The sequence below is a fragment of the Epinephelus fuscoguttatus genome, linkage group LG15 (genome assembly GCF_011397635.1).
Source record: "Epinephelus fuscoguttatus linkage group LG15, E.fuscoguttatus.final_Chr_v1".
In the NCBI taxonomy this organism is placed as follows: Eukaryota; Metazoa; Chordata; class Actinopteri; order Perciformes; family Serranidae; genus Epinephelus; species Epinephelus fuscoguttatus.
This window is the reverse complement of record NC_064766.1, coordinates 30,927,713-31,408,533: the sequence shown is the minus strand read 5'-3', so window position 1 is coordinate 31,408,533 and position 480,821 is coordinate 30,927,713. Positions and strand designations below refer to the sequence as shown.

At 42.1% G+C, this 480,821-nt stretch overlaps 20 protein-coding genes and 1 long non-coding RNA gene across 42 annotated transcripts in view; 13 read left to right on the top strand and 8 right to left on the bottom strand.

The window, feature by feature from the left end:
• The first annotated feature begins 10,553 nt into the window (after positions 1-10,553).
• On the top strand, positions 10,554-73,443 carry kcnab1b (potassium voltage-gated channel subfamily A regulatory beta subunit 1b). 11 transcript variants are annotated; one of them, XM_049599152.1, is made up of 16 exons: positions 10,743-10,822; positions 18,529-18,815; positions 19,606-20,142; positions 39,675-39,718; positions 45,794-45,831; positions 46,578-46,657; positions 47,142-47,186; positions 50,483-50,527; positions 53,976-54,019; positions 60,222-60,308; positions 66,609-66,694; positions 67,931-68,051; positions 68,127-68,221; positions 71,463-71,583; positions 71,730-71,818; positions 71,905-73,443. In XM_049599152.1, the coding sequence occupies exons 3-16, from the start codon at positions 19,928-19,930 to the stop codon at positions 71,992-71,994; spliced, it is 1,200 nt and encodes a 399-aa protein (XP_049455109.1). In that variant the 5' UTR covers positions 10,743-10,822; positions 18,529-18,815; positions 19,606-19,927; the 3' UTR covers positions 71,995-73,443. The 11 variants fall into 11 exon arrangements, with proteins under 11 accessions (XP_049455103.1, XP_049455111.1, XP_049455109.1 ...); XM_049599151.1 differs by lacking the exon at positions 10,743-10,822 and adding an exon at positions 16,014-16,067; XM_049599150.1 differs by lacking the exon at positions 10,743-10,822 and adding an exon at positions 16,035-16,067 and having other exon boundaries at positions 18,509-18,815.
• Positions 73,444-73,661: 218 nt separating this feature from the next.
• pask (PAS domain containing serine/threonine kinase) lies at positions 73,662-89,965 on the top strand. 4 transcript variants are annotated; one of them, XM_049599143.1, is made up of 21 exons: positions 73,662-73,982; positions 74,124-74,342; positions 76,604-76,833; positions 76,940-77,110; positions 77,284-77,418; positions 77,632-77,766; positions 77,977-78,214; positions 78,536-78,717; positions 78,807-78,936; positions 79,899-80,070; positions 81,759-81,991; positions 82,239-82,368; positions 83,154-83,728; positions 83,827-83,969; positions 84,077-84,244; positions 84,374-84,499; positions 85,886-86,020; positions 86,107-86,306; positions 86,682-86,815; positions 86,920-87,069; positions 88,711-89,965. In XM_049599143.1, exons 2-21 carry the CDS (start codon positions 74,141-74,143, stop codon positions 88,884-88,886), a joined length of 3,765 nt encoding a protein of 1,254 aa, XP_049455100.1. In that variant the 5' UTR covers positions 73,662-73,982; positions 74,124-74,140; the 3' UTR covers positions 88,887-89,965. The 4 variants fall into 4 exon arrangements, with proteins under 4 accessions (XP_049455100.1, XP_049455101.1, XP_049455098.1 ...); XM_049599144.1 differs by having other exon boundaries at positions 74,118-74,342; positions 88,714-89,965; XM_049599141.1 differs by having other exon boundaries at positions 74,118-74,342.
• An 879-nt stretch (positions 89,966-90,844) lies between these two features.
• mterf4 (mitochondrial transcription termination factor 4) lies at positions 90,845-95,454 on the top strand. The gene is made up of 4 exons (XM_049599158.1): positions 90,845-90,900; positions 91,224-91,653; positions 91,770-91,954; positions 94,990-95,454. The coding sequence occupies exons 1-4, from the start codon at positions 90,874-90,876 to the stop codon at positions 95,380-95,382; spliced, it is 1,035 nt and encodes a 344-aa protein (XP_049455115.1). The 5' UTR covers positions 90,845-90,873; the 3' UTR covers positions 95,383-95,454.
• Positions 95,455-96,970: 1,516 nt separating this feature from the next.
• On the top strand, positions 96,971-101,927 carry LOC125902644 (probable G-protein coupled receptor 148). 3 transcript variants are annotated; one of them, XM_049599160.1, is made up of 3 exons: positions 96,971-97,109; positions 97,422-97,539; positions 99,369-101,927. In XM_049599160.1, exon 3 carries the CDS (start codon positions 99,451-99,453, stop codon positions 100,411-100,413), a length of 963 nt encoding a protein of 320 aa, XP_049455117.1. In that variant the 5' UTR covers positions 96,971-97,109; positions 97,422-97,539; positions 99,369-99,450; the 3' UTR covers positions 100,414-101,927. The 3 variants fall into 3 exon arrangements, with proteins under 3 accessions (XP_049455117.1, XP_049455118.1, XP_049455116.1); XM_049599161.1 differs by lacking the exon at positions 97,422-97,539; XM_049599159.1 differs by having other exon boundaries at positions 96,971-97,539.
• Positions 101,928-106,238: 4,311 nt separating this feature from the next.
• klhl24a (kelch-like family member 24a) lies at positions 106,239-130,267 on the top strand. Its single transcript, XM_049599145.1, has 8 exons — positions 106,239-106,504; positions 108,859-108,977; positions 109,066-109,910; positions 111,811-111,995; positions 117,322-117,440; positions 123,707-123,895; positions 125,279-125,467; positions 125,570-130,267. The coding sequence occupies exons 2-8, from the start codon at positions 108,903-108,905 to the stop codon at positions 125,768-125,770; spliced, it is 1,803 nt and encodes a 600-aa protein (XP_049455102.1). The 5' UTR covers positions 106,239-106,504; positions 108,859-108,902; the 3' UTR covers positions 125,771-130,267.
• A 5,096-nt stretch (positions 130,268-135,363) lies between these two features.
• On the top strand, positions 135,364-170,015 carry yeats2 (YEATS domain containing 2). Of its 3 annotated transcripts, none has more exons than XM_049599139.1 (30): positions 135,364-135,462; positions 135,969-136,074; positions 136,193-136,290; positions 136,413-136,505; positions 136,602-136,835; positions 136,958-137,076; positions 139,073-139,234; positions 141,283-141,394; positions 141,877-141,921; positions 142,010-142,178; positions 145,515-145,757; positions 146,386-146,553; positions 147,544-147,635; positions 148,321-148,506; positions 148,626-148,854; positions 149,700-149,858; positions 150,991-151,121; positions 153,474-153,620; positions 156,554-156,748; positions 159,368-159,740; positions 159,850-159,984; positions 160,468-160,599; positions 161,892-162,033; positions 162,393-162,469; positions 162,571-162,650; positions 165,125-165,329; positions 165,954-166,189; positions 166,322-166,396; positions 166,617-166,690; positions 168,072-170,015. In XM_049599139.1, the coding sequence occupies exons 2-30, from the start codon at positions 135,975-135,977 to the stop codon at positions 168,178-168,180; spliced, it is 4,320 nt and encodes a 1,439-aa protein (XP_049455096.1). In that variant the 5' UTR covers positions 135,364-135,462; positions 135,969-135,974; the 3' UTR covers positions 168,181-170,015. The 3 variants fall into 3 exon arrangements, with proteins under 3 accessions (XP_049455096.1, XP_049455095.1, XP_049455097.1); XM_049599138.1 differs by having other exon boundaries at positions 135,369-135,530; XM_049599140.1 differs by lacking the exon at positions 160,468-160,599 and having other exon boundaries at positions 135,371-135,530.
• Positions 170,016-172,585: 2,570 nt separating this feature from the next.
• Positions 172,586-185,659, bottom strand: map6d1 (MAP6 domain containing 1). Its single transcript, XM_049599162.1, has 3 exons — positions 184,645-185,659; positions 181,414-181,738; positions 172,586-173,265 (listed from the first exon to the last, which is right to left on the bottom strand). Exons 1-3 carry the CDS (start codon positions 185,178-185,180, stop codon positions 173,188-173,190), a joined length of 939 nt encoding a protein of 312 aa, XP_049455119.1. The 5' UTR covers positions 185,181-185,659; the 3' UTR covers positions 172,586-173,187.
• Positions 185,660-192,170: 6,511 nt separating this feature from the next.
• Positions 192,171-203,840, top strand: LOC125902680 (multidrug and toxin extrusion protein 1-like). The gene is made up of 16 exons (XM_049599219.1): positions 192,171-192,359; positions 192,471-192,572; positions 194,832-194,900; positions 195,054-195,202; positions 195,904-195,946; positions 196,045-196,089; positions 196,178-196,275; positions 197,570-197,667; positions 197,806-197,987; positions 199,027-199,135; positions 199,375-199,450; positions 199,684-199,753; positions 199,845-199,977; positions 200,057-200,151; positions 203,131-203,194; positions 203,284-203,840. The coding sequence occupies exons 1-16, from the start codon at positions 192,171-192,173 to the stop codon at positions 203,535-203,537; spliced, it is 1,776 nt and encodes a 591-aa protein (XP_049455176.1). The 3' UTR covers positions 203,538-203,840.
• A 3,375-nt stretch (positions 203,841-207,215) lies between these two features.
• Positions 207,216-336,712, top strand: ece2a (endothelin converting enzyme 2a). Of its 2 annotated transcripts, none has more exons than XM_049599164.1 (4): positions 207,216-207,511; positions 210,839-211,003; positions 272,976-273,259; positions 335,172-336,711. In XM_049599164.1, exons 2-4 carry the CDS (start codon positions 210,844-210,846, stop codon positions 335,463-335,465), a joined length of 738 nt encoding a protein of 245 aa, XP_049455121.1. In that variant the 5' UTR covers positions 207,216-207,511; positions 210,839-210,843; the 3' UTR covers positions 335,466-336,711. The 2 variants fall into 2 exon arrangements, with proteins under 2 accessions (XP_049455121.1, XP_049455122.1); XM_049599165.1 differs by lacking the exon at positions 207,216-207,511 and adding an exon at positions 207,665-207,705 and having other exon boundaries at positions 335,172-336,712.
• A 12,072-nt stretch (positions 336,713-348,784) lies between these two features.
• On the bottom strand, positions 348,785-351,773 carry camk2n1a (calcium/calmodulin-dependent protein kinase II inhibitor 1a). The gene is made up of 2 exons (XM_049598874.1): positions 351,232-351,773; positions 348,785-350,633 (listed from the first exon to the last, which is right to left on the bottom strand). Exons 1-2 carry the CDS (start codon positions 351,398-351,400, stop codon positions 350,563-350,565), a joined length of 240 nt encoding a protein of 79 aa, XP_049454831.1. The 5' UTR covers positions 351,401-351,773; the 3' UTR covers positions 348,785-350,562.
• An 11,385-nt stretch (positions 351,774-363,158) lies between these two features.
• mul1a (mitochondrial E3 ubiquitin protein ligase 1a) lies at positions 363,159-368,099 on the bottom strand. The gene is made up of 6 exons (XM_049599496.1): positions 368,020-368,099; positions 367,186-367,339; positions 366,722-366,809; positions 366,487-366,607; positions 364,622-364,853; positions 363,159-364,487 (listed from the first exon to the last, which is right to left on the bottom strand). The coding sequence occupies exons 2-6, from the start codon at positions 367,300-367,302 to the stop codon at positions 363,972-363,974; spliced, it is 1,074 nt and encodes a 357-aa protein (XP_049455453.1). The 5' UTR covers positions 367,303-367,339; positions 368,020-368,099; the 3' UTR covers positions 363,159-363,971.
• Positions 368,098-374,301, top strand: alg3 (ALG3 alpha-1,3- mannosyltransferase). Its single transcript, XM_049599495.1, is given in 10 exon segments — positions 368,098-368,122; positions 368,125-368,364; positions 370,127-370,226; positions 370,318-370,465; positions 370,602-370,762; positions 370,919-371,039; positions 371,138-371,343; positions 372,481-372,558; positions 373,087-373,230; positions 373,346-374,301. Coding segments are annotated over 10 exon segments (1,404 nt in total). The 3' UTR covers positions 373,527-374,301.
• A 133-nt stretch (positions 374,302-374,434) lies between these two features.
• vwa5b2 (von Willebrand factor A domain containing 5B2) lies at positions 374,435-393,115 on the bottom strand. Of its 2 annotated transcripts, XM_049599489.1 has the most exons (23): positions 392,996-393,115; positions 392,523-392,701; positions 390,998-391,209; positions 389,288-389,503; positions 388,240-388,465; positions 387,991-388,148; positions 387,097-387,228; positions 386,865-386,989; positions 386,170-386,346; positions 385,952-386,062; positions 385,085-385,287; positions 382,453-382,567; positions 380,758-380,943; positions 380,460-380,676; positions 380,027-380,364; positions 379,386-379,623; positions 378,960-379,301; positions 377,826-377,963; positions 377,533-377,661; positions 377,405-377,455; positions 376,798-376,903; positions 376,481-376,604; positions 374,435-376,389 (listed from the first exon to the last, which is right to left on the bottom strand). In XM_049599489.1, exons 3-23 carry the CDS (start codon positions 391,134-391,136, stop codon positions 375,628-375,630), a joined length of 4,233 nt encoding a protein of 1,410 aa, XP_049455446.1. In that variant the 5' UTR covers positions 391,137-391,209; positions 392,523-392,701; positions 392,996-393,115; the 3' UTR covers positions 374,435-375,627. The 2 variants fall into 2 exon arrangements, with proteins under 2 accessions (XP_049455446.1, XP_049455447.1); XM_049599490.1 differs by lacking the exon at positions 377,405-377,455.
• A 116-nt stretch (positions 393,116-393,231) lies between these two features.
• prss56 (serine protease 56) lies at positions 393,232-413,483 on the top strand. Of its 2 annotated transcripts, none has more exons than XM_049599491.1 (17): positions 393,232-393,258; positions 393,848-393,930; positions 397,180-397,330; positions 397,606-405,871; positions 407,465-407,623; positions 407,735-407,989; positions 408,090-408,279; positions 408,401-408,509; positions 408,678-408,834; positions 409,020-409,162; positions 409,353-409,512; positions 409,636-409,824; positions 409,945-410,130; positions 410,263-410,459; positions 412,006-412,594; positions 412,683-412,789; positions 412,907-413,483. In XM_049599491.1, exons 4-17 carry the CDS (start codon positions 405,772-405,774, stop codon positions 413,078-413,080), a joined length of 2,715 nt encoding a protein of 904 aa, XP_049455448.1. In that variant the 5' UTR covers positions 393,232-393,258; positions 393,848-393,930; positions 397,180-397,330; positions 397,606-405,771; the 3' UTR covers positions 413,081-413,483. The 2 variants fall into 2 exon arrangements, with proteins under 2 accessions (XP_049455448.1, XP_049455449.1); XM_049599492.1 differs by having other exon boundaries at positions 393,244-393,262.
• A 2,906-nt stretch (positions 413,484-416,389) lies between these two features.
• On the top strand, positions 416,390-426,261 carry chrng (cholinergic receptor, nicotinic, gamma). The gene is made up of 12 exons (XM_049599493.1): positions 416,390-416,469; positions 418,985-419,121; positions 419,198-419,242; positions 419,329-419,453; positions 419,711-419,866; positions 421,274-421,371; positions 421,466-421,666; positions 423,085-423,199; positions 423,304-423,418; positions 423,550-423,814; positions 425,453-425,586; positions 425,672-426,261. Exons 1-12 carry the CDS (start codon positions 416,406-416,408, stop codon positions 425,891-425,893), a joined length of 1,677 nt encoding a protein of 558 aa, XP_049455450.1. The 5' UTR covers positions 416,390-416,405; the 3' UTR covers positions 425,894-426,261.
• Positions 426,262-426,635: 374 nt separating this feature from the next.
• LOC125902854 (phospholipid scramblase family member 5) lies at positions 426,636-438,659 on the top strand. The gene is made up of 8 exons (XM_049599497.1): positions 426,636-426,764; positions 429,006-429,363; positions 429,452-429,529; positions 429,644-429,836; positions 432,533-432,644; positions 432,724-432,823; positions 433,723-433,781; positions 438,530-438,659. The coding sequence occupies exons 1-8, from the start codon at positions 426,762-426,764 to the stop codon at positions 438,554-438,556; spliced, it is 930 nt and encodes a 309-aa protein (XP_049455454.1). The 5' UTR covers positions 426,636-426,761; the 3' UTR covers positions 438,557-438,659.
• Positions 438,660-439,271: 612 nt separating this feature from the next.
• eif4e2 (eukaryotic translation initiation factor 4E family member 2) lies at positions 439,272-449,647 on the bottom strand. Of its 2 annotated transcripts, none has more exons than XM_049599498.1 (8): positions 449,516-449,647; positions 445,904-446,015; positions 445,697-445,831; positions 443,779-443,883; positions 443,544-443,696; positions 443,315-443,451; positions 440,328-440,403; positions 439,272-439,883 (listed from the first exon to the last, which is right to left on the bottom strand). In XM_049599498.1, the coding sequence occupies exons 1-7, from the start codon at positions 449,533-449,535 to the stop codon at positions 440,355-440,357; spliced, it is 711 nt and encodes a 236-aa protein (XP_049455455.1). In that variant the 5' UTR covers positions 449,536-449,647; the 3' UTR covers positions 439,272-439,883; positions 440,328-440,354. The 2 variants fall into 2 exon arrangements, with proteins under 2 accessions (XP_049455455.1, XP_049455456.1); XM_049599499.1 differs by having other exon boundaries at positions 443,311-443,451; positions 449,516-449,562.
• Positions 449,648-449,813: 166 nt separating this feature from the next.
• On the bottom strand, positions 449,814-457,841 carry capn10 (calpain 10). Its single transcript, XM_049598937.1, has 13 exons — positions 457,546-457,841; positions 456,825-457,077; positions 456,287-456,418; positions 455,883-456,079; positions 455,509-455,732; positions 455,285-455,426; positions 454,494-454,660; positions 454,132-454,388; positions 453,850-454,052; positions 453,027-453,282; positions 451,484-451,677; positions 451,313-451,358; positions 449,814-450,871 (listed from the first exon to the last, which is right to left on the bottom strand). The coding sequence occupies exons 2-13, from the start codon at positions 456,963-456,965 to the stop codon at positions 450,842-450,844; spliced, it is 1,989 nt and encodes a 662-aa protein (XP_049454894.1). The 5' UTR covers positions 456,966-457,077; positions 457,546-457,841; the 3' UTR covers positions 449,814-450,841.
• A 2,012-nt stretch (positions 457,842-459,853) lies between these two features.
• ccl20a.4 (chemokine (C-C motif) ligand 20a, duplicate 4) lies at positions 459,854-460,755 on the bottom strand. Its single transcript, XM_049598228.1, has 4 exons — positions 460,508-460,755; positions 460,247-460,352; positions 460,075-460,155; positions 459,854-459,980 (listed from the first exon to the last, which is right to left on the bottom strand). The coding sequence occupies exons 1-4, from the start codon at positions 460,572-460,574 to the stop codon at positions 459,971-459,973; spliced, it is 264 nt and encodes an 87-aa protein (XP_049454185.1). The 5' UTR covers positions 460,575-460,755; the 3' UTR covers positions 459,854-459,970.
• A 5,436-nt stretch (positions 460,756-466,191) lies between these two features.
• ccl20a.3 (chemokine (C-C motif) ligand 20a, duplicate 3) lies at positions 466,192-467,202 on the top strand. Its single transcript, XM_049598128.1, has 4 exons — positions 466,192-466,357; positions 466,487-466,595; positions 466,707-466,781; positions 466,903-467,202. The coding sequence occupies exons 1-4, from the start codon at positions 466,282-466,284 to the stop codon at positions 466,949-466,951; spliced, it is 309 nt and encodes a 102-aa protein (XP_049454085.1). The 5' UTR covers positions 466,192-466,281; the 3' UTR covers positions 466,952-467,202.
• A 4,035-nt stretch (positions 467,203-471,237) lies between these two features.
• The window catches only part of LOC125901998 (uncharacterized), a 14,288-nt gene continuing 4,704 nt past the window's right edge, over positions 471,238-480,821 (bottom strand). The window contains exons 2-3 of the long non-coding RNA XR_007451052.1: positions 476,799-476,846; positions 471,238-472,592 (exon numbers count right to left, since the gene is read on the bottom strand). This is a non-coding gene — a long non-coding RNA (uncharacterized LOC125901998). The remainder of the gene's footprint in view (positions 472,593-476,798; positions 476,847-480,821) is intronic.

Here is a 480,821-nt window from a genome sequence, read left to right as displayed (position 1 = left end):
CTTTCAATAAATTCAAGTAGATGTCCGTGTCGTCCAAAAACTAAAAACTTAAACACGTAAATGAGCCACACTGTTGCACTGAGTGACTTAATAACGACAGTTTAATTTGAATCAATCCCACTGATCAGCCTACTCGCATTTATAAAGCTCAGTAATGAACAGGTTGTATCTTCTTTGGCTATTTAGTATGAGGACAAAAATGTAAAAATGACAAGGTGTAGTTTTACAGTTAAGTGCTGTAACTTCTTCGTGTACTTGTATTATTTCATGTTTTAGGACGTTGGATAGAGCCGAGCTAACTTTCTTCTTTTTCCAGGCTTTGAGCTAAGATCCATCACTTCTGGCTCCCAACCAAGAAGGCAAATAGGTGCATTTCTCAAAATGTCAAACAAATTAATTAGCAATATATAAGTGAAAATGCAAAGTGTGGTTTTGCATTTGAGCAACACTTACGGTATGTCATGATTTTAGCTCATACCAAATGATAATGAAGAGGACATGACTGTTTGCATTTCACCAATGATTTTAATGATTTAATGATTCATATCAATGGATATACAGTTTTCAATGAACACAATTATGACAGGGATTCCTCTTAACATGCATACATTTTGCATTATTAATGGACCCAAGGAAGACTAGCGACCACTTTGTGGATCAGAATAAAGAATAAAGAACGATTGAATTATTTAAAGTTTTCTGAGCTACGATCTTTAACACTTCCAGCAATAAAGATAAACCCACTCCACACTATCTGCCCAGCAGCTAACAGCTAACAGCCAAATTGTACATGAACACAATGATACTATCACATCTCACCTACTGTTTGACAAGTTACGCACAGGCCAATAAAACAACACTAAAACCTCTCGAAGCACTGTACAAACAAACGCTCAAAGTTTTGGATTGCAGATCAAAGAACTACCACCACTGCTTTGTCTTAACAAAGTACAAACTTTTGAGCTGGGACAATTTAATCAAGTACAAAAATCTTTGTCTTGTTTTTAAGATCATACATAACACTGCTCCCCCTCCACTTCAAACTTTCATCACACAGAGGTCAAGCAATAACCGGGCAACGAGAGGTGCAGCCCGAGGAGACTGTGTCATACCCATTAGGAAAAGTGCCTTTAGCCACTCAGCATTTTCAGTTAAGGCGTCGCAGGACTGGAATACAGTACCAGTACACATCAGAGAACTCAGTTCATACCATTTGTTCACAAAACAATTGAAAACATGGCTCATCAACAATCAAACCTGTACACATTAATACTCAACTGCTGCCTCTGTCCACTCTTTAACAACTGCCTGCCTTCCATATTCTTTTGCTTATGTCTGTCTTGCTGTTGTTTGTCGCAGTCTATGTTTGTTTCTTGTGAATTAGGCTGCTTTGTAATTGTTAGTTGTAGAGTCTTGGCTTGCTCTGCTTTTATGTTTGAGTTGCTATGTTGACCTGTTAGTATATTTTTATCTTATATCTTAAACTGCATGCAGTGATATTGTTTTAAACTTCTAACCTTTTTATTACTTAGGCTGCCAACTCAGATCTGGCCAGGGACTGCGGATGAAAACTAGCCTTTTGGCTAATTCCGGTATATTTACAGTTCACTGTTCATTAATATGCATTGTCCCTGATAAATAAACAAATAAATAAACAGAGAAGATGACAGAGTGGCTGCTGCCTATTAGAGGCCTAAAACTGATCAATGAAGCTTTAAACACACACAAATATTTTGAGTAACTGTTCATCGCATGTTATTGATTATTTGATTTGTATCTTTATTTTGTATTGTAACATTACCATCACCTGCAATATATGAATCATGTGGCTGACTTCTCCTCAAGGCCATCTTTGAACTTTATTGATCTCACAGAGGGAGCAACAAATAACCAATGAAGGTGCTGTGGTTATTACCATTATCAAATATCCAGGTGTTTCCCCAGAGTCTCATGTACACATGGTCTCCCACTTCAAGCTGTAGAGTCATGCCATTGGTTGCTGTCTCAGAGTTCCATCTGTTTGAGTAGTATCCAGACAGTATTTATTTACCAAATTAATCCATTCATGTATGAATACACATCATTATGGCAAGTTTACCTGTTGCAGGGTTGTATGAGCCTGTGTTTGCGTACACATTCTTGTAGATCAGTGTGATTTCAACATTAAAAGGTCCAATAGTTCCAACAATGCCGCGAGATGCAGCTCTCCCCACTGTGCTTTATATCCAGGAGATACCCTTTAAAATATACAAAATAAAAGGCTGTTTTCTTCATCTCTGATGGACCGGAACAAACATATTCCTATCTAACCACTTATCACTTTGAGTAAGAGGAAATTTGTTTTAATATTGTTTTCTGAACTTTAGCATTTATTCTTTTATTACTTTAATGGTGGCACCTCATGGTAGCTCTAAGATAAGGACAGAAAAACAAGATATAAAACAATAACGATGTAGAAGGACACAAGAAAGATAAGACAGCATGATACAGACACATATTTGCCACAGTAAAACGTGACAGATGCCGATCTTTGAGGGTGAGTGAAGGCATTTGCACGTGATTGACGGCAGTGGCCTTCCACTTTGAGGGTCAGATTTTTCTGGAAGCGTTGCCTTGCTGCCTGCAGGAGTCAGACTGTGTACAAGTGTAGATGAATCACTATGGTCTTGGAGAGAACAGTGAAGAAAAGACCTCACATATCCACAGACTGAAATAGACTAAATGCTCTGCTTCTCACATTGAGTGGGAGGACATGGCAGACACACAGAGGTGCTGTCAGCTCCCACACATTCACCCAACATCTAATCTCCATTTTCAGCCTATATTATGCTCGTACACTTGGGTCTGTGAATGAGTGTGTGTGTGTGTGTGTGTGTGTGTGTGTGTGTGTGTGTGTGTGTGTGTGTGTGTGTGCATACATGCATCCACTTTCATCTTCATGATTGTTTTTGAAAGGCTTCTGTTTCTTTTCTGGACAAAAACATATATAGTAATCTACAAATCTAACTTCATCAGACTTCAGGCTCTTGAGGCTTAATATGTGGATTTAAACTGAATGTTTTCTTGGATGTAGCTGCTATATCCTGTTTGTCCACAAGAGGGCAGGCAGGTACAACTGAGAAAGAGGAAAGAGGGTATAGAGTCCTATTTGATCCAGTAGTTTACATTCAATAATGTGTATGACGTTTCACCAAATTATAAAAAATGTAGAGCTTTTAATTTTTGAATTTAATGTTCAGGGTGTATGATTTATGGGAAATATTGGCAGAAATTGAATATAATTTAATAAGCATATTCTTTTAATGTATAATCATCTGAAAATTAGAACCGGTGTGTTTTTGTTACGTTAGAATGAGCCGTTTATACCTACACAGAAAGTGGGTCCTTGTCCATGGAGCCCACCAATGTTGCATTGCCATGTATCTACAGTAGCCCAGAATAGACAAACCACACACTAGCTCTCGAGTCGCCATTCGCATTTTTGCGTTGGGATAATTTGGCTCTCAGTAAAAACCTCCTGAACAATGAACACTGAAAGAATGATTGATCTTTGTATACACAAAACAGTGGAAGTTCTCTGAGGCTACTCTCACCCCTTGTTCTGCCCCTGCAATAGGATTTGCATCTATACACAGCTAGTGCTTATGCTTCATGAGCACATATACACTGTCATGTCTTGCCCCAGAAAAGGAAAACCACAGTTCCAGAAAAGAAACTGACTTTGAGACATGGAGAGACACAAGAGAGTAAAGGTGGGGGGCCCACAGAAACCACAAATGCATATAAGCCCAGAATTCAGTGCTACGCCCCTGTATATCACTCTTTCAGAGACTTTGGCTTCATAGCAAAACCTTTGTTCAAGATTTATCTTTTATTTTTGAAGACTCAAAAGCATTTGCATTTTCTGAACTACCAGATGACAGCAACACTGTTGAAACATGACATGAACGTGAGAAAAGGAAAAAAAAATTCTTACCTGCGTTCTCTTGCTTCAGAAGCTCAAGGTGTCTTTCAGTGTCAGCCATTCTGTTCTCCAGGTCTTGAACTCTCTGGTCACCGAAATATGCTTGACCAGTGCTGAGAGCCTCGCTCACAGGCAGGTAGAGGAGGCATAAAGCCAACATAGCCACTGAGGTCTTCATCTTCTCTTCTGTTTGTCATGAATAGGTGATGAGCAGTTATGTTTTATGTGACAAGCTATTCGCTTATGTATACCATGTTAAGGAGGAAATACCCTTGCACTAACCATAAAATGAGGACCTGTTTCTCAAGCTGTCATCAGCCTTTCCTGGGAAACTGTATCGATATCTTTTGCAATCATGATCCTTGACGTCAAAACAGTGGTGGAGGAAATATTCAGGTCCTTCACTTAAACAAAAGTACCTGTGCTGCACTATAAAAATAATCTGTTACAAGAGTTAAAAAAGTCCTCTATTGAAAATGGTCAAGCCGTATTATTTAAAAAAAAACATCATGTTTTATAAGCTCTTTGTATGTTTAGTATGTAAAATCTTGATTTGTAAAGTAACTATTAACTAAAGCTGTCGAATAATCGCAGTCAGTGGGGGATTATCAGACCATGGGGCACTGGGCACAGATATGCGAAAGGCCCCTCCACCTCTCCTGCATGGGAGCAAAACACACCCACTTTAGCGTTTTAGCCTTTTTGGTGTTGTTGTTCTGCTTCTTTTTGTAGTCATATTGCATCTTTTTGTGGGTTTGGGACTCTAAAATAATTATCTGTCAATTTTGGTTGTTCTGACCCTTTCTGTAGTTATTTTCAGTCTCTTTGCACTCTTCCTGGTCATCCATTCATTTTCTGTAACCACAGGGTCGCGGGGGTGCCGCAGCCTATCCCAGCTGACATTGGGCAAGAGGTGGGCTACACCCTGGACAGGTCACCAGACTATCACAGGGCTGACACATAGAGACAGACAACCATTCACACCTGCGGACAATTTAAAATCACCAAATAACCTGCATGTCTTTTGACTGTGGGAGGAAGCCGGAGTACCTGGAGAAAATCAACGCTGACACGGGGAGAACATGCAAACTGCTCACAGAAGGGCTCCCCCACCCTGGGTTCAAACCTGGTCAGCACATTTTAATTTGAGTGAACGTGCGGGCCGTGGGGGGCCCTCTTACTCTTTGGGCCCCTGGGCCTGTCCCCAGTAGGCCTGTTTAGGAGGCCTTGGAGGCCAAAGAGGATATTATTTGCTTTAAGTCTACGAAGCCTTAACAGTTTTCCCAATATCATGGCTGTATTTATGATATCTTGAAGACTAGGTTGAGTCACAAACACAAAACAACAAGCAAAATCGTAAGCCTGCACATAAATACAGATACATGTTAACTACAGTCAGCAGCAACAATTTAATTTCTGCCTTTGAGAGTAAGTGAAGGTTTCTGCATGTGACTGACGGCAGTGGCCTTCCACTTTGAGGGTCTGATTTTTCTAGAAGCGTTGCCTTGCTGCCTGCAGGAATCAGATTGTGTACAAGTGTGGGTGAGTCACCACGGTCTTGGAGGGAACAGTGAAGAAAAGACCTCTCATATCCATGGACTGAAATAGACTAAATGCTCTTCGTCTGCCTCTCACACTGCGCACTGAGTGGGAAGACACGGCAGACACACAGAGGTGCTCTCAGCTCCCACACATTCCTCCAACATTTTATCTCCGTTTTCAGCCTATATTATGCTCGTACACTTGGGCATGTGAATGAATGATGTGTGTTCCTGTTGGTTGGTTAGTTTGTGTGTTTGTATCTCTACATGCATCCCTTTCCCTCTTTCTAATTGTTTCTGCATGGCTGTGTGTTCCTTTTCTGGATGAGCAAAGTACAAAATGTACAAATGTAACTCGCTAACACTCAACAGGCTGGATGCCGTATGGTTCAGTAAAACTGAATCTGGCTGCTGTATCGTCTCTGTTCACAAGAGGGCAGGCAGGTACAACTGACCAAGAGAGATGAGGGTTCCCATAGCTTCATATGTATGTACATGCTCTTTTTATTTTAACATTTCGGGATCACTATAGATTGCCTCTATCACTCCCTCACCATCAACTCATGCAGACAAATGGTAGTAACCGCATTTCCAGTACAAGTTGCCAAACAATGAGTGGGTCTAAGGTAAATAAAAAAACATTTTACTATTTAAAATTATAGCCATAAAATCTGGTCTTAGAAAGTTGTTTGCAAGCTATTTAGAATTTTATGATTTAAAAAATAAAATTAAGGAAGGGGAACAAAGAGCCTAGACAAATAAGATATTTGGTTAAATAAAAACAGCAGCATGAAATAAGTGAAAGCAATGTGTGTCATAATCAGTCAGTAAGAAATGTGTCTAGCAGATAATGTAGAAAGGCTTTATTTTATATTTTGCGATGATTAAACCTTGCAGATCTGTGAGGCCTTTCTGGACAGTAAAGAGTTAAAAGAAATCAAGTGTTGCACATGTAAAACTGTTGACAGGACACCTCAGACTGCAAACAAGGTCAAATATTAGTCTTGCTATTCTGAATTTTTGAGCCATGGTTGTTGTATATTTGTAAAACTTTCCTCTAGCAGAGAGAGGCGATTTAAAAACCTGAGCGGGAACTCGCAAACAGGGCCAAACACTACTTCACATATTCAGTGGGCCACAAAACCGCTGACGTGAACCCGGAAGTGGTGTATGCACCAGCTGAGCAAGTCCATTGGAATGAATAGAGGCCATCTTGACGTCTAGTATCTAGTTGTTTCTAAAATCTGTATTACCTGTGGCATGCTGAAACCAGGCCACTCTCACCGAGAGAAATAGGTCAACCAATAGGTCAACTATGCAAGCAGCTCCAGTGGCCATAGTAATTATTATAGGAGCAAAGGAGAAAGTGAGGCGATGTGGTATAAAACGCGACAAAGTCTATGTAATGTTTATAAAAATGAAAAGAGTCAAGAGTGGCAAGCACAGGACTTTCACCCACGAGACCGGTGCTTGTCGCCCAAAGTCAACGTTGACTTCTTTTAACAACGTAGAATAGGATGCCAGTGTGTATAGCATACAATGCTAGTGACCTTTGTGATGTGACGTATGACTGTGATCTGCCACGTGACATGCAACACATTCTCACTCTGACCTCGTCACGTATTGTTTGGTCATGGACTTTCCGTGTCCACATACGACATGCAAGGTCCACTGGGTGCCTTGGTTTCTGATGTTCTGGGACACTGTGTCAAGTTCTGCCTGTCACATACCTGGCACCATTCCTATTTCTGTTATCATTTCAGGACAAGATTTTCGAAAAGATTTGAGTTAAGGAAATGTTCCCAGCGCAAACTAGGTAGAGGAAAATTGCAAAAGTATTCATTTAGGGTTTTATGGTGATTCCTTGGGACATTCAAGTATCATATTGAAAGTATACCATTATATAGTTAGGGGATCAAGGTAAAGTAAGGGGTCAAAGTTTGGGGCTTTTATGCTTTAGGCTTTTACAGCATCACACAAAAACATGCATACCTCCGCCTCTGAACATGCTATTTACATATAATTTATTTCTATACATTGGTTTTCTATGGTGTTCTTTACATATAACCATCAGATAAGACCTGTTCTAAATGTATTGTATATGTGCATTTTGGGGTGCCCTTACCTCAAAATGACTCAAAAGTTAATCAAATTAGCTATGTGATCACTGAATTTTCTGCACATACAAACTTGTCTTAGTAATGTATTTTTCCCAGAAACCCATGATGCATATCTGCACTTAAGTGAGACCAAGCTTGAAACTTGTCTTGACTGTAGGCCCACATGTGATCTTCACTCCATGTCCTTGTCAAGATGTTGTGCTGGCATATTCGTGCACACACCTTGACAAAATTTCCGGGGCATAGTGCTGCAACCTTACTTGCAATAGCAGCGCACATACTCCAACAAAGACTGAGGAGCAAGGTTCTGGTGGGAATGGATGAGACTGAGGCATGACTCTTGGATCCTCCAGCCCCATGCCTCCAGTAGTAGTGAGTTTCCCATCCATTCCTGAACCTGATGGTATGCACTGAAGATATGAAACATGACAGACAAAGATGTTTGGTGGCAAGCTGTGAAGGTGGACAGCTGTTTTGCTGTCAGCTTACCATAGAAATGTTTCAGTGTTTCTCATTGAGAGACTGTTTCTCCACCTTTGTAGATCAATATTATTGCCCTTTCACCTGCAGCATTAAGTTCATCCTTGTTACAGATTGTTTTTGAAAAATGCTGGCCTGTATTCTGAATGATTGTTTCCTTTTATCTATTATGGATCCCCATGCGGAAATTCGTTCGATGCATTTAAAACATCCTGAATGGTAGTCCTTAGAGTGTTAGTTAGCAGGGGGTAGCCACTGTTCAGACCCCGGAGACCAACTTGGACCATTCCAGGTCAACATGTTTTTAAGAAAACCCGCACAAATTTTCCACACAGAAAGGCCCTGTGCCAGCTGGCATTGGAAACCACGACCTTCTTGCTGTGAGACAATGCTAACCACTGAGCCCAACACATTCTCACTCTGACCTCGTCACATATCGACATTTGGTCATGGACCTTCCACGTTCAGATATGACATACCCTGGGTGCCTTGGTTTTGACGTTCTGGGACATCAAGTTATGCCTGTTACGTGCATTGTCTTCTTTCAAAATATGCTTCAGTTTTCACAGAAAATTTACAGTTTACATACAGTCTCTTTGAAAATAAACGCACTACGTCGGTACAACAATGCAAATAGAATTTTTTTTTTACCTCCAACAACTGACGCACGTGGTTAGGTAAAGGTAAAAAAAAACACGTGGTTAGGTTTAGAAAAAAAGAATAGGGTTTGGCTTTATAATCATACGGGATGCAAACACTGCTCTTCTGGGTGAAGGTGTTTGTTGGACACATCCACCGCCCCTCCCTCCTGTCCTATTCAGACTTTCGCCGCCTTAATTTTCGTTCTTGTCTCACTGCATTTCCCCTTGGCACAACCAGGACAGCTTTTTTCATCAGTGTCTGACAACGCAAGTCATTGCCCAAGCACCAGACTTTGACGACTTCAGAGTGAGACCAGGATCCTGAGCCACCAAGCTTCAAAAAGAGAACCGTTTTCAAACAAGACATTTCCCTTTCCAGACTCCAAGCACTCTTAATGTTGTGTCACTGCCAAGTATGGCATGCGCAGATAAGATGTTGTTATTTACATCCTCACCCAACACATCTCTTGGATGCCCAATGTACAAAAACTTTTAGTACTGGGGCAACATACTCTCATAGAACATGATATCAGTTCATAGATAGATACCTATCTATCTATCTATCTATCTATCTATCTATCTATCTATCTATCTATCTATCTATCTAATTCCTAAGATGTCAAATGAACTGATATCATGTTCTATGAGAGTATGTTGCCCCAGTACTAGCGCCCTACAAATGGGATAATGTCGTTAATGTACACTTAAGTAAGTAACGTAAAGTTACGAATGTTTGGTTTCGGCAAGTACGTTTACTGTGGTTAGGTTTAGGAAAAGAATTGTGGCAAGGACATACCTTAAAATGACTCAACGTTTGCTCGAAGTTTACATGGTTCCGAACACATGACTCGGTTTTTGTGAACCATCCACCACCCCAACCTGCCTCCTTACAAGACCGCTCGGGACCGCTTCCTTGCTGTTTCCATTGGTGACGTTCATGCAGCCTTCCAAAATACGTTAGATATGTATGAATTTGGGTGCATTACTTTTCGTAGGAAAACATACGAACAGTTTGTGAGAAAAGTCTGCCTGGGGATATGTAAAAATACAATACATTGCACAACTCCCAATAACATAGCCATACTTGTGGTGTGGTTTCTTTTCGTATGTGAAGACATACATATGTCACAGTGAATAAACATCCTGTTCACATAGAGGGCACCATTCCGGTTTCTGTTATCATTTAAGGAAATGATTTATGAAAAGATCTGCCTTAAGGAAATGTTCCCAGAGAAAACTAGGTGGACCGGATCTTGCTGTGTATACAGCAGATGCATTGAGAAAATATGTCTGACAAGAACACATAGACAGAAATATCACTCCGGCTTTGTTCGGCTTGCCTCACAGACAAACAGGCTTCTCTCACTGGAGCCACCAGGAGCTCAAAGAAAAGCTGCCTTTGTCTTTTAATTTGTCAATCATCTAAGAATAAAGTTGACATCACAGGTATGGCACACAGAGTTTCTGCCCCCCTCTCTTTTATCTCCTTTGATACTGTCAGTATGTTGATTTTATTTTTGCGTGTGTTTGTCCGGCTGTCTTTGCTTTGTATCTTCACATGTGTACTTTGTTTGATATATCTGTGTAAGTTGTGTCAGGGTATTCCTCTAAATCACTCTGTTGGCCCTAGTCTTGACAAAAACTGTTGAGCAAACAAATACGGATATCCTCCGTGGCACCGCATGACCAGCATTGCATTGTACTTACATGGAGATGTTTTTAGGCCACATTCTCTCCACAGGATGACTCTATATTGAAAAGGATTTGCTAACTAAAGAAAGTGTTCCATCAGCCTGTGGGAGACAAAGTTGATCCAAACATGTATCTCAAGGCAGCCTGCAGTGAGATCCCCGTGTCCAGGCAGAGAGGGGGGCCGAGGCTGGATCGCTGCCCCAGTTCCATCCAGCAGAGGCAGGGGGCCGGAACCAGGGTGCACCCCTCAAGCCCCACCAGCTGCCTTCCAGGAAGCTTCGAAGCCAGCAGACCTCGAGAACAGCAGAGTTTGGAGCAGCTTCTTCATGTAAACAGCCATTTTTTTCAGGCATCCACCCAGCCTAAAGCCAGCATGGTGTACAGGTAGGATAACGTTCTGAAGAAGGGTGCATGCCCTTAAGCATTTGAATAGATTTAGTAGATACATGCCATAGATTCAGACCATGCTGCATTATCTGATAGAGAGCTTATAGACAGAGTTTTAGAGCATGCAAGTTTGACATTACTTACATTTGGATCCTTTTGGCTTATCAAGTTGCTTCTGCTGAATGAACTGCATCTTTTTATGGTCTATTTGAGGGTAAATGTGAATTTCGTTTGAGTCAAATCAGGGTAAACAGCAGCCTGTTTGTCAATTCCCTCCAATTTGTGTCATTTATAAACCACTGAAAGTAAGGATTAAAGTTTAACTCTGCTCAGCGGGCTCCCTGTCCTGTTAAATACCTAATGCTTTCATCATCTCTTGATAAGGGAGAGTCCTTCTTAGCACAGCGAGACCCAGCACTAATTCCCATCCGCAATTAGACTTGACGTTTAAGGCACATGAGGCCACCATTAGACATGCTGCTATGTCTTCAGTGGCTTCGGCAGGTTTCAGAACTGCGGAAAGACTGAGGATTTGAATAAGTAATGAAGTATAGAGCTAATGTTTGAGCTGATTGTCATAGCAAAGCAGAAAGAGAGTGAGCTAAGATTTATCATTTTAAAAAAAACTGGCATTTTTTTCAACAGTCTCTGAAATGTGACCATTTTCAGGAGGTGGGATGGAGGCTGTATTTGGTATAAACAATACTGTGAACCCAGGAGGAGAAATTGATAATTGGATTTGGACTAATTTAACACAGTAAGTCCAATTATCTCTTTCTCTTTATGGGTTCACAGTATTGTATATGACACCCAATTCTCATTCTACCTCATAACAGATATAATTGTGTGTGTTTGTGTGTGTGTGTGTGTGTGTGTGTGTGTGTGTGTGTGTGTGTGAGGAATAATAAGTGAAAAATAAGAGGGATTCTACTTTGACTATAGCATGAAATTACCTCTTTGCAAAGTGTAAATTGCAGCCCAGTTGCCAGGAAAAAAATTTGGCATTATACATTTCAGCAAACCTCAGATATGCTACCTGCAGAGGCAAAGCGAAGACAGCTGGATGCGCACAAATAAAATCAACATACTGACAGTATTCAAGGAGATAAAAGAAAGAGGTCTAGAAACTCTGAGTAACTTTTAGGATTTGATCCATGCAGTCGATAACATACAAGATGTCTAGAAGAGCTGCATGATTAAATCATTTTATCCCAATTCAAGTTAATGAAGGGCTAAACCAGAAGTCTCTAGTGCGCTTGCTCTATGAACGACAACTAGAACTAGAAAGCCTTTATTGTCAAGTGGGAATACAACAAAATTAGTTGTGACACTCAAGTGATGCATTTCAACAAAGAACATAAAAACACAAGACACCGGACATTCACTGAGGATAAAAATGCAATAAATAAATATGAAAGTATTTAAAGTGCAGCAAAGTGCTACGGGCCAAATAATGAGGGGATCCGGATAATTTTACAGCCGCGAAGTCGAACTTTTTTGGCTTCATGCACCACTGAGCAGCTTTCATAGGAATGAATGGGGCCCTGCCTCCAACACCATATCCAGTTCTTTTTATACACCCATAGGTATGCGACCTACTTATACTGAATATCCACAGTAGTGTTTCTCCCCCATCTGCGAGTTCCCGCTCGGCTCATAGACTTAACATTGTGATGATGTATTGGAATTTTAAAATGTTTTTTGCAGCCCAAGGAAACTTTTACAGATATAAAACCTCCACGAATCAAAAATTCATAATAAAAAGAGCCATAATTGACCTTGTTTGCAGTTTGAGGTGTCATGTCAACAGTTTTATGGACATCTCTTTTCAAGGTGGTCTAAGGAGATAATGCGTTTTGAGCTGCAGGGGATTCTTTCACTGGATTACTGCAAGTGGCGTTCCTCAGGGTCTGGTACAGACTGAGAGTTGTATCAATCTTCTTATCTAACTCTAGGCAGGAAAGCAAATCTATGACTGTAATAATAAAATTAATGAAGCTGAATAAAACGATTAAAATGAGATGTCCCAGATGTGTTTAATTAAAATATTTTGTTGAAATCAATTATTTCCCTGTGCATTTAGGATGAGCTGTTTGAGTTAGGTACATAGACATTTCATCAATACTATAAACCGCTAAGAGCTTCACCAAACAAACAGTCATGCATCCACTTCCCTCTATCTTTCAATGTCCCTGCTATGAGGCTATATGCCTGCTGGGCAGATATATAAGGTCACTAGGTTTCTGTAGGGGCTGCCACAATAAAGATGTCAGCATTCATCAGTGTCACCACATGCAGTGGTTTCAAACTGAGATGATGTCATGGCAGAAGCTGGCCCAATAATGATGCTGATGGTGATAATGGGAAGTGTCATTATGGTGGTGGTGGAAAAGATGATGATAATGGAAATAGTAGTCATGGGGTGATGATGAGGATGACATGACAATATAAGCAGATGACAAATTTGATGCTTTCGGTGCTGTTGGTGAAGGATGGTGATGATGACCTTGCATTTTCAGTCAAATCCTTCTCGTATTGTCCCTTCCTATCAGATTCAGAGTCGAGTTTCTGAATCAATATTTCATGCATGTTTGCTAGCCCGCAGTGAAATTTGTAGCGGTTAATAACTGTGACCATTATGTCTACACAGAGTCAGTGCCACCCTATTAAGGCAGATTAAACAACCAGTTCATCCTCTGTGGCGTTGTTCGCACTGTGAATCACAATGACTTGTGCACCGGGTATTATCTGCAGCACAGGGGAAAGAATATGGACAAGGAATGAGGGAGCGTGGCGTGTTAAATTGCGATTTAGAGAGGAGAGATGGGAGAGGAGGATGAGAGGCAGGAGAAAACAGATGGACAGAAGGTGCGGGTGAAAAAAGGGGAATGCAGAGGAAGATACATAGAGAAAGAATTAATCAAGCAGCGAGAGACAGGGACTGCTGCAGCAGCGACGTCACAGACAGCTTTGGAAAGGTTTCCCCCCTTTATCATGTCTCATTACTCAACAGGAGGTTAGCGCTGATAAGGAAAACTATCTACTGGGCATTAAATAGCCTTTTTGAACACAAGGGTAAAATGTGCAACACAAAACAATTTCATTTGTCAAGTAGCAGACTGTGAACTGTAATTATGTGACGTGGAATCTAATGTTGCTGAGAGTAGTTAATGTCGGTGAAGGAAATCACTGTTCTTCATAGATGCAGGATTTGCTTTCAAGCTGACAGATGCTCCACACTGTGGGAAATCCAGGTTCAGGTCAGAGGTATTTATCAGTCTCCTCAGTGCAGTGTCACGGTGGCTCATCTATTTCAATATGCACATACCTCCGTATGGAGGTTTGTGTCTTAGCAACAGAGTTTCAGAACTCTATTATAGGTTCTTACTGGAGCAATTAAAGCAGGGTGGTTTGCCTCAGGGTAACAGCGTTATCACCCATTGGGGATTCCAGCCGAGAATGTAACAGTTCTAGTTGACGCTTTTGACTGACACACTTTTAAATGGGATCAACATGGAGGAAGTCGCAGCCTTGGAGGTGCTGGTGACATTAAAGGAATGTTTGCAGCTTTGTCCAACTGTGCAGTTACCTCTCCAGAGCGTCATAGAACAATAAAATCAAGCCGAAACAGGGTTTACCAGCAGGCAAAAAGGCTATAGAAGATGGAGAAATGGCAACACCCTGAGCTGTTGTTTTAGTTTTTCTAAAAGGTTGTGTTTGTGAAAACAGTTGTGTAGATGTGTAATGTTTTCTGGTGGCTCTGGAGGACGCTTTCCAAAATAACCCTGATAAAGTCATCAGGGGTGTTTGAGACTTCAAGTCTTTAGAAGAGAGCTACTCACGAAAAGTGATGCACCACAATTCATATATAACCCACAAAATCATGAGCCATCAATTTGTGTATAACCCACTTAATTGTAGAGGTTGCAATCACGTGACCAATGCGCTGAGAAGGAAGGAGTCTAAGGTCATATAAAGACCAAGAGTCCTCACAAGGACGCAGGTTGGGGTTGGGGTGGTGGATGGGTCAAACAAACACAGGGCTTTTCTCCAGGAGACTGGTGTTCAGAACCACATGAGACCAAATGAAATTTGAGTTATTATAAGGTACGTCGACACCATGTTTATTTTCCTCAACCAACTGTCATAACTTTACTTGCAGAAACTTAACCTACATAACTTGGCGTTGAGTAAGCAACTTTACGCTGAGCACCCAACATCATTCATGGAGCACTATTTTGTTAGATGCCATACAAACCATTGTATGAGGATACATTGCTTTTCTAGTCTGGGGAGGAAAGACGTAGACATTCACCAGGCAAAGAAGGGCTCGCAAATGACTCTATGGAGTTGTGTTATGGGAAATGTATCATCTTTAGATCTTGACCAAGGCGTTATCTCAGGTTCTAAAAAGTGAAGTCAATGCAGAGGTGCTCTGTTCTTTCTAATGGTCAGCAGGGGGCGACTCAAGCCCATAAGAAAATATATCTTTTCACTTGAGTTATTACCTCAGTAAACATTTTCCTAATGAGTTTATGGTCTCACTTTTTAGTTTAAAATCTTCTTAAATACAGCATGATAATAATTTTGCAAATTACAAACTCCCATTAAGAGTCAAACAGATGATAAGGTAGGGAATGCTTTAGGGCTACCTTGTAATTGACAAGTCGCTACCACAGCGATGTGGTGAGGCTGGAAATAGGACAGTAGTGTAAAGTGCCACGGGGTGGTGCATCCAGTGGTGCCGACGTGCGAAACATTGAAATAATAGGTGCATATTTTTTTTTGACTTTTTGATTGTTTGGTTCGCTGCCAGTGTGTTTGGCCATTACAGTTCTTCTAAATAGTCCAGATCTTGAACCATAATAGGAACTAAATTGAAACCTTTGTTTCAATTATATCTTTTTAAACATATGACTCTTGGTAGCCCTTTAAACTCGTTAAAGACGAATTTTGCTGCTGTAAAGAAGATATTTTTATAAAACTAGGCTGTCTATGCAGCAGAAGGACACAAATACATTTGAAATCACTGGTACATGACCAGAGAAAACAGAGGAAGACTGCTGTGGCATTTGCGTTTGCGCAAGAGATAGAAAACCTACAACTACCAGAATGCAGTGCTTCATATCAGACCAATAAACTGCCCCGGTGGTGGGTGACGTAACGCAAGCTTGGCCGTTTGCTTACAGAAAACAATATGGCGACCGGATAGAAACAAACAATCTCTAATTACAGTTAAAAGGTAAGCTAAAACGTGTTTCTGAAAACATTTGAGGCGAGAAATAGGTAACGCATCAACAGAATCTTGGTTTATATTTGTTCAAGACTGCTTAGTTTCAGTTTTATCTAAGTTTGGTCTGAGATTGAGAGGGGCGGGGGGCTCGCTGTCTCAATCTGCTTCTGTGTCAGTGGTGGCCCATATGAAAATGTACAAGTACCACTTGTAGCTGGAGCAACAGCTCCGCACTTAGTGGGTTTGAGCCTGAAGATGAGATGGGAGATGTAGGTGTTAATGTATACATACTACTAGGGCTTCGAAAAGTAAGTAAGTTGGCATTGTTTCATCTCTGAAGGTCATGTACCTAAAAGTTGCAATAGTGTTATGTTGCATTGAAGTTTATAGCGTTCCTGTGCATTACAAGCACTGGAAAAGTCAGGAGAAAAGGTATAAACTCTGGGGCGCCCAGTTGCTCAGTGCGTAGAGCGGGTTCCCCATGTACAAAGGCAGCGTCCTTGCTGGGGTGGCCATTGGTTTGATTACAGCCTGTGGCCCTTGCTGCATGTTGGCCCCTCTCTCTCTCCCTCTTTTAGGCAACAAACTGTCCTGTCATTAAATGCAAAAAGCCCCCAGAAATAATCTTAAAAAAAAAAAGAAAAGGTATAAACTCAAAAACAGAAAATAGTCTTTAAAAAAAAAAAACAAGAACAAAAATTTAGATAATCTTTAAAAAAAGAAAAGGTATAAACTCAAAAACAAAAATAGTAAAAAAATAAAATAAATTAAATAATCTTAAAAAAGAAAATAAAAAAACTAAAAAAATGAACAAAAAATGTAAATAATCTTAAAAAAAATAAAGTAAACTGAAAAACAGAAAATAATCGTAAAAAACAATAACAAAAAATTTAAATAATCTTAAAAAAAAAGGAAAAGGTATAAACCCAAAAACAAAAATAGTTAAAATTTTTTTTTTTTTTTTACAAAAAATTTAAATAATCTTTAAAAAAAGAAAAACCTAAAAAACACTAACAACTTAAACACTTAACAAAGAAAAGTTATAAACTTAAAAACAAAAAATAATCTTAAGAAAAAATAAAAATAATCTAAAAAGAAAAAACAGTATAAACTTAAAAAACAAAACAAATCTTAAAAAAAATAACAAAAAATAAAAATAATCTTTAAAAAGAAACAGTATAAACTAAAAAATAAAAATAATTTAAAAAAAGAATAACAAAAATTAAAATAATCTTAAAAGAGGAAAACAGAAAAACAAAAAAAACTAACAAAAAATCTTAAAAAAAGAAGTTATAAACTTAAAAACAAAGAATAATCTTAAGAAAAAATAACAAAAAATAAAAATAATTTAAAAAAAGAAAAGGTATAACCTCTAAAAAATAAAAAATCTTAAAAAACAATAACAAACTCGATAACAAAAAATAATCTTAAAGAAAACCCAACAACAAAAATTTGAAATAACGATAAAAAAAAAGAAGCTATAAACTCAAAACCAAAAAATAATCTTAAAAAATAGAAAAGGTATAAACTCCACTCAGATGAATTTCATCACATGACATACAGTTTCTCAACATATATAAAAATCACCCCCCTGCTGACCTAGAAAGCAACTTTGGCATCCAAGATGATGGGGCCCTGTCGAACCAATTTTCGCTGTTATCAAATGCAATCAGAAAGATATAAATAAAACTGAGCTGGCCTCGAGGTTCGTGGATGTTCAATGAACCGTGAAATCCTGCATTGTCACATTACTGCTCAGTGGGGGAGGAAAGTAAGACGCTGCGCTGCCTGAATGCTGGTTTATGCTTTATTTCATTGTGCCACTTAACATCTGCTCTGAGATGTCAGTGTTGGTCTTCCTAGGTTCTTCTTTGATGCTGTAATGAAATATAGCCTGTGATTTTTTTTACAGAACAAAGCATGAATTAATACCTCTTATATGATTGTAAATGTTACTGCACTGTAAAGAGGGAATGCGCTATGATGGCAGACAACAGAAAGAGGTTTTAGCAAGTAAAATGCCTCACAAGTCATCACCAGTGAAGTGAAGCGTGTAGGCTACTGTAATCAACCACCATATGCCACTTTAACATCCAGCCTGAAGTAAACCAACACACACACACACACACACACACACACACACACACACACACACACACACACGGAGACTCGCATCAGTTCAGCTCCCTTGACTTCCATTCAGAATATACCTCTTCCTCTCTCTCCCTCTCTCTGTGAATGTGTGGCGCCATAGTGAAAAACACTGCAGTTCTTTCAGCCAGTCAGCCAGAGCCAGCAGCCTATACACACTGTCTCTCTCCCTCATTCAGCGCCTGGCTCACTCTCTCTACGCTCAACACGCGCTGCTCCTCGCCTCCTCACTGCATCTGTCCTCTTCTTCCCTGAAGTGAGGTACCATGCATCCTGCTCTCTCCTCCTCCTCTTCTCAGCTTGTCTGTCACTATTCCAGGGTCCCTTTATCAAACAGAGCATTCTTGCTGCAAAGCCGGGGACCATAAAAGCGGTGTTGCTTGCTCGAGGACTTTGGAGACGGGACAAGGCTGTTTTGCCGGGTCTGAGGACAGCTGCTGGAAAACGCTGCTGCTGCTGTTGCTGTTGCCGCTTCCGCTGGGATGCAGATCTTTGCGGGGCCTCGGCTTGCTGTGTAACAACGATTCCTCTCAAAGTTGCAGGAGGGCACGCGTCAATCAAGATTCCCATCCTTGTTTCTCAGAGAGCGCTGGCAACTCACTGTGTGTAAGAACACTTGTGTCTGTAAAGATTTGTGTGCGTTTTAAGTGGAAGCGAATGCAGTTGTTAATTTGCAAGCGTTTGCTTTTCTGTGAGAGCATGACCTTATTTTTAAGATGTGTGACTGGAGTTGGAGGGTGTCTGTGATTACGTGTGTGTGTGCATGTATCGAAAGCACGGTGTGGTGGTACAGTGTTACTCTCCTCACTCCAGGTGTTTGACTGAAAGGCTTAGCTGTGGCCGGAGGGCGAGAAAGGCTCCCCAGACACCCACAACTCCTCACTGCCCGACAAAGCCTCCGAGACACCCTAAAGAGAAATACATTTTAAAAAAGGAATTAGAGGCAGACTTTGTAAACAGAATCAGATGTAAGCAAGAGGCAAAATTTTTGTTGGAAACGAGATGTGAACAATAGTTTCTGTAGGATGAGGTGAGGAAAACAGGACAGACACAGAAAGGGATAATTGAGATAGACAAGGAAGAAAAACTAGGGCAGAATTGCTCTCATTCTTCATATTGCCATGTCAAAGCAGCGTAGAGATGTGAGCAGAAGATGTTAAACTGGAGGAACGGGAAAAGAAAATACAGAGAGATTTCACAGGTTTTTCTCTCCTGTCTGGTTTAGCTGGACGTTTTCCTCGTATCCTGACACTTTTAACCCTCTCCCTTCTAACCCTCTGCAACACACACGCTCTCAAGTGCTCTTCCCAGTTGGGCGACTCTTTCAGCAACTCACTCAGTGCCTCTTCTCCTTCATCCTTCCCCCCTCCATCTCCACCCTCTCTCCTATACTCAGGTGACCGGCACAGGAGCCCCGTTTCGACACCTCACACACTGGCCAGGACTGCACTGCTGTTATGTCCGATCTTGACGCAACATCAGCGTGAGATTCTTGAGATCTCATGCTCCCATCATTCCTGCCTGTGATTTCCATATGAGATTCAGCAGCAGCAGGCAGAGCTGGCCTGGACCGCTGACTTTTAACTTCACATAAGAACAACAAGAACAAAATCTAACTTCAACGGACAGGGGGACAAAAAAAGACTGTTAAGGACTTTAAGGACACAAACAAAGCCTTGTTTGTCTTGGAGCAGCTCTAGTGGCCTTTGCCAACAGCCATGCAGGTGTCCTTTGCATGTACGGACCACGGGCTGAAGGCCCCACGTAACGGCGAGCACAGCAAGCAGAACGCCACCAGCCCCAACACAGCCAGCCAAGCCCGTGCCCGCTTCCGCACCGTGGCCTTGATAGCTCGCAGCTTGGGCTCCTTCACACACCGCTACCACCACAACCTCAAGGAGTCCACCGCCAAGCTCACTGGCATGAAGTACCGGTACGTAGACTGAGATGGTGGAGACTGTGTGAGAAAGTAAAGTGAGGAAAAAGGAGGGGGTGTATTTAGTTTGAGTTTAATTTTCTCTCCTCTGCCCAGATTATGCTGTGAAAACCTGCCTGAATGTGAGAGAAAGATAAACAGTAACTGAATATGAATGACAACACAATTTCATATGTTAGAACATTGTAGAAAAAGACAAGACTACATGAGTTAAAAGAGCCCTGATGGAGACAATGAAGGTATATGTGCAGTGACAGGTGATGAGTGGGATGGTGTGTGATGCAGATGCACATTTACTGACAACTCTATATAATTATAGGCAACCCCAATTAATCGTGTCTGTTGCAAACACGGATCTGGGACAGTTCAGATTCTTTGGAGTTTAATTTAAATGCTTGCAAATGTGATTTGAAGAGAGAGATGAGATGTTTGGTGTGGTTATGACAGATACAAAAATAAAGAAAAGATAATGTTTTTAGGCACACAATAAGTTATATCAAAAGCTTTTTTAGTTGGGCATGTTGGTTTAAAACCAAATTACACGTGGTGCCCCAATTTCACCTCAGCTTTATTTTCTATAGCACCGTTAAAAAAACCTGCCTCACACAGCAACACTGAAACAACACAAACCAAAAAATAATTAATAAAAAATGAATGATCAACATAAAAAATGCAACACTAAAAATTACAAAAATAAAATATTAAAAATCAACAAATAAGAGTCTATTGAATAAAATAAAATAGAATAAATGCCAGGGATAATAAATAATGCAAAAAAAAGATTAAAACTTAGTAATTCAGGATACAACATCACCCCAAATTAAAAGCTACATTAAAAAGATCACCTTTTTAAAAATACAGAGAGAGCTTGCGTCTCTAATATCCAGAGGTACCGAGTTGCACAGTTAAGGGGCATAAAAACCGAAGGCACTCTCACCTGCTAACTTTTCTTTCTGGTGTAACTACACTAGAAATAGAAATCATTCCATCACATCATAAAATGACCAATAAATCCAAATAAGATAACCTGTTGCAACAATATTAAACTGCTAATATCATGGAAATAAGATATTAACCATAATAATCATACAAGTAAGACAGAGATAAGAGAAAAAAATACAAGATTCTCACAATGAAGTGGACCAAAAATGTGGTGCTGAACATCGATGTCAGCTGTTTGTGTCAAAAGCTGTCCATAAAGAGTGGGTTCAAGGATTTGGGTAGCAAATATGGGAGCATAGGTGATGCTGCAGTGTAGTGTACCATGAGTGTAGGTTTTCTTTCAGCATTTGGAGGGACACTGCAGTTATCACTTAAGGGCGCTGTATGTAAGAATGTGGCCAAAACGGTTACTGCACTCAAATTCAAAATACTGCTGTGAGTCGTGTCCGCCCCCCTCCTCCCCTACAGATTCGAGGTTGCTGGACAGTGGCACGCTGGAGACTGATTTGTTTGCCCACGGGCGGCTGCCGTGGCAGGGCCGCGTCACCGCGTCCTTGATCTTCGATTATCCAGCGGACTGTTCGAGCAAGTCCGGCTTCTCTGCTGCTAACGCTGCTGCCGGATACAGCTGAGGAGGAGCCGGCTGCTAATGCTATGTACCGGGACACTGCTAATGCTGCTTGCCGTGCTGCTAATGTTTGTTTCTCAAAAAATATCAGTTGAGTCAATGACCCACCTGCACATGGGCTACAATGTATGATCGAAAATGAATAACAGTTGAAAGTATTCGACATGTCCATCCCCGTCTAGCTATGATGCTAGTTAGCCAACTTTGGCTAAAGCTTACTTGTCGAAGAGAAGAGTAGCCACTTCGACATCCGATTTCAAATTCTTCTCTGCTTTCAACCGTCTCCACTGTTCAAAAGCATCTCCTATAGACCCTCGCTTTGCCTCGAGTTTTGTCTTGGCGTTTTTGGGAATCATAACGAGGTCGTTTGGGTTTAGTCGCACCGTCAGCCATTGTAGCTCAGTCGTAACTGTAACTGATACTGAGACTCTACTGACTGCGTGACTGGTAGACGGCGGTGGGTGGCGCAACAGGCCAAAACACAAATTCAAAACATAAACATGATTTGCAAACCGTAAATTTTTTTTTAAAATGCGAATATTCTGGCTGTACTATTGTTGTCAGTGAGATCAGTATGTTATATGAACATTATTCCTTAGTCTCTGTGACATATTAGGAGGATTTCATGACTATTTGCTTTAGATTTCTTACATATAGCTCCTTTAATTTCCCGCATTTTGGTGGTTTATTTTGTTATCATAATAATCTGTGTTTCTTCTGCATCAGTTTACGGTTTAAATGTCTTTAATTTTATCAAACTTAAAGTCCTCTGCTACTTTCATTTATTTATTTGGGGGGACAGATGCACATGTTGTGAATACTGAAGGGGGACGTGTCCCTTGCACTGTGAAAAAGGATTTTTGAGGGTGGATGGTACATTAGTCAGCAACTGAAATAACAATAATTTGTAAGTTGTACCTACTCTAAATATTTGGTAACAGTAACAACTGCAACATGAAAAATATCTTAAAATCCCTGCCCTGCAATGTCCGCATGTATCAGCACCCATGCAGCATGGTTAAAGCCAGTTTCACTAAGGGGATAGGAGAGTGTTGAGCTGCATTCAAACAATGTATACTTCTCTTTGGCCGCTGTTACTCAGAAGACATGAAGTATTCAGTCGATCATGGTGTGGACAATTAATTGGTCTTTTAAAAAAATTGACATGATCAGCGTAGTCACTGAGCGGCAAGGTGGTGCAGTGGTTAGCACTGTTGCCTCTCAGCTGAAGGGTTCTGGGGCCGAGAGTTAATATCATTCACTTTGTTTGACTGTTTAGGTGTGTAATGTCTTATAAATGTTAGGTGTTCTTTAGCTAATAAGTTTTAGTTTGTTAAATGAAATCTGCTCAAACAAATTGTGTGTGAATTGCTACCCCACATTTATTGAGTAGATTCTGATATTATCGTGATACAGAAATAGATAAAAAAACAATTTAATGTGTAGGTGACATTATGGATAAGGTAACTCCGCACAGCTCAATAAATCACCTGATACATTCTGTGCATCTACAGCACAGTGTCTCACTGTATCAAAGCTGAGTTTGATCTTTAACGTCTCCTACAAGTTTATTCAAAACCACCAGGATTAGTTCAAGACTCTGACTGCGCACCATACAGTTCTCAGTAACTGTCTGTGACCGTACAGTACATTCTGGAAAGTGTCACACTAAAGCTGAGCAGAGCCGTGCATTGGTGCTCTCCGTGTGTGTGTGTGTGTATGTGTGTGTGGGGGAGTAGTAACAAGGCTGGGCCAAGTAAACAATGCGCTCTTATCTCAGTGAGTGGGCTCTTAACCCAGACCGCAGGAGCAAAATAGTAGCTTTCACCTCACACTGGAGTAGGTGACATCATCGCTGACAGTGTCAGGATCAAGAGAGACAGAGAGTGAGAGACGGAGAGACAGAGGGGATGATAGGGAAGGGGATGGAGTTAGAAGAAATGAAAGAACGAAAACAAAACGGCAGAATTAGAGAGTGAATGTGAGGGAAAACTGGGGCAAGCGGGTCAGTTCACAGAAAAGAGGCAATTAGCAGAATCTCGGCAGATTGGATGCGGAGCAGCTAAATGTGATAAGTGTCTGCTTGTCACACAATCTCATCTCGTTTCCATAACAACATTGAAATAGCCAACTTCAATCTGTTCCCAGCGCCAAACAAGACTTCATTGTGCTTACTGGTTCAGCGCTCACAAAAGATTTTTTTCTCTCCATTAACTGAGAAGATTCATTTTAATATTCTATTGCATTTTTTCATCTCAATCATCTGAACTCTTTCTTTCTTACAGTCACAGATGCAACCAGCAAAGAAGTTTTTTCCCACGCTTGTTTCACTGCTGCTTCTGTTTCCCAGAGAGAGGAACTGATACTAAAAATGTTGCGGTACTGATGCAGGAGTGATGCAAGGTGCATGGCCTCTAAAATGTGTTTATTTTGGTTTGTAACAAGAGGATTTGCTCGTTCTTGTAGCTCCCTCTAAAAACAGGTGGAGGATGTTAGCAGTAAAGCCTCCTCCAAGCCCGCAGCAAATCCCCCGTTTCCACCACGGAGAAGCAAATGTTGGATGAAACATCTTATTTGTTACATCCCCTCTCTGCTCCCTGTTTGTGTGATCATTCCTGCCCTTCTCTCCTCCACTGCTGTATCGCTGTCTCCCTCTTTTTACACACCACTGACCCAGAGCTGTTTAGTTAAAGTAGATGCTCGTGTTGCTCTGGACGCTATCTGACAGGGAAGTAATTAAATCCATGTTGTACAAAGTTTTCTCTGTGTGACAACATATGAGAGCCCTTTTCACAACAAGTGTGTGTGTGTTTGTGGGCGTTTGAATTTGACACGGTGCATTACATACATGAATGCATGTGTGCATGAGATGTGTGTGGTGTTGAGGCTTCGCGCTGAGAACATCTGAAGGCGTAGCAAGTTGAAGTAGGAGATGTAGTGTGCAGAGCGAGCGAGCGAGCGAGCATAAACTAATAATACCACCATCCGCAGCATTTTAGTTGTCATGGCGATATATAGTGTAGCCAAATATAGTGTAGGTCTAATTTTGGTGTCCCCTAGTTGCAACCTTCCACTGCAGTGAGACCTTAAAGATACACACAAGGCCACAAACAGCAACGCGTACAGGCCAAAATATGTGATGTAACAAAACATGCTGTTGTTGCTGGCCTCACAAACTGTGCAGATTATTTCTGGTATCTGGTAGGGAGCCCCTGCTTGCCTGCATTGAAGTTCATAACGGTCATTAGGCAGCAGAAGGCCTTTTGACAGTCCAGGAGGTTTGGGGAAGATTCCACGTGGTTGGTTTAGAGCTGCGCTGCAGATGGGCATGCAAAAATCCCTTCTGTCGGTTCCTTCGGATGCAGGTTTATCAGCGGCCAGCAGAGAGAGGGAGGCTCTTTCTGCTGTGTGTACATCTGTGTGTGTTGACAGTGTGAGTAATGCACAGAGCAGCCATATAAAGTGTGTTTATTTTTTGGTGGCGGGTGCACATGTAATAGCCAGTTTGCATCAGAAATAAGGGCTTGGCAAGATGGTGTGTCAATTTTCTGCATTTATTTTCTGCTACTGTAATCAAACTGTGGATTTTTATAATGACTCTGTAAAATCTGACAAGATGATCTTACTTTTAAAAAATCTAGGAAACTTTTCACTCATGGCCCAGTGCGTAGAATTTAGGGGCATCTGTTGACAGAAATTGTATATAATATTCATAACTGTTTTTATTAGATTCTAATCACCTGAAACTAAGAATCATGTTTTTATTGCCTTCAAGTGAGCTGTTAATCTAAATACGGAGCACGGAGGAGGACTTTTTTAATGTTGTTCTGCAGTGGCTTAGAATGGACAAACCAAACTCTCAAGATTGAGCCATTTGCATTTTCGCGTTGGCCACCATAGTTCAACACGCTTGACACATGGTAGAAGTTTCAGATCTGCAGCCTCACCTTTAGATGCCATGAAATCCCGCAACTAGACCTTTAAGACTAACAGTTATTAGGCCTGCCCCCAACTAAGAATTTTCCTCGTCGACCAGTAGTCGTCATTTAGGGCCATTAGTGGACTTATCACCCGCATGTTTACGATATTAATTTGATTATTAAATAATGTATTTTGAGCCGAGCAACACAATGGTTTGAGTTGAAGGTGTGAGAAAGAATAGTATCAGTAACATTGTTAACACTGTGCTACATTACAGAGAAATACAAAACCGTACTAATGAACCTTCATTAATATAGGCCTATATTTTATCTACAAGTGCACGTCACACACTGAGCGAGCCGCCTGTTAATGACGCTGTGGGCTAATGGGCATGTAGCTACTTCCATGTTTCAGATGATACGTCATGTTTGTAGTCGACCAATGAAGATGAGTTTACATATCACCTTGGGTTCGCCCTTCACCTTCTCAAAATGATCCCACACTTTGGATTTCCTGCCCGACATGTTATTAACTAGCAAACTTAACAACACCATATAGCCTATTCAGTCCCTCCAGGATCTCGTGGCAAAAAAACCTTGAATTTGTAGCCAATTTTGTCAAAAATTAGGATTAAAAATTGCTGCATTTTTATGTGATTTTTTTGCGGGAAATTGCGGCAAATGACAAAAGGAGAAAATAAATGTGATTTTTTTTTTTTTTAACTACTACCTCCAAAAAAGTCATGTAATCACTTGCTATAATAATCATACTGAATATTACAAAAATGGCTGAAAATGTTTTTATAATTCTCTTCTTTAGTTTTGTTTAATTAGTTTCAAAACATGGACTCCAATAATGTTGCAAAAAATCCTCAGTGAATATTGTAGCTCTCAAACCAGATAATGTGACTGTAAAACAACATTAAGCTACATCTTGTGTAAACATAACATTTTAATAAATTCAACACATATTCACTTTAGTTGTTCTTTTATCTCAGACATGTATTAAGGTGTTACAAGCCTTTTTAGGCTTTAGGCTAAACACATTTTGTATGCATTTAAACAGTGCAAATTCTTATGTCAATACAGAGCGTTTCTCCATACTGCAGTGCCATTAGCAGGATTTGATGAATTTGCGATCACGATTTTCTGGAGGGACTGCCTATTTACCTGCAATCCTGAGTGCAGAGCTGATCTTCTTCCAGGTGCTATTTATAAGTGTGTAGGCCTATCGTCTGTGGGACAGATATCAAGCTCTGGGTAGCCCTGCAATAACATGATCAACTTTTCCGTATCCATCAGACTGAATATTTACAGAAGAAGGGAAAGATATCTGTGGGCTGTGATTGGTTTGTAACGTGACTCCTGTCTGACTGCTGAGGGTGGCCTCTTCCTGTATCTGTCCTTTCAAATTAAATTCCCACATGGTCCAGTCATATAAGTTTTTATTTATTTATTAACAAATGAAATCTTGCCGTTTAATGACCTCTCTGGTCGACTGGTCAACTATTAGGTGGTAGCCCTAAATTCTAGTTCACGTAAAAAGTTAACATAGCTTAAGACTACTTAACTTTTTATACATAGTAAGTAAACATGGCTTAAAAGTAATACTTATGTTCACGTACCTTTTTCAATGCAGTCAGTTTCCTACATTTTGTAAGATCAACTTGTCAGATTTAATAGTGCATAACTGCCATGTAGTGGTACATCAGCTACCAAGCAAGATTGTAGTACAGTTTCCTCCTGAGTAATTTCTAAAATCCTTGACAATGCGCTTGAGTATTTTTCTGCTTGACCTCTTCATTTCAGTGCATACCAATGAACAGATACTCCCCCTAAGAGATACAGTAACTGTTATTCTGCACTGTATGTGGTTCAAACTGGTCATTTCAAGGTATCTCACACTTGTCTTGTTGCACAGTTACACACAGTCAGGCTGAATGAAAGTTTTTTGGAGTTAAACGTCCCGTTTGTTTGTGTGAAGCAGCCCCAGAGTGAATGTCATCAGTGCATTCATGGATGACTCTGCTGTGCCTCTAGCTTGATCCTTTTAATTAAAAATAATTTACCTTATTTAATGAACCAATGGGCTGTTAAACCTTAAAGTGAAAGTATTGTTGAAATGACTCTTGTGCCCAGATCTCAGCTCGGAAGTTTGAAAATGAAACTCACCGATGACCTGCAGTGTATTATTGGATTCAATTGGAAAGTACTTTGTTACTATATGTTGAGACCTCAAGGACACTATTACAGTAGTTTGGTGGGGAATACACTGCAGATTGTTTCTACATGCTTAAGCATTTGTCTTCTTCACAAATCATTTAGTGCATTTAGACCAAGTGTATGAAGGCTTGTGTGACTGAAGAGACACAGAGGGCTGCAGTTTCAAACAGCTGCACCGTGTGGACTCATGCAACCTCTGTCTGTTTGTCCACAGACTACAACAGATATTCTGCAGCTGTGGCACTTGCCAGGATGCACCATAAATCCTAATTTGCCTCATTGTTGCTCCCCATGTGTTTATGTTTTTGTTTTGAAGTTAACTTTGAGTATATGTGTGCATGCGCAGGTGCCTGTGTGTGCATACATGCGTGTGTGTTCGCATGACTTCATGCATGCCTGCACTCACAGAGCCCATCATGCTGCTTTCGCTCAGAGACCCGCTGTTTGGCAGTGTGTGCTCTCTCAGTCGCTTTTTTTGCAGTTTTTCATCCTAAATCAAAAGTCTTCATCACCCTTCAATGAAACAGGCGTGTTTTATGTTCTAACATCTTTTACTTTCCTTCATGTCTTAGCCGCCCTGCTGTAATGTGCAGTTCTAATAATATGAGCCAGGGTGTTGCACAACAGGAGCCTGTAGCGTGGAGCTCCACTCTGCCTAAAGACCAAACAAGCCCCCGAGGATGAGATCCGCCCAATCTCTCAGTTAAACAGCCAGGATGTTCTGCATGGATTTTGCATTTTAATTAAAGGTCACAACTAAAATGGTTTTCTGCGAGCATAATGGTTTTATAATAGTGTTGCCTTGCAAAAGCAATTTTGGCTTTTTTTTCTTTAAGTGGCTTCTGTAAACAGACCGTAATCGCAAAGATAATTGGAAGAGATAAAAGTAGAAGACAACACTGCTGCATGTGTATAACAGTGGCACTCATGGGATAAATAGACAATAAATTACCAAACCATGCTTGTTGGCTGGAAAAGGTAAAACACCAAGTTACTAATAAAATGCTCTCAGTAGGGCGCTGATCTACGCCACGCGGCCGCCAGAACTGTTCGCAGCCATTTTAGACAACAAGATTTCCGCAATGCTTTTCAGAAGCATCACAAAAGCAAATAAAAATACACTCCTCATCTATTATAGACAGAGCCACAGCACATTGCGCAGAGCAGATCTATTTCTCCTGCTAACAAGCACATGTGTGAAATATAGATAGCCTACTGTACGATGACATTATGAGGATGAATGTATTTTTTATAAATAAACCACAAATCTTCGACCCGTGTTGTTTAAAACTGGACTTTTAACGGTGTTAACTTTGTCTGTAGGCTACAGCACAACAATGTAGGAAATAATAACCATGAACACAAGTAAAACAAACAAACAAAAAACATTTTACCACATAGCTTTCTTACACTCTTAAGGTAGAGGCACGTATATTGAGAAGAGAGTCAAGGCGGCAGTAGCTCAGTCCATAGGGACCTGGGTTGGGAACTGGAGGGTCCTCTGTTCAAGTCCCTGTCCAGACCAAAATATGGAGCGTGGACTGGTAGCTAGAGAGGTGCCACTTCACCTCCTGGGCACTGCCGACGTGCCCCTGAGCAAGGCACCAAACCCCCCAACCGCTCGGAGTGCTTGTCATGAGCAGCCCACTCTGACATCTCTCCACTTAGTGCATGTATAGGTCCATTTTGTGCATGTGTGTGTTCGGATTGATTGACAAACAGAGTGAAAAATTGAATTTCCCCTTGGGGATTAATAAAGTATATAAATCAAATTAAAAGATGGCAGCAAAGATAACAGATTATGATATTACACTTAACGTCTCGTGTTGTACCTAACTTCAGCAGATCAAATCAGATCAGAGTAGATTGGGTGTGGATTAAATCTGCAGATGTTCTGGTTGAAAATAAGTCCAAACTTTTCTCTTGATATCAGTTTTTGAGCCAAAATGTGGCCTGAAATATACGGTAAGGCTGGTTGTTTTTAGCCCAGCCAATTGACCCTTTACTAAGACCCACCCCTGGACACAGACTGGCCAATAATAATGTAGCATTTGGCCGGCTCACAGCTGTGCTCTGTTGACTCTAATGCAGTCGTTGGTTTTGTGGATTTGGAGCTAAATGTTGTGCCTGGGGCATGTCGTGTATTAATGATACTTGTGCCTGGAGAGGTTGGAAAAAGATATATATTTCTTCCCTGTTCCAAAACTAAAATCAGACCCTGAAAAGTGTAGGGTTAGCTAGCTAGCTACTGAATGTATACACATGCTGCTTTTGCTTTGTAATGATTATAACAGTGAAACAAAGACCGACCCTGCTGTACAGGAACCAGTGAAGGGAAGCAGGGAAACTTTGCTGATATTCAACCAGCTGTGTGTCATCACATTGTGTGCAGGTGAACGTTGTTTGACTTCCCCCAGAGATCCCTGCCTGTCCAGGTGCTTGCAGCAGCACGAGGTGAAGCCAAACACTGTTCATCTGCACACACTGTGATGCCACACAGCTGGTTCGATATCAGCAAAGTCTCCCTTTATATTAATTGTCTTGTGTGGCGATCAGCAGTGATGTGGTGGTTCACTTTTACACTGTGATCTGTAGCCTAATGTTCGGCTTTAGCTTCTAACTATCTTTGTCTTTTTAACCTGTTGTTGCTGCTGAGTCAGTTTGACATCCTGGATATATCCTTCAAACACAGACTGTAGACCCCTTAGTCTGCTGCTCTCTGGAATCACTCTTTCTTTTTTCCAAAACCATGATAATATTTATTCAGGGAGTGCAGTTAGTTACAGCTCCATGCAACAGCTTGTTGGACCATCACAAAGGGGCGGGGCTTAGTGAAAGGTCAATTCCTGGAAAACTTGCTGCCCCTACCAACCTGTTAAGAGGACTGAGGAGACAGCAGTCAAAGACGTTAGTAAACAGACCACGAGAGGTCATAAACGGAATCCGATATTGGCCTCACAGAAATGATGTGAGGTCAAAAGAAAGCCAGTTTGCAGAATAAATTAGGGCTTGGCAAGATTCTTTATCAATATTATCATATTATAGATTATCATCAATATTATCACCATCATCAGTGCAGTGTTAGATTAACATTGCAGAGCAACCATTTCATCTGATTTCCTTCAGAATCATTTCTAAGACCCTCAACAATGCAGTTGAAAATATTCCAGTTTAACATCTTCATTTTGATGCGTGCCAGTGAACAGAAACTAAACCTGAAACAAAAATTCCGTGACATACTTTCTATCAGTGCTGTATGAAGGTTTTCCAGTTACCATGACATGATTTTTTTTCCCACCCCACATCGCTAAGCTCTTCACAACGTTCTGAATCAACCACTTCAGATCTGCCCACATGTTTTTCAATACACGATCAACCCATAGGCCACTAGCTTCAATCGTGTCTCTGCTGAAAATACAGTTATCCTGTGTGAGATTCTCTACCCATCAGTTTGGAAAAAACAAATGTCCGAGTGTTTTGAATAGCCTTTCACATCTCAGTAAAAACCAACATGCATAGAAATGAGAGAAAGTTGAGACAATGTCGACTTTGGCCCTGTGGAAAAACAAAGTGGTGTCCATGCTCTTTATTGCACACACACACACACACACACACACACACACACACACACAATACAAACATGCACATTGTGCAGGGCCCTGTAGGGAGCCGGCTGTCATTTCCGATTTCCCATTCTGCGTCATATAGAATGCTTTATCTGTAGAGGGCGTTTGATCTGCTTAGACTGGGGGCTTGGACTTGCAACTCTGCAAGCCTCAGTCTGTTGCAAGTGTCTCTTGGTTTCTGTCTCTCTTTATATCCGTCCTTCTCTTCTCCATCCCTCTCCCTTCCTCTGACACTGTTGAGCCATGAGGCCATAGGCTTCATCAGGGCTTTGTTTTCCCACAGCATCTCTCCTGAAGCCTTTCTTTCATACTTAATCTATTCATCCCCCCCCTCAAAGTGCTTGATTTCACTTCCCTACTTTCTTCCCACCCACACAGGCCCTGGCTTTGATATTTTTAGAATATGACCCGCCTTTCTCCCCTGCACTGAATTATTTTGATAACAACTTTATGGTTGCCATCAGGAGAGCGTTGGGAACCGAGGAGGTGGGCGTTGTCTAATCCCTCCGCCCATCAAGGTTGGCTTGTGTGGGTTTGCTTAGTCTACATTAATCCCCAGCGAGTGAGGAGTTTCATCTGTTTACTCACAACCTTGACAAAAGTGTTAGCTGACAAATATTGATTTGAGCAATCCAATATCAGGAAATAAATCAGGAGAAATGCCCGGATGTGACTTGAGAGCCATAAAAGTGCTTTCCAAGGAAACAAAAAAACATCCTCCCACAATAAGAGGTCATTCCTCCAAAGATTTAGGCACAATAAACGCAGCCAGATGTTCATTTGATTTTTTTTATTTCAACTGGGGATCCACTAAGAATAGAACGGGCTACATACAGTAGCAGCTCACAGGATGTTCATATGCGCTGACAGGTTTGTGTGAGGGGGCGTCTTCAAATGACTCATTTGTCATTTTACTTCAAGGCTTCTTTTGGGCACCATCCAAGCATGAGGGACCGAACCACGGTCACTGGCTTGCAAACTTGTTTATGTGCAGGTTTGTATAGACAAATTGTCCTTTCCTTAGCGTGTTTATTTTACCATTTACAATATAACGTATAAAGAACTTGCTCCTCTGCATTCTCGCTGCCCTATTTTTCTCTCCCACATGCACACAAGTACCTATTTCTCCTAAACACAGAGTTATTCATTCTCTGACATGCTGTAATCCCCTGAATCATTAGCTCCTTTAGCAATGCGCCTCTGCTGGCACCCACATCCCAGACCTGGACAGATCTATTAATGTGCTATAGCCGGCTGTGTGGTTAATAATCAGGTATGGTCAATGCTGCTGCTTTCCTGGGGAAAATGATACAGCAGTCAGGCGGCTTCTCCGCCAGCTGAATGTCCGCTCTGTTCCTCTCCTATCATTAAGACATCCTGTATGCATTTTAAGCATCACACAAACACTGCAAATATAGCTTCTGGAGGATCTCCAAAAACAAAGTTAGCAATTGTCCAAGGACAGCCAGCTTTATTTGGAACTGGAACATTTTTGCAGGCTTGTTTATTGTGGAGATAGTCTGCATCAGTGTGCCACTGTAAACATGAAAACAGAAGCAATGAAGACCCAAGATAAAATGTACATTTTACAACAATTTCAGGCATTAAAGGGTAACTACAGTATTTTTCAACCTGGACCCTATTTTCCCATGTTTTGTGTCTAAGTGACTAATAAAGAGTAATTTTTGAAATAGGTCCAGTATTGAGTGTGAGTGCTGCAGCTGCTAAACAGGCTGCATGTAACCACTTGGGGCATTTTGTGCACTGTCAGTTTATGTTCACTAAAAGTGCATCTTTTTGTCCCTGATATGTTCAGATTTTTATTCTAAGTGTCTGAGAACATTATACAGAGGATCCCTACAGAGATGGACATTTTTCTGAAAGAGCAAGATCCTTTCTCATTAACCAGAAACAGCCCCGAAATCGCTAACAGCGAACCCACCAGACTCCATTTAACGGAACAGAAATTTTAGTTTGTACAGAGCCAGAATATTTTCACATCTAAAAGGCCTGTTTCCACCAAACACTTTGGGTATGGTACCTTTGGAACCACAAGTAACCCTTCAGACATGGTACCTAGACCCTAGCGTTTCCACTGCATACAGTACTCTTTTGTGGGTGGGGTTGTTGTCACTCACTGCTCCGTCCAGCACTCACTGTATTTCCTCCTTATCAGTCCACAGAACGAGGCTGCACATGCAGTTCACATAATCTGGTCGAAAATTAATATATATTTTAAACATCTGAAGATCCACTTATTACTAAAAGTCTGTCATCCACGAGAGACAATAAAAACTAAGGGAATGGTCAAAGTCTTCATACTGAAATTTAAGGTGTGCTGATGGATTCATGTTGTCAACTCATGCATTGAGTTACATAAGTTAACGTTCCACCTTAAAAGTCGCCGGAGTCAGCCCAGTGAATTAAATTATTTTTCCTCCAACTACAGCTACTGCACGAGACAGCAAAAAATCTTTCATTTTATAGTTACAGTTAACTAATAAAACTCTTCACAGTATGAACAGTGGTTACATGAGCCTCAAAACCAGCCACAACTCAGCCCTGAGCAGAATGACCATCCTGTATTGACCAATCAACAGACTGCAGTGTTCACAGCTCCACCTTTTAGTACCAGATCTGTGTGCTAGGTACCCCAACAGAGGGGGGACCAAAAATGGGGACGGTACGGAACAGTTCCATTGGTACCATCCACAACTTTTCACAGTGGAAACAGAAAAAGCGTAACGAACTGAGCTGAACCGTACCATACTGCTCGGTGGAAAGTATGAATGAATGGTTTATTTCAACCGATCCAGTTATTGATTGTTGGAACAATGGAAAGGTTGGTGGTTTTTATTTTATTGGCTGATTCTAGTTAAACAAAAAGGATTTCACTCTTTAACTAAAAGGTCTGTCTCAGTAGGGGTCCTTTCCATAATATTGTCAGAGACTTAAAGTCACAATCTGAGCAGATCAGTGCTTTGATGACAGTTGCCTGTTAATGTTACATTGCTGTTTTGTGTCTGCCAGCTGCAGCACTCTCACTTAATACTGGACTGATCTCAATAATTGTTCTCATTAGTCACTCAGACACAAAAACATGGAAAAATTGGGTCCGGGTTGAAAAAATACCGAAATGACCCTTTAAACAAATGAGCGACTCACAATAAAAGCAGCCATGAACATTCCTCATCATCAACACGGCTTGTCTTCGGTAGCTCCCCGACAGAACACACACATATCACACTTCTAACCTACAGCACAGACCCTCCCCCACACTTTCATGGATCAGAGCTCCCACTCTATAATACATCAGAGAGACGGAGGATACAATATCCAAACTCCTCCACCATATCAGAGACAAGAGCGCATCCCACGATTTGTGACTGCGGAGCGATCTGTCTCCTGTCATGTTAACATCAGTGTCTTAATTACACAATGAATAACAATAAAAAAATCCATAAAAGTATGAAATCAAGTGTTCATATGTAAACACATTCCTTTATATGTTTTCCTCCTTTATCTTGGCAGCTCAGCTGAACTACTGGCACGATGACTGATGCTTCCCCATGTTGAACACCTAATTGAATTGGCTGAGGGCATGGTTACATAGCACGGGCTAGGATTAGTCCGCCCTCAGCTCCACGGGCACAGGCCATTAGTTGCCAGGCACGAGAAAACCACTGCTGGCATTTTTTACGGCCTCATTTGCTGTAATGAGTAAATGCCTGCAAAACCAAGCAGAAGGCACAATCCAAGGACCATAATTGGAGGTTGTTTCTGTGTCAAGAAATAAGTATTTGGACATATTCTCCTCACAAGATGAAGCAGTTGCTTGTGATGGTGGCTCCACGTGTGCATGTGGCCTCGATGATGCTGTCAAACGAATGTCTCAATTTCACAGCGTTTCGCTTCAAATCGTTTACCCTGTCAGACTGCAGTGCATCACCTTGACGCAGTTTTCTTTCACCTACAGTCCGCATACATCACTCTGTGGGAAGACACCTGTGGTGGCTGGAGGGGGAACAATCTGCTGTAACGGTTATCGCCGCTGTTAAGACGGCAAAGACTTGCAGCACATGAATTCCCCTCTCAGTTGGACATGATGTGGCACAGATTGTAAAACTAGATGTGAAGTGGAGCTCTGAGACACTGAGTCGAGGGTGGCAAGAACTCTGATGTCTTAGTTTATCTCCCATCGTGATAATGAGAGCCAGAAGTGCAGTATTGCATTGCTGCATATCAGCTGGGTGTAAATTAACTGTTATAGAGGAGACATATGTCATTAGATGTACCGTTGCAAAGTTAATAGGTAGAGAGATAGCAGAGAAAGAAAGAGTGTGCGTGTGAGGAGCTATCTTGAGAAATGCTGATATGATACAACCTCAGTGCTTGAGAGCGGGCATGGCTGTCTGCATTTTGTGGGTGAGACAATAACAGTAAAAAGCCGCAGGACTGAAGTGCTCCCTCCTGCAAAAGGATGTTGAAGGCTCCAAGTAAAAGAAGAAGTAATTGTGTGAGGGATGGAGAGGGGGGAAAACAAAGGGCAACACTTGTCAGAAAGTAGTGTACCAAACTTCTCAGTGCAGCACTACAGTTATTGGATTTATTTGTCATGAGTAGAATATGTTTCAGGGTCTTTAGAGGGCCTTCCAGAGAAGGATTGATGGAATAAATCAACTGTCTTCCCATCTGTACTCCCTCACGACCGCAGGTGTGATAAAGGTGACCCTCACATTCAGTGATTCCCCTCTTGATTGAACATTAAAAGCTACCTAGATTGCAGTTACTCAAGGGACACTGCCGACCTTGAACCAGCTTTGTAGCAAAACAGTGGGTAGTACTATGTGTTAACTAGTTAGCGTGCCAGAGTCTTGTTTGTTATCAGAATTAACCGGACAAATAGCTCCTCAACGGCCATGCACCACCATCCACAGAATCAAGCAAGAGCTATCAATCTGTCCGGGCCGGGTGAGTTTTCCCATGTTGAGTCAAACTAAGCTACAGGCTCCACTCCTGGTGGTGCCCTTCAATTCTGAGGACTTTGGTTTCCTGGACTAATGGAATAATGTCGGTGGATCATAAGTTGGCATTGTTTATGGTCGGAATTATGATGGTATCTAATCGTCCTCAACTTCTACCTTCAACTTTTGTGCTTCATTAATGAAATCAGTGCTTTCACCTTCGTCCATCTTGCACCGATCCAAGAATTTCATCTCAGCAGCACAATACGAATGCCCTCAACTGAATTCTGATGAGAAAACCCACAAAATAGAACCAGAGTCCGATTCCATCATTCCTAGCCGCAGTATTTAGGTGACCAGGCCTGCTTTGAACACTGTAATTTTCTTTTAAGTAAATGCTCCAGACCCCGTGGGACACTCAGAGATGCAGGGGCTGGAACAGACGGTAGCTTGCGTCGCGGTTTTCAGCTCGGTCCCGAGATTTAACTGCATTTAACTTCTTTTTTTTGTTGTTGTTATTAGAATTTCTTTTTGGCTATTTCTTTGGCTTCTGCTTTTTATTTGCAGGCTGGAATCGAACCCGCTACTGCTATGGCGAGGACAATGCCTTTGTACATGGGACACCCACCCTAACCACAGAGTTACTAGGCACCCCAAACTGCACGCTTTTTAACTGTAGCCATGTAAAGATGTGCTTTTGGAGCTGGAATTACCACGGCTGCTGGCACCAGACTTGCCCTCCAGTTGATCCTTGTTAAAGGACTTAAAGTGTACTCATTCCAATTACAGTGGATAATTTGCTTGTCCTCTTCCTTCCTGAGATGTGGAGGCCGTTTCTCAGGCTCCCTCTTCGGAATTTAACCCTGAATTCCTGTTACTCATGGACACCATGGTGGGCACAAAAGGTACCAACCAAAGTTGATAGGGCAGACATTTAAATGAGATATTGCAGCCACGAGGGCCAGTGATTGGCTTGAGGTTATCGAGAATCACGAAAGCAGCTGGGGCACCTTGAGAGGCACCCTGCAAGGGTTTTGGGTATGATAAATGCACGCATCCCTGGAGGTCAGCGCTCATTGGTATGTATTAGCTCTAGAATTGCCACAGTTATCCAAGTAATGTTGAAGCGGTCAAAGGAACCATAACTGATGTAATAAACTATGCTAAAATTTCTTCCGTTGGTCAGACCTCCCTGCTTATTTGTCAGCTCAAATTCGCCAGATGATGCTGGCTCTTGAGCTGTTGCTTGAACTGCAGATTGTATTTCCTCATTTTTGTATGCCCAGCACCACTGAAACAAATAGTATTATAGCGGATCTCGAGACAGACATGCCCCCTCGCCTCTTTCTCTCTCTCAGACCAAACTCCAGTCAAACCGTAAAACAAGGCAGGAAGTGGACGCCATACTGTTTTTTGTACTGTAAAAATGGAGACTGAAAAACTAAGCAGTGTTGATCAACTATGAACCAAGATTCTGTTACTGCATTGCCTATTTCTCGCCTTAGATGTTTTTATAGAAACATTTTATCTTACTGTTAAACTGTAATTCAATATTGTTTGTTACCAGCCGGCTGCCATATTGTTTCCTGTGGAAAAAACTGCCGAACACACATTACATCACCCACCAGCGAGAGCATTTAGAGATCGAATTGCAATGTTTATTTACAAAAACTTCAAGGTAGAAAACCTTCATGTCACATTGACAAAATTATTTAGCCAGCACGAAAAAATCAGTTTAAGTGTACGTTATATTTATAATATTTTTACTGCTTTATCTTGCCATCAGACAGCCCTTTCTGACGAGAAACTTTTTAGGGCATGGGAGTTGCTGGTCTACTGCTGCCTAGATCAATTAGTGTGTAAGGTAAAGCGGTGAAAACATTCTAAATATAGCGTACACTTAAACTGATTTTTATGTTTTTTTGGTGGGCAAAATACATGCTCCGGCTTCAGTCCACGGCAATATTACTTAGCTGCTGTACCAGTAGACCCACCACAGGGCTGTAGGCTACATAGGAGTCTTAAAAAGTTGTCTTGTTGTGTTATTGGAAGCCAGAGTAGAAGGAGTCATGGCTCAAAACTTAAATTTAATCACATACCAGCCCCCACTGCTTGTCAACAAAACCATAGACAGCTATGGTTAAGTGCAGTGACACGAAAGGACTGGATGGAGGCGATCATCAAAAATGCTCACGTGTTGCACACACTTCCTATCAGGTTAGGGAAAATATATTTACTGTTATAGGGATGAAAAACATTATGTGTATTAAGGGTTATGGTGTCCACCGGAGGTATTAAGAAGAATATTGAGTTTCTCTGTAACACTAACTTTATAGCGCATTAGTTATTGCTAGCTTCGATAGCAAAACAAAACAGAGGAAACTGTTCAAGTGTCGTCCTCGTTTGTAAGACCGGCATAGTGATCAACCACGAAGCCGGCCATCCCGTCTTCAGCAATCCAGTCAAGTCACGCTGCTCTGAGAATATTTCCGAGCTCACCATATTCACAGAGACTCGTATCATCTTCCTTCTTTTTCGAAAACAGAACTTGCAAGCTAGCACTAGCTAATGTCTGTGGAGAATTGTTTTGCCTCCAGCTAAGCCCCACCCACCAAAAAACGTCTTACTGTTTACTAACAGTAAAGGGCTCTGTAGATTGGTTTATCAAAGACACTCGCAAAGCAATACAGTTCATGAAGTCAGCACAGCAGAATAGTCAGATAGGTTGCACCAGCATGTTGAACTATATCTTTAAACAGGTGCAGCTGAATGGACGACCAGTGCATTCTGGTAGTTGTAGGTTTTCTATCTCTTGAGCAAAAGTGAATGCCACAGCTTTTTTTCTGTGTTTTCCTTAGTCATATAGAACCAATTTAAAAAGTATTTGTGTCTTTCTACTGCAAAGACAGCCTAGTTTCACGAAAAGACCACTATTCCAGCAGTGAAATACTTATTTAAACCCTGCATACTGCAAGCACAATTGATTTTTTTTCTTTGCCTATATTGTAAGCTCCACAATAGCAAAATTGCTGTCTTTTTGTTTCAGTCTCACGAATTATGATGTGAAAACAACATAGATTTTTGGCTTTGTTTAGCCAGAAAATCTGTGTGCGCCCAGAGCAAAATACAGCACCACAGTAATTGCAATCATACTTGACTGATGACATCTTGAGCCTCAACAACACTGCTTCTTTTTTTTTAAATCATAGTGTGTTTTTCTTCATAGGAACCTGGGGAAATCCGGGTTGCGTGTCTCCTGTCTGGGGCTTGGTGAGTACATTTAATTAGCATTAGAGACAAATGTCTAATGATTTCATAAGCATCCAAGTGCAAACTCAATTCATCTGTGTGTGTGTGTGTGTGTGTAGAGAGAGAGATATTAGAGCCTGTAATAGAATCATGCATAAGGGGCAAGTGTTTTAAATTTCATTATGTTATTTCACCCAATTCGAAACCTCATGCATCTTTCATATGTATGGAGTCGTGAGAGACAACACAAAGCTGTTTGCAGAGTGTTACTATTCTCCCCGTTAATATTTAATCAATAGCACTGGTTTCAGCAAACAAGTTGCTCAATTATCACACATATCCAATGCAGACCGGAGGGTAAACACTCTCATTAATCTTGATAGGCCTGATTAATTTAGTAAATCTCTTCTCTGTGTGTGTGCGCTGGCCATGTCTTTATTTGTGCATGTGTGTATTCACTGTGTTGGAACACGTGTGTGCCAAGTTGCTTGATGGGGGTGGGTCTCTGAAGACAAAATATCTTGACAAAGTAGAGGAATGATGCAGTGCTTCCCGAGCTCAGCAGATACTGAACAATGGAAATTCTGTGAATGAGTTAATCATCCAGTAGTGATTTCTTTTTTTTTTTTTTAAGATTGAGTCCTAGCACATTCAGCAGCAGGGAAGAATGGTCAAGGGGTAATAATCCTTCAACTTAATGGAATTAGTTTCGGGTCTCGGTATTGACAATCCTCACTCATGTGGCAGTGCCCTTCAGCAAAACATTGATTCTTCTCTGTGCTGATTTTAAGCAGAGGAGTTCAGAGAAAAGGAGAATTTCGTTGCAGGGATGAAAACAGGTTATTCTACTGTTTGAGTCTGCATGGGTGTGTTTTATCATGTCAACTGCTAACTTTTAAAGGCTCAGTGTGTAGGGTTTAGGGAGATATATTGGCAAAATTTTAATATAATACACAAGTCTGTGTTTAGTGTATAATCACTTGAAAATAAGAGTTGTTGTGTTTTTGTTACCTGAGAATGAGGCGTTAATCTATATACAGAGTGGGTCCACATCCTCAGAGTACACCATGTTGTATCGCCATGTTTCTACAGCAGCCCAGAATGGACAAACTAAACACTGGCTCAACATAGGGCATTTGCGTTTCACATTTTCACATTGGTCACCAAAGTTAGCAGCACCTATGTGACAAGCAGTGTCAGAAAAACACTCATTTTTTTAACATTAAGCTGCTTTATATAGTGTTTTTACTGGTTTAAATCATTAGGTCTGTTTGTTTTGGAGAAGAGAAGACCTTTGCAGATAATTAGGCTCCTGGTAAAAACCTCCTGAACGTCTGGATCAGAAATGAAGTGAGCACACATTAAGTTATCAGAGAAAAAAGGTAAGCACTCATTTGCAGGTGCTGGGTTAGCGGCCAGTATGCAACAAGCAAAACAGCATAGGAGAAACATTGATTTGTAAAGTAAAATTGCTTTATTCTGTGTTTTAATCATGGGGTCTGTTTGTTTTTGAGAGGAAAAGACCTCTGCTGATAATTCCGTTTTCAGTAAACACCTCCTGAGTAATGAACACTAAAGGAATCCTAACCAGGAGAAGTTTTGGCTAGATGCAGTCTGCAATCCTCACTACAAGATGCCAGTAAATCCCCCTAAATCTTACACACTGCTCCTTCAAAGGACTTGTTTGACACTTATTTGCTTTCTTAAAACTCACACCTGCCGAACTTCTGACTAATCAAGAGCAGCTTTCTCATGCAAGGCATTTGATCTGGTCCGCTTGTAAATGCTGCCGTGAGAACACAAACCAACTCTAGGCAATTATACAACTCTCATCCTTAGATGAGAAAATTGATACCACCTTCCATATGTGCACGAAGGGGCTGCAGCTACCAGTTAGCCTAGCACTGCATAAAGACTGGAAACGGGGGGAAACAACCCAACTTTCTCCCATGGTAACTAAATCCACCCACTGGCTCCTCTAAAGCTCACTTATTAACATTTGTTTTATCTGTATAAAAACTAAAATGTAAAAATAACAAGTTGTGGTTTTACAGTGGCTTATGTGCTATTTCTTGGCTTCATTGGTTGCCCAGTAACCTCACAGTGACGATGGACTTCAGGCTAATTTTTATACCTCTTTATTTTTAAGGAGTACACAAACACACCATGGTGAATTAATTCATGAGGTTTATAAGTTCTGGTTGGCGGATTTTGTTATTTACAGACAGAAACTGTACCCCCGTTTCCAGTTTTTATAAGCTAACTGGCTGCTGGTTCTATCCAGATAATAATGGCGACAGGAGAAGATTCGAGGCGGGGGTGAGGGGAGACGCCATTCCCCTTGTTAGCAAAATGACCAGAGTGCCTCCCCCATGTTAACCTGTCATCTCTCTCCATCCCCTGGGTCCATACCCAGACTCCGTCCTTTCCAGACCCAGACCTATAACCGATGAATTATTGAGAACTATTAAATTTTAATGGAGCGTTTCTATTTTAACCCATGCAGCATTTGTAGCCCTGGTTTACCAACGAGGAGACTCACAGAGCAATTGCATGAATTAAATCATCTCACATGATGCTACACAGCCAATTAAATGTGTGCATTCCAATAAGCATTGTAGTTCGGGTAAGAGGGAGACACACAGGGTAGAGAGACGAGACCAGAGACAACAGTTGGAGAAATAAGAGTCAGAAAAAAGTAATTTCACATGGTGTGTTGTAAGGAGAGAAAAGCAGACGGCAAAAACAGAGCTTTTAATCCTGAAAGGACAGACTCTTAGGCCTGCATGTTCATTCTTCCCACGGGCAGCTCAAAACCCTTATGTCTCATCATATGTTCCAAAACTGTGGCGATTATTAAAAACAGCAATGGGAAGTGCCACTACGAGACAAAGCACAGAGCAACTTCTGAGCAAACATACCCACTCAAATCCAAACTAAGGGCACAGAAATGATATTTCAGACAGCACTCAATCGCTGAATCATAACGCAACAAATCGGCCAGTGAGTGGTGGTATCAATCAATCAGTTTCCCAGAAATGTCAGACTATACCCTTCAAATTGTGTTACCTTCATGATAATATGGATAAAGCAGATAATTTAAAAGAAAATACATTTTCATTGACCACTGACAGCTTAGACAAATCTGGCTCAGCCTACACCAATCTGCTCCCACTTCTGGTGCAGTTGGCCACAGACTTAACACCAGCTCCTGCATTATTTCTTATTAGTGGGAGATGACAACGAGCAGCATGTGACAGGATCAGATGACAAGAATGTAAAAAGATTATCAAGAGACTAACAAATACTGCGCTTTTGCTTTTGCTGTTTGGAGGAACAACAGAGGCTGCAACTGCTTCTTTTTAATAATACAGTAAATCATCGCAGTCTCTGCACATGCGTGTATTCACTAGTTTTCCAACTGTAAGAGGACCTGTCACATGACCTGAGACTAAATCTGAACCCTAATGCAGGGGAGTTTATTGATAGCTTCAATACAGCTATTACTTGTCAAGCCTCTTTTAGCTTTTGACAAATGACAGGTGTTGCCTGTCTGTCTGCACCTTCCTGAGTGATGCCAGAGAGAAAGAATGAGAAGAACGTATCAGCCCAAGGATACAACATGCTTCCCTCAGGGCTGAAACTGAGCTTTTCAAATATTGAGAGGAAAATGAGGAAGTAAAGCATGAGATATAAACATGAACCCAAGCACCTACCTGCCATCAGAGAGCTGCAGGGAGGACAAACACTCATTTGTTTACTCCAGCAATACAGTGTGTCCTTCAGTCCCTCTGCTGCTACACTTCTGCTGCAGTTGGCTACAGAGTTAACACCAGCTTCTGCATTATTTCTTATTAGTCAGAGATGACAACAAGCAGCATGTGACAGGATCAGGAAACAGAAGACTCTGAGGAGAATATGAAAATTCTTACAAATTGTGTTCAGCCTATGCTGCTTGAATAGAGAACAGAGGCTTGGACTGCTTATATTTATAGACAAGAATACAGTACATCAGTGCAGTCTGTGCATGGTTATTTATTTTATTATATTTAATAGGAATAGTTCTCATTCTTCAATATAAACAAAATGTAAATGAGCCACAGTTAGCCTAAACGGTTAATTTAATCTGCAAGATGTTGAAGAGGCACCCACAGTTTATGAAAGAAAGAAAAATATGAACAAATGTGCCTGAGCTGGGAAAACACGAAGAAATATATAAAGTTTTACATTTCTGAAATCTGATTCATTTCATGTCTTAAACTTTAATGATTTGTATATAAAGTTTAAAATGGTTCCAGTGTCAATTTGACTGTGTAAAATATGGAATGATTGGAGCTTTTGTACATGTGATGTCACTGCTTTGGTCGTCAATAAGTTTCTTTAAGGGTGCTCTCAGACCTAGAGTTGTCTTGCTTTGGTCCGAATGTTGTCACAAAGTTGCATAATTGCTGAGAGTTGGTTCATGTTCTCACGGCAGTACCATGAGAAAGCTGTTCTTCATTGGTCAGAGTTTCCATGCAGGAAATATCCAGGAACTAAACAAAACACTGAAGAAGAGTACACTTGCAAGATAAATGTGACACTTTCTAATGTGGCAGTGGAGGGACAACTACGCAGGTTGATTTTAGCGCTGGTCATCGTGGACTATATTGCTGTCATTGTTCATTTTAGTCAAACCATACAGTTTGAAAACGAGGTGCAGCTCCAACTAGAAAACAATGTTTTGATGCATTGGATGTGCTGAATGTGCATATTAAGGCAGTACAGGAGGAGGTGCACATTAATAATCCTCCAGGACTGTAACATGCTCATGTTTAACCCAAACAATGTGTCATGTGACAGCAGTCGGTTCACATTGAGGTCGGGACACGTTCTCACCACAAACAAACCGTTTAAATGATCACAGTTGATCGGTTGAGCCACGCTGTAATATGGCTTATTGAAATACTGGGTTTTAAAGCAGCTTGCTGTTTTGTTTAAACATCTGCATAAATTGCTGTATCATCAGGATATAGGTAGATTTTTATATTGGGACAGACTAATTAAAAGTGTTCCCAGTATTGATCCCTGTGGGACTCCAATTCAAAAGGGGTATTGAAAGCAGTAGATTCAGAAGAAATGTTTTTATGCTTAAAACACGAACACTTATTGATATCTTCAAAACTGCTATTACTAAGCCTCTTTGAGCTTTAAAAAAAACAGGGTCCCTCTGTCTTTATGCACCAGCCTGTATATAGAAGGGAAAAATGAGGACATTTACTTAAGTTCAAAACTAATGTACACCAGCCTAGTCCCCAGAGGAAATTTTTGAATTGTACATTTCTGCAAACCATGGATATGTAATATTTGTATGTTTCATGTATCATATCAACATGTCTAAACATTGTAGTATGCATGCCCAGAATGCCTGACAACCACCAACAAAATCAGTCACGACTTAGCGAGCCATTGCTTTTTTCCCAGCAGGTTTTAGGTAACAAACGTAGTTGTTTTTTAGGGATCCGTCACTGTTTTCCAATGGGGACACTGACACGAAAAGCAGTCGTTTTTAACTAGACATTGCTATGTTTCCAGCGGGGATTGTGCCTCGAAAACCTGGTATTTTAAGCCAAAACATGATTTTTTCCTAACCAGTCATAGCCACAGCACTGTTCAAACATGAAGTTTTAATGTATCCACTACATAATAACGTGCAAATGTAATGTATCTGTGGTTTGCATAAACAAACAATGCTAACCTTTCCTGGTGATTGTTTGCACATGAAAGGAATCCCTCACAGGAACAAACACAAAACACCTAAAGGTGATACGCCTTGTTTCTTGGTGTAATCACATTAAAATTCTGCACACAGTAGCTCTCTCACAAGAAACTCATATGGGGGAATGAACATTTCAACTTCCAACCTATCAACACTCAACCCTGACATTTGGCTGTGATGGCTTTGGGACAAGGGTGTTTTGTCATGTGTTCATGCCAAAATGTCAAAGTAATAATTAAGGCAGAATGAAAATGATTGTGAGTGTGGTTTTACAGGCAAAAGGTCTCCTATGTTTTATATGTGTTCCAAGACTTTGACGTTTATGTTTCTTTCAACAGGCACATGGGTAACATTTGGAGGTCAAATCTCTGATGAGGTAAGATGTTGTTATGTCAGATGCAACATTCAGTCACCACAGCTCATGAGCAGATGTTGGCTTTTATTATTTTTGACCCTGCAAATACAGTGAGTGAGCAGACGTGTCAGTCTGCAAGACCCAATTTGTAGCCCCAATGGGAGCAATTTAGTGCAACTGGATGTAAAATGACTTGAGTGTGAGTAGACCGCAGTTATCATTCCAGTATCAATATCCAGATATCAGAGCAGACTGTTTTGTCCCTGTTGGTTCTACCAAGGCCAAGAGGTTAGCTTGTATTGCTCTCTGTCAAAAGTTATTAAGCGGAAGACCTCTTCCAGTGCCTTGATCCAGCCTTGAAGGGGGGAAGCCACTGAAATCGAGACAGCTCATCACTGCCTGATGACCACTGGGACTAACTGACACACAAGAGACACAAACAAACTGACAAAAACAAAACAGGAGCAGAGCGTAGAAAAAGAAAGTCAAAATTGGTCTTGCCATTTATGGCTCTGGATAAACTGCAGGCACAAGAACTGGGTCAAAATAGTCTGGGAAATACATTGAGCTGTAAACAACTTTAATCAACAAGCAGCCAGTACAGTTTTCCTGGTGATGAGTATCTCAGTGGAAAAGAGATTTACTCTCCTCGAGGTTCTTCAGGGAATTTTCCCATCCTTTTTGAAGTGTAATTTTGGGTAGTATTTATAGTCGTGCATCAGACCATACTGAACTACATGACAGGAAACTTTTCTTGTCCGTGTCAGGTGGCAGAGCAGCTGATGACTATCGCCTATGAGAGCGGGGTCAACCTGTTCGACACAGCTGAAGTCTACTCCGGGGGGAAGTGAGTGTCTCAGATTTGTTATCTATCTCACACCCACAGAGCAATTTTCTGGCCTTGTCAGCTTTTCTCCCTGTAGGACATGAGATGTTAACAAGGTTTAGCCCCAGACCAGGAATTATTCACCTGAGGAGGCCAAAAACGAAAGGTAGCCTGACTCTAAAGTGATTTACATAATCTTATTCATCACTGGAGGCTCCCCTTTATGTTCACAGCTCAGTCTAACTTTATGGGCCTGGACATTGTCTCGCTGAATAACGCGGGACAGGGTTACAGTTGTATGGGGATGAATATTAATTTCAAGGTTGCTGGTGAGAGTCAGGCACACAATGCGGGCGTTTATCTTTTATCATGTACTCCTGCTGATCTTTAATCAGGCATTCATGCTTTAGATATGTGGCAGATTACAGTCACGCTTACATGCTCTTTAAGAAATGGCTTCCTCAGGTATAATCTCATTTCCTTGTGTATTTTTCTTTCTTCACAGAGCGGAGATAATCCTTGGAAACATCATCAAGAAAAAATGCTGGAGGTAAAGTACAGTCTGTCTAAATATGTTCCATGAATAGGTTTTTTGTGTCAGTGTGTATACATTACATGGTTAAAAGCAGACAGGGGACAGGCTTATAAAATATGTACTTATATGTTAGTAGCTTATTCCGAAAATGCATGCAGTCATTTGAGGCTGCTCCCATTCAGCGACAAGAGCATTAAGGTCAGGCCCTGATGTTGGGTGATAAAGCCTGACTCACTGTTGGTGTTCCAATTTTTCCCAAAGGTGTTACAAGGCTCTCCGCAAGCCTGTCAAGTTCTTCAACCCAGAAAATGGTTTCGTTATGGATCTCACTTTATACATGGTGGCACTGTTGGCAAAGGGCCTTTATAAAACTGTCGCCAAAAAGGTGGAAGCGCAGTTAAGTTTACCACGGTTGTCACCATCCTTTCTGGCTTGTCAAATGAAGCAGTCTCTGTAAAGCTGTACTTAGACAATGCTAATGTGCTACTTAGCAATAAAAACAAAGTACAACTGAGGCTGATGGGAATGTCATTAGTTTTGCAGACAGACAAAGTATTGGAAAAGCCATAATTCTGGACTGGTGATGGCGCTAGATGAAGGTCAGGGGATAAAAGTACAAATACACTTAAAGGATAACTTCGGTATTTTTCAACCTGGGCCCTATTTCCCCATGTGTATGTGTGTGTATGATTCATAGGTACAACTCATTCTAAAATTGATTCAGTATTGAGGGAGGCGGATGCAGCCGGGAGCCACGAAACGAGCTAAAGCGGGAACGGGGGCAAATGCGTCCCGTATAAGTTTGCGCATTAAAAGTGCTTTTTTTTTCGCCACTGACCGGTTCAGATCGCCAGTGCTATCTCTGTAAATAGCATATTAAGCGTTTCCCTTACCTCTGGGCTGTGACGTCATCTCGCGAGAGCTTTGCGCCACTGTGTCTGTAGCTCTGTCTACTCGTGGGACAGCCGTTTTCTTGAGAAAGAGGTGTTTCGGGATTGGATGTCTTCTCTTCTTCAGCTGGCAGTAGTCATCTTGGGAGAAGTGAGCGATGCGGACCCGATGGTCTGCAAGGCGCAGTGTCTGGACAGGAGTGTTAGCATCCATTTGTAGCACAACTAGCCACAACTTCAGCATCTTGCCGTCCGACAAAGGCAGCCTATGAAAGCTGTACGGGGTGTTGCGCGACATCTTGTTCTTGCAATGCGGATAAGCACAAACACGAACCATTGTTTTCAATCGATGCAGTAAAACTCTCAGCTGTACTCTGGGACAACCAGGGCCACTCTGAGCAACGCTCTGCATGGCTCCTCTGTTTTCTTCCGGCAACAAGCAAAGCTCTCGCGAGATGATGTCACAGCCCAGAGGTAAGGGAAATGCTTAGTATGCTATTTACAGAGATAGCACTGGCGACCTGAACAGGTCAGTGGCGAAAAAAAGCACTTTTAATGCGCTTATACGGGATGCATTTGCCCCCGTTACCGTTTTAGCTTGTTTCGCGGCTCCCGGTTGCATCCACCTCCCTCAATACTGAACCAATTTTAGAACGAGTTGTACCCAAGAATCATACGCACACATACACATGGGGAAATAGGGCCCAGGTTGAAAAATACCGAAGTTATCCTTTAAGTACCGAACTAACAGAGGGTGGATGTGGAAGAGAATTCCAGAGAGTTGGACCATAATGACTCAAAGCACCATGAGCTGATTGAGAGTTGATTTTTGGTGCAATGAGTAGACCTTTATTTCGGGATCTCTCTGGTGTGTACGCTGTGACAATATCAAACTATTGGTGGCACTAGCAGAAAATTAAGGAATCACCAAAGTAATTAGGATTTACCCTGTAGGGATCGTCAAAGTCTGAAGTGATTTTTGTGGCAGTCCATCCAGTAGTTGTTGAGATAATTCAGCCTGGGCCAAAGTGTTGGACCAACCAACAATCACACATTTCTCTTCTATATAGCCATGCCAGTAGCGCGGTTTGTGTGAAGTTGGGCACACATTGTATGATCTGAGCCCGTTTGTGACCCAATTTTTGAGCTGCACGACTTATTTTAAAGTCAGATTAAATTTCAGCTTCATCAGGCCTTGGTTGCTGCGCATTATACAAGGGGGAGTGAGGACCGATCACAGTCCAATCAACTGCTCCCAACTGGCCATCGGATGCTTGAATGAACTATGTCAGAAATTTTGGTCGGCCATTGTCATGCTCTCGCACAGTTGAAGCAGAGCCACGAGTTGATTTCCCAAGGTCAGCGCCTTTTTTCTCACTCAATCAACTGTACAGTGTAGCTTGTACCAAGATTGTTGGTGCTTTCGAACTTGCAAATGTGTGTGTGTGTGAGAGAGAGGGTATCAAAACTTGGACTGACACAGTATCACAAAAATGGACTTTTACGCTCTTTTTGGGATGTCTGTTTCTACATGATTGTGGAGAAATATGTTTTCTTTCTCATTCCTTCAATTATTTTGTGATGCCTCAGATTTATGTTTGGATCCCTTGGGGGTCAGCAACCCCAAGCGCTGGGAACCACTGATGGCTAATGTTATTGCATGCTAAAGCATTACTTTTTTTCCCTTATTGAAAGGAAGACCACAAACCCAAACCATGGAAAGTAGCAGCAATCTTGGCCATGTGGTGTTTGAGTACAGGATGTTTGTGCTTACATGTCCGTGTATGTCTGCTTTCAAATACTCCACATCATGAATTGAGGTGGTGGAAGGTGCAGAATGTGCATCTATCTATCTTATCTTGAAGTTTGAAGCGTTAATTCACTGAAATCTCCCTATGTAAATGTAACCACATAAAAACAGAATGTGCTCATGTCTGTGGCTCATGGTTGAATAGCAAGCAGACACTGGTGAGTTTGAGCTTGTATCTGCACCGCAGAAAATATCAGTTTCATTCATCCATACTGCATGCACTGTCACACTGCAGTGATAAGACTCCGTTATGTCTATCTCTCTTTTCAACAACTCGTGGCAGCTTTCTGCCTGCATGCCCTCACCTCAACTCAAGATCTGTTTAAATTATTGATCACTCAAGCATGGGAGATTTTAAAGTGAGGGAGCTATCTTGTTAGAATTCAGAGAGAAAAGAGTCCCTCTGCGATTCTTCATGCTAGATAAGTTACATGTTTGATAAAGGAGCGCGGCTCGTCTGCCATTTCGCAGCACAGGATAAAAGATCACTGGAGAACAGTTGCATGTTCATGCACACAGGCATGGACATGCAAACACACATGCATCTTTCAGAGAGTGGCTTTAAAGTCCTTTTTTTAATGGCCATTTGATGTGTCTGTCTCTTCCCTCAGGAGATCCAGCCTGGTCATCACCACAAAGCTCTACTGGGGAGGAAAGTAAGTGTGTGCATGTACAACCCAAGTGTGTGTATGGCGTGGCAAACATGTGTGTTTCCCTCCTCAGATGTTGGGGCTATCTCACCAACAACAGGCTACACATTAAAACAGCTACAGAGCGTGACATGGCATCCAACATTTCAGAAAACCCACAGGCGCACAGACATGGAAGACACACTCGATAAAATGAGTGACACACACACAGATTTCAACATGGCCATGTTCTCACCCCCTCCTGCTTCTCTTCATACCCTTCCTCAGCTTTCTTGCCAGACTGCCAAGAGTCATATCTGCTTCTTCTGTCATGCTGAAGTATTCTGCTCTCAGTCCGCATTAGTCACATTTGCTCTGTTTCTTAAAGTCTTAAGGCTCGTACTGAAAGACATAGATGCTCCAGAAGTGCATTCTTTTTCTGGTTCTCTTGAGTAGGCCATTGAGTAGGGCCCACGTGCGATTGTGTAAATTTAATTTAAGTTCATCCTCTCAGACTATTGTCAAGGCACAATGTCAGTCTCCACGCCGGATGGATTTGAATAACAACTACTTAACCCCCTGCTGAGAGCTGTGAGACTGCCTGAGAGACCTGTCAAGCATCTCTCAAACATACACTAGATATTTGCACACTTTATTCTCCATTGCACTTTCCTACCCTCTTGCACAAAGGGTAAAAAGACATGGTATATATGTATATCGGAGCAGAAAGAAAAGAAAGGAATTACACGGAGAAGGAAAATGCAGGCATGGGTAAAATCTGAAAGTGACTTCGTACACACAGGTGGAGCTACTGACAAATCACTGAAGCACAGTTTTGTAGATTTTGCAGGTGTTGTGGTTTTTCGGCCCACAGCGTCACTGTTTTGGTTGACTCTCACCACTCTTATCAGCACCATTTTTAGATGAACAGGCAGTTATTTTCAGCAAAAGAGCTTTTATAAGCTCACTGTACACCACGTGCTCAACACTATATGTCAAACAAAGTCAGCTACAAGCTCTTGAACATGGTGGAGCATTTAGCAGCTACTGAGCCAGATATTTCCCCCAGGGGTTGGTGAAAACCAAAACAAATCTAAATGGAGTAGTGAATGTTGGATTTACATTTGTCAGGCACATGGAAACACAGCTCCAAATAGATGTTGCTCCATGTCGGCTTAATGTGTAAATATGCAGTGGTGTAGTGGAGTGATCCCTCCTCAGTTGCTCTTCCTGAGGTTTTTATCTTTTTTTTCCACTGTTAAAGGTTTTCTGTGGGGGGAGTTTTATCCACTGTGAGGGTCCAAGGACAGAGAGATGTCGTAGCCCTCTAAAGCAAATTGTGAATTGAATTGAATACAGATTTACGGGGTATACCCACCTCTTTTACCCACCTATCTAATCAACTACCACTACACCACTATGAATAAGCAACTGTATGTTAGAACAACTTGCCTCAAACTGGCCACAAAACCAATGAAAGCAGGTTACAATAAATGTTAAAATACCACTGCTGCCTAGAGTACTTACAAGTGAAAACTGCACATTAGTAAAAGCACAGTAGTATTAACTACACAGTGTACATATGCATCAAAAGTACTGAATGGCCTCTTCCTCAGTGCTATAATTAATGACCTGGAGGAGGCATTTTTATGTTGTAGATAAGTGGTGCCACATCAAACTATGAAGACCTACAACTAGTGACATTAAAGGGACAGTTCATCCCAGAATGAAAACCACATATTTTTCCTCTTACCTGTAGTACTGTTTATCAGTCTAGATTGTTTTGATGTGAGTTGCCAAGTGTTGGAGATATCAGCCATAGAGATGTCTGCCTTCTGTCCAATGGAATGAAACTAGATGGCACTCGGCTCGTGGTGCTCAAAACGCCCAAAAAATACATTTGAAAAACTCAACAGCAATGTCTCTTTCCAGGAATTGTGACCCAGCTACTCAAGATAATCTACAAACTTTGTTGTGAGCAGTTTCATGTAAGAACTTTTTTTTTTGTTTTTACTTGACTACACCTGGCAACTATATCGCTATGCAGAGGGAAGCATGCATGTACTACTAGCTCACCTAGCACCATGGAGCTAGCTGAACATTACAGCTCAGCCAAAGAGGATGGCATTAATGTTTATGTCTTGCATGGTCACATACATGAGCCTCTAGTCCATAGATAGTAGATGCACACTTCCTCCTGCGTGGTGATACAGTTAGCAGGCATAGTTTGGTAGAAAGAAAATAGGTCCTACATGGAACCGCTCACAACAAGATAATGTTTTTCAAAAAAAAAAATTGTGCTTTGAGCACCACAAGCCAAATGCCATCTAGTTCCATTATACTGGACAGGAGGCAGTCATCTCTGCAGCTGATATCTCGGTAACAGGAAAATTTGTATTTCAGTCAGGACCACTGTAGTCAAAGAAAACTTTATTTCCATTTGCAGTATTATATTTGGCAGTATAGCTCTGTTCTGGGGCCTCTCTGCCTTTCCTCAGGCCTACGCAGAAAACCTCTTCCATGCGCCAACATGGAGAGCACACCTCTCTGCCCTTCATCGCACCTACATGGAACACACCTTAAGGCAGAGAGAGCAAACCTCCCTGCCTTTCCACTTGCAAATTAGGAAAGCCTGAGGCAGACAGAGCCCACCTGTCTGCCCTTCCATGCGCCTACATTGAAAGCCTAAGGCAGGGAGAGCAGCAGCAAAGACCCCCCGGGAACAGAACAGAGCAGTATCAATTACAAACAGAAATGACACTGATAAGTCAGACACAACATGAAAAGGAGGAGCTGGGGTGGAGGCAGGTTGCAAAGCAGCTTGCAGAGGAAGCAACAACAGTAGGCAGGCCAGAGCAGTTTAAATAGGGCGCCCTGAATGAGATTCACCAATTGGTTGCATGAAAAGGAATCATGTGATCTATCAGCTGACTCCCTTCCATCAATCAGCTGCTCCATCAGTTGATTGTGCTGTTTGAGGTCAGCTGATGTAGCTGGGATGTGAGCTGAGCTTGATATCGTGTCCTGAATGAACTAACGCTGTGCTCATCTTTTGATTTTGGGGTGAATGTCCCTTTAAAAGCATTATATTTCTCTCTGTGCATTAGTGACATATAAGTATAAAGTAAAAAAATGTAATTGTACTTTATGTTTCAGCCCTGCTTTTAAAAGCTATCTATATTCAAACATCAATTGTCCAGTTAAGATGTATTTTCACCTGCAAATAACCAAAGCACTGTTAACTGGGAAGTCATTGGCAAAGTGCTGGCGATCAGGACAGAGAGTGACAACAAGCCTGTTGTTTGTTCGCTGCACAGTTTGTTCTATAGAGTGGGTGTATTTGAATGTGATTTGTGGGTAGTTTATGCAGGCTCTCATTTGGCATGTTTAATGATCTGCTTCAATTCATGAGAGTTGGAAGATGAATGTGTTTATGCATGTGTGCTGACATCCACTTCTCTCCCTCCTGTCGCAGAGCAGAGACGGAGAGAGGCCTCAACAGAAAGCACATCATCGAAGGTAACAAGTCGATTTCCTCTCCGCTGCTTTGTCCTTCATATCACCCCATCACTTGGATCCCCGCCGCACTCCTGTAATCTCCCTCTTTTATCTCTCTTCCTCCCCCCTCTTTCCTCCTGTCTGTGTCTTCTCTCTGCTCTTTGATTTTTATCGGTGTGTGCACCCAGCTGAATTTGAAAGTTGTATTAGCCAATGGTACATCAAACCTCAGCAGCTGTTTTGTCTTATCCGTTGTAATACCTTTACAGGTGTCTTTTTAAGAAACTGTTGCATCACAGGGTGCTACAAGCTAACTAGCTCCTTCAAACGGCCCTCTTTTCCCCTCTTTTAGAAGAGTTATGGCCTCGCTCAAGCTTATAATGACATACCTCTCTCATCCCATTGGCCCGCTCCACCCCACTTCCCTAACAACTCGCCATCCGGTCCACAGCGCAATGCACCTCCGGCAGTGACTCAGCACTCTCCCACATTATTAACATTCACCACAGCCTCTGCAACTTTCCCCCCAAACAAGAGAAGGGGGAATATACTCAGAAAAGGCTGAAGGAGAAAAAGCGGAAGGAAAGGTGCTACCTCCAATTAGCCAGAGCCAGTCCAGATGATAGGTAGCATCCGTGAGAGAAGAGTGCAGTGTTCCTGTCACTACTGGTGTGGCACATGTCACCACAGGGTAATAAATTGGCTGATTTAAACATCCGCTGACACCGTCATCCTCACTGCTGGTTGTACATCCCACCACAAGCCAGTCAGTGAATCATTTGATTGGTTAAATGACATTTACTAGTAATGATGGGATGTCAAACTCGATGATTAATGGCGGAGATCAGCACTGACAATGAACTCTGAGGTGCTAGGAAATGTCAGAGCGTCTCTAGCAGTCAGCACAAGTGTTTACCGGTTCCCTCACAGGACAAAGAAATTCCTTGACAATTTCATGATTTCAAAGAGACTTTCGTAGAACACATAATTAAATGCATTATTCATCGAAGATGCCAGTGGAATAGCTTTGTTGTTCAGCATCATTTCTCAGATCCAAAAATAGACTTCCTTCACAGCCAGTAAACTCCAGTTAATCCACGAGACAGCAAAAACTGCTTGCGATGACGGTGCAGGCTCAGATTAGGATCCATGTAATGGGTGTTTCTGGGCTCACAGGAGCGCAGATGACAGAGAAAGGACTAAGTGGTTGGAAGGGCAGTTGGGAGAGCAGAACTCTCAGCTGGGATTAGCAGGCAATGATGAAGCCTCTGGCACTAATCTGCCATGCACACTCACACATACTCAAGAGTGCGAGAGTGTCTTTTGCTTTGTCTCTCTATTACTCTGCTGTCCTCCTTTGTGACAGCCTCCTGTGTTCGCTTTTCATCTTTCATCTGGTCTTCTCCGTGTGCGAATGGGGACTGATCTGCTCACAATACTTTGTTGCCATCTCTTATCCTCCCCTCGCCGTACAGTGTCTCACTTCCAGCGATGAGTGAAAGCTGAGCAAAAGAGTGAGAAATGAGCGCAACCTTTTTTCTGATCCCTCATCTTTCTCATCATCATCTCAGCTTTTGGGTTGTTTGGTTCCTCCTCTACCTGTCAAAACAGGATTCCTTTATGTAACAAGGATAAAAGTTTGCACAGATGCAGGGATTTTTCCACAGAGATCTTCTTACCGGGAGATAGTGGTGTCAACTCAGCTTGACACTGATTAACTTTAGCACTGTTTGACCTTTTAAATTCTTGTGAGTCAAATGTAATGAGTATATCTGCACTGAAAAAGATTGTATAGTAGCCGTGTGAAAGGGACAACATAGAATTAAAGTAACAGTTCTATTATTTCAATTACAATAATGTGTAGCTTAATAAATTATATTTATTTTAACATTTGAACAACAAAAAGGCCAAACTGTCAGTTTGCATCTCATACTAACAGTCAAAGATGTAGTGGTGCAATGGCATACTGAGAATGAAGTCACGCTCCCCTCTGTGTGTGTGTTGTAATCCAAGCTTTTCTGTGGTTTCTTGTGGTAAGTCAGTACATTTGTGTATCCCACTGGCTAGCTCATCGCTGCTGCTTTACGCTGTACTCCTACAGTTGTTACCACTGATGTTGGGACAGCGTCACACACAGAAGGGTTGAACCAAAGTAACCCTTCAGACATGGTACCTAGACCCTAGCGTTTCCACTGCAAGCAGTACTCTTAAATGTGGTCGGGGTTGTGGTCACTCACTGTATTTCCTCATTACCGGTGACACAGAGGGAAGCCTGCACCTGGTTTATCGTCCACAGAACAAGGCTTCACGCCGACATTTTCAGGACAAAATAGAACAGGCTGCAGTGAGAGTCTCTCTCCATTCAGTCCTTCTCAGGCAAGCTCAGGGGTTTAGTGTTGCCATAGCCCAAACGAATTAAGCTCGACAACATTTTCTCAGAGTTAGGATTAGAATATACACAGTTCACATGATCCGGTTTATTTTTAAACACTTTAATATCCACTCATTACCAAAAGTATTTGCCATCCAAGAGAGACAATAAAAAACCTAAGTAATGGTCAGAGTTGTCATATTGAAATCTAAGGTGTGTTGATGGATTCACATCGTCACATCGCGCTCAGCAGCTTTATTTGATTATAATGGACACCCTCTGTTGGGGCAGATATGTTACACCTCGCCCATGTCCCATGTATTTTGTCCATTAGCCTACTTGGTGGTGTAGAACATTATAAAAGATTTAAACAGTCTGTTTTAAAGGGATTCAAATGAATAGCTAATTGTACCAGGGCCAACACGAAGCAGCAGAGCAACCTTGTCTGTGTTTTTACATTTGACATTAGAATAAATCAATCAAATGAATGCATCCTGTAGTTGAAACCATCCAATGTACAAATTCAGCACCAGTTAAGTTCCAAACCCTGCATAGCCAACGGCATTATCACTGGGCAAAACCCAATATGCGCAGCAGCAACCACACCCTACAGAAATGCAGTCTGTGTAGCAGGTAAAAAACCCACTCTGCCCCACATGTGACATGTTGCATCTGTGACCCCTGAGCATATTAACACAGTTCATCTATCTGCTATAAGAGCAAGAATGTCATTGTCTTCAATTTAACTAGTTGTGCTTTAATTAAAACAGAAAAAGACAAAACTTTACAGACGTGTCCATAACATCTGCTGTTTGAGTTTTTATTCATGGTACTGAAATGTGTTGCTGTACAAACATAAAAGACATTTTAACGTGGCATTGCAGAAAAAGCACAGGTGTTACTCATTACATAAGCAATGGCTTAATTCCAATCAGGTGTTCAGTCCTGCATGCCTGCCCACTGTCGTGATTTACTGGGTCGTTTTAGTGGAGTGGAGCCATGATTAATAGTGTAGTTATAACTTACACCTGTGCTTTCTTCCTGCCACGACCAGTCAAAGTGTCTGCTTTAATAAAAGGTCTATTAACAAGATAAGATCTATTTATCTTATTGAACCATGTCCTGCAGCTTAATAGCAGCTTTACCGTTTGCTGGCCATAAAGCTGATAAGAATTCAGTGATTAAACTGAGAATGAAAAACATCTGAGACTTTGGATTAACCTGCTCTGAGTGGAAAAGTAACTCCTCATATTCAGAAATACCACATAGTGCTAAAAACCCAGAGACTTTTCTTCTTCATAGACAAGCACTACTAAATTCAGTAGTCAGAAAAAGCATTATTTGCCACTCAATGGGGCATTTGAGGTGATGATGACTGCGTTTCTTTTACATACAATGCAGTATTTACGTAGCTGTTTGGCAAATGGGACTTGTAGTCCCATACAGTGACTCCTACTAGGTAAACCAGATGGCATATGACAACTCAGATTCACGTGCGAGCTGGCTCAATAGATGTGCCAGGCCAGATGCAGCTGGCGGGCCGTGAGTCACATGTGGTCAACTGTCACTCTGCCATGTTTACGAACATGCTGACTTTAAATCCCCCAGGATCTAACTCACCCTTTTTTTCCTTTTACCTGATGCCATGGTTTTAAATGAAAAACAAAAATAGAAATCTAATTATGTGTGTTGTGATTCTGAACTGGGCACCATCACAGATATTAGGTAGAATGGCTTTAATCAAAATCGTCTGTTAAAAGCCTGGGTAGGCAGTTTAATTTTGGCATCACTGGGCAAAAATCCCATAATGACCTTTGAGCATATTGTAATTGAAGTGTTTTGAGACACAGACTTTATATAAAGACGGACAACACTTCTCCACGTGCACCCACTGTACAGTGGGGCATTGGTGGCTTAGTGGTAGAGCAGGCGCCCCATGTACAAGGCTGTCGCCGCAGCAGCCCGAGCTCGAACCCAGCCTGTGGCCCTTTGCTGCATGTCTCTCCCCCTCACACTTCACTATCCTATCAATTAAAGGCAAAAAATGCCCTAAAAAATATCTTAAAAAAAAAAAAAGTATCCCAGACGTCCCTCTCTCCAGCAACCCTTTCCAGCTCCTCCTGGGGGACCCCAAAGCGTTCCCAGACCAGATGACATATGTAATCCCTCCAGCGTGTTCTGGGTCTGCCCTGGATTTACAGCAGCGTGATACAAACTACTTAAAATGACAGAAACCATTTTTGGGAAAAGTGTATTTGATATGTGTTTGGAGTTTTTAGTTTTTTTAATTATCTTCCTATTATTATTATTATTATTATTATTATTATTATTATTTACCTATATTGCAGCCAGCCACCAGGGGGGCGTTCGAGATGTTTTGACTGCGCTTTTGTGGAGCTGTCACGTCGTCCATCTTTATATACAGTCTGAGAGAACACTAGAAGTTTGCGCATTCATATGGCTCTGATTTCAGTTTTGAGAAAATCTTGTGAGTGATGGAAAATCATTTCATTTTCAGAGAGCACCTGTCAATCATGTCAGTCACGGCTTGTCAACTTTCAGACTCGATCAAATATGAATGAAGATTCTGTTACGGCATTGCCTAATTCTCACCTCAGATGTTTTCAGAAACATATTTTAGTGTACTGTTTAGCTGTAAAATGAGAAAGTTTGTGACCTGGCCGCCATGTTGAAAACATATTGTAGCATCCCTTAACAATGAGGCTCATTTGGCTGGCCTTTTATTCCTTAACTTTAAACAGGCTATTGTGGGCCGTGGCCAACGCCAAACAACAAACCTGTCTGCTTTACAAGGTGTTCTCTACTCTATTTCAATAACTCCCACTCATCGGCTTACATACACACACGAACTAGCAGGAATAATAACAACCCTCCCTCCTTAAACCTCTGCCAATCACAAGTGGGTATCTCACACAAATCACTGTCATACATGCCAGTATTGATTAGCAGGCTTCACAGCGTCTAAAACAAACAACTTTGCTGGGAGTGATACATTCGTGACATTACGGAAAACTCAGTAACTGCCATAAGAGACCTATCTACAGTGACAGAATCCATCACGTCACCCAGTCCATTACAATATGGGCCAAAACGAAGCCCCGCCCACAGGCCACAGCAAATCGTTCTCATCTACAGCTAAACAGTACACTAAAATATGCTTTTGAAAACATATGAGGCTAGAAATGGGCAGTGCAGTGACAGAATTTTGATTCATTCTTGATTGGTTGTTTTTGTGATTCTTGCAAATGCCATTAGTAGCAGTACAAAAGGCAAAGGAACTGATTATCTGCCTCCTGTACTACCTTCATATAGTGACAGTTACAAAAAAAGTTACCAACTGTAGCTTTAACAGCGGATGATGGCAGAAATATTAATTATTGCATGTTTACGCATGCTGCACACAATCCAATGTGTAAAATCATTCCTATAGCAACAGTGTTGAATAAATAGCAGTGAGAACTGGAGGGTGGTACAAGCACACCGTGATTATCACTCTTCCCCTGCAGATTCAGGCCAACACGTCCGTGTCCAAAAGTGTCAAGGGACAAGGTTTTCTACTTCTAGCATGTCTAAAATACACTGTAATAAGTCTCCTTGGTCCACTGGTATTAGCAGAAGTATTTATTAGTAGAAGGATGATACTCGGGGCTTATGTGGGATATATTGAATCCTTATTTCAACTGTGTCAAATCACCCTCCTGGAAATTAGAAATATTTATGATGTGTTGGTAACACATCTATTTCAGCACTACGCAAATGCTTGTGATTCCTGTTGACTGTTTCTTTGACATACTTACATCTTCCTCACCTTCTTCTCTCCTCTCACTCCAGGTTTAAAGGGCTCCCTCCAGAGGATGCAACTTGAGTATGTGGATGTGGTTTTCGCCAACCGGCCAGACAGCAACACTCCCATGGAGGGTGAGTGACGGCTGACCAGACCTCAGGGGGTCTGTTAAGGACAATACATGTTGTTCTGTAACATGAGAGGGTGAGAAATACTGACAAGACCACTGTCCTCACCGGACTGGTGACCTTTGCCTTTGACCAAAGGGGTTTGTCTTTGTGGTCGAGTCCCTCTGACAGACACACACATGCGCACACATTTCAAGTAATCTGACAGTCTTGCCTCATCTCTCGTCCTCTATTTTAGTCTCCCACTCTCCCTTTCTTTCTCTCTGCATCTCTGTGGGATCGTTAGTTTCCACAGGGTCTCTGAGCTACACCCGCTCCCAGCCCTCCCTGTTCTTCAGAAGCAGGATTATCTGGCCCCCCAGGGGGAAGCTGGTGTATTTTGGGCTGGTCTCAATGGATCCAAGCCCTACTGTGCGCTCCATTCCTTCAACACTCCAGTACAGCCTTTCCCAAAGATCTACCTTATGTGACCATTTATTTCTTTTACACACTTCCAGTTTCCTCCTCAATTACTTCTCCTTTGTGAGGTGGCCATCACAGATACTTGGGCCCCTCTTCTATCCAGTCCTAATGCTGGTCTACAGGTAGCCTTTGGCTGAGCGGATGGACTCCCACTGGGCTTACTTAAATATTTTCCAGCCTGTCCCCTTTGCCCCCCATGTGTCCTCCTCTGTAAGCCAGCAGACTGTGGGAGGCCAATCTGTCATACTTATCGTTCCCGTGGCTTTGCTGTCACTGGTAGTACTGGTGACTGGCAGGCAGACCCTGCAGCCTGCTCCATCAGACCTTATAGTAACCTGTCTCTGCAGATAATGTCACTTCAACATTGACAGCTGATGTAGACAAGTCTAATCTGATTGATGGATTGATTGATCGAGAGCCTGACAGGATGATCAAAACTGCACAGAGAGCCAGAGATGACGGACAAATATAAAGACAGATAGGCTGTTTTGCTTTCAGCAGCCCTGCCACGCGGTCGTTTCATTAATCAGTGTAAAACCTTGTGCACCTTTTCTTCATCCTTCATTACAGTGGAGCAATGCCACTGTCATAAATCACTGTGCAGAGGGTCAGTCACTGTTAACAACTTGAGAGAGAGTGGGACTGCATGTGCAGACTCCCACAAAAACTGTGTGTCCTCCTCCTGCTCTAAGATTTTCTAAATAGCTTCTCTCTGGGATGAAGCAGCAGTGCTAACATGCAAACACGTGGGACTTCTCCATCTCTGTGGGCATTTGCAGTTCACCACACTTGTTATGTGCATGTCTAAGATATTGATTCACACACCCACGTTCTTGAAACTTAAGACAGGATTACGAGCACTGCAGTGCACAAAAACCCCCACTTGAGCTCCAAATGTTGTGTTAAGATATGATAACTACTAGATAACTAACAGGTGTGTGCATGCAGTGTGGAATTTGTGCTTTGTTCTTGTGACTTTAACTGCTTCTGACTTCGTGTGAGACAATGCGTGTCCCCTTGGGGACAAAAGAAGTGATGTCATGGCTGCGGAGTCTGTCTTTGTTACCGTCACCACTTTCCTTTGCCCGTCCACTCATCCTTCTTTTTGTGTGTCTCTTTCCCCCCCACACTGCTTGTTCTTGACTTGCTTTGTCTTTTGGCATCCAATCTAACAGGCCCAACTTGGTGTCACAAATATCTGGTTCCCCTTTTCATCTCCTCTATTGCTCGTTACTGTTGTCACTTTCAGTCATTAGACTGTAAAGAAGTTTGCCCCCGAGGAGTTACAGGCCTAGCTGGAATTTCATCTTACATGTCGGCACATAGTGTACTTCGTGAAGCGCTAACGTTACAGTACATGTGCTAAGAATGTGCCTCAAGGAGAAGCATCTGTGGCATTGACGACTCAATTTTTTAATAGGTATACCAAAGCCTGCAGAGTAAACTGTCCAAATCTCAGCTCAATGCTGCCAACCAGTCACTCAGCATCATTTCTCTTTTTTGACAGAGCAATATGCAGCAAATTGACTCCATTCAGTCACCTGAATATGAAAATCCCCTGCACGAAGTGAATGAACAGAATATGCAGGCCGAGAGCAAAAGAGCAGACATGGCACCAATAAATAGAGTTTATAACAATCCCTGCAGCCAAGAGCAAATAAAATGGTACTGCCACAGCATGCTGAACACAAACCCAAAGCCATCCAGTCAGGACATTCCTTTAAGTACCAGCATATCGCCTCTTCTCTCAAATGCTGAGCAATAAAGGGCAGCATGCAGGGTGAGCTCACCCACGCAATACTTACCTTCCTTTTGGATGCATATTCAAAACCTTCTTTCCCACGATCATCGAACTGTGAACAGCCACTGAAAACCTCCTGTGGTGTGACATATTGATTGCTGCCCTGTGTGTATGCATGAGGAGGATAAACATAAGCTTTAAAATGACTACCACCTCCCTGTAAAGCAATTCAATCAGGAGACACTTGTTTTTCTAGTAAAAAGAATATTTATTAACATGTGCGCATGAGAATGAAAAAGGCTTTTGGCAAGTAGACCCCCATCAAGATGGTATGATTTAAGGAGGGTGATGAATCCATAGTTGAATAGGGCACCCTCCCTGGGGTTTAGACGCTGGTGGTGAAGATAAGGTGAGAAGAAGATGGAGAAGTGCCGATGATCTGGATGAGTAGAGGAATGGGTCTTTGTTGAGCTTGTCCTGGACTCTGGATACGACGGCTGGAGGTGAACGGGGTGGAGGAGGGTGCGACAGTTCTGCCTAAAATGACAGCTGACAACAGCAAAAGAGAGAGCAGTTTTAAAATTTTGCAGAGGCATCCTGATTTGCTGATAGAGAACATGGTGGAATGAACACCCATAGTCAGCTGATTAGAGGAAGCAATGGGAGTGTGATGGAGAGAATTGTGAATGGATGGGCACAAAGAAAGTCTTCCTGATTGAACTATCGATAGATTCATTTCTCAGTTAGACACCTAAACATACACATAGACGCCTGCTCGGACCAGTGTGGGTAGCAGTGTGTGCTGAATGCCTCATTCCACACTCCTTGCTGCACTCTGCAGACGGACGCTGTGATACCTGCTGGCTGAAGTTGACCAAATGTTCCCAACTCAGTGGAGTGTCTCAAGGACGAGCTGATATTGGGAGTTTGCAAATTTGCATTTAAAGGTATACCATGCAGGAACTGTCGTAAACAATATTGCCAAATAAAAGTCAACCCTAGATTCACACTCATTTACTAGATATGTGTGTTTTCATGGCACTGTCTTAACAATTTTCATAGCTCCCTCTTGGTTGTGTGTGTCCTACAGCGCACACCTGGTGGCTACTGCCTGTCAGTCCCAAAAATGTCCCAACCAAAGCAAAAAAAAAAAAAGGAAAATAGGAAAATACAGACCAAGGGCAGACACTTATAGTGGGTCATAAATGATGATTGAGTGGGATTACTCTCTCTTTATCAGCATCATACTTGTGTTTGGCCATGTCGTCGAGCTAGTTTGCTGTCTCTGTCAAGTAGCTGTCTGTTAGTCACTCACTCTACAGCAGAAAATGACACCGCTGCATGCGGCTCTTTAGCCCCTGTGCAGTGACTCCCTGTGGCTTTGACTGCTTGACTGCTTTCAGACCTAGAGTTATCTTGCTTTGGTCTGAATCAGGGACTAATTTTGTTACAAAGTTGTACAATTGCCAAGAGTTGGTTCGTGTTCTCACGGCAGCATTTACAAGCGGACCAGATCAAATTCCTTGAATGACAAAGCTGCTCTTGATTGGTCAGAATTTCCATGTGAGAAAAATCCAGGAAGTAAACAAAACGTTGAAGAAGAGTACACTTGCAAGATAAATGTGACACTTTCTAATGTCACAATGGAGGGACAACTACGCAGGTTGATTTTAGTGCTGCTCATCGTGGACTATATTGCTGTCATTGTTCATTTTAGTCAAACCATACAGTTTGAAAATGAGGCGCAGCTCTAACTAGAAAACAATGTTTTGATGCATTGGATGTGCTGAATGTGCATATTAAGGCAGTACAGGAGGAGGTGCACATTAATAATCCTCCAGGACTGTAACATGCTCATGTTCAACCCAAACAATGTGTCATGTGACTGCAGTTGGTTCGGATCCAGGTCGGAACTCGTTCTTACTACAAATGAACTGCGCCAGAGTTTGTTTGTAACCAGACCGAGACCACCTCTCCAAGAAGCTCTTGTCGGTTGTTTTGGTGCGATTGCTGTGTTTACACCTGCCCAAACAAACTGCACATAGGGGGCAGATGAATTTGAGTTAGTTTGAACCACACTAAACAAGGCAGGTGTGAAAGCACCCTTAAATAACCCACTGGCCATCTTGTGGTAAAACATATTATTGATTTGTCATGGAGAAACTTTAGTGATGTGCGGCTCTAGACAGATTTTTTGTTTGCTCTTTTTTTGTTGTTGTTGCTGTTGTTTTGGCCAAAAATAGCTCTTTTAAAATAAAGTTTGCCAACCTCGGATCTTAAAGTGCCTATCAGCACCCCTAAAGCTCACTGATTAACACAGTGCATCTTGTTAGGCTATGTTTGTGACTATTTCTTGGTCAGGGCGGTAACTCTCCAGAGTCCAACTCTGGAGATATAACGTTTTAATTAGTGAGCTTTAGAGCTGCTGATAGGCGGATTTTATTGTCTTTAGATGGAGCCAAGCTTGCTGTATTACCTGTTTCCATCCTCTGTGCCAAACTAAGTTAAGCTAACTGCCTGTTTACTGCACAGATGTGGGAGCTCCTGCGATATTTATATCTAAATTCTTCACCAATCTCATACATTCAAGAGCATATTAATACAGTTCATGTTCATACATACATGCACACATCAGCATGAGCACGTGCCCACAACTTCACCCACATCATCCTCCTTGAAAACCCACAGTGGGCTGATGTGAGCGGGGCGCTGATGCTTGATATCTCACCTGAGCACTTCACTCAGTGTGGCATCTGGTGTTGGAGTTTATGACTCACCGCGGCCTCATGAGCAGGAAATTTATGTTAAGACTTGGCCAGTAGGTAAGAACGGATGTTGCCGTGGATCAAGTTGTCAAGTTGTCACTGAGGGTGGATTATTCATACATTCGAAAACTCTTGAAACTATGAACTGTACGCGCCTCCGAGGTTTCTACTTGGTTCACAATTTTTCTCTTTCATTGCATCCTTCAAAATCCCTCCCTCCCTCCCTCCCTCCCTTTTGGAGTAGATGCACTGTTATTCCTCTACCCTCCCACCTGCTTCACCCACACACACGCACGCACACACACACACACACACACACACACACACACACACACACACACACACACTTGCTCTCTGTCTCTCACTGAGCTACATTTTGGTCCAGAGAGAGCTACTGATGAAAAGGAATCGCTCTTTTTTAATCACACTCTGCTGGGGTCTCATCTCTTCACCCTCGTTTTCAGTCACCTCCCTTCATATTTTGCATTCAGAATTTTATATTGTGTTAATGTAGCACATGTTTCATTAAAGCATATTAAGTGCAGTTAGAGTTTGAAGCAAGCAATTATAGACTAAAGTGATCACATAAATTACTTGATCGACTTGTTGTTGTTTTCTTCAGTGATTAGAGTGTGTGCACGGCATACTACAGACACACATATAGAGAAATATTTCCATATTTCCTCCTATGTGAGACTTCCTCGGTTGAAAACTCCTGTGAGAAAGAACTTCATGGTTCTTATTAAAAACAATTTTGCTTATCAACTATTCCACCCACCATTACCTCATTGCTGCATCCTCAGGCTCGAATACACAAACCACTAAAGGCCACTGTGGCTGATTTCGACCCCTACAGCTGTAACTAAACTGATTTGTTCAACTGCACAAGCAACTCTCTGCCAAGGTTGGCTGAGTCTTCTCATTTAACCCCCTGCAGCATTGTGCCACATTAACTCGTATGGTCGCCAGCAAAGAATATTTGCTTGCACGTGAGATAAAAAAGACTTTATTGCAAAGATGCTGAATACATTTCAAGCGTCATTTTTGTCTTCATGGTCCTGAAGGTGCCAGTTTTAACAAAAGGTTTTTTTTGAATATCTTGTAGTCTTCGACTTTTATGAAAACTTTGTCATTCTCTGATTAAAAAATACCAAATTTTCCAAATTTTTCGGTGTAGTATGTGAAAATATTGTAAGTTAAGAAAGAAATATCAATCAGTACAAACAGAATTGAAATTGGTTATGTAAAAGTTGCAGTTGTGGCGCCATCCACTGTTTGGTTATTGGCAATGTACATATATCTGCTCCCTAATGTTTTATGTGTGTGTTTTTTTAACAGAGATAGTGAGAGCAATGACACATGTGATCAACCAGGGGATGTCCATGTACTGGGGGACGTCCCGGTGGTCTGCCATGGAGATCATGGTGAGTGATGGGAAAAGTCTTGTAACATTTTGTAACAAGTAATGCAGATATTTAAAAAAAAAAAAAAAGCTTCCAATTGCAAAAATTTGTTAAGAAAGTGGGCTCTTTTCAAGGCTGGATAATATACACCAATCAGCCAGAACATTACAACCACTGACAGATGAATTGAAAGACATTAATCATCTTGTTACAGTACATTGTTCTGCTGGAAAACCTGGGGTTTTGGCATTTATGTGGATGCCACTTGACGCACTCCACCGACCCAAACATCACTGCAGGCTAAGTAACCCCCCTCATGGCAACAGCACTCCTCGATGGCAGTGGCCCCCCAGCAGGAAAATGCACCTCACTGCTCAGGAGTGGTCCGAGGAGCATGACAAAGAGCTCAAGGCAGTGACCTGGCCTTCAAATTCCCCAGATCTCAAAACAGTCGAGCCTCCGTGGTACATGCCAGTATCCCAGAGATCCTGTGTCCAAGTCACAACTGGTCAGAGCCAAGTCTGATCCACAGTGGAGCCTCTGACCTGTCGAGGCATGAACACAGGACCTCTGTGGGTATCCTGTAGTGTCTGTCACCAAAGCGTTGCCAGTGGATCCTTTGAGTCCTATTGGTTGCAAGCTGGCAGTCCTGCAGATGCTCCAGTGGATAGGGATCTAGGGGATTTGGAGCTCACATCAACACCATGAGCCCTTTGTCACATTCCTCATTCCTTCCTGGATGGGTGATGGGTGTCAGGTGGCATCCACGTGAATGCCAGGTCCCTGTGTTTCCCAGCAGAACACTGCATTGTAATGGAACTGTGATTTTAAAGTTGTGGTTGCTCATTGTATAGATATTACTTTTTGTCTATCCTTGTAATCATATGTGGGAACATTTATTAAAACCACGAAACACACTTTGAAACAAATTGGCTGTCTAAATTTCCACATAGACAACTTCGCGTGAGATTTCCGACGGCTAGACAGAAATTAAAATACATCTATAATGATGTAGAGTGCTGTGGGGAATCTTCTGTTTATGTCTGTTTTGCCCACAGTACTGAAGCTATCAGCACAACTTTGTACTTTAGAAGCGGGTAGTGCAATCCAAAATTAGCTGATACGTCGGAACACGATATGCCATACAGAGAGCAGTGGGAGAAAAAAGAAAATCTAAAGGTCAGTGTTTACACGTGTCTCCCTAATCTCGTGAACATTTCTCCCCTTTCTTTTTATTCCCTCTTCACATTCAATTAGGAAGCATACTCTGTGGCCAGGCAGTTTAATCTAATTCCACCAGTGTGCGAGCAGGCAGAGTATCACTTCTACCAGAGGGAGAAAGTGGAAACTCAGCTGCCAGAGCTCTACCATAAGATAGGTAAGGCTCCTGAAGTCAAGCTTTTTGTGAATATATTTTGTTTCCTTTTGCTCAGTGACTGTTGCTCTGTCTCAGGTGTGGGTGTGGTGTCTTGGTCCCCTTTGGCCTGTGGAATCATCACTGGGAAGTACGAGAACGGCGTCCCAGAATCCTCCAGAGCCTCAATGAAGGTACAGCTTAAATTTCTCTCTGCCTTGTGTCTGTATGTTCCCATGGTACATCTCTCAGTGACAGCTTGCTGGCTCCAAACCGTAGTTGGGATCACGCTGGCTTATTAGCATTCATTTAGCTTGGCTCGTTATTAGCTGGTAACTAGCTTGTAGTGTTCCGCACCACTCCCCTGAAGGAAGGATAGTGAGGCATTGGGGTGCCGTTCACCAACAATGGCTTTATTGCAGTCTTCATTACAAAACAATAAACATGGCCTTCTCATGAGTATAGCAGTAGCCCTGAGCTTATATAGACTCAGTTTTCTGCTGGCTATCATCACTCTTCGCTGTGTGTGGTCTCCACCGTGACACACCCGTGAGAGAGCTGCTTCCCCACCACACACAATGAAGCACATATCACACACTCACAGGTTACCCACAAGGCCACCGCCCTTAAAGGGGAAAAGGGTGAGCTGGCAACAGGCAGCCTCCGGGGCTTAAAAAAAATGAAGCCAATACCCAAGTGCCAATAGCAGCAGTTCCTCAAATGGCCACTTGAGGCTGGCTCCAAAAGCGAGTCAGTTCCCTTAGACCCCCTTAAAAAGTATTAGATTGTCTTAAATTCAGATTGAATGGGTCTGAAATGTTTTTTAGTCACATCACCGATATAATTTTTAGCGTTGGTGCTATAGGAAACATAATTTTAACAGGAGAGAAACACGACAGCATTCGACGGGGTACCAGACTTCAGCACAACACCTGTATGTGCGCAAAGCCCCTATTTTTCCCCCTTAATGTGCTTAGATCATTCAATGAGTCTGCATCGATATACCAGGACCTTGCAAGCTATGAAAAATGGGAAAATGCAAGCGAAAGGACAAACAGCTTAAAAAAGATAACAATGATTACACATGGTGATTAAAGCCAGAGCCTGGAAATGTTTATGAGACAAACTGCGCTGTATGTCGAGGGTGTTTAAAACGTGGTTAAATGAGGATCAGGGCTGAGGAATCACAGTTGTCAGGGTAATTTCAGCTGTTCATTATGAACTGACATCAATGTGTGTACTTGGAAAGAGTATATTTTCACTTTGGTGTGTATTTCCATCGCAAGTTTGGTCTTAAATTTCATTTTAAGTGGTGTTAAAAAGGTATAAGAAAGTCTTAAATTTAATATGTTGATACCTGTAGACACCCTGGAGAACCCTTACTTCTTATTGTGTACGACCACCTCCCAACACAAGTTTAGCTACGTGTGTACACATCCCTGAACACCTGCGATTGCCCTTCATGAGGCAAAATATTGGCCTATTGTAAAAGATAAGAGGCTTGTATGCCGGATTTGTAGAGAAATTAAATCTTAGTGAGTACACAGTTGGTTTATTGTCGCATGTTTTCAGCATTATATTTGTGTACAATTTGATTTGTATCAGTAGCAACCAAAAGGTTTTATATACATTTATATGCAAACTGTGGAAATGTGTGTCCCTGGTAATACTGGCGTATGTGATAAAAAGCATACAAAAATACATCTGAAGTGGGATTTATTATCAAAATATGCACATAAATATATTCAAGGAATGTGTGACAATCATGTCACACAACTAATGAACTTTTTTGGTCCAGCCAGTTTTCCCAATTCATGAAAGCTGTACGAGGGCCGAAGTTTTCTATAACTCACCTGTCTAAATTTGTCCAAATATGATCAAATCAAGGGTGCGTTCCGAATCACATACTTTTTACTTTTAGTATATACCGCAGCTGCCTTTAAAGAGTACGTACTGATGCATGCAGTATGCGCACAATCAGAACATACTACTGTCTCATAACATTACACACTGAACTCTGACTCTCTTGCACATATATTTGTTACCGTGGAGATATAACAAAATGCTGTTCACCTAGCTCGCCGGAGATGGAGGTCAACCCGGAGAGATCTGCTGTTGTTTTTACTTTGCAGTGTATGTAGTTTACAAGGGAAATTCAAAGTAAAATTACATATGCATTTTTCTATCATTGTTATTTTCATAGTTATGTCCTTTTGTTGTTGGTAATCTATATGATTATTTTGTTAATTTAAACAATTAATATTCCTATTATTACTGTTCGACTGGTCCTCACTTACTTGAATTCGCTGTCAGCCATCAGCCAGGCTTCTGGGAGCTGTCAATCAGCTTTTAACGAGCTGTCAAGCTGCTATCTGTCTGTCAATGAGACGTATTGACAACTGGGCAGAGGATTGTGGGTCAGAATAGCCAGAAAAGCAGGCTGGCTTGCATACTGCAAAAATATGACTGGGTGTAGTAGAAGTTTTTTTGGCATACTGCATTTTATATACTTTGTATTTGGCGATACTTAAAGGAGCTATATGTAAGAAATCTAAAGCAAATAGTCGTAAAATCATCCTAATATGTCACAGAGACTAAGGAATAATGTTCATATAACATACTGATCTCACTGACAACAATAGTACAGCCAGAATATTTGCATTTAAAAAAATATTTTACGGTCTGCAAATCATGTTTATGTTTTGAATTTGTGTTTGGGCCTGTTGCGCCACCCACCACCGTCTACCAGTCACGCAGTCAGTAGAGTCTCAGTATCAGTTACAGTTACGACTGAGCTACAGCAGCACAGCAAGCAGCATTAGCAGTGTCCCGGTACATAGCATTAGCAGTCTCCTCAGCTGTATCCTGGCAGCAGTGTTAGCAACAGAGAAGCAGTACTTGCTCGAACGGTCCGCTGGAAAACCGAAGATCAAGGACGCGGCAACGCAGCCCTGCCACGGCAGCCGCCTGTGGGCAAACAAATCAGTCTCCAGCGTGCCGCTGTCCAGCAACCTCGAATCTGTAGGGGAGGGGGGGCGGACACGACTCGCGGCAGTATTTTGAATTTGAGTGCAGTAACCGTTTTGGCCACATTCGTACATACAGCGCCTTTAATCTTTTTCTATCATTCCTGATAGTAAGGTAGTATAGTAATTGGAACGCACAGTTAATTTGACCAAATATGATCACCTTGATTCACTTGTGGTTCCAAAAGCCAAGATGGTGACGGCCAAAATGCCTGACTTGAGGCTTTAAAACTGGAGTCAACAGTCCAATTGGTGACATCACAGTGGCTACATCCATTATTTTATCACAGTCTGTCATATATTCCAATTTTTTTCCTCTCATCCAACAATGAAACATTATCTGGTTCAAGTTATTTCTCCCTGATTATGAGTAATCATTTTAATACTTCTTCTTTTACTGCTCCTTTAGCCATACCAGTGGTTGAGGGAGAAGATAATGAGCGAGGATGGGAGAAAACAACAAGCCAAGCTAAAGGAGTTGGCTCATATCGCAGAGAAGCTCAGCTGTACTTTGCCGCAGCTAGCCATAGGTGAGGGACGACATGAACCCCAACTCTACGTTGTTGTGAGATCAAACAAAAATAATGTTGCTCATAACTAAATTCAGTGTTTTTCTACATTCTGTGTGATATATTGACACCATAATAACAACTGTAAAAACTCCTCTGATCTTCAGCCTGGTGCCTGAGGAACGAGGGAGTGAGCTCAGTGCTGCTGGGATCCTCCAATGCAAGCCAGCTTACAGAGAACCTGGGAGCCATTCAGGTATAAAGTCTGTTTCCTAAGCTTGAGCAAGCAGTCCAGTCCAACAGCACTGATTGTATGTTCTTTCTTTGTTTTGCACATCTCAGGTAATTCCAAAGATGACAGCAGGCATTGCCTCAGAAGTGGATCATATACTGGGAAATCGTCCTCACAGTAAAAGGGACTACCACCATTAGGATGGACCCTGTTTTAGGAAACTATGCTCAAAAAAGCCTATCAAAGCTCACTTCTCACAGCCATGGCACCCGAGTGTGTGCCCAACTTTGCTTGTGTGCGTGTATGACTGTATGTGTGACTGCGTAAAGTGTTCTGCTTGGCTCCTTGTCCGTATGATGATCAACCAGTACTCATTATTGTAAAGTGAGCTACTTGACAAAACATGCATGCTAAAGCTATAGCAGCCGGCTACTGGACTGAACATCAGTTCCAGTGAGATGATTTCTGGAGCGCTCTGACATGTTGCCTAACCACAAATCTAAAGAAGCATAACATTAGATCATGGAGAAATAGATCACTGCACGATGAAGCTGATTGACGACTAGCATGTGCCAGTTACAAACAATCATGATTTTCTGAATAAGGGTGTTTTGCATCAAGAAAAGAAAACTTAGGTGTGACATAAGCTAATGGCAGTAAATACATGAAAAAAGATCAGGTGTATCAAAATGTACCTAATGTTAGAGGAATCATATAGATGTTTGTGCTGTAAAGAAAAAATCAGTGATGAGGTGTGTAATCGGGCCTGTTCTCTGCAGACTGGATAATATGCTCACACCTCCCAGTGCAGCTGGAGCTGACCCGTCAACGTGATGAATTATTTCAGTACTGGAAAATGCTCACAATGTTGCTGATACCAAGAGAGCTAAGACAAACTTAAATATGTTTCAAAACATCTGTTCTGACTGTTATATATATATATATTTTCCTTATTAAGCAGCTATGTCAGAATAAGCTTTTCATATCCCTGTGTTGTATTTTTTTTTCCACTTATGCAAAAGTACAGCATAGTGTACTTCCCTAATGTGCCCCTTCAGCCTGTTTTAATTTGGACTATGCCAGACTTTCTGTCAGTAATGATAATGTCTGATTCATTTCATTTCAGTCTGTGTTGTGGTTAAAACTTTCGTCTAGTCGAAGTTGGGGAGAAGATGCTCCCGAGGGGGGAGCTTGTGAATTCAACAAAGCCATGTAGCTATTAAGAGACTCAGTATAAAAAACCCATGTGGAACCCTGCAGTCATTGCACCTGGTACTCTTACCCAACTTCTCTCAGATGCCATATTTACATAATGGGATGATGTTTGTTATGTTCTGTCTGTTCAAACACGTATTTTGGTGTCCCTCATCAGATTTGTACATACAAATAAAGAGCTTATAATTCTCATGTGATATGTTTTAGAGGATATATAGTAATTTTCTATTAATTAAATGGATGCCTTCTAATTTTTCGCCCCTTACAAAGTGAAATAACAAAGCTAGAGTAGACTAACTGTTTGCTGAGTTACATTGTAAACCGCAGTAAAAAGAAGAAACCTGTGACTTGAAACACTCTGCTGTAGTTACTGCTGTTTGCTGCTGGGGTTTGTCTGTGTCTTCCTGTTTTATAATAAAATAATGTGTGAATTATTTACTTGACTTATTTATTTGACTTGTGGAAAGTATGCTCCTGGCAGAGCCCTGAGTTTCACGGCTCTAGTTCTTGGTTGCTTTTGTGGTGACACTGTCTCCATGGGAACAAAGGCTGGCATTTCCGGTGAGTCGTCCAATCAGCTGCGCTTGTTCAGAGGCGTGATATCTGATTGGCTCCGGGGGACTTCCTTGACTCTCCTCGGCTAGCGCTCGAAGCCCGCGGTTTACAAAAACTACCGCTAAGTGAAACTAGCAATTAAATCGTCTTTTCCCCTTAACTAACCCGCTGGAATGGTTTTAAAGTTGTCGTAACCCTACGGCAACGTCAACTCGGATTAAAGTCGTTGAGAAAGAAGCGGCAACCGGCAATTTAGGAAGCAAACACACCACGGTATCGTTTTGTTTGTAGTGGGAGTAACGTTAGCAGATGGCTAGTTAGCTAGATAGCGCAGGGGAGGTAACGTTACCTTGTCAACAGGCGTCAACTGAGACTGCTGTGCCCTCGTAAGCCACACGGTTTCTGTCTACAACCTGGGGTGAGTGTTGTTTCGGATTTAATCTTCGTATGAGATGCTAATAAACACCTCACATGTTATCAATAAAACGTTTTCTCTGTTAGCTAACCTGTTGTTACATTGCTACAATCCATTAACTACCTCTGTGTGGGTCAGTCTCAGCTGGATAACCAACAGCAATGTCGCTGTCGACTCGTTTTGGGCTGAGCCAAAGCAACAGCAGAGGTAAAGGGGACACTATTTGTGTAGTGCCCGACCTCTCCTGTGACCTCCTGGAGGATGACTTTGACTTGAATAAGTCCTACCCGTGTACCCAGAGACCGATGTACAAGAGGAACCTGTTGGCACTGCAGCTGCGTCGTTACCCTGGTGCCTGGAGAGGTGAGTGGGACTGGTGTGGTTGAAATTGTGATTAAAGCTGAAATTAATTAATCAACATTTGTTTTTCTTTTGTAATTTCCCTTTTTATTGATTTTCCATACAAACCAGCAACAATAAAAAAAAAACAAACCCAAAAACATCTTCATGTGGTTGACACCTGACACGCTCCCCCGCCTAAACACCAGTGCAGACCATATACTCCCCCTCATGGTAACAGCACTCCTCAGTAGCACGGGCCCCTAGCAGGACAGTGTGCCACACCCCGCCACGAACACTGCTCAGGAATTACCTGAGGAACAGGGCAAAGAGCTCAAGGCGTTAACCTGTTTGCCATATTCCCTGGATCCTGATCTGATCAAACATTTATAGGACGTGTTGTTACCCCACGTCACAACCCACAGGACTCAAAAGATGTGATGGTAATGCCCTGATGCCAGCCACCAAAGGACACCCTCCAGAGGTCCACTGTCCATGCCTTAACAGGTCAGAGCCAAGTCCGGTCCAAGGAGGACCCGCCATGGATCGGGTCCCAATCAGATGGCGATCTGGGGTGTTTGGAGGCCAGGTTGATGCCTTGAGCTTTCTGTCACAGTCCTCAGGTCATGCCTGAGCAGTTTTTGTGATGTGGTATGGTGCATTGTTTTGCTGGGGGACCACTTCCATCGACAAGTGTTGACTTGAAAGGGTTTATTTTGTCTGCAACTGTGTTCGGGTGGATGGAGTGTGTCAAGTAACATCCACATGAATGCCAGGACCCAAGGTTTCCCAGCAGAACATTCCACTGTAACAAGATGATCAATGTTATTCACTTCACCCACCAGTGGTTTTAATGTTTTGGCTGGTCAGTGTATACATAAATATGTGGATGCGTGTGTATATACAAAAATATATACATACATGATACTTATTCTAAATGGTACAATATCAAATTGTACATCATATTATGTACACTAGTTAACACCTCATATTATAAGAAAGGGTGTTGCTCATCAGTACGTTAGGTTACAGTCGTGTAAGGGCCCCATATTTTCATATAGATGTCTTGCCTATCTATTAGCTTCTAACACAGTCTTTCATAGGAGGAGATTTTAGCAATTTCGTCGAACCACTCCTTCACCAATATATCTCCATAAGTTTTCCAGTGTCGCAGCACTATCCTCTTGCTATCCTGCACCATGAGATTTGCAGAGTGTTACGCCCACTTCCTTTCAGCATCACACCTAACAGACAAGCACTGGTGTCTGTACGAGTGTAGAGGACGTCACTTTATTGATGAAGACAATAATCGTAGACCACAGAAGAGCTATCGTGGGGCATGAGTACAAGATATGTAAGAGGGTGCCACAAGTGGTGTCACATCAGTTGTGCCATTTTACTTGAGGTCCAATAAATCCCATTGATAATTTTATAATTAACCAGGTGTGTCTGCATTTCTCTTGATACTTAAACCGCGAGCCAATAATTTCCCCCCATATTCCACTAGTTATCTCTTCCTCGATATCCCTCTCCCAGCATCTCTGTAGGCTTTCAGAACTTGGTGGCTAATCCACAACAGTTTTGATAACTGATAATATTTTAAACAAATCAAGTTTTGATGTTAATGGCTTTCAGACAAAACAAGCTCTTTAAAGAGGTAACCTTGGGCCATACAGGAGCCAAAACATTAAAACCACTTAGGTGAAATAAACAACATCGATCAGGGTGTTACAATGCAATGTTCTGCTGGGAAACATTCGGTCCTGGTATTCATGTGGATGCCATTTCATGCGCACCACCCTCCCAAACACTGCTTAAGACCAAGTACCCCTCCCCTCCTCGTGGCAATGGCACTCCCCAATCCTTTGAGTTCTGTAGGTTACAAGGTAGGATACCGGCACCTCCCAGAGATGCTCAACCAGATTGGGATCTGGGGATCAGGTTGACGCCTCAAGTTCTCTGTCAAATTCCTTGGACCATTTCTGAGCAGTTTTTGCACTGTGGCATGGAGCATTGTCCTGCTGCAGGGAGTGTCATTGCCATGAGGAGTGTACTTGGTTTGTAGTGTCTGAGTGTGTCAAGTGTCATCCACATGAATGCCAGGACCCAAAGTCTCCCAGCACAACATTGCATTGCAACAAGATTATCAGTGTTCACTTCACCTGTCAGTGGTTTTAATGTTTTGACTGATTGGTGAAAAAAAATAATTGTTAGTTGCAGCCCTAATTGTGAGGGTGATGGTAAGAGGATTTTTTTTTATCTGTCTCTGAATTTTTTGTTTACAGGCAAAAGTTTGGATGTTTGCACTTCTGTCGCAGAGAGAAACCTTCAGATCTCTTGCTTACATCCTGGCTCCCAAGTTTCTGCCGTCTCTCTGCCACACCCATTCACCATGTCAGAGATGGAAGAAAGCTTGTTCAGTCAGCTAATCTCTGAAGATTTTGGCCTCCCGAGATCTCCATCTGCCTTCAACCCAAACAAAGTTATTCTTACTATCGACCAGAAAACCAGAGAGGTACTGTGTGTGCATTTAATATGAGCCACGGTGGCTGGGTAGATTTGCTCAAACTGTACTACAATTAGAGCACACACAATAAATGTGTTTTATCTCTATTTTTCAGATTAAGTCAGCAAATGAACAGGCCTGCAAACTGTTTGAGTGCACCACCAAAGAACTGATCGGAAAAAAGTTGTCCTGCATGTTGAAGAAAACCAGTCAGGTCCTGGAAGAGGCGATGGAAGAAGATTTTCCGCTAGAGGATGGAACTGTTGCAGCGGTGTCTGGAAAAGTGGTATGAAATATGATGACCAAAAAAATGCTTTGCTTTGAATACCTTGAAGTTTTCGCAAAACATGAATACATCAAACTGTTAAGAATAATGTTTTACCCACCACTGTTGTAAAAATGTGTCTGTATATATTTCTGAGTGTGTTTTGTTTGTTAAATATGCCACTTTTTCTGTAGGTGGATGTTGTGACGTTATCTGGAGAGCTGCCGGTGTCAGTGTGTACGCACAGACAGTCACAGAATGAAGAGCACTGGCGTGTCATGATGGAAAATGTGGAAAGGGTATCAGCCTTTCTGACCTTTTCACAAGATGTAAGTACTTCATTATTTAGCAACCTCAGCATTTTTTTTTTTTTTTTTGTTTGCAATATAAGCCGCCCAGCTTTCCTCTCTCTAAAAATGTTTTCACATCGTAATGGTATTACCGTATTCTTTCCTATCCTCAATTACATGCTACTGGGTAAACATTACCATTTTCCATCCCACTAAAGCAATTCTTTTTCCCACTGTTGATGTCATTTCTAGGGCAGCATCCTAACCTGTGACTTGGCGTTTGCCCATCTTCATGGATACCACCATCCTGACGAGTTAAAAGGGCTGTCCGTGAAGGAGCTAATCCCCTCTTTACAAATCCCCCTGCACAGTAATGCGTTGCCAAAAGTAAGCACACTTTAGAGCCAAAACTGTCCCACTCAGCTTAGGAAAGCTCCCTCTCATAAGCTTTGTTTTTTAGTTTATGTTTACAAATGTGCTTCATAGACAGTTCAGAAACAGAGAGAGGAAACAAATAAATAAATGATAGCCTGCATTGTTTTTAAACCCAGCTGTTTCTGTAAGTCCATCATCTTTGACTTTCCCTCCTTATTTCAGATGCTGAGGGTTCAAAGAGTGTGTGGTAAGAGCAGAGGGGGTGCATCAGTTCCCCTGTGTGTCAAACTTCAGGGGGCAGTGGTGTGTGGGAGACCCCAACACCAAAACAATGAGACCAGTTACACCTGCCCAGCAGACAGTTGTGAAAGACCAGATGCACAGGACGATCAGCCGTGCTCTCGGCTCACCTTCTCTGTGTGCAAGTCAGAAGGCTTAAACTCTGAAGAGCCATCCTCTGGTAAGGTGTTAAGTTGTTTTTTTAAAGACGAGGCTGAGACCTAATGCTAGGTCAGAGGGGGATTAAAAAACACCTAATATTATTCTGGAGAGACTGGTGCATTATCCAGTGTTAATATTATGCCACCCAAGCACTTTAAACATCCTCCAGTAAAGGCTGCACTCTTCAGCCTCTTATAATAAGAAAAATATACCGGAGCTAGACAAGATAATGAAACACACCACTACAGTGTAAAGCTGTGTGCCCTAAAAAAGTTATCTTTCATATACTGTAATCTAGTAACTAACTGTGAATCTTCAACGTCTGTCTTGACTCATACAGAAGTGAAGGTGGACAGCGTTGTCCTCTCCCCCAGCCCAGCTCTTGAGTACTCGGGAACAGTTTGGGCGTTTGCTCCTCTGAGTGGTCTCCTGCTGCTCCACCCTGACGGCTCAATCTACAGCATCCACAACCACCTGGCTCTCAGTCTGTTTGGCTACGACAAGGACGAGCTGCTGAGAAAGGTTAGCCAACACGACCAGCTGAACACGGCCATTTGGATTGACGACCGTGCCAACTCACACTTCTGTCTCTGCTGCTTTGTCATCAACAGAGTGTCACTTTTCTGATCCCCGGTTTTTATGGATGGATGTGTGACTCAGACGGAAAGGCCGGCCCCTTCTGTGATTCTCCAGCAGAGGCTAATAAAAGTACAACCTCATCCAAAGTATCAGGGAAGTATGGTGAGTATTTGTGATGTGTACAAAATGGCACCTTTTTCCACAACTCACTTGCAGTGATTAGTCTAGACCAATGGTAGGATTTGATACTGTTCACATCTGACGTTGGTGCCTGAAATTCTGTACCGGAAAAAGTGGATCTAAAAGTGGATCGCGGGTCCATTTTGAATGGACTACAAGTGACTTGCGATTGTGCCAAGTTTTTAAAAAACACACACATTATTTTGAAGTACAGTGAATTTACAGTATTTTGAAGTGCTGTTTTCTGCTGTGAAATGAGTGACTAATGGACAGCTACTAGACAGAGACAGCAAACTAGCTCGACGACATCATGTCCACATGCAAGTGTGACACTTTATGTATTCAACTGTGTGGACCTTGCACAAATCACTAAGGAGAAATCTGGACCCCATAGCTGGACCAGTTGGGAACTGTGCTAGACTATTACTGAAATAATATAGAAAAGAAAATAGACTAGACGCCAAAACTATTGCAGCAGATTGGCACCGCATCGAAAGTTTTGGCTCACTGGAGAGCTGACGGAGACGCCACAAAGCTCTGTAGCAGGCTTCCTGGCTTTGGGACACTTCCGCAGCCTATCTGAAGTTGATCCTGGCAGCTCCGCAGAGCTCTGTTGGCAGCCTCAGAGCTCAGTGGCTGGGTTCCAGGCTTCGGGGCACCTTGTGGCACTTCCACTTCTTGTCTAAACCTGGCATTGTCACACAAAAGCACTCTCAGGTAGTTATATTTGGCACCGATGATTTAACCTGAATCAGTACTCAGTAGTACCGACGGAATTTGGTGTGTACCCTTAAAAGTTCTGAGTTTGATACCCAACCCTAACTAGAGGTTTTTGAACTGTGGGGTGAGGTAGCACAGTGTCAGTTTTTATTTTGTCTTGTCAAACAGCACTATTTGTCCTCACTGTGTGACTTAATCTTTTCCCTTTGGCTCCCACTCCTTAGACCCTTCCTCACTGGTGGCAGGCGATATGGCCATGGTGCATCAGGCTGTCCTGGGAAGAACCTCCACAGGCCGAGGCAGGATCTTCACTGGAACTAGCACCAGGCTGGACAAACAGGGCAGTGCTTTTTCTACCCTGTCTCCCCCTGCTGTGACCTCCACAAGAGTAGTTATGTAAGTGTGCATGTCCTTGTTGTCTGGAGCCATCGGAACGTATTTTACTCCAGAGCTCAATGACTTCCTATTACCAAAGGATTATAAACTTCTTAAACATGACCTTGTGAAACCTGCACAGAAAATAACACACCAGCAGACATAAGCATGAATAGTGGACCAGATCTTTGCATTTTTCTTAAGTGATGGACCAGACAAAAGCTGCAGTATCCTGGGACCTAAAAGCAGCAGACTGCATGTATATTTAATGTGCCTGGAAGAACGAAAACACAACAACAACTGTGTGGTCGAGTCTGATGGCCTCTCTGTGTATATAACCAGCCAGCAGAGACACTAAAACACTCTTTAAGTTGCAGCTTAGCACTGTTTGTCTTTGTATGTTTTTCCTGCTCATTCTTAAACCTTTATTATGGATCGTAATTGTTTAGACGATGCAACTGGGAATCATAATGGTTCCACTAATGTTGGTTCAGTCTTTCATAAGCAAACAATAGAAGCAGATCAAATTAAATTAATTGTGCTGCTGGAAGATGAATATTCACATTTGGATTCACAGTATATTTATCCTCTGCTCTTTTGCCATCTGTTGGACAAATAATGTCACTGCATGCTTGGTCAAAAAGATATCTTCATCAGCAGTATCAAGGGATTTATTCAGGTTTTAGTCAGGGAGAAGTTTGAGAGGCACCAAGGAGTTGTGACAGACATATTACTTTGGTATTGCTGTTGTGTTATACACGTTTTTTAAGCACTCATTTACGTCACTACCAAGATTAATTAATGTCCCACAGTGTTCATAAAATTGCCCTTGCATTCCAGTGACTTGTACATAATTAAGGTCCTCAAACAGTTATGTAGCACATACATTAATCGTTGGTTTATAACCTTCTCTATCATAATATTGACTAAACTACAAAGTTTTAATAGCCTTGAGCTTTTATTGCAGCTAAACAGACGAGAACACAAATCAACTTGAGTGCCTTGGGAAAACACTGTCAGCCTAAAAAACCTCCCACAGCTTCGTATTGGCTCCTTTACAGTTACGCTTGCCAAAAGTCCTATATTCAATGAATTTTAATGAGGAAGTGATTAAATGTGACATTTACAATAGCTAAGATAAGGAGAAAGAAATCTTGAGCGAGTCTTGAGAGTCAGAAATCTATACTGATTATATATTACATAAAATAATGTTTTTGTAGTTTAAATACAAACTGTAAACATGTCAATATCTTTCAGAAATAACCCAGCATGCTGTGTACTCCATCTACCTTGTGTATAAAGCAACCTGTTACATCTATCATTCTGTATTTATTCCAGTACCATTTTGCGCTGTTTTACACACTTCATTGTGTTTTTGTTTCTATAATATCCGTGCGAAGTAGTCAAATGTTTACAGTAGTCTAGTGTTTGTGTTTACTTTGTCCAGCTTTGTTTGGCGTCAAATTTCTTGTATGTACACACATACTTGGCCAGTGAAACTGATTGTGATTGTGATTATAAGCAACATCTGCCAGAGGTTTAAACACTGATTCTGTATGTGCACGTGTGATCCCAAAAAAGATTCACAAAATATCTAGCGTCAGATTTCTTTACTCGTATTTTGATTTTATAGTATTATTATTACATTCTTTTAGATGCTGGTTAACATAACAGTACTTGGATTAAAATCCAGCCTTTCTTGTGTCTAGGGCTGATGACACTACAGAGCTGATGGAGCAGGCAGCCCAGGTTGGTCTCTGCGTTACCCAGCTGGACTGCGTTGATAGCACTCAGGCACTCCTCAAGACATTTGCCTGGGTGGAACCTCCAGAAGAAGAGACCTACTGCCTGGTTTCCACTGAACCACCACAGCGTAACCAAGAACAGCAGCTCGGCAGTAGAGTTCAGGAAAATAATCAACCTGACATCAAGATTATCCCAGGTAGGATGCAGCTAAACTGTTGAAGCTTTAGTGTTCTGTTTATAGTTATTTATTTGTAGTTCGTCCTTTCAACCCTGAGACTAAACTGCAGCTCGTATTGGAATGGGTACTGAAACTTTTACCTCAGATGAAGATTTAACAGACCATTCTGCACAACATGTTATGTAATTGTATTAGATTTTAGAAAGCATTAAAAGAGCAGTCTTTGAGAAACTGTATTGAGTGTTTTTGTTTTTCACCTCTGTAGACACTCCCACTCTGAATGGACAAACTGGTGGTAGGTTGCCTGGTACTTCTCCTGATACAGGCAACAATCATCGCTCATGTACCGCTGTGCTCCAAGACTCCAGCTTTGAGGTCATCTCACTGGAGAGCAGGTGAGGATAGAGATTTCACTTCTTTGTCTTAAGAAACATTTAATTCTGTACATTTTCAGCATGAGAATACACAACTGGCTTTAAACTTGTGTACTAGAAGACTTTGAGAAGACTTTTAAAAGACCAAAGTTGGACACTCTCTCGCATCGAGAGATGTGAGCTTTTAATCACATTTTTTTCAATATTTTTATTAGTAATTTTTCGGACATTTTATAAATATTTGTCGGACATTTTATTAAATAATATTTCAAACATTTTAACAATATTTGTCGGACATTTTGTTAATATTAAAATCTTAAGTGTGTGACTAAAAGCTCACGTCTCTAGATACAAGAGGGCAAGTTTAAAGCCACTTGTATTTCGTGCTGAAAATGTGGAGAATTGAATGTCACCCAATTAAATGTCAAAAATCACCCAGTCTGTTATCTAATTTTTAAGACAGTGAGTTTATCTGTTATGTCAGTATTCAAAGCTGAAAGATATTTTACATTGAAAAATTTAAATCTGGGGAAAATGTATCTACTCTGGCATGATGAATGCAAATTAATTCCATAGCATCTATTTAAACTGAATAACTTTTAACTGGTCAGTTGGCATCAATTATAAGCAAGTAACCACTGAAATAAAAATCTTCAGAAGTCAGTCATGTTTAGACTGGAAAGAAAGCTGCGTTCTTCAGAAATTATTGTATTTTTATTACCTCTTTTTGATAAAATAATACCGTCTGGATTTCTTTACTGTTTACTCATTTCTAATCATTGGTTGATTATAACTCAATTTCACAGATCTTCCTCTGGCTTCTGTGAAAAATTTGCCGGCCATGGTGGTTTTGACCCAGGCCAGGCAGAAGACTCCCCCTCAGCACACATAGTGGACTCAGCCAGCTGTTTTCTGGACCTTAACAGCAATGGTGATCTGGTGACCCGGGCGCTGGCCGAACTAGATCTGAGTGGTAGTGTAGAGCTTCTCAGCAGCAGAGGACACGAGGATGATAACCAACACTCCATGACGTCCTGCAGCACAGCCGAGCTCCTGCGCACACCTTCCCCGTACTTGGTGGAGTCTGACCAGGAAGCAGAGCCTGTTGGTCTACAGGTCAGAAACGGCTCAAGTGAAGAGCAAGTAAAAAATGATCAGGGAGAACAGGATCAGTGGGCAGCTCTCTCTTCAATCCACAAAGAAAAGAGCCAAGAGTTCTGCATGCAAATGAACGGTGGGATTCAGTCAGTGACGGACACTCCTGCCACATCTACGCCAAAGAAACAGAAGGTGAATGGGTACAACTTGTCCTCAGACACTACACAGATACAGGAGGGGCGATATGAAGGCAGTGCATACCACAGAGATGGCACGAGAGTAGGTTAGTACGACTACAACTGTTAATCTGTTTCCCCCTCATCTACGTATTGTGTTACGTAAAGCAAAAAGACGTTAACCAGTTCCTTATTGTCTCTCCAGATGTGCGGTGCGATGTGTGCAGGACTACTCTCCCTGATGGAAGCTCCATGATCTGTGTGTGGATGAGTAGGCCTGGCCAGCAGGGGTCACTGTTGCAAACAGATCGATCACTTCAAAACCAATCAGGAGTCAGTCTAGGAGAGGTCAGTGGCAATACAGATGAGTTAGGATGACACATTATATTTATTTATCAAAGTATGAAAAGTGATGTGTGCTCAACTCATTATTCTTAATTGCTGTCCTCCATCAGAGGATTAGTGAGGCCAGTCATGGGGAGGCATTACGCTCCACCATGGACTTGGACCAGTCTCGAGCCTGTGACGGGCAGTTTGATGAAGAGTACCAGCCAGTTAAAGCTGTGGGTAAAGGAGCCTTTGGTTTTGTCTGGAAGGCGATACGGCGCTGTGATGGAGTAGAAGTAAGAAACATTTTCATTAATCTAGAAACATGTCTTATTCATGTTCATACAACATGTAGCCGTTTGATAAGATTGTTGCGACTATGTGACCTCTTTAACTGTTTTTTTTTTTTTTTTTTAAATTTGCAGGTGATCGTGAAGTTCATTAACAAGTCCAGGATAGTGAGTGACTGCTGGGTAGATGATCCCATGCTGGGACGGGTCAGCCAGGAGATTGCCATACTGACACGAGTACAGCACCACAACATAGTCAAGGTAACTGGGTTGTCAATACCATATTTTTCCTCTTACCTGTAGTGCTGTTATCAATCTAGATTGTTTTGGTGTGAGTTGCCAGGTGTTGGAGGTATCAGCTGTAGAGATGTCTGCTTTCTCTTGAATATAATGGAACTAGATGTCACTCGGCTTGTGGTGCTCAAAGCACCAAAAACATCAATTTGAAAAACTCATGTAGGAACTATTTTCTTTCTACCAAACTACACTTGTCAACTGTATCACCGTGGAGAAGGAAGTGCGCACCTCCTCATGGACAGGAGGCTTGTGCTTGTGACAGAGCAAGCTGTAAACATAAATGGCCGGTCCTTTCCTCACCCTTTTTTTTTCCTTGAATGGCGAAGGTTTGACCCGCCATACTCTGCCTCTAACTTCGTCCGTCATTAAAATTTTCGGAACAAGTTCGATTTTCTGTTTTTCACATCAGTCAGATCCTTCAGAGACGTTTGACCAAGATTCAGTGGGGAAAAAAAAGACAGAGAAACAGGGGCACAGAATAATTTCATAACTCAGCTCACTTTCAGTGGGTCAGATAGTAAAATTCAGGGGGTGATGATAACGAGGAGGATGTGGACTGCACAGAGAATGTGGGAGACAAAGAGGGAGGGACAAATGAAAGACAGGGAGGGAGTGATGACAGCCAGATATGTAACTCCAGTGGAGAAAAACAAAGGAGGAAATGTGTCTTAATTTTGTCATGTATTGTGAATTTTCACAACAAATACAACAATAAAACACATCAGAATCAGTGTGCAAGGTTTCTGTGCCTAACCATTTTTTTTTGGATGACAGATTTAAAAAACTGACTCCGTGTGCAAAGGCCTTTACCCTAAGCAAACACACTCCATAGCTATACCTGACCAAGCCATCAACCAAGGCAGCAAGAACCAGCCAGTCAGGGAGAGTTGGGTGGGTCATGTCTTCACCATTCTAGGAAAAATGGTTTGGCGTTCTCCTCTGACCTGTAACGTTAGCTAGCGATACAGTTGACGGGTGTAGTTCGGTACAAAGAAAATAGTTCCTACATGAAACTGCTCACAGCAAGGTCTGTGGATTATCTTGGGTAGCTGGGTCGTGATTTCTGGAAAGAGACGGTGTTGAGTTTATTAAACATATTTTGGTTTTGGTGCTTTTAGCATCACAAGCTGAGTGCCATCTAGTTTCATTATATTCTACAACCATCTCCAACACTCAGCAACTCATACCAAAACAATCTAGACTGATAAACAGCACTACAGGTAAGAGGGAAAATATTTGTTTTTTAAAACAGGGGTGAACTGTCCCTTTAAGACACAAGGTTGTAAAAACATTCTTTCCTTATATTATGTTAAATTATTTTGCTCATCATGTATATATGTGTGCCACCAGGTGCTGGAGGTGTTTGAGAATGGGACCTACTTCCAGATGGTAATGGAGAAACATGGAGATGGTTTGGACCTTTTTGAGTTCATAGACATGCAGCCGAGGCTGGATGAGCCCCTGGCCAGCTACATCTTCAGACAGGTATGTACATAAGACAAGAGAACAGGCTCTGAAATGTGAAGTGTATATTTATTCTTGTCTAAACTGGAGGTTCCATCTCTTCCCAGCTGGTCGCCGCTGTCTTCTATCTGAGGACTAAGAGCATCCTTCACAGGGACATAAAAGATGAGAACATCATCATCGACAAGTGTTTCCACATTCGCCTGATAGACTTCGGCTCTGCCGCCATGATGGCTCCCAGGAAGCTCTTTTACAATTTCTGTGGCACGCTGGAGTACTGCTCCCCAGAGGTGCTTCAGGGAAATCCGTATGTACATAATACCTGAGAACGACAACTGGTATTTGTTCCTTTTCACTTAGCAAATAGGAAATTTCATATTGGTCTTGTTTTTATAGATGGTTTATTTTAAAGGGGGAATGACTGTCCTGATTACTCAGCTCACTCAAAGCATTAAAGCTAAATCTAGGTCAGAGCACTGTTTTCCAGTCCTGTATCACTTTTATGACCCATTAACCTTTACGATGTATAGTTAAACTATATGTAGCGTCAAGGATATACTGATCGTAAAGTTCCGCAGCCGTACACAGGCACTGAATTAACTGATAAATAATGTGCTACCATGTTGTTGCCAAATAAGCCTGTTGTAATTATAGTTTGTCTCTTTGTTGGGTTCTGTTGTAGCTATGAGGGTCCAGAGCTGGAGATGTGGTCTCTTGGTGTGTTGCTCTACACTCTGTTGTTCAGTGAGAACCCCTTCTGTGGTGTTGAGGAGATCCTGGATGCCAGACTGAAGCCTCCATTCCCCCTCACTCCAGGTATACTGCTGGTGACTGCAAATAACTTTCACTGATTCACTTTCACAGTTTCCAAAAACATATTTTCCAACTCAGTGTTGACATTTCACCATGTACGCTCTCAGATCTGCATGGTGTCTTATGTGGGCTGCTGCACCCTGATCCAGCCCAGAGAATGACTCTGGACCAGCTGCTGCTGCAGTCCTGGATCAGCCAGCCCATTTCCCTGGCAGAGTACAGCTGGACAGAGGTGGTCCCTGCAACTCAGAGCAACTGTGAGTACCTTTAAAGGAATACTTCATCTCCCAAATGACCATTTATATGTCAGTTAGTCACCCTGTGTTAAGTTGAATTTGTGAAGAAAATGTTTTCCCACTTAGCTCTGGTGAATGAAGGATCGATATGTGGAGAGAAGTCTTGCAGAATTAAATAAAAGGTGTCCACATTTAACAACAGCAAACATCACAAAACATCAGTTTACAAACTCTCACACAACACGTGCAGTATAATCCAAGTCTCATTTATCCAGTTGTATGCTCAGTACTTCCCAAACAGATAACTCTCTCTGACAGGGAACTGAATAGAAAGTCAAACTTGTCTACGCTTTCTTTAAAACCAGACTATATCAACAATAACTGCAGTTTTACCTCGCTGAACACGAGAGCTGCTGGTCTACCGCTGCCTCAATTAGTTAGTTTGTGTTAAGAGCCCTTTTTCCACAGCAGGAACTTTTCTCATTTACCCGGGCTTTTGAAAAGCCTTGGCGCATTTCCGCCGAAATTACAAAAGTAGGGCGGGTAGGACTTTTCAGATTACCCGGAATTCTTGAGGGGCGGGGCCGTGTGCTGAAGAACGTTGATTGGTGGAAGTCACACTTGCAGCGTTCCACACTTCCTGGCACAGGCAGCCACTGCAAACTTTATTTCATTTCTACAAGCTTCACTTAGTTTGTGTTTTTGATTAAGGATAGGTACCGACACCCAGTACTAAATTAGCCCCGGAGCTAAATTATCAAAGACAGTAGTATTGATAAGCACTAACCGTATCGGTTCTTTTGTGCTGGCGCTGAACTCCACACACATCCACTAACACAACACGGTAACCGGTGAACAGCCGAGCGGCCGCTGTGGAAACACAGTGAAGATAATTAACTCGAGTTGACGGCAGCTACACTCGTTACTGTAAGTGACATTAATCCTTAGCGAGTAAGAAGCCAATACTTTATCAATACATGTGTTCAGCAAGCATGAACATGTAAACATGTAGACAGCGATATTCAATATGCCCCGTCCACAGTCTCTCATCCACCAACGTTATGTCTTACACAAGGACAGCACGCTAATTCAGCTGATAACAAATTGTTACTAATAAGCTCAAATGGCAGCTGTCTGCATGTAAACTAACTTAGTTTGACACTTACCTTAAAATACTTTCAAACTTAGCTGCTGGCTGAGGCAAACAGACCCAACTCTCTACACCAGCACTATGTTACCAGTAAACAAGCTGGCGGAGTCAAATACAGGACACACGCCGAATCATCTATGTTATCACGCTAAATTTTCCGGAACTTTGAGGTGAAGTGGAAATGCAAACCACACAGATTACCAGGAATTCTTTTACCCAGGTAAATAAATTCCTGGTAATAAAAGTTCCTGGAAATGTTGGTGACTTTGCTGCTGCTGTTTTGGGATTCTTTGTTCACTGTAGAGGCATGTGGGAAAAACAGTTGTCTTCATGAATTCAACGCAACACACAGGGTGAGTAATTGATACACAAATGGTCAGCACTACATGGTCAAACTTTCATGTAGTGGAGAAGTGGCACCGCATAAGTTACCATCCGTATAATCTGCAGTCTCAGATGTGCAAATTAAAGTTAGTGGCAGCTCATCCACTCTGGACCTTCTCTTCTTGTAGCAGGCTCACCACAGCACCAGGAGTCCAGCCCACAAGTGTACATCAGGCAAAGCTTGTTCCCGGATCAACATGATGAGACTCTTCCTGATGATGATGAGGAGGAGGAAGATGAGGAGGACAGGTTGTCAATGGTGGCCCTGGAAACAGAGCTTCAGAAGTATCTCCATGAGGAATAAAGGCTGAATTTAAAGGAGGTGGAGCCCAAGAAAAGGGAAGATTTTCTCCGTCCAATCAAACACTACTGTGTAGATGTTCGTCCTTCAGAGACAGATGGACCTTTTGCTTTTATGAAGTATGAACAGTTTGATACCAGGTGGGATGAACACCATTATCAAGCTGCCGTCGGTCAAAACTTGCTTGTTCGACATTTTTGTGATTGCAGAAAGCAAAACAGGAGATTTTAAATATGATGATGTAGCATTTCTTTTTCCTTTTATGTAATCTTATTGTATTTATTCTTTCACGCCTTAAAATCATAGTGATGGCTCACAGTGATACAGCTTTGCCACCAAAACCCACAAGTGACCACAACCTCACAACTAAGATCTTAGTTTGATAGAAGGAAATAGTTTTAATTATCCAGCTTCTGTTAAACAAATGTCGATTTTATGTTCATGATTTTAATCTTGTGTCTTTTAATTAAACATTGTAAGTATATTTACAATATTTTATCTATTTATTCTCATAGATTAATAAATATTTTACTACAAATGTTGCTTTTTATACGACCAAGGAATAGCCTGTTGATCAGAACTGTAGACAGTTTATTGTTTGTCATGCAAACATTGTAAATGTATTTAAATTTTGTATTCTTAATGCAGGCAGTAAACATGGTAAATCATTAAATGGCAGTGCAATAAAAAAGTTTCACATTGCTGTTTCTAACATGGTGAGGCAACGAGGCAGCTGCTGTTTGGCCTGAATGATTCCACCTGCAGATTTCTGACATAAAACGCTTCTTTTTTTTTCTTTTTGTAAATAGATTTGATTGATTTTCAAAGTTTTTATCCCACAGCTAAGATACAAAATGTGTGTTTGACATCAGTTCAACCATTCCTTCTCTGATTCCATCCCTACCACCCAGCCCACCCATCCATGGCATCACAGGTTACAAGATACATTCAGGTAAAGGAGGGACGTTACCAGAACTTCACCAAATAATGGTATTAATCCCTCATACAAATGTAGAAAGAGACTGCTGTCATGCAACATTTATAGGTACCTCTTTATCAAGGGGTTCTAGTAGCAAATCAATTAAGTCCAAAAAAAGGGACTCAGTATCTTAATAAAGGTTTGAGAGTGACCTTTGAGTGTTGATTTTTTTTTTCTAACTTTAAGAAATACATAACATCCTTGACCCGATGAGAAAAGGATGGGGGAGCAAGGTACTTCCAATTTAGAATGATGAAACGTTTTGCCAGGAGACTAGTGAAAGCTGTAACCACATGTGCTTTATTTGGTGAGAATGAAACTCTTAAAGTTGATTAATTTGTCTGAAATTTGGGGGAAACTTTGCTGTAAATACTGTTTGTAAACTTGAGTTAAAATGCTTAATCAGTAATATTCTACCCTATAAAGTGCAGGTTTATTCACATATAAATGAGCAGATTGTTGTATAAACATAGATAAGACAAGGTGTTTCTGAGCTTTTTAATATATGTTAAAGCTTCAAAGAAAGCAGCAAGAAACAATTATTTTCTGCTGACTAAAACAATCACTACAACTCAAACCATAAATGAAGACTATGCATAAGACACCCCACCCCTACCATATATTATTATTATTATTATTATTATTATTATTATTATTATTATTATTACACTGTTTTGACTATGCAAATTACTGGAACTGACTGATTGCATTTCACTTAAATATTCTCATGAATTCATGTGAAAAATAAGTTGATCATTCTTGTCCATTTGCTCAGAAATGAAAAGAAAATGAATTAACACATTCGTTGGAGGATACAGAGAAATTCCATGTTTAAAAACACGTTGACATTAAAAAATAAAACGTCTCGTCTCCTCTTTGATGGTTAGTGTCCGTCTAAAGAGAAATTCAAAAGTCTAATTTTTGTTTTTCCTGTGTTTCCTGTAAGCGGAACCTTTGTCCTCTACTGTCTGTTCAGGCTGAAAGACGGAAGTATATGTACGACGGACAAGCATGGGTACTCGAGTTGCTGCGCGTCAGGTGAATCAAAATGCTACCTAATATGACAGTTTGTTTATTTTTTTTAACTTAAAGTACAATTATTACATTGTTGAATATTTAATTTAATGAGCTGCGTGCTTAAAAATGTCGAAGAAGCGACTAACTGCCTGTAAGCGTCCGCTATAACCTTCATGTTTGCTAACATGCTAACGATAGCACAGCTGGTTTATTAGTCTATCTTCTGCTAACTTCTCGCAGTTGCTCTACAGCCATAACAGTTGTGCTGTTTAGACTGTTCACTATGAACGGGGACATAACTTAAGTGCCGTTTGTGTATCATAACCATTATTTATTTTCTACAGGCTCTCAGGTGGATTGTGAGAAATCCCCCCTCCTCTGTCTTCAACCCACTTCGGTTTGGGAGAAGCCACCTCCATCCTCTGTGCACTGGGTGCAGACTGTTCTGTTCCCCCACCAGCCAGAGCACTCTGCAGCCAACGCAACACAACCATGACCTCCCCTGTAAGCCAGTGGCAGAACTGACCCCACACTCCCTGCTGGATATGGGATTCACAGACACCCAGGCAGAGCAGATCTGTGAAGCCGTGTCCAAACTCCGAGGAGGAAATGCTGCCAAACATGCTCTGTCAACTCTCACAGCTCTGTTTGTCTTGGGCCTCAGTCCCTCCACTGTGCTGAAGCTGCTGGAGAAATGTCCCGAGCTGTACACTGTCAAAGAATTGCAGCTTCAGCAGCGCATAGCCAACTTGCGGAAACTGGGTTTAGTTGAAGGTGAGATTGTGATCACCGTGCAGTATAGTTCATCAAAACATTGTCGAAGTACTCAATATTAATGAGATGCTTCCTGTGAATGTAAAACCAGTATTTCTCCTTATACCTCCCTTCAGGCAGCCTCCAGAGAGTGGTGTCCTATTATCCCCAGATCCTCACTGTGCCTGTGAAGACAGTAAAAAGTGTGGTGATGTTCCTCAGGGAGAAGTGCCTGTTTACCGTCCAGCAGGTCACAGACATCCTCAGAGATACTCCGGCAGTCGTACTGGAGAACATGGATCAGCTGGAGTACAAGTTTCAGGTCAGCATGTAAACAAGACAAGAGAGGAATGAGGCAGTTTTATAGACACACAGGTGCATCTCAATGAATTAGGATACTGTGAAAAAGTTGAATATTTCTTCTCTGTTATGTCAGAATGGAAAATTGTATTTATTCCAGGCTCACAGAGTCTTGAGAAGAGCTCTAATCAGCCAATTAACTCACCTGCAAAGGTTTCCTGAGCCTTTAATCTCTTTGGGTGCATTCACACCAGGATAGTGCGGGGGACTCGGTTCAGTTTGGCGGGGAATGCCGAAAAATTTCACACCTTCATTTGGTTTGGTTCACTTTCACACTGCACTTTTTAAAGCGGACCAAAACACCTAGACAACTTCACGCAATTACAACAGCTGATCGTTTGGGGACGGTGTTGCCCAAAAACAACCACTGACCAGGAAGAAAAAAAGCATGAGGAAGAAGAAAACCCGGCTCATCCAAAAACGGAAATCCATCCCCTTCAGCCTGCTTGGTCACCACAAAAACACTAAGCACCAAAATGCATTGCGCTCTACATCACTTCCTCTCTTTAGTTCACTGGATAGTCCGTTTGCATTTCCCACTGTAAGCCAGTGTATTCCAGTGTGAATGCGTCCTTACTGCTACTCCCGTGACCTGAACCACACAGACAATCTATGCGGCTCAGGTCAGGAGGAAGATGAGAGACACCAGACTCAACAAGACAGATGAGCTGAGGGCTGCTATCAGAGCAGCCTGGGCTTCTATAACACCTCAGCAGTGCCACAGGCTGATGGCCTCTATGTCATGTCGCACTGATGCAGTAACTCATGCAAAAGGAGGCCTGACCAAGTATTAGGTGCATAAATGAACATACTTTTCAGACGGTCGACATCTCTGTATTATAAATTCTTTTTTTTTTTTTTTTTTTTTTTTTTGATTGTGTACATAATATTCTAATATTTTGAGATACTGGATTCTTTATTTTTATGAGCCATAGTCATCAAAGTTAAAGAAAAAGAAGGATATAAAAAATCAACATAAATAAACATTAGTTGCAGGGCTAATTGAACTATAAAGAAGTTCAATAGCTCTTCAGTCAGGCAACAGCTCCCAATGTATAAAGTACTGTTCTCATGGTCGACTGCAGATTTATTGACTTCCTCAAAACTTGACCAAACATCACATCAAAGGTCACAGCTGTAAAAGACAACACCCTCGCTGTTCACATAGACTGTGTCCCAATTCAAACCAGACAGTAATTACATACAGTGTACACTATTTACTTTTCTATTTAGTACACAAGAAATCAACATCGCTGTGCTCTAACAGGAAATGATTTAAGACAAATGCTGACCGTTGTCAGCCTCTGCTACACACTTCACAGACAGACAGTATTTATTCATGCCGTGTACCAGCAGCTGTTTCACCACCATCCACAATTTGATTTCTATCCAGCCGGGAGCAGCTCATTAATTTCCTTGTGTTGTAGGACAATGGTGTCCATTAACAGCACACTCAGAGCTAAACATTTTTAATATCCATGCTTATTTTTTTTTTTTTTCCAGCGTAAACACTCAACGTCAGAGCTATTCAGTTACAAATTTAATCGGGCTGGATTTAAAAAGAATTTTTTTTTAGCTTTTGGTAATGTCAAATTTTAAACATACAGATGAACGTAGTGAAAAATAGCAATGCTCATTGTTTCACTGTCAAAATAAAGAAGTGACGGTCACATATCTGACACAGGCACGTCACATAGCGCAGAAACAAAACAAGAAAAGAGCTATTAATGCCGTCAATTCACAAAACCATAACAGGTGGCAATAAAAATAACCAATAAAACACTATCTCTCTCTTCCAGTATTTACCTCCCTCTCTGCCTCACACACAAACACACAAACCTCACCTCACCTCACGTCACCTCATGACGTTTACCATCGAGGTCAAGGAAAAGCTTTAGGAGAGGACAGCTATTAGTGTGGTCATAACTGAGTCACAGCATGAGAAGAAAGCTGATTTGTGAACAATATAACTGGCAGTGTCGATATACCGATCCATCGAGCCTGCCTAGTTGGTACTGAGCATCTGTAACTCAACTGAGATGAGAGGGAAGCGAGATGGTTCTATCGTCAGCTACTTCAGAGCACTAAATGTAGTTAACATATTTCAGTTATATTGGTATATCAGATTTATGAATGCTGGGCCGCTCAGAGGTGGCGTCTGGGCCAGATGTCCCCATTCGTATAGGCCGCCTTTACATTTTCTGAACACACTGTGCAGTATGGAGTTGGGACACTGCTACAATACTCCCTCTGGTGGTCATAACTGAACTCCACATCCTTTTGCAACTGTGGCCGTGAATAGATCAGTGTTGTAAGAAAGGTTCATTTCAGGTTTTGTGCTGCTATTAACTGTGAAACTGATTATTTAGCCACTAACATTGATTACTGTAACGTCTTTTTTCACCTGTACACCAGCTCCAAATCGTTTAAAATTCAGCAGCTAGACACTTGACCAGAACAGGACGCCTATTTTGGCTTCCCTGCTTTGGCCTCTAGTCTCTTTTTAGAATCCCTTTTAAAGTTCTTTTAACTACATACAAGGCTCTCAGTGATCTGGCACCAGAGTATATAACTGAGGTCTGCTAGTCTGGGTCTTCTAACTGTCCCAGAGTCCAGGTTAAAGACAAAGGGTGGTCGAGCCTTTTCAGTTCTTGTCTCTCGGCTTTGGAACAGCCTTTCATGTCTTCGTTCATGTCTTTAAATCTCGTCTGAAAACTTACTTTTACAGACTGGCCTCTCCTGACAGTTGATGGGTTTATTGTATGTATGGGAGTGTATGTATTTGCAGCCATGTGTATATGTATGCATGCTTACAGGTATATTAATTAAAGGCGTATGGATATGCTTATATTTCTGCACATTGGAAAGCAGCTCAAAAAGTGCTCTACAAATAAAGTTGTTATTATTATAAATAATCTGATATATGCCGTATAGCCATGTTAAGTTACATCTTACTTTCTGGTTTCTAACAGCATGTATTAACTCATCTCTCCACAGTATGTCTACTTCCGAATGGGTGTCAAACAGGCGGAGATGGCGAAGTGCAGGTTGTTCCGTTTCACTCTGGACGAGGTGCGCTGTCGACACTGTTTTCTGGAGCGCAGGGGCCTGTATCAGACCCCAGACAAGAAGGGACAGACGCTCATCATCAACCCCAAACTGGAGAGCATCCTCAGCGCTGACGAGGACACCTTCCTCCAACATGTTGCCAATGCGTCAGCGGAGGAGTACGATGTATTTAAGAGACTGATGGCAAGAGAATGGCAGGAAGAGGAGAAGCACTGGGGCACCGTTGAAGCTGATAGTGACGGTGGCGAGGAAGAGGAAGTTGAAGACGATGAGGAGAGTAGAGGGAGAGATGGATACAGGAAGAGGAGGAGAAAGAAATGACAGAACACTATGGGAAGGACTGGGTTTGAAGGAGGAATTACATGATAAGAAAATCTGATGGTGATAAACTAATAAAATGTGTCCTTTCATCAGGTTGTTGAACTCAGATTTGTCATGAAGTGCTTTAGAAAATTCTTATCTAAAACACATGGGAAACAATGTCGCAGGTATCGTTACCTAGCTTGTTCTCTTTTGTGCCCATTGTGGTAACAGATTGGAACCAAGTGGCCTCTTTTGATTTGAGGTTCTGTGTTCATTAAGTGACAGCGTCAATGCGCAAAATGTGGTGACGTCAGTGTGGTTAGATTGATAGATGACCAATATATGGATGAGTCACACTTGTTGGATTGGAACGTGGTGAATATTTTCTTACATATATTCTTTTCATGGTCGAAAAGCTTTTGACTTTCCTTAAGTGACTCAACACAAGCTGAAGCGACAATCAAGCCCAAAATCAAAAATTCATATTTTTCCTTTTGGTGACCGAGCTCTGGGTAGTGACCGAAAGAATGAGGTCATGGGTACAAACAGCCGAAATGAGTTTCCCCCGTGGGGTGGCTGGGCTCAGTCTTAGAGATAGGGTGAGGAGCTCGGACATCCGGAGGGAGCTCAGAGTAGAGCCACTGCTCCTTTGCGTGGAAAGGAGTCAGTTGAGGTGGTTCGGGCATCTAATCAGGATGCCTCCTGGGTGCCTCCCGTTGGAGGTGTTCTGGGCACGTCCCACTGGTAGGAGGCCCCGGGGCAGACCCAGAACACACTGGAGGGATTACATATCTCATCTGGCCTGGGAACACGTCAGAGTCCCCCAGGAGGAGCTGGAAAGTGTTGTTAGGGAAAGGGACGTCTGGGGCACTTTGCTCAGCCTGCTGCCCCTGCGAGTAGAGAATAGTCAGATGTTGGAGATATCGGCTGTAGAGATGTCTGCTCTCTCTCCAATATAACAGAACTAGGTGGCACTCAAAAAATACATTTGAAAAACTCAACAGCAATGTCTCTTTCCAGAAATCATGACCTGTTACTCAAGATAATCCACAGACCTTGTTGTGAGCAGTTTCATGTAGGAACTATTTTCTCTTTAACAAACTACACCCGCCGACCGTATCACCATGTAGAAGGAAGAGTACATTTTCTGCTTGCTCACCTTGCACCACCGAGCTAGCTAATGTTACAGCTCAGCCAAGAAGGGCAGCAGTAATGTTTATATCCTGCACTGTCATGAGCTCGAGCCTCTTGTCCATGAGTAGTTGCACACTTCCTTCTGCATGGTGACCTTGTTGTGAGCAGTTTCATATAGGAACTATTTTCTTTTTACCAAGCTAAATTTGCCAAGCTTATCACCACGCAGAAGGAGGTGTGTGGGTTCATGCTTGTGAGAGCGCTAACGTTAGCTAGCTTAGTGGTGCTAGGTAAGCTAGCAGTAAATGCACGCTTCCTCCTGCGCGATGATATGATTTGCAGGTGTAGCTCTGTAGAAGGAAAATAGTTCCTATATGAAACTGCTCACAACAAGGTCTGTGGATTATTTTGAATCACCAGGTCATGATTTCTGGAAAGAGACATTGCTGCTGAGTTTTTCAAATGTATATTTTGTTGCCGCTTTGAGCACCACAGGCCGAGTGCCATCTAGTTCCATTATATTGGAGAGAAGGCAGATATCTCTACAGCTGATATCTCCAACACTCAGCAACTCACACCAAAATAATCTAGACTGATAAACAGCACTACAGGTAAGAGGACAAACATGTATTTTTGATTTTGGGGGTGAACTGTCCCTTTAAAGCAATTAGAGTTTGACATCCTTGATGATTGGTGTAAATTCCAGTAAGATGAAAATGTGAATTTAGTCAATTTAAACAAGATGGTTTTCAAATGGCTTTCTTGAATCAAGCCACTTAAAACTTCTTGGATATAAAACATGGAAGAAGTGACAGCATGAGAAGCAGCGAAGAGGATAAAAGCTCCACCCTGTAACTATGTGACTGACAAGTGGCTGTAGCTTTCTCCATCCCTTACAGTATATTATCTGTGCGAGTCAACAGAGTACATCAGATAAGGCCAGCGTGTGAGACCAGTCGTACAAAACATCCATTGATTTATAGAAGGGAAAAGTCCTAATGTATGTGCAACACAGAGAGGTTTTTCTCTCCGGGACATCAGGTAAGAAAACCTACCTTTGGTCAATCAATAATTTGTCGATGTGTGTGTGTTCTCACAAAGACACAGAAATAGAACCAAGCGATTATCTGTTTCAGTCTCTAGTGTTTGTCGGCATTTGTGCAGAGGGGTGGCAGTGGCATAATTATGTTTGCATTATTAAAATTTTCATTTTAGCTTTTAATACTGATGCCAACCCAAGAGTGTCGGGAAATTTATGTATATTAAGTTCCAAAAATTATGTTCCACTCAAACTGCAGCTGCAGTTGATTGTTAATTTTTAAAATATAAAATTTTAATGTGTATTTTGTAATACAGCTTGCATTGACTTAACAACAGATAACTTCAGCTTGTTCATTTGCATTTGTTTTGTTTGGCAACATAAAACACAAGCGGCTAAGTCTTCTACTGTGTGTTCATATTTGAATATTGGCTTTTCATTTTCATAATGGTGTTGACTGAACTAATCCAGCCTGGGCTATAAAAAGCAAAGAGGGAACTTTTAGGACTGTGTTTAGGTTTTGTGGGAGGGCCCCCACCCCCCCCACCCCACCCCCCCCAGTAAAAACATGTACATAGGGATTTTAGTTTGACAAAATTAAGGAAATTTACACCATAAATTGATGCAGAAAAATTCACCAGAATGCAGAAAAAGTAAGTGTTTAACGCTCAAAATTTCTGTTGGAGCTATATTAATGTGTCAAACCCAATGTTAAAACAAACATACGCCTTTGCAGAAGTTGTCTTGTGGCGTCACAAAACCAACAAAAAAAGGCATTCTTTAACGTTGGGATGATGCACGGCTGGTTGACGTTATAGTTTAATAGTGACTGGCGGTGTCAGGGGGAAACACAGCAGGACAGGGACGAAAGTTAAGGCAGCAAAAGTCCAACTGGGCGGGAGGGGTGATGGATGGGTCCAAGAAACACTGACTTTCACCCGTGAGAGTGGTATTCATGTCCCGTAAGATTCTAAAGCCAAACCCTGTTCTTTTTGCCTAAACTCAACCACATGTGTTTGTTGTTGAAGGAAAAAGTCAATTCTTGGTGTTATACTGAATGAGTGCTTTTATTTTTAAAGAGACTGTATGGTGGTATGTAAATGGTGAATGTCCTGTGAAAATGGAAGTGTATTTTGAAAGAAGACAATGCATGTAACAGGCAGAACTTGACACGCTGTCCCAGACCCTCAACAACCAACACACCCAGGGTACCTTTCACGTCATATGTGGACATGGAAAGTCCATGACCAAACATCAGTCTGTGACGAGGTCGGAGTGAGAATGTGTTTGATGGGTATGAACACCTTGAGAGATATAGTTTAAAGACCATATTTCATTTTTCATATTTCAGTTACTGTTACTTCTTTTCTCACAGCAGTTAATTTGGTTATAATTATATGAAAAATATATGTAAAGTAGTCTCACTACTCATACAGTAGACCAGTGGTTCCCAACTGGTGGGTCACGGGTCCATTCTGAATGGACCGCAAGTGACTTGCAAATGTGTGAAGTTTGTAAAAAAAAAACAACCACACTTTATTTTGGAGTACAGTGAATTTTCGGCACAGAGATTTCATTTTGAAGTGCCGTATCCTGCTGTAGTGTGACTGACAAACAGACTGCCACTTAACAGAGACAGCAAACTAGCTCAACGACATGGCCAAGCACAAGTATGACGAATACATTCACCTTTGTGGACCAAGGAGAAATCTAGACCCTGTAGACCCTAGAACCATCACTGCACTAGACTGTGTATTTGGATGCATTAACGTGCTTCTTTTTTTACGTGGTCCGCTCTGCTGATATTAATTTATGGTCTTTTCATTAACAGGAAGTTGCTGGAGGAAGTAGTCAACACATCATAAAACACACCTCAGTCAGAGCATCTGTGCCTCCATTCCTCAGAAGACAAAATGACCTCATCAATGTTGATTTCCATTTCAAACATCACACAGGACTGGGAGGAGTGTATACGGAAGTGGAACCTAAATTTGTTTATCATCCCTGCTACAGTCATCACTCTGGCCACCTTGGTGGCAAACCCCATTCTCCTGACGTCCATTTTTCTGTCCCGTGCCTTGCGTCAGGAGACACGTTACGTTCTGGTGGCCAACACCCTGACAGCAGACATCCTCTTCCTCATCCTCAACCTAACTATGGTGATATGTAATGCTGCCAAAGCTCGATTCTACTGGCTGGTGTGTGAGCTGATCACAGCCGTCACTGTCACCGTCTACTGCTGTGCCATCCTCACAGTCACCCTCATGGTGGTCGACACCTACGCTGCGGTTCGCTGGCCTCTCCGTTACCATGACATTCTTCCACCAGCCCGCATCCGCCGTATTCTGGTGGGGGTGTGGCTGCTGGCAGCCATGTACCCGTTCACCTTGGTGATCATAATGGAGGTGAAGAGGGTGACTCCTCATGAGACGGGAGCTGTGTGCCTGGTCCTCATCTCCCTCGGCCTCATTGAGGGCCAGAACAGAGATCAGATCCACATCTACTTCTTCATCACTGCACTCATCTGTACTATACTCATTTTATACTGCTACATTCGGCTCTACATGGTAACAAGGACCCAAGGCATCTGGCAGAACCGCTTCTCCAGGGCCCGGGTTACGCTGCTGGCTCACGGGGTTCTTCTTTTGCTCTACTTTGTCCCCGGCTTTGTTTTCACTCTGGAGCTCTCCCTGTTTCCAAGGAAAGACATAAGTCAGGATGTTCGTGTGTGGATCAGCACAATCAATATGTGTATTCTCATGTTGCTGCCCAGAGCGTTTGCTCCATACCTGTATGGGCTGCGGTACAGGGAGCTCTCTGACACTCTGATGCAGCTGCTGAAACAGCACAGGAGACTCGGCCAGATCACAGGTTAAAAGAAGACACTTACAGACTGTCTATTTATCAAAATGTCTCCAATGGATTTATTTGTGATGCACATATTTTCTGTTGTAACTGTAAGGACAGTAGCCAGGATGAGTTCAGATCCCCCAAGTGCAATTTTATTTTGACTAGCCATCAAAAAGAGTCTATTTTTCTATTTCCACATTTTCTACATTCATTTAAGGGTCCCATATCATAAAAAAAAATCTGATATCCGTGTCTTCTTTTTATTATAGAGCAGGTATAGGTGCTATATAAATATTGTTAAAGTGTCAAAACGCTCAGTCCACAGAGAAATGCATCAAGTCTGTATTCAGAAACTGTGCCTTTGAATGAGCTGTCAGGACTTCTGGGAAGTTGTGATGTGAACACTAACCAATCAGAGCATGCCGGGCTGTTTTTATCAGTGGGGGCTTAAAGAGGCAGGTAATAAAACGGGCGTTTCAGACAGAGGGTGAATACAGGTATATTCAGGCAGACAGTTTGAGGAAAATAAAGTGTTTTTTGAACATTAAAGCGTGAAAATTTTTCAAGCAGAAACCAAAAATGCAGGCATGAACTTAAAATGAGCATAAAATAGGACCTTTAAAATATATTGTTTATTGGTGTATATTGTCTAAATTCTATGTCCAAGTAACCCTAAAATCCCTTTATTTTATCTTTCTTTTTTTGGCTTTACAGCAGCAAATGTAAAAATAGTGACTCTAAAACACCATGTGTAATTTGTGTCTAAATTTAGAGCGTAAACTCCTCCTCAGCTCGTTAAACTCCCCATATTCCCAGAAACAATACTGAGGACATGCCCCCTGTGTTCCCAGTGGTAGCTACAGCCCTGGTTACTGCCCTGTCCATGTTTTCCATTGCATCACCTCAGCGAGCCTCATTTTCTTCTAAATAACACATATCATGGTTACAGTGAATTAGTGATCCAACACCCCCGCCACCTGCCATCGTGCGTGTTGTGTGTGTAATGAGAGCTAGTTTAATGCATGTGTGGATCCGAATGAGAATATGCTTGCACTCTAAGTTTATGTCTCAGTGTTGAGGCGTCTTTAATCCCATGATTTAAAAAATAAATAAACTGTGCAACCCATATGTGTATTTTACCCTCATTATGTAATGTAAAAGCTGCGCAGAACGTGACACTAAGCCTCAGGTTTATGATCATACTGTTGTAACCAAGCACTTTACTCCATTTGCCCTCACAGCCGTGTTTGTCTAAATCTGGCTGTCCAAGATCATTAACAACTGGCTGACTGACAGAACACCTTCCCTCGTTTAGGAAGGTGTGGTGGATAGTGATGAGTCAGACATCCTTGCTGCAGGGACTTATCTTTGTGTCTGCGGTGTGTCATCAACCGGTACAACCACTCAACAGCAGAGGGACACATTTGTCTGTCCACGGGGCTGCGTCATGACTTTTTCCTGCGGCAAATTCAAGCGTGTTTGCTTGTTATCGAGCCACTGAGCCTCGCTCACTGCCAGCCTGTCTACATTTGTAGGTGGATCAGATACACACAAATATCACATTTATTGTTTCCTCATTTTTGTATCAGTTTCCATGGCACCATAAAACATGTCTGATTCTCTTCTGTTTGATTGATTACCTCGTTTTTATTGGACATGTTTGCTCTTGGCAGTGAAGCTCAGTTATCTTGAGAGTCTTCCTTGTGGTTTTCTCTGACTACTTGTTGTCCTGGTGAACTTGTACAGCAGGTGCCCAAAACAACCTGCCTTGTGCAGCTGCTGATGTGTCTAAACTGCTGGATGTTCCAGTTGGTTTGTTTTACTGTTGGTGACAAAAGCCCGTTCACTGCACCTGTGTGACTTCAGGGACAGAGACCTGTGACTGTGAGTGGTCCTGCTCTGCATTCATGGTCTGATAAGTGGTGGCCCTGTGACTTAAAGGACAAAGACAGCAGACACAGACACAAATACGGTGTATAGCTACATAGATTAATTACAAAATAGACATAGTGTCAGAGAAAAAAAATGTAATTAAATTACAGTTACACACAGTTGATGAGGGTAACATCCAAAGATATTATTTTCTGTAAAAAGCGTGTTTGTAGAATATAACATTAATTATGTTGCCTTGCAGGAATAATAATAATAATATGTATGCATATGTCTGCTCTGATGAAGGTGTAATAGACCGAAAGCTCAACAATAAAGTGAAACACTGCATCCTGCAGCAGCTCCTCTGGCTCCCCATCACATACCGCATTCAATACAAAATCCTACTCCATACATACAGAGCCATCCACAGTCTTGCCCCTCCATACCTTTCTGACCTCATTAATATCTCTGTACCTACCCGTACCCTCCGATCCTCTTCCTCCATCCATCTCTCTGTTCCCTCTGCTCGCCTCGTCACCATGGGGGGCCGAGCATTCAGCCGCTCGGCTCCTCTGTTTTGGAACTCCCTCCCCCCTGACCTCCGCAACACAGACTCCTTACCCCTCTTTAAAATCAGACTGAAAACCCATCTGTTCAAACTCTCATACTCCGTCTGATCTTTGCACTGTCCATTGTATTTTATTGTTTGTTTTTATCCCTGTTTTTATGCACTTCTGTACTTTTGTAAGGTGACCTTGAGTGCCATGAAAGGCGCCCTTAAATAAAATGTATTATTATAATTATTATTATTATTATAGATGTAAGAGTACGGAAATCTTTTTCTACCTAATGCATTATTGAAAATCTACATGACCACAGAATCATTTGATACAGTGCAACTGTGTGATGTCATCATGTCAACATGGACCAAAATCTCAGAGGAATGTTTCCAGCAACTTGTTGAATCTGTGTCAGAAAGAATTAAGGCAGCTCTGAAGGAAAAACCTGCAACCAACCTGGTACAAGCAAGGTGTGCCTAATAAAGTGGCCAATGAGTATATATAATACGTACCACCAGCACCTGTAATCAGATGTAATAGGTTACATTACTTTGATTATGCAATCAAAGTAGGTATATTCATACATTTTAACAGGGTACCTGGTAATCTGAAAGCTGTTACATTTCAGGAGTACAAAAGTGAACAGTATATGCTCTCCAGCCACTTTATTAGGTACATCTGCTCAACTGCTTAATGCAAATAGTTAATGAGCCAGTCATGTGGCAGCAACTCTGCATTTAGGCATGTAGACATGGTGAAGACGACCTGCTGAAGTTCAAACCAAGCATCAGAATGGGGAAGAAAGGTGATTTAAGTGACCTTGAACGTGACATGGTTGTTGGTGCCAGACGGGCTGGTCTGAGTATTTACTGGGATTTTCACACACAACCATCTCTAGGGTTTACAGAGGATGGTCCGACAAAGATAAAATATCCAGTGACCTTGTTGATGCCAGAGGTCAGAGGAGAATGGCCAGACTGGTTCAAGATGACAGAAAGGCAACAGGAACTCAAATAACCACTGGTTACAACCAAGGTCTGCAGAAAACCATCTCTGAACCAACAACACGTCCAACCTTGAAGCAGATGGGCTACAGCAGCAGAAGACCACACCAGGTGCCACTCCTGTCAGCTAACAACAGGAAACTGAGGCTACAGTTCACACAGGCTCACCAAAACTGGACAATAGAAGATTGGAAAAACGTTGCCTGGTCTGATGAGTCTGGATTTCTGCTGCCACATTCAGATGGTAGGGTCAGAATTTGGTGTAAACAACATGAAAGCATGGATCCATGCTGCCTTGTATCAACAGTTCAGGCTGGTGATGGTGGTGTAATGGTGTGGGGGAGATTTTCTTGGCACACTTTGGGCCCCTTAGTACCAACTGAGCATGGTTTAAACACCACAGCCTACCTGAGTATTGTTGCTGACCGTGTCCATCCCTTTATGACCACAGTGTACCCATCTTCTGATGGCTACTTCCAGCAGGATAACACACCATGTCACAAAGCTCACATAATCTCAAACTGGTTTCTTGAACATGACAATGAGTTCACTGTACTCCAGTGGCCTCCACAGTCACCACATCTCAACCTATGAGAGCACCATTGGGATGTGGTGGAACAGGAGACGAATCTGCAGCATGAAAAAATAACTAATTAAGCAGCATGTGCAGTGAGTCACAATAGTGAAAAACACGTCAGCCATCTATCTAAAAACAATGCATTTTTAGCAAACCATAAAATTGTGTTATTTAACATTTGGCAGTTTAAAGTGATCACAAAATATGTCTCCTTACCTTAGCCAAACAGCTTACATAAGTATTTGTGAGATGAGAAATGAGGCACTTGCCATCTGCACTCTCTTCAATGTCTTGTGGCTAGATGATATAGCTTGCTGCTTTCAAAAGGCAGGTTAAGACAGGAAGTGCTTCTCAATTAAAACCCACATGGTGGCATTAGTATGGATTCACTCAATTTTCTCTCTTTTTAAAATGACATAAACAGAAGGCGTCTGTTTTATTTAGCTATAATAAATGGATTTTATTCCAAACTTTTTTTTATTTCATACTTACTTAAATTATATCTACAAAATCAAGGATTAAATAAATGTTACCTAATGTGTTATTCGATGCAGAATAGCTACCGCTCCACCTCACTCGGTCTCACATCGTATACGTATGCATATGTATACTCTGATGAAGGTCATAGATGTATTTAAGTGTGTGGAAATCTTTTTCTACCTAATGCATTATTGAAAATCTGCATGACCACAGAATCATTTGATACAGTGCAACTGTGTGATGTCATCATGTCAACATGGACCAAAATCTCAGAGGAAAGTTTCCAGCAACTTGTTGAATCTATGTCAGAAATATATACATATATATATATATATATATATATATATATATATATATATATATATATATATATATTCACTTTTTATTTTTTTGTTAATAATTCATGTTTATTTTAACTATATATTTGTAAATACTATTGTTTAAATTTCTTATATTTTCATGTATCTTTCCTCTCTTGCAAGGAGCACCTGTAACACAACAATTTCCCCTCGGGAATCAATAAAGTATTTTTGATTCTAATTCTGATTCTGAATTAAGGCAGCTCTGAAGGAAAATGGGTCTAACCTTGTACAAGCAAGATGTACCTAATAAAGTGGCCAGTGAGTGTGTATGTGTATATTCTGGAGCCAAGCTGTAACTCCCACTGACATAAGTAGCTATGATGTGTAAAGGGAACAGCTCTCTCGAGTACTACACACATGCACCGAAACAGGGTAAATAGGGGAACTGTTACAACGTGGACAATTTCAGGGAACTCTGCTGGGAGCTCTCAGAAATATTTTGCAACAGACTGAGGAAGTTGTGACACTTTGTTCCAACTTAGCTCCTCCTTCCTCCTCACCTGGGAAAAAAAACGCAGCATGCTTCGTTTCATCCTGTTTTCACGTGTCCTCAGTATCACATTACAGCTATGTTTTTTATGTGCCATTGTGTGTCGGTGTGACAACAACGTCAATACACGGAAGGCTGTTGTTATATACATACAGGGTATTAAAGTATATATAACGATATTTAGGTGTACAGTGTACTATTAATATTGTGGTACAAAATGTCTTCTTCAGTTTTACACAAATACCGCCGTAAAACTGCGGTTGTTTCGCGTGCATTGCTCAACCGCCGTCACTTCTTCCCAACTTTTTCACCATGATAAGTTTGTTTGCAAACAAAGGACAGCCACGTGGAGAACGAGAGGCTCACGGGAAATGTCGTTTCCTGATTCGGGCTGACAGTAAGCGGCAGCAGCCATTGGAACTCAACTACCCATGATGCACCGGCAGCACCAGCTGAGTGGGCGCAGCGGGCCGGATTTTTTTTTCTTTTTTTTTTTTTCGGCTGACAAGTATATATGGGTCCAGTGTTTACTGTTAGCTAGTTAGAGCTCTTTGTTTTGTCATCACTTCAAAGTCAAAATGTCGCGGCTGTGTAACAGCTTACGCTGTTTGCCATAACTTATCCGAGGGGCAGATATTATAACAGATACTGATAAACGGTTTCAGGATACAGATTTATTTGCCTCCATACTTTTTTTTTTTATTTTTTTCAATATTTTGTTTTGTCCACTTGTAACTGGAGAGGAAGCTTCATCTGGAAACGTCGGTGTGAGGTAATAACTTGTCTATAACTAAAGACGTCGTTAAAGAGGTTAAAAGTCATGAATTTAGTGATATAACTTTATTTTTCTTTGAACGTGTCCCAATATGTGGAGTAAAGCAACGGCTAAGCTAACGTTTTTTTCAGTGTGTTGTCAGGGGCTAACGGTCGGCACGAGGCAAGTCTCCTTTGTCTGTGTAACTGGAGCACTGTGTTTTCTGCCTTTATAATTATCTGGCAACACGTATACATGAATATATTTTACGTGACTGTAATAAATACTTAAATACTGGAATATAATGCCACAGTCCAAAGCTTGAATGTTTAAAATAGCAGCAACAAAAATATATATGTATTTCATGTACAATTTTCTCATTAGCATCTGTCAATTTTGCTTTATTTTACATGTATAACAGCAAATTGTATATTTTTTTTCCCCCTAAAAAATCTGCTTTATTTCATTTTATGTCATTGTTTTGTTTTTTTTAATTGTCTTATTTAACCCTTCTACGTTGATATTAGTCACAAAGTAAAGATTTCATGCGTCAGACACCTCTGGCTAAACCTGTCTTCTGGTCCACACGACTTCAAGGAGGTGCTGCTGCATGCAAATTACACACGTGAATAAGGTTGAGTCTGCCCAAGCAGCAGCCTCAGTTAAAAATAACCAGAGATAAATGACCTCACAGGAGGAAAGGCCAGACCTGCTGCCAACTTTAACACAAGCAGTATACTCATAGATAAGAGAGTTTAATGTTTTGAGGAGATATCTGAAAGAGCTTTAGAGTTTGCTGTCCTAAAGAGACACATCCACACAGTCTTTGTGGATGTGATCAGATTCATGTGGCACACACATGTTTGTTATAAGTAGATAAATGTCTAAAAACCACATGTTTACTTAAATAAGAAAATATGAGTCAAGGTTATCAGTAGCACTGACTTTGCACTTGTTGCTCCAACAGTGATTATATGTGGTGTCTGATAGCATCCCTGCCCCCACTCTCTTTCAAAACAAACCTGACTCAAATGTAGGTTGGTCTTCCTACCGTTGCTCAACCTCCCTCCCGCCTCTTGTCTCTTTGTCATCATCCATCTCGTGCAGCTCATTGCGCTGCAGGGCACAACTGTTTTCGCAGTAGTGATGAGCTAGAGGAACTGTCATGCAGATTTGTGTACAGCTCAGATGTTTAATTCCAGGAAACTACTGTTCTTTAAGTGGTATTTTTCAACCTGGACCCTACCTTGCTTTGTTTTTGTGTCTGACTAATGGGAGCAACAACTTTTTAAATTGGTCTAGTGTTGAGTGAGACTGCTGCAACAGACAGCCGCGAAAGCAGGCTGAAATGTAACATTAACTGGCAAAGAAGTGCTTGTTTTTGCCACTGATAGGCTCAGATTGTTATTACAAGTATCTGACAACATCCTGGAAAGGATCCCTACAGAGACAGACTTCATGTTGAATAGAGAGATCCTTTATGTTTAACCAGAAACAGTGTTGAAATTGCAATTGCCAAACCCGCCAGACTCCATTTATATTGAAAGTAGTTTAATCATCCTAAAACACACTTCGTTCAGAGTCGACAAGCACAAAATAAAACTCATAAAAACAAGTGTGGTTTGTCTTTCCATTGTTCCAACAATTACCAACTCTGTCTTGGTTGAAATAAACCCTTAATTCTCACAGTTAGATGTTAAAATAAGCTGGCACTATATACATTAAAACTACTGTTTATCTAAATGGAGACTGCTGGGTTTGTCGATAGCAATTTTGGGGCTGTTTCTGGTTCATTAAAAAGGATCTTACTCTCTTATCTCTGTAGGGATCCTTTCTGTCGGACACTTGGAATAATAATATGAGCCTGTCGGTGGCAAAAACAAACTCTTAGTGGATGTAAACTGAGGATGCACAAATGCCCCAAGTGGTTACATTGCAAATCTGTTTCACCGCTGTCCGCTGCAGTGCTCTCCGCTCAATACAGGACCAGTTCAAAAAACTGTCATCTCTATTTATCATTCAGACACACGTATATGGGAAAATAGGGTCCAGATTGAAAATACAGAAGTTACCCTTTAAATTGTGACACAATAGTTGTAGCACTACCCCATGGGCTTAAGAAAATCTTTTGTGGGACTCACATGTTTTCCCTACACATGCTTTGTGGCTTTGCTCTGTGAGTGTTTTGTTTTCCCATGATGAATGTTTTCAATTTGTAGTGCAGTGATCCAATTAAATTGCTATAATGAATTCATGAACTGGCTATCCCCTCCCACCACATCTGATAGGATGCCGTGATAACAGTGATATTTAATGGAAACATGTGTTTCCTCTTTTGTAGTGATATTGTTCTGCCTGCTCTCTATCCTCAGGTCATCCTAAAGTTTCGAGAAGGTCTAAGTTGAAGGTGGCAGCCATGGTGTTGATTCTGGGCAGAAGGATGAACAGAGAGGACTCTGGGATCAGAGACTCACCAGCTGTCAAACGCAAGGTGCTGTCAAACGCTTTCTATCTTACAGATTTTGTCTGATTAAAGTCACAAATTGTACAAATCTTTACACATGTTTTTGTCTCCGAAGGTTTTTGAGGTTGACTCCAAAACTTTAGCCAGCCAGGAAGTCTTGGACTTCTGTTCTGGCTCATCCCACTCAGAGGGCATCCTGCAGGTATTCAATGAGTTTCGCGACTGCCGCCTGTTTACTGATGTTGTCATCAGCGTGCAGGGCCGCGAGTTCCCCTGCCATCGCGCTGTGCTTTCTGCCTGCTCCTCCTACTTCAGAGCCATGTTCTGCAATGATCACCGCGAGAGCCGCGAGATGCTGGTCGAGATCAACGGCATCCTGGCTGAGGCGATGGACTCCTTCCTCACCTATGTTTACACCGGCCGTGCCAAAATTACCACAGAGAATGTCCAGTTCCTCTTTGAGACCTCCAGCCTTTTCCAGATCTACACACTGCGTGATGCCTGTGCCAAGTTCCTGGAGGACCAGCTGGACCCTTGCAACTGCCTGGGCATCCAGCGCTTTGCAGATGCCCATAGCCTGAAGCAGTTAGCCAGCCGCTGCCGCAGTTACGCCCTGGCCAACTTCTCAGAAGTGGCTCAGCATGAGGAGTTCCTCGACCTACGCATAGAAGAGCTGGAGGAGTACACTGGCAGCGATGAGCTGTCTGTTGGTAAGGAGGAGGTGGTGTTTGAGGCAGTGATGAGATGGGTGTACCATAGTGTGGAGCACAGAAGGCCCATGCTGAAGGACCTGCTGCACCATGTGCGCCTGCCCCTTCTGCACCCCAACTACTTTGTCCAGACAGTGGAGGGAGACCAGCTCATCCAGAATGCTCCAGAGTGCTATCAGCTCCTCCACGAGGCCAGACGCTACCACGTACTCGGAAATGAAATGATGTCACCCAGAACTCGTCCTCGCAGGTAACTAAAATGTGGACTGACAAGTTATGAGGAAGGCGGCAGATAATAGAGATGGTTTTTTCAAAAGGAGACAGACGCAGATACATAAATCCATTTGTCTTGTCATCACATTTTTGACTCATGGAAGCAGTATGACTTGTTAGTTTAATTAAATTCTTGCATATGCCTTGGTGCAATTATGTGAGTGTTGAATGATATCTCTACCTTGTCATGCACCTTTTTTTTTGTTTTTTTTATTTTTTTCTGACAGCTTTTATGTCTTTATGGTTAAAACACCTCTTACACAGTGAAGACAGAGGTCAGAGTGGGATAAGCAAACATGTCTTTTCAAGTGCTTAGTCAATCTTTTATCCAACATTGTATAGCTCGAGGTTACGACTTGTGCATGAACTTGGTGCTCCCAGCAGTGTTGTTTTGTGAGTGTGCATGTGAGTTTGTGCAAGAGAGAAAGAGAGAGACAGGGAGTGTTATTGTACTGAACAGACAAGTGTGTCATTGACTAAGCAGTGTTTTGTAGCCCTATTTTGGAATGGAAATGATAATGAGGTAGGCAGGGCATACACAGACCGGTTGGCTGGAAGGAAACTAAATGATGTGATGCAAGAAATGGCAATCATGAAATGTTGAGTCTTGTTGTCATACCAGCGGGATCACTCACCTTGCTGATGTGTTTAGGTTCAGGGAGTCTGCGCCTGTTCACTTTTTACCTATTTACCAAATGTTTCTGGTGTTTTTTTGTCTAAAGAGTCCAGTTGGATGGTAGTGTATTGTTTGAAAAGGACAAAAGTTGGCGTTGACTGAAACTGTATGAACGAGAGACAAACTGGACCATATGGTAGCCTGCTTTTCAACAAACAAAAGTACAGCTGCCTTTGTGTGTGAGACAACTGACAACGGTGCCAGTTGTCGGTTATTAAGGCTGTGTGACGTGTGTATCAGTTGTATTGTGTCAGTATCCAGGCAGATCTGTTCGGATCAGCAAGCCAATCAGGCAGTTAGCCTAGCACTGTCAGCTTTGTTTGCCCTGAGGGCCAAATCTGCTCCTGCTCAAAACAGATGCCTGCTTCTCCCCTTTCTGTGTCTACAGCAGTGCCTTTTTTTCTTTTGGGAAGCCTCTAGAATTTAATTAATCATAAGCACACATGCATTGCGTGTACAAACACACATAACGCCAAAACTCCTGGGCTAGGCTGTCTGGTAGATGCATATAATCACGTGAAACTTAACTAATCTTTCACCAGCATCTTGCCTATATCACATGAGTAAACAAAGTAATGTTGGGGAAAGTGCAAAGAAACATTGTGCCACATGTGTACTTGCAGTGTACCCAAAATATACTGGCATTTTTTAAATACAGATAACTCACTGGTTGTCTTCATCCAGCCTAAGTATTTTAGAATAGCACAATAGGAAAAGCTGTGGTTAATTAACTCCCCCAAGGAAATGTGGTCATATCCACGGCATGTGTTGAACAGCCAAATAGGAAGGCTTTGTGATCTTGGAAATTCAGCTTGAGTCTAGCCTTAAGTGTGTTTTTGTTGCATTGATTGATACCTTCATTGTAAAATTGAACTTTGCCTTTAAGATAAGTGAAGCTGTTCCTGGGGAAACCACCACTCTGTTCCTGCCCCAGCACAAGTTTCTGCCTTCTGTAATTAGAAATCTTTCCAAGTGTTGACATGTATGTTTATATGTCTTCATAACCTTTGTATAGACCTACAGATATACTCTGTTTTAATAATATACCATGTCTGTAATCTTTACATTCTTGCCGGGAGGCTTTAATTCAAACATGCTTGTCACATGTTTGTGTTTTTATGATAGCTCCAGCTGTGTTGCCATATCCCCTCCATCTCTAAATCTTCCATGTCTCCCCCTCTGCCTTGCCTTGTCTGTACAGGTCGACTGGCTACTCTGAGGTGATTGTGGTGGTGGGGGGATGTGAGAGAGTGGGGGGCTTCAACCTGCCCTATACTGAATGCTATGATCCAGTCACAGGAGAGTGGAAATCACTGGCCAAACTACCTGAGTTCACCAAGTCAGAGTATGCTGTCTGCGCCCTCCGCAACGACATTCTGGTGTCAGGTAAGACTCCACTACATTTGTTACATATCATTCAAACAGCTTGGTCCTATCAAGGCTTCAGATTAACACCATCCAAACTGCAATGCACAGTTTAAAGACGACATATTATGCACATTTTCAGGTTCATACTTGTTTTTAAGGGTTCAGCTAGAATTCATTTACATTTACTTTAATGTTCAAAAAACACTTTATTTTCCTCTTCCTGTATGATCTGGAACACCTGTATTCACCCTCTATCTGAGATGCTCCATTTTTACCACCTGTCTCTTTAAGCCCCCCTCCTGAAAAAGCCCAGTCTGCTCTGATTACCTGGCATTTCCGAGTCTTCCATGTCTCAGCATCTCTGCACCATCATTGCCACAGGGGAATGACTGTAACTGAGAATAGCGGCACTTTCTAACGTGAAAAATCACCAATAAAAGCTTCTAAACCAAAATCTTCACAACTGGACAAAATTATCCAAAATCAGGGAAAAAGTAACAACCCAGATTACATGTTTCTCTGACGTTAGCATGTAGCTACATGTAGCAGTGTACCTGCATGCGGGGGAATGACTGTAAAGGAGAATAGCGGCACTGCCTGTCTTGAAAAATCACCACTGAAAGCTACTAAATCAAGATCTTCACAACCAGATGTTCCAGCAGGAACATGATCCAAAATCGGGGAGAAAGTAACAACATAAGCAACCCAGATTACAAGTTTCCCTGATGTTAGCATGCAGCTACATGTAGTAGTGTGCTTGCAGCCAGGGGAATGACTGTAATGGAGAATAGTGGCACTTTTTACCGTCAAATTTTTTGTTTTTTTATACCAATAATAGCTTTTAAACACAACTGGACATGTTCCAACAGGAATCTAATCCAATCAGATTAGATTTTATTATTTTCCTGGTGCTAGCATGTAGCTTCATGTAACAGTGAAGGCTACTTAATGTAAACACTTGGAGTTGTCACAGTTTTTCTAGCATGTTGTCTTTATTTCAACTATTTAGAAATGAATAAACAACTTACACTTTTTTTCTATCACAGGAAATCTATGTTGGCTATTGGAAATTCAAAATGACGAGTAACTTTTAAATTGAAGTCAGTTTCAAGCCTTGGTACTAATACTGCTACACCGACTTTTAGGGCAGGGCATTATATTGTTATTATATTGATATCATGATATGAGACTAGTTGTTCTTAGATTTTGGTATTATTGTAAGTGTGTTCCCTTTTTTGATGACTCAATTACAGTGATTTTCTGAATTTACCAGACTTCATTCTATTATTTGCCTGTACTGTTGCCTTTTTTGGCCTCCTGTCATGATATCTGCATTTCTGATGATTATTTATGAAAAATCTTGTTGTGTAAATATTTTTTGAAATCACTAATAGTCAACTTTACAATATTGTTGCAGTTTTATATCAATATAGTTGGTCAAAATACAGTGATATTTGATTTTCTCTGTATCACCCAGCCCTTCTGACTTCTGTATAGTCAGATTCAGTGTGGTTTTGGTTATTACAAACTCCAGTTTCTCTTAATAATAGTAAGATTGTGCCATACCCAAAAAGAAAAATTCACTAGTACATTCTTAAGGGTCATGGTCAGTGTCTTTTTCTTGGCTTGACTTGCCAGCGAATCCCCCAGTGGAGTGACAGGAAAGGCCATGGTGACTGTTGGCCCTGTGTTATTTTTACAGCGACAGCCTGTTTGAGTTGAAGGAAAATATGAGAGTAACATCTGGATGCACGCTCCAGCTCAGTGCTGAGAGAAGCCTTCATTGGCCAGCACAGTCCCTCTCTCTTCCTTTTGGCCAATTAACAAGGTCACCACCTTTTACATTGGTTCAGCAGCTTTCTAGGATCTTCTATACGCAGCAATCTAACATCCCTTTTTGATTTAAGACTGCACCAACAGGTCAGGATGTGATTAGCTTGGAATAAACCTGATTTTGAGATATTATATTTGTCATTGCTTCCTGGCAAGGCTGCTGCGTTTTTAAAACTTAGCATAGGCCAAGTGTGGCGTAAGCCTCCTGAGGCGAAAAAAAAGAAGATCTAGATTAAACAAGAAATTACATCTTTCATCTGAACTGATGAGGTAGTTTCTAAAACCAAACACTGTGTAAACACGTGCTGTGTACAAGATGCAGCTCTGTGGGGTTTGGGGCATGGAGGTCGAGAGTTTTTCCTTCCTTTTCAGTGAAATTGTTTCCAGGAATAAGCACTGACACAAGTTCAAATGTACCCTCTGGGAATGCTCATGCTTATACATGCTTCACATGAGCTCCAAAACATTACTGGACAAAAACAGCAGTCGAAAGATGTGGAGAAGAGAAAAAAGGGGAGAACGAGATACAGAGAAAAAAAAGAGGCTCTCCCCTTCAGTGAAGAGTGTGCACTGTTCTGCTTTTTTACGCTCTCACTGTGCCAAGTCCTCACGTGTTCGCTATCAAACTACCCTCAAGCGCTGCCTGGAAAAGTCAACACACCCCTCCCCCTTGTCTCTCTGTCTCACACACACACACACACACACACGCACTACTCCTTTAAGGCATGTTATGATGTTCTTTGCCCCAGTTTCTTTTTTTGTAGCCCGATCTGCCTTAATTAATCCCCTTTTCTCGACTTTATTTTTATCTTCTCAATTACATTCCCACACATACCTCCGTTCTGTCTGTCTGTCTGTCTCTGCACACTGGGAACTGGTGCAAATACCTTGGAGGGTCTCCAGTCTCTAGCACAGCTGCAGTTAGCTGCCGTCTTAAATAGGATGTGGCTCAATTGCACCTCTAAGGACAGGGACAGGGGCTCCGGCCACCACCACTGACTTTCTTACATCCACAGCATTGTAATCGGCCTCTCAGATCTAGAGTGAGCATTCTTACTTAACAAAGAAATGGCGTCAGGAAGACTTCAGATTAGATCTCATTATGATCTAATCTCACAAGATGAATCATGCCTAGTTTGAATATGAAAACATCAAATAAATGTCTCTTTACTCCACAGTTGGACAGTGTCTTAGCTTGAGCAGCAGAACATGTGTGCTTGCCTCACACATTACAGAGAAGGCACGTCATATTCACAAGTAGCCTGACTTCTCTCGTTGCCTCCTCAGACGACAGGAATGTTATAACCTACAGAGCTAGATCATTTGCATTTAGCGATGACACTGTAACTGTAGGCGATGCGAAACTCTCAGACAACTGTCACAACCAACCAGTCTGAGCAAGCGGGGCTAAAGTTTTTGAGAAAAGACTGCCCTCTGACAGTTGTAGTTCTTTTAACTAGCTTTCTAGATCTGTGAGGCTTTCTTTGAGGCTCGTCCTCCTTCAGCATGTTTCCTTCACGCAAATTTGAAGAAACAGAGGCCTCAGGCAGGGCAGCAGACTGTCTGGCTCTTTCACTATCCAGCAGATTATCAAGCAGACACATGCTGCACCTAACTTCCTTCCCCCGTCTCCTTTTTGTCTGTGTGCTACGGTATAATTTAAAATGACAGAACACTAATCACCTTATATTACCTGTGTATGGCCACTGCTTTATTGGAATACATGACCTTTCAAGGAGGTTTTCTTTAGGATGAACCGCGTGCCTACCCACCTGTCGGTCAGCTAGCTTACAATACAGAGAAAACTCCTTTGTTTGCATGTGAATACAGAAGAAGTCCAGACACCTTTGTTTACACAGGCAGGCTTTCTTTATGCCTTTATTATTGCTCCATAACCACCCACATGTTCACTGTACAAAGAAAACACCCAACGACAGTTTGCAGACACCACCACAACAACTTGAGAAATTGTATTTTAGTTTCATGAGATTATCACGTATTAATACCTGTTGTTAGGAAGGAAACTGCTCTGAAGGGAGAGGTGTGATTAGAAGGCAGGAGTGTTTATATTCATTTCCATAATGTGTATTTTACTAACCGATATCACCACCGTGTGACCAGTTAAAGTCCCAGTGTGAAATAACACAGATTGTCACTGACTGTTGATGTGCTTGAGTCTTGTTGGTATCCATGCGACACTCGTGCTTGAAGATAAACTTCTCCTGAACTTATTGATGGATAAATGCCAGCAGGGCAGAGGTCACGAAATTCACCTCGTTTTTCAGATGGCTTTTAGATAATTTCACAGTTGCCCTCTTCAACTTTAATTTGACACCATTTTCTTATGGTTTTGACTGGGTTAACCTACATTTAGTCATCTCTTTATCTGCCCTCCATGCTAAAAAGTTAGCCTGTAGCGCTCCATTGTATTTTTAAAAGAGATTTTTAAAAGAGAAAGATTTGTTTGGATTCTCCCTCAGTCTGTGGAGAATCAGCAGACAGGTGTGTGTGTGTGTGTGTGTGTGTGTGTTTGGTGGTGGTGGAGTGGTAATGGGGTGTTGTTGAGAGAGAGAGAGGGAGAGGGCACGTGTCAGGGCTTGTTAGAATATGTGTCTGGGTCACACTGTAGCCTGGTCGGGTGCCTGTTATTATTCCCCACACCTTCTTAAAGCACATGTTTGCCCAGAGACAACAAAGGAGACAGTCAGCCATACTGCTGCTCTGTGAGCTGCAAAATATCCTCATGATGATATGTTTGCTTTTAAAAATAATTTAAAAAACGAACTGATGGTTTTTCACCGCCTGTGCATACATAATGAAACATGATACGTTGCATGTGTGTTTCTTTAAATAGCCAACCTGCTTTATGTTTGGGTGTGTGTGAGGAAACCTTTTATTTGCTAGGTGAACCCTGGAGACCCAGCTCAGGTCAAGGTCAGATAAGACACTTATAACTCTGCCGCAGTGAGGAGATAAGGCATTACTTTCCCAAGCTGGCTGTTCACCAAGAGCTGCTCAGGTTTATTTATGAGCTTCTCATTTATATCAGATCAACTTGATTAGAAATGATAACGATAGCACGTTGTGAAATGCTAAATGTACTGTACCCAAAGTTGTCTCAAAGGAATACATCACTCCCTAAATGACCATTTGTATATCAGTTATTCACCCTGTGATACATGAAATTTGAGAACAAAATGTTGTGTTTCTTGCATGCATCGGTGGTGAACGAAGAATCCAAAAACAGAGAAAATTGTTGATGAATTGAAGTCATAGGGGGCCGCGTTTAACAACAGAAAAACTATATCAAAACACCTGTTTACAGACTCTCACACAAGTCGTGCAGAATAATCCAAGTCTCATTTATCAAGTGGGATGCTCATTCCAAACGCATGCATTTTCTCCGAAACATATTTAAAGCACTCATGCATAAACAGACGAGTGGAGGCATGCAAGAAAGATAATGTTTTCCTGGGATGAGTAACTGTCTGGAATGTTTTGGTGTTTTTAGGTGGCCGCATCAACAGCAGGGACGTGTGGATGTATAACTCCCAGCTCAACCTGTGGATCAGAGTGGCTTCTCTCAACAAGGGCCGCTGGAGACACAAGATGGGCGTCCTACTGGGCAAGGTAAGGAAGGGAGGAGCCTCAAGGCGGATTCATGCAACTGCACCAGGGTACATGGTTACCCCACTGTGGATGCCTCTGATGTAGAAGTTGATTTATAGCTCGGTGTCAGATGTCTCTCGTTGATAGCACCCTCACAACTCTAGACAGCTGTGTCTTACATGATCGGGCCCTCTTGTATACCCCAAAGTTATGATATGGAGTGACTATGGAGCCTTTATTGTGCAAGGAAAAGGTTGTCAGTAAAACTGTTTTTGCTAGATCACAAAATATTAGAATGAGCAGCAGAAATCACAAGCCACGCAAACTGGCCGGTTACAATTTAGGTGGTCTCCACACGGCATCTCGTGGCCACCACAGCCCCAACACACAGAAGCCACAGTGCAGCTACGGAGGCTACATGCACAAAGCTCTGTTGCTATGGCATAACCCTTTAAACACAGGGAACCAGGAAAATCGTGTGTGCTTACAGAAATTTAAGTCGTCGGTGCTTCAGCGGAATAAGACAATGTCTTTATTACCTGTTGTTACCTTTCTGAGGTAAAGGTACAAGGAAGCGGACATTTACACAGCGAGGAAATTCTGAGGAATGACCTGCTGGAAAGACCCCATGAAACCTTTTGTCTGCTTTTGATACCTTTCACAATCATGTCTCGTCCCACTGTTACACATACTTTCTTACCTGCAGACTTGAAGGAATTTTTTTAAACACACCAAGGGCTTTGCATAATGAGTGATGATTGACATTAAGCGGTTTGTCTTCATGTAGACATAAGTGACTCATCAGCTGCAGTAACACTAAAGAATTCCAGTCCCATTTGACTACTGCCTGCTTACTGCTTATTATTGATCCGAGTCGATGAGGGCACCTTGTGACAAGGAACAATAATCATTTTAGTGTGTGTTGCATGCATTTGTTGCCCCAGGGTTTGTTAACGACCGGTGCCAGCTGGTCTAACACATCCTGGATACGTACGAGCAGGTTCAACAGAGAGAAGGAAGTTTGCCTTCATTTAAAACCGTCGTATAAACAAGTTCCTTAGTAACTGGAGCAGTGCAGCTGTTTCACCTATTGAACACCCCACACATGGAAAATACAACAGGGGCTTAAAAAGTGGCATTCTTCAGGCAGCATACGACAGGAAATAACTATAGCTACACCTCCTTGTCTGTCATTTGTCAAACCCATATGACCTTAGCCACCTATACATACACTATATCTCAAGTGTCGGATTAAAAACGGAGACCTGTGCCAGTTTGGTTGTGAAATCTGAGTACATTTAATGTCTACATGTGAGCTGAACATTAATCCTCGATCACTGCCTCTGCTCTCGAGCTGTTACTATTTACAGTCTCTAGCGCAAGGCCAGGTGGACATTCCTGTTCGAGGGCAGTGGGAGTTTACTGGACATGGGCCAACACCTTACACTTCCAAGTTAAGGAGTAGTCCGCTCGCCCGTATCATGTTCTATGTGTCTGTGCACAATCACATAAGCCTGGAGTGGCCATACATAGCTGTGAGAACTCCTGATAAGCCTGTAAACACACACTGGGTTTGCATACATAGGCATGATACAGCACACTTCCTCTGTAAATACACACAGTACAAGGCTGCTCATGTTCCTATGGCACGCTGCATTTTGCTCACAAGAGGAAACTCTATCATTAGAGTAAATAACTCTGTAACTGTGTAACCACATGTTGTCTTCAGAAATGTTCTTAAACTAGATAGTCAAGCATTTGCTGTAGTGTTTGTGGTTACAAAGAGCATCTCAATTCAAAACAAATCACTGGTATGACAATGGCATGTGTGCCCCACGCGAGGTTTCTAAACCGTCATATCTGTTATTAGTGTTGCGTAAAGAAGAGCAGCCATTGATTGTCACGGTTGAAGGCAGAGCATAAACAGACACCACTCACAAGCTCACTTGTGTGCTTTAGTCATCATGTGCACAAACACACGCTTGAACACGCTTAAAGAACACGGACACAAGGACTAGTATTCTTGGAAAGCTTTGGGCTAAAACAGTGCTTTATTTACTTTGTCAGAATGGGTCCTGACTCAGAAGGGGTTCTTGTCATCTGTAGCAAATCTGCAAACGTACTTTAAAAAAAAAAAAATTTGAAGCTCTGCTTGTGGTCAGTATGTACTGGATTTTCTCTGACTTGCGAAACAACACCCAAAACGCTGAGTTTCCTTGCCACAGAAACAACAAACACACACGCAGTGTTCAGGGTTCTCCACAACAGTGAGGTAATCGACTGGAGGGTCACACTCTGGCTATAAAAGTCAGTAATTAACTCCAAAGTGAGTCATGTATCGTGTTATGGTGAAAACAAGATGGACCAATATGGCAGTCGTTTAACTTGACTCTAAAAGATATAGAACACTGATGTTTAAATTTGCTGATCAGCAGCTGACTTAACACTCTCATGCAAAAATGATTTAATGCTAAAATAAGACAGCATTAATGTGTATTTCCTATTCTTGCATCCAAAGCCTGCAACTGATAAGTCAAACTTGCAAGGCATCACACACAACATATAAGAGGCAGTGCTCCTTTGTTGAAAAACACATTCCTCTGAGATGCAAGATCCCAGGAGAGGCCCTTGTCTGCGACCACTTCCTGTATCTGTCACACACATGTGGTTTAGTCTCCTCCTCTGTCCTCCCTTCTCAAATTTTCTTCTTTTTTTCCATAGAAATTTTTTTTTGTAAATCACCTCACTGTGTGCAATCTCCTTATCTCTGATGCTTTTTTGTTTATCATTTTTCCTCAGAACTCTGTTGTCTGTCATAGTTATTTCATTTCATTTCCTTGTATCTTTTCACAAATTGGTCCAGGATGCTTTTTGTAATGTTTTCCAGGCTGTATCTACCCTTTTATCAAAATACATTCAGTATAGGATGTATCTCTTTGTTTTTTTCCTCTGAATTCAGTTCCCCCTCCTCCTGAGTTTGCATCCGGTCATTTCCTCATTCTGTCTGTAATTTCCCCTTTTGATGTGCAGCTTATGCTCCAGCTGGAAGAATGGAGAAACAAGGCTGAGTGTTGTAAACAAGCCTGTCTAACCAGCATGTATGCATGTTCATGCTTTCGTGCAAAGGCCTCAATGCTCATTTCCACTAACTCACCATTCAGTCAATTTGCATATTCAGTTGACATTCAAGTATCTTCTTGTACACATGTGCACGCCCACATTTGTTTAACTATGCAGACCGTCTATCTATTCACATAGTCCTTACCACAACCTAATGTCTGAACTCCTAAAGCTGGTTCTTACAGGGATATAAATACAATCACACACACTCTTCTCATCCCAGTGTCCTGTATTCTGTGATGTCCTGTTGGACTGATCTTGTTTCCATAGAGTAGAAGCAAAAATAGGTCACCACTTGTTTTCCCCTCCCTGTTATGGCTGCACTTGGTGACGGCTGTTCTCATCTATCATGTTACTTTCTTTCTCTCTTTGTGTCTGTGTCAGTCCATCTTTGTCTGTCTCTCCACGTCGTTTTCCTCCTGGAGTCCTCAGCGTTTCTCTCGTGGTCACTACTTCTCACCTCTCTGCATGTGGACAGTTAATCATTGAGTCACGGTCATAAAATAAGCTGTGAATGCGCTTGTGCGGTGGTTAGAGAGCATGTCCTTAGAGAGCCATGAATCACGTTTGGCTTAGTGTTTACGTGATAGCCACATACCTCAAGTTAAATCGGTATAGAGTGTGTGTTGCCATCATCAAGTGAATGTGGAATGCACCTATATTGATGTACTCACACTTTCACACTGTATCGAAACCATATGGGGTGTTTTATCGAGTGACTGCAAAGTAGTGAGGAAGAGAAGAAAAGAGAGATCCAAAGCCCCCCAACCCCCACTCTTCAAACAAACTAGTGTCTGGATATCCTCAGTGGAGCATTAAAGGGTCAGTTCACCCAAATTATACCTTAAGCGTCCATATTACTCTGGGTAATCCACAGCCCTCAAAAGTTTAGCAGGGATGACTGCTATCAAGCATGATTATCCAAAAAAACAGGACATGATGTTTGGCTGGTGGGCAGTGCTTCGTTTTGACTCAACTCGACTGGTTTCAACATGGCGGCTGGGTCACAAACTTTCCCATTTTACAGCGAAACAGTACACTAAAATATGTTTCTAAAAACACTTGAGGTAAAAAAAATGACAATGCAGGAACAGATTGATCCATATTTGATCAGTGCTGCTTAGTTTGACAGTTTGACCACAGTTCATGTGCAGTGATTGACACAGTTCACTCTGCGTTAAGCCCAGATCAGCCCAAAGATTTGCGACGAGACGAGTTGAAACATGCAACAACTTGCAATGCGTCGTTCTGCACACCAATGCAACTAAATGAGAAGGTGTATCATCTCTATCCAACAACTCTGTGCAGCAGCCCACCGTCTAACACCGGCACACGTGAGGACAGAAACAGAGGGCTCGGCAGGGAGGGAGCACCCGCCACAGCAAGTTAACACGCTGTCTGCAGTCATTTTGACTTGACCAGCGGACTTCACTATAAGCTGATTCGCTGTAGAAGCAGGTGACCGGGCTTGCGTTCTAAAACCAGCTGCTGGTGATTTGACCAGCGGAGTTGCAGGTGACACCATCAGCCGGCTTGAGTTGAGCTCAGACGGGTCAGTTCACACCGCTGCAACTTTTCTCTGCAACGTTCTAAAACAGTTTCGCCTCGTCACGAATCATTGGTCTGAACAACTCTGATTGTTTTTTTTTTTTTTTCCAAGTGTGACGGATTATTGCAAAGATCAGAAGCACTAAGAGGAGGCTGAGGAACACGATTTCTTTTCCACAGATTATCAGTCTCATGTACTACTGTCTGGATATAGTGACAGTTATTATAGAAGTTAAGGACTGTAGCTTTAACTTTACATTCACTCCCCTTATTTCTCTTTTGTTTCTGTTGCATCTCTTTCATTTTAGGCAACAAAGTTCCTGCATTTAACCACTTGTTATTAGCTGTATCATCACATAGTGTCAAAATAAACACGTCTCAGCTGGTCTACATAGTCTGTGAATTACAGTGTGGCAGCTGCCCTACACCAAATATTGGCTATGTTTGCTTGTTGTTGAAATCACATGAATGAAGAAACACACAGACAACTTAACTCTGAAACCACCGCCTGAGATGTTACACAAAGAGTGAACAAGTTCATGAAGGTCTTTTATCTCTGCATCAACTTGTCAGTTAAAAAAGGCGGCAGTGCTATCAATTAGCCCAGGTGCAGAATGCAAATATCCACGGGCTCTCTCCACTTCCGCCTTTTTTGTTCCTCGTTTTTCCCTCCATCTTTCTTTGTCTCTTTGTTTCCCTCTCTTCTCTGCACCCTCCCTCTCTCTCTCCTCTGTACTTGTTTATGCTTGAGATTTTTTTGGAGAGACAGGAACAGCCTGAAGGTCTTCTGTTGCATAAGACCAGTCTGTTGATGAGCAGTGCTGTGCTCATAACCAATAATGTATTCTTGACAGTTATTGAGGAAGTAGAAGTTAAGATGTATCTCTACCTTTCATCAGCCTTTTGTCCCCCCATACCTCAGGCCTCATGCTCCAGATTTTTTTTCTCATTTTGCCATCCTGCGCTCTCCAGTAGGGTAGTAGGCCAATATATAACCACAAGGCACTTATTAGAGTGCATATCTTATGTCAACACAGTTCTTCTGTTGGTAATGCTTTAGCTTCCAGCAAGTTTTATGTTTTGTTATTGTTAGTGGCTCAGATTGATTTGTCTAGAAAATGGCATGGGACAGATTTAATCAACCAACTTGGAAATCAAATCTACTGGCTGACAATATCAGTTTAGATTGTGATATACAGTGGGAATTAACAGATTTTGATTACACCAGTTAAAGGTTAGAAAATGCACCGGTGCCTGCAGGGATCCAGAGCATTGTTTACAGATGTAAGAGCAATGAGGACTGAGACAATGGTGCTTGTTCACAGTTGCAGTTCGTCATCTTTCATCTGCACCTGATAGACTGGTTCGCTAAGTGCTGACGTACAGGCTATTGTTCATACTCGTGAACTAGTGAGCCTGAATACAAACATCTCTCTTACTGTGAATGTGCGTCTGTGTATATGGTGTATGTGGATATATCACAACAAAATGCAACTCAAAATTTCTCTGACTCCTAGATTCATAATCCTGCTCGGTGTAAAAAGCTATAAAAACCTTCTTCCAAGGTGGTAAAATCAACTCCTCCTCTAATCGAAATGTGTTTGTGTGTTTGCCCTCAGGTCTATGCTGTAGGTGGCTATGATGGGCAGAGCCGCCTGAGCAGTGTTGAGTGTTATGACTCCTTCTCCAACCGCTGGACAGAGGTGGCTCCGATGAAAGAGGCCGTCAGCTCTCCAGCTGTGGCCAGCTGTGCTGGCAAGCTCTTTGTCATTGGAGGAGGACCTGATGATGACACTTGTTCCGATAAGGTGGGAAACAGATGTGTGCTCCTCTAACCACACACTAAAGCAGATAACTAGTTTTCAGTGATTATACCTTAGAGATACAACGGATGTGCAAACACAGTGGTCACAGTTTATAATAGTGTTTTAACATTGTTGCCTCACAGCAAGAGGGTCCCTGGTTCTATACATATATGTATATATATATATATATATATATATATATATATATATATATATATATATTTATATACTGACTACATAATAAACATTAATAGGACATAACTGAAAGAACAAAGTAACCCATGTCAACTGTTGCAGCCTATCCCTGAAAGATGAAACTTCCCTTAAAAAAAAACAAAAGTTTCCTGAGTCACCAAGAACAAAACATCTTTAGCCTCAGGTAGTTTTGTCTCCAGGTCCGTCTGGTTCATCCTGATTAAGGTAGTTTTACTGCTTTAATTGTATCCTGGTCATCATGTCCTTGCCAGTTTTTAATTGTGCAGTATTTCAGGTTTAATTTCACATCAGTGAGTCATTGATAGAAACACATTCACGTAATGAGATAACAGTGACATGCTGTGACATGACGCTGATGAAAATAAGTAATGGAAGATATCAGAATAAGGCAGACCAAACATTTTAAAACCCAAAGAAATAGACTCACTGATAATGAGGTACCAAGATAAAGAGTGAGGTAACGATAATTACAAGGGAGTTCAAGATTAGATAATTTGTCATCTGTCAGGATGTGCCAACGATGCCACTGTATAACACTGTGTTTAGATGACCCCAGACATCAGGACCGATGGGCTACCCTGGAATAGTCTCATTATGTTTTATGTGACAGTTGCTGCTGGTAGTAAACAGGAAGAGAGTAAAATTCACAGGAGCCCAAACTTCAGGGGAAGCGGTTTTTTTTCCTCTAAGGAAAAGCTAATCTGTTTGTTTATATCTGTGCTGGCAAGAAAACATGCGTCCACAGGCAAAGACGCAGCCTGATAAGAGTTAACACAACATGGCTGACTATTTGTTCTTGGCTCTACGTGGCTTAAAGGGACTAGAGTTCATGCTAGCTCCAACTGCTTGAAGCTACTTATCTGTCGAGTCTCCTTATGGCGTCATTCACATTGATCCTAAAGCTCTCTGTCTGCTGGAGTGTGTTGTTAGCTGGCGTCAGAGACAACACTGTTTGGAAGGAGGCTATTTTAAAGAGACGTGGGTGAGAGAATGCTTGGATTGTATGCAAAACCACATAGAGTCAAACTCAAGTTCAGCCCACAGAACAGACAGCCAGTAAAACCACAAACATGTCAGTTTTTCAACTATTTTCCCACCACATGGAGTCTTTACTCTTCTTTGCTTTACCACAATACAACGCAACTAACTGCGTGTAACTGTATGTCACAGGTTCAGTGCTATGATCCTGAGACAGACTCTTGGTTGCTGCGGGCAAACATCCCCATCGCCAAGCGCTGCATCACGGCAGTGTCCCTCAACAACCTGATCTATGTGTGCGGTGGTCTCACCAAGTCCATATTCTGCTACGACCCCGCAGAGGACTACTGGATACATGTGGTTCACACCTTTAACAAACAGGTAATAAGTTAAACGCAGATACTGTGCACTTGAGGAACAGACTGTTTGACTTCAAGGATCCTCTGAAGCTGGAACCTCTAATTTCCGTGTCTCTTCCTGTAGGAGAGCTGCGGCATGTCAGTGTGCAACGGGAAGATCTTCATCCTCGGCGGCAGAGGGGAGAATGGTGAAGCGACAGACACCATCCTGTGTTACGACCCAGCAACAGGCATCATCACAGGTGTGGCGGCCATGCCGCGGCCGATCTCCTACCACGGCTGCGTCACCATCCACCGCTACAATGACAAGTACCACAGGCCCTGACCCTAAACAAGCACCCAGACGCACACACTAAAGAACTTAAACTCTTTGAACTTAAGTTTTTCAAGTTCACCTGATGCACAGCACAAAACACAATCACACACTTCTTTATCCACAGTGCCTTTTGAGCTAATTTATTTTCTCACAGCATCATGTAGCAGAACTCATTGTGGTGCTGTGAACCTTTTGCTGTTGTCTACTATAGTTAAAACCCTTCTGTGGAAACGCTCAGTGGTTTATGATGCTGATGACTTGTCTGTAACTTGAGCTAAAGTGGAGTCAGATCGACATGGCAGATGTGCCTCACATTAGTAGTAACTGCACAAGGTTGGGAAGAATTAAAGGAAACTGATTATGATAGAGGATTACTTGGATTGTAAAAGTAGATTCATTCTTAACCTTAAGATAACGAATCTGTGGTGACTTATTCTAAAATCAAAGTTCAATTTCTTATATTTTCACATAGCTTTCAATCATATCCTATCATGTGACCTAAACACAATACTTACCTTTAAAAGAGACTGTTAGGCAACCAACAATAAAATAGAACCAGTAAAACAGGCTGTGTGTGCACCAACTTCAACGAACACAAGATCTTAATCACTCACTGGCATATTTCATTTCAAAGGATATGATGCCATTTTAAATAGCTGAGAAGCCTGGCTTTTTAAGATCGTTAGTGTGTTTTTCAACAAAAAAAAAAGTAATTCCAGTTTGCTTTAGTGCCAATTTAAGAGTTTTAAGCACATTTTGATGATCACCAGGATGTCATGAATCACAGTTATTTCGGCCAGGGTAATCGTGACATGAAATTTTCACATCGTCCCCTGCCTGGACATGTTGACACCTGAGCAAGTTTAAGTTTACTGATTAAAGAAAACTCAATTAAAAGCTTGGATTAATTAACATATTTTTCAAAGAAATTTTACCACTTAAGTTTCTAAATAACAGAGTAAACTGTCTGCCTACCTAACTGCGTGTTAAAGGGCTAAAACTCCAAACACTAACATTGAGTTTCCAGAATTGACTTTATTACAGTACTGATTACAAGCAGGTAATCAGTTGGACAGTCTGCCTCCCAACACTGTGCTTTTATTACTGTGCAAAGTCACCTCACCCTCAGATCTAGGTTGCTGATGAGCTGAAATAAACTCAGATAGTGCTGATGAACAAAAACAACGCCTTGAGGCAAAAATTGAAAAACAGCCTTATAAAAATGGCCAAAATGATCTGCCCACAGAGGAATATGAATTTATTTCTGATTGACAGATGAGCAGCCAGGTTAGATTTTGAACCTTGTACCCACTGCACTCCACATGGATATGTACATACAGTAGCACAGCAGCACAATGCAGGTAAAGAACATTAAAAGTACTGTCCTTTGCTTTTTATCTCGTTTCCTTGATACTAAAAATGACCTGATGAAAATGTGGTGAACAGTCAGCCAGCTGCTCTCCTGCAGTATCAGTGGTCATAAGTACAAGTCAGTGTCACCCGTTGACCCAGAGCGGAGTTAGGAGAAGAGATAAACAGCAGAGGCTGTACCAAAACATTGGAACATAGCCACTGTTAGCTTTGCCCTCTTTATTTCCTCTTTTTTCTCAAACCCTCCACTTATCACCCAGTTCCACTTCCTCTGTGCATTTCCCTTTTGCATCCTCCAGCTGTGTCATCACCTCACATTTTGATATCTCCTGTTAAGCTTTATTTTTGCTCCATTTTGATAATTATTACACTCATTACTGACGTTTTATTTTTTATTTTTTTTAAGTTATACTTGTTTGTCTTTTTTTATAATTGGATGTTTACTGTATTATAAGTAGCTTTAGTGTGTCTGTTTCATATCAATGTTAGTTCATTGGTGTACTGGGCTTGTGGGTGGTTTTGTAGATGTGAGAAGCCTTTGTAGATCAAACTCGAAGACTGCTCTGAATAAGTGGTGTGCATGTTTGGTGTGTATGTACAGTTTGTGACTTTTACGACTTGGTGTGGATGCGTCGGAGCCAAGGAGGTTTCTCGGAGTACTATAGTGTAAGCATCGCACGAATGCTAGCTTGTGTTCACAGAGGGTTTCACACTGATGATGGCACCTCTCACCTGTGCACTTACATGTAAAGATGTAACTCGGGGTAACCATAGATACCTCCAGGTGTGTATGTGTGTATGTGTGTTTACTGGTCTGCTATGGTAGTGTGTGTAGCAGTGCTACACCTCTCATGGGGGGGTTAAAGGGACAGTTCACATCAAAATTAAAAATACATATTCTTCCTCTTACCTGTAGTGCTGTCTATCAGTCTAGATTGTTTTAGTGTGAGTTGCTGAGTGTTGGAGATATCGGCCGCAGAGATGTCTGCCTTCTCTTGAATATAATGGAACTAGATGGCACTCGGCTTGTGGTGCTCAAAGCGCCAAATGTCTCTTTCCAGAAACTATGACCCAGCTACTCAAGATAACCCACAGACCTTGCTGTGAGCAGTTTCATGTAGATTCATCAGTTAGGACTTAGGGTGTTAAAATCCCTGGAGTTTCAGTACGGTTTGTGCCAGAGCATAGGTATTTCTGCCATGACAACCCGACACATCATCAGTTGTGCACCTCCACATCATCATTTCGGCCTTTATCACAAGACACCCTCCACTGAGGCAGGCCCACCACAGGCAGATCCGGCCTGGGTATGTGTCAGAAAGTTTGCTCCTCCGTGGTCACCTAGGGGCCCAGACGAGATCCTTTCTCCTCAGCCATAGCCAGTGTCTGGACCTCTCAACTGTATGGGCCAGATCCTTGACCACTTTCCTCTGGACCTGCCCATTAATCCCGATTTCCTTGAGGAGCCTAGCGGTGGATCTAGCGTCGAAGCCTGTGCAGCCCACCTCAATCGATTGCACCACAGCTTTCCAGCCTCTAGTGGCCGCTTCAGTTACGAGGCTTTCTACGCCATCTAGTTCCATTACATTTAAGAGAAGGCAGACATCTCTGCAGCCGATATCGCAAACACTCAACAACTCACACCAAAACAATCTAGATTGATAAATAGCACTACAGGTAAGAGAAAAAATATGTATTTTTGATTTGAGGGTGAACTGTCACTTTAAGAGTTCTGATTGACAAGATTTTGAATGATGTGGCTCATGGTCAGTAAAAGTCACCTTTTACTACGGTAGGCGTTGATAGACTAGAGATATTGCTGTGAATATAACTTGTTTAACGTGTATTTAAATGTATCTTTTTTTGGTTGCATATTGTGTTTTTCTCTAACTGAGAGCCCCAATTGTGCACTTTGACAGAATCCTGTTAAATGTAGAATTATATGACAATGATTTCCTTTTTTTTTTTCTTTACTGTATCAGTAAATGTTCTTTGCTTTCATGTGACGTATGGAAGAGACAGTAAATGGGCCTGTAATCTCCTCCTGTTGGCCGCTACCTGCTATGGCTCTGATTTTCTTTTGAAAACAACAAAAACTGCTACAAGAGAACAGTGACGAGAGTTTCAGCTCCCTATTTTAGGTTGACAAGTTAGGGATCAGTGAGATTGTGTGTTTGTCACCGTCTAACAATGTGTGCCTTTATAATACACAGCATAAGAAGAGCACAGATTGAGCTTCTGTCTGTCAGTCACAATGCCAAAAACAGGTGGAGGTATTTCGGCTTAAACCATCCTCCAGGTGTTTTCTTAGAAGGATTAGTCCAGTGTCAGGTCTCAAACAGAAGTACAGGCTGAAAAGGAAAACATCCTCAGGCCCACCAACACTCCGTAACATAAGTAACATACTTAGGGTAACTCAGGAGGCCAACAAGAGGAGGCTCAGGGGCAAGAATGTTGGAAAGCACACAAGTTAGAGGGCGTTAGATAAATAGTGCGAGAGAGAGAATTTGAGTGTGTGTGCGTCTGTGATTTCACTGAGTATTTACTTTAAACATTGTCTTGTTATGTTGATGTATTGATTTTCATTATCAGCTATGTAGTGGCCTTCATACATGGTTTGCTTTGATAAGATTATTCATTGTGTTTGTTGGATGATTTCATTTTCTTCTGAGTGTTGTGGTGAGTTGTGGGACCGTTTGTTGCCGAGATATTGTGATTCCCACGTGCAAATGGCATGCGTGAGAGCCTAACGTTAACAGTTGATTGGTGGATTTTGATATGAATGCAGATTTAAACCAAAATGGATGAGATTCAATCCCAAAAGACCTTGATCTAAAATGCCAGTGGGTAAAATGCGCTTGAATGCAAGCTGGGGGCTTTAAGGTGTTAACTGCAGAATGCTGCCCTTTGTGCCTTTTAATAAAAGAATGATGAGTGGGAATTAAAGTGTATGATTTTGATATAAACTTTTCTTATTGTATGTATGATGTGATATTTTTAACACCACTTTCTCCTCAGATGCTTTGTGTCTAATGGCGAGAAAGCTTTGGATTTTTGTAAACTGCAGTATGTTGAAATGTAACGGTTGACTTGTGTAAGAGAAACATCAATAAAGTTTTTCTTTCTTTACCAGCACTTGTGGCCTGTTTTATCAGTAAGATGGTGTAAGAATGTATGTTTGTGAAAAACATTAAATAAAGTCTAGAGTTTTGAGGCAAGACATCCATCCATCCATCCATTCTCAAACACTTATCTGAAGCCGGGTCACGGGGGCAGCAGGCCAACCAGAGTATCCCAGACCTCCCTCTCCGGCAATGCGCCTCCTGGGAGAAAAAATGTCTTGCCTTTACCCCTCTAAGAATCGCCACCTTAACGTGGTGTAGGGGTTCCTGTGTCCCTGTGATCCTGGGCGCCATGTTGTGCAAGGCTAATCATTCCTAGTAGGGTCTCCCAAAGCAAAGTGGTCCCAGGAGAGGGCCCAGACTAAGAGCAGTTCAAGAAGACCACGATGAAACGGCACATTCGGAGAGAGTACCTTGCCTGGTGTGGGGACACCAGGGCCCGCTTCTTGAGCCAGACCTAGAGGGAGGGGTCGCCAGTGAGCTCATGACTGGCATCTGGGCCAGGTGCAAAAAAACTAACTAGAGGCAAGACAGTTTTTTTTTTTAAATTGCACATAAGCTCTTAATTTTGAAACGAGACACTAGATGTATGTGTATATTGCTTTCATTGACAACTGTATTCCACTGCATGGTCACTTTGTAATATAAAAATGGTTGTGTGGATCATCGTTGTGCCAGCTTTGGATATAAAAGGTCCCTTATTGTAAAAAATCTGATTTCCATGTCTTATTTAAATATAAAGCAGGTACTGGTGTGACATAAACATTGTGAAAACAAAACTGTTTTGTGTTGAAATACTGTCAAAATGCTCAACCCATAGAGAAGTGTACAGTCCAATTCAGAAACTGTGCCTACAAACGAGCCGTCAGGACTTCCTTGAAGTTGTGATGTCACAACTATATTATATATTGCAAACCTTTCAAACGTAAAGCGTTAAGGCTGAATCCAAATGTCCACCCTCTGGATTTGGGGACTGAGCCGTAGCGGACTTTAGTCATATGTACTGTGACGAGTTCACTGTCATCACGTAAAGTCTGCGAGGGCAGAGACTGCAAGCCACTGATAGACAACCCTCGAGACTGTTTTACTCATTGCCAAGGGAACGTTCAAGCAAGGATTACAATCACTGGAACTGATGTCATATTCTGCCTGTCTGTCCCTGCAGATAACAAGATATAAATCGAGCTTTAATGGGTTCCTTTGAATTTTCTGTTGTATGTGGAAGACCTGAAAATACTGACCAATCAGAGCAGACTAGGCCTTAAAGAGACAGGCCCTAAATGGAGCGTTTCAGATAGAGGGTGAATATGGGGGAAATTATGTGGTTTTTTTTTTTTTGTGACAAACTTTTTATTGAACAATTTGAACACTATATTACAAACATAGTGCCATTGCCTTGCCACTAAGAATTTTTAAGGAGAGAAAATATATTGTACACATAAGTAAATAAAAGGAACAGACAGTTGCAGACCCACTAGTGGTAACTCGTTGCATTAGAAGACAGAGTCTTGCAGTCAGACAACCTAATTCACAGTAACACTTTATATACGAGCAAGCAATGTTATGTCAGAAAGAGAACTGATAAGAGCGTCCCAGGTCTGCACAGTAGATGCTCGCGCTTTATGTATGACAGCCAATGACCTTTCTAAAAGAGCAATGTCTCTAAAACGATTTAGCCATTTTTTTGCTGATGGGATGTCCAGAGAAAACCATGAATGTATTATAGCCTTTTTAGCGGCAGTCAATCCTGCAAATATAACTTTGCTCTGTGCTAATCCGGTATTGCCACTGAGAACAGAGTCATCATTGAATAGGAGTAGGGGGAGATGCATAGGAATGGGAAATCCTAAAATATTTTCAAGGCAACTATGCACCTTGGACCAAAGACCAGACACAGAGGGACACTCCCAAAAAACGTGAAGGTATGTGCCAACAGTGTTCTGATCACATTTTGTACAGTTGGGATCATCTGTCAGTTTCATTGTGAAGCATCTGTATGGCGTGGCATAGAATTTGTGCACAAACTTGTAATGAATAAGTTGATGTGCTGGATTCTTTGATGAGATGGGTATGTTGGTCCAAATATTGTCCCAGTCCAGATCATAGCCCTGACCCTCAAGTTCACGGTTCCAAGAACTGATCACTCCCAAAGGTTTAACACTTTTAGAGAGCAGTTCATTGTAAATAACGGACACTAATCCAGTAGAGGGTGTTCGAGAAGAAATCCAAGTGTCCAACGGATGAGAGGGCAAAGGTGAATCCCATGGACCTCCATGGGCACGGATTGCAGATCTCAACTGGAGATACAAGAACCAAGGAAACTCAGGGAGAGAATAACGTTCTTTAAGCTCTTGGCTTAAAGAGCTTAAGCTCATTTCTGTCATACAGATCTTGGAGAATGTGAACTCCTCCAGAAGCCTAACTGTCATTAAAATAGGGACCAGAATGCTGTAATAAATTGTAGTTATGCCAAACAGGAGAGCGCTCACAAAGCTTTACGTTACATCCCATATGTTTCTGGACAGCAAACCAAATTTTCAAGGAGCTGCCTATGATTGGCCCAAACTTTCTACACACAGGTTTCAACCCACAAAATAATATGTCTGTCAACCTATGCGGTTTTACCATCTCCTTCTCTATCTGACGCCAGGGTGTAATAACATTCTCATTGCACCAGATTGTCAATTGCTTTATTTGAAATGACCAGTAGTATAATTTAAAGTCAGGTACTGCCAAGCCTCCAGAGTGTTTTGGTCGCTGTAACGTGCGTAAGCGAATACGAGCTCTTTTATCATTCCGAAATGATGTGTTTTTTGAATTTTAGAACAAGTAAATATGTTAACGTAGAAACCCAAAATACAAGTATGAACCTGAAAATTAGCATATGAGACCTTTAAACTGAGAGAGATGTCCTGATAATAAATTTGTTTTTTAAACCAAGCTTTTAAGTTTTGACTCAGTATGAAAGAAATCGGAGGATTGAGATGAAAAGCAGCCGTTATACTGGATGTGACAGATGAAGCTGACCCAACCATCACTGGATATTCTCATTTAAATTACTATCAGCACATTCACACCATAAAAATGTGGGAGATAGAAAAGAAGCAATTACACTAAACGATTTAACCCACAGCACCACAAACCACACCACAGATTTCAATGAAGACACCACAGATTTTCAGTTGACAACCAACAACAAGAAATACGCTCTGGGGTCTTTCTGCGACCATATGTCTGATGAATCTTTCATTTCATCAAGAGACAAATCAATCATATCAGCGATGTTTTAACGAGCCATTGTGTCGAACAAGAAAACAGTATATAAAACCAGCCGCGCTGTTTCAAGCTTGAGCAACTCGTGTTGCAATAAACACTCATAAGGCCTTTTTGTTTTGTCTTAGGTTGTGATTTATATTCTCCATATTATGGTTTCGTTTAATGAAAACCACAAACATTCTTCACCCTTATGGGCACAGCGTCTCTGCATTCACCCTAAACAATGTAGAAAGAATGTAGTGTTCATCAAGTACATGCTACTCACACACACTCAGAGACAGGAAAACACTTCCGCCTTTATCTAAGTTTGTGTCAGTGCATAAATTTATCTTGTTTATAAGACACTTGGCATTGGCGGCGTACTGTCACCTCACACCCACAGGCCACAAATGGACATAATTAATAAGCAGGGGAACAGTGGAAAGCTTAATTATTCTGGCCTTAATTCAGATGATAGTAAACTACACATGTCAAACTGACCTACTTTTGAATAGCATAGAACTTCCTATTGCTACCATACATAGTAATGCAAACAGATGAATGCAGGGTGCATGTCAAGTATCTCTTGGCAGGTGAGCCTTTTTTAGAAATGTGGCCAAACCATGGACCTTTGAACCAAAGAAAAAACTGAACAATGAACAAATACATGGTGCTTCTTTCTTCAGAGATTGGAATAGGACTACACTGACAGGTCGATTCACTGCCAAGGCATTGCAACATGATAGTAAGACATACTTTAGGAAATATGTCTTGTTGATGTTTTTGTATGGCTCAAATCAACCTTCAGCTGTGTGCATAACAAAGAGTTTACTATTGATAATGTGGACTTGACTGAGGCAAGGATTGAGGCCTGAGGAAAGGATAGTGAGCTGGATGATGGTAAGGCATATGGAACTAATCCCACCCCTGATCATGTGCTCATCAGAAACTTGTTCCACTTGTCACGTGTTGATTTTCTTGGCACGCTACCCGACAGTGCTGCCAAGCTTAGACATATAAGATCAATAGCAGTGATGCTCAGCTCAGAACCTGAGGGCATAATGTGGCCCGTGACACGGTGCCAGGTGGCCCATCTGCCATTTTCTAATCCACAATGAAAACAAATTAGTTCACACTGGAAATTTTTTTTTGTACTTTCCAAAGTACATTTAAAAAAAACCCCATAAAAGTAGAGCTTGTTTATAAAGAAGCGCCAGGGAGGATCCACCGGACCCCATCAGAGGTCTGAGCTAAGCCCTGAATGTCCTCAAATCCTAGAAACACCCCTGCGCACACCTGAGCTGTGTGAGGCTGCTGCCACTGGCTGTAAAATACATGTGCCAACCCTGGTGCCAAGTTAATTTAGTTCATAAGTTAAGTCAATAATTTAAAAAGAAAAATGAGTTATCTGCAGTTTAATGTTGATCCATTTTATCAGATGAATATTAGTAGTTAATTAAATTAGAGTTCATTAACTGGCCCCTGGCCTCGTGTCATTTTGCAAAAGTGGAGTATGCTTGGTCTATGGCTACTATCCTGGTGTAAAAACATGCATATGTGCCTGTTTATAGTCATAATTTTGCCATACACGTGATGTCTTTAAGGATTCCCATTGAAATTAGTCTCAAAAAGCTGATGATAGTGGAATAAAATACTCACTTATCAATGAGTTTATGAGCAGCTACTGCCCAATGCTTGTAAAACAGATTATGTTTTAAAATAATGTTATCACACATCCTTTCTCCAGTGAACAAAACCACAGAAAGATAAATACATATAATTCATTCAGCCGCTGCTCTTCAGTGGCATCATCCATTTTGTAGAATAGTGGCCCCTGGTGGCGGTTTGATGAAGTGCAAAGCTAACCATCCACCACTTAGCTTGCTTGTCCACCTCGAGATTTAGCAATTACTGAAACACAAGTGTGTGAGATGAATATAGCACACGCAAAGGGTATGCTTTCACTGAATTAAAACACACGCCTCACAAAGAAACGTTTCGCCACAGCACAGGGAACTCCAGTAAGTTCGCATTTCAAACGGATTGAATCGGTGGCTACAAATGTGTGCTAACGTTAGCTGAACTAGCAAACAAGGCTAGCGGGTGCTAGCTCTACAGCCCTGCCGGCTACACGAACGACAGGCACGGATTTCTATCACACAGAGTTCGTGAGACCCAGTCTGGTGGCGTAACGTATGATATTGTGTTTTAAGTAGTTTAACCGAAGGCTACAGTTTGTCAAATAATAATGTAGTAGGTTGAAACAGTGCTGGGTGTAGACGGTCTGCTAACCTATATTAGCATATCTAGCTAGCTAAAGTTAGCTGTGGACATTAGCCTCTTTGCTAGCCGGCTAATTCGATGCTAGGCACCATCACAACTGGCCATGGGAGCATGGATGTGACAGGCTAACATTAGCTGTTTAGATATGTATTTTCCTAACATATTCTTCTTTGCAGGCAGCCATGTCAGGAATTAAAAGGAAAATAGAAGGCAATGATCCCGACTATGATGACATTTCCCTGGTCCAAAATAGTAAGAGAAACAAAGCGGCTGAACATAATGGTGAGTTCATGTTATGAGCCCTGAGACAGTACACCTGCTTTACATGTTGTGACAGCTAACAAGTAACTGTACTCTTCAGTACTTCATACTTGAACATGTGTTCCTCCTGCCTTATCAGCCCGAGAAGCAGCAGTACAGAAGATTGAAGCCATCATCAGAGAGCAGTTTTCTTTGGAGATGAAGAACAAAGAGCATGAGATAGATGTGATAAGTCAGGTATCTGGATGATGAAGTTTTTTTTTTCATTTCAGTGATACAGAAAGTGATTTGTACATTTTTTATGTTTACAGTAGAAAGCAGAGCATGTTGGGTTAATTGTTGTTCTCATTATTTTGCAGCGTCTCAATGAAGCCAGGAGGATGATGGACAAGCTAAGGGCATGCATAGTGGCCAATTACTACGCCAACGCTGGAGTAACAAAGCTCCCAGAGGTGAATTCCCATCTACACACACCCAGACAGCTGTTGGCTGCTTTAAGGCAGTTGTATAGTACAGTCGCAACAACCACAATTTCCTCTGTGTCCTAGCATGCTTCGAAGAGTGACCCTGCCGTGCTGAACCATCCAGCCATCCGCCGCTTCCTGGAGTCCCCATCCCGGTCCTCTTCCCCTCTCAACCAGGGCTCTGAGACACCATCTCTGGCCCAGTCAGAGTCTGAGTCCCTTTCACAACAAGGAGAGGGAGCAGAGAGGGATGGAGAGGGAGCGTGGAGAGAGGATGGCAGCAGGCAGGAGCGCAGACCAGGGCGCAATACAGGCAAAGTGAGTTCAACTGACCAACATGACGTCAGTGATTAATTCATTGATGATTACAAAGTGGTATCAGTATTTTGCATCTTTTTATCTTTGATCAAGACTATAATGTTCTTCATTATTTCTCATAGGACACATTCGGCGTACCAGTGTCCTTAGGATCCGAGCAGAGGGTGACCTATCACACTATTGGAAATGAAGCTTCTAGACTCTATGCAAAAAAGACAATCGTAGTGGGGAATGTGTCCAGGTATGTAACCTAACTTAAGCCAAAGTTTAACTCACTCAAGTCGTCTTTCTGACTTAGTATGATGTTGAATAAGTCTTTAAAGGTTAGGAACCTCTCAGGAAGTCATGAGACTGCTTTAAATTATAGAAGACAAAAATCACAGTTGTCTGTTTTTCCTCTTCTTCAAGGCGTATGTGCACACTATATGTGCAATATTAACAGGCGTACTATGTGTAGTTTTTTACCTAATACATGTATTTATTGTCTGTTATTTATTAGTGTGAGGATTGGATGGTTGAATGTATGCAGAATGTGGTTTTAACTGTCAGCAACTTGTAGAAGTATCATTTTTGACAATGATACAATGACAAAAGGCATTCTGATTGTGATGACCCACTAGAAGTGTGTCACAGTGTATTCATCTGCAGAGACTCTGTCCTCTGCCTGTATTTTCTTACTCTTATTTTGCTGAGTTCTGGACGTTCCAGGGCACAGTGCGCAGGTGAAGTTAGGACATGATAAAAAGATAGCTACGGAAATCTCAGTTGCAGTGCCAAAACCCCACAAGCAGGCAGAGCTCGTCCCAAAATGAGGGTGTATAAGGGATTGGCTTTTACTTTTGCTGGTGATGTCTACAGACATTAACGACTATTCCAGCATAGTATAGCTTTCAACTTTTACGTCTTTTATATGAGCTGGTTTCAGATCACAAGTAGACATGCCTTTACGTTGATGGGTCATTAGTCAGACTGTTTGAAAACCCCAACATAACATCCATCCATTCGTTTTCTAACCGCTTATCCTCCTGAGAGTTGCGGGGGGGGGGGGGGGATAGGGGCTGGAGCCTATCCCAGCTGACATTGGGCGAGAGGCAGGGTACACCCTGGACAGGTCGCCAGGCTATCACAGGGCTGACACATAGAGACAGACAACCATTCACACCTACGGTCAATTTGGAGTCACCAAGTAACCTATCCCCAACCTGCATGTCTTTGGACTGTGGGAGGAAGCCGGAGTACCTGGAGAAAACCCACTCTGACACAGGGAGAACATCAAACTCCGCATAGAAGGGCTCCCACACCCGGGATCAAACCAAGAACCCTCTTGCTGTGAGGCGACAGTGCTAACCACCACATCACCGTGCCGCCCCCAACATATCATGAAACTTCCTATTTTCATCAATTTCTTTCAAAATTTCATACATGTTTTTTGGCAAGTCTGTCGAAATTCAATATTTACTCTTGTTTAAAACAATGAGCTATTGAGGCGCTGGTGGCTTAGCGGTTAAAGCAGGCACCCCATATTCAAAGGCTCCGTCCTTGCTGCAGCAGCACAGTTTCGCACCTGTGTAATTCTGTATATTTAAAGCCTTTTTTGAATTAGTCTTGTTTTCACATGACTGTGAGAACTGAGGTGCTGAGCCATATTATGGTTGTGCTACAAGCTCAGTCTTGTTGCAGTTTGCAAAAAGCCTTTTCATTAGTTCATTTATTTTCCCCAGGGCCTGAGTTGATCCAGATAACAGTTCCTTGCGATCACTCGGTTCAGTGTAATATGAAGCACATGTTAATTCTAGAAAGCTTGATTGACAGGGCCCATGTATCTCGTGCACACTAAATGTCTCAGATGGCTACGTGGGAAAGTCATTTCTCATGTGCCACAGTGCATAGTTGTACATAATAAGAAGGCTTAAACTTGACACATCAGTCATACACAGTTAATAAAAGATACGTGGGATAAGACTGGTTTAAACTGACCCAGATTGTCAACTCGTGTATCATGTCATGTATTTTCTGACAGGATATTTGTGAAGCTGTCTTGAAGTGTGTGCATTAAATGTTCAAGGGTGACTTATTTCTAATAATTTATGTGTTTTGAATCGAACTTTTGCTCGCGACCCATACTACCTGTCTTCCCTTAATCCTCTGTTCTTACCTACCCACATTATCTTTTACAGTTACTGGCGCTAATTCTTTATTCCTCCTGGTTGTTTTTCTTCGTTGTCTCCCCCTCCCAGGTACATTCCCCCAGATAAGCGGGAAGAAAATGACCAGTCTACCCATAAGTGGATGGTGTACGTCAGGGGCTCCAGGAGGGAGCCCAGCATCGACCACTTTGTAAAGAAAGTCTGGTTCTTCTTGCATCCCAGCTACAAACCCAACGACCTAGTGGAAGTCAGGTTTGTGTGTGTTTGTTTTTCTGCATATTTGAGACAGTCAAAAGTCCCTTTGGCACATGCACTGCAAACATGACAGTATGTAGACATTACCTGGAGGAGCTGTATGTGCGAACGCAAATGTCTGAATCAGTTGGACATTAAACGGACTTAACCCTGCCAGCTCCCTAGTGCAAAGTTTTTGTAATGTCTGATTGAGCCCATGTGAGACTAGAGGAGGTGATATTCTGGAGAATTCACAGCAAGCTAGTTGGTATTTTAATGATGTTTCTGAAATGTGGCTTACATGAAACTGGAAAGGAGGGTTCAGAGGAAGGGTCATTTACGCAAAGACAGCAACAAAAATGTCTTAACTGGAGAGATGATCAGATTTGGGAACTTCTGTCAGTAAGGCCTGGCTCTGAAATCGTCTGACAAATTCAAGGAATGGCAAGAGACTGTTGTTTGGGACCAAACCAGCTTCATGACCTTGGTGTAGTCTGCGTCATGTCCTGCCTTGTGTGTGCTCTAGCTAGTTGCCACCCCTTTCTTAAACCAAACAGAGCATTTCCAGTAGGTGAAAACTGTTCTTCTGACACAGTCAACATTTTGTTGTGTTCCACGTGTGTCAGAGTGAAACACATCAGACCTGATTCTCTTGACGTTATCCAGAGTTCACATGAAATAATGGCTAAAGTGTGTGTAATCACTTCTTAGTCATGCACCTGATGCAGGCACAGCTCCTCTCTTGTAATACAAATTAGCACTTGGGTGCTGTCTTATGCCGTCACCTCAAGCAACAATAGAAGTCAGAGACACGGGGACAAACTTGCTTCAATTAGATTTCATTTCACGTGTTGCCCTAGACACAATGTTTACTTCTAACTTTATACTATTGTTTTTGGTTAGAAGTTTGCCACGCCTCTTTCCATGCACCGCTTGCCAAACCAAAGGAAGTAAGAAAACAATTTGGATAATAGCACATGGATGAGTAAGGGACTGTCTTCATCATTAGTTGGCGTATAATTTGGAACAGCTTTCAGGTCATCCCTAAGTGTAAAAACAGTCTGCTGATCACAGTGTGTGTCTCAGCAGTATTTATGGCAATCCTTTAATAAATAGTGCCCCCTTGTGGATCTTTTCTGATGCAGATTATCCAGCCCAGTCCTCATCAATCATAGCTGGAAGTAAAAAACAATATTTGTCTCTGAGTGATGTTTACTTCAGCTAAATCTTGCCGTTGGTTAGTATTTATGCAAACTAAGAAAAGACATAATCATTATGTACACACACATCATTAGGTGGGGTCTGTTACATCATTCAGCACACAGTGAGTCAGACTGGAAGTAAACATCAACATGACTAATAGTGGGCACACCTACATGGTGTAGTGACATAGAAAAACAAGCGTATTTAGGTGTTTTCCTTAGCCCAGAGCACCGAGGAGTGTCGCACAGTTCATGCAGGAGTTATCTGGAAGGAGCAGAACTTTTGGCCTTGAGTTCTGTGGTTAAGATGTCTCGGTACAGTTTTTATCCTCCAAAAGTGGCAAAGGATTTAAGTTTGCCCGTGGCTTCTGAATAAATGATCTCTTTCATCAGTCAGCAATCCTTATCCTGAGCTGTAGCCTCCTGGCTGTTTCAGCTGACAAGGCACTCACATTGCCGTAGCCGCTGCTCATAAGCTCCTTCTGACTGACTCAATTCTTGATTCCCAGTGAACCCCACACAGTCCCAGTGCTCTGTGCTGACTCTCAACGCAGCCTGAATGTAGATGAAGGCATGAAAGTAAGAAAGAAAAACAAAAAAAGCATCACCCATACAGTATTCTTGAATAGACACAGTATGCATGCACATACAGTACACACACCAGCAGTCAGATCAGCTTCAAATGGGGAGAAGATGAGAGACCTGCAAGTCATTGATTTTAACAGTGTATTAACTCCGTCTATGTCAAAAACCTTTTTTTTTTTAATTACAAAGTCGTCATGCTGCATCCTCGATGACTGTTCTCCCTCCACATTTGTATTTTGATGACTTAACATGACACTTTGTTAATGTGTTTGTTCTCAGTGAGCCTCCCTTTCATTTAACACGTCGTGGTTGGGGCGAGTTTCCTGTGAGGATCCAGATCCACTTCAAAGACCCCCGCAACAAACGCATTGACATCATCCACCAGCTAAAGGTCAGACCACATCATGGACCAAAACATATGTTGGCTTGTTTTTCCTCTTTAGACTGAGACACAGTGTTTTTCCACATGCAGTTTTAAATGACGGTCTTATAGACATCCCGGTGTGTCTATGATGTCCTTTGTGTTCTGCCACCGGTAAATTGCAAAATAGGTGCTGATAATCATTTATTGTCCTTTAAACTTGTGTACTCTGATTTACTAATCAGTGTGGACACATAACCATGAATTTAAGCAATACGGGAATGTTATGTTAAGTATTGTGTGACGGAAAACTTGGGCATAGTCAGTAGCTACGTTGCTTCAGGCATACTGTGAATACAGTTTGACAGTAAAACCTAATGAGAGTTTTAAAGTAATTTGATTTAGTCATTACAATGAGAAAGCATTTATAATTCAAATATCCAGCTGACTCTACTTTATAATTGAAACTCCATAGAAGTTTTTAATTCACGCTATCTGTTCTTTTCTCACAGTTGGACAGAACGTACACTGGGCTGCAGACACTCGGAGCAGAGACTGTAAGTTATAAATGTTCGCTCTGCTTCCTGCAGTGACTTTTTTTTTGTCTCAGAGCTTCACTCTGACGATAAGCTATATTTGTTCCAGGTGGTTGATGTGGAGCTCCATAGGAACTCTCTTGGGGAGGACTACATCCCTCAGCCCTCTTCCTCCAAGGTGACTCACAGAGCAGCCAGCCCCACGTTGGCGTCCTCCCTGGCTCAAAGTTATGGACGCTCCAGTTCTCCCATCTCACATGATCCCAGCGTAGACAAAGGTACACACACAGAAACATCGACTAGGAAAGTTAAAGGTCATCTTTAGAGTTTTTGACCACTATTAAAACTGTGGAGAAGTGTTTTTATAAGCAAGTACCCATTTTGTTTGTATCGCACATGTGCATTAAGACCCACAGGAATGCAGTTGATGTGATACACAGTCCACTGGTTTTATGCTGCTTTACTGTAACACAGGCAGTGCGGAAGATGACTGCTGGCTAGTAAACGTGCGTGTAGGATTAAGAATATTTACAAAATTGGCTCTGCAAATGTCACATGAGGAACATGTTTTTAAACACATTTGTTAGGCCTCAGAGATGCACACAATTTGATTTTGTGAGAAAGATCCTGAAGTCATGATTTTCAATACCATCAAAAAGACAGATGCTGCTCTTTCTATTAAACTGATACGGAAATGCTGTATTGAGGCAATGTAGTGCACAGCATGTGCCACTGGAGGTCGGTCTCTACTGGTGGAACTATTGACTGTATATAAAGATGGACGACATGACAGCGCCCCAAAAATGAAGAGTTCGTTTTCCTGATAAGTTTGGTTATTTAATGCTATAAAAAGGGATTTAACAACATGATTGGCAACTGTGTGAGCCAATCGGTAGGCTCGTATTCAGTGATGCTGCTCGCCATCGGTCAGATGAGTGTATGGTTGGGAAACTTGATACGACGGGGTCGCTACTGCACAGACTCTGGCTTCGAATTATGTTCCCAGAGCAAGATGGCAGCGGTCGTATCATAGATATTTTAGCTTCACTTCTGTACAGTAGGGGTAAGTGAGGATGTGTCGCCCATCTTCATGTACAGTCCATGGGTAAAACAGGCTGAGCTGGGAAAGATGCTGACTACAAGTGGTGGGGGTAATGTTGCAGGACTAGTAAAAAAGAAAAATGCCTCTGCCCCTGTTTGGGAGTATTGCTACTTCTAACTATCTTGATGACTTCTTCCAACTATAAAAGCAGCTTATTAGACACATGCTTTTATTTAACACAGTGCAGTGTTTCCGCTACATTCATTTAGCAGCAGTGGCACGCCGCTGCTAAATTATTGCCGCCGCTGCTGCTCCTTCAAAACATTTATTTTGCAAATGCACCACCACCGCTCTAAGACATCTGTGCACTTGCACAGCGCAGGAGCCAGTGTAGTGAGGAGAGCAGCGGTGAGGGCAGGGGGGAGTGGGGGAAGGCTCCTATTTAGGGATGCACTGAATATATTGGGCCGAATATTGCAAAAAAACCCACACATTCGGTATTCGGTGGAAAAAGTGAAAAGCTATGCCGAATAATAGCGACGTGTTTTGATAACGCAATCAAACAGCGTGCAGTGACAGACGGAGTAAAATGTCGGCAGTGTGGCGATATTTTACTCCGTCCGTCAACACACTCGCATTTGCGACTAAAAATAGTTTTGTGCGGGCAAAAGAAATCATTCAGCACGCTGTGTGAGTACAGATTTAAACCAGCAGCAGAAACGAAACGGCGAATCTTGCCGGTTGTGCGTTGAACGGGGGTCACAGACACGGACAGGAATACATATTCCTGTCAAATACGGCAGCGCATTATAACGGCTTACCGGCGACAGAGAAGTCCGGCTCCAGGTGAATAACTTGTTGTCATGACTGCCCAAAAGTACCTGAACAGCCGAGCCATGGCGGCACACAGTATGTGGCGTATCAGAGGAGAAACGAGCCGTTCACATTTCTCTCTTTGTGTCCACAAACCTCACCACACTTTAGGGACTGTTCCTTACTTATGAAGGGACTTGTCAGGGGAGGAGGGTGGCTGGTTGATTTTTATTTCATTTATTTATTTTATTTTGACCCCCCCCTATGTTAATCACTTATTGATGCTGTTTTTGAAGTATGAATAAGTCAGTAAGTAATTTATTCCATTGAAATATCATTGATGTATTATAGAAAAGTAATATATCTTTTTATAAATGACAAAAGGCACATCTGCCTCATTTTCGCTGTGGTATCCTGATACTACTCAGAACCGTGATGCTTTCACTGGTATCGTACAGTGGGTCCCAATTTTGGTACTGTGACAACACTAATCTGGAGGGGGTTCATCTGCAAAAACTAATGAATAACTAAAAAACGGCATTCGGTATTTGGCCAAGCGTTTAATATTATTCGGCTTTGGCCACAAATTTTCATTTCAGTGCATCCCTACTCCTATTGGAATTAACGTTATTCGTGGGATCTTGAAAGTGACATCATCACTGGAGCACCAGGTCAGAGTCTCTCGTCTTGAAGAATAGGGCAGCGAACCAGAGAAAAGAAAAAGGTAGATTTTATTAGCTGAAGATAACTTATAATATCAATATCAATATTTCAGAGAGAGAGAGAGAGAGAGAGAGACAAAAAGAGAAAAAGAGAGACAGAGACAGTCCGACACAGAAACAACATTCAAACATGCGGTTTATCAGAATCAAACACTTTCGTATTTCACATCCAAACGGGGGGGTGGCCACCCCCGTTGCTGAAAAAAATCCTAGAGGAAACACTGCAGTGGTTCCCAACTGGTCGAGCCACAGGGTCCAGATTTCTCCTTAGTCATTAGTTCGAGGTCCACACAGTTTAATACATTCAGCGTCATACTTGAGTTTGGCCATGTTGTTGAGCTAGTTTGTTGTGTCTGTTAAGTAGCTGTCTGTTATTCACTCACTCTACAACAGGAAACAGCACTTCAAAATAAAAGCTCCTGCTGGAAATTCACTTTATGTCAAAAATAAAGTGTGTTTTTTACAAACTCGACACATTTGCGAGTAAGGATGTAAACCCACTAAGACCTGTCTAAGTAGGCTAATGGCGTGGACACCAGTAGCTCAGCGTTTATGTTTTTGTGATTTGTTTTTAAAAACACAAATACCGTCATACACTGTTTATCCTGGTGAAATGTCAGCAAGGTATGAAGGTATGAAAAATTAGATGCCACCCAAGCCTAATAGACAACATATTTGTGAAACACTGCTCAGAAGGCCACAACATGCCAGTTTTTATTGAATAAAAAGCAGACTTCTCATTTACAGAAACAATCATTTTTCAAAAACGATGAAAAGTAATTTATTAGGTGTGAGTTTTCTTGTAATTTGTATGAGCTGTAGCACAGTAATAATAGTTTGCTTTGCCCAGAAAGTGTTTGATCCTATCAGCTGTTGCTCATTTTGTTCAACCATACCAGACTGGGTTTAGTGGTGTCACAGTGTCTCTTGTACTGGATACATTTATTATTACACCTGTATCTCTGTCACAGAATGTGTATCTTAACTCCAGATGAGGTTTAAAGGGAGTATAAAAGACATATCTCATTTCCTTTTAGGTTTCATCAAAGCAGAAATGGGGAGGTCTGCAGGTGGCCATAGCTCCAGCCTCACCGCTGGTGAACGTACCCCAACCCGACCCAAAGCCAGCGACAGGATCACTCTGGGTTCCCATGGCAACTCTGCCTTCCAGCCCATCACAGCAAGCTGTAAGATCGTCCCACAAGGACAGCCGCCCAGCCCTGCCGAGTCTCCTGGGAAATCATTCCAACCAATCACCATGAGCTGTAAAATTGTTTCAGGTAAATGTCTCCACCCAGTGGCCATTTGTCATTGTTGCTAAAGAGTTTTTGGTAGCCTACTAAAAATGATAGAAAACTCTTTTATTTCAGATGTAATGGCGGTGAAATACGAACATCACTAAGAAACGCTGACAGCAAACACTTAACTGCTTTGATATTAACCTTTGTCAGAGTTCCAGTATTAACACTATTGTTCTGTCTTGTATTTTGTGCACACTTTGTTCCCTGGCATTGATGCTCATTCTTCACTTGGTGTAATTATTTAAAATGCAGCAATTGTTAGGAATATGCTGTATCGGTCAGGAGGGAACAAGACTTCTCATGAGCTCCTCCAGGCACACGTTTACTGTTCTCTGCAAAAATTGGAGGAATGGTCTCTGCAGAAAATTTAAAAAATGTTTCTACCTCATCAGGCATCTTTAAATCTGCATCATGGAGATCTTAATGTACATCGCCACAAATTCAATTACTGTCAACTTGGCCAGCTGTGACACGAGTGACATCACTGGTTGGCTGGTTGCACAAAGGTCACCAAGAGGGAAAGAAAAAATGTAATTTATGTGTTTATATATTCATTATTAACAACCCAATTATTTAACTAATATCCTGTGCACTTTCTCCCCCACAGGGTCTCCCATCTCCACCCCAAGCCACTCCCCGCTGCCTCGCACACCTACCACATCCACCCCTGTCCACAGCAAGCAGAGCTCTTCATCAGTCCTCAATAACCCTTACATCATTGTTGACAAGCCCGGCCAGGTGATTGGCATGGCTTCCTCATCCGCCACCTCCGCAGGTACGCATCTCCCACTCAGTGTCAAAGTGCCGCTTGAAAATCGGAAGTGGACCCACAGCGAAATCGAGAAGCGGTGTCTGAGCCGCCCACGTAGAATATAAAAATGGCTGTGAGGAGTGCACTCTATCGCAGAACAAATGATAAACTTTCTTACTCTTCTTCTCTCTCTTTATTTTAGTGCGTTCTGTTGCGTGTCCTCTTTCGCCCCCTTGTACTTTCTTATCCAGGTCTTTGTGCTTCCACTCTTCTGTCTCTATCTTTTCCTGTGTCTCTCTTTTGTTCCTGTTTTGCACTCATAAAGCATGACGTGTGGTGAGCCAGCAGGATGATTGCGGGATGAGAGGTTACCATGGTGACTGAGCTGCTGTGTTTTATGGCCAGATTAAGAAAATGAGACCCCACGCTCAAGTCAAGTTTCGTCGGTGTTTGTGCACATATTTCCCCGTGAACAAGGTGTGCAATTATTCGCAAAGATGAGTACCTTGTCAGAAGAAGTGAGTGTGCACTTAATGTGTGCGTCACCCCATCACGGAGCAGAGTCATCTTACATCACCAAGGCTATTGCATTTACCTCCTCACTTCAGCAGCATCAGTTCGTATTCCACTTGGGAGCTCTTTCCCCTAGATTGCTCACTCTTTCTCGCCCACTCAGCCGCTCCCACTCTTCCTCCACAAATGCACAAGCTCAACCAGATCTGGCAGTGAGGCTGGAGTGCCAGCAAGCGATGTTTTAAAAGCTGGATGATGTGGGTGTTGTGGCTGATTCACCAATCCTGGGATAAAAGAAATTTTAATGCAGTAGGTAAGGGACGAAACTTGGTTGCTCGGCTTCAACGCCCACGCTGAGTAACTCGGAGAAGCACCTGTCACCTCGCACCACAATGGCCTTGATGTCTGTGGAAAAGGTGGCAGGAACTGCAGTAACCATCACCAGCACAGTCACCTCCTCCATGACTTGTTGTGCGTGTGTTTGTGTAAATTACTCCACAGGAAGCCCCTCTGCCAAACAATCTGTTGCTCAAGGCGCTCGCTCTCCAGCCCCCAAAGTTCACACCGGCACCTTCCTCTCATCAGGGGTGAAGGTAAGTTGTTAGTCTGATGGTGTCACCCTCTAAGATGAATCATTATGAGCTAAATCATCTCGTTTTACTGATCTGTTCCCACCAATACGCAGTATCTGTCCCTGTAGTATCTGTGTCTTTAACAAAACAGGATGGTATTAATAGTAGGCCAGTGTGCTATCTTCAGCAGATGTGAGTGCCTTGGCAAGCTATTTAAATGGGACATCACTCTAAAGATAGGAGGGGGTGTGGGGAGCTTTGCAGATAGAATTGCATGGTTCTGTTTCACTCAGTGTCAATACCCCGCTGTAAAGTCCTCCCGCTCCCACATGCTCATCATCCCATCACCAACCACAAAGGCTGAAATACGATTTCACTTAAAATTTCTGTTTTATCACAGTGGCAGTCTGATTGGCTCTGATTGTACAGTTGTCTGGCACCTGCTGTGGTACTAAAGGCCAGGGCAGATGGGGACAGATGGGGAATATAAAAACATCCTCTTGATGAATAAATGATGATGCTAATTTTCAAAAATCTGTTTAAGCCAACAAATCTCGCTGCTCTGTGTTCTCTAGCGTGTTGAAATATCAGAGAGTCGAATTTACACCAGTGAGAGCAGCCACAGTATCTACAACCTGTTGTGCTTTCAAGGCAGAGCAGCCTTCTTCTTCTTCAAGTCCTTCTCTCACTCACTTTTTTGTTGCAGGTTATTATCAAGCAGGAGCCAGGGGAAGTTTCGACACAGCAGCAGCAGATGGTTTCCACAGTAACCAGCCAGCAGCAACCTGCCGCTACAGCAGCACACCAGTTTGTCGCAGTGAAGGGAGGTCACATGATCTCCATGTCGGCCCAGAAACAGGCAGGTGGGGCCACAGGGGCCACGACTAGCAAGGTCAGTGTTTCTTGCGTTGAACCACACACCCTCTCACAGAAGCATCTGAGTCATTTACATGGTAATAGTGATGTGTTGTCAAAAGTTACAGTCAATTAAAAAACTTCTCTCACTTCTAGATGTTAGGCATTCCTGTCAGCTCAACGCTTCAGTCTGCGGTCAAACAGGTGGCTATCAGCAGTGGGCAGATTCTGGTCGCCAAGGGCAACCCCTCAGTCTCCAAGGTGATGGGTGGGAAGCCGGTTTTTGCTCAGGGAGTCGCAAAAGCCATCGTCAGTGGAGCCAGTGGCATTTCTGGTCAGCAGGCTGCTGCCAAGGCGGCTGGTGGTTCGAGTGGCAAGAGCGGAGGTCAGAGTTCACACATACAGGTGTTCATGTGACACTAAAGGCCTTTACGCAGCGGGGGTGTGACGAATAAACAACGTGAATATTTTGTATCAAAACTATTCACACTGCCAGCAATACAAATTTACAACAGTTATAACACTTCAGGTTTGAATTGCTTTGCGCTTTACCTTGGCCGATTCCTGACATATTTTAGGATGTAGGTGGGACAGTTTAAGGTCCTCCTGGGGTGCTAGCACCTCATCTGAGCAGGCAGAAGACCATCTATCAAGATCCTATGACCCAGAGCAGTGTTGGGCAGTCTGTCTGGCGTAAGTGGTTGTAAAAGCTAAAGCAACTGTAAGCTATTTTATTGGGTTTCCCTTTAGAACAATACTATACTGAGTGAATTGGAGTTCCCGCTGGTAAACAGGTATGCAGTGTGTATGTCAAGGGTTTTTTATTGTGAAAGCTAAGAACGTAGGAGTTGTGACGTCAGTTGCACACCACAGAGTTGGCCTTTATTTGCAAAGTGAAAGCTCAGAAAAATCGACCTTGTTCCAGAAAAGGTATTACATCACTTTTTGGGTGCGTGTTTTTGTTGTTCTGTGTGAAAGTACTCGTGACAAATACAACAAAAATATTTTCACATGCAAGTTAATCGCACCCAAAAAGAAGCCTCCTGTGTGTGAAGGCCTTTAGACAATTATTTTAGTAACACATTTGCATTCTACAACAAATAAAACCCGGTATACACATTTTATGAATTTATATATTTAGTCATTTTTGTGTTACTAATCATAAGGTATAGAGCCTGTAGTATAGATAAGTGCGATTAATGATTATTTTCTTTTTGCGTATGTCCTTAGTGATGGCTACTCTTCAGCTGCCAGCCAACAACCTGGCCAATCTGGCCAATTTGCCTCCAGGCACCAAACTCTACCTGACCACCAACAGTAAGAACCCCTCGGGGAAGGGCAAGCTGCTTCTCATCCCACAGGGAGCTATCCTCCGAGCCTCCAGTGCAAGTAAGATGTGCAACATCCTGTAATAATCTTTTTAAATACAGACTTTAGCAAAACAACTCAGTGTGGGTTAGCAGTTATTTAGCCCTGGTTTTCTGTCACACTCTTGACACACTCCCATCAAACTCTTGGAAGCTTTGGGTTATAAGACCAGGCAGAAAGTTTCTTTGACTGTTGGCAGTTTTAAAGACATGTTGACACTGTGTGACACTGTAATTTTGTGGCAGCAAAACACATAACATGAACCAGCAGATAACTCCTTTGGGTTAAGTTGAGCTTCCTGTACACATGAAGGGGCCCATTTACTCAAGCAAACACACTGACACAATATCAAGACCTAAAATATAATACAGTCAGTCACCACTTGATAGTGTTTCCAGACTTCAGTTTGGGCCTATGTGATAATTTAATGTCAAAGTGGGTGCAGAGAGCCTGAGAATTGTTCAGCATCTCACTGTGCACAACACATTACATCCTAGCAGGAGTGTCATGGCGTATATTGTTCTCTGTGTGTGTGTATCTTATATAGAAGATGAAAGTGGTGGGTTTAGGAATTATTTGTGTCCAACTGAAACTAGTACATGAGTCTGTAGGTGACTCAGTATTCGGGGTTAGCGTCCCAACCATATGACTTTCAGCCTGACTTCTTCCTCCATGCCTCAGGTTGGAGACAGCTGTATTAAAAATGTTCTTGCTCTCGGCTCATCATAAAGTTTGGCAAAAGTAAGAAATCCTCTTCCGAAGTGACGGTAGAATTTGAGGCATGCTGGTGGCAGTTACAGATTTTGGCTGCTCCTCTACCTTCTGGACACTGAGTCAGGCACAGTCATCTGTTTCTTTCTGCTGTTTATTCAATGAGTAGAATCCCTCACACAGCACACTTCCTATCAAATTGCAATGAGATTAAACAGATTAAGCAGCATGCGGTATTTTATCTAAAACACAAATTTCACAGCGGTAAACCAGCTGTACTCCGTATAGCTCTGCTCCAGAATCATTTGTCTGAGTGAAATATGCTTTTACCTGTTTGAAACCACACAAATAATGAAGACGATGAGCTGTGATGTGGGATAAAGAAACACAGGATTGTTTATCAGATTTTAGACTGATGTGTATGTGGCTGTCTGTAATTTAGGTCAGCAGTCCCAGAGCAGCTCGTCAGCAGGCGCTGGGGGCTCGCAGACCTCCTCCTCCTCCTCTTCCTCTTCCAGCAGTCTGCCATCCAACCTCTCCTACACGTCCTATATCCTTAAACAGACACCACAGGTGGGTAGAAATGCATTTTTACGCTACAATACAAACCTTCGAGACATGCGTACTCTCGTTTAAAAAAACCTGTGCTGTGGATTCTCAGCTGTGTTTATTAGAGCTTTAGTATTTATGCTCTGGCATGTTTTGAGCAGAGTTTGAAGTGCCTCATCAAAGTCTGTTGGAAACTGAAGGTGCTTTGCACATTATCCATTTAATATTCATCACCACAGTTACCAGAAAACACCCAGATTTTATTCCCTTATGGCATGACAGGACTCGCATGCACAGTCTGCAAATGGGATTTCTTTTTCTCTGTGAATCTAAGATTTTTGTATTAGTATAGAGGTTGCGCCTGGTGTGTTCTTAATGAGATACATTCATTATAGCAGCACTGATTCTGCAGTCAGCTTTAGAACAGTGCTGTCCGTGCATTTAGCCAGCAGCATATAATGAAGCTCTCTGCAGAGGTTTCCACCTACATTTAAAGTTAAGAATCTGGGCTGTGTTTCCAAATAGTGATCAATCGTCTAGGTTAAGAGTGCTTTCTAAGTGTGGTCTCTGCAAATGTTCTTGAATATGTTGTGTATATCTCTTTAAATGGCTGAAGAGATAATACACACACACACACACACACACACACACACACACACACACACACACACACCAGTTAAGAGCTAAAAGGATGATGCATTGATTTCAAAGAAGGCTGCCTGAATGTTCGGTAAGCTATTAGGATATATAGGAAATAAAGCAGGTGATGTCATAGATGGATGTGTAGGATCATCATACCTTGCACATTAAGAGAATGAACCTCAATGTACTCTGCAGTATAATACGGGTTAAATGTTAATCATAGATTTAAATGGGTCTAAAATGGTGACTGCATCCTGTTTTTATACTGGAGGCATTGTGTTTTTCAATTGCCTCTCCGTCCGTTCATCCTGTTCTTGTGAACATGATATCTCAAGAAGGCCTTGAGGGAATTTCTTCAAATTTGGCACAAACGTCCACTGGGACTCAAAGACAATCTGATTAGATTTTGCTGGTCAAAGTTCAAGGTCATTTTGTCCTTGTCTGTCTCGTTCTTGTGAACATAATATCTCAAGAACACCTCGAGGGGATTTCTTTAACTGGCACAGACATCAACTCGGACTCAAGAATGGACCGATTAGAATTTAGTGGTTGAAGGTTTTTTTCCTTTTCAACCGAGCGCGCCAGAAAAATATTGTTAACTTCAACATGGCCCGAGCTAGCTGAAGGTAAACATTTGCTCCTTCTAAAGATGATTTCTGATTTCTGATGACTTATTAAGATATTCTAACACATTTGACAAACATAATTCAGTATTAACTGTAGCTCTATGTAAAATTAAAAAATGTGATGTTTCCCAGCTAATCCCCCGCTAGCCTGCATTTTTTTTTAGCTTCTGATTTATTAAAAACTGTTCTGAGAGAAACATGACGCTGAATTTAGCAGCAGACTTCAGTAATAGTAATATAAAGTAGTAGTAAAAGAAATAACTTGGCATTTATTTTTTTTATGTGATATAAAGGAAGTACAGTAAATTAGTAACACATTCTCAGCCCTAATGACTAAATACATATTTCAAGGTATGTTGCTGAATTTATTTTCTAATGTAGGTTGTGAATGAAGTCAGATGGGGAACGACAGGGGTGTCATGTACTGATTTAAAACTTTTTGGCTATGTCTATTGAAACTTTTGTGGTTTTATTTCTCATATCAATGGCGCCTTTGGCAACAGGAACAGTCCCTTTTTGTTCTGGTTACATCTTCAACACACAGTTGCTGAAGACAAAAATGTAGCTCAGACTGGTTGTTGGTCGCTACAGACGCAGACAGTGCAACAGGTACCAGAGCTCCGCAAAGACATTTTAGAAAATGCTAAGTTAACATTAGTTAAATATTTGTTAAAAAAATAAATCAGTATTTGCTAACCTGAAGGCAAATTACTTTGGAAAAGAACCAGCGTTGGCGGTTAGCCACCAAGAGTAGCCACTGGGACTAACCCTAGACAGTCTATGGGACTAACTAGCTTACTACTACTTCGGCTATCTCACTGGAAGTTGCGCCCATAATCATTTCTACAATAGTGTCCTCAGGAATAAGATGGATAGATCTTCTGTGCTGCCGGGGAGATGATGTGTGTAAACCATCCTTGTTTCACAGACATCTATGTAAACTTAAGTGCAACTTGACTACTACAACTGCAAAGCTTTAATTCTAGTTTCCTATTTAATAATTCTGTAGTTTTTCTTGTGGAATTTACACCATGACACCTACACTGACTTTAAATACAATCAAAGTAATATGTTGTTGGATTTCCACCCTAACTCTGCTCATCCACAGGGCACGTTTTTGGTCGGCCAGCCAGCACAGGGTTCGGGGAAGCAGGGAGGTTCAAGTTCGGGAGGTCATGCATCAACATCTCCAGCCACTGTCAGCCAGCAGGCCATCCGGGTGACAGCTGGACAGAAGGCGGCTATCCTGGCTCAGGTCAGTATGGGGACTGATCCTCTTCAGTGTCTGATACTAATGGAAGCTGCTGTAATTACTACTGTTATATTTGTGCCCCTTTTACTGTTTCACAAGCACAAACAGCCTTGTTTTATAAAGATAAGAGCTACAAACACTGTCTGATGCTAACAGGCTCGTCTTTGGGGTATACATCAGTGAGGATCTCCCAGGACAAAGACCTGTACAGTTTGGAGACACACTTGAAAACCTCCTTTAGTGTTTGCCAGCGCTGCTGAGCACCCCTGGCTGTCCTGTTTACTTTTCTTTCTGAGATATAGATTTTTCCTTCTTTCTCCCAGCTTCACAGCACTTCACACATAATCTGTTTGATTGCCTCTTGGAGCAGCAGCAAGGAGTCTTTGACTGGTTATGAAACTGTCTCAATTTAAAAGTGATGCCTCTGTATGACCTACATAAGCAAATGAGATCATCAGCGAGATGATTGGCTATTTCTATACAGTTATACTTAATGCCTGTGCCTGGCTTTGATTCTCCTCAAAATCAGACCAAGCAATTTACAGCACGCAGACTGGAACAGCATGTGTTTACATTTTCCCAGACAATGTTTCGCAATGAGCAGGAAGCTAGAAAGTTAAAAGGAAGCATAAGAAGATTTTTCTTTAGCAAATTGTATTTTGGATGTTATATTTTGTGGTCGTGGCTGATAGCTACTGCGGCAGGATCTACAAAAAGAAGAAGAGAATTGATCAAAGAAGCAAAATAAAGCTAAAAGGGACAGTGATAGTGCCTGGGCGAAAGCACGAGTCTACCTCGGTCTGTCATTCGACAGATGGAGAATTGTGGAATATGAAAGGATTGAAAATCAGTCTTGAATTGTCCCTCTTCCTCGGAGACAGATATGTATATGTCTCATTTATGAAAGACATTGCAAGGGATTTTAGAAAATACAATCTTTGGAAATTGTTTTTCTTAAAGTCAGTTGGGGAATTCCAGTACCGCCCAACCCATCTCCATATACATCCCTCAAACAGCTGTGTTTAACAAAGAAAAATGGTATTAAAAATAAGTTGCGTCTTTCAAAACAAATTCACCTGCGAGCCAGATTAAGACCTTTACAACATAAGGTGGTGGGGCTCGTGAAACACCTCAGCTTTCACAGGGACCGCCAAAATTAACACAAGATAAAAGTTCATCGTAGTTGCTTTGACAGTATGTGAACTTTGTGCTTCCAGTCTGACACTACATCAGTCTAATCTCTGAGTTCACATGCTAAACTGATGATGGAAAGGCTTACCTATGTGATGCTGTCTTTGGGAATGAGATATCAAGAACAAGAAGTTGCTAAAAAGGTGCCCATGAGTGACCTCTAGCTCACCTGGTAGAGTGTGAGCCTCATGTAGGCAGTCCTTTGCAGCAGCCTGGGTTCGAGTCCGACTTGTGGCCCTTTCCTGCATCAGATTTTCAGGAAAATTATATTGCAACAAATCAGATCACGTTGTAGCAGGAAGTGAGTGTGATGGGATGGGAGGGGGGCAGTGTTTGATGCTGTTACCCGGCAGTCTGATGTCCTGTGGGCAGAAGCTGTTCGTCAGTCTTGTCCTGGATTTTGCACTCCTGTAGCGTCTGCCTGATGGCAGAAGCGTGAAGAGACTGCGGTTGGGCGTGTGTACTGTCCTTGATGATGTTGTGGGCCCTTCCGATGACCCTGGTGTTGTAAGTGTCCTGGATGGATAGGAAGGCTGCTCCTGAAATGAATTGTGCGGTTTTGATCACACGCTTGAGGGCCTACCGGTCCTGAGCAGTGAAGTCTCCGTATTAGACTGTGACTGAAGTGGTGAGGACACTTTCGACTACATCTGTAAAAGTTGCTGAGGATATTGGTTGGCATGCCAGATTTCCTCGCTTTCTTAAGAAGTACAGATGCTGCTGGGATTTCTTGACAATCTGTTGTGTGTCGTGAGACCAGGTGAGATCCTCGCTGATGTGGGTGCCAGGAAACCTAAAGGTTTTCACACTCTCTACCTCAGTCTCACCGATGTGTAGTAGCATGTGTTGCCCTTTTCTCCTCCAAGGATCAAAATCATTTCCTTGGCCTTATCTGCATTTAGGGAAAGATTATTTTCCTGCCATCTGTCTTCTGTACGATGTCTCTACCCCACCGGTGATCAGCCCAGTGACTGTGGTATCATCGGCAAATTCTATAATGCTGGTGTCGCTCTGGGAGGCCACACAGCCATACGTGAAAAGTGTGTATAGCAGGGGGCCCAGTACACAGCCCTGGGGGCTTACAGCTCTTATGCCTGGTGTACGGTGTCCAACTCTGACTGACTGGGGTCTGTCTGATAGAAAATTCAGCACCTAGGCACAGAGAGAGGGTGTCAGTCTGAGGTTGAGGAGTTTCCTAGAGTCTATGTGGTATGATTGTGTTGAATAGCATGTTATTTATTTTAACCATGAACATAAAAATAATATTAAAAAAACAGCAGTAAAGAAGCATCGCTGTAGACACAACATGCTCTCAGACCTACCTGATTTATCAGCTGTTGACCAAAGTTATTTCCCACCCTGGACTTGGCTATCATACCGTTTCAGTGGGTCCTTTGAGTGTGTCTGATTTGAACTACTGATTTTGCTTTTGGCAGAGATCAGAGTAGTAATTATGGCTAATTCATCTAATTCCTAAAATGCTGTTCTTGCTTCCCTTTATCAATATATTTGAGTTCTTTGATCTTTTAAGCAATGAGCACTATGATTTGAGTCAAATTAAAATGGTGTAATTATTGAAGTTCTGGAGGTAGATGATGACCTGTCAGACGATTGTCTGTCTGTGTCCGACATACTGTAGCATATTGACGTGTAGCTTCTGTTTGACTGTTGTTGTGCATTGTAAGGAAATTGTTGCCCCTAGTTTCAGATCCTAAATTAAACATTGTGATTTCTATGACTGACAGGTGGTGGGCGGCTCCCAGGGTGCACAGGTGAAGTTGTCTGACGGTTCTGTTAAGACAGTCACAGCAGCGGCAGCAGGCCACTTGTCCAAGCCGGGGACGACCACACTGAGGATGACAGGTGGAGTCATCACTGCCGCTAGTTCCACCCCCGGTTCTGTCAGTGCTGCAGCATCAGCGGCAGCCAATCAACAACAGGCAAGTTTCACAGTCCTCATATTCCTCTGTTTTATTCTGCCTGACAGCTGTTTGTTTTAAAAAGTCATTTCATACCAAACAGATGTTACATTAAAACTGGAATTGAACAATTTCCTTAATGACTGCAAATTTTGTTTTCATAGATCCCAGATTGCCTTACTAGTTTCATTTCCACCAAATCCAGTGTGATATAAAATATTTAATTTCCCATTTCCCAGTTATAAAAATAATTGGTTTGAATGCTTTCTGGAATTTGAGGATTATTTTCATGGTGAAAATGGATGCTTTTATCCCAGTTGGTGAATTTTGTTTTTATACTTTTGCACAAGTGAGAGATAAATCTTCTAGTGTTGTGCCACTGTCCTATGAATACATGTAAAATAGGAGTGACCTGGTGGGAGTGCAGTACCAAGGTCAGTGTTTGTCAGAGAGAGCGGAGAGTTTAGATGGTGTGTGTGTAGAGCCCTGAGCAGTCCATCAGCAGTGATCTGTGTTTGGGTGATTACAGCTTCAGAGTCAGTGGCCAGGCCTCATTAACTTGAGAAATGGAAACACACAAAAAGACTTCCTAGAGGTTCCAACAAGCAAAAACAAATATGTATGCAGTATGTAACAGTGAAAAACACTCTGTGCTGTGGAGATGTTGACGCAAACACAAAAGAGGAATACTTCACTGCGTTTCCTGTTTTGGAAAAACTGCCCTTTCAGGACTGTTAATTGAATTATGAGGACTCTCCGTGAGAGGAATTGACTCTTTTGTCTTTGAGGATTCCATAAAACCAGTGACCCGATCGGCACATCTCACTTGCACGGCACTGGAAAACAAATGTGACCAGAGCAAAGACAAGACAAGACAGTTAACACTGACTCTAAGGTCCTGCCACAGTACATAAAAGTCCTCCCGTCTAAACACCAATGTGTATTTTTAAATTGGTTTGTCGCATAAATAATTGTCATGTCATGTACACATTCTCTCATGTAACTGCAGAAGAGGTGAGATGTGTCATGCCATAAAATGTTTTTTGTTTTTCCACTTTGTCTCATAAAGTATTAAAAATAATTGTTAATCTGTGTTAATTTGCCAGTGTTGCTACACAGCAATATGTTATACACACTAGCTGTGTCTCAGTTCAGGGGCTGCAGCCTTTGAAGGCCATGTCCTTTGAAGACTGCACAGCCAAACTGAACGGTCCTGGAAATGGGACAGTTTGGTCTGCGGATGATTTCCTGGTTGCATCACCAGTTGTTCTTGCCCTGACCTGTTAGCATTAGTGTTTCCTAGCAACCAGTTGCACTTGATGAAAGAAGGAGTAAGCTAGTTATCTAGTTAGCCCAAACTTATGGACCCAGAAATCGTAATTATATACATATGTGTGTGTGTGTGTATATATATACACACACACACACATACTTGAGGAGATGATTCACTGCCGGAGACACCGCTGTTTGATATATTTCAGGCTGATGGAGGGCCGTTCATTACGTTAAGATTGTTTAAGCTGTGTGCTTTTAGCTAATAGTAATGTTAACAACTGTAAGTTAACTTAATTTGATATGTAATCATCATTGGTGCACAATGCATCTTGGGATAGGCTGGGCCATGAAGGATTCTTCCGTTGCATCCTCCAAATTCTGGGAAAGAAGCCTGCATTTCTCGGCCACATATGAAGGAGCCTTAAAATGAGACAGCCTTGGTCACACTGGTGTGATGCAAATGGTCTTCAAATGCAGCCTTTGAAGGCTACAGCCCCTGAATTGAGACGCAGCTATTTTAGTAGCACAGTTTGTCATCAGAACAATATCAATGAGTTAAAACTCTGTCAACAGTCCATGAGCGTCTATTCGATCATTGCTGTTGTTTGGTTTATGCTGGGTGCACATTACACAAGAATCAAGCCAATTTCGGGCCCAGGTCCTCCCTCCTGATAATGGTCAGCAAAGCCCCAATTTTTAATGGCTGTAAATATCACCTTTCCATATTTTCCTGTGGTGTGAGATATGTTAAGTGGTAGTTTTTTGTATATCCCTGACCTGCTCAGAAGTCCATCCTGGCCGCACTGATTTCAAATGGTCAATAGTTTCTGTATTTTCTGTAAAACGTTGTGCAAAAACAGCAAATTCTTCCTGCCTGTCGTCTGCCATGTTTGTATATTCTGAAGTCACGATAAATTGTGAGATTTGCAAGATTTATGGTTTTGAGAGTTGAGAGTTGGGACTGGTTGTCTGTGAATGGAATCTGTTATACATACACTATTGGAACAAAACTGTCAAAAAGTATCACTGCATATGATTCTGTTTAAGGTTTCTCACATTTTCAGTATGTTTTATTTATATATATATATATATATATATATATATATATATATATATACCCTCTATTCAACTAGAAGTCACATTTAGATTAGAATATCTTTAACAAATGAGACCTGCCTAAGACAGGGTCTAATAGCAGCATCCAGCACAAACAGGATGACAACATCAAGTCATTGTTAAGAATTGGAAAAGCTTTCAGTGTGGGCCAGTCTCGAGTTGACTGACAGTGACATTGATGGAGTGCAGAATGACAGTGTTTCTGTTCACTTCCTGGTTGACAGCTGTGTTTCTGTGTGCTCTGTGCAGGCTGCCGATGGAGGGAAGTCTGCCTCTCAGCACCACTCGCTCCTGGTGGCAGCCAACCAAGCTGCAGTAATCAGTGCGGCTAAAAGCGCCAGCGCTGTTGCTGGAGGCAGCCTGTCGAAGACGGCTGTGGCCACCTTGGTCAAGGGTGCCGGCAACTCTGCCACGATGTCAAAGAGCGCTGCGGGTTCAACTGGAGCTGTAGTAACGGTAGCCAAAGGCATCACCAACATGCCTGTTGTCAGCATGTCCAAGGGTGCAGGGGTGGGGTCTGTGGTGGGTGCGCCCAAAAGTAGCGGCACGTCACTTGTCACTGCAGCCTCATTAGTCAGCGGGATGGCAGCAGGAGGAGGGAAGACAGGTGCTACTCTCTCAGGTACTCAGTGCTGCATTTATTACTTGATTAAGTCACATGATTTGAACACATATAGCACAGGTCCAGACACAAATTGCTTTTAATCTGGAATGTGTTGTGATTTATCCAGGGATGCTGAAGATCCACTCAGGAGGCTCCAGCTCCCAGCAGACAGTCTTAACCATCCCTGCCAACCAGCTCAAGCAGCTGGGGGTTGGCACTGGGTCTGGAGGGGTGCAAACCATACTCATGCCTGTTGGGAAAGGTAAGTACGTCCGAGACAGCCCTTTGAAACATGTATTTAGCCAGTACAACAGTCTCTAGTCTTTTATAACCAAGGAGTGTGTTCCAGATCGAAAAACTGTGTACTCAGCGCATCACTAGATAAAAGGCAGTAGCAATGGCGTTTGAATAAAACATGAAGCAGTGTTGACATTGATTGCTTTGTTGGTGTGCCACATGTTTTACAACACGTTTCTGAGGAGCTAATGTTGAAATAAAGCATGTTGTTCTCTCAAATTATTTTGTAGCTACAGCAGCTTTGTCCAATTTGTCTTTGTGAGCTGAGTTCATTTTGCCAATACGTATGACGACGCTGTGATTTATTTCAGACAGATGCGCAAACATCAAGTGTAGATTCTCCTCTGCAGTAAACCATATTCCTCCCCTCTCATTTTTCATCTGACTGTTAAGCCTATTTACCTAATGGGCCATTGATCCATCCTGTGTGTGTTTCCTCTGTGTGTAGTCGTGTCTAAAGGCCCAGTCTCCAGTACTCCTTCCTCCTCCTCTTCCACCGCCCCTGGAGCAGCTGGAGCTGGAGCCTCCCCAAGTCCTGCCAGACAGGCATCCCCCTCCCTTGCCCTGCCTCTGGCACAAGGTGAGAGGGGTCCATCCCGACTCCACCCACTCTCGTCTCATCTCATTTTTTCACTCTTTTATTCCCAAACCTCCTTTTTCTTTCATTCTGTCATATTTTATGACACTAGTGACATTACCATCGTGAGTTTGGGACTGAGCACACATTTCTCTACAAAAACAAAATGTGTCACTCCTCAGCATCAGTCCCTTATACACCGCCTGTTCAAGGCCAGAGTGTCGCACTGTTATTCCACCTCCCCAGTCAGTATCAAAGGTACAAACAGGAACGGGGGGACAGACTCGTTCTGCCATTAAGCCGGCGGTGCAGGTAGTAACAGAGCTGAATCGACGTCTCTGTAAAAGTGACAGCCAGCATGGGACACACAGTAGACGCTGACGCTGTTGGGTCACACGTCACACCTCTTGTGCCTCTGGAATACTAGCATGCCATCAACAATCCCACACCGAGGCAGAGTTAAGGCAGATTTATGGTAGGGTGTTCAACAATTTGATGAGTGTCGCTTGACTGAAATAATATAACGTCAACAGACAAAAATTGTCATTCAGCACTTTGATTTCAGCTAGAGAATTTAGCTTTGTCCTGAAAAAAGTCATGTATTGCAATGTGAGTGGGTGCTTTTAATAACATCGTCATGGAAATAGTAGTTTTTAGTCTACACCACTTGGACCTGTATTTAGCGTCTGCGTCCACAGAAGCAGCCGGCCTCTTGTAGCTGGTGAACTGAGAGGACAGCAGTCAACCAAATCGCCCTTACCAGGCTGACTGACAGCAGACATTTACTGAACCGAAATATTATTCATGTCAACTCGTTCGGGATGAAATCAACAGTGTTTGTGTTTATTGGTTCGTCGATTTTATTTCCTAACCCACCGTGGTGAATGAGGGGAATCTGCCACTCACATTTTAACAACTGTTTGTACAGATTACACTTTATTAAACGTGACGATAAACAGAACGTAAAAATATGATGTCTCTGGTTAGCAAGGAGACGACTTTAAACGTTTCCTGTAAGCATAAATTGAACACAATGCACAACTGTTTAATTTCTTTCAAGTGACAGTTATCAAAATTGTCGAGCACCCTTTCATAAATTGGGCGTTATAACAGCATTGTTTGGATCAGTGTAAAAAAGGAAAGACGAAGTAATGGCGGGTCTTCTTTGTGGCTGTATTGTGGAATCTCTGTATTTAATACAGTCAACAAAGACAAACTTCAACCTCAAACTGATTCATTGAAATTAACCTCACCCTCACACTTGCCTTTTTTGCTGTCGCTCTGTGCTGCCACAGTGAAGACAGAGCCAGGTGCCAGCACAGCTGTCACAGCTGGTCCATCTCCCCCGGTGACCGCTCCTGGCCCCACCTCTGTCCACGCAGCCACCACAGTCAAGCAGGAGCAAGGGGCGGATAACTCTGCACACGACCTCATCAAGTAAGGACAAGTCACGATGCTGCTTTCACTTACAGCACAGTAACTGATTTTTAGAAGGATAGATAATTTATTATCTGTTAAAAGGGCAGGTGTGAGAGAAGAAACAGATTTTTCTCTGCGTCCGCTCTGATACTGAGTCATCAGAGTGAAATTGTGTTTTTATACATATTTCTTTAAGTGTTAAAATCTCCATATTTATTTTAGTGAACTCACTGAAGAATATTATAGCTCCATTTATTAAAGCTGTCAAATAACTACCAGCATAGTGATGGAAAGTTTTAAGCATACATTTCCTTCCAGCAGCCAACACAGTGAGTATTTTCTGGCTGTATGTCTGACACTTGTGATTCCATTCTCAGCACTGAGCACATAGAGACCATGATGCAGCTGCTGACAGCTGTGGTGAAGAAGTTCCCTCTTATTGTGCCAGATAAGAGTAAGTGAGCTTGTCTTCTGTGTGGCGTGTTGAAAAAGCAGCTCGGTATATTAAAGCAGACTGAAAGCTAATACACTGGGCTTTTGTCTGTTTTTGTTCAGCTGAAGATTCCCATCCGTTCTGTGCCTCTTCAACAGAGCAGTATTATTCCTGGACTATTGGCAAGCGCAGAGCATCAGAGGTGACTTTGTTGTTTTGTGTGTTTGTGTGTTGCTGTGTGCGTGATGATGAAAATTCAAAATGAGTGCTGTCGTTATCTGTGCCTTTGACTGATTACTAAGCCTCAGTGGAGTCAGACTGCTGATAGGACGGTGAAGATGTATATTAGTTATAAAATAACATAAATCCAGTGATTAGTCGACAAAAGAAAAATCATCACGCTGGGCTTTTTAGTTTTCTCACTATTTTCTTGTATTTTATAGACTCATTAATATCTCAGAGCGGCAGCATCCACTTACTAGCAGTTGCTGTCCAGGTTCCAGGGTGAGGGCGTCTGTAATGTCAGTGATAATTTGCATTGTTTGCAGTTTTGTTGTCTGTGTAATCTGTCTTGGTGCTGGGCCCCTGACTCAGCGAGCTTTCTGCTTGCCTCATGTCCTCCTATCTATCTGGTCAGATGTGTATCTCTGCCAGGTTGTCTCCTCTCATCTCGTCCTAATGGCTTCATCAATAGCTCATACAGACCAGCCCATGTCTTAGCTGTCTGTTCTCCTTCTCTCTATGACTATTAAAGGCTCTCAGACGAGCCCAGACGTGGATATTTATATCTACAGGTCACTAATTTACTTAGGGGACGTGGGACTCAAAGCACATCATGAGTCAAGGACAGGCTGCAGGGTAGCCTTTACTGGGCTGGAGAGATTATGATTACTTTCATTATGAATTGATAAGTCTATAAAATGTCAAAAAAATTGTAAAAAATGCTCTTTACAATTTTCCTAAGCCCAAAGTGATGACTTATATCTTCTTTTGTCCAACCAAAAGTCCAAAACCCAAAGACTATTATACATTTAATACATCATACATCACTTTACTGTCACAAATGACAAAGAAAAGCAGAAAATTCTCACAATTAAAGAAGTTAGAACCAGCAAATGTTGGACATTTTTGCTTGAAAAAAAAATGTAATGATTCCACCCAACACTTTCGGTATGGTGCCTTTGGAACCAAAAGTTACCTTCAGTAATGGTACCTCACTGTATTTCCTCATAGATGGCACCTTGTTTATCGACCACAGGACGAGGTTGCAGGCTGAGATTTTCAGAACAAAATCAAACACGCTGCAGTGAGAGTCTCTCTTAATGGGATATTTAATAATAGCGGGTTTGTGCGTTTAGTCCTTCTCAGGCAAGCGACAATGCTCCACGATGCTGTTTTTTCTCCAAGTGAGGATTAGAATATACGCAGTTCACATATTCCTGTTGAAATTAATATATATTTTTAAACGTTTGAAGATCCACTCATTACTAAAAGTCTGTGTCATCCAAGAGAGGAAAAAACATCACAAGTAATGGTCAGAGTTGTCACAGTGAAATTTAAGGTGTGCTGATGAATTCACGTCCTCAACTCATGCATTAAGTAACATTACAAGTAAACGTTCCACCTTAAAAGTTTATAGTTACAGTTAACTAATAAAACGTAGTACAAACAGAGGTCACATGAGCTTCAAATCCTGCCACAACTCAGCCCTGAGCAGAGTGACCGTCCTCTATTGACCAATCAACAGACTGCAGTGTTCACAGCTCCACCTTTTAGTACCAGATCTGTGTGCTAGGTACCCCAACAGAGGGGGGACCAAAGTGAGGATGATACGGAACAGTTCCGGAGTTTTGATTGAGTCATGGGGTGGATAATTGATCAGTCGATCCAAACAGAGTGAGAGGGGCAGCTGTTTGTGAGTGAAAGCAAATTTTAGACCCATCGCTGAAGGTTAAGTTTCACTTTCATTGCACCTGTGGCTCTGCTGCTCAGTCCGTGCCCTCCATCTGTGGAGCAAATAACAACCGAATGATATGTATATTCCAACAGCTCACCTAGTAAAATCTAAACTAGGCATGGGTCACGATTTTCGAATTTCGAATAGTCGTTTTATTTTTGAAAAAACGATTTTTTTAATGCATCTATTACTATTCGCTGTCTTATTTCCCCCCTTTATTTGACGTGCAATTCAGCTCCTAACTGCACACTAAGTGCGCACTTCCGCACTGTAGTTTCCTGTAAAAGTGTCTGTGAAAAATCCCCGCGATGTGAAAAATACATGCCGAGCAGTCACTGGTGCGTGGAGCTTTGCATGCACAGGGCTTGCGGACGTCCGCTTTGAGTCTGCGTGGACCTCCGTGGAGTCTGTTCCGTGTATGTTCCGCCCGAGTATGTTTGGGCATTTAATGATGAATGGATCTCTGTGTGCGTGGCTCCGGGGGCGGGGAGGGCGATTATTCGAAAAATTGTCAAATAGTTGCCACGATTTTCGAAAAGTGTTTTTGCTTGTGCTGCCCATCCCTAATCTAAACGTTACTTGAATAGTTGCGATTCTTTTTTTCAGTTGACTAATTGATCAATCAACTAATCCGTGTAGCTCTAATCAATGTGAAGCTGTGGATTTTAGGGCTTTCAGGCCTCATGTACAGTTTCACATAACAGATATTGTCTGTGTAGCTTCAGCGAGCGGTGGCAGTAAAGCGGGTTGTCCAGGATGTGTTGGACCGCTCGCCCCGCCTGCAGGCCCTCACCCCCCCAAAAACCAGAGAGGTGGTGCAGTGGTGTCGGCAGAGGGGCTACACGCCGCCTGACCTCGAGCCTCAACGCAAGAATGATGACGAGTCCATCGAGGACATCCTCACACAGATTGACAACGAGCCTGGTGAGTTTGTGTGTTTTTGGTGCAGAGCGGCTTTCTCACAGGGATTATTTACTTTGCCTTTTTTTTTTTTTTTTTTTTTTTTTTTTTTTTTTTTTGCGATTTCACAGTCGACTCTTTTGTCAGCAGCTCAAAGTGGATCAATATTCTCCCTTCAGCGTTGCGTGTGTGGGTGTAGCGCTTCTGCAGCTACCACTTGGTCCAGTAATGTGTTTGCAGTCCAGTAGCGTGAGGGCGGCCAGTGTGCAGCCTCAGTGCTTTTGTTCAGCCGTGTTGTTTTATTCACAGATAGTTCTCATTAATTCCGTCTTTTGTCTCTAAAGGGTGAGAGACGAGGCTGCTTAGCTCCGTGAGTCACACACTTGCCTGAGCCAGACAATATGATAATCTGTTTGTGTTCTCCTCGGCCCTCCTCCTCGCACAAATATCTTTATTTTTAATTGTCACATTGTTGAAGTGGTAAAATGAGCCAATATTTAACAGAAGCCCTCAGCATTTTTTCCTTTAAGCACACAGCTGCACAACAAGCTGCTGAGTGAAATGCTGATGAAGTTGCTGTTACAGCTCGGCTGGGATGCTGCAGCTTGTGAACTGGTGTGTTAAATGTGCATGTGAATCGGTCCGCAGAGTGCCCAACGACCCTGTGTAGCTGCGAGGAGCTGGTGCAGCGGCTGGAGCAGATGCAAGCTCTGCTGAAGACTGAACCAGAGGAGGCAGACGACCAAATAGTGGACATCATCACTGTGACGCCTCCCTGCCAGAAACTAAAGGTCAAAGAAGAGGAGCAGGAGGCTGACGCAGAGCCCAAGTTCTTCCTGGGTCCCTGCATGTCGGCGCAGTTTGTTGGTGAAACTGCGCAGCAGGTCAGGAAAACACATGATGAATTTAACCAATAACATCCTGCTATTGTGTTGCCTGTAGTAACTGAATTTTTAACCAGAAGAGGCTGCACCACTTTCTCTATTTTTATATGATGACTCCTCATTCTCTCCCAGATCGGAGTAACCTTCCAGCCAGTCGAGGTGGAGAAGAATGTGTTCGCTCCAGTAGTGGAAGCCATGATTCTGAAGGTCGGTCACTATACAGGCCAGGACAGAAAAAAAGTTGTCCATTTACAGTAGCTCATCATTACCTCAACATACCCTTGACTAGAATGATGAATATACGGTGTGTTTAAGATGTAGCCCTGCACAGTATCACGTGTTTCACCTTGTACTGTACGAGAGAGTGGGTTTCTTTGTGACTAATGATGTGTGTGTTTGTGTGTGTCTGTGTGTGTGTGCACTGCAGGCTACTGAACAGTTTGCCAGTGACATCCTGAGAGAAGCTCTGGCTGGGGCCTACGCCAAATCCCCTCAGAACAGGTCAGCCTGTTTTTTTTTTCTCTCTCTCTCTCTCTCTCTCTCTCTCTAACATGCAACCTGCTTAATGCTCCATTTTCCACTTCATTCATTTTATGTAGGGCTCGTACAAACGTCCAGTTTGCTACTCAGATTACTCCTGACTTGTCCACAATGAGAAAAATCTAGAAATTGCATTGAGTGAATAGATGTTTTGTAATAATTTCAGTTTCAGAACATTATTAAAATGCAGAATTTACAGCAACTTAAATTGAATGATGTGCATGTTGAGGCTCAGACACACCAAACTGACATCGAAGACCTTGTGGTGATGAGGCCAAGTGTTGCGTTGCCTCACGTCTACTTTGTTTTGGCGGAAAAGAAACACTTGACCTCACCATAAAGACTACATCCAACAGCCAACTAGCGTGTACGCTCTGCGCCTGTTTGAGAGGAAATAACTCTTCATAGCAGCAGGTGGCGATAGTCTGTATTTGTCATTCAAAAAGACAAACCAAAAGACAGACAGGACAAATTCCAGACGCTAGTTAGCACATTTACAACGCAACCTGATATCGAACGAACACAGGATATTTCCCATGTGCAAGCGAACGATAACACAATGAAATACAGTGATAACACAAATCAAAAATAATCTTACCCCATGTAACAAGGTTTTTTTTTTATCTCACTTCCTCTTGACTTTCATGAGTCATTTGTTTACTTTCCTCACTTTAGTTCCTCTTCTCCTGTGCTGAGCTGAACTGCCAACCAGATTGTTTTTTGTCACTGCCGATTTAACGTGCTGAATCAGCCAATAAAACAGCCAACAAGGGTCGACTAGTGCCAGTGGTGCGAGACACCCTGCAAAAACTAAGGCGACATACGCTCACTAACAGCCTAACACTGACCAACAGCTGACCATCAGTTTGGTGTGTCAGGGCCCTAAGATAATGTGAAGAGATAGTGATAACTTTAATTTCCAATTAATTTATGTTTTCTGTAACTAGAAACAGTAGAACAGGGCTGATCAATGTTAAATTGATTGACAAACATTTTCGAGAGTAGACCACCACAGTAGAGTTTGTGCTCTGTAATAAATCTGCAAATACTATATTAATGGTAACGTCTGATATTTTTATGACCATCTTACCTCACCTGCAGAAACCAAGAGGTTGCACATTATTGTTTTATCTTTGTGCCATTTAATGCTTTGCAGACAAAGACTGTGGAACGTTTAACCAGAGTGTTTTGTTTTCTGATGTAAGACAGCGAGGCACTGAACGGAAAGAGACCTCAGAATGAATTGACTCAAACCTGAATCAGTTAATGACAAACACTTTTGAGTGTTGAATTATTATTAGCCATGCTCAAAATCATGACTTCATAACATTGGGTTTTGCAGGGCTCCAAGAGAGATCACAGCCATGAACATCCACCAGGCGGTCAGTAGCATCCCCACCTGTGACTTCCTCACCAACGCACACATGGGTTACCTTTCTAAGGACAACTGAGGCATAACAAGATGGACACTGGCTGGTAATCGACACTTAGTGAGATGTGAGGACTGTTTGATCTCCTGGTTTTGACCAAGCTGCCAGGAACAGCGCTGGACTTTGACGCCAATTTGACATAGTGGCCAAACCGTGGAATTACACCTTGTGGGTCTGTCATGGAGCTCAAAAAGAATTTTACTGTAGACTTAAATTGTGAGAGAGACATCTGTAAATCAGTGGGTACGTTTTATTGAGTGCACAATCCCTGCTTTCAGAATTTGATCCATTTGCCCGAGAACATTTCGAAAGTCTAGAAGAGTGCAAGATTAGATTAGTGGAGTGCTAAACTGGAAGTTAGCTGCCTGGCCCACAGAAGTCTCTAGTGCGCTTGCTTTATGGGTGGTGTAATACAGAAGATCTGGGTAATTTTACACTTGGAAGGAAACATTTGTAGCTTTATGCACCACTGAGCAACTTTCACAGGCATGAACACGGCCCCGTCTCCAAGGCTGTATCCAGTTCTCTTTATTTATCCATGGTTAGAACAGAGTCTCTGTGAACTGACTGAATATTCACACCTGGATGTTGTCCTGTTGCCTCAGGTTGCACAGTAATAACTAATGTACTGTATTCATTAACTTTATCATAGAAGGGCTCAGCTTGCTTCTCACAGCAGCCGCACAGCAGCGGAATAACAAATGTTTCTAATAATCTGGGTGTACTGTAACACTGTAGTCCTAATGTATCGAGAAGCAGCATTGTGGGACTCGTGTTATTTCATTTTAAGAGGCCGTCGTGCTCTCGCTTACCTCATAACAAGATTATTGTAATGATGAAGTGATTCCTGCTAGACAGCCAGCAAGTCATCAGGGGAATGAAGCCTGAGTGACTTACAGGGCTGAAAAACGACATCAGACAGCTGTCCCCCTCCTTCATCCGTCACCCTGCTGTCACACATTCAGTTCACCTGCAGAGGTGAAGCACAGATTTCACAGCAAATCGGAAAACACTAATGAACATCTGAGTATTAGGGTTCTCTATCAGTCACGCTGATAGTAATGTCTGGTTGGTACTTTGGGCAAAGCAAACCGAGAGGTTCTTCCAAAAGTGTCATTGCCATGGCAACCAATGAGTCGTCACTGCGAACATCCTTTGATGTATTTTCAGTGATACCTGGCAGGGGTAATTATGGCTCTTACAATAGTGCTGTTTTGTAAGTCTCCTCCGAGGAGCCGACTGATTCATGTTCCTTATTTTTAAGTTGCAGACAGATTATGAAGGGTTGTAAAAAAAAATCCCATGTCAGACTCTGAACAAGACACAGCTAATAGTCTAATGAACTGATCATCACAAACTCAAGACATCACTCTCAATATTTATCTGCTCTCCTTCATGGAATAGTTTTGATAGCCAGCTGAAAGTGCTTTTAAGTGTTCTGGTTAACAACCAATCATGTGATGTACACAGTGTATATGACCAATATGAAATAGACGGTGTTTTCAAACCCTGTTTTATTTTTTTATCTAATAATGGCTGCGAACAGTAACGCCCTAACAGTAGTGAATGTGCGTGTATGAATATGTGTGAATAGTGGATGTAGTCATCACAGAAGTTAATGGCAAGTGAGTGCTCGTGTGTGTTTTGTCAGCTGATGTTGGTAATTCTGTTTCATGTGGAGCTTTGCATTATGTTAATGTGTGGATGAGTGGATGAGTGGAGGTGTTTGGAGCGAGTGGTTGTGATGCCTGTTCAACCAAATTAGTGTAGAAGGTTACCCAAACATTGTATTTTCATGTTTCAGTGCAAACCAAAAATATAATCAATATTCTTGTAATAAACAAAGTAAAACTTGATTTGTTGGATTGGTTTTTTTTTAAACCAACATAATCACGATGGACTGTGGGCGGTGAACTGGAGTATCTTTTGACTATGAAGGGATGGTGATTGCAAATGGTAAATGGACCTGTGCTTGTATAGCGCTTTTCGAGACTTTCGACCACTCAAAGGGCTTTTTACACTACAAGCCACAAATCGTTTACACACTGGTGGCTGAGGCTACCACACAAGGTGCCACCTGCTGCTGAGTTTTTAACAAACTCACACACCGACGGAACAGCCATCAAGAGCAATTCGGGGTTCAGTATCCTGCTTAAGGATACTATAGCCAGGGATCAAACCCCTGATCTGATTAGTGGACAACCCACTCTACCATCTAAGCCACAGATGTAGGCACCTATTAAACTTGAGAGTCAAAGGGCCAGTTTGCCCAAATTATATGAAGTTTTCTCACTCAATTTTTATCTAGCCATGCACATAGTTTTGATTTTATCTGTTGACTCTAATGCAGTTGTTTCAGATTTCCTTCATTTTCAGGCTGGTTTTGTGGATTTGGAGCTAAATGTTGTGCCTGGGGCACGTCGTGTATTAATGATACTCGTTACCTGGAGAGGTTGGAAAAAGATACACGTTTCTTCCCTGTTCCAAAACCAAAATCAAACCCTGAAAAGTGTAGGGTTAGCTAGCTAGCTACTGAAGATATAGCCTACTGAATGTATACACATGCTGCTTTTGCTTTTTAATGATTATAACAGTGAATAAAGACCGACCCTGCTGTACAGGAACCAGTGAAGGGAAGCAGGGAAACTTTGCTGATATTCAACCAGCTGTGTGTCATCACATTGTGTGCAGGTGAACGTTGTTTGACTTCCCCCAGAGATCCCTGCCTGTCCAGGTGCTTGGAGCAGCACGAGGTGAAGCCAAACACTGTTCATCTGCACACACTGCGATGCCACACAGCTGGTTCAATATCAGTGAAGTTTTCCTTTATATTCATTGTGTTGTGTGGCGATCAGCAGTGATGTGGTGGTTCACTTTTACACTGTGATCTGTAGCCTATAGTTCGGCTTTAGCTTCTAACTATCTTTGTCTTTTTAACCTGTTGTTGCTGCTGAGTCAGTTTGACATCCTGGATATATCCTTCAAACACAGACTGTAGACCCCTCTGTCTGCTGCTCTCTGGAATAACTGTTTAATTTTTCCAAAAAACATGATAGTATTTCTTCAGGGAGTGCAGTTACTTACAGTGTGGGCTCCATGCTTACTCCGACAGCTTGTCAGACCATCACAAAGGGGCGGGGCTAAGTGAAAGGTCAATTGTGGTGGAGACTGATGTTTCTGGAAAGACCATTTTCATTATTTTTTTTTTTTTAAATAAATATTCATTATAAAAACGGCCGACAGGAAGGGTTGTGGATTATCCACAGTACAGCAAAATTATTTCTTGAGCAAGACAGCTGGTACAAGACAGTGTATTGGAGGCTTGGTGTATTTTATGCAGAAGGTTTTTCAAACTCAGCACGGTGGGAAGGCAGTGAAAATACACATGCAGAGTGGAAAACAAAAATTGGCCAAGAAAACTTAGAACAAACCCTGCTCCCAGTGCTGTTCTCCCTGTGTCTCCACAACGTCTCTGTCTCCAGCACTAGGGTCAGCAGCAACAGTTCCATGAACAACATTCAGGTGTACGCCTACACAGAGAGCAGAGGTACTGTGGTGTCTGAGTTGGTGACAACACACGAATAATTTAAGTCAAATGAGGGAGAAGGAGACCTATGCTGCTCAATGTTTCCAGACATCAAAATTGCACTTTCACTCACCGGCCACTTCATTAGGTACATCTTGTTCAACTGCCTGTTAATGCAAATAGCGAATCAGCCAATCACGTGGCAGCAACTCAATGCATGTAGGCATGTAGACATGGTGAAGACGACCTGCTGAAGTTCAAACCAAGCATCAGAATGGGGAAGAAATGTGATTTAAGTGACCTTGAACGTGACATGGTTGTTGGTGCCAGACGGGCTGGTCTGAGTATTTACTGGGATTTTCACACACAACCATCTCTAGGGTTTACAGAGGATGGTCCGACAAAGAGAAAATATCCAGTGAGCTTGTTGATGCCAGAGGTCAGAGGAGAATGGCCAGACTGGTTCAAGATGACAGAAAGGCAACAGGAACTCAAATAACCACTGGTTACAACCAAGGCCTGCAGAAGACCATCTCTGAACCAACAACACGTCCAACCTTGAAGCAGATGGGCTACAGCAGCAGAAGACCACACCAGGTGCCACTCCTGTCAGCTAACAACAGGAAGCTGAGGCTACAGTTCACACAGGCTCACCAAAACTGGACAATAGAAGATTGGAAAAACGTTGCCTGGTCTGATGAGTCTGGATTTCTGCTGCCACATTCAGATGGTAGGGTCAGAATTTGGTGTAAACAACATGAAAGCATGGATCCATCCTGCCTTGTATCAACGGTTCAGGCTGGTGCTGGTGGTGTAATGGTGTGTCAATATGGACCAAAAAAATGCAGCCACGTGACATCTCATAGAAAGTGCTAAGAACCTAATATTCTTTTATTGTAATTTCACTTACATTATACGTTTGTTCTTTTTCCTTAACAATAGATTTACAAAATAATAGACCGAACAATACTTTTCTCAAAATAGTAAACTCATTGAATAATGAGGAAATAAATAACTTATATTCTAGCAGATTTCTAGCAAAACACCAAAGGGCAACAAAGTACTCTAAGCATACTCACATAACGACCATCCATGTCATTCAGTATTGGAGCAGACTCAACATTATGTACAATAAAAGGACAAATCAGCAGGTCCACACACACACACACACACACACTCGCAAACTCTCACACACACACAGAGCAGCCAGCTTCTTGTGCATCTATAATTGCATAAACAAAAAAAAAAAGCTTGTTTTAAAACTATGTAGTTACATGCATATTCATTTCCATAGCAACGGGGGCAGGAAGGAGTGTAAAAGGGGGGGCGTCTATCTATCCATCTCTGCTCAGGACACTGACGCTGCAGCTCCACAGGCTTCACAACAGTACACATTCCCTTGCATAGATTCTTGTGTTGTGGAATGGACTCAAATCATTCCCCTGTTGATTCCTTAAAACTGAAACCGATCAAAGTGGAATGGTTGGAAATCGGAGCGGCTGTCAGATGTTGAAGACCCTGGATCCGCTTTGAAAGACAGCAGAAGGGTTCGGAGGGAGCTTGGTCCTCACCAGATGTTCCTGAGACATGGGAGAGACAGAGAGAGACAGGCAGGTGTAACAGCAGCTTTTAAGGTGATCAGAGAGATGAAACCAGAGAGGGCAGCAGCTGTGGTGCTCACACTGGACCCATGAAATGAGAGGAGACTGGCTGGGCTGTGCCGTCAGGAAGCATCAGGTCTGCTGTCAGACTGCTAGCGTCCTAGACTGTGTTGCTATTTCCTGCTTAGTGCTGCTGTGTTCTGCTGATGGCAGCTGTTCTCAGAGCCTGACCACAGTTTATCTGGGCTGTGGCGAATAAAAAAGAAAGTCGCCCATGTTCTATTCTTTCTAGCAATTATTGGATCTGTTGATAAAAATGGTCCAGGCTATTTCAATTTAGTGACATAGCTGTGGAGTCGGGCAGCTTTCATCAGACAAGTTGAGCACCAGGTCTTTGGAAAGATTGACGGCTTGCTGTTCCAATAGCACTTTGAATGTGACTGTACAGCGCTGTGGGTGGCAGGGAAGGCAGTTCATGTTGTTCAGCAAGTCATATTGGTGTGTGTGTGTGTGTGTGTGTGTGTGTGTGTGTGTGTGTGTGTGTTTTCACCTCCACCCTTCTCCCACACACACACATACACACACAGACTCCGGCTTTTCTGCTCAGTGTAGCAGCCAGGTCTGCCTCTCTCCTAAATTAGATTGGTGCCAAAGAAGACTGCAACCCGGTGCAACATTGCACTTTAACAAATAATCCATCAAATGGTGCTCACTAGCCCCTCCCCCACTTGTCTCTCCCTCTCTCACTCTCTATCACCTATCGCACGCTGCATCTCCTTCCTCTCTCCTCATCCTCCTCCCTAGCTTTGTCTCTTTTCCCTCAACCTTCTCTTGCCTTTCCCCCTGCTCTCAATACAGTCCTCTCCTCCCTGCCAGAGTCCTGCCAACTTGGCACAGTGCTCTCCGTCTGTAGTCCCGGGCAGCGTGGGAAAAGGGAAGAGGTCCAAGTGAAAGACAAGGGGAGAAAAAAAATAACAAAGAGAGAAGACTAGCTTTAGGGGTGTAGAAAAAAAAGGGGAGGAAAGAGAAGTTAGAGAAAAACAATGGAGGAAGGAATGAAAGCAGGAACAGTGGCAGGTTTATAAACTGGGGGTGCAGATGGCACACTGATTTAAAGTTCCCCTCCAGCCATGTTGTAAAGAAAGTAAAAATACTCTGCTATGATTCATACTTTGTGTAGCATGGGATCCCCAAATAAAAAGTAAAAAAAAAAAAAAAAAAGCAGTTCTCAAATGAACTAACGTAACAGCGAAGTGTGGCGATGGTAGACCATGCTAGGTTGCTGACAGGAAGAGCAGTGTGCATCAAGAAGGCTAGTGTTGGCATCAGAGGAAACATCAGAGAGATTCAGCCATGTTTGAGCCTCAGTCAGACCCAGACTCAGATGGAGAAGTTTGTTGTGTGCCAAAATCAGCGACTATCCCATAGGTTAGCTTGTTAGCTTGTAACTGTTGGTGACTGACACAGTGTTATGTGAAACCTACAGTAATATCGATGTTACAGTGTGTTCACATTGGTCTAGTTTACATCCAAAAACTACAAACTCTACCACCTTTGCTGTCAAAACTTTGACTATGGTAATGCAAACTTTGCTCTGCGCTGGAAGTTTCAGGTTTCTTTGCCGGTGTTGTGCTGAAGTTTGTTCCCCCATCAAGTAGTGTTTCTCACTGTGGACAGTGATTGGCTTTGGCATTAGTGACATACCTAATCTAGCTTGCCCAGCCTAGGTTTTGAATCTCAGATTTTAGGGAACTGCACAGACATCACCACCATCAATAGAGGAATGTGACAACGACCCCCTAGGGGGTCTGCCCATTGGTCCGACAGCCCATTGGTCCGACATCCCATCGTTCCAACCATATTAAACTCATTGTTCCGAAGTCCCGTTGTTCCGAAATCATCATGATGCCCTGTGGTTAAGGTCTGGTTAGGTTTAGGCACAAAAACCACTTGGTTAGGGTCAGGAAAAGATCATGGTGTGGGTTAAAACGAAAAAGAAAGTGGCAAACACATAAGCCGTGAGCTTGCTTCGCCTCAAGCCTTTCCCAGCTGACCAAGAGGCACGCCGCACCATCAAGGCAGAAATACGCCCACCGGGAGCCGTTCAGTTCAGTCAGGAACACTTAAGTCAAAGAGAACTTTATTTCCATTTGCATTATTATATTTGGTGGTATGGCTCTGTTCTGGGGCCTCTCTGCCTTTCCTAGGTCTACGCAGAAAGCCTAAGGCAGAGAGCACACTTCTCTGCCCTTCCACATGCAAACAAGGAAAGCCTGAAGCAGAGAGGGCAAAACTTCCTGCCCTTCCATGCGCCTACATGGAAAGCCAGGGAGAGCAGCTGTTCCCGCCCGGGAACAGAACAGAGCAGCATCAGTGACAAACAGAAATGACATGGATAAGTCAAACGCAACATGAAAAGGAGGAGCTGGGGTGGAGGCAGGTTGCAAAGCAGCTTGCATAGGAAGCAGCAATAGTAGGCAGGCCAGAGCAACTTAAATAGGGCGCCCTGAATGAGATTCGCCAATTGGTGGCATAGAAAAGAATCATGTGATGTATCAGCTGACTCCCTTCCATCGATCAGCTGCTCCGTCAGTGGGCTGTTTGAGATCAGCTGATGTAGCTGGGATGTGAGCTGAGCTTGACATCGTGTCCTGCCTGAACTAACGCCATGCTCAGTTTGTCGATGAGTTGCATCTCTTTTTAGTTTTTTGTTTTCAAAGAGGGGTGGAGGTCATTCAGATTCCATGGTGGGCCTGTGCCACCCTTCTGGCTCCAGCCCTGGCTAAATTGAGAGAAAGAAACAGAGGTAATGGGAATGTAAATTTTAGGCTGCATTGTCCCTTCAGGCTTTCTATCCTCTTTATGCAGTTTAAAGCCATTGTGAGCAGAATATCCATCCCTCTACTGTGCATCTATGTTACTGCCATGTGAAAACACAGCGCCATTACACATTGTATCCAGAAGTTAAGCTCAGTTGCCTGTGAGCTCTGAGAGTACAATCTTAAATCTCAGGGGAGCTGCTGCTTCTAAGCTGACTATAATACAACAACCGAGAATTTGTCATAGCAAGAGTTTCCTGCTGAAGTTTCCGCTCTGCATGCTGAATGTGTTCCCCATTCAGCGGTTTTGTCTTGCTCATCCCTGACACACACACACACACACATCGGATTATACAGCCCATCCTTGCAAATCTGTTTGCCTTGTGTTGCAGTTGCCAGGCCTGGTTCCTAACACGCACACTAATGTGCTGAGAATTCAGAGCTACACTCGTTTAAACGGGACAAGTCGGACAAGCCGGGTTTCACGTTTAACAGAGTCTCATTCTCTCGTCTGACTGCTCGCAGCAAACTCTCACTGGGATGTTTTAAATTAGGTTTGCAAGTTCAGCAAGTTCAAGAAAACACATTTCCCTCATGATGAACAGCATCAGCGTGTCCTAATCGGTCAATTGTCTGCCGCATGTCATAAAATTAGAGACGGCTTTTATCTGTTGAGATGGATTTGATGTGTTATAGGTGGGGGAGCACACAATTTGACAGATTGATTTGAGCAATAATGAGAATTTCATGGCTGCCCAACTCCTTTATCATCAAGAGCAGATTTATTCTGATTTCAGCAGCTTATTTGGGACTTAACCATTAAATCTTTTAATGAATAGAATACAGTCGCTCTGTGCTGCCCCTCGCTAAATGAGGAAGCTTGGCCTGCTGGTGATAACACAGTTTGGTGCAGTCATGTATTGTACAGAATCCGAATGCCCTCGAAGACAAATACCAGCGGAGTGCCATGACCCACTGTAATGCATACTGGAGTGGGATGTGTAATGCTTGGTCAGACACCTCTGCAGGGGGCTGGTGAGTCAATAATGAGTCGGCAGCGAGTGGGCCGTCGGTGACTGGGGTGGATTATCTAAGATCAGCTTGATTTGCTGCCAGGCTGGTTTGTGTCGCACTGGCAGATTGTGGTATAGCTGATGAAACTGCATGAAAACTGCACATGTATGTGTGTGTGCTAGTGGCGGTGTGTGTGTAACATCGACTGCAGTACTCAGTCCCACAGCCAAACATACTGCCAGCAGCACATCCCTTCTTAATGTGCCGTGAACTCTTACTCCAACTGGGCCACCGTTTATTAATAGAGTCCGTGTCCCACCATTGACATCTCTCAGTTCGACCTCCATCACCACCACGCAGGATAGTGAGGGACATTAATGCTTCATAGAGAAGTCATTATTCCTAAAAGTATGCAAATAACTAGTTATTTTTTCTCATGCATTAATCACTTTTTCCTAAACCTCTGAAATTTAGGCCTGAGGGTGCACACACAGGGCTGTAGCTAAGATTTCATAAGCACTGAGGTCATAAGTCTCCCTTCTCCAAGAAAAACTTGAAACAACATTTATTCTATTTTTTTAATTATTTAAATGTTTTCATTTCATTTATTCATTTTATCTCACTTATTCAGTTATATCATCTGCAAGTTTTACTCCCCAACACAAATGTCTCTGTCCTGTGCATCTCCAAAATGTTAGCTTCTCACGAGCTGACCTTGAGACACTGCATTTTTCAGAAAAATGCAATGAGTTTTTAAAGTGGAGCTATCATCCGTCTCCTTTTTGTGTCATATACAATGTTACAATGTTGGATGTTCATATTAAAAAGTGGCAAAGTTTCTAATAATGTAGAAGTGATCCCTGTGAGCAAAAATCTCAGATTTCCACCCTTTTTTCTACTTGGTTGTTCCAGGTGAATATAGGTGTTCCATCATGGACAATTATGAGGAAAATAAAGTGTTTGACCATTAAGGGATGTAAACATTAGGACAGCCCCTAATAGCTGACCAAATCTTAGTCAGACAGGAGTCAGGTTACAAACCAATCACAGCCAACAGATATCTTTGCCTTCTTCTGTAAATATTCAGTCTGATAAATACGGTAAAGCTGATCATGTTAGTGCAGGGCTACCCAGAGCTTTACATCTGTCCCACAGACGATAGGCCTACACACTTACAAACAGCGTCTGGAAGAAGATCAGCTCTGCACTCAGGCTATACTGTGCTTGTTAAGGTTACTTAGCAACCTCAGACGCTGCACTCCGGAAAGCTGACACAAAAAAAGCACAAGAGTAGCACCTTGTGCCCAACCACATGTTTTCCAGGCGGTTAAAGACGCGGCATGTGTATGGCCCCTAATTTCCAGGACTGGTACCTGCGGTTATTCCACAGGCTAGTTAATAACATGTCGGGCAGGAAATCCAAAGTGTGGGATCATTTTGAGAAGGTGAAGGACGAACCCAAGGTGATATGTAAACTCATCTTCATTGGTCGACTACAAACATGACGTACCATCTGAAACATGGAAGTAGCTACATGCCCATTAGCCCACAGCGTCATTAACAGGCAGCTCGCTCAGTGTGTGACGTGCACTTGTAGATAAAATATAGGCCTATATTAATGAAGGTTCATTAGTACGGTTTTGTATTTCTCTGTAATGTAGCACAGTGTTAACAATGTTATTGATACTACTCTTTCTCACACCTTCAACTCAAACCATTGTGTTGCCCCACCCAAAATATACAATTTAATAATTAAATTAATATCATAAACATGCAGGCAACTAGTCGACTAATGGCCCTCAATGATGACTGTTGTCCGACTGGGAAAATTCTTATTCGTGGGCAGCCCTACTAAACATACTCTCATATTTAAATGTGTTTATTTATCCAGAGATGTCAGGGATTTGCTCAGTGGAGGAACAGTGAATAAAATTTGGAGACATATTTTTCACTGGCTATCAATTCTGCATATTGCTACAATAATATTCTGGTGGGAAATAATGAATCCTTTATTATTTATTAGCCTAAAAGTTTGAATATATTAAGTCAACAAACTACTGGCAATAAAATATTCACTAAAGTAGACTTTAAACTTCCCCCAGATTCCTAAAACAAATACAGAGGACCTCAGTGTCCTCAGTGATAGCTAAAGCTCTGCAAACAGCTTTTCCCACTAAAAAACCCAACCATTTTTAACCTTCCCAGATATCTTTCAGTGTGAGATTTATTGCTACACAGTGTGCAAACAGACAGAGCAGCCTGACCCGGCCCATCCCAGACCAGCCCCAGCTCTCCACTGGCAGATGGCACAGAGGGGTGTGGGCGGGGAAGAGGGATGGCACTAAACCTCTGGAGATTCCCAAAAACTATCTCGCTTACTGTCACGCAAAACAGCTGACCTGAGCCGCAGCACCCAGGGAGGGGCACAGACAGAGGAAAGGGGGATGTGCCCCTCACCCCGTTCAGTTTATCCGATAATCTGGAACAACCTGACAGAACTGATGAGTTCTCGGCTTCCTGAGCAAATCCTCTCGCCTTGTTGTTGTTAGTTATGCTTCAATCAGACATCTGGTTCTTTGTGCGCCCGTCTTTCTGTCTCATGTCTGAGAGCGCAAATCTGGGTCAAAATGCAAAACTGTGTGAACATTTCGGTTATTCTTCAACTGTCATTTTGCCCCTGATTATATTAAACTACCTCTGTACTTTATTTGGAGCTATCTATGATTCAGAGGTTGTCTGCATATGGCTCTCACCTAGCAGCTAATGGTGCTAACAGCGCGAACAGCAACAGTGCTAACAAAGCTAATGGTGTTAATTGCAGGAAACCTGACCATGGGCGCTATGCTTCTGCGATCAGCTGTAACCACCGTATGAGCGCAATGCAGAGTGGCTGCGATTCGCTAGCCAGTGGGACACACACACAAGGATTTACATGCACTAACATGCATGCACAGCTGGACTGTCACCACAACAAACCACAGAGAAGCTCTGATTACTGCATCTCTTAAGGAATTTCCTCAAATTTGGCACAAACGTCCACTTGGACACTGAACTGATTTGATTTTGATGGTCAAAGGTCAAGGTCACTGTGACTTTGGCTGTGTCATTCTTGTGAACACAATATCTCAAGAATGCCTCGAGGGATTTCTTCAAGTTTGGAAAAAATGTCCACTTGGACTCAACAATGAACTGAATTGATTTTGGTGGTCAAAGGTCAAGGTCACTGTGGCCTTGTCTGTCTCATTCTCGTGAATGCAATATGTCAAGAACACCTCGAGGGAATTTCTTCAAATTTGGCACAAATGTCCACCTTGAGTGAAGGATGACCTGATTCAAAGTTGGAAGTCAGTGGTCAAAGGTCAAGGTCACTGTGACCCCATCTGTCGCATTCTCGTGAATGCGACATCTCAAGATCACCTTAAGGGATTTCTTCAAGTTTGGCACGAACATCCACTTGGACTTAACGATGAACTGATTAGATTTTGGTGGTCATAGGTCAAAGGTTAAGGTCACTGTAACCTCATCTGTCTCATTCTCGTGAACGTGATATCTATTTCTTCAAACTTGGCACTAAAGTCCCCTTTGAGTTAATGAACTCATTCAGATTTGGTGGTCAATGGTCATAGGTCAAGGTCACTGTGACCCTGCCCGTCACATTCTCATGAATGTGATATCTCAAGAACACCTTGAGGGATATCGTCAAAGAAAGAAGAAAAAAAACTTTAACCCTTCAAACTTTAGACTCCAGATATAAATTACAGATTAGGATTTGTACATTTCATGAAATATGTTTATATTTTCCCTCTAAACGATAAAATAAAATCACCAAGAAGGATTTATTTAAAGACAGACATCAACATATTTCTCTACAGATTTGTTTTGTTATCTGATGAAAATGAACCACAGTTGGAAGAATTACTGATTTAGTTTTTTGTTCTCATCAAGCTGGCTCTATTCAGGTCAAAGTAATGAGTGTAGCACCAGCAGAGTGTTACCTAACACAGTACATGGCCTGTTTTAAACAGCTGGGTCACTTTGAGCTGCTTAGGGACAGAATGCTGTATCACTTTTCTGAAACGCCCCAACAGCAACAGGCCACCAGGGAGATAAGCGAAGATGACTTTCAGGAGGAGAGCATGCTGCAATTTAAACCTGTAGCTCCTCCAATGAGCTCTTCGAACCTACAGCTGTTTTAGTAACGTACATTACATGGCTCCTCCAGCTGAAGGACTGACACCAGCTTTAATATATCGGGATAATACACCATTTGAGCAACTCTGCTGTCTTTGCTTACCTCTCCCTTGGTTGTACCAAGCTCGGTCCTCTCAGGTGGGACGCTCTGCTGGAGGCTGGAGGGAATGGGTGAGCTGCCAGTTTGCAGGGCAGTGGGAATGGGCAGGGGGACAGCAGCAGGTTGTACGTTGGAGGTGGCAGATAGGATATTGTGCTCCCCCTGATGGAGCCCTAAGGACCTGTGGACCTCCCCGCTGTAGGCAGCCTGGTAGCTAGTCTCACGCGGGACATGGGTGGCCTCTGTCCCTGGACTGGAGTACTGAGCTGGAGGATTTTTCCTCGCACTTTTGGCTGGTTTCACCCCCGTCCAGGGCCTGTACTCTTGCCTGGAGGAAGACAGATGCATCAGGTGGTTGATGGAGGCTCAGTACAGGCTAAAGTTTGTTTAACTGTGCCTTATTAATAAGTATTTCACTACTGGAAAGAAGGTCTTTTTTTTATAAAACTAGGCTGCCTGTGCAGTAGAAAGATGCAAATACTTTGAAATTGGTGCCACATCGTACCCATAAACGCGCCCACTGGTGGGTGATGTATTGGCAGCCGGCTGTTAACCAACGGTAATGTGTTGTAGTTAAACAGTAAACTAAAATATGTTCCGAAAACGCAGTTACAGAATGTTGGTTCATATTTGATCAGCGCTGCCTTGTTTTTTCTGTTTGATCTCATTTTTTCCAGCCTCTGTTTACACAGTAAAGGAAACAGTATGGCACCCACTTCCTGTTTAATAACTCTTGTACTACAGCTAAACAGTACACTAAAATGTTTCTGAAAAAAAGGCAAGAAATAGGCAATGCAGTAGCAGAATCCTGGCGTATAGTTCAGGGGTAGGCAACCTGCGGCTCCAGATCCGCATGCTGCTCTTTGGCCCCTCTCCAGTGGCTCCCCGTGGCTTTGACAGAAAATTACATGGAAATGAATCACTGTTATAACATTTTGATTTTCATTTATTGTTGTAGGCCTAAAGTGATTCTTACATTCTTCAACTATAAAAATGTGTTGCTTATACACAAATTTAAAGTATGTTTTAACATTTCTTCAACTAAAATGTGCATCATACGTCTGTGGCCTGGCGCTTTTTCCTCTAAAAACATCACTAGCGATGACTACAGTAGTCTAAATTTGACTTTAAAGGCTCTGTTACCTTTATTATGAGGCTCAAATTTGTGGCTTCAGAGAGATTTTCTTTTTTCTTTTTTGGCCAAAACTGTCTCTTTTGATAGTCAAGGTTGCTGACCCCTGATCTAGTTTTACAGTTTGATCTCAGTTTGAGAGAGATAGAGACAGCGGCTCCCTGCCTCGATCTGCCTCTATATTCTTATTGTCCTAATACCAAAGTACAATCTGTAGTTCGAGCAGCAGCCCTAGAGCCAGCGAATATCCAATAAATGACGTGTTTGATTTGAGAGATGAGCAGCGGATCTGGGCTCTGGCAACATGGAGGGAAGATTAACGTTCATTTACGCATACTACCCACATTGTGATGACACAAAGCTGGTTGAAAATTAGTAGAGTCGGTTTAAAGGGCCATTCTACCAATGTTACACGTGACGATCAGTTTACTTGTCACAGGGAGTGCTTAGCTTGTGAAAACAGTTGTCTTGTGATGTCTTCTGTAGCTTGGGATGGAGCTTGCTTAAGTCTGGGAAAATAACCCTGCTGATGTCGTGGACTGGGTTTGAGACTGGGGGATAGAGCGAACACTAATCAGGCAGTGAGGGTAAATGAAAGATGCTTTCGAGTTGCATTATTTGATGTGTGTAGGATCCAGTGTTCGTGGAGCTTGAACAGTGGCCAAAAGACCTGGGGTGTCATTTATAAAACAGTGCGTAGGATCCATACTAAAAATGTGCGTACAGACAAAAGCCAAAAATGGTTTCTACAATCAGGCTTCCACCTCACCATCTGCGTCGCCAATTTCCAGTCTCCAGAATGTTCGTGAGCATGGGTCAAAGTCTCTCCCATCAGGTGTGTTTTTGTAGATCACAGCTTTTCCCTGGGAAGTAGTGTATGGCTCTTTCAGGCCTGGTTTCGTGTGTACGCAATGTTTAGAAATGAGACCCCAGATATCGCAGCCTCTGGATTTTCAAGAGAAGAGTTGTCCCCCAAGTTAAGACACTAAATCACCAGAATACCCCTTTAATAATTACCATAGGTTGTTTATATAACTCTTAACAGGGGTCTGGACCAACCAAGGGATCAGGAGAAAATGACGGGAAGCAAGTTGAGAAACATCATCAAATTAGATTTAGCTGTCTTTCATTGCGATGCATGTAAATCATTTGGCAGAGGATTGTAAGTAATCATTGCTTCTTTTTAAAAGGTTAAGGGCCCAAAAAGTTCGGAATCACTGCTCTAAAACTTCCCATCCACATATCCTTAAATAAAATGCAGGAAAAATATCAAATATTCATACTTTAGCTCGCTCTAATATGAATATGAAATGTGTAAGAGAATTATTGATGGCCCCTATCTCCATGCAGGCTTGCTGGGTCGACCCTGGAAGTCAATGAACTATTAAAACACATCTAATTAGGCATCAAAGCAGCCATCAGCAAATCACCAACTGACTGCCAGATTACCTGACTGCTTCTTTTTCCTCTTCTTCTTCTAAGCGGTTGGCATCCAAAATGTTGCACTGCCACCATCTAACATCACTGAATTTAAACTAAAGTCTTTACTTACTCAGTAAAATAATGATAACCCAGTCCCACCCATTTCCAATTCGACTATCAATATTTTTTTCCAGGTGGTTGAGAGAGCTTGTTCCAACTGCTGCTGCACATGTCCTGTCTGCATCTATAATGGTGTCAATTTTCCCAGTTATTAACCATTGCCAAAAAGGCCCCAAAATTCACCTGATCCTTACAAAGGCAAAATTGCTCATGCATCCTGACTAACTTGTCCTCCTTAGCTTCCCGTCTCACATCTTGTCACTTGCTTATTTCTTTTCTTAGACCCAGTCCTGATTATTTCTGTCTCCCTTCACTCTCTGTGGACAGTTGGCCTCCCATGCTGCATGAGTCCCTCTGCACAGTGGACACTTTTTGGTGGCTCTTTCTCCTTCACAGTAATTCTCCCCACATTCACACACACACACACACACACACACACACACACACACACACACACACACACACACACACACACATCCTGGCTGCTCCATCAGTCAGATGCAGAGGACAGCGACAGGTGCTGAAACAAGTAGCTACTAATAGAGGATGAGCTGTCCTACCTGTAGGAGCTGGTTTTGCTCCCCTCCATCACCTGCTGCTCTCCCCACCTCTGCCCCCTGCCCCGCTCCTCTCTCTCCCCGGGCTGTGCCTGGCTGTGGTAACTGTTCCCCGGGCTGTCCGACACACTGTCCGCCCTGCTGCCCCCGTTACTAATCCACGGGAAATTCTCCTTCCTGGGAATGGGCCAGGGTTTGAAATCCTGCTTGTACTGGGTAACACTGGGGAAAGGCACTCCGGGCGGGTGGTAGTCCTCCCGGGGCTTGTAGCTGGGCTCCTTCCGCGCCCGGAACGATCCCCGGGTGCCCGTGCCATCTTTGGGCGCAGGAGAGTCGCCGGCGGCACGCGGGTCCGGGGTCGAGTAGTTATTCCCGTGCGCGCGCTCCGACGCGGAGACCTGTTTGGTGACGGACCGCACCTCCTGCTCGGCGATGTCCGAGTAGTTCTGGATGGTGAGCGGGACGGACAGGTCCGATTTGTCGAACTGGTTCCAGAAGCGAGCCAGGCAGCACACTCTGCTGATGCACGGCCAAGCCATCACCCCCCCTCTGTGAGTGTTTGACTTGTGGAGGAGGAGGAGGAGGAAAAAGAAGAAGAAGAAAATGAAACAAAAAAGAACAGAAAAAAGAAGAGAAAAACGGCAAAAGATGAGAGGTTACATTCAGACGGAGTGTTGCCCTCCCTCCGCGTCCGTTTGTGGGAAGCTGGGGAAACACAGTGTCCAAGAGTCCATGTCAGCAGCAGAGGAGTGCCAGCAGAGATGAACCGGTCTGTCGGGGACCGTCATTGAATATTCCTCTCACGTGGTCTGTGATAGTGCCTCCACTATGCAGAGGAATCTGTGGCAAATTATTCTCCGCATCTCCAGCTGACTGCACAGAGTCCGCATCCGACTCTAAATAATAATAAACCTTGTGATTTTTCTCCTCCTGACGCTCCTGCGATTCAGATCGTGAAGCAGAGATGATTTATGGCTTCCACACTTGGCATCACTGATATTACTGTACCTTAACTGTTGCCAGCATGCTGAGGGTTACATAATTATGATGCGGCGTCAAACCTACAGTAGCTACAGTAGGCTGGTAGACGTGTTAGAGGTTCAACTTAAACACTCATCAAACCTGATGACCCCAGCTGGAGTGTGTGTGTGTGTGTGTGTGTGTGTGTGTGTGTGTGGAGAATGTATTTGAAATGGCTCTTATTTCTCATGGTTACTATTTGCCATGTGTTGCATCAACCTGCTGCACTTCTATGGAGGTAATGAGATTCAGATTAAAAAAACATTCCTCACAGTGAATTTTTATCAAAAGAAGTGTGTATTTATTTGCTTTAAGATTAAATTCAGTGTGTAGTGCACACTTTATGTTACAGCCTATTGTACATATTAGGATTAATGGTGCGTTATCATGATGGAGCCCACAGAGGACCCCTTTGTACATGTCACAGGAAGAAATTGATGATGGTTAATTTACATTAATTGTCATTAGTTATTTGGTTTATAAAGTGTCAGAAAATAGTGAAAAATGTGGATCGGTGTGGCCCAAAGCCCAAGATGATGTCCTCAAATGTCTTGTTTTGTTCACAACCCAAAGATATTCAGTTCACTGTCACAGACGAGTAAAAACACTATTAAAAAAATTATATTTTTTAAGTTGAATTTAGAGAATTTTTACTGTTTTTCTTTAGAAAATTACCCAAATGGATTGATAATTATTAAATTAGTTGGTGATTAAGTTAATAGTTGAAAACTAATCGATTAATCAGTTAATTCATGCAGTTTGGCATTGAGCTGCCTCAGTTTCAGCTGCCAGTGTGTTTATGCTGACTGACACACTGTCAGAGTTTTTCTTTATCCGCTGTGAGGGTCCTAAGGACAGAGGGATGTCATATGCTGTAAAGCCCTGTGAGGCAAACTGTGATTTGTGATATTGGGCTTTATAAATAAAATTGATTGATTGACGGTCACACTGTTATGGCTTCCCGGGATACTTGAATAAACAAAGACACTGTTAATGTGGCGGTACAGTGGTGCAGTGGTTAGCATTGTCACCTCACAGCAAAGGGTTCCTGGTTGGAACCCAGGGTGGGGCAGCCTCTCGGGCTGGTGGGTTTTCTCTGGGTACTCCAGCTTCCTCCCACAGTCCAAAGACATGCAGGTTAATTGGTGACTCTAAATTGTCGGTAGGTGTGAATGTGAGCATGAATGGTTGTCTGTCTGTCTCTATGTGTCAGCCCTGTGATAGTCTGGTGTACCCCACCTCTTGCCCACTGTCAGCTGGGATAGGCCCTCTGCTGCATCTCTGCTGGCCCTGGGTGGGTGGGCTGCTTGAAGGGCCCATCATGACATTCCCCCATTACCAAGTGTAGATTAGCCCATGTGTTGCTCAGAGCATTGTCGCTTGGTCTCTGGGGCTCACTTTCCTCATGCAGGTTGTTGCTCAGCCTTTTTGTCATAGAAAATATCTCTGTCAGTCCTCTGTTGAAAGCGACTGAAGCAATTCAAAGGAGCAAGTAGTGTAACTCTCTTGTAACACAAGAAAAGGCTGTTGCCTGAAAGTAAATATAGTCACAGTCGCTCATACGGATTGTTTTTAAAGGCATGGACACATGATGTATTTTGCTGTTTAGGTGTGAGGACTACACTCTAAACAAAAATAGCGCTGAACAATACCTGGAAGCAGTTGTTTGGCTTGTTTTAGTGCTATGTGGCATCCATCTCTTTAAGGTGACTTTGTCATATAGTGCTATAACCATTAGAGCAGTGGTTTACAAACTTATTTATATCTGTGCACAATACATTAATGCGTTATCCTCTGGAAATACACAGTTACAGGATATTTTAATGTAGTGTCTTTAATTTCCCCCCCAGTAAACTTAACTAAACTGAAGAACCTCTAAAGAACCACGCAGGCCCTGTATCGTTCTTTAGAGCTTCTCCACTGGTTCTTCTGCTAGTTAAGTTTAGTTCAGTGGGGAAAGAACCAGTGGAAAGCCAATATAGTACCATACAGGATCCCTAAAAGTTTTATCCATGACAGCAGTGTTTGCCAAAGAAGACTCCATATCTTGACACTATAAGCACATCATGTCTTTGCACACTGAGCCACCAACTCATCCTCAACATGATCTGTTATAAACAACTGTAGCTTGCCTTTCATGTGGTATTAGAAATGGATGAAGAGACTCCACAGTGCTCTGATTCTTCTGAGATTACTGGTTATTTCTCCATGATGCCAGTTTGGCAGTAAAAGATAAAAAAGACAGCAGATGAGAGAGCTCTTCCTGGCCATGTTTATTACAGCTGATTACAGTTTGAGCGAGTGTGAAACGGTGGTATGTGCGTTAAGTTGACAGAGTGGTACTGGATGCACTGAAGGCATCAGAACTTCCCTGTGTGAGCTGTTCACAGAGAAGATGAGCCTCTCACAGGGAGGCAGCACAACAGTTTAAGAGTCACTGAGGTGACACAGGAAAGGCAGCGCTCGTCGATGAAGATGAACAGACACTTCATCTTTACACCACTGTACTTTCAGTGATAGATGGCACAGGTTTTGTGGTGTAATGGGCCATATTCATTAGCTGCAGATGACTTTTCAGCATCAGATAATGAAAGAGGATGAGCATTGTTAGGTTATCAGTGAATTTCTGATAGGGGTAATGAGCAATATCCAGGAAGTAGAATCCTTTGGAAAGAGCAGTGCGATACCACCATCTGCAGGGGGATACATGACATTACTCTGCTGCACAGTGGACTTTTTTGAAATGAACTGTCGGTGTGTACATTTCTTTTTCTTACACAGTATGTCCAAAAAGCCACACATGGAAGAAGTATTCAGACCCTTCACTTAAGTATACAAGTACCATATGTAACAGTGGCCACAGTCAGAATGAGTAGAACAAAGTAGTAGTAGTAAAAGTTATGTATAAAGTAAAGGTAAAATATGCACAGCACAGTGCTTCATCTGAAAAAATATTATTACAGAAGCCTTCACCCTGAGAGAATTTCAGTACAGGGCCCCAAATCTTACAAACACAACACCTCTACCCTCATCGTAGAATCTCAGTCTCTCCAGATGTGTTTGCCTTTTAATTTAACCATAAATCATATGTAGGAACAGAGTCCATCTTCCACATTAGTAAAATTAACTTCTTTGCAATCACCATAAACCACCAAATAAAACAGCCATTTTTTGGTATTGGCCAGCAGAGGAAAAGAAGCAAGTCACTCCAAAGATAGAGTGGATCAGGTTCCCAAGATTTCCCAAAAGCCTCAGAGAAACAGTGAAAAATGTTCTTCCAGTATGTGTACAATTCACTGCATGACCAGAGAGCTTTCTTCAGTAAAGAAGACAAAGTCTGACATTGATTGAACAGTTGTGTATATTCCTTAAACATTCATCCCAGACTTCATCTGTTAGTTTTATATTCAGCTCATCTACATGTGTCTGTTTGATCTTTAAGGTGTCCAGTGGGAAACTGCTCAGTAGGATCTCATAGAAATAAGAACCCGCCCCCTGGTGGACAGGGTCAAACGTATTAATCGTGTGATGGCCCCAGGGCCTCCACTAGGGTTTGGTGTTGGTTTTATGTTGGTTTATGTTCTTTTGTTTCAGAGTGCTGGTGGCTTGATTGGTCGTGGTGATTGGAGGCAGCTGGCCACTGTCTCCAGCCCTTTAAAACCCACCCTCCTGGGAACTTGCGGCCTCTTCTTTTTCTGGCACCATGCTGCGTTGATTGCATTTACTTGAGTTTTTGTATAGTTTAGTTTGCATTATCTTGAGCTGACCTGGCAGAGTGTTTTCTTGCCAGTTTCTTCTGTTTAATGGAGTAATACTTGGTTATATTGTTTATTCTTGAATTTTTGTTAAAATAAATTACTTATTTATATGTAACTCCCCATGTGTTTCCTTATTTGTGATGGTCTTAGAGCCATAACAATCGCCATTAGAGGCTCACGTTCAGACAGCATTTCAAAGTCGGGCATATGCTTTCAGACATAATGAGGGATTTGCTGGTATCTAAAACAAAGACTTGATGCAGGCATATTGTGAACAGCTCTTAACTGTGCAAATCAGGCAAAGTTCCCCCTAAAATAAAGGTCACCTATTTTACAAATGCCTCTCTTTCTCCAGGTAGAGAATACAATATCAGTTAGACCCAGTTTAAAAAACTGATTAGATTATATAGATTTTAGGAGCCTGTATATATTTTATTTATCTGTTTTCAGATTTTTGAAGTACTGTCCACTACAAAGCTGCTGTTAAAAAGTGATCTGCTAACAGCAGTGGGACTGATGCAAGAATGGATGAGTGAGCGGCCCAGTAATAGCTTGATTGCTTGGAGCTTGATTTAATCACCACATGTAGCCTACAGTTTCATATTTCAGTATTTTAGTCCAGTGCCACGACTTGGTAAGCAGTGTGAAATTCAAAACCAGAAAAACAAGACCAGCCATCATGGCATCAGATAAGTGCCCTAACAGGCTTTGCCAGATCTCATTCAACCCCTTCTCCACAGAAAGGACATTTCTATTCATATGCATGAGTGTTTTACACTGATGGAGACTGATACTGCTTCATCTGTACAACTGTTTTTGTGATGTTTGGTGAAGTCAGGTAAAATGGGACAAATAAGATTTTACATCCTGGGCTCTTTAATATTAGCAGCCAACCACCACACATGTTACTGGATTGTTACTCATTTTGATTGGTCTGAGATAACCAGGATGGGCAGAGCAAAGATCCAAAGAACCACTAGTCCCAAAACTTGCAAGGAAGTGAAACGCAGTGAGTCCATATCAGCCACAATAGTCCAGAATTAGCTATCACTGCGACACACACACACACACACCTGTATTTATGCACATCTCACGCAAGTGCACATACAATACGAGTATGCTCACTTGCATGTCTCCCTCACTCTCTCTCATGCACACACACACACACACACACACACACACCCTGGTAGAGGAGGGAAGAATACTTTTAAAGGATATATTAACACTTTTGATAGGCCTACCCACTGTAGCCATATGGCACCAAGGAAATGGGCAGTAAAAGAACAGAGAGAGTGTGGCAAAGAGGTAGGAGGAAAGTATGAAGGGTGCCATATTAACAAATTAATGCCTGAAGTGATAAGTGGATTTTACCATTTAAAAAATGAGCTAAATTGTTTGCTGTCCTTTTTAAACATCAGTAACTGTCCCATTTTATCTTATGTTGCCTACGTGGCGACGTGACAACTTCATGTGACAAGGTGACAGTGGATGGTATATATGTCAAAGCATTCTCACTCCACCCTTGTCACGTATTGACGTTTGGTCATGGACTTTCCACGTCCATATGTGACGTGCAAGGTACCCTGGGTGCATTGGTTGTTGATGTTCTGGGACAGCGTGTTACATGCATTGTCTTCTTTCAAAATACACTTCCGTTTTCACAGGAAATTTAAAGTTTACATACAGTCTCTTTCAAAATAAACACACCACGTTGGTACGACAATGTGAATTGACGTTTTCTTTCCTTCAACAACAAACACACGTGGTTAGGTTTAGGAAAAAAAAATTGGGTTTAGTTTTATAATCTTACGGGATGCAAACATCGCTCTCTCGGGTGAAAGTCGATGTTTGTTGGACCCATCCCTCCCGCCCTCCACAGTCAGACTTTCGCCACCTTAACTTTCATCCTTGTCATGCCGCATTTCCCCCTGACGCTGCCAGGCACCGTTAAACTAAAATGGCAACCAGTTGCATATCATGTTGATATTAAGAACGGCTTTTTTTTTTTTGCTGTTTGTTTTTTTGCAACTTATAATAATACAATTTTGACTTTTGGTTTCACATTGGACACAAACAGCTGTCTCCTGGGTCAAAGTCCTGTGTTTGTTTGATCCATACACACCCTCCCTTCACAGACTTTGTCGCTCTTTAGAGTACAGCACCTGACTTCCTGCTTTGCTTATGTCATATGGGAGCATTTGGGAGCAGCAGTAGCCCCGTTCATAAGGACTTGGGTTGGGAACCAGAGGCTCACCGACTCAAGTACAGAGTGTGGACTGGTAGCTGTAGAGGTGCCAGCTGGTGTGTATCTGACAACAGAGTGAAAAACAACAAGTATTTCTTCTTCTTCCTCTCCCTCTTCGTCCTCTTCCTCTGCATATGAGGGAGGACAGCCTACAGCCCATAGGTCATGTGATCACAGCCACCTGCCTCCCAGTTACATGGGTTAAATACAAATTATAGCACATTACTTTTAGTAGGTATAAGTCAACAGACGATTATGTAATGACCCCAAAACAGTAGTAAGAGTATTAAATAAAACCTCAAACAGAGAATTAGGTGAGAGAAAATGGACTTTAGTATAACACAGGACAGAAAGGGGTGGATACAGCCTCACCTCTTCGCCCTGATAATGAATCTAACTGAATTAAATGAGAGTGGGAGGGGAGCACCTGAGAGGGATGTCCCAGCTCAGCATTAGAACTCAGAGGCAAAACATATTTCACCCTCAGTGTTCAGACCTCTTTAGATATGGAGGATTTAGAACTGAAGTTTGTCTACAGAAATGGGATGATCAGTCAGAGTGAAGCTGTGGCTACTGCTACTCCCAAAGTTACGTTACGTAGTTTCTGGTCAAAGTGGCTGAGATGCATCAAGAACTGGCTCCCAGTGGACTACAGAGGGGAGATGGTTCAACTTGTCAAACTAGCAGGACCTGTGGTAAATATGGGATTCATTTTGCATTTTGTTGTGTTATGTCGTGTTTGTTTACCAAAGTTTATCCTTAATTAAGCGATTTAAGGGAATGTGTTTTTTTTTCTTGTATTTCAGGTCATTTCGCAATTGATGGTCTTTCTCATTAATTTTGTGAGCACAGTGTTCTGTGGTCACCTGGGGGAAAATGAGCTTGCAGGTGTGGCATTAGCAATAGCGGTGAGAAAACAGCTTTACTTTCAGCCTCTTTTGTCACTCTTTCTGTGTTTTGTTATCCACTTATCTATCACACAGCTTTGGAAGAAGCATTAAGATCTTTTACTTAAGTAAAAGAGGAAATACCACAATGTAAGAATACTTGATTATAAGTTAAACTCCTGCATCAAAACCTTACCTGAGTAAGCGTATGTATCATTACAATAACATTCTCACTATGCAGCCATAATGGACTCTTTGTTTCATTAGTATATATCATACATTTAGATTAATATTACTGATGCAGTAACATTTAAACAAATTTTGTATCTGGCTGCTGTTGAGCTAATTTTATTTATGTTTGACACTCTTGGTTTAATGTACTGTACATCAGCACATTCTACTTTGTTTCCTCATAAAAATCCTAAGTTTACTACAAGTAACTAGTGACTGCCTAATATATGTTGTGGTGTAAAATGTATAAAGTAGGATTAGGATAAAATTAAATTACTCAAGTCATGGGTGGATTATGAGACAATGGGCTCCTGGGCTAAGACATGTAAAAGGCCCCACCACCTGTCCTGCATAGACCTGGAAACACACTCAAAGACTTTGTGGTGATTTTGCCTCTTTTATTGTTGTTGTCATATTGTGTCATTTTATAGCCATTTTATGTCACTTTTTTGGATTATTCCACCCCATTTTTTGTTGTTTTGTGTCTCTTGGGGTTACTTTGTGTTTTGGTCTTGTTTATTCGATAATGTTGTACCCTTTTTGGTCATTTTGAGTCTATTTGTAATCATTTTGTGTCTCGTCTTGATTATTTGGCCCTTTTGCAGTTATTTTTTGTCTTTCTTTGGTGGATTTGTGTCTATCTGTAGTCATTTTCTGTCTATTATTGGTAATTTTCTGGGGTTTTTTTTGGGTTGTTTTGGCTCTTTTGCTGTGTCTCTTTGAACTGTTTTGGTCTTGTTTTTTTTAAGGTAATTTTGTGCCTTTTTTAGTCATTTTGTGTCTTTTTTGGTTGTTCTGACCCTTTTACAGGTATTATGTCTCTTTGATGTGATTTTGTGGTTTGTTTTCTTTGTTTTTTCCTAGACAAGTTTATGCCTTTTTGGATGTCTTGTGTCTCTTTGAGGTCATTTTGTATCTCTTTGAGGTCGTTTTGTGTCTCTTTGAGGTCGTTTTGTGTTTTGGTTTTGTTTTTTAGATACTTTTGTACCTTTTTTTGGTCCTTTTGAGTCTATTTGTGATCATTTTGTGTCTCTTCTTCATTATTTGGCCCTTTTGCAGTTATTTTTTGTCTCTTTGAGGTCATTTTGTGTCTTTTTTTGGTTAATTTGTGTCTACCTGTAGTCATTTTGTGCCTTTTGTGGTTGCTCTTTTGCTGTTATTATGTGTCTCTTTGAGCTGAGTTTGTGTTTGGTTTTGGTTTTTGAGTTAATTTGTGCCTTTTTGTGGTCATTTTGTGTTTTTTTTGTTTGTTTTTTTTTAGATAATTGGTTGCCTTTTTTGGCCATTTTGTGTCTCTTTGTAATCATTCCGTGTCTCTTTTTAATTGTTTTGGTCCTACAGTTATTTTGTGTCTCTTTGAGGTCATTCTGTATCATTTCTGGTTGTTTTGTATCTATTTGTAGTCATTTTGTGTCTCCTTTAAGTTTAAGTTGTGTCTCTTTGTGATGATTTTGTTTTTTTGTTTTTGTTTTAGAAGATTTTTTATTTTTATGTATAGCCATTTTGTGTCACCCTTTAGTTGTTTTGTGTCTTTGTTTAGGTAATTTTCTTGTTCTGGTTTTGTTTTTTTAGATGATTTTGTGCCTTTTTTGGTCATTTTATGTCTATTTGTTATATATTTGTGTCTCTTTTTTTGTATCCCTTTTGCAGATATTTTGTGTCTCTTTGAGGTCATTTTATGTCTTCTGGGCATTTTTTGTCTCTTTCTGTTTGTTTCACCCCCTTTGTAGTTAGTTTGTATCTCTTTGCATCTCCTTATATTTTCTTGTGTATCTTCCTGGTCAGTATGTGTTAATTTCAGTGATATATTGCAGGTTACGCCCAGGAGGGGGGGCCCTGACACTTTGGGCCCCTGGCCCTTTACCCCATAGGTCCGTTCAGTAATCCATCCATGACTCAAGTAAAATAGTAGTGACTGTTACTGCCATTACAGCATGATTTAGACAAGTAGTGACATTGGTTTTATGTTTTGCCTTTGTATGTGTGTGTGTGTGTGTGTGTGTGTGTGTGTGTGTGTGTGTGCGTGCGTGTGTGTGTTTTTGGATGCAGATTATCAATGTGACCGGTATTTCAGTTGGCACTGGTATGGCATCGGCCTGTGACACCCTCATATCTCAGGTACAATCTTGGTCAGTGTTCTCACCTTTCCATCCAGAGCCCACCCCATTACTGTTCTGTTGTGTTTCTGTGTTCTCTCTCTGGGTGTGGCAGGCAGCTCCTTTCCTACAGTATTCACATGCACATGTCTGATCTGTGTTCTGTGTCATGCAGACGTACGGGAGTGGAAACCTAAAGCGTGTGGGAGTCATTCTTCAGAGAGGTGTTCTGATCCTGCTCCTGGCTTGCTTCCCCTGCTGGGCTATCCTCATTAACACAGAGCCTTTGCTACTCGCTGTCAAACAGAGCCCGGAAGTTGCACGGTCAGTTTTCATTCACCAACAGAAAACATGTTGCACCACATGTCCAACAACAGTGGAGAACATGACTGCCAAACCTGAACATGTTAGGCAGCTCCAATATAAAAATAAGCCCCCATTTCTCCTACATTGCTGCAATTATATCCAATCCTACTGTCAGCCTGGTTGTAGCTTAAACCTGCAGCTATTTTTGCACTTGGGAAAAGCAGACAAGCAGGAATTACAACATAAAGATATAAGCCTGTTGATAGGCTGAATGCATAGGCAAACATTTACCTCAAACAAAAAAAAAAAAAAAAAAAACCAACAAGATCCTGTGAGTCATTAGATCGAGGAACTTTCTCAAATAATGAGTTAGTATCGTCTCTCATTATTTTTGAGATACTAAGTCATTATTTCGAGAACTTTCTCATTATAATGTCTTACAGGGTCTTTTTTTTGTCATCACAGTGGCGGAAATGGGCTTCCATAGTTTTAGTCTGCACCAGCTCCTGAGGGAAATATCCACCTCATTAGCCCTTGAATTACCCCCAAGGTTCAACAGCTAGTCAGTCCCGTGTCTGCTGTTTGGTGCTGAAGGAACATTTTTGCATTTTTTTAAAATTAAATTTACCCCTTTAACTACCTATTTCTTACATTTGTTCAACATTAATTTCATCATCATTTTCAGTTTCATAAACGTACCTCTGTTTGTTTGTTCTCAGACTCTCCCAGCTGTACGTAAAGATCTTCATGCCTTCTCTGCCAGTGAGTTCAGTCTACACCAAGACACAACACCTCTGTCCTTTTCCCATTTCTTTGTATTTTTATATATTATTTAATCCTTTTCACGATCCTGTCTGCAGGCTGCCTTCATATTCCAGCTGCAGGGGAGGTACCTACAGAACCAGGTACAGTTCACGTCCATACAAACACAGTGATAGCGGAAGTATTATTGTTAAGGTCAACACTGAGTCCATGTTGTGCTTTCATTGTCAGGGGATCATCTGGCCTCAGGTGATAATTGGAGCCATTGGAAATGTTCTTAATGCCATTACCAACTACATCCTCCTTTATGTGCTGGACATGGATGTTGTGTAAGTGTAACCGCCACTAGAACATAATTAAGCTCTGTGATGTTTACTGTGCAGTAGGCCAAGCAAAATGTTTTCAGTTGAATCTGTGTCAACCATTTTTTTATGATCAGGTTTTCACATATCACAGGTATGGATCAGAACCACTTTAGTCCATTTGCGGTGTTATATTTGGCGGTATGGCTCTGTACTGGGGCCTCTCTGCCTTAGGCTTATGCAGAAAGCCTCTTCCACTTGCCTATGTGGAATGCCTCAAGCATAGAGAGTACACTCCCTTCATCTCCCTTTCATGTGCAAACAAGAAAAAGCCTTAACAGAAGAGAGGCAAACATCTCTGCCCTTCCATGCACCTACATGGAAAGCCTAAGGCAGGGAGAGCAAACAGCAAAGACTCCGCGGGAACAGAACAGAGCAGCATCAGTGAGAAACAGAAATTAGACTGATAGGGGTGCTGGTGGCTTAGTGGCAGAGCAGGCGCCCCATGTACAAGGCTGTTGCCGCAGCGGCCCGGGTTCGGCTCCAGCCTGTGGCCCTTTGCTGCATGTCACTCCCTCTCTCTCTCCCCCCTTCACGCTTGTCTGTCCTATACACTAAAGGCTAAAAAGCCCCCAAAAATATCTTTAAAAAAAAAAAAAGAAATTACACTGATAAGTCAGACACTGCATGAAAAGGAGGAGCTGGGGTGAAGGCGGTTGCACAGCAGCTTGCAGAGGAAGCAGCGACAGTAGGCAGGCCAGAGCAGATTAATAGGGTGCCCTGAATGAGATTTGCCAACTGGTTGCATAGAAAGGAATCATGTGATATCAGCTGACTCCTTCAGTTGACTGGGCTGTTTGAGATCAGCTGATGTAGCTGGGATGTAAGCTGAGTTTGACATTGTGTCCTGCCTGAACTAACACTATGCTCCATTTGTGTTTTAGCGAGTCCCTGCTGTGTTTTCATCTGCTTTTTAGGCTTCAAATGCAGGTGCTTTGTAGCCACCTGTTGGCAGTGATAGTGCCAACGGTGGGAATAGTACTACCAACTGCACTTGATTTTTACTGAGACATTGCTGCGTCCCCTGCTGGGATTGTGCCCCCAAAAACGAGTAATTTAAAGCAAAACACGTTATTTTTCTAACCTTAACATAGTGTTTTTTGTGCCTAAACTTAACCACATGTTAACCACAGTGTTGTGAAGTTTCCACTAAATGCAAATATAACAAATCTGTGGTTTGCAGAAACAAATGATACCAACATTTTTTCTGACGATTGGGTTGTATGAACTCACACTCTTATACGTCTTAAACTCACTATAGTGGATCTGCAGCAGCAAATGCTGTCTCACAGTCAACTCTGGCTCTGATGTTGCACATCTACATCTACTGGAAAGGGTTACACAAGGCAACATGGTCTGGTGAGTTTTCTCCTTTCATTTATTTTAGAAATTTTTAGTGCTGATCAGATGAATAATTTCTAATCCTGTGCTGTGATGGCATATGATCTACAGCTCAGCTCTACCTCCTCTGACCTTGTTAAACTCTGCCCCCTCTAGGTTGGTCGCCGGAGTGCCTGAAGGAATGGGGTCTGTTCACCTGGATTGCCATTCCCAGCATGCTTATGCTCTGTCTGGAGTGGTGGACTTTTGAAATCGGAGGATTGTTGGCTGGTGTGATCAGCAAGGCTGAGCTGGGAGCTCAGTCAGTTGTGTATCAGCTGGTCGCTATTACGTTCATGGTAACTCTACTAAAGTTTATTTTTGATACAATCAGGACTGCAAATTGCCTTTGTATGTATTCTGCACTGATATGTGTTCATTTCTGGGTGAAATTTTGGATATTTCCTAAATATTTTTTAATTGATCACGTTATTCTTCTACTGACTGAAAGGTCGGCTAATTCATAATCCTAAATCCTACATTTTGGTGGTTATAGGTCAAAGGTTCAGGTCACTGTGACCGCTTTTGTCCCTTTCTCATGAACATATCTCAAGCACACTTTAAGGGAATTTCCTCAAACAATGAAATGATTAGATTTTGGTGGCCAAAGGTCAAGGTCACTGTGACCATACATCCGTTTCTTTCTCGTGAACACGATATCTCAAGAGAACTTTCAGGGAATGTCTTCTAATTTGACACAAACGTCCACTTGGACTAAAGAATAAACTCATTAGAATTGGTGGTCGAAGGTCAAGGGTCAAGGTTTGGCAAGAACTCACACATTTTTACACTAATTATGACAAAACTTTACACAAATGTCTAATAGGATATAATGTTGAGGTGATGACATTTTTATCCAAAGGTCAAAGGTCAGGACATCATAAAGTTCTACATAAAACACCTTTCTGACCATGATTCATCATCGTATCTCAGGAAGGGAGGGAGAGACTTTTGATTAGCTACTGAATTGGTGACACTAATCTTGGGTGTCCACCTTGAAACTGCCCCATTTGAATAGATCTAGAACTTAACTAGCGTGCAGAGGCATAAAACCACAGGGTGGCAGTTCTAATTTCCTAGTTTTCCCAAATGACGTACAAATGTTTAGGTGTTCTAGTGTCTCAAAAGGCTTATTTAGAACAAAAAAAATTAGGTTTTGGACAAAAATAGGGACAAAATTTGACCTCGGGGGAGCATGGCCCCTGACTCACTGAGGTTTAGCCTGAGCCCTAAATATCTACAGTGTCTGGCTTCCCTGCCTCTGATAAAGTATTGCCACATTTGCAGTTTGAAACTGTTCCTTTTTAAAATAAATCTGTATCCCTTTCTCCATCATAGGTCCCGATGGGATTCGGGGTAGCAGCCAGTGTGCGGGTTGGGAATGCTCTTGGTGCTGGAAATGTTGAGCAGGCCGTGGCAGCTGGCAAGGTCTCCGTCATCTGTGCATGTAAGAAAGAAATGCACCCATATAGGCCACCTTCTATCCACAGAAAACTCACTTATAGCACAGTCAATGCTGCATCAAGTCATGTCAGGACCTTATAGAGTCACTGGGTCAGGATAAAATAGTATGAAGTATGTATGTGTTAGTTACTTTAAGCTTTTAAAGTTTGTAATTCTTAAAAAATATTGCCCAGATTTGTTTCTGCTGTAGCTTTGTCTGTGTTCTTCCAATATTCAATCCAGTTGCAGTCTCGTGCCTTGTTGGACTTATTCTCGCGATATCTAAGGATGTGATTGGTTACATCTTTACAACAGAAAAGTGAGTATGGACTGTTGAAGTGTATTCTTGTGTTCATAAGTCTGTGATGTAACTGTAACTTGAGCTATATATGTCAGTGTTGATTGTTGTTTCGTGTGTTGAGTTCCCAAGAGACCCTTTGAGAAAAGAAAAAATGCAAAGCCTTTACAGAATATGATAATTGTTTAAAAAACCCTGTCTTTGCACAAATGATGCATTTCTGCTCCTAATATTAAGCTGTTTGCATCTTTTAGAGAAATAGTTCAGCGTGTTGCTGATGTCATGATCATATATGGATTCTTCCATCCTGCAGATGCCATGGCGGTAAGTAAGTACTAATCATGATTAGAATGTATTATCATGTCAAAGCCAAGCCCAGCAGACAGAGCCTGATAGCTGTGTTTGATGTGCGCAGGCTGTCACGGGGGGCATCATACGAGGAACGGGGCAACCGAAGATCGGGGCCATCTATAACTTGGTGGGATATTACTTCATCGGCATTCCTATCGGAGTGTCCCTGATGTTTGCGGCCAAAATGGGCATCGTAGGTGAGAGCAGAGGAGCTGGTGATGCTGCCATGTAACGTAGAAGTCTTGTCTGAGTGCATTTTCTTTGTTTGTGTTGCAGGACTGTGGTTGGGGCTTTTTGTTTGTGTCACTCTGCAGTCCATATTTTTTGTCATTTTCTTGTATAAACTAAACTGGAGGAAGACTGCTGAAGAGGTGAGTGACCACACTGTAACACTGCATGGAAAAATGATGGATAACTAAAAGGAATTTCAGGATTTTCCTGAGAGTTCAACATAAAGAATTACACTGTAGAGTACAAGTTTTGCCTTAGGTTCCTATTAGACAGGAGTGATTTCACTTGTTCTTGAATTAAGGAGTGGAGTGGATAGTAGTCAGAAGGGATTTCTTGCATGATGCATCATGGAATTTCACAATTTTGAGCAAGATTTAGAAACTAATTTCAGCCTTATAGGTACAAATTTGCTAAGAATAATATACTGTACCTTGCACAATTTGGGTTTTCTTTGTCTTTGACTACTAGGATGCTAAGGTGACCAGCAGAGTTGTAGTGGTAGTTGATGAGATGGGTGTAAAGTTTGGTAGATGTTACAGAGCAGGAGGAGGTTATCCTCTCCCATATATTCCAGTGGCTTTTTGGCTGGTAAGTGGGTAAACTGTAAACAGCCAGAAAGAGGACCAGTTGCAGACTGCAGCCAGCTGAAACACCTCCTGGTTAGAATTCCTTCTGTGTTTGTTGCTCAGGAGGTTTTTTCCGGGAGCTGAATTATCTGCAGAGGTCTCTTTCTCCCCAAAACAATTAGATCGAGTGATTAAGACCAGTAAAAACACTGAATAAAGCAGTTTCACGTCACAAATCAGTGTTTCTCCAGTGCTGTTCGGCACATCATGGAGGGGCTGCTAGCCCAGCACCTGCTAATGCATGCTCACCTTTTTTCTCTGATAATTTGAGATCCAAACTCTCAGGAGGTTTTTACCAGGAGCTGAATTATCCTCAGAGTTCTCTTCCTCCCCGAGACAAATGGACCTTGTGATTTAAATTGGCAAATACACTGAATAAAGTAGTTTCACGTAAAAATCAATGTCTTTCCAAGGCTCTCGTCACGAAGGGGCTGCTAACTCGCTCACAGAATAGGTTGTTGCTTCACATTCACTTCGCAAACTTGGACAGTCTGCCACCTTTATGGCTGTTTAAATGCCTTATTTCTGATCTTGTTTTAATTGAGTGTTAATGCTTTTAATTATACATCTACACCTTAACATGTTTATCACCCTGTGTTTCTACTTTTAGCGATCAGTCATTGCTATTTTTGTTTGTTGTTTCGTTTGATTTCATATCTGTTTAACTGATAGGCATGACGGTTCTTTGTTTGCTTATTGATCATTTTTAATGTCTTTGTTAATGCTCAGAATTATTGAAAATGAGGATCTCCTTCAACTGATTTCCTGAGTCTTAAATAAATGTTTGAATTAATGAAAACTGCTGTGGCTAATGCTAAAATGTGAAAACGCAAAAGGCTTTATCTGGAGTCAGCGTTTGGTTTGTCCATACTGTGCTGCTGTAGAAACATGGTGGTGCAACATGTGGATGAGAACCCGCTCCCTGTGTCAATATAACAGGCTCATTTAAGCTAACAAAAACACAATGATTCTTATTTTCAGGTGTTTATGCAGTTAAGAAAACATACTTACTGTTTTATATTGCATTTCCGCCAATACGTCCCTCTAAATCCTACACACTGGACCTTTAAGTTCAGGTTTCTTGTTATGAAGACTACTGTTAGCAAGTTTTGCTTTGGAAGTGATTTGAAGCAAGTTTTGTAAATGAAAAACAATCTTACTATATAATGATGAAATCTCTGTCTGTCTGTGTGTCTGTTCCACGTTTTTCTCCTCACTGACTTGGTCAATCCATGTGAAATTCGGCACAGTGGTAGAGGGTCATGGGAGGATGCGAATGAAGCAATATTACATCAGTTGGCCAAAGGGGGGCGCCATAGCAACCGATTGAAATTGCAAACTTTGAATGGGCATATCTCATGCCCCGTATGTCGTAGAGACATGAAACTTTGCACAGAGATGCCTCTCCTCACGAGGAACAAATTTGCCTCAAGAACCCATAACTTCCGGTTTATAGATTTTCCGCCATTTTGAATTTTTTTGAAAAACACTTAAAATCGATCTCTTCCTAGGAAGTTTGACCGATCTGCATGAAACTGGATGAACATAATCTAGGGACCAATATCTGAAGTTCCCTCTTGGCAAAAGTTGGAAAACTTACTAAAACTGAGCTTCTATAAGGCAATGAATATTGCTGAGGGCGTGGCTCATCACATAAAGGTGTATAACATCTCAAGGGTTTCACCCATCACCACGCAACTTTGTAGGCATATGACCACACATAATCTGAGGGGACCCCTCCATTATTGACCGCATCAAACAAAATGGGGGCGCTAGAGAGCTCATTTCTTATCTAGGCCCATATTGATTTTTACTAAACTTGGTAGATATGTAGAACAGGACGCCTCAAGATGAAATTAGAAAGAAATTTAGGAGAAATTTAACTCTAAAAATTTAAATTTAACTGTAATTGGCAACTGGGTGGCGCTATAACAACAGAAAAATGCTTAAAAATGGCTAAAATGCGACTGATCGCTGTGGCTCCCCCTGTGGCCCAATGTTTGTTTGTTTTTCTAATTTTTGCTATGACTAAGTCATGGTATGGTATGCTGTACATAATCACGGAAACTGTCAGTGTGTCATTCTGTCAGTCCCACATTTTTCAAAAACTCTGTCTGAATACATTGCTCTTCTTAATGGGTTCAGTTGACTATTTAATCTGCAATTCCCTACGACCTGTATCCCACACCATGTGAAACTGTACATGGGCAACTGTGCACTCAATGGGTATGGACTAGTTTGTTATTATGAGGCCAAAACCTGCAAATCCACCAGTGAGCGTTACCTTGTGCACACACTACCTGGTCTCTTCTGCCCTCTACAGTCACAAGTAGGAAATGACACTGGACACTAACATCTCAGATAAATAAATGATCTTGTAACTGCAACTTAAAATGTTACTGCAGTGTAATAGTCAGTGTCCCTGTACAGACGATGTACAATATTTGCTTGTGATGTGTATTACAAACAGCTGTCATTATTGTGTCCGAGCAGGCAATGGTGAGAGCAGGAGTCCAGGTCACAGGCAAGAAAGATGTGCTAGCACTAGAAAACAAGGGTAAGTACCTGCTCACTTTCTTTTTATTGCAAACATGCATCCTGTGCAGAACAAACACAACTAACTCCAGTCTCCCTCTCTCTGAACAGGATGTGCCCACACTGCTCAAAGACAATCTGAGGTCACCATCATTTCATCCAACGTCCTGAGCTACGAGGAGTGTAACTCAGACCTGCAGGTGCTCACTCCAGACTGTGATGATGAAGCAGCCGGTGCTGCAGGGCCACAGCCTCTGCTGGTCAGGCCACTGCTGGTGCGTCGTGGCCTGACTGTGCTGTTCATGGTGCTCATCCTTGCAGCTGGGATATTCACCAGCGAAATGCTTCTCAAACTGCTCAGATGACGGACCCTTTCCTGATTGCTGGTTGTCTCACAGCTGTGTGGCATCATTTTGTGGCACAGCAGACAAAGTCATGCGTTAAAAAACAGGCTCAACTTATTCTCCCAGCAAAGTAATATATTATTTCTTTATGATCTCCACATTTCATACGCTTTGAGTTTGATTTGTTTGAATAAAAGTAAGTTATTAGTTACAATGTCTGTGCTTTGTAATTAATGTAACAGCATACCTTACATGTGTCCCAACAAGGCACGTGTGTTTTTGGTTTCCATGCAATGCAAGCTTACATAAAATAAACATAACACACTGCAGACCTGCTTTTAAAATCCATTGCTGAAAATAAAACCGTGAATGTTTTTTAAATTTTGTTTGTGTCTGTTTTCCTTAAAAGCCATCTTAATATTAAACTCATGGGATTTTACTGTGTCTGCATTACTATCAGAGTGCCCCTGATGTTTGCTGCCAAAACAGGTGAGGACAGAAGAGATACTGAAGCCGCCGTGTAACTTAAAAGTGATGTTTGAGGCAGGTTTGAGTGCATTTTCTTCTCAGCTGCAGCTGTGATTGGGGCTTTTTGGTTGTGTCACTCTACAGTCCACATTTTTTGTCATTTTCTTGTGTAAACTAAATTGGAGAAAGGCTGCTGAAGAGGTGAGTGACCACATCTTGAATCAATAATAAGAATGAATGTTAGTGTTTTACTGGGGTTTTACAGAGAGTGCAACATAATCATACTAATAGCAATCATGGTGCTTTTCAAAACTGAGTTACGAAATGCTTTACATGTCAATAATTAAAACAGACAAGACATGAAAACAACTTTTAAAAGAACTGATAAAAACACTTCAGTATATAGTTTGCTGATCCTGTAAGTTTATTTATCTCCTTTAACTTTAGCTTATATTGTAGTTATGCTATGTAGCGTGTAAAATAGAGTATGGTGAATGTGCTAGGAAAGGTAGTATCAGCACTGTCTCTACCTGGAGCTCACATGTACGGAGCCTGGGTTTGGTTGAAAGTGGCAGCGCTGTTTGGGCTGAGAAAGCTATGTGTAAGTAACGTAAAAGGAGGTTATTGGGTTGGTGCGGGGAGCACTTGATACTTAGCACTTAGCACTTAGTAGCAGAACTACTAAGCAGAGTACGTAACTCCTTGAGATCAGGTGGAGAGATCCACTTCCTCTCAGTAGGAAGGTTATTTAAGTGTGTGAGTGGCCTATTTGAATCCCTTTTGTTTGAGACCATGCTGCAAGGTGAGTGTGTTTGCTGATCCTGTAAGTTTATTTATCTCCTTTAACTTTAGCTTATATTGTAGTTATGCTATGTAGTGTGTGAAATAGAGTATGGTGAATGTGCTAGGAAAGGTAGTATCAGCACTGTCTCTACCTGGAGCTCGCATGTACGGAGCCTGGGTTTGTTGAAGGTGGTGGTGCTGTTTGGGCTGAGAAAGCCATGTGTAAGTAAGATAAAGGAGGTTATTGGGTTGGTGCGGGAAGCAGTGAGACCTGGCATTAGGAGAGTGTCTCTGGGATGCCAGAGATCACTGTCTAGCCTCCTGGAGGTGTCGTGGGACCAACTAGACGACACACTGGTGAAAGGAGGTTCCCACCCGATGACCCCAAAGACATGTTAGTTATCACTGCTCACTGGTCTGTATAGTCAAGCCTTGCCATAATAGTAGGGATGCACTGAATATTCGGTAACTGAATATATTCGGCTGAATATTGCAAAAAAACACACATTCGGTATTCGGTGGAATAAGTTAAAAGCAAGGCTGAATAATAGCGGCGTGTTTTGATAACGCAATCATACAGCGTGCCGTGACAGGCGGAGTAAAATGTCGGCAGTGTGGCGATCCGCCTGTTACCGCACTCGCATTTGCGACTAAAAATAGTTTTGAGCAAGCAAAATAGGCTTAAATCATTCAGCACGCTGTGCGAGCAGCCTACAGATTCCAACCAGCAGCAGAAACGAAAGGCGAATCCCATCGGTTGTGGGTTGAACGGGGGTCACAGACACAGACAGTTATGTATTCCTGTCAAATATGGCGGCCATCGGCTTACCGGTGACAGTGGAGTCCGCTCCAATAATATCCTCTTCTTGGCGTCATGACTGCCCAGAAGTACCTGAACAGCCGTGCCAGCCGAACACAAGTATGTGACGTGTCAGAGGAGAAACAAGCCGTTCACGGCCCACAAACCTCACCGCACTTTAGGGACTGTTCTTTACTTATGAAGGGACTTGTCAGGGGAGGAGGGTGGCTGGTTGATTCTTATTTCATTTATTTATTTTATTTTGATCCCCCTATGTTCATCACTGATTGATGCTGTTTTTGATGTATGAATAAGTCAATAAGTAATTTATTCCATTGAAATATCATTGATGTAGCCTATAATAGAAAAGTGATTTTTCTTTTTATAAATGACAAAAGGCACATCTGCCTCATTTTCGCTGTGGTATCATGATACTACTCAGAACCATAATATTTTCATTGGTATCGTACAGTGGGATCCAATGGTACTGTGACAACACTAATCTGGAGGGGGTTCATCTGCAAAAACTAATGAAAAACTAAACAACAATATTCGTTATTCGGTACTCGGTATTCGGCCAAGCGTTTAATATTATTCGGCTTCGGCCACAAATTTTCATTTTGGTGCATCCCTACATAATAGCTTATCATAGGACTTAGGAGGTTATTCACTGAGTGCTGATCCTTTTCTAGAGCACAAACTTCTTGTGTTTATTTGAATTGAATATAAAAACTGAGAAAATAAATGGACTTAAAACTCAAGTAAAATCAGGAAAGTCTCTCTGATAAAGATATGTTTTAAGAGGGGACTTAAAAGAGGCTGATTTCCTCGGGCAGAATCAAAGTACATCCTGGCATGCACAGCACTAAGAGGTCAGAGATATAGCAGCAGATCCTCATATTGGAGAAGCGACAGATTTGCATTTTTGCTTGAAGAAATACAAAATGCTTAATTGATTCTCAATTATTTTAAAATTGTCAATTAATTTTCTCTCCACCGACTCAATTAATCAACTCATTGCTTCAGCACTGAATTATCTTGCCTATGCACATTTCTCTTCATTCAATGGGATATGTTGTGCAGTAGTAATATGAGTTGATAATGAAATACACCTGCATGCAAAGACTTTATGTGACCTGTAATGATGGGATGAGACTGCTTCTTAAACTTCCATGATGGTGCAGTGTCGGCCAAATGTATGGTGTGCCTACCTGCCCTGCTTTAAAAGAAATCTTATATAGCGATATATGTGCAGGCCACTGGCTCTCCAGCTTGTTTGTGAGTGCAGTTTATTGAGCTTTGTCTTTTTTATATGAACTTGCATAATGTAGTGTTGGGTATTTCTTGTCTTTAATATATGATATTGTGTTTTTCTGTACATAGATCATTGTCAGTTCTTATATGGTATGCTCTGGACCTTTCTCTGTGTCCTTAGTAAAGTTATTATTATCATTATTATTATTATGCTAACAATTATTTGAAACAGTTAAGTATTGTTGTTTTTTTAAACTGACAAGTTTTTTTCAAGTTAAAGAAAAGCAGTCAGTAACGGATTTTTACAGCAGCTGCATGTCACCCAAAGGTCTCACGAATGCACCAAGGAGATGTGGGCGAGTTTACAAGGAGCATTTGAATGCAGCACACATGTGTCGGGTCTGAAAGTGTTAACTCTCAGTGCTCCGCCTTCTCCTGCTCATTCACTGACATAAACAAGGAAATATGTCTCTCTACAAACTAATTATTTCTCCTAAGACTCTGGGCTTTTAGGTCAGCACTCGCTTCGGTTTCTCATCAAGGTTTCTTCTGCTGTAGATGCATCTGCAGTAGCTTAGTGCTGCGTTCACTGTCTGAGCACTGTGGCTTTAATGCTGTAAAACTACAACACGTGGATTTACAAACCGGCGTTTTAACTCATCACAGAGCCTCCGGCCTCAACGAGGAATCGGTAAGTAGACAAAAACGATATATAAGTCAATGCCTATAATGTGTGGGGTGTGTTACAATGTGAATGACCGGACTTTGAACGTTCACTGAGTTGTAGTGAAGCGGCTGTGACAGCTGGACAGTGTAGCCGCTGTGAGTTAGACTCCGCCGCGCATGCGCCATGCCCTCCGCCGGGGCATGATGTAGCTGTTTACGGTGAGGGAATTTAAGACACAATACAAACATAAATGTTAGTTTACTGTGTTAATTTTGTGTTTAATTCACAACACGACTGTCTAAATGGCTAACGTTTGTGCCAGCCTCTTTACTGACCTGAGCATTCACTCAAACAACCGTTAACCAGCTGTTTGTTAACCTGAGAGTGTAAAACGATACACAGCCACTGGAAATGTTTAACTCCCAGTGATATCTAAGGAGAAAAAACGATTACAGGTGGTTGTAAATAGACAAAAATATGATTTAATGCTACCCAAGTGGAGTAACGTTAAGGGCTTTCGGAGGAAAAGCTAGCTACAGTTGCAGCACTGCAGTTTCCAGCAGTTAGTAGGTGTCCTGAACGCAGCCGTTAGTAGTTGGATGAACCTAGAAAGCCCAGAGGACATTTATCAGTTATTATAAACTAGTCCTTACCCATTGGTAGCTTTGTCACCTTCTACCTTTGTCAGTCCTCAATGCCTATGTGCAGTTTCACATAGATTGACCACGTCAGTGAGTAGAAAAACGTGGGACAGACAGAATGACTGACTGACAGAATGACACACCGACAGTTTCCATGATTATGTACAGCATACCATACCATGACTTAGGCATACCAAAAATTAGAAAAACAACAGCATTCGGCCACAGGGGGAGCCACAGCGATCAGTCGCATTGTAGCCATTTTTAAGCATTTTTCTGTTGTTATAGCGCCACCCAGTTGCCAATTAGAGTTAAATTTCTCCAGTCACCTTGAGGCGTCCTGTTCTACATATCTACCAAGTTTAGTAAAAATCGATATGAGGTTAGGCCTAGATAAGAAATGAGCTCTCTAGCGCCCCCATTTTGTTTGATGGGGTCAATAATGGAGGGGTCCCCTCAGATTATGTGTGGTCATATGCCTATAAAGTTGCGTGGTGATGGGTGAAACCCTTGAGATGTTATACACCTTTATGTGATGAGCCACGCCCTCCGCAATATTCATTGCCTTATAGAAGCTCAGTTTTAGTAAGTTTTCCAACTTTTGCCAAGAGGGAACTTCAGATATTGGTCCCTAGATTATGTTCACCGAGCTCCATGCAGATCGGTCAAACTTCCTAGGAAGAGATCGGTTTGAAGTGTTTTTCAAAAAAATTCAAAATGGCAGAAAATCTTTATAACTGGAAGTTATGGGTTCTTGAGGCAAATTTGTTCCTCATGAGGAGAGGCATCTCTGTGCAAAGTTTCATGTCTCTACGACATACGGGGCATGAGATATGCCCATTCAAAGTTTGCAATTTCAATCGGTTGCTATGGCGCCCCCTTTGGCCAACTGATGTAATACTGCTTCATTCGCATCCTCCCATGACCCTCTACCACTGTGCCAAATTTCACATGGATTGACCAAGTCAGTGAGGAGAAAAACGTGGAACAGACACACAGACAGAGTTTTCGTCATTATATAGTAAGAAGATTAAACTCAATTGATATTTGGCCTCTGTAGGCATCTGATAGTGCCATATCTTCTGACTGCACCTGATTAATAATAATAAAAAAGCTAAAGAGAAACCTGAGTATGGTAAAATTTAAAGTTCAAAGTGGTTTATTTGTCAAGTGAGCAACAGTTGCAAGAGCATGATCTGTCATTGAAAAGATTGGATCTAATACTCCCTCTAACATTGCAATTTAAATATTATAATAATAATAATAATAATAATATTAATCACACAAGCTGAAACAAAAGGGGAATCTGGATATAAGAATATAAAGTACTGCAAAGTAAAATAAAGGATAAGATATTAAAAAAAGAAGTGATATAAAGGAAGGAGTGTGCAGCTGTAGTAAAATGCATACACATGCATAACTGTGAAATACCTACAAATGATACATGCAGTAATGCAAATAACCTGTCTGTTTATTATATCTTGCTTTTCTTTCTCACTGCCCACAATAACTGGGACAAATCGTAAGTCACATATCACCCCAATTCTCACCTTCCTCCATTGGTTGCCCTTTAACTTCAGAATTGATTTTAAGATTCCTTTGATAACTTTTAAAGCTCAACATGGTTTAGCCCCCAGTTATTTAGCTGAGCTTCTCACTACCTGTGCTCCAAGTCCTGACCTGAGATCCTCCAGCCTGCCCTCACTAATCGTACCATGATAAATGCTAGTAACTAAAGGGGACTGGGCTTTTGCCATCGAGGCTCCGAGGCTCTGGAATACTCTGCCTGGGGAGATTAGGCTGGCTAGCATGTTACCTGTTTTTAAATCATTGCTTAAAATATATTTTGAAAGCTTTCCCTTTTAATGCCTGATTTATACTTTTTTGATTTGTAGCTTTTGTGTTTTATTTCCTTTGCTTTGATGTCTTATTTCTATGCACTTTGTGAAGCAATATCAGTATATGCTAAACTGTGCAATCCCTGTACTGTCCCATCAGCCAATAATGTGAAATCGGCCATTACGTCTGTCTCTTTATTATATTTTGCTTCTTTTGTATTGCTCTGTGTTTTTCTGCTGTTTACTTATGATATTGCTCTTTGTTTTGTACAGTTTACTTATTACACTGAGCTGTGTTTTTCTTTTTACTGATATGTACTGATATATTGCTTTGTGTTTTTTTCCCCTACTGATGCTTTCTGTTTGCACTGTTCCTCTGCTGCTGTGTTGTTGCAGATTTCCCTGCTGTGGGACAAAGGATTATCTCATCTCATCTCATGTTAGCTTATCTTAGCTTAGCTTAGCAACAGTTTAAAGAAGGTGAAGTGACGTGTAATGTAAAGTGACAGTGATCAGAGTGATGAGGTGGCTATCCAATAATATGTCCTTTAGCTCTGACAATAATGTATCACCCACAATCATGCCAATAAAGGTTATCTGAATTGAAATGAAAATACGAATCATCTTGAATTCAACATGGGCCTGCTCTCCATTTTAGTATGTTGTGTTTTTGGTACTTAACACTCACCTGACAGAGAGTTATTTGCTCCTGTCAGCAGCAGTTTGTATTATTAACGTGTGCACAAACTTAAGGCGCTCCGAACATCTGAAATGTTTCAGCAGCAGAGGTAGACCATAATGCCAACACATATTATAATGTTTCCTGGATCAAAGCCAGTAAAAGCAGTTAAAAATCTTTTTACATGTCACAGAGAATATGGACTACCGGCCAGACGACAACACCAGGTACAAAGACGTCGACTACTGGGATGAAAGATACAAGACGGAGCTGTGTTACGACTGGCTGGGCGGCTTCTCCAAAATGGAGCACCTTCTGGAAAAACACATCCAGAAAGAAGACTCCATTCTGATACTGGGTTAGTAGTTTTATATTGTTCCGATGTCTACACAAAGTCAATGATTCAGCATCACCCTGAACATAATGTCACCATATGGGGAACCCCAGTTCGAGTCAAGCTGGGCACTCTTGTTGCAAGTGTTTCCCCCCTCCTCCTGTCATCTGTCTGTCTTCTGGTGTGAAAGGCACCATTGAACATGAGTGTCACATGCCATCATCACGGTTTTCCTTGCTGTCATCAGCATCATCTATACTTGGGTTAAATCCCTCAAGGCAGCCATTTGTATGGAATTGTCCTTATAGTTGGAGTGATAGAAGTGTCCAAAGTGCTTCTGCTGTATAAGTATCAATAGATTTGACACCTAGATGTGCTGACATCTGTCTGAAAATGTTCAATACTGTTGCCAATACAGTACCTGAACTTTGGTGTCAGACCTTTGTTGGATACCTTGCCCATTACATGAAACATGATTTTGTACAAAACACATTTAAACAAGAGAAGCTAAACTTTTTAAATGTTGTCTAACACCAGCAGCCACACAAGAACCTAAAAAGCTGAAATAAAACACAGTTTAGAAATGTTCTGTTGGGAAACCTTGGTTCCTGGCATTCATGTGGATGCCACTTGACGTGCACAACCCACCCAACCACTATCATGGATCAAGTACACCCCTTTGTGTCAACAGCACTACCCGATGGCACTGGCCCTCGAGCAAGACAATGCACCTCACACCATAAAAACTGCTCAAGAATGACCTGACGAACATGATGAAGAGCTCAAGCTGTCAACCTGGCCTCCATGTTCCCTGGATCCCGATACAATCGAGCATCCGTAGGACATGCCGGTACTCCAGCGCCAAATCTCATCTACCTTGAGGCCTCTTTGGATTCGACTTTGCTCTTACTTGTTGAGGCATGGACACAGGACCCATGGGGTGTCCTATGGTGTCTGGCACTAAGGCGTTGGCGGCGGATCCTTTGAGTTTTATAGGTTGTGAGGTGGGGCACTGGAGTGTCCCATGGATGCTCAGTCAAATTGGGGAATTTGGAGGCCAGGTTGACGCTTTGAGCTCTTTTGTCACGTTCCTCAGACCATTCCTGAGCAGTTTTTGCGATATGGCAGAGCACATTGTCCAGCTGGGGGATCACTGCTATCGGGTAGTGCAGTTGACATGAGGGGCATTCTTGGTCTGTAATGGTGTTTGGGTGGGTGGAGCATGTCAAGTGGCATCCACATAAATCCCTGGGACCAGTTGCACTAAACATCTTAAGTTTTCTCCTTAAGTATGACTTTTAAGGCTTAATTTCTCCTTAACTGAGGGACTAACACAGTTGCATGGAATCCCTTAAAAGGTTTTCTTAGTTAAGGAAAATTGTTTACTTACTGCTTTGAAAGAGATTTTACAGTGGTAAAAAGTTTCCGTGGAGATTGTTTGTTTGCCTGGACTCGTGCTTCTGATGCCTGTTATCGTCTCATGAAGTTAGCTTATGGTTAGACAGTGAAAAAATGGCAAAAGAAAAGAAGACAAGAAAACCATATTGGTCAGAGGAGGAAAAGATTATACTTCTGGAGGAATACAATCATAGAAAGGACATACTACAAAGTAAATTTGATCCCCAAATACCAGAAAACAGGAAATGATTGTAGGAAGAAAATTCAACAAAAATGAATTCAGTCAAATCTCAAGTGTTAAATCAGGAATGTATCCACTGGGTTCTCCTGGTCGCAGAGCACTCTTCTCGGGATGTGTTAGTTTTTTTCATTTATCACCATAAACTCGGTCATGTTGCAGTTAAGATAGAATCCGAGGTACCTCAAGTTTTTATTTACCTTGCTTTGGTTGCAAGGTCTTTTGTGTAACTGTCCAGGGATTCCTTAAGTATGAGACCAAGACAAGGAAAAAACCATAAATACTTAAGACAACGTTTTAAGGAAACCTTAAGGGAAGACTCAAGGGTGTTTTGTGCAACCAGTTTTACTTTTGAGGAAACCTTAACTAGGACTTAAAATCTTAACTTAAGGTGTTTTGTGCAACCGGTCCCTGGACCCAAGGTTTCCCAGCAGTACATTGCACTGTAACGAGTCGATCAATGTAATTCAGTTGTCAGTGGTTTTAATGTTGTGGCTGATCGGTGTATCTATAAAAGGAATACGACCTGGTATTAAAAGCTTTCAGTACCTGACAGTTTTTGTGTGTACTATGGACACATTTCAATTGGTACCAAAAAACAGTGAAGTTTAATACCTTTCCTTGCTCTTTATCTTTGAGACATATAAGACTAGATCCTGGTCACTTTACTAAGGTACAAGATGCTTGGAAAAAAAATTGTCTTGGCTTTGCGTTGAGTGTTATTGCTGCTACAAAGTGGTACAAAACATACTGTTCTCTCTCTGCAAAGGACTAAGAAGAGTTCAGTTTGCTATTGATTGTGATGGAAGCAACACTTTATTGCCTCAAGAAAGTTGAATCCCCTGGACTTTAAAACAGAACTTCCAATTTTGTCCACAAGATGTCACTGTTCCCTTAAAAATGTAGCCCCTTCGCTTGCACTCAGCACTACCTGCAGTACCTGATTTTAAATGGCCCTGCAGCTCTGTAAAACATGCAGCAAAAACATGGGAAGCATGAACACTGTGTTGTGGCTGCTGAACATATCGTGGACCTGTATGTGAACTGGAGCTGTGCAAAATATGAAGCAACTGACCTGAGAGCCAAAAGCTGTTGGAGCCATTGTCAATACTGGCACATATTCTACAGTGGTTCCCTTTTGGTTTGATTTTTATTTTATGCCAGAATAAGAATGTAGCTGTTGTTCATTTGTGTATTTTGCCCACTGATGCTGATAAACAATGCAACACTATGGACCTGTGTATTACAGTGGGTCTTGTGACCAAAACACAGGTGAGGCTGTCACTTCTGATAGCATGCATTAAGTTGCATCTTTGACAGATTGTGGAAAATTAAAAGGTTGTAGAGAAGTTGTTTTAACAATGTGGTTCCTTGTTTATCATTAGGATGAGTTACACACACATGTATGTACGTTGACATACCAGCTTTTGTTGTGACTGTTATACCTCCACAGAAGCATAGAGGGCTACGGTGGTCTACTATGTCTTTCCGACGCAAGCCTTTTTTATGTATGCTCGGTGGAGTCTGCGTGTGTGTTTGTGTGTGTCAGGGGGTTTGTTAAATTTGTGTCAGTGTGTGTGTGTGTGTGTGTGTGTAAAGGGGAGGGGGACTGACGAGGTTGTCAGAAGTTGGGTATTCTTTGCTTGACAAAAACCTCCCAGTACTTTGCTGCTGTCTAATTCCTGCAAGACTACAGCATCAGTGCACAGACAACTTTATTATACCTGAAGATCTTTTTTAATTCGGGTGATGATAGTTTGGAGCTGTGCTCGTTAAAAAACTTGCACATTTCTAGGTGGGAACACAGACAGACAGGCGGACAGACAGACACAGATAGTATGCAGCAACCTCACTTTTTCAGTGTGCGTCATAGGCACACCTACAGCAGAGGCGTGAGTGGGCTCAGGGACTCTGGAGTCTGATATATAAAATATCTTCTCTTGCCTCTCTCCTGCATTACACTGCAGCAGGCAACGCCAGGGCACACCACTTTCTGCACGCTGATTTAAACCCAAAGGAGAGCCATTATATCGCTTGAGAGCTCTCATCTTGGAGGGCATCGCTCTCTGTATCTCTCCTGTCTCTCGCTAAATCATGGAGTCACACGTTTCTGTCACCAGCACGTGTTGCTGTCTTCTTCAACAACTCACACGCACTGATAAGCAGCTATATAGGGAAGCCTACTGTAAAGATGTGTCAAAGCCTCACGTGTTGTGCAGACATGAAGGGCTCTTAAAAGCACTGAGATATCACCACGCTTGGACAAATGTGCCTGCCACGGCTGCACACATATCCCTGCTACCCTCACTTGTCAAGTCTGCAAATCCAGAGGGACTATTGTCTCGTATAAAATGACACAATAAATTACTGTCACTATAAGGGGGCTGAGGCATAATTTGGCAGAGAGAAGGGAGGACTTGAGGCGCCACAGTGCTGTTTGCGTGTGATGAGTGGATAAAGAGAGATGGAAAGGAGGTAAATAACTAATCAGGTTTGGGCCACTCGGCTGTCTCAGATGGAGGTCATTTCTATTAAGATCATCTTTACGGCACAGAGAAAGATACAAGGGATGAGGAGAGCTAGAGCGCTTTACTGCATGCTGATGCAGATGTCTTCCTCATGTATTTTCTCACTAAGCTTTCACTCTCTGTCCTTCGTTTGTCTGTACAGTTTCATACATGTGTTTTGCTGACGCTCCCTCTCAGCCTTCGTTCACCTGTTAACTCCCCACCCCACTTCTTCCAGCCTGCATCTCTAATATCTGGAGGGACTGGCTTCATCATCGCACCGTTTGTGCTCCCCTCCTTCTCAGTAACCCACTTCTGCCTTTCTGTATTCTGTCTTTGTCATGAACGCCTACTCAGCAGTATCAGTCCCCACATCTAGACTATACCCACACGTACAGCTTTGTCTCTGTATGTCAACAGATTTGCGACGATCTGAAATTTCACTATCCAGTATCTCACGGCAATGACATAATCTTTGATCTACTTCAGTTTCGTTCTATCGATTAGTTTCAATATGTTTGGTTTTGTGATGAATTTCTTCCACTCATATGATTTCATACCTTGTCATGGCAAGTTCTTTGAACATCCCCACATCCACCCTCTGTCTGTGGCTGTAGAGATGCCCAAAGAACATGACACATTTCTGACACCCATTCACCTCCTGTTGAGAGATCCCCATCTGAAAATCCTGCTTGCCAGTCTTTGGGGCAGAGTTGTTGAACTCCACAGAGTGCTTTAGCTCTTTTACATCTGTTGTCAATTGCTCAAGTAGATCAAGCTTCTTGAGTTGGCGTTTTATGGATGTTATGGACTCACCGATGTCACATGATGAAGTTTCATCCATTTCGCTTGAGCTTGGCTTAACGTTGGCTCGGGTGTTTTTGGCCTCAGGTTTGTTAGGCGTAACGCTTTAGTGGTACAATGCATCAATTTAGGCTTCCAAGCCCTCTATCGTCTCATCAACTGGCGAATCCAGTTTGATTTCAATTCTGTCGATCACTGCTCAGACTAGATGTAACGGCATGATTGGGAGGTTTTGGCATGGAGTACAGCTCAGCACGTCTGTAATCTCTTACTGTAAAGACTGTGACACAACAAGCCAACGGTTGGCCGCCGGTCAATGTTGGACCATTGGTGAGCATCTGTCACCCTACTTCTTGTGGTGTGTCCTGCACCATTGGCCCTCGGTGGCTACTTTTTTTTTTTTTTGGCTGGTTCAGCATCATGAATCAGTGCCAGAGATGGCGGTGGAAAGATCCGCCATTAGTGATTCTAAATTGTCCGTAGGTGTGAATGTGAGTGTGAATGGTTGTCTGTCTCTATGTGTCAGCCCTATGATAGTCTGGTGACCTGTCCAGGGTGTACCCTGCCTCTCACCCAATGTCAGCTGGGATAGGCTCCAGCACCCCTGCAACCCCTAACAGGATAAGCGGTTACGGAAAATGAAAAATGAATCAATAAATCCCATGAAACAACCAATGCCAACCAGGGTTGATCTGAATAAGTCTTGTTTGTGTATCCAAAGCCTGACATAGCATATACCATGCTGTCCATAAACACTTAATTGGGCCACATAGTTGCACAAGTTCAACCTATCTTCGTTACAGGGAAATTGGTTTGCATCCAGGACTCATACAAAACACCTCACACTGATGGACAACAAACAACAGGACATAGTTTAGAGGTGCAGTAGGAGTTTCAACAGCATTCAGGTCAAAGTGCAAGAAAACAGTCTAAATAAACTGTGCCAGTCTGTGGGCACTGGTTTATTTTGAGCCAGTCTATCCCACATACATCACACTGCTGAGAAATACTCAATGGTGCATCACAGATACAGAGTCTCCAATAGATAAACCATGAAGTGCTGTTTGAGTTACAGTTGATTAAAAACACAGAGCCCAGCTGTTTGGAAATAATTTACCTTTCTTTTGTTTAACAGAAATGTAAGTTTGTGACCATGTTAACCTCAACCTTGTCTACTTCCTGTCTTATACAGCAGTGGTTCTCAGCTGGGGGTCCTTCAGAGGTTCAGGGGGTAGTTTCTTTTCTACTTTACCATAGAAGTGACCCCAACATGAGTAAGTGTCATAGGAGTGAATGTTGTGATCATAGGTTTCACGTCCTTCATGGTTATCTCCTCAACTATAGTTGACAATTTCAGAATTCTGAACCACTGCTATACAGTAAAAGGCTGTCCACACCAAAAATGATAATGATAAGGATGTGATCCATACAGATTAACAATAGCAATTTTTAACAGAAATATTAGAGATGGGCATTTTAAGTGATTTCCCTATTCGAGTACCTGCATTGTATAATTGTAGACTCGCATAGCTACAGAAAATAAAATCTAATGTTAGAGTAGGAAATGTGGCCAACAACAGAAAACAAATGCAGTATGGAAATCATTTATTGAATAACCAGGCTTCAATTGGCCCTGTGTCCGGTGGATCGAGATTCGGCCCAGTCGGGACCACATTAGGCTGATGAATATATTATAATATAATATTTATCATGTATTTACATTAATATTTCCATTCATTACTATTGCAGTCATCATAATTTATTCACCTAAACTTTATGCTGTTACTTGTTTTGCCCACTTGCCCACCTCTGTACATACGATTTAATGCACATTTGTGTGTGTGTGCATGCTTGTGAGTTTCTGTGTGTGTCAGCATGTGTTTGCCTGTTTTATGTGTTCCATCATTTGTGGATATGTGTGTGTATGTATTGTATATGTGTACGTATATGTGTATATGATGGCCAGAGGGAGGCTTAGCCATGACTACATGACCCCCAGATATTTGTGCCATGCCGTGTGTCGCTCTATGCTGTGTGTTATTTGACTTAAAAAAACTAAACAAAAACTTTCAACACTTGGCCATTAAACCCAACAAACTCACATCGACACCGAAATGGCTCGACTCTGTCCTGTTAGGTACTGTTAGCCATGTAGTGCTAACAGTTAGCCCTGTCACTGTGTGTGCGTGCAAGCGAGCTGTCTCTCAGTCTTACCCATTGTGGAGCTCACATTCCTGCAGCAGTGCTCTCATGATAAACAGAGAGAGAGAAACAGTGTGGCAAGGAGGCGCTGAGCAAAGCAACACTCCACGCAGCTCAACCATAAAAAAGTAAAAGTTGTGTTAACGTGGGACGTTGGGCAGAGATTTCTCTACACATTGAACCAATACTGATGTCTTAACAAGTACACAAGTAGTCATGTCAATCCCTAATTCTGTTAGACTGTCAGTGTGTTTTTAATTAATTAAATTGCTCTAAAAGTGATCCCAACAATATAGTTTGCCACTGTCCTTGTGGTTATAGTTGCGGTGTGGACACTAAATTTAAAGTTATTATCATAGTTCATTGTTTTTGGTGTTGACGGCCGTTAAACCTGTTCTATCAGTACAGTTTTGATTTCTATATACCTGTCTTTACTCTTCAAAAGTAAAAAAAACCACATGGTAACTGTGTTTTTTTTTATTAGATACAGTATTGATCCTCTAGTCCCTCGTGATTAACAAGGTGGTGAGATCGTTCATAATAGCATATCCTGTTTATAGGCTGCTCTGCCCACTCAGACACCCACTTCAACCACGCTGACATGAGGTCAGTGTTGTTTCTGCTTTAAAATGATGCAGAAAGTTGCTTATTTAAAGTGCAGCAACATTTCTTGGAATCGTGATATGGAGAACCAGATGTAAAAATGCACTTGTATTGGCAAATTGAATAAACATAGAGGTGCAATGGCTTATCAGTCGGCCTACAGTTATGAAACTGGACTGTGTAGAATTAAAAAAGCCTCTGGCACATTCCCGTTTTTAAATGGAACGTAAACTCCAGTGTTGATAATAGCGGTACATTATTGTTAAAGCACTTTGTGTGTCTCATACAGCCTCATAATGTGACATAACAATGCTCATTACTGGCTGGGCTGACTGAAGGCCTGGGGTGGCGTGTGTCACAGCATTGCGTCAAGCAGTCCCTGACCCTCCGCCTGACCTGTGTGTCTGTTAGCAACATTACCGAGCATTAGCGATGATCAGCTCACACACGGTCCAGTTCCCTCCTGCCACACAGCTATGGCTCCCTCTTTTATGGCTCGCTGCAGGCTGCTGCCAGTGATGTAATGACCCCACATCTCCCAGTGGTCAGCGCTCGAGCCTTGTTCCCAAAGGCGAGGGGTGATGATGTAATGGCTCTGTTCTCCGGCAGTGAGTAGGGCAGTGATGTATGTGAGGCGGTATCCTGGGAGTATCTGCCTACCATGTCCTCTGCATGTTAACATCAGTACACCTGGTGGAGAGGGCATGACGCAGAAACCTCCACAGTCAGACTAAGAACACCTACATTTCCTGCACCACAAGGCCACTCAAACACGTGTGTAGGTGTTTTTTAGCGTCAGTGCTGACATTTCAGCATCAGGTGGCATCTGAGGTTCTTATCATACAGCTGGTTATTCAGGGAAATAACCAGTGAAGCTTCCTCAGAACTAAACACGTGCAGACACACACACACACACACACACACACACACACACACACACACACACACACACACTCTTTCTTTATAATTAATGTATCGTCTCATCCGTAGGTTTGTTAAAGGGACAGTTCATCCCCAAATCAAAAATGCATATTTTTCTGTTCTGAAAATGAGCTCCGTGGCAAACAAAGCTTGTGATACTCACATGTTTTGTTCTGTATAATAATCTTGTAAAAGTCAGTCACCAGAAGTAAAAAGCTAACTTTAGACTTCAGGCAAACTACACTACAGTTGCAACAGTTTCAACGTCGCAACCCCAACAAGGCTGTAAAGACATGTTCGGCGAGATGACATTCTGTTGTTTGATTTAGCCACTTCTTAGTAACCGCCTTTTTTAAAACACGTAAAAGCTTCAAAATTTGCAAGTGGGGTATTTACGGATGTATTTTATATCGTGAAACAAAACATGAAAGTCTCTTAAGCTTGTGTTAACCTGATCTTGTTTCAGGCATGTTGTGGTTTGCTTTGGATGCTGGATGAGGAAAGCAACTCACAAGTCTGTTAACTGTCCTCCTGTCGACTTGCGCCAGCTAGCTGCTAGCTAGCCAGGTCGATGTTTTCAAATGTAGACATCAGTAAGTTGAGAAAATATGGAGAAGATGGGCACCAGCTGAACTAGCATTCTGCTAGCCAATGTACAGACATTTTAATTAAAGCGGACGACCTCCGTGCTGCATGTTACCAGCAGGAATTCAGGAACTGTAATATCCTGTGATTCAGAGAAAACTGAAGCTTCACTGCGAATGAAGGTGTTGTCCTGGTCCTGCTTTGGATCATGGCATCCGTTCCGAGGCAGTACGGCGATGCCCGTGTTTGGAAGGAGCGACCGTACAACCATCTTGTTGAGGTCGGGTTGTGTGGACAGTTGAATTATTCCACAACCAGAAACCATGGATTACCAGAACCATCTGGAAACATGGACAATTATCAAGCAGCAGTTATCAAGTTGTACTTTGTATAATTCCATGTGACAAATAAATGACTGATTGATTGATTGATTGATAACCAAAAACCCATTCAAACCCATTGACTTTGAGGTGATGGAACCGCAAGTACAAAAACGCAACTCATTTTTTGAGTTTATGGATGCCTCCCTGCAGCGCTCCATAATCAACAGATTAAGTGATAATGAAAACCATTTTTAGTGCAGCCCTGTTGCACATGAAATAGACTTATAAGGTGTGCTTTACTCTCCCAAAATGTCCTGCATTGCTGCCTGTATTTAGCTCACCCACTGACATCATTGTCCTGCCACTTTGTGGGTTGCCTCAGCTCCTGAGGCTGATGTAAGTGGTGTTTACTGGCAAAGGAATAGTGAAAGACTGAGTGTGACTGTTCGGTCAGCTGCTGTGTAACTAAGTATGGCCCAGTGCCTTGACTACAATGACATTATGCCTTTAATTAAGAACATTACTACATGCTAGCAACAATGGCTTCCTTCCGTCACCCCCTACGACTGTTGCACGCCCCATCTTGCTCATTCATTCCTATCACCCGTCCCCTCACGCCATTCTGTCACCTCTTCTCGCTCCCTCCATTTCACCCTGTCTCTCTTCTATTTTTCCTTGGAAACCACTGCCTTACTTATGCCTCCCCTGCCCTCCCCTTTGCCTGCTTGTCAGTATTTGGTATCAAAGACGTCCACCTGTGTGCCCGGAGCCGGTCCGGCTATATATAGCTGGAGCGGAGGTGTTTACAACAGTGTTGAGATCTGTGGGAGCTGCACTTTTCACAGGAGAGTCCAAATAACTGTTGGTGGGCTATTATGTTGAGCTACGGCTCATTCAGGAGTTGGCATCCTGGTAGAGCACATTTCTAGAGTATCTGTCAGCCACTGCCGCCGTTTGGTGTTTTATATTCTGTAGTATTTTATTCAAATATTCAATGTGTTTATTACGTAATACACATAATTATTATTGTAGAAGTAGACGGCTGTGTTGCTGAGTAAAATCTACCTCATGCTGCAAGATTCTGCACGTCAGGCACACAGCTTTATGTGTGTGCACCGAGAAGACGCTAACCCATGTTCATATGAGTTTACTGTTTGTTTGCAAACCTGCAGCAAACGTTGAACTGGTGGAGCGTACACTGCAGGCCGAGCAGGAGGATTTTATTTCAGTGTTAACAGGGAGATCTTAGGTGACAGTCCTCTCACATCCCTTTTTTCCGCAGTGTTAGATATGCACACACGTGCACACAGACACACACACACACAGACACACACACACACACGAAATGCTGATAGGGTGGAAACTCACTGGCAACACAGAGAGCATGGGGGGAAAGTGAGAGAGATTTCAAGTCAGGAGTTATGTCTCAGCAGCTGTCAGGAGATCCAGCTGATATCAGATATGCTGCTGCTGCTCATGGGAAGTTCATATCTCATTTCTTAACTTGAGTTTCAACATTTTTCCATGTGACCTTTCCCTCCTTTTCTCCCCCTTATTGGTATCCCTCTCGCTTTTTCCGTCACCCCTCTTCCCCCCTCATCTCCTTACCACTCCATCCATTTTCCACTGATCTTCCCCTCTATTATCTCTTCCCGTCTCTTCCTTCCCTCATGTCGCTCACTCTCGGCACAGGCAAGCACATGCATGCACACACCTCCTCCTCCTCGCACTTAGAATAACAACAGCAGCGAGGAGCTGTGAGGAACAGACACCTTTCAGAGGAATAATAGAACCAAGAGACAGGCCTCAGCCATTTCACGCTTGCCCTTCCTTTTATTGATCGCAGCCCTTCCTTCCTGTGGCGGCTGGAGGCGGAACACGTCTGATCAGATAGGCTTGTATCAGCTCTGTCCTCCCCTGTCACTGCCCCAGTTTGCGCTGGCAGTTGCCATCCAGCTTATTCACGGTGGCGTTCAAGGAACATAGTGGTTTTCTGTATTTAACAGTGGCCTAATTCTAAAGGGATTGCACAGTCTCAGAGTCTCTGAAAGTCCCTGATAAGTTTCTCTGTTAATCAGAGTGATGTTGCGGTGTTGCATTGATGGTACGGAAGAATTTGCACATCGTTTTGGGTAAAAATGAGCAGCAAAGAGGTTTTTGGATTAAATAGTTTGTCAGGAACAAGGTAATGCAGACGTAGATAGAGCTGCTCGACAAACAAAGACAGTAGAGGTTGTTTAGTCTGCAGTGTCCTTTGGCTTCAGAGGGGAATTAGCACCCACACACACACACACACATACACACACACACACACACATATATACTGTCCATGCACACACAATTATGTACATCACTGCACTGTTGGTCTTAGATGTGCTGCAGCAGATACAAAACTGCAGCAGACAAGACAAACTGCAGCAGTTGAGGTGTGTTGTGTGAATGGAGGTTGGGTTGAATGAATGAATGAATGACAGAAGAGGAACAGAGGAGGTGGAGGAGAGTGTAGTTTGAAGTGGATGGATTCTTACCCCCCCCCCCCCCCCCCGCATCCTCTCCCCTCCTCTCTTTCTCTCTCCTCCTGTACCCTCCCCTCGTCTCAGCATCCGGATTGGCTGCTTTCAGTTTTCAGGGAGCCCTCGCCATGCAGCAGTCAGTAAGTCAGTAGGGGCAACCCTCCTTCCATCCCGCCCTCTCCTCCTCCTCGCCCCCTCCCCTCCTCCTCCTCCTCCCCCCCTACTTTTTTGCCGCTGTAAGGAGTGGTGCTGTTTATGAATGAGCCTCAGAGCCGCAGAATGTGAATGAAAAATAAGAGAGGGAGCGAGCAGATAGGGGTGCAGGCTGAATGAAATGCAGCAAAGCAGGGAAGAAAAATGGAGGAAGGATGCTGAATGAAAATCACAAGGGTGGGAGGAAGTGGAGGAGGCGAGCAGGGGAGGTGGTGTGGTGGTGGTGGCGGGTGATAGGAGAATGTGGAGAATGGAGAATGTGAAATTTTATTGAAGCAATAGGCATGCTCCAGTTATTGCGTCCCTTTAGAGCTATCATCCTATGTGTGCATGTGTGCGTGTGTGTGTGTGTGTGTGTGTGTGTGTGTGTGTGTGTGTGTGTGTATGGTAATGTCCACCCTCATAGGTATGCAGATCAGGGAGGATGCTGGAAAGGAGGATGCCTGGACCGGTGGCTGCTTTGCCTATGAGCCAATGGGAACCTCCACTACCTAACTAACACACACACACGCATGCACACATATGCACAGCTCTCTCTGCAAGCTGGTGCTCCGTGCTTTGAATAATAACGGGGTTACCCGGGCAACCAGGCTAGGATGATCGATGGGCCTGGCCCTGATAAACAGAGCACAGAGGGAGTGCGCCTGTGTGTGTGGGTGTGTGGGTGTGTGTGTGTCTGTGTGTCACAGGGTTTCTGATGTCGCAGTGGGAGTTTCTTTGTTCTGGGACAATTAGAAGATATCTTATTATCAAATCTTCTCCGACCTCAGATCGTGTGTGTGTGTGTGTGTGTGAGTGAGTGGGTACGTAGACTACACACAGAGACATAAGCTCACAGGTTGCATGTGTGTGTTAGCGGCAGTAGAGGTTGCAGTTTGTGTGTGGATGTGGAGGTGTTTTTTTTTTTTTTTTTGTGAAATTTTCAGTGAATGACTCTGTTCTTAGTGACACCGAACGCCCTTGGTGAAAGGGCTTGTGCCACACACACACTCCTGACTCATTCACTTACGGTAATAATGTGGCCATTGGAAGGGGGGCTGTTACTCACCCCCACACAGAGTGCAAATTATGGAGCTAGCCAATGAGTCTACTTGATTTGATTACATGTGTGCTGCATACAATTACGTTTTTTTCTTTTTACAAGTGCTGATGTTGTTAGCTTGCATGTTGGAAAACAAAATGGGTTGGGCGAGAGTGATAAAGATAGAGTGATTTGTAGGAGTAAGTGACATACTCTGGGAGGAATCAGGACGCTAAGATGTAGCTTTGGTGTCAGGTATTGGAGATGATAGTGAAATAAGTGCAGACACTTATTCAGAGGACAGTTTAATTGAATCATAACGGCTTCAGAAAGTCTCATAATACACTACAACCCTACATAACTTTTTAGGAATATCTGTATTTGTCAGCACATCATAATTAATTGAATACTGTAAAACTTCAATTAATGGCCCAGGCAATTTTTGCTTACAACACTGTAATCAGTGGGCCTGAGCTGAGGTTTACACATTTCATATATTATATAATATATAACATATTTAATATAAGGCTATAGATGATCAAGGGCAGCTATGATATCCATCCATGCTCACATTGTCTTAGGGCGTGCTTTATTCATCCTAGCTGTTGTACATTCCAAGTTCCTTCTTTCATGACCACACAAAGAGACTCGGAGTGAACCACATTTATAAAATTGTACTTTTCAGCAGCTGTAAAGCCTGCAAACAGCAGCTCACATTGATTAAGAGTAAAGGATAAATTGTCATTTAGAAGACAGAGAGATCAGTTGGGATCGTAGCTCAATCCAGTCAAATCTGATACAGAATCATAAACATATTTCCAAGGAGTCATGATAGGAGGGCAGCCCAAGAAATGCCCCTGGAGCATTCATAGAGCAAAAAGTAGAGTAATAAGAAGTAACTAGACGCATTTCATAACATCTATAAGGCATAATAGACTAGACATTGACATAGATATTGTATTTCAATACAATATGGCATTAGGAGTGACTCCATCTGCGTTTAGATTGGTTCCCTATAAGCCTCGATTTTGAGTATGCAGTTCTGTCTGCCATTGGATATGATCTTCCAGGAAAATGAAGGCTCCATTTATGGCACAACAAAAGTGCATAACCGAGGTAGCTATCAACAGCTATCCCCAGGTACCAAAAAGCATCCGTGTAAGTTCTTTGCAGTTACTATGCCCAATAGTGGAAATGACAGTAGGTGGAACAACACAATTCTGGAGACTGTGGTAGTTGCGAGGCTCTGAGGAAAATGGAAAGCAGTAAGATAAGAAACTACAACATTGTGTCTGTGTGTCTGTAGACCAAGCATTGTTTCTACATACAAAGTCCGCCTCCTGTTTTGCTCCGATGCTACCCTCAGTCTTAGCTCGTCCATCTTGTTGGAAGGAGATTTAGTGTTTGTGAGAAGAATGGTTGGCAGTGATAGCTTGTAGCCTTGCTTACTTACCCAGTGTCTGCTTCTTCTACCACTGCTGGTGTCTTCTTTCGGGGCTAGAACCCCAAACTGATCCCAGTGGTCTGCTTTCAGTCAAACACAAGGTGATTGCATGCAGAACTGATACTTAGGAAGTCTAATCTCCTTAGTCTAAGCACTGAAAATCTATACCAAAGTAACAGCACAATTACTCCCATAAGAAATGACTCAAGTGAAAGTGCAAATAATTTACAATACAATACTAATAGTTCAGCAAAATAAAATCTACCTCAAATTACACATTTAAACAGCTCCCAAATACAAAAAATTTACCCTAGGATCTATCGACACCGCCGTGTGGGCACAGCGTGCGAGGTGAGGAAGAGACGCTGTGCTGCTGCCAGAGGAGCCACTGAATGAGTTCCTTCTGAGCAGTAAGAGTCTGAGAAGTCCGGGGCTGTTCATAAAACATTCAGGACCCCACAGTTTATTCCACACTACTGAAGCTGCTCCTCTTTTTGAAACCACTGAGGAGTCGGTAATAATTTTGCTTTCAGCCATGCTTGTTGTTGCCGTGGGTAACAGTATGACGTCAGTATGTCAGCAAGTCGAAATATCGCGAGGATTATGATAAGAATTTTTTATATGATATTAAAAATTATACCGCTGTTATTGTGAACGAGATAATATGGCAAACCCCTAATACCTGGTCAATAAATTAATCGAATAGACGAATCAAACAAATCATGATAGCCTGTTACACATGAGAAATTAACAGCGTACATTAGCTAGCTAACTAAATTTTACTCACATGCATTTCTTTCATCTGTTACTACCCACCCCAGAGCCTGAGTATACCTCAGCTTTACAATCCAAAACCAGCAAAAGTAAAAACAACACAAACTAATAAAGAGAGGCCGCTGCAATCTGGTTGTCTGTGCGCCAACGGCACCAACAATAATGCCCCTTTGAAACGGTGGGGGAAAGTTGAAAAGTTGTCCATTTCCACTGCAAAGCTCCAGATCACAGCACAGTGCACAGCATCATTTCTGCCCAACCAGATTACACATACAACAGTCAAATCTCAGCTGCAGCCTGAGTGCCTGCAGATGTGTTTGTTGAAGTGTCAGAGAGTGTTGCTGTGGGTTTGCCGGTGTTTGTGTGTCCACCTTCTCACGTCAGCAACCACGCATGATACCCTTGAAAAACTGACACATTAAATTGCACCCCTACAGTATTTGTGGGTGTATTATCTTAATGTCTGCTTTCGTGAAATGTTTGGATATCGTCTCAGATATTCTTTGGTTTAATGTTACAGGCACGATGTTCTAACAAAACTGTGTGTGTGTCTGTTGAGGCTGAGGAATATATTGGTGATTGGCATTCACACAGCCTCCTCTGTCTGCACTGCACACTGCTGCATCACATTACCCTTGCTGCCTCCCTCCCCTCTCTCTCACCTCTCCTCTTCCTTTCCTCGCTGTCCCCTCTCCGCTCCCCCTCCTCCTGGCAGAGAGGAGGAGGAGGAGGAGGAGGAGGAGGAGGAGGAGTAGGAAGGAAGAGTGGCTGCTGAGAGGTGCATCTGCAGCCAAAGTCGCCTCTCAAGAGCTGAAGTGTCATCCTGGAGCTCGCTGTGCATTTCTCACAAAGACATTATGTCGACCTCAAAGAAGGGTCATCTGAGTGTATTCAGAGTCGCACTGCTCTTTTGTCATGAATACCAAGAGACAAGCTTCCCTTGCTGTGACAACCACTGTATGTCGCAGCACAAAAAGTCACTTCCCTGCGACCTTGTACACTTAAATCTGTGATTACAGCGACAGGCTCTGTCCTGCAAAATCAACATGTAAGACATTAAGACAACGGCCGGGACTCTGCGTAAAGACTGATGAAGCTTTGAGAGAATAACCCAATGACATTGTGCTCATATGGGGCTTAGCAAGTGACAGAATGAACAATACAGATGTGCTTGACGCAGGGACATTGGAGCACACAGAGTCCTGCTATTAAACCAAGAGTGGCGTAGCGTTAAATGCATCTGTGATGTTCGAATGTCTTAGAAAACAAGTATACACATCGAGTAGTATTTATGTTTGAGATTGTTTTGCTTTCTCATATTTATAATTGGTGACTGAAGATTAGGCACTTAGACAAAATGTAGAGGATGCACTTGAATCTAATTGCTCAGCCATATTCAAATGTGGTCATGGATGCACATGCATATAGCACAACATAGCTCCCAGTCACAGCTGGATATCCAGCGAGTCAGACGAGGTTTTGAAGTGTGTACACCAGGCGAGGCATTAAAGGAATGGTTTAGATTTTTTGAAGTGGGGTTGTGTGAGGTACTTATCCATAGATGGTGGTCAGTACACCCCCAGTTTGGAGAAACAGGAGTCCAACACTGAAGTTTAGCAATGTACTGCTGAGGATGGGTCAGCAACAAAACGTAATTTAGCCACCGAGAAAACAGTCCCACCTTATACGATCGATATCAGTCTAAGTCAGGGCTGCCCAATTTGGGGCCCGCGGGCCAACCGATTAGTTTTGGCCCGCGGCCCATGCTCAAATTTTCAATAATTAAATAATTATTATTTTCCCGCAGCCAGCAGTCGGAATCTCTCTTTAAATATTTATTTATTGTTGCACTTCCTCTACTGACCACAAATCAGCATTGTGTTACATTGAGGGTAGGGTGGCGCTGTTTAGCTCCCGTCAGCAGTGATGAATGTATTGGAGGCCTAGGCGTGAAATGTCTGGCACTTTGGAGCATGTTCTGCTCTGTATGGTTAATGTTTCAGCTGAAATTAATGTAAACACAGTTCAGCGATTTACAAGAAAAGGCTAAAAAGCTAAAGCTGTTGTTCAATTATATTCCTATTTGAAAATGATTGTTCAAGACAGTGGAGACTGTAATATATTGGTCTTGTAGGGACATGTTGTGTCCCATGTTTTTAGAGACATAGGCCTGGTACTTATTATTTTTCTGCTTTCAATAAACAGAAATGTTATTCATTTTCTAAATTACTTTGTATGACTGTTTATTTTGCATAGTTATATCATAGTCATTTAATTAAATGCACTGCAACATGAATGTTTAGTTTTGGCCCGTGACCCTCCACCCTGATTCATTTTTGGCCCTCCACTGAGAAGTATTTGGGCACCCCTGGTCTAAGTGTACCCTATAGTCAGAGTACTTTCACTGGTTCACCTTTCTGACAGACAGCCTGTCCCGACGGGGAAGCTATTGACGGCTTCAGTTCCACATCTATGCTCTCTTCAAAGCCAGATTCCATTGACAAAAACTGTAATTTTGCCTCTCTAATAATATGAGCTGCTGGTTTACTGCTGCCTCGCTCACTTAGTTAGTGTTATTGTGAGTCTTGGATGAATCCGAACTAACCCCTTTAGATGCCATAGTCACACAGTAACACAAACAAAATAACTGAACGAGGCAGCGGGAGATCAGCAGCTCCTGTGTTCAAGGATGTTAAATTGCTGTTTTTTTCAATGGAGTCTGGCTCCGAAGAATGTGATATGGCTTCCCTGTCAAAAATCACTTTCTGATGGAAAGGTAAAGCAATGACAATACTCTCAGTAGCAAACAGTTAAACTGATACTAACTCTTTTTACAGAGATCTGAGCTGTTCTTCTTCTTTGAGTTAGCCGCTAACTGCTATCAGTTATTTTTTTAAAATTCCAGAGGTGGGTGATATGCATAGCACATTATCAAAACATCACACCCTTTATCTTATCCTGCTGGCTCTTGTGTTTTATACAGAGGTCATTTCAGCACTGTTACTGCCAATCGTATTTATTGTACAGAACAGTGAGGCGGCGTAATGGCATGATATTCCCACCTTGAACAGGCAGTGTCAAAGGGGCTGGTTGATTGAGGTGAGACTGTTCTTCTTGTGGCTAAAATATGTTTTGGTGCTGACCCTGTCCAAAGCAGATGTTGGACTCCAGCCTGCTTCTCCAAATGGGGGGGCATGCCGACTGCCATGTACTAAAGGTAATACACTGACTATGTATCAGTACCTCATACAACCCATCTTCAAAAAATCCAGACTATCCCTTTAAACAGCCACTGCAGTGTCAGCAGCACTTACTGTGTTGCAGTTAGCTGGACCGTTTGAAAGATGGACATCATAAAGGAACACACTGCATCCCCCTGAACACACACACACACACACGACCAAACATGCTCACACACATACATGTCATTATTCTGTTTCCTAAAAGGTTAGGCTGTACAGATACAGTGCTATTACCTACACTTTTCTTCCTGTGAAGGAAAAAGGATTTCCGAGCCTTTGATGGAGTTGTTGGTTAGAGAGACAGCTATAGGCGCTGCGCTCTGAGTCTCAGTGGCGTCATTAACCCATCATCACATAGCTCTGAGCAGGGAAAGCCCTGTCAGCTAGGTAATAGAACTGTGTGTGCGTCATTGATGTCCCAATGCGTTTAGCCCTCTGCAGTGACGCAGTGTTGCTGCAACCCTGCTGTGTGATGTAGAGTTATACACTTCAGTCACCTGTGAAGAGGTGCGGTGGTGCTGCTGTATATTTTGAGGTCTGTGAGTGAATCTTCAATAGAGTGAGGATCCACAGCAGCAGACTCGGTGTTGCTCGCGTCTCTTCACTATGATCTTAAGAGTCTGCTGTAGAGTGCACTGTAGCGACCAGTGCTTTCAATCCACTATCAGAGAAACATAAAAACTGAAGACGTTTGTACTCTGCAGCCCTGTGTGACCGATGTAGTAAACAACAAACACCACCACTGTGTCCTTATTCCACTCTACATACAAATTCTCTACAGTGTGTACCACAATTTAATATATATTTGCAATCAGTATAAGATAATAATGGTGGCTAATTCCTTATTTACCAACAGGAAATGACAGAACAAGCACCAGAGGATGTCAATCATGTTGTGACTTTGAAATGCTGCTTCCATTTAACGCCGCAAGGAGAAAGAAGGTAGTTTTTCCAGATATGTAAAGCTGCTGAAATCACATCTTTATACTAACAGAGGATCACATGACTGTAGGTGTGTGTGTACACTTGATTCACTCTCACAGCTCTCATCAACCTCATTCCAACCACTGTAGGCAACTGTTTAAACAGAAAAAGCCCTAAGAACCCTCTGTAGTGTTACCTACCCAACACCAAACAGCAGATGGACAAAGTTAGCAACTAGCTGATGAACATGGTGAAGCATTTAGCAGCTAAAAAGCCAGATATTTCCATCTGGAGTTGGTAGAGTCTTGCCCGATAGACAGATTTGTCAGCTAGTTAGACTCCGTTTTCATCTTCACTCTTTTTTTAGGATGACATGCAGCAAAGGGCCACCAGCTGGAATCGAGCCTACTGCTGCTGTGACCTTGCCTTTGTACATGGGACGCCTGCATTACCCACTAAGCCACTGGGCGCCCCATCACTTTCAGGCTAAATGATTTCCATGGAAGAGCAGGATTTGATTTTCTCTAACCAGTCACTAGAGACCAACACATCCGGCTGAATCTGATGTCATTTAAAGTTCACACTGATGTAACCATGCCAACATGCTGGTTTTTCTGGGGTTTTAAGAATGAAACAGAGCAAAAACAAACTTAAAAACAAACTTCGATACTGGACGATATTGATAAACATGTCAATTTAGAAAAGCCTTGATAGCAAGCTCACAGGAAGTGCACCAAATTTGACATAGTGGCCAAATTGTGTAACTGCAACTTCTAGGTCCATCACGGACATCTGTAAATAAACAGATAGATTTTTTGAGCGTCACAACTCATTTCAGTATAGAGATTTGATCCATTTGGACTGATAATATTCCTTAAGTCTAGAAACACCACAGGATAAAGTAATTTTTATCAGCATTCAGGTTGGCTAAAGCAGAAGTAGATGTCCACTCAGCTAGCATAGTTTCCAGAGATTGCTCTGTGAGCGCAATGATACAGAAGATCTGGGTAATTTACACCAGTAAAGTTGAACTTTAGCTGCATGCATCACTGACAAACGTTCACAGGGATGAACGGGGCCAACGTTGTATCCAGTTCTCTTTTCACATCCATGCTTGATAGCAGCATCTGTCTTGTCTATAGCGGTCACAATTGTTGTTATTACTTCTCATTGGTTCTGGCACATCGCTTGACAACACTTGACAACGTGCCTGTGGCACTGACTGGCCAGTGTTTGCACCCTGGCTGCGCTCCCTGGATTGATGCATTGTTATCAGACAAACTGCAGTTTCAGTCACGATGCCAGACAAAACTGTGGGTGATTTAGAAGTCTGGACCCAGACAAGGTGGAGACCAAAACTGAACCAAAAGAGGAGTGAGCGAAAATGTAACATGTCATAGCAGGAAATACACAACTGTGTGGAAAACCCTTTGCCTAGTCAACTCCGCCTCAAAACTAGTGCCGTATGTAAGTATGGGACAGAACCTACATAACAAATCCCCACTACCACATTTATTGTGGCTATATGATGACACCACCTTGTCCACTGTCTCCTTCCTTGTGCCTCGTCAGTTATCTTTTACGCATTGTAGTGTCTTCCACATCTCTCCAAATCCCCTCGTCATCCTCTCCTGTAAGACCATTACTGCGGCTAAGTCATTAAATACACAGTTTTTTTTCTTTCTGTGTGTGTGTGTGTGTGCGTGTGTGACCAATCGGATTTTTAGTAGAGCTCTGGCTTTGTGCGAAACGGTCCCCAGCACTCTTACATAATACTGCTTGTAATGCTGCAGGCACAGACTAACAGACCCGCACCTCCACCTCTGCATCTTCATGTCAGCCTCCATGTCTGTTTGCCCACCCTGGTCTGTGTCTTTGGATCTGTCTGCCTATTTATCACTTCACCTCCTGGTCTGTGTTACGTGTTTAACCATTCATCAGCTTATCTGCACTAACTACTTTTGGCCCGTCTCTTATTGTGCCCTCTAAACTGACAGATTTACTCCCTGAGCCTCTGTTTGTCTCTTGCTAATTCTCTGTCTGTCTCATCGCTCCGTTTGTGGACCCAACTGAGTGCCAGTCTTCATCTTCGCTTTATTTCCTAGCTGCCTGTACATCATTTCTCTCTATCTCTCACTTCTTATATAGCATGCATAACAGAGTTAGTTCGGCTCAGTCGTGATATTCTTATGTAACTCTCCATTTGTCTTTGCGCTCTCCCTTGTCTGAAAGACACATACACAAGAGATGTATGATTCGGGATGAGGAGAGAAGTTTTATCCACTTAGAATTAAGCTTACATTATTGTCTCACAATTTTTAGGGAAGCCAGTTATTAATAAACTTCTGTAATCTCTGTGTGTCTGGGAGAGCTTGTCGAATATTCTGACGCACAGTTTAAGGTCCCTGTTTCTCTGAGGTTTGTGAGGATTGACAGCAGATATTTTCCACCTCATTTTTGAGGCCTTCACAGCTCTTTATGTTTTACATTGTGATGAAACTTCAGGTGGTTGTTTACTAAAAAACTGATGCTGCTGTGTGGTGATGTAACAGTTTGTCACCATCAATATCAGGGTTGTCTTGATTAAGACTAATTTTGTTCCTGATTTGTTGATGCTCCGAGGCTTTCTTCATTGCTTTACTCTTTCATTTCTTAGATTTGTTTTCATTTCCGCAACCTCTGCCCATGCAGAGTTTATTGCAAGGTGCGCGCTGTTGTGATTTGTTGATGGAACTCACACATTCACTTGGAACAGATGTCCCTGCTTACTCAGATATGGCAGGATGAGATAACATTAAGGTAGGGATCATACAGTAATTGCCGTTTTGATGAATTATCTCTCAGATCTAATATGTAAATACAGTAGAAACTCATAGTTTATATATATATATATATATATATATATATATATATATATATATATATATATATATATATATATATATATAAAGTTCTCAAACAAGTGTCAGACAAGAAAAAGACAAACTTTTCTTGTCTGAAACCTGATTGAAGATGATGATGATGTTGCTCAGCTGGTAGAGCGGGTTGTCCACTATTATGAAAATCGGCGGCTTCTCCAGTGTGCATGTCGAAGTCAGGGATGTGTGGGATTAGTCCATTTGTCAATTAAACGTTGCTATCCTAGCTAGTTGCCACTAGAAACAGTAGTCGGGGAAACTTGTTATTAAAAATATTAGTATTTTGTGTGATTTAATTTTCAGATTAATCAACGTAACGTATACTTACTGCAGGGCCACACCAGACGCAGAAGCGCTGCGAATAGCCTTGAAACGCCAAGAAGCGAAGCCAGTTTCCTTTCGGTGCCCATGTTAACCGATTGTGTCATCCACACCGGCAGCACCGCACAGCTCCGCGGCCGGCGCTGCAGCGATCGTTTCAGCGTCTGGTCTATTTTCTGCGCGAGCCGCGAGCAAATGTGTCAAGCCGGGCAGGAAGTCAAACAAAGGAACAACAACAGCATCCAGTCAATTTTCAGAATAAAACAAATTTCAAAAGGAAGCACCCCGTTTGACAAATGCGATATATGAGAGAGAGAGACACAGAGGGAGGGTTGGGGCATACACACGCAAATGGAGAGAGATACCCGTGATGGAAAAACAGCCCCAAATGTGACGGAGACAACAGCTGGGAGGAGAACCGCTTGACGACCGGCGTGGAGAAATGCACGCCTGATGTGAACAGGCTTGCGTGAGAATTTCGGTGCGCTGCACTTCGCAGCACTTCGCAGCACTTCGTCGGCAGTGTGGCTGTGGTGTTAGTGAGAGATTTGGTCATTAAAAAATGTGATTTATGATTTCAATTGGCTTTTATACACAATGTTTTATGGACAGTGAGTAACCTTATAGATTAAACTGTGCTTGATTTTCACTCTTTTCTGTATGTCTTCTTACTTTTAGACAAGTCGACTTGTCTTTGTTTAAACTTCTGTTTTAACACCAGGGAAATGAGTCGTTAGGAACTTCCCTAGTCGAACATGTCGGTGAAGATTCTCATCCATCCAGGTCCAGGTGCTATATCGAGGCAACGTTGACATCACGTGAGCTCTGAGTTTCAGAGTCATTGAATGACCATGACTGGGATGACTGAAATCTACACCGACATGTTCGACTAGGGATGTTCCTAACGACTTTGGGCTCAGAGCTGAATTGTGGCTGGTTTTGAAGCTTATGTAACCACTGTTCATACTGTGGAGTGTTTTTACATATATTAGTAAATTGTCACTATACACCTGACGCAGCAGCTGTAGTCTGAAAAAATAAGTTAATTCACTGGGCCGACTGCCGGCAAATTTTAAGGTGGAACGTTTACTTGTGATGTTACTCAGTGTATGAGTTGACGATGTGAATCCATCAACACACCTTGGATGACGTATACTTTTAGTAATGAGTGGATCTAAAAGCATTTAAAAATACACATTGATTTCGACCAGGTTATGTGAACTGCATATATTCTAATCCTCATTCAGAGAAAAAAAAAGTGTTGTGGAGCATTGTTCCTGTGGGCTCCGGCAACACTAAACCCCTGAGCTTGCCTTAGAGGGACTAAATGCACAAACCCGCTATTCTCATTGCAGTTTGTTGTATTTTGTTCTGAAAATGTCAGATTGCAAGTATTTGGTGGAAAGGGGGCTTTGGTCACTCATTCTACAGCAGAAAATGGCACTACAATGAAAGCTTGGTGCCAGAAATTTTTTACAACTTTGAGAGTGGACCCGCAACCTGTTTTTGGACCACAACCCACCAGGAGGGAACTGCTTCACTAAACTATATACCATGGTATAAAGTTATTGGTTATCATACCATGTACATTTGCTTATTTAGGGTATGAAAAAATGCACTTTCATGGATAATCTCATCTGTATGTGTACATCTCCTTTCAGACTTTTTACTCAAACTTCTATTGAAAAAATGTTTTCAGTTTTCAGATCTAATAAAGCGTTTGTTCAACCAAAAAAAACCCTTCAATTTTCATTACTTTAGGCTCATTGTAACTGATAATAATCATTTTCTACCACCATATACCGTGATACTATGAAATTGTGATATTTTCTGAGACAGTTGTCGTCCCGTAAAAATCTCACACCATTGCAGCGCTACTCTAAAGTTGCCCTACGTCTTGTGCTTCAGAAGGAGGGTTTAATGTAAATGAATGAATAGATTTTTTTACCCAATATAAATGAATGAATTTCCTTCAGAATGACCCAGTTAATAATCCTGCGTGAGTCATTATGTGATGATTGAGCTCTCATTATTAGCAGAATAGAAGGCTCCATGTAAACGCAGCTATACACTGACCCGTGGCCCATGCCATGCTGGATAAGAATTCATGAATAAGTCAAAATGAAACCAATATAGATCTCTGATGCCTTTCTGTCGAGGGCAATCACTCTCAGTGCTTCTTCTCTGCATTGTCTGTATGTATTACTTTGAGTATCGGCGCTTGGATGAACTGACCAGAAAGCAAACGAGCGCGTTCACTGAGACAAGTTAAAGAGTACAGAGAGGGCGAGATGAGGTATGTGAGCGAGGGAGATTGAATTGATTAATAGTGGAAACCACTCAGTGCTGACTGTGGCTCGCTGAAAGCCACCTGTCCCCTCAGTTCAATCACCGCACATCACTGACTTCGATTGGCCTGAGCCTCCTCTGCTCTGCTCTCCGTGCTGCAGTGTACCATTATACCATTATTTTTTTACATTGTACGTACAATAGTGGCTTTTTAGATTATTATTTAGGAATTTCCTTTAAAATATAACAATATTTGAATTTGAAAATACCACTCAGTGTCAATTCTTATGTCTCTCTCAATTGATTCTCCAAGAAATATACTGTACCACAATGCATTTTTGTTATTATTTTGGCAACAATGCCAAAAAACTCACCAGTTCAGGCTTCTTAAATGTGATTTTCTTTCTGGTTTTCTTTGTCTTCTATGAATGTAAACTGAATACCTTTGGGTTTGACTCGTTTCGGACAAATTATGATGTTTAAATGTGTCACTTTTAGTTTTGGGAAGTCATGACAGGTGTTCTTTTTACTATTTTGTGACATTTTATAGACCACAATGAATTATTAAGAGGAACAAAGATGAGGATAATCATTAGTCGCACTCCTGTGTACTGTAAAATATTTTTCACGACTCTCCTCACCTCTGTAATTAGATGTCAGAGGGAGACAGACAACACATAAAGAAAAGTTAGCAACTGGAGCTAGATGTATTGACATTTCCCCTTTAGAGTGGAACACAATAATCGAAAGGGGTCAGGGAGTGATGCCCACAGGCTCCACTGCTCGACATCATCAAATTGCATTGAGACTTCTTTTTTATGTGCCTTTTATTTCCTCCTTTATTTCAGCTGTCTCACAAAAGTATCAAAAAAGACGTGTTATGCTGTTTCATATTTTCTGTCATATTGTATTAAACATGGCTTTTCAAATAATGATTTGACTGTTTGTAAAGTAATCACTATTAGAGCTGAGCAACATGTCCTGAGAATTATATCATGATATTTATAGGCTTTATCTCAATACACAATAATTATCTTGGTACTTTTAAATCTCCTCGAAAGCACTTCATTAATGCTACCAAACTAAATATCCTCTCTGATATATATTGTCATATCTCAATAATATTATAATATCTTTATATTACCCAGCCCTAATCACTGTATGTACAACCTGACGTTTCACACCATTCTGAATACTCTGTTTCCAACGTTTTCTTTCTATTTTGGCTACAAGATGTCGTCAGCTTGTGACAGATTTCTTTATGTGGTCATTTGCTTCAGGCACGCTACTGCAAGTGTTTACATTATGTAGCCTATACTGCTACATAATGTTTACATTATGTAGCCTATACTGCTACATGTAGCCATATGCTAATGTCAGGGACACACATACTCTTTTCAGGAGAGGGGCTCAAAGAGACAGGCACTCTACTAAGTGTCTCAAACACAGGAATACTGGCCAGCGCTCCCGATTTTCATTGAAGACTCAAGATTTTCATTGCCCTTGTATAGTTTCTTCCATACTTAATTATTACAATTTTTCACATCTTGTTTTCCTTTCTGCCATCGCAATGCGTTTCTGACACTGTACGAATGTCATTTCCTGGCATGCTTGTGACGTGGCGGAGACCTGCCCTGCATTAATTTTTTGTGATTTCTTTAAAACTCACCAGAATGCAAGAAACAAAATCTGTGAAACTCAGATTTTTTTAGGACTCCCAGACTTCCTGCTTTTGAAGTTTTAAGGAAGGCAGGTAAGGACAAAGGGTGAATACAGGTGCTCAAGCAAAGGCTCTATAAGGAAATAACATTTTTTTTGCCTCCGCACCAGCGATAGCTGAAGCTGGAGGCATTATGGTTTTGGGTCTGCCCGTCCCATTCTTGTGAATGCAATATCTCAAGAACGCCTTGAGGGAGTTTCTTCAAATGTGGCACAAACAGCTCCTTGGACTGAAAGGTGAATCGATTAGAGTTTGGTGGTCAAGGTCACTGTGAACTTGCGTCCACCTTAGTCTCCTGAACACGATATCTCAAAAACACCCCCAGGGAATTTCTTCAAATTTGGTACAAATGTTCATTTGGACTCAGCTATGAATTGATTAGATTTTGATGGTCAAAGGTCAAGGTCACTGTGACCTTGCATCTGTTGTGTTCTTGTGAACGCGATATCTCCAGAACACCTTGAGGGAATTTCCTCAAATCTGACACAAGGGTCCTCTTGGACTGAAGAATAGAGAATTTGGTGCTGGAAGATCAAAGGTCAAGGTCAGTGTGACCTCACAAACCATGTTTTTGACCATAATTCAAGACTTCTTACATAGATTGTGACAAAACTTGTCACACAAACGTGTGATAGGATATAATGATGAAGTCATCACATTTTATATCCATAAGGTCAAAGGTCAGCTTCACTGTGACATCATAATGTTCTGCATAAAACACTTTTGTGGCCATTACTGGTCAGATACTGAATTCGTGACACTAATCTTCAGTGCTCACCTCGAAACTGTGCAGATGGTGAAGATTGTCTGTGCTGCCGGGGTGAAGAGGTGTGTGAAGCATCCATGTTTTGACTGGTGCATGGAGGCATACAATCATAGGGCAGTATTTCTAGTTGGCTATTAAAGCATGTACAACAGAAACCCAAAACACAGGTATGAACTAGAAAATGAGCATAATAGATTAACTATGAATAAAAACAAGAAGAAGCTGCCGCGCTCTCTACTGACAGTGTTACGTGTTTTACTGTGGCTGAATTTGAGCAGGATTATACTGAAGGATAGTGATGCAGTGATGAGTGAAAAGGTATTTTGAGGAGAAGTCTCACGTTTGGATGGAGGATTATCTCGTCCAGTGGTGCTAGGATTAACTAGCGCCATTAGAGCATAACAAACAACTGTGTGTTTGCATGGCCTATATTAGCCTGAACAGGGAATCAGAGAGCAGATGGTCTGCCATGGTTTGTAATGCTCTGTTCACTTAACCTGAGAACAGGGGGCCTTGCTTAGTCCGTGCCATCCCTCAGCACCCATACCCACACCCACACACACACCAATGAAAGAAAGAGAAAGAAAGGAAGAGAGTCAAGCAGTTTTGGGTAGTCAACTGAGACGAGCCCATGAGGTTTGAGTCCAGTGTTCTGTTTAATGCAACACACTTAATCAAGACAATCCCTCCCATCCCTACAGTATTAAATCATGTTGGAGTCTGCGAGTGCCGAGAGACAAACCCAAACCACCATTGCAGAGTGAGTTCCTCTGCCTGTTGCCATGGCTACCTACTCCCCAAGACAATATTTATTTAAAAACACATTGTTATGCATTAATTTAACTGGTGGGCTGTAATAAGAAGGTGGTGGTGTTGTTTCTGTGTGTGAGCTTAATGAGAGCGAGAGCCTCCGCGGACCACAGCTTTATCATATGCTATGTGCTGTGTGATTATTGTGTTGATACCACTGGGAGATGAAGGACTTTATAAAGCATTGGCATGCAATTGACTGTTCGCTAAGCCCCGTCCGCCTTAGTTACTGTTGCTATGACTGTCAAGGCGTCCCGAGCAGTTGGGGGTTTGGTGCCTTGCTCAAGGGCATCTTAGCATTGCCCAGGAGGCAAACTGGCACCTCTCCAGCTACCAGTCCATGCTCCATATTTGGCCCGGACGGGGACTTTTTTTCTTGCCATAAGTGATCTTTTCCATACAATACAATTCCTGTTGTTTTTGTAACCAGATTGTATAATTGGGGGGGGGGGGTTCTTGATCCAGTCAGTATGTGCCTGTCCTTCAATACTGTCTGGTATTACTCCCGAGTAATGCTACCATGGGGTTCCTGGGTAAGTCAGTACCAAAAACATCCCTGAGTGTTACATATATGTTGTCCCAATAAGTCTTGAGATTTTGACTAGCCCAGAATGTATGAACATGGTTAGCCGACATCCTTCCGCTCACCCTCCAGCAAGCACCAGGTGCAGAAGCATCAAATGTACATGTTATATGAGGTGTTCAAAAGAGCCGTTCAATAAGTTTCCACCTGAATTCTCTCCATGTGTTTGATCTGGTGACCCCAGATGGGGATTTGAACCGGCGACCCACTGGTTCCCAACCTTAGTCCCTTATTCACCAGTGTCTTCGTGCACTTCTTCTTAAATATTGTTCTTAAGAAAAGTCTGCGTCAGATTCAAGACATGTTCTGCTCTTATGATGATAAATCCCATTGTCCTCATAAGTTTAAAGTGCTTGCCTGTTGATCCTCATTAGGTAACGCCCTGCAAATCCCCATGAAAGGGCATGAGATTGCAGGGCCATGTGCACACGAAGACAACAATGAAAAAGACGAGTAAGAAACGTTACGCTGCTTTGTCAATCTTTGACCCAACCAAATCCGCCCGTGACATTTTCTATCATGATCACTCTCTAAGTATTAGATGGCATGATTCTCACTGATTTACATGACTGATGTGAAGTGTTAGTATAGAGTTTATTTTAAAAGAACAAAATGCTTTTTGTAAAACAATCAAAATAATGATAAATAACTGTTTCAAATTTTAAAAAAATTGTAATTTAGAATTGAATTGAAGAAACCACATTAACCAAGTACTCTGTGCAAACATGTCAGCACACAGCAATCTTTTTGAAAACTACATAAGGATTTTTAAGAACACATTTCTTCGGAAGAACAGTTTAATGAGGCACAGTGAGTCCTTAATTTCAGACAGAAGTATATAAAAGCAGGCTTATAGCTGACCACCTTCTGTCTGAAACGACAACTGCTGCTGGCAGATTTTATCCTCTATAGCTGGCTAATTAAATAAGCATTAGCGTTATGAGTTGGTTGAAAACACTGTGTCCATCTGCCTTTTTAATGTTTCCAGCCCACTCATATCAAAACAAGATTCTTGTAGAGGGGGTCTTGAATATGTTGATGGCTACCCAGGCTAAAAGTCTGCATTCTCACCAATTAATTATCTGTGTAGAAGACATACAGTAATAACAAATAAACAAACTGCATCATTCTTGTATCACAGCATAGAGGGACTAAGTCCTGGCATTAGGAACAAAGGGCTTGACATTAAGGCTTGCTCGCCTGCCCTGGGTGAGTTAACTCTGTGTTCAGGCAAGTGGATTTCCTCGTAAACTAAACTGTGTACTGTATCCGTGATTTGAAGCTTTATTACTTGAGGTAGGTTGGGAGCCCCATGTACAACAGCAGTGTCCTAGTCTCACTACCAGACAATCAGAGATCTCCGCCTTCTGATAGTCTGGGGACACTCCTTTCTAAAGTGTGTTTAACACACCGGAGAAAACGGCCGGCAACAAAGCAACGCCTCTTGCATTTTTGAAAAGGACACGCCCTCCTGGAAATGTGCGCTCCCCCTTTTCTCGTCCGCAAGGACACAAACACACAGAGAGCTTGAAAATGGATGCCGAGATATTTAACTCCGTTTTATCAAACGTGTGCTCAGTCCACAAGATTGTGGAAATGAAGGACTTACAGTGACTTTGTTTAAAACTTTTAATGCAGTCGGACTATGTTTACGAGCACAAGAGGTCAGCGAGCCACCGAAGGACTGCCCTGTGGATTTACTATTGGTTCTTCAGCGTAGGGAGTTTTTTTAAACCCTGAAATTGTATCCGCCCATCTAAACACAAAATCAGGGATAAAGACATCAGTCTTTAGTTAAGCAAAGCGTCTAAAGACTGACTTCTGAGTCTAGCAGTGTCCTTGTCACAAGGGCCTAGGGTCTGATTCCAACCCTTGGCCCTTTACTGCATGTCGTCCCCTGTCTCTCTCCCCCTTTCGTGCTACAAAACTGTTCTGTTGTTAAAGGTAAAATAGAAAAATAATCTTAAAAAAAGAAAACTCTGGACTTGACAATACTTTTTTCGCCCAGAAGTTAACTGTTGTGCTGTTCCAACGGGGACTTCGGTGCGATCACATCTCTTTCAGAAGCTTTGTAGTCCAGCCTTGAACTACAGTGTCTTTTTGGAGACTTGTCCAAGATGCCTTGGGTTGATGCTGTCAACCGATCAGAGGCTGTGTTCCTGATTCATCAACCAATCAGACACAGTTTTTTGACCGTGTGGCAGCTCTCATCTCAAACACTTGGCACAATGGAATAATGAGTGACCATCTTATTTTTGGCTTTAAATGTTCCTTCAACCACCAAAAACTGGCCAAGTAAGGCCAGGCAAAACAGGCAATAAAATGATGGTTAAGTTAAAATCATGCAAGACATATTATCGCTACCTATTAATAGCTTCTTTTCATATGACATCACACATCAGTGCGATGTCTCGATGGAGGGCAGGCAACTGGAGGCAAAGTCTACCAACACTACACACATGCCAATGATTTGCACTCTTTACTGCTGTTCCAGTTGACCATATACTGAGAAAAGTAAAGACCACTTTAAGTCCAGAAATTAGTAGGACATAAAGGGGAGGAGTTAAGAATTAAAAAAAAAAAAAAACTGTGTCACTGCGAAACTGAGGCAGATGTGGATCAGAAACCTCTGTCTTCAGTCTGGAAGAGGTAAGTCAGTTTCAGATGTTAATGTTAAAGCGTTGCCTTGAGTTGACAACTTCTCTGTTTTGGCCATGACCCATAATTTTGACGGCATTTCACCAGACTGCTGGGAGCGGTCAACTTGTTACCTAGTAACATTACCCTGACAGCGCTAGTGCATCCATGTATAGAGTTGAAGTATAAAAGATAGTTATACTCAAGTAAGTTTACTCACCCGGCCAAAAACAAGAGAGCAGTTGTTTCAGTTGTAGACCCACAAAAAAGTGATCGTCCACTAGACTTTCATCCACTCGCTGTGTAGCATTAGGAGGTCTGGAGGATGAAGTAATTTGACGATTGTGTCCACAGCTGGCAAATTGGTCAAGTTGTGGGAAAAATCACCTTTCCCTGTTCTGTCTGGATCACATCCAACATGAGTTTCAATTTTCTGATGGTAACTGCTGCCTGCACGTTCATTCAACCTTTTTATATAGTCACTTTCTCAGCGTCCAATCCATGTATCTGGATTTACCACTTCCTGCCCTCCACCTGAAATATGCAAATCACGATAGTCAAGTGATTGCAAACAAGCTGTTGTAAGTTTTGTACATTACTAGATTATAATATTTGTCCAAATCCCAATTTATTTTTTAATAGACGGCTGTGGCTCAGAGGTAGAGCAGGTCGTCCACCAATCGGAAGATCAGCGGTTCGATCCTCCAGTCTGCATGCCGACGCATCCCCAAATTGCTCCCGATGATGCTTCCATCGTGTGTGACTGTGTTAAAAACTGAGTAGCAGGTGGCACCTTGTATGGTAGCCTAGGCCACCAGTGTATGAATATGTGTGTGTGAATGGGTGAATGTGACTCGTAGTGTAAAAAGCGCTTTGAGTGATTGGATGACTAGAAAGGCGCTATACAAATGCAGGTCCATTTACCATTTACCATAAGCCTCCATTTTCCATTTTGTACGTTTATAAAAAGTAAAACATTTCAGCCACTTGCCTGAAGGTGCTGCTTAATTTCAGGCTCTGAAGTATAACGATGAAAAATGAAAGATCAGACCATTATTTCACTCTAACATAACCCGATTTGGCAGCTTAACTTCCATGGTCATATTTTTAAGCGTGTTTCACTTTTAGCATTACAAGTGCTGAGGCTTATAATAGGGACTAACTGTGTTTGGCAAAGCATTACCCTTTGGTATCACTGGCTGGAGTTGCTGGAATGTAAACATCCCCAAATCCAATAAATAGCAGGACACAGATGCTAACGTTACCCTCACCCTCTGATAGTATCCAGGATCGGTTTAGCGAACGGTCAGCGTACCTGATATTGGGTTCATGAAGAGGGGAGAGACAGGAAGGAAGAAATACTGGGAGGAAAGAGAGAGTTGAGCTGCAGATTTTCACAAATCCCACTGTTGGGAGTCTTTCCAGACCTCGTGTTCCCATGCAGATTAAATCCAACACACACACACGCAGAATACACATATTTAAACTACATCGCCCACAACACATAAACCCAAAGCGGGCTGAGGCTGCTGCGTTGCGACACATGCTGTCTCTCCCTCTTTCAGGTTGGCTGTGTGTCCCAGTCGCTGAGGTTTCCACGGTCCCTGTAACAAAACATAGCTCTTAGTTTAAAGAGCCAAAGTCCCGTTTTCCTGCTGGGCTGTGCTTTATGCTCGGATGATAAATGTGGTTCCTGGCACAGTGTGCTGCTTATGAAGCTGTGTGGAAGTGCTCGAGCCATGACTGTTTGATGACAAATGTCTCTCTGGTTTTTATACCGTGCACAGTAACATTTTAAAGACACCGACACATCCACTGCGTCACTGTTATTTACCTTATTCTCCTCTCATTTCTTCTGGGTAGTCTACTCTGTATTATTTTCCTTTGCTTCCTGTCTTCACTTAAGTATTCATAAAACATCTCCTGTCACCCATTCTTACTCAGTTCTTTTCCTTAAACTGTCTTTTGACTCTTTGCTTTGACTCTGTCTCCTTCTCCTTTTCACTCTCAGCTGCTTCCTCCTTTTTTCCTCTTCTTTAAAGAGCCTCCTCAGGACTCATGGCAACCGGCCTCACATCTCTGTCTCTCTCTCTTCCTCGTGTGCATGCTCTGTGTTCTGGTCTGTCTCTATGCCTGTCTACATGTATCTGTCGTTCTGTCTCTACCTTTGGCGCTGGCAACCTCTTCTTCTCTGGAGTCTGTGGCTCAGGTTACATAATATACATTGGAGAGAGGTGGAGGGAGGAATGGTGGAAGTGAAGTAGAGGGGTTGGAGGAGGGGAAGAAGATGCCCTGCTGCTCTACTGAGAAGGCTGATGTTCGCATCTGTCTGAGCAATCGCAGCTTGACACGCCACAGTCTGGGTGTTACATTTTTTGACATAAGTTGATCTGTTTTTGTGTGCAGCTGCATGTTGTTTCATTTCTTGAAACAACTTTATTTTCCCACCTCGTAAGACATGTTTTTGCAAGCATGCAGCCTCTGCAGCCGGTCTAGCTCTTTTTCATCTTCAGGAGCTGACATCTGGTCTGCCTGTCCTCTCCTCCCTCTGTTTCCTCCTCCCTCTCTCTCATCCCCTCATCATCTCATCTCTATCATGATTACACTTTGCCTCGCTGACCTGCGATGATGTAACTACTTTTTGGCAGCAGACTTTACCCTCGCCAAGCATTATATTCTCCCATCTTTCTGAGAACTGCCCTCTCTCGGTCTCTGCCTCCCACTCTTCCCGTTTTTTTTAAGGTCTTAATCTTGTTCCTAATGCATTTCCCAGCAATAGCTCCATGGGGGTGAGGGGCAGGGGGAGTGAGATTGATGGGGAGAGACAATTTGGGAATGTTCCCAGATGATTTGGTGCTCTAGTTGTATGACTGTAAGGACTTAAAAAAGAGAGGGCAGAGGCTCTGTAGGAGGTGGACGCTGCTCCTGTTAAGTAATGAGTGAAAGGATAATGGCTAATGGCACTTAGCAGCCTCCAGCATCGGCCGCTTTAAGCATCAAACATTTTCTCTAAGCATCATCTTCTAAGTGATATTTAGGAGCATTTGTCAGTCTGCATGCCACATGTTCCTTGCCAGTCCTGGACCTCTGAATTGCAGCCTGTATCTCAGATTTGTTCAGCGGTTCAAATAAATCCTGTGCTGCGATGACTGTGTCTCCTGTGAGAGAAACAACTGACCAATCAGGGCTCAGTAAGCAGGATTAAAAATTGGATACTTCATTTTCCTACATAGCCAGCGAGCTTGTAGTGACATTCATGAAAATAGTAACACAAAAACAGTGACAAGCTTTACATGATCCTGTGATCAATGTGGGAAAAAATGTTACTTCTATCTAGGGCCACCCCCTGATAGTCAACCAAATGTTAGCTGACAAGAAAGGTCATTAGTCAGCAAAGATTTCATTGGTTGCTTAGTCACAGAAAAACAAACAAAAAACAAGCAAATTTAAAACTGTATTCGGAGCTGCACCTTGTCAAAATAAACCTATATGAGGGAATTTAATTTGAAAGTGTCCACACTCAGCAGTCAGACAGGAGTCAGGTTCATTTCGAGGGCTGGTACCTGCGGTTATTCCACAGGCTAGTTAACAACATGTCGGGCAGGAAATCAAGGCTCAAACTCAAGGCTTTTAAATGGAAGGTCACAAACCAATGGGTGACATCATATTTTGTACAGTCTATGGAGGCAGACCATTAAATTAGCTAAATAAAATCTAGCTAGCATTTAGCAGTCAGGGCCAGTCACTCAGTGGCAGTCAGGGCTGGAGCCTATCCCAGCTGTTAATGGGAAAGGGGCAGGGTACACCCTGGAGAGGTCACAAGACTATCACAGGGCTGACACATAGAGACAGACAACCATTCAGTTCATTTGGACTGTGGGAGGAAACCGGAGCACCCAGAGAAAACCCACACTGACACAGGGCACTCAAACTCCACGCAGACTGGCTCCCCACCCCAAGGTCCGAACCCCCCCTCCTTAATATATAACTTTAATTGATACGCAGCTAAAAAAAACGAAAGCTGTGTATGTGGAGAACTAAAACTGCTGCTGCTGTTACCTTCGTCGTCTATAGGTGGCGTATGATGCCATGCCTAGACATGCAGGTCTCAGACTGCATCTGTCTGCAACAGGCCAGCTTCATACTATATATGTGTGTGTCTATATGTGTGGTGTTGCATTACTTCTGTTAGTCGGCTGTACATCTTGTATTTGTGAGCTCATACATGCACATTATAGAAGTTTTTTTGTATTAGTTGTTGTGGTGTGTTTCTTTTCTTCGATGCATCTTCAGTAAACAAATATTTCATAGCTGAAAACAGTGGAAACCCTCTTGTAACCTGCTGTCTCTTGAGTTTGTGTGTGTGTGAGTCAGGCAGTGGTAGCAGTGGGCTCAGGATTGGTGCCAGACTCGGCGCTTAGCCTGGCACTGCCTTATCAAACAGAGTCTGTGTGTGTGAGTGTGTGTGTGTGTGTGTGTTGAGACTTGGGACCTGTGCTGGCTCTTTCATCAAGTATGCAGTTGGAGTCGACGCTGCAGCAGAGATGTCTAATGGAGAAAGCAGCAGAGAGAAGAGAGAGTTAGAGAAAGACTCTGAATACGTCATACCACCCGCTCACTTCCAGCCTCTCCTCTCTCCTCTTTATTGTCGCACTTGCCAATTACTCCTTTTCACACCCGTCTATCTCAGCCTGCTCTTCTTCCGCATCTCTTCCCTTTCACTCCCTACCCCACCCACTAAATTCCTCCGCTCTTATCCTCATTCATAGCCCCAGCCATTCACGTCCCTCGCCCTCCCGTTTCCACCAAATTGAGTGTCATTCATACCTCGCTCTCAATCCCCTGCAGCCTGGAAAGAGCTGTTGAAAGTTTCAGCAGCCCTCTTCACACTGCAGGTAGCCTCAGAGCGTCGCCGATATTACTACAGTGACATTGCACAGCTCCTTCCTGTCCCCATGACCATATAAGCACTTCCTCTTGGCTGAGTGAGTGACATCACAGTGTTGGTCTGACTTGAGCAGCTGAAGGGAGCACCAGTGAAAGGACACAGACAGGTGGAGATTGGATGGTGTTTAAAGGGAGCCTGTTGGGAGATACCAACCACATTACTTCTGCGTGTGTGTGTGTCTCTCTCTCTCTCTCTCACACACAGTCTGACTTCTCCTCATGTCCTCCTTCTCACCTCCTCCACTTCTTGTTTCTTGCTTTTCTCAAGGACGAAGAACATCCAGTTCCTGCCAAACAGGAAGTGGTCATGATTCAGTGAGAACAAACTATCGAGTGTGTGTGTTTCTGTGTGTGCATCTCTTGGTCCGGTCCAGTTCTCAGTACTCGAGGAGCAGATGCTTGCGGCACGACCTTCCTTTCTACCCTTGCACACTTACGCCAATGCCTGAAAGAAATGAAGACAGAACTGAATCAATGATAAAAACAGTTTCCTTGTGAAGTGTCAGACAAGCAGCTGGAACATCAAAGTGTGTGTGTGTGTGTGTCTGTCTGTGTCTGTCAGAGAGCGATGGAGAGTAGAGATGAGGCATTGGCATATTGCATGTAGCAGCACACCAGAGGAGGGGATGAAGCATGCAGCATTAATCACCATCTTCATCCACCAGCCTGTCTCAGAGGCTGACTCACTCTTCATTAGCGACTTCACTGCTGTCAGCTGCTCACTGGTGGCCCGAAAGCAGACGGCAAAACACACTTTCATGCCGGGACAAACTACAGTAACTATTTTGGTGCACCTGTTGGAAGCCAGAAAGTCCACAATCTTAAAAGGACTAACTCTACACCTTGTTTTTTCAGATTAAATGTAGGGCTGTGTGTAGTCTGCACTCAAATACCATTGTATTATGAAGTACTAGTTCCACTGTGTGTGTATAGACAATTATGATGTGTGTCATAAATCGTCAACACAGAGGCAGACAGCCGGTTTAGCTGTGTAGCTAGCTGGAACAGATGTTAATGGGCTATCAATGAATGTCATTTAACGACTTAGTTTATGCACTGCCACACTATATAAACAAGAAAGATGGCGTTTAATGGAGTCGTCAATTTGCAATTTCACATAAAATGTTTTCCACAGCTAACTATTAATGTGCTCATTGAAGAAGCTGGCCTCCGTATCATATTTAGGTACCTGTCCATAGGTTGAGCTGATGGATGGATGGATGGATGGATAGACAGATGATAGGTAGGTGGGTAGGTAAGTAGATGCATAGATAGGTAGGTAGGTAAATGGATGGATGGATGGATGGGTAAGTAGGTAGATGCATAGATAGGTAGGTAGGTAAATGGATGGATGGATGGATGGGTAAGTAGGTAGATGCATAGGTAGGTAGGTAGGTAGGTGGATGGATGGATAGGTCGATGAATAGGTAGGTAAATGGATGGACAGATGATAAATGGATGGATAGATAGGTAGGTAGGTAGATGGATAGACAGATGGATAGGTGGATGGATGGGTGGATAGATGGATAGGTAGGTGGGTAGGTAGTTGGATGCATTGATAGGTAGGTAGGTAAATGGATGGATGGATAGATGGGCCGATGGATAGATAGGTAGGTAGGTAGATGGATAGGTAAGTGGATAGATGGATAGACAGATGGGTAGATGGATGGATGGATGGATAGGTAGGTGGGTAGGTAGGAAGGTAGGTAGGTAGATGCATAGATAGGTAGGTAGGTAAATGGATGGATGGATAGATACAGTGCCCTCCAAAAGTATTGGAACAGTGAGTCCAATTCCTTTATTTTTGTTGTAGACTGAAAATATTTGGGTTTGACATCAAAAGATGAATATGGGACAAGAGATCAACATTTCAGTTTTTATTTCCAGGTATTTACATCTGGATCTGATACACAACTTAGAAGATAGCACCTTTTGTTTGAACCCACCCATTTTTCATGAGAGCAAAAGTATTGGAACATGTCACTGACAGGTGTGTTTTGTTGCCCAGATGTCTCCCAATTACATTGATTATTCAAACAATAAATAGCACTGAATGTCTGAGCTCAGTCTCAGATTGGGTACGATAGATTTTGCCTGTGCAGACTGCATTTAGAGGTGGAACCAACATGAATACCAGAGAGCTGTCTATGGGTGAAAAAGAAGCAATTGTGAATCTGAGAGAAGATGGACAATCAATCAGAGCCATTGCACAAACATTGGCCATAGCCAGTACAACCATTTGGAATGTCCTGAAGAAGAAAGAAACCACTGGTGTACTAAGCAACAGGCGTCGAACAGGTAGACCAAGGAAAACATCAGCAGTTGATGACAGAAACATTGTGAGAGCTATAAAGAAAGACCCTAAAACAACTGTTAGTGACATCAGCAACAACCTCCAGAGGGCAGGAGTGAAGGTATCACAATCTACTGTTCGCAGAAGACTTCATGAACAAAAGTAGAAGATGCAAACCACTCATTAGCAAGAAGAATAGGAAGGCCAGGCTGGGATTTGCCAAAAGGTACAGAGATGAGCCTCAAAAATTCTGGGAAAAAGTTTTATGGACTGATGAGACAAAGATCAACTTTTTCCAAAGTGACGGAAAGGCGAAAGTTTGGAGAAAGAAAGGATCTGCTCATGATCCCAAACATACAAGCTCATCTGTGAAACACGGTGGAGGTAATGTCATGGCTTGGGCTTGCATGGCTTCTTCTGGGATGGGCTCTTTCATCTTCATCGATGATGTAACACATGATGGCAGCAGCAAAATGAACTCAGAAGTCTACAGAAACATTTTGTCTGCTAATTTAAAGAAAGACGCAACCAAACTGATTGGGAGATCCTTCATCATGCAGCAAGATAACGACCCAAAACACACTGCCAAAACAACAAAGGAGTTCATCAGGGGCAAGAAGTGGAAGGTTTTAGACTGGCCAAGTCAGTCTCCAGACTTAAACCCAATAGAGCATGCATTTTACCTGCTGAAGAGGAGACTGAAGGGAGTAACCCCCCAAAACAAACAACAACTGAAAGAGGCTGCGGTGAAAGCCTGGAAAAGCATCACAAAAGAAGAATGCAAACATTTGGTGATGTCAATAGGTCACAGGCTTGATGCAGTTATTGAAAGCAAAGGATTTGCAACTAAATATTAAGTCTCATTCACCTTAATCTATTTTAAGTTTATATGTTCCAATACTTTTGCTCACCTAAAAATTTTGTGTTCCATTACAAATAATGCTATCTTCTAAGTTGTGTATCAGATCCAGATGTAAATACCTGGAAATAAAAGCTGAAATGTTGATCTCTTGTCTCATATTCATCTTTTGATGTCAAACCCAAATGTTTTCAGTCTACAACAAAAGTAAACGAATTGGACTCACTGTTCCAATACTTTTGGAGGGCACTGTAGATGGGTCGATGGATGGATAGGTAAGTAGGTAGGTAGATGGATAGACAGGTAGGTAGGTAGGTAGATGGATGGATGGATAGAAAGATGGATAGATAGATGGGTCGATGGATGGATAGGTAAGTAGGTAGGTAGATGGATAGACAGGTAGGTAGGTAGGTAGATGGATGGATAGATAGATGGATAGATGGATAAATACCTTATTAATCCCAAAGGAAGAATAAAAACCTAAGAATAAAACCACACACAGCAGCAAAATGACTCAGGACTACTACGCAGGGTTGTTACTTTAATAGATATGCTAATGATGATGATAGCTGACAGTGCATGTATTGCAATGTAATGTAATACTAAACCCACACAGACTGGCAGGTTTGTGCTTTAGCCTTCCCTTTACGGAGAGCAAGTACTCTACCTTGTGCCGACAGTTTTACCTCCGTGGGTATTCTGTATCATAGCCACCAATTGCAAGCAAAGCTGCGCCTCTTAATGCACCTCATCGTCCTTCGGTGTTCTTAATGTTACAATGCACAATATTTTTTGTTTTAAAACTGTATCATCTTTGTCTTTTAAAAAGCAACACAATACCTAAATCTTTCAAGACAGAGTGGCAATGCATCTAAGAATCAATTTTCTACTCCTCATGAAAGCAGTGTGACCTGTGTGTGAAAGGACATTTTGAAATTTGGAGTTGGGTTTATGACTCAATCACAATAACACACATCAGAAAAAACACACAACACTCACAATCAGAGAAGTACCTTTAATCCTTCAGCCCCACACAAACTGCAGTCACCTCCTTTTTTATTAGATTAACCAACCTAAAGCCATGTCATGATAACGTGCAGCACATACATATAGTTGCAGTTGCGCTATAGAAGTTAAAGCCTATGCAAACTATAAGTGGTACTAAATGATTTATGGGGCTCAAAGTGAGCTGCTGTCTTGAGGCCCTGAATATCTCGCAGCATGTCGAATTCAGACCTCCGATTTAGATTAGACCATGACACAATGACACTGCAGAGAGACATGCCATTTCCTCCAGCAGGGATCAATATGCTTGGTCAGCCATAAAGCTCCCACACTAGGCCGGCCCTCATCTGTAAAACCTGATCCATATGCATAATCACACCAAGGTCAGGCAACAGAGGCATTTACATATAGACGCAGGCACCTTGAACTGACAAACTCGCCTGCCAACCAGGCAGAAAATTAACCAGTCAAGTTTGAGCCTCTGCGTCCATGTGTGTGGTAAGTGATTTTGTGTGTGTGTGTGTGTGTGTGTGTGTGTGTGTGTGTGTTTGGGGTACAAGGGCAGGGAGAGGAGTGCTCATAGTTAGTGTGTGTGTTAAAAACTTGAGAATACCTGTGCTTTTTCGGCCATTTCATTTTGTCACAGACGTGGTCTTGGTAGGTGGCTAATTGAAAATGCCTATACTGCTGTTACCCTCTCTTCCCCTCTACACAATAATGCATGTGTGCGTGCCTATGCGGGTGTATTTATTTGTGTATTTGTGTTCTTGTTCCCAGCATGTGTCAGACTATCCACCAACATTACTCTCACTGGGAGGCTGAGAGTTCTCCAAGTTTTGGCCTCATTTAAAGGTCCAGTGTGTAGGATTGTGGGGAATATATATGTGATACTAGTGTCGGATCTCTTGAAAATAAGAATCATTGACATGTTTTTGTTACCTTTACAATGAGCCGTCCTTGTCTACAGAGATCACCATGTTGCACCGCCATGTTTCTACGGTAGCCCAGAGCATACAAACTAAACACTGGCTCCAGATAGGGCCATACACGTTTTTCGTGTTTATGCGTCAGTCACTGTAGTTAGCAGCCCCTCTGGGGAGAGAGCGTAGAAAAAAAACACCAATTTTTTGACATGATACTGTCTTCTTCTGTGTTTTTATGGGTTTAAATCACCTGGTTTATCTTGGAGAGACCTCTGTGAATTCTTAAAGCACTTCTACATGCCAAACAGCATTGGAGAAAAACTGATTTGTTATGTGAAACTGCTTTATTCAGTGTTTTTACCTGTCTGAATCAGAGGGTTGTTTTGTTTTGAAGACGAAGAGACCTCTGCTTATAATTCAGATCCCAGTAAAAAACTCCTGAATGTCTGGATCTTAACTTATCAGAGATGGAACATGAGCACACATCAGGAAGTGCTGGGCTATCGGCCCATCTGCGACATGCCAAACAGTATCAGAAAAACACTAATTTCTTAATGTGAAATGCTTTATGCAGTATTTAGTGGTTTTAATAACCTAGTCCATTTGTTTTGGAGAGTCGGAAAACTCTGGGGATAATCTGGCTCCACTATAAACCTCCTGGACACACCAAAGAAATCCTAACCTGGAGTATGTCAGGCTGGTTTCAATCTGCAATCCTCACTACTAATTCTAAGACTGGACAATTATGAACAGACAAACCAAACACTGGCTCCCGATAGGGCCATTGGTGTTTTTCACATTCGTTTTTCACGTTAATGCGTTGGCCACCGAAGTTAGCAGCCTGTCAGCCCATCTCCAACATGCCAAACAGCATTGGAGAAACTGATTTGTAATGTGAAGCTGCTTTATTTTGTGTTTTTACTGGTTTGAATCACTGAGTTTGTGTGTTTGGAGAAGAAGAGACCTCTGCGCGTAATTTTACTCCCGGTAAAAAAAAAATTAACGCTGACAGAATCCTTACTGGGAGAAGTTTAGGCTGGTTTGAATCTGTAGTCCTCGCCACTAGATGCCACTAAATCCCCCTAAATCTTACACACTGTTCCTTTAAATCTCACTTGACACTGAAATTTAGAAGAAAGGCTGAAACCTGCAGTTTTTTTTCTGGCAGTAAAATGTCATTGTACTGTAACATCTGTCTTGTGCTAACTGTCATAAAATCTCTGAGGAATCTTTGTCAGCTTGTCTCTGTACCTTCAGTCTTATTTCGCACTCTTTATCTCCACGACTTTGCCTTATCTGTACTGTTACACTGTGCTGTGTTTTCCTGCTGAGGCAGTCTGCACTGCATCCTCATTGCATGCAGTTACAAGGAAGTATCTGACAGTGACAGTGATGGCTCTGTGCATCCTGTGTCTTATAGCTTCATACAGTGTGTTAGTGAGGGAAGAGTGCAACAAACTAGAGCTGCTCTTTGTCTAACTTTATCCACATACAGTTTTACTCTTTCTGTAAGTGCGTGTGTACAGGTCACAGTACAGGTGAGGTGGATTAATCAGAGATTAACGGGAGCAGAAAAATGATTCCTGTGAACCTGACTGCACGTGCACACACACATTTACACTCACATTTTCTTGCTGAATCATGACCTTCCTCTCTGCTGCGACACCACTGACTGACTGACATCAAAACACTGCCAGTCAAAGAGAACAAACAGTACAGTACGTGGTTACACAAAGACATGCACACAAGCACGTAGCTTTCTTGCTGGAATAGCCTGACGGAAAAATAAATATTGGTGCCTCTGTAACTGACTCAGCGTGGCTATAATGAATATCAAGGGGAGTGAGAGGGGAACGCTGTTGACAGACACAGCTGTTAACACAACTGTGCAAGCAAACAGTCCTGGACAAGCTTCTCCAGTTGGCTGTAAATCATGTAGGTAGTATGACCTGACAAAAGGCTCTGACGATATAGATGTTTCCACTGCAGTGATAAGACGGCACACTTTGTTTACTGAAACTAACTGAGAGGGCTGGTATTTTGTTTACTCCTGCGGTGAAATACCGATTTATTTTCATAACGTGAACCCCCTCATGAGCCAAATATATCATATAGCTGGGATTCCTGTGTGCTGTACGTATGGGAAAACACATGAATTCCAATATGACCGTTCACACAGCGGCTGCATTGTCAGTGATTGAATATTTATCAGATTTAGGACCACATACAGTATGAAAGTGGCCCACATGGGATTGAAGAAATCTGGATATCTGTGTCCACGCTACTCTGGCAATATCAGATCTGTGTTACATGAGAGCGGGGCAAGCTATGACATGGCTAAATATAAAATGGGCAAATCCCTGCAAAAGAAAACACCACATTAAATATTAAAAGACATTTTAGTGTGTTGGTTACCAGCTCGGAGGTCGTTGTTGTTGTTTAATGGACAGAACTAAAATAAAGTGTGAAGATAGGTCTGGCTGTGTGAGACTAGTTTCACATAGCGACAGGGATTTTGAAAACAGTAACGTGCAGGGTGCCAAAGACAGGTTTATACCCACAGTCAACATCCTGTGAGCCAGACTAGGAGCATGGTAGCTGGAGGACTTTCAAGGCTCCTGGTTGAATCATCAGTACAAACCACGAGCAACTGTGTTAAAAAATATCTGGTTCTTTGATAAAAAGCTACTTCACAAGCCTGAATATTACACTAAAAATAAACTGGTTACGTAATGTGCAACTGAAATCAGATTCTGGGAGAAATTTGGATGAATTTTGCAACTATGGTACCTTGTTACAACTGAAACGATGAGGCATTTTGAATTTGGAGGCGTGAAGTGGAAGGGCAAATGGCCCCTTCCCTAATTTGTACCCCCCTACCTCTGGCTCCCTTGCTTGAACCATAACCACCTTTGAATGTGGCCTTCATTGTGATCTCAGCTACACACCAGACAAGTTTCATGGTTTCATCTTGCACAGTTAAGAAGCTATTGCGGTGACAAGATCTGACCGCAGGCAAAGACATATAAAGACCTGGAAAAGTACTCTAAATGGCTTCTGTGGTAGTTCCTGCAGACACGCCAACTAGCGGTGACAAGAGCACCCTGCTGCACGTCGCTGTGTCTCAGCCAAAAATTGCACATAAACACACCAAACCGACTGCCAACCAGCATGTACGTTATGCTCTTGCATGAGAGGAAGTAAGCAGCAGGAGATGGCGGTCGTCTGTAATCGTCATTTAAAAAAGGAAAGTGGAAGAACGTTTTGACACTAGCCAGACGTTAGCCAGTTAGCACATTAACAACACAATCCAATGCTGAAAGAATAAAGCATATTTACAGTACGCCAGTGAACAATAACACAAACCATCAGGAAATGATTCTGCTAAAGAGCTCAATCAGTTGGTAACACTTTACTTGAAAGTATCTACATAAGAGTGACATGACACTGTCATAACTATGACATGACACGCTCATGAACCTGTCATAAACATTATGTACATGTACATGACATTAAATTTGTTTGGGATGTCTTTATTATGACAACTTGACATTAACAAGAAATGCACTTCTTTTTGTGTTTATGACAAGCTGACATAATGATTGATACGGAGACATCTAATGGTAATGACATCCCAAACAAATTTAATGTCAACTTGTCATGACAAAGACAACCTCTGGTAATGTCACTTTGATTAATGTCAACATGTCATAACAAAAACCGAATGACAGTTAATGACAGTAGTCATAAATGTTTATGACATGTACATAATGTTTATGACAAGTTCATGACATTGTCATGTCATAGTAATGACAGTGTCATGTCATCCTCATGTAGATACCTTCAAGTTAAGTGTTACCAAACAGTCTTACCTTGTATAACAACTTTGTTTCGACCTCACTCCCTCTTGACTTTAGCTCTTTGTTTACATGTCTCACTTCTGTCTCTTCTCGCTGAACTGAACTGCCAATCAGAGTGATTTCATTAGGTGACGGGCTGCAGTTTTGTCGATGCTGAATCAAACAAAACAAGTTGACTAGTGCCAACGAGGGCCAACCATGTGGGACACAACGTTCTGACAAGGGCGGAGCATTTACCAGTGGCCCAACTTTGACCGACAGTCGACTTGGTGTGTCAGGGCCTTAACCAGGACCACATTTGCCATGATGACACACACATACATACACAGACTCAAGGTGAAAATGATACCAGCCTCAGTTTCACAACTGGTAATTAACAACCATAACATTAACAATCATTACATTACCTCAGTGAGCCCTGTGACTCTATGTTAAGGATCATTGCGGGTATTAAAAGAGAAGGGATAAGAGTCTACAGTTACGTTATTCAGATTCATCCTGAGGGGACCATAAATGTCGGTGCAAAATTTAATGGCAATGCATTCAATAGTGGAGATATTTCATTCTGGACCAATGGCGACTGACCAATGTACATTGCCATCCCTGGAGCCACACTGCTACCATAGCTAAAGATGTGATACGGTAATTTTACAGAAGGCAAAAATACTTTCAGAAACATGTGTCTCTTTCCACTTTGCAACTCAGTTTAAAAACTCTTGAATCTATAGATTTTGGAGCAACCATCATCTGCCGCCAACCCCAACTGAGGGAATATCCTTTGGAGTAATTGGTATCCATCCCGTTAGTAGAGATCCAGAGAGTTTAATCTGTCATCCATTTGTATTTGTGACAAAGGATGTCATGATGTGATGTTGATTGTACTTTGATACGCTGTGTGGGGTGTTGATTGAGCGCACGAGAGTTTTTCAGAGCCACTTCAGTGGGATGGAAACTGGGACGGAGAGAGAGATGGACACAATAGCTACTAATATAGCTTCATTGTGCCGTTATTTTAAGGGCTGATCACTTTGTTGTCATTGCTGCTGGAAGTACAACAGGTCACAACATCATCCTTTACAAGGACCAGACCTGCAGTGACACACCTGACTCATGCTGTGCGTGTGTGTGTGTGTGTGTGTGTGTGTGTGTGTGTCCATTAGTTCTTCTGTTACACAGCAAGATCAAATTGCATCATTTGGGCACTCTACCACACACTCCCTCTGTATCTCTTCCTGTCTCACTCCCACTCTTCTATCTTCTCCACTCTGTCTGACAGCTGCCCACCCGTCATGTTCGTGCTCGATCCATTGTTCTTGATCACCAGACTTTTTTCGACTGTTTGACCCCGCTGAGGACAAAGAGGGCTTTAAATGAAGACAGTAGTGCTGCACCTTCCACAGTCGAGTGCTTTGCTTTAAGCAGATGGTGAAGTGTAAAAACACTCAGGCTTCCAGTGTTCAAAAATGTTACGTGCTGCAAATGCTTGACTCGTGGTATTGTATTAATTCTGGCAGGAAAGGTAAGAAGGCATAAATAGTGATATAAAGAGGGAGGTGGGCGGCTTTCAATAACTGTTAGTTCTGGCTAAAAAGAGAGAAAAGATGGCTCTCTCTGCTCGTTGCCATTTACTAAGCCCCCGTTCCTGGTGCCTGTTGGTGTTTTTGGATCCGAGAGAAGCTTTAGGCTCCGTGCCACAGCAGAGAGGCAGATTCATACAATGGAGTCCTTCCAAAAGTCCTCCATCACTCATACACACACACACACACACACACACACACACACACACACACACACTCTTCATCAAACAGTCACACTGTCACGGGCACACGCTTAATTATTCAGTCACTAATTAACTCATATACCCGGTTACGTAACTGAGGTTGCTTTTGTGAGTGGAGGGAAGAAGAGACTTGTGAGGAGAACTCGCCGGAAGAGCTGAGCTTTTGAGAGAATTTCATCTGGCCTCGGTGCTGATGCAACTTCTCCGGGGCATCTGAAACTGCTTGAAAAAAAAAATGGAAATAAGAAATATGTGTATCTGGTGTAGATGGGAAGATGAGGCTGTGTTCAGATCAGCTTGTACATGCCAAAACACACAGTCATTTGTGTTTCTAAATATCTCTTGCTGTAAATGGATACTGGCTGGTGATGTATTTACACAGTGCACTGTAAAGACGGTACAGTTGTATCTCTTTTCTCCCTCATCTCTGCTTTTTTATGCCTTTATATATTATTTGTTGGGGTTGTCTGTCCTCAAATACACTTGAAGGGAATTTCTTCAAATTTGGCACAAACGTCCAGTTGGACCCAACGATGAACTGACTGGATTTTAGTGGTCAAAGGTCAATGTCAATTAGGGCTGGGCGATGTGACCTCAAATCAGTGCCACGATTACTTGAGCATTTTACTTCAATAACTAACTAGTCCATACCCGGGGATGTGTTATGTGTAGAGGAATAAGAAATCAAAAACAGTATATTAGAGGAGATGCAAAATCAGAGCACTGTAAATGCACTGTGTAATAAATCTTAATGTCAGACAAACAATGCACACTGTATTTAGAAACATGCTTGATGGCAAAATACGTGGAGCATGGTTTTGGCTGATGGTGGCACGGTGCGCAAGCACACAGGTACACACATACACTCGCAACACGGAGAAAGAATGAAAGAAACAGTGCAAAGCCCCCAGCGCAATGTTTAGTTTGTAATGTTTGTAGGCTAATGTCAGTAAAGTGAAAATACGTAATGGCTGGTTCGCGCACACAGACACAAACGCATGCACACAGACACAGACGCGTGTTCGTTCAGTAAAATAATAATTACCTTAGTCTTCAGCAAGTGTTGCATGTCCCAAGTGGTCTCCACGCATGCGCAGCTCGTGCTGCTAATGGTGCCCTCAGTATGAATGGGTAGTGGAAACGTGAATATAAACAGTAGAAATGTGGGTAAAATGCAAAAACGGCATCGTGGCTGTCTGCACATGACCAAGATGAAAGCCTATGTGCAAGTTCAGAGAAATAAGTCAAAGCAGTGAGGAGGAAAACGGATGATGACAGAAGGACGGACGAAGGGATGGATGGAGAGACAGGTTCCTCCATTTAATAGTAGGATAGTAGGATAATGAGCGATTATTTTGTTTTTTGCCCTTGTGTTCACTGACAAGGTTTGCACTGTAAATATGCTCAACTATTAAAGCTGGGATATTTTTTCTAATGAAAGAGTGCATGTCTTTGTGATTTTTAAAATAACTGAAGGGAACTATTTTCTTGAATCTTTTTCATGTTTTGTAGCGTTTGTAAATGTTTGTGTAATCGAGAGCTGTTTTGTAGAGTCACTTGTTGCTGGGCGCTTGTCAGTCTCTTTCTGTTTTTTGAGCCAAGCATCGTTCATATTCGGTGACATGATTGAGTGCTGAACCAGATTGGTGATATTACCTTTAGTCACTTTTCCACAGTGTTTACATTTGATTTGTTTCTGTTCAGTGTCCTAATGTCATGGAGACCTTGTCTGTCTCTATCCAGTGAAGAAAAAATCTCAAGAAGGCCATGAGGAAATTTCCTCAAATTTGGCACAAACGTCAGCGTGGACTCATCAATGAACTAATTCGATTTTAGTGGTCAAAGGTTAAGGTCACTGTGACCTTGCATTTGTCTTACTCTCTTGAACACGATATCTCAAGAAGGCCTTGAGGGACTTTACTCAAGTTGAATCAAGGATGAACTTGTTGCAATGATTTGGTGGTCAAAGGTCACTGTGACCTCATGAAACACGGTTTTGTCCATAACTCAAGAATTAATATGCTAATTGACCCTTCACTAAGCCCCGCCCCTTTGCAGTGGACCATCAAGCTGTCAGAGTAAGCATGGAGCCCACACTGTAAGTAACTGCACTCACTGAAGAAATATTTTCATATTTTTGGAAAAATGAAACAGTGATTCCAGAGAGCAGCAGACAGAGGGGTCTACAGTCTGTGTTTGAAGGATATATCCAGGATGTCAAACTGACTCAGCAGCAACAACAGGTTAAAAAGACAAAGATAGTTAGAAGCTAAAGCCAAACTATAGGCTACAGATCACAGTGTAAAAGTGAATCACCACATCACTGCTGATCGCCACACATGACAATGAATATAAAGGGAAACTTTGCTGATATTGAACCAGCTGTGTAGCATCGCAGTGTGTGCAGATGAACGGTGATTGGCTTCACCCCCTACACTTTTCAGGGTTTGATTTTGGTTTTGGAACAGGGAAGAAACGTATATCTTTTTCCAACCTCTCCAGGTAACGAGTATCATTAATACACAACGTGCCCCAGACACAACATTTAGCTCCAAATCCACAAAACCAGCCTGAAAATGGAGGAAATCTGAAACGACTGCATCAGACTCAATGGAGCACAGTGTGTTGTTGTCAGACCCTGGTCTGAGCCGGCCTGATGCTACGTTATGATTGGCCAGTCTGCACCCAGATTTAGCAAAGGGACATTCATGGCAAAAATGTATCTAATTATTCAATAATTGTTCAAATATATGTGCTTTTACGTGATTTTTATTTGTTGTTGAAATGCTGTGTTGCTGCTGTTCTCGGCCAGGTCTCTCTTGTAAAAGAGCTCTTTGATCTCAGCAGGACGAACCTGGTTAAATAAAGGTTAAATAATACATAATGAAAGAATAAAGTAATTAAATGATGATATTTTATATCCATAAGGTCGAAGATCAGCTTCACTGTGACATCGTAATGGTCTGTAAAAACACTTTTCTGGCCATTACTCAACATCATACCTCGGGAAGACAGGGGGATTGCTCGGATGCTGAATCGGTGACACTAATATTGTGCGTCCACCTTGAAACTGTGCTGATTGTATAGATTGTCTGTGCTCTCCAGTTCAAGATATATGTGAAGCATCTATGTTTTAGAGTATATAGCTTCTTTGCAGCAACAGCCATAGCCTATTTGAAACATGGTCAACTGTCATGGCTATATGAGTCATGGATGTAAACTATAACTGCAACCTGACTGGTCTGTGCAAGAAGGTAATTCTAATTCGCTCTTGTCTTGCTTTAGTTTGTCATGCTTTTTAGCGACAGAAAATATTCTTCCTTTCATTGCTTTCTTTTCTCTCCAATTTATTTTGACCTCTTTTGCTTTCCCTCCCCCCTTCCATGACTTCTCTTTCACACCCACTGTTCCTTAATTCTTATTACTCCTTGTGTCCTTCCCTCCTCTGGTGTCTTATCTGCCTCCATTCTTTTCCACCTCCCCTCCTTCCTTCCTGAATCTTCTCCACTGTCATTCCTGTGTCTCAGTGTGAGGCCGAACAAGCTGTGAGGCTGTTTCAGTCAGCACAACTCTTGGATAATTGTGCATTTTTAATCAGAAACTCAGCTGAAGTGCAACGCCATGAATGCCTTCAAGGTGAGAGGCAGAAAGTTATCTCTGTTTCTACAGTTCATCTCATGTCACTCCTCTCTATGAAGCCCTGCGGCCGTTTGTAGCAGCTGTATGCTTTTTATTTCCTTTATATACTTGTGAACTCCTGCCTGGCAGTAAGATGGCATGTTGTTTGAGCCTTAAAGATAAACTATGCAGGATTTTCCTAAAATATAATGTATAGACTTGTACAGAGGTCATCCCTCTCCCTCTGCCTGTATTTTCTTTTTTTTTTTAATATTTAAATTTTTATTGATTTTGGTCAGGTTTGTACATGACCTACACATCAAATGAGACATTCAGTCTTGACAAACAAAAATAAAAATACAATACAAACAGGAGATTAGTAAAAGAGGGGGTACAGCGCCAGTCCAGTCCACCAAAAAACAATCAAAATAAAAAAAATAAATTTGAATAAATAAACACATTATAATTAATAGAGATACATTTTTTTTAACCCTTTGTGGTCAAGGGTTTAATTGACCGCTTTTGACTAGTTTTGATTGTACCTGTAAATTTCACCTTAAAAACTCTTTACCTTGCCTTGTTTGGTGTCATTTTTTTCCAGCACAACCTCACCTATGTGACTTTACAGTTATTTTTTTCATTTTGACATACTGTATTAACACATTGAACCTGAAATCACACAACAAACACCACCAATAGGAAAGGGGGTGTCACTTTTGTTAGAATAGCCCGTTTTTACCATTTGTTCTGCACCAAACGCACACCAAATGTGACGACAACATTCAGGAAAAAGCATGGTGTAAATGATTTATCATAAGTCTGGTTTTACTAAGCCTATCAACACAATTTTAAAGTGGTATATAGTTTGAAGTTTGCACTTTTGACACAAGTTGAAATGGAGACTCAGCGAGGCTGTGTCTTGCTGCTACGTCATCTTAAATCAGTCATGTGATTTGGACGCACCAGCATGTCCATGGACTCCAGAGGGTTTAAAAAAAGAAGAAATACAATAAATGGGCAGGGCAAGACAAAACAAAAATCACACACCCCAGGCCCCCAGACAATGCAAAATAATTCCAAAAATCCCCTCAGATTGGTCCTTGAGCACGGTCAGTCATCCTTGTCAGCGTGGATTCGTAAGAGGCAGTTTTTGTCATATAGTTGACCCATTCTTTTGTTTCTGGGGGTTTCGTTGATTTCCGATACTTGAGTATTGGTCTAGCAGCTGTAATGACTCGGGCATAACAACTGAGAATTCATCCCTTGACACATTTGTCCCCCAATAAACAGTCTTGGAGACAATGGCAATGTCTTACGTAGCCATTTACTCACGTGTGTAAGTCTTTTACTCTAAAAGTGCCGAATGAGTGGACAATCCCAAATACAGTGTAAAAAAGTGCCAGTTTCTTCCTGGCATTTCCAACATGAATCATTAGTTAGTAAACCCATTCTGCCCGTCATTATTTCCTCCCACTGCACCCAGGTGAGGTCAGGGCTTCCAAATCAAGTGCTTTGCTTTAAGCAGTCGGTGAAGCGGAAAGCACTCAGGCTTCCAATGTTCAACAGTGTTATGTGCTGGAAGTGCTCGACTCGTGCTACCGTATGATCATTTGGGGACTGAGGTATCCCTTTAAGAATCTATATAGGTCCAGTAAATTAAAGGCATGTGAGTGTGCATTAGAGTGTGTCTGTTATTGCGTGTAAATGTCAACAAATGCTTGTCATAGAAACGCTTCTGCTTAATTAATCAGATAACAGTGGACCTTAACTTGGAGGGAGGATAACAAGAGATAATTGGTTAAAACAAGGCCCAGTGTGACACTGTCTACTTTGATCATTGTCACGGTGCACACACACAAACACAGACACACGTGCAGGCTTCTAATTTCCTGACACCAACAGTCACAGTCAAACTTAACGTTCTTCACAATCGCACAAGACCGCACCAACATTTGGCTTCTACCAGGAGCATCTGTGTACATTTTGGAAAATTCTGATATAGTGATATGTTTAAGGCTTAATGTCTAACTTCTTTTCGACAGATAAGACACCAAGTCAACACATCCATCCATATAAGCGAAGGCACTAAGCATACACTTAGGTGCAGCCACGTGGTTAATGTGCGTGCACACACACAGAAACAAACACTCCATTTGGGCTTTTTTTTTTCCACATGTTGACATTTACAGTAGTCGTGGTTGAACTTTGTGAAGCGTCACCGTGGCATCAGTTTACCTCGGGCTAGCCCAGAGCCTGCAGGGTGTGCGGGGGCGGCGGAGCTCAGTGTTGTTGCTAGAGCGCATGTGAACATCACCTTTCATCAGCGCTGGCCACTCTCCCCATCCTTAATGTGTCTAAACCAATCTGGGATGTGAGTGAGTACCCTGCATGCCTCTGACATCATGGAGTTTCCACTGCTGCGCTCGTCTCACTTCAGAGATAGCAGCTTTGATATTTCACACCGCTGGCTCACTCACAGGGGTTCCCCACCCACCAACCCCTCCTGACCATAGATGGACTCTGGAGAGTCGCTGTTTATGTGGACGGGAGGTCATCTGATAGCTCAAAGGTCAAATCTCCAGCAGTTCATGTTGTGTAAGAGTCAAGGAGCTCCACTGCAAGCTAATGAAATAAAGGTGAATCTAAGCTGACATTTTTGGTGTCAGGACAGGTCAGACTATGATGTGATTGACCCACTTTGGACAAATCTTTGAACAAAGTATTCATTTCAATGCAGATATTCTGATGGAGAACAAACTTATGCAAACGTTTTATGTCATCATGAAAGTAGAGTTCTGAGTTTACATTCACCAATGCACACTCTGCTGTAACACTATCCCATACGCTTGTGCTATAAATGAGGTGAGCACCCACGTACGCAGCCAGCTTGATGATTTACTGGAGCAAAGTGTTGAATGGGGTTGTTCCCTGTGGAAAATCCCAGAGATATCAGCAGGTGTCGATTTCACCTTTAAACTTGTGTTTTTCTGCAATATAGTCAAGTCTATTTTCATCTTGGATGTTACGGATGGAGGATCTAGCTTAACCCTTTCCTGTGGTGCAATTTAGGAAAATATTTCCTCCTGCTGTGTGGCCCTTTTGCAGGTGTTTGATAAGCCAACCATGCACAAGGAGAGGAATGCTGCGTTATTCCAGTGTATTACCTCTTTCCTGTGAGAGTCACGTGTCAAGCTTTTTGTTGAATATCAAAGGATTTGTCAGGTCAGTCATGCAACCTGATACCATTGTTGGACCGAGCATCTCTGAGTCTGCAGGAAGGAACCACCTCCATGTTTGGCCAACATTCCTCTCCGTGCTAGCAGCTGGTTGTCTTCTCCTCCTTAAAAAAAACACTTGTTTGTGCGTGTATTTCCTGTATAAATGGACACACAGACATAACTAACAAACGCACTACATAACAAACAGCTTAGACATGTCACAAACGGATGACAGATGTTCACCACAGTTTGTTTTTGCCGATTTGTTATGAGTGGTATGATGCTTTTTAAGACCGGGTCTCAAATTTTCCATCACACACACACATGCACACTCACACAGCCAGCAGAACGAGGTGATATGACACCTCTAACTTTAGTCTCCCTCTCTGCCGCTCTGGATAATCCAGTTAGGATGCGCTATCAGGAGGTTTTAGCTCCCTCACTCCCAGCTGGAGAAAAGACAGACTCCCGGCTCCAGACTGGCCCGGACTGGCCCGGTATCCTGAATAAACCTTTGTCACATAAACACATTTGATAGATGCACTCTAGGGTCTCCACGTACACACGCATGGGCTGACATAAGTGCTGCACATCCTGTCAGACCTCTTTCTGGCAGTGTGTGTGTGTGTGTGAACAGGTAAGTTGGAGTGTGTAAAGGTCAGAGGTTACAAGGGGCACCAGCTGATGTCACAGACCCAAAATGAGAGTAGTGTCCTTGATGACAGCCTGGCAACTATAATTGTCGTGACAACCCCTAGGAATGAGCTGTCATGTGACACCCCTTCCACAGAGCCGAGTGCATGGAAAAAGAAAACACACACACACATGCACACACATAGCTGGGTCAGCGGGGGGAACCCTTCAGAAACAATGTCCGGCATGCTTGGGGATTTGAGAGGGGAGTGCAGTGGTGAATTAACCCACTCTGTGAGCACCAAACCTGGGCATGAAACAAGGCTGCAAACCCTCATTTTCACCACACACCGAATGGTGGCTGTGAACTGATTGTCCTTGTTTCCATAAAGGATGATGCCACCATTCTTTATGGCGTTTCTGACCCCCTTTTTCAAGACGGAAAGAATCCTCAGTGTTCCCTATAAATCATATCTTGTTTGTCAGGTTGCCTCTCCTTGGTACAAAATGTCTTTTCCGAAGCTGTTGCTTGCTTTTGGCACACTAAAGTAAGATTAAAGTTATCTAAAATAACCTGTTGAGCCTGTGTAATTCAACCCCGACACAGTCTCTCATATTCCAGCCATCCATAAAGAAAGCGCTCAACGATTTGAGTGTGACAAGCAGCGCTGACATATTTCCTCCCTTGTTTTGAAGCCAACGTCACGGGGATAGCCATCAAGGCACGGCATGGCTCCAGCCCTCTGATGTATGACACACACACACAAACACACACACACATAAAAATTTCCAAGCATAAGCAGCTATCACACTCTATCACTTAAGGTACGTGTTTGGCCAAGGGTTGTCTTGCTGCACAATGTTATAATGCATCCGTTGCTGGTTTTGCTTCCCTCCTTTGCACTTTATTTCTGCTTTCATAGCTCCTATCTGCTGCCTTTCAGTTGTCCAGAGGTTTAAGTTAAAGATCTAAGACTTTCTCTGTGCACACAAAGGACTTCTCTCCAATTCCTGGTTGCAAATTCGTCAAAATCCATGCTAGTGAGCACTTCTCCTTTCCTAAGATAATCCATCCACCTGGCAGGTGTGGCATATCAAGATGCTGATTAAACAGCATCACAGGTCACAGTAAAAGGCCACTCTTAAATGTGCAGTTTTATCTTAAAAGAAAGGACATTTATTAGGATTTTACGTAATTAGTGCTACAGGAATGCATTTATTTCTTTTTGGTCACACATACCGCAAAGAATTAGTCAGTATTTTGTGTGACACCATTTGCCTCATGCAGTGGGACACATCTCCTTCTCCTAGAGTTGATCAGGTTGTTGATTGTGGCCTGAGCAATGTTGGCCCGCTGCTCTTCGATGGCTGTGTGAAGTTGCTGGATATTGGCATGAATTGGAAGGTGAGCACTCGCCCAGTCAAGTCAATCATGACCACAAAGTGCTCTGAGGTCAAGACCCTGGTGAGGACGATGAGAGCTTCCCTGAGACGGTTTCTGACGGTTTGTGCAGAAAATCTTTGCTTGTCAGGGTGTCTGCAGGTCGCCTGGTGAAACCACCCTAATCTCGCAAGCTCATATTCGATTTCGCTCCGCAGATCAGTCTGGCCATGCAATCATTAAAGTGCATTCTGGCATTGGTTAAAGCTTACCGGGCCATCACAACCGTTACTTTGGGGCGGGCACGTCATCAGAATAGGAAGGACAAGGAGCGGAGTGAATGCATTTCGTAAACAACCAACATGGCTACTGATTTTGAAACTGTGATGGTAAAAGTGTTGAACGAACTGGAATGTACATTTTCTTTAAAAGCAGAGCAAACGGCTGCACTTAAAGCTTTTACTGAAGAAAAGGATGTGTTTGCCTTCCTTCCTACGGGGTTTGGTAAAAGTTTAATTTATCAACTGGCTCCGTTGATTGGGAAAAAGATGGGACCCAAGTGAAAACCCAGCGGCAACTAGTTGCTCTCATACAGGAGCAGGTCAGGGAAGCGACCAAGCTGGGAATCACAGCCATGCAACTCGGAGTCCACAGTGAGGAGGAAATCCGCAAAGACGGCAACGCTCTTTCCCAGACATCATCACAGCTCATCTGTGCTGCAGCTTGCTGGTCTGTTTACAGTGGTGTTGTGCTAGCCTACGTCATACGTTTCGTTTACTCTGATTGGTTTTACGTCTTTCCAATTGCATGACGGGGCACTTTGAGTGATAGCCGTTGATACCGCCCCTCAGGAATAGAGGAAATGTACATTCCGTGTCCAGACCCATTCGCGCTTTGCAAACTGGGTCTGGACACGCCAGGCTAGTCTGCAGGTCCTTTAAAAAGTCTTAAATGTTTTAAAAGTCATTAAATAGTCTTAAACTTGAATTTGGTAGGTCTAAACTTCTACAAACATTTGATCTAATTTCATTCATCTTTTAATTTCTTTTTGTGAAAATGAAAGTCCACATTTATAATGTTACAAATCTTTGAAAAACTATAATACTGTCATTTTACTTCATAGTTGCACTTACCTTTTGGCAAAATGTTGATCAAATTAACCCAATCTATTGACCATTTTCCTATATAACACCTACCTCTGCACAAGACCACATATATACTACTTACCTGCAATGCTTACCTGCGATGCTTGATTAAGTAAAATGTCATTTGTCCAAAAATCAGTCCTAAATTTGGTGGAAAGGCATCTTGAAAGGGATTAAATTTGACTGTTTGATAACTGTAGACACCCTGCTTGTGCTATTGTTGCATCTGCTGTCCAGGTGACTGGTCTTAGACGGTCTTGCAGGTAAACATGCTGGATATGCAGCTCCTGAGCTGGTGTGGTTACACACAATCTGCAGTTGTAAGGCTGGTTGGATGTACTGCCAAATTCACAGAAAGGACACTGGAGACGGTTTATGGTGGTGAAATGAACATTAAGTTCATGGGCAACAACAACTTGGGTGGCATTCATGCAGTCAACATGCCAATGCAACGCTCCCTCAAAACTTGGGACACCTCTGGCATTATGTCATGTAATAAAACTACATATTTTAGATTGGCCTTTCATTGTGACCATCCCAAGGTACACCCGTGTAATAATGATGCTGTTTAATCGGCATCTTGATATGCCAAACATGTCAGGTGGATGGATTATCTTGACATGTGCTCACTTAGATGGATTTTAACAAATTTGTGAACAAAATTTAAAAGAAATATGTCTATTGAGCACATAAAAAAGTTCAAGTTTTTTGTACATACAGGTAATACAGGCAAAAGAAATTAAAAGTTAAAACCAAAAATGGCTTATAAAGATACCTCTCCTATTATATAACAATCATACATTAAAAAAAGATAAAAATGAAGATTGTGTAATTGAACAAGAGTTCCAGACTAAGAAGTGACACAAAATTGTTAAAGAGGTACAATTTACAACAACAAAAACACAAACATATTACAAAAGAATTGATGAAGTGTTAAGAGTCTTTACAAATTATAAAAAAAAGTCTAATACTGAACAAAAATTTAGACACAACACTTGTTTTTGCTCCCATTTTTTTTTTTACATGTTTAAGTTAAAGATCTAAGAAGACTTTTATGCACTCAGTAGATATGTCTCTCCCAAATATTGTAGTTACATGTGGTCTGCGGTTGTGAGGCTGGTTGGATGTACTGCCAAATTCACAGAAACTACATTGGAGGCTGCTTATAGGAGTGAAATGAACTAATAAATTCAATTTGTTAGGGTATCATGAAAAGTCCGGTTAAGACAAAGTCAGAAAAGGATTATAATACATGAAACAAACACTTGTTAAACACAAAATAAATACAGACCTGTCAAATTATAATCCAAACTCACGTCAAATTGTCTTGGCGTTGGTTTTCTATCCGTCTGGTCCGTTGGCATATGCAGCTAGTTTGCGGTAGGGATGTAACGATATGGAAAATTTGATATCTCAATTATAGTGACCAAATTATCACGGTAAACGATAATATCGCAATATTTTTTTAAGCGCTGTAAAATGTCCAAAAAATAGATATATTGAAATAACTTCACTAAATCTTGTAACTTCCTTATCATACTAAAATGTTAACAGCCAAAATCTTATATTAAAATGAAACTTTCACATTAAAGGGGCAAGGGATTAGCACAGCAACAGAAAATTTTATTTTAAATTAACAAAATATGTAAACAAATTACAGGAACAAAGCTTATTTGTCTGGTGCATTTTAACAGTCAGCAAAATATGTAAACAATTTATATATTATTTATTTATTAGCACGAGAGGAAAAATATATAGAAAACAAAACAATGCAAGAGTAGAAAAAAGACATACAATATATAGAATAGATTTCACAAATGTGCAGGAGAAACCAAAAAAACCCTAAGGGCAATGGTCATCATTACACAGAATATTTCACACATTAGATGTGTGCATGTGAAGGAGTGCCTGTATGAGAAAAGGAGTGCATGTTCTCGTGTGTGTGTGTGTGTGTGTGTGTGTGTGTGTGTGTGTGTGTGTGTGTGTGTGTGTTAGGTCAAGACTGTGAGCAGTGAATTTAATTAACCTTATAAAACCGAGAGCCCCCATTAAGGCTCTCGGTCAAAGGTTAACACGGCAGCGTTTTATGTTGTTTCCTTGAGCTTATGTCGAGAAAGCATAACTGGCCGTCTATATCGATTCTAGCTCGCCATACAATAACCATAATCACAGTGATTCAATCATTCAGTCATCATAGTTGATCTCAATTAGCGTTACGTTACGTCGGTTTATATTCTGTCGACTCTGCTCAGTGTTTTCAGCTCCGTTTCGTTTTGAAACACTTAGCAACATAGCTGCTAATACGGCTATTAGCTACACAGCTAGTATTAGCTCCTAAGTGTCTTAAACGAAAACAGAAAACCTAGTCGCCGTTTTGGAGGACAGATACGGCTCAAATGTCCCGTATACATCGAGAGTTACACATTATGACAATCTCAGTCAAACCAAAGTCCCTCACACAATAACTGACATTTGCATGGCATAACTTGCAAGCTGTGGATGATGGTCGCGGAGATGAGCCAGCAGATTTGTAGTTTTGCTACCCTTCGCAGCAACTTTCTTTCTGCATGTTCTGCACACAGGATAGTTGTCCTCCACCAGCTGTCCCTCGACATTCTTCAGAAACCCAAGTACGCCCAGACCTCAGACTTTGTGCGCTTAGTTGGGGGGGGGGTTTACACATGCTACGCATTCACGCAGTGCCTGCATCGCGAGACTTGAATGAGGCTGTTATTACATATCCTGATAATCCACCACGATAATGCAATTAATTTAAACATAAACGGTAATTCTTACCGTGTAAAAATGAACCGAGATTTACCGTAACATCGGTAATTGTTACATCCCTAGTTTGCGGCAGTGAGGTCTAACATGCAAGTAAAGTCAGTAAAGTGCTCACTAACACAGATTTTTTTTAAACAAATTTGCGTTCAAAATTTGAGATATATATATCTATTGAGTGCATTAAAAAAGTCTCAGATCTTTAACTTAAACCTGTGAAAAATGGGAGCAGAAACAAGTGTTACATTTATATTTTTGTTCAGTATACGTCTATACATATCGTTGAGGGGCCGTTTATATGACAACGATTTCAGTAAAAACGGAGAGGTCTGTCCTTTGCGTTTTAAAAAACTTCTGCGTTTATATGACAGCGTTATTGAAACGATCCCCGTTCACACGGAGCCGCATATTGCAAGTTTACATGACAATGGAGACGCTGCCGTTTCCAAAACGTTGCACTCTGGAACCCGTTTTCAAATCGTTGCATTTTCAGGCACCCAAAACGCCGCTGTCGTGTAAACGATTGGCCAAAACGCAACTAAAGTTTACCGTTTTCAGTTGAAATCGTTGTCGTCTAAACGAGGCCTGACATACACATATGCTTATTATGAGTGTACAGCATACATATAATGCTTCTACATACTACACACACACACACACTCACACCTAACTAGGTTACAGATGTGTTGTTTAGTGTGTGAGGCGGCTAACTGAATCAGTCTGCACGCTCACGCACACACACACACACACACACACACACACACACACACACACACACACATCTTTTGGAGGCTGGTAATTAGTCCAAGCATTAAGGTGATAACAAGCGCCAGCCACACGTTTGCACCGGAGGTGTCGGTGCCAGCATGCTGCCGGAAGTCACAGCCCCACCTATCGCACACTTCACCCCCCTCACAAGTGGATACCCTGAAACACAGTTGTGCAGGCACGTGCACACAGACTATAGAGTACAGGACAATATGAGCGTATTTAAGGCTAACACACACACACACGAACCTCACCTTTACTGAAACAGCATATGTTCACCAAGATAGTATATGTCGCCACCACGTTCTCCACCTACTGCTTCCTTCTCCCTTTTTTCTTTTGCCTGTCTTCTCTACCCACTCCTCCTCCTCCTCCCCCGCCTCCTCCTCCTCCTCTATCTAAACAATCTGTGAGTCATCTGATCCAAAAGGTGAGATGCAGCATTCAGTAGATTACTTTCATCTCGTCTTGCCACACGAGAGGCAGTCATCACTTTTCTTTTGTCTTCTTTCATGCCTCTCGTTGGCTTTCATCAGCCCGTCGCCCGGTGACAAGCTACAAGTTGAAACCTTGTTGCTAGTGACGGATATCACGCAGTCTGAGGTCATGTGAGAATAGTTTGCTCACACCTGAATGCACTTTATATGAGCCCCCATAAGGTCATCTAGAGAGAGAGGTTTCAGTCTCTGCTTGCTGCTCATGATTGAACAGCAGCTTGATCGAATAGAGACGGGGTGTGTGTGTGTGTGTGTGTGTGTGTGTGTGTGTGTGTGTGTGTGTGTGTGTGATCCATCACAGGAGGTGGTCCCAGTCATAGCCGTCTTTGTTGCCATTAAAGGAGCTTGCTGCTTAATCTTATGTTGTTGCTATATTGATCACACCATCGTATACTCATCCTGAAAAACATATTGGGGATTTGAGTCATCAGACACACGCTGGTTTCAGTCTATCCGCTCATCTTTCCACGACCTTCTTCCCTCTCCCAACATGTCTCAGGTTTCATTCTCTCTTTCCTGTCTTTTTTTTAAGGTTGTGGAAACAGCAGTATGAGCGGCGACATGTACAACGCCGGCTACCGCTCCATCACCAACATAGACTACTCCTCTGTGTGCATCAGTACAATGAGTGCCAGGCATAGTGACTGCGAAGGTATGACCTGGCATCAGATGGACATACGCCAGCTCTCCTTCCCTGACGCATCCTTCGATGTCATCCTAGAGAAAGCCACGCTGGACGCCATCATGGTGGAGGAGAAGTCACCCTGGAAGGTGTCCCCAAACACAGCATGTTTCATTCACCAATCACTCAAAGAGGTATGTCTGTGATGTTTCTTGAATTGAGATCACAAGTTTTATTGGAAATACTTGCCAAAATTGATAAAATCTTTGGGAAAACATAAGCTGGGAGTTTTGGTGTTTGCACACTGAAAAAAGATGTCACACTGCAAATGGCATCGCTAAATACTGAAGGACAACCTTCCAGTACCATTATAATGAAAGTAGATCCACCTCTCAGCTGCAGCAGTTTTTATGCCAGCACGCAAGAGTTCTTAATATCAACACGAGCCCAATGGATCAGACTGGGTTTAGGCTGAAAATGTGCACTGATTGGCCGGGTCGGGTAGGGTTTGAGCTGTAGGGAAAAAGTTCTTCTTTTGCTGTAGCCTGCTGGCTTTTGACCAATGACCGGCCAAGTGAAACAACAGAGGGGTGAGGTGAGGGAGCTGTCAGTGTCAGTGTCACTGTCAACAAGGTCAGAGAGAAGAAAACACAAGAATATGGAGGTGGTGATAATTAAGTCGAAGTTAGCTTAAGGTGATCCCCCCTCCTCCTCGTCGTACAGCCAGGCTCCATACTGGGCTCTCTGTCTTTCCTCCCGGCCAGTGCAAGGAGCTTCTCTGGCTGGGAAATACAGTGTAGAAAGTTGGTGATCCTTGCATCGCCACACAGCCAGTGTGTCCTAGGCTCTAGAAGCTGAGTAGTGCTTTTTGGGGGGATTTGGCTTAGTCGGGCTTGGGCTCAGTATTTTATATAATGATCTCGGACAGGTCAGATACGAGCTTCAACTCACACAGGTGTGTTCTCTTCAGGTTGTGATTTTTTCAGCCTCTACTCTTCAGCATCATGCTTCCGGGTTGTTTGTCCTTTCCATTCTTGCGATATCTCAAGAAAACTTTGAGGTCATTCCTTCAAATTTGGTACACACATCCACTTGGACTCAATGATGAACTGATTTAAGGTCATTGTGACCTCACCAAACACATTTGTGATGACATTTCATATCCAAACGGTCAAAGGTCAACTTCAGTGTGACATCATGATGTTCTGCAAAAACACTTTTCTGGCCATTACTAAACGTCATAACTCAGGAACAGAAGGGTAGACATTTGGTCGGATACTAAACTGGTGACACTAATCTTGTGTTTCCACCTTGAAACTGTGCTGATTGCAAAGATCCTCTGTGCTGCCCGGTTGAAGATATTTGGAAAGCATCAATGTTTCACCAAAAAGTACACTTACTACCTGCTATTAAATTCCTCTTTATTCATTACATGTATTATATAAGTCTGGACAGACATGGATGTTAACTGCAACCTGACTGATTTGCAGAAGCACACTACTGTAAGGCAGTAATTATAACTTCATTTAGGGTTAGTGCTAAAAATGACAGCTGTATGAACAAAGCAGAGTACAAAATCTGTAGGTGAAAACTGCGCAGGCTCTTCAACAAGTGGCTTAATCAGACATGCAGGCTATGATCCCAAAAATCAGAATACAGAGTGTAGCATTCAGATGTGCATATGAAAGCTCTGATGTTATGTGCAGCAGTACTGAAACAACAAAATGGCTGCATGTGACACTTTTTTTTTCGCTGCTAGAACACTTGGTACTAATCTTAGTTAGGCAAAGTGTTCATATGCTCCAGTATAGCCAGTCAGATGTGCTGAAACTTGTGCACCAATAGGATGCCATCAACAAAAGATGACTGGCATTATGTTTTTCTGCAGCCTAAACAGCGTGTTGTGCTGAAATGAAGTCTGATAAACTTATCAGATGATGAAGAGATAAATGGTTTTGACCAGAACAGATTTGTGTCAGCAGTACTCTGAGTCAAGCATAATTGAAGCAGGCCACCGTTTATCCTGTGTGGATAATCACTTGCATCTCCAGTCTCACTCTGCAACACAGAAAATGCATTCAGATATATGACTCATTTTACACCAAAGGAGTGTTATCTTTAGCTCTTAGTTACTGAAAGGGAAAATGGAACAAGCACTCTTAAAACAAAGTGTCACACATTAGCCCCTTTTCCACCAACAAATATTTCCAGGAACCTTTATTTCCAGGGACTTATTTACCTGGGTAAAAGAATTCCTGGTAATCTGTGTGGTTTGCATTTCCACCGCACCTCAAAGTTCCAGAGAATTTATTCAAATCAGGCTGATGACCTAGATGATTTGGCGTGTGACCTGTATTTGACTCCACCAGCTTGTTTACTGGTAACATAGTGCTGGCGTAGAGAGCAGTGGCTGTTTGTGTCAGTTTAAAAGTATTTTAAGATAAGTGTCAAACTAAGTTAGTTTACATACAGACAGCTGTCATTTGAGTTTATTAGTAACAGTTCACTAACAGCTGAACTAGTGTGCTGTCCTTTGTGTAAGACATAACGTTAGTGTCGGTGGATGAGAGACTGTGGACGGGGCATATTGAATACCGCTGTCTACATGTTTACATGTTCATGTTTGCTGAACACATGTATTGATAAAGTACTGGCTTCTTACTCGCTAAGGGTTAATGTCACTTACAGTAACGAGTGTAGCTGCCGTCAACTCGAGTCATTTTCGAGTTATCTTCGCTTCATTTCCACAGCGGCCACTCGGCTGTTCACCGGTTACCGTGTTGTGTCGGTGTGTGTGTATGTGGAGGAGTTCAGTGCCAGCACAACGAACCAATACCGTTAGCGCTTATGAATACTACGGCCTTTGATAATTTAGCTCCGGGGCTAATTTAATACCGGGTTTCAGTACCCATGCTTAATCAAAACACAAAGGAAGTGAAGCTTGTAGAAATTAAATAAAGTTTGCAGTGGCTGCCTGTGCCAGGAAATGCGGAATGCTGCAAGTGTGTGTTCCACCAATCAGTGTTCTTCAGCAAACAGCCCCACCACTCAAGAATTCCGGGTAATCTACTTGGTACTTTTTTCAGAGAAAGTTTGGGGGTGAAGGAAAGTTTTTTTCCTGGTTAATTTTGCAGGAAATGCTCCAAGGTTTTTCAAAATCCCGGGTAAATGATAAAAGTTCCTTGTAGGCATGTTTGCCTGTAAAGCCTCCAGACACTCTGTCATTCTTCTAAACAATATCTAGGACGATCTCTGGTTAAGCACAAACTTGTAAGCCTCTAATCAGTAAAATTCAGCAACTTCCATAGTCTTTCATTTCTACACTACAAGAGTTTGAGTTGGGCTGTCCCCGTCAGAGTTGAAGATTTGTCTTAGCAGTCAGAAAGCCTTTAGTTGAGCCGTCATTTTTGTGTTTGTCAGTCGGTGTGCAGTGTATTTACTGGGGAGAAGTTTCAGCCACAGAGTGAGCGCTTCTTGCTTTCATGCTGCTCCATGGCACAGGCAGCTGCAGACCCAGACCCAGGGTGAGTCTGAGTCAGACAGAGGCAGCTGTCTAGAGGTCAGGTTCCAAGATGACGTTATCTTCTGCCTTCTGCTGAGAAGTGGTAAATTTACAGCTTGCACACATTAGCTCCGAGGGCTAACTTGGCTTGTTTGCTACATTGCATTTAATCGTAAGTGCTATATCGTAGGCAACTGGACTTGCTTGCGTTTCTTGAAGACGTTTCACATCTTATTCAAGAAGCTTCTTCAGTTCTAAATGACTGGTACGCAGTTGCAGGCTTTAAACCCTGTGTGGGTGTGGCCAGGTGGGTCAACGACTCACATTGTGACTTTAACGACTCTGAAATTAAGAGCTCACATGTGACCCCTATGACTCTGTTTCTACTTGGATAAGAGGCGAAACTTCTTCAAGAAATGCAAGCAAGTCCAGTTGCCTACAATATAGCACTTATGATTACCATGACCTAGATGACTGAGAATCTTCACCGACAAGACTACATTACATTTACATCCTTGTTACCCTGAACATCCCACCGAAACCAGTTTAAAATCTCAAACTCTATATACTGTATCATAAGTGCTATATTGTAGGCAACTGGTTGAGTTGAGTTTCTTAAAGACGTTTCACCTCTCATCCAAGAGTCATCTTCAGTTCTTTAAACTCTTTGTGGGTGTGAACCCTTACAGAGTTGTTTAGGTCACATGTGAGTCGTTGACCCATCCGGCCATCTTGTGTGTCGGTATTGTCAGATGGGTCCAGTTGAGAATGGGTGTTAAGTTGTCTGGGAAGGGATCCCAAGACTGCATTGTAGGTGGGTGATAAGTGGTGTCGTAGGCCACCTCCTCTGTTTACCGAAGTCTGTGTAGAAAAAAGGAAGAAATAGTGGAAATCTTGTATTGAACAGCCAAATCTGAGTCGGGTACAGCCTTAAGTTGGAAGATGTTTTTCCTTTGGAAGATTGGCATTTATTTTCTTGCAGTGATACATATAACAAAAAGGCTACTTGACATAAACTGTGTATATTTTACTGATCTGTCATCTTCCAGTCAGATCTGTACAGCGAGAAGAGTCTGTACTCGCCTGTGATGATTTGAACACTCTGCTACAGTAACAGTTTATCTGTAAACGACTTCTCCCTGACAGTGAAATCGGTAATAGTGGCACTTTACAATTCCACTCCATCTCCGCAGCCCATCAGTTGACTTGCATGACGTCGAGTGCCCTTCAGCTGCTGGCTGCAGCGCTAACCACCACCGTGTCAATGTGACAATGACAATGTTTTGGCCATTAGCCATGCTTGACCTTGACACACTAAGACAAGAGAACGCTGCTATCAACTGAAGTAGGTGACTCCCAAGCTCTGAATGGGGAAGAATTACTCATGATGTACTCACTACCACATTTGGAGCACTGCTAAATGAGTTGTAATTCATAGTTTAGTTTGTAATTGCAGGTATAGTTTGGGCTCAATACACAGACTGAATATATAATTACAGTAAATGCAACAGTGGGAAAGGTCAGATTGTGTGAATCATTTTAATGGAAGCAGGTAGAGAGAAGTAAGTGCAGCTAATGTGAATGCAAATTTAATCTGAAAGAATACTGCTGGCCTTTTTACCTCATATTTTAAATTATACATAAATGAAAATATTATGGTACTTTTCAGATGAATATTCCACTAAAAAATGGCGACTAGCAAAGAGTTTATGCTCTTAATTTAGATTTGGCATTAAGTGATGTAGTGCATTAGTGCTGAAAAAATGAGTCAATTAATTGATTATAAAATCAACTGAAAATTATTACAGTTTTCAGAAAATGGTGCACAAGCATGTTAAGTATTTACAATTTAAACTATTTAAACCAGCTTTGCACATGTTTTATGAAGAAAAAAAATGCATTAGACGTGTTTCAGGCCTCAAGAATACTCACAGTGAGTTTTAGTGACTCGATGGACCACCTTCTACCTGAAAATGTTCCATATGTGAACATTAGGGACGTTCCTGGCGACTAATTTCCCTGTCAACGAAATGAAAATTTTAATTAAGACTAGTCCACTCGTCTAAAAAAGGGACAACACTCAGAAAAGAGCTCAAGGCGTCGACTTGACCTCCAAATACCCAGATCCCAACCTGATTGAACTTTTGAGGGACATGCTAGTACCCTTGAGGTACCCCTGATCTACGGTCGGTGCTTCTTGGATCGGACTTGGCTCTGACCTGTTAAGGCACGAACACAGGACCTGTAGAGGGTGTCCTTTGGTGTCTGGCACCAGGGCGTTAGCTTCAGATCTTTTGAGTCTTGTGGGTTGTGAGGTGTGGTACCAGCATGTCCCACAGATGTTTGATCAGATGGGGATCTGGGGAATTTGGAGGCCAGGTTGATGCCTTGAGGTCTTTGTCACGTTCCTCGGACCACTCCTGAGCATTTTTGTGGTGTGGTATTGTCCTGCTTCGGGGGCACAGCTACTGGATGCCATAGCCATAATTGGGGGTGCCTGGTCTGCACTGGTGTTTTGGGTGGAGCGAATGTCAGAACCCAAGATTTCCCAACAGAACATTGCATTTTAACAAGATGATCAGTGTCGTTCACTTCAGTCAGTGGTTTGTGCAGCCACTGCATAAAAAAGGTGTCCCTTTAAAACAAGGATTGGTGTGATGCAGTGAATGTATTTATGGAAGTCATCACGCGAGAAGGTGAGGCCTGAAAAATGTCGTCAGACTGAAGTGTTTAAAGGATCTTTTGATCACCTCAGATCAACTCAGGTTTTAATGCTACGAGCTTAGCCAAGGACAAGTTTGACTCTTGGAGAAAACAAAGGCATATACTGTGCTGTATATGGGCCAAGTTTTTAAGGACAGCGTCTGACACACACACACACACACACACACACAGGCACAGAGAGGCAGAAGTGTCCTGGGTGTTTTCCTCTAACAGAAGGAAGTATTAAAGAAGGATCAGCGAATGTGTTTGGGGGACAGATGGGAGGATTTGACTTCCCTTCAAAATAAGTGAAGCCGAACTCACGAAGCAACCACGTTTGAAAGCCATTACAGTAAGAGAGACGAGTTTCTTCTCAGTCATCGTCACCTGCTTCCCTTCACACCATCTCTTCTTCTCACTTGCGCCTCTCACTCTGTTTTCCCCTCATTTCCACTTTCCTTCCTCTCACCTGCTCCATGCTCAGGGCTGCGTGGAGACAGCAAAGTGTGATTGCGTTCATGTTCTCTCTCCGCTGCACTCTGAGCGTTGTGCATCTCTGTGTGTGCAAATACTGGGGTGCGCGTGTAATCACAGAGAAGTCGATAGCGCTCTGCGCTGGTGTATTTTTGCTCTCTCACTGTGGCTCGTACAGGCACAGCACAGCAGTCACGATTCCTGTTTATGTGCATGTGTGTGTATGTGTGTGTGTGTTTTGCAGGAATGTGGGAGGTGGGTTCAGAGCCTACTTTCATTTCTTATTAAAAAAAAAACATTCTCGCTAAACAGAAAAAAAGGGGACAGATGGAGAGAGATGAGAGAGAGGAAAGGAAGAAACTGAAGAAGCAGGAAAATGGCCTGAGTGATAAAAAGGGAGGAGATCCCTGAGGAATCTTTAGCTGAATTCACACACAAGCAAGGAGGGATTAAATGTAAAGATAAAGTGAGGAGAGTGAAGAGGGGGAACTGCATGACAGCGCAGGAGAAAGAGAAGAAGAAGGGGGGGAAAGGAGACAGAAACTGAGACTGACAGAAAGCTAATGAGCAGTGCGCCAGTGTGAGACCGATGGGAAGAAGGTAGCGAAGGAGAGGGAGGAAGAGAAAGAGGGATGGGAAGGAAAAGAGTGGAGCGCACTTTAATCTAAAATCTGCTTTGAGAGTGAGGGTGGAGGTGAAAATACAACAATTGATACCACCAGACATCAAAAGATTAGATTTTACATCAGCATAACAAACCGTGTAAAAACATGTTTGAGTGTGAAAAGATAAGAAACATCAAATGCACCAGAAAATGCAGAAAAAACATCCTCACACAGTCGACGCTGCTGCATCAATGACACGCATACTGTATATAGAACCATGGCACAATAGGTGTACCAACAAATACAGTTTTATTTTTGTTGCTAACGTGCGCACACACACACACACACACACAAACAGAATCACAGTAGAGGCCGTGGTGCACTGAGGTGTGAAATTTATTTCACAGCCTGACATGCTCTGTGAATCACTCTTACTGTTGCTATGGAGACTCTTTCGTTGGATATCATCTCAGACTAACACTTTTAATTGCTAACCTTTAGTCCTGTTTAAAGAGGTAAAGACTAGTCCTTGGGCTTGTTCAAAGAGGTAAGGACTAGTTTTTAAGTCACCTTAAAATGTTTTTTAGTCCTGATTAAAGATCTAAATAGACATCTGTCATTTAAAGGGGGATTTTTTTAACCTGGACCCTATTTTCCCATGTTTTTGTGTCCAAGTTTTTCCAAACTTGAGCAAGACAGGCTGCAATTTAACCACTCTGAGCATGTTTGCACCGTCAGATAACTTCCACTGAAAGTGTTTGTTTTTGCCACTGACAGGCTCAGATTGTTATATTAAGTGTCTAACAACTTTATATAAAGGATCCTAAAGAGACAGACCTTTTTGTTAAATAGTAAGATCCCTCTTGTTCAGCCAGAAATAGCCCCAAAATTGCGATCACAAACCCACCAGACTCCATTTAAATAAACAGTAATTTTAGCATGTATAGAGCCAGTATGTTCTCACATCTAACTGAATGAATTAAAGGTTTATTTCAACCAAACCAGAGTTGGTGATTGTTGGAACAGTGGACAGATGAACCGAGACAGTTTTTAGAAGTTTTATTTTGTTTCTTTTGACTTTTAATGAAGTATGTTTTATGATGATAAAATTACTGTTTATTTAAATGGAGTCTGGTAGCGATTTCATGGCTGTTTCTGATTAAACAAAAAGGATCTTACTGACTAGGAAACGGTCTATCTCTGTAGGGGTCATTTCCATAAGTTGTCAAACACTTAAAGAAATAATTTCAACATTCAATCGTTTATTTATTCATTTTCCGTAACTGCTTATCCTGTTGGTGGTCGCAGAGGAGCTGGAGCCTATCCCAGCTGACACTGGGCGAGAGGTGAGGTACACCCTGGACAGGTCAGCAGACTATCACAGGGCTGACACATAGAGACAGACAACCATTCACACTCACATTCACACCTACGGACAATTTAGAGTCACCAGTTAACCTGCATGTTTTTGGACTGTGGGAGGAAGCTGGAGTACCTGGAGAAACTTAAGTACTTACCCTTTAACATGATACTTTATTGATGTTCGCAGAGATTTCCCTCCTTCACTTTATGGTCAAAGTGCAGAGTCAGCTGAAAAACAATGTCCCCGGTGTCTGTTGTTTTTATCTGTTCAAGGGCACTGAAGTAGAGACTGTTGATAATGCAAGGTCTGTATTTTTAGCCAAGTTCACAAGTTTGGTAATTTTGCAAAGTGTCAGTGTATTTCTGAGAGAATTCAAATTAAAGCCAAGTCGTCGCCGTGTGCCAACAGAGGAAGGAAAAACTTTAAAGCTCAGAATTTAAAACTTTGTGAAGAGGAGAGTTGTTGGTGTTAAGTGCGGACCACTTGTCACCCAAGTTTATCTGTGTCTAAAACTAAGAACAGATTTTTGTGTGTGTGTGTATGTGTGTTGGAGACCGTAATGGATGTTTAAAGGGTTTCATTAGCCCAGAGTGTCTGTTTGGTGGCAAGAAATTTGAATCCTCCACACTACAAGATAATGACTGCCCATGGTGACCTGCTCTGCTATATTCAGACTAATTTGTTCTGAGCATTTCAGGGTTATAGTCAAACTTTAACTACTTTGATGTAGTTTGTGCTGCTGTTGAAGCTCCCCAAAACACACAGTGTGGTGGGAATTAGTTGTTTCTCTTGGCTGATATTTTGTCATAGCAGATGGAGCCTATCCCAGCTGACACTGGGCGAGAGGCGGGGTCACCCTAGACAGGTCACCAGACTATCACAGGGCTGATACATTCACACTCACATTCACACTTGCGGACAATTTAGAGTCACCCATTAACCTGCATGTCTTTGGACTGTGGGAGGAAGCCAGAGAACTCAGAGAAAACCCATGCTGAAGGGCTCCCCCACCCACCCTGGATTTGAACCGCGAGGTGACAGTGCTTACCACAGAACCACTGTGCCGCCCTCAGACGACCAGTATATTTTAAAAGTACAGATTAGAAGTACATTGAGCGCAACCAGTTGTTATTTTAGAACTTCTTTAAACCAAAATTGAAAATACACATTTAAATGCAAATAATCTTACACTCTTTTGACCGACAACAATAGATTTATCTGCATTTTCCTTTTTAAAGGAATACATCACTCCCCAGCTGACCGTTTGAATATCCTTACTCATCCTGTGTTGTGTTGCATTTGTGAATAAAACTGTTCTTCTCGCATGCCTCCATGGTGAACAAAGAAACTCTCACACAACTTGTGAAGTATAATCCAAGTCTCATTTTTCCCTTTGTATGCTCAGTACTTCCCAAACAGGCGCTCAAATGGGAGCTGAACAGAAAGTGAAGCTTAAGTATGCTCTCTTCAGAGCCGGACTGCGGTGACAAAATCAGTAATTTTATCGCACTGAACACAGGAGCTGCTGGTCGACTGCTACCCCCAATCAGTTCGTTCTTTTGTGTTATTGTGTGACTTTGGTGAATCTGAATTAACCTTTAAAAACACCAAAGTCACATAATGACACAAACTGCCTATCCAAGCAGTGGTAGACCAGCAGCTCCTGTGTTCAGTGAGGTGAAATTACTGTTTTTGTCAATGGAGTCTGTCTTTGAAGAGAGTTTCACTTTTAGCTCAGTTTCCTGTCTAAAAAGGCTGTCTGTTTGGGAAGTACTGAGCATATGAAAAATGAGACATGGATTATACCGCACGAGTTGTGTGAGTTTGTAAACTGATGTTTTGATATAGTTTTGCTGTTGTTAAATGCCGAACCCTATGACTTCAGTTCATCAGGATTTTTTGGGATTCTTCATCTACCACAGTAGCATGAGAGACAAACAAAGTTTTCTTCATGACTTCAACGTAACACGTTTTTGTTTTCATAGTGCACTTTTCAGTTTTTGATCAATTTCTTTTTGAAACTTGGCAGAAGCAATGTAATATTAATGACAATACATAAGAGTTTGTTTTCATTTTTGAGACAGAAAGATGTGGAAATAAGGGGGGAGATTAAGATTTTTAATTACAAACAGAAGCGACGCTCAACTGTATACCTGTCTGGTTATATGCTGCAGATATGTGTGTTTATTCTAAGTCTGGCCTGATGTGAAGGCTCCTTCACACTGTGTGATTCTGGGCTATGACATGTATCTCTGAATGAAATGCTAGTTTCGATCTCATTTGAGCTCATTCATAATATTTTTTGTGTATTTTGGTTTCAGGCACATTTAAGACAAACATTTTCACTGAAGCTGAGGATAGTTTATGTATGCAACGAGTTTGAGATAAATTCATGCAACCCTGCAATCCCCAGGAATCCCCTCCTCCACTGGGCTAATGTATTGGAAAACACTGTGTACCCACCCACCCATCATGGTGGGGAGGCTCATGTCATGACATCATCCAGAGCTGGTTTAATGCAGAGAGTGGGAGACGTTCACTGACATTGATTGGTTGTCCCTGGCTCCTGCTGTGGAGAGTTCTCCCCTGCTCCATTACCGGGAAGCTTGGACGCCTGCCGGGAAGATGGCCCTGGGGGAACATTCATATTAGGACGCACACAAATAGATAACATCAGAACAGTCACGCACACACCATCTTATTCCGCAGAGTTTGTGAAATATATTCTCGTAATACTCCAATAACATTGAACGCTCAGTGTGTGTGTGTCTGTATTTCTGTCTGTGTCTTGATGTCGGCATGTTTTCATTGCTGTTTGAACCTTTTGTGCCAGGATAAAGTGGATTACACCAATCCACTTTATTGTCTCTCCTCTCTCGTTTTTCACACTCTCCCTTTTCTGTCTCACCTCGTTCCATGTTCTTGTAAAAGGTGAAGCTTAAAAAGAGACAGTTTGAGGGCTTCACTTAAAACTTGATGTTATTAACATAAATTCAGTACAATCTGGATTTGGGCACAAAGCCAAATTCATATTTTGGCATTGAGCTCCAAGTCTTTTTCATGTGGGCCTTTTATGCTCATATATACAAAGACAAAGTTCTGGGGTCTCGTTTATAAAACAATGCATCGGATCCATACTAAAAATATATGTACAGACGAAAGCCAAAAATGGCATGCACCAAAAACAATTTCCACAGCCAGGCTTCCATCTCACCATCTGCATCTCTAATTTCCTGTCTCCAAAATGTTCGGAAGCATTGGTCAAAGTTTCTCTTATCAAGTCTGTTTTTATAGATCACAGCTTTTGCGTGGGAAGTGACATACGCCTCTTTCAGGCCTCATTTTGTGCATATGCAATGTCTATAAATGAGACCCCTCAAACCCAGTCACCTGAAGAAAATGTTAGCGTTGTATATTTCTGCAGACCATGGAAATGTTTGTTTCATACGTGTCATAACAAGAGGTCTCAGCACGGTTCATCTGCACACACTGCGATGCCACACAGCTGGTTCAATATCAGCAAAGTTTTCCTTTATATTCATTGTCTTGTGTGGCGATCAGCAGTGATGTGGTGGTTCACTTTTACACTGTGATCTGTAGCCTATAGTTCGGCTTTAGCTTCTAACTATATTTGTCTTTTGAACCTGTTGCTGCTGAGTCAGTTTGACATCCTCAATATATCCTTCAAACACAGACTGTAGACCCCTCTGTCTGCTTCTCTCTGGAATCACTCTTTCATTGTTCCAAAAATATGATAATATTTCTTCAGGGAGTGCAGTTAGTTACAGCGTGGGCTCCATGCTTACTCTGACAGCTTGTTGGACGGGGCTTAGAGAAAGGTCCACCACTTTCATCTGATATATTCGTGACAAGCTAAGACTGACTGAAAATGGCCGTCCATACTGTTGTATTGGTCAAGTTTTAGAAACAATGCTCTTGGTGCAGAGGTTTTCAAAGTCTGACACTTTGGCAAATTGGTACCATTAAAAGTATGCCAAAATATTACTGTTGCATTTCCTGTTTACATCGTGTCCTCAGATGTGCAGACAGCTGTCAGTGATACACTTTGATAGTGAGACAAACTTAAAGCCCCTACAAGGAACTTTCATTTTGAGTTGATTTTGGCGACCCTGTGGAAAAAAGCGGTAGTGTTTTGCCAGAATGAAGCCTACATTTCCCATGAGCTCTAACGCATATTGTCGTAAAGACGCTTACCTGGCTTGCACATGTGTTTGTTTTGGGGATGAATGAAACAACAAGACGGGAAAACTTTGCCCCCACTCCTATCGGGGATCCCAGCTCACCTCTGCTGCGCCCCAGCTCCACCTCTCCGGCGTAAGCGCCACCGCCGCTGGGGTAAACGCAGAGGTCAGCTGGTCAGGCTGAAGGCCTGTTTGGCGAGCACTTCCACAGCTTCTTGGACTGAGTATGGAGCGGTGCCTCACCTCTTTATTTCTCGGCACTCGCTGGACCCTGTCGACGCCTGGCTAGTACCTGTCGTCGGCCCGGATGAGGTGTTCCAGCCCCGCGGCCCCTGCTCTCCTCGTCCCCGCTGGCGCGAGGTGAATCTGCGTAACCTGCGGCCTCTGTGTGTGGCTCCCCGGACAGCTAACGCCGTGGACCCACCGGCTCCTGCCAGGATTGAGCTGGTAAATGCTAGATTACTAGCGAACAAAACGTTTATCCTGAAGGATTTCCTGACTTCCCGAGGATTGGATTTTCTCTGTGTGACTGAGACATGGCTGACTGTTGGTGAGTCCAGTGCTTTCACAGAACTTTTACCCGATGATTGCTGCTATTTTAACTCCCCGCAGACGTCTGGTCGAGGAGGAGGAATAACAACTATTTATAAGAGTCACTATAAATGTAAGCAGCTAGGTAAGATGACGTGTGCTGTCTGAGTGCTGTAAATCGTTTCGTCCTGGAAACGACCTGGGGCGGACCCGGAGACAGTTTCCTAAAGGTATGGATATACACTAGGCATGTAACAATATGTCGAATTTCGCGGTGTCACGATAAAATACATTCTCGATACCATCGTGGGAATGCCACGGTAGTTATATAGCTGCGTTCTCCTACAGAGCCGGTAATATGACTGTGCGACTACATTCCCCACAATCTGGAAATCCATCGGTAAAAAAAACAGCGAATAAAAGTAAGGAGATTGATTGTTCTTCTCTGTGGATTTTCTCCGCGACCTTGCTTCATCGTGAGAAGCCACACATATCACGTGAAACAGCGGAATCGTGGCTTTCTGACAAGACCAAGCACTTGTCGGTAGTCCAATGTTTTCACAGCGAAAAAAATGATAAATTTACACTAAAATAATGTACAATAAAGCTTTCATACAGCTTTGCACACACATTACTCTTGGATGGATTACTCGCGAATGCAGTGTCGCACAGAAATGCCACGCATATCACACGAAAGCGCAGGAGCAGAGCTTTCCTCTCCTCATCTCCTGTTCTGAGAAAGTGTTAGGGTCTCCTTGATGTCAAGATTGTCAACCTGGCGTGAACAAACTGAGTGAATGTGTGTTTTTGAGTTTTTCTATGACTTCCAGGGAAATGGCTGGACTTTATTTATTTTGGTTTTCTTTTACACACATCTCTACCCACCCCTCTCTCTCTCTCTCTCTCTGTGTCTCTATGTATCTGTGGGTGAGGGATTGTGTGTTATTGAGTTTACATTATTTCTAATTTGTTAATTTTGTTGTTGCAGGGTCTGATTGTTCTAAGTTCTGTATATTTGATGAATATTAAGATCCTCATAATTTGATGTCATTCAGATGACTTTCTAATAATAGTACTACACTACTTTTGTTCAGAGTAGGTTAAAAAATACTGAATGTTTCCATTTTCATATTCTGTCACTATAGTTTTACATGACTTTGTTATGGCACATTAATGTCTGCCTGCCTAGCAGTAATAGGGGGGAATGAAAGCACATGTTCAACTGTGTGTTGATTTGTTTATGATACGCTTCCAAGTTAAAAATAACATGCTGTACAGTGTACATGCACTATTTTTGAATAAAATAGCTATTTTTAACAATAAATTTTCTCTTTTTTTCCCGTTGTATAAATATCGTGATAATATCGTATCGTGAGTTTCTGGTATCGTTACATCCCTAATATACACTATATAGAAATAGCTTATCTTCACACCGATGGTCTCATTTGCTGTTGTAGGTCACGCACAGACATCAGCAGAAATGAGAGACTTTTGCATATCCAGTTAAAAGTTCCTTGTAGCGGCTTTAAAAACCTGATTATTCTCAGACAAGTTCTGCAGCTGTAAGGAGAGGGGTTATGGATGTTTATCCACCATGAACATCAGAGGTAATAATATATCTCTGGAAAGTGTAACTCGCGCTGCTTCTAAAAATATGTGTATTGTCTCTGTGTGTTCAGATGTTTCTGAGTTATGACTCCAAGAAGGAGTGCAAATTATCACACTTGTGCACTAAGGGTTTCAAAGTACCATAATTGCCTTTCACCTCACGCAGTATCATTGCTTTTCATTGCCACCCTTTAACTCTGCCGCGCCTCTCTCAGTTTGAAAACTTCTGTCTGACTGGACAAAAATTAACTTGGATTCTGTAGGTCTAAGAAGTTGTTAGCCCCAGCAGTCAAAGTGATGGAGTCAGTGCATCAATAAACTTTAAAAAATGATTAATGTTGATAACAGTTTACATATATTCTGAACATCACTGCTCATGTGTTTGTGTTTATCCACAAGCCTTGTGAGCCCTTTCCTCCCACATCTTTTTTGTGCACATGCGCACATACGTGCTGTATTTTTTTATGCATGTGCGTCCCCAAAATGTGTGTATCTGTGTTTGTATGCTCAGGTTTGCATACCTGCAGGCTGCTTTGCAGGCGTTTGTGTGCATATGTGTTTAATGGCGTGCATGCAAGCTTTTGTGAGTATTTCTGTATCATTTTGTGTGCACACCTCCTATGATTGGTGTGTGTGTGTGTGCATGTGTGCGCGTGTGTGTGTGCTGGCCCGATGAGCCCTGTCCTCTCCAGCTTGAGCAGAAGGAAAGTAGAGCAGTGGAGCACACGTGAGGGAGAGGGAGCGTGGGTGATTGCAGTGCTGGTTGCGCATGTGTAGAGATGTGAGGATGGGATCAAAGACAGGGTGTGCGAGTGCGGTTATGTTTGCTTGCAGAGCATCTTTTTAATTATTTATTTCTTTCCCAAAGTGCATGTTGGCGTCTTGCGGTGCTTGTCTGTCCACGCGCTTGTGTGTGGGTTTACAAAATGTCTGTGTTTGTGCATGCATATTCACAGATCTGCATCTACATGTGTCCTTAGGTGGATTTGGTGTGTGTGTGTGTGTGTATGTGTATGTGTGTGTGTGTGTGTGTGTGTGTGTGTGTGTGTGTGTGTCAGGGGATGCACTAGTGAGCCAAGGCCTCCCGGCTCTCGAGAGATTTTCACACAGCTCAGGCATGATTCTCTACACGTGCTCAGTCATACATACACTCACCACTGGCCACTGGCAGATGGGCTCTCCCACACACACAAACACACACCAACACCACCATGAAAACAACTCATACATGCGCCGTGAAATATATATATATATATATATATATGTACATATATTTATTCTCTGCCATATGCAGTGTATATCATACATTTAATCAATAAAATATGCTGGTGTTCTTCCAGTAGTACCTGAAAATTCAAGTCCTTCTCTTCAGCCAGTCTGTTTTCATACAGGAGTTTGTGAATAAGAAATGGATTTGGGAGACGAACACAGATGCATTTGCAGTCTGAGGGTTGTCAGACATATTTGTTGCAAGTCATCACAGTCCATAAAACAGTTGTCTCATTTCCTTCCTTCCCTCTGTGCACATTTTCTACATATTCCCTGTTGTCTTCTGTCCCACTTTAATCCAATGCCCTCGCTGCACTTTTCACCTCGTGCTCGCTGTGTTATCTGTGGATACTTTTGTTAATCCAGCGTTAAGGTTCGTCCCAGCTGTGAATAGGGAAGCCCCCGGAGCCAGGCGCAATCCCTCTGTTCCCTTTGACACACACACACACACACACACACTCGCCCTCCCTCTCACTCAGTCAAACTCACACACAAAGACTGTTTCAAGTTTACAAGACTGTCCGCACAGATAGAACGTGTCCTCTAATGTGCTGACATGGGTTGGCAGATGCAACTGTGTAAAACATGAGTCATTACTAAATCTGACTGCATGCTTTAATGCACATATCCCATGCATTAATACTTAGATCTCTCTCTCTCTCTCTCTCTCTCTCTCTCTCTCTCTCTCTCTCTCTCTCTCTCTCTCTCTCACTCACACACACACACACACACACACACACATACACACACAGTGTTTGTTATCATTGGTATTGTGTCATTAAATGCATTTTTTTTCTCTCTTTTTATGGCACACACAATAAAATCTGTCCACAGGACAGATTATAATCTATCTGTGTGTGTTTGTGACAAGCAATAAGCAGAGAGAGGGAGATTTAGAATATGATGGTACATATATACTCACCAGCCACTTTATTAGGTACACCTGTTCAACTGCTTGTTAGCACAAATAACTAATCAGCCAATCACGTGGCAGCAACTCAACACATTTCGGCATGTAGACATGGTCAAGACGACCTGCTGAAGTTCAAACTGAGCATCAGAATGGAGAAGAAAGGTGATTTAGGTGACTTTGAACGTGGCATGTTTGTTGGTGCCAGACGGGCAGGTCTGAGTATTTCAGAAGCTGCTGATCTACTGGGATTTTCACACACAACCATCTCTAGGGTTTACAGAGGATGGTCCGACAAAGAGAGAATATCCAGTGAGCCAAAATGCCTTGTTGATGCCAGAGGTCAGAAGAGAATGGTCATTACTTTCATTAATGTTGTTGTAAGCTACTGTCATTACCGTCTGTCCTGCATCTCTCTCTGTCTCTCTTTCTGTCTCATTGTGTCATATGGATTACTGTTAATTTATTAATGCTGATCTGTTCTGCACGACATCTATTGCTCGTCCGTCCGTCCTGGAAGAGGGATCCCTCCTCAGTTGCTCTTCCTGAGGTTTCTACCATTTTTTTCCCCGTTAAAAGTTTTTTTGGGGGAGTTTTTCCTGATCCGCTGCAAGGGTCCTAAGGACAGAGGGATGTCGTATGCTGTAAAGCCCTGTGAGGCAAATTGTGATTTGTGATATTGGGTTTTATAAATAAAAAATGATTGATCGATTGAACCAACAACACGTCCAACCTTGAAGCAGATGGGCTACAGCAGCAGAAGACCACACCAGGTGCCACTCCTGTCAGCTAACAACAGGAAACTGAGGCTACACTTCACACAGGCTCACCAAAACTGGACAATAGAAGATTGGAAAAACGTTGCCTGGTCTGATGAGTCTGGATTTCTGCTGCCACATTCAGATGGTAGGGTCAGAATTTGGTGTAAACAACATGAAAGCATGGATCCATGCTGCCTTGTATCAACGGTTCAGGCTGGTGGTGGTGTGATGGTGTGGGGGAGATTTTCTTGGCACACTTTGGGCCCCTTAGTACCAACTGAGCATGGTTTAAACACCACAGCCTACCTGAGTATTGTTGCTGACCGTGTCCATCCCTTTATGACCACAGTGTACCCATCTTCTGATGGCTACTTCCAGCAGGATAACACACCATGTCACAAAGCTCAGATCATCTCAAACTGGTTTCTTGAACATGACGATGAGTTCACTGTACTCCAGTGGCCTCCACAGTCACCAGATCTCAATCCAGTAGAGCACCTTTGGGATGTGGCAGAACGGGAGATTCTCATCATGGATGTGCAGCCGACAAATCTGCAGCAACTGTGTGATGCTATCATGTCAATATGGACCAGAATCTCTGTTTTCAGCACCTCGTTGAATCTATGACACCAAGAATTAAGGCAGTTCTGGGGGCAAAAGGGGTCCAACCTGGTACTGGCAAGGTGTACCTAATAAAGTGGCCAGTGAGTGTATGTGCACATTACTGAGGGTAAAATTTTAAAGAGAAAAGGAGAAGAATACGACACACACTTTAAGTATTGGGGAGGAAAGTGATAAAAATGGCTGCACAGACTGTTCACATAGATTTTAAATGAAACCAAAGGTATTATTTTCCTCTGATATTATAAGAAAGGTATTTTAAACACAGTGAAGTAAAGAAAACTTTGGATTTGTCTCACAGAAAGTCATAAAAACACTAAACATACCTGCGCCACTGTAAGGGGCCAGCCCAAATGAAGTAAACATGTGACATGTGCACACGCATTCACACACACACACACACACACACACACACACACACACACACACACACACACAGAATGTCCTTCCCAGCTCACCGTTGCCTTGACGACCAGTATCGACTACAGAGCACAGTTCCTATGGAAACAACGGATGCCTAAAGGAGGAAGATCATTAATTGGAATAAGAGAATATAGAAGAGAGGGATGAGGAAGACTAGAGACAGGGGACAGGAGAAGAGACAGAGGGGAGGATAATGAGGGGGAGAACGTGTAGCTCGGCAGAGGTGTGGTCAGAAAGCCCTGAAAAGACAAACTCTTAACACTTGGAAATAAATTATTACGGGGGTGTATTAATGTGATCATTCACTGTCAGTTTATCTTTCAGTTCATCTGTCTGATGATTGGCAGTGCGTTGGTTTGTTTGTCCAGGTGACAGAAGATGAGCACAACCTGGTGGGGACTAAACTAACAGTAAAATCCATATTTAGAGTAAATGTGTGGAAAATCAATGTAAGCCACAGTGAAGTGAAGAGGAGTACACCCCTTGAAGAAGGTTAGTAGACCAGGCAAATCTCCCAGGTGTGTGTGTGTGTGTGTTTGTGTGCTTTTATATTTCTGAGCCTGTTATATCTCATCACTGTTAGTCTGTATACTGCACTGGTTCCCAGTCTTTTTGTCAAACTTGCCCCCACGACTCTGTCAGATGAGTTCAAGTACCCCCTCATCAACACCCACATCCTGTCACAAATGTCTTCTTTTGAACTGATGTTACACTGGAAGTTATTTGACACTATTAATCATATAAAAGTTGATACTTCTGATACAAAGTTGATGATCGGTGTTGTTAAAGCTTTGTCTCTTTTCCCTTTTTGTTCAGCTTTGCTCAAGTTTACATTCTTGCTACCACGACTGCGATGCTGCAGCTATTTATCCATCAGCTACTTTTTTCAGTGTCTCTGATCAAAATACACGGCAGTGACCTGTAACCAGCTACATTCTCCACTGGTTGCCTGGCAACCTGTCGTTTTTACACTTTGGTTTTTTGCACAGTTAACATTAAAGTCCCCATGAAATGGAAGTCAGAGCCTCTGTAGCTTCTGTACTGTGACGTACTTCCTAATGACACTGACTGTTTGAGCAGTTTAAAGTTACAAGAGGGATGTTAATCAAATCCTTTGCATTGGATTGGACTGCTAAGAAGTAGGTGAGCTCATACTGCATTCACACCACGAGTGACACAGCAAAACAGTTCATTTTTGATGGAAGCCAGTGACAAGAAGCTACAAACTGATGCCCGACATTTGTCGCTGCTGACAGTGTGACACACTCCAAATGAAAGTTGAGCTGCCCTCAACTTGTGAAGTGTCAACCAATCCCTTTTTTGTTTTTAGCTTGTGTGATTTAGCTCAGTTAGCTGGCGCTATGCTAGCTTTCTGTGTATTGTGGTGCACAACAGGGCTCAAACACTGATGTAAGCAGATATTTTATGTCCAAATACAGACTTTAAATGATGTTTAGCTGAGGTGCTTTGTGGCAGACAGCAGACACACACAAACCCATCGCAACGTAACTATGGCCCCCTTTACACCTGGCATCAACATGCGTTTTTTGCGATGGGATTGCAATCGGATTGTGCTTGACCACATACATTTATACCTGGTATTAATGTGCGTCTCTCTTGTCCACATCCAGATCCATTTGCTATACGATCACCGGTCACATTGTCCTCTTTTTCTTCTGCAAACATTTCCAGCAGCAGACTACAACGCCATATCCTTAACAACAAGATGTTAGCCGCCTATGAAGTCATGTTAGTGTATGGACACTTTTGTCGGACCAAATGGTGAGCAGACACTCACCGTGACTCCATCCTCAGCTATCATCCATGTTTTCTTTTTTCTTGGCAGTTGCTACCCAGTGAGGGTTGTTGTTGTCTTCTTCCTTCTTCCTGTGTCCAGCTGGCACACTTAGCTTATGTATTTCCACCCACGGAGTTGTTGCATGTGGATTGGAGGCGCATTTGTTCGATGTGGTCACAATGCATCCCTGACCACCTTCAGAAGTGGTTTGGCAGATCGGATAACAATCCGTCCTCAGTGCGTTTCGAGTGTATTTACACCTGTACTTTGATGTGCTCAGAAGCAATCTGATTGCAATCTGATCACAAAAACTGCATGTTAATGCAAGGTTTAAAGGGGGTTTATGTTAATGAGTGCTTGAACTATGACTCAGTTCAGTGCGATTCGGAGCTACAGCTGTGTCTGTTGCTGAGCACACTCTTCTGTCAGATCAGATGAAGGACAGGGTAGTGCTAACATTGTTTTGGAAATGAAAACAAAGGTTTTGCCCACTGATATCTGAACACACATCTCTTCCTAGCACTCTCCACATCGCTCTGTTAGCTACTACAGGCCATGGTGAAGTGCGGTTTTATATGACCGGTGTGGCTCGCTACTTGCCCAGTGTTTCACTTGATTGGATGAACTTTTGATATAAAAATACTTTGCTACTGATTTTTGACACATATTTGGAATATAACAAGAGATACATGATGAATTGACACAGAAACATGGGATTAAAACTGGGTAGATGTATTTTTCTTTATTTAACAAATGAGAGAACATAATTCGTGAGCCTTAAAGGTGCTGGTACTCAGATTTTATTTCCTTTGGACAGAGTTTCACTGTTTCCAGTCTTTGTGCTAACCTAAGCTAACCTGCTGGCTTTGGTCTTATTATTCATGGAAGGGCATGAGAGTGGTCTCAATCTCCTAATAACTCTACCCTAGAAAGCAAATACTTCCCCAAATGTTGAACTTTAATGTTATATGCCTCCCAAGGGTGCCAATTATTGTAGCACTGCTACTGTAGATTGTAAAGTGTTCCTGTTGTTTTAATTGCATTCTTCATGCAGTCCAGTTGAGTGCTGATGCTTGGTTTAGTTTCACAGACTGAAAAAACTGACAAAAATGGGGCAAATATAACGATTATTTTAGGTGGTGCATCTTTGTTCGACCCTCCTACAGTATCCCCTCATCACATTTCCTGGGTTTAATAAGTGTTAAAACAGTGACACACAAACTATAAACATGCACAAATGAGTGCAGTGACAAAGCGCCGTACACATTTCTGTTTACTGTACATTCTGTGTTTCCTATTTTACAGCCAGGCAGTAAAACAAAAACTTTGTATTATTTATACAGGGTGCACTCTCCCTCAGTTGGCTGCAGTGTCTGGAAGCTTCTTCGATAGGATGCACTCTCTCTCTCTCCCTCTCCGCCTCAGTCCGTATCTTTCCTCTCTTTTGTTCTTCGATCACAGAGTGTTAGAATGCAGGAGAATCGATACAGACACTGTTCTCTCATTAAGGCTTTTCAAAGTCAGAGAGGGGGGAGGGACGGAGGAAAACGCAGGCTCAAAGCTTTGTGTTTACTGTTTCGTTCCCATGTTGAAAGTTATCATTCCAGCTGAGGAGAGTTTAGGAGGTTGAGTCCATTTTGCATTCATTCCAGTCGACACCCCCGTCGTCTTCATGTGTGTCTCTAATTACACATTGTGGAGAATGTGTTCTGACATGCACTGCATATTAAAGGATCTAGAAATCATGCAAAGATGCAGGCTTATGTTCATGAGAGTGCTGATACTCCAGAGTAGATTGCATTTGAGCAGCATGGAGGAGATAGTGGTCCTAATAGGGATGACCACAGACCTGTGGCCAGTTGCATAAAAACACCTTAAGTTAAGATTTTTCTAAAAGTCCAAGTTGAGGTTGGTTGCACAAAACATCCTTCAGTCTTCTTCTTATGGTCTTCTAAGTATTTAAGGCTATCTCCTTGGTCTTATAATCCATTAAAGCTCAGCTCGCATCCCAGCTACATCAGCTGATCTCAAACAGCACAATCAACTGATGGAGCAGCTGATTGATGGAAGGGAGTCAGCTGATATATCACATGATTCTTTTCTATGCAACCAATTGGAGAATCTCATTCAGGGCGCCCTATTTAAACTGCTCTGGCCTGCTTACTGTTGTTGCTTCCTCTGCAAGCCACTTTGCAACCCACCCCCACCCCAGCTCCTCCTTTTTATGTTGCGTCTGACTTATCAGTGTCATTTCTGTTTGTCATTGATGCTGCTCTCTTCTGTTCCTGGGGGTCTTTGCTGCTGCTCTCCCTGCCTTAGGCTCTCTATGTAGGCGCATGGAAGGGCAGAGAGGTTTGCTATCTCTGCCTCAGGCTTTTCTTGTTTGCACATGGAAGGGCAGAGAGGTGTGCTCTCTCCGCCTTAAGGCTTTCCAAGTAGGCACATGGAAGAGGCTTTCTGTGTAGGCCTGAGATGCATCCCATGAAGAGTTTTCTGCAACTGGGAGAACCTGATGGATATGCTTATCAATAAGTAATTGAATTTACAGTATAGATTTGACTGGCAGTCACTTAGTAATTTCCAAGTGTCTTGAGTTGGATCACTGTCCTTTCTGGCCTTGTTTCTTTCTTCTTTTTTTTCATTGCAAAATCCTCACATTCATTGCTTTCTGTTAGTCATGAAAATAATCGCAATTTACCTTTTAGTATGAGATTCCTTTTGTTGTATTCTTCCAGAAGTATGATCTTTTCCTCCTTTGACTGATTTTGCCTACTTGTCTTCTTTTTTATGTCATCTATATACCAACTTAATGAGATGATAACAGGTGAGGCTCTAACATGTATCACAAATGCAAGCAAACTAATGGTCTCCATGGAAACTGTAGAAGTTTAACGCTGTAAAATCAACATTTATCCTGTCCTGAGAACACCTTTTAATGGATTCTGTGCAGCACCCTTATGTAAGTCCCTCAGCTAGGGAGAAATTAAGCCTAAAGTGTCATGCTTAAGGAGAAAGCTTTAGGTGTTTTGTGCAACTGCCTACACTGTACGTGTGTTTGGATATCTGGGGAATCTGACAAGCGATCATTGTGCATGTAGGCGAAAGCATCCATTTGTTTGTGTTTCTGTGCGTTGACATGTGTTCACGCATGTGAGTGTGAGGTGTTTCTGGATAGATGGAACTCAACCAACTGTGAAAACGGCCTTCTTCCACACAGCAAGTCAATCAAGCCTGCAGTTTGGTCCCTTTCTCTCCTCTGCTGCATTCTGTTTTCCCTCTCTCTCCTCTCCGCCGAACTTCCACTGTCCACTGAAAGCCGGCCCGGGTCGATGGCTCATGCTTGTGATCTTCTGTCTTCCCACACTCCAGTCCTGCAGCGGATACACACACACATGAGAAACAGATTTTTCTCTGCTGGCAGACATCCACACAGCATAATGCTGCTTCCATCTCAAGTGACCAAAATGACCTCCTCACTTTTGAGCTAATGGACCAGAGCAGACAGCTAAGGTAGCAGCTATTTGCTGCTTACAGGAGTGCTTAAAGCGGGGGAGAGATCGCTGATTTGGACTCTTGAGGCTTGACCCTCTCGCCAGAAATAGACCCGTTTCCTGCAGGTACAAACAGATCATGTAACTCACCAATTGTCAGCTGTGGAGTCCTTTTTGGCGCCGCTTTGAAGAGACCTTGGCGAAAGCTCCTGCAGAGTCTGAGCTCTAAGTTGTTAGATGTCCCACTGGTCTCATATGACTTTGGAAACATTTTAATTTAGTCCGAAGTGTTTCTAGTGTCACACACTGACAATTTTAAAAGTGTGTTGTTTTTCTTAACATAGTTAAGGATGTGACTGTTTTCACAGGCTGAGTCTGACTCCTTATGATGAGTAAAACTGCTGGACTGCCCCTTTAAAGGTCCCCTTGAGACATGTTTTAAGACATATGAAAATAATTCTTGCAATAAGTGTTTGTGTCAAAAAGTTTAATTACCTTGTTACTTTTTTTAAAGGAACATCTTTCTTTCTCAATGATAAAATCGAGAATCTGTAAATGTTCAAATACTGTTGATTTCAGAAGTTTAGTTGCAGGACACCTGCTCCAAGAAATGTGACGGGACTGTTAATAGAAAGACGAGGCCAAGTGTCATGCAGGATCATGTTATTTTTACCTTTGCTGTATCCGGGCCAGTCAGGAAGCTATTAATGTGTTGTATTTATGCATGAGTGTGTAGAGACAATTCCTGGAGAGAGTCTGTGAAGGATCTCCAAACTTCTGACCCCAGTTATTTGATCTTAACTCTGAGCCTCTAGGGGTTAGGGGCTTTAAGGGCCGGGATACATGCTGCGTCTTTAACCTCCTGGACAACACAAGGTCAGGCAATAGATGCTACTCTTGTGCAAACTTTCAAAAGCACTGAGGCCGGTTGCACCTGAAGTTTCTATGTGACCATAATCACCACACCTACTCAGAAATCCTGAATTTGGAGTTAGTCTTCTTCCAGGCATTGTTTTTTTAACTGGCACCACTCTTGCTTTTGGACACACTTTTTTCCCTATGTAATGAAGAATGAGAATGAAGTTAAGCTCATGTGTGTGTTTTAATCCGAGCTTCTCTGTTCTCTGTTGTGGTCTGGCCGTGCATGAATGTTATTGCATGTAAGTCCCTGTGTATGTATCTCACTGGCTAGTTAATCGTCACAACTCTGCACTGTGCTCGTATGCCACATACGGGCAGTCACTGCTGTTAACAGCGACAGCATTGTTGCAAAAGCCTAATGCGGGATTGATACTTTACACTATGCAGAGCCTACACTGTAGCCTACACACGTGGCCTACATTGTTGTGAGCATTTGCAGTGGTGTGTCTGTGTCACTCTGCAGTTACACCTCCAGAACACTAGTACGTGTTTCTGTGAAGTGCAGTTAATTCAGAACACACCCAACACACACATTAAACATGGCTTAATAGAGACAATTTAAAATACAGTTTGCATTTGTCTTCATCTGGACACTTTTTCCCCCACACAAACGTGCTAATGCTTTTAGCACAGGCCTATGGCATTTTACATTGTATAAATTAGCCTAGTGGCTGGCGGACATTTCCTCTACTCATATGAAGCCAGGGACAACAGCAACATTTAACAAAGGTAACGTTACAAAATTCAGCTCCATTACAGCTCACAAAGTTCACTGACAAAACAACTGTCTCGTACTAAACATGTTTTCCAAACAAATATAACATGCTAACGTCATTAGCACAAGCCTATGGCATTTTACATTGTATAAATTAGCCTTGCGACCTCTGCTCGTATGAAGCCAGGATTAATCACACACAAGACTTGAAATGCTATTTTTGTGGAGGCTTTATTGTCTTCACAAATTATTGTTTCTTATCTGTGGAATTAAAGTAAATAAAAGCTTTGTTTCCACTGAGGGAAAAGGTTTCAGCTTACAAAAATAGAAAGGAGATCTACGTCACCGCAACACGTAGTTACATTTCTGGGGAAGTGCACATCAGGCTACGGCATATAGTACAGCATAGGGTACGTTGTTTCAAAGCAGAAGTATAAATCCTGCTTATCATTCACCCCAGGTTAATGTTGTTAGCTCTGTCGGCACTGTGCTGATGTTAGCACTGCTTATAGAGTTAGCATCGTTAGCTGTTAGATGCCGCCATGTGCAGGCAATCCTGTCCCAGATTCTGAATCACAGACATGCTCTTAATTTCATATACAACTCCTTTAATGAGTATTGTTTCAAGAGTACAGGAGGCATGCAACACGAGCAGAGGAACATAAGTGTATTCACCTTCTTTCCATTCATTTCCATCTCATTTTATGAAGCTAAATCCATCTTTTTTTTATCTTCTCAAGCCTTCTGCTCTCCCCCTTTGTCTTTAATCTTAACTCCCCCTCTTCCCTCTCTTTCTCCCATCCCTGTCATCATTGCTGTATGCTAGATACCCTCTCCACTCCAGGCCAGTGCATGCTGCCAGATGTGCAGGGATCCCGCTGCTGAACAGCTGGCCGCTAGTGCTAAAGACACACACACATGCATACACACACTTGCATGGACACACATTAAAACATCATGCATGTATAGGGCACACACACACACACACACACACACAATGCAGATGTAACCCTGTGCCCTCCAGTGTCACAGCTCCAGATGTGAAGACAGAGTTTCCTTTGCGCTGAAAAGTCTCCGTCGAAATTCTCTTTGAGTCAGGCAGCGAGGCATCGCACTAAACTGCTTCTTGACAACCTCCAGATAATTATACATTTATTTAACTGACACCTCCCATGCTGGAAGAAGCGTGACGCTGTGACAGTGACTTATGCATCCACAACACAGTGGCTGCCAGCAGCTGTCAGCAGGCTTTTTGGCAGACACTGCACCTCACACACACACACACACACACACACACACACACACACACACACACACGCACACAATATTGTATACGTGAAAAAATGTCATTATGGTTGCTCTGTGCCAACAGAGTGACGAGATGAAGAAATGCTTAAATCAAGTCCAAGAAATGCCCTGATGTCTGATGCTATTACTCTGGTATAAATAGCTGTAACAAATCTGAGCAAGAAAAAGTGATGTAACTGTATTTGCCATCAGGTGTAACCAGATATTCAGCATTAAATTGCATGTTTTAAATGACTTTATTGTATTTCAAGGCCTCGTTTACTCAAAGTTACTTTATGTTCTGATCCTTCAGATGGCTGACTTATGTGTGAACCTCATAAAATTACATCACGTCCATTGTCTTTGTAATAATTTGCTACTATGGCTCATAGATGTAGATAAAAATGTAAAAGCGTGCTGTCATCACACACATAGCTCATCAATATAAGCTTACACGAACACAATAGATAGTTGGATAGATGTCAGTTTGTTCGGTACTACTCAAGCGTTTGAATGCTGTTTCAGGGGGTGGTTGTGAGTTGTATTGTTCTGTCATTGGACAGAAGTGGAGCTGTGTAATTCTCCCAATCAGTTAATTAAATCGCCTCCTTCAGTTCCGTCAGACTGAAGTTGTTGCAAACGTTTTATCCAGTCATCCACAGGAAACAGTAATGCCTGAGGCAACTGTGACAATTCAGAGAGCACAGTTTGCCTCTCTTCCTCTCTTGGTTTGACCATCGCCTGTTCTCTCTGCAGATGTTCTGTGCACATGGCCTCATCTGTCTTTTTTACTACTTGTGGAAACTCTGTTCCCTTCCTCCTGTCATGGGATGTTGTGATATAAAAGATGGATTTCCAGTGTGAAATGTGCATCTTAATTGTAAGGTGCACTGAAACATGTCATCGTAAATGATAAGAACAGATAAAAGAAACTGTACATTGATGCCAACAAATCCATCATCGCACTTTAATCTCATTTGTTCTTTATTAGCAAAGAGAAATATAGACCCTTTTTGGGGCCAACGTCACAATGACGTCAGTTTGTTAGCTGGAGGCAAAACATGACTCGTCCCCACAGGGCTGTAGACTACACAGGAGTCATTGAGTTGTGTTATTGGGAGCCAGAATAGGAGTCATGCTTAAAACTTAAATGTTATTGAATACAAGCCACCACTGCCGGTCAGCAAAAAAGAAGACAACTATGCGATGAGACGAAAGGACTGGACGGAGGGATCATCAAAAATGCTCTGATGTGTAGCGCACACTTCATATCAGGCTAGGGAAAAAGTATTTACTGTTGTAGGGATGAATAACGTAATGTGTATTAAGAGTTATCATGTCCACCTCATCAGAAACTGGGGAAATATTAAGGGGGATATTGGATTTCTCCATAACGCTAACTTTTTAGAGCACTAGCTAACGTTAGCTTTGATAGCAAAACAAACTGGAGGAAACCGTTCAAGTGTCGTCCTCCTTTGTAAGATTAGCATAGTTATTAACCACAAAGCTTCCTGTGACATCCTCCATCCACTGAGTGAGAGCATACGGGTCGGCCAGTCTGGTCCCGTTGGTCAGTGTTTACTTATTCAAGTGACATTCGCGGTCCCAGAGAGTGAGTGACCTGACGTCCTGTGCGTTTGTAAATTCAGTTTGACGCTCTACGCTAAAATGAGAGCCCTGTTGATTGATGAAACAGAGTGTTATATTGCTACATGAATTAACGAGTGGTTAAATTAATCACACATTCACTCCAGTCAGTGCTCTGCTGCTCCGTCTCCTTAGACAGAGTGTCGAGATTGCGCTGTTCTGGGTAACTGAACAATACATTTCGACAGTGCCAGTCCAGTTTGTGCCAGAGTTGTTCCACGCTGGCTAATGTCTCTGGAGAATTGTTTGGCCTCCAGCTAAGCCCCGCCCACCAGAAAATGTCATACTGTTTACAAGCTATAGAAAATGTTCCGGTTTTTCCAGCAGGCTTCTCATTCTTAACTGTTGCTGATTGGCACTTTGCCTGTTACAGTGACACCACCGATGTATTATACCTGCTGTTATTACATCTCATCAATCACAGTAAAATATCAAAGTTTTAAGCTCATCAGTTTCATAGTTTTAAAGGTATGGTGTGTAATACCTGGTCATATGCTCCATAGTACTAAGGGGCAGCATTTCAACAGTCTACCAAGAGGTCCATACAATCTAGATTTACAGTCATTAGTTATGTTAAATAACAAAACAACTACCAAATAACAGCAGGGCAAGAATATGCAACATTCAACCAAACTGCTGAAACTCATGGCAAGAAAACAGCCATGTCAAAACCTTATATTGAGGCCATTTTGAATTTCTTTTTTATCGTATTTCCTTGTCAGTAGTTGCACTAAAGATGCGTTTCGCTTAATAGCCAGTGTTAGATGTTATGTCCCAGTCTAAAAGAAAAATGAGTTCAACATCAAGCCTCACCTATTTACTTACCAAGAGCTGTCTCCAGCAGTGCAAAGCCACACAAATGTTTACTCATGTCTTCATATACCACTCCTTTTCTTTGCCTCTGAACATGGTTTCTTGCCAGAAGGGGGTGGTTGTGTTTACCGTGTCACTAACCAGGGGCTGTAGCTCCACTTGTTCGTCCTCGGGTCAGATCGGATGCTACAGTGACTCTCTATTGCCTATCGCATGTGGCATAAGAAGACAGGAAAGGCCTGGGCTACTTGGTTAGCATACTCATTTCAATAGATGTCTCTACAACTCAAGATATAGACTTCATCTTAAACTGTTATATCTTCACATTCTGTTGATAAAGTCAGTACATTTTTTTAAGTTTTAAACTAAACTTCTGGCCATGCTGGCCAAAAGTTTGACAGTTTGGGGAATGTGCTTGTTCAATGTCACGTCAAGAGTTGAGTAGATTGTTACCTGTCCCATGACTGTACTGTAAATATGAAGCTACAGCCTGCAGATACAGTTTAGCATAAAGACTGGAAACAGCTAGCCTGACTTTGTCCAAAGGTACCTGCAAGCACTTGTTAAGCTTACAAATGAGTTTGTTATATCTTGTTTGTTTTTATGTACAAAAATCGAAGTGTAAAAAAGTGAAATCGCCATTTTACATGGGGTTATGTGACTTTTATGTGCCTGAATATTTCTTGGCTGCGACTTGTTGTCTGGTGACCAGAGGAAACTCTAAAGGCCGGTCTATATGTCTGCATTGAATCTACACCGTAGATGCACCATCTAGATGCGTACCCTATGCTGTAGCCTGACAGAAATGTAGCTACACGTCGGGGTGACATAGACCTCAACAACTGTGATTGGTCCACTTGGTGGCATCACCTTTCCTCCTAAGCATTTCCAGCTGCTCCGTCTACTCTGTGAACATGGACCAAAGTTTTCGTGGCATAATTGCAGAATGAGGCAGATGCACAAGCACACAAGTATAAATACTTACAATGTTGATCATCAGCTTTAAGAACTGGATCTAAACAAGAATTAAGAATAAGAATAAGAATAACTTTATTCAACCCCAAGGGGAAATTCAATTATCTATCAGCTCATCTATTATATGTCAAAGAATTATAAAGCCTGATGGCTGTTGGTATAGGATCTTCTGTATCTCTCTGTCCTGCATCGAAGAGAGAGGAGCCGTCCACCACAGTTTTTTGGTCCATCAAGGTGTTGTGGAGTGGATGATCTGGGTTGTTCATGATGACCTCGAACATCTTCAGTGTGCATCTTTCCACCACCTCCCCCAGTGTGTCCAACCTGACTCCAATCACAGAGCCAGCTCTTTTGACTAGTTTGTCCAGCCGCCTTGCATCTCTGCTTCTGATGCTTCCTCCCCAGCTGCAGCATAAAACAACACACTTGCCACCACAGACTGATAAAACATCTACAGCATCTGACTACAGATGTTGAGAGATCTGAGCTTCCTCAAGAAAAAGAGGTGGCTCTGCCCCTTTTTGTAGAGAGCTTCTGTGTTTAGGGACCAGTCCAACTTATTTTCCAGGTGTACACCTAGATTCTTATAGCTTGGCACCACCTCGACGTCTACCCCACAGGTATTCACTGGCTGAAGAGGGGGCTTGGACCTGCGGAAATCCATGATCATTTCCTTGGTCTTTGAGGTGTTCAGGAGGAGACAGTTCTTGTGACTCGAGTCACTGAAGGCTTTTATCAGGTCCCTATACTCAGACTCCTGCCCATTCCTGATAGTAGTCCAGCACATAACCCCTCCGTCCAGCACTCACTGTATTTCCTCCACTGTATCCCCTCCTTTCCACAGAACGAGGCTGCACGCACTCATTACTAAAAGTCTGTGTCATCCAAGAGAGACAATAAAAACTAAAGTGATGGTCATAGTTGTCACTCACACATTGAGTAACATAACAAATAAATGTTCCACCTTAACAGTTACCGGCAGTCGGCCCAGTGAATAGTTTGTCTCAGACTCCAGCTGCTGCAAGATGCAGCAAAACATCCTTTCATTTTATTGTCACAGTTTACTAATAAATCTCTTCACGGTATGAACAGTGGTTACATGAGCCTCAAAACCAGCCGCAACTCAGCCCTGAGGGGAGTGACCGTCCACTACTGACTAATCAACAAACTGCAGTGTTCACAGCTCCACCTTTTAGTACCAGATCTGTGTGCTAGGTACCCCAACAGAGGGGGGACCAAATATTGGAAGGCTACGGAACGGTTCCATTGGTACCATCCACAACTTTTCACAGTGGAAACGGAAGAAAAGCGTACCAAACTGAACCGTACCATACTGCTCAATGGCTCTAGATTCAATACTGAATTCAGACCTGCATGTGTATCCATGCTCACGGGGCATACACATACGTGCATGTACTCTAAAAGTAAATGTATTAAAAGTCTCTAGAATAATGACAATGTCATGATGGAAAAAGGCAAAAGGGTAGGGGGAGGGGGGTGCATGCTTTTTCATTTTGTATTAATTTAATGACTCACTTCCTGTTTGCACATCGTTGCTATCAGCTTTGTTTATACTCCACACACTTGTGTTTGTGTAACAGTCATAATGTAGAAGGTCAGAAAGAAGTCTCTGGTGCAGTTTGTCAGAGCGATTGAGTGAATAAGCCTCACACTGCGTGAATGAGTCTGCATCTGAATTTGTGTGTGTGTGTGTGTGTGTATATGCATCCATCTGTCCTATGGTGCTCCCTGCCAGTTGCTGCCCATATTGTCTGTCACTGACTGTAGTACACAACATGCTCCAAGGCTCTCTATGTGACAGCAGTTAAATAGACTAACCCAGCAGGCTGCAGTCCAACTTCAGCCAGGGAGAGATTAGAGAGCTAGATGGAGATGAGGAGGGGGTGGGGAGCACACAAGAAGATGTTACGGGAAATCAAATGTAGTCCAAAGGCTGGTCGGTCTGTTATTTTCTGGGAAACTGCCTTTTATCAGGACATCTGCAAATGAACATGTTAGTCTTGGATTTACCTGCTGACAGTGAGCACTGCCTCCTTGTTATTCTCTCAGTGGCAAACAAATTAAGCTGTTTGCCACTTCACTCTCTTTACTCATATTATTTGTGATTGAGTGTTGTTGTTACTTGGCTATTTACTGTTATCTTGAAAAGGTGATTCATGTAACTTCCTGCAGTGAATTGACACTTGATTCACATGTAAGAACATGCATTCAAGCACACACACACAAACTCTTGTCCTTTTCTGAAATGGATTCTGATTTTTATTCGCTGTGTTGACTTTAAAGAGTAACTTCAGTGTTTTCAGTTTTTTACATCTTCTTGTGTCTAAATAACTAATGGAGACAACAGTTTTTGAAATTGGTCCAGTATTTAGGAGACAGCTGCAGCAGGCAATGACGAAACAGGCTGCTATGTAATAACCTGGAGCATGTGTGCAGTTAGTATACATCCTCCAAAGCCCTGTTTCCACCAAACACTTTCGGTATGGTACCTTTGGTACCTAGATCCCAGGTCCGCGAAGTGTTTTTGCCACTGGCAGGCTCAGATTGTTATTGTAAGTGTCTGATATTATGCAAAGGTTCCCTACAGAGATAGACCTTTTTGTTAAGGAATAAGATCCTTTTTGTTTAACCAGAAACAGCCCCAAAATCACCTTTGACAAACCCACCAAACTTCATTAAATAATTGGTCATTATAGTGTGTATAGAGCCAGCATATTTTCACATCTAACTGGGTGAATTAAGGGTTTATTTCAATCAAACCAGAATTGGTGATTGTGGGAACGGTTGAAAGATGTAATATGGTGGCTTTTGTGAGTTTTATTTTGTTTCTGTCAACTTTAAATGAAGTGAGTTTTATGATGACAAAATTATTGTTTATTTAAATGGAGTCTGGTGGGCTTGGCGATAGCAATTTCGGGGCTGTTTCTAGTTTATCCAAAAGAATCCTACTCTTTAATGAAAATATCTATCTCTGTGTGGATCCTTTCCATAATGTTGTCAGACACTTCAATTAAGTTCAGTATTTTTCAACTTGGACCTTATTTTCTCATGTTTTTGTCTCGAAGTGAATAACAGGAACACCAGTGGCACTGTCAGTGGCATGTTAGACTTATTTCTTTAAGTGTCTGGCAACTTATGGAAAGGATCCCTACAGAGATAGACCTTTTCCTAATCAGTAAGATCCTTTTTGTTTAATCAGAAACAGCCATGAAATTGCTATTGCCAAACCCACCAGAGTTTAAATAAATAGTAATTTTATCATCATAAAATGTATTTCATTAAAAGTCTGAAGAAACAAAGTAAAACTTCTAAAACTCTGGTTTGGTCAAAATAAACTCTCAATTCTGCCAGTTAGATGTGAGAATATGTTGGCTCTATACACTCTAAAATTACTGTTTATTTAAATGGACTCTGGTGGGTTCAGTGATGGTGATTTTGAGGCTGTTTCTGGTTAAACAAAAAAATCTTACTATTTAACAGAAAGGTCTATCTCTATAGGATCCTTTACACAATGTCATCAGACACTTGGAATAACAATCTGGGCCTGTCAGTGGCAAAAACAAGCACTTTCAGTGGCTGTACATTGAGGGTGCACAAATGCCCCAAGTGGTTACATTACAGCCCATTTTGCTGCTGCAGCACTCTCGCTCATACTGAATCAGTTTAAAAAATCGTTCTCATTAGTCACTCAGACACAACAACATGTGAAAGAAGGGTCCAGGTTGAAAAATACCAAAGTTATCCTTTAAATCATCAGCACAACGCTTGACCTACACCTTCACTAAATCTCCCTCAACACTCATATAACTTTAGTAACGAGTGAGGAGAGTTCACAATGTCCTCACCCTGAATGTCTAAAATTCAAATTAGTCTGCGTGAGTAGAACACGCAGAGAAAGAGTGTAACTCCATGTTTGGCTGTGGTGCCAGCCATCACAGGGGTTATATAATGTTTGCTGTACAAGGCCAACAGACGAGTGAGATGAATGTCAATGAGGCTGCTGCCTCCTTTTCTCCAATCGTGTTCACTATCGAACATTCAAAGTCCAAAAAAATCCCACACTTAATACAGCAATAAACCATCATGTCCTGGTCAAAAGATGTAGTTAATTGTGCCTTGAAGTTCTGGAGACTAGCGAGGTTTGTAAATGCTTGTGATAATACTTGTATTTGAGCCCCTCCACTTTACTTTCTATCCATTTTGTTTTTTCTCTCCTCTCCCCTGCATTTTTTTTTCTTCCTCTTCTTTCTTTATCCTCACCTCCCTCTGCCTCTCCGGCAACAAAATCTCCACCACCCGACTCCCGAGTCTGTTCCAGGGCCTGTTTCCATAGCAACAGGTTACCATGGAAACTAGGTGACAGTGCAGTGCATCCCATCGTGCTATCACCAGGCGAGAGGTGTTCGGTAAAGGGAAAGTTTGTTTAGTCCGCCTTCTGTTTACCGAAATCGAGATGAAACTGTGGGTTTGACTTCAACCTTTAAATATGCATTTTTCAATCAGCTGAGAAATTCTTATTGTATTTATTATTGATGTATACATTCATGCAATTTGAATCAACTTTGGATAGAGTGTTTTAGTCATTTTAAACATCCATATCTCATCAGCCTTCATATATTCAATGAGTGAATCCTGACAGCTTAAAATCAGGCTGCTGAACGTACCACAGTTTCTATATTCTAATTAATACTGTGTTTGAATTGTGTTTACCTGACATCAAATCTCTGAATGTATATGCTGACCCACTTTCAGAATATATATGTATCCATCTATGATCTGTGATATGTCCCCGCTCTCCCCCCTCTCTTTCTCCCATCCTATGAAATCTTGAATTTGATGTCCCTCTGAGCCTCTGCGTTGTGTACAGAGAGAAATCCAAAGGCTTGAAATAACTGTACCACTTGCCAAATGATGCAATTATACAGAAATGGCAAAAAATGGACTCGGCTTTTATGTCACTTCAAGTTTAGAAATAGACGGGAAGACAGAGATAACGGCAGAGCCTTCAGAAGACAAAGCTACTCACGTGTAAAGGGAAGGAGGGAGAGTTTGGAGGGGGCGGGGTATGTTATGCTGTCTTACATGTTGAAAACAGTTATAATGCTCCACTTTGGGACCACTGTATGTGGTCGTTTTGCTCTGACCTGTACAGCATGGATATAAAACTGAGGAACATTTTTGGAAAAGTGTGGATGTCTCTGTCTGTTGTGGGTTTTGTTTGTAGCCAGATTGTTGCTCCAGTACTTAATTATGAAAAACAACAGCCTGGGGCCACGTTGAATTTTCACAAAACAATCACAGCTTCTTGAATCCAAGTTGCTCCTCCAGTCGTCGATCAGATGGAGGGAGATGGAGAGACTGACAGAGGGACTGGGAGAAAAAAAAGAGTGACAGATAAGCAGAGCACAAACAAACAGAAGGTGCGACAGAGTGACAGAGTGACGGGGCGACCATGTTACGCCTGCTGCTGAGGTGGTATTAGCTCCTGCTACTACCAAAATTTTTTAATGTACCATCGTGCAAATTTATACACACAAGTGTGTCAAACAAGTCAGCTGCATATTCGTCTAAAACCTTATTCAGACCATAGCAGAGCTGTGCTGTAAAGCTTACATAGAGTGAAAAGTTGCATCTTCTATTGCAGTTCTTTATGTGAGAGGATGTGAGGAGACCTAAGTGGGCTAGCTTCAGCCCACCCCTCTCGAGCTCCAGCCGACCTGGTTTTGGGCACGTGATAAGTTTGCTGCTGTAGCAGTCTACAAGCTGCATATTCTGCCTGAGGGATCGACTGCTGCCACAAAAATAGCTCCAAAATAATAGCAACAGTTCACCAGTACTTAGTGCGAGTAAGGGCACTATTGAGTGTCTGTTGAATTGGATGTGACATTTTAAGGTTGGACAAAGCAGCTCACAGCAGTGAGCATTTGATTGTTTGTTGTGGTAATTCACTGGATGGGCCAGAGACAGTAAAAAGGGAATGAGGTGGGTTTTATTTTTCGAGGCATTTTTAGGCGCTCAGCTTGTCGACTGTTGATGATTTTTTTTTTTTTTTTGTACTCTTCGAGTTGTCTCAGGCTTTGATGTGCAGTGTTACTCTCTCCAGCTTTGATGCCGGTGGCAAGATGCAAAGGGATTTGTTCAGTCCCCTTTGGGATTAGCTCTGGGAAAAGCACTCTTGATGTTGTTTGTCATTACTGTCCATAGAAATCAGGCTAACATGCAACGGTGAGAATATCTAGGCAACGATACTAAAGGCATAATTGACAGCATGCATCAGTCTGATTTTTAAGGTCCAGTGTGCAAGATTTAGGGGACGTATTGGCAGGAATGGAATAAAATATGATAAGTATGTTTTCTTAAGTGTACAATCATCTGAAGTACAGTAAGAAAGATGTTCTCGTTTCCTTAGAATGAGACGTTTATATCTGCAGAAATTGCCATGTTGCACCACCATGTCTTGACAGTAGTCCAGAACAGACAAACCAAACACTAACTCTAGATAGGGCCTTTCGCATTTTCGCATTCACCACCATAGGTAGCAGCCCCTCCATGTTGGAAAAACACTGATTTCTTAACACGAAACGGCTTTATTCAGTGTTTTTACTGATTTAAATGTCTGGGTCAATTTGTTTTGGAGGGACAGACACCTCCTGAATGCCCGGATCTTGAATTATCAGAGAAGAAAGGTGAGCACACATCAGCAGTTGACCTTAGAGTTGCATCTCGGCTTTTTGCAGATGATGTGGTTCTATTGGCTTCATTAATCTGTGACCTCCAGCATGCACTGGGCAGTTTGCAGTGTAAAGCAGTCGGGATGAGAGTCAGCACCTCCAAGTCTGAGGCCATGGTTCTCTGCTGGAAACCGGTGGATCGCCCCCCTCTGGGTTGGCAGTGAGTTACTGCCTCAAGCGAGGGAGTTCAAGTATCTCGGGGTCTTGTTCACGAGTGAGGGTAGAATGGAGCGTGAGATGGATCCGCGCTTTGGTGCGGCAGTGATGTGGGTACTGCACAAGACCATTGTGGTGAAGAGGGAACTAAACCGGAAGGCAAAGCTTTCGATTTACGGGTCCATCTACATACCAACCCTCCCCTGTGGTCATGAGCTCTGGGTAATGACTGAAAGAATGAGATCGCAGATACAAGCGGACAGAATAAGTATCTTTGGCTGGGCTCAGTTTTAGAAGCTCGGACATCCGGAAGGAGCTCGGAGTAGAGCCGCTGCTCCTTCACGTCAAAAGGGGTCAGTTGAGGTGGTAAGCGCATCTGATCAGGATCCCTCCTGGGCGCCTCCCGTTAGAGGTGTTCCGGGCACGCCCCACTGGTAGGAGGCCTCAGGACAGACGAAGAAGACGCTCGAGGGATTACATGTCTTGTCTGCCCGTGACACGCTTCGGATAAGCGGTTGATAATGGATTGGTGGACATCAGCAGGTGCTGAGCTAGTGGCCCGTCTGCGCCAAGCCAAACTGCTTTGTAAAAACACTTATTTGTAATGTGAAACTGCTTTATTCCGTGTTTTTACTGCTTTTAATCACCTGGTCCGATTGTTTTGGAGAGGAAGAGACCTCTGCAGATATTTCATCTCCTGGTAAAAACCTCCTGAGCAAAGAACGCTGAAAGAAATCTAACTGGGAGTTCACACTTGGCACATAAAAGAACTTGCAGCTGGTTGCAATCTGTAATCCTCACCGCTGCTCCTTTAAATTCAGTGTTATGTTATCCTAAAGAAGCTGACTGTGGTTTTTGCGTGGTTTCGGATTTTAGCATTATGCCACACGTAATGATATCGATCTCCTGAAGTACAAAGGAGCTGTTTAGAAGTAAAGGGAAGTGACTAAAGGAAAAGTCTCCAGTTGCTTGAAGCATATCAAAGTTTGTTCTTGTTTTTCGCAGAGCCGAGAGTTGACAAAGTTACATAAGTTATTAAAATGTAGCTGGAATACTGATCTGTCTGCTACAATAGCACAGCTGTGGAGAGAAAGCACTTACAGTAATATGACAAGCAGCCAGCAGCAGCCATCCTTGTTTTTTCTCTGAATCTGAAAGGGAGTGGAAGATAAAAAAGAAATGATTCATTGTTTTTTGAAATCGAGCAATAAAAAAGTTGTGACAACCAAATCCAAACGTGTGCATTTAGGCCTCTGATGCATCTTCAGTGTGCCTCTCAGGTTTCCCCACCACACTGCTGTATCCCAAAGTGAACCTGATTCACGCCTGATTGATAATAAGCAGTCAGCAGCACCTTTTTTGTAGCACACAATCTAAACTGAGTTGTGGCAGTGAAAGGTGAAAATAAATTTAGGTCACATCTCAGCAGCTTTCTTGTTCTTGATCTCCAAACTACACACACACATTCTTTCTAGAGGTTTAAATTATGTGTCATTGTGTCAGTGTATGATTACATGATAATGACTACCTCAGGTTTTTTTTTTTACTGTGTTTTTTAATGATTGATTAAGTGGTCTTGACACTCATCATACATTCAGGGGTGAATCACAAAGAATGGATTGTGGCTGCTGATGGCACCATGAATTGTGCATCACTTGCATCCGCTTTCTGCCCTGTCTCAACATCTGATTCACCAAAGACATTGATCTCATGATGCCACAGCTCAAACACGACCATAAAGTTTTGCAGCTGAGTACAATTTGCCCTTTTTTGCATCTGATTGCAAAGTACATATATGTTGCTTTTGCGCCAAGAGCACAGTCAGCAGAAAGAAAAAGAAAACGGAAATTTTTAGACCTTGACCACCGAGGTGCAGAGGTATACCTCAAATCTTCAGACAAGGAATTTAAACGTGACAGAGAATCTGTCAGTGTGTTTCAGCTACCACCAACTCTCTGAAAATGCTAATAATTTGCTTGTATATGCATTTGGCTATCAGTGCTGATCTTTGTCAGTTGGACTGTATTTGCTATAAGGCTCATTTTCAAAGCAAGGGACCAATTTTGCATCAAATATATGCATTTTACCTAATTAAATGCCTGCAAATAACAGAGGAGCACCAAGGCACTATTTGCTTGGCAGCACAGTTAGGGGTGCATTTCATCCTTTGCATAAGCTTTGACAATTACACAGTTTGTTTTTGTCTGTTTCTGAAGGTTAAGCTGCTGCTAAAGCTGCGCAGGCCTTTTGTGAATTTATCTGTCTTTGTGTTTTTGTCATTAGTCATGAGGCAATTGCATTTTTAGGGGCATGGGATGCTTGAAAACTTGAAAATTGGCACAAACATCAGAACTGGCCAAAATGTCAATGGCTGGTTGTGGCCAGCATACTCCATATTGTCTTGGCCTGAAGGCATCTACAATACACAACAATAAAGTGCTCCAGGAATGAGTCCTAAAACCAGGAAATTGGTTAGCATTTTAGCACTCGTGGTTCCCTTGTCTCGGAGTCATTGGATATTTTTTACAGGCTTTTGGTTAAATGTCTTAAATAAGGTCTGTGGTTAACACAACTTTAAGAGACTTTCACACTTTGTTCTATGAGATAAATGACATCAGAAGATACCCCTCTTGTGAGTTTTGAAGCTTTTATGTGTCGTAAAAATAGCTGCTGCTAACAAGTGGTTAAATGAGACTACAGAATATCATCATGCTGAACACAGTTTTACAGCCTTGTTGTGGTAGAGATGTTAAGTCATGTGATTGTCATGAATCATAAAAGTGGTGTTCATTTGTGGAGATTATCTTGCTGAAATAAAAACTTGTAAATATCATAGACGTTTGTCACAGAGCCTTTTTTCTGCAGTCAACCAAAATGTAATGGAAAAACACCACAGGCTTTTGGACGAGGGATCAGGACGACGCTAACTTCTCTGTCGGCGTACAGGAAAACATCATCCCTGGAGCACTCTATATTGAGTCAAAGTAAATGGGCCACCTACTGGTAATAGGAAGCAGGCCATGTGTGACAAACAGCTTCACATGACTTTTATGTTCAGTGGGCCGCTCTTGACGAGCAGCAACACAATGCATTTTTAGCTCATGTTCTTTTGAATAGTGGACAAAAGAAGTGGCACAAAATTTGCAATATGTAATTTCTAGGGCCATGCACCACGTTGACCAACATCCTGCCTTTACCCCCAACATGTGCGAAGATGCAAAGTCTCATTCATGGCTGCTTGCATCTTTAATCATTAGTTCCCTGTCATCATGAAGCGTCAGTCTATATGCTGCAGTACAACAGTCAGGGAATTCCTCTGGCTGGTAAATTTGGATTAAAGCCTCATTGCCGGTGACTCAGTCCCACTCCAGTCACTTCAGCATCAACTCCTACAGTGACTGCTACTCTCTCCTTACTGTGGGAGTCCAGTCCAACCAGGCGGAAGTAGGAAAACACCTCAGAGCTACAGCAGCCAGCCAGTCAATCAGTGTGGGCATCCCACTCCACCCCGCTCAATGCCTCACCAATTTCATCTATCCATCTCCTCTTCTTGGCACAATATAACAACAATCCCGGGCAGCTTTAATGACAGCAAAGTGTGGTTGAACAGCAGCTGTCCAATGTTAACAGAGCCATCAGTGTGAGGTGTCCGAATGGAGCCAACTCTCTTTTGGAGCCTTCCACCTTCCAGTAAATGTTGTTTGCCTCGGGGCCGTTTTTGTTCAGACTCCCTCATTGGCCAGATGCCTGGTATAGTACATCTCGCTGCAACAGCTTTGTTGACAGAGAGTACCTTTTAATTGTTTTATTTATTGAAGGCTTTTGTTGGCTGTTGCGTTGGAAGTGCTCTTTTGCTGCTACTGTCTAGGGCTTAGAAGTCAGTGTGTTTTGGCCTGTCACGGGGCAGATCCTCACATATCAGTTGGACAAACAAGTAAATAATAAATGTGAGGAATATTAATGTCAAATTAAAGGCCCCTGCACACCCACACAGGTGTTTTTAATTACTCTGGTCAGGCGGAGCTCTCCTGAGATTACATCTAACTCTGTGTGCCAATAAAAATGATTATGAAATAAGTTGTCCTACTAACAGGTGTGACAGAATTAATGTCAGTCAAGCCCAGCATCTTAAATTGTTCAAAATCTAAAGCCCCGTTTCCACCAAACACTTTCGGTATGGTACCTGTGGAACCAAAAATAACCCTTCAGACATGGTACCTAAACACTAGCGTTTCCACCGCAAACGGTACTCTTTCATGTGGGCGGGGTTGTTGTCACTCACTACTCTGTCCAGCACTCACCGTATTTCCTCCTTTATCAGTCTGCACCTTGTTTATCATCCACAGAACGAGGTCGCACGCCAACATTTTCAGAACAAAATAGAACATGCCGCAGTGACAGTCTCTCTCCATGGGATATTTATTTTTGTGCATTTAGTCCTTCTCAGGCAAGTGCAGGGGTTCAGTGTTGCTGTATCCTACAAGAACGATGCTCCGTCGGCATTTCCATGCAGTTTACAATCTTACATCTTTGTAAATAACATCTTCCTTCAGTTTCTAGCAGATCCTCTTCTTCGTTTGTTTTCGGAGATGGCAGTGTTGTTACATTTCACAAGATGTGTTACCCTGGAAATCCAGAGTTCTCGCTAGAGCACAATTTGAATTTGCTCAGCGAGTCACTCTGGCAATCAGTAATGATGCTCATTACCCATGCCCTTGAAGCCGAGCTGCACCAAGATCGGTGTATCTGATATAGGAGGGCCAGAGGCGAGCTAAACAGATGATGACAGTGCTGTGATGACGAAGTCCGGAATCAGTCAGTAAGCATTGCAAGATGGCTACAGATGAAAACTAGTTGTTTGAAACAGCTTTGGCCGCTACAATGAACGAGTTAGACTTGGCTTTTTCTCTAAAAGAGGAACAGAAGACGGCGCTCGAATCTTTTCTTTGCAAGAAGGACGTTTTTGCTTTTTTGCCGACCGGATACAGCAAGAGTCTAATCTACCAGTTAGCTCCGCTGGTAGCGCTCTGGATACGTCACCTTTAATGTGGATCCAGTTGCTCTTCTCCCTCCCTCACATACAGTACAGTCACACTACACTGGGCTCGAACCCATCACTTTTTCCCCTGAGTGTGCAGCTCTGACTGCGAAGACTCTAACAGTTGCTGTATAATGAGACAGTAGAAGCACAGTTAAAGAACAGTTATGATGTGGTATTTAATGAGTCTCAGCCTGGTTTTGTGTGAAGAGCAAGAGCTGCTTTATAATTTTGGCAGTATAACTGGAAAGAACAAGAGTGCTGTCTTATTGTACACCGGCACATGGTTGGAAGATAATTGCAGTGTTGCCCACACAGGGGGCAATTCTAGGATTTGAACGCACCTTAACCTAGACTCTTATACAGGCTGGGAGATCATGTGTCTATATTTCAACAGCTGAATTCACACTTAGAGAGATAAACCTTCAACCAAACCTGTGACTCTGGTTGTCTCAGCCCATTTCATAGGAACAAGTATACTTCACATTACTGCTACTGTATTAACTGTGTTAAGGCTCTGAGTGGATTTCCGCCCCCTTCACTGCTTCCCATTCATTTGCATGCAGCATTAAAATCACTTCACACTCTTGAAACTTGCTCGAGTTGTGAAATCCGTCTGTATTATTTTTAACAAAGGGTCTGTCAAAAGGTTTTTGAAGTAACTTGGCAGAAGCTTTTAAAATCAGTATGCACTTGTGAAACCTGTGAAAAATAGAAGTACAGGAGGGACTCCATGCTGACCAACAGAAAGCCTGCAGCCTTGACACTAATTGGCTCCTTCTGTCTTGTTACACCAACAAACACAGCTGGTGGCCTTGAGAAGTACTGTTGCTAATATTTGGGGCTTTTCCTGAGGCTCAAGCTCAAGAAATTACCCCGATGGTATAAGTGGCCTCAGTAACACATCTGATGTGGGCAGGTATTTGTGTGTTGATCTCTGTGGCCCTCTTGTTTAAATGTATAGAAGGCATTAGGGATGTCACAAGAACAGATAAATCAGGACCAAGTCAATGCCAAAATTCTGAAAACATGGCAGTAATCTTTTGTCTTGAGTACCGTAGGTACTGGGAATACAATTCTTCCAGACCTTATGGGGCAGCATACGCATACAGGTGTTCTAGTCTGCCTTCAAATGCCAAAGGAAGAAGTAGAACGCCTACCAGCTCTGACAAACACCAAGTGGAAGAGGGTGACAAGTGCAGCTGCAGCAACAGCTCTGCCTCAACTTACTGAAAAGTAGTGCTGCCACCGACTAAGCAGTTTCCTAGTCCACCAATAGTTGTCATTTCGGACCTTTAGTCGACTCGTCACCCGCATGTTTATTAGCTGCCTGTTAATGACGCTGTCAGCGAAGCAGTAATGATTGTGCTAAGTGGGTAATGGGCATGTAGCTACTTCCATGTTTCATATGATACGTCATGTTTGTAGTCGACCAATGAAGATGAGTTTACATATCACCTTGGGTTCGTCCTTCACCTTCTCAAAATGATCCCACACTTTGGATTTCCTGCCCGACATGTTATTAACTAGCCTGTGGAATAACCGCAGGTACCAGCCCTGGAAATGAACCTGACTCCTGTCTGACTGCTGAGCGTGGACACTTCCTTTGTCTGTCCTTTCAAATTAAATTCCCACATGGCTCCTAATAGTGTTTCACATTTGTTTTTTTTCTGTGACTAAGCGACCAATAAAATCTTGCCAACTAATGATCTTTCTGGTCGACTGTTAGGGTACCGCCCTACCTTAGACTACATATTAATATGTATTTACTCGCCAGTAAAAAACTCACAAACCCACATCAAGTTGGACTTTGCGTTTGAGGCGGCTCAACAGGTGTTAATAATGAAATTTTAATTAAATTGAAATGTTTTTGATAAAGCTGTATATGTTGAAGTCCATCGGATTTATTGTTATTTTTTAATTTTTTCTACGGTGTAGAATTGGGTATCGAGAATTGTGGAATTTCCGCACTTACTTATCTCAAGTAGTTGTGAGAACACAAAGGAGGTGTGGTGACAAAAATTAGCAAGTTTTGCTTTAGGAACACTCAACTTAGACTATAGTTATATGATCTGTATCAATAGCACACATAGATGAGCAGACTTTTTTGCACCCAAACTTCAAGAATAAATTAGCTGAAGTTGTTTGGATTTATATATATATATATAAAGTATATATATCTCTTTTTTTTCATGTTGTTATGGAAACTGGCCCGCCTACGATTACAGCAGCCCCGTGCTGTGTTTTCTACCTCTAATTCTCTCCACAGTCACTCAGTAAATTAGTTTTACTGTTATTCAGCACAACTTACATACAGCGAACAAACTGATAGTAGAAAACCATCTATTTCATGTTGTGCTCTGTGGAGCTTAAAAAGAAACCAGCTCTGAATGTGAACCAGTGAAGGACAGAGTAAATGTACCGGCGTCCTCTGGCCAGTCATGATAAATTGACTTGTTACTGTTATTTCTGTGACGAGCACCACCTCAAATGAATTGGATTCCCTCAGCGGGCCGGAGTGAACCTTTGCTTCTCCTCTCTCCCCTCCCCAGAGAGAAAGTGAGAAACGTAAAGACACTTTACTTGCTGCACTCAGGAGTTAATGTGCCTCTCCATAATGATACCATGCTGGATTTTTTTTCTTTTTCTGAATAGCCCAGTGAGAGAAAGCAAAGGAGTCCCACTTCTGCTTTGTTGTAGGATGAGTCATTGAGAGGTCTCCAGTGGGTTGGGACCTGTGGGGGAAGAGTCTCTCTGGTCTTCCAGGCCAGGAACAATGGCTGATACCTTTTTTTTTCCCCTTAACAAGTAACACATAAGTGGCCAACGGAGATGGAAAACTGGAGCACATAATTTTAATTCAACTCTCGAGGACTCTTAGTTATAATGTAGCCCACTCTAACCACAGGAACTTTTCCAGAGGCCCAGCAACCAGCTCCTGGTGCCAAAAAAGTCCTGGCTCTGTGGGTAGCACTTTCTGATGTCCCTGGAAGTATCAGTGCAGAGTTAACACTGATGAACATCTCTGATTGGCTGCCACAACTTGTACAGCTACATTCACACAATTAGGAAGCTAGAGCGTCACTTTTCCAAAACCAAAATCAAGTTAGAACAAATCTAAACAAAGCATAAATTGTTTGAATCTGGTTTGAACACAGCGCACATACCATGTCCTCATATATGTGGTGGATTCGCTCATACTGAATTTCACTCCCCATGTAATTTAAAGGGACAGAGTGTAACATTTTCGGTTGTTTATTGACAAAAACTGATGTCTGCAATCATAAATATGTCATCATTGGTGTGTTATTACCTGACTTATTCCCGTAAAAGGAGAATTTCGGATTTGTTTGTGAACTGTGCGGGTAAGTCGTCTGTTCCATATCGTTTCACCATCTTGAGAATACATCCGCCAGCAAGGGACATACAGCCCCGCCTTTGCCGTTTTCGTTGAGAGCCAGGCCAGCGCTGCGTGACTGAGAAGCTGAAGCAGAGGAGCAAGAGGCGCTTCGCTACTACCCCGGCACTACTGCAGCATAACAAAGTCCCACTCTCTGAGCACAATGCAGGATCATGCATATGCAGCATCACGGGAGACGGAATCCTTGTCGCCAAGAAAGCGCAAAAGGGAATCAAAAAGGCAACGTGACTGGCGAATTCAAAAAACGAGGGTCAACAGTGGGGTAGCCTTTCCCAGGTGGAGAGAGCTGCTGAAGGAGAAAGGTAATACAATCACAGGCTGCTGTCAGTGGCGCAGTGATGCGAGGAGAGGGATGAGATGTGTGAGGTTGAGCCACTTGTCAGTTGTCAAAAGACAAGACGTGATTGGTTCGTTTTGATTTACACCCGCCCCAACAGTCCTGTGTTGTAAACACAGCCAGCATGGTGAGGAGGGGGTTTGTCAACTCGCGTCGCGTGTGTCTGTGTAGGAGCCTGAATGAATACTCCATGAAGTATCAGATGACATGGTTTCATCAGTGTTATCATAGCTTTTTGGTACACAGCAGCTACAGTTGTTGCAATACACATTTGAAACAGGAGGCGCTAGAGTGCGCTATCCGTTTGAATGCAATATATGATTTCAACGTTAGATGGGAGAAATTCCTACACACTGTGGCTTTAAAGAGGAATGGGGCAAGACATATTTGCCAGCAGTCACAAAACTGACCTGACCTTGTCCCCTGAAATCCACCTCTCATTCAGGAAATACATATCATATTCTTCTTTATATATCTGCATGGCAAAATAATACGAGCAGCAGAGGCACAGAAGGACATTGTTTGGCTGCAGTGAGTGGAAGGATGATAATGGAAGGTAATGACATTAAAAGGTTTGACAAGAAGCCAGAATATTTTCCTGTCCTGCCCTAAAAACAGCTGTAAAGTTTTCCAGGCAAAATCCAGTAAATGTAAAAAGGACAGTTCACCGCAAAATTAATAATACATCTTTTTCCTCTTAGCTGTAGTGCCATTCATTAAGGCTGCCCCCTAATAGTCGACCAAATGTTAGTCTGCAGGATTTCACTGGTCGCTTAGTTGCAGAAAAAACAAACCTATATGACTGGATGTTGGAATTTAATATGAAAGGACAGATACAGGAAGTGGCCACGCTCAGCAGTCAGACAGGAGTCACGTTAATTTCCAGGGCTGGTTCCTGCGTTGGTACCTACATTGTAAACATGGGGGTGACTAGTCAAGTAATGGCCCTAAATGACGACTCCTGGAGTGCTGCCATGATGCTCAGTTGTTTCCGACAGAGCTAAAGTGAGAGTAGCGGAGCCAAAATGCCTGATAACTTCCTCAGAGCTGCTTTCAAACTATCGAGGAGCTTCAGGTGTCATTTTGTTGGTGTCAGTTTTAGCGGCTTCCCCGTGCTACTGGCCTAGTGAATGGACCGGACTGTGTTAGTGTGCTGCTGGAACCTCCACCGGGCTGTCCTGTCCCCCCTTCCCCATCCCGCGGGAGACCCCTTCAGCAGCCAGACACACTGGCCCATTTTACTTCCCTCTCCGCCACCCTCCTTCTCTGCTTCTCTTTCTGGGTCTCCCTCCGTCTCCAGCTGCTGCCAAACTCTTTATCTCTGGCTCGCCATGCTAAGACTTTATTGAACTAGTTGTTTCTGTTTTGGCTCTTGATCTATCCACAATGTCTGTCTCTGCTGATTGACTCTTTCATCTCTGTCCAAGTAGTTAAACATGCAGTGGCAGTTTATGGCTAAAACTCATCATATAAAGTAGTAAAACATTCACTGCGGTGTAAGTTGTAAGCTGCAAGTGTTGCTAAATAGAGAATGGCTACAATAAACTAATTACCCAGCCGCTGCTGATGCAAGTCTACCCACAAGAACTAAATGGATAATTACATTTAAGTGCAAGCGAGGGCTTGATAAGTGTAATAAGTGTCCTGGGCTTTAAAAGGTAGCGTCAGATTGAGAGACTGAGGAAATGGAGGCGCAAAGGGAGCGAAAGGGAGCGAGCCAAAAGGAGGGGAACACCCGCCCTCCTTTTACTCTTCCTGCTTCGAAGCCAAACGTGTCACTGTACCAGCCGCTCACGTTTTGCTCCAGTTTCTCTGCGGCTCATATTCCTCTGAGTTTTACGATGTTTTGAACTGTTCTGAAAGGCAGATGAGTTTATTAATTACACATTCGCTGACTCTGTGCCTTCCCATCCAGCACAAAGTTTTTCACCAAGTCTGCATCATTTTTTCATCATACTGCGCCAGGAATAGCAAACATAGCTTAATTAATTTAGCATATTTATTCGCAGTGAAATGCTTTGTATCTGTGGCTGCTGTAAAGTGGTGACCGTGGAAAGTTTTTACAAAATACAACACAAGCAGAATGCGCGCACACACACACACACACACACACACACACACACACACACACACACACATAGAGGCTTGGGAGGCATTAAAAGCAGCGCCAGGATGCTGGGAGCATGACAGTGGGCGGGTGTGGGTGTCTGAAGTGTGTCTCTGTCTTTCTCTGCCGGTGTGAAAAGTAGTTCAGTAATTAAAGCAAACCTCTCTCTGGTCCCCAATGGAAAACGGAAGGCAGAAAGGGTGAGGAGGCTGCGAGAGGGAGTGGGAGAGATAAAGAAGCAAGGGAGAGATAAAAGCCAGAGACGGTTATTTTTGATGAAAAGGGAAGAAAGGGAGGTTTTAATTTTAGCTCGGCGTGCCGGATTGCCACGAGGGGAGAATGTGGCAGCTGAATGCGAAGATGCTGATCGTTTAGACAAGGGGTCCGCGCACTGCCACGGACACACGACACACACACACTGACACTGACATTACATCTCACAGCACGCTGCTGAAAATTTGCCTGAGGATGAGAGTTTCCCTCATTTTAAGGGAAATGACCAAGGCTTTCTTTCATGTTGAAGAAGCGCTTTGTAAACGGATCTGCAGTGACCCAGTTCAGAGCTATGTCAAAAAATAGTAATCCCTCGTCTTTATTGAACCCCCGCATTCACCTAAAGTCAACCCACTAATTAGGCTGCGGAGAGACTTTCCTGACACACAATTGTCGGCAGGCTGAAAACACTTCATCCCAGCGAAATGTTGATGTTTATTTCCACTGTAAACATTCAGCGTAGTTTTGTGTTGTTTGAGCTGTTTTCTCATCTCAGTGCTGCTCGTTACCCAAACTTTCTGGCACTCTCCTCCTCTAACAAAGGCGCGAGTTCCACTGTTCTGCTGCCTGGTGTTTTTGTTTTGAGAGGTGTCCCATCTTGACCTACATACGTTACCCTGACCAGCGCTAAACTTTTGTCTCCATGACAACGCGAGGTGTGAGAGGGAGGGATGCGCCTACTTGAAAGGCAGGATGTTGCCATCTCCCTACAGTTGCCCGAGCCTCCACAAGCCCACACAGTCTGATATATATCAGAACAGATATTCGAGAAAGGTATGGAGCCCATTTTGAGTCAGTGTCAGCTTTTTCTATAATGTTCACTCGTGCATAAACAAGCCATTTTTTTTGTCCTAACAAGGCAAGGGTGGATAGAAGTCGAGGGGAAAGAAGGGAAAAGGAGAGAAAGTCTCAGATGTATAATTTATCTGTGCAGTGGGTGGGTGGAGGTGATGGGGTGTGAGCTGGGTGAGGCGAGGGGAGGACAGGAGGGTAGCAGAGAGGAAATTCGGGGGAGGAAAGGTGGGTGGGCAGGATGGAGGACTCAAAATAATAATACTCTCCCTGTTATCCATCACTGTGCCAAGGAAGTCTTCACGTGGGATTATGTGTCTGCATAAATTAATATGTGTGATCAGAATTGTGCAGGTTTATTATGTTGTTTTCCTCTTGTGCATATGGAACACCTAGACGTAGAAAAAAAACTGCTATTTTCTCCGTACAAAACGTTTTTGAATTTATTTTTTATGTCAATTTGATTTCTTCCTGTTAAAACATGTTCCAGAGGAAGACACAGCCCACTCATTCAGACACATTTCTTCTTGCTTCTTCAGGGCAGATGGTGCCTTATAGCGTTTGCACATTTGGCTCTTAAAGGCAGGAGCTTGAAGAAAGACGAAGAGAAGGAAGGGATAAAACAGGGATGGAGGGATGAAGGAAGCAAGGCAGGCTGTTGCACCCCTGGAGGGAAGAGCAGGAGAGCAGATCTGCTTTGTTAGGAGACCAGCATAGAGACCTTGTTCTCTCACCCCACCCATCTCCCTCCCGTCTTTATTCTCTCACCACCCCTCCTTGTTCCTCTCACCCACTCTCTCTTCGCTCTCTCTGTTTCCTCAAGACGTTTACACGTTTTTGCCATCCACATGCCTGGCTGCAGGCTACGGGGTGAGGTGAAATGGAAAGGAAGCGAAGCGGTTGATTTCAAATGCACATTCCTTCAGGGAGGGGAGGGGGGGCCTGCAGTGAGGGGGTCTGCGGAGCTACATGAGACCAGTCAACAACCACAGAGAAGATGGGAGGGAATTTATAAAATATGATATGAAAATATGACCTAAATAAAAAGTACAACTCCTCCTCCCTTTTCTCTCTGCCCCAGTTCAAGTATGTGCTCCTACGTGCACATTTAAGGGCTGCACAGACTGCACAGCCATGCACAAGTATGTGTGTGTATGCATGCGTGTGTGCTTTGTTTACTGTGTGTGTGGGGTGTATAGTATCTCTGAAGGAGACAGTAGGCTAAGGTCCGTGCGAGTCTGCTGACCGGAGATAGCACCCTGTTGTTGTCTCTACCTACTGATCAGCTCAGCCTCACCCACAGTGAAGTGGGTGCACACACACACATAAATGTACGGATCCACCTCTGCTTGCCTCTCACTAATCATCCCCCACACTGAAGCCTCCATCATTGCTTCAGAATCGACAAACAATAACAAAACAGGAATAACTTTTAAGTAGGCAAGATGCAGTGTTTTGGATTCTCCCACATTTCTGATGAAGGACATTTAATGCTGGATAAGATTTTGTTTTTTAAGATGGTCACATTATCATATGAGGCGATCATAAAGTTCTAAACTCTTATTGTAGCTTCATTGAGAAGCATAGCAGACCACAAGTTGGACCGTGACCAGTTTTAGCTTGCCATCCTTCATGACTTGATGAATGTGATGTAGGTGAAATGAAACAACTTTACTGTCCCACTTGATGAAACCAACATCATTCCTCTTTCACTTTGCCATGTTTACAGTTGTGCACCTAAGTTCTCTCAAATACCAAATATAATACCAAATACCAGGTCATGAATGAACTTTCACGCTCTGTGCCTATTTTCTCCCTCAAGCATCGTGCCATTATGAATAGATCAGTGTTGATGCAGGAGAATTGGAAAGAATGACACTGTGTGCTCTTATTGCCTCAGGAGCCACCAACATACCTTTTCAATCTCAGATGAACCCAGATTACGTAACCTGAAGGTCCCGCAGAGTAATATCAAACAGTAAGACGTGACCACCTGCCACACTGTCCTCATCTGACCACCGTAGACAATCAGTTATCTCATGTACAGTATCTTTAGGCAAACCTGAGCTCAGAGAGGAGAGAATGATAATAAAACCCAGATAAAAGCGGATGAATATTATTGCAGTCCAGTGAGGACAGGAAGACAAAGCAATGAATAGGGGAGATTGAGGACACACACCTGGAAGACGAGAGCCTACAGAGCGGAAGAAATGTCACTCTCCTGGGATCGACAACTTACCTTCTCTCTGACTAACCCCTAAAGGTCAGGCGGGGACTTGGACTGACATACACAAAGTTAATATTTGAAAGATTTAGAAAAGCTTAATGGTTTCTCCCTATACAAGGAGTGTTTTGGTCATGTCTGCAACAGTAATTTCTAATGAGGTGATCACAAAAAAAGCTATACACTGTTGTGATAATACAGTAAAAAGTTGATTGCCATGTTAAGAAATGTAAAAAATGAGACTACAGTAGGAATATTAGCTAAGTAGACTCACAAGTCAGTCTTTAGATGCTTTGCTTAACTAAAGACTGATGACTTTCTCCCTGATTTTGTGTTTAGATGGGCGCATACAATTTCAGAGTTTAAAAAAACTCCCTACGTTGCAGAACCAATAGTAAATCCGCAGGACGGTCCTTCGGTGGCTCGCTGAACTCTTGTGCTCGTAAACATAGTCCGACTAGAAACACGTGTAGCGATACAAAATGGCTCAAGTCGCTGTAAGTCCTTCATTTCCACAATCTTGTGGACTGAGCACACGTTTGATAAAACAGAGTTAAATCTCTCGGCATCCATTTTCAAGCTCTCTCTGTGTGTTTGTGTCCTTGCAGACGAGAAAAGGGGGAGCGCACATTTCCGGGAGGGCGTGTCCTTTTCAAAAATGCAAGAGGCGTTGCTTTGTTGCCGGCCGTTTTCTCTGGTGTGTTAAACACACTTTAGAAAGGAGTGTCCCCAGACTATCAGAAGGCGGAGATCTCTGATTGTCTGGTGGTGAGACTATTAGGTAGGCAACCTAGTCACTAGAATGAAAGTTGGCATTGTAGATTTCTGCAAACCCCAGACATGTTACATGTGTATGTTTCATATGTTGCAGATTTGCTCAAACTTGTTGTTGAGTGATGTTTTAGTTTTTTATTTTATGTTGTGACAATCCTGCGGTTAACATGTGGTTAGGTTTAGTCACAAAAAACACCTGGGTAGGGTTAGGACGGCTGGCAATGTCTCAATGTTTTGTTAAAAAATGGCCAGGTTGGTCGCCACAAACATAGCTGGAAATGCCCTAACATCTCAATAAAAAAATACCCAGTTCTTTAGCCACAAACACGGCTGGAAATGTGTCAATGTCTCATTGAAAAATACCCTATTTGGTCTCCCCGAAAACAGCTGTTAATGTCCCAACAGCTCGTTAACAAATCTCGGTTTGGTCACCACAAACATGGCTGGGAATGTCCTGACATCTTGTTAAAAAGTACCAGGTTTAGTTGCCACCCATTGCAACCCTAACCCACTGTTGAAAAATACCCTGCTTGGTCACCCCAAAAACAGCTGTTAATGTACCGATAGCTTATTAAAAGATCTCGGTTTGGTTGCCACAAACACGGCTGGAAATGTTCCATCTTGCTAATAAAACCTGGTTTGTACACCAAAAATACAGCTGGAAATGTCCTGACATATTGATAAAAAAAAATACCCAGTTTTGTAACCACAAACATGGCTGGAAATGTCTTGACGTCTGGTTGAAAAATACCTCATTTGGTGTCCCCAAAAACAGCTGTTAATATCCCGACAGCTCATTAAAAAATCTCTGTTTGGTTGCCACAAACATGGCTTGAAATGCCCTGATGTATCATTGAACAATACCAGTTTTGGTTGCCATGAATATGGCTAGAAATGTCAAAGTGTTGTTCAAAAATACCCAGTTTGGCTTCCACAAACACGGCTGGAAATGTTCTGTCTTGCTGAAAAATACCTGGTTTGATCACCACAAACATGGCTGGAAATGCCCCAACATCTCGTTAAAAAATATCCAGTTTCTTATCACATACAGTGGTGGAAAAAAGTTTTCGGACACCCCATGCATTTGTGAAATATTGCATTAAGAATCACTCTTAGGTCTTCAAGTGCAATTTCTTTTAGTACAGTCACAGCCAAAATACTAAATAAATCCTAAAAAAAAGCTATTAAAAACTTAAAATTGATTGGTTCCATAAAAATACATAAGAAATTTTGAGTATTGGGTCATTTTGGTACCAGTGATGAAGGTCGTTCTTTTTATTAAAAGACACAATTTTTGTTGCCAAGCTTCGTGTCTACATAAAGCCAGCACATTTGAAAGTTCTTCAGACACAAAAATGGCTAAAACAAGGAACCTAACGCAGGAAACATGCCTGAAGATAAAGATTCTCAGCCAGGAAGGGTACAGCTGCTGCCAGATAGCCAGGAAGTGCAGATGCAGTCCTTCAGCAGTTGGATACACTCTGTAGAAATACAGACGAACCAACAGCTTGGAAGACGAACCAAGATCTGGGCGTCCAAGGGTTTCTTCAGCAAGAAATGGCCGCATCCTGATCCGCATGTGCAGGCAAAACCGCCAAATGACATCACAGGAGCTTCAGCAGCAGTGGTCAAACCAAACTGGTGTCCAGTGTTCCACCCGCACTGTACGTGGCCGACTTTTAGATCATGGCTTAAGGTCCTACAAGGCTATCAAGAAGCCCTGATCAATGAGAGACAGAGGTTAGCCCGGCGTCGTTGGGCCCAGGCACACAAGAACTGGACAGCCAGGAACTGGAAGAAGATTTTGTGGTCAGATGAGTCCAGTTTCCAGCTTTATCTTCCTCCTACTAATGTGAGGGTACGCAGAAGGCCAGGCGAAGCATTATCTCCAGCATGTACAGTACCTACTGTCAAGCATGGTGGAGGCAGTATCATGGTTTGGGGATGCATGAGTGCTGCTGGTGTTGGTCATCTCACTGTCTGTGATGGCACATTGAACTCTACCAAGTATTGTACCATTCTCGAAACCCACACACTCCCTTCTGCACGTGCACTGTTCCATCGAGGTAAAGACTGGATGTTTCAACAAGATAATGCCCCTTGCCACACATCCAAGGCCAGTAGAACTTGGCTGCAGGAGCACAGTATCCAGGTCTTAGAGTGGCCAGCTCAATCCCCGGACATGAGCCCCATTGAAAATCTGTGGTGGATTATCAAAAGGTCTGTTTCAAAGCATAAACTAAAGAATTTAGAAGAATTAAAAGCAGTAATTCAAGAAGAATGGGACAAGATTACCCCTCAGCAGTGTGAAAGGCTCGTGGGGAACATGCCAGCCAGGATTAGAGCTCCACTACGTACCAATGGCGGGACTACTAAATATTAATTTGATGATGTGATGGTTTATTTATTTTTTGTTCAGTTTTGAACACATTCTCTGTTATTTGTTGACTTTGATACCGACAATGTTGAGAACTGACATATTGAAACTGTCAAGAATTTAGTTTTGTTAGTTTTTCTTGTAAACAATAAACAAAAAAATATAATTTGTATTTGTTTGTATCTGTCTAATGCAGCCACACCTTTTGAAACACAAAAAAGATTTTTCCACAAATATTTCATGATAATATTTGAGATTGTGTAAAATTTTAAGGGTGTCCGAAAACTTTTTTCCACCACTCTACATGGCTGGAAATGTCCCAACATGTACAAAATACCTGCTTTTGTCACCACAAACATGGCTGGAAATGCCTTGAAATATCATTAAAAAATTTTAGTTTGGTCGCCACAAAAACAGGTGGAATGTCCCAACAGCTTGAGAAAAAAGTCCCAGGTTTTGTTGCCACAACTAGACTGGAAACGTCCCAACATCTTAGTGCAAAATAGCCAGGCTGGTCACCACATACATTGCAGGTAATGCCCCAACATGTCGTACAAATACCCGGATTTGTTGCCACAAACACGGCTGGAAATGTCTTGACATCTTGTTAAAAAATACCCAGTTTGGTGGACACAAACATGACTGGAAACAACCCAACATCTCGTTTAAAAAACGGCAAGTTTTGATGGTTGGTTACTCACAAAAGACTTGGCTCATACACATATAATCTAAACTACATCACTTTAGAAATGTTATGAAAGGTACAGATGTAATGTATCTGTGGTTTGCAGAAATGTACAATGCCAACATTTTATTCTGGCGTCTAGATTGAGCCAAGATCAAAAGTACCACTCTGATTAATATACAATAGAATGATTGTTATTACAGTATTGTTAAGCATCTTAAAATGGCAGTGGGATTGCCTGGAATTCCTCATGGGGCTCGAAACTCCGTATCTCATATTACCACTTTGTTGCAGTACACTCAAGACAGGTCAGGTCACTTCGACACAAGCCTCTGACACCACACTGAATAATTCAGGAGAGGCCATGATGCTATGTGTGTGTGTGTGTGTGTGTGTGTGTGTGTGTGTGTGTGTGTGTGTGTGTGTGTGTGTGTGTGTTTTAGCGAATCATGTTGTGTGGGTGTGGGGTGTGTATGTTGAGGAATGGTTTCAGTGGAGTGTGAGTGTGTGAAGATGGGCACTAACAGAGTGGTTTCCTCTGTCTCGCTTGGAGAAGCCCTGTGGGCCACATAGGATCAGCTTACAGATGTCGGACTGAGAGTGGATGTTGAAAAACTGACTCAGTGTTTTGGGGATGCCGTTTCCTTACTCCAGTGTTTGGGTGTAACAGTCAGTGAGCCCTCCTCCAACTATTGATTTAGGTCGGAGACGCTACATAGACACTTTGTGCATTATTAGATACATTATATGAATTACAGCTTCTCTGCAAGTCCTGAAAATGACCTGTGATCTTCTGTGTAAATGAAACACTTGTTTATCTGTTGCATTTAGAGCACAACATCATATTCACACAGACGTGCCACTGCCAATCCTCTATCATAGTAATACCAGCACTCTGATGTGTGGGTGGATGATTTACATAGTGCCAGAGCTGCTGTTGTAGTGTGCATGCTGATATACATACAGAATGTGTATGAATATGACTCACCACATTCAATGCATCATCCTCCTCCTCATAAGGATTTCCTGTTAAATGCATACATGCGTGCCCATGCTGAGTGTGAGAATCTCGGTCAGTAATGTATCCTGCAAACACTTAATGTGGGACTGGGGTAATGTGTGATGTTGATGTGTGTCAGTTTTTCTAAAACGGTCTATAACACAACAGACCTGACTGCCAGCCTGGCTTACAAGCACTCACTGTCATAGCCGAGCTGTTTGCTATAGTTCAGTGTCGTCTTGGGTTGCAATGACGTCAGGCCACTGGTCACCAGTGACATAAGGCTCTGGAGTTACACTGCACAGGTACACAGCGTGCACCCATACATCTCAGTATCATGAATAATGGCTGAAGGGGTGAAGTCAGGATGCACTTTGTTCTCCCACTCCGGTTTACTCGCTCACCAAAGCTTCCTGAGGGCTCCGCCTGTAGTGTACTTTGACCTTTTTTTAGCTCCAGCTATCTGACATAAGACATGACCCTCTGAGGAGACTGTCAGAGTTGATTTTTAAAGGAATACTTCACCTATAAAACAATCATTTGTATATCAGTTACTCGCCTTGTGTTACGCTGAACTTGTGAAGAAAACTTTCTCTCACATGCCCCATGGTGAACGAAGAATCCAAAAACAGAGTTTATACTGCAGCTCATGCAGTATAAACCCAGTCCCACTTATCCAGTCATATGATCAGTTTAAAACCTTACTATCCAAAATACTTAACACGGAAACTGCTTTTAAAGAGTCAGGAAGATCAATGTGACGTGCAATGCTGACAAAGCGCAGGGTAGCATCACAGAGAGGACAGAGACGGAACTGCTAAGCCACAATTATGTGTCTATCTCAGATGTGATAGAAGCTAAGTTTGACTCCTGCCTTCAAAAATGTTCTTATATACAACCATTAAAGTAACAAAACATCTTGGAATGTCCAAGGGTAAAAAAAAGATAAGGATAAAACATCTATCTCTTCTGTTCTGGTGAGATTTTTTGCCTCTTTTAGCTCAATATTTTGTTTTATAGCACACATGTCACGGATGTATAAAGAGAACCTAGCCGGCATGTCTTTGGACTGTGGGAGGAAGCCGGAGTACCTGGAGGAAACCCAAGCTTACATGGGGAGAACATGCACACTCTACACAGAAGGGCTCCCCTACTCTGGGTTCAAACCAGGTGCTGTGAGGCATCAATGCTAACCACTGCTCCAACGTGCTGCCCCAAATGTTCAACTTCCCAGGTATAATATTACCCAGATCTTCTGCATCATTGGGCTCATAGAGCAAGCTCACTGGAGACTTTTGCAAGCTGAGTGGCTAACTTCCAGTTAAGCCCTCCGCTAACCTGAATAGGGATAAAATGATTTAATCATGCATCTCTTCTAGACTTCTGAAATGTTATCAGACCGAATGGATCAAATCCTGATGGCGAAACATGCCATTTCCTGGGGAAATCTGGAAAGCTTTAAAAATGTACTCACTGATTAATAGCTGTCCCTTCACAAGGTAAGTCCATGGGAAAATCTTTTTGGGCCCCATGGCATCACATGACAGACCCAGAAGTGGTAATTCCACGGTGTGGCCAATTTGTCATATTGGCTTCAAAACCCAACACTGTTCCAGTATGTCTTTCACCAACCCCAAAGCTGTTTGATACATGTTGTATTAATGTATGTAATACTCATAGAAACCAGAAAGGTGGCGTTTGATTCAGCGAGCAGTTAGCTTATACTGTGCTATGCTGAGATATTTCTTGACCAACAACACCTGGCTATATTTGGTTAAGGAACAGTTAAGATATCTGGACCACCTTGAAAAGTAAAAGCAAAGGTTTTTAAAAGTAAACATGTAATCCACACCATTTTTGTGAGCGTCACAACTTCAACCCAAAATTCTTTCAACTCTCAGCCATGTATTTGTCAGGCACTCCCTAATCTCGATCACCCTCACATCTCTGTGCATTAAATTTTATCCCATATTCAGCGACCCCTCCACCCTTCCTCTCGCTTTTCCTCCGTGTCACAGTGGAGAGTGAATAATTTATGTTCGAGCTGCTTGCTGGTGGAGATGAATCATGTGAGGAGAGCAGGATACACGTGCTCATCTCAGAGTGACTCCTCTCTCCAGAGACTCCAGGACAGAGTAAAGGGGGGAGCCACTGTGCTTCTCCACAGCTTTACTGTACAGACCATAACTGCTCCGTCCTGGCTACATGACATTACCATCCCAGCTTTCATGACAGTCACACGTGAGCTCAACACTGGTTCCCCTGCCTTCAAAGCCCGACACTATACATCCATATACTGTATACAGTGTGTGGCATTAGGGCTTCATGAATAACTGTATGTCATAAATAATGTCTCTAGAATAGTTTTTACATGTTTATATTTAATGAACTGATCCCTAGGTACAGTAGGTATCCACGTGGTGTTGATGGACCATATAACATTTTGAATCAAACAAAAACCTCCTAAATCAAGCTTCGCCTACTTGCTATTTCTAGAGCTTTCAACCCTATCTCACAGATCTTCATAAGTGGATATAGTTTACTCAGTTGTCATGGAGATGCTCAGTTTTCTTTACAAATTGTTGTAACCTAGTTTTAACATCTTAAATGTTTATTAAATGTTCAATAACTGTACAAAAGTAAAAGTGGGACAAAGCCATTGTTTTAAGTCTTGGCTCTTGAAGTCTAAAGTCCCAGGTCAAAACTTTAATTTTCTGGTCCTGAACAAGTCAGAACATTAGCAATGTTCGGCTAGCTTTACTGCTGGCCACTGACAACAGACAACTAATATTAGAAACAGCCAATTGTTGATTTTAAAAGAAAACATTTAGGCCACCACCTGGCACAAAGCAGCGCAACTGTCATTGCTAGTTTCAACACAGCTGCCATTTGTGTTAAGTGTGCTTGCACCTGCTGGTGGGCCCATGGGCCTGTGGGTCTGAAAATGAAGTGTGGTCAGGCACATTGTTGGCGTATTGCTATTTTGAGGCATCACAAAGCAACTGCTCCATTAACAAACAAAAACCTGGTCTAAAGTCAGAATACCGCGGCGTTTTCCTGCTTTTTAAAGGGACCGTTATTCAGAAAGTTAGATGCACATAGGTGGGTCCACAACCTGCTTACATTCTGCTTGTTACACCCAGAGGGATGTGCAGTTGGGTGAAATAACACATCATTAATGAGGAAAATATTTAATTACATTCTCTAAAATGTGAACATAGCAGAGAACAGAGCAGAGTTGCTGTCCGACTCCCCTTTTAAAGCAATACTGTGACTTCTGTGTCCCCTTTTCACGTTATAAAAACAGTCTTCAGTTTTGCTGCTTTAGGGTGCTTTCACACCTGCCCTGTTTGGTTCGGTTCTTTTGAACTCAAGTTCGCTTGCCCCCTAAGTGCAGTTCGTTTGGGCAGGGGTGAACACAGCAATCGCACCAAAACAACCGGACTGAGACCTTCTTAAAGAGGTGGTCTCGGTCCAGTTACAAATGAACTCTGGTGCAGTTGGTTTGTGGTGAGAACATGTTCCAACCTGGATCTGAACCAACTGCAGTCACATGACACATTATTTGGGTTAAACATGAGCATGTTACAGTCCTGGAGGATTATTAATGTGCACCTCCTCCTGTACTGCCTTAATATGCACATTCAGCACATCCAATGCATCAAAACATTGTTTTCTAGTTGGAGCCGCGCCTCGTTTTCAAACTGTATGGTTTGACTAAAATGAACAATGACAGCAATATAGTCCACGATGAGCAGCGCTAAAATCAACCTGCGTAGTTGTCCCTCCATTGTGACATTAGAAAGTGTCACATTTATCATACAAGTGTACTCCTCCTCAAGGTTTTGTTAACTTCATGGACTTTTCCCACATGGAAATTCTGACCAATCAAGAGCAAATTTGTGACACAAGGCATTTGATATAGTCCGCTTGTAAATGCTGTCGTGAGAAAACAAACCAACTCTAGGCAATTATGCAACTTTGTCACAAAATTAGTCCCTGATTCAGACCAAAGCAAGCGACCTACAACCCAAATATCCCACATTATTTGCTGCGGTGACATCACTGCTCTTACTGTATTACTCTCAGCTGAAAACCGCTCACTTCTCCAATTTGCGGAATCCATCATGTAAATAGCAGTGTGCACCTGGCTTTTAAGAGATGACACCCCAATTGGTTGAAAACATGTTACGCCCAAAACACACCTGTGATTAATCAAGGGACTAAATCCAACCCCTTTTCCTCTTGCACTTTACTTTGTGCCCAGATTATGCGCCGTTTAACTAGCAAAGCAGAGTTGGATACGCCCTAAATGCCCTGAATGCACTTGCACCAGGCACTTTAGACCATGCACTACAGATCATTTACATAGGGCCCTTAGATGCAACAATTTATTTAAGATGCTAACAATGTTGAAGACTCATTTATTTCATATTTTCAAATGGTACAACTAAATGTTAGCCAATATTAGCTGGTCAGAGAACATCGTCAGCCTCACCTTGGCTTATATGTTGGAAGTCATTACATCTCCATCATTTGTTTCTGAGCCGCATGCTTTGCATGTTACAATACGTTTGTATGTCATACTACAGCACAATCATTTTATCTGACTGTGATAATCTGAGGTGTCACCTTTCGTCTGCCAACATGTACTGCCTCCAATTAAATCTGCTGTTTGCCTGCCTTCATTCTCTAGCATCGCATTAGGGACAATATGTTGACCCAGTTTAGGTGTTTGATGTATGAAATACACAAAGTTTGCAGCTCACTGCTCTGTAGATTCTGTCCCTCCACTCCCACACACACTTCTGTCTCTGGAGAAACTCCCTGCCTGAGTCAAACTCAATGTGTCTCTGCATGCTTGTGTTGTGTCAGTTTTCACGTTCTCTGTGTGTGTGTGTGTACTCTTGTTAGCCTGAGCTCTGCAGTCCTCTGAAGCTTACTGTGTCCTGATGCACACGTGCAAGTCACACGAAGGATCAACACACTGGAGTGTTGACGGACCCAGAACAACAATTATTCATATGGAGGGACCCTCACAGTTTTTGTGCTGTCACACCGCGTTATCAGACTGCGTGGCTAAGCAGCCGGTGCTGTGGACTGAAAAGCTCGGTGCTTAATGTTTGCTCTGGCGTACAGAGATGCAGCGCCATGTGCTTCACTGGAGAGATGCCGATTTGAGGGAATTTGGTAACTGACAAAAGTGTTTGTTTATTTGTCAAACATCAAGCACTCACAGAGTTTATTGTGACTCAGATTCACATCTAATTTACAAGATTGTGTCTCCCACAGCACGGCTTTACCTAAAATACCTAAAACCTTTGCTGCTGATGCATTGTCAGCTTTTCATATTCAGTTACTGAGCATGTAAATAATCATTGCAAAGCCAAAGTTAGAAGGCACAGTGATGGTAACCATCTCAAATGATTCAACAGCTCTGGCTGCTCAGGTGGTGGTAGAGGTTGCTGGTATTGATGGTGGGAATTCAAATGATGTGAGTCTTGGTGATTATGTCCTCTAATACTGTCCCTTCTCTTTATTCTTCTTCCAGATTAGTCGCTGCCTGAAGCCTGGAGGACGCTTCGTCTCTGTAACCTTCGCCCAACCCCACTTCAGGAAACGCCTCTATGCTCGAACAGAGTACAGCTGGTCGATTAAGAAGTTCAGTTATGGTGAAGGCTTTGAGTATTTTGTGTATGTAATGACTAAAGGAGAGGAGCTTAGCCCAGAAGATGCAGCTCTGGAGAAACGGCTACTGGAGGACACCAAAGCTTCACCTAACAGGGTCGCCACAACACAAGCTGAGGATGAGGAAGACTTCCTGTTTAATATTAATGTGACATAACTGGATAATCTAAAGGAATCTTGGGATGCATTCCCACTGAGATTTAAAAGGAGGCTATATACTGTGATAATGGCCTTAGAAACTCAAACTTCTCCACTCTTACAAATACAACAGAACCTTCTTCTGTAACTCCAAAATCTGACCTCACTGTGATTGTGTTTTTTTAAGAATTTTGTATTTTTAAATAATTTTATAGATCATTTTCTTACAATAACGATTAGTGTTGGGCCAAATAGCCTGTATTTTCAAAGAGAACGAACTACATAGTAATGGTTGCCAGGTTACCATTTGCAACCATTTTGAAAAATTGGCAACCAATTCTTGGCCTTTGGTTGCCGTCAGTGGCAACCACTTCAAACATACACTGATCAGCCAAAACATTAAAACCACTGGTGGGTGAAGTGAATAACATTGATCATCTTGTTACAGTGGAATGTTCTGCTGGGAAACCTTGGGTCCTTGCATTCATATGGATGCTACTTGATCTGCTCCACCCACCTGAACACCGTTGCAGACAAAATAAACCCCCTCATGGCAAAGGCACTTGTCGATGGCAGTGCCCCCTCCAGAAAGACAATGCACCATGCCTCATCACAAAAACTGCTCAGGCATGACCCGAGGAATGGGACAAAAGAGCACGAGGTGTCGATCTGACCTCCAAATACCCCACATCCCAAACTGATTGAATATTTGAGGGATGTGCTGGTACCGCAGAGGTACCCCCGATCCACAGTGGGTGCTTCTTGGACCGAACTTGGCTCTGACATGGACACAGGCATGGACACAGGACCTCTGGAGGGTGTCCCTTGGTGTCTGGCACCAGGGCGTTAGCTTCAGATCTTTTGAGTCCTGTGGGTTGTGAGGTGGGGTAACAGCATGCCCCACAGATGTTCACTTGATCACTTAATGGCATTTGGCCATGTGTCGAGCTAGTTTGCCGTCTGTGTCAAGTCAACATATTCTCACTCCAACCTCATCACATATTGACGTTTGATCATGGACTTTACACGTCCACATGCGACATGCAAGGTACCCTGGGTGTGCTGGTTGTTGATGTTCTGGGACACCGTGTCAAGTTCTGCCTGTTACATGCATTGTCTTCTTTCAAAATACCGTTTTCACAGAATATTTAATGTTTACATACAGTCTCTTTCAAAATAAACTCACTTCTTTGGCACAACACTGCAAATTGACTTTTTTTTACTTCAACAACAAACACACATGGTTTGGTCTAGGCAACAAAAACACGTGGTAAGGTTTAGGAAAAAAGAACAGGGTTTGGCTTTAGAATCTTTCACCACTCTCTCGGGTGAAAGTCGGGGTTTGTTGGACCCATCCACCACCCCTCCTGCCTGCCCCAGTCGGATTTTCGCCACCTTAACTTTCATCCTCGTCCCGCCGCATTTCCCCCTGATGCTGGCATCGCTAAACTATAACTGCAACCAGCTGCGTATCATGCTGATGTTAAAGGATGCCTTTTGCCGTTGGTTTCTGACGCTGCAAGTCACTGCCCAAGCCCCGGATTTTGATCACTTCGGAGTGAGACTGTGCTCGTCAAGTAGCACTCCATTGGTCACTCATTCTACAGCAGGAAATGGCACTTCAAAATAAAAGCTCAGTGCCGGAAATTCACTGTACTTTAAAACAGAGCATGTTTTTGACAAACTTGACACATTTGCAAGTCACTTGCGGTCCATTCAGAATGGACCCACGACCTACTTTTGGGACGTGACCCACGAGTTGGAAATCACTGCCCTAAATAACTGCATATGTTGGAAAACAAAAACCCTCGCAAGACTCAGCTGTCTATTGTTATCATCTAGTGTTTTGACAAAAGGTCACCTGCATGTGTGAAAAGACTGTCCAAAGTGACCTTGGCCCTTTCCCCTCCAATTACCTGTCAGTGTTACAACAAATACAGAAAATATAACTTCCAAAATACAGAGCACCATCAACTTAACACACAGAACAGTGTCAAAGCAGAGTTTGTATTGTTTATACAGTCAGTTAAATTGTGATTGCTATTGAGTGGTTTGTAGCAATGGTTAAGTGTGACTCATCATGTTTCTGCCTGTGTCATAATTTTCTAAAGCTGCTACTATCAGCCTCTGTTCCAGCGCAGTTCATAATGGAAACTTTTATCTTTCATAAACCAATTTCACATCCCACTGTCCTTAACTGTTCTGTCGGCCTGTATATCAGAAAGATTCAACAGCCTCCGATTCTCTGGTGCAGCACAAGCCTGCCAGTGTTACGCAATTTGCAAGACAAACTGGCAAGTCTAGACACGGTACATAACAGCAGCACCGGCCTGCATGTAAAGTCAGTGTTAAAGTCTATTAATATGTCAGTCAGAGTCTCCACTTCTGTTGGGGTTGTCTGCACCCGTCCCGTGTCTGCTTTAGATTCCAGACAAAAGCTGCTAATGGAGATATGCTTTGTGTGTTTAACACACCTGTCAAGCACGCTGGCACTGCGTGTGGGCACATACACATGTACATGCAAGTAATAGCCCACCCCTTGCGTGTTATTTGTTGAGGAAACATGAGACGTGTCTCGGGCCCTGTGCTCTGCTGCTTAAATTTAGACCTGAAAGGGAGAGAGAGAGAGAGACGGGCATGCAGACAGGCAGCGGGGCTGGTGACTGGAGGGGGGACCACATTGATAAAGTAGAAATCATTTATTTTTAATTCTCTACTGAGATCTAATTACCGCCTATTTTTAAGACTTGGAAAAAAAAGGTGTGTGATTTTTCAGATGGCTCATCTTTCGTTCTCTGATTTTCTGCTGGTGTAACGTGACAGTTTGTTTAACTTTAACTTTGATGGTGACAAAACAGTCTCACCACAAGCTCTACTTACTAGTTCTAAAGCTTTTGATCGTATCACACAGTCTTCCTCAGCAGGTGGAGTCAGACCAGTCTTGAACAGAGGCTGTATGAAAATAATGGACATAGCAACAATGCTGTCGCCCATTGATTTGTGGATTGGTGTATTGAAGTCTCAAGTCTGGCATTTTGGCCGTGAAGTGACCCGAGGTGACCACATTTGAATGAGAGAGTGGAGTTGTGGAGGAGCAGGTGACCGATCTAAACATGCCGAGACACCTGCAAAGCTGCAGACCACTACAGACCTTTGTTCGAGACCAACAAACACCAAAACATCATTGTGTCCCCCGCTCTGATTGTGCCACCACAACAGGGCTTCTTAAGCCCAAACATGATCTTTTTCAAACCAAAAAGGTAACGTCGGTAGGTTGTCAGCGGTAACCTCCCTGACAACCACCTATGTGCAAGAGTGTTCCCTAAAAAAAAATGCAATACTGTCCATGGGCAGGATGACAGGCAGGTGCTTTAATGAACACTGGCAGAAGTAAAATGAGCTTGTTGTTGCATTTTGTAGCAAGACATTGGAAGTAACTCAAATTACCAAAAATTTCATCATCTTAAGTTTAGTGGAAATGTTTTCCCAAGCCAGGTTTTTCTTATGATTGTCCTTCTTTCTGCTTCCTTGTTGCATGCTATTTGATCAGCTAAAACCAGACGACAACCACGGTTAGGTTCGACCGATGAAGTTTGTGGCAAAGGGAAATTGTGGGCAGCAACCGCTTACCGACTTATCAATGTCATTTCTGTTTGTCACTGATGCTGCTCTGTTCTGTTCCTGGGGGGGTCTTTGCTGTTGCTCTCCTTGCCTTAGGCTTTCCATGTAGGCGCATGGAAGGGCAAGGAGGTTTGCTCTCTCTGTCTCAGGCTTTCCTTGTTTGCACATGGAAGGGCAGACAGGTGTGCTCTCTCTGCGTTAGGCTTTCCAGGTAGGCGAGTGGAAGAGGTTTTCTGCGTAGGCCTGAGGAAAGGCAGAGAAGCCCCAGAACAGAGCCGTACTGCAAATGGAAGTAAAGTTTTCTTTGACTAAATCACTCCTAACTAAACTACAGTTTTTTGCAGTTCTTTGTTGCCTTCATTTTTCAGCCGTGAAGGTTACTGCTTGGTCTCGACTTAACTTTTCAACCCCCACCTCCCCTTTAGTTACTGCTGCTACCCTTGCTGGGGGGCAAATTTGCTGTTTTATGGTGAGACTGTTTTCATCAAGTACTGTTTTCAAATTCAAGACAGAACTTTTAATCTTTAACCTAAATCTGTTGTGCTCTGACCTATAATGAAAACGCTGACAGAGTATTTCCAACTATTGTATATTCTCCTGTTATGTACATACACACTCAAAAATGCACACAGCACACACACTGTTGTACACATTGAAATGTATCACTATCAGACAGTGACGGCTTCAGTCTCAACCACTCTGTATCTATCCCCCCCAGACCTCTTGCATTGTCTCTGTGCAAACCCCATTGGCTATTATCTGGTTTCCATGGTGATGATTGGGTGCAATGCCCTGACTACCTGAACAGTAGGGTTAAAAAAAACAACAGCCTGGCACCTATTTGGCATGGCAGGGGGATGACAGGAGGTTATGTAAGTGGCAGTGGGTTTGATATTGACAATAGAGGCTTAGGGGGTGCAGAGCAGCCACACTGCAGCAGTGGGACAGAAAAACATTTGACAGATTCAACACTCAGCGTGGACGCGTGGAGGTTGGGCACATGGAGAGTTAGTTTTTCTGCTCTGTTTTCCCACAAAAGTATGATGCAGTTTCCCCACTTTCTCCTCAGTCGGACGAAGTTTAGTGTAACTTTAATGACTGTTTTGTCAGTGTGTGAATATATTAAAATTCAGCTGTTGTTTTTTCGTAAATTCGGTCTTCAGCCCTCTTGGTCAGACTGACTGATCCGCAATGGCAGAGACCCCAGTGACAGTGAGATTTAACGTGACTGGACTTAAGTTACATAACCACAGAGCAGGGCGCAGGCCTCACGCAGGAGAGGTTTAGTCATCATTTTCTCCTTAACACAAACCTTTTCGTCTTCAGTGCAGTTTTTTTTTGTCTCTTCAGCTGATCACCTGAGTCATCCAGGTGTCTGAGGCGATGATTTAATATAGAGCGCTGTGTATTTATGAGAGATAGTAGAGCCAGAATTTTCTCTCCTGCTGCTAATTGTCCTCCATGCTCTGTTGCCTAAGGGCAGCAACAACACTAATCTACTGCATGCTCAATGCCTTTCTCCCTGTCTTTCTGTCTCTCTTTCACTCTCAGTCACTCTTCTCACCACCACCACCACCCTGCCCTCTCTGTCTGCATTGATTGGCCCTGAGTGCTTTGCTGTGTGGGTGTTATGTGAGGGCTCATGCAATTCAAAAGGTCTACTGCATGCTTTAACCAAACATCTCTTGGTTTTATCTGCCTCAATGTATGTCTTTGTGTTTAAACTGAATCACGACACAGCAATACTGCCTGTTTGTACCCCATTGAACTGTCTGCTTATACTGCAGCTTCACTCAAAGAATCCTCTGTGATTCTTTAAGGGACATTCTCGTTTCTTACAACCAAGGTCTTGTTTTTGTATTTTTTTTCTGTCGGTAATAAGAAAAAAACATTGTACTGACAAAGTTCTTTTCTGAGATCTGGGAATGCAGCAATGTTGATTAAAACATGTCCAATGGGGCACAAACCACGAGCAGACAATTGTGCAGGTTTACTGCAGGGGCAGCAGGCAGCAGGCTGAGCAAGGTACTCCAATCATCCCTCGCTGCAGCAACACTTTCCAGCTCCTCCTGGTGGATCCAAAAGCTTTCCCTTTCCAGAGATATATAATCCCTTCATTGTGCTCTGGGTCTGCCCTGAGGCCTCCTACCAGTTGGATGATCCCAGAAAACCTCCACCGCCCAGGAGGCATCCTGATCAGATGCCCAAGTCACCTTAACGGCATAGGAGCGGTGGCTCTACTACGAGCTCCCTCCGGATGTCTGAGCTCCTTGCTCTGCCTCTAAGACTAAATCCAGGTACACCACAAAGAAAACTTATTTTGGTCGCTTGTGTCCAAGAACAGGTCGCTACCCAAAGCTCATGACCATAGGTGAGGGTAGGAGCATAGATGGACTTGTAAATTAAGAGCTTTGCCTTCCAGCTCAGCCTCCCCTTTACATCACTGGTCCAACACAACACCTGCATTACTGCTGACACCGCGCCAAACTACCTGTCCATCTTACCCTCCATTTTACCCTCATAAACAAGACCCTGAGATACATGAACTCCTTCACTTGGGGCAGTGACTCTCTCCTAATCTTGGAGGGGGCGATCCAGAATTTTCCGGCAGAGAACCATGGCCTCACACTTGAAAGTACTGACTCTCGTCCCAGCCGCCTCACACTCAGCTGCAAACCACCCCAGGGCATACTGGAGGTCACGGACTGATGAAGCCAATAGAACCACATCATCTGCAAAGAGCAGAGATGCAATAAGGTAAACGAACTGGAAATTCTGAGAACATAAGACACAAACTAAAGACCTGTAGCAAGCCAACCTCCAATTAAAATATGATTGAATTATATACATTGTGAGCATTCATGAAAAGAAAAAATACATTACTATACTTAGATAATATGATTTTAAAACCACATTTAAGGATCCTGTCAGTACCAAATTTCTGTATTGCAGTTCCATTATATTCTGTTAATACCGTAATACTTTACATGGCCAATACCTGGAGTGTTCAGGTGGCAGCCTTCATGCTAGCAGATTGAATCACTAATGCTAACGCTAGCTTGGCTATCCCTGTTGTCATAAGCATGGATGTACTGAGAGAACTGGATACAGAGTTTGTGGTGGGGACTCGGTCAATCCCATGAAAGTTGCTCAGTGGCTCGTGAATCCAATAAAAGTTTGACATCGGGGTATGAAACTACCCGGATCTTCCACATTGCGGTGTACATAGAGAAAGCAAACAAGCATTTCCTGTAACTCTACTTCCCCGCCACTCAGGCTTGGGCTCAGGCATGCTACAATAAATGACAGTAGTGAAATTACTTTAGATTTGGCTATCAATGAATTCTACAGCTGTTATGACATAATGGTTATATATGTCCTATTTAAGGGTATTGGAAAGTTTATGTATCTCAAAAATATTTATCCGCTAATTTACAGAAGTCTCTTTCACATTGTAAGCCTGTGACGGAAGTCTTTTTGGGTCCCATGGCATCACATGCCGGACCTGAATGTTGCAATTACACAGTTTGGTCACTATGTCAAATTGCCTTAAAAGCCTAGCTCTGTTCCTGGAGGCTTGGTCATGAGACCCTCAGTCTGCAGACCAACTCCCTCTATCAACCTTAAACTACCTCATTTAGTTTCAAACACACACACACACAGTTTTCTTGTGTAATCAAGCTTTATTATCAGATTTTAGGGTTGCTCGCTTTTGGTTTTCACTCCAAATGAAGTGGTTCCCGACCTCATAAATCTGAGGTGATTAACAGGATAGAAGAGGATATAAAACATATTTCCTGTAGACAAAATAATGTGTAATGACACTTCCCTTAAAATTCCCATTTTTTGTTAAGTACCAGATTGGTGTACTCTGTACTGGCATACAGAAATCATTCAAAATTGAGATTTGATTTGATTTGGTTTGAAAATATATGATGGGTAGTAGTTATGGGCAAATCAATGAGAATATGGCCAAGCTTTGATAGTCTAGAATTTTCCTTTAAAGGACTACTTCACCCACAAAATGACCTGTTGTACATCAATAACTCACGTTATGTTGAATTTGTAAAGAAACCTGTTTTTATTGCAGGACTCCATGGTGAACGAAGAATCCAAAAACAGAAGATTCTTGATGAACTGAAGTAAAAGGAGTCTGCATTTACCAACAGCAAAACTATATCAAAACATACATTTACAAACACACACAACTCATGCAGTATAATCCAAGTCTCATTTATCCTGCCATATGCTCAGTACTTCCTAAACACATGCATGTTCACTAAACCTTACTATTTTTAATACTTCTGCGTGAAAACTGCAGGCGCACCACTCATCCGTGCCTGAGAACGTTTATGCGGAAGAGTTTTTAAAATAGGAAGGTTTTAGAAAAACTGCACGAGTTTGGGAAGTACGGAGCATATGACAGGATACATGACAGTTGGATTATACTGCACGAGTTGTGTGAGAGTTTGTAGAGATATTATGATATAGTTTTGCTGTTTTAAATGTGATCCCCTTTGAATTCAGTTCATCAAGAATTTTATCCTTTCTGGATTCTTCGTCCACCGTGGAGGCATGCCAAACAAAACAAAGTTTACTTGTCAAATTCAGTGTAACACGGGGTGAGTAATTGATATACAAATGATCATCTGGGGGGTGAAGTATTCCTTTAACCTACAGCCTGTGTATTCAGTTGCTACAGACCAGCGTAAACACAGTAGGGTGGAGGGAATCACCACTTATCATCGTCAGTGGAAACCAATCTGCATTAGATGTAGTGAGGACTAAGAGAAAGCGCTGCCTCTGCTTTCAACAGCGCTGTATATCTGCCCATCTCCCTTGGGGCAGCATAATGGCATAATATACTATATGTCGGGCTTATGTAACTGGAGGAGGAATATTAATGGACGTCCACTCAGGACGGGGCCAAAGTGGAATCAGATCAAAGCTCTTTGTCCTCACTGCACATGCTCAATTTGAACCTCGAGCTGAGCGTTGCTGCTGTGAGCTGTGTGTACGTGTATGTGAGAGATAACAGCACAATAGCACTTAACATTTACAGTGGTCTGCTTTAGCATTGTGTTTGTTTTGCACCCGAATGTCCACATGTCTGTCATGCTTGTTTTTCCATCCGGTCTTTCGGTGTGGTTACATAGTAACTGTCCACTGGGGAGGCATCTACAGCATGTCTGTGTTGACCCCAGCATGGCCTGCACACCCAGCCCATCTGCCAGGTCAGGACACAGGAGCCCAGGTTACGTCTACAGCTCCAGCTCAACTAACCTCTGACCCTGGAATTTGCCAAATGATGACTGCATTTACGTCTCATCAGAGAGTTGTTGCCTGAGATGTTCCACTCAGATGTCCGACATTAGAATTAAAAGGATAAATCTGGAATTATTTTATCTTTGAATTATTTTTGGTTTAATTATATCCAACCAAAAATGTGAAGCCATTATAAAACACACAGCTGTGACCACATAACAACAGTATTACTGCGCCAATTATCTGTTGATAAAAATGTCAGATTTTGTTGTGACTTTGTTGTTGTGTTGTGATTTAGTGGGTGTGCTTAGTGTGGGTAAGCTGTTGAAAGAGATGGACAGGACAGAGGAAGAAGATCAAAAAGAGGAGAGAGAAACTGAAGAGCTGGAAACATGAAGAATCAAAGTCGGGGTCGTTAAACACACTATGTGGTCTGCTCACTGTTTTCAGACCTGCGCTGAGAACGATCTGGCTATTGATTCTAAAACAGTGCTTAACACACCCACTAAATCAAAATTCACAACAAAATCTGACATTTTGAAACAACTGCCAGTTGGTGCAGTAATGCTGCTGTAATGCAGCCACAGCTGTGTGTTTATAGAGTGTTTTACAGTGACTTTGAACACGGCTCAGCAAATCGTAATCAAGGACCCAAACTATCCAGGCACTGCACTCCCCTTCGTGCCTAACAACCAGAGGTCAGACCAAGTTGTTGTTTTGCTCCACAGAAGGCCCGCCTCTAAAATCCGATTGGATTTTAGAATATAAATGTTAAACGCTGCTTTCTTTATTGTAATGAAGCAATAGGTCATCCAGCACAATAGACTGTTTCAAGATTGAATCCTTAAAAATGAGTTAGCATTTTTGCTCTTCTGGATCTCTTGTCTCAAAGTCAGTGGGTCTTTTGAACAGACTGAAAAAAGGTCTGTGGTCAACACAAGCTTAAGACACTTTGACATGTTGTTCTGTATGTGGACAGCAGTGCAGCAGAGGCACTTGTTTGTAGGATAAATTAATTGGTACCTTTAGGGTATTGTTTGGAAGATAAAGTAACACCAGTGTTTTTCTTTAGCCCTGCCGCCTCTCAAATGTCTTGACATGTTTAGATTTCAGATTATGATGTAGGATTGCTGGATGCTGCAGCGTTACTGGAAGCAGGACTTGAATAAATCACTGTAAAAGTCACATGTCCACAGTCACACTAGTGACAGGCAGAGAGGTGTGGTGGAGCAGAGCTGATACGAGTCAATATTTGCCCAAATATGTCAGTCCGGTTCCGGCCTTCCAGGACCACCCATTACTGTGAAAAGTGTAATTGTCCATGACCGCAGACAGCCACACACGCACACACACAGACGACATCCACAACAACAACATGATCGATAGCACTATGTGTTCATTCAGTGCGGTGCTGATGTTATCAGGACAGTCAATAATCGCTCTGATGGGAATGCGGTCGGTTACACTGATGACGCTTTGTTGATGTTCTCTTATTAGAGCGAGGAGCAATTCAGAGTCATATAAGGCTCGGTGTTAAAGCACTGCTGTCAGAACACGTAGCTTTTTATAGATGTGTCCTGATACTGTACATGCTCTTCCAGGCGATAAACAAATCTGTCATCTGTAGCGTGATTTCCAGGAACATTTTACAGTCAGATTACAAGGAAATGAAATTCTATTGGGTTATCAGTGCATGTTTGTGTACCAGAGGTGGAAGAGGGGTGGTATCAGCTGACACAATTTCCTGACTGACACTGTTGGCAAACATTGTTGTACAGTATTCTTCACTTTTTCTTCACTTTCACCCAATTTCACACATCTGTTGCTGTAATAAAAAGTGATGCCCAGCCGAGGTAGCTGTACCTCAGGGGGTTCCTCTGCAGTTACCAGGAGGCACTTGGAAAGACTGTGGAGTCACTCAGCTAATGTGGAAAAAAAACAACAGATATATTTGTGTTTGGGAGAAAAGAAGATCTTTAGTATACCTATTGTCACACAGACCTAACTATAGGTGTGTTAGTTTTATTATACACATAAACTGAGACAGTTCAGAGTGGACAGACATATGTTGGTAGCCTGGTAAGACCATCCTGATGACATGAGCTCAACATTCTGTTTCACTGTCTATCAGTCTGGCCTCAGTGCCGCCCAAAACACTTGGAGTGGCCGTGAGCACTCACCTTGGCAGTCAGCCTCCTTCAGCCAATCAGTGGCAAAACAACAATGAACACTGGATTTGTGCCGCTGAACAGTGCAGCAACAAATTTAGCAACTTATTTACTACTTCAGGGTAAAAGCAATGAATATATTCAAATGCTGAGTCCACCCTTGTCTCTTCTTTTGTGCCGGCACCATCTGGGCCTTGGGCAGGACATCACTGAGCATCCTTCTTGACTGGACCTTCATTGAGAACTGTTTGTTGATGATGTTATGCTACCAATTTGTATAAGCAGACAAGAGATCCAGCACAGTTCCAAAAGTCACACAATAACACAAACTAACTACCCGATCAAGGGGCAGCGGAAAACCAGAGACTTGTTGTGTTTTGTGGAGTATAATGACGTGTATGAAGTCGTTCAATGTAGTCTGGTGGCTTTGACAAAAGTATAACATTGCGGCATCAGTTTCCCGTTGTAGAAAGCTGTCTGATGGCAAGGTAAAGTCTAGAAAATATTCTGTGTACATGTAAAGTGACGTTGATTTGGCCCCCAAATGTGTTGGAACAGCAGTTAAACGTCTTTCCCTCCAAGAAACTCCACCACTGCATACTCTTGTTCCTGTTTAATCGTTGTTATCAACTCTATTTCTGCAATAACTTCACTTATTGCTCTCTCAACTTTAATAACGTTAGAGTCACCACTTGCTGCTACCTGCCATTATTGTTCTGCAAGCAACAGCCTGCATTTTACGTCATCATGGGGCAGCAGTAGCTCAGCAGCTCAGTCCATAGGGACTCGGGTTGGAGTATGGACTGGAAGCTGGAGAGGTGCCAGTTTACCTTCTGGTCACTGGCAAGGTGTCCTTGAGTAAAGCACCAAACCTCCAACTGCTCGGGATGCCTGTCCACGCAGCCCCTCCTACGTCTCTCCATTTAATGCATGTATAAGTCCTGTTTGTTCGTGTGTGAATATGACAACAGAGTGAGAAAATTGAAGTTCCTACAACGCAGTTCCTGACTGACAGTTTATGTTGTCAACAACTGTGCAGATCTCTGATTCCTGGAAAGTGTTTGGGGCGGCAGTGGAGCCAGACTGATAACAGACAGCAAAACAGAATGTTGAGCTCACGTCATCAGGATGGTGTCACCAGGCTAATGTATTGGTCCTCTTCTACTGTTGTCTTGTGGAGAGCATTTTGACTTTATGATCTATTAACCGGTATTTTTCGTTGCTGGTGAATAATAACAAACAAAAACAAATTGCATAAGACAGCAGGAAAACAGCATGAGAATGACCTCTGAGTCCCGAGTGTTGAGGAAAGGGCAGGCAATTACTATCTATCTATCTATCTATCCATCTATCTATCTATCCATCTATCTATCTATCTATCTATCTATCTATCTATCAACTAGTTTGTTTCTGGAGAAAAAGAGAAATGGCTCTGTAATTGGAGCCCGACAGCGTGCAGACCTCATTTGTGCCCTGCGGTGAAGTATTTGTCTTCCACATGAGTATTTTCACCTGGACGTGTGCACACTTGGTCCCTCTTCTACCATTTGTTAGTGTGACTGCATAGTTACTAGGCTTTCCACTGACCTGAATCAGTCAACACCTTCATACCATCCTTTTGGCAAATGAGAGTACGTGGAAAGTTGGAAGCAAAAAGCCAACACAAAACTCAATATTCATGGATAAATGGTTTGAATGTGCAGTTTCTGACAGTGTGTGTGGAAACATTGGATTTAAAATGATGGGAACACTGTATCAAACCACACAACATGTTGATTTTTGAGGTTTTTGTGCATGGTATAGATTTTTCTTGGAGCATGAGTCGAAGCAATTGTTTACAGGCCTGCTATAGACTCTATGTGAGAGCTACTGTATGAGGACAGCGTAGACATTGATAGATGATCATGTGGCCAGTCGTGGCTCCCCAGGGGTCTGTGGCTTAATGAATACACTAGTGTAGGCCGGCATAGAGCTGTTTAACAGCTTAACAGATGGATCACTGTTCCTCCCCTGCTCTTTAATTAAGGATCAGTATTTACTGTCACTGAGGTCATGGCTACTGTCTTCACAGGCTGCAAAGAAATGAGAAGAGTTTTGCTTTCTGATGCTGCAGCTGCATATATGTCCTGCTGTTTCATCACTGTGCTGAGGTTTTTGTCCTTGACTTTTATTCACACAGCAGGCCCTGGCTACTCTGACGTTGGTCCTGTTGCTCATCATCCTCTATTGAATTGTGAGTCAAAATGTCTCGGGACAAAAGCCATACCAAAGAATCACATTTCCATGTTCTTTCACCATTTATTAATTCACCAAATACAGTGAAAATGGCATCATAATATACAATGACTCATTCTTAGAATGTCATGACATTTTTGTTGCTTTTTTGCTTCATAAAACGATGTTTCATTATTGAAAATATTAAGGTTTCATGCACAACAAACCATATCCAGTTTCTTTAAAATAATGGTACAAAATAAACAAAATTAAAAAACAAAAAACTGTAATGTCCAAAATCGGTCAAATAACAACATGTTATTTGAGGATACTCGTAAACAGTGCAATATACTCTAAAACTGCCATTTTCTAACAAATTCATCAACGAAGCTCAAGTCACAGTATACGATTTCTTAATAATAGTTTAACATTGATGTGTGCAAAAACCCCAGACACATTCAGTTAGTCTTTAAAAAACACCCGACCTCTGATATAGAATGAGACCAGTCCGCCCAAAATCTCAGCTTCGCCTCCGTGAAGCCTAGTCTCATTCTGTATATCCTCTCTGAAGTAGAAATATTTCTGTTGATGAATTGTAAGACGATAGACTAGCATATCATTTAAATAACAAATATTTAGATATAAAAATACAAATATGACTTTTGTTAAAAAGAAGCGTGCCAGGGTAAGAGTAGTGGCACCTGCGTTGGCACCGGAGTGAAAGTTCATGCAAATAGATGGAGAAAAAAAAACTCATAGAGGACGAAACACGAATTACTGCGAAAATTAACCAAATTTATGGAAAGCATAATTTTTTTTCCATCAATTTCATGAGTATTATTCTAAACATTTACTGTAATCTCCACATCTGTGCTGGCCTCTGTAGATATCGGAGCACTTGAAATGCAAAATAAAATTAAAAAAAAGGAGAGGGGAAATAAAGATATGTGCAGGTGTAACTCAGCTACATGAAGGGAAGGTGCCACGCTGCACCTGTAACCACTGATGGGTGATGCAAGAAGAAGAAGAAGAAGAATGTAGCCTGGTTTATTCAGTGGCCTAATGCTCTTTAAGGGCCAAAAACAAACGGCTTCTACTACAGAAAATATTAACATTGCACCATCCTCGGATATATGATTTTACATACAATGGGTCTCCTCTATTTAGCAGACTCGAGAGTTTGGTTGGTCTGTTTTTGAAAAAAGCGTTAGCAGCAACAGGAATGCATTGGACCAGTGCTGAAAGGACAGCTCCCTTGAATGCACCGTCGCTGACTGAATCAACAAAGCAAAGCCTAAAGGAGGGGGAGGAGGGAGGAAGAAGGGGAGGGAGGAAGGGGGACGTCTGAGAGCTTAGCCTACCTACTGTACTGTACAACTTATTGAAATGGGGCTGGGATTTAGCTTCAGCCTCCAGTTGCAGTATTTTGTTGCTTACAGCGCTGTTGGAAAGGAAAAATAAAAAGAGATGGTCGTGAAGTAATGACAAGTTCATCCATCATTAAAGTCAGCAGAGGTTGAGACACAGAGCGGGGTCCGCCATCTCAACATCTTGCTGCGTAGCAGTAGTTAAAATCGGGATTCGTTTGGAGAATTGCCAGCAATCCCATGATAAATCTTGGTCTTTTCCAGAGTCTCTCTCTCTCATTTCTTTCTTCATCTCTTTCTTCCACATTTCTCTTCCTTTAGCCTTCTCCATTTCCCCCCCTCTTTCATTGCCTTTCCTCAGTCACACCATCCTTCGCTTCGTGCCGTCGTTTTTTCTCCCGCAATCCTCGAACATGCACAGCCGACAAGTGCTTCAAATCGGTGATCAAAATTAAAAAAGTCTGCAAGACATCGCTCACGTTTAAACGCCGGGTGAAGACTTATCTGTCATCCCCTTCAGGACCTCGTCTATTCGGTCGTCCTCAATGACCACTGTGAAGAGAGAAGGGGAGAGGATGTTTACTGAGACCATGACAGCAGCGATGAGTTTATTATAAGTGTTTATTATAAGTTCACTGTGTGAGGGGGGTATGGCGCTCTAAATAACAAAAGCAAGTGAGAGAAAATGGGACTGTGGTGCGGGTTGCAGGTGAATAAATAAATAAATAAATAAATAAATTAAAGCAGCACTATTGCAAATCCCCGACCTCGAGTACGCGCACTTGGAGAAAACAACTCATTCTCGGTAATGGCGACGAGCCAGGCTTTTTATCCATAACCCTGGTGTTTGGTGGGGAGCTACAGCATGGGGTGTGTCCTTACATGGAGATCATGTCTTGTGCATGTATGTAAACAATTTGTCCTCAGACTCATGCAATAATTCATCATATGGTGCAGTTTCAAATATAAAAAACTGTGCAGAATATTCTAGATACAACAAATTAATTGCAACACAGAGCGTAATAATAATAACCCCACTATGAATCCCACTATATTTGCACATTTTCTATACCATAAAAAGCCTAATTGTGGTGATGTATTATGGTGACAACATGCATGAGTGTCTGTCTTTTATTTCACCATCCTTTACCTCGCTTGGCTCTGCCGATCTGTCCAAGCTTTGGGGGTCTTTTCGCCTGCGACGCAGCGAAAAAGGCGTTTGTGTCCTGTAGTCCGCAGCTAAAGGACATCTGACTGACCTCGCTGTCCGCCCCGTAGCCGCTCATTTTCCCCTCGTTGTATGGCAGCACCTCGGACATTGTGGCACGGCGGAGAAGGATCACCAGCGCAGATAAAAAGTGGATAAAAGTCTTCCTCGGTGGCTTTATGTGCGCAATAAAGCCGTAGATCCCGTTTTTGTGTGTGCAAGCTGCAGCGGCTGGAGTGTTTCTCCTGCTGGGATCCTTTCTGTGCGAAGAGTCGATGTGGATGAGGGGCCACCAGCGTCTGAGGTCCGGCTGTTGTTGTGGTCTCTCTGTGGTCTCTGGATGTGTTGCAGCTGCAGGCAGAGACAGCGTGTGAGTGAGAGTGAAGGAGAGCTGTGTTCGCCTGTGTTGCTGGCTGATGTCTGGTGAGGGAAGTGGGAGATCCCGGGATCATAAAGGAAACCCAGGCAGAACGGTGAAGTCATCCATCCGGGTTTGAAGCGCGCGCGTGTGTGTTTGTGTGTGGATGTGTGTGTGTGGCAGGGGACTCCGAGCGGTGGAGGAGCAAGAGTGACATCAACAGGCGAGAGATGAAACTGCACAAGTGAAGAGCCCATACTGAGGCAGGTTTGAGGCTTGACGTTATGATATGAGGAAGAATCACCATCATGTAGAAACATATCCTCCTGGGACCTGAGCTTCTGTTTGGTATACATTTTTAATTTCTCCTAGCTATGTGGGATCAGTAGAACCCAATAAGTATACAAAAATAAATATTGTCAACAATAATAAAGTCCTGATATCCTCAAATGTGACGACAATAAAGTCCCAATGTCCTTAAACAAGTGCTTCCTAAATAACAGTGTCTTATCTTGTTACTGTTGCTACAATTGGTCAAATGTGTTGCCATATCAAACTACAAACACTATTAATCATAAATAAACAAGATTCAGCCATAAATCTGATCAGGTTTTGGACCTTGTCCACTCTTGTGTCAGGGTAGGCTGCAGACTGACTTGGCAGAGATGGCTGCCATCTTTTATACATGGATTAGTGTATTGTGGTCTTTCTACCACTAGATGGCACTAAAAAGTGTCCACGAACCGACAAAAAAAGGCGTCTTTCACATCGGTATGATACGCGGCTGGTTGCCATTATTGTTTAACGGCGCCCAGCAGCGTCAGGGGGAAACGCAGCGGGACAATGGCAAAAGTTAAGGTGGCGAAAGTCCAACTGGGTCGCGCAGGAGGCGTAGTGGATGGGTCACAAACACTGATTTTCACGTGTCCCTTAAGATTCTAAAGCCAAAGGCTGTTCTTTTTTCTTAAACCTAACCACATGCTTTTGTTGTTGAAGAATAAAAAACTTCAATTTGCGGTGTTGTACCGACGTCGTCCTTTTTTTTTTAAAGAGACTACATGTAAACTTTAAATTTCCTGTGAAAACGGAAGTGTATTTTGAAAGAAGAGAATGCATGTAACAGGCAGAACTTGACATGGCATCCCAGAACGCACCCAGGATACCTTTCTCATCACATGTGAACGTGGAAAGTCCAAGACCAAACGTCAATATGTGACAAAGTCGGAGTGAGAATGTGTTGGTTTGGCCATATTGTCGAGCTAGTTTGCTGTCTCCGAAAAGTAGCCCAGCTGTCTGTTCTCTCACTCATTCTACAGCAGTAGAAGTGGATAATGATTTATTCTTGTGGCTCTTCTACACTTTCGAAATGTTATTGGACTAAATGTATCAACCCCTATTGTGAAAAGAGTCATTTTGTGGGAGTTGTGATGCTCAAAGAAAATGTATCCACTGACTTACAGACATCAGTTTCACAATGTAAATCTATGGGAAAAAGTCAGTCTGGGCCCCATGGCATCATGTGACGGACCTGGAAGTTGTAATTCCACATTTGGCCACTATGTAAAACTGTCTTAAATGCCCAGTGCTGTTGTTTGGGGCTTGTTCTGTTCAGGGTGTATGCATTCTCTGCACATGGCTCTCAACATGGTGGTGGTTTAGCCAGCAGCTAGCAGCTAATAGTGCAAACTCCATAAACAGTGCTGACAATAGCGACAGTGCTAACAGAGCCAACAGTGTTAACCCGAGGGGAACTGGAGGGTGGGCGCTACACTTCCTGAACAACTCCATTACATCTTTACACAGCCAATCGTGGTTTGCTGCTATATGAATGCTCTGAATGTCGCATCAAGCTCCTTCAAGTCATCGACAGACTCTGTTTTTTGTGACCTTTTACTTCTTGCGAGACCCCCAAATTTATACAAGTATCACCGGAGTGCCCCTTTAAAGTGTCACAGCTGCAAAAGAAAGAACAAAAACAAATGCATACTTGTACGGATAGAAGAAGTTTAGCCCCCCAAAACAGTGGAGACACTGAAATACCATGGTTTCTTATTATACAATGAGAAACATGAAAAAGAAACATCATAGGTTTTACATGATTACATTAAATACATTATAGAAATAAACTGAAATATATAATATGGTGTATGATTGTGTGTCAGCAACAAATATGTGAATGGCTCATTTCAGCACCACGGACAGAGCCAGTCAAATTTATACATTAGCTGCATATCTTCTTGTTTTTGTTTCAGCCTGTGTTACTTAAAGCATTCCGTCCGTACAGCATATGGTGTCTCATAAAAAACTCAGATAATGAGCTGACAGAAAGCCTATTATTGGACCAAACCTGTTTCAACAACTCAGGCCAGCTGACCTGTCTATAAACATGTAATAACCTTTCCATTGAAGCAGCGTCCCTCTGTGTTAGCAGCCAGTCTGCATAGCTGACCGGTGAAAGTGACCAGCTGACACTCTTTGAGATCAGTGCTGTTGGAAAGGCTCTTGGGTTTCCTGCGGGGATAAGACGTGGGGCGGCTGCAGAGTCAAAGCCAAACCTGCTGGCTGGCTTCCCACAGGAACATGGCCCATATAACCCCCTGTAAAATGTGTTACTGAGTCCAAAGAGCATTTCTGTTCACCACCAGTTTACTGGGACAAAAAGCAGCCACAGAATGAGCTATCTTTATCCAACTCTTTTCTGTGCTGTGGATCCACACTCAATGTTTAAGGCTATAATGCATCAGAGATCATAAAGCTGCCACTCTATCTGAGTGTAATTCCCCGAGGATGACTCACAAAGCTCCTGCTGCCCAACAAACCGCAGCCTCCAGCTGTCAACAAGCAGAGCGGTTGATTCATGCAGGGATTTCGCATGACATCATCAGTCAGCGACACAGTTGGGGGCTGAGGGGAAAAATCTGACCTGCTGCCCCACATGGTGCTGCTTCATGTGCACCATTTAGGGAAGGAAACATGCATGCGTTATACCAACTGGACGCCTCTCTCTCTTGCCCCTTCCCCTAGTAAACACCGCCTCATGCATAACCTTGAACCCAGTGCGCTTAAGTGCAACGACTCCTCATCTGGTCTGCCTCTGTTTAGTTTAATTGATCTCTCTCAGTGCACACGCTGTGATTTCTCCCCCTGTGTCCCCTTCTTTCTCTTTCTCCGTCTCTGCCTCTTTAGCAGGCAGCAGTTCTCAATGATCAGGCTCACTCAATCAGTCCCATCATCTCTGACAAGGGCACCCACCCTTAAGAAATGTGTGTGTGTGTGTGTGTGTGTGTGTGTGCGTGTGTGTGTGTGTGTGTGTGTGTGTGTGTGTGTGTGTGTGCTCTTGAAGTGCTGCCTCCAATTATAAATGAATCACTATGCTGAGTCACTCACCCCCTCCCCATCTCTCCCCTTGAGCAGACCAAGCTCTGCTGAACTTACATACACACACACACATACACACATACACACATTGTATATACACACTATGTTCCTCCTTGAGGAACACTAGCTGAGGAAAAAAACCCAATAACAAACCCAGAGCTGAGAGCCAGGATCAATTCCCTGATTTGTCTTTATGTGTGTGTGTGTGTGTGTGTGTGTGCATGTATGTGAGTGTGTGTGCATATATATTTCAGGAAAAACTAAAAATGGAGAAAGAGGAGAGACACACACACACACACACACACACACACCATCTGCAGTCATGGACCAAATAAAAGCACCGTGTCTATCTGCTCTCCTCGTCATGAAGATTAATGCTGTTTGTTCTCCAGCATAAACATCCTGCAATAGACTGTGGGAACATTGGCAGAGCTCCTGCCCTTGGATCAGTGAGCACACAGCTGAGATAGAACTGCTCGCAGCTGTAGTCTGCAGCACGCTGAAGCTACACCCAGGCTGCTGCACGCCCCGCCTCCCACAGCCCTGTCACAGGTGAGGCCAAAGCCTGGATCAGAGGTGAGTGTTTCATGTTGTTCAGTGTCATGTTGGTGATTTTAGAGCAAAACTTGTCACCAAGTCCTGTTCTAACAATCAAGTTTCTACTGTCTGTCTTTATTTTCTGTGTTTGGAGGGCGATATGAGGAGTGTTAAATGGTGGCTAATATTTAGGTACTGTACACTGTAAGTGCAACGTTGAGGTAGTTCTGTGCATTTTAGATTAGTCTACTTAAACTATGACTCTACTACATTTTGGAGAGAAACATTGTGCTTATTACTCTACTATATTTATTAAAGTTACTAGTTATTTTTCATTCATTCATTCATTCATCTTCTAACCGCTTCATCCTCTTGAGGGTCGCGGGGGGGCTGGAGCCTATCCCAGCTGACATCGGGTGAGAGGCAGGGTACACCCTGGACAGGTCGCCAGACTATCGCAGGGCTGACACATAGAGACAAACAACCATTCACGCTCACATTCACACCTACGGACAATTTAGAGTTATCAATTAACCTAGTCCCCAATCTGCATGTCTTTGGACTGTGGGAGGAAGCCGGAGTGCCCGGAGAGAACCCACGCTGACACAGGGAGAACATGCAAACTCCACACAGAAGGGCTCCCACGCCCGGGATCGAACCGGGAACCCTCTTGCTAGCCAGTTTTTTGAACGGCTCTTTGAAAGGAACAGCTCACCAAGATCCGGCTCCCCTCAAAGAGCCATAAATCCCATCTCTACTTGTGGCGTCAGACATTGACGAAAACGCCATCCTTAATGTAGCTATGATATGATACCCGACCGGTCACCGTTCTAGTTCAGTGGTGTATTGGGCAGCATTGGGAAGAAACGCAGCAGGATGGGAATGAAAGCTAGGGAGACAAAAGTCTGAGTGGGGTGGGTGGGACGGGTGGTGGATTGGTCAAACAAACCCCGAGCTTCACCTGTGAGAGCAGTGTTTGTGTCCTGTAAGATACTAAAGCCGAACCCTGTTGTTTTTTCCTAAACCTAACCACGTGTTTTTGTTCCTGGAGGGGAAAAAAGTAAATTCATGTTGTTGTACTGATGTAGTGCTTTTATTTTGAAAGAGACTGTATGTAAATGTTAATTTTCCTGTGAAAACAGAAGTGTATCTTGAAAGAAGACGATACATGTAACAGGCAGAACTTGACACGGTGTCCCAGAACGTCAACAACCAACACACCCAGGGTACCTTTCACATTGTATCTGGACGTGGAAAGTCCATGATCATGTCAATATGTGACAAGATCGGAGTGAGAATGTGTTAGATTTGCTGTTGTTGAATGTGGTCCCCAATCAATCAATAAGTCAGTATTTCTTTGCCTTTAAAAAATTAATAACAACATCCCTTTGCAGATAAAATGTCCAGATTGTTTTTCCACAATAATCTTACTGTCATCTAACTATTTTCATGCTAGGGTAATAATCCTAATGAAAACTGTGACAGCATGTACTATGGGTTATTCAGACTAATCTGGACACTGATTCTGGGAAGATATTTTGCTGTTCAATCTTTTAGAATGTAATTTTTCAGTGCACTGGGCATCAAAACTCCAGTTACCCCCACTGTACTGCAATGGAAGCAGAAATCTCAGGGACTAGTATCTCAATTCTCTGCATGGGTAGATACCAGAGTGAGGAAATATGCGTCATTTCCCCACATTTTTTTGTCTTTGTTTCTAATGTGTGTAAAGTCTAAGGTGGTAAAAAGGAATGGCATAGAGTCGAGAAATACCTCCTCTACCTGATATAGTTTGAATGTTTTTCCATTCCTCTGTGTGATTTATTGTTGCAGTATTGTTGTGTTTGTAAAAGCCCTGCTCAAACCAAAAAAATCTATATATCTGACCAGTGTGTGTACAGTCTGTGTGTGTACATGACACCATCCCTGGCTGCCTCTCCTCAGGGAGGGAGCGCTTGGTTTGTTGATGAGAGGAGAAGCACTGCAGTCACACTACTGTCACAAAGTAGGTCACTTATCCCACGTTTCACTGCATGCCCAAAGCAGATGGGTGACAGCGGTAATTGGCATCAGGGACTATAGCACGCTGTGATGGCTCTCTCTCCTGAGACACCGCATCTCTACCTTTCCTCCCGCGGTCTGTTGAGTGTCTGCTAATGCCAAAGTCAAAAAAGACCCCTCCGCCTCACCGCTCCCTGTCAGGAGCACAAGCACATAAGGTCACAGTGTGTCAGGATTTCAAAGATTTATCCAAACTTTTTCTGCGGATCTGGAGCTATGCCATTTTCATTTTACACTCTATTGTTTGTCGAATACGACATTTGGCTCCATCTGCTGTAGTTTGGCTGGAGTATTTTTGGATGCAAGACTTAAACACACACAGAAAAATCTAAGTACATAAATAAATGAACACCAAAATAGAACAATACCACATTGGTACATTTTGTACCACAGAAATTAATTTGAGTGAGACTGATCTTAATATTATTACTTCAGACCTCCTAATTTCAAACAAAACTATAGAGTCTGCAGCAATGCCAGTCATACTTTAAGGTACAGTTCACCTCAAAATCAAAAATACATATTTTTCTTCTTACCTGTAGTGCTGTTTATAAATCTAGATTGTTGTGGTCTGAGTTGCAGAGTGTTGGAGATATCGGCTGCAGAGATGTCTGCCTTCTTCTAATAGGAACTTCTAATGGAACGAGATGGCTCTCAGCTTGTGGTGCTCAAAGTGCAAAGGAAAAAAAACTCCACTCACACAAAAACAATCTAGACTGATTAATAGCACTACAGGTACGAGGAAAAACGTACTGTCCCTTTAAGCACGCCAGTAGTTACTTAGTAGCATGTCAGTATGCTAACATGCTCACAATGACATGCTGAACATGCCATGTCATGTTAAGTAGGAATGCTTTATACCATGTTCACCACATAGGTTCAGCATGTCAGCATGCTAACATTTGTGAATTAACAGTAAAACCACAATACAGCTGAGGTTGATGTCATAATAATTTGACCTGATGATGACACTAGTTGAAAAGTCAGGGCATCGGCAAAGTCATTGCAATTCATCCAGAGAGGGGCATAAATTCATTCATTCATTCATTTTCCATAACTGCTTATCCTGTTGGGGGTCACAGAGGGGCTGAGGCTTATCCCAGCTGACACTAGGTGAGAGGCAGGGTACACCCTGGACAGGTCACCAGACTATCACAGGGCTGACACATAGAGACAGACAACCATTCACACTCACATTCACACCTACGGACAATTTAAAGTCACCAGTTAACCTGCATGTCTTTGGACTGTGGGAGGAAGCTGGAGCACCTGGAGAAAACCCACGCTGACACAGGGAGAACATGCAAACTCTGCACAGAAGGGCTCCCTCACCCTGGGGTTGAACCCAACCCCAGGTTCAAACCAGGAACCCTTTTGCTGTGAGGCAAAAGGGTTTACAAGTGTCATGTAAACGTCCTGTATCAGTACGTTTACATGACACTTGAAAAAAATGAATTATTGCCTTAATCCGACTATAACTGGACAACTGAAGTGCATGTAAACGCGTTACTCCGACTAATATCGGAGTTCTCCAACTCCGATTAAGACACCTAGATAATGTGATTGGAATTCGATTTTCTCTGGCATGTATACGCCTTAATCAGAGTTAAACTAGACAATGCATGTGCGCATGCTCCACTTGTCTGCCTCTCGAAATCACCATGACCACGAGGGATAGCACGCACCTTATCTGCACAATCAGTAACGCGTACATTACGTACAAGATGAACAAAGCTGTACGATTATTCATCTTGCTGTTGTTCGAAAATGCCGGTCTGCCGCCTGACTCCATTTGTTTATTATTAAGTGACGTAATAGGTCAACCGGAAAGGGGGCCGTATTAACCCGCTGAAACGACGCATATCGCCACCTAGTGTTGAGGAGGAGGACACGTTCCTGTCAGCAATTTGATTTTCTCAGTTGCATGTAAACTGGGACAAGGACAGAAATCTGATTAGATGCCAGAATCGAATTTTGAGCATAGCTCGATTAAGCTGTGCATGTAAACATACTGATCGAGACAGACAACCATTCACACTCACATTCACACCTCCGGACAATTTAAAGTCACCAGTTAACCTGCATGTCTTTGGACTGTGGGAGGAAACCGGAGTACCTGGAGAAAACCCAGGAACCCTCTTGCTGTGGGTCGACAATACTAACCACTCTACCATCGTGCCAAAGGGCATAAATGTGTGCTCCAAATTTTATGGCAATCCATACTATGGTTGCCAAGACATTTTCTCAAAAACCACAAATATGAGTCTTATGGTGGCACTACAGGAAAAGTCAGACAATCACCAAAATTATAGGCTTTCATAGTCTGGGCCCTGTGGCTATCTGAACCAAGTTTCATGACAGTTTATCCAATGGTAGACACAAAAATGTCTTCCTCATTATGGCAAGATTCATCCTCTGGGGACCATGAACACCTGTCAAAAATGTTGCAGTAATGCACAAAATAGCTGAGATATTTCAGTCCGGACCAAAGTGGTGGGGTGGAGCAACAGACTGACATCCACATGCCTAAAACTATTGACAGTCACATTAGTCTGACAACATTAAAAGTCATCATAACTGCTAGCCAAGCTAATGCTGCTATTAAATCTCTGTATTTAAAACTAGGTCTCCTAATGAATAAGATTTTACTTAACTGCCAGTGTCTGCTCCCTCATCACCACAAATCAGGGTCTACACCCATGAAGCACAGCCAATTAGAGAATAATCATATCATCTAAATTGTTTGTCAGCTATCAGAGTGGATTAAGCAGGATATCACAGCATACATTAATTGCATGTGACTTGGAAACCATCCACTGGAGCCAGTGTCTCCCCTCACTGTCAGAAGGCACAGAGCGTATTTCACTACTTCAAGTGAAGAAAGATGGACACCTAGTGGCAGAGGCACCAATCTTTCATCTTAATGCTGAAATAGGCTTGCCTGGGTCCAGACCTTGAAATCCTCCTCCTCCACCGAGTTGACTAAAATGGAGTGTAATGTGTTGACAATTCTGTCTGATATCAGGCAAGAAATAGGCTTAAATTAAGCCTAAAGTAATTGTGGTGATGAACAAAGGCAAAGCTTTTATCTCTATATGAACAGTGCATACATTACAGCATTTGCATAGCTCTCACTCTTCCCAAAGGCCCGTGTGAGATTATTCCTTTCACTCTCTTGCTGTAATGTCTTTTTATTCTCTCAATTATTCAATTAAATCAGACTGAACAAATCAAATGCCACTGTTATTTTCCCATGCCCCCAGAGGTCTGCGAGTGCTACACTAATAGTCTGTTCCCCAAGAGCCGCAGCTGCTGTTCTGCTGAGAGAGCTCATGAAGAATTTGTCAAAGTGAACCCTTATGACCACTGAGGAAGATTTATGAGATCCTGTGTCTCCCACCTGCTCCATTTTTACGCCCACTCAGGCCTTATGCCCCACTCTTCACCTTGCATCACCTCCCCAAACACCCCCTCCACCTCGCATGCCTAATAGTTTCTCCTTTTCTGTGCTAAAGAAAAAAAGGTGGCTTTTCATCTCTCTGCCATTCTCCACATCCTTTCACTGCTTGTTAGAGATGACAGAAATAGTAAGCTTGATGACTCACTACACCCAAGTCTTTTCAGACACCAGGTGCTGTCAACAAGCATTTGTGCCTATGGAAAAATAAAAAGGACCCATCATGAATTCATATCATCTTGAGAGTCCTGTGAAACACGTGTACCCATTCAGACACGAGCTACTTCGCTAATGTTTAAGAGGAGCAGCAGCCATTTGACGTGACAGCTGCATTTCAGATGTCTGTGGATCATTAAGAGACGTCAAATCTTAAATCATATAAGATCTGTACATACAGACTGAGCATAATGCTCCATTTCATGGTGGCCTCACACGGATGTGTGTAGTAGGACATAAAGCTGTAGTTGGTAACTTTTATAAAAAAAAAAAAAACTGTCATACTTGCTGAAGCTATAAATATATCCTCCTGAGACCAAAGCTGTTGTTTAAAGCCCCAGTGTCCTCAAACAATATAGTCCCAATGTCCTCTGTCCTCGAACGAGTACTTCCTAATTAACAGCATCTTATCTTGTTACTGTTGCTAAAATTGGTCAAATTTGTTGCCATATCAAACTATACACATTATTAATCATAAATATACTAGTTTGAACCATAAAATCTGATCAAGTTTTGGACCTTTTGTGTCAAGATGGGCTGCAGACTGACTTGGCAGAGATGGCTGCCATCTTGTTTTCTTCTTTTTTTTCTTTTTTTTTTACATGGATTAGTGTACATGTATTGTGCTCTTACGACCACTAGATGGGACAAAAAGTGTCCATGGATGAGGACAACAGGTCGAAGTAAAGCAGAATGAAGTATAAGGTCAAGTAAACCCAAAATGTGATGTCCTCATATCAGGACACAGTGTCTCAGGAGGATATTCACACAGCACTAAATGGGACAGATAATCTTCTTATGGCCTTACCGCATGTGAGCAACAACCAATCAGAGCCGAGGAGTCTGCAACGTAGCTGTCAATCATGTCACTGCTTGTGTCAAACTAGTTAGCACTGATCAAATATGAATCAAGATTTGATTACAGCATTGCCTATTTTTTGCCTCAAACGTTTTTGGAAACATAGTTTAGTGTTGTTAAAAGAACCAATAATTACCGTGCGCTAGCGAATAATAACACAGATTCGAACTTTTTCTACTAAAGAGCTCGATGACTGAAAAAATACTCTTATCTAACAAGTTTGTTTCAATGTCACGCCCCTTATGACTTAAATCATTTATTTGTTCTCCTCATTTCTGTTTCTCTTCTCCTGCACTGAGCTCAACTGCCAGTCAGAGTGATTTGTCTCATCAATGGGAGCACCACAAAACCTAGGGCGACAGACTCTGACTCATGACCCAACATTGCCTAAGGGCCAACCATCGGCTTGGTGTCAGAGCCTTGAAAAGGGAAAGTTTGTGACCCAGCCACCATTGCAAACAGTAGAGCCGAGACAAAACATGGCCCATCATCTACAGCAAACTGTCTCATACAGCTAAACAATACACTAAAATATGTTTCTGAATACATCTGTCAAGTTTCAAAGTTTGACTTAAGTCTATGAGCAGTGACTGACATGACTGACAGCTGCACTAGGGACTCCACAGCTCTGATTGGTTGTTTATGGTGAGCCACAGAGGATTCCTGCAAATGCCATTAGAAGCACTACAAATAGGAGGGACATGACTTTCCCATATTATCTTTCTCATGTACTTGTTTCAGAATATAGTGACATGACATCTATTCTCTGTCTGTCCATGCTGGAAGAGGGATCCCTCCTCAGTGGCTCTTCTGGAGGTTTCTGCCATATTTTCTCCCTGTTAAAGTTTTTGGGGGGGAGTTTTTCCTTACTCACTGTGAGGGTCTGAGGACAGAGGGATGTCATACACTGTAAAGCCCTCTGAGGCAAATTGTGATTTGTTACATGATGGCTCCATTTCTAAAACAAAGTGTGTGAGCGATTTAGCCACAATTATACACAGTGATATTGATGGTAAGTGCAATTCGCTGCACAAAGAGTTAAAAGAGTGACACTTTATTGGATTTGTTTCAACACACCAACATTTTACACACTCTCACCTGTCGGTAGTGCCTCAATTCACACAAAAGCTTCATCATCTTTGCTTCAATAACTTCCTGTGACTCAAATATGTAAATGGAAGTGTTTGAAACAAAAGCTTAAAGTGCTGTGTGTAACTGGAGAAAGATAGCTCATGTCGAGTCTCATTCCCAGCTTGTCAAATACAGACTCTTTGGGTTGGTGGTTTGGTCCGACTACCAATTCAAAGCGTACTTGACAAAATGGGAGTGAGACTCAATAATCCACTATCTTTCTCCAGAGTTACACACAGCACCTTTAACTCATTTTGACCAAACTTAAGTTATTCAGATACACACAGTTCAATCACTCAAAGACAGCAGCAGCAGCCATATAAATTACTAAAATAAGGCACAGAATAAACATGTATGAAAATAAACATCTTTGTTGCATAAACTCACACCCTTTTTTACCTATTACTTAATTTTCCTGTATTTCCCAAATACAATTACAGATAAAATACCTCACTGAAACTGTGTAGTGAACAACATGTTTACACAATACCCTTACCATTCACATTCTTTAACACTTACAGTCTTTTCATTAAAGAAAATATTCATTCTTTACAGTACTTTTTTCAGAGAGGTACCTTTGCCTTTATTCAGGTGTAAGTGCAGCACGTTAGACCTTTGAGGTGTAAAGTTCGTACAGTTTGTATAGGGGTGACGTTCCACTGAGGTCATGTGACGACACAAGTGCTTCAGACGTGGTAGAGAGGCACCACTCTACTGATGTCCTGTCTACATATGGGGCATCGACGGTGTGGAAGAGCCTGGTAGCAGCTGTGGCAGCAGCACACATGCCCGCAGTCCAACAGAATACAGTTCCGTGGCTGACAGAGGCAGATCACACAGGCATTCTCTAAGGGTTCTTCTGCCCCGTCTTGAGGGCCCTCGCGGCCCATCACTGGAGCATGTGCTCTTGGGGCTTCAGCCCGTAGTCTCTCAAATTCCCTCCTTTCCTGCTCCCGCTCCCAGCGAACTTTTAGTTGATGGTAGTAGCGTCGGCCGACCCAGAGGAGGACGGCTGCCCCTGCCAAAGAAAAAGTGATGGCCAGCGCCTTCCATATAACAGACGTGCTCTCTTGTTCTCCCCGCAGGGTTTCAAAGTCCGTAATGCTCAAAAAGTACTGTGAGCCATTCGAAGGGGGTCGGAGATTCAGGGTGCCGTCCGTGTCCAGTATCAACTCACCAATGCCAGTAAGAGTTGCGCCAACCTGGAAGAAGAGAGGAATATTTGTAAAATGTAAATTGGTTTTGTTAATGGTTAGTGCTAAACATTTATGCTTTGTCAAATGATTATGACTTCATTATTGAGTTACAGGAATTAGTGTTTCATTTGACAACTGACTTTGAGCATTTCTTCGGTCTCCAGTTGTCCTTTGAGCTTCTCTCCACTGAGGTATTGTCCTATGATGTCACCAAAGCCATAATTGACCTGGTGGAACTTCTCATGGGTGGTCTCCATATACAGTCCAGAGGCCTGCAGAGGGCACAGGACTTTGACGACGGTCTCATTTGACCCCACTAACACAAAGGGCACTGCATTCACTCTCTGGTGCAAGACTCGTTCATTGTCCGTCCTGCAACAAGGAAAGGGAGGAACAGGTCTGTTTCATCAACACATATGACAAAGACAAAATATTATAGAAGTTGATACTTTCATATAAGCATATATAAAAAGTCTGAAAAAGGGGTGGCACTCTCGCCTCACAGCAAGAGGGTTGCCGGTTCTCTCCGGGCACTCCAGCTTCCTCCCACAGTCCAAAGACATGCAGGTTAATTTATAACTCTAAACTGTCCGTAGGTGTGAATGTGAGTGTGAATGGTTGTCTGTCTCTATGTGTCAGCCCTGCGATAGTCTGGCAACCTGTCCAGGGTGTACCCTGCCTCTCACCCGATGTCAGCTGGGATAGGCTCCAGCCCCCCTGCGACCCTCAAGAGGATGAAGCGGTTAGATGATGAATGAATGAATGAATGAATGAATGAATGAATGAATGAATGAATGAAGTCTGAAAAAAACTCAGATCCTAGTTACACCTGGTATTAACATGCATCCTGGGTGATTGGATCACAATTAGACAGCTTAAAGTACAGGTGTAAATGCCCCCAGTGCTTCCTCAATGTGTCTTGAGATCTGATCACTCAGACCACATTCAGAGGTGGTCTGGGCCGCATATGGCCACATTCTTTCAGCAGCATGTACGATAATGTGTCCTTGGCCACACTGAAGGACCACCGACTCAGCTGATGTCCTTGCTAAAGTGACTCCCTGTGGGATATTAACTGTCTGTGGCTGCTGCCCTGAAGCCGATGACCTCCCGTTGAATGTCATTTCAACAACTGTCCCCTGCATGGAGCACACACTCCCACAGCAGTAGTGTCCAAGATGTGGGGGGACCGTGGGGTGCACTTATCCCTTGATAAACAGTAGAGCTGCCCCTTTAAAGTCGGAGATTTGAATTGATTATCAGTCGCAGACCCCTAAGCCGACTGAGATTGCTTCAAGTTGAGTAGTCTTTTTGGTACACTGAGATAACATTATCTTCTCTCTTCTGCTTGGAAGTGATCAATTTACAGCTACAGATACTTTACATGACACAGTCTCTGGCTTTTCTTTGATAACTGTCCCCAAAAAACACTGCACATTACCATTCAAACTTTAAAACTTTAAAAGACATTTAAAAAAAACCAACAAAAAAAACTGAATCGTCATGTATTTGTATAAAACAGCCGAATCTGATTTGCCTGACATAATTTTGAGTCAGGTACAGCCCTTATAAACAGAGAGAGAAAGAGTAAAGGCCAAGGAGAAGCTACGATTTTACCCATTTTAAATAGGTTGTAAGTGTGCCTATATCAAGACAAACCTGCCACTGGTTAAAAACAACAGTGCAATTGGTCTTTGCAAACAGAAGTTATGTAGTCTGTGTTTATTTGCATATAGAGCAGGGAAGTGAGATCAGATTACAAGTAGTTACTTGAGATGCATTCGGCATGTAGAGAGGCGTTCTAATGCCAGGTGTGAACAGACAGACTTGGAGCTGTCCACTTGTGATTGGATCACTCAAAACGCATGTTGATACCAGGTGTAAAAAGGTTCACTGTGACATCACTTGAATTATTTCAGATTGTGCTAACAGAAAGCCATCATTACAAACTGCTTGGCTCTATTCCAACCAGGAACCTTTGTTGCATGCCATAAATTGTTCTCACCAAGTGCGTGAAAGGCTGTTCCACACCAGCCTGTGTTCTTTCAACATGAATTTCTGCAACACTCCGAGAAATTCTTTTTGGAAGGGGCTTGTCAGAGGCTCGCCCACTGGTTGCACAGCACCTACAATATATATACACACATGATAGAATAAGATGCATGGACAATCTACCCAGTGAAACAATATGCTATCCTATCAGCTCTTGTCTGTATTAGAAATAGTGAGACCCTGTTTACCTTCAATGACAGCATACTGTAGACACGCTCCTGGAGTAACTTTTAAAATGTCTTTGAGTTTGTCATCTATGGTGAAGTGTGGAGCATCCTGGCAACACAAGACACAGTCTGGTTGTACATGCAGTATACACACTGTAGTAGACAGCTTTCAGGTTTTACAAAATTGCACACAGTAAAACATAACTGTCAGCTAAGAGTTCACAAGGTGGGAGAGAAAAATAAAAAAAATCGGTTTCTGCCACACAAAATTCTGCTTATGATTATTTCTTTAATTGTTCTCCAGCTTTTATCTTCTCAATTTTTGCATGGTCTACTTTTTCAGTGCTCTAAAAATTATTATTTCACGACTAATCACATTCGTTTCAATGGCTTAGACAGCATGAAAACAGACACTGCATTTTTTAAAACAATGACAACATATAGTTATAGAAGAGTATGTTAATTACACATGAAGCACAGCTTACATCAAGTTTATCTAGTGTCGTCCGGCTCTTCCTATAGAGGTAGTAGCAGACGCCTGAGAGGGTAAGGCTGGCCCCGAGACACACTGCCTCCGTCATCGTCACAGAAAGTCCATCCATTCCTCCTGAGCCTCCTGTCACTGCCCGAGGAGCAGACCTGCACAAACATATCGATATGTGACTCAAAACAAACTGTTGCTAAATGACAAAAAAGTGCATGTTGCTGAGTGTTTAAAAAGGCTATGACTCAATGCAGGGTAACACTCTAATCTCAGTGGTGGAGTCCTTAAGGGCCCTGAGTTTGTGACTGGAATGTGGCTGACCCCAATATGACAGGCACAACAGGTTATTTGATTATTTGGAAGTTAACTATTACTTAAATAAGCGGCAAAAACAAACCTAAAATGTGATGGTGAAAGTAAAACAAGGAGACACATTGGCTGCTCTTTTAACCTGTGGCAGCTAACGCTATTTACAGTATGTGACTCAAAACTTTAAATAACGTTAGCTTTATATAAGCAGCGGTCACTACTTGAAAGTCAGCGATAACCGCTACTGTCTTTATTAGTGCAATTAAAAATAGGTAAGAATATATTGAAAGTCAGTTTTCTCTCCTGTGAGCGTGAGTATAATGTATTTCAGTTATGTTTTTAAATATACTGGTTAGCTTAGCTGCTAGCCAGCTAGCGTTGTTAAGGCAACAGGGTACCCAGTAGTGACCTCTAAACGTTTTTAACACCCTTAAACGTTACCCAACTATATAAGAAACAATAATTAATAAGAAGATATTATACCCTAACTACCAATACGTCGATTAATAAATGTGTCGTATCTTACCTGTCCTACAAAATAAGTATCTCCAGTTGTCAAATCCGGCTGAACCATGGATGTTTTCTGTGTCACGTGACGTAGGTAATGACTACGTTGCGTGATGACGTAAACTGCGCATGTCAGTTGCGGCCTCTCTCCACGTCTCTCCGTCCGAAGCTTACACCGCCGAGATGGCAGGAGGTGTACGGAGAAAGTCTCCCGGTTCTCCGTCCCCGCTGTGGGGGAAACTCCATACACTGTGGCAGGACAAACATTTGGTCCTGTTCAAGACGGAGTACACGTTACTGGTCGTCTCAGTTCTGTGGTTCCTGGAGATCGGGATCAATGTGTGGGTCATACAGAAAGTAGCATGTAAGTAGCTGCGCTGCGCGGCTAGTTAGCATGCTATGGTGCTTTGTCGTTTTTCTGAACGTATTTGAATGCTAAGTAGCTAGCATTAGCTAACCTACTAACTTACACTGCCACCTGTCAAAGGGAATTTACTGCCTTTACATGACCACGTAGTGGTGGTACATATGTTAAACGACATTTATTATTTTCAGCAACTGCTAGCTTAAAGTATGCAGCTAAACATACTGTTGACAATACATTTAACTTTTAGAGGCGTGAACATCTGCTCACTGATAACGGAATTACCAGTTCTTAGCGTTTATCTGTCATCCACTAAGTTGTTGTTTAGTTTGACAAATATCCTCTTTGTCTGATGCAAAACTGTAACAACTGTAATCAAAAAAAAAATTAATAATCAATGCATCTTTCTAGTAGTGTTTTTGATCAATCAATAAATAGTTAATTCTGTTCACAGTAAAGCTGGACCCAGGGAAAGTTTGGCATTAATAACTGACTAAAATTATAATTCAGTTATCAAAATAGTTTATGATTATATCTTTGGGAATTGTAGCTAAGCAATTAATGAAACAGTCCTTGCAGCACTAGTGTATTTGTTTGTCATTCCAAAACAGTTAGTGGCCCAACAGTAGATTGTCAGACAAAAGCAGATAGCCTAGTAGTTGATGAACTACTTTAATCTATTATGAGCCAATAAGTTGGTGCTTCACAAATGCATGGAGCTGTTTTATTTATTTTTTTGTTACAGGTTATACAGGATACCACAATGGACCCAGAGAAATTGTATTGGCCATTTGTTGTCATTGGTATCAGCCGATATTGGCCTTAAAATGAATCGGAATCGGCCAACATGCTGATAATATTGGTACATTATCGGTATTGTCCAGAATCAGAATATAACATACGTTAAAAATCATTCTATTTCATGTCTCCATCTGCTGCTGGGCCATCAGGATAAGAGTGTGTATGTTTAATATGTATGTTAATTCCACTGTAGAAAAGCCTTGATTTCTACTACTGCTACTAAAATTAGCTGGTGAAAAAGTGGATTTATCGATATTGAAAAATGAAACCAAAATTCCCCAAATAAACAGGCCTTTTCAAAAACAGAGTTCAAATCAGTGGGGTATAAAACAATTTCATTTAACAATAAAAACTAAGATTAACCGAAAATACAGCGGTTAAAGGAGGAGTCTGGTATTTTGCACTTTGAGCCCCATTTCTGGGTTGTTTATGATGAAATAGAGTGGTTAAGACCAAAATTGTAGCAATTGCTCATTTTCGGAGAGTTTGGCTTTCCCCTGCCTGGCTTAACACTGCTGCCTATGGCCATGTGTGAACCTGTCCTAAAACCACCCTAAACGTTTGTTTTCAAAGCCATGAAACTCACCGAGTGGTCAGTGGTGTCCGTTGATGTTCTGACATAAAAATCGTAGCAAACTGTGGTTTCTGTGATGGCTTCTCCCATGCTCCATGCTTGCTTGAGCACACCTACCTTTAATTAAAGGTTCCCGAGATGCCAGGTCAGATGGTGCATTAAAGTGGCTCAAAAAATAAAAGGAAACTAGGACTTGCTAGAGATGGCTCGAACAATCAGTATTGGTCATTGGCCAAATAAGTTGTTATATGTTGGCATATCTGCAAAAAAAATCCAATTATAATGTATCCCTAGTTGGTAATGTAAATACCAACAGCACTGACAGTGGCATTACTTAGATAACCATTTCCATTATTCATGATAACCGATTTATGCTCTTCACTACAGACACTGAAATAGACTGGAAAGCCTACATGGATGAAGTAGAGGGAGTCATCAATGGTACCTACGACTATACAGAGCTTAAAGGAGACACCGGCCCCTTGGTGTGAGTTTCAAAGGTTTTTAGTGATGCAGGTCTCTCCATCCTGTAGGTGGGTGTAGTTTTTACAGGCTAAATGAGCATGTGGTTGTTGCAGGTACCCGGCTGGCTTTGTCTACATCTTCACAGCTCTCTACTACATCACCAGCCATGGGGTGAACATCCGTCTGGCTCAGTATCTTTTCGCTGCTTTCTACCTCATCACGCTGCTGCTTGTCTTCAGGATTTATTATCGTACTAAGAAGGTCAGTCTGTGTCACAAAAGCCTCAGTTACCATTTGGCATTATAAAATTTGCTGTGATGCACCACTTAACTGTAGTGTTCTGCTCATGAAGGGTTAATGTGAGACTCTATTCATTTATTTCTATGAATTTGTCCAGGTTCCTCCCTACGTGTTCTTCTTTGTGTGCTGTGCGTCGTATCGGATCCACTCCATCTTTGTGCTGCGTCTCTTTAATGATCCAGTGGCCATGATGCTGCTGTTTGGAGCCGTTAACCTCTTCATGGATGGATACTGGACTCTGGGCTGCGGCATTTACAGGCAAGTGTGGACTCCCTAACAGCACAATGCAGGTTTTCATGTAACGTCTTTCTCCGGAGTAATATGTATCAGGTGTCCTTTGCATTTTTGTGAATCTATTTTTTCCCATGCATTACATGATGAAATTACAACTCAATCTTCCTCTCTTTCTGACAGTTTAGCAGTGTCTGTGAAGATGAATGTGCTCCTTTTTGCACCGGGACTACTTTTCCTCCTCCTGTCTGAGTTTGGTCTCATCAAGACAATCCCCAAACTGTCTCTGTGTGCGGCCATACAGGTAAAATACCCCATAGTATTCAGCATGCTAAAATATTTTATAATGTTGTCCATTAGTGCCAAGCATCATTTCAGACCGAATCTGTCTTGTTATCTTAGCTTTTGCTGGGTCTGCCTTTCCTCCTGGAGAATCCCATCGGTTACATGACCCGGGCGTTCGATCTTGGCCGTCAGTTTATGTTCAAGTGGACGGTCAACTGGCGCTTCCTGCCAGAATGGCTCTTCTTGAATCGGTACTTTCACATACTCCTGCTGGCTGCCCACCTGCTCGCCCTGCTGCTCTTTGCTCTGCGCCGTTGGAAGAGGTGAGGCAGACTTTGGCTGTGCCAAGGTTAAGGTTGGCATCATAGATTGAAACGAGCTAGAATAAATGAGGGGTTAAAGTCATGCCAGTTTTTTTTTAGTCCATGACACAGCAGGCATTGGCTCAGTCTGTAGTTGATCTCGTTGACCCATGATGTATTCCAGATATTTAAATGAAGCGTGAGGATTGTATGAATCTGTTAGGCAGTGACAACATCATTTTGACTCTTAAACAGCATAGCATTATAAGACAAGGCGACAAGCTGTCATGAAGAAGCACAAAGAGATCTCAATGGCATAGAAGTCCTTGGAGGATTTGACCCATTGTAGCATAGAACATACTACAACCTGATAGAAGCATGTAAAAATGTAGATGCATTTTGTAAGTGGGTTATCCCCTTATCTTAGAGTTAGTTCTATGTTGCACAAATATAATGCAAGTTTTAGATTATAAATTACCGTTACTATTTCAGGGCACTCTTTACCAATAAAGCCAGTAAAGTTCTTAAAGGGCCAGTAGCCCCACAAATTCAAAAATACATATTTTTCCTCTTACCTGTAGTGTAATTTATTAATGTAGATTGATTTGCTGAGTGCTGCAGATATCGGCCGTAGAGATGCCTGCCTTCTCTCCAATATATTGGTTGCAAGAAAGTAGTTCCTAAATTAAAATGCTCACAACAAGGTCTGTGAGTTATAACCAGGTCATGATTTCTGGAAAGAGACATTGCTGTTGAGTTTTTCTAATGTATTTTTGTGGCACTTTTAACCATACTGTACACTTGAGTGCCATCTAGCTCCATTATATATGAGAGAAGTCAGACATCTCTACGACTGATATCTCCAACACTTTGCAACTCGCACCAAAACAGTCTAAATTAATAAATTACACTACTGGTGAAAGGAAAAATAAGTAGTTTTGATTTTGGGGTGAACTGTCCCTTCAACAAAAAAAATGATGGTACGTACCTTTACATCTACCATCAGTCACAGTTTTTCACAAATATGACTTCACAGTTGAGGAAGATGTTAAGATCTTGTGCTGTATTGATTACAGTTTAGCCATTGAGTTGGAATTACAAACTTTTTTTTTTTTTTTTTTTTTTTAAATTAAATGCAACTATTTCATCTCTTCCCAGGCCAGGAGAAAACATCTTCGAAATCCTCAAGGAGCCGAGCAAGAGAAAAATCCCCGCTCAGAAAAGCACTGTTGATCATATCCTTTTGTTCCATTTAAATCTGGTCCTGTCTGTAGAATAGTTTCTGAAAGCAATACTTCACCCACAAAATGACCATTTGTATATCAGTTACTCACCCCATGCTACACTTACCTTTTCCCAGCATGCTTTCACAGTGAACGAAGAATCCAAAAAAAGAGCATTCTTGATGAATTGAAGTAAACGTGCTTCACGATTAACAACAAAACTATATCAAAACATCCATTTCCAGTATCATCAAAGTCTCATTTACCTAGATATGTGCTTGGTACTTTGCAAGTCACCATGGAGGGATACGGGAAAAACAGTGTTCTTCACACATTCAGGGTAACACAGTGTAAGTAACTGATATACAAACGGCCAGTTTATGGGTGAAGTATTCCTTTGGAGGACAAATTAGGAACACTTGAACTGCTGGGTGTAAATATGAATTGACTTAACATGTCTGCATGGTATCAGTCAGAGTATAAATGAATGATGTTGCTAGTATACCCCAGCATTTGTGTCAAACCTTAACAGCCAATCACAGATAGTGCTGATTCTGTTCACCTCGAACTTCATCGGCATGTGCTTCAGTCGTTCGTTGCACTATCAGTTCTACGTCTGGTACTTTCACACATTGCCTTACCTGCTGTGGAGCGGAGGAGTCAAGAAGCTGGCCCACCTGCTGAGGTAAGAGGGAGTGTAAATACTGAACTACAGGTCAGATTTTTATTAGTTTTAGACCTTTAGCATTGGCAAGCACTCAATCACACACTGTGCTTAATTGTTTGCTGCTTGTGCTCAGGGTCCTGATCCTGGGTCTGATCGAGCTTTCATGGAACACCTACCCCTCGACCAACAGCAGCTCAGCTGCACTCCACGTATGCCACCTCATCATCCTCCTGTGTCTGTGGCTGGCTCCGCCGCTGCCTTCAGTCCCGGCAGAAACACAAGAACACACAGCCGTCAAGGACAAATGCCAGTGAGCCACAGCCTGATCGGACTGGCCATCGTCTTTTAGTCCAGTCAGCTGCTGAACAGCCTCCATCACCCTCCTCTCTTTGATCCCCACAACACCGGTGCAGAGGGGGAGTCACTGGGATAGACTTGGGAATCATCAGCTCACTGCTTAAAGTGAAGGAAACTAACGTGTGGGTGCAGTCTGCAGACAGATACCTACATGATGAATTCGTCCCTTGCAGCTGAAGAGATGAAAAGAGGAAGAAAATATGGATTCTCAGGTTTCATTTTCAGATACACAAGAGCGGAATAGTGCTGAGAGGAAAATGTGAATGTTGTGCTGTTTTGAGAGAATTGTTACAAACTACACTCTGCCCATATTTCAATTGGCCTAATCATTTTCTCTTGCTTGATATTCTGATAATATCAAAAATCCATTTAGTGATGCACAAATGATCTTGCGCATTGTATTAAGAAGGCAGGGCATTGAAGAACACCGTTAATATGGTATATGAACATGGCACTAAAAGCTTTAAATTATTTGCATATGAGGCAGTAGCCATTTCCACTCGCCACAATAGTTGCAGCACTCTCCAGTACAAGGCCAATAATCATTTCCAGTATGTGTAAAACTAAGCTGTAGACAATCGTGGCTATTTTCCTGATTTGTTACATTACTGATTCAACCTCTATAGTGAGTGGCTCGCTACACTCAGCACAGCAGAGTAGATTTAATGTGAACAAATTGGAAGTAGGCTCAGACAAGTGTGACATTTTATATTAAACAGAGATGCCACTTAACCTTTTTCTTCCATGTATGTTTTTTTTTTTAAACACATTACAACAAATTGCTAAATTGCACTGTTTTTTTAATTTTCCCAACAATAATTTCATCTTTTAAAGTAAGATTTCTTCAGTTTTACAAATAATCATCATGATAATCAAAATCATTCCCATCTGATGCTGACTGTGATTAAACATTTGGCAAAGTAACTGACTACATATAGACTAAAAAAGTCCATTCAGACGGTCAAGGCATTCTTGTGATTGCATAAAGCTTTATATAGATTTATAATAAAAGGCCACTTGGTCTATGTCATCGAAGGGTTTTCTCGTCACATAAATATAAAGGCTTACAGCAGTAAAACTTTTCATGTGAAACCTAAAGGGCTGCTTTGGGTCTTTTGAAGTGGCGTCATATGAGGTACTTACCCATAGTCAGTGTATTACCTGGTGGCAGTGGGCATGCCTTGAGTTTGGAGAAGCAGACAGGAGTACAGACATCGATGCTACGCAATGTACTGCTTTGCACAGGGGCAGCAACAAAACATTTTAGCCTCCTAATGAAAGAATTTAGAATTTTAGATTTTATGTAGAATATTTTTACCGCTTTGTCGCTCTCATCAAAGCCAGACTCCATTAAGAAAAACAGTGATTTAACATTGCTGAACACCGGAGCTACTGGTCTACTGCTGCCTTGATTTGTTTGTGCTTTTGTGTGACTTTGGCATTTAAAAGGGTTAGTTCAGACTGACCAAAGTCACACAATAATACAAACTAACTCACTAATCGAGGCAGAGGTAGACCAGCAGTTACTGTGTTCAGCGAGGTTAAATCACTGTTTTTATCAATGGAGTCTGGTGGCTTTGATAAGAGCATAAATGGGGCACTGAAGCTTTTGACAAGCCGGATTCCCCATCGGGATGGGCAGCCTGGTGGAAGAATGAAATACTCTCAATATAGCGTACACTTGAACTGGTATTGTTTTTTTTAGGTGGCTAGAATACATTTTGCTGCTGCCCCTGTCCACAGCAGTACATTGCTTAGCATCGATGTCAGTACTCCTGCCTGCTTCTCCAAACTGGGGGCGTGCTGAAAGACATCCATTGTGTGTAATTCACTGAATATGGATAAGTATCTCATACAACCCCACTTCAAAAAATCTGAATTATCCCTTTAATATTAGAATGAACTTGGCACTAGGTTATGGTATTAGTTGATCCTGCAGATAAAACACAGGACTTCCTCTTCCATGTAAAGGAGTTGCTTCTTAGGAGTCATTATCATTATTAACAAGTGATTATGCTAATCAGTAGATCTGGCTCAGTTTCCTCAGAGGTCACTGTCTCACATATTATTGGGGTTGTAACACAGCATGTTGAGCTTGATGTTCTCGTCCCAGTGGCGCAGCAGCAGGAACAGCTGTCGTGCAGCTCCCTTCAGCCCCGCTAGGTCCACTCCCTCGGGCAGCTCCTGACAGCGCAGCCAGAAGTCTGCTTTCGCCGCCACCAGCTCCCACTCCATGAAGTAGCCGGCGCAGCGGTGCTCAAACCAGGCAAGAGCCACAGCTGTGGCCCAGCTCGAGCCCTCCAGGTCCTCTTGAGCCAACTGGCTGCTCCCCTGGAGGTCAGCTGGCTCTGCTGAAGACCCCTCACATACATCTGTCTCAGATCCGCGGCCGCTGTCTGCCTGGCCGTGGCTCTGGCTCTGAGAGAGGCCGACGGACAGCTCCAGGGAGCCCTCCTCCGAGCTGGGGAGGTCAGGGGGTGAGGTGACAGGGTCGCGGTCAGACAGGTGTCTTCGGCGAAGCCTTGGTTCCAGCATCAGGGGAGTGTCGTCTGGAGTGTGGTGGAAAGGAGGGGCGTTTGATTTGATGAGGGAGCAGGAGGAGGGAGAAAAGGTAACATGGTGGCTAGTGGGTGCACCGGGAGGCCTGGCAGAGGTGGATAAAGATGGAGCACTGGGAGAGGTGCAGCGGAAGGGTGGGCTGAGGCTGCGCCGGTGGAGGCTGTAGGGTGAAGCCCTTTTCAGACGGTCCAGGGGGATCTGGACACAGTCAGAGTAGATCTCCGTCAGGAGGAAGGCTCCTGATGCCAACTGCAGACGCACCTGATGAGACACCATATAGACAGATTTATAAATGTGTTGTGTTATAGATGTGTAGTGAAGTGTATATATTGTACGTGTGTGCACAGCTCACCAGGGGCAGGTAGTCTAGAGCTTCAGTTTCAGGTTGTTTCTCAGTCTCTGCAGACAGACAGTGGGACTTGAGAGGAACCTGCTTTCCTGATGAAATAGAGGACCTGAGTCTGCCCAGTGGAAATCTAGAATATACAAAAAGAGGTGAGTTTTTTTGGCCTTTGAATATCTATACATTTGGATGTTGACATAAAATACAACCCTCACAGGGAGAGGCTTACACTACAAAGTAACCTGATTACAAACACTGCCACAAAGTTCCCCTTCACAGTGTAATACAACATTCGAAAGAAACATAAGACAGTGTGAAAGTCTTACCTGGTGCCAAAGAAGCTCTCCATTGACTTGCTCTCGATAGATCGCTGTGAACGAGTGCATGAGGCGCTTGATAATGCTGGGGCTGTGGCAGAGTACGCATGGCCCCCTACACCCACACCAGACAGCAGTGTGGAATAAAACAGAATTGTGTCATCAGAAAAGCGACAAGGTTATGTTTCCTGACTGTTTAAAGGCTCAGTTCACCCTTTAAAATAACATTTTTGTTTTGCTATAAACAGATAAAAGACAAGATACAGACCAAATCGTCTCTTCAAAAATGGTTTACAGTGTGTTTTGTGGATGATCATATCCACAGCAAAGGGGTAAATTTTTCTGGAAAGAAATGTAAGTGCCAAAAAGCCTTAGACCCACTCTGCAATTGGGTACAGGCAGAATTTTTTTGTTATTTGGGTGAATTGATCCTTTTAGAAGTACCTTGAGGCTTGTTGGTGATGCATGATCAAGTCACAGGGGAGCAGTTCAGATTGGTTCTCTCTCCCTTCAGACTCACCTCAAGTTTAAAACTGCCTTTCTGGTCAGACGCCTCTAAACTTTGACGCTACTCTGACACTAGAATGTTTTCACTGATCGAGTCGACGATACTTACTAGAGTCCCAGGATGTAAGGCTACAGGGTGAGGCAGGGGTGTCATCTCTGTCTGAGAGATACAAAGATTGTTGATGACCTAAAGTCTTCACAACAGAAATGGGTGGTGGTATTGTTCAGTGCGTCTACCTGTGGAGTTCCAGGTGTCCTCCATGTCCTCACTGTCTCTGCTGGTGCGCCGTCTGCCCAGACCGACAGAATAGGTCCTCTGCCTGCGACTACCTGACTGGGAACTCCGCCTGTTCCCCAAATGCATCCCTATACACACACACACACACAACATTATACAGTTATTTTCCCAGGCTGGGTAGTTCAGGGGGTTATGAATTACACTTCACATGTAAAATTGTGCCCCTCTAAAATATATAAAATAATTTGCTCAGTATTTGTCTGAGTGTGAGTGAGCTGATAGGACGCCTCACCTGTCTTTTGGACGTCCATACAGTCTGGCAAACCTTTGTTGGAGTTGCTATCAGTGGTAGCAAAGGCTGTGTACATGCAGATGATGTTACAATGCTTACTGGTCTGGATGGCCTTCATGCGGTATCGCTTAGCTGAACCTAAGAAACAGTACAGGGCAGTAAGTATCTATACTGGATAACTTAAGATAAATGTTTAAAGTAGTTCAAGGAATACTTCACCTACAAAATCACCATGTTTATATCCAGGGTGTCTACAGATATAACCAAATTAAATTTCAGACTTTTTAAGACCTTTTTAATACCACCTTATAACAAATTTAATACCAAACCTGCAATGGAAATACACATTATATATACACCCATCAGCCAAAACATTCAAACCACTGACAAGTGAAGTGAATAACTTTGATTATTTTGTTCTAATGCATTGTTCTGCTGGGAAACCTTTAGTTCTGGCATCATGTGGATACCACCTGACTTGTTCCACCCACTGAAACACCGTTGCAGACCACGTACCCCCCCTCATGGCCACAGTACTCCCCAATGGCTGTGTCCCCCCAGCAGGATAATGCACCATGCCACACTGCAAAAACTGTTTAGAAATGGCCTGTGGAGCGTGACGAAAAGCTCAAGGTGTCGACCTGGCTTCTAAATTTCCCAGATCCCAATCTGCTCAAGGATTCTTGTGATGTACCCCAGATGAACCCCTAGTCCAAGGTGGGGCCTCCTTGGATCGGACTTGGCTCTGACCTGTCGAGGCATGGACACAGGATCTCTGGGAGTGTCCTGCAGTGTCTGGCACCAGTGTGTTGGCGGAAGATCCATTTAGTCCAGTGGGTTGTGAGGTGGGTTAATGGCACGTGCCCCAGATGCTCATTCAGATTCAGACACTTGAGGTCTTTGTCACATTCCCTGGGCCATTCCTGAGCGATGTTTGCAGTGTGGCATGGTGCATTTTCTGGGTGAGGTATTCCTTTAGGATTTGTCAATCCTGATAGTAATCATTTATTAGTGTCTGTCATCAAGAATGTTCATGGTTTTTGTATTCTTTGTTCACAACTTTAAGATGTCATGAGGTGAGTAACTGATATACAAATGGGTAATTTGTAGGAGACATATCCCTTTGAGCCTCACCATGTCCAGTGTCGTTCTCCTTCTCTGCCATTTTCTCAAAGTCCCTGATAACTGAGCGTGCAGTCAGCTGGTGAATGATCTCCTCCCATGGTTCCCCTCCTTTTCCTTCTTCTCTTCCTCCCCCACATTCCGCACGTTCTGGTGTCTCCTGGCCCTCAGGGCCCCAGAGGTGCCCCAGGTCCACAGTGGCCTCCCAGGACACAGGCCTGCCGCTCAGCATACCGTGAATGAGTGAGCGGCACTGACCTGGTGGAGGATCCTCTGCTGGAGCAGCAGTAAAGAGATACTCTGGGTCTGTGAAGCTGTCCCAGTCCAGAGGAGAGGCGGGGAACAGGAGTCCATCTGAGGGTCAGAGTGAGATAGACAGAGATAGAAATTTGTTGGAGGCAAAATAGGAAAGCTGCTGTTCTTGGCGCTGTAGCTTACTGGAGTCAGTGAGGCTTCTGCGGGACAGTGTGCCTCTTGATGGGGGCTTCGTCTCCCCGTCGCTTTCATCCAGCCTTCCTCCCAGCGTTTGGTCGAAGGATACCCTCTCCAGAGCTCTCCTCAGGCGATGCATCTCCAGCTCGCCCTGGGGGGACGAGAAACTCCGTGCTGCCATGGTTGAACGGGCCAGTGCTTTATGTCTCCTACGAGACTCCTCACCTCCATCCAGACGCACACTCTGGTTGTATCAGAAGGAAAATCAAGCAGGTTAAAAAAGTCTGTTAGACTGCTATTGTCTGCAACCACATATGTCTAAAACTACAAGATGTTACAGTTATCTGTTTGTATTTGTACATTACAGCACTTCTTTGGTGCTTTGGCGCAAGTAAAACATCGGTAAGGGATGGACAATCTTTTGCAAATCAGTCAAGTAAGAGTCAAAAGGAATCACCCCTCTCTCAAAGCACTACATGTTTTGGTATCTTTCATTCTTGACAAAGATTTCTACCAGTGTAATTGTCGAACTTGGAAAAAAAATATCTCTAAGATTTACAGGACTGAAAGGTGAAAACATTTTCTCCTGTCAAACTATTTTGCAGCGATTTCGGAGATATCAGCCAATCTATTTCAGTCAGTCGTACCTTTTCTGCTCCATTGTCAGAGGTTTCCACAGAGAGGTTTTGCTGCCACGCGGGATCTGCCCAGCGAGACAGGGATGATCTCTGTTCAGGTGGGGGCATCTTTTCAAGGCCTTGGGGTAGAGACCCTGTATCCAGCATTGAACCAGGGGAGTGGGGGTCAAGCAGATAGATGCCGCCTGTAGAGTCAGAGTTGGACGAGGCGTGTATGTGCGAGTGGGACTGTGTTTGTAGACTTCGCTCACTACTGAGAGAGCAGCGAGTAAGGACATACTGCTCCTGGATATATGAGCTCTCCTGGATCCTCCTCCTCACGTCACTGGACCAGTCTAGCTCCACACCTAGAGCAGATAAAAGCCCAACGTTAGCCAGTGTGGTATGAGGTGCCCAGTCTTGATCTATATCTTTTCACAGGAGCCATTGATGAGTGACTGACCTGGACTGGTTCCTGGATCTGAGTTTCTGGCACAGGAAAACTCAGAGGAGATTTCTCTGGAAATCTCCCTCAATGCCTCCTCCAAGTCGGTGCCATCTGCAGACGTCACCACAGGCATTAACTCGGAAGGAGGAGGAGGTGAGAGCTCGTCATTTGATTGTCCAAAAACTGAACCGGTGGAGCCACGATGTACACCTTTATAGCCCCGTCCTTGAGACTATAAAACAGTTAGATTACAGATCTGTTTTCCTATGCAGACACACACAGATGTACTATTGGAGAATGCAGTATTGTATACCTCTGTCTTTCTTGCTTTGAAATACGTCATATCAAATAGAGTGCAGTATCCGATTAGACGATTCCCAGGGTAGAGCGGGGGGATCTCATTGGGTGAAAGGAAAGCCTCCATGTTTTCTGGCAGGTACCAGTCAATCCGTACGTCAGTCAGCACAGGTTCAAAGGCCTTTTTCAGAGACTTGATTAACTGAGGAGACAGATTGATTACAGTATTTCTAAATACAAGTCTTAACAATACATTTTTACAACTGTAAAAAATACCAATTGACCATATGTTTATCAGTTACTAACCCCATGTTAATGCTCTCCTCAAAGCCAGACTCCATTGACAAAAACAATAATTTTACCTCGCTGAACACAGGAGTTGCTGATCTACCACTGCCCTGATCATTCATTTGGTTTGTGCATCTTTGGTGTTTAAAAATCTTAGTTTGAATTCAGAAAGTCACACAATAACATAAACTAATTAACTGTTTGAGGCAGTGGACCAGCAGCTCCTGTGTTCAGCAAAGGTAAAATTACTGTTTTTGTCAATGGAGTCTGTCTTTGATGTGAGCTCAGATTACCTCTCTGTTTAGTTCAGTTCCCCATCAGAAAAGGCTGTCCATTATGAAAGGACTGAACATATGACTGGATAAATGAGACTTGGATTATACTTGAGCTGTGTGAGAGTTTGCACCTATCAAAAGTAAAAGTAACTATTTCAGTTCTGGGATTTAATATCGAAAACTTTTTTAACGATGTTTGTACAGCTGGTTGCCACATTTATGTCATGCCAGATTTTTAGATTAACTTCTCTAGATGTTAACCTAAGTAGAACCCAAGCGGACATTGTTTCTTCTTGCTCACTTCTGGCCAGAAGGCACATCCTGTGTAAGTGCAAGGACTCTTCACCTCCAACATATGGACACTGGGTTAAGGATGTTATGTATCATTTACAATTGGAGAAAATCCATTGTTTATTGAAGGATCGACTGCTCGCTTCTTTGCCACCTGGCAGACATTTTTAACTTTTGTGGCAAATATGGGGGATGAAAACTTGTAATGTAACATGCTATATTCCTACTTATGTCACACAAGTTAATTAATTTGTCGTAATTTTTCATTGTCTCTTTTTTTCCCCCTCTGTTTTGGATTTTCTTTGACTGGTCCGGCTTTCTGTTTGTTCTTGTGTTAATGGGAGGTTGGGTGGTCTGTGTTTGTGCATTAATACTCTTTATATCTTTATTGAATTGCCAATAAAAAAATTCCTTGTTTAAAAAATAAAAGTATGTGTTCTGCAGAAGAAATGCTACAGATTATTAAAATTACTATGATTTGAAGTAATACCAATTCAATACCATTCATCAATGTGTATTGAAAGTATTTTAAGGCTGTAGGTTGAGATGGAGCTGCTTTTAACTACTTTGTATACAGTTACATGGCTTAGTCCTTTAATCTGGTGATTCACAGCCCAAGGGTCGGCCCCCCTCCAAAGTGTTACAAGATAAATCTGGCATTTTAAAAATGCTTAAGTAGGAAATTATACTTAAGAAAGACACTTGAGTAAATGTAATTTACTTGTCACTCCTGCTAGAGGCTAAAGTGAAGAACTAAAGCTGTTTGTATTTATCTCGATGGAAAGTGAGATCGTACTTGTAATTGTTCTGCAATTCATATTTTGTCCAGTAGGTGTCAGTGCTGCAGTGCTGCTGACCTTGGGCTGGAGCCTCTCCTCATCATCCAAGAACTCTGTCATCCCTCCTGTCAGTTTGGCAACGCCCTGCAGGAGTCTCCTGCAGGCTCGGGGACCAAGGCCCAGGCCAAAGCATCTGCAGAAGAGATTGGGTAATACTTTTTTATTACATCCTTTGAGAAAAATAAATTATGACACCACAATTATCATGTGAGAATTATATTCACTTCCTACTGTAATGGTCTCTGACAAACTGCCTGCTCTTTACCTACAATGTGCTCTGTCACTTTTTCTGGTTTTCCCATCTGAACAAATCAGCACGAGCCACTTGCAACAACTTAGACTTCTGCAAGTTTCTATTTCTGAAACCCTAATGACACACAGGCGCTTCCACATGTCTAAGGAAAGAGGAAATTTGGAGTCATTAAACAGACAGAACTGTTATTTGGGTACTCAGAGGGATCACAAGCCATTTGGCTAATTGAGCGTTTGCAAAGAGCAGGGGACCAAATAATCGAAAAGGCTGACATCTTGCTCGTGTGCTGTCTCTAAAAACAGCAAGTCTGTCTGATTGGTCAAATACTGTTAGCATTATCTTAAGAAGAAGACAGAAGACAATACAAGACCAATATTTGGGACTATGGATACAGAGAGTAGGTAGACTGAAATTTAATAAACATTCAATGAAATTAGATGTGTTGAGAATAAAGAAATATGTACAAAGTGTGCGAAGGGACAGCCAAAATACAGTGGAGAAAGTCAGTGTAGCAGGAGAATACTAATGAGAGATAAATGGAGTTATTGTGCATTGCTGAAGGGCCTGGGGAAAACCAGAGGGGCGTGACTCTTACTGCAGAGGAGAGCACTTAACGGGATTACTGGGCGGGGCAGAAAAATACCTCAGCCCTTTCTTTCTTCTGCCTCTTTCACAGTGCTTTGGTCTCAGTTCCTCAAGATCGCTGTTAGCTTGTGTCCCCTCTCTCTGTCTGTTTCTCTCTTCCTTGCTTTCCTCCCCCCACGTGGTGTCTCGGTCATATTTATCACCTCATTCTGCCTGCACTTACCGCACTCAATTCCTCTCTGCCTCCTTGACTCGCACAGTGATTTAATGTCCTATCACAAGCCGGCCATAAGATAAATCTTTGTTAACTAGTTGTTTGAATTAGTGTCCATTTTCTCTGTGTTTTTGCCCTCTCTGTACCATTCTTCACACATGATGGCTTACAGGTCCAGTGTGTGGGACTTAGGGGGATATATTGGCAGGAATGGAATATAATAAGTGTGTTTCCTTTTGTGTATAATCACCTGAAAATAAGAATCCTGGTGTTTTCGTTACTGTAGAATGAGCCGATTATATCTACATAAGGAGTGTATCCTCGTCTGTGGAGATTGCCATTTTGCACCGCGAAAGCCCAGAACGGACAAACCAAACCCTGGCTCTAGATAAGGCCATTCCCATTCATGCATTGGCCACTGAATTTAAGTTTAAATCACAAGGACCATTTTTCGGAGAGGAAAAAACTGCGGTTAACTGCGGTTAATTTGGCACCCAGTAAAAACCCTCTGAACATCTGGATCTTAAGTTATTAGAAGCGGGTGCTGGGCTTGCAGTCTGTCTCCAACATGCTGAACAGCATTGGAGAAAAATTGATTTGTATTGTGAAACTGCTTTTTTTCAGTATTTTTATCGGTATTAACCACCTGAGGTCTCATTTATAAAACGACGCATAGGATCTTTACTAAAAATGCACCTACAGACAAAAGCAAAAATGGCGTGCGCCAAAAAGTATTTAACAATTTCTACAATCAGGCTTCCAATTCAACATCTGCGGTGCCAATTTCCTGTCTCCAAAATGTTCATAAGCGTGGGTCATAGTTTCTCCAATCAAATTTGTTTTTATAGATCAAAACTTTTGCGTGCGAAGTGGCGTACGCCTCTTTCAGACCTCGTTTTGTGCATACACAGTGTTTATAAATGAGACCCTTAGTCCGTTTGTTTTGGAGAGGAGACCTCTGCAGATCTTTCGGTTCATGTTAAAAACCTCCTGAATGTCTGGATCAGAAATAAAGCGAGCACACATGAAGTTATCAGAGAGAAAAGGTGAGCAAACATTAGCAGGCTTGCGGCAAGTCTGTGACGAGCTGAACAGCATCGGAGAAACATTGATTTGTAACATGAAACTGCTTTTTTGTCTGTTTTTTACCGGTTTAAATCATTGCGTCAGTTTGTTTTGGAGAGGAAGAGCACTCTGTGGATAATCCAGTTCTGGTAAAATCTCCTGAACATCTGGATCTTAAGTTATCAGAGAAAAAAAGGTGAGCACACATTAGCAGGTGCTGGGCTCACAGTCCATCTTCAACATGCCAAACAGCATTGGGGAAACACTGATGTGTAACATGAAACTGATTTATTCAGTGTTTTTACCGATTTAAATCACCTGCTCTATTTGTTTTAGAGAGGAGAAGACCTCTGCAGACAATTCAGCTTTCAGTAAAAACCTCCTGAACAATGAACACTGAAGAAATTCTAACCACGAAAAGTTTCAGCTGGTTGCAATCTGCAATCTTCACCACTAGATGCCACTAAATCCCCCTGAATCTTATACACTGTTCCTTTAAATATCTGATGGGCAGTTCAGTTTTAGCTCAATACCTGCCAGCGCATGTGTTTCTGCGGACCATCTCCAGCACTTTAGCCACATTGCTGATGGATCCATCTGTGATGATGAAGACCTGGCGTGGATATGAGCGTTGCATGGGCTGCTGGTATACCCAGGACAGCGCCCCCAGCAGGTTAGTGCCCCGCATGTCGGCTCTCATCCTCTGGATGTATTCGTAGGCCTGCATTAGAGTAGCCTGTGTGCATATGCAGGGGGAAAAAAGGAAAGGTGCTATCAGATCGTAAAGGCTGGAGAAGCAAGCATCAAACAACAACACCTGTCTGACTGCATGGTGCTGCCTGCGCAAACACTGCCTATGTTGTCAAGATAAATTCAGTGTTTGATATCAGATTCCCCAATTACCCTGTGAGGGTGGCAAAGAATTGAATCAGCACATCCCTAATAAAGAGAGAGCAAACATACACACATTATCACCTGCCTTAAAACCACCTCGGATCACACTGTGGACAAACATGCCTGACAGGAGTGGAGATGGAAGGACATCCAGTGCCTTAGTGAAAATGCATGAAAGGTCACCATATGGTCGGGAGTATGTGCAAAGACTGTTTGTTCTTGCAGCCCCTAGTCTGGATAAAACCTGATACTCTGCTACTAAGGCAACCCAAAGAACTGACCTATTGCCTGATTGGAGAGTAGACAAAATAGAACAGATAGTCCGACGTGGTTGAAAAACATCTGCTTTCAGAAAACATGATCCAAATGCTCCGTGTATTTTCTTTCACTGAGAAGAATTCATATGTAGTTCAGAGTATCATATGATTTGTTTCTCTTAAAATCCAATAAATAGGACAGATTCAGATAATCATCTAATAAAAGCAAACTCATTGTGTGAAACTAACATCAGTGCAGAGCTTGCTGGAGGTGAACAGAGGCTTGATGGTGGTGCCGAAGCCCACGATGTTGAGCATGGTGACAGAGGGCAGACTCTTCAGTGCCACCACCATGGCATCCTGTGGGAACAAGAAGGGACAGACAGGATGGGGCCAGATCAATGTACGTGCCTTAAACTGACTTAACTCTGGTTCACTGGTGCGTTTCCATCCTGCCTGCAGCTCACCTTTACACGATGGATGTTGGTGCCACTCATGCTGCCGCTGCGATCGACAAGGAACAGCAGTTCTCTGGTGGCTTTGTGCAGCTCCAGAGGTTCGCTCAGCAGGTCGGGACAGAAATTGAGCATCAAGACGGGGCTGCTCAGGATGTCCTTGTGGTATCGCTTCCTCACAAACTCCAACTGCAGGTACAGTTGGAATATCATAATGTTTTTATGCAGTAATGGAGTCAGGGCAGATGAACTGGGTAAGGGCTGGTTATTGGTACCCAAAAATAACCTAATACCAAGTAGTATTGAAACTTCTCTACTCAAACCATATTTGCAGTCATTTTTGTATCCAGATCTAAAAGAATTGTCTATTTGTATGGTTTTGCTCACAGCCAATTACTGAAAGCATTTTCAATTTAAAGTGACGTGTGATTGGCCCACTACCACAGCAACTACAACCCATACAGCCTGTGGTATGGTTGAGTCAAGTGCAATGTATTAAATGGAGGTGCCAAGATGCCACCAAAATAATCAAAAGTATTGTTACTATGCGCCAGTGATGTCTGGTGGCAGTGGTATCAATTTAAGCGTACTGGTATTGGTAGTGGTATCGTAATTTTTAAGACAATACCCAGCCCTAGAACTGGGACACATGTGAGATATCAAAGGTTAATAAAGAGAGGTAGCAAGCAGCATGAGTAACGACCAACCTTCCTCTCAGGCTCTGAATCTTTGCGAGTGCAGCGAATGTAATCACGGCGGGCACAGATCTGCTGTTCATACTGGCTGAATGAGAGCCTGCCTCTCTCTAATATGACCAATGGGCTGTGAGGTTCTGTGGGAGAGGTTTGTTAGCTGGGGTCACATTCAAATATCAAAAACAGAAACAAAAACAGAAAAAAGGATGGGGGAACAAATTAGGGATGGTTTTCAGTTGCTCACCACTGAGGTGCAGAATGATCTCTATGTGTCTGTCATACGGATGCTCCTGTGCCAAGGTGATGTAGGTTGCAGAGGCACTTTGGGCGCTGGGGTCTGCATCTGCCCTCAGAGCATGAGTAGGGCTCTCCAGCCCTATACATCAGTTTAGGAAGAAATAAAGAGAGGCAAATCATTTTTGCCGTTTTAACGCGTTTATGAAAAGTAATGATTACCTTTTTTAATTTAAGATGTGTAAACACAGCACACATAGCCTGCAGTGATGGAGGTTAAAGCAATAATCCACTCACAAAATGATAATTTGTATATCAATTACTCACACCCTGTTACATTGAGTTTGTGAAAAAAAATGTAGTTTTTCTCGCACCCCTCCACGGTTAACAAAGAATCCAAAAACTGAGAAAATTACTGATGAATTGGAGTAAAGGGGGTCCACGTTTAACAAATGCAAAGTTACATCAACGCATCGGTTTACAAACTGTCACCTAACTTGTGCAGTATAATCAAAATCTCATTTATCCAGTCATATTCTCAGTACTTCTCAGACAGCAGGGAACTGCGCTGAACTGAAAGTGAAACTTATCTGTGCTCATGCATTTTCACTAAAACTGGATAAATTAGACTTGGATTATACTTCATGAGCTGTGTGAGAGTTTGTAAGCTGATGTTTTGATATAGTTTTGCTGTTGTTAAATACAGCCTTCTTTTCCCACAATTCACAAAGAATTTTCTCTGGTTTTGAATTTTTCCTTCACAGTGAAGGCATGAGAGAAAAATGTTCTGTGTTATGTGTTATGTTTTATGTTCTGGTGGTGTGTGGATTCAGATTCTATTTAGTAGTAAGTTCACCCACAAATTCAGTATTGATTCAAAGACATTTGAGAATAAAAGCAGTACCAGCCAATAGGCAGGCCCCTCTGACCAGCAGTTGGAAGTTGAGTTCGTAAGGTGCCAGGTTGGCAGCTGGACTGGTGAAGATGGCATGGGCACACTGCTGCTCAGAGTCCAAGGCCCGGTCCTGTTTTCCTGAGGTGGCACCAAAACAGCTGGTTGGTCTGAGGAGGAGAGCAGTGACGAGTATTTAACATACTAAATGTACAATGATAGGTAAAACAGTGTTGCCACAGTTGGTTGCAAAATAAATACCCTGTTTCTTCAGATTTTCCCCCATTTTCACTCTTGCTTGGAGTCATCTGGCCAGTGACAATCGGGGTAAGCAATGTGGGGTAAACAATGCGGATTGCTCCATTTTCTAATGTGGGGAGTTCTAGTGTGGTGCTGATGATAACGGACACTATATCCATGGGGCCAATGAGGCCTGTGCCCACGATGAAGGTGGTTCTTTCAAGGTCTTCGTCCAGGATGAGATGTCCTGAAGCAGAAAGACAGCAGTCACAGACATAATAAAACATTTCAGACAGACACAGTGGACAGGTGGGAGGAGGGGCTGGATCTCATCTCAGATTTTACTTAAAAAATGGGCTTCCTTGAATCAATATTTGTTGAATCCTCCTCTGTTCCAAAGAGCACACTGGTAAATACCTAAACATGCATTATTTACCTTGTTAAGTATTTGCAAGTTAAAGTCCAGCACTCACTGAAATGTATGTCAGGATCTTTTTTAATTTTCTCTTTTTTAATCCCACAAAAGATGAAGAAAATCAAATGTAAACCTAGGATAACTTAAAAGACCCTCCACTGCTCTCCATTTTTTTCAACTACCATCCCTTCAGAAAAATAAAATAAAAATAGATAAATAAGAAACCTCCTGTTTGACCCCCTAAGAATTTTTGTACAGTCCCAAATTTAAAATCATCTACCACTGAAGTCAAATAACCTAAGGCTGACAAAGAGTAACTTAAATCTGTGTGTTTTGTTGGCTGTAAGAGAGAAATTATTCCATGCACATGATGCCACCGTTTCCAATAAAAAACTATGCACTTCAAGTTGATATACGTTTGTACTTTGCAGCTTCACCATTAGGCAGGCAGCCAAGTCTATTTGCCTCCCTCGTTTGTCCTCTCTATCCTCAGAGAGGCTAAAACAGGACAGAGAAGGGACTCGCTGTGGCTGTATTTGTATTCATGCAGAGACCAGACCATTACAGTAATGCAAGACAGCCCACACTGCATCATAGAACAAATGACCATCTTTATCTATAAGGAAAACACAGGAAGTCTCCTCCCTTCCTCACCGTTGGTGCATTGCATGTCGAGGTTGGAGTTCCCGCAGCAGCCCCACTCTCGACCATTCACACAGTGGCCTTCAAGACCAGATCCAGGGCAGCAATCTAAACAGCAGTCCTTCAGCTTCCCTCGGCTCTGGATCTGGACCCCCACTAACCTGCCTGCAATCACAGCCTCGAAGCCCACCACAACCTCCTTTTCCCCGAGAGGGTACACAAACACACCTAGAGGACCGAAAATGTTTGTTACACAGAACAGTGATTTTAGATTGTTGCATCAATTTAGAAAGAAATCAAACTACACACCTTGAAGCATATTTCAAAGTACAACAGATATTTTGTAAGAGCATGATAAAGGTCTGCTTTGCCACCCTCCCAGACGTCTGATTTAGTTTTATTGTCATTGCTCTGGACTTTGGTGTCTGACGAGCTGCTGGCATAGCAGTTTTGGAAAAAAAAAAATCAATTTATTTAATTTGAGAACTTATCTTTTTCAGCTTGAAGTTTCGAAGCACTGATAAATTTTCTTTGCTATCTGTCCTTATGAGCTTAATGAACCATAGACTGACTATAAGTGCTTTGCTCTTGATTTAAAATGTTATTCTTTTCTAACGCAATCTTTGCTGTTGTAGGAGACGGCTTTTCCTCTAAATTTCAAATAATCTGTGGTGTTCCTCAAGGGTCCATCTTTATCCCTCTGCTGTTTTCCATTTACAGCATTTTTAAACCACATTTCTCCTCAATGTATTTTGTTACTGCTACACAGACGACACCCACTTATATGTCCCATTAAAGCTACCACTGCTTAGCTCACAGTAAATCACTGTCTCATGATGTCTTGTATTAACCCTTAAAAACCTGAGCAAATTGGCCTGATTCCTTTCAAGAACGCACAACAAAGGCAATGAGCAGCTTTACAAGAAATGTCCTGAAAAAATAGCAAGATATTAGGTAGAGTAGGTAGAGGTTAAAGTTACAGGAAATTTTCCCAATGAATAGTTTTAAAAAGGGTAAAAAAAAAAAAAAAAAAAAAAAAGAAAGAAAGAAAAAAAAAACAAGGAAATGATCTTAATCCATAATGGTAATCCATCCAGGTGCGGCGGAGATGAGGGTAGAAAAGAATTAGGAAATACCTGACATTTAAGGCAAGTTTTCTTGGTGATTTGGGGATACCACCGCTGTGATTCCACCATGCCAAATTTAAAAAACGTTATGCATAAAGTACAAAAAGCCTTATATGCATTACCCTATACCAGCTTCAGACGTGCTACGAAATCTTGGTTTAATAGCCAATTTTGGTTGACTTCGCATTTTCCATATAGAGACAGCAAGCTAGACAACAGTGTTGTTGGTTCATCTGTCCTGATCTGTTCAACATTAATGCGAGAGGCATTCAGCAAATTATTTTTAAAAAGTAGATGTTACCAATTATTGAGATATTACGATGCAATGTCAGGGAAAAACAATTTATAAAATCCTACTTCCCATGTATTAGCATTTTGAATACCTTTGAAAGATTGATTGAAGACATTTTAAAACCCATCAGGACCCTTTTTAATTCTTACCAATAAATCCAGTGCCTTTTAAGACTAAGGATCTGTTGGAACACTAAAAGTAGTCTTCTGATTTCATGACATATATAGTCAAATTACGGTTCTGTTCAAAATACAGTTGCTATGATTATCACTTGTGCTACGAGTGTATCATCCAACTACTCACCTTCTACAGACTCTATGTCAGCATTAGCATAGGTGAGCTGTGCGGTGATGCCCAGGGAGCAGCCATTGGCACAGGACTTGATGGAGGAGGCCTTGAGTAGCAAAGGTTCCCATGTAGAGCAGTTTCTCAGTCCCACCATCTTTTCAGGGCATCAACAAGCGTCTACTCTGCTGGTTGCATGAGAACACAGGTACACAGACCAGGGAAACGGTCTGAGCACGCAGGAGGAGGAATATGTGAGCATGCATTTAAATTCTCTCATTTTCCATTCACAGAGCAATCACAGTAATCTGTGTAAATCAGACCTGATTTTGTCTGCAATGATTAAGACATCTGAAATGTTAATTGTTTTCACATGTTTTTCCGTATACTGTATATGCCTGGCAGATATCTATTTATATGTACACGTCAGCTTTTGGACATGTAACCAAGGTATCTTCTCTCCTCAGGCTCTTAGCAACCAACTGTGATAGTTTGAGTGTAAAAGGGTCGGTCAATCATTAACTTTGCAGGTCAGCACATACTACACTATGCATCATGCCTATCATATGCAATCAGTCACCAACCTGCATGCAAATCATGAACTTACGACTCCTGTCTCACTCTTATTGACGACTACTGTCTCACTCTTACAGAAACTCTCACTGTGCAAGGACCTGCACAGTAAGAAATGTTAAACTATACTTTTCATTTTTTAAAAACAGAAACAGAAACTTAATAACAAATCAACTAACCCCAATTTCCTTTAAGGTTTCCATTTATAAAAGTCAAGCTGTACGCAATAATTCTTCATGACTGCCACTTAATAACTTTAAGTGCAGCAGGTGCAGAGACCAGCATGGAGACTGCAGCTCAGCGAACGGTTGACTGCACAGAACTGTTTGTGTATGCACACTCACACACACACATGCGTGCAATTGTGCATGTGCGTGTGTGTTTGCCGTGGTCCAGGTAATGGTTTTTTCACATCTACCTTTCTAACAAGATCAACAGCCTCCATCTGGCTACCGTGCTCTCGGCTCATAACAGGCAAATAATAAATGCCTGGTTTGTTAAAGTGGGACAAACTGATGCTGTCACAACACACACTAAAGTAAGTACAGCACGGCACCCTGCTGTAGACTGCTGAGCCACAGAGCTGATGAATAAGTCTGCTCAGCCTTATCAGTAAGGAATAAAGTGATAATGACTTCTTTACACGTAATGAGCTGGTTGTGTGTGTGCTTTTAATTATATGTCAACACATGCACACACTAAGCTTGCAAAGTTCTGTCTGAAACTCAAATGCAGACATTTCCAACACTCAGTGACACATTCTGGCAAATGGCAAAGTTGCAGCAGCTATCCAGAAAAACAAAGCATCCAGAGTAAATTTAAAATCTGCATTCTGTGAGGTTTAATTATTCAGCCTGGGTGTTTGCAGTAGAATAGCTGGCCAAGACTTAGCTCTAGGCAACACTGCAGTCCCCTTGTGTCTGTTACAAGCTCCAGATAACAAGTAAAATAATGATCCAGGAACACTTACTGTACTGTTCAGTGCAGTGTCTGATAATCTGCCTCTGTGTCCAGTGTCTGCATCACTCCACCATCACATCTGCTCGCGGGTTTCCCAGTGATACAACGGCAGGAGTTTTCCTGGTAGCAGACACTGCTCTCTCCTCTCCCTCTCTCTCTTCCTCTGTCTCAACAAATCCACCAGTTGCCCTAAAAGGACAACAATCATTTCCCAGAGCCATACATTCAGAGATATGATATTACAGTGTCAGAATATGAATATCATCTGCGTGCATTTTAAGAGTATTGCTTGTATAACCGACTATGAAACATCCAAGCAAAATTTGGAATAACTGCATGAAATTTATTTCCAGTATCGGGCGATATATGAATTAAAATCTCCATTTTTCAGAAGACCTGGAAGTCTCACTGCTGCGATCAATCACCAGCACGCAGCTCTGCACTAACATACATTTCCTGTCAAGTGAAATGTCATGTGCTTACCTGCTCTGACCTGAACCCACAGAGCTGATCAGAAACTCTGATCCTGAACCTGCTGTTCGGCCACAAGCTAACACACACACCGGTAAGTGAGGCAGAGCCTGCTTTTCATCCAGACAATTGGCTGTGATGGTAGCAGCACCATTATTCATGGCTAATGGCTTGGCCAGAGAGAGGAGGGGAGTGAGGGGAGGGGAGGGAGGTGTTCTGCCTCTGCCTCTGCCAACAGGTCAGTCAGACAGCAGCAGCAGCAGCAGCAGGCGTGGGTAGGTGAGACCAAAGAAGCAGCAGCTTTTTGTCTTCGACTCTCCAGTTTAATGGGTCCAGTGCTATAAAAGTGAAAAAGGGAAAAACAAACAGTAAATCCACAAGTCTGTAACAGAGATATAGGACTATGACTAACTATATCGTGTCTTTATTTTAATCTTATTTATTTATATTTTTAAAAAATTAATCTACTGTAAATGTAATAAAAGCATAAATATTGTTCCTGTTATTGTTTTGCCTCTTGTGTTATAAATATACTTTTATCTACTGTATATGATCTTTATTACAGACCAAAGTTGGCAATAAAACAGAATAATAAAAGGGGTTGTTAATTAATTGCTGCATCACATGCGTAAGTGAGTACTTGTAGATTAAAAATCATCATTTTGTGTGTTTCTCAATTGATTATAAGTAAAATACCTGCCATTTTTAGCTGTTTGTAATGATTATTAATGAATAAATGTGAGACGGAAGTTAATGAAAAATACATAAAGTATATTATTACTACCAGGAAGTATATTATTAGTACTATCTTATTTAATTTTCCTTCATTTTGCCCTGTAAATATGAATGTTTTTGTTGATTTAGGATGGATGCATGCTGTGATTTTAGTGCGCCACAGGATCATTCAACACCAATGCTTTTGTCTTCTACATTTGTTAACAGACAAGGTAAGAAACTATGCTACTGCTTAATTTAATCTCTAACAGATAATTAGTTTGATTGCTAACAAAAGAAACACCCAATCCAAGAAAGCAATAAATAATTATAGCCCCATATTGTTTTTTGAGACAACAGGAAATGAGTAAACTTTGTAATTAAAGAGTACCACATACATGAGAGGTTAGTAAGAACTGAAGACACAATATTGTTTGTTTTATTGATATTTTTCATCATTATTCAGCACATGGCTTGCAGGTGCAGATGCGTGTGTGTGTGTGTGTGTGTGTGTGTGTGTGTGAGACACAGAGACAGAGGGAAAAGGACACTGAGGGTCAGAATAGTAGAATACCTCCTTTTGATATTTCAGCTGGAGGCACTCTGTTTTGATGTTCATGTTGTGACTAAAAGATATCTATATAGGTGGAGGTAATATATTAAAACAGAAGTGCTCTAACAAAAATATTAGGAACTCAATATGTTATTGTCACTGTCCCTTCCTCTAGATGTTTTTGGTCTTCCTTATTTAATGATACACAGAGGGAGAAAGCATGGAAAACTTGTGATAAATATTGTATAAAAAACAAGCTTAAGGAAGTATCTTTCAAGATACTACATAATATTTTTCCCATAAAGGTGCTGCTAGAAATATTTAAACTCAATATTGATCATAAGTGTCATTTCTGTAGACTGGAAAAATTCAGTATTTGTCTCTTGTTCACTGTAAATACACAAAAATGTTGCCAACTTTCTAATGTTAAAATAAATATGTTTGATGTAATGCACTACATTTAAGTCAAAATGAGATTGGAAATGACATGTTGTTTATCATACAACTCTTTTTATTATTTTTGGAAAATCGCATATTCATAAGGAAAAATGGTCATGAACTAAACCAACTTTGCTGCACTTTATTGGTGACTTTAAACAATATTGCACCCTGTTACCTAATGTTAAGAAGAAGAAGAAGAAGAAGAAGAAGAACAACAACAACAACAACAACAACAATATCAATGTATTTTTTAATTCTTTTTTTAGTTTTGGTGTTCTTAATTTGTTTTTTTTGGGGGGGGGTGTTTTTTAATTATTATTATTTTTTGGCTATGTGTATACCTGTATTTCTATAAATGATTTCATGCACAGTAAAGAAAGTGAAAAAGTGTATCACTGAGAGGCTAATCAGTCTTTCCAATCTGTGTCCCACACTGCCTCCATGTGGCCTTTTTCATTTTCTCTCTATTTATCTATCTATCTAACACCATGTCATGGTTTCTGGGAGAAGAAATTCAAGTCAATCACATTATTCACATTTTAAATAATATCTCTTATGAAATACTACATTTCCCAACATGCTTTAGTGGCTGGATCAGTAACATAATCCAGTTAAAACCTGACTAACTTGTGTGACTGTGTCAAACTGCGGTCAACAAACTGGGGCTGCACTTTTTGGCAGTTTGATGAATTGTTAATGGTTCCTCTGAAGGCTGAAAAATTGAGTGGCTACCTGTGTTTAAAGAAATACAGGTGAGTGATCAACAGTAAATATAAAGTGCATAAATTGCTTACAATCACATAATGTAAGTGTAGTTTTTGAAAATTTGTAGTCCTATTCTTTTTCTGCTAACAAGTAGCTAACGTTAGCCTCCAGGTATGGATGACTGAGCTAATTTAAATTAGCTAAAGCTAACAAGCAAAATTAAATGGATTATTATAGCTAAGTTTAGCTAAGTTTGAATCTGGACTGTTGGTCTAAATGAATAAACACAGTGGAGAATGCTACTTTCCAATAGCTACCCCTGTTAATAAATGTTAATAAACAGCTACACCAGAGTAATAAACAGGGTTTAACATTGTTGTGGTTTATCAACATGAGTATTTAGTCTTATTTACTGTGAGTCTTTTTGGAAACACTCCCCCTGGAACAAGCTATCTTTTTTTGATGAATTATACAAAACAAAGCAAAAAAAAAAAAAAAAAGCTTTTTCACAATTTTTAATGTCTCCCGCAATTTTATTGCAACAAATATGCTTTAAACATAGCAACTTTCATCATACTTTTGTAGAAAAGTTGCTGCAAAATCCAACTTAGGCTGCATAAACTCGAAAAAAAAAATTCGGGAGGGACTGATTTGTGTTATGACACTGTGACACTAACTACTTCAGTAGCTACACCTGCTGCTAGCTGTGTTGCTGCGTCCACAGGAGTCCACTATAACCACAGCTGTAACTTTTTAAAACATAACTTGCTACTTAGCTTTAAAAATCCTCAACCAGAAGTGGTTAACTGCAATTAGCCTGTATCATCTTCAGTTTAACTTATTGAGCTGACTGTGCAAGGAGCTAATGAAGGCTTTATGCATCTGCCAGGTTCAGGGCTTGACCATATCTAGTTACTCAAAACTCCTGTCACTTCTCAACCTCAAATCATGCAGAGCATTGCAGCTCTGCCAGGCTGGACTTCAGCTTTATTAAAAGAAATTTCAATTTTGTGACACTAGATGTCAGCCTCTTCAAATCAGCTGGAGTATGTCAGAGGTGGACTACAATCATTTAATATAGTTGCTCCCTTTTCAGCCGTCTGGTGCTCCAAACAAGGACTATATTCAAATAGTTTCACTAACAGTCTGTATTACCTTCATTTAAATGAGCTGGTTTCTTTTATTTCATTGCCAACTTGGCTGTAAGTGCGCAACCCTGCACATAATTACATCATGTAATGTATTTCTCAGCACAGACTATTTAACATATGAATGAAAGTATTTATTTTAAGTACACAAGTTTGGTTTAGAAGATCTATACAGTTGCTGCTGCCTCAGAAAAGCCCAAAACATTCTCAAGGACCAGGACACCATCTGTTTGAACTGCTGCCCTCAGGCAGGAGATATGGGACAGTTAAAGCCAGGACAAACACAACATTTATCCAAAAGCAATAACTGCATTTCATGAATACACAAAAGCTTGCCTGTGGCAATATGTTTGAGTGCAATATAAGGGATTTGTGTAAAAGGTGGAATGTGCAGTGTTTCTTAAGTGTCATATTGTTTACTGTTTTACTTTTACTTTTTACGATATAGTTTGTTATTGTTTCTATATGCTCTTTCTTTTTACTTATCCTTTCACTGAGGTGGTTGCATTCAATTTCATTGTACATGTACAATGACAAGAAAGATCTATTCTGCTCTGTTGTAGTTTGCAGTTTTCATGCTTAACATTCTCTCCACTTTGCCTTTTTCATACTGCATGATTTACTCCCATACTCAGAACATTTAATGGACAACAGGAGCTGGTCAGTGTTTGGAAGCTGTGGGAGCTGTTGAGCAGGTTGGTGTATGTGCATCGAAGCTAAAAACAACTGGATATTCTGTCATAGCAGGGACGTTGCACCAGAGGGAACCCACAAGATCACATAATGGTGAGCACCTTTTCTTATAAGCTCAACTGTTTGCACTTAGAATGTAAGTAAGACTGTTTTTTGTTTTTTTTAACTGTACTTGTCGCATCTTGTTAACTGCTTTCTAACAGAAGACGATTTAAGTTGCAAAATATTCTACAGTTAATTTGTTGCAATATAAAATGTGATTCTCCCTTATATGTATTTGTGCACTGCAGCCCTGCTAGTAAGCACATCTGTATATGACAAACAAAAGGTTTGCTCATTCTGTTGTTGTTCATGTATTGTGGCTTCAGGCACAAAGAGTGTGAGGCTGAGTCTTAGCAGCAGGTGGACAGAGTGAACAAGTGCTCCAGCACGTTGAGAGGCACATCTAAGTCTGACCTCCCTCCCTCCCTGCAGGTAAGGTACATCCACCTGCACATTTAAAGTACTTCCAATACATCTACCAACCAAAGCCTGGAAGAGCAAAGGACGGAAGGGCATGCGGCCAATCAGACGGGCAGGGTATCGTTTAAAACAGTGGTTACCAACTGGTGGATCGCGTCCAAAAGTTGGTCGTGGGTCCATCTTGAATGGACCGCAAGTAACTTGCAAATATGTGGAGTTTGTAAAAAATGTACTTTATTTTTGAAGGACAGTAAATTTCCAGCACTGGCTTTTATTTTGAAGTGTCGTTTCCTGTTGTAGAGTGAGTGATTAACAGGCAGCTACTTGACAGAGACAGCAAACTAGCCTGACGACATGGCAAAACGTGAGTATGATGCTGAATATATTAAACTGTGTGGACCTTGAACTAATGATGAAGGAGAAATCTGGACCCTGTGGCTGGACCAGCTGGGAACCACTGGTTCAATAAATTACGATGCCAGTACTGATACCAGTACCCTTAAAGTGATACCGATACTTATAGAGTGCTTCATTTGATAACATTTGTGTTTTTACTTCATTTGATATCTACCGTGACAATGGAAGCATTCTGTTGCATGGAATGCCACCATCACTTCGGATGATTGATCTGATTGTGATTAACAGTCACATTTTCAAAGTCTTCAAATCAAGTGGCACAGGCATGTAGTACAGAAATACTTTCGAACATTTTGGTGGCATCACTCTGAACTGTCAAATACGCTGCACTTGGCTTCACCACATTACAGACTATATCCTCCTGCGACCCTGCATCCTCATATCAGGACATCACATTTTGGGTTTACATGAACCTATACTTCATTCTGCTTAACTTAGACCTGTTGTCCTCGTTTGTGGACACTTTTTGTGCCATCTAGTGGTAGTGAGACCACAATACACTAATTCATGTAAAAACAAGATGGTAGCCATCTCTGCCAAGTCAGTCTGCAGCCGATCCCGACACAAAAATGGACAAAACCTGATCAAGTTTATGGTTGAAACTTGTTTATTTATGATTAATAACATTTATAGTTTGATATGGCAACAAATTTGACCAATTTTAGCAACAATAACAAGATAAGACACTGTTAATAAGAAAGTTCTCATTTGAGGACTTCGGGACTTAATTATTTATGACAATGGTTTTTTTTTATACTTATCGGGTCCTACTGATCCCAAATAGCTAGGAGAAATCAAAAAAGCATGGCAACCAAAAGTTGGGGTCTCAGGAGGATATGGGTATTAGCTGCTGCACTACTGAGCCAATCAAAAGTCACATTAAATTAAACCGCTTGTGGTGATTGGCTGCGAGCAAAACCATACAAACTGTCATTCTTATCTCTAGATCTGGGTACAAAAACAGATCGAATGCAGGTATCGTTTGACGTTTGAAGAAGATTCAGTACGACTTGGCACTGGTGTTATTTTGGCTGACATTTTGAAAGTAGTGAGTACTGGTACCAGTCCTACCAGTCAGGGGATTGATTGCCAATTTTCACTCCTCGAGCTTCGCTTAAAGGTCAAAGATACAGCCTCCCAGTATCACTTACCATTGAAGCATCATTCTGGGAAGGGGGCCCACCTCATGTTGGGCTGGGCTGAGGAGACAGAGGGCCCATCGTTTTGTTCATGAATAAAAATTCACAGAAACTCAACTCAAATTTGAATTTTAAAGTCAAACTTTTATTTCGTCATGCTTCTCTTGATTAAATTTTACCAAGTTGTTTCATTCAGCAGAATGTAATATTTTATGAGAAGACAAAAGGCCTGTGTAGTTTAATTATTATCATTAAAAAACCTGCAGTGTTTCCACATAAACTTCATCAACCACATCATCATTATCATTTAATTTATATGGTGGATAAGTGGATATTTCATTATTGAACAGTTGGTGGTTAATGTGCATTTAATGGCAGTTAATGTGATTGTTGAGGTCATAATAGATCTAATTAACAACATGTCTAACAATGACCCAATACAGGCCTGTGCAGACGAGCTGCTTCTGCTTGACTATTGTCAGGGGGTTCAAGTGTCTGTCTGTGCTGAAATGTTGGGAACCTCTTCTCTGTTGCGTACCCCACTGACCTAGATTTCAATTGTTTTCTGCCTGAGACAATGGGAGAAATGGTTTCATAACCGAACACAATACCTGGGTGTTATTCAACACGATTGTTGTTAAGGTTCTCATTGTGGTGTGATTTTGTGCCGAGCATTGTGCGTTTTCTTTATGTAACCTGCTCGAGCAGCCAGCCACTGACGAGCTTGTGCAGCCCACAGTAAATCACTTGTAGACGGTTCAACAGATGATTGTGCGTGCAGCCCAGCAAGTCCAATCACTGCCGGGTCAAACACAAACGCACTCTTCACATCATTTTTTTAATCTTTTTTTTTTTTTTTGCATAAAATCTTATTTTTTTAAGCAATTTGATACTGACCAGTCATTACCTGAGAGACAAATATGTTTTTTAGTGGCTCACTAAACACTGAGGACAAACACACAAGTACTGTAAGTCAAGCTGTCACCTGGGCAGAAAGGTTGCTATCTTAATCTAGAATTGAGGACGAGTCTGTGCTTAGACAGCAAAACCGTTTTTGTTCACTGTTAAGCAATGTAATTCTAATTGTCTTGTACAAACTCTGAAAAAATGTCTTTGCACCAGTTACACCTTTTTGTGTTGCAGGTGCATCACAGGACAGTTTAATTCAAATAACAGTAGCAGACAATGTCTTGCTTACTGCTGGGTAATGCAACTTTATTTGTGTAGGCACCTTTCAAACACAGTTGCAAATTAAAATCCCTTTCCTTGATCAATCATTGGTAACATTAGCAATCAATTAATTGATCAATCTTGATTTAAAAACAAAAACTTTGCTTATACCAAAGAAAACCAATTTTTTTTGCCTCAAAGCTCAACAACATGTCACATATTCTTTGACAGCACTGAATAGCCTAGATGGGGCCAGACTACATAATGTAAAAAATCCTGGAGAGCCAGCTGCTTCTCTCATCATATGGGTTATTAATTAAACCCAAACAAATTAGATAAATGCAACTGTTTCATCTTTAAGTGGAAAAGTATTCAACTGAAACCAGCGGCCCTTGCTGACGACCTTACGCTTCTTTACTGTGGTCATGTCTGCTTCCTGGTAGGAAATGTCTGCCTTTAGGTAACTGTTTGTTTGCTTGTTTGCTGTCTGTTAATGAAAATACATTAGTAATGCCTGCGGAGGTCCTACCTGATGCTTCTCTACAAACTGTTTGATAGTCCTGCCATCGTGAGGTGAATGGGAAAAAAGTGAACTTTCTTGACTAACCAATATTGTGCGGTAAATGGACCTGCACTAGTATGGTGCCTTTCACCTTTTGTTGTCTTCTGACCACTCAAAGTGCTTTTTTACCCCAGTCACATTCACCCATTCACACACTGGTGGCTGAGGCTACACAAGGTGCCACCTGCTACTCAGCTTTTTAACACACACACACACACCAATTCAACAGCCATCAGGAGCAATTTGGGGTTCAGTATCTTGCTCAAGGATGCTTTGAACCCCTGATCTTCCAATTAATGGAAGCCCTGCTGAACCTTCTGAGCCACAGCCACCTGTGCTGCGGGACACATGTAGTATATTTAGTATGTTTTCAACAACAAGCTACAGGCCTTTTAAAAGCAGTCCACAGGCCATGATTGGCGCACAGGCCGAACTTTGGACATGCCTGTCAAGATGTAGAGGCCTAGATATATGAAACACATTAAATATAACTGAATAGTGCTTCACTTGCCCATCTCATTTTCCAGTGTCGTCACTGTGCTCTTCTTCCAGGCCCCAAGATGGCAACCTTGTCATAAAATAGTGCCCTTTGTTAGCTAACGTTAGTCATTGAAACATGGTTTCAAAACACACCTCCCTACTGATAGCTTGAACATCATAGGAGACTACACATTGTTTATATTTCACAATCAGATCTTAATTTCACATTGTAATAGGAGATTCCCCAAATTCAATAAAGGATGTAAAAGCACAGTAGAGAAATTAATCAGTCAAAGGCACAAAACAGCAGAGACTTTTCTTTTGATTTAGAGTTGACTGAAGTTGGGGAAATTTAAAGGTATATTGTGCAGGATCTCCCTAAAAAATGATGTACTGTATATACTCAAAAAAAAAAAAAAAGTAATCCCTCTGAATCGTCACATACGGCCCAATAGAAGTGTGTGCCGCTGTATTTATCTGTCTCTGCCCTCTGCCTGTAGTCTTTATTTTCCAAGAGGAAACTATAAAAATGGCGGACACAGCATCAAAAAATGCTGAACTGAAATGCCAAGTGGATAAAGCCTGGGTTGACTATTACTTTAGTAGCCAACAATTCCTGCATAGTCTACCTTTAACATCACGAGGAAGTTGGTTTCAATGATGTTTAGCACAGCAGCTAAAAGCAGCTTCACCCTAATTGGTTCTGACTCAAGGGAATACCATGACAGGTTCCTGAGGATCTAAGAAACCTTCTGGGTTTATGTTCATCAAGCAGATGGGCACATGATGTACCTAATTTAGTGATTAATTAAAGGCACTCGAACTCGAAAACTCAACTTGTCAAAAAAAAATGTTGTTTGCTTAAGCCGCCTTCGTATACAGATAGAAATCCAGGCCATTTCTAATCAAATAAGTGATTACTTTATCAGTAATGCATCATGTTGCATCAAGTTTTGCACCGTTGGGACCAAAGTAGATAAGGTAGAACATGACAGTTTGTGTAGACGGGGACGGGCGGGTGGAGGAGAAAAGAGAGGCAGAGTGCTCCATGCTCGGTAGATAGATGAAGGAAGAGCGAGCAGAAGGCAAATTAATCAAAGGACATCAAAGGCAAATGGGTTGAGGGAGCGAAGGAATGAAAGAGTGCCGCCCGTTTGTCCCATGCCGTTCCCGCTCCGCTCCGCCTGAGCCTGCTCTCAGATCTCAGGGCCATTGTGCCGCACGGGTGCATGGAGGGGGCTGGGGCACAATGCACACAACAAAACATACACACACACACACACTAACAACGTCTGAAAGCTTCAAAAGGAAGATGTGTAATTTTTCTATCTTGTCAAACTCAAACTCCTCTGTATTCTGTTTCTGAATCTTGTTTTAGTTTCTTGCCCTTGGTCATGTACCATTTCCTGCAGTTTTATTCACCATCAATTCACCAGCCGCACAAACTTTAAGCGGAACATCAACAACACACAGTCACACACTCTCTAACACGTACTGTATGTTGTTGTCAGTGTGAACTCAGTGCTGGCTTGTGGCAGCAGTGGACGGCTCTCTTTGATAATGCCCCGCTAGATTCAGCCGCCACTCTTTTTATCGTTCAGCCAGTTAGTTGGCTCAAAGTTGACTCCAATTTGTGCTTCTCGTTTGGGTTCCTGGTTGGCACAGACTTCTTTCTGTGTCCATGTAGACTGTGACCATGCCCCCGTCTGTTGCCTGCCTATGTACAGAACATTTTGTTTAAACCAGTTTTATACTCTTGATCGCTCTCTGCAGAGACTTTTTCAGTCCATTGCTGTGGTGTAATATGCATCATTAGAATCACACCTGGCTTTGTGTTGTGGGAGAGAAAAGTGTGTCCTGAAGTGTGCAGATGCTTTTCATTTCATTTATTTATCTATACAGGAAAGGAATTAAAAGTAACATTGTGTGTTACAGTTAAAACTGGCCCGACTCAGTTAAAAACTTGTTTTCAGGAGCTTCCTGTTAAGCAACAAAAACACATTACAATACAAAATAAATGCAGAAACAATCAGCAAAGGCAAAACAACAAAACGTAGGCAGCTACATAGACACTGCAGAGAAGCAGACTGAAGTGAAGTGAGTAAAATAAGATGTGAGATTTAAATCGGTGGTTGCAGGTATGTCCTTCCTTCAGATAGTGTCTGTTTGAAATGTATAATAGAGGTTATTGCTCTAATGTGGTGGGGGATCTCGTTCTAGATCTTAGTGTAAGTGTGAGAAAATGATCTCTGACCATAATTGTTTTGGTACATGAATAAGAGGATGCGAAATTGATCTGGTGACGTTATAGTGAAAGAATCTGTTCTAAGCAAACTTGCATAACTGATTTGGATACATTTTATTTTATTTCTTTTGTATCTAACCTTTATTTAAGCAGGAATATTCCCACTGAAATTCAAAATTTCTTTTACAAGGGAGTCCTACATTACATATAGGCATATCTTGCATCCTCTAGCACACACAAACCCCACTGTTTTGGTTTAATACACACTCTTTACAGACAAAATTTGAGATTCTTTGATGCAGAATTGCACTTTGAAATCATAAAAGTTTTAAAATGTAAAGTTTGACTTTGTCTCTCTTTCTCTACATACATTTAAGGTGAAATTTTTAAGCAATCCTAGCTTTTAGTTACATTAAGCCTTATTAGAACAGTGGGTTTTACTTCATTTTTTGTATTTAACCTTTACTTTACCAGGAATATTCCCTTTGAGATTCAAAATTTCTTTCATAAGGGAGTCCTGCATTATGTATTGGCAAATCTTGCATCCTCAAGCACACACAGACACCACTATTTTGGTTTAATACACAGTCTATACAGACTATACCAAACAAAATTAAAAGATAATTCAATGCAGAATTGCACCTTGAATGCACATAAGTTTTAAAATGTAAAGTTTTACTTTGTCTCTCTTTCTAAATCTCCATTTCTCCACATACATAAAGGTGAAATGTATGAGCAAGCCTAGCTTTCTATTTACATTAAGCATTATTAGAACAGTGAATGGTCATAAAGCTTTACATGTTCACTGTGATTCTCACATAACGTTGTTTGAGCTCATTTTTGGCAGATGTAAGGATTTAGTCGTATATCAGCTTTCCTATAAAAGCACTATAAACGTGGAAGATATACTATATCTTTCTGATTAAATAAACATTTTGTCTGACAGTCTGTATGTCAGTTTTACTTATACTTTTGCAGCCACACTAAAAAGACACAACCAAAAATTTGACAATAAATGCAAGATGCTAAAACAAAAAAAAAGTTTCAATTTTCTCCCGGACTTTAAAAATACATCATGTTCATAAGCACTTTTTTTTTTTTACTGTATCTTTATGTAACAAAAGCAGAGTTCAGCAGAGAAAGACAAAAGTGATGTGAACTGACAATATTTTAATGGGAGGGATAAAAGACTGTAAGTGATCAATGGAGGCGGCGGCCAAGTGATGCCCGGGGGACGGCTTTGATGTGGGCATCCTCAGAGGGACGCCGGGGACAATGCCCCCTTTGAGGGCATGCAGAATGGCAGACACTTCCCTCTCTCTGGCTCTCTCACACTCTGTCACTCAACCTCCCTCCATCTCCCGCTCGCTCCTCTCACTCACGCTGCGACTCCTCACTTCAGATGCTCGCAGACGTCTCTGTCGCTCTGCATTCCTCTGCCCCAGTGTCACATCAGCCCATATCCTTATCTGCATAACTTTCTCCCTCTTCCTCTCACATTAATTAATTCAAACAACACCCCCTTTCCTGCCGTCCAGCCAATGACTCCGCCTTCCCCTCCTCCCCCCTCCCTATCTGCATCTCCCTTTCCCTCCCTCTGTCTCTTTTCATAGAACCAAACCTCTTTGTGATGTCCAGCCTTGGCAAGTTGCGCCTGATTTGCTGTCACAGTCTTAATGAATTCATCTGTTTGTGTATTGGCCATGGGAGCATTTCTCCCTCCTCCCTCCCCTCTCCCCCTCACTCTTTCCTATCCTCTCCCCCCCTCCCTCTTACTGGTGTTCCCCTGGGGGCTCTATATATACCAGGGACCACTCCAGGCACCTATTGTTCCTCTAAGTAAACTTACAGACAGATGCCCTGCACCACAGTGTGGGAGAGAGCCCAGAGAGTCAGGAGGAGGGAGACAGTTACGGATTGCAGAGAGCAACCAGACAGTAAGGAAACACTGCAGGCTCGCCTCGCCTCCAGCACCTCTGCATCCTCTCCGGTTGTTCCGCGTGTCTCCTGCCTGCTCGCTTGTTGTCACTGTGGAGTGGAGGTCTGATGCTCTGACACCATGCTGCTGCTGATATCACTGCTGCTTACGGGACTGGACTGCTTGCTGGGAGCCCCGACAGGTCGAGAGGTCTACAGGATGCCCCAGAGTGCACTCAAAGGTAATTTTTCAGGTTTTGTTTTGCTTCTCAATCATGGCAATATAGTGATAACAGTACCTGTGTGATAACTGCACTGTAAGCGCAAGTGTTGCAGACATCCTCAGATACAGTCCTTCAAAATGTCTTGTCGACAAATCTTTATCTTTTTGATTTAATGCATCATTGTAAGAATACCAAACACTGGTGATGTTGTGATGCTTCAAAGCATTAATATCTCTCTAGGAGTTCAGCGGAAAAAACATCTGTTGATATTACCAATCCCAATGAGACAGCCCAGTACTATTAGCGTGTCATACACATAAAGTATCTAGTGGAAATTAATACTTTTTGGGCAAGCAGCTTGCACATGTACAAATTCTAGAAATGTTTGTTTTGCTGTCATAGACTTAAGCTGTTATTTAAGTTGGATACATACAGTATATGCTTTACTGTTTTACTGGTGAGCAGCAGGTGTCTAACCTTAAAAGCATCTTCATAAACTCTTCAAATCAGCAAGGAAAATAAAGATGAACAGTTGTGTGAGTTTGTTTTCAGCCTATATTTGTGCACAGATCTCTTGTCAGAGAGCTGCTGGTGAGAAACTACAGTAAAGCAGAGTGGTGAGGGACCTCTGGCCCTCTCTGGTTGAAGTGCTGAGTACATCAGAGCCTTCATACAAACGGCTGGTGGTGGCGGTGTGTGTTTGGAGTGTTTAGAACAAGGGCCCTGGGGTCCCAGCTGCCCCGGGGCTGCCAGCCCGTGCCCCTAGGGCCTGTCCCTACCCGCCAGCCTCTGCCAGCTCAGCCCTGGCCTTCCAATTAAGTCTTCAATCAGCATTGTTGTTGTTAGTGGCCTATCCTGTGATGTGGCGCGGCACAGAGGGGGGCTGCAGGGTCGGCGGCCCGATTGATGTGTGTCTGCAGAAGCCTCACCAGCGCGCTGAGCGTGAGCTAGCATCCCTAACACGCTGCCAATGAGCTCAGAGAGCGGCATGAGAAAAAGGGGGCTGATCACACACATACCAGGAAGCCGCACCAGTTTGTACTGATGCTCACATACACACATAATATTCCCACAGCAAACGAGGGTCGTCCGTGTGACGACCTGTATGTTCTTCCTGTTTTGTCAGAATTCATTAAAAGTACCTTAATTCATAAAAATCTATTACTATGAAAAGTGATATCAGTCCAGCCAGGCTGCGACTGATGACAATATTATTTTCCTCAACAAACATTTTTATAGGAATTCCTTAAATTTGTTTATTAAGCAGTTGCTACCGAAAGAATATACTGCATGTGCATTCAGCCTGGCCAGCGTTTTGATCTGGCTTCTGTGTGCACTTTGTTTCTTCTTCTTTTTAAAAATATTTTTTTGGCCATTTTGCCTTTAACGGACAGGACAGGTGAGTGTGGGGGGGAGGGGGGGGCGGGGAGAGGGGGGATGACATGCAACAACATGCCTTGTACATGGGGAGCCTGCTCTACCACTAAGCCAACGACACCCCTTTGTTCCTTCTTCTGCTGCTGTCGACTTACCTCCTCCTCTTCTTGCATCTTAATACATTTTGAAATACTCTAAATGTTCTTTGTGTTCTCTTTCCATCCTCTCCTGCAGCTCTGTCTGATCGTGGCACTGTGGTTCTAGAGGCAGCCATGACGAGTGCCCTGTCCGCCCTCGAGCGCGCATCATCTGAGAGAAGTCGGGCTGAGGCCGGCTGTCGGGGCTGCGTTCCCTGTCTGTTTCAGGACTGTGGACAGCTGTCTGGCTCCTGTTGTAAGTAAAAATATTACTCTTCTTGCTCTTTTCATTCTTGAGCATCTTGAGTCACGTTATCCTGTATTGCCAGTGAATGCTCTCTCCATAACTCCCCTTCTCGCCCAACAGCGTCTCCTGCCAATGCCTTATCAGAGCCCAGCTGTGATGTCATCAGTAAAGCCCAGAAGCTCCAGGATGAGGCTGAGCGGAGCTGGGCTCTGAGCCAGGCCTGTGCGTACTATCAGCACCGCTGCCCAGCTGGTGAACTGGACAAAGAGAGCTGCATCAGGATCATGGGTGAGAGCTGCAGTGCCCGTGTCCTTCAGTGCAGCCTGCTCAACACGATGCAGAACCTGGAGCCTGCGACACAGACGCATGCTCAGGGTGAGGAGATACATGTGTACATAAAGTATTCATGCAGATTATCTCTGTCAGTGAAAAGGTTTTTGCTGTAGTTTTTGACTCTTTGTCTCTGTCCCAGCAGCAGTGTGTGGTCAGAGGTCATCCACGGTGCAAAACATCACACAGCCTCGCTCACGGATTGTGGGCGGGTCGCCTGCTCCTCCGGGCAGTTGGCCCTGGCTGGTCAACCTCCAGCTAGATGGTGGTCTGATGTGTGGAGGGGTCCTGGTGGACAGCTCCTGGGTGGTCACTGCTGCTCATTGTTTTGCTGGGTGAGTGTGCATCACTGTTTTTTATTTTGCAACTATAACAAGATCTTTCATTTGTTGAAATTATTATAGTGTTTTACATCCGTCTCACTCCCACTGCCTCTGATTGTTCTGACCTCTGTAGCAGCCGAAGTGAGAGCTACTGGACAGCCGTGGTGGGGGAGTTTGACATCACTAAGTCTGACCCTGATGAGCAGGTCCTCAAAGTGAATCGCATCATCCCTCACCCTAAGGTAACAATCTAAACCAAAGTGTGGGATACAGTTTATATGTTGGGATGGAAACAGGCATAATATAGTGTTGTCTCCCATTACACCTTCCTGGTCAACCAATCAAACAAGCACATCAGTCAGTCATTTGTCAGTTCCTTCATTCAATCAAACTCTCTCCACCTCCTGCAGTTCAATCCAAAGACATTTAACAACGACATAGCCCTGGTGGAGCTGACATCCCCAGTGGTCCTGTCCAGCCGTGTCACTCCGGTGTGTCTCCCCTCTGGCATGGAGCCCCCTACTGGCAGTCCATGTCTGGTGGCAGGCTGGGGCTCCCTCTATGAGGGTGAGTGGGAGATAATCGACATGTATTTACACTTTAGAGCTATTTATAGCTTAGTTTACTGCGAGCAAGCTTAAATGCTTTTCGTCTCCTTTTTGGAAGATTGTTGAGAACTGTGACGTAGCAAATTTGTCTATCAGTAGTCAGTATATAATGTAGTGCATTTCTGTGTGTATTTTTCTTTACAGATGGCCCGTCTGCTGACGTGGTGATGGAGGCCAAGGTGCCCCTGCTGCCTCAGAGCACCTGTAAGAGTGCGCTTGGCAAAGAGCTGGTCACCAATACTATGCTGTGTGCCGGGTATCTCTCCGGAGGCATCGACTCCTGTCAGGTGGGCAGAGGAGCACTTTCTAAGAGTTAGTGTTAGTATGAGAATTGCCTTCAGTTACTGAATTGACATAATTTAGTATAAAGGTTTTGTTGCTCTTTTTGTTTCTGACATGTTTTAGCAACACCCAAAACATTTTATGTAAAAAAGACGACAGGTTTTTAACTTTTGGGGGACTTTCTGTCACGCACAGGGGGATTCTGGAGGCCCCCTGATCTACCAGGACCGAATTTCTGGTCGGTTCCAGCTCCACGGTATTACCTCCTGGGGAGACGGCTGTGGGGAAAAGGGCAAGCCTGGAGTCTACACACGGGTGTCTGCTTTCTCTGACTGGATTCAGGCTGAGATACAGAGTGAGTTTGAAGCAACAATAAAACAACACAAGAACTAAAATATTTTGACTCATAACGTACATCGTGATATTAGAATACTATCTACAATATTACAACCTATGCAATGCAATGTGTCTTTTTTAGAGTCTTTTGGAAGCAGGGAGCCAACATGTCCGGAGCTTCTGAAGACAACAGACATGACGGAGGAGGAACAGAGGTCAGAGTTCAGCTCTCTGTGTCGCTTCTATACCCTGACCTGCCCTGCTGGTCAGTCTTCCAGCGCTTGCAGCCGAATGGCAGAGGACAAGTGCCTCACCCGCTTTAAGAAATGTCGTGAGTACTCTTATTCAAACGCTCAGCTTGGTGGATGTAGAAGAGAGACTAAAAATACTTATGTTGCTTTGATGTTATGCTTGGAGGTTTTTGATCTGTTGCTCGCTCTTTGCCATCTAGAGTTGCGTTCATTCCTACAAACCCTGCTGGACTTGCTCCAGAGGGCCGAGGACTACATCCGGGACAAAGTCGACCTGACCTTCTTCACCCAGACGCTGCCTCAGCTGGTGGAGCACATCTATAGCACAGCTTTCATCCACACCAGGGACAGGAGGGACCTGAGCCACGGTCTCTTACAGGTTAAAGGTACATGATTGACAGATTATGTTATTCCATCTTCTGCCCAAACTTAAAATATGAATATTTACGTCCTGCAGTGTTTTGCAGTACAGCTGTCTGTTCTGGTCACTTTTCTAACATGTGTTTTATTATCTGCAGAACAGCTAGGTGGAGCTCTGGGGCCAACAGAGCAGAATGCGTCTCCAGCTCCCCCAGCCTTATTTAGAGAGGTGGGACCATCAGTGGGTGACTGGGAGAAATACCTGAGGAACATGGCTGAGGACCTGGACAAACAACACACTGACACATCCACCGAATCCACACCAACAAGACAGGAGGACAAGCTTTTCTTACAGGTAGATTTTGAAAATGAACAAATGCAGATGAGGTTGCATTGCATTTTAACACATAATATTGTTTTAGAAATATGTTTGAATATTTAGCAATATTTTCAAAACATGCAAACATGTCTTATTGAGTAATGGTGTAAAAGTAAGGTGTTCTGATTAGGTGCTAATATAAGCCTTGCAATATCAAAGAGCACCGCTCATCATTTTCCTTGAGCATTCAACAGGGAATTCATGAAAAGTCAACACTAACACAATTTATGTTTGAATAAGGGTTATTTGACTTTGAAAGGAAATCTGAGAAATTTAGAATGCAAGTGATTGAAGATAGAGACATGTCAATTTGTACATCAGTTACTTACCCTGTTACTGTTAAATTGAATTAGTGAAAGAAACGTTTTTCTCACATGCCTCCACAGTGAACGAAGAATCCAAAAACTGAGGAAATTCTTGATTAAGTGAGTTAAAGGAAGTCCACATTTGACAACAACAAAACTATATCAAAACATCTGTTTACAAAGTCTCAGACAACTCCTGCAGTATGCTCAGTACTTCCCAAACAGACAGACCTTTCCAGCAGGGAACTGAATGGAAAGTGAAGCTTGATCTATGTTCTCTTCAAAGCCAGACTCCATTGAAAAAAACAGTAATTTTACTTTAGCCGAACTCTAGTGTTTCCCTAAACAGATGGTATTGTGTGACAGTGATGAATCCAAGCTAAGGCTTTTAACACTAAAGTCACACAATATCACAAACCAAACAAATAACCAAGGCAGCGGTAGACCAGCAACTTCCATGTTTAGCAAGGTAAAATTATTGTGTCTGGCAGTAATTTTACCTCGCACATAACAAACTACCGATCGAGGGCTGCCTGTTTTAGTACGGAGCACACAACTGGATCAGTGAGCCTTGGATCAAACTGCTAAAGTTGTGTGAGAAATGGAAGTTTTGATAAAGTGACTTCAATTCATTAGAAATGTTCTCAGTTTTTGGATTCTTCATTCAGGCTTCTGAGGAGAAACTAATTTTTCTTTATGAATGCAATGTAACACATGGTGAGTAATTTATAACAGACGGTCATTTTGGGGGTGAAGTATCCCTTTAATTAAAATATTCTGATATGGGTGAACACGGCCATCATCAAAGACTGTACTGTGTTTGATTTGCTGCCCTCTGAAAGGCACTACAGATCATTCAGAACCCGGACGAACAGACTTAAATACAGCTTTTTAGCCATAGCAATAAGGACATTGAACCAATTCAAATACGCAAGATATGTGTAATTACTACACTTGATGTGCAATAGTTACAATCAATCTATGACATTACTGTATGTGCAATATTCACAGACGTACTATGTGTAGTTTTTTACCCAGTACACTTACTTATTGTCTGTTTATTAGTGTGAATATTGGATGGTTGAATGTATAGACGATGTCACCTTACATGAGTAGTACTCCTAATTTTGTTGTGTTTTTTTAATGATACAATGACAATAAAGGCATTCTGATTCTAAAGCCAAACTTAATATCCAACTCTATTTTTACGTCTCCAGACAGAGGACTCCTCGGTACATCAGCTAGAGGGAGAACTGCGATCTGTTATCTCAACTTTGCGCTCCAAACTGTACACCCGAGCTGCTCCTCCCATCCTGCACCTGGACACAAGCTACCTCCAGGAGGATTCTCCCAACAGTCCCCCTTTAACTACTTCATCCACTGGAGCACCGGACCTCACTGACCGCTCCTCCTCCTCCTCCTCCTCCTCCTCCTCCTCCTCCTCACAGGAACCCCACGAGCCTTGGTCCCTTCTGTCAGCCCTGATGAGTGAAATGCAGAAATTAAGCGCACAGGATGAAACTGGGACAGAAGATGTGTCACAAAGTGAAACTTCTCCTGATGTTAACTGGAGCGCCACATCAGAGGAGTTTGCTTTTGCTGAGAACGGAGACAGAACAGAATCAAAATCCTCAGCGTTGCCGCTTCCAGTGCAGCCAACAACTGTCGTTCAACCGGTCACCGAGCGTGCTCACACAGAGACTGGTGACCCCAAACAAGCTGCGCATGTTGCAAAGACATTGAGTCTTCACAGAAAATATCGGAGCCTTCTTCGCAAGAGGCAGATACCTGGGGCCGGCGGGAAAGGTATGTGCCTCACCTAGTTCTCACAAAATAATCCATGTAATGTTTGTTGGTATTTCTCATATGAAATGTTTTTTGTTTGTTGCTGCAGTTTGTCCTGGAGTGAGAGAGTCATCACAACAAGTCAGCCAAGTCAGAGACTCGTACAGCTGGGTCTTAAACATCCCAGGCAAGAACCTACACATGAATTTCCAAGAGGTAAAACATCATTTTAGACGGAGATGTTAAGAGACGTAAATATGCACTGGTAAAGAAAAAGGTTTGTCATTTTAATTTTCTCTCTGTCCTTGCTTCATTGGGTTTCTTGTTCTTTAGGTTTTAGTTGATCTGAGCTCCAAGAACGATCGAGGACTTTACCAAGCGCGAGTCAGAGCTGTAGTGGGAGGACGACCTTTGACCTTCTACAGTCTTGTGGGCCTGGAGAATGAGTCATTCTACCGCAGTGTGCCAAGGATCATCGCTTTGGCACTGGAGGCACTCAAGACTTAACTTTATCAAAACAGCAAGTGAGATGACATGACACACAAAAGACTCATGTGAGAGACGATAGCACAGAGACTCTCAAAGAGACCTCGTCATGGGACAGAGAGACGCACATAAAACGCACACTCACTCAGACTTTACTTCCTCTGCCGTCTCCTGTGAAAACCACTATTTTGTTTTCCCCATCTGAGAGCCGGACTTTGGCTCTAAATGAAAACACAACCATGAATGTATCAGTCCAACTATCGCCCACACATCATGCCACAGGATGTTTTTTTATGTGGTCGGAGATGCAGCCTTGTCTAACTTATGAATCTGTACAAAATAAGTTATTCATATTGTCTTTTGCAAAGGTTGAGCCTCTTGTGAAGCACACAGACTGTATATATTATTCCTATACTTACCTTATTCTTACCATATTTATTTGTATAAAGAATTTGTATTTTTGTAAAAAAAAAAAAAAAAATTAAAAATCTATATATAAATAAAACTGTTATTAATGCTAAGGCATGTTGTGTTGATTGTCGTGCTACTCTGTGCTCATGTAACTACAAATTGAACTTTAGATGTTAGACATTCAAATTAGCCGACACTGATGCTGCTAATCCTGCAGTATTTTGCTGCTGGTGTACAGCACTTCTGCGGACACGCACCGTGCTCTCTCGTGACACGTGTCCATGTTGATTGGTTTTTCCCGTGATCCCAGATTGACCTCGGTCCTCCGACCCTTTAAGGGTAAGCTTTCCCATCAACACAGCAGCTGCAGTGACCAGGATGTCCCACCTCGTTCCTGTCTTCACTCCTTATTTCCAGGACGGGGGGGATTGTAACTGGACACACAGAACCAGGCTGACCTTTAGAGCCTCTCATTGTCTGTCATGAGTCAGAGCAGTTCGAGTGAAGACAACTGCTGCTTGAGGAAGTGACACTCAAGATTTGTCCTCTTTTTTAAAAAAGTTTATTCAAGGAGTTTTATATTTGTATTTTACATACATCAAATTTTGCTGTGAAAGTATTTCAAAAAATTCACTTCAAATGAATTTTGGCAGATGTGTCGTAGTAAAGCTGCTGGATTTTGGACACAATTGTCCCCCTGTCCTCTCCCACCCAAACTGCTCCACAGTCCATTGCATCCCATTTTGTAACGGAGTTAGTTTTAGTCTTAATGCCTGGTTGAGTTTTGTGTGACGAGGCTGTGCTAGCTCAGACCTCTGGATTCGCTGCTAAATGCTTTGCATTGAGGTGATATTTCAGGCTTTAAGCACTTCAATAGTACGAAAATTCCTGCTCCTATCAACTGGGAGTTTTTTAAAACGTTAATGTTCTTCTCACGGGGCCAAGCAGTGTCGTCTCGTCCGCCTCCATCATGTGACAGAGCCACTGTGGCCTTCAATGACGCATTGGGTCATAGGTCACCACGCAACATGATTAATCAGCACTAATTATTTTTTCTATGATTAATTAATCAAAATTAATGCGTTATTTTGACAGCTCTGAACACGTGCAAACATACTGAACTTGTACAGATATTACTCCACATCAGACCTGCCCCTTATCCCTCCAGAGTTCCTACGGTTGTGGAAAACCTGGAAAATTATTTAGTAAAACTCATTGAAAGTTTTGGAAAGATCATGGAATGTTGTTGTGTGTGATGAAATTGTTACAGTAATCTTCTGTGGCTAACCTTCCACATAGTGTTACATATGTGGAACATTATGTGGATTGCCGTTGTGACATAAGGGCAAATATTTTTTCGAGCTGTCAACATACTGTAGCTCCAACATGCACTGATGTGTTAGACTGTGTTGTTTACCATTACGTACGCTTCTTCATTTCTCCCCATGATCCGTCTCTCCCTTCATGTATGCCAGCATGCTGAAATTATGATTGAATAGACTTTGAATCTGATATGTTTTGAAACTGCCAGGCAAGTTTGGCCAAAAAGATAATAATAATAATGTATTACAGATCCTTGAGTAGTAATGGAAAAGTCTGGAATTTTGTCCATGAAAATGTACGGGAAACCTGTCTCTCCACACTGCCCCTGGGATCAAGAGCATACTCAGGGAAGAACAATGAAATAAGACAAACTACAAAATAATAAAATTTGAGGGGAGAAGAATAAGTAAAGGGATAGATTATATTAGCTGATAAATAATGATAAAAAATAGAAATATAAAATGTTAAAAAATGAATTAAAAACCTTAATTGAAAATATAATACAGATGTAGGTTGTAAAATAAATTAAAAAAATAATTATAAAAATATTGATATGATAAGAATCCAGCCTCTATCTTTGCTGTATGTGTTTGACTATTTGTCCGCCTTACTGTGAGTCTCAGGTACAGTCTGGCCTCAGCTCTGATAGCCTGAATGAACCCAAATAAACCAAAGTCTCTTCACAACTACTATCTGTGCACTAATCTGTGGCACTTTTCCGCCTGGTCTGAGTGTTAAAAGAGGGATACACAGGGATGCGAGTGGAACAGCTGAGTAAACACTCGCACATACTTCTGTTGCAACCCGTCAACTCCTGCCCCTGCTGGTGTGTTTATGTGTGTGGGGGAGGTGTGCCAAGTTATGGCAGGAATAAATATTTTTGTGACGCACACACACACATAGAGTAATGACACAGAGCCTGGCCAGTCATCACAGAGGCTGTGCTGTAAATGGACGAGACTTATCACCTGTTCTCTCGTCCACTGTGCGTCACACACAGTGCTGCTGCCGTCTCCTTCTCTTTATTGTTTAATCTTTCTGTCTCTCATCCTTTTATTATAAATACACATTCAACCAGGGCTTCTGGTAGAAAAACTAACTTTTTATAGATGACTGGCGGGCTAAATTTGCCCTAACAGAATCCACGCGTTATGTTTCTCTGCTCATGTGGACGTCTGAGTGACAACAGTCAGGTGCACTGAACTGAATTATAAAACAGTGTGTGTTTTAACGGTGTACCTTAACGCTGGAGGGCAGCCATTCACTGAGTACAATATCTAAACTATGTGCTTGTCATGTTACCAGTGTGTGTGTGTGTGTGTGTGTGTGTGTGTGTGTGTGTGTGAGAGAGAGAGAGAGACAGCTGGCTATGCAGAAATAAACTCTTGGATTTAACTCTAACAATTGTCAACTCCCCCACCAACCCCCCACCGTTCCTGTAAACCTCAACCCTACCCTCAGCCCATGCCCTGACTTCTGCTGGGAAACACACACACACACACACACTTTCATACACACATAGTTTCAGTGCCAGCAACTCCATCAAGTAGTGTCCTTGTGTATCAGATTAGTGAGCATTGCTTTGTCTCGGACAGCACAAGCACACACACCGATGGATTCTGGAGCTCCGCTCTCGCTGTCACTCCTCATGAGGGTGTTTATGATTTCTGCCACAGGTAGGCAAATCAACCTGCTGCCATGTTTGTTAGTTTCTAGGGATCTGCATGGTGTGGTGTGAATTTGTGATGTCTTATTGTCAGATATGTGTTAAATTAAATGTGAAAACAACTTAGACAAAGGTACATTCATCAAGACGGCACCTAATTTACATTCAACTGTAATAATTCAATTAATTATTAATTCAATTTAATTATTTAAATATATAAAATCATTATGCTTCACAATCAAAGGAAACAGTGGTACTCATCTCCCAGACAGTTGTCCTTACAAAGGTTGCAGTCAGCCAACAGCACCGTTCACCTAACATGATGCCCAGTGGCTGGTAAACAACGAGAATCCATTTTTGTTGTAAATATATATTGTTACTAAATCGTAGTGCATTATCTGGCAGGACATGCTGCCTTTATAAAGATGGAAAATCAGACATAATTTGTAGAGCTGGATCATAGCCATATTGTCTGTGTTCAGTGTGCTCTACTATTTTATCGTTGGCCTGGTAACTCCGACAAAAGTGACTTCATGCTGATTCCAATTTCACACTCCGTTTACTGGAGGGACCATCAGCTGTTTGCTGTTGTATGATAATATGTAATATACTAATAATATTTTTTTTGTATAGCACTTATCTAAACAAGGTTACAAAGTGCGTCACAAGGTGCATGAAAATAAGACAACATGATATAATATTTTTTAAAAATGTCAAGAGCTGAGAACAATTGTGTGTGCAGAGGCAAAAATAGAACAAAAGGAAATACAAATGAGGCATTAAAAGGGAAAGCTTTCCTATAAAAATATGTTTTAAACAATGATTTAAAAACAGGTAATGTGTTATCCAGCCTAATCTCCTCAGACATGAGTATTCCAGAGCCTCGGAGCATCGGTAGCAAAAGCCTGGTCACAAAAAGCGCAGTCCCCTTTAATTTCCAGCCTTATCAAGGGATGACCAGTGAGGTTAGGCTGGAGGATCACAGGTCACGACTTGGAGCACAGGTAGTGAGAAGTTCAGCTCTGTAACTGGGGGCTAAGTCATGTTGAGCATTAAAAGTTATTTAAAAAAAATCTTAAAATCAATTCTGAAGTTAAAAGGCAAGGCATTGGTGAGTTTGCCGAACCTACTTTAAAGCCAATTGCGCAGCTATTCAGTTGCTTTAGTTAGTCTGCTCTCTTTAGAGTAAGCTTGTCTTTTTTAAATGATATTTTACCAAATTAAATTATTTATTTTTGTCCTGATGTGTTTGTGCTCCAACAAAGTTTCTACTGTAAATTCAACTGGTATCATAGTTTAAAAAGGTCACCTACTCATGGCTTTGATATAAGAGAAATTTCATCTTGACAGGGTACTCCAGTAATTTTATACTGCACTTACATACATGCATACAGTATTGTTGGGGGATTCAGGGCAGTTTAAAAAATAATGGTCAGAACAGAAGCAGCAGAGGCTCAGACATCCTGACTTTCCGAAGTTATGCATCAAGTACCGAAAAACAATGGATCTTACATTTCCCATAATGCAACTCAATAGTGTCTTTAATCAGAACACCTCCTTAGTGTCCACATCATTCAAGCTGTATGTCCAGTTTGTAATGTAGGTCATATGTTAAAGGGTAAGTTTGGTATATTTCAGCTTGGACCCTCTTTTATTATGTTTTTGTATCTAAGTGACTACTGGGAACAACAGTTTTTCAAACTGGTCCAGTATTGAACGAGACTGCTGCGGCGAAACAGTCTGCAATATAAACACTTGGGGCATATTTGCATCATCAATTTCCATCCACTAAAAGTGTTTGTTTTTGCCACTGACTGACTCGTACTAATATTTTAACTGTCTGACAATTCATGGGAAGGATCCCTTTCAGCGACAGACCTTTTTATGAAAGAGTAAGATCCTTTTTGTTTGACCAGAACAAAATCGCTATCGCCAAACCAAACCCCATTTAAATAAATAGTAATTTTAACATGTACAGAGTCAGCATATTTTCACATCTAACTTGGTGATTTAAGGGTTTATTTTAACCCAACCAGAGTTAGTGATTGTTGGAACTGTGAAAAGACAAATCAAGACAGTTTTTTTGTGATTTTTTTTTCCATTTGTTTGTTTCTGTTGACTTTTAATAAAGTTTGTTTTACAATAATAAAATTACTGATTATTTAAATGGAGTCTGGTGAGTCTGTTGATGGCGATTTGGGGGCTGTTTCTAGTTAAACAAAAAGGATCTTACTCTTTAACAAAAAGGTTTGTCTCTGTTGGGATCTTCTCCATAAGTTGTTGGACACAAGGAATAAAAGTTGGAGCCCGTCAGTGACAAAAACAAGGACATTAAATGGATGTAAATTAACAGTGTGATCATGCCCCGAATAGTTACACTGCAGCCTGTTTCACCGCAGTGGTATCGAGAAAGGTTGAAAAATAATTTCTCATTCCAGACAAACTAAACTTATGTAAAATTGATGGAGCGCCCCTTTAAATCAGTCTCTTTGCTGTCACGTTTAGTCTCTCATATTTTCCTGCAGTGTCAGCACTCAACCTTGAGGGGGAACTGTTCAAGGATTTGATGAAAGGCTACAACAAGAACGTCCGGCCCACGGAGAAGAGTGGTGACATCACTGAGGTTGGCATCAAGATGACGCTCACCAACCTCATCTCTCTGGTGAGTGCAGTTCTCTCCGGTGTTTTTGATTAGTGTCAGTGGATGCTCAGGCCTTATAGAAACTTTCTCTCCTCAGAATGAAAAAGAGGAGGCCCTGACAACAAGCGTCTGGATAGAAATGGTAACCTTACACACACCTTTCCTGCTGGACTTTTTAAGCTGTCTGGCAGTGATGTGAAACCCACATTATTTCTGTATGTGCTGTAGCAATGGTGTGACTACAGGCTCAGATGGGACCAACCGCCCAGGTCAGCCCTGTATGGCAACATCACCTCTGAGCTGCGGGTCCCCTCCAAGAGCATCTGGCTGCCAGACGTCATACTGGAGAACAAGTGCGTCCAACAAACTTCACTTTATAATACAATATTTTGTCTCAGCCAGTGTGCCACTTCAGACACACTGTAAATAATACACTAACCTGAAGTTCATTTTCTTTGTCACTTCCCGTGTTCAGTCTCCATCAGACATTCATTTAGGCAAACTGTTTTTACCAAATGCAGATATAATGTTTTGTATACATACAATAAGTGCAATGTATACAATGTAGAAACAGTGTGTCTGTGTTTCCCTCGCTGCAACCTGTACACAGTGTGGATGGACAATTCGAAGTGGCACTTTACTGCAACGCACTGGTGTCTCCTAACGGCTGTGTGTACTGGCTGCCTCCTGCCATCTACCGCAGTGCCTGTGCCATCACTGTCAACTACTTTCCCTTTGACTGGCAGAACTGCACCATGGTATTCCGGTGAGTAGAGATGAGGTCTGTCAGGATTTAATGATTGGCTAGTGAGCAGTACATGCAAAGGGTTTTATTATGTATAAATTACTGAATACAGTGACTAAGAATATAAAGCACCTCAAGTTCGTTCACCATTTATCTTTTAAAGTATCTGTCAAATTAGTTTTGTCAGTCAACTTAAAGGAATATTTCACCCCCCAAATGATCATTTGTATGTCAATTACTTAGCCTGTGTCACATTAAATTCTTGAAGAAAACTTTGTTTTGCTTGTATCCCTCCTAGCCCAGGTTATTGTGTGACTTTGGTGAATACGAGCTAACCCTTTCAAATACCACAGTCACACCTTACACAAATAAACAAACTGATCGCAGCAGTGGCAGACCAGCAGCTCCTGTGTTCAGCAGGTTAAAATTACTGTTTTTGTCAATGCAGTCTGTTTCAAGCTCAGTTGAGCATACGACTTGAGAAATGAGACTTGGATTATTCTGCACAAGGTGTGTGAGAGTTTGTAAACACATGTTGTTATAGTGTTGCTGTTATAGGACCCAGATCCCTTTAACTTTAATTTTTACATTCTTACTTTTCTCTGTTTTTGGATTTTTCGTTCTCCATGAGGGCATGCGAGAAAAAAGGTTTTCTTCATGAATTCAGTGTAACACAGGGTGAGTAACTGATATACAAATGGTCATCTAGGGGGTTAATTGTTCCTTTAAGATCTTCAAAATCTGCAGTAATATAGGTGTAAGATAAGACTATTGATCCCCAAAGGGAAGTTCACCTGTTACAGCAGTGCAGAAACAGGCTGAGGGGTAAAAAAAAAACACATAAAGAACTCAATTAAATAATAAAAACCTAAAGAAGAGATTACGAGAAAGAGAAAATAGAATGATGAAACTAAAAAGCAATATCCACCTGATATCCTGTGTCCTCATATATCATTTTGGGTTTACTCGTCCTCATTTGTGGACACTTTTTGTCCCATCTACTGGCCCTGGCGGAGCGCCAAGAAGACAATCAAACCTGACTATTTAGATGATGTAAAAGTTGTAACAAGGTTTTCATCGGTGAACATGCGGAAAAAACATTTGCACAAGTAATTCAAAATAAAATTACTTCTTAAGTTAAATTAATAAATGAAACTAGGGGGAATAAAATTTATATATATTTGTTGCTGACCAGTTCATTTTCTAAGCTGGTGGGGAAGTATAAAATTGCACAAATTTGGACTCTCAACTTTCAGCTCAGATCTTCACATGTCAGGTTTCTCTGTGTTTAAATAGAATCCACAGCATCCAAACCAGGGACAATGCTTCCTTCATTCACGGCCCCCTTTCACCATGCTGTCTTATAAAAGTGAATAGATGGCTGTGTTTGTTGTGGTAACAGGTCATATGTCTTCTCCCTGCATTCAGCTCTCAGACTTACAGTGCCAATGAGATCAAGCTGGTTCTCAAAGAGGAGGAAAACCACACACTGGAGTGGGTGGATATTGACCCGGAGGCTTTTACAGGTAGGTATAGCAACATTTGAATGATAGATTTTTAATAACTGTTCAAAATAAACACACATACAGTGTAACATATATCTCATTTTGTCGTTGTTAGAAAATGGAGAGTGGGTCATCAAACACAGGCCGGCAAAGAAGGTGATCAACACTCAGTACACTAAGGATGAGCTGGAGTACCAGGAGTTGGTCTTCTTCCTCATCATCCAGAGAAAGCCTCTCTTCTACATCATCAACATCATCGCTCCCTGTGTGCTCTTCTCCTCCCTCGGCCTACTGGTCTACTACTTACCTGCCAAAGGTCTTTTTCATCATTTTGTGGATCTGAAATCTTATTTGTAGGTAGTCAGACCTCTGTCACTCCAACATCATCCAAGTCTGGGGCAATTTAAGCACAATAGATGATCAATAAAGGAAATTGTTGAGGTGTTGTTATTAGGAGAGGCCTCAGGATTCCCAAGACCTTCACTATTTCCTCCAGACCTTCATTAGGTTGACAAGACAGAGGTCTGGCTCTATGACCTTACAACAAGGTTTTAACATCTGGGTCCAGTTGTTCAGGAAATCAGAAATGATCTAGATCAAACCTTCTGTATGCAGCTTTTAGGATAAGGATACCTTTGTTTTAAAAAAAAATACCCGGCTTGTCCTGATCCCAGCAGAAGGCTGGATTTCAGGAACAAAATGCAAAAAGACTTTTAAATGAGTCGGATACATGTACAGTTATTGAAACTTAATTTGTTTAACCATGACAGTGATAAAGTAGATAGAGTAGGTGTTAGGCTACCTATTAAGCCTTTCAGTACAGTAAATTAAAATGAATAGATAAATACATGAAAATAAAGGAATTTGTCCCCATAACTTGTCCCCCAGATTATCAAGTAATCCTTATCTGGGGCTGGGTTGTGAGGGCAGCAGGCCAAGCAAAGCACCCCAGACGCCCCTCTACCCAGCAACACTTTCAATCTCCTTCTGAGAAACCCCAAGACATTCCCAGGACAGATGAGATATGTAATCCTCCAGCGTGTCCTGGGTCTGCCCCAGGGCCTCCTATCAGTGGGACATGCCTGTAACACCTCTAACAGGAGGCACCCAGGAGGCATCCTGATCAGATGCCCGAACCACCTCAACTGACCCCTTTCAACGTGAAGGAGCAGCGGCTCTACGCTGAGCTCTCTCCGGATGTCCGAGCTCCTTACCCTATCTCTAAGGCTGAGCCCAGCCACCCCACGGTGGAAACTCATTTTGGCCGCTTGTATCCGCGATCTCATTCTTTCAGTCACTACCCAGAGCTCATGACCATAGGTGAGGGCTGGGACGTAAATGGACCTGTAAATCAAAAGCCTCGCCTTCTGGCTCAGCTCTCTCTCCACCACGACAGTCTGGTGTAGCACCCGCATCACTGCAGATGCTGCACCAAAAGTGACCCCTTGCTGTCACTTCTACCTGTTGTTCTTTACAGAGCCAGTAGTCTACACTGTGCTATGTAGCCCCATCTAGAGCACCAGTTGTGGGATTTAGTAATCTTGAAAAATCTGTATTTAGATCAGAGTGATCCAATTCAATTAAGCTTTGAAAAAACAACAGAACATAAGATGGATTCGTTGATTCTAGAAAACAAAATATGGGATTTCCAAATCTGAAGGTTTTTTTTCTGAGCCCTGTTTTTACACACACAAACCTCGCCTCTCTGACTGAATATTGGTTTGAGTTTCACAGCTGGTGGTCAGAAGTGCACCATGTCTATTGCCACTCTTCTGGGCCAGACTGTCTTCCTCTTCCTTATCGCTAAGAAGGTTCCAGAAACTTCGAAGGCAGTGCCTCTTATTGGAAAGTAAGTTTTTCTGATCACTCCAAGATGTCAGTTCAGAGTTTGTCTTAAACTACAGCTGATCTTTATAGAGAAAAGTGATGTGATTTATGAACCTCTGACTGCAGGTATTTGATGTTTGTGATGTCAGTGACCACCATGGTGGTGATGAACTGTGTGATAGTCCTCAACATTTCCCTGAGAACCCCAAACACTCACATAATGACAGACAGGGTCCGAAAGGTAAGACTTTGTCCAGACCCAACCCTTTTCTAAATGTCATTTCCATTTAGAAGCTACTCATTGAACCTGCTGTGATGTTAACAAGGGTCTGTTTGCCTCTGGATTACCCTCTGACCCTGTGTCCTCTTTAGATCCTACTAAACATCCTGCCTCGGCTGCTGAGGATGCAGATGCGACCCTGGACGCCAAACAATGACAACAACTCATTAAATGGAAGCGGTGAAACTCTGGCTCCAGACAGGAACGGTGTGTTCCTGGTCCCCTGCCGACGCCGCAGCTCCATGACCCTCATTACCAAGGCGGAGGAATATGCTATGAAAACAGCTCGGTCTGAGCTCATGTTTGCCAGACTCAAAGAGAGAAACGGGCTGATGAAAACAGTATTAGAGAACCTACGTAAGTATGTGAATGAGTTTGCACGTTAAAGTCATAAATAAATATATAAAAAGATGGATGTAGCCACTGTGATGTCACCCATTGGTTTGTGGACTCCTGTTCTGAAGCCTTGTCATCTGTCGCCATCTTGGATTTTTGTTATACTTAAATTTCATGAACTGAAAATGCACTGAAATAGTGACAGTTGTGGCTACAGTTACTGTACATTTATTTAATCTGGGATTACGCCATGGTTACATTACTTAACCAATGTTATCACATTAATTAAAAAGACATTAAGAAATAAGATAAACATAACAAAAGATAATAAAGCAACGGTACAGTCAATAAATTAATAAAAAGTCTGAATTAGTGAGTTTTTAAAAGTGACATAAAAGATGGTGTGTTAGCTTTCCTGATCTCCTCTGGCAGGTCATTCCACAATTGAAAGGCTCAAACAGGAAAGGCATGCTGACCTCTAGTTTTAAGGTTTGACCGAGGACTGGCCAGGAATGACCTACCAGAGGGTCTCAAGTTGCATTCAGCTCATAGGAGGTCAGCTATATTCTGAAACTAACCCCCCACAAGCCTTAAACGTTTTCATTAGAATTTTGAAATCCAATCTAAGATGGACTGGGAGCCAGTGGAGTGATTTTAAAACCAGCTCAGTCCATAGGGACCTAGTTTGGGAATTTGAGGGCCACTGGTTGCATGGGGGAAAAAATGAATTTCCCCTTTAGGATTAATAAAGTATATCTTTTTCAAAAAAAACTTTTTTCACATTAAATCTAATTTTCCTATAAAAACATTACATATACAAACAGACTAACAAACATTGCAAGACTTGACCGAAATAAATACAACGTTTAGCCTATTACATAGAACAGAAACAGAAAGGAAAAATGGCAAGAATAACAAAACATGGCGACACTCAGTAAGGACTATTGGGCCCTAAATACTCTCAAATTTATCTTACATACTTCTTCGAAAGAAATGAATGCATGAATTACTGTTTCTAAATTCTTGGCAGATAAAAATGATCACATGTTTTATTTTTTTCTTAACTGGAAGAAACATGATTGGACAACAGGATTAATATGCTGGTTGAAGCTGAGGTTGGTTTCAAAGATAATACCAAGGTTTCTGCAGGAGTAAAAATAAGATGATAATAATTTCCAATATTTCTAAGTGTAAGTCCTCAAAGTTTGAGGCCATCCAGTTATTGATGTCTGTAATGCACATGTGGAGATTTTATTGGTATTGTTTGTGTCAAAGGAAAGATATAATTGTGTATCATCGGCATAGAAATGTAACTAATATTGTGTTTTAAATGACATGACAAATGGTGGCATGTCCCATATCTCTTTAAGCCTCATTTAAATGAGTGAAATAAATAAAAATTCAGAACGCTTACAATTTTCACGAGCAGGGAAATTAGCTAGAGAGACCAAAACCGTTTTTTTGTACCAGGTTGAAAACAACTTTATTTTTGTTGTAAAGCTGGCCTTTTAACATGGCAGTCTATGGGGATTGATTCACTCTTGGAGCCAGCCTTAAGGGGCCATTTGAGGAACTGCAGTTTTGGGCACCTCCACATTTGCTTCATTTTTCAGCTCCACAAGTTGCCGTTTTTGAATACCTTGTCTGTTTTGTACACAGATGAAGGGCTGGAAGATGGTACAGCTGAGAATCTCAGTGTCAGCCTAGCAAAGGCGTCTCCATTGCTGAGGCAGTGTGTGGCCTCCTGCAAACACATAGCAGAGACTGCAAGGCAACAGAACAACTTCCAGAATGTAAGCTCTACATCTTAATATTAACTCATCTTCTCAGGTTTAAATCAGAATCAGTAATAATTTCCAATTTTTCTGTCTGCGGCAGGAGAATGAAGAGTGGTTCCTAGTTGCCCGGGTGATCGACCGGGTCTGCTTTATTGTCATGGTGTCAGTGTTTTTTATCGGTACGATTGGGATCTTCCTGATGGGTCATTTCAACCAGCCGCCCTCCTCGCCTTTCCTCGGGGATCCCAAGAGATATCTCCCTCCAGTAGATAACCTCACAGATCAAACTGAGAGTGGGATAGGAGCAAACTTCCTGGGGTGAACCAGGAGAAAATCCAGATTTTATCCCTTTAAGTAAAGTGGAAATCTGACAGCTTCAGTCAGTGATCTTTCACTTAGGACAGAGAGGATGGAGAAGATGTGGACTCTGTGTACTGTCACAACTGCTAAGTCAAACATGCTTGTTCATGGTGATAAAGGATCCACTGCACAGTAGTGAGAATGGCACGCTTTATCCGCGGTGATGCATACTGGTACCAGCTGTGACTGATTGTTGAGGTTGAGAATATTTTTTGCATAAAATGTTATGTGAGAAAAAAAGAGCATGTTCCTTTGCTCTTCCTGTTCAGGGTTTGATGTATGTTTTTACTTTTTTACCTGATAAAATTCAAGGTAATCAAGACAGAAGCAGTGAACAACAGCCAAATGTGCCAAATGAATGCTTCTACCAATAAAGGTACTCCTGTAATCTCATGATTTCTCGCTTTCAGACATTTCTTAATCCAGTGTTTGACACCTTTTTGAGGCACATACAGAGCACTGACACCCCCCAGGCTACCCTCAAAATACAGACACGATGCAACCCCCCCCCCCACCTCTGGAAGCAGGATTTCAATTACATGGCTGAGTGGTGCCTTTCTAACCCAATAAAAGGCAGATCCGGCTGGTTGGGATGGAAACAGAGTCAGGGGGGTGAGACAGAGCCAGGGACAGAAGATACACACACATACACACTCACAAAGCCAAACATTACTACGTGAATATTCACACAAACACACAGGGGTGGTAAGGAGGTTTGTGCCTCACTCCTCCAGATCATGATGACTCATGGATGTTTGTCTGATCTCGTCCTTCTCACACTTATTATCAGAGGTTATGAGAGTCTGTAGGTACCTGGAGTTTGACCACAGATGGTAAGCAATAGTCTTTTAATGCTCTATATTGTGCTATTTTCTGTCTTCACACTAATCTTAATATAATATATATATGGTAAAAGGGCACCTGTTGCACTCTTTTAGCAATCACTGTCTATGTGCAGGACATGAGGTTGGGCTTTATTATGGCACTTTGTTGTGGAGGAATATACTGCACAGTGTTGCATGCAGCTGTAGACTGAGACCAAACTGTGCAAGCTGAGTGTGTGTGATGTGAATAAAAAGAAGGCTCATGGTGGCTGCTGTGATGAAATAACTTTGTTTTAAGGAGAGCATGTTTATATTGGTGCCAGAAATCTGTCTGAACCTGCTGACTTGCTGTAGGGAACCCTGTGTGGTAAGGGGAAAGTTGTTTTTCTTGAACTTCCTTCACAGATTCAAGATTCAACTTTTTTTCTTTTTTTTTTTTGTAAGCTTGCATTTTATAGCGGAAAAACAAAACAGTTTTTCCACATTTAGTTTGTGTTCTAAGGAGGGGTATTTATAGATTTAAATTATGGGTTGATGGCATGGTGTTGCAGTAACCCTCACAGCAAGAGGGTTCCTCATTCGAACCTGGGGTGGGGGAGCCCTTCTTTGCAGAGTTTGCATGTTCTCCCCATGTCAGTGGAGGTTTTTTCCAGGTACTCCAGCTTCCTCCCACAATCCAAAGACATGCAGATTAATTGGTGACTCTAAATTGTCTGTAGGTGTGATTGTGAGTGTGAATGGTTGTCTGTCTCTATGTGTCAGACCTGTGATAGTCTGGCGACCTGTCCAGGGTGTACCCCTCCTCTCGCCCAATGTCAGCCGGGATAGGCTCCAGCCCCTCCACGACCCCCAGTAGGATAAGCATTTACGGAAAATGACTGAATTATGGGTTGATTTATTCTGGAAATTATCTTGTTGGCGGTCCCCATCCTGGGGCTTGGGACCCCCAACAAGAGTCCATGAGATGTAAGTGAGGGGTTATGATATGAGATGAAACATGCTTTAGGTAGAGCTTGCATTAAGAATTTTATGTCAAAACAATTGTTCCCTCGATTAAACCATGAACCTTTTAGCTCATAAATTGTGCAGTGTACCTCAGGCTGCTAAAAATTATTCACATGAAACTAAAATTATTGCTTGCAACTGTGACAAGGGTCCTGAGTGGAAATCGCTCTGGTTTAAAGGTCACACACAAAAGAGGCTAGGAACCAGCAAACTAGTCCACCAGCTCCCAAAAACTCCCAAGTATTGCTTGAAATGTACTTTAAAAAAAATATTAAGTCTATCCAGTCCCTCCCTACACTGTGTGAGCAGTCTGTTCTCAGACAAGCACAGAGAATAGTGTCTGACTCTTCCTGTATTCTTCTCCTTTACCCTCAGGCAGACAGTAGCCTACAGGACGCCCAAATTTAAAGTCAATTATTTTAAAAATTCATTTATGCATGGTTGTGTTGTGTTTTGCTCATGGTGCTCTGTTGTGTGCTGTTGTTACGTGCAATGCATGAGTGGCTGATGTGCAATACTGTTTTATGGTGGATGCTTTTAATTTCTTCTGGGTTATTATTGTAAGGCAGCAAAACTTGTGCAGCTGCTGACTCCAAGACAAATTTACCTACCGTATCGTATCGTATCGTATCATATCATATCGTATTGTATTGTATCATTAATTTCAATACAATGTCACGGTACAGTTTTCTCAATAAATTCTGTTGAAACAAAAAAAAAAAAAAAAATCTTAACCAGATCTTCTTCTTCTTCTTCTTTTTTATCACAGTAGCTCTTCAATTATACAGTAGTTGTAACTAGGCATAAAACTCTAAATGATTGTTATTGAAAAATTTCATCTCCTCCCTCACACTGTAAATGATTTTGTCTAAAGTACAGTATGGTAAAAGTTCATTTCAGCTGCTGTTGTGTGGGGCCTAGAGTCAGACTTCCATGTGGTCAATACATTTTTAGCTGCTGCCATAGCAAGTAAGAGGATTTTATTCAGAGACAGAGTTTGTTGGACTGGAAGTTATTAAACTCCTTAAGGAGAATTTAATTATCCATTTACAATCCTTTCTTTTTTTTGTAACTGGTTGATTATGTCGCACCATTCTTGTGCCTAACATTACATCCAAACAGAAACTGGTGCCGTGTGATCCCACTCACATACAAGCCTGTCACACAGTGTGACTGTTTGTGTTACTGTTTGTCATTTATTATTTATTATTATTTGTTATTGCTGAGTTTGACATGTGTTTTCAGTTTTACGCCATGTCAGCAGTGACCAATCAGCCTCTTCCCTTTGGTCATCTGGAGCGAGAGAAGCACATCCAGATGATCTTCAGAGCTTTCCAGAGCCGCTGTGGGCCTTCCTGTGAGTGTGACACTCACTCGCCTGGACTAAAATGCCACCAAACGCCTCCTGACCATGAATCTGATGAGCAGCTGTCAGGTCTGGCTCCTGGGGAAAAGATAGAGAATGGCTTCACGCAGCCACCGGGGAAAGTGAGGAGGCCAGGGGTGGAGGAGCAGAGGACTGGAGGTGCAGCAGGATCACACTTTTTGTCTGTGCTGGAAACAGTCAGTCATATACAGATCACTGCCAGACCAGAGCTGCAAGGTGAGGAGGAGGGATTACTTTTGTTTGTTTGTGTACTTGCAGTGCAGAGATTTGACTGTTTTAAAGGACTAATGCTTTGTCATTGTAGGTCCGCAGTGTGTTCCCAGGAGGATCTACAGTATTGCCACAGGGAGCATCAGGTCACAGTTATTTGCGGCTGTGGAAGGTACTGGTCCCAGTTCAGCTACATGTGTCTAAACTGAGAGCATTCATCTGCATCTCATATCAAAAAGAAAGTGATGAGTTATGATGTTTCTCCTTGGTCTCTCTGTCCTGTCAGAGAGTTCCTGCGTCTGCCTCCAGTGTTGTGGTCCAGCTCGGGCCTGTTCCTTGCAGGGCTTTGACTGTCAGGGCCAGCAGGTGTTTTATTTTGAAAGGCCCTTCAGGGTGGACGCCTGCTGCCTCGGCTGCTGCCTGATGGAGATGAGGGCCTTCACACCTCAAAAACATCTCATTGGCACTGTACATCAGAGGTAAGACAGTCTGAGTCTGCCAAGTACAGTAACTCAAGTACACTACTTAAACACAATATGGAGGTATTTGTACTTTATAGATCATTCTATTTTATGCCATTTTATACCTCTATATTTTACTCTATATTTACTTTATTTTTTTTACTATACATTTTAAATATAAAAAACAAGATCAGCTTATAGATTATGGTGCATTGTTATAAATTTAACTATCCAGTAAAGTGGTTAAAATTAGCTACCCATGCATAAATAAAAATAATCCACTCATATATAATTAGAAATGTCCCACATAATAGATTCAGTACAATTCACTGAAATTTTTTAAATACCTTTACTTAAATCAAATCTGAAATGCAGGCTCTAATTTTTATATTGTGTATTAATACTTTTACTTAAAGGGACAGTTCCCCCCCCCCCCAAAATTTAAAAAATACACATTTTTTTCCTCGTACCTTTAGTGCTATTTATCAGTTTAGATTGCTTTGGTGTATCGAAGATATCGGCTGTAAAGATGTCTGACATTCTCTTCAGTACAATGGAACTAGACTGTACTCAGCTAAAGTGCCAAAAAATTATATTTGAAAAAAACTCAACAGGGGCGGCACGGTGGTGTGGTGGTTAGCACTCTCGCCTCACAGCAAGAGGGTTGCCGGTTCGATCCCGGGCGTGGGAGCCCTTCTGTGCGGAGTTTGCATGTTCTCCCCGTGTCAGCGTGGGTTCTCTCCGGGCACTCCGGCTTCCTCCCACAGTCCAAAGACATGCAGATTGGGGACTAGGTTAATTGATAACTCTAAATTGTCCATAGGTGTGAATGTGAGCGTGAATGGTTGTTTGTCTCTATGTGTCAGCCCTGCGATAGTCTGGCGACCTGTCCAGGGTGTACCCTGCCTGTAGCTGGGATAGGCTCCAGCCCCCCCGCGACCCTCAAGAGGATGAAGCGGTTAGAAGATGAATGAATGAATGAAAAACTCAACAGCAATGTCTCTTTCCAGAAATCATGACCTGGTTACTCAAGATAATCCACAGACCTTGTTGTGAGCAGTTTCATATAGGAACTATTTTCTCTCTATCGAACTACATCCACCAACAGAATCATCACACAGAAGTAAGCATTCATCTACTGGTCGCTCTCCTAGCATTACTGAGCTAGCTAACATTACTGCTCAGCTGAGGACAACAGCATTAAAGGATAACTTCGGTATTTTTCAACCTGGGCCCTATTTCCCCATGTGTATGTGTGCATATGATTCATAGGTACAACTTGTTTTAAAATTGGTTCAGTATTGAGGGAGGTGGATGCAGCCAGCAGCCACGAAACGAGCTAAAACGGTAATGGGGGCAAATGCGTCCCATATAAGTTTGCGCATTAAAAGTGCTTTTTTTCGCCACTGACCGGTTCAGATCGCCAGTGCTATCTCTGTAAATAGCATATTAAGCGTTTCCCTTACCTCTGGGCTGACGTCATCTCGCGAGAGGCTCCAGCCCCTCCGCGACCCCCAACAGGATAAGCAGTTACGGAAAATTAATGAATTAATATACGTATAAAAAAAAATTTGGGGTAAACTGTCCCTTTAAGAAAAGGATGTGAGTACTTCTTCAACTGTAATACCTTATCTAATCATAGTAATTAATTTTTTTATGGCAATAAATGCAAAACGAGATTTTAAAGTTCCCTCATTAAAGGATCAGTTCACTCAAATTACAAAAAGAAAGCGTTATCTGAGTTTTATGATGCTATCAAAACACAGTAGAGGTGAATGGATTTTGTTTGTTGCGCTCACAGAAATAAAAAAAAAAATCTACCATATAAAAACAGTTGACAGCGTTTTCTGTGGGTATAACCAACGTAAAGGGACACTATTCATGGACAGAGATGTTGCTGTTAAAATTCTGAAACGTAATCTTTCATTTTTCTTGTCATCTGAATGAACGAACTCTGTGACCCTTTAATCCCCACTATCGGAATACTGCAGCAACAATCTTAATACTCTACATTCTCAGACTGAGCATCTTGTCATATGAGACCTTTTTCCATGTCAGTCGCAGCCTCTGGCCACTCCGAGCCATCGTCGTTGTCCAGGCTTGTCTGTAAATAGCAGTGAGAGCTTTTACTGTTCCACCCAGCCGCGGTGTTGTCTAAACCTGGGAGACTTAAAGCACAAAACAGCTGCTTGGATGGAGACACGTTGACAGAGCCGCCCTGTGCTGCATGGAAGGGAAGGAATGCGGCATCCTTCCTAATGGGAATGTTGGCTAATGAGAGGAATGGCAGCAACCATCAGTCTCCTGTAGTCAAACCAAAAATACTTCTTCATTTGGCCTAAATCTGACTCCAGGGTTAGCTGGGGTGCCTTTGTGTGTCGGATTTAGAGTTTTTTCCAGAAGCAACAGTCAATGAAGTTGTCCCCAATTAAGAGTGACCTGGCAGAGGTTTCGGTGGCCAGAGATCTACTTGGTATAAATATTCTCTCAGTTGTGCTCGAATAAAGCATGCCCCAGTTTGAACTCTTCCGACACCGAGCAAACAATGGTTTTGGTGCTGCAGAATCATGACAGCTGAAAATGTGATCAACCAAGCATCAAGGCTGGGCTGTGCCAGTGTGTGAAGCACTCGCCAGTGTATCTGCCAGTTTGCTTATTGCACGATTATGTAAGTTAATGTGTTATGTTGGTGTGTGTTGGCTGGCTGTTTTCAGGTGGAGCATGTTCACCCCTCTCCTGGAGGTGTGTGATTCAGAAGGAGCATCTATCATCAGGATCCAGGGCTCCTGCTGTCCGTACCGCTGCTTCTCCAACCAGCAATTCCAGGTAGTAATGTTCAAACAACCCAAAACTAAACATGTTTCTATGAGTGTATTTCACTCAGTGTTTCTGGATGTCTCATCAGATTGTCTCCAACATTGGAGAGAAAATAGGCACAATCTGGAAGAAGTGGCCTGGCTTCAATGATGAGCATAACATGGACCATGAATATTTTGGGTTGGAGGGTGAGTTGTGCCTCATGACGTGTGATTTCAAATACTTCATAATGTGGGTCCCACACTTCCCCTATCACGTTGTCCTTGGAGGCCACAACAAAATCAAGTAGAATTTGATTAAAGGAACAATGTTAACAACATGGCATGTTGAGCCCCGTTTCCACCGAGCCGTACAGTAGGGTACAGTACGGTTCAGTTCGGTACACTTGTTTCGCCGTTTCGACTGTGAAAACTTGTGGATGGTACCAATGGAACAGTTCTGTGCCGTCCCCATTTTTGGTCCCCCCCTCTGTTGGAGTACCTAGCACACAGATCTGGTACTAAAAGGTGGAGCTGTGAACACTGCAGTCTGTTGATTTAAGCAATATCACACGAGAGGGAGTGATGTTATACTCGTATATCGTCACGGCTGTGATTCGGTCATAGGCATGAGGCCGAAGACAATCACTGTGTGTTTATATGTTTGTTCTGTGCTTAGGTTTCCTTCTATGGACTTGCCATCAATCCACTATTATCTGTGCTTATATGCTTCTGTGCTTTTGTATGTTATTTTATTGTAATTTTCTCACATACACATCTACCATCAACTTGCCAGGGACTGCAGATGAAAATTAGCCTGTATGGCTAAATCTGGCACATTTACGTGACTTAAGTGATCATGTTAATTAATGTGCATTGTCTCTTTCTCAGCAAAATAAACACAGACATAAACATAAACATAAGAAGCTGATGGTGTCATATGGACCATTTTTAAGTAGTTACTTCCCCAATTATTGTTAATTATGAAAAAAATTGTAGGGTGGGAGCCATGACAGAAACATTTGAAAAAACACTGCTGTGTAGTCATGTGCATCCCATAGTTTGTCATGATGTATTTTTAATTGTATTTTAATCTGTCACTCTTCCAGTGCCACTGAGTATGGAATCACAGACTAAAATGCTGTTGCTGGCAGCCACTTTCTTGTTGGTAAGCATATACATTTCTGTTATTATTCTTGCATGGAGATGCTGTATTTTGTTGTGTTAAGTTCAACCCAAAATCGAACATGCATATTTTTCGTCTTACTCATAGTGGTCTTTATCAATCTAGATTGTTTTGGTGTGAGTTGCCGAGTGTTGGAGATATCGTCTGTAGACTTTCTCTCAAATACAATGGAACTCGATGGTACTGGCTTGTGGTCCTCAAAGCACCAAAACACATATTTCAACTAAAAGTATGGCCTCATGGTTGTATGCCTCTGCACACCAGTAAAGCTGCACTTACAGTTTACATCCATGTCTCCCACCTGGCAGCACAGAAGAGCTTTACAATCAGTACAGTTTCAAGATCGGCTCCCAAAATTAGTGTCATCAATTCAGTATCTCACCAAATGTCTCCCCTTCAGTGCATGAGATATAATGATGGTGAGAAATAACCAAAAAGGTTGGTTTTATTTTTATTTTTTTATTTCTTTCAAGCAGAAAATTATGATGTCACAGTGAAGACCTTTGAACTTTTGGAAATGTCATCACTTTGTCATCATATCATATTAGATATAATTCTAATAACTTGATTGTGAAGTCTAAGTGAACATTTATGTCAGATTTGACGAAATTCCCTAAAGGCATTCCTAAGATATTGCATTTACAAGAATGGTACGGACACACATCAGATGTAGGGACAAATGTACAAGCCGAAAACATAATGCATCCAGCCATGCCTATCAACAGCGCAGAGGCATAAAAACTCCTAGTATAGTATGTAAAAAATAAGAATAATGATTTTTAAAAAAGTGATTGTAAAGTATGTTAAAAAAGGCATTGTATAGTATGTCGAAAGAAGTCATAGTATAATATGTCGAAAAAGTCATAAAAACGTCACAGTAAAGTATGTCAAAAAAGTCATAGCATAGTATGTAAAGTAAAAAGTCATAGTATAGTATGTCAAAAGAAGTCATAGTATAATATGTCGAAAAAGTCATAAAAACGTCATAGTAAAGTATGTCAAAAAAGTCATAGCATAGTATGTAAAGTAAAAAGTCATAGTATATTATGTGGGAAAAAAGTCCTAAAAACCTCATAGTATTGTATGTCGACAAAAGTCATAGTATAGTATGTCAACAAAAGTCATAAACACGTCATAGTATGATGTGTCAAAAAAGTCATAATATAGTATGTCGAAAAAATCATAAAAACGTCATAGTGTAGTATATTGAAAATATCATACTATAGTATGTTGAAAAAACGTCATAGTATAGCATGTCGAAAAAAGTCATAGTAAAGTATGTTGAACAAGTCATAAACACGTCATAGTATAGTTTGACAAAAAAAGTAATACAAAACGTCATAGTATAGTATGTCGAAAAAAGTCATAGTATAATGTGTCAAAAAAAGTCATAAAAACGTCATAGGATAGTATGTCAAAAACAGTCATAGTATAGTATGTCGAAATTTAAAAAAAAAAATGATAGTATAGTATGTCTAAAAAGGTATAAAAACGTCATAGTATAGTATGTTAAAAACAGTCACAGTATAGTATGTCGAAATTAAAAAAAAAACATCATAGTATAGTATGTCTAAAAAGGTATAAAAATGTCATAGTATAGTATGTCTAAAAAGGTATAAAAACATCATAGTATGTCAAAAAAAGTCATAGTAAAATATGTCGAAAAAAGTCATAAACAAGTCATAGTATAGTATGTCAAAAAGTAATAAAAACGTCACAGTATTGTATGTCGAAAAAAGTCATAGTATAGTATGTTGACAAAAGTCATAAATACATCATAGTATTGTGTGTCAAAAAAGTCATAGTATAGTATGTCGAAAATATCATACTATAGTATGTTGAAAAAACGTCATAGTGTAACATGTCGAAAAAAGTCATAGTAAAGTATGTTGAACAAGTCATAAACATGTCATAGTATAGTTTGTCAAAAAAGTAATACAAAACTTAATAGAATAGTATGTCGAAAAAAGTCATAGTATAATATGTAAAAAAAAAAAAAGTCATACAAACATCATAGGATAGTATGTCAAAAACAGTCATAGTATAGTACGTCTAAAAAGGTATAAAAACGTCATAGTATAGTATGTCAAAAAAAATAAAAACGTCACAGTATAGTATGTCAAAAAAAGTCATAGAAACATCATAGTATATCATGTTGAAAAAAGTCATAGTAAAGTATGTTGAACAAATCATAAACACGTCATAGTATAGTTTGTCAAAAAAGTAATACAAAACCTCATAGTATAGTATGTCGAAAAAAGTAAAAAAAAACAACGTCATAGTATCGTATGTCAAAAAAGTAATACAAAACGTCATAGTATAGTATGTCGGCAAAAGTCATAAAACGTCATAGTATAGTATGTCGACAAAAGTCATAAACATGTCACAGTATATTTTGTCAAAAAAGTCATAGTATAGTATGTCAAAAAAAAGTCATACTATAATATGCCATAAAAGTCATAAAAACGTCATGTCGAACAAAGTCATAAACACGTCATAGTATAGTATGTCGAAAAAATTCATAAACATGTCACAATATAGTTTGTCAAAAAAGTAATAAAAAAATCATAGTATAGTAATGTTAAAAAAAGTCATAAAAATGTCATAGTATGTCGAAAAAAGTCATAGTATAGTATGTTGAAAAAAGTTATAAAAACGTTATAGTTTATGTAAAAAGTCATAGTATAGTACACTGAAAAAAATCCTATTATAGTATGTCAAAAAAAAGTCTGAGTACATCATGTCAAAGTCATCAAAATCATAGTATAGTATGTTAAAAGTGCGTAACAGTGTGCCATCAGAAAGTAGTAAAAATGTCAGCGTAATATGTCAAAAAAGTCATAGTGTAGCATGTCAAAAAAACTCAATATCGTACATAAAAAGTCACAGTAAGGCATTTTAAAAAAAGTCATAGTATAGTATGTAAACAAAAGTCATAGTAAGAATAAAACAACAGACCTTGTGGTGAGCAGTTTCTTGTCAGAGTGATTTTCTTTCTACAAACTTCACCCACCACTCATATCACCATATAGAAGGAAACATGAATATACTAATAGAGAGGCTTCTTTTCATGACAGCGCCTAATGCCTTTCCTGTGCTTAACTGTAATGTTAGCTCGCAGAGGGGTACTAGGTGAGCTAGCAGTGGATGCACACTTCCTTCTGCATGGTGATTCGGTCAACAGGTGTTGTTTGGGTGGAAGAACAGTTCTTACATGAAAATTCTTACAAGGTTTGTGGATTTGAGAACCACAAGCCGACTACCATCTAATTCAACTACATTTAAGAGAAGGTGAACTCTCCAACAACCTTGCTTGATAAATAGCAGTACAGGAAAAAGGAAAAATATGTATTTTTGACTTTGGGGTGAACTCTCCCTTTAAAATAACTCATGGAAGAGTCAAGGTTTCTGGTATTATACAAGCTACCATGTTCACTGGGACGGCAGCTTAATACACAGACATTGTTAATAGTAACATCAGTACTTTTCCTACAATGACATGAAAATATCTGCTGTGAAAAAGGCCTTAAAGGATAACTTCGGTATTTTTCAACCTGGGCCCTATTTCCCCATGTGTATGTGTGCGTATGATTCATGGGTACAACTTGTTCTAAAATTGAGTTCAGTATTGAGGGAGGCGGATGCAACCGGGAGCCGCGAAACGAGCTAAAACGGTAATGGGGGCAAATGCGTCCCGTATAAGTTTGCGCATTAAAAGTGCTTTTTTTCGCTACTGACCGGTTCAGATCGCCAGTGCTATGAGTGGAGTCAGCTGTCAGTCAGAGTTGGAGCAGAGAGGGGGAGGGCTGCCCCACTGGGTACTATAAGTGAGTATGTGTGCATGAAGTGTGTGTTTTTTCGCCACTGACCGGTTCAGATCGCCAGTGCTATCTCTGTAAATAGCATACTAGCCTTTCCCTTACCTCTGGGCTGTGTGATGTCACGAGCTTTGCTCCACTGTGTCTGTAGCTCTCTCTACTCGTGGGACAGCCGTTTTCTTGAGGAAGAGGTGTTTCGGGATTGGATGTCTTCTCCTCTTCGGCTGGCAGTAGTCATCTTGGGAGAAGTGAGCACTGCGGACCCGATGGTCTGCAAGGCGCAGTGTCTGGACAGGAGTGTTAGCATCCATTTGCCGCACAACTAGCCACAAGTTCAGCATCTCGCCGTCCGACAAAGGCAGCCCGTGAAAGCTGTACGGGGTGTTGCGCACATCTTGTTCTTGCGTTTGGGAAAAAGGCCCGTTTATTTGAGCACTCCAAAAACTCCAGTAACACTCCAGGGGGGTAGCACGTAAAAGACTCCATCCCAAACTCTGACTCTTCTAGCATAACACACACACACTTCATACACACATACTCAATTACAGTACCCAGCGGGGCAGCCCTCCCCCTCTCTGCTCCAACACTAACTGACAGCTGACTCCACTCATTCACACTCACCACTGCCCCAGGGCCGCTACAATATGCTATCTACAGAGATAGCACTGGCGATCAGAACCGGTCAATGGCGAAAAAAAGCACTTGCCGCATTTGCGACGCATTTGCCCCCGTTACCGTTTTAGCTCGTTTCGCGCCTCAATACTGAACCAATTTTAGAACAAGTGGTACCCATGAATCATACGCACACATAAACATGGGGAAATAGGGACCAGGTTGAAAAATACTGAAGTTGTCCTTTAATAATTACATCGGCTCACTCATTTAATCCTGTTATCACTATTTTCTCTACAGAATTACATGTTCTTTGAAATGAGCTGATCCATGAGAAGGAGGTATGAGAGTAAAACTAACACCACTGAAAGAAGGCTGGAACTAATGGGGCACGCCAGACTCGTCTCTTCATGGCATCAGAGACTACACCACTGAATTGTGTTTGCAATAAAACAGGGGAAACATCAGTGATTACATATATTCATGAAAGAAAAAGACACTGGACCAGCTTTAGCAGCAGATGCATATTTGACATTTATTGCTATAATCCATCAGGTGTACATCCAACAGTGTTTCTTCACTTCTGACACACACCTGCACCCATCATCACACCACCATACATGGGCAGCATTACAGTTGTTCAACGAACTATAAGCGCTTTCTTGACATGGTTCCAAAAAATGCTCCCGAGGAATTGATAAAAACTGTAACAGACCCTGATCCGGGGTCCAGTCTCATTTCTTTTACTACAAAATGGAAAAAAGGAGTGAAGGTCAGTGTTACAGGACGCTTGTACACCTTTCGTCGAGGACATTAAAGCAGAGCCCCGTCCCTTGGATTCTTTCAAGGCGGGATAAAGACAAAACAGACAAAAGGGAAAAAATGGTTCGGGGTCGGGCTCGAGGCCAGGCACAGTGATTTAGGCAGCTTGGCAGTCCATTCTTAAGATGCCGGTTATACAACCTTCTGCCCAACACAGGATGGTCCTCATCCTTTGGGATTCAACTTCCAGATCAAAGATGGAGAATCACTGCTGATTCAGTTTAGTGATCTTTGACATGGACTGTATTTACAAATATATCGTACACAATAATAGTAATCATTCTAGTTCGAAATGACCAGAGAAATCGTAGTTAAAATACAGCACTGTAATAAAATAACATCTACCTGCAACCCTGTTTGAGTCCCAATGAAACAGATTAACACAGACTAATTTTAAACAGCAGGAGGTGTGTGATGTTATGTTAAGCGATGAATCCAGAAATAGTATTGTAACATATTGGTTTTGTTGTATTTTGTCAAGTACACTTTGTTAACAGCTAATGACCAGATCAGCAAACACCAGTCACGTGGCCTCCCTCTGGTGGCAAGTTTACAGATGTCACACCTTGCATTAACAAAAATAAAAAATAAAAACTGGAGGCTTCATTCTTCTCTGGTTGATTAAAAATAACGCATATTTCTCTCTTCGGCTTAGTTCAGTGTTTTTGTTGACAGGCTTTTCTGTTCATTTCCAATTTTAGACTCAGAGAAGGAATGGTCTTCTTGCCTCTGTTCCTGCCTTTGCTCTGTCTTCTTGTTACACAGTGCCAATCCACGTAGAGGTATCCTTCCCTGGACTCGACATCCCCCAGCACATCACATATACACACACCTACACAACACAAACAGAGATCAAGTATGGAGTTATAGGGGCACCCCAAAAAAAAAAAAAATCTATAAAAGAATAAGAAAATAAATGTGGAAAAAAGAGGAAGAAGTAAAAGAATAAATAAGCAAATAAAATATGGAACTATAAAGATAAATAAATAAAATAATTATAAAATAATTTTTGCATATAAACCCATTATTTTTTTCCTGAATATTTTTTTTATTTTTTATAAAAAATATATACTATATTTGTTTTATGTATCTATTTTTATCCCTTTATTTATACTAATTCTTACCCACATTTATTTTCTTATATTTTGCAGATTTCATCTTTAATATCACATTCTTATGACTCCGTAACAAATAACATTAGAATGAGGCAAAGTACATCAGAGAAAAACTATTTCTTTCACTTTGAACTAGTTTTAAAATCATCAACATTTCTTACTCTGGCAGAGGTTCTCTGTTTGCGGGGCTAACGTCCGCCACTAGCATTCACCAGTCCATGGAAGTCTTCCCATGCTCTGTAAAAAAACAAAGGATGCAGCACATCATCATTCAAAATAAAACGTTTGGATATTTAGGCCTTTTCGGTGGGAGGATCACAAACGGACTGCCGCCTGCGAGCTAGTTTAGGCAGTCATTCATCATTCTGGCAGGCTATTTAAGCTGCAAAACCTTCCCAGCTCTCCCTATGCCTCGTCGAAGCGCTGCTGCCCTGCATCAGTACCGCTGCTTGCTCTTTCAGAAACCACCTCCACCTCGGTGTCCCCCTGCAGGCTCCAGCAAGGGGGGAAATATTCAATCATCCCTTCCCAGTATCTCATATGAACTTATCTGCAGGGAGTGATGGGGCCTGAGACTAGATGCCAAACTCTAACTATGTTCTGCTGTTGAAATAAACATTTGAAATGTGACTTGTCTGACTGAAGTGCATCAGTTTACTGCAAAAGCGAATGAAACGTGATGGAGCTGCACATGTTTGTATCTTACTTGTCTCTCTTTTATAATGTATACCCCGAAACAGCAAAAAATATTTGCTAACAACCTTTTTTCCATGACAACATGAAATAGGGCCAAAATGTTAGTGGTGGACTATCAGACTGTATGAGCAGTACGAGACTGGAGCACTAACTGGTTGATGAACAGCAGTAAGTAGTTGGAGCCAGGATGATAGAGCAGCATCAGCCATTAGCACAAGTTGTGAGCTGTAATCTGGCAGTAAATAAGCAGCTGTGTGTCTGGCTGTGGACGCTGGAGCTGTTGAATAAATTTGTGAAGTTTGTTGTTCGCAGCGGTGGCTGTTAGCTTGACAGAAAGGTAGGTGCTGTGAGTCAACAGTCTGAACTAAGCTGAGATTTCTCAGACAGAGCTAAACATTGCTATTTAAATCACTGACTGAGAGGAGATGAGTTTGAACCTCCAGATTAACATTTTGAAGATTTAAAGATAAATCAGCCTAAAATAAAGTTAATTTTCTGCTTCTTAACAATGAGATTGTAAAGTCAAGAGTCAACAGTGAACCTGAGTACAAACAGTTGTGTATTTTTCTCAATTTAGTTATTTATATTCTCAAGGTTTTAGGTTTTGAGCTTTCAAACGATGAGAAATAATTGAAATGAAATTTCAACACCTGATACAATCTGTCACACCCTAATTACAATTTCCGATAACTGTATTAGCCTAATTTAATTAAAGAGAGAAACATTTTGACTAGAAGTTGTTGACTAAACTGTAATGACTTTTTGTCAACTAAAACTATGAAGGATAAAGATGACTGAAGTGTGACTAATGCTGTGTCTCAAATCACATACTTCCGTTAGTACACTTCCATGTAGTATACTATGTGCACTGTGTACTTCGACAGGGTAGTGTTGTCTCAAACCAAACACGGCCATTGTGCAATCACCGGAAATGACGACAGCAAATTAGCTAGTTGGCAAACTAGCATTAGCATTCGCGTTATCATTCGAGGTACCAAATCATCACAGACTGCCTAATCAACCCAATAAACATACTGCTGGCTTATATCAGACAACGGTATAGTGGTGCTTAGTGCACAAAACACATGTATTTGTACAATGCAGCGACGTTCACGGTCGCACAGTCCTCGGCCCTATTTCCAGTTTGAAAAGTGGTCCCTGTTACACCCGCAAACGTAATAACAGCCCACAAACGTAATAAACCACAAATGTAATACAAATCTGCAGCTTTGAATGTAATAATCCCTCAAATGTAATAAATTTCCCACAAACGTAATAGCAGCTGCCTACTACAAACGTAACACACAATTTTCCGCAAATGTAATAACTATTACATTTGCAGGAAATTATTACATATGTGGGAAGGTGAAAATCTAAACTGTAATAACTTCCCACAGATGTAATATGAGACTGAATAATAATCTTTGTGGTTGTTGTTGTTTATTTACTTATACACCTGCCAATAGTGATGCGTGTGTTGACAAGCAACGGGTGGGGCGGGTCAGAAAGTGACAGAGCAGTGTTCTGAGTAAGTTAGAAATAACTTACAGAAACACACACACACACACACACACACACACAGGTCATTCCTTGTCAGTTCACAGAATTACTCTGTGGCAGCAAATATGTTGTTTAATTGGATTTATTTTATTTTCTTCTGCCTCTTGTTAATACGGATTTAATGGGAAATTTATTACATTTGTGGGATTATTACATTCAAAGCTGCAGTTTTGTATTACGTTTGTGGTTTATTACGTTTGTGGGCTGTTATTACGTTTGCGGGTGTAACAGTCCCTCCCCTTCAGCTATGTAGCCAAGATGGCGACCACTGAGGACGAGAAGTCTCCATAGTCCCACACTCAACTTCTTAACCGTTTTGAGTGCACCATCCAGGTACTCAAAGTGCACTGCATTTTTCCATACTTCTCACTATGAACGCACTTATGCACTGAAAATATTAAGTGTAAGGACAGAAGTACACAATTTGAGACACAGCATAAGATTAGTAAGCATTTTCATCTAAATACTATATCTAACTTCAAAACAGATTTGTCTGCCTTTTGATAGTTGTAAATGTTGTAATGAAAGCATTTAATTAGGAAATCATTACTGCATTAAAATTGTGAAAAATCACAGTTTACCACAGCCTCTCTTGAACTTACTGTTTTTTCAAACCAACAGTCAAAAACCCAAATATATTCAAATTAGAAGCACCAAATCTTAAATGTTTGAATTTTTGGTTTAAAAAAATATTACCACAACCCTATATCTGTTTAAGTTGTGAGTAACATTAGCACTGTTTTATATCGTTGTGCTCCCTGTAACAACTTTAATTCATTATAGTTAGAGTGTAACACCAACAGAAATGTGAGAAAACGTGAAGTTTGTGATCATGCATACATTTACGTGAGAGAGAGAGAGAGAAAATAATAAAACGATGAGACATACATACTTAATGCTGTCTGTGTGAGTCTTGTACTCCATAATGGTGTTGGGAGGCAGGTTGAGGACTCTACGCAGGGTGTCTCTGATGCGGGCGGTGGTCGCCTGGTCACTAGCTGTTTTGTTCCAGATGGAGATGATGTCCTCCTGGAGAAAAGAAGCAGGGGATGCATGTCTGAGTTTACTGAAATAGGCAGTGTGGGACTAGGTATAACATATGTGTGTGTCTGTGTATTCACCTGGAAGCGTACTGACACCACGGCCCCACAGATCTCCTCTCCAACCATGAACTGCTCCCCGAGCATGGCCAGGATCAGGTTCTCCCAGCAACGAGACGCCAGGCCTTTCCTCAATCGGATGATCCACTTCCCACCCATCTTGTTGGCATCATCCTAAAAACAACACAGGTGTGGTTCAGAAAACGAAATAGATTCAATGTATGACAAGATAGAGTTCAGATCTCAGAGTACTCACCTCCCACATGGGTTTAATACCCTCCTTGAAGAGATGGAAGTCACTATGGCCTGTCAGGTCGCCTGGCCGGATCATGTGACTATAGAAACGCCAGAACTGCTCCACCTTGGGATTGACAAGAGATGTTTATATCAGCATGAGTCTGGATGAGATTGTATTTATAAATTTGTGCTGTGTCTGGCTACAGTGATAAACAAAAGCAAAGAGCATCCAAATTACTCTTCAAGCTATTTCACTGTTGCAGACAAATTTCCAATGTCAGAATAAAATCATTAGTTCTTCTTCATGTATACTCCTGTTACTGCTACCATTTGCGTAAGGTGGTAAGTTCAAGCTGTCTTAAGTAAGTGAAACTCTATCAGGAGCTGTGCCTTGTCAAAATAAATCAAAACCTATATGACTGAACCATGTGGGGATTTAATTTGAAAGGACAGACACAGGAAGTGGCCATGCTCAGCAGTCAGGCAGGAGTCACATTACAAACCAATCACAGCCGACAGATATCATTCCCTTCTTCTGTAAATATTCAGTCTCATAAATATGGCAAAGTTGATCATGTTAGTGCAGGGCTACCCAGGATTTCAGGTAAATAGGCTGTTTGATGCTTGTTAAGGTTGACTAGCAACCTCAAAAGCAACCTGCCACCAAGCACTTGAAAGCTGGCATACAAAAGGCACAAGAGCAGCTTCCAGCATCCAACCTCACAGGTGGGTAAAGACGCGGCATGTGTACAGCCCCTAATTTCCAGGGCTGGTACCTGCGGTTATTCCACAGGCTAGTTAATAACATGTCGGGCAGGAAATCCAAAGTGTGGGATCATTTTGAGAAGGTGAAGGACGAACCCAAGGTGATATGTAAACTCATCTTCATTGGTCGACTACAAACATGACGTATCATCTGAAACATGGAAGTAGCTACATGCCCATTAGCCCACAGCGTCATGAACAGGCGGCTCGCTCAGTGTGTGACGTGCACTTGGAGATAAAATATAGGCCTATATTAATGAAGGTTCATTAGTACGGTTTTGTATTTCTCTGTAATGTAGCACAGTGTTAACAATGTTATTGATACTATTCTTTCTCACACCTTCAACCCAAACCATTGTGTTGCCCCGCCCAAAATATATCATTTATTAATTACATTAATATTTTTCAACATGCGGGCGACTAATGGCTCTAAATGACGCCTATTAGGCGACTAGGAAAATTCTTAGTGGAGGCCAGCCCTACATGCAATGATTAGTATTTTAGCAGGTTTTTAGTCTTGGTTCATGTACATAGTTAAGTTCAAGGACATGAACACTATAACAACCAACAGCTGAGCTTTCTTCAGCACCAAAAAAGAAGCAGCGAACCGGGTAGAATGTAAACATGGAGGAAACTCTGGGGATTGGCAAATATGTGAACAAGACTCAATTCTCTTGGACTGTGGTAAAGGAGGAGAAACTGGGGGAGATTTGGAGTGAACAAGGGTCTGTGTTTAATTCGGCGTGTATCTGATCCACCAACCAGCACTTATTTTAGGGCGAACTCTTACTTTTGGAAACGGTTAACCTCTAATTCCCACAGTTTCCGACCAGGGGCTGGTACCAAGTTGGGGCAACATAATCCAAAATGTAAAGTTTATCTTTATGGATTATACTGATGCCGTGTGTTTTTGTGTTTTTGCCGACTTGTAAGGAACTGTTCATATGTCAAATCTCTTAAAGGGAGTTTGGTGTGATATTTTCCACCAGGAGCAGGATGGGAAATAATCTCAAAGGGAATCTAGCTGTAGCTTTGCAAATAGTGATTCCCAGTCTTTTCAAAATCTTTTAGTGTGTGACTAAAAACTCACACTGACTTCAGATGTGAGAACGTGTCAGATTTTAGTCTTTTAAAAGTATTTTCAAAGTCTTATAGTGCATGGTGGGCATTACCGAGGCGAAGCTGCCAATCTGTTTAATGTTCTGCTCGTAGCTCTGAGTACTGGCCGGTCTCCCTGGAGTGCGTCTGGAGTACCAGAAGGTGTAGTTGTACTGAAGAGGGTGCTCTCCTGCCCCTGGCACCACCATCTGCAGAGAAAAAGAGAGCGGTTGAGCCAACTGGAAGCTACACCCACACGAGTCATTCGTTAAAACTCTGACCTTTTTCTTGGAGGTGTTCTGTTCCTTTTCCTCGTCTTCGGTTTTTTCCTTCTCACTGTCTTTCGGTGAGCCTTGGTCCTGGTCGTGGTCTCCACTGTCATCATCTTTCAAGCTGGATTGGAAACACAGGGAATTAAAGCTCTGTTGACAGACAATTAGGTATACTGTGCTAAAACTAATGCAGTCTAATATGGACCAGGCTTTGAATTTTCACCAGCATGTTAATTGTTTGGTTCGCTCCTGTTTCTATCAGCTGAGTAGAGTTGCTCAACTCAGGCCCATTGAGTCCCCAGCTGAGTTGAGATGATTATTCATTATTTCCTTCCATCTTGGCTACTGCAATTCCCTTTTCCCCTGTCTTAGTAAGACTTCCCTATATTGCCTACAAGTGGTGCAAAGTGCTGCTGCAAAGCTTTTGACCAGCTCCTCCAAAAGATCTTGTTACGCCCATTTTGATCAAATTCAGAATCTAGTTCAATATTCTTGTGATCTCATGGTCAGGCGCTCGCCTACATTCAAGAACTACTGCAGCCCTACATAAGCAGCAGGTCATTGAGGTCCTCTCCTTTCTTGATTGTTCCTCATGCCAAGCTCAAGACATACAGAGACTACTAAGGATAGACCGATACATTGGCCGGCCGATATATCGGGCCGATATTTGAGTTTTTTACTTGTATCGGCATTGGCCGATACGCGCATGGGTTTGCGGATTTATTTTTCCCTGGCATTTTTTTCATTTGAAAGTATGTGGTTAAGTTGAACAAAGCTGTTGAATCCTACTGTGTACAGTAGTTGTTGTTTTATTTATACTTCAGCTTAAATATTTGTTTATTTTATAAAGACATTACTGAAAGATTTAAGAGCATTGAACTCTTTTTTTATTTGAATGTATAATAATAATAATAATAATATTCTACCTGTCTTACCTCAACTTTCCATCTTGTTTTAGTATTTTTTACTGTTCAATAAATGTTTCTTATTTTAAACTTGAGACCTGTAATATTTGTTATCATTGTGTCATTTTTTTTTATGTAAATTGAGGGAGCAAAAGCAGTATCGGCCCCAAATATCGGCTCAATAAAATCGGCAGTCCATAATCGGTCATCGGCTAAGGGTGATGGAAAAAAATCGGTATCGGCATCGGCCCTAAAAAATCCATATCGGTCTATCCCTGGAGACTACTACTACTGAGGCTAAAGTTCCTAAATTTTGAAGCTCTCTCCCATCAGAATTAAGATTTAAGGACACTCTGGACACTGTTAAAAAGCAGCTCAAGACCCATTTGTGTAGTCTTGCTTTTAGCTAGTTTTTAATGTGTTTTGTGTTTAAGCATGATGTCTGTATTTTCCTGTCTGCTCTTTTGTCTTTTACGTGCTACTTTGTTCCTTGTTGTAAAGTGCGATGTGATGTTTGCTCTTGAAAGGTGCTATATAAATAAACGTATTAAAGGTCCAGTGTGTAGAATTTAGGGTGATATATTGGCAGGAATGGAATACAATACAATAATTATGTTTTCTTTAGCGTATAATCACCTGAAAATAACAACCATTGTGGGGTTGTTGTTTTTTTCGATACCTTAGAATGAGCCCTTCATATCTATCATCACCATGTTTTTACAGTGGCCCTGAACAGACTAACCAAACACTAGCTCTAGATAGGGCCATTTGAATTTTGCCATCATCCACTGTAGTCAGCAGCCCCTCTGTGACAAGAGCATCAGAAAACGCAGATTTTTAAACGTGAAACTGCTTCATCTACTGTTTTTACCAGTTTAAAATCACTGGATCCATTTATCTTATAGAGGACGAGACCTCTGCCGATAATTCTGCTCCCAGTAAACACCTTCTGAACCTCCTGTAAAAACCTTTGAAATTATAAAATTAAAAAGGTGAGCAGAGATAAGCGGGTGCTAGGTTAGCAGCTGATCTCTGACATGCCAAGTACTGTTGGAGAAACATTGATTTGTGACATGAAATTGCTTTAATCAGCATTTTTACCAGTTTGAATCACCAGGTAGTTTGTTTTGGAGAGGAGGAGCAGGAGGAGGTAAAAACCTTTCTGAACGTATGGATCAGAAATAACGTCAGCAAACGGTAAGTTATCAGAGAAAGTAGGTGACCACATAATTGCAGATGCTGTGCAAGCAGGCTGTCTGCAGGGGGCCAAACAAAGTAGGAGAATCACTAATTTGTGAAGTTATTCAGTGTTTTTACAAGGGGTGGGAATTACCAGAGGATCCATGGTACGATATTATCACAATACTTAAATCACTATACAAGATTATAGCGATAAGTACTGCAATAAAATATAGTGCAATTTGTTACCTTTTTTCAACTGTAAATTTTGTCCCCCCAAAGGAAAACTTAAGCATCTGTTTTATCTAATAAAATAAAGTTTTCAGTCTGTTCATCTCACTTCAGCCATTTTTACTGCAGCAACAACATGTATCTAGTGGACTGAAAAAGCTGATTATATTGTTCTATTAGGCTACCTAAAGTTTAATTTGTATGCTTTGTAATATTAATAATTCATATAATTGTAAAAAAAAAAAAAAAAAAAATCAATATTTGGCACTGCGTAACAATACATTATTGCCACAAAAAAAATCGTGATACTATGCTGTATCGATGTTTTCCCCCCCATCCCTAATTTTTTTAAAGTTTAGTTTAAACCACCAGATCCGTTTATTTTGCCGACCTCTGCAAATATTTTAGCTTCCAGTAAAAACCTCCTCAACAACAAACTCTGCAGAAATTCTAACCGGGAGAAGTTCAGCTGGTTACAATCTACAATCCTTATCGCTAGCTGCCACAATAGCCACCCAAATTGTACACGATGGACCTTTAAATTTATTATTTACAAAGCATTACCAAAGTTACAAATGTGTTTAAACTGTTGTTTGTGGTGCTGTTGAATTCTTCTATATTATGGAAACAATATCTATATTCGGTGTGCTCTCTTTTGTATAAATAAAACCTAAAACATTAGAACCGTCATGACGGTATGATTCACTACAGGGCTGCTGTATCATACTGCATTTGTTTTAGCTAGGTAGCCTAAAAACTGTCAACTGAGTGTGCTTTTTAACAATAAACTACAAATATGTTAGCGGTTTATCATACACACGTCCAGCCCTGCACTTAACCTACTCTGACCGTGAATATCCTGCAATGCACTGTTAGCTAACTAGCCGTATTTTAGGGACATGGGAGTCTAATTTACGCCGACACTGCGCGCACCTTCCCCCGCCTCGCAGCAACTACTACACCGAGGATTCGGGGCCTGTCCGCCTTCCGCTAGGCTAAGCTAAAGCTAGCAACACAGCACAATTCCCATTATGAAATACTATTAATCACTGCTGTTGCTTACCTTAGTTTCAAATGCACCTGTGTGTGTATGTGCATGTGTGTGTGTGGATCTCTCTCTCGTGGACATGTAAGTCTAAGGTTTCACAGAGCATGCAGGACCATGCAATAAAGCTGACACACCTCTCTCTTGTATTTTTAAACATGCAACAGCTTTCATTAACGTCACTATCTCCCGTGAATCTGCAGTCCCGACTGAAGGGCCCACTCCCTGGCACATATTACACAGAAACTTTTGATTACTCACGCGTCAAATTTGTTGTTCATTATTTTCTAGGTAGGAGTCTTTCGGAGTCCGACCACTGCCTCCTGAATTCCGCAGGAACGGCGGCGCGCACAGTGGACGCACGTGGACGCGCACGCCGTGTGTCTGTCGTGGATATGAACGTGCGGGTGACACTTGTTCATCTCGGTGTTTGATTAAATGTATTCGTTTAATACTCACCGGAAACATGCATGATGTAAATATATAAACATATGAAGCCAAAATCACATAAATATATATATGGGACACATTAGCACCAAGTTATGTTTTCATATTTTATTCATCCTAAACATAATAAATACACAGCTCAGTACCTCTCTCATCAGTTAATTATAGCTTTGTTAAAGTCTCTGGCTCCAATAAATAATCAGAAACCCTGTGACTTCCACACACAGACATGGCTTCCAGCAGGCATACACCACCACACAAACACAGCCTCAACACAAAAAGAAACCGGCGGCTTCTTCATATGAACCGGCCTTCTCTGATGTGCCGCATCCCTCGTTTCATCCCTTCCACCCATCCGCTTGTCATCTGTTCTTGCGGCAACTTCAAACTATGGCTCTGTTCAGGTCCAGGCCGAGCTGTGGACCGAGTCTGGAGGGACAAAAAGGGAGCTGAGGGGGTGAGGATGGAGTCAGGAACAAAGTGGACTGCTTTAGGGTCCAGCCTGACTTCACTGTTAGTCCGGATGATGAGCATATTTGGGGACAGGGGACTGTGAAAACCCTGTGTCTACTGTCTAGGGACAAACAATGCAAGCTAGGTAAGGAGCAGCGTCTGGGGGTGAGGGATGGGAGAATAGCTCTGGCATGGTATGGCACGGTATGGTGTGGTGTGGTTTGGTTGGCTCTGCCGTCGGAGACCATCCCCTCGCCCCTTGCCCCCTGTGCCTCTGTGAGGACCTTCATGAGAGGGCCCTTTGTTCCGGGCCGGCAGGCGCACCAGTGAGTGAATGAGCAAGAGCAGCGGCGGCCCTCTTCAATGGCGGCTGTTTGTTTACACCAGCCAGTCCCGTCATACTTCATTAGCAGCCCAGCCCACCGACAACCTCTGATGTCCTAATCGCCGATGAGTTTGTGGCTGCCCATCAGCCCTGAGCCTCAGCAGTTCAGGATAAAGGGGTTTCCAGGATTCCCGACACACACATTCCCACTCAATCTGCCCGCCTGCCTTCTCAGCCACTGGTGGTACACATACACACAGCCTCCATGGTGAGGGTGGATGGGAGAACTGGTTCTTTCATCATGGGCCAAGAGGCACCAGGAGGTGAGCCGACGTTAGTGGAGCAGCAACAGTCCCAGAGAACTAGCTTTGCATCAAAGAGATGTGAGAGATCTGCCGCCCAGGAAGAGACAAAAGCAAGACAGAGTGATCATTCAGTGCTGCCTTCCTCTCACCACAATCACACACTTAAAAATATGGGTTTAAGGTAGAAATAAGGGAAGTTCTTCCAGCGAACTGTCCTGGAGGCAGGACTAGCTGTCAGGCTGCAGGAACACAACCATTGGATTTGTTGAGCTTTGTTGAAGGTGAGGGGATGTGCTGCCTGAGAGGCACAGCTTGTTTCTTCACCACAGTGTAACATAACACCAAGGATACAACTTATACATATTTAACTGTAGATTATGTTTTTGATTAATGGTTTAAAACTATAATAATCCTTTTGGTTGTGTGCTTTTATTTTGAAGTTTCTGTGTTGAAAACGCTGCATCCTTAAGCCATCTAGTGTGTGTGTCATTTCATTGGATACCTACTAAGTTACTTCAATTAACTCACCTCTTGAATGGCTCGACCCAGACTCTCCTGGCTTTTCACCACTTTCCTGAAAGAGACACACACCCGTCTTTATGTCCAACAATGATATCATAATAATAATATTTAAAGCTACTGCTATAACTGCACAGTCACGCTCTGATAACAAGATTAAGACAAAAGAGCGGAGCCAACCTGTGTATTCTGCGAGCCAGGCTGAGGGTGAAGTTTGCTGAGCAGTCGGGCTGATAGGTGGATGGCACTATGGTGTAAGCTCCAGGGGAAAGACAGCAGGTCAGACTGACATCCTGCGTGTAGCAGTGGGGGACACAACTGGCCGCAGGATCCTCGTCCCTGGGTAACGTCTGCTCTGACTCCCCTTCTGGGAACTGTGAAGTGAAGATCAAATGCTCAGATACTGTGGAACTACGATCATTAGCTATTTTGCCATAACACATAGTATACAGAGGGTACTTTAATTTTCTTTTTTATATTTTAATCCTTTACAGCAGTGATAGTTTTTTGCTGTGGAAGCCCATTTTCACCAGTGTGATGGAAAAAGGGATCCTATAAGTCATTATAATGAGAAACTTTTGAGTTATGAGTTAGTATTGTTCCTCATTATTTTGAGACAGTAATTATTTCAAGAGTCAATCAGCATAACTTAAGATATCTGTATTATTATCAAAGTTCATTAAGAAAAAGTATACACAAAATGTTTCCCTTTTTATGCTTTGTTGTTCTTTTATGTTAGATCTGTTTGTAGGATTATTTATGGGGGGGGTGGCTTGATGCTTTAACGATAGTACACCTGGACAGTGACAGGAAAGGGGGTAGTGAGAGGGGATGACATGCAGCAACGGGCTGCAGGCCAGACCCCCAAGGACCCAGCCTTTATACGGCACACACTCCACCAGGTGAGCCAGAGGTCACCCATTTTTATCTGTTTGGGACTACAAGAGCTAATTATTTGTTGAGCTAACCCCTGGCACTTCTATATTGATGTTTTCAAGACATTCAGGTTGATTAGAGTGCACATTGCCTAAAAGTAAAGCAAACAAATACTGTATATGAGTGCTTGTTTTCTCTTGTGAAAGAGGCAGTTGGTTGCTGTACATCATGAAAAACATCTTCACAGACATAAAAACATCTGTAGAAATGTCAAGCTAGGATCAAACAAGGCTTTGTTAAAACAGACACAATGAGTAAACAGTGCATAGATCACAAGATTACACACTGTGCAGACTGTGTTGTGATCAGTTAAGGGAGTTGTACACACATGCACAGGCGTTGTTTCAACAAAAGCCAAGGTGTGGCAATGTGACATGAAGTCAAGGACTTACATGTTACTGATAAGTGTTTCAACAGACATGTAGCTCTCTCTCATATCCACAATGCCTAGTGTTTGCATGTAATTCACAACTTAGGGAGAGCTGTGAGAGTGCAAATTTCAGCATCATAAACAGAGGGCACAGGTCTAATTATCATTAGTCCAGACAGAAATGTTTTCAATTACATGCTAGTGTCTAGTGGGTAACGATGGGATGTTCATGATCATGCCGGCTGATATCAGTCTTCAATAACATGTCTGAATTCATATGTTACCATATACACATCTACAATCACAGACATCCGGCCACTTCTCTAAAGCAGCTGGGAAAAACTGACGCCCATACACAGAAGTAAATGGTCCGTATCTCTAAATGACACCGGTATTCTCCCTTAATGTTTGACTGACCTTATAAATGTGAAAGCCAATAGGGTGCAGGTCGGTGTCAGGGCGGCTCTGGTGCAGGGTAATCCTGACATTCACTCCTGATGTCACTGCTGACTCATCACACACTGTAAAAGGGAAGCAGGGGTTCTGCCAGTGAGACAGGAAGTTCCTGCTTCCTCCGGCCGTGCTTCCCTCCACCCACGAGCCCCGGAAGTAACTGGTCTCCCACTCTCCATCTGTTGTCAATGGCAGTGAAGGTGCTGGGCTTTTCAGGGCACTGGGGAGGAACACAACATTGTTATGTCATGAATAAGTTGATTCAGTCATAGCAGTTTCCCTGGTGGAATGTGGAAGAAGGAAAATCCATCTTTTGAAAAAATGTGTGGGTCACATATTGACCAGCAGATGTCACTGTTCACTTGCTGTCATTCATTTTTATGGGAAATCCTGGAGAAAGTTTGTATGAACAAATAAATCTTTAATCAAGATCTCAAATGAATGAATTATGTGCAAAAATTTACAGAACATAACATTTAATAATACTGTTGTCATTTTAACGTACTGTATGTTTAAGGAATCTCAAAGATAACAACGTTGATGAATGGGCAAAACAACTAATGCCATTTTACTTTGATTTTGGAAGGAGACATTGTGGAGACACATTTTGGACTCCACAGAAAAACAACATCTGCACACATCTCGAAAAGTACCTGAACTTTTTGAAGATGGAATGAAATGAAGGTTTTATTATAAAAAAAGAAACACAGCCTGGATATGCTGTGTGTTTCCTGTCATTTTTACCCTAGACAAGATGAGCTTGTTCACTTTCTCCATCTGTCCTCACCTGAGGGATGTGGTAGAGGAGGAAAAGGCCCTGATGAGAAAGCGGGCCTCAGCTCCTGGCTGGTAGGTGCTGGGGATCAGCAGATAGTATCCAGGCTCCAGCTCCCCGTGGAGAACCACCTCTCTCTCGTAGGCGTGGCAGTGAGTAGAAGCACAAGGAGGTTTGTTCAACATCCGGCTCAGATTAAAACGCCTCTTCTCCACCTGGTGACAGAAAAACGCAGGTGACATGATGCAAAGACACAAGCATTTCTTTTTTTTCCCTATAAGCAACAGCACCAACCTTCCACATGTGTAGAGCAATAGCCTGGTAGTGCTGGTGCGTTATGTTCTTGCTCTCTTCAAGTGGCGTTTGTGCATATTTCTCTGTGTTTCTCCATTTCCTATGCTGCAGCAGGGACACCAGCACCTCTCCTCTCTCACACACTTTGAGCCAAAACTTTGGGTTGCTGCCATAGCTGCTGCTGTTTCGGCTGCCACCAGCTGAGCTCCCTTTTATCCACCGGCCAGCCAGCTGATGGTTGTGTGTCAGCAGATTTCCTGTCGAAGAGGAGAGGAGAGGTGTCAGGGTGAAAAAGGGGTGTGAAGGACATCACAGTCAGTGACAGTAAGTCTAAAACATCCTTTAGCAAAGTAGGGAATTACCAGTATAAATGCTCTTTAGGTGCCCGTCATCACTGATGGGGTAACCCACTGTGACATCATCAAACTGGGACAGGAATTCTGTCTCATCCAACCAGAACTCGCCCTCAGCCACCCTGGCTTGTAGGTCCAAAGCAGAAACGGGGTCGACAGAACTCCAACCAGCACCACTGCAGACAAAGAGGTAGACTGAGTGAATGAAGACTATGGACTTTCCCACACACACAGACTTGTGGACTTTATGGGTGTGTACATGTGAGTGCCTAAAAGACACACAATAAATAAAGTGTGCAATGTACTTCAGTGCATTCTCTGGAGTTTCTACAGACTTCCATGAATCTTGCTGTGGCACAACACCCTTACAGACTTGATGTGTTATGCTAATGCTAATCATTGCGTGTCTCTTTGTGGTCATAGTGCATCTGTTAGTGGTTGTTTTGCATCTGTTGCACTCTTAAAACAAACATAACTCCATCTTCTGTCTGGCAACTACATTACCACTTGTTTTACAACACTTTATGGTTGTTTTGGGGCTCTTTATGGCAGTTGAGCATCTGTGGTCATCTTGCATTAGTCTGTGGTCACGTTTGTGGTTATTTCATGTCTCCTTGTGGTCATTTTGCATCTCTTGACGTTTTTCTGCGGAACTATTTTGTCTCTCTTGTCTCTTTGCAGTCATTCTCATTATGGTTGCTTTGCATTTGGATTCCACAAAACTCCATTTGAGGTTTCATCATACATATCTACAAATCAAATCTTAACTATGACACACACAAGGAGACACACATGCCTACCTCCCTATCCAGGACCCTCCCCAACAGCATCTTCCCCAGGGATTTCTGATCCTGAGCAACAGTACTTTGCTCTCTGACACCGTCTTCACATCCAACCACTCCATGACAGTCAGAGCATGGTACTGGTTCAGCTCATTGGCACCTACAACAGTCATTGAGGTCATAAGGTGATGTGATATAGGATAAAAATCATTTTTATCTGCAAGAAAACACTTCCTTCTGACCTCCGGGGGTGCTGTGAGTGGAGCAGCTAACCGCACATTCATCTTTCACAGGACACAGAAGGTTCAGGTCCAGCCCTCTCCTCCTGATCTGGTCACTGTCCTGCTCTGGTCTCTGCTCGTCTTCAGACCCTCCCAAGCTCCAGCGCTCCGCCAGGCCCCCGGTCAAATCCACCAGGGCCTCGGACACTTGCCCTGCCCACAGCCGCTCATATGAGCCATGAACCCTAAAGGGGATGGAAGAGACAGGAAATGGGAGTTCCACACTTCAGTAAAGAGGTGGTTAGTAAACCTTTCAAAAAATCCCTCCTATCCCTCCAAAGTTCACAGTAGGTCAAACTAAAACATAAGACAAGAAAATTCCACAGGTTACTTACTTAGCATAGGCCTTCTCTAACAGGGATACCCAAAAGGCAATGGGGGAGTGGCAGCGTGAGAAGCAGGGAGTGGAATTGATACACGGCAGGCGGTCGTCAATGGTTACCTCTGTCCAGTGTCCCTGCTGCCAAAATCGAAACTGGAAGGAGCCCCTGTATCTGCTGTCACCCCACTGGGGCTGGTCTGGAGGCAACACCTGCAGAGAGTCACAGACTAAATCAATGGAGCAGTAGGACACACAGTAGAAAACATGCTTATGACATGCTCATTCACAGCAACTTAGTCTAACCACTGGAGCACTCTAATGCTCAGCATCAATTTCTCCAGATTCTGTAAAAAGCCAGAGCTGCAGATAATACAAATCTATTAAAATCGAACTGATAGTACACAGTTGTTGCTCTACCTTGTTCAGCAGATGTTTGTTCTTGAGCAAGAAGGTGCAGGCACAGAGAAACCAGCAGTCTCCTAATAAGCCTTGTTTTGCATGACCCAGGTTGATGTTGTCAGGGAAGAGAGCTGGTGACTGGCAGATCTCCTGGAGGTGTGAAACGGACATAAATTGAGACATGCTGACTTACAATAACCCTGGGGTTTGGGTTATGGAGGTTGAAAATAATGAGGTGCAGAAATTTGTTTACAGAGGTCAGGGCCTCTCACAGGATTGTTTTTAATGCAGTTATTTTGTAGGGTTGTAAGATGATTGATATAGAAATAGAAAAACATATGAAATATATTTGCTTTTTTGTGAAATAAACAACATCACCACTGAACCTTTGAACCTGTAAACACTCTTTCATAAGCAAACAGGAATAGGGGAAAAACCTTCTCTGGTTGAGCACATTAGCATGTGACAGGTGATTCAACATTGAACTGATTACAAAACAAACTCCCCAGGAATACACAGCGGCATTTCCACTTCCCTCTTTGGCACTACATCTTACCTGTGGGCGTTGCCAGGTGATTTGTCCCTGCAACCTTGCGATGGGTGTGGAGCTGTCAGAGAACAGGGATGTGTCGTCAGACGGGAAGTCCTGGTCCTCGAACAGAGCCTCACGCTCTGCCCTACCTGCCTCTTCTTTCATGGCTCCTCCTTTCTCTTTCAACCTGGATTGAACCTGCTGGGTCAGTGGGTGAACCTCAGCCAGCTGTGACCATCCTCAGGGCCTCCATGGACATTGCACACTTGTTTTACACCTATAAAGAAAAACAAAACAGCAACAAAAACAGTCATGTTTCATAGTCATGAGATTTGTGGTATTGTGCAAACATCAACAACAAGAAGCTGCACCTTGCTGCAGATGTAGGTAGGGAGGTGGAACTTTAACCTTATTTACCTGTGACTATACAACACTATTAAACAACATACATTAAGTTCACTTCCCCCCACAGGTCCACAAATATTACATAAATAATATGTTACAACGGATACTGGTACATAATAGTGTATATATATGTAAAAATGTCATTTTAGGGGAAACATGTTTTCGCCCAGCTTTAGTAACGTTGAGCACAAATCCATATATTAGCTGTTTACGTTACACACAACCGCAATAACAGGGAAATACGAAGAAAAGCTGTATGAATATGTCTCCAAACTCAAATGTAATGTCACAAACATATCAGGTTAATAGTGTGACTCTACTTTACGTGTCTGCATCTTACCTTTCTCCTCCTTTAATCATCTTTCCACTCGCAGTTAGCTCTCACTCTTCATAATAACACAGCAGCTAACCGTTAGCTTCAGCTAGCTTGAAATGCACAGCTGTAACATAGTTAGCATCTCCGTATCGCTTCATCTTATCATGGTTTCAGAGCCATTGCCACAGTCATACCGAGCATTTTTTATCCAAACGCATGACAGACTTCGTTATTATTAACAGCTATATCGAAGCCAGACATTTCATCTTGCTGAGTGTAAAATACAGTCAGAAATAAGTCGCTTCCGGTTGGGCATCCAGCGGTTCATTCATAGAGTGAATCCTTCCTGTGCTGCTGAACACTGCCGCCACCTACTGTTGGTACCGTGAATTACACGCTGTGTTGTCACTGTCTTACTGTGTTGGCATGGAAGAAAGGTGCGTTCGTATTAGGCACATGCCGAGGTGGGACCAGGCCATTGTTTTGCAAGTCACAAGCAAGTCTCAAGTCTTTGCATTCAAGTCCCAAGCCAAGACAGGCAAGTCCCGACTCAGGTGTCACATCCTAAACTTTGAGTTTGGAGTCCTAAACAAGTCATAAGATGCTCATGACCTAGGAAAGTTCAATCAGTATTTCTGAACATGAGCAACTCTCTCTCTCAAACCCAGAAACCAGAGAAGTGAGTCTCAAACTTCAGAATCGGAATCAGCTTTATTGGCCAAGTATGTGTGTACATACAAGGAATTTGACTTCGGTAGACTTAGCTCTCAATGTACCAGAATTGACATAAGTACTCAAGAATCAGACAAGAAAGAGGAATATACAAAAAATGTACAAATATATGTCAAATATACAAAATATACGAGTTGTAATGTCATCAAGTATAAAGTCTGAAACTGCTCCATGGACTATAAATGAGAGCCTGATTTTGTGGATCCACAGAATGTTTGTTTCCTTTTTTTATACCCAAATGAGCTTCATTTTATTGTAGTGCTCTCAGTACCCATATAGTCAGAGCATTCACCTGGGTGCTCTTTGTGTCATCTTTAACATTTTTCACTTTTCATTGTCTATGGAGCAGTTAGACTTTATGACATCCAAAGAGAGTTTTTTATTTTTACTAATATCTTTTGATTGACCCAGACTGTCTTAGGCCAGAGGAATAATATGTATGAATCTTGAAAATGGGCATGGTTCCCCTGTAACAACAGAGTAATACCCTGAATACGCTTTTATGTCTGAAACCTCCCGTCTACAATGGGTTTGAGACTTGGACTTGGCTCAGATTCCAGGGTAAATCTGATCCCGTTTGGTTTGGTGGTGGAGCCTCTTGTGACCGCATGGACGTCGATCCCAGCGGGATTTGAGTCCTGGACCTTCCACAACGAAGACAAGTGCTCTAACCACTACACTAGGAAGGCGCCCTAAACAGAATAATACCCTAATATGTTACATTTACAACAATCATGAATGCTTTCAGTTGGAAGTGGTTTGTTGGAAGTGGTTGCGTCTCTGTCTATAATTTTCGAGCCACACATTTTAGGCAACAAACTGCATTTCATTTTTGTCGACCACTGCATCAATTTTGTACTCTAATGTATTGGCCCATTTTTAAAGAGCACATTTTTCAGTCTTTGGGCACAGGGGAAAGTATCAAGTATTTTCAAGTCAAAAGGCTGAAGTCCAAGTGACGTCATGAGTCACTGGCATAGACTATACACACTATGGTCATTAATGTTGAAGTCAAAGTTGAGTCGCAAGACATGATTAAATTTTGTCAAGTGAAGTCTAAAGTCTTCAAAATTGTGACTCGAGTTGGACTTGAATCCAAATCATGTGACTTAAGTCCACAACTCTGGACACATGTAGCTAAAACTAGTGCAGTCTAATACAACAGTCCTTCAATTAATCCTACCTCCACGTTCAGTTTTGGTTACCTAATAAAGTGGCAATTGAGAGTATATATACCCACGGACTTACTAGTTATGGCAAGTATACTGTATTTTACTTCCCCACTTTCTAGCCATCTTCCTTTTTTTGACTTCCTTATGGTTTCCACTTTTCTATCTGTCTATCATCATTCCTTCAACAGCATGAAACCTTCTTCTCTTTCTTCCTTATTTCCCCCATTTCCTCTAGCCTACTTTTATTTTGAATCCTTGAGTGCACTTCACTGCTGATGCTCTTTTACTGCGGCAACATTTTGTAGCATGACTGTGTAGAAACTGTAATGTGGCGTTTTTTATGACTTCTATAAAAATATTACACCCAGGTACTTAAAAAGATAAACACAAGAACAGCAAATTATAAAAAAATATCCTTTTTATTGGCTTGAAAGTAATACAAAAATAGATGAATTGACTTCGACATAATATATTAAAGTCATCTTGTGTATCTTGGTGTGTTTCGGGTGGTTTCTTCAGGTGATCTCCACAGATGAAGACGCTGCTCAGACTTTTCTATTTCCAAAGACAAAAAGGAAAACATTAGATTTACTCACAATGTCTGTTTTGTGTTGTAGCTGAGATATTGTCTGAACAGAAATTAACTTACTCTGGGACAGTCTCCATGGCGATCTTAACCCACTTTTTGTCAGGATCGGCACACAGCAGTCTGTTTTTCACCGTCTTGAAACTGTATTAAGACAAGAGAAGAAGTTAAGACATTATAGTAGAGCTTATATTATAGTTTGTTCTTCTGATGCACTGATTATTTTTTGTCTTACATTACTGCCTTGATGTTGCAGTTATCTGTGATCTCCTGGATTTTGTAGTATTTGAGGAATTTCACTGGGATTCGATTTTCTTGGTACTCTGTGCAGCACATGGGGCCTTTAAAGAAGAGACACAACAAGCATTACAGTCAAAAGAGGCAAAGAAACATAAGAAGCCACTTTAATTACAGATCTAGAAAAGAAACAGGCATATAACTCACATGCTACTCCTAAATCAATAATATTACTGGGATGCGCTGAAGTCATACTCACTGCTTTCACTCAGCGCCACCACCAGCAGCAGCAGCATCATGGAGACACACACAGTGAGCTTGGCCATCTTCACACAGCTTCTCTTCAGAGATGAATCAGTTTTCTGATCAGGATTCGTAGATGGGATGAGTTGATAATGTTTGGCACAGAGGTTTAAATACTCTCTAAAAGGTGGTGCCCCTCCACAGATCAAGGAACTATCGCTGGAAATACCAGTGTTGTAATATAACTGGGTCAAGCGGGAAGTTTGACACGCCTCATTGGTGCGGTGTACTTTTACCCACGACAGTGGCACAAAATCCCCTTTTCTTTGGGTTCATAGAAAGAATCAAGAGATGCTGTATACACGTGCGCTACTTAATTTCAAAAAAAAAAAAAAGAAAAGAAAAAGATCCTGGCATTATGTCATGCTGGGGAAAAGGTTGTACGTAACAGTAAGTGATGTTCCCTCTTTGAATGTCAACGCTATTAGACACAATCAATACCTTTAAAATGCCACAAGTATTATTTATGTAACTCTATTTGATAAGCAGAGGTAAAATGTAACTATGTCCCCATTTACTCAAGTATTTGAATACACATTTGAGGTATTTGTATTTGATTACTTTCACTTTATGCTACTTTATGCTTCTACTTCCACATTTCAGAGGGAAATAATGTACTTTTTTTATTCCTCTACTTTTACTTGGCAACAGTTTATAAAATATGACATATGTTTATAAATTAAACTAGCCAACTGGATGTTGGTAAACAATGCCATTATATATATAAAAACGTATACTTCAATTTTGGCTTTAAAAACAATGGTTTACAAAGCTATTTACGAAGGTTACCAGTGCAAATGTTTGTTTTTTTTCTTGGAAGGTAGCCTGGATTGATAGGAATGTAGGACAGGAATACACAGTATAAGCTTTTGCTTCTGCCCGAGCCACAATCAACATAGACTGTTGACTGTGTGCATATAGAGTGTATGCTTACTGTATAATACTACTACAACTACAACTACCACTACTAAAGTGATTATATGATTGATATAACAAGAATATAACACTGAGAGGAGCTGTTTTTATACTGTTACTTTGGATACTTTAACTACATTGAGTTGCTAATGCTTTTTTAATAGTTTTAGTTGAGTAACATCTTGAATGTAGTATTTTAATAGAGGGTCGTCTTATTTAGATCATTATCTATTTCTCAAGAGATCCGAAAACAAGACGTATACAAGGTGCAAAACAACATTGTCAGCAACCCTAAACCATACCTCAAGACATAACATCCTGCTGACCTGTATAACAACAGCAAATGTCAGTAGATTGACTGAGAAGAGCTACTTCACGAATGCAGTATTAAAAAACAGGTGCTGTTCACATCCAAGGACGTATGAGACCAAAACAGAAAAGAGAGGTTAGGCTTCTGCTTTGCTTTGTGATAAATAAATCACAACCAAAAAATACAGAGGCACACTGCTTTGCAAAAATGAAAAAGTCTAAGCTTAGAGGCCTACACGTATTTCACCTCACAGTCTTCATGAGGGCATGTAAAAACAAGTGGCAGCTCACAGTAGTCCAAGGCTGGCGTCAGCTGCCAGGCAATCATTTATTATGAGCTTTTTAATGTTTGCAAAGCAGTGTGCCCTGGTATTTTGCTATTATGACTCGGTGATCGCAAAACAGAGTACAAGTCTAACCTCTCTCTTCTAACCTGCTGACCTTGTTGCTGCTTACAGACACCATTAGGGCCCCCAAGTGAGGGCCAGGAGGGCAAGGACCACCCTGATACAACAGTTGGCCCTCCTGGTGAAAATAACTGGAATCTGACATTATTGTCTTTAAGAGGGTGCATTTTGGTGGTATCTTGTTTAACCAGACAACCTAAGGCATCCATTGATAACAACCATGTCGGCATAGTTTGTTGCAACATATTCTCACTCTGACCTCGTCACATATGGACGTTTGGTCATGGACTTTCCACCTCGACATATGACATGCAAGGTACCCTGGGTGCGTTGGTTGTTGACGTTCTGGGACACCGTGTCACAAACATTGTCTATTTTCAAAGTGCACTTCCGTTTTTACAGGAAATGTACAGTTTGCATACAGTCTCTTTCAAAATAAATGTCGGTACAACACTACAAATTGACGTGTTTTTTCTTTCAACAACAAATGCACATGGTTGGATTTAGGGAAAAAGTACAGGGTTTGGCTTTACAATCATACAGGGGGTGAACATCGGCTGGATGATCCTGACACCTGCCCTGCTCAGACTTCTCCCACTTTAACTTTCATTGTTGTCCTGCCATGTTTCCCCCTGACGATAACGGAGAATGGCTGCGTATCATCTCAATGTGAAAGGACGGCTTTTTTTCGTCAGTGTCTGATGCCAGGAGTCACAGACCAAGAGCCGGTTTTCAACGACTTTGGAGAGAGACCGGGTTGTTCGTTTAGAAGGGGGTTATATAACGCTCCAAAGTTAGGCAAAATTTATTTGATCAATGCTGCCTAGTTTGACGGTTTGGCAGCAGTTTATAAGCAGTGACTGACATGATGATTATCTGTCTTGGGTACTTGGGCAGCTGTGGCTCAGAGGTAGGGCGTGGTCATCCACCAATCGGAAGATCGGCGGTAGTAGCAGATGGTACATTGTATGGTAGCATCGGCCATCAGTGTGTGGATGTGTGTGTAAATGGGTGAATGTCACATGTAGTGTCTGAGTGGTCGGAAGACCAGAAATGTGCTATACAAGTACAGTCCATTAACCATGTACTTCTTTCAGAATATAGTGACAGTTTCAGCAAATATTTTTTCCATCCATACACCCATCCATTTCCGAAGTCAGGTTGCCTGGGGCAGCAGGCCTAGCAAAGCACCCCAGAAGTCCCTCTCCCCAGCAATGCTTTCCAGTTCCTCTTGGGGGACCCCAAGGCGTTGTAATCTTTCTCGGTCTACCCCGGGGCCTCCAACGAGTGGGACATACCCAGAACACCTCTAATGGGAGGCACCCAGGAGGCATCCCAATCAGATGCCCCAGTAGAAAAGGGGTCTGTTGAACCATCTCAACTGACCCTTTTCGACATGAAGGTGCCACGTCTCTACTCCGAGCTCCCTCCAGATGTCTGAGAAACTCATTTTGGCCGCAAAGTTACCAGCTGTAGCTTTTATAAAAGAATTTAATTTAGCTGCTTCAGTTTCAGGATGCTGGTATTGTGCTTGCTGGCTCACTGTCACACTGCTATGGCTTGGTGGGACAAATGTAACAGAACAATTGTTAATATTAGTAACATGTGCTTTTCCTACTATAACAGGTCAAAATGTGTGCTTAAGCAACTTCTTATAAGGGGTTAAAAAAAAAAATTAAAAGGGTCCTAAAGAAATGTTCTGAATGTTCACTATGGTTTCTACTGTTCTCAGTGGTTTGAAGTGGGCAGTGAAAAAAGCATCTTGAAAGTTCACAGCTGAGCTGTCTGCCTAAACCCCCTTCATCTTTCTGTGAGTAGGTGTCGTTTGATGTCTGGTTCTCACACAAACCTGGTTTCCTAAAATATCCCTTTACTTAAAAGGATAGACTCACTCACTTTTAAAGTCTGTTTTAAAGCAAACCCCCGTGCCTTTATGTGCACAGAAAGAGCTTTTTCCTTTCCTGTAATACACTGTACCTTCGGAAGACACCCACTTAATTTAACCCCAACTGCCGAATCTTCGTACTAACTTTAGCTGAATAAGAACTGTGGGTGTTGTCATTTACATTTGAGTCACACTGGACAGGGATCACTTCATGTCTAGTCTGAACAGATGAACCAACATTGACCCATAACCTTTATGAACATACAATTATTGTTTAAAGATTTGTCTCACTGCTGAGGTACATCAGAGACAATATCTAAGTAGAATTATAATGTTGTAAGTTATAAAAAGGCAGGGTGCAGGAAATCAGATGTATTTCAAACACGTGTGGTTTTGCTGGAAAGTTTGAGATGCACAATTAAGCAGGCATTAAGTGTTTCATGACCTATTTCAGCACTCCCCCTGCACTTTTTCCCCTTCGATGCACGGTTCTTGAGTATATATAAGTGTTCCTCTGACCTAGAAAACAAACCTCCGTACAACCTCAAAGCAACCTACTTAAAAGGGGCAAACATTTTAACATCCTCTCTAAATACACTGCTCAAAAAAATTAAGGCAACACTTAAATCACACATTAGGTCTTGATGAGCAAACTTTTCAAGTTGAAAATCTTTACTGATGTACGTTGTTGAGAACAAAATGACGTAACAACAGTCAGTGGAAACCAAAATCCAACTTGCATGAATTTTATCAGAGCAACTTATAATGTGACTTAGTAGTGTGTGTGGCCCCTGCATGCCTGTATGCGCTCCTGATGCTGCTGGGCTGTAAGCACGGGTCCCACGAGAGGACATCAGGCACTTATGGAGGCTGTTTCTGACAGTCTGGTCAGAAACATGCACACCAGTAGGCTGCTGGAAGTAATTTTGTACGACTCTGGCAGTGCTCCTCCTGTTCCTCCTCACACAAAGGAGTAGATACCAGTCCTGCTGCTGGATTGATGTCCTTCTACGGCCCCGTCCAGCTCTCCTCATGTAATAGCCAGCCTCCTGGTGTCTCCTCCATGCTCTTGAGACCGTGCTGGGAGACACAGCAAACCTTCTTGCGCCTGCATGTATGGATGTGCCATCCTGGAGGAGCTGGACCTGTGCAACCTGATAGGGCTGATGGTACTGCCTCGGACACTAGCAGAACACAAAACTAGAGAAGAATCAGTCAGGAAGGATAAAGAGAGAGCAACTGTCTGTGGACGCCACATGTAAAACCATTCTCTTTTTGGGGTTGTCTTGCTTTTGCCTCTCCATTGCACCTGTTGTCACTTTAATTTGCACCAAAGCAGTTGAAACTGATTCACAGTCACATATGCTTCCTAAATGGACAGACTGATATCCCTGAACTTTAACTGGACTTGGTGTTATACTGTGACTATTAGGTGTTTTTTGAGCAGTGTATATTCTGCCCTTAACTGCACTGTGTTCATGGTGAGAGTCGCTTAGAGAGGAGCCGCACCTGTGTAACTTCCCATGTTGCACTCACTCTTTAGCGCTCTTTGTTGTATCAAGGTGTGGTGATGGAAAGACCGAATATATGTGACCTAACACCCAGAATATTTATCTATTGCAGTGGTTTGTAATTAAAAGTTAAATTCTTTTTTTTATACTTTATATTTTCATATTTTGTCAGAGTGCCAGTGAGTTTCTGCTCCATTCTGCTGGATTCATATCCATCATGTTATTGTGCTGAACCAAAATACAGCAACATTATTTTACTTATATACAACACTGAATCATCAGTCTGGTTGTTTTTATTTCTTCCTCTGAAACTCAACCTTTAAACACAAATTTTTAGACATGACATTTTTTCCTACTTGGAGTTTTTCCTATTCCTATCATGTGTTTAATACTAAACATGCACCCACACAAACAATCAGCACTTTATCTTATTTACAGGTGACTAACAATAGTGCTACTGTGTGTGTGTTTGTGTGTGATATTCCCCCACATCTTCCCCTTTTTTATCTTCCATTAGGAAAAGTGATTGGGGATTTTTGCGGTGATGCAACTTGAAGTAGAGTGGAAGTTTCCTGCTGCTGCTGAAGAGTATAAAGGCAGCAGTGATCGACAGCTCAGTCAGCACAACCCTCTCTGACTCCACCTGAAGACAGACGAGACAACAGCTCAGCTCAGAGTCTCCGCTGCCAACAAAGAGGACGACATGGTGTCAATGAAACTTGCAGTGACAGTGTTCACGCTGCTCGCAGTGTGTCTGCTGGCCACAGATGCGTCTTCAGGTGTGTACTGTTTTTTCTATCTTTCTTTTTATTGCTGGTTTTGTTATTTAAGTTTAACGCATCAAATCTGGTTCATAATAGACATATTTACTTTTTCTTTTCTTGTCTAATTATCTTTTCTTTCCACAGTGTATCATGGATGTTGCCGAAGTTACACGAAAACCAAAATACCATTTATTAAAATCAAAGGGTATTCGCTCCAGACCACCACAGAGCATTGTCCCATCAGTGCCATCATGTAAGTATCTCTTCCCTCTCAACCGCAGCATACATAACACATGACACATAACATTATTGTTTATCATATATGTATAAATATTCATTCTGTTTCTTTCATTTTAATTGATAGTTTCATCACAAAGAAGGGCAAAGCCTGCACCAATCCTGCTCTCTTGTGGGTGATGGACTATGTCAACCGTTTAAGGTGAGATTTTAAGCAATGAAATTGTGTAACATAACTTTAAAAAACATCATAATTCTGCAGGTTTTGACTTATTTTCTCAAGAGTACGGCTAAAATTACAACGTGATGTATTGTCATTGCAGGAATAAAGCACAAATGGTTCACAACAAGACCTCCCTCGAACATGAGTGAAGTTATTCTGCTTTTCGAAGAAGAGACCAAACTTCAGCTTCACCTGTTATCCAGTAACCAATGATGTTTCACAGTTTAATAATTCAGCAGACTCCTGTTTGAAGATGGTTCAACAACTGGAACTTGTCACGCAATATAGGCATCAGCTCAGTTGTAAGAGCATTGCATAGAAGTATTTTTGTATTCTTTGTTTTTCTAAAATGTTGTATTTGTACATGTTGTAATATAGACTCATTAAAGTTTTGTATAAAAAAAAATGTGGCAGGTGTCTTAATGAAAACACTCCTCTGCGTGTGTTGTTCAGACTGAGCAGCTGACATTACTACACGTGTTTGCTTCCCTGCATAACAGCTTTTATCTTAACTTCCTTGTTTGTTCTGTCACGGTGAGAAATTCCAGCTCTGGAGGTTTTGTGTCCCACGATCAAATCATGGCTAATAGTTAAACACAATGTGGTGAAAGTCCTGTGACATCAGCAAGAGGAAGTCATGGGAGCTTTTTGTCCGAGGCACGCAGCAGAACAGGTATTTCCATGTTGACACAAATGCTGACATCAGCTGTAATGAAGTGAAGTGCTCTTTGATTTATAGGTCACAGGGCAGTGATTTCCTGCAGTGAGGAATACTGCTGTAAAAGTGTGTCTTTGAACTTAGCAGCCTTATTATGAAATCATCTAGCAGCTAATACACAATGAAATAAAACACAGATAGAGTATCTGAAATTTAGTTTCATATCAATATCTTTATATTTCTCATTATATATTTCTCATTATAATAATATGATTAATAGATTCTGTTCTCCACTATTTTGAAACTTTCTATTTTGATTTATCTTGACAAACTAATTGTTCTTCTGTCAGTCAGTAAAAGTTTCATATAAACAGAGATAGGCAGTATTTCATTTAAACATGTTTAAAATACTTATTTGTGTATTTTGTATTTTGTTGGACAGATAAGATTACTATGTAATTTGTAACAAAACACTATAAGCTTGTATTTGTGTACCTGGAACACTTGAAATACATTATCTTATTCTAAAATAAGACACATTTATATCCCTGGGTTAAGATGACATGGAATGTGGTGACAGAGACATGTGCTTGTTTTTCTTGAGGCCACTAGTTTGAATAGTTGTTGTTTTATTGTGGATTTCTATATTATATGTTGTATTTGTTGCATTTTAAATGTGGTTTGATTGGCTGCTACCTCGGCCAGGTCTCTCCTGTTAAAGAGATTTCCAGTCTTAATGGGACTTCCTGGTTAAATAAAGGTTAAATACAGAAATTAGAAATTAACAATTGTAGAAAATAATCCTGAATTTACAGCCTCCAACCTCCAAGTGATCCTAAATGGCCTTTTCAAATCTATGATGTAGGAAACTGGCAGGAGGGTTAAGGTCAGACTCATATTGAGGCTAATAGATGCCTAAAGTGTGATGACATCGGTTTGTATAGAATGCATTTTGGTATTTTCAAATTAGAAATTACTTGTATTTTCATAAAATATCTTTTCTCATTCCCATATTTTGTATTTTATTTTCATAAACTTGATGAGCAAGTATTTGTAACAAGATACTATCTGATGTATTTGTGCCCATCTCTGCATAAAAATATACAAAACCAAAACCAGTGTTACAAGCATGGATACATTTTTAAATCAAACATAACCTTAATAAAGTAGATCCACAATACATGGTAAATGGACTGCACTTGTATAGGGCTTTTCTCATCTTCCAACTACTCAAAGCGATTTTACACTACATGTCACATTCACCCATTCACACACACAGTCACACACAGGTGGCCGAGGCTACCATACAAGGAGCCACCTGCTACTCACTTGCGCACACACACCGATGTAACAGCCATCAGGAGCAATTTGGGGTTCAGTATCTTGAGGAGCCGAGTTAAAATTAAAATTAAATAAAACATTAAAGTAAAAAAATAATAATAATAAATTTAACTAAAAAAAAAAAATAAAATACAATAAAAAATAAAATTAGAATTAAAAAATAAAATAGGTTTTACTGTGAAAACTAGTAATGAGCTGTCTAGGGGCTGCAGCTGGTGATTATTTTATTATCAACTAATCTGCACATTATTTTCACAATTGATTAATTTATTAATCATTTAGGCAAGGCAAAGCAAATTTATTCGTATTGCACATTTCATACCCAAACTGCTCAGTCAAGTCAAAGTTAACTGTAGCACAGAAATGAAGCATGCCTCAAAGGGCTGTACAAAATGTTATTTCAAGTCCAGTATCACAATTTGCCTCAGGTGGTTTTAAAGCACACAACATCCCTCTGTCCCCGGATCATCTCAGTGGATACAGAAAAACATCTTCCAGAAACCCTTTAATGGGAGTCTGTAAAATGTCAAAAAAGAAATTGGGAAAATGCTCACTATATTCACTGTCATTTCCACATTACAGAATGAACGATCCTCTTATACATGAAGTCGTGTTAAAGCTCTTTGAACCTCATCACTCAAAGAGGGGCCTGATTTCACGATTCTATAAAACAACCATGGACGGCTCCCAGATCTCCTCAGCAATGAAGAGACTTGCACGGTGTGAGGACTTAAATAGCAAAATCTCGGTCGAGGACTGGCAGGCAATCTGCTTGCAAACACGGTCCATAAACACCCATTTTTAATGACTCCAATATAAGTGGATAATGAGAATATATGTAACTCCAACCATGTTAAATAAATCCAATCGCAGTACCCCTGACATATGTGATAAATGTGGAATAAAGGGCACGCTGTTTCATTGCTTATTGGGCTGCAGGTTTTCTGGATAGAGGTTTTGGATATCCTTTCACATGTCAGAGGTGTTAAGTTGTCTGTATGCCCCAAACTCAACTTGATTTATATCGCACCTTTCATACAAAACATGCAGCCCAAAGTGCTTCACATGGCAAAACTGAAATGACACAGACACAAGACAATAAAATATCAAAAAAATCAAACCAACCAAAACAGAACAAACTAACAAATAAGATGATTAAAACTCCATAGAATAAAAAGAGAGGAAATAAATAGATAAAATAGAATAAAAATGAACAGGGGAGATAAAAGAAGGTAAAAACCAGTGGTTAAAATTTAAAAATCAAGACTGTGATGTTACTCCACATTAAAAAGATTATTAATTTAGCCTGGCTCACTGGACTGTCACACTCTGTTGCCCTAGAAAAACTTACTTTTAAGATTAAGGGAAAATATTCTACTTTTGAGAAGCTAAGGGGACATTTTAAGACATTTCTACTTGTCTTAATCTCTTGAATGCAACATAATTATGTGCATTTTTTTTCCTCTTTCTTCCCCTTAGACTGTCAAGACTTGTACAGGCAGCATTTCACATTTGAACACTAGGTGGCGGTAGTATCACTTCCCAGAGGAAGTGCTGTGAAATGATGTTTCAGCAATACTTTGAGTAGTTTTGCTGTTTCAGTGTTGTTTCTGAGCATGACAGAAAATGTTTTCATCACGCAGCATGTCTAATGTCCAGCGCTGGATCACATGATGATGAGGACATTTTAGCTGCAGCACTTTCTCCTTCTCTTTTTGCACAGCTGGGCTCGTCCCGTGTAGATTTCAGCTCTTTGAAACACAACTTTATGACTTTAAGATGGTAAAAAAAAATGATACTGTTACATCTAATCCCTGGCTGGACAAACGAGTGTTTTCTCGTGTCGCATGAATCCATCCCAAATGATAGTCTGGAGCCACGCTCGCAACCACTATTACATCACCTCCACTGTTCATGCACCACTGTACAGAGTGCTTTTCTATGAATAATACAGAGAGACTGGGGAGGGAGGGACATGGACATGGGTTACTAAATGACAGAGGGAGTACATACTGGAAGGAAAGAGTGATGGAGACTATGGAAAGATGGAGCTGGAGAGATATTCTGTGAGTTATATGTGGAATTAACACTGTAAATAATCACACCAGACACTAATGCGTGGATTCTGAGTTAACTTTATTGAATTAATTAATGAATCAGTCATACTTTCCTAAACACATTTCTACATGGATCGACTGTGTGTTTGGATGACATGAATTACAGACACAGGACATAGTGTCAGAGACTTGTTACAGCTGGGTACAATGAGAAATGGCAGCAGCGTCGCCGGTCCCAGACTGTCTGAAGGAAGACAAGGTTATAGAGAGTGTTTTCCCATGAGGGAGCAGCCTGCTTTGGTATAGAAAGAAAATAACATATTGCACTCTGAGATCAGCAGACAGGTCTTCTATCATGGCATACGTGCGCGCGCACACACACACACACACACACACACACACACACACACACACACACACACACACACACACACACGTACACAGAGAGGCAGGCAGGCAGGAAACCAGACAGTCTCTCATGAAGCTCAAACACAGATAATGAGACATCCTCAGTCAGAAAGGTGAAAACAATCTTCTTTCTGCATTTGAAAATTGCGTATATCCTGGCACATTTGCAGCACCACCAGGGAGAACATTAGAATAAATCTGCTAAAAACTAGATAATAATTTTCCTGGCACTATAATCTCTCCACCTTTTTTGCCCCCCTCCCACCCTTGTCCTTCCTCTCTTTGTCACTCGCTCATTCTTGCCAGCGCCGTTAACACAGAGTTAACTGAGCTCGGTATATAATTAGACAAACAAAAAAGAGAGGGATGAAACATCTAAAGGAGAAGAGACTCCAAATGATTACACATTCACTCCGCTTCCTTCCCCCTTGCTGCACACATAACCACCAATTAGAGGAGAGGAGAGGAGGATGAGGACAAGCAAGCCGCCAGAAGTCTATTTGTGTCTCTATCTCTCTCCCTCCTTCTCTCTTCCCCTGAAGACTATCCAGCGCCGGGGAGGGAGGAAGAGAGGAGAAAATAGAAGTGAAAAACAAGAAGTATATAAATAAAGAAATCAGAGTGTTTCACATCCGGTCGGCTGATTGGCTGAGACGCGAGTCAGGCAGATCTGGGCCACAGTTGCACTCATTGTTCAGTGAGCTTTTCTACACAGTCCAACCCAGCGACAGCAATGAATGTTGATTGTGACCTTTGGTCTTTGGGTACAGTGGAAACAGAGTGTCACTTTTGTGCATGTGTGTGTGTCTTCGTGTCTGGGTTTTGCATGCGCCCACTTTGCCCTTTTGTTCTTTTTTTTTTTTTCGCTCATTCCCGTCGTCGTCGTCGTCAGAGCAGGCCTCGGGGCACAGTCAACGGTCGATGGTTTTTATGTGATCCATACCAAAACTCACCGACAGCGTTGAATGTTCACCGAGGCGAGCAGGAGTGTGACTGTGAGCCGAGCTGACAAGACGAGGCAGGGCGTAGAGGAGGGAGGACAGACAGTCAGACGAGTGGGGGGAGGGGGGCGGGCGAGGATGGGGACATCGCTCAAACCCCAGAGGTCAGGTCGCTCAGCAGAGGGACATAATGACACAGGACAGTGGCAGAATGAGTCCACTGTCCACAGGGCAAACATGTCTCTGGTTATGTTATACATGATCACGCTGTGTGTATAAGCTGGAGCATAAACTGAGAGGATCTGCTTTATTGCATTACCACCACCTCATTAATCAGAGGAACTGAAGTCTTTCATCTTCACTTCAAAATTGGCCGTAACAGCATCTGAAACACAGATGAAGAGGAAGTTGTTAGCACTGATGCCGTGCAGCATATTTGTCTTTAAAGGGTCAGTTCACCTTAAACTGCAAAAACAACTAATTTTGGGTTTCTTTTTTTGCACAGGTTTTTAGATCTCTGTCTCTGAGATTTCTGCTGTCACCCGATTATAACAGAGGTGAACAGAACAGCATTGAGGAACAAAATATGCAACAATTCAACAACAAAATGTGGTATTTATAACCCCATTACGAGCAGAATCCGTATCTCTCCACTAACATTTCATAAATGAAAAAATAAAAGCTGTATAAATAAATAAATAAATAGTACAAGCTGATTTTGTGGTGGTAGAAGTCACTGTATCATGTTAACATCATCTAGCCTACAATACAATGCTACTCACACAGTTGTGTGTAGATTAGGGCTGCCACTAACGATTATTTTCATTGTCAACTAATCTGTCGATTATTTCTTCGATTAGTCGACTAATCATTTCATCGAAAAATGTGTTAAAATGTTGAAAAATGTCGGTCTGTCTTGCCCAAACCCCAAAGTTATGTCATCTAGTGTCTTGTTTTAGTTCACTGTCGTGGGAGAGTGTGTAAAGCTGCCAATATTTCAACGTAAGAAGCTGCAATAAGAGTATTTTGGGATACTTTTATTGTACTTTTCTATGAAAAATGACTCAAACTGATTAGTCGACTACTAAAATAGTCACCGATTATTTTAATAGTCGATTAGTCATCGATTAGTCGACTAATCGTGGCAGCCCTAGTGTAGATGTAAAAATATTCTGGCTCTATCACTGCTTTTTCCTGCCGTCTCTTTCTACCATTGCTGTTTGGCTTTTTAGTAGTCCTGTGACATTATCCCCACTACTCAGAGTTGCCATATATCAGCTCAGCTGCTTGTCCCAGCAGTAGAGACTGACCTCTGGTGGCTGGTGCTGTACATTACATTGCCTCAATACAGCATGTCCATGTCAGTTTAATAAAAGAGTAGCACTGAAAATCTAACTTCAGGACTTCTAAATACCCCTATATACCTTAATACTGCCCAAGTCTTGTTAAAATAATCTTCCTTAGATCTAATGTAAATATGTATATGTGTATTTTTACATTTAACGTTTTTAGTTTTACAGTTTTTATACAAGTTTTAAACAGTGTGTGATGGGCAAATTGTGGACAGATCAAGGTAAGTATGTGGGCTGTTAACTATGGCTGCAAGTAAAGATTATTTACATTATCAATTAATCTGCCGATCATTTTCACGATTAATCATTTAGTTGAGTCTATAAAATGTTTATAAAATTGTGAAATTTTCATGACAAGTGACATCTTTAAATGGATTATTTTGTCCAAACAACAGTCCGAAGACATGCGTCATCATAAATGTCAAAGAAAAGCAGCAGATTTTCACATTTAAGAAGCTACAACCAATAAATATTTGGCGCTTTTGCTTGATAAATGACTGAAACAATAAATTGATTATCAAGTTAACTGGCGAATAATTTCCTCGCGTTTGACTAATCAATTAATCGACTGATTGTTGCAGCTCTATTGTATACAAGTGGATATGCAGATGAAAACAGATGTGTATGTGTAGAGATGTGTTAAACATGTACATGGGGAGGAGTATACATGTGTGTGCACTCATGGAAGTGAAGATGGAGGACTGAAAGTTTTCCTGAGGACTAAGTTGTGGCCTACAGTCATTTTTGCTCTTCCCTGATTCTGTGCTTATGCATATATGTATATAAAAAAACTGGAAAAAGGTTTTATGTGAAGAAATCTAAAGGATTTTGTGCACTCTATGATACTGCCTTTTCCAAATAAAAATAAAAGGGAAACATTTTTTTAAAAAATGGGGGCTGGGCAATATGTAGAAAATCAAATATCACAATATTTTATACCAAATACCTCGATATTTGATATTACAATAATACTGTAGTAATTACTATTGCTGCTTTGACAAAATATTTACACCGGTAATGTGGACATAATGCCTAAGTGGGTAAAGGAAAATAATAGAACAGTCTGGTTAGTTTAGAGAATTACATTACTTTACATTACAGTTTCAAGATTGTGATATCCTAAATGGAAGACGGTATTTTAGTCTCATATCATGATACTTAAGATAATATAAATATTTTACCCAGCCCTAAAAACAGCACGTCTTTCCAGAAACAAATCCCCTATTGTAAATGATCCACAAAACACTTTTTATAGGGACGTTAAACGTCGTTTTTCAATACAATGAGCCTCACAAACACGATCTCTATCACCTCTTTTGTTTTGGGGGGAGGAAAGTCAAAGACACAAATGAATCCACAACTATTTGCATGGATTAATAACACTATAATTACATGACAAAATGTAATTTGAGTGAACTGACCCTTTCATGAGTTTTAAAAATATATACATAAATGTTTTAAACATGTTTTAAAAAATGAACTTTTGTATTTTAAAGAAATCCCTCTTTGTCTGCTCAAAACAATATCAGAAATATCTCGGAGCCTGCCACGGTTCATATGGACATCTAGTCCTGAGAACAATGCTGCGATGTCCTACTGTGCAGCCAAGCTTTTCAGACCCCAGCCATCGCCCGACCACAGGCTGAGAGCTCCCATTGTCAGGAGCAGCCCATCGCTGGGGAACAACTCCCGACAGTGTCACCGCACTGCTGCGCAGACCGGGGGCTGACGTCAGGATGGTAAACGCTGATCTATGGTCATTCAACGCACCGTTTCATCGGCTTAGGGTGCTGATGTCATTGAGCAGGCTAGACCTGCATCCATTACTCTGCTGAGGGAGGCAGACGTCAGGCTAGCATGATCACACACTGACTACAATGGATGAGTAATGCATCACGCTACGGCAGCTATAATTCAGAAGGTCATGAAATAGACAGTTTGGTTTTTGTCTGGGCCTCTGAATTATTGCCTCTGCATTCTTTCATGGCGCGCTCTCCTTTATGAATATGTAAAAATGTACAAATTAATTTGTATGATCGTAGAACAAGAAATATGTCGTCACATAATGTCCTGAAATGTAGCATAAAATTTACAGCCACTTAGTACGAATCATAAAACACTCGTTTTTAGACCGTTTTTTGCTTCTTCTTTTTTTTTTTCCGGGTGTCTGAACTGCAGCATGTGAACTAGAAGTCTCTTCTCTCTCAGGGTGAAGCAGCTCAGATAAGAGACTAAATTCATAAGCCATATTACATCTTCCCCACTCTATCACAGTCACACACACACACACACTTACACCTCACCCCACAATGAGACCTAAAACGAAAAATAGGCGGAGGGGTCGAGGGAGAGGAGAAAAGGGGGGCTTTGCCATGGCAACCCCAGTGTCAGCCAGCCATTTCTTCTTAATCCCCCCCAGTTCAATGTCGCGCCCTCTGAGGGACCCCCTCTCTACAGCTGAATATTTCTTTTGTGTTGAGAGACTCTGTATATACGTGTGTGTATGTGTGTGTGTGTGGGAGGGATCACAGAGGGGGGAGGGATTGGGGTTAGAGGGGGGGAGATCATAGCTAACCCAGCTTAAATGAGGGGCCAAGCTGCAGGCCACAGAGTCTCAGCGTTACACCAGGGGTTCAAAACCAGAGATCAAATCACACACAGACACTCACACACACTCACATACATATACACATTTAAACACTATATTGATGGAGGGAGATAATCTTCTGAAATGGCAGATAATTACATCATATGGCAAACAGCCGGGCCTTTTCTCCCCGAGCCTATCACCGACAAACTCTACTACACTTTCTTTTTTTTTTTTTTTGCCGTGCTACGAAACTCTCATGGTCTCCCGCTCTTGCCTGAGCAGGCCACTCTACATTACCGACAAAAGCGGTTTTGGAGGAGTGGGTGGGGAGAGGCGTCAGCTGCTAGACAAAATTAAAAGGCCTCTATTTGTTCCCGACAATAAACGTCCCCATCTTTGGAGCTCCTCCACAGCTGCAGCCAGATAGGCTTTCATTTCTAGCTGCAGACTAATAGAGAGCAATGTCTCCTTCCTCTACTGTAAGCCGATTTAGTGCGCGGGATAAAAAATTCGGGGAGCTTTATAGTCATCTTTCTGTGATGCCTCTCCGCCAAGAAAGAGGACAAAAGAATGTGACACATGGAGGATATTCAGAAATGGAGAAACTAAGGATTTTATGAAGCTGTTTTAATGATGATGTGCCGTATACCTGATGGAAGTGATCTTCATGGAGTCGCACACATCAGGAAGTGAACACCTATAGAGAGAAGACAAAAGCAGATAAACACAAAACAGTTAGAGGCAAATAAATGTGCGTGAGATCAGTGGTGCAGTCAAGGGCGGGGGCAGGGGAGCCTTCAAATTAAAGCTGTATATATATCTTTTAACGGCACAGACATCAAAGAACTAACAACAATGAAGGCTTACTGTTGCACCGTGTCATGTTCCCTGTACTGCCACCAAAAAGTTGCACATTTAACACACCACAAAGACAACAGTCAACTGTGTGAGAGGAAATAACTCTCCATACCATTCATAAAGAGAAAGAAGAAGACCAACAGAACAGATTCAAGACTCTAGTTAGCCAGTTAGCACAACTGATATTTACTGCACTCCAGTGAACAATAACACAAACTAACTACAAACGGTTTCTGCTAAAGAGCTCAATGGCTGGAAAACTAATCTTACCTAATATCACAAGTTAGTTTCGATGAACACTCTTGATTTTAGCCGTTTGTTTACTTTCCTCACTTCTGTTTCTCTTCTCGTGCGCTAAGCTGAGCTGCCAGTCTGAGTGAATTCACTCACCACTAGCTCTGCATCTCCGTCGCCTATTGAAGCCAAGCCATTATCAAGCCAACAAGGGCTGAACGAGAGCCAATGGTGCAGGACACACTGCAAAAACTAGCGCGACAGACGCTCACCAATGGCCTGACATTGTTCAATGGCCGACTCAGCTTGGTGTGTCACGGCCATGAAGAAAATGTTTATTTGAAGAACAATGACTCGCCATTGGTTCCAACCATGTCGGCATAGCTTGTCGGGAAAATTATGCTCCAAATTTAGGCTAAATTTTGGCAAGGGAACAACTGGCAAGGCCATTTTCAAAGTGGTCCCTTGAACTCTCACCTCAAGATATCTTAATGAAAATGGGTCGAGTTTCCCCTATACTTGAGAAGGCTTGTTTCCAGTAGATGTTTTGTTCTATACAATAAATGTGCCCCTTCAAATTAAAGGACAACCAGCCTATTCAAAGATCAATGAATTGCCTAACATGTAAAGGTACATAGTAGAAGAGGATTGTTGTGGAACTCAAAATGTTAAGTGTGCTGGTATTATTCAGTGCAAATCAGATAGTTTGTAACTTTAGAATTAAAATAAGAAAACAAAGTTTATCAGTATGTGATTCCTTAACTCTCCATACTGACAAAGTTTTCAACTAGTCCATAGAGGCCACTGCTGGAGATTGATTTTTACATTCTATGGAAAAAAGCTTTCTGGGAATCTGACCATCTCTCATAGAACCTCACAGTTAATGTGATTTGCTCTCAAAAGTTTCCTAATCAACAACGACGACAATTAATGTCCAGTGCATCCTCCGGAAATCCCAAAACGGGCTTTTCCCTCAAGGCTGAGTGATGGTGCAGGAAGTGCCAGTGGTGTGTCTCTGGGTGGTCTGATGTGGCTGTGGGCGAGACTTTAATGTAGCTGCATGTCCACTGTATACTGTACATTCAGCCGTAATGACTAACAGACCCGCAGTCTGCCTGTAGGGGCCTCACACGCCACTCCATGCCTACACATGCATATGCTCCACTTTAATGGCAGCCTTCAGACTTTATTTGAAGTGTGCTGTGGTGTTCGGGGAAAAAAAATGAACCCGGATTTTTCATAAGGGAGGAAAAACTCTGAGGACCTCCAGTGCCCTCGGGCTAATATTTGACCCTGGTGGGTTCATTATATAAAGTGGCCATTTAAATCTATTCAAACTATGGATAATTACAGTTTGGCTGCTTTGTGGTGGTTCTTTTTAAAGCATATATGGATCTCAGCTTGCCAAACATCTGGCTGGGATATTACATGTGACATAGGCTGAAGACATAACTCTAAAAACGTATATTGTCAGGCAAACTAGGCCAAAGAATGTAACTTAATTTGAAGGTCTGTGCAGCTCTCAGCAAATTTATTTTCTCCTCCTCTGTAGCAGAACGTGCGCATTTAAACTACCTGTTAATGAACACTAAGACAGTGTGAAAGTGCTCCATGCCAGTCTAGTCTATTAGAGAGCAAAGGGCACATTGTGACACAAGGTGCAGAGTCTGTTCAACAAGTGCGAAGACATAAACCAAAAACAAAAAGGCACAGAGTTAGTGCCTTGGGACTGATTGGCAGGGTGGGGTCGTTGGGTGACCCTTGACCTTTTTAACCCCAAAGAATGTTGTCGTGCTGGTGCGCGTATTGTTCCAGCCTCCCCGAGGAGCCCCAGCCGTGTATCAGATGAATGTGAACGTTGAATGTTCCTAAGGGCTTCTCCTTTCCCCACCCCAAAAAACCCTCCTCTTTCTTCCCCTAATCCTTTCTTTTCTGCTCTTCATCCTCAGACTTCAACAAACAAAAGGTATCAACAGGTCCGAGAGTGGGCTGTTGTTGTCGTTCAGAAGTGCACATGCACGCAGGGAGGCCGCGCTGTAACGTGGGTGCCAGTCTGACTCTCCTCGCTGACCTAAATGACCAGCAAAGATGCAGTAAAAGGCGCCAAGAAGAAAACGTCTTTGCCCTATCGCTCATCAAATAAACCACTGTTTTTATTGGTCCACCGTCCAGATCTAAGAGATCTGAGAGTATCTTCAGGCAGTCTGAGAGTCTGGCTCTGGAGGAAGTCACCAGCAGTAGAAGGAGACTGACAGATGAGAGGGCCAGACAGACAATTACTGGCCAGGTATGTCCTTTATATCCACCTAGGGCTGGTCAGAGGAAATGGAGGAATTTATGATGTCATAAAAAAGTGCCAGAAGAGAAGTGCCTGAGAACAGGTTGTCTCTGGAGCTGGAGCCATAAAAGACTCCCGCGGCTTCCGCTCCCTCCCCCTGACTACCACCCGAGATGATAACACTAGACTGAGCGCTGGTAGGTTAGAGCAGCCAGAGACGCACTGTGTGTATAATTCAGCGTCATCTGTAAACACGTCATAATGTGGCGAAATATTGTTAACGACTACGATACAAACGTGTCAATGAACGATAAATCTGGGAAGTAACAAAAATTTTTTGCTCAGAAACTGTGCATGAATACATTTTTCCTATTTCACTTTTTTCATCTTGTGATGCTTTGTACTTGTCGTCTTCAACATTTCAGCTGAAATTGATTGATTGATGAAAGATTTTTGGAAAAAACGTAAGATTTTTACATGCAAAACACATAAGCTCATATATGGTGCATGTGTAAACTCTCCAAAAATAAATGCATCAAGTAATTCATGATTTTTTTCCTTATTGAGTAATGTGTGATTATTTTCACAATTTATTGCTTAACACTTAAAAAAATTGTGAAAAATGAATCTTCAAATTGCTTCTTTTGTCCAACCAACAGCCCCAAACCCAAAACTCTTCATTTACCATCATTAATGACAAAGAAAAGTAGCAAACTGTCATATTTAATAAGCTTCAATCAGAAAACATTTCACACTTTTGCCTGAAAAACTATGAATTAATTGTCAAAATAGTTGGTGAATTATTTTCTCTTAGTTGTTTCACCTCCAAAAAAAAAAAAGCTGATGTAGTGCCACTGTTGCATAAGTAAAGGATTTGAATGTCATTAAAATCAAAAATTTTATCACTAATAGAGAAAAAAAACTGAAACGTCATGTCTAAAATTTTGTCTTTTTGCCCAGCTGATGAAACTGGACCACTCCAGCATCATTTACATCATTAAAAGCTTTCTTTTATACGTCTCTCCCTCATTTTCTAACCCCCTTCATACAGTTTAAACCACAACAAAAACAAACCTTAAAACAGGAAACATCTTCAACAAGAGAGGCACCATCTGTCGCCTCACACTAAGCAGGTGTAGGGAAGAGAAAGCTTAAAAACATTCTATGCAGACATAAAGGATACCCCTTCCTCTTTGCTTTGCGCGCACAAACTCACATCTATACGTACACACACACTACAAAAGATAGAGACACACTCTCGGTCTCGGTGCTTGTTGAGAAAAAAAAAAGGAAGAGAGAAGG

Coding starts and splice junctions, on each gene's coding strand:
- mul1a (XM_049599496.1), bottom strand. CDS start 367,302: ATGGATGGACTTTCTGTGACGATGACGGAGGCAGTGTGTCTCGGGGCC. Junction 366,810..367,185: donor CGACACTAGATAAACTTGAT/GTAAGCTGTGCT, acceptor TTGTGTTGCCAG/GATGCTCCACACTTCACCAT. Junction 366,608..366,721: donor ACAGTATGCTGTCATTGAAG/GTAAACAGGGTC, acceptor TATATATTGTAG/GTGCTGTGCAACCAGTGGGC.
- ccl20a.3 (XM_049598128.1), top strand. CDS start 466,282: ATGGTGTCAATGAAACTTGCAGTGACAGTGTTCACGCTGCTCGCAGTG. Junction 466,596..466,706: donor TGTCCCATCAGTGCCATCAT/GTAAGTATCTCT, acceptor TTTAATTGATAG/TTTCATCACAAAGAAGGGCA. Junction 466,782..466,902: donor GACTATGTCAACCGTTTAAG/GTGAGATTTTAA, acceptor TTGTCATTGCAG/GAATAAAGCACAAATGGTTC.
- LOC125902680 (XM_049599219.1), top strand. CDS start 192,171: ATGGAGGATTTAGAACTGAAGTTTGTCTACAGAAATGGGATGATCAGT. Junction 192,573..194,831: donor GTGTGGCATTAGCAATAGCG/GTGAGAAAACAG, acceptor TTTTGGATGCAG/ATTATCAATGTGACCGGTAT. Junction 199,136..199,374: donor GGTCTCCGTCATCTGTGCAT/GTAAGAAAGAAA, acceptor TATTCAATCCAG/TTGCAGTCTCGTGCCTTGTT.
- ccl20a.4 (XM_049598228.1), bottom strand. CDS start 460,574: ATGGCCAAGCTCACTGTGTGTGTCTCCATGATGCTGCTGCTGCTGGTG. Junction 460,353..460,507: donor GGTGGCGCTGAGTGAAAGCA/GTGAGTATGACT, acceptor TCTTCTTTAAAG/GCCCCATGTGCTGCACAGAG. Junction 460,156..460,246: donor TGCAACATCAAGGCAGTAAT/GTAAGACAAAAA, acceptor GTCTTAATACAG/TTTCAAGACGGTGAAAAACA.
- prss56 (XM_049599491.1), top strand. CDS start 405,772: ATGCTGCTGCTGATATCACTGCTGCTTACGGGACTGGACTGCTTGCTG. Junction 409,163..409,352: donor GAGGCATCGACTCCTGTCAG/GTGGGCAGAGGA, acceptor TGTCACGCACAG/GGGGATTCTGGAGGCCCCCT. Junction 412,595..412,682: donor ACCTGGGGCCGGCGGGAAAG/GTATGTGCCTCA, acceptor TTGTTGCTGCAG/TTTGTCCTGGAGTGAGAGAG.
- chrng (XM_049599493.1), top strand. CDS start 416,406: ATGGATTCTGGAGCTCCGCTCTCGCTGTCACTCCTCATGAGGGTGTTT. Junction 419,122..419,197: donor TCACCAACCTCATCTCTCTG/GTGAGTGCAGTT, acceptor TTCTCTCCTCAG/AATGAAAAAGAGGAGGCCCT. Junction 419,867..421,273: donor AACTGCACCATGGTATTCCG/GTGAGTAGAGAT, acceptor CCCTGCATTCAG/CTCTCAGACTTACAGTGCCA.
- mterf4 (XM_049599158.1), top strand. CDS start 90,874: ATGGGTACTCGAGTTGCTGCGCGTCAG. Junction 91,654..91,769: donor GAAACTGGGTTTAGTTGAAG/GTGAGATTGTGA, acceptor ACCTCCCTTCAG/GCAGCCTCCAGAGAGTGGTG. Junction 91,955..94,989: donor AGCTGGAGTACAAGTTTCAG/GTCAGCATGTAA, acceptor ATCTCTCCACAG/TATGTCTACTTCCGAATGGG.
- camk2n1a (XM_049598874.1), bottom strand. CDS start 351,400: ATGTCCGAGGTGCTGCCATACAACGAGGGGAAAATGAGCGGCTACGGG. Junction 350,634..351,231: donor GATCGGCAGAGCCAAGCGAG/GTAAAGGATGGT, acceptor CTCTCTTCACAG/TGGTCATTGAGGACGACCGA.
- yeats2 (XM_049599139.1), top strand. CDS start 135,975: ATGTCAGGAATTAAAAGGAAAATAGAAGGCAATGATCCCGACTATGAT. Junction 159,741..159,849: donor GACAGGTGCTACTCTCTCAG/GTACTCAGTGCT, acceptor TGATTTATCCAG/GGATGCTGAAGATCCACTCA. Junction 166,190..166,321: donor TTGGTGAAACTGCGCAGCAG/GTCAGGAAAACA, acceptor ATTCTCTCCCAG/ATCGGAGTAACCTTCCAGCC.
- LOC125902854 (XM_049599497.1), top strand. Junction 429,364..429,451: donor TGCCAGACCAGAGCTGCAAG/GTGAGGAGGAGG, acceptor TTGTCATTGTAG/GTCCGCAGTGTGTTCCCAGG. Junction 432,645..432,723: donor TCTCCAACCAGCAATTCCAG/GTAGTAATGTTC, acceptor ATGTCTCATCAG/ATTGTCTCCAACATTGGAGA.
- capn10 (XM_049598937.1), bottom strand. CDS start 456,965: ATGAAAGAAGAGGCAGGTAGGGCAGAGCGTGAGGCTCTGTTCGAGGAC. Junction 455,733..455,882: donor TTAGAGAAGGCCTATGCTAA/GTAAGTAACCTG, acceptor CATCCCCTTTAG/GGTTCATGGCTCATATGAGC. Junction 453,283..453,849: donor TCCTCTACCACATCCCTCAG/GTGAGGACAGAT, acceptor GTTCCTCCCCAG/TGCCCTGAAAAGCCCAGCAC.
- map6d1 (XM_049599162.1), bottom strand. CDS start 185,180: ATGGCTTGGCCGTGCATCAGCAGAGTGTGCTGCCTGGCTCGCTTCTGG. Junction 181,739..184,644: donor AGCAAAACCAGCTCCTACAG/GTAGGACAGCTC, acceptor GTCTTCCTCCAG/GCAAGAGTACAGGCCCTGGA. Junction 173,266..181,413: donor TTGGTACAACCAAGGGAGAG/GTAAGCAAAGAC, acceptor CCCATGTCTCAG/GAACATCTGGTGAGGACCAA.
- pask (XM_049599143.1), top strand. CDS start 74,141: ATGTCGCTGTCGACTCGTTTTGGGCTGAGCCAAAGCAACAGCAGAGGT. Junction 77,111..77,283: donor CAGCGGTGTCTGGAAAAGTG/GTATGAAATATG, acceptor CTTTTTCTGTAG/GTGGATGTTGTGACGTTATC. Junction 78,718..78,806: donor AGGACGAGCTGCTGAGAAAG/GTTAGCCAACAC, acceptor TGTCATCAACAG/AGTGTCACTTTTCTGATCCC.
- kcnab1b (XM_049599146.1), top strand. CDS start 10,566: ATGTATCTCAAGGCAGCCTGCAGTGAGATCCCCGTGTCCAGGCAGAGA. Junction 39,719..45,793: donor TGTCTCCTGTCTGGGGCTTG/GTGAGTACATTT, acceptor TTCTTTCAACAG/GCACATGGGTAACATTTGGA. Junction 68,222..71,462: donor CCTCCAGAGCCTCAATGAAG/GTACAGCTTAAA, acceptor CTGCTCCTTTAG/CCATACCAGTGGTTGAGGGA.
- vwa5b2 (XM_049599489.1), bottom strand. CDS start 391,136: ATGGTGGGACTGAGAAACTGCTCTACATGGGAACCTTTGCTACTCAAG. Junction 386,063..386,169: donor CCAACATCCATCGTGTAAAG/GTGAGCTGCAGG, acceptor TTGTTCCCACAG/GATGCCATGGTGGTGGCACT. Junction 379,302..379,385: donor CAGAAGCCTCACTGACTCCA/GTAAGCTACAGC, acceptor TCTGACCCTCAG/ATGGACTCCTGTTCCCCGCC.
- klhl24a (XM_049599145.1), top strand. CDS start 108,903: ATGGTGTTGATTCTGGGCAGAAGGATGAACAGAGAGGACTCTGGGATC. Junction 108,978..109,065: donor CACCAGCTGTCAAACGCAAG/GTGCTGTCAAAC, acceptor TTGTCTCCGAAG/GTTTTTGAGGTTGACTCCAA. Junction 111,996..117,321: donor CAACGACATTCTGGTGTCAG/GTAAGACTCCAC, acceptor TGGTGTTTTTAG/GTGGCCGCATCAACAGCAGG.
- eif4e2 (XM_049599498.1), bottom strand. CDS start 449,535: ATGAACAACAAATTTGACGC. Junction 446,016..449,515: donor ATGAACAACAAATTTGACGC/GTGAGTAATCAA, acceptor TTTCCAATCCAG/CTTGAAAGATGATGACAGTG. Junction 443,452..443,543: donor TGGTGTCAGTACGCTTCCAG/GTGAATACACAG, acceptor TCTTTTCTCCAG/GAGGACATCATCTCCATCTG.
- ece2a (XM_049599165.1), top strand. CDS start 210,844: ATGGACTACCGGCCAGACGACAACACCAGGTACAAAGACGTCGACTAC. Junction 211,004..272,975: donor AGACTCCATTCTGATACTGG/GTTAGTAGTTTT, acceptor CTTTTTTTTAAG/GTTGTGGAAACAGCAGTATG. Junction 273,260..335,171: donor TTCACCAATCACTCAAAGAG/GTATGTCTGTGA, acceptor TTCTTCTTCCAG/ATTAGTCGCTGCCTGAAGCC.
- LOC125902644 (XM_049599161.1), top strand. CDS start 99,451: ATGACCTCATCAATGTTGATTTCCATTTCAAACATCACACAGGACTGG.